We start from the raw sequence: 576,716 nt of genomic DNA, 5'->3' as shown, positions 1-576,716 counted from the left end.
TTTTTTCATGTTGGACTGAGGCTGAGCTGGTGAGAAATTAAGGGAATTTTTCAGCGGCCAGGAAAAAAATAAAAGTAAAATATGTTAGGTGGAGCCCTGATTAGGTTTACAAGCTCCTTAATGGCTGCTGGCCTGTGTTTTACTGGGCCCATTGCGGCAGGGATGAAGATAAAGCCGGAGCCTCAAGCAAGACAGAAGGTCATATAGGGTGCCTTGAAGGAGGCCCTTTCAGTGAGTATGATTATTAATTCTATGGGTTGACTTGACGATTCTGGTACTCTGATATCAGATTTCCATCTCCAAAACTGAGAGAAATAAATTTCTGTTGTTTGTAAGCCATCCAGTCTATGGTATTTTGTTACAGCAGCCTGAATTGACTAAGACACTAAGGTTACTGGGTATAAGATCAATATTCAAAAGACTTTTGCTTTTTTAGGCAACTGAACAGCAAGAAATTTTAATTTAAGAAAAATGTATGATACTGTATTTGTTTGCTATTGCTTCATAACAAATTACCCTAAAAGTTAGTTGTATAAAACAATGATAACAATTTATCATCTCATACAGGGTCAGGAATTTAAGAATGGCTTAGCTGGCTTGTCTGGTTCAGGGTCTCTTACAGGATGTCAGCTGAGGCTACAGTCATCCGATGGCTTGACTGAGACTAGATCAGCCTCTAAGATAGATCATCTACCTGGCTGGCAAATTAATCCTGGCTGTTTGTGGGAGGCCTCAGTTCCTCCCCTCATGGACTTCTTTGTAGGGTAGCCCAAGTGTCCTTATAATGTGGCAGCTGTCTTCCCCCAGAGCAAGGGATCCAAGAGAGAACAAAGCAGAAACCACAGTTTCTTTTATGGCTTAGGCTTAGCAGTCACACTCTGTCATCTCCATGGTTACACAGGTCAGCCCTATTCAGTGTGAGAGGAGAGTTACCAGTGTGAATACCAGGAGGCAAGGATCACTGGGAGCTAATTTGGAGGCTGACTACTACAGATGCACAATGCAAGGAAAATGTAAAGATTCTCAGAAATTTAAAAAAGATTTGAAAGGCATTTAGGGAAAAATTTTAAAACTGTCACAATATATTAAATACAGATAGTTATATTATAAAATAGTTCATATTTTAAGAAGAATATAACAAAGTAAGTGGAGAAACATATCATGTATAGGACTCATCAATATTATAAAGATATCAATTATTCTCAATTAATCTATGGATTCTATGGAAACTTAATCCAAATCCTAACAGTTTTTGTTTTAGTGGAAACTGACTATTTTGGTCTAAAATTTTCATGAACAAGTAAAAGCCTGAGAAGAAGATACTACTAAAGAAAAACAAAGGTAGTGAGTTTTGTAATGCAGATTTCAAGAATTATATAAACTTAGCCCCAATTAATACACTATGGTATTCACACAGGGATAGACAGACTCATAGAACAGACTTATAGACATAGATTCATGCCTGCAAGGAAATTTGATATAGAACAGAAATGGCATTGCAGATGAATGGAGAAAGATACTATTAAAATGGATTTTCCACAGAAAAATTCAAAATCAATTCCAACTTCACACACACCATGCACAAAATTAGCTTGGTTTAAATGTGAAAGCAAATTTTAAAAACTTTCAGAAGAAAAACCAGGAGAATATTGTTATGGCCTCAGGGTAGGGGAGGATTTCTATAAAGAAAATCACAAAAGAAGGTTGGATAAATTTGAATTCATTAAAATTAATAATTTCATTTTCAAAGATACCATAAAAGCAGTGAAATGACAAGTCACAAATTGTAAGGAGACATCTGAAACACTACCAACAAAGGATTAGTATTTAACACACACACACATTGACAACTCACATACATCGATAATAAACAACTAAGAATCTAACAGAAAAATGGGCTAAAGACATGAATAGGTATTTCACAGAATGGGAAATATGAGTGGCCAATAAATATTTTAAAAATTCTCAGCCTTACAATTATTAATTAGGAAAATGCAAACTAAAACCAAAAGATTTCACATAATTTCACATTCATTAGGATGGCAACAATTTAAAAGTTTGACTATACCATGTATTGATGAAGATACGAAGCAAGGGAACTCTTACACATTGTTTCAGAACATAAACTGGTACACCCTTTTTGGAAGACAGTTGGGATTACCTAGGAAAATTGAGTAAGTATATACCCTCTGACTCAGCATCAACTCCTGGATGTGTGTATATAATAAAGAAATTTGAAAATGTATAGTAGGGTACGTGTACAAGAATATTCAGAATGGCATTATTCAGAACAGCAAAAAATCTAGAAAGGCACTAAATATTCATTAACGGTAGGATGACTAAATAATGAAATAATATTCTAGAGTGAAAACGAATAAACTAAATCTACATGCAATATTAGGGATTATTATTAGAAATGCAATTTTGAATCAAAAAAGGAATTGTAAATCAATTCACTTATATAAATTAAAAAACAGTCAAGTAATACATTGCATAAGGATGTGTGTGTATGTGTGTGTGTGTGTGTGTGTATTTTCTATACAAAAACACTAAAACCAAGAGCAACAAATAGGTAACACTAGCTTCAGGTCAGTGGTTATCTCTCAGGGAAAAAGAAAGGGATGCCATCATTTAAGGCCACGCAGAGGTTGTCAGTGGTACTGGTGATGTTCTATTTTTTTCATCTGGGTGGTAGATACACAATTGTGATCATTTAAAGATTTATTTCTCTTCTTTAAAATGCACATATACTTTGTATAATTTCTTTCATATGTGTAATATTTTGCTTTTCCTAAGTTAAAAAATTCAAAGAATACAGATAAGTAAAAAAATCTCCTTTTAACCAAACCTCCCCTAGTGGTAACCACTCTTACTAGTTTTATGTGTACCTTTTTAAATTTGCTCTATGCACTAACATACCTGTATCTGGCCAGGCATGGTGGCTCATGCCTGTAATCCCAGCACTTTGGGAGGTTGAGGTGGGCAGATTACCTGAGGTCAGGAGTTCGAGACCAGCCTGGCCAACATGGTGAAGCCCCCATCTCTACTAAAAATACAAAAATTGGCCCAGCATGGTGGTGGACGCCTGTAATCCTAGCTACTCGGGAGGCTGAGGAAGGAGAATCACTTGAATCCGGGAGGTGGAGGTTTCAGTGAGCTGAGCTCACACCACTGCACTCCAGCCTGGGCAACAAGAATGAAACTCCATCTCAAAAACAAAACAAAATATACATATATCTGTAGAAGTATATAGTTTGTTTTGTGAGATGGGAGTTAACGTAAATGGTATTAGACCAACAGTCTTATTTTAGAATTTGCTTTTTTTCTCCTTAATAATACCTCTTAGCAAGCTTTACACATGAGTACATGGATATCCAGCTCATAAGTTTTATCTGCTGCACAGTATTACATGATTTGGGGACATTCGTTATTTTACCCTACTCTGGGCTGTGCAATAGTGACAAGCAAACTTAGAATCTTGGTAGCTTATAACAAGAGCTATTTATTTTTATGCTCGTACTACCTGTGCACTGTGAGTTGACTGAAAGCTCTACCTCATATTTCCTTACTCTTGGGACCCAGGCTGATGGAGCAGTCACTACAGCAAACATTGCTGGTCACTGTTGTGTAAAGGAAAAAGAGCTTTGAAACATCTTACATGGGCAGTTAAATGCTCTGTGTTACAAGTACATCTACCACTTCCACTCACAACTCATTGGCCAGAACCAGTTGCAGGGCACCATCTAACCACAAGGAGGTAGGAAATGCCGTCCCACTGTGTGCCTAGGAAAGGAGCAAGCCAGATCTATTTGGTAAGTAGTACTGATGACTACCTCACCCTGTTGATGGTCTGGTCTTTTTTTTTCCCTTTTTGTTTTCCTTAGGTTTAGGCCTTTAATCTCTCCAGAATTTTTTAATGAATGGTATGTCTGGTTCCAAATGCATAGTAAATTTTCCCAACAGTATTGATTTAAAAGTTCCCTATTTGTTGAGAATTGTGTTTGTTTTTAAGCAATAAAGACAAAAAATCCCCAGTGGATTAAACAAATTAGGGGTTTTATTTGTTCTTACATGAAGAATCTAAGGGGACACAGTCTGGGGATGGTGCTATGATAGCATTAAAACCCAGCCTACCCTTGACTTGTTGCTCAGCCATCTTTAAGACATGGCTGTCTCTACCTACAAGGGGGAGCTGGAGAGATGGGGCTTCTTAAAAAGATAAAAATAAAAAAGGACGTATTGCCATTACCAGAAAATATTTGTATGTGTAATTGTGTATGTATGTATGTGTACGTGCTTGTTTCTGCACTTCCTACTCTGCTCTGTTTTCTTATTGCTTATTTTTCATGATTGTTTTTAGTTTTCTTTTTCCATTTTGTTTTTGTGTCAAATTTCAAACAGCTTGTCAAGTTTTATTAGAGAACTAATTTTTTTTTATTGTTATACTTTAAGATCTAGGGTACATGCACACAATGTGCAGGTTTGTTACATATGTATACATTTGCCATATTGGTGTGCTGCACCCATTAACTCGTCATTTACATTAGGTATATACCCTAATGCTATCCCTCCCCTCTCCCCCCTCCCCACAATAGGACCTGGTGTGTGATGTTCCCCTTCCTGTGTCCAAGTGATCTCATTGTTCAATTCCCACCTATGAGTGAGAACATGCGGTATTTGGTTTTTTGTTCTTGCGATAGTTTGCTGAGAATGATGGTTTCCAGCTGCATCCATGTCCTTACAAAGAACACGAACTCATCCTTTTTAATGGCTGCATAGTATTCCATGGTGTATATGTGCCACATTTTTTTAATCCAGTCTGTCACTGATGGGCATTTGGGTTGATTCCAAGTCTTTGCTATTGTGACTAGTGCCTCAATAAACATACGTATGCATGTGTCTTTATAGCAGCATGACTTATAATCCTTTGGGTATACCCTCAGTGATGGGATGACTGGGTCAAATGATAATTCTAGTTCTAGATCCTTGAGGAGAGAACTAATTTTAACTATGGCTTTTCTCCTTGAAGTCCTCTTCTCCCTCTTCTCAGCAAATGGCACCACCATCCTCCCAGCTGTTTAGTCAGAAAACCCTGTGAGTTATCTTGAGCTCTATCTCTCACCTTCGTCTAATCCATTAGCAAGTCCTATGGCTGCTGCCTCCAAATTATACCTTGAATCTGATCAATTCTGACTTCCTCCTTCTCTGCTACCCTAGTTCAAGCTGCTGTCATCCCAATAGGACTACTGAGAGAGTCTTCTAACCAGTCCGCCTGCCTCCACATTTCCTACCCTCTCTGCCACCAGTCCATTTGCCACACAGCAGCCTAAATGGTCCTCAGATGATGTCACTTCCCTGCTTACGACTGCCCAAGGGCTTCACAATTAAATCTAGAATCAAATGCCTCCCCATGGCCTAGAATCTCTACACATTTAGCCCTGCTAATCTACTTTATCTTCCCCAGTGCTCTCCCTTTCAACTAGGTTCCAACCATATTCCCTTTATTCTGTCCCTTTAGCTCGCTATGATCATGGTTGATTCAGGGTCCTTGCTCCTCCTGTTGCTTGGAAGGCTGGGGCTTCCCAGATATTTGCATGATTGACCCATTTGCATAATTCAGATTTGACCTTACCTGTCACCTGTTCTGGGAGGCTTTCTCTGATTCACTCTAGTTAAAATAGGGTCCCATCCCCTCCCCTGCACTGCAGTGCTTTTGTCAGTCTCCATCAATGATCTATTCTCCATAACACATGATCCTCTGAAATTATCTTGTTTATTTGTTTACACACTTATTTTCTCTCTCCTCCCTTGCATTAGAATGTGGAGAGCAGGGACTCTGTGCTTTTCACCATCATATCTCCAATGTTCAGCAACTGACTCATAATTAAATGTTATATAAATATTTGTTTACCAACTGCTTTTGATTGGCCCCTGAATTTAACTCATAGATTAAATTAGGAGTGAATTGGCATTTTATAATGCTATATGTCTTCCTTTATTTGGTTATTTTTTTAAGACCAGCAGTAAAATTGTATTATTTTCTCCATACAGAAACTGTGCATATATTATTGAGTTTATTCCTAGATATTTTATAGTTTTATTGCTACTGAGAATGGGGTCTTTCTCAGTTATTGTTCTCTAAGAGGAATACTACTTATCTTTGTATGTTGACCTTGCAACTGGCCACAATGTAAATTCTGTATGTCATCCTGTTCTCCGGGTTTCTCATCTGTACATTTTCTTGCTTTTCCCTCTGACTTGGGACTCTTGGATGACTGTCTTATATTTTTGAACTCCCTGGATGTTATTTAAATTAATATTTAGTGAAATTGTTACACTATAAATGTACTGATTTGTTGTTCTGGATTACAGCTAAGAGGCTAAGTCCCTCCTCTTTTCTTAGGGGAAATTGTGTATTCTTTTAGTAGGCTATGTCAGATATCAGGCTATTATGAACCTGTAATGATAGGAGTTTGGGGACTACTTGCAAGTGGATGGGGTTAAAATTATCAGTAAACATCTGGGGAAATGCAAGGAGCTAATAATTTAAGCTGGGGAGAAGCTTAGGTAGGTCATCAAATTGGCTGATGTTGGCCAGGTAGCTACTGCACATCATCTAAGGAATGAAAGAACTCCTCCAGACAGAGATAGGAACTCTGTAGTTGAAACAGAGTAGGTATCAAGACTCTTTAGGGTCCTTTCTGCCCAAACTCCTAGGGAAGAAGCACATCAATGAGGAATATTCTGAAGGAAAAGAAAACTGCAGTCTCCATGAAGGGCTCCCATAATCTGGACTCTGACAAAGGTCCAATCTTCCTGGAGGATAATGTGTCACCCTTTGCCCCCAATCAGCATGACTCATCAAATGGTCTAAATCTTTCTGGAGGATAAGGTGTCAACCCTCGCCCCCAATCAGCATGACTCACCAGTCCCAGAATCAACACCAATAAAACCTCCCTAGAAAGGCTCTCTCAACCTGAGACTGAGTCAGATTCTTACACTGGACTTTCTTATTAGCCTAGTACCCTCCCAGTGCCTACTACCCTCCTAGTACCTGGCACAGGGCTTGGCTCACGGCAATTAATAAATATTTGCCTAGCTGATGGCATAAAGATATTTTCTGAGTGGATAAATTTGATTTCTGTCAACCCATGGAATTAAAAGGTAGAATTTTTCAATACTGGATTCAAAAGAAAGTTGCATGATATCATCCTGTTAACTTTAGACCTTTCTTGCTTCTAGGTATTTATACTTTATACTGAGATTTCTGTGATATTTTCATGCAAAGTTATATGTATATTTTTGACTTAGCAAGTATTCAGTTAAAGATTGGCATACAAAAAATTGATGGAGAAACCAGAGTGAGCAATAATGAGAAGTCCATACTCAATAACTAAGAAGTTTTCAATGGTTAACATGGATTTATCCTGAAGGTTAGATTTTGAGGGTTAGAGATGCTAATTTTGGAAAGGCTATGGCTAATGTGAATTCAGCGTGCCTATTTTAGGAAGGTGCTGGAGTGGAAGAAGCCTAGTTACTAGAGCTAGGTTTAACAATAGGGACTGGGACTTAGTAAAAAAGGCAACTGTCTAGTTGTTAAAATTAGGATACCATGTTGTGATTGGATTCATGGTTAGGATGACTCTGGGCTGGATCTTAGAAAGGAGGATTGGAGCTGCTTAAGTATTTGTTGTCTTAGGTGAGGATTGAGACTACATTTAGCTTCTAAAAGAGGATCAGGTGACCTCAACTATGGGGAGGAGGGATTATAGGCTTGGGAACCATGCTGTGTCTGACACTAGCAATTGAAAATGGCAAATATGGTTACTATACTCCTTCCTACACTCATAGCAGACGTTGTCAATTGAGCATAGTAGTCTTTTCTATGGAGCCAAGAAACAACTGTAGACTCCCTGTAGACTTTCAAAACAGTTACTACTAATAAATCTGATTTGGCCTGCAAATATAAACCTACTGCCATTCATCTGACCAATAATAAAATCACAATAGCTGCCATTTACCGAGTGCCTAACATATGCTGTATACTTCTCTGTGTTATATCTCATTTATTCCTTATCATAATCCTGAGAGATAGATAATATTATTTCCCAATTTACAGATTAAGAAGTTGAGGGTTTTTTGTTTTGTTTTGTTTTGTTTTTTTTTATGGAGTCTCACACTGTTGCCTGGGCTGGAGTGCAATGGTACGATATCGGCTCACACCAACGTCCACCTCCTGAGTTAACATGATTCTCCTGGCTCTGCCTCCGGAGTAGCTGGGATACAGACACACACCACCACATCCGGCTAATTTTTTGTATTTTTAGTAGATACGGGGTTTCACTATGTTGGCCAAACTGGTCTCAAACTCCTGACCTCGTGATCCACCCGCCTCAGCATCCCAAAGTGCTAGGATTACAGGCGTGAGCCACCGCACCCTGCCAAGAAGTTGAGATATTAAATAACTTGCCCAGGTTCACACAGAGAGAAAATAGTACAATTGTGATCAGAAGCCAGGACTTCCAGAGTCTTGCTTGACCAATTCAACCTAGAAAGTTTAATGCTTCAAACCTATACCAAGCTAAATTTGAGACTCTGATTTACTTTTGGAATATTTAATTCATACCCTGAAATGTCTCATGCTAGAATTAATTTTAGCTATGCATTTGAAATCATTGTGTGTCCAGGTTGCACTATTGGAGGTAAGAGGGATAACCAATGGAGAATAAAAGTGCAAGAGCAGAATATTTGATGAAAATAATTTTATCTCATCTGACCCTTCGTTGGTATTTCTGGAAAGCCAACCCTGAGATCGTGCAGCAATGGAACAGGGCCTGGGAGTCTGGAAGGCTTCTCCATCTCTTGGGTGGCCTGACTTAGTATGTCGTTGTCACTTTAAATGTCATAACATTTCTTTTTCTCTCTCACCCTACCATTCCATTTATCTCTGCTTATTCGAAATTTCCCTTTGAAATTCCTTATCAAAAACACTTGTAATCCCAGCACTTTGGGAGGCAGAAGTGGAAGAATCGCTTGAATTTAGGAGTTTGAGACCATCCTGGGCAACACGACAAAACTCTGTCTCTACCAAACAAACAAACAAACAAACAAAAAACCCCAGGTGTGATGGTGCAGCTGTAGTCCCAGCTACTTGGGAGGCTGAGGTAGGAGGATTGCTTGAGCCCAGGAAGTGGAGGCTGCAGTGAGCCATGATCACACCACTGCATTCCAGCTTGGGTGACAGAGAGAGACCCCATCTCAAAAACAAAACCAAACCCAAAATAACAACCTGTCATCCAGGTATATTAGCACCTGGTTAATTATTTACACAAGTATTTAACTTGGTCATGTATTTTGTCATATCCTTTATGGAAGTGAGAACTGAATCATATTAATCTATTTTTGTGGTTATTATTTTTACTTTCATGCTTATCATACAGGAAGGAATATTTTTAAATATAAGAAAACAAAGAGTAAGGGAATAATTTTGCTATTTATATGAGTTCTTGCTTTCACTAAAATAGAATTAGTTTTACTTATATACTCCTAACAAATTTAATCGGAATACATTAAAAATGGCAGGAGATTAACTTTTCTATTATGATCAAATTGACAACCATTATATTTCAAGAAGAAACGTTGAAACTCTGAAGGCTCTTGGTTTATATTTTGATGCTTCTTGACCATGTTGCAAATTTGTACAGAATTATTTTACTTTTAAAGTCAATCAGTGCAAACAGGAGAAAGTTGCTACAAGTTCCATCTACAGCCTTGTGGTTTGGAGCTGGGGACAGAGATAATAGAGGCTGGTGGGAAGGAACTTGATTGCCCTCAAGAAAAGATTTACTATTGGTTCAGGTTATAGAAAATCAAAAAGCGAAAACACAAACAAAAACAAAATCCAATTTGTGAAGTGAGAAACATGTTTATCTAGGCTGTAATATGTAATAATAGGGTAATCCTTTAAAATGTAATACTAAGTATTCCTGAGCACTAGCATTTTACTGACCTGACCTAATTAGACAGAAAATAGGAAAGGGGAAAAAACAAATTGAAAGGAGTTGGGGCAAAAGGAGAAAAGCAGGGGGACGGAAGGAGAGTAGGAGGGTGAAGAGAGAGAAGTGAAACAACTTTAACCCTAACAACCCTCACTTTTGCTGTCTGTTCCCTTTGGAGTCAGAAGGAAGTCATGACAACTGTGTCAAGTACATGTTATTATCCCATTATATCTTTTTAACACTTTGGTGTCTTAGTTTATCCTTTAGAAAGACTAGAAAGGAGAATGTCAGTGAGTGACAGTGGACACATCTGAAAAGTAGCTATGCAGCCCTTGTTCTCTTTCATCCTAAAATTAGCTCAAGCTTCCTTTCATGAAGCCAGGCAAGTCTCAGTGGCCTATTCTAAAATGACCATACAGCCTAATTTTCTTAAGCCTGTTTACACCTGTTTGCTGGTGTACTCATTATTAGTACCCCTTCCACTTTCAAAACAGTCCCAGTTTGGACAGATAGAAGATGTGAGTGTCCCATAATGAGCCATGTTGACTTGACACTGACTTGCAGCCTCCTAAGTCCTGTTACCTTATTTATAGCAACATTCATACTGTTGGTAAGTGTTGGTCTCTTTCATTAGATTGTTAGTTCCTTGAAAATAAAGACTGCTTTGATTATATACAGATAATTGCCAGTGTCTTGAATTATATACAGACATATTGCATGCTCAATAGAAGTGTACTGAATGAATGAAGCATGTAAAAATTACATATGTATGTGAACAAAAAGTGAGACTCATAATCACATTAAGTTTTAAATTTTTAGATTATTTAAATATTTTTAGATGCTTTTATAATAAAATATGTCTTTTCTAAAATTCGAAGGCTGTGTATAGAGCATTTAAAAAATATTTTTAAATGTTTCAACTTTTAGTTACTTCTTAAATAGTGAACCGTCAGTTATTCTGAAGACAGAAGATAGACAGTGCCTGCCATTTAGCGTATACTCAATAAATGTTGAATGAATAATCAAAGATTTATCTTGAGTTTGAAGAAAGATGAGCAGCTATAAAAAATAGAGACCAGTGAGAACCATTTGGATCATTATTTCACGGAAGTGAAAAGGGAACTAATTAGGTCAGTGGTAGTCAGGTTGCATAGCTGAGTTCTTTTGGGCCCTGCTGCTGCTGACTAGGTAGGCACCCAGGATACTGAGAGCTTCACAGGTAGCTGGGGCCAAAGATATCTGAGTCATCCATCCCTAAATAAATCCCCTATCTTCACCAAGGCAAAGGGGTGCAACTATTGCTCCCAAGTTCCAGACATAGCCCTCAGACGGCCCCTCTGGTGTGTCGTCTCTCTGTTACTCTTTATCCTATTGAAGGTGGGCTGGATAAAAATGGGGTGTTGGGGAAGGGGTCCAGCACATGGTGGTTTGTTCTCCCAGTGGAATACTTTTATGGGAATGATCAGATTGTTCCTCATCTGGAAAAGGTTAAGAATCACAGGTATTTAAAAATGTTAGCTAAGACACAAAAATTATGAGAGAAGAGGGAGAAAACTTGTATCAACCATGGGCCAGCCTCTGTGATAATGTTGTTTTCACATTTATTTTATATAATTATGACAACTATTTAATATTTAGTGAGTGCCAGAGGCTAGATTTGAACTCACATCCAATGATTTACCAATGTGAAAGTAAAAAATCTTTGGTGATGTGAGTGAAAGTGTTGGTTCAGTTTGATGGAAACGGCTCTGGGGAAATCTTTATAGATTAGGATATATCATTCTTTGCAGCTTCAAAGAATCTCAACTAGGACAAAGAGTGACTGTTGTTCAGGAATAGAGCATATTTCTCACTACTGGGTATAGAAATACATGAGGTCTTGCATTTTTACTTTCAAAAAATAAAAAAAGGAAAGTTAAAAATTAATCCTGGCCTTAGTGGAGGTTACATGGGTGCTTTCAATTTTTGGTAACTCTTTGAGCTATATATTTATGATTTTTGCATTTTTCTATATACATGTTATACTTCAATTTTCCAAACATTTATTTTTAAAAAGACCAGAAAAAGTTATTGTAGGGAAAGTAGGGGATGTTCCAAGTCTCTGTAAGCTAAGCAATTTACACAGCCACATCCTGATTCTTTCTTCTTTATCTGTGAAAAATAAAGATAATGGAATAAGTTGCACCTTCTTTCAAGAGATAAGTTTCTGTATTTTTGCTTGGTCAGTACATGGTTGAGTTTCTAATTTAGGACTTTTTGCCTCACACCTCCATGATAAGAAATTAAAGAAAATGTTTCTTTCGTTCCCACATTTAAAAAAAATTTCCTGTGACACCACAGAGTCTGCCAGTAACTCTCTCACAAGTCTACCTTTATTTGCGTAATCTTAGAATGATTTACAGAAAACAAATACCTTGCCTTCCCTCAAGTTTGGCTGGGACAAGTGAATCCATAAATGTTTTGGGACAGTAAGAAAGGATATTGAAACATTTGTAGATTATTTTATGACAATTAGCATTGACAAAGAAATTATTTTATTTCTTTTCACAGAAGAGAATAATATTCCTATGTGGATATAATATTCATGCAGAATTTAAGCCCTCATTTGTTTGGCTATCTCTAAAACAAGGTATAACTGGTGAGATGGGAAATGGTGAAGGCATATATGTATGATCATGCTCATTACAGCAAAAATATATTAAAGGATGTCCCAATACCAACAGTAGACCTCATAAAGCACTCAAATCATTGAGTTTAATATGAAATAAATGTTTAACTTCTTTTAAAAATTTTAATTTGTTGAAAATATGGAGATGAGAAAGAGCTTAAGTAGTAGTGCAGTCACAGTCCCTAAATTCACCTTTGGAAGTACAGACTTACCCCTAAGTAAGCTGAATTATTTTTCTGTATTACTATGGCCTGTAGTCTGATTTTATTAGCTTATTTCAATTATATTCTTTTTTTCAACATGTTGTTTTCAAAAATTTCAAATCTAGAGGAAAGTTAAAAAATAGTAAAATGAACACTCAATACCTCTGACCTAGAGCCACCAACTATTGCCATATTTACACACACTTCTTCCCTCCCATATACATATCTTTGTGTGCATGTGTTTGCTGAGTCAGTTGAAATTAACTTGCTGATATCACCTCTAAGTACTTTAGCCTGTATCTCCTTGAAACAAAATCATCTACCTACATAACAACAATAGAATCATTGCCTTCAAGAAATTTATCATTGATAAATAATACCATCTAATATACAGTTCATAATCAAGTTTCCCCAATTTGAATGGTCATAATTGTTATAACAATTTCCTTAATCACTATTATTGACACAGGATTCAATAAAAGTTTATGCAATGCATTTAGGAGTCATATATCTTTTATTTAGAACATTCTTCCCCCGATCCTTTTTTTTCCTTTTGTCTTTCATGACATGGACCTATCTTGAAGAGTCCAAGTCTGTTGTCTTGAAGCATGGCCTATAATCTAGATTTATCTTATGGTTTTCTCATGATAGTTCAACATGTTTATGGAAGAAACCCCTACTTACCATATACAGTTGGTTTTCCATATACATTCCCATATTTTCCCATTTCTAAGACTTTGCTCTCACAGAATGTTTCTTTCACGTATGCCCTCACGTGTCTCTACAAGGCCTGGTTCAATATTTAACCTTCTCCAGGAAGATTTCTCTGACGCCTTTCATTCTGAAGGAGTCTGTGAATATCCAGAATACATTAGCCTTTCTTTTCTTGCAGCATGTGAAATTTTTTGACTTTGTATTTATTTTTATTAGGTCACATGTCTTTTACCTTCTCCCCAGTGAAAGCCAACTAAAGGCAAGCCTAGTTTATCTTTGTGACCTCCCTGGCATCTAGCACAGACTAGGCAATCAATATGTTTATTTCCTGAATGGTTAGATGAATAAATCAATGAACAAATGAAAATGGTATCTTTGGCCTCTGAGACATAGCGAGTTGATTAAGAACTTAATTCTTTAAAAAGGGTTACAGAATTTCTTCATACGTGTGCTTTCTGCATCTAAAATAGTCTACTTATTTTGTATAAAAACTCTAAATAAATTTTTAGTTTTAATAAAAAACATGTATATCACATTGTATAGCTCTTTTAAAAATCATGTTGGTAAGCATTGAGGGAAGTCTTTCAATCTGGCAAGTTCATTCTTTAGCTTTGGGAAGTGGTCCTGTATTATTTCTTTATAATTTCCTCTTGTGCATATTTTTTTTTCTCTCTGGAATAAGTCCTACAAATCAGACTTCTGAGTTAAGACTTCCGAGTTAATCCACTATATTTCTTATCTTTTCTTCCATATTTTCTATCTTCAACTTTCTGAAAGACTCCTTCAACATTGTCTTCCAGCCTACAGGTATTACTATTCTTTAAAATTTTTTGAAATTTGTGTTTTTATTTTTAGGAGTTTTGTTTTTATTCTCTGAGTGGTCTGTTTAATACCATCCGTTTTTTGTCTTATGGATGTAATGTCTTCTCAAGTCTGTACAAAAATAGTAATTAGAATTTAATGAAAATGTTCTTCCATTCCCTTCATTAGCTCTGTTTAAGCTTTCTTAAAAGTCCTTATTTTCATCTTGGTCTCTCTCTCATTCATATTGAAGGCATGCTATGCATTAAGTATAGAAACTTCTGTGCACTGCAAAGCTGATTGGGAATTCTATGTATGTAAGCAAGTTTGCCAACTGCCAGGTTGGCTATGGGTTAATTACATGTTGACTTAGGCATTATGGTCAGAAACTCCCAACTGTCAAAAATGGAGGTCTTTTTTCTGAGATCTTTCAATTTCTTTAATAAAAAACTCTTTAGAATTTTGCCTGGTAATAAATATCTAGTTGGTGAAGACAGCCAGCAGAAGTGTGTGTGTGTATGTGTGTGTGTGTGTGTGTGTGTGTGTATGTATGTGTTCTGTTTATTTTGGCCTCTTGTTAACCTTCTTCTGTTTTTAGTCCTTTATTCCATCCCTTCTCTCTGCCATACCTGTCACCTCGTCTATCTCCTGTGCATCAGCACTCCAAGGCTTGGCTTTATCCTGCTATATCAGTTACCACTCATTTTTCCATCTAGTTTCCATTTTCCAGAATTTTGTTAAAATCTCTCACCCTCTGATGAATTATCTTGTTGTTTTGTTATGGATTTACATGGTATTTTTTGTTTTTTTTTTTTTGTTTTTTTTGAGACGGAGTCTCACTGTCACCAGGCTGGAGTATAGTGGTGCGATCTGGGCTCACTGCAACCTCCAACTCCCTGGTTCAAGCGATTCTCCTGTCTCAGCCTCCTGAGTAGCTGGGATTATAGGCATGGGCCACCACACCCAGCTAATTTTTTTGTATTTTTAGTAGAGACGGAGTTTCACCATGTTGGTCTTGATCTCCCGGCCTCGTGATCCACCCACCTCGGCCTCCCAAAGTGCTGGGATTACAGGCGTGAGCCACCATGCCCAGCCTACATGTTCTTTTAATGCCTTTACCATTATTCTGTGGCATCGTGGGAAGGAGAGGAAATAAATACATATATTTATTTGCCATCTTTAATTGGACTGCTTAATGTAAAAGTGTTTGTGTTATAAATTCCCCCTTATATATTTGGTTTTGTGACTGCAGTCGTGTAAATTCTCTGCCTAGAAGTTTAAAGAAAGTGATTCTGTATGTGATTAGGGTAAGGTTCAGATAACCTTGGGTGGTTTAAGGTTTCCTAGTGAGTAATCTGGACAAGGGGGATTTAAGATACTGCAGACAGAGTGTGAGAATAACTCTCTCTTCATGACTTAAGAAGCCTGGCTCCTTATTTACAATTGGGATAAGAGAAATGGTTGAATACCTAGAGAAGTTCTACAAAAAGTTACACAAAAAGTTTAGTTAAATTTAAGTTAAAAGTTAGTTAAAATGAAAAGTTAAGTTTTTGTTCTGCTGCTAAACCATGCTCCTCTGCATGTTGAACCTTCAGTTTCCTCTAGATTTCTAGCACCTGAAAGAAAACAAAACTGCAGCCAGGTAGGCCTCTCCTAATCTTACTCATTTACAGAGAATTTCCCCTTTGAGTCACCATAGCATTGGCTGGTTACTCACACCACAGATCCCTCAGGATTGGCTGGGACTGCAAATAAAATACTGTTTGCCTGTAATCAAGTTGATAAGCTACAACATAAACACATCTAGGTTCTTGTTCTTAGAATACAGCATGAAGCATTTGCTTTCTTCTTTCTTCCTAACATTTTCATGCGAGATCCAGAAAGGACTCATTGTCTCTGGCCATTCAAAGAAAGTAAGAAAAGGTATTTAAAGAAAGAGAGAGAGAGAGAGAGAGAGAGACAGAGAGAGAGACAGAGAGAAAAGCTAAAATGGGTTTGCTGGGTTCTAAAAATCCCCAAACCAAACAAGCCCAAATTCTTCTTTTGGGACTTGACTCAGCTGGGAAGTCTACTCTCCTTTATAAATTAAAGCTTGCTAAGGATATTACCACCATTCCTACAATAGGTTTCAATGTGGAGATGATCGAGTTGGAAAGGAGTCTTTCACTCACAGTCTGGGATGTTGGAGGACAGGAAAAAATGAGAACTGTTTGGGGCTGTTACTGTGAGAACACCGATGGGTTGGTGTATGTTGTGGACAGCACAGACAAACAGCGACTGGAAGAGTCTCGGAGACAGTTTGAGCACATTTTGAAGAATGAACACATTAAAAATGTGCCTGTTGTTCTATTAGCCAACAAACAAGACATGCCTGGAGCTCTGACTGCTGAGGACATCACCAGAATGTTCAAAGTGAAGAAGCTTTGCAGTGACCGGAACTGGTATGTGCAACCCTGCTGTGCCCTCACAGGGGACGGGCTGGCCCAGGGGTTCAGGAAATTAACTGGATTTGTGAAGAGCCACATGAAATCAAGAGGAGACACTTTGGCATTCTTCAAGCAGAACTGAGACTGTGAAAAATCCAAGTCTCAACAGAGACACTGATGAAGTTGAAAGGGTAATTGTTTTTCTATGCCAAATGAGGAAATAAAATTATTGAGATGACAAACTTTTCCTGAGATGTTATTTCATTTACATTTAGTTAAACAACTTAGAATGATATCTAGAAAATATTTATTTTTCAGCCAGAAACTTTAGCAAACTGTGGCAATGCTCACTGGGAATGAAAATGTATAATGTTCTACAAATTTTTATCACATTGGATGACTTTGAATATAGTAGTCACATTTGGGACCAAATAAATTACTGCATTATTAATTGTATATGACTACTAGAGCAAAGTTTTAGTAAGCTGTCTGCTAATAGAGTCAGAATTCTTCCAGATTGTTTCCAGCTGTAACAGGTATTGAATTTCCACCATGCTCCTATGTAATAGCTGGGTGGTGTAAAAAACGAACTTCAAATTATGGAGTGGAAAAAGTGTAATGTTAACAGCTTGTAAATTTGTGTCCCCTAAATAAAGCTTTTCTTCTGGATTCCTGCCAGTTTTTTTGAAATCTATTGCTGGGAACTTCCTCCAGTGAATCTTAAACAATGAACTTCAGGCTGCTAATTGCTCAGAGGCTGTGTTCTGCCATAGGGAGCAGAGTGTATAAACTTAAAGGTCTGGTGATCAGGGTAGCACCTTGGAGTTTAGGGGCTCAAGACTCAGCTCTAGGCTACAGCCCTGAGTCTCACTTCCTTGAAATTCAGTTTAACAGCCATTGCTTGGAAACATATGTGCAGCTCATTGTACTGATCAAACAGGAACCAGACCTAGACTTTGCTCTCAGAGACCTACAATTTACAGCAGGAAACAACATAAAACTAGCAGCTAGAGTAGGGCAATAAGTGCTATGTGCGATCGCGGGAGATACTCTTTTTAACCAGGGAAACAAGAAATGCTTACTGCAGGAGATGGTATTTTAGAGGGTCCCTCACTCCCATTGACCCTACAAAGGTAAAGATTAGTCACTGGAAGTTCCCATCACTAGGAAACTTTCCAGAGGCATTGGGCGGGAGGGCAGGTGAGTGGGCAAACGAGCTGGAGAATGGCATGGAAGTCCCCTGAGAAGCTCAGAACTCCCAGGGAGGCCGTGGTACAAACAGACAACAGTTTCCTCCTACCCCACTTCCAACAATGCTCATTTGGGGCTGGAAGCAGAGCTCAAGCATCCATAGCAGGCCCTAGAACTCCAAATCTTAAGGTCACAGAGGAAAAAAAGGGGGTAAAATAAACCAAGGATGCCAGCCTTGGATTCCTCTTACGATTTTCTTCTCTCGTCTTAGCTATTTGTTCAGCAAAGATCCGAGCACTACCTTCTGTGCTACGTGGTAGAGATTCAAATAATAAACTAGACACACACGTAGTAATAGTTACTGTGGGATGAGTACTTGTGGGTGCCAGACACTGTGTGCTAAGCACTTTCATACATCTTCCCATTTAATGTTCACAACTGCCCAAGGAGAAACAGGCATTATCTAAATTTTAAAGATGAATGTACTGAGTCTAAACAAGATTACACAACAACCACCACAAAAAAACTCCTTGGTATTTAACTGAGGAGTAGCAACAGAGCCAAGATTCAAATTCAGGTGTGTGTCACTCCAGGGTCTGTGCTGTTAGATGTTCTGACATTGTTTTACAAATAAGGTATAGTCTCTGTCTTCAGTGAACTTACCACATGCAATTAAGAATAAATCAGGCCAACATACATTACTTCTATAATAAAAATGTTCTTAGAAAAAATTAACTAGGCAGAATAAATTAAGTTCAATAACAGAGATATAAAAAACATGGAAGACTGGCAAAAAGTTTCCTGATTTCAGGGAGATCTCAGGGGGGTGGCAATGTTAAATGCTTCGTAGTAGAACTTTTCCTGTTTTGGAACATAATTAAAATCTCAAATATGTATCTTCCTTTACAATTTCTCCATGTGTGTTTTTATGAAATCTTCTTAGTAACCTTAAATTGGAAGTCACCAACTTGCTTCTACAAAAAAATGCCCTCTGGTGCTTGTGTATCTTGGTAATCTGAATTAAGTCGAGCCCTTTATGGCCCAGTCTTGGCATGATGTAAAAGTTGAAGAAAACAGCCTGTTAAAATCCTGAAAGGAACCCAAATCTTCACTTTAGAAAGCCCCTGGGTGTATGTGTTGGGTGTGGTGGGCAAATGCATTCTTCATGTAGAGAAAAACTTATAAAGTAGCCTTTTCCTGTCATTTCAACATCTCCCCCCATATAGCAGCTATTCCTTAAAATCTCTGTTAATATTCTCCCCAAAACGTGTACCCTCCTCATGCTTTCCTCCTTTCTTCCCTGGGATCCAGGGATTCAGTCTATTTTCCTCCATCGGTCACTTTCTTTCTTTCTTTCTTTTTTTTTTTTGAGACAAGGTCTCACTCCGTCGCCCAAGCTGGAGTACAGTGGCGTGAGCTCAGCTCACTGCAACATCCACCTCCCAGGTTCAAGCGATTCTCCTGCCTCAGCCTCCCGAGTAGCTGGGACTACAGGTGCGCACCACCATGCCAGGCTAATTTTTGTATTTTTCAGTAGAGACAGAGTTTCACCATGTTGGCCTAGCCAGGCTGGTCTTGAAGCTTTCTTTTTGAGTTAATTTTATCAGTCTTTATTTGGCAATTCCCTCCTGCTCTCTGCAGTATGATCTTGTCTGCCCTCCAACACACACACATGCACATGCATGCACATCCATACACCTGTGCACTCTTCACCCTGGTCTACTAATAAAGCCCGAGACTGAGGGATGGGAAAAAAACTAGGTGGACAGTAGCAAAATATTTCTTGACAGATGAGAGAAAGTGGCTTGATATTTATTATTGTCATACATTTTATTTCATTTTTATTTTGTGCATTCCTTCCAGGTGTTTATCTTTATATTTTTATTTTATTTTGTGTATTCTTTAAAATGAATTTTATCATGTATATTTGAGGTTTATGTTATGATGTTTTAGGACACATATAGATACTAAAATGATTACTATAGTAAAGCAAATTACCGTACCTATCATCTCACATTGTGACTTTCTTGTATGTGACAAGAGTGACTAAAATCTACTCATTAATATTTAACAAAAATCCTAAATGCCATGTAATTTTGCTGTATCATTTATCTGTAACAAGGTAAAACTTAACTTATCAAAATAGCATGCTGCCATGGATTTAATAGCAACAAAAGCATAACACTTCTGAAATATTCCTTGCCTAAAGAGTTAAAGAATAAATCTTAAATCTTTGAGATAAAGGTAAATATCAGTTAAATTTTCTGAAAAGTGAATATCAGATAAATATTTCTATCTGATTTTCTAAGCATTGTAAATGACAAAAATCTCAACAGGGCATAAGAATAAATAATGGCGAATAAATAAAACACCCACAGTGACTGGTGTGTGTGTGTGTGTGTGTGTGTGTGTGTGTGTATATATATATTTTTTTTTTTTTTTTTTTTTTTTTTTTTAAGGCAGAGTCTCACTCTGTCTCACCCTGTCTCACCCAGGCTGGAGTGCAGTGGTGCGATCTTGGCTTACTGCAGCCTCCACCTGCTGGGTTCAAGCGATTCTCCTGTCTTAGCCTCCTGAGTAGCTAGGACTACAGGCATGTGCCACCACACCTGGGTAATTTTGTATTTTTGGTAGAGACGGGGTTTTCACCATGTCAGCCAGGTTGGTCTCAAACTCCTGACCTCAGGTAATCTGACCTCCTCGGCCTCCCAAAGTACTGAAATTACAGGCATGAGCCGCTGTGCCCAGCCGTGACTGACATATATTAAGTTAATTTGTCAGTTTAAAAAGCCGAACATGACTATGTTCTGATAATGAACAAACTGGGTTTTACCAAACTAAGGAAGACCAGGTATGGAAAGAGCCCTGCAGTTCTAGCTCCCGGTAGGTGGTACTGAGAGGCAGTCTTGGAGGCCAACTGAATTCCTGCAGTGTGTTGACCATGTGGAGGAACTAACCTAAAAAGAGCAACCCTCCGCTGTGTTCTGCTTTGCAAACCTTGAGTTGGCTGACTCTCGTTTGCATGAGCTCTCTCACCACAGAGATAGAGACAGAGACACAGAAGGACAGCCAGAAATAGAGAGAACTCCTTTGGCAGTGCCAATGAGTATTTTAACATAATAACATAATTTAATAATGTCACAGAGGTTCCAGTCCACCAGATTTTTAGCACATTTGAATTACTTTAAGCATAAGATACCACACTTTACCTTGAAAGTACTACACAAATAGAAAAGATGGTTATTAGATGACTTAACCATGTAAGTAGTATTTTCACAAATATCTCATTTCGTTCTCACAAAATCTTATGAGGGAGGCATAGCAAATATCAACCCCATTTTAAGGATATGAGGAAACTAATTAAGCAGTTACCAAAAAAAAAAAAAAAAAACCACACACACACATAGGCTGGCTCACGTCTGTAATCCCAGCACTTTGGGAGGCTGAGGCAGGCGGATCACGAGGTCAAGAGATCAAGACCATCCTGGCCAACATGGTGAAACCCCATCTTTACTAAAAATACAAAAAATTAGCTGGGTGAGGTGGCACATGCCTGTAGTCCCAGCTACTTGGGAGGCTGAGGCAGGAGAATCACTTGAAACTGGGAGGCAGAGGTTGCAGTGAGCCGAGACTGCGCCACTGAACTCCAACCTGGGTGACAGGGAGAGACTCCATCTCAAAAAACAAAAAAAGAAAAGAAAAGAAAAAGAAAGTACATGAGTAAATTAGAGGTAGGGAATGGCAGGGAGTGTAAGGCTCATTTACATAAGGATTCTGAAAACACCCCTCTACACTTTTGGTTGGAGACCTACAACATTGAAGACCTGAGGAAGGTGTATTCTAAGTTGGAGAACAGCAAGTTTAAGAGCTGTGAGGCAGTAACGAGCTGGGAGTGACAGAAGGGCATTGAGGCCAGTATGAACGGATAGGGAGACGGGTGGGAGAAATAGAAAGTGGGCATCAGCTAGGGAAAGAAGTGAATGGAGAGGTTTAAAGCAGGTGTATGATATAATCAGATGTTCACTGTTAGAAGACCTTCTTGGCAGAATTCTGTGTGGAGAATGCAGCCATCCAGGCGAGAATTGGTGGTGGCCTCATGGTAGTGGGATTGAGAAGTGGTCAGAAGGGAGAGGTATTTTGAAGGGTAAACTGACAGGATTCGTTGGTGGATGTAGGATCCAAGGGGGAAAGGAAGATATCTTTTAGATTTTTGACCCAAGAAACACTATATCCTATAGACCCATTTAGTTTCTAGAAACAAAGAGATTTAATGGTAAAACCTATATGTGCCACATTATAGCTAAATTCATTGTATCATAATATTTATGTATGTGTGTTTGTTTGTTTGAGATGGAGTCTCGGAGTCTCGCTCTGTCACCAGTGTCTCCTGCTACACATGCACACACACACACACACACTTGCAATCATCTTGACACTTTACACTTAAGCACTTTATCACGTATCTACTTAGAATCACCCTTCTCCTATGTAACCGTATTTGGGCTTCTTTTCTCTTCCTGTTTCTCTCTCTTTCTCTTTCTACCCACCCCCCTCACCACCACCTTCTGCTACACATGTACCCACATGCGCACGCACACACACACAGTTGCAATCATCCTGACACTTCACAATTAAATACTTTATTGTGTATCTCCTTAAAATAGCCCTTCTTCTATATAACCACAGTGCCATTAATTTACACATAAAACTTCAAGCATTAATTCAATATTATCAAACAGTCTATAAGCAAATTCCCCCAGGATACCCAATACCATCTACAGAACTTGTTTGATCCAGAATCTATTGCATTTGGCCATGTCACTTTTAATTTAGAATATTTTCCCCACCTTTTCCTAGTTTTTCATGTCCTAGAAATTTTTAAGGAGTCCAAGCCAGACAATTTATGTCCCACAGTCTGGATTTGTCTGTTTCTTCATGACTGGATTCGGGTTAAACATTTTTGGCAAGAATATTCTACAGATGCTATTGCACTTCCCACTGTATCCACTAGGGAATACATAGTGTCAGTTTGTCCTCTTATTGGTGACACTAACTTTATTACTAGCTTTTCCCATGATAAAAATATAATTGGTTTCCTCTGCTGTTAATAAGTGGCTTGATATGTATTTGAAAGGATAAATATGATCTTTTGAGAGCTTATGAATATCCCATTCCCCAAAAGCCTTTCACTTAATGGTTTTGGCTTCCATTAATGATCTTTACCTGAATCAGTTACTGCATTGGGAACTACAAAATGGTGATTTTCCTCCTAAATCTCTAATTCCTTGGCATTTGCTAGCTGGCATTCCTCTATAAATATGAGCTTTATCACCCGTATCCATCATTTCTCTCTCTCTCTTTCTCATCGCTATGGACTCACAGGCACTTTGTAATTTCAAAGTTTTATAATTCAGTGCTATTTAAACTCAGGTCCATGGATCAGCAAAATCAGCATTGCCTGTGAGCCGCTTAGAAATGTAAATTCCTGCTCCCTTCCTCTCCACCACCCCAGACTAACTAATCAGAATCTTGGTTGGGGGCAAGGGCTGTCCAGGAATTTGTGTTGTGACCAACACTGTTATACAGTCCTCCCTCAGTATCCATGGAGAATTGGTTCCAAGACCTCCCCAAGATACCAAAATCTGGGGATACTTAAGTCCTTGATATAAATGGCATAGTATTTGCATATAACCAACCCACATCCTCCCATACACTTTAAATCATTTTAGATTGCTTATAATACAATGTAAATGTTATGTAAATAGTTGTTATACTGTATTGTTTAAAGAATAATGACAAGAAAAGGGGTCTGTATATGCTCAGAACAGACACAATTTGATATATATTTGAAATGATAAATATGATCTTTTGAGAGCTTATGAATATCCTATTCACCAAAAGCCTTTCACTTAATGGTTTTGGCCTCCACTGATGATGAGCTTTAAATATGAGCTTCAAAGCTTATACCCAGGCTGGAGTACAGTGGCGCAATCTTGGCTCACTGCAGCCTCTGCCTCCCCGGGTTCACGCCATTCTCCTGTCTCAGTCTCCCAAGTAGCTGGGACTACAGGCGCCCATCACCACGCCCGGCTAATTTTTTGTATTTTTAGTAGAGACGGGGTTTCACCATGTTAGCCAGGATGGTCTCGATCTCCTGACCTCGTGATCCACCCACCTCGGCCTCCCAAAGTGCTAGGATTACAGGCTTGAGCCACTGCGCCTGGCCAACAAACTGATTCTTACATATCTCTCCTCAAGTTATACATAAGGTATAATATAATACAACCTTGTACTTCTAAGTCAGATTGGACTTTCTTTCACTTTAAAGCATTTTTTCACACGAGTTTAATGTACGTTTTTTAGTTGCCAATGAATGAGGAACATAAGAGACCGTGGTGACGACACCAGCTTCTGTTTAATGGGATAACCCCCAGTAGCCTCATAGTTTTATTTCTGCTCTTGCTTTAATAATGTATTTTACATGTATTCTAAAGTTTAATATAACATAAAAACGCACAGATCCCCATTTGTAAAAATGCATATATAGAATATATAAAATACATAAAATATCTAGGTAGTTGTATATAAGTGACTAGAATTCTGTACAGTTCTCAATATTTTCCAAAGTTTCTACAGTGAACATGTGTTACTTTTATATTCAGTGATAACACACTTTATTTTTAAAGGAGCTGTTTAATTTTCATAGCGTATATAAACCATGAGTTGACAATGCATGTATGGCCTTAGAACTGTCATTTCAAATGCATTAATCTAAAGTATTAAGAAGTCCTTTTAAAGACCAGAAGCATTGTAATGTATAGACACATGGGGGCACTGTAACCAAGTATTAATAATCAAAGAAAAATCCAATAACCAAAACAGTTAAAGTATTGAAAATTCACTGTAGTCCAGGTTCTGCTCTTAACATTTATATGTATTATCTCATTTAATCCTCACATTAAATCCGGGGAATACCCTTATTATCCCCATTAGTGCAGTGATCTGAGACTCAAAGCTATGCAGCCACCTAAAATTGTAAAAAGCATTTACTGTGGCCTTTTATACATAATCAAGCTTTCACTATCAGTTGTTTGGTGAGAACTCTATACCGTACTTCTGTGCAAAAGTTTAATTCTCTCTTAAGTCATGGCCTGCTTCATACTATCAAATGCTTTCTCGGCTGGGTGCAGTGGCTCATGCATGTAATCTCAGCACTTTGGGAGGCTGAGGCGGACGGATCACTTGAGGTCAGGAGTTCGAGACCAGCCTGGCCAATACGGTGAAACCCCATCTCTACCAAAAATACAAAAATTAGCCAGGCATGGTGGTGTGCGCCTGTAGTCCCAGCTACTCAGGAGGCTGAGTCAGGAGAATCGCTTGAACTCAGGAGGTGGAGGTTGCAGTGAGCCGAGATTGCGCCACTGTAATCCAGCTTGGGCAACAAGAGCGAAACTCCATCTAAGAAAGAAAGAAAGGAAGGAAAGAAGGAAGGAAGGAAGGAAGGAAGAAGGAAGGAAGGAAAACCGAAAACTAAAAAAACCCAAATATTCTCTCTGTTGCTCTCTTCAGAGTCTAAGGACAGCTAGGGAGCAAAGAATCGATATTTAATAAAATTTGGTTTCTTCATCAGCAATATATCATAAAATTACAGAAAGTTAGAAAAAATGGATAAATATAACTATTAGCATTTTGCTGCATTTTCTTGCAGTTTTAATTCTTCTTCAATGTGTATATAATTCAATGTATCATTTAAAATTGTATTTATGTTTTAACAGGTAAACAAAAATTGTATATATTTATGATGTACAATGTGACGTTTCAAAATATCTATACAGTTTGGGATGGCTCAATTAATATATGCATTACCTCACACACTTATTTTTCTATGGTGAGAACACAAAATCTACTCTGTTAGTGATGTTCAGTTATACAATACATTGTTATCAACTATAATCACCATGTTATACAATAGATCTCTTGAACTCATTCCTCCTGAGTAAAATTTTGTATCTTTTGACTGATATCTACCTGCACCAAGCCTGATAATCACCATTCTACTCTCTGATTCTATTGAGTTCAACCTTTTAAGATTCCACATTTATGTGAGATCATGTAGTATTTGTCTCAATATATCATTTTTGATAATTTGGTAATTCAAGTTTTTTCTTCTATCATCACATTCACATATTATATACCTTTACCATGTTATATATCTTTTAGAACCATCAATTTTCAATGTTACCTCATTTCCAATGTAGTAGACATATCATATTAAATGTTAGGTAGTTGCACACAATTGTAGGTTTTTAACCATTTTTCTACCATTAGTTTTTTACATTGCAGTCAATTTTTCTTGTTGTAAATAATTCAGCAAAAGCATTTTCATGCATGTACTGCCACCCCCATATTTATTACTTCATTCACTGATGAATCTGGGCAAAGTACATTGAAAAGCTTCTGGAAAGGGTTCAACATTCTAGGTGCTATTAAAAGCATTTGTGATTAGTGGAGGTTAAAATGTCAACATTAACAGGAGTTTGGAAGAAGTCGATTCCAACCCTCATGGATGACTTTGAGGGAGTTCAAGACTTCAGTGGAGGGGGTCACTGCAGATGTGATGGAAATAGCAAGATAACTACAATTAGAAGTGGAGTCTGAAGATGTGACTGCATTTCTGCAATCTCATGATCCAAGTTTAGCAAATAAGGAGTTGTCTTTTATACATGAGCAAAGACAGTGGTTTCTTGAGACAGAATCTATTGAGATTTCCTTCTTGAGAGAGAAGGAAAAGAGCTCTGGAGTTCCTCAGAGTGGCAACTACATGCTATATCTGAAAGTAAGAGAGTGGGGTGGGTAGGGGTGGGTCACATCTACTCAAACACCTCACTGCTCAGGCATCAGGAAGCATAATCCCATTATGTGCTGGGAAAGGGTAAAATTGGAAATATTTGGTGAACTAAATTATTATTAAAGATAAATATATATGTATTAATTTAACTAAGGAAGCAATTTGAGTAAGTTAGAGGTCATTTGAGGAGGCCTTATCTAAGGGAAATAGAGACTAGGGAAGGAACAGGAGATAGAGTGAGGGACTAATTGGGTGTGCCAGGCATGAGAGAGCAGAATGATAGCAGATTTTCAGTCTAGATTATTATAGGAAGGGTGATGTCAATGAGAAGATAAGGTGAGTGGTGCTTGTCAGCGTGCAGCTGAGACACCTACATTTGACCTTACCTTTTGCTTGATAAGATCTACTATCTTCGCTTCAGGCCTTTTGCTCAGTATACTCTGCTTCTCCTTTGTGTTGAGTTACTGGAGATCCAGCTAGAAATCAGAATTGGTCCCTGCTCTGGGTGGATGGACAGATGCCATGGGTAAGGAACATACGCAGGAATTTTAGGGATAAGTAAAGTGCTTTGTGTACATTACCTAATTTTTAAAATTATAATTTATGTTCTAGGGTTCATGTGCACAACGTGCAGGTTTGTTACACATGTCCGTCAATGACAGACTGGATTAAGAAAATGTGACACACATACACCATGGAATACTATGCAGTCATAAAAAGGATGAGTTCATGTCCTTTGTAGGGACATGGATGCAGCTGGAATACATTACTTGATTTAAACTTCAAAATATCTCATGAGTAAAATACAATTATGTTCCTTTTGAAGAAGAAGAATTATTAGACTATCTAGAATCCAGCTCTGCTACGTAATCTTGTGCCAGTTTGTTCACCCCTCTGAACCTTCGGTCTCTCCATTTTAAAAGGTGAATACTCCCTACACTGATGGTCATGGGGACTATGGTGTTGCGAAAGGGCCAGAGAGTGCACCAGCACACTGCCCTGACGTCCTCTCACCCTGCCAGGGCCTATGATCGAGAGAAAGGGGAGAGGGGCACCTAGCCCCACCCCTGGCCCTTGCAGTGAGATGATGTTATGCCCCTCAGTCTCCACACACTTGGGGCTGCCCTTGAGCTGTAGCCTACAGAGCAATGATTAGACCCTACTCCTGGCCCACACAGTGCACTGACATCATGCCCTACCGGCTGCTGCTGCATGCTGATGCTGACATCACCCTGTGGGTGTTCTCACCCCCGAGGACCCACAATCTCATTTGCTAGAGGGAGAGGCAGGTGCCAAGAGCAGTGGGGCTTGTGTGGAGTCGATGTGACATCAGCCTCAGTGACCAATAGCTCTGGACAACTTACAGGGCCATATCTGAACCTTGACCTTGGGGGTACCTTGTCTGATGATTGCACTGAGATTGCATGCAATAGGGATTGGTTATTTCTACAGAGCAATGTAGAGGCTGCCTCTCTGGAGGGGTAATGGAAGAACGACTTGACCTCCAATCTAAACTTTTAAAAAGAGTTGTATACATATGTTGTCTCTACTCATTTCCCATTTACTCCTCAACCCATTCCAACTGTTAAAGATTATTTCTAAAAGGTAAAATCAGAAATCTATGGAAATATACAAACATAAAGTGAACATGTGTCAATTAACTCATTAATTAATAAAGGAAGCAGTTGTCAATCTAAAATAAACAGCAGAGAGACCGACTCTCCAAAAGAGTTAATTCAGGAATAGCAAGAAATTACAATTTGGCATGCGGGTTCTGTGTCAGGCCATAGGTGCATCCAAAGAGGTTTGGGTAAGAGCAGGCTTTTAAAAGAAAAAAGAATTACAGGCAACATGCTTTGAAACAAAGACCATTGGTTACAGGGGCTTGTTGCAGGAGTTGGCATTAGCTTATTGGTAGAGACAGCCATTGTTAGGCAAGTGTCCTTGTGCAAGTGGCTTATCTGGAATACTGCGATTTTGAGGAATTTCTTGCAATAATTCGTACTACAAACTTAGATGCCTGAGGGCTTCTTCTCCATAGCCTCCTGGCTCCATTTCATTAGATTTGAGGTAAGTGACTTCATTTTGACACTGATAACTTCACACAGTAAGACATTATGACTGTCTCAAAGAACCTTAAGAAGTACATAAATAGACAGTAGTATTCTAGAATGAATTTCTTCCCCCATCCTCTCTCTCATCCAATGGATGAAAAAGATCTTTTGACTCAGCTTCCAAATTGGATTAATCTTTACTCCAGCTTCACAAACACCATCTTACTCTGAGCGAAATTATCTGTGGATCCGACTATTGCCTTCCAGTTGGCCTCACCTTCTGCCCCCCAAATCTGTTTGCTAGAGTTTCCAAAGTGATCTTTTTTTAAAAAAGAAGAAAAAGAACAACAATAAACTAGATCATGTTACTTCCCTTTGTAAAATCTTCCAAGGGCTTCTTTGCTTGGAGATTTAAATCCATACTCTTTGTGCTTGCTTACAAGGAAATATGTGCTCTATCTGTGCCTCTTCTCGAATATCATGTACCAGTCTGCCTTCCCACAGTGCTCTAGGGCCTTCTGCTTAGAATGCTCTTCCTCCTGAATTTTCCACTGTCACCTCCTTTTCATTTTTAGATTTCAGCTTGAATATTGCCTTCTCAGGCCTTTCCAGACCCTGCATTCTAAACTGGCCACTCAATCATTCTTATTTAAAATGCTAAATATCAATCACTTTGATACAAAATTTGTGTATCGTCCCTCTCTCCACCCCCAATAAAAATGAAAGTGCATAAGTTCAGCAAGAAAAGCTCTGATTTACACTGTTCACCAATGTCTTCTCAGCTAATAGGACACTTAATTGAGTTCAGCATGTTATCTTTTCATGCGTTGGGGTTTATCACTTAAATTAAGAAGTTACTATGAATATTGTCGCTGTTCTGATTTTGTAATAATCAGGACAGGCTAAACATTCACAATATTAAGACCATGCAGGTATCCCTAGACTTAGTTCTTTCCCCAGGTCTGGTTTTATAAATGCTGGTGATAAACCAGGTCTGATATATTATATGATCATTTTGTGTGATCATATAATGGCTGTGATTCTAGGTTATCTTTGATCAACCTTAAGAAAAATGACAGTACAGTTAACATAGTAACTTTTGCAAAAAATCAGTGCTAATTTGCAGACTGTGGTCTAAAGAAGGGATAACCAAAGTAGAGAAATTTGATGGCACCAGTTGCTATTAAATGAATTGTAAAAATTACTGCATATACAAATTTAAAAATAAAAAATAAACAGTTAATTGTCATAACAAAAGGTCTAATTATTTAAAATAAGTACTACCTGAGATACATTTACAAACAATATTAGATTATTTTATGTGAAAAATACTTTGGATTAAGGAAAAAAGGTGTTAAAAATATTTTCTGTGCTTGATTTCCAAAGCATATTATTGAAGATGATCTTTTCGAGGATTCTAATAGTTCTTTTTCTCTTTTAATTGCTTAGATCATAATCTAGAAAAAGAATTTTAGGTTGATAATCCAATCTAAATTTCCAGTCACTATTTAGCAGACATTATTTGCTCCGTCTCTGGCCAATCTCCATGTTAAATGAGAGAGGATTCCAAATAAGACCTGGTGAAGGTGACATTTGAGTTTCAATAAGAGTAGCGTGAAAATAGAAGTAGGTGAAAAGCAGAGAAACTGGTGCTTTAGGCAAAGGCATGAATTCAGGTCTTGTTCTGGAGACAGAATATAAATGAGATTAGCTGGAAAGGTTGGTGGGAGCCAAAACATCAGAGGCCGTAAAGTTGAGGAGTTAAGGTCTTACTCTGCATGGGAAGCCAACAGATTTTAGACTGAGTGTCATGGTCCTGTGTTGTTCGTGTTGTCATGGATAAGACTGTGCAACATTAGCTAAGTAATGGACACAAATAGACCTCACATACTTAATCAAAATCAATAGGGGCCAGGTACTAGTGATTATGAACAAAAGGAGTTTCCAGTAGACCTTGAAATTACACGTTAGAGCTAAAGGACACATAAAAAAGATTTATTCGGCCGGGTGCGGTGGCTCAAGCCTGTAATCCCAGCACTTTGGGAGGCCGAGACGGGCGGATCACGAGGTCAGGAGATCGAGACCATCCTGGCTACATGGTGAAACCCCGTCTCTACTAAAAATACAAAAAACTAGCCGGGCGAGGTGGCGGGCGCCTGTAGTCCCAGCTACTTGGGAGGCTGAGGCAGGAGAATGGCGTGAACCCGGGAGGCGGAGCTTGCAGTGAGCCGAGATTGCGCCACTGCACTCCAGCCTGGGCGACAGAGCGAGACTCCGCCTCAAAAAAAAAAAAAAAAAAAAAAAAGATTTATTCATTTATCTTTCAGTCGTTATTTAGAGGGCACCAACCATGAGTCAGGCACACAGGGAGACCTCCAAGCTGTTTTCAGTATGCTGAAAGACCTAAAAGAAAATTGTCTATTTCCTCTCAACAGGCTGAGTAGGGTGATTAAAATTTCTTGTTAGTTTGCTTTGGGTTGGAATTTATGGGAATTCACTATGGGAACACTGATAATCTCAGGCTGACCAGAAGCTCTGATAACAAAAGATAATAAAAAAGATGATAATTGGTATTTGGTTTTCTTAAAGAGAGAATGAACTGAAATTTAATGTAGTTTGCTAGGTAAAATTATTCAGAATGTGGAAAAGCCAATGAAGGGAAGAACATTCAGGAGACAAAAGTAATGAAATTCAGATTCCCACCTTTACACAGTCTCTTTTATATAAATCCCAACCTGTTTCTCCTCCTCTAATTTCCACCTCAATAATGGCCCCGCAATTCTTTCAGCTACAAATCCTGGAAACCTGGGCATTCTTCTCAACTCCTGCCTCCATTTAGTTCTTCTATCAAATCACAAACCAAACTATTGACTCTACCTCTGAAACTTTTCTAGAATCTTACCTTCTTCTTTATTCACACTATTCTGGCCTCTGTTGATGTCACAGGAGACACTCTTCCTTCACCATACTATGGCTTTTTCCTTTGTTTTGCAGAGTGGGTGGAATTCACAAACTAACTGTTGAGCAAACCAAGGTCTGTGTAACCTTGCCCAGAAAGATTAATTATACATAATGCAACAGGGAATAAAATATGTCACAGTTGTCAAATTCTTCTGAGATATCCTCGTATGTCCAGAAGCTGTGCTAGCTAGTTTTTGAGTTTTTATTAGAAAAGAAGGAGGAATGTGTCCTTCAGTGTCCTGAATGAGCTAGAAAGTTGTGATTGGGTATCATAATCTAATCTGCCTTAATTGAGATAAGCAAGAATGATGGGTTATTACCACAGGGTCACCATTCCTGCCCAAGGAAGTTATAACTATAATCGGATTACCTCTCCTCTTAGGCAGTTGGGCTTGGTATATGCATGCAGAAATGAAGGTGACAACTATTGCTTAGCATTGTCTTGGATAACTAATAAAAGTAAAGTTAAAAGCAATTTATCAAACCACTTTCAACTTATTCCATATTCTGTAACTATTATCTCTTTGCACCTAGGAAAAGCAAAGTAAGACCTAGCCTAGTGAGATACAAATTGTAATCACTTACCCAGCAGCCATTTTTACCCTTTTCTTATCATATTTGACACATACATACACTTTAAAAAATTTGTTATTTATTTTAAATTCAACTGGCAATCCTGTATGTTTTTGTCAACCTTAATATTCATGAACTCGGAGGGGCGGAGCAAGATGGCCGAATAGGAACAGCTCCAGTCTCCAACTCCCAGCGCGAGCAACACAGAAGACCGGTGATTTCTGCATTTTCAACTGAGGTACTGGGGTCATCTCACTAGGGAGTGCCGGACAATCGGTGCTGGTCAGTTGCTGCAGCCCGACTGGCGAGAGCTGAAGCAGGGCGAGGCATCGCCTCACCTGGGAAGCGCAAGAGGGAAGGGAATCCCTTTTCCTAGCCAGGGGAACTGAGACAAACAACACCTGGAAAATCGGGTAACTCCCACCCCAATACTGCGCTTTAAGCAAACGGGCACACCAGGAGAATACATCCCACACCTGGCTGGGAGGGTCCCACGCCCACGGAGCCTCCCTCATTGCTAACACAGCAGTCTGTGGCGATCTAACCGCAAGGCAGCAGCGAGGCTGGGGGAGGGGCGCCCGCCATTGCTGAGGCTTAAGTAGGTAAACAAAGCCACTGGGAAGCTCGAACTGGGTGGAGCTCACAGCAGCTCAAGGAAACCTGCCTGTCTCTGTAGACTCCACCTCTGGGGACAGGGTACAGTTAACAACAACAACAAAAGCAGCAGAAACCTTTGCAGACGCAAACGACTCTGTCTGACAGCTTTGGAGAGAGCAGTGGATCTCCCAACAGGGAGGTTGAGATCTGAGAAGGGACAGACTGCCTGCTCAAGTGGGTCCCTGACCCCTGAGTAGCCTAACTGGGAGACATCCCCCACTAGGGGCAGTCTGACACCCCACACCTCACAGGGTGGAGTACACCCCTGAGAGGAAGCTTCCAAAGGAAGAATCAGACAGGTACACTTGCTGTTCAGCAATATTCTACCTTCTGCAACCTCTGCTGCTGATACCCAGGCAAACAGGGTCTGGAGTGGACCTTAAGCAATCTCCAACAGACCTACAGCTGAGGGTCCTGACTGTTAGAAGGAAAACTATCAAACAGGAAGGACACCTATACCAAAACCCCATCAGTACGTCACCATCATCAAGACCAGAGGCAGATAAAACCACAAAGATGGGGAAAAAGCAGGGCAGAAAAGCTGGAAATTCAAAAAATAAGAGCGCATCTCCCCCTGCAAAGGAGCGCAGCCCATCGCCAGCAATGGATCAAAGCTGGTCAGAGAATGACTTTGACGAGATGAGAGAAGAAGGCTTCAGTCCATCAAATTTCTCAGAGCTAAAGGAGGAATTACGTACCCAGTGCAAAGAAACTAAAAATCTTGAAAAAAGAGTGGAAGGATTGACAGCTAGACTAATTAATGTAGAGAAGGTCATAAACGAAATGACAGAGATGAAAACCATGACACGAGAAATACGTGACAAATGCACAAGCTTCAGTAACCGACTCGATCAACTGGAAGAAAGAGTATCAGCGATTGAGGATCAAATGAGTGAAATGAAGCGAGAAGAGAAACCAAAAGAAAAAAGAAGAAAAAGAAATGAACAAGCCTGCAAGAAGTATGGGATTATGTAAAAAGACCAAATCTACGTCTGATTGGGATGCCTGAAAGTGAGGGGGAAAATGGAACCAAGTTGGAAAACACTCTGCAGGATATCATCCAGGAGAACTTCCCCAACCTAGTAGGGCAGGCAATATTCAAATTCAGGAAATACAGAGAACACCACAAAGATACTCCTCGAGAAGAGCAACTCCAAGACACATAATTGCCGGATTCACCAAAGTTGAAATGAAGGAAAGAATCTTTTTTTTTTTTTTTTTGAGGCGGAGTCTCACTCTGTCGCCCGGACTGGAGTGCAGTGGCCAGATCTCAGCTCACTGCAAGCTCCGCCTCCCGGGTTCACGCCATTCTCCTGCCTCAGCCTCCCGAGTAGCTGGGACTACAGGCGCCGCCACCTCGCCCGGCTAGTTTTTTGTATTTTTAGTAGAGACGGGGTTTCACCGTGTTAGCCAGGATGGTCTCGATCTCCTGACCTCGTGATCTGCCCGTCTCGGCCTCCCAAAGTGCTGGGATTACAGGCTTGAGACACCGTGCCCGGCCGAAGGAAAGAATCTTAAGAGCAGCCAGAGAGAAAGGTCGGGTTACCCACAAAGGGAAGCCCATCAGACTAACAGCAGATCTCTCAGCAGAAACTCTACAAGCCAGAAGAGAGTGGGGGCCAATATTCAACATTCTTAAAGAAAAGAATTTTCAACCCAGAATTTCACATCCAGCCAACTAAGTTTCATAAGTGAAGGAGAAATAAAATCCTTTACAGATAAGCAAATGCTTAGAGATTTTGTCACCACCAGGCCTGCCTTAAAGAGACCCTGAAGGAAGCCCTAAACATGGAAAGGAACAACCGGTACCAGCCATTGCAAAAACATGCCAAAATGTAAAGACCATCAAGGCTAGGAGGAAACTGCATCAACTAACGAGCAAAATAACCAGTTAATATCATAATGCAGGATCAAGTTCACACATAACAATATTAACCTTAAATGTAAATGGATTAAATGGTCCAATTAAAAGACACAGACTGGCAAACTGGATAAAGAGTCAAGACCCATCAGTCTGCTGTATTCAGGAGATCCATTTCACATGCAGAGACATACATAGGCTCAAAATAAAGGGATAGAGGAAGATCTACCAAGCAAATGGAGAACAAAAAAAGCAGGGGTTGCAATCCTAGTCTCTGATAAAACAAACTTTAAATCCTCAAAGATCAAAAGAGACAAAGAAGGCCATTACATAATGGTAAAGGGATCAATTCAACAGGGAGAGCTAACTATCCTAAATACATATACACCCAATACAGGAGCACCCAGATTCATAAAGCAAGTCCTTAGAGACTTACAAAGAGACTTAGACTCCCATACAATAATAATGGGAGACTTCAACACTCCACTGTCAACATTAGACAGATCAATGAGACAGAAAGTTAACAAGGATATCCAGGAATTGAACTCATCTCTGCACCAAGCGGACCTAATAGACATCTATAGAACTCTCCACCCCAAATCAACAGAATATACATTCTTCTCAGCACCACATCACACTTATTCCAAAATTGACCACATAATTGGAAGTAAAGCACTCCTTAGCAAATGTAAAAGAACAGAAATTAAAACCAACTGTCTCTCAGACCACAGTGCAATCAAACTAGAACTCAGGACTAAGAAACTCAATCAAAACCGCTCAACTACATGGAAACTGAACAACCTGCTCCTGAATGACTACTGGGTACATAACAAAATGAAGGCAGAAATAAAGATGTTCTTTGAAACCAATGAGAACAAAGACACAACATACCAGAATCTCTGGGACACATTTAAAGCAGTGTGTAGAGGGAAATTTATAGCACTAAATGCCCACAAGAGAAAGCAGGAAAGATCTAAAATTGACACTCTAACATCACAATTAAAAGAACTAGAGAGGCAAGAGCAAACACATTCAAAAGCTAGCAGAAGGCAAGAAATAACTAAGATCAGAGCAGAACTGAAGGAGATAGAGACACAAAAAACCCTCCAAAAAATCAATGAATCCAGGAGTTGGTTTTTTGAAAAGATCAACAAAATTGACAGACCGCTAGCAAGACTAATAAAGAAGAAAAGAGAGAGGAATCAAATAGACGCAATAAAAAATGATAAAGGGGATATCACCACCGACCCCACAGAAATACAAACTACCATCAGAGAATACTATAAACACCTCTATGCAAATCAACTAGAAAATCTAGAAGAAATGGATAATTTCCTGGACACTTACACTCTCCCAACACTAAACCAGGAAGAAGTTGAATCCCTGAATAGACCAATAGCAGGCTCTGAAATTGAGGCAATAATTAATAGCCTACCCACCAAAAAAATTCCAGGACCAGATGGATTCACAGCTGAATTCTACCAGAGGTCCAAGGAGGAGCTGGTACCATTCCTTCTGAAACTATTGCAATCAATAGAAAAAGAGGGAATCCCCCCTAACTCATTTTATGAGGCCAACATCATCCTGATACCAAAGCCTAGCAGAGACACAACAAAAAAAGAGAATTTTAGACCAATATCCCTGATGAACATCGATGCAAAAATCCTCAATAAAATACTGGCAAACCAGATTCAGCAGCACATCAAAAAGCTTATCCACCATGATCAAGTGGGCTTCATCCCTGGGATGCAAGGCTGGTTCAACATTCGCAAATCAATAAACGTAATCCAGCATCTAAACAGAACCAAAGACAAGAACCACATGATTATCTCAATAGATGCAGAAAAGGCTTTTGACAAAATTCAACAGCCCTTCATGCTAAAAACTCTCAATAAATTCGGTATTGATGGAACGTACCTCAAAATAATAAGAGCTATTTATGACAAACCCACAGCTAATATCATACTGAATGGGCAAAAACTGGAAAAATTCCCTTTGAAAACTGGCACAAGACAGGGATGCCCTCTCTCACCACTCCTATTGAGCATAGTGTTGGAAGTTCTGGCTAGGGCAATCAGGCAAGAGAAAGAAATCAAGGGTATTCAGTTAGGAAAAGAAGAAGTCAAATTGTCCCTGTTTGCAGATGACATGATTGTATATTTAGAAAACCCCATTGTCTCAGCCCAAAATCTCCTTAAACTGATAAACAACTTCAGCAAAGTCTCAGGATACAAAATTAATGTGCAAAAGTCACAAGCATTCTTATACACCAGTAACAGACAAACAGAGAGCCAAATCAGGAATGAGCTTCCTTTCACAATTGCTTCAAAGAGAATAAAATACCTAGGAATCCAACTTACAAGGGACGTAAAGGACCTCTTCAAGGAGAACTACAAACCACTGCTCAGTGAAATCAAAGAGGACACAAACAAATGGAAGAACATACCATGCTCATGGATAGGAAGACTCAATATCGTGAAAATGGCCATACTGCCCAAGGTGATTTATAGATTCAATGCCATCCCCATCAAGCTACCAATGACTTTCTTCACAGAATTGGAAAAAACGGCTTTAAAGTTCATATGGAACCAAAAAAGAGCCCGCATTGCCAAGACAATCCTAAGTCAAAAGGACAAAGCTGGAGGTGTCACGCTACCTGACTTCAAACTATACTACAAGGCTACAGTAACCAAAACAGCATGGTACTGGTACCAAAACAGAGATATAGACCAATGGAACAGAACAGAGTCCTCAGAAATAATACCACACATCTACAGCCATCTGATCTTTGACAAACCTGAGAGAAACAAGAAATGGGGAAAGGATTCCCTATTTAATAAATGGTGCTGGGAAAATTGGCTAGCCATAGGTAGAAAGCTGAAACTGGATCCTTTCCTTACTCCTTATACGAAGATTAATTCAAGATGGATTAGAGACTTAAATGTTAGACCTAATACCATAAAAACCCTAGAAGAAAACCTAGGAATACCATTCAGGACATAGGCATGGGCAAGGACTTCATGTCTAAAACACCAAAAGCAATGGCAGCAAAAGCCAAAATTGACAAATGGGATCTAATTAAACTAAAGAGCTTCTGCACAGCAAAAGAAACTACCATTAGAGTGAACAGGCAACCTACAGAATGGGAGAACATTTTTGCAATCTACTCATCTGACAAAGGGCTAATATCCGGAACCTACAAAGAACTCAAACAAATATACAAGAAAAAAACAAACAACCCCATCAAAAAGTGGGCAAAGTATATAAACAGACATTTCTCAAAAGAAGACCTTCATACAGCCAACAGACACATGAAAAAATGCTCATCATCACTGGCCATCAGAGAAATGCAAATCAAAACCACAATGAGATACCATCTCACACCAGTTAGAATGGCAATCATTAAGAAGTCAGGAAACAACAGGTGTGGAGAGGAGGTGGAGAAATAGGAACACTTTTACACTGTTGGTGGGATTGTAAACTAGTTCAACCATTATGGAAAACAGTATGGCGATTCCTCAAGGATCTAGAACTAGATGTACCATATGACCCAGCCATCCCACTACTGGGTATATACCCAAAGGATTATAAATCATGCTGCTATAAAGACACATGCACACGTATGTTTATTGCGGCACTATTCACAATAGCAAAGACTTGGAATCAACCCAAATGTCCATCTGTGACAGACTGGATTAAGAAAATGTGGCACATATACACCATGGAATACTATGCAGCCATAAAAAAGGATGAGTTTGCGTCCTTTGTAGGGACATGGATGCAGCTGGAAACCATCATTCTTAGCAAACTATCACAAGAAGAGAAAACCAAACACCGCATGTTCTCACTCATAGGTGGGAACCGAACAATGAGATCACTTGGACTTGGGAAGGGGAACATCACACACTGGGGCCTATCATGGGGAGGGGGGAGGAGGGAGGGATTGCACTGGGAGTTATACCTGATATAAATGATGAATTGATGGGTGCTGTCGAGTTGATGGGTGCAGCACACCAACATGGCACAAGTATACATATGTAACAAACCTGCACGTTATGCACATGTACCCTAGAACTTAAAGTATAATAAAAAATAAAAAATAAAAATATAAATAAAAAGCATTGCCACTGAACTATAAAAAAAAATTCATGAACTCAATAGTCATATTCCTTGGTGCATATACTTATACAAATATGTCCAGATTGGCAAAAAAAAAATAACTTTTACAATGATAATTTTTCATCTCTCTGGGATTCCTCTTCTCATAGTTTCAAATGAGTAATAAAAAGCCATATCAGCAGTATCAAATTGTTTTTTAAACAAATATAAACGATATACTGTGAACAAAGAATTAAGTATCCTGACCTGACAGTCAGAAAAATTTGTGCTAGACTTTGAAATGGCAAAAAAAGATTACTGAGTCTTCTGTCTTATGCATCCTTGTGGGGTATCTCCTCCTTTGATTTTATTTGAGCAACCTACAACTTTGTAGATGATAGAGTCTGCAGATGACTCTTGTCCATAACGTGCAAATGAATTCTGTCCAGTGAAGGGACTACTGATTTCCTTCCATGCCCTGTGGAAAAAACCAGTTTTGCATCTATTTGTAAATTCATTTCAGCATTCCTCTCTCTCTCTCTCTCTCTTTGAATTCACCTTTGAACCAGTTATATCTTTAACATGTTCTCATGTTAATTAATAAATTAAATAAAATCTTTGACACATGTCCATTTTACATTTTCACGAGAATCATGATTTTACATTTAAAATATGTATTTTTAGCAATGCCTTTGGAATAATAAGTCAGTTCACTGACAGTGCTAGGATGTATTTTCAATCATCTTAGGAGGCTTTTTATGTTTTTCTTAAAGCAATTCCAAAACAAATTATTTCTTACACATATTTTTGGTAATTTTTTTCACTAAGGAGAAATAAAATATAATGACTTACAAGATAAAATTTGAGGCACTGTTGTCATAGGGAAACTTAGGAAAGGAACTGGAAGATAAGATTGAGGTAGAGGAAGAGAAAGAGAATAATAATGACTTTTTAAAGTAAAGTAAACAAATGAACAAACAAACAAAACCCAAAGCCCTTGCACCAAATCCTCACAGAGAGACGGATAATGCCTTAACATCTGCACCAGTTAGTGACCTTACTCTTCAGCAGTCCTCATTACCCAATATGAGGACCAATTCTTTGGGGGAAGGAAGAAGAATGGAAATGGAGACGAAAGCCTCCAACACTTCCCCTTAGAGGCCAACACACCCTTTCTGTTCAGTCTATCCACTTCCAGATATTCCCTCTTCAAAAGCACCCCATTCCCCTGCCATGAGCCTTGTCCTTTCGATGCTTTACTTGTATGTAGGGACTGTATGGAGAGATAATATGAGGAATATTTTAAGAAAAGCAAATAGAGGGAACAGGGCTTTTGGTGGTGAGTTGTTCTGGGCTGGGTTCTTTAGGAAGTGAGGAGCTGGAAGAAGAGGAATAACCACGTGGGCATCTGGTATGGTAGATGTTTGGATCTCTCTGAATACTTAGAAAAACTTTAGCAGGTTCCCAAGTGATGGCCCTTCAAGACTGCACAGCAACAATTTTTCTCCCTACCTGTATACCCCAAGCTCCCCAGCTGCCCTATCAGGAGACTTCAAGAGCAGTATCGGGGACAGAAGGTAAACACTATGCAAAGGTCCTGAGCCTCAGTGTGGAGAGGGTGCTGGGGACAAGTAGGGGTGGTGTGGGTACAGACTTATGATCTGACACCAGCAACAGCAGGCTCCTCGCTCCAAACTGAAGTTCACACTTGGTGAGGGCAGGGCCATTCCCCACCTCCTGGGCTACCCTAGTAACTCTCAGAGCCTTGAAACTCCCTGGCCCCTATATCTTCAATCCCCAGTGAAAGTTGTGGGTTCCAGAAGTACCTCTGGCCCTAAATGACTTTTTCATAGCTGCTGTCTTTTGTTTGTTTTCAGATGAAATAACTGTTGGCCAGGCACAGTGGCTCATGCTTGTAACCCTCGCTCTTTGAGAGGGCAAGGCAGGAGGATCACTTGAGCGCAGGAATTTGAGATCACCCTGGGCAAAGTAGTGCGACCTTGTCGCTATTATTACCAAAAAATTAGTTGGGCATGGAGTATCGCTCAAGCCCAGACTTCAGTGAGCTGTGATTGTGCCACTACACTCCAGCCTGGGCCGCAGAGTGAGACCCTGTCTCAAAAATAATTGTAGTAATTTTTACTTATTAATACTTTATTCTATATTGCAATATATCTATTTCTATATCTATAATCTCCAGTTCTCAAAACAAAATGTACAAGGCAGCTATTATTATAAATGGTTCAGTATAAATAGCTCATTAGAGGGAGGGTGGCTGCATTCTACAGAGCTCCAGGAGCCACAGAAGTGTCTGCTGCAAAGCTTTGGCTCTTCCCAGTGTCCCCTTGCCCCTAACTGCACCCTCTGAAGGGGTTCGGTTCCAGTCTGCAGCAGAGGCTTCTATAGGAAGAGATATTGTCTTTGCCTGCCACATCTAAATGACCTTCCTGAGTCCTCGCCTAGGAAAAGGAAAAGTTTCAGACTTGTGCCAGGAAAATATTAAACCACAGTCTTGATGAATGTGGCCATAGCTGGCTTGTTTATTAATGGCAATCCATTTTCTCACTAGTTAGTTTAGTGCAGGGACCATGTACAGCCAAGCCCTAGCAAAATGCTTGGCACAGAGAAGACATTTAGTAAATATTTGTTAGGGGAAATTAATGCATTGCATGCAATCTTTTATTTTGTTCACATTAGAAAACAAAAGCATGCAATTCTCTTTTAGCATTAATAAGTAATGGATTATTAATGATGGAACAAGATGGAATGATGGAACAGCAGAGTGTTATTAAAAGTCAATATAATGAATTCCCTACATCCTCTAACAGATTCAGATACATATAGCTAGATTCCTTAGTACAATCATAAAATCTTGCAAGAGGGAGACGAACACAGGTTACAATTATTTTAAAAATTATATAGTAGTACATGTTCACAGTAAAAATTTATACTACACAGGTGTATAGCAAAAGTAAGAGTCTCTTCTACATTGCCCCTCCAATCCTATTTCCCTCTTTAGAAAAAAGTGCTGTTAATGACTCAGTATGTGTCCATCAAATCTTTTGTGCATTTATAAATATGTATAGTGATTCTACATAAGTAGGATTATGATCTACATATTGCTCATAAGTTGATGTTTCATTAATCACCTTTCCACTTCAGTGTAGTTAAATTTGCTGGTTGCACAGTGTGGCTATCCCATAAATTATTTAATTATTCCCTTACTGGTGGATTTTCAGGTACTTCCAATATTTCATTCGTATAACAATTGCTGCAATAAGCATTTATATGTGAGTATGTGTGCATGTCTCACATTTGCTTATATTTTTGTAGACTAGATCTCTAGAAATGACATCACTGAGTCAAATGATACGGGCATATAAAATTTTGACAGACACTACCAAGTGGATCTCTAAAAATTTTATATCTCAAAAAATCATGTGTCATGATTGACGATACATAATTGATGACTGATATAGATGATTGACATGTTTATCAACTGTATTTGGCAGTCCATTGCCTGCATTCTTACTGATACTGAATATTAGCAATGTTTTTCATTTTTCCCCATTTTAAGTGTGAAAAAAATTATATCTCATTGTTATTTTACTTTTTGTTTTCCTGAATACCAGTGAGAGTAGGCATCTTTTTGAAAGCTTCTTGGTCATTTATCTTTTACCATATGTGAATTACCTGTGCATGTCCTCAGGAAGTAGAGATCTCTATCCTCCTGTGCAACCAACAGGGCTAAGGCTGAGGCTGAGAGTATAAGAGCATGTGTAAATTGTTCGGGATTGTTTGCCTGACACCCATCCACTCTGGCTTCCAAAACCTGGAAGGTTTGGCTTAGCGATACTTCACATGACTGTTAAGAGTGCTTTAGTCAACAAATCCAGGCTGGGGAAAAGAAAGGACCTGCAAATTGAATTACTGCATATCTGAAAGCAATAAGGATTCCCATCACTGGAGGTAAGCAGGGTAGCACTAACATTTGATGCATTGCCAAGGTTTTAACATAAGATTAATTGGGACTGGGTAAAGATAGAGGGCAAGGTATTGAGACCAAACCCCTGTTTCTCTAAATCAGTATAGGGTCCTCATTAATCTTTAGGACTGTGGAGTGGGATGATCCCTTATAACCATATGGAAGGCCTTGGAAAAAGAAAATGATAGGTTTGTTAGTTGACTGCCAACCCAAGGGATGTTTTGAAAGCCAGAAAGTTTCTATGGCATCTCAAAAGTTGACTCATCTCCTGCAGACTGTGCTGAAAAGCAGACTCAGATCTGATTATAAAGGTGTCAGTGCTGCAAAGGAGACTAGACAGATGCACAGCCTCAGCAAAGCTCCTACATCAGAATCAGGGTCCTGATAGGGGAAGAAAACAACCCTGACACTGAGTATAAGGAACATACTGATGGATGATTCTGAGTTCTTAAATTTCAGATTTCCCCAAGCCATATTACCTGTCAGAAACAGTTCTTTCCCCTGGGAGAAGTCTTCCCTTGCCTGAAGAGTATACCACGGCTTTACATGAAGCACATGCCTCACAAGATGATGTGGATTCTCCTCAATGATTCCCCTCAAGAATCTTCCCCCTTCCCCTGCCCCTTATTTTACAGACTTATAACCAGAGTCAACTCAAAGCCGAGCCTTAGAGGTGAAATATAAGAAAGAATTATTCTTGGAATAAATGGCTTACATACCAAAGGAATTACAGAACCTTGCTAATATGCACAGAAAGAAATAAGGTAAAATATATGATCTCAGAGATGTTTTTCCAGTGGGAAAAGTGTACAACAGGCTGGAGAAGAGAAATTCATTGACGTAGGAATACTCACTCATGACTCAGGACTTAATGGCTGGGAGGGACCCTAGAATAATTAGTTCTAAGAGTTTTCTGTGATGGCTTGTTGAACCCTGGACATGATGAAGGATGATAGTAAATTAAGTGGAGCTTCCAGAATTTCTTTGGCATGGTATTAAATTGGTTCTTGGTATAGGAAATATTAGAATGGATTTATTATGTAGGCCTAAATCTGTGTTCTCCAAGAGGGCCAACCACTCTCTGTACTGAGGTAATAAGGAATGCACTGATGAGAAGCCTCTGGTATTTATTGGAAAAGCTTGGTAATTGCTATTTTCTGAAGGCTGGACGGTCCCTGTTTCCTGTAGACAGTGAGAGAAGCTTTCATGCAGTGGGACTCCCTGATGTCAGTGGGGATTTTGGGATTCCAGAATGGTAGCAGCTAGAAGACAGCACTTAAGCATCGAAGGCAAAATGGTGTAGTGTCTGCAGCAAAGCCAGAGTAGCAATCAGGGTGCCTCCATTTACAATACCTGTGGCAATGGATGAAAGATAGCATACATCTAGATGTGACATAGATGAGCACTCAACCAAGAGTTTGCTTGATTTTTTGGCATTAGCTTTACTATTTTTGTTAAAATGACACTTACAAATTGTAAGCAATCCTATGTATATAGAAAATTACCCCCCAAAATAATATTCTCACCAGAGAATACCACCTTTACCATTTTGGTGACCATTCATCCAGATATCTGTCTGTGCTTGTGTTCACAGTTTTATATGCATGAGATCTGGTTGTATGTGCTGTTTCTTTAACCTGCTTCTTTAGCTCAGTTTTCTGTAGGCATCCTTCCTTATCAATGACAATAGTAAAGAATTTTGACTGTATAAGGACAGTATGACATCATTTTATGAGCCTTGACATTGGGCCAGATTGTCTCAGTTCAAATGCCAGGTTCACCAATTTCTAGCTTTGTGAAAATAAATTGAATTCCCTGCACCTCAGTTTCCTTACCTCTAAAATGGGTATAGTAGCCATACATAGTTACTTAAGACTCTTGTGAAGATTAAAGGAGAGTTAATACATTGATCAATGCCTGACAAGTGTCACTTATTATTAGCTATTGCTTTACAGTCTCCTAGTAGTAGAAATTTAACTTTTCTTTTTAAAAAATTTACATAAACAATGTTTCAGTGAACATCTTTGCTCCTACATCTTCTTATATTTGTGATTATTTTCTTAAGAAAATTCCCGGAAATGAGATCTCCAAAGGAAAAGTCATGATCCTTTTTCCTGAATGATATCTTTTATATTTTTCAGAATTTAAAGTTTCTAGCATGTGAATTATGTCCTCCTGGACTACACATGTAAATACGGATGTGTCCTATTATCTCTTTTTTATTATTAAATAGGAATTTGAGCTTGGGGGAGAGGTAAATTAGAAAACAAGGGCTCATATTGACATGTGGTGTTTTGTGATTCTTAAATTGCTTCTAATTCCATCCCCCGCACGTTTTGGCATGAATACAGAAGCACTGAATCTTGTCCAGGGTATCATGTTTAGAACAAGTGAGTGACATCAGTGACCTTGTGCTAATGACCATGATCCCTTGGAAAGTGTCTTCTGTAACATGATCAAGTAGCTTAATGGATGATATCTGAGTCTTGAGAAAAAATATTTCATTGATTCATCCCACTTTGGCATCCAGATGTAGCATTTAAATGCTTCCCAGTTCTCCTATCCATGACAATTGATCCTCATGGCAGTATTTGCCGGCTGGGTTCCGTTCCATGGCGCCTTCCTCTGAGCCTGTGAACTACTGTTAATTTCCCTCTAGAGAAAGGAAGTTTCATTCTTTCCAGTCCCTATATTCCATCTCTATGTTCTGCTCCTCTAAGGAAAGCTCTACCTCGATTCTCTGTCCTTTTCTTTAAAATTTAACTTAATCTTTTCCCAAAACATTTTTCCTAACTTAACTTCTTAGTGCCTCTCTCTGGACTAGATTTTCATGTAACAGCTCTGTTTTAGGGAGAAACTCCTTTTCTTTGCATGTGTTCTAGTATATGGAGCCTGGGAGGTGGTAAAGTCAGGCATCAAAATTGATTAAAACTGGTCTTAATTCACATTTTTATGAATTTTTTCTTCATGCTTCCATTCAGTTTTTTACATGGGTGTCATTCATTTGCTTAGTTATTATGCAATTATTCGTGCATGAAATAGATATATAGTCTATGTGCCTGCATTCAGTTTTCATACATTCATCTCAGTACCCATTCATTCATTCATTCATTTATGCTTTAATTCACTGGGTTATTTAACTCAATCATTCACACCCCATTGTCCATGACGTGCTTATTTCACATTGCATGCCTGTATCAAAACATCTCATGTACTCCATACTTACATGTACTTACTATGTACCCACAAAAATATAAAATAAAAATTAAAAAGGCATTAAAATAATTCAATCATTCATTTATATAGAATACATGTATTCAGTTATTTATTCATTTGTTTCTTCTATGTCAGTCAGGAAGCAAGAAACCAATGGCACACTCAAATTTAGATGATTTGAAGGGATTATTTACAAAGGCGTGAGCAGAACATAAGACCACAAGGATTAGTGTAGCACCCTATCAGCTGGGCACTATTACCACCTCTGGGTCTGAAAAAACAAGGGAAGGGATAACCTGAGGCCTCATACTGAAGGATGCAGTAGGCCCCTGATGGCCTATATGGGTGGGAATTTGGGCATAAATATTATTATGTAATGCTCCTTCCTCTCCTGCTCATGCCTCCTCACCCCTAATATTGCCCAAATGGAACTGTAAGTCAGTGTGCAAGAGTGAGATAGAGGTGGTTCACACTGGTTAGCTTTCTGGGGCACAGAGCAGGAGAAACAGGAGTGGAAAGAGGATCTGGAGAAGCAGAGGAAAGATATTCACACACCCTCTGAAGTGCTGAAGCTGGGCAGCACTGTGTCTTTCTTTGTCTTTCCTACTAGTGGGAAAGAAACAGAAGAAATAGTCAGGAAAATCCTGTCCAGGAAACTGTTTTCATACCAGAAAGCCACATAGAGTGGAAAGAGCCTGGCTATTCATGAATCTTTGGATTATACCCCTTTGGGAAAATCTTTTGGGTTCCTCTATTACCTCCAACCAAGAAGGGCACTCTGTTCTGTGACAATATTTTAACAACATACTGTGTCTGGATGACTGCACTACATACCTTGAGGACACAGACTGTATCTTACTTGTCTTATGTCCCCAGAGCTTAGCCAGGGCCTGGCACACAGTAAATGTGGCACGAAAGGATGAATGGATGTATCAATGCTTGAATGAAAGGATGCTGAGTTTAGGGAGGTAATAGGCTCTTGACTTTCTTTCACAGTCCCACAAGGTGGCAGCAATTACCATGGTCCAATTTCTATGTGTAGCATTTAGATATGCATCTTCATCAAAGGTCTTATGAATAGGATATGTCTATTTTTAAAATTATTATATCAAGGATGGAATAATGCACTGAGGGAAAGATAGGAAAAAATTAAATATTTACTATCATGAATATGTAGACATATAATAGATATGGCACTATAAATTTTACTTTAAAAGGGTTAATGCCTGGGTGATGGGGTGATCTGTGAAGCAAACCACCATGGCGCATTTACCTATGTAACAAACCTGCACATCCTGCACATGTACCCTGAAATTAAAATAAAAGTTGATAAAAAAAGAAAGCAGGATTTCAAGATTTGTGCACCCATGTTCAGAGCAGTATTATTTGAAATAGCCAAGAGGTGGAAGTAATCCAAATGTCCTTCGATGATGACTGAATAAGCAAAATGTTTTGTATGGAAAAAAAGCATTTACAAAACACGTGTTACTAAATTTGCAAAAGAAATAAAATATTCCCTCTGTGAAAATGTTAGATACATGAATTATATTTGCCTATGTTTTCTGCATAGTGTCTGTGTTATCTGCTTACCCAAAAATCACTTGCTGAGCTCTTCTTGTACACTTGGTCCTGTTTCTGGACTTCAAAGTTAAAAAATTTCACAGGTTCTGGTTTCTCAAGAAGCCTGCTTCTTTCCCCTCTTCTCTCCAGCCATTTCAGTCTTTGCAGAGACCATGCATTGTGTTTCTTATACTGGGCTGTAAATTCTTGAATTCGTCACTGTTTCAGGCCGTGTTAACTTCTGAAAAAGGGCATCATGTTTTTTAGAAAGTTACTAAATTTTCTTTACAAACTCAGGGATGATGGTGTCCCAGTGAAGTCAACAGTACTTTAATTTCATTGAAAGCACTTAAAATTCCTGTGTGTCTTAGAAATCAAGAGTATCATTTCTTTATTTAAAAAAATTGTTTTAACTTGCAGAAATCTTGCTTGGATTTTTATTACTTTTGCACTGTAGCAAAGATTGCCAAAACTTATCTTCAAAATTATTAGCAATTCTGGATTTAGCATAAATTTTACCTTCTAACTTTAAACAAAGCTATGTCCAAGAGATTAAGAAAAAAATGCTAAGTAAAAGGAGACTTTTTTTTTTATGATCAAGAGGTCACTACAGAAGACCGATAAGAAGCTACGTGGGTGATTGGCTGGACCATGAGTGAATTCTTGACTTAAGATATCTGTCTTAATAACAGATAAGAATAAGAAGGTCAAGAATAGGAAGATAATAAAGAAAACAAAACAAGGCCCATGACACAATTGCATCAGTGTACATTAGCTTCTTGGCAGTGGATCAAGTCTCTCAGATGTTGCTTCTTCCAAATCTCTCAGGTTTTTCTTAGCTGCTAAAGGAGAACTCACACTCATTCAACACCTGCTGAACCCCAGGTACCAAATCAATCTTTTAAATATTGTATCACTTAAGCTTTACAATAGCTCTGTGTCAAAGTACAATTTCCAAAAAGTTAAAAACATGACTCTCACACAAAAATTGAATGAACATGTCAAAAATGTACTCAACTCATTGATGAATAAGGAACTAGTAAACTGGCAAAGTTGGCACCCAAGGGCATTTGAGGAACAGGGGCTTATGTAGTATATCAGGAAAGGAATTTTAAAAAAAATACACCAAAGACTGTTAAAGTCCTACAGATAGTACAATTATAACCTTCAGCATTTTTTTTCCTCCTGGACAGAAATCTACAAATTAACGTGTAACTTCATAAGGGGGCTCTGATCCAGTAGTAAATAGCAAAGTCAAACAAAATTTCATTCGCCTTGGAATAAAACAGTCCTTGAGCAGACCTGTTATATAATGACCCAGCATGATGCTAAAAAAAAAAAAGTCATCCTTTTTGTTTCTTTTAATTTCTTGTTCTACCTCCAGCTTTTTGTCTCTAAGCTGAGAGCTCTGTGGGGTCCCAGGCTGGCTATGTCTGTCTTTTTCACCACTGTGAAAAACATCCAAACATGTAATGTGCAGTGACATGCACATAAATATTTGTTTAGCTGAATTGAATTGAGTTGTATAGAGAGGTTAGTAATTTGCATAAAATCCAACAGTAGGAAAGTGGCTGATTCCCTGAGACTTCTTATAATCTCTCAGTAGGTAGGTATATTAGTTTCCTAGGGCTGCTGTAATGAATTGTCACATACTAAGTACCTTAAAATAACAGAAATTCATTCCTTCACAGTTCCAGAGGATGAGAGTCTGAAATCAAGGTAGGGCCGTGATCCCTCTGAAGGTTCTAAAGAAGAATCTTTCCTTGCCTCTTCTAGTTTCAAGAATGCTAAGGTTGCCTGCAATCGTTGGTATTTGCGGCTTGTAGCTGCATCACTCCACTTTCTGCCTCAGTCTTTGCATGGCTGTCTTCCCTCTATGTGTGTGTATGTCTCTGCAAAGACCCTATTTCCAAATAAAGTCACATTCACAGTACTGGAAGTTAGGACTTGAACATATCTTTATAAGGGACCCAACTCAACAGGAGGCTTTGGAGTCAGAAGATCTTGAGCTTGAATTCCTTTAGACCATTTTGTCAGATGAGGATCTCTCAGCCTTGTCTGCATGCATGCTTTCTGCTTCCCCAGGTACTGAGGAAAATTCCTGTTCTTAGCCAAATAAAATTCCAGGAGCCCCAGTCACTTATCGTGGTTATTTTGCATCATGACCTTTTGATCTTATAGTTCTAGTTCTAATAACAAATCTCTTTCACGTTCTCTGAAACAAATCCTTGCCTTTTGCCCAGGTTTTAGTAAGTGGATCTTTTTCTTTTCCCTGCCATGTCTGAGATTTTGGTACCTGCCCAGGAGGCCAGTTTTCCTGGGTGCTGGTCCATGCCCTGCTCTCGCCAGGGTACCTGGGTGCCATCAGCGCCAGTTGAGCAACATGAGTTACTGGAAAACAGGGAGAGAGCAGATGTCCCCTCCGACTGGAAAACAGAAAACTGGCTTGGGTAGCCTGCTCCCTTTTGCAGTTGGCCTGGAATTCACAAGGTGTGGCCAACAGATTTCTAAGCCAGGTGGCTGGCAGGGATCCCATCAAGATCTCAGGAAGCCTATTGGGTCCCAAGGATCCCAGAGAGGCCTTTTGGAGCTTGGGGGAAGTAGCAGTTCTCAGCACTTGGTGGTTGTAGAGAGCTGTAATCTTACAGTTTTTCATTAAAAAAAACCTTCTAAATTAATTTTGAAAAATGAGTCATGTCATACATTTTAAAGTTAGCATCTAAAGTTTTTCATCTTAAATTTAAATAATTATAAAATATAATTTTTGACATTTCATAATCTATTAACATTCTAAAATAAAACTGTTCCATCACTCTTTTAAAAGTGTCCAGTGAAATCTAAATACTACTGTGATTATATCCACTATGACATCTTTATATTTTCATGAACAAGTTTTTTAAAAATGGTAGAATTTGTTGTATATTTCTTTATTCCTCTTTGAGCTCATATTTCATTTTAATTCTTCCACAAAATTTAATCCTCATGTAATACACATTTAAGCACGAAAGCATCTTATGTACTCTGTCCTACTTCTCTGTGAAAAAAGTTTAGAAAATCAAATTTTAAAACTGCCTTCTTCACCATAACCTAAGGTTCTGAGGGTTAACAAATATTTCTTTGGGTTGAGTTACTATAACCATTATTAGTACACAATCAAAATGACATAAAGATAATAAATATTGATAAATAATTACTAAATATAAAATGTAAATTTTTATTGAAAATTCAATTCTTACTGAAATGACTGGCTTTTCCTTCCCTGCAATTAGTTTATGTATCCGTAAATGATGATTACTTATTGATGGAATGAAGTAGAGTTTTATGTTAATTCTATTACTCTTTTTCATTTTTATCGATAAAAGTTCTAAAAGGCCTGGGTGCAATGGCTCACGCCTGTAATTCCAGCACTTTGGGAGTCTGAGGAGGGCAGATCACCTGAGGTTGGAAGTTTGAGACCAACCTGAGCAACATGGAGAAACCCTGTCTCCATAAAAATACAAAATTAGCCAGGCGTGGTGGCACATGCGTGTAATCCCAGCTACTTGGGAGGCTGAGGCAGGAGAATAGCTTGAACCTGGGAGGTGGAGGTTGCACTGAGCCAAGATCGTGCCATTGCACTCCAGCCTGGGCAACAAGAGCAAAACTCCATCTCAAAAAAAAAAAAAAGTGCTAAAAAATATTAATCATATAAATAAATAGCAAAAATGGAAGAAGTTATGTAATAATGATGCAATTTAATCTTTTGAGCTCATTCTGAATTATATACCCAAAATAATGATATATAATTATTTAAATTCATTTATTATCTGGCAATTTAGCAAGGTCCGTCTTCAAAATTAATGAAAAAAATGAACTGGAAGCCACATGGCTTGGAAAATGATTTGTTGCCCACTCATCACAAGGCACTGACTTTCTCAAGTTTCTGGGAAATATAACAAAAAAGCTTTACCAAGACTTAACAAATTATTATAAGTTATACTTATTGCTTTCTTGCTTTGAGATATCTTGATTAACTCAATACACCCAACGAGGACTCAGAAAATTGAAATATTGTTTATTTCCTATGCCTTTGCCAAGGTGGTATATTTTATAAAATGCTTTCATCTTATTACATTACTTAAACATATTTTCATTTAAATCTTAGAGCTGAAAATTTTCTTCATTCAGGTAGTGGAGGGGTCTACCTGGCAAACCAGTCATCTTTGTTAGTCCCATCAGCCCTAATCATGCTCACTATCCATCAGAAAAAGTCTGGCCTCATTTTTCAATTTAAATACATGTGTTAGGCATTTCAAAGAAAATATAAAAACTGCTCAAAAAAGGTTAGACAACACGTTTTATAAGATAGATTAGTAAAAGCAGTCAAGATTTGAATGACATAATTTAACATAATTAATTCATCAATGTTTTAACAAGCTATAAAAAGGTAATAAATCAACACCAAAAGCAATGGCAACAAAAGCCAAAATTGACAAATGGGATCTAATTAAACTAAAGAACTTCTGCACAGCAAAAGAAACTATCATCAGAGTGAACAGGCAACCTACAGACAGGGAGAAAATTTTTTTTTTCTACCCATCTGACAAAGGGCTAATAATCCAGAATCTACAAAGAACTTAAACAAATTTACAGGAAAGAAACAACCCCATCAACAAGTGGGCCAAGGATATGAACAGACACTTCTCAAAAGAAGACATTTATGCAGCCAACAAACATATGAAAAGAAGCTCATCATCACTGCTCATTAGAGAAATGCAAATCAAAACCGCAATGAGATACCATCTCATGCCAGTTAGAATGGTGATCATTAAAAAGTCAGGAAACAACAGATGCTGCAGAGGATGTGGAGAAATAGGAATGCTCTTACACGTTGGTGGGAGTGTAAATTAGTTCAACCATTGTGGAAGACAGTGTGGCAATTCCTCAAGGATCTAGAACCAGAAATACCATTTGACCCAGCAATCCCATTACTGGGTATATACCCAAAGGATTATAAATCATTCTACTATAAAGACATATGCACAGGTATGTTTACTGGAGCACTGTTCGCAATAGCAAAGACTTGGAACCAAGACAAATGCTTATCAATGATGGACTGGATAAAGAAGATGTGGCCCATATATAGCATGGGATACTATGCAGCCATAAAAATGGATGAGTTCTTGTCCTTTGCAGGGACATGGATGAAGCTGGAAACTGTCATTCTCAGCAAACTAACACAGGAACAGAAAAACCAAACACCACATGTTCTCACTCATAAGTGGGAGGTGAACAATGAGAGCACATGGACACAGGGAGGGGAACATCACACACCAGGGCCTGTCAGGGGATGGGGGGCTAGGGGAGGGATAGCATTAGGAGAAATACCTAATGTAGATGGCAGGTTGAAGGGTGCAGCAAATCACCATGGTACGTGTATACCTATGTAACAAACCTGTACATTCTGCACATGTATCCCATAACTTAAAGTATAAAAAAGGTAATAAATCAAAATACTATTTTTCATTACTTAATTTACAATGATGCAGTACAATTTGTAGCTTAAAATATTACTTATTTATGAGAAAGAAAGTATGCGCAGATGCTATGCTCAGCCTTTGGGATTAACTAAGTATGGATCATATATAAAATTAGAATTACTCCCTTAATTATTTTAGACATTATGATCGAGGTTTTCAAAAATCCATATATTTAAAGAGAAATAAATATAAATAGCACTATAAAAATAATCAATTCTCCAGCTAATGTGTGTGTGTGTGTGTGTATACATATGTGTGTGTGTGTATATATATATTTATATATATATTTTTTGAGACGGAGTTTCACTGTTGTTGCCCAGGCTGGAGTGCAATGGTGTGATCTCAGCTCACTGTAACCTCTGCCTCCCAGGTTCAAGCAATTCTCCTGCCTCAGCCTCCCAAGTAGCTGGGATTACAGGCATGCACCACCATGCTCAGCTAATTTTGTATTTTTAGTAGAGACGGGGTTTCTCCATGTTGATCAGGCTGGTCTCAAACTCCCGAGCTCAAGTGATCCACCTGCCTTGGCCTCCCAAAGTGTTGAGATTATAGGCATGAGCCACTGCACTCGGTCTCATATATATATTTTTAAAAAGAGATAGAAAATACTAAACATTTAATAAGATGAAATAAGATCAGGATTATAACTGCAGTAAATATTTTATTGTATGATTTGATAAAACTAAATTATAACTCCATATTGAACCATATACACCAATTCTTTAAAAGCTTTGTAAAGTTTTATAAATAATTTTAATTCACTAAATCTTGAAAAACTTGGTAGCTCAAGAAAATATCTCAGTTACATTAAGAGTCAGTTACTAATTGCAGTAGACAATGTCTGAGTTGACTCCACAGGATCCTTGCCGCATGAGGTCCATGCCTTGTGCAATTCCTTCTCTTGGGTTCTAATCAATAGAATACAGCAAAGGTGGTGGGAAGTGATTCTGGGATTACTTGATGTTATAGAAGACTCTTATCTTGCTAGGAAACTCATTGTCTTGCTAGAGTCTCTCCCTGATGGCTTGTAGAAGTAACTGGCCACATTGAGGAAGCTCATGCATGAGGCAAGGAACTACTGATGTCCTCTAAGAGCTGCTGGTGGTCTCTAGGAGCTGATCCTGGTCCCACCTAGCAGACAGATAGCGAGCAGCCAAGGCCCTCAGCTTTACAACTGCCAGGAAATAAATTCTGTCAATAACCTGAGTGAGATTGGAAGTGAATCCTTCTCCAGTCAAATTTCCAGATAAGAATGCAGCCCAACTAACACTTTGATTGCAATCTTGTGAGACCCTAAGCAGAAGGCTCAGCTAAACTGTGGCTCCTGACCCATAGAAACTGAAATAATAAATGTTTGTTATTTTAAGCTGCTAAATTTCTAGTAATTTGTTGTGTAGCAATGGGTAAGTAATATACTAACCTATTCAGCTTTGGCATTTTTGAAGTGTTTTTATTTGCAAATAATTACAAATCCTAGAAACGAATATTAAGAATGGCTGAAAGTAATTGCTTAAGTATGTGAGAAGGGACTTTTTTAAAAAAAGCATTTAATATATCTCATTGACTCTGCTTTGTTCTTGTGGCACTCTTCCAGAGTAATGCCTTTTGTTGGGCAGACAGAAGACAGAAGAGGCAAAGTTTGTAAATGAGAATTTTCATCACTCTCACTACTCAACTACTACATAACAGAACCCCTAGGTCAAAATGTTCTGCTTGGCCAGGTGCGGTGGCTCAGGTCTGTAATCTCAGTACTTTGGGAGGCTGAGGTGGGTGGATCACCCGAGGTGAGGAGTTCAAGACCAGCCTGGACAACATGGAGAAATCCTGTCTCTACAAAAATACAAAAATTAGCTGGGCATGACGGCGGGTGCCTGTAATCCCAGCTATGTGGGAGGCTGAGGTGGGAGAATTGCTTGAACCTGGGAGGCAGAGGTTGCAGTGAACCATGACAACACCATTGTACTCCAGTTTGGGCAACAACAGACAGAGACTCCATCTCAAAAAAAAAAAAGCTCTGCTTATAATACAGCTTTATTCTGACTCGAAATGAATATACAACAGAGAAAGACAAGACGCTCTAAGGGTTTATTATGTCTTGATTAGTCATTAAAGGAGTCTACTTCTTTATTTCCTTGGAGGATTTTGTACTTAGAAATGCTCCATTCAAAGACTTGGAATGGGTGAGACAAGTGCCTTTATTTTAGAAGGTAGAATAATGGCTGATGTGAACACAGGCATACTCTGTGGCACACTGGTTTTGAGAAGGAGTTCCTCTGGAAGGCAAGGGTCTGAAAATTGATTCCCTTTACACTCTCGCTGCTGACATACCTTTTGGAAAGTTTTAGGTCTAGATGATTAATCAGAGACATCTTTAAGAATTTAGGGGTGCTGAAGCTTAGAGCCAGACTTTTGTTCTCATAGGAAGGACAAAATTAAGGGAGAAAAAACTTGACCTCTTGAACCTTATAGTCTGGTGGAGGAGTACATGAAATAAAATAAGTTACACAGTGTGTTAGGTTATGATAAGTGTTTTAGAAGAAAGTAAAGCAATGGGATGGAGGTGATGAGAAGACTGTAACTTAAAGAGTTTGTCAGGAAAGTCCTCACTGAGGTTAAATTTGAGTGAAGATTTGAAGGAGGTGAGGGGAGGAGCTATGTTAATATCTGGGAGAAGAATTTCATACGAAGTTAAGTAAAAATGAACTTTTCATCCAGTAACACTATGTAGTGGAAAACAATGAATAGAAATGGAATGGATAACAACAGTGGGGAGGTAACAATGCCTCACTAGAGTATGAGAGTATGCCTCACTAGAAGGGCAGGGGCTGGAATAGCCAGGAGCCCAAGAGCAAAAGTGAGAATGCTCAAGGGAAAGTAAGAAAGGTTTCGTATTATGTTAATTGTTATACATCAACAAATTAAAGGAAAAATTAAATAATCATCACTCTGGATGAAAAAATAAATCTTATAAAATTAAATATTAATTCCAGACTCTCTTAATAAACTAGGAGAAGACAATTACCTTAATAACATCAAATTTTTGTCCCAGAAATGAACAACATACATTGTACTTAAGATTGAAATATAAGATTAAAGCTATTTCTGTTAAATTTACAAATAAGACAGAGATAGCTATTAGATTTGCAATTTTTAAAATTCTCCTGAGGCTGGGCATGGTGGCTCACGCCTGTAATCCCAATACTTTGGGAGGTTGAGGCGAGCAGATCATGAGGTCAGGAGATGGAGACCATCCTGGCCAACATGGTGAAACCCCGCCTCTATTAAAAATACAAAAAAAAATTAGCTGGGTGTGGTGGCTCACACCTGTAGTCCCAGCTACTCAGGAGGCTGAGGCAGGAGAATCACTTGAACCCAGGAGGTGGAGGTTGTAGTAAGCCGAGATTGTGCCACTGCGCTCCAGCATAGCGACAGAGTGAGACTCCATCAAAAGAAAAAAAAATCTCTTGAATGTTCTAGTCAATGCTATAAGATAAGAAAAATAAATAAAAGGCATACTGTCAGAAAGGAAGATGCAAGATTATCATCATTTGCAGACGAGATAGAGTAGAACATGGTTAGGAGTCTGAAGATACTTAATTTATAAGCATATTAGGCCAATGCAAAGATCAGATGTCCAAGTGTTAGAGCAATATATATTTTTTAAAAATCAGGTTATACAATGTATACATATAGATTGAGTAGAGGTTATAGGTAGGCTAGCAGTGATAAACACATCTACTACTCAAGGCTGGCATAATGCTTGAAGTTCAGCATAACAACAGCACTCACATACAAACCAGTCTCATTTATGCAGTAGCTTTTCTTTAGCTATATAATTGATAAGAAAAAATAATGGGAAAAAACTATTCACAATAACAACCTATAAAACACCTAGGAATAAACTTACCAAAAAATATATAGGATGCAGGCCAGACGTGGTGGCTCATGCCTATATCCCAGCACTTTGGGAGGCCAAGATGGGCAGAGGCCAGGAGTTCGACACCAGGTTGGCCAACACGGTGAAACCCCGTCTCTACTACAAGTACAAAAATTAGCTGGGCATGGTGGCACACGCCTGTAATCCCAGCTACTCGAGAGGCTGAGGCAGGAGAATCGCTTGAACCTGGAGGCGGAGACCACAGTGAGCCGAGATCACACCACTGCTCTCTAGTCTGCATGACAGAGCAGCCTGTCTCAAAAAAAAAAAGAAAAAAAGAAAAAGAAAAAATCTAGGATGCAAGTATATTGAATTTAAAAGAAATTCAATATATTTTGAATTTAATTCAATATAATTTGAAGTTTGAGAAAGAGGAGATTCAACATTTCATTTTATTTTAAATGAATATGGACTAAACACTTTATTTAAAAGATAAATAAAGTTTTTAAAATCCCATTTAGATGGGATAAAAAAATTAAGACTTAACAGGGTGCAATGGCTCACACCTGTAATCCCAGCACTTTGGGAGGCCAAGGCGGGTGGATCACCTGAGGTAAGGAGTTCGAGACCAGCATGACCAACATGGTGAAACCACGTCTCTACTGAAAATACAAAATTAACCGGGCATGGTGGTGCATGCCTGTAATCCCAGCTACTTGGGAGGCTGAGGCAGGAGAACCGCTGGAACCTGGGAGGCGAAGGTTGCAGTGAACCGAGATTACACCATTGCACCCCAGCCTGGGCAACAAGAGAGAAATGCCGTCTAAAAAAAAAAAAAAAAAAATGAAAAAAAAAATCAAGACTCAAATATACGATATCTAGAGGAGACACAGTTTAAATACAAAGAACAGACAAATGGTCATACACGCTGAACACACCTGATCTCTTCTGATCATAGGACTAAGCAGGGTTGGGACTGTATTTTTAATACAACCATTCTCCCCAATAAATTCAATCCCAATGCAAACCACAAGAAGAAGCTTGATTCGACCCTTGAAAAGTGCATTTTAAAGTTCCTTTGAGAAAATAAATTAATTAAAATCCCCATGAATATTTTGAAGATGAAGTTTAAAGATGGCTAACGTGTCCTACACCAGCAGTCTCCAAACTTTTTGGCACCAGTTTTGTGGCATACAGTTTTTCTACAGACTGGGGTGGGGCAGATGGTTTTGGGATAATTCAAATGCATTACATTTATTGTGCACTTTATATTATTACATTGTAATATATAATGAAATAATTATACAACTCACCATAATGTAGAATCAGTGGGAGCTGTGAGTTTGTTTTCCTGCAACTAGATGGTTCCGTCTGAGGGTGACGGGAGATAGTGGCAGATCATCAGGCATTAGGTTCTCACAAAGAGCGTGCAACCTAGATCCCTCGCATGCGCAGTTCACAGGAGGTTTCATGCTCCTATGAGAATCAAATGCCCTCGCTGATCTGACAGGCGGTGGAACTCAGGTGGTAATATGAGTGACAGGGAGTGGCTGTAAATACAGATGAAACTTCACTCGCTTGCCCACCACTCACCACTTGCTGTACAGCCTGTTAAATAAAACTTATGGGCGGCCATTGATTTGGACTGAGCTCCTATACTAGGCTCCAGCAGACCAAACCAAAATGGAGTCATTCATGCTAAAGTTTCACATCAGAAGTGGGTCAGGATGGTGGACTAGAAGCAGCTAGTGTGTGCCACTGTCACAGAGAGGAAAAAAAGTCGCAAGTAAACACTGACCCTGCAAGCCAGTCGTCTAAGAAACCACTTTGGGATCCATCAAGGGAGCAAGGGGACACTTAGAACAGAAAAGAGCAAAGTTAGGTTGCAGCCCATCTGGGGTCAGTGCAGCCAGGAGAAGCTCCCACCACCAGAAAAGGGAGAGTGAGTGAGAGCCTCCTGGGGATCCACACTTCCCACAGGAACTTATTCAATCCTGGGAATGGGATAATTCCTCCAACCCTCAACTCGGGCTTCTGCACTGATACAGAGAGCCACCCAGAGTTTTTGTGGAGGCAAACACTCAAGTCCACAGGGGCCTCCACAGGCCTTGGACCCTGAAGTAGCTCAGCCCTGGCTGCTATATCCCCAAAAGAGGCCGCGGTTGTGGTGCCTGGGAGCAATAGGATTGCTCCACTCCCCCTCACCAGATAAGACTCGCACCAGCTTCTAGCACAGCGGCCCCACTTCTGCCTGAGCTATGCTGAAATACACTGCTCTGTGTTCCCCCAGGAAGTACCCTGACGGTGGATCAGAGGACTCCACCCATCCACACTGCTCAGCCGGGAGGACCATGCCTGCTGGGGCTTAGAGCACAGTAGGCCTGCTTCTGCCTGAACTCTGCTGGAAGGCACAGCCCCATGATCTCCCGGCAAGCACCCGGATGGTGGATTGGCTGATTCCACCTACCCTGGCTCCTCCGAGTCAGGTGAGACACACCAGTTAGGGATTCCAACACAGCGAACCCACCCCTACCTGAATTCTGCTGGCAAGCACAGCTCTGCCTGCCCCTAGGAGGCATGAAGATGGCAGAACGGGTGACTCCACCCACCTCTGCTGTTCCTAGCTGGTTGAGACTTACCAGCTTGGGCAGCACCCAAGCAGTGGGAGAGCCCTTACTCTCAGAAAACTGAGAGGGGCAATACTCCTGAGTTAATGGGCTGATTGGGGAGCAGGGTGTGTCCCTCCACAGGGCTGGCCTGGGAAGGGTATGGCCTGTTTGCTAGCTGTGGCTCTTGCATGAGGGAGCCCTGCAGATCCGAAGACCTAACAAAGGAAATGCAAGCATGGAGTCAGTGATCAGAGGTGCTCCTCCAAGACCCAGCAGCAGACCAGGTGAGGGGGTTATCTTTTCACCCCTCACCACAGAGCACTACTGCCAACTGTGCCAAAATATAAAAGAACCCTGTGGCTGAGAGCCTATCTACAGGCCAACACTCTTAAGCACCACCTACCGGATTGCAGCCCAAAATGCAACTCCAAAATACCCTGCCAGTATACAGCACCTGTGAAACCTAAGGCAAAAATGCAGCCACAAATAAAGATTCTGTATGCTGTGGCCTTCTGAAAACACCCAGAAATGAAGTCAACTGACTATTTTCAACTTACATCACATTTAAATGAATATTAGCCCTCACACATGAGAAAGAATCAGCACAAGAGCTCTGGCAACTCAAGATGCCAGTTTGTCCCCTTAACTCCAAACACACACACACATACACATACACACACACACACACACACACACACACACACACACTAGTTTCCCAGAAATGGTTCTTAACCAGATTGAGATGACTGAAATGACAGACAGAATTCAGAATCTGAATGCAAGGAAGTTCATTGAGATCCAGGAGAAAGTTGAAATCCAATCCAAGGAATCCAGTTAAATGATCCAGGAACCGAATGATGAAATAGCCATTTTAGGAAAGAACCAAACTGAACTTCTTGAACTGGAGAATGCACTTCAAGAATTACATAATACAGTGAAAGCATTAACAGCAGAATAGATCAAGCTCAGTGCTTGAAGGCAGGTTCTTCCAATCAACTCAATCAGAAAAAAGAAAGAAAAAAGAATTTTTAAAAGTGAACAAAACTGCTGAGAAATATATAATAGTACTATGTAAAGAGACCAAGTCTGTGACTCACTGGCATTCCTGAAAGAGTAGGAAAGAGAGTAAGCAACTTGGAAAATATGTTTGAGAATACAGTCCATGAAAATTTCCCCAATCTTGCTACAGAAGAAGACATACAAATTCAAGAAATACATAGAACCCTGTAAGATACTATACAAGATGACCACCCCCAAATAGTCTTCAGATTCACCAATGTCAATGCAAAATAAAAAAATCTTAAAGGCACCTACACAGAAAAGTCAGGTCACTTACAAAGGGAACCCCATCATGCTAGCAGCAGACCTCTCAGCAGAAACCTTACAAGCCAGAACAGATTGGGGGCCTTTTTCAGCATTCTTAAAGGAAAGAAATTCCAACTAAGAATCTCATATCCTACCAAAATAAGCTTCATAAGCAAAGGAAAATTAAAAACCGCCTCAGACAAGCAAGCACTAAAGAAATTTGTTACCACCAGACCAGACTTACAAGAAGTCCTTAAGGGAATGCTAAACATGGAAACAAATGATCAACACCTGCTACACCCAAAACTCACTCAAGCACAAAGCCCATGGACAATGCAATGACACAATCAAGAGTACAAAACAAACAGCCAACAACATGATGATGGGGTCAAAATCTCATCTATCAATACTAACCCTGAATGTAGTATCTAAATGCTCCAGTGAAACAGCATAGGGGGCAAGCTGGATAAAAAGACAAGACCCAAATATATGCTGTCTTCAAGAGATGCATCTTACATGTCATGGCACACACAGGCTCAAAGTAAAGGGATGGAAAAAATCTACCATGCAAACGGAAAATGAAAAAGCACAAGTCACTATTTTTATATAAGATAAAACAAACATTAAACCAACAACAATCAGGAAGGACAAAGAAGTGCATGATGTAATTATAAAGGGTTCAATTCAACGAGAAGTCTTACCTATCCTAAATAAATATGCACCCAACACTGGAGTCCACCTAGATTCATAAAACCAGTTCTTCTTGACATACAAAAAAACTTAGCTACACAATAATAGCAGGGGACTTCAACACCCCATTGACAGTGTTAGACAGAAATTGAGGCAGAAAACTAACAAATAAATTATTGACTTAAACTTGACACTTGATGAATTGGACTTAATAGACATCTATAGAATACTTCACCCAACAACCACAGAATACACATTCTTCTCATCAGCACATGGGATATATTTTAAGATTGATCACATACTCGCCTTTAAGCCAATTTCATTAAATTCCAAAAAGTATTAGGTGGTTGTTGCAAAAGTAATTGCAGTTTTTGCCACTACTTTTAATGGTAAAATACCATAATTACTTTTGCACCAACCTAATAGAAACCATACCAAGCACATTCTTAGACCATAGTGCTAAAAACATAGGCATAAATACCAAGAATATCTCTCAAAACTACACAAAACATGAAAATTAGCCAACTTGCTTCTGCGTAATGCTTGGGTGAACAACAAAATTAAGGCAAAAATTTTAAAAAATTGAAATTAATGGAAATAGAGGCACAACTTAGAAAAACCTTTGGAATACAACTAAAGCAGTGTTAAGAGGAAAGTTTGTAGCACTAAACGCTTTCATCAAGAGATTAGAAATATCTCAAATTAACAATCTAACATTGCACTGAGAGGAACTAGAAAAAAAAAAAAGAAGAAGAAGGATCTAACCCCAAAGCCAGTAGAAGAAAAGAAATAACTAAAATCACAGAAGTACCAAATGAAATTGAGAACCAAAAGTCAATACTAAAGATCAGTGAAACTAAGACTTTGTTCTTTGAAAGAATGAACAAAAGTGATAGACCACTATCTAGATTAATAAAGAAAAAAGAGAGAAGATCCAAATAAGTATAATCAGGAATGACAAAGATGACATTACAACTGATCTCACAGAAATACAAAAGATCCTCAGAGACTATTATGAATACCTCCACACATACAAATTAGAAAATAAAGAAATAATGGATAAATTCCTGAAACACACAACCATCCAAGATTGAACCAGGAGGAAAGTGAAAATCTGAACAGACCGATACCAGTTTAGAAATTGAATCAATAATAATAAAAAAATTACTGGCTGGGGGCAGTGGCTCACATCTGTAATCCCGGCATTTGGGGAGGCCAAGGTGGGCAGATGACCTGAAGTCAGGAGTTCGAGACCAGCCTGGCCAATGTGGTGAAACACCCGTCTCTACTAAAAATTCAAAGAAATTGGCCAGGCATGGTGGTGTGCACCTGTAGTCCCAGATACTGGGGAGGCTGAGGCAGGAGAATCTCTTGAACCCAGGAGGTTGCAGTGAGCTAAGATTGCGCCATTGCATTCCAGCCTGGGTGATGAAGTGATACTCCATCTCAAAAAATAAAAATAATAAAAAATAATAAATAAAATAAAAATAAAAAATTTACCAGCCAAAAAGAGCCCTAGACCTGATGGATTCATAGCAAAATTCTACCAGCTATACAAAGAACTGAAAACAATCATACTAAAACTATTCCAAAAAATTGAGGAAGAGGAAGAGGGGCTTCTCCCTAACTCACTGTATGAAGTCAGCATCATCTTGACACCAAAATCTGGCAGAGACACAACAAAATAGAAAACTTCAGGTCAATATCCCTGGTGAACATAGACACAAATTTCCTCAACAAAATACTAGCAAACCAAATCCAGCAGCACATCAAAAAGTTAATTCACCAAGATCAAATAGGCTTTATTCCTGAAATGTAAGGTTTGTTCAACATACACAAGTCAATAAATGTGATTCATCACATAAACAGAATAAAAACCGAAGACCACAGGAGCATCTTCACAGTTGCAGAAAAGATTTTGATAAAATCTAACATTCTCTCACGATAAAAACCGTCAACAGACTAGGCATCAAAGGAACATACTTCAAAGTAGTAAGAGCCATTTATGACAACCCCACAGCCAACATCATACTGAACAGGCAAAAGCTGGAACCATTCCCTTTGATAACTGCAACAAGAAAAGGATGCCCATTCCTACCACTCCTATTCAATGTAGTACTGGGCATTCTAGCCAGAGCAATCAGGCAAGAGAAAGAGATAAAAGGCATCCAAACAGAAAAAGAATAAGTCAAACTATCTCTTCTTGCTGATGATATTATTCTATACATAGAAAGCCCTAAACACTCCGCCAAAAGGCCCCTGTAACTGATAAACAATTTCAGTAAAGTTTCAGGATACTGAATGTGCAACAATTAGTAGCATTTCTATACACCAGTAATGTCCCAGCTGAGAACCAAATCAAGAACACAACCCTTTTACAATAATTACCAAAAAATGAAATATGTAGAAATTTATCTAACCAAGGAGGTGAAAGATCTCTACAAGGAGAACTACCAAACACTGCTGAAAGAAATCAGAGATGACACAAATAAATGGAAAACTATTCCATGCTTATGAATTGGAAGAATCAATATTGTTAAAATAGCCATACTGCCCAAAGCAATTTACAGATTCAGTACTACCCCTATCAAAATACCAATGTCATCTTCCATACAATTACAAAAATCTATTCTAAAATTCATTTGGAACTAAAAAAGAGCCTAAATAACCAAAACAATCCTAAGCAAAAAGAAAAAAGCCAGAGGTATCACATTACGAGACTTCAAACTATGCCATAAGGCTACAGTAACCAAAACAGCATGGTACTGGTACAAAAACAAACATGTAGACCAATGGAACAGAATAGAGGACCCTGAAATAAATCCACACACCTACAACCAACAGATCTTTGAAAAAGTTGACAAAAGTAAACAATGGAAAAGTACTCCCTATTAAATAAATGGTGCTGGGAAAACTGGCTAGCCATATGCAAAAGAATGAAACTGGACTCTTACTTCTCAACATATACAAAAATTAACACAAGATGATTTAAAGGCTTAAATATAAGACCTCAAACTGTAAAAATCCTGAAAGAAAACCTAGAAAATACCTTCCTTGACATCAGTTTTGGCAAAGAATTTATGGCTAAGTATCTGAAAGCAATTGCAACAAAACCAAAAATGACAAGTGAGACCTAATTAAACTAAACAGTGTCTGCACAGCAAAATAAATTACCAACAGAGTAAACAGCCTACAAAATGGGAGAAACTATTAGCAAACTATGCGTTTGACAAAGGTCTAATATCCAGAATCTACAAGGAACTTAAACAAATCAACAAGCAAAAACTAAACAGTCCCATTAAAAAATGGGCAAAGGATATGAACGGACAAGTCTCAAAAGAAGCTGTACAAGCAGCCATCAGACATATGAAAAAGTACTCAACGTCACTAATCATCAGAGCAGTGCAAATCTAAACTGCGGTGAGATACCATCTCACACCAGTCAGAATGATGATGATTAAAAAGTAAAAAAATTACATGCTGTGGAGGCTGTGGAGAAAAAGGAACGTTTATTGACTATTGGTTGGAAATACAAATATTCAGTCACTCTGGAAAGCAGTTTGGAGATTTCTCAAAGAACTTAAAACAGATTTTTTTTTTGTGGCAGCAATTTGATGCAGCAATTTCATTACTGGGTATATATCCAAAAGAAAACAAAAAAACCCGTGCACTCACATGTTCATCGCAGCACTATTCACAATAACAAAGACATGGAATCAACCTAGGTGCCCACCAACAGTGGGTTGGATTTTTAAAAATATGATTCGTGTACACCATGGAATACTACACAGCCATAAAAAGAATGAAATTATGTTCTTTGTAGCAATATGGATGCAGCTAGAGGCTCTGTGCATTGAAAAAAAAATGTAGAAAGATAGGCATTTTTGTTAATAGGGGTTAATATCTCAGTAAATGGCAACTCAATTTTACTGATTGCACAGGCTGAAAACCCAGGAATCATATTTGACTCTTTCTCACCCCACATTTAATCTATCAGGAAATCCTGTTGGCTCTATCTTCAAAATGTTTCCGGAGTCCGACCGGTTCTCGCTACTTCTGTTACTACCACGGACTCCTGGATTTTTGCAATCTAGTCTTCTTAATTTGCCTCCCTGATACCACAACTTGCCCACCTGTAGTCTATTCTCAACACAAAAACCAAAAGTTGAATCATATTACTCCCTTGCTGGAAACCTTCCGGTAGCTCCCATCTCATTCTGTGTAAAAGCCAAAGTTCTTAGAAAACGGCTTATAGGCCGGGTGCGGTAGCTCATGTCTATAATCCCAGCACTTTGGGAGGATGAGGCGGGTGGATCACAAGGTCAGGAGTTTGAGACCAACCTGGTCAAGATGGTGAAATCTCGTCTCTACTAAAAATACAAAACTTAGCCAGGCACAGTGTTGGGCGCCTATAATCCCAGCTACTCAGGAGACTGAGGCAGGAGAATTGCTTGAACCCAAGAGGCAGAGGTTGCAGTGAGCTGAGGTCGTGCCACTGCACTCTAGCCTGGGGGACAGAGCAAGACTCTGTCTCAAAAAAAAAAAAAAAAGGCTTATAATGTCTATAATGCCCCAAATGATCCATCTATCCTCCCCTATGTCCCCACCTTCTTACTGTTTACTCCACTCTCCCTTCCCATACTCATTTCTCTCCATTCATACTGGCTTTCCTGGTGTCTGTCCGATCTCTGGGTAGACTCTCTTCTCAGGGTCCTTGCACCTGCTGTTCCCTCTGCCTGGACTACATTTCCTCTACCAGATTTCTCACCATCTGCTTAACTTGCTCCCTCACCTCCTACAGGTCTCTGCTCAAATGTCAGGGATTCAGGGACAGGAATGGGTGGTACTATGGGAAGAGTGGATTTCAGGGAGGTCACAGTGATTCTCCTGGGAAGGGGTGAATGGTGGCTTATTGTGACGCCAGTGGAAATATAGAGAAGTGAACAGATTTAAGAAATATTGAGGAGGAACAATTCACAGGGGTTAGCATTTGATTGGTTCTGTGGATAGGGTGAGGCATCAAGGCATCAACATTTAACAGGAAATGCTGGTGGAGACAAAGACTTGGAGAGATAATAAAGAGTAGGATTGTAAGAGACTTTTACTTTTAACGTATTATATGTGACGGGTGTTTGGAGACACAGACTTCATTTTCCTTTAAGCAAGAGAATTGTCATTCTCCAACAATTTTTGTGCTGTGGACTCCTTAGTGAAATAAAACCTATGGACACTTTCTCACAATAACATTTTTTTCTTTTTCAGACGGAGTCTCTCTCTGTCACCCAGGCTGGAGTGCAATGGCGTGATCTCGGCTCACTGCAGCCTCTGACTCCCGGGTTCAAGTGATTCTCCTGCCTCAGCCTCCCAAGTAGCTGGGATTATAGGCACCTGCCACCATCCCCAGCTAATTTTTGCATTTTTAGTAGAGACAGAGTTTCACCAGGTTGGCCAGGCTGGTCTTGAACTCTTGACCTCAGGTGATCCACCTGCCTCGGCCTCCCAAAGTGCTGGGATTACAGGCATGAGCCACCATGCCTGGCCCCACAAGAACATTTTTAAGAGCATATAATTAAGTACAGTTGCCCGTGAATGACATGAATTTGAACTGCATAGGTCCATTTATACATGGCTTTTCTTCAACCAAACATGGACCAAAATGTAGTGTTCAAGGCATGTGAAACCCATGCATAAGGGAGCTGACTTTTCATTTACTCAGGCTCTGCAGGACTGATTATGCATGAATATTGTTACATTCTGGTGGTGCTGGAACCAATCCCCTGTATATACCGAGGGACAACTTGTACATATAGTTTAAAAGAAAATTAATTATACAGAAATACTGCCAGTTCCTGGATCCAGATTCGGAATTCTTCTATGGAGTAGCTCCTTTTTGAGTTTTTACTCCTTGCCTGAATAGGTCCATTTGGCCACATGTGTGCAAGATGAATGTGCCCATTGCTGAGGAAGGGTTCAGGGATCCAGTAACTTTGTTAAAAGCATAAGACTGCAAGGACAGTAGACCACCACTTTCACAGCAATCCTGGGTGGCAGCAACAGGAGGAAATCTACCCAAAAAAAGGTCAGTTATTCACTGGTGACTCCGTCCTGGCATGTGGAAACAGCAGGCCTGTGTAAGCCCAAGGTTGCTTGACCAAATGAGGGGAGGAAGGAGAGGAAGCATCAGGAGGTAGATACTGGACTACCTGTTAGCAGGGGCATACGGGGACACAGTGATTACAGGGAAAATGACAGCGATATGACTATAATTGTACCTCTACCAGGTGATGTGGGTCCTATCTATTGCATTCATTTCTAATTGTATGACTTTAGAAAATTTTCACAATGACCACTTACAGCTTTTGTAATAGAAAAAAGAGTGTACAGGATTTTCCTTTTATTTCATTAATGTCTTATTAATGTTACCTGGATTTAAACATCTCAGGCCTTTTGGCAGATGTTGCGGAATCTGAGAAAGGATTGGCCCAGGGTAACCTAGACCTAGTGGACAACTGTGCCCAAAGAAAGAGACAGTGGAAGCTCATAAGCTTTTACCCTTTGGAGATATTCCTGTGACTCCAATAATAATAAATTGGTAATAAATGCTCAGAGTATATTGTGCTCAGGAGACTTTATTATTATTTACTTCTGAATTGAGGGATCAACAAGAATACTGTATGCCTGGAGACAGATATCTTCAAGCTGTGCAAACTCAGAAGAGTTGGGAGCTTGTGGATCTCCCTTGGGAATTTTAGCCTGTGGAGTGGTTTGAAGCAGAAATGGAGCATAGCTGCTTTATATAGTTTTACATGTTGAACTTCTGCTCATCTTCTGAACAAAGGGATTGGGGCTAAAATAAATTTGAAAACAACAGCACTGAAACCTATGAGAGAACCAGTTTGGAATTGGGAGAAATAAGTGCTAGGTGCATGGAACAGATGTTACTGACTCTGACAAGTGTACACTTGTCGCATTGTGGCTACTCAAAAGTCTGATTGAGCAGAGGGCCAGTAATGAGTTTCCCGGGTGCCACAGAACTCTCACACAGCAATGGATTATATATACATCACTGAAAATGCAATAGGATGGAGAAAAGCCCATTACTGAAACTTCCCTTGGGGAGATGACTCTGAGTAGTTGGAAAGCATTCATTCCCTTATTCACTAAATATTTACCAAGAGTTTACTGTATGCCCAGCATTGTTCTGGACACAGGGATAAGCAGTGGACAAAAAGTCAGAGTTTCTACTCTCATAGAGAGTATAATTCTAGTGGGAGATATCGTCAATAAGGAATAAACATGTAAAAATTCAGGTAGCGACAAGGACTATGAAGAAGAGTATAGCAGATTAAGGGGACAGAATAACGGGAGAGGAGCAGTTTATACTGTGGAGAGGAAGACTTTTCTGTTAAGGTGACTGTTCTGTTAAGGTGACTTTTCTGTTAAGGTAAGACCTAAAAGAGTGAGGGGCAATGGGGGAAAATATACCAGAAAGAGGAAACAGAAACACAAGCAGTGAGGACCTTTCAGGGGAGTCTGAAGAAAGTAAAGAGGCCAGCGTGGCTGGGGTGGAGGAAGACAGGGGAAGGAGGTGAGCTCAGAATACTTTTATAAGGTGGTGTGTATAGGATATGAGACCTCCAGGGAGCCTTGTTCAAGGAGCAGCAAACCATTGCTAAAATTTGTTCTGGGATGTCTAGGTCTGTGTGGTTTGTTTTCTGAGTGGGGCTTTTGTTTCTGAGTGGCCTGCACTGCAGCCCTGGGGCAAGCAAATCTGGGACCTGAGCTGAGCCTCTCAGGGAAGGGACGCCATGGTGAGCCCTGTCATCTGGTGCTATACTTCTGGATCTTTTCTGTACATAACTCTCAGCCTCCCTGATAAATGGTGAGTGAATACCAAAAGAACAGAGAATTGAAGTACAGTTGACCCTTGTACTGCAGGGTTCACACATAATGTGGCTATTTTCAACCAATGTGGATGGAAAATGCAGTATTTGTAAGATGCAAAACCCATGTATACTGTACTGCAGTTTGAAATTATCAGCCTGCCCACATGCCCACTGCTCGTAAAATTGTTTTGTCTGAGGACCAGATAAAATGAGAAGGGTCTGAAAACTTAGAAAACAGGAATTCCTTGGCTCAGGTGCCCTTCCCTCTTCAAAGTCAGCAGTGGCTGTTCAATCCTTTTATACCAGACCATCTCTGTGGCTCCAGCTCTTCTGTCTTCCCATTCCCCATTTAAGGACTTGTGATTATATACCCTGATAATCCAGGATAATCTCCTTATTTTAAGGTCTGCTGATGAGTAAATCTAATTCCATTTGCATACTTAATCCCCTACTGCCATGTAAAATAATGCATTCACAGGTCCTAGGAATTAGGATGTGGACATCTTTGGGGAATCATTATTCTGCCCACTGCCATCACATTCCAAAAATGTGGGCTCCTTCTTATGGCCTTTATTTTCTATGTCTATGTTAATTTCATTGTATTTATGTTCTTCAGTATAAGCTGCTTCAAACCTATTTTGAAAAAGAGGCAGTGAAAAATGAACCTCTGGAGATATTGGTCTTTTTCCCTGGTTCCTGGCACAAAGCTTCCAAAATCCCTAGACCCTCCTGGATGGTAAGAGTGTCTTTGCTATGCTGGCAACTCTTGGCTGAGAGACTCCTAGATAGCTTCTGGATGTGGGGCTGGCCACCAGAAAGACTAATCCAGAATTAGAAGATTGAAACTCCTAGTCTCACCTCCACCCTCCAGGGCAAGAGAGAGGCTGAAGATTGAGCTGATCACCAATAGCCAATGATTTAACTTTGTAGTGAAAGCTCCATAAAAACCCCTAAACAAGAGAGTTCCAGAGCTCTCAGGTTGGTAAACGCTTTGATATGCTGGGAGAGAAGCATGCCCTAAGAGGGATGTCATCTCCCTCACAAACCTTGCCCTATACCTTTCTTATGTTTGGCTGTTCTTGAGTTGTATTCTTTATAAAAAACTGATGATAAGTACTGATAAGCACCTTCCTGAGTTCTGTGGGCTTATTTTAGCAAATTATGGAACCTGAGGAGTGGGCGGTGGGAACTCTTGATTTACAGTCTGTCTGTCAAAAGTACGGGTGACCCAGGACCAGCGATTGGCCTCTGAAGTGAGGGAAGTCTTGTGGGACTGAGCCTTTAACTTGAGGGATATGGCACTAACTCTGGGTAGTGTTGGAATTGAATTGAGTTGTAGGACATCTAGTTGGTGTCTGGAGTATTGGAGTCATGCCATATTCTATTGATTAGAAGTGAGTCACTGGGTCCAGCCCACACTCCGAGAGAAATGACTTCATATGGGCATGAGTACCAGGAGCAGAGGATTATTGAGATCTATTTTGATGCTGCCTATTATGGCCACTATCTGAGAAATTTTTTAAAGTGTCAATTTAAAATGCCTTTGAGAACCTAAAAAAGAACTACCATTCAACTCAGCAATTCTACTACTGGGTATGTGATATGGTTTGGATCTGTGTCCCTGCTGAAATCTCATGTCAAATTGTAATCTCCAATGTTGGAGGAGGGGCTGGATGGGAGGTGACTGGATCTTGGGGGCGGAGTTCTCATGAATGGTTTAGCACCATCTCCCCTTGGTACTGCATAGCAAGTGAATTCTCATGAGATCTGGTCGTTTAAAAGTGTGTGGCACCAACCACCTTCCTCCTGCTTTGGTCATGTAAGATGCATCTGCTTCCCCTTCCCCTTCCACCATGATTAAAGTTCTCTTGAGGCCTCCCCAGAAGCCAAGCAGACGCTAGCATCATGCTTCCTGTATAGCCAGTGGAACTGTGAGCCAGTTCAACTTCTTTTCTTTATAAATTATCCAGTCTCAGGTATTTCTTTATAGCAATTCAAGAACAGACTAATGCAGTATGTATTCAAAAGAAAATAAACCTCTCTAACAAAAAGGCACATACACTATCATATTCATCCTAGCGTTATTCATAATAGCAAACACATAGAATCAACCTAGATGCCCATTCATGGTGGATTGGATAAAGAAAATGTGGTACATATACACCATGAAGTATTTTCCAGCCATAAAAAAGAACAAAATCATGTCCTTTGCAGCAATGTGGATGCAACTGGAGGCCCTTATCCTAAGCGAATTAATGCAAGAACCGAAAACCAAATACCCCATGTTCTCACTTATAAGTGGAAGCTAAACACTGCGTGCTCGTGGACATAAAGATGGCAACTGGGGACTCCTGGGCAGAGAGTGGCCTGGAAAACCACCTACTGGGTACTAGGATACTATGCTCACTACCTGGGTGATGGGACCATTCGTACCCTAAACCTCAGTATTGTGCAATTTACTTGTGTAACAAATCTGCACATGTACCCTCTGAATCTAAAATAAAAGTTGAAATGATAAAAAGTAAGTAAATAAGTGCCTTTCAAAAAATTCACCTGAGTTTACTATAGCCATTTTGGAATCCATCCAGCACATGTGGACACAAAAAAATATGTGTCAATTTAACCACTTTCAAGAGAGTTAAATGCAGAGGATGTGGCACTAGAAAACAATGCACCCAAGGAGCAACAAGTTGCAATATATTGTTATTAAAATTTTGATTAACAAATATAAGCAGAGTTACATCAAGCAAAGAGAAGCCAACATACAATTGTTATTACTATCTACCACAATAATGTCTCTACACTAGACTCGTTCATTCCCCTACAGAGTTTGTAGTTGACATTATAAACAGCAAAACAATGGAAAGGCAGGAGATGTGTGCTGAAATAAGTAAAGCCTAAGTGCACATTATTAGAAAAGTGAAAGTATTAAATATTAAGCCAAAGTCAAATTTTCCATTACTAGAATCCATTCTGGGATAGCATGAAAACTACCATAGTAACTCAAATAATAATAAATCTGAAGAAAAATCATACATCAGAACATTCACAGAAACCCAGTGTATGTCTTTGATTACTGATAGAGTGATTTAATGCAGAATAAATAATAAGGTGTGGCAAATGTAATTTCTATAGTGACAAACTCACGATATTAAAAAACTCAAAAGAAATAAGTATCATATAAATAGCAGTATCTCTGAAAGCATAGATATCACTTATATGTGGGTGATTTTTGTGGTAGCTAGGCACATACAACTTTTGAAAAATAATTATTTTTATTGCTCTTCTTTCTCCAGTTCCATTTTTCTTTAGGTTAATTTCCTTTTTCTTCCCTGTCTAATTTTGACTATTTCTTCTATTTGTCATTTCTCAAGTTATTGTTGGTTAAACTTTTCTTCTGGTCTTAAAAGTATTCCACATTTCACATTAATATATCTTGAATCACAAATATATGAAACAAATATTTTAGTTACGCTCTGGCCCTCAACTTTTCTTCCTCTAGAGAAGGTATTGAGGCAATATTAAAGTCTGGACTGGTATACCTTGCCTGGAAAACAGGTTAATTGAGCAGTCCCTTTTGTTCAACATTTTTGATGTCAAAACCATGCAGGTAGAGGACTTTGTGTTTTAATATGAAAACATTGATCAGGACTTGGTGGTTATGATACCACTATAAATAATCACTTGAATGTTTTAATAGTTCTATTAAGGTATGTTTGACATATAGTAACCTGAACATAAAAATCTGAATTTTGATGTCACTTTCTTCTTTTCACTATGTGACTGAACTTTGAACATTTTCATTGAAAAATGTCTCTCAAGGTATAATGTAAACAGGTTTGTAATAGACATTTGGTGATAACCCTGGTGGACATGACAAACACTGTTAGTTGCCAATACAACCTTGTTAAGAACCCCAATTTTCTTCAGATTATTAGGTGGCAATGTACACAGTGAAGGTGGGATCTCTCCTGAGTCCCAAAATATAAATTATAATTTGCCAAATCCCATTAATTTTTTTATTTGTTTAGGCAGTTGACCCAGTTCTGGTCAATGAGGTGTGAGGCCAAGTCTGCAAGGCACTTCTGGGAAAAATTTTCCTCCTTGTCAGCCATCTTGGGACTACAAGAGACCAACCCCAACCTGTTGAGGATGCAGAATGGAAAGAGAAGGAATATAGCTCTTTAATGATCTTGTTGAACTGCTAAATTAACCAACTCTGCAACAGGCCTACCTCTGAACTTCTTGTTACATGATTTTATAGTCTTAGCAAAGCCACTGTTTAAGCCATTTTAGGTAGATACTCTGTTTTTGCAGCCAAAAGCATCTAACCTCATAAAATAGGGCAAATAGTGTTCAAATATTAAGACTGCCTCTGTGTACCAATTTATACCTTGCAAAAGACTATCATTAGAAAGTTTTAAATTACAAGTAACAGTGATACAACTCAGACCTAATATAAAAGGAATTTATTGGCTTATGTAAATGAGAACTCCAGAGGCAGGGCAGGCTCCAGGTGGTTTGATCTAGAAGGTTTTGACATTATCAGTAATTTGGCTTTTTTCCTCTGTGATTTTCTCAACTCTGTCTTCCCCGTGTGTTGGCTTCTTCTTCAGGTTGGTTTTCTTCATGATGGCAAAAACATTTGCAGAAGTTTCAGACCTCACATTTCCATATCCCAACCCTCAAACTCTGATTGTGCCATTTGGCTAGCCAGGGAGTCGAAGTGCTCGGATTGGCTTAGCCTAAGTCACCTGCACCATCCCAGGAGCAAAGGATAGAATCAGATTTCCTAGAAGCTCATGGGTCCCTAAATGGAAAGGAGAAATGAAGTGCCGGGATCAAATTATAAACTCTACTCCATGGGCTAAGCATTATAATGGAAATAGACTTTAAAAAATCTGTTTGGAATGTATTTGTACTCTACTCACTCTCTAGAGAATGTGAGATGGAAGTAACCATTGGTGTTAGGCCCACGAATTACCAATAAATCACAAGATCTGTTTAGCTATTTGGGAACTAAGGATAGACTTAGCTATCTGGAAGCCTCTGCTAAGTTGTGGTGTGAATCTTTGTAAGATAGGACTTCTGTTTATTTCTAGAACTAGATGTCAAGGCAATCAATAGTGATTGAAAGCAGCTGCTTCAGGAGAAATGTCAAACTCTTTACTCTTTAAAAATGTTAATGGGAAATTTTAAAATCTGTGAACTCTTTTCAACACCTCTACTTTTATGAAATCCAAAATTACTAGTATAAAAAAATGCAATGCAATTTAGTCAAATCCACAGACACTTCCTGGCACAGCTGCCATTTGCACCAGAAAATGAAGCAAAATTGGCAGGATACACAACTAGCTATTTGCAGAGGCACTTGAAACCCACAGCCTATGTTTGTACAGATTCCTGGCACATGGTGCTCAGTGGCGAACCATGGTCATCCGAGAGCCTCGCTTAGGTACTCTTCACCCTATAAACCTTAAATTTATTTCACACCTGATTTTGAAACCTGGAAATACTGCCAAGTTGTTTTTCCAGATGGATTTGGCAAAAAATTCCAATGTACTGTACATTATAATCTGAGTAAATTCACTTCCTAAATTTATTGGACATCTGGATTTTTTTTTTTTTTCTTTCTGTTTTTTAAGTGACCAGGTGCGGTAGCTCATGCCTGTAATCCCAGCACTTTGGGAGGCCAAGGCAGGTTGTATCACCTGAGGTCAGGAGTTCGAGACCAGCCTGACCAACATGGTGAAACCCCATTTCCGCTGAAAATACAAAATTAGCTGGGTGTGGTGGTGGGTGCCTGTAATGCCAGCTACTTGGGAGGCTGAGGCAGGAGAATCGCTTCAACCCAGGAGGCGAAGGTTGCAGTGAGCCGAGATCATGCCATTGCACTCCAGCCTGGACAACAGAACAAGACTGTCTCAAAATAAATAAATAAAATAAATAGATAAAATAAATAAATAAAATAAAATTAAAAAGTGATGTCTACTTCAGAAAGGAATCTGATGCCCTTAGAGGTCCTTATCACTTTGACCAGAGTGACATAAACTAGGAATGGGAGAAGCTGTGGTCCCAGCATCTGCTTGTCCTGGGTTCTTCCCTCAGAAATATTGCTAGTCAGGTGAGGCTAGCCATGCCTAAAGCTATAAAGATTTTGCTACTTGCTGTCAGAAAACCATTCTACAAGCTAATTGCTTTTGTTATGGAAATGTATTCCCGAATTGAACTGCAAGGGGTGATTTTGAAAATTCAGTGTGGTGCAATGTGTATATAAATAAGCTGCTTAGGAGGGGGAGAAAGGAGGCAGTCAATGATAATTCCTTACTAATGCTTTGAGATTGTCTATGATTTAAGCAATTAACCTTTTATTTTTTTCTTGAATTTAAAAAAAGAGACAATTTAGGCACTTGAAATAACCACAGTGGTGCTATGTTCGCGCTATAAGTAGAAAGTGCAAGTAATGGAAGACATTGAAATGTCTCTGACCATAAACTCCAGCTTTCCATTTTCATGTACTAAAAAGGCTGTATTGGGTGGTTGTTAAGAGCTTGAATCTAGGCCAGACTGCCTGGATTCTGGGCTGAATCCTGGCATTTGTTAACTGGATGACCTTGAGTAAGTTATAAACTTTCCTTGTTTAGAAACCTTGGCTTCTTTATCTGTAAAATGGGGATAATAGCAGTGCCTGGAGTATTAGAGTCGTAGGGTTATAAGAGGATTACATAAATTAACGTATGTAGAGCATTGAGAGCAGCAAGCACAATTTAAGCATTAGCTGTAAGTATTTATGAAGTTTCAGATACATGTACTGAAGGAAGTTTTATTGGAATCCCAAGATAACTAAATCAATATGTACTTCCAAATTGTATGTTTGAAGAGAAAAGTATCTGCTTTGAAAAGTCATTCAATTACCTTATTAAAATATAAATAGCATTCTATTAGTTAAAAGTTATTTGGCATATAATATTAGTCTTCAGTCTGTACAAATATTGCAAAACATATATGATTTGAAGGTTCTACAATTTATTTAACAAATATTTATTGAGCACCTACCATGTGTAAGGCAATGTTCTAGCATGGGGCTGATGGTCTGTGTGTGTGTGTGCACGCGCAAAATCTTTGCTTACATGGAGCTTATATCCTTCCAGGAAGACACATACAATAAATAAACAAACAAGTGATGTATCAGATGGTAATAAATTCTGTGAAGAAATATAGAGCAGAGTCAGGGGTAATAGAGAGCTGGAGGGTAGGCACCTAGAGGGAAGGGCTCTCTGACAAGGCCAAACATGAGAAATGACCTGAAGTAGTGAGGGAAGGAGTCATGTGGATATTTGAGGGAAAGGGTGTTTAGGAAGCAGGAACAGTAAGTGCAAAGTCCCTGAGATGAGAGAGTGCTTGATGTGTTTAAGGAATGGCAATGTGTGGCCAGGCGCAGTGGCTCACACCTGTAATCCCAGCACTTTGGGAGGCTGAGGCGGGTCGATCACCTGAGGTCAGGAATTCAAGACCAGCCTGGCCAACATAGCAAAACCCCATCTTTACTAAAGATACAAAAATTAGCTGGGCATGTTGGCATGACCTTGTAATCCCAGCTACCCAGGAGACTGAGGCAGGAGAATTGCTGGAACCGGGGAGGCAGAGGCAGCAGTGAGCCGAGATCATACCACTGCATTCTAGCCTGGGCAACAGAGCAAGATTCCATTAAAAAAAAAAAAAAAAAGGAAAGAAAGAAAAAAAAGAGAAAGAAATGGCAGTGTGGAGTTTAAACCTAGGAAATCTGATTCCAAAGCTTGCATTCCATATTCCCACATTATCTTCTGCACTCTCCTCCGTGAACTCTCTGCTTCAGACAGGAAGACTATACGAAACAATGACCATCACAGTGATATACCATCTTACATCTGTGTGTTATGCTGACTTATATATGAATTCCAAAGAATCAGCAAGGACGACAAATTTGACTTCCCCTTTTCAATAGCAGCTCAGACTAGGAAGCAAAATATATTAAATTAAGAACAGCAACCAGGACATTCCCAGACTAGAAAGGTCCTTAGCCTAGAGGTTGTGTATAAAATTGTATGTAAAATTTTGCATGCCTATGCCTTCTTCTGAGGTGAGTGCTAGGTCCTTGCCTGAAGAATCTCTGATCCCACTAAAGGTTAAGAGTCACCATGTCAGGTAATAGTGTTTTAAAACAGAGAAATATTTTTGGCCTTGTTTAAAAAAATCTCAAACAGGCAAAAATATAGTAGAAAAATAAACATGGTTTTCATTGTCTTAATTCAAAAAGGGAAGTACAGAGGAAACCACATTTTTTTTTAAAGGTTTGTAGGTATGGCACCATTTAGAGAATAATTGCTAGTTAGCTGAATTAAAGCAGAGGAGCTAAGTTGGGAAGAGCATATTTTGAGGGCAAATTGTAAAGAGTAGCAGATAACTTCGTAGAAAAGCAGCCACCTGGCTAGAGGAATATTCTGAAGAACATGCACAACTGAGTATTATAAGCTTTCTATTTTTGAGGCAGTGCTAGAAATTCTGAGGAAAGAGAATCTAAATCAGTGGTTCTCAACTTAGAAAGTGTGTTATTCTGGGTCCTCTGAGAATCAGCCACCAAAATGGGATTCAACGTGAAAGGATTTTATTAGGGGAAATACCTCTGCAAGAGAAAATGGGGAGGAAGGCAGACAGGCTGGGAGAGCCATCAAACTGTGATGTAAGTGTGATCCTGAAAGAAGGAGACTCAGAAGGAAGGTTAGGTGGGAATATCTTAGATCATTGAGCAGCCTAAGGAAGGTTCAACAAGGTTCTCAGGGAGTCCTTGAGCCAAAGTCATTAATCAGAGAAGTTCCATGTCTCCTGGGACTGGGCTTGTTTTGGTACTGAGTGTCCCTGTAGCACTCAGTCATTGGCTGGGAGCAGCCCGTGAGAATCCTGGCCTTGGCATGAACTCAGAGATGGATTGCAGTGTGGGGCCCTTAGCCAATTATGCTGTAGTTGAAATTGGAGAGGTGCAGTCTCATGGCCACAGAGGGGGTATGGGAATCACTTAGGGAGCTGTATCTATGCATCTTCCACAACGCCAGCCCCAGCCCTTCTACCTCAGCTCAACGCCATGGAGGCCTGCTGCCTACATGAAAAGCACTGTCCAGGCAGCCAGAAACTGTGTGTGTGTATGTGTAAGTGTGTGTATGTGTGATGTCCCTCACAGATGCTGAGATGGTAAAAGGGGTTGAGGCCAAGGGAAACAGAAAAATATCTTCTGCTTTAATGTTTATTTCATAAATGTATTGTTAGGAAAGATGTTTTGTAAATGTCTTACTAAGGATTTGCTAAAAAATTACTTGGTAGCTGATAAATTGCTATATCTGTATCTTTATTTTTTTTCTAAAAATTTAGAGGAATAAAGTTGTTCAGTAAAGAGCTCCTGTGGTATATGGACAGAGCCCAGTCTCCAGAGTCCTGAGAACATTTCAGCAAAGGACAAGTTTAAATGCTCGCTGGTGAAAGACAGCTCAATAAAAATTACATTGTGGCTAAAACACAGGATATTTCAGAATATATCACCACTGTACCTCACTCATGCCTCCCTGTGTTCCTCTCATTGGCTTTCTGTTCTTCCTCTTCACTGCAACATTCTCCTCTCTGGCTGTTTCAATAAAGCACTTCCTGCCTACTGCAGCACACAGGGATGTCTCTTTCTACTGCGGGATCTGACCTAGAGTATAGCACTTGATTATATACAAGCATCACCCTGGAAACATGAGCTACTTCAGTCCCCAAAATCAGATGTCATATGCAACAAACATTTGCGGGTTTCTATTTGCCATTTTTTAAATGGAAAAAACTGTGATGGCTATTGGTCAATGCCTAGCAATTCCTAAAATGCAATGTAACACAGTAGAAAAGTCTATATTTTTTAAAAAAGGATGTTAGACTATAAGTTGCTCAAATTATCACTTTCTGATCACCAGAAAGATGAATACAATTGTTAACTATTGCTTTGTGTGCAACAATGTGCAGTTTGCATGTCCTATATGGCAGTCACTAAATTTAGTATTAAAAAACTCCATCATATTGAAAAACAACTGGAAGTTCAAAAATAATTTTGTAACATGCATAATATTTTCCTCAGAAATTAGAGCCAAACATAAATGAACTAAGCAAAGGAAAAATAAAAGCAAAATTACAAGGACTCAAAAACAACTTTTTTAGCTAAAGAAATTTTATTTAAGGTGGGACATGGTACATTTCAATATGTTTTATATGACTTGGGGTAAGGTGGCCTAAAATAAGTCCCTGGGGATTACAACAATTTTTAAAGAAGTCCTGTTGACCAGGGCCTTGGGGAATCCTCTCCTTGAGGCCATCCAGTAACCTTGCCCATCTGAAGCAGGTCCTGCTTACCTGGCTTTGTGCCCAGGCCTACTCATACTTGGACGTGCCTTGAGGCAACAGGCATCCTCTGATGGTGGCATCCACTCCTTCTGTCCCAAGCTTGGGCCCCAGAAGACTTTTGGCCTGGGATCCAAAAGTCATGAACTTGGTGGTCAGTTCTCAGGAATTCACGTTACCCCTCCCTTGTCCTGGGTGTTCCACCTCTCTGGAAACCCTCTGTCCTATTCCCAATTGCATGCTTTTCCTCTTGCATAGGCACTGACCTTCCGAATTAAAGTGGGATGATCTGCTGGACAGCCTCAATACCACTGAATAAGCTATTAGTGTCCTTCTGGGGCAAGGGGACACAGGGATCTAGAACCCAAGGTATGGAGGTTTTTCCTCAAAAGGAAGAAGAAGAAGAAGAGAATTATTTTTCCAATTTGGTTTGTTTGCTGTCAAGGCTATCAAAGCAAATGTTAAAAAAATACATTATAAAGGAACCAAGTGGATTGATTTCTTTTTAACTCAAAGTGTTACATTTGTATTTCTTGAAATACAAAGACTAAAAATATCTCCCTCCTTCCATCCAATTCTCATATATATGCTTTTCTTTCCCCCTTTCCCTTTACTTCCATGAGAATCGTCTGTTTTATTGTTCAGTAATTGTTAATCCTTGGGATGAATTCCAAATGAGAATGTACTCCTCTTTTAAACTCCCAAACCACAGGATATAATTCTGTTGTAAGGTTACATATATTTTAAAATTAAATTCAGACATATAATCACAGCAGTCAGGTCTTCTCTTCAACTTCTGACTAGGTTCCATGCAGCAAGCGTAGATTCTTATCCAAAGACATTTTCACTGAGTAGAGTTTACGATAACGATAGAGTGATATTTTATACTTACTAACATCTGTCCTAAATACAGTCTCATCATGTTTGTATGCCATAACCTTTGAGACCTACTGTTTCTTAATGTCTTTATAGATACCAATTTATCATTGGTTTTATCTTGATTTCCTTAGAATTGTAACTGTGGAGGCACTGAATCCAGATGTGATCAGCTGGTTTCAAAGGAAGACTGTATAAAAAACGGATCTGACACTATTAGTACATGAATGAATGTTGATAAGGCTGATCTTTCTTTCAAAAAGGACCCCAAATTAGTTTATTGGTGGGAAATACTTAAGTTACCAACACCTATATATAAGTTTCTTTGAAATTGTAGTAAGAAACACACATGATTATCTTAACCAGTTTTGTGTACAGTTTAGTAATGTTGCCTATATTCACATTGTTGTGAAACAGATCTCCAGAACTTTTTCATCTTGGAGAACCAAAATGCCATACCCATTAAACAACAACTTCTCATTTCCTCCTCTTTCTAGTGTGTGGTAACCACCTTTCTACTTTCTGTTTCTATGAATTTTGTTACTTTAGATACCTCATATAAGCAGAACCAAGCAGTATTTGCTTTGCTTGTATGTGTGACAGCTTATTTCACTTAGCATAATGTTCTCAAGGTTCATCCATGTTATATCATATGACAGGATTTCCTTCCTCTGTAAGGCTGAGAAACACATGCATCCTTTGTACACGTATACCACATTTTGTTTATCCATTCGTCCATTGATGGGCATTTGGATTGCTTCCACCTCTCGGCCATTGTGAATAGTACTGCTGTAAACATGGGCATACCAATAGAAGGTATACATTTTGAGGCATCTTTTCCTACAGTGTTGTGGATTTGAGTTTATTTAATAATATTCTCTTAGCAAAACTCATTGTGTTGTTCCTCTTTTAAAAACTGCCAGTCTTCCTATATAGCCAATGAAATAATATGAGCATATTATTCAAAGTTCTTCAAGATACAGTGCCAAATGATCAAGCCAGGCATGGTGGCTCATGCTTGCAATCCTGGCACTTTGGGAGCCAAGGCAGGTGGATCACTTGAGGTCAGGTGTTTGAGACCAGCCTGATCAACATGGTGAAACCCTGTCTCCACTAAAAATACAAAAATTAGCCTGGTGTAGTAGCGAGCGCCTATAAACCCAGCTACTAAGGAGGCTGAGTGAGGCAGGAGAATCACTTGAACCTGGGAGGTGGAGGTTGCAGTGAGCCGAGATCACGTCATTGTACTCCAGCCTGGGTGACAGCAAGACTGTGTCTCAAAAACAAAACAAAACAGAACAATGCCAACTGATCAGCCATGCTCTATATCCTGTTAGTCCTCTAAGCTTTCCTCTTTTTGAAGCACTAAAAGCAAACATATGTGTCATTTCTTCTTTCTGGAAGTCCATCCCTTCTACCCCAAACGTCTTTTTCTGATGTCAAAATCCTCCCATTCCCAAATCCTCCCATCCCCAAATCCTCCCATCCCCTTCTTCATGAAACCTTCCTGATCTCTCTAACCCAATATAACCCGGGTCCTAACATACTCTGCCCTGTATGTATGAGTTGCCTATAAACTTGTTTTATCTATTTACCTCTTCCAACGAACAATAGTTTACTTCTCTTAGTTGCTTACCATGTGACAGGCATTGTTCTAAGTACTTCATGTATATTAGCTCCATAATTCTTACAATAGCCTATGAAATAGGTACAATAATATCCATTTTACAGATGAGAAAATTGAAGTACACAAAGAGAAGTTAGATAACTTGCCCAGTCACACACACTGTGTGTATGTATGCAAATAAACTTTTTAAAGAATAGTTTTAGGCTCATAGCATAATTGAGCAGAAGGTACAGAGATTTCCCATTTATTCCCTGCCTCTGTATATGTACAGCCTCCATCTACTATCAAAATCCCATACCAGAGTGGTACGTTTGTTATAATCAATGAACCTACATTGAGACATCGTTATCATCTAAAGTCCATGGCTTACATTAGAGTTTACTTTTGGTGTTATACATTCTTTGTATAATGACATGTATCATACAGAATAGTTTTACTGCTCTAAAAATAGCCTGTGTTCCACTTCTTCATTCTTCCCTCCTCACTGACCCCTAGTGACCACTGATCCTTTTACTGATTCTGTCGTTTTTCCAGAATGTCATATAGTTGGAATCACAGGGCATATAGTCTGTTCAGGTTCAGATTGACTTCTTTCACTTAGTAATATGCATTTACATTTCCTCCACGTCTTTACATGGCTTGATAGCACATTTCTTTTTAGTGCTGAGTAATGTTCCATTCTTTAGATGTACCAGTTTACCTATACACCTACTGAGGGACATCTTGGTTGCTTCCATGTTTTGGCAATTAAGACCAAAACTTCTACAAACACTCATGTGCAGGTTTTTATGTGAACATAAATTTTCAACGAATTTGGGTAAATACCAAGGAGTGTACTTGCTGGATGATGTGGTATGTTTCATTTTGTAAGAAACTGCTGGACTGTTTTCCAACATGGCTATTCTATTTTGCCTTCCCACCAGCAAAGAATGAGAATTCCTGTTGCTTCACATCATCTCCAGCATTTGGTGTTGCTTTGTTTGGATTTTGGCCATTCCAATAGGTGTGTAGTGTGTTTTCAGTGGTGAAGATGGATGCATATTCATAATTCTAGGGTGGAATATAAGAGACCAATAGGGTGGAGGCAGTGAACTCTTGTATAGGGAACACTAACCCAAGAATGGCCATTTCTTCCATTACAGGAGGGCTGCCAACACCTTCTACCTGACTTTAGAATTGGCAAGTTGAAACTCACCACAGGAATTACACTCTGCATGCTTTTATTTTTGTTAACAACATTGGTCAGTGTGCAACTGAATATTTATGAATGTTTATATGTTAAAGGTCTTTCTTACTGCAAGCTCTGTGAAGACAGGGTCTGTGTCTATTTTGCCTGGTTCCTAGTACAGTCCTGACATATAGTAGTTGCTGAGTAAGTGATAAATTTACAAAGAGATGAATTAGCAAATGAATGGGTTGTATCCTGCAGTGGTGAGAAAAATAGCTGGAGGACTGTACCCTTGAGCACAGCAGACTCTCATGCACACAGAAGTGTGAAAAGCCTACTTGCCTGTTCTAAGCATGATGAAAAAAGCACAAGTTATGAAAGAGTAAAATTGACTTTGTAAAAACAAATATAAACAATAACAAAAAATCAAATAAAGCTCCTTATATTTCAAACATCATAAACAATAGAAAGCTAAATGACGAGATGGGGAAAATATATACTACTTGAATGATAGCTTTAGTACATAAACAGTTTTAACATTTCAGGAAAAAAAAGACAAACACCCTAGTAGAAAAATGGACAAAGACATCTATTTTGTAAAGATGTTTGTTTTTCTAAGAATTTCCCTGTCTCTAAGCTTAGTCTTAAGATAAAGCGAGCAAGAATGTAAATGTAAAAAAAATTTACAAATGAAAAAATCTATATGGCCTTTAATGTTTTCTGTCTGTTAGTAAAATTAATCTTCAACTATTCATGGGTGACTTAGTCTTTGACTTTCTTTTTGTTGCTATTCATGATTCAAAATCACACTAATTAGTTTTGCTACTTTCTAGCAACGTTGGAGAGACTTTGAATGGAGCTGAAATAATGATTTCAGAATAACTATCTTCATTCATTTATGAACATATATTTATAATATGTCTCCTATATTCCAGGAATTGCATTGGTGCTTGGATTACAATGGAGAGTAAAACAGACGCAGTTCCTGCCCTCATGGAGCATATAAACTAGTGAGAATGGGAAAAAGGACTTTTTAAAAATCCTAACAAATATGTATTTATAATTCTGATGACCACTCTGAAGTAAAAGTACAGGTTGCCGTGAGAGGGGTGAGAAGGACTTCACTTTGATTGAAGAGTCAGGAAGGGCTCTTGAGAGAGTGTTTCATGAGCTAAGACCTGAGGGATCATAGTTAACTAGGAAGAGTTAACTATGTGAGTGGGACAGCAGGCTTGGGAAGGTCAGTATTCAAAGTTCCAGCTATATGGAACTGCATGAATAAAGGCCCTGAGTCAGGAGAAAGTTTGGTGCTTTACAGGAACTGTAAAAAAGCAAATGTAGCTGAACAGGATGGACTGAGGTAGAAAGTGGCATGGAAAAGGCTGAGGAGAAGTTCACAGTAAAGATTTTTGTCTTTATTCTAAGAGCAATGAGAAGTCTTCTAAAGTTTTTAAGTAAGATTGTTGCAGGATTAGATCTGTGATTTTAAAAAGGTCATACCTTTTTTATTTTTTCTTATTTTTATAATCTCTTATCCACACCCTCCTTCACCAGATATCTTATCTGGCTGCTATAGGTACAGTGGATTATAAGAGGGCAAAACTGACTACAGAGAAATAAATGGGAAGGCTATAGCAGTGTCCTAGGTGGGAAGTGATGGTTAACTGGATGAGAGCTATCACAACAAAGGTAGAAAGCAGTGCACATATTAGTGCTCACATACTGGCTTTATTGGTGGTAAAATCAACAGGGTTTGATGATTTGGTTATGGGAAATGAGGAAGATGGAGAAATGAAGAGTAACTTAGGTTTCTGGCTAGTGCAAATGGACATGGGTGGTACCATTTTCAGAGAGTGAGAGAATACTGGAGGGGGCCATCAGGTTGATTTCGAATGTGTTGACCTTGAAATTACTTTAGCAGAAATGTTAACTATTTGGACGCAGAATAGGAGAGGTCTGACTAAAAAAATGTATTAAGGAGTTAATAAAGATTGTAACTGATGTCTTTCTTGGGCACAGATGGAAAGTTCTAGGGTGACAATAAAGTGAGAGAAAAGGGCTTTCAGTGAAATTTGGAGAAAATTCAAAATTAACTAAGACATGTTTTCTTTTTCCTTCTTTTTGTATGTCCTTTTAATATTTTTACTTTAAAATTAAAATTGCTTTTTGTTCTCATAGTTGAGCTAATTTTTCTCAGAAATTTCTGATTTTCTCTTATTTCTATAATGTCACATTCTCCCTACCCCCTGAATATTTTTCTCCTTAAGGCACTCTAATTCAAATTCTGCCATTCAGTTTTTTGGTTATTATAGATAGTTTAGTAAATTATCTTTGGTTCTAAATTATTTGCTTAGGTTTGATTCCCTTAATTCAAATAAAACAAATCAGTAAATTAACCTGCAAGGTAAACAAAGAAGAATGTTCTATTGCCCATCCATAGGCTTCTTTACATATTGCATTGCTTCAGAGATTTTGTTCTTCTCTAAATAGACATTGTGAGAGACATTAAAGCATGATGAGCCATCACAGTGTCTATCATCAGACTGTATAGATGATAATAACTCAGCATGAACAAATGCATTATCAGGCATAAAGAGAGCAGAAGAAATGAGATGAGAAGACCAAAGGAATAGCTGAAAAAAAATATAAAGACTTTTGTCTACGGGATAATTGCATTTATTTTATTTTATTTGAAACAGAAGACTTCCTTCGTAGCAAAAACTGCTCTGTGGCTAAAAATATTGGCAAGGAAAACAAAACATATGACTGGAAGGGAGACCTGAATAAAGGATAAAATCCATAAGGATAAAAGCGATGTTGATAGAAAACAAGTGAAAACTAGATTCCATCTTAGAATAATATGCTTTTCTGTTACCTAGAATCTCTTCCCTCCCTCTCTTCCTGGCCCCCCAGACACACTGAAAACAAAAGTGGAAAGAGAGATGTAGATTAGTTGTAAGAAATACTTTCTTGTAGAAAAAAGGTGTTAAACATTGTATGTATTAGGCTCATAAAGGAAAGTCCCCAATTCCTTTCTCTAGTTATTCTTAAAAGAAAAAGGCAATTTTGTTTGTCCTTCCCTAAAATATGGCTGCATTCCAGTAGACCAAAGAGGTTGTATAAGGTAAAAAACCAACCAAACAAAACTGACTAGTCATTCTTCACTATCAGGTCTCTGATGTTAAAAAAAATAGTAATAACAATAAATACTTTCCTTCTCCCCTCACTTAACTGAGCATTCTTTTTCTTGACTCTAGTACATCTACTAAAAAAAAAAAAAAAAAAAAATTACAGGGTAGTAATTGATTAATGTCACAGCATAATCTCAGGATGTGAGTGAAATTAAAGTACCATCTGAGAACATTTAGAATGAGAAACTACATAGGCAAACAAATTAACTAGACCTGTGCTAGTGATGATCCTTGGGATGTTGCAAGAAAGAAACAAACAAGCAGATGCCAAGAACACATGTTACATGAGGGTTTGGTGCAGAAAACAAAAACAGAAACACATTAGGTTCTTGAAGAAGAACCTAATTTAATTTAACAAAGGGAATTAGGCACTCACAATAGCATTATAAGGCTCTAAGCAGTTGAAATCAGGGGCTGTCATTAGGCAATAGTTCAATTTCTACAAAACTGGAGACTAGAAAGGGGAACCTGGCTGGGTGTTGTGGCTCATGTCTGTAATCCCAGCACTTTAGGAGACCAAGGCAGGTGAATCGCTTGAGCCCAGAGTTTGAGATGAGCCTGGGTAGCATCTGTGCCTGGGGAGGTTGAGGCTGCAGTAATTGGGTCACTGCACTCCAGCCTGGGTGACAGAATGAGATGCCATTCAAAAGATTAATTAAAAATAAAAAAATAAATAAAAAAATAAATAAAAGGAAAGAGAACCTGATTTGGCCAAACACTCAGTTTACCAGAGCTTGGCCAGCAGCCAACTGAGCTGTAGGAAAAATAGTTTCTGTCTTTTCTCTGCATTCCAAATCTCACACAAGATCATCTCATCAGCAAAACCTAAACAGTAAAATTCCAGCTGGAAGGGATTCTGGAAAATGTAGTTTTTGTTCTTTCATTTTCGTGATTGGAAGGGAGGGAATTTAGATGGGGGTACAAATGGATGTTGAGATTCAATTGACAATATCTAGAACACAGATATTCCTCCAGCAGAAGAGTGTTGCCAGTCTGTTGCTAAACATGGGCACTATTAAAATTAAATTACGCAAATTTGTAATTAAGTAAACTAGATTAAAAACAAAGGTAATAAATATTCATCACCTCTTATTTTACTACATTTTGATACTACTTATGCTCTTGATGTTATTTACATCTATCATGTCCATTTGATGGAAATATTGTATAATAGTGGGTTACTGAGCAACTATTTCCAGCTTCATGGTCAAGTTCAAAATCAGCCATGGTGAGAGGATTTATACCATGGAAATTGGCGCAACGGAGCTGAGTCTTTACCTCCTCTTCCTAGAGGGCAGGTGGTTAAACATTTACTTGCACAACACTGGCTAAATGTATTAGAAGAGTTGTATAAGAAGAAGAAAAATAAAGTAATTAAGAAGTTGTTTTCAGATAGCTAGGAATAGGAGGGTCACAATGGGAATAATGGTTCATGATCAAGAAAAAGATTGGGAAATAGAAAGTTACTGGTAATTATAATTCAGGGCAGTAAGTGTTTGTTATATTTGACCTTGACTAGCGCCTGTCACTTAAAGCCTTAGCAATTACAGTATATTTAGTCTCAGGAGCAGGATTTAGGACATCTGGTCAACATCTGAGAGCTCCAAGGCCACACATGATCGAAAGAGTCTTCTCCATATGTAGGATAGGCATAAGGAGTTTGTGGTGATTAAAATCCTTTACTATTATGATATCATTTGGGAACTATTTATTGAAGTATAACAGTTTGGGAGGGAGCCATGTGTGCTTTGAATAGACAGAGAGAGGCCAGAAGCCTTTTAAGGAGTTCCTCATCAGCACAGGTATGGCTGGGGAAAATAGATTGAACAGCGACTTTGCAAGCAATGCCCTGGTGAATTTGGGTTATGGCTACAATGTAAGAAGCCATCATAGGCAACTTGGGCTCAGGTAGCAATGAATGAATGTCGGAAGTTACTAAGGCACCGTAACAGCTAGGAAACAGGAACTCGTTTGAAAGTGCCATGAAGGCCTGGTGCGGTGGCTCATACCTGTAATCCCAGCACTTTGGGAGGCCGAGGCGGGTGGATCACGAGGTCAGGAGATGGAGACCATCCTGGCTAACACAGTGAAACCCTGTCTCTACTAAAAATACAAAAAAAGTAGCCGGGCGCGGTGGCGGGCGCCTGTAGTCCCAGCTAGCTACTCGGGTGGCTGAGGCAGGAGAATGGTGTGAACCACGGGGAGCTTGTAGTGAGCCGAGATCGCGCCACCGCACTCCAGCCTGGGTGACAGAGTGAGACTCCGTCTCTAAAAAAAAAGAGAGAAAGTGCCATGGAAATGGGACATATGTCTTAGTTTTACCCCTTTGTAACCTTAGATCACACAATTTTATTTTGGGGCATAACAACCTTTACCTCAAGTATCATGTATAGAAATCAACTCTCAAGTTAAATCCTGTGTGACTAAAGATTTTCTGGTAGTCCTATCAAGCAAGCATCTTAAGAGGTAAAAAACAGAAAGGTTTTGTGAATACTTTTACATATTAAAACTACTCAGGTTCCCAAATTTAGTGTTTCTAACAGTGCCCACAACATAAAACAAATGTTTTCAATGGGAACCATTTGGGGAACATAGAAAAACTGGAGGGAATACAAATTATTCTCAGGGTGCTCAGAGAAGCCCTCAGAAAAATATTGGGTATAAGAATGGGATATTAACATTAATTTACCTTGATATAATACAAATGGACATCAAGCTTGAATTGATATCAACAATTCTCAAGAGCCCAATTCTCACTGTTCTGCTGGGCTACCAAACAGGGTTAGTTGTGTTCCTGAGGCAATTTTTCTATTTTTTGAATTGCGCTAAAGAAAAAAAGAAAAGTTCCTACCTCCTATGGAAATAAACAAAATTTTATCTTCTCACTCATGTTATTTCTTGGATTCACTACAAAAGAATTGTTCAGTTATTCACAACGCTTCATATTATAAATTGGCTAGAATATTGATGTATGTCAATTGGTATACAAAAATTTAGGAAATGCTTTAGATTAACATTAAAATTTAGGAACCTTGTTTGAAGATTATTAGAGAGAAGCCTAGGGGAATCAGATGATGGATTCTTAGAATATATATGGCTTGTGTATACATAGTGCAATGGTATAAAAGTTTTATTGAGAAAAAAACTATCTTTGATATATCTCTGTAATTAATATAAAAACTTGGGTTTCAGAAACATTCTTGTGTTTTTGGAGTTCAGTGAAATAAAATCATATTGCACCCCAACATAATTGGTGTCTGTCACGTGAGTTCTTCATTTGATAGAACCCCAGAGATATTAACGTAAATGTAAATTGATATACTATTATACTTAAAGTGATGAATTTTTTTCTTAGCTATACTACTAAAACATTCATTTTTCACTTGAAGGTCATTGACATTTTTTATGTAGTTATTTTAAAATGTTTTTATTGATACATGGACATGCATTTAAAACAAGATTTAGTATTAAATTTTGCATCTAGAAAGGTTTTATGAGAAGAATTGAAGGTTTAATATGGTTTAATAGACATGACCATGGATAACTATTTACTAAAGGACCAAATTGAAATCTACTTTAAAACATAATTTATATGGTCCTTTTCATTAAGGAGCTTTGATTACACTGTTGGTTAGACTGCAAAAGGGAACAACATATTTTCAAAAACAATTTGGCCTTAAGTTGTAAAGCCAAACATTTTCATTCTCTATCATTAAGTAATTTCACTTCTAGGTATATACCTAGAGAAACTTTTGCATATGTGCACCAAGAGATAATACAAGAGTAATTCAAGAAATTATTGATCCTAATAGTAAAAACTTGGAAATTTGAACATCCACAGAAGATGAATATATAACTTACGGAACAGTCACACAATGGAGTATTACATAGCTGTAAAATGACTGATTCACAGCTATATGTAAAAGTTTATAGCTATATGGAACAACATAGGAGGATCTAGAAACATAATAGTGAGAGAAAAAAACAAGTACCAGACGACTATATACAGTAAGATACCACTTTTCATAAGGCTCAAACCCAAAACAAAACTAAAAAATATACTACTTAGGGATGCAGACATATATGATAAAGTTATTTTTTAAAAGGGCAAGGCAGGTGGCTGAGGTGGTTGGGTTGTTTAAGCTCAGGAGTTCGAGAACAGCCTGGGCGACATGGCAAAACCCCATCTCTACAAAAAATACAAAAATTAGCCAGGTGTGGTGGCATTTGCCTATAGTCCCAGCTACTTGGGAGACTGAGGTGGGAGGATTGCCTGAGCCTAGATAGTGTAACTGCACTCCAGCCTGGATGACACAGACCCTGTCTCAAAAAAAAAAAAGGCAAGGGGATAGTAAAACATAAAATTCAGGATAGTGGGCTACCTGTAGAGAGGACAGGCATGGAGGTGGGATAGGGAAGTTGATATGAAGATATTGGTAACACTCCAGTTTTTTGGTTGGGTGCTGTGTTTATGCATGGTTGTTGTATTTCATAACAATACTTGAATGCTCTTTTATATGTATCCTTTAAAAGGTTATAATTACTAATAGAATGTCAGTAAGAGAGTCCTACTTAATGCCTACTACATATTTGTATACAGATGGCAGGAACAATTTAAGAATATAAATCAAAGTGATAATTGAGAAATTTAAAACTGTGCAGAGAATTTCTATGTGTATAAGTTTCATATAAAATTTACTTGAAAGGATTTTAAAAATCATATTTATCTTTCAGAGTCTCAGCAGATAAGTCACTTTACATTCTGTTTTTATGAGACAGGGTCTCATTCTGTCACCCAGACTGGAGTGCAGTGGTGCAATCACAGCTCACTGCACTGTCTGCCTCCCGGGTTCAGATGATCTTCCCAGTTCAGCTTCCTGGGTAGCTGGGACCACAGGCACATGCCATTCCTGACTAATTTCTTGTATTTTTAGTAGAGACAGGGTTTCATCTGTTGCTCAGGCTGGTCTCAAACTCCTGGGCTCAAATGATCCGCCCACCTTGGCCTCCCAGTATGTTGGGATTACAGGCGTGAGCCACTTTTTATCATGTTCTATGAGGTGGTACAAAATAAAGTAGATAAGGACATCCTAAAACAACATCATACTAGAAAATAGATTTATTGGTTATCAAACTCCGTTTTAAAGACTTTTTAAACCTAAGAGCTACAATTCTGAAATATTTTTGAGAATACATTATTTTTAAAAGCTATGTATTTTTTATATACTTGCAGGGCTGACATGGCTTAATTGCAAAGTAGAAAACAGTAATTGCCTGTAACAGTTATATCACAGTTATATCCCATGAAAACCTAGGATTGCCATTAATTCTGTTTGTTACCAGGTCACTTGCAATGGCAAAGTATTTGTATAATGCATATTTTATGGTACCTCTTTCCTCTGTGAAATTTTAACACTATTTTACCTTAGCGACAGATCCCTTAGGTGTTTATTAAAGAAGTACACTTTACTTGCACCTGTTTTCTGCCCCACAGGTATTCTCAATGGGTGAGGTAAATACTCATGGTGAAGTGCTTATCCCAAAGGCTAAAAACAGAATTGAGGAATAAGAATACATGCTTTCTTTTTGAGATTTCTGTAACAGAAATCTAGTGAAATATTAGTGGAGAAGCATAAAAATTAGAATCATCATTTCTAGTATCACTGGGCAATAATAGATGTTAGAGTATTGAACTGGTAATCAAAAGAACTGAGTTTGAATGTATAACCTCTTATTTGCTGAACAGTGATACTCACTTAACATCTTTGTGCTTCACTTTTCTCATAAACAGAGATAATAACTTCTGTCTTCCTCAGAGGATTGTTAGGAGAATGAAAATAACATTGCCATACATGAAAAACCTTTATAATCCTCACGAATATGCAAATGTTAGTTTGTCACTAGAGGAAGTTCTTTTTTCTTTTTGTAATATATTAAAATTCACAGTAAACTATAACAGAGTTTATTTAGACATTTTTGGAAATTGCCACATAAACCACATGAATTTTTTAATAAGAAAATGCCTATAGGGTCTGCATGGAAAAATATTTTATTGATTTTCACAGATGAACACTTAGATGTAAATGTCAAAGCATATTTCCACCAAATCTTCAGGATATTTAGATTTATTAATTAATTCAAGTCAAGCCTTGCTATGAAACCTCCAGGGAGATCATCAGTATGGTAATCTCTCTTCTTTACTTACTTATGGGGGAAGAAATCATGTCTCTAATGAGTGTCTGTTCTGCTCTCATCAATATAGGAACATAGTGGACAGACTGGATGGGCCTTTGGGTTTGGAATTTTACTGCTGGCTACTCCAGGGCCTAGTTTGATTTGTAGTTCTGGAATTTCTATCAGCTTATCTGCAAGTTGCTTTTGCCACAGTGAAACGGATCCATGTACATAAAGACTGACAATGCACCCAAAAGTGATTTGATAATTTACAGTAAGAAATATTGTAAACTTACCTTCAAAATAACACTAATGCATTACTTTTCTTTCTAGTTCCTAAAGGCTCCTTAATTCATTATCTCATTTTGGAACGTCTTGACAGAATGACTGAATTTATTTTAAACTGTTTATTTTCTCGATTTATCAGATGAAAATACCTGAAATGTAAAGCAGGACAGGAGACTATATCCTAGTTGTGAAAAATAACATACTGTTAGCAGTTCTTATCTCCTTCCTGTCTTTTGTACGTATGTTTATATTATTGAGATTATAATGTATATGCCATTTAAATGCTTACATTTTCATTTTTTTCTGCCTGTGGTGGAAATATATAGCTTTTGTGGAAACTTTAGAAAAGTGTGGAAAATAGACAAAAGTCTAAAGCAGAAAATGAAAGTGGCATATAATCTACTACTGTACTAATGATTAACCACTGGGAACATTTTAGTGTATTTCCTTCCAGGACTTCTTATTTTTTATTTTTAGAAAAGGAATGGGGATCACATCAAGGCAGAAGTGTTTGTTGGGCGACAGACACTGGCTTGGCTGGGATCAAGCAGCCTCTCTGCTCTTCAGCACAGCGGACTGGAAGAAGCAGATCAGCACTCTTCTTCCTGGACAGGGGTAATCAAAATGAGTATTTTCCTTCAAAGCTCACTTGTTTCCGTATTTTAAGCGGACGTGGACATTGTTCTTTTCTCGTGCCTTCCCACCTTCAAGACCCACCAACACCTGCCTGCCCACATTTCGAGTTATCCTCCTCGGCTCCTGCAAGCCCGCACTCTTCTGCAGGGCGGCTACTCTCCGCTCATCCAGACTGCCGCCCCAAACTGAGCCTTCTTCCTGAGATGACCCAGGAGGTGGAGGGAGACCACCACTTCCGAGCTTCCAAGGGACCTTCAAACCTGAACCGCAGAGTCAGAGCCCTCGCCCCGTAGAAGAGTCAGGAGCGCCCCGAGGCCCCCATCGGAAGCTTCGTGCCTCCCCGTGGAAAGGTCGCGAGCAGGCAAGGCCTTCGTGGCCGCTGAGTCCCCTGCTCCAGGGGCGGCGGCCGCTCTCAGAAAGATCTGCCCTTCTCGTCCCTCCCAAGGTTATCGTCAGAGTGCACTTCCTTGGGGAAACAGAGGTCATTCTCTCGAGTCCCCCCTTTCTGCTGTTCTCGGGAGGAAGAAGGTCGCTAGACCCAGTCTAGCTCCCCGACTCTCGAGAGAGCTGGGAAGGCCTCTGTTGCGGAACGCCGAGACCGCGGCCAGCGGCCGGGTAGTCTCCCTATCGCTTTGCAAGCCGGGAGAAGTGGGTCCCTTCTCGCTTGCCTTATGCCTGGCGAAGAGGGGACCGCACTACCGTGCTGCCGCCGAAGGGGGGAATGCTCACGTGCAACTCTCGGCTTCCCAGTGAGCAGCAGTAGCTCCTGGAAAACCAACGCTAAGACTAGCAGGGTCAGTATTAGCTTGTCTTAGGAGCCGGCACAGGGGGAAGGAACAACCATTCGCAAGAGCTAGATAGCTGACCTCCCTCTTTTCTCCCCCTTGGCTGGCCTGGACCGCCCGGCGCTGCGAGCGCGCACCAGCGGCCGCGGAACTTGCTCAGCCTCTGACAGCTCGGTGGGCACACCTCCGGGTGCTGAGTCCCGACTCAAGGGGCGGGACGGGGCGGGGTGAGCGCGCGCGGGGCGGAGCGCGCGCGAGCCAGGACGCGAGGAGGGAGCGCGCGAGTGAAGCCGAGCCGAGCCGAGCCGAGCCGGGAGGTGCCTGGGGAGAGGCAGGCAGAGCCCAGCCGGCCGCCTGCGGCTCAGTACTGATCGTGCCGCGTCGCCGGGCTCTGCGTACCCCTGCCTCTGCCCAGGCATCCGCAAAACTTTTATTCTCTGGGGTCCCCGGGGGTGTGTGAAGGAATTGGAACGTTCGGCCATCTCCGCGCTCCCCTGCGGCGGCGACCGAGGGGACCTGCATCCCTTGTCCGCCGGGCTGTGGAGCCCTGCGCCTCACCTACTGATCGCTCCCGGGAGTCTCGAGGGGGCACCCCCGGAGGGACCGCGCGGGCGCTGGCACCCCTGAAGTCTCCCGCTCACCGCGGCAGACCAGCCCGGCGCAACTTTAACTTGATTCCTCTTGCCCAATCGGGGCACCCGCGGCTGCTGCTGCGGCGGCTGCTGCTACAGCTGCCGCTGCTGTCTCACAAAGGGGCTGAGGAGGGGAGGCGGCGCGGGCAGCAGGGACGGGCCTCCGGGCCGCCGAGGCGGGGAGACAAAAGGGAAGCTGCCTGTGCTCGCGCTGCCCGCTCGGAGCCGCCTGCTCGGCTGCCTTCGGCTGGGTTCCGCGAGCCTCGCCCCCACCCTCGGGCACTGCTCCACCTCCCTCCCGGCTGGCTGTCCCCGCAGTGCTCCCGGACCCGGCGAGCCTTCGGGGCGCGCGTCACTGGTGGTGGTTGAGGCTCTAGCGATAATAAATGATAGAGGATACAATGACTTTGCTGTCTCTGCTGGGTCGCATCATGCGCTACTTCTTACTGAGACCCGAGACGCTTTTCCTGCTGTGCATCAGCTTGGCTCTGTGGAGTTACTTCTTCCACACCGACGAGGTAAAGACCATCGTGAAGTCCAGCCGGGACGCTGTGAAAATGGTGAAGGGCAAGGTAGCCGAGATCATGCAGAACGATCGACTCGGGGGGCTTGATGTCCTGGAGGCCGAGTTTTCCAAGACCTGGGAGTTCAAGAGCCACAACGTGGCGGTGTACTCCATCCAGGGCCGGAGAGACCACATGGAGGACCGCTTCGAAGTTCTCACGGATCTGGCCAACAAGACGCACCCGTCCATTTTCGGGATCTTCGACGGGCACGGGGGAGAGGTAGGAGCTACCCGGGGCTTTGTATTTGTGTCTGTGTATATATCGTGTGCGTGTGTGCGTGCCTGTGTGTGTGTATAAACAGGACAGCGTGTGCGCAGCGGGAGAGGATCTGGGTGCGAGGGGCGTGGTGATGACACCATGGTACCTGGCTGGACAAATGCGGCTCAAGTTGCCAAAAGCACTGCTGGATCCAGACTTCTTGGGGCTGAGGGTCCACTTTAGGGAAAGGAGAGTCATCCACAGCATATTTGTTGCTACTTAATACGAGGTTCCCAAGGCTGGAACCCAGCAAACACTGTGCTAGCTTAGCAAGGAGAATTAATGGTATCTCCAGTGAACTTTGGTCCCAGACCCCGGTGCCCTTGTTCTAGGGTTTGAGTTGAACTAGGCACAGACAAGGAAGACAACTTCTTTTATGCTTCATTACGAAAAGAGACTATACCTGCAGAGCGAGCTCACTGAGGGTGAAGGAAGCTATGACTCCTTCCCATCGCCTTCACTCTAGGGGGGAATCCGAGGGGCTGCTCTGCGCTTCTTTCCAACTCTATCAACTTTACAAGTGCAATCGGGCCAATTGACAGGAGCGCCTCGCTGGCCGCTTGTTTTTACCAGGATCTCAGAGCAGGACCTAGATAGATGTCCCTGGCCTTTGCAGATGTGGCTATGCCCGCAAAGGAGGCGGTGCCTTGACCTCACCCTTGCGCCCTGGCGGGCTTGGGGGTGCAGAAGTCGCCCTGCTTCTAGATTCCTTTGTTTGTGGTTCATCTGGAAACAGGAGATAGCCAGAGGCCGGTTCAGTTCCCTCTCCCACATTTCAGCAGCACCCAGGTTGTGCACTGAGGCCCAGATTTCCTGGAGGTTAGGCAAGGGTTGGCTCTGATCCTTGCGCATTGGCCCAGGCAAAGTGAGAGGCAAATGTGGCTCTAGCGCCATGCTCCAAAGAACACTGGACCAATCACCCCATCTCTCTTTATTCTTACCCCCTTCCTGTTTTTGATTACACCCTTCCCCTGAACTCCCATACAAGTTTTTCCCCAACTTTCTTCTCTGCCCTCTGATCTCTGGGTAGGCTGTAGGGAACTGTAGGGACTGCCATTCTTTTTCAAGCATTTGCTTGTTCTTTGGCCTTTGTTTTGGGTAAACATTGAGAAAGCTTTCAACTGGATATCTTATCTGCATTCCTCACCCACCACTCTGCTAATCTTTTCATGCTACTGTGCCTACCTGCCTTGTAGAACCAACTTTGCCAAGAATGACAAACTTAGTAGGAAAACTCATTTGGTAGAACTGAAATCAGTTTTGGCCATTTTCCATCCACCCTAGCTTTTTTTATATTCTGTTTTTTTCAGAATGCAAGTTTCTCACTGGTTGTAAATTTGTAACCTCTTGGTAGTGACCCTCCCCTTGGTCACAGAGTAAGTGAAAGATGTAAAATTAATTGAGGGAAAAGAGGCTGTGTACATGGGCAAAAACATGCCTTAATGACAAAGTTGTCAGTATAATGGCAGATTTGTCTTCTTGGCTTGAAGTAGACTATCTGTATTTTCATTTTTTTGTGCCTAAATTCATTGAGGGTGAAGGAAGCTGTGATTCCTTCCTTTGTAAATCATTTAATAAGCTTATATTTATTATGTATTTTTATATTAAAATTGGTGGCTGGTAATAATCTGCTTCTGGTCTTAGAAAGCACAGTTTTAATTTTATTAAAGATTTGGTTGTAATAGTAATGTGGTGAAATTTTGGGTTGTGGTTGTCTGGGTGTGATGCATTGGCATAGTTTTAAGCCTTGGGTTAAAAAAGTGTAAGTGATTGGGCGATTTAAATTTTTTTTTTTCTTTTGAGTTGATACTGTAAAACCTGAAATGTGCAGACCAAAACACTTTTCAGGTTGAAAATTTTCTAGTGCTATCTTGTGGTAAAGATACCCTCCAGAAAAGGGACACGATAAATGCTTTCATTTTACTGAAAGTATTTTACACGTACATGGCTTGTCATTAAATTTTTTAACAACAAATGAAAAGATGATCATTGTTAGCCAAACCATGAAATACTTTTCTTTGTGCCTTACATTAAAAAGCATGCTGTTTGCAAAATAATTGATATTATCAGTACTCTTAAAAATAGAATACTTGTTCTGTTCACAATCTCTTACCGTATGTAGCCAGTTAGTTCATTTTGGCTTTGTTTTAGGGCAAAATAAGGGAAGTGCTACAAAAGGAGTTACTTAGTTGCTATTGGGAGTATAACGGTGACAGATAATATTAGATAATTCTCTCTTGCTTTTTCTTTATATATGATCATTCAAAATCCTACCATCGAATTCTTGTGTGTTGTTTAGCTCCTTTAACATTCACCAGAGGAGGGTGCCACTGTTTGATTTTAGTATAGATGATGTTAGCTCCTGTCACAAAAGAGGAAGCTTTTTCTGAACTTTCTATTATTTATGTATATTCTGTCTCTAGAATGGTACAGAAGATAAATGAGGAGTTTAATTTTAATTCTAATAACTCACACTAATAAGGTAGGCCATCAAAAACTAGGGCCCATCTATAATTGTAGTGCTCTTTAGATGCAGAGGAGACATTACCTTGTATATCCTTCTATATCCGTTTCATCTGTGTATATTAATTTCATCCCCCACCCTTTTTTTTTTCTTTTAAGCTGAGATGCTGATAGCTGGAGAAGTTGTGACCTTCCTAAGGCTATGTGGCTAGTTCAAGGCCTTCAGTTTGTTGATCTCCATGTGAAACCACTGGACAAATTGGCTTGAATATTTACCTAGATAGATGGTGCCCTGGGGATACAAGGGTGAATGAAATATAACCCCTATCCTCAAAAAGTTTCAGTCAAATGAAAGAGATAGACCTCTATACCAAAAATTATAGTCATGGTACACTTAGAGTGTTATGGTAGCACAGAGGAGGGACATTTAAATCAGATTGGGAGGTAGGAAGGCCCAGGAAAAAACACCTTGAAGATATTGTTTACTTCAAGATTAGAAACATAGGTTTTGACTTGTGATCTGGCTTTGAATCTGTGCTCTGCTTTATAGTAGCTGCAACATTGGACAAGTTGCTAAAACAACTTTATCTGGGAGTTTATTATCTAGAAAATAGGGATAATAATGTGTGTAAGGTGCATCTTCATCAGTTGTATTATACCCTGTCTAGAGAAGTACCTAATGGAGAGAAGGATATGGAAGAGGAAAGGCCAAGAAGACCAAGAAGTCTGCAGTGCTGGGGCAGCAATATTCAAGGGAGAGAGACTCTTCCTGTGCGAGCCATAGCTTTGATCACTATGAAGATGTATGTAGTGCAAGGATAATTTATTAGTTATCTCCCAAACTCTCTATATCTCAAGGTTCTAACTTTCAGTGGACTTCTGATTACTAATTCAGGATTTCAGTTATCCAGATATTTGAGAAAACTGTGTCGTGACTTCAGGTATAAATTTTCTTACAGTCAAAAGGAATATTCTCTATGATTAATTAGTAAGTTGGTATTCTGATTTGTACTTCAGCCTCTTATGATTTGGGTTACCATGAGGTAGTTCCTCTTGAGCATATTTAACTGTGGATTCTTTGGCAAAGATATGTCTCTGGACTTTTTATGCTGAGGACCAGACTCTGTAGGGCTGTGTCTTCTTCTAGGTGGATGAGATTTTAAAGAGCCTTATCTCAGTGGTCCTACAGACCAGCTTCCTCCCTTGATTCTAACCATGATACTGTGTGTGGATGGTTCACTGTGTGTGTATGTGTCTAAAGGTATGGCAGTGATTGTTTTCTTATATAACAAGATCAAAACAACAAAAAGGTAAAAAGGAGTTCGTTATATAAGTTGATGTAGAAAGATTATTTTAAGATAAAAATGATTTTTATCTAGGAAAGTCATTGTTTTTGTGCTTACTTGTAATTTTTATCTACAGGCAAAAGGTGTTTTGTTGTTGTTGTTGTTGATTTCTAGTTTTTTAATACTATCTAGAAGAAATATCACTAAATCCTTTGGCACCTCTATTAATGTTCATGGGTGAAGCCTAGCTAGAAGAATAGATTGTTATGTGCTCCATATGTTCATGAGCATTACTTTATTAAAGATCTTATGTATCTTGACAATTGACACACAGCTTGGCCAGTGGTTAAAGCCTAGAGTTCTACATTTTGCATGAGGGAGAAGCCGTACTTCAGGCACTTGCCAGGGACTGCAGTCTTGAGGCTCAGCACTTCTCAGAAGCTCAGAAAATAAACTGCTTATGGAGGGTTGCCTGAAGAATATATATATATAGTCTGATTCTTTGGATCAGTGGTTCTTAACTTTTCTTGAGTCATGCTGCTCTTTGAGAATGTTATGAAACTACAGACATATTCCCCAGAAAAAAGTACATGCATATCAAATTTTCTTTGTAGTTTCGGAGACAAGTGGATACATGAAGCCTCTGGATTTCAGGTTAGTCTAGATAGAATAAAATCTGGTTTTGATACGTCTAGATCTGCAAGGAACTGTGTATCTGAACCCCTTGCTTGGCCTTCCTGCTTTCCTCTCCATCATTTGCTTTTATTGAATTGTTTGCTGTCATTTGCCTATGAGGGTTGTTTGGAGGAATAGTCTCCTCAGCTCTGAGAAATCAACTGCAAGAATGTTGTTGAGAAAATCGTTTGTTATATAGTATCATTTTAATGAGGACTGAGGGAGAAACATTACTCTATTACCTATTTATCTTTTTTTTTTTTTTTTTGAGACAGAGTCTCGCTTTGTCGCCCGGGCCGGAGTGCAGTGGCCGGATCTCAGCTCACTGCAAGCTCCGCCTCCCGGGTTTACCCCATTCTCCTGCCTCAGCTTCCGGAGTAGCTGGGACTACAGGCGCCCGCCACCACGCCCGGCTAGTTTTTTGTATTTTTAGTAGAGACGGGGTTTCACAGTGTTAGCCAGGATGGTCTCGATCTCCTGACCTCGTGATCCGCCCGTCTCGGCCTCCAAAGTGCTGGGATTACAGGCTTGAGCTACCGTGCCCGGCCACCTATTTATCTTAAGGAGGCTGAATTATGTAACTGGGCCATCCTGGGTTTGTTGGCTGCTACAAGTATTAAGAGCCAAACCTCTGACCTACCTCTGGCAAATGTGCAGACTTTTAGGGAATACATTCATCTGGTACATGAACCTCACTCCTAGGAAAGCTTATCTTTCCTATACTCAATTTTCCTTTATCCCATTTGTATTAGCCTATTTTCACACTGCTGATAAAGACATACCTGAGGCTGGGCAATTTACAAAAGAAAGAGGTTTAATGGACTTATGGTTCCACGTGGCTGGGGAAGCTTCAGAGTCATGGTGGAAGGTGAAAGGCGACGTGTCTCACATGGTGGCAGACAGGAGAAGAAGAAGGCTTGTGGAGGGAAACTTCCCCTTATATAATCATCAGATCTGTGAGACTTATTCACTATCATGAGAACAGTGTGGAAAAGACCTGCCCGCATGTTTCAAATTACCTCTTACCCGGTCCCTCCCACAGCACGTGTGAATTCAAGATGAGATTTCGATGGCGACACAGCCAAACCATATCACCATTTTTCTCTTCTCTTAGATATGTCATTTTAGCTTGTATTATATGTATTTATGTAAGTTTCATTAGATCCTTCTGAAATAAGATACACGTCTGAATAAATAAATTATGAGTGGCACAGTGAATGATCTGCTTTTCAGACATTATAGCTGCTATTAGTAAATGTTCGACTTTCACATTATGATATACAAGAGGCCTAGGGATTTTGTGTGGATAAGTGCCTTATGATTTAAGAGAAGATTCTGATTATTTTGGTTTAATATGGCACATTAAAGTTTCTGCAAAAAAATTTTTTTTTTCAATGAAACTCTCTTTCCTATGCCTGTGTTTGAAGACCTTTTTGTATGGGAATGTAGGAACCTGACTGCTGACCTTGCTGCGTCTTCTGAGCAGGTTGTTAAGAAATTCGGTTCAATTAAGCCAACATTTTCTGTATAGTCTGGCACCTGTGAAAAGCAGTGTTATGCTCTGTGTGATGTCTAAAAATGACTTGGTGCATTCTGTACCCTCAGGGAGCTTTCTGTCTACTTGGAGAGATGAGCATTTTTAAAAAAAATAGCAGAGTTACAAGATGCCTGCCACCTAGAAGTGTTTGATGGCTTGACTGAAGGAGCTTGGGGAATTTTGGATAATTTTGAAGAGGAACTGACATTTAATTGTGTCCTAGCATTTCTGTAGACAGCGATTGGGTGGAGGAAGGAGGGGAAGATGACATTAGAGGTTGAGGAAAAAATATGGAAATGGTACAGAGGAAATACAATGCAGGTACCATTGGAAGAAGGCAGGTAGTCTTATTTGTCAGGAGTAGGCTTTCCCCAATGGTAATCATTCTAGAAGCTCATTCATTATTTTTTTCCATATTCAAGTACCCTTTGTGTTTTGATATACTTAACATTATTTTTAAATTAACTTTTTTAATGTTAAGTATATTTATTTGAAAAAGAAACTTCATATCAGCACTGGAAGTGGAAAAATCCATGAAATGAAATTCTTGGCCTTTAACCTGCTGAGATGCTGTCTCCATCTTGATGGGGTAGAATGATTCTAAAAAGATTTATCTCCTAGTCTCTGGTTGTCTCTAGAGTTCCTCTATCCTCCTCTCCTTGCTTTTTTATGAGGAGAAAAGGTGGCTTTTAAAATTTAATTGCCAGCCATAATTTGAAGCAAGGCAGCCTGCTTGGTCCCTTTGCAGGGAGAGAGCACTTCCAGTGATGCTACTTTGTGAGGAGCTCTGGTTTGGAGGATCCCTTTCCACTGTGACTCATGTGACAGAAGTTTTTATTTGTATCATGCCTCCATGGGTAACACAGAGTTATGGGGAGTGTTCCAGCATAAATTCCATCCTCATTTTTAATACAGGTAAATGGGAAGAGATTATAGGGATAAAACTGATGTTTTTCTAGCTAGTTTAAAAAAATAAATAATTCACAACTAAGGTACTTGAACCATTATGGATAACAAATTGCTTGTGACATAACTTATAATGACAAAAATATACCAGTATGCTAGGTCCCCCTGTTGAAGAGCCATGGCCTGGGGTTTGGGATACACACAGGTGAGGAGAGTGGGAGATGCTGCTGGAACTACTGTTAGCACTATTATTGAAGCCGTGCCGAGGAGCCTGGGCCATGTTCTGTATATATTGGAGAGCTACTGTATAGGAATGGCATAAAATCCATGCTTTAGTAATCCTGCTCCTCTAAACTATATGGAGGATTGATGTGAACTAACAAGAAAGAAGTATGAGGGGAGAGGGTCAATTGGGAAGCTTGAGACAGAGCTGTGAAGGTGAAACCCAGGAATGTGGGCCATTGTTGAAAGAGAGGGAGAGGATGTGATGGGAGTGGATAACTCTTGAGGTGGTAAGACTGATGTCAGGGTTTCCATAGCTTTTGTTACCATTTTAGTAATTCTACTTAATGAATGTTAAAATAAATCTATAGCAAGTCAAATATATTTTAAAGTAAACTAATTTTAAAATTATAAAAATAATATGACTCCATGATAGATATTATAGAAAACAAGAAACATTCCTTCAAATCTTATTACCCTGTCACTTCTACTGTTATATTTTTGGTGTATTGCTTGCTGGTCTTTTTGTTTGTTTGTTTCTTTTTTGGTGGGGGGCTGGACAGGATCTGGCTTTGTCGCTGAGGCTGGATTGCAGTAGCATGATCATAGCTTACTGCAGCCACAAACTCCTGGACTCACATGATCCTCCTGCCTCAGCCTCCTGAATAGCTGGGACTATAGGCATGTGCCACTGTGCCCAGCTTCACCTTTTTTAAAACAGTATGCATTTTAAATATAATTTTACGTAATTATAAAAATATACATATGTAGATTTAAATCTTGTTGTTTTTCTTTGTATAATTCCATAAACATACTGTCATTTTGCCCTATAATGCTTTATATTTGATTTGTTTTTTTATTTATTTTAATTCTGTCTCTCTCTCTTTTTTCTTTTTTTTAAGACGGTGTCTCGTTCTGTCCCATGCTGGAGTGCAATGGTGCGATCTAGGCTCACTGTAACCTCCGTCTTCTGGGTTCAAGTGATTCTCCTGTCTTAGCCTCCCAAGTAGCTGGGACTGCAGGCACCCACCACCACGCCCAGCTAATTTTTGTATTTTTTAATAGAGACAGGGTTTCACCATGTTGGCCAAGCTGGTCATGAACTCCTGACCTCAGGCAATCTGCCCGCCTCGGCCTCCCAAAGTGCTGGGATTACAGGCATGTGCCACCGCGCCCTGCCTGTTTTAATTCTTTACATTTATATTTTGAATATGTTTTTTAGTGATAGAGCAATGTTTTATTGAGTAGATATCTGAGAAATTACTCAACTGCTTCCTTATTGGTATACACTTAGGCTTCTCTAACTTCTTACCGTTGTAAATACCATTGTAATAAATCTTTTTGTGCTTCTACTGTAGTTTGGATTATTTCTCTAGGGTGGGTTTCCAGAAGTGGGATTTCTGGATCAAAGGAGTAAAGGAGAAGCCACCATTATTGATGGTAATAATAATTGCTGACATTTATTGAGTATGTATAATATGCCAGGCAGTATTTATAACTTTATATATGTTATCTAATTTTAATTCTGATAAGAGTTTATGAGGTAGGTACTATATTATCCCCCATTTTGTAGGTGTAGAAATTAAGGCACTGAGAGGTTAAGTAATTTGCCCATGGTCTCTCACAGCTTGTGGGTGGTGAAACTAGGGTTTGAAACTGCTATTCAGACTTAAGAGCTCCCTGCCTCCAAAGCCTGTACCATCAGTTTTTGGTTGACGCCCTACAGAGCTCCTGATTTGGTCAATGAACTGCTGATAACATTGTTATGTGGACACTGCCTAGTCTTTTCGATTTGCTTAGTGGGACTTTGGTTTTCTCATATGACTGTGACAGGTGGTGGTGTTTTTGAAAACCCTATGCTGCTAACCTTGGTAGGTTGATCTTGTAATTACCTAGAAAAGTCCTGTAGTTAAAAAAGATTGGGGTCAGAAGTCAGAGCAGATGATGCTTCACATTCAAACATCTGTTCTCATCTACCCTGCTTCTTTGCTGGCAGAATCTCTATCCCACTACAGAAAATCTGCAGTATTTTTGCCTGTTGGCTCATGAAAGGCTTTCATAGAAATTATAATGGTATTAGCATAACTAGTCACAATAAACAAAAATGATTTATGTTTTATTTTACTTCAAAGTACCAAAGGCTTGACTTTAGGATCAATATGTAGGAGTGTGGATGTGTTTGCATAATTTTTCTTTATATTCAAGCTTTGACTTTTTTTTCTTTTTCAGGATCAAAACAGCTTCCTATTACATATATTGTTAATTTTAAACAGCAAATATCATTTTCTCATTTGTTTATAATACTGAGTTGGTTTGTTTAGTTTGAGTGGATGCTAATTCTGTGTTTTCATTCTAGAAGGCTACTTAATACATTATTTTCTTAGCCAAACTTAAGTCAAGCCAAGCTTTAGTTATAGCTAGTTATAATCTATTTTTAATAGAAATCTTCAAAGTTTAAACAAAAGAAGCCATCCTTTTCAAAATAGTTAATGTAATGATAATCCCTTTTATAGCTTTGTTTTGTAATTTTAGGCCCTCCTTTGAAAAGTACAGAGCATTTTTATTAATATTTATGTAGGTAAAAATCATGCATATTGATAAACTAATATATTTTCAATAAAGTTGAAGTCTATGCTATGAAAAACTGCTTAAAAAGTGAAGATAATGTGATATGGTCTGAGTCTAGGTCCCCACCGAAATCTCACCTTGTATTGTAATTTCCATGTGTTGAGGGAGGGACCTAGTAGGAGGTGAAGAGGGGGTTGGGGGGATTAGATCATTAGATATGGGGATTAGATCATTAGATCATTAGACCCCCTTGCTGTTCTCATGATAGTGTTCTCAAGAGATCTGATGGTTTTATGAGAGGCGTTTCCCCTCTTTGCACTTCTCATTCTCGCTCCTGCCACTCTGTGAAGAGGTAATTTCCACCATGATTGTAAGTTTCCTGAGGCCTCCCCAGTCATGTGGAACTGTGAGTCCATTAAGTCTTTTTTCTTTATAAATTACCCAGTCTCAGGTATTTCTTCATAGCAGCGTTAGAATGGACTAATACAAAATGATATTTTACTTCTGAAATAAAAGAAGCTACAAGCCTTGATCACTTGATCTCTCTGGAGTTTTTTTTTTTTTTCCCTTCTCTTTTTCTGTTTCTTGAGAATAGGGCCTAATTTAATGGAACCTTAGCTGCTTCCGACTTTTCTGGAATTAAGGAGGGGCTTGATACTTGAGTCTGTTAAGATTGAGACTTAACCTACTTTCTTCCATTCCTAGAAGACAAAAGAGTTCCTGTCTGCCACTGGGCGTGAGGCTCCTGAAGGCAAGTTTGGGGCCACTGCATATCATAGTGCAAGATGTACACTGTATAGTGCTACTAGGTGGAGAGACATTATTTTCTAATGTGTGCAGAACTGTCTGCTCCACAAGCTAGACATCTGTGGGTCTACAATAACTTGGAAACTTTTCTAGTTTGTACAGAAGCTAAAGGCACCATAGCAGTAGGCTGTATTTCTGAGACTCACAGACTTTTTGCCATACCATTAGTGCCCTCCATGTCCTGCTCTTGTATGAGCAGTTAACAGATGATGATCTTTGTGTCTTAGTTTCTTTTTCTTTTCTTTCTTTTTTTTTTTTTTTTTGTTCTAGGGTCTCACTCTGTCACCTAGGCTGGAGTGCAGTTGCACTATCTCAGTTCACTGCAAACTCCACCTCCCAGGCTCAAGTGATCCTCCCACCTCAGCCTCCCAAGTAGCTGGGACTACAGGTGCATGCCACCAAGCCTGGCTGATTTTTTGTATTTTTGGTAGAGATGAGGTTTTGCCATGTTACCCAGGCTGATCTTGAACTCCTGAGCTCAGATGATCCACCCGCCTTGGCTTCCCAAAGTGCTGGGATTACAGGTGTGAGCCACTGCGCCCAGCCTGTGTGTCTTAGTTTCTAAATCAAAGACCAGTTGTCTATTGCATGTCAGTAAACCTTGTGACTTCTCTGGAGTAGTAAACACTTATTTGCATTTGCTTTTCAACATTAATATTTCAAATTTTGGTCATTATAAATGTGAGTGGTGATTTAATGCTCTGTAGCAGTAAATCTTAAATATTTCAAATTGTATTTTTAAGAAGAGGGTTTATATTCAGCACTACTCTTGAACAGCAGAGTTTTTCATCTAAAATATGGTATAAAAATTTATTCTCTTAGTTATGAGATTGCAATGGGGCAGAAACTGTTTTATTCTGATAAGTGTATACAATTTCTTTTTAATCTAGTAAGTGCTTTCATTTATCATTTTTAATTAAATGAAATAATTTTCAGTTAAATTAGTCACTGGATATTTTCTGGCCAAATAAGTCTCTTAATGACACTGTCAGGATTTTATGGAAATTGAGACATAGTAGGATCTTTGATCAGAGTGTTTATCTTTTTGCTCCATAAATAATGAAGTGCATTTTCTATAACAGCTGGTTTACGTAGTTATATGATAGATATGTTCCAGAGTTTGAGATTAAGAAGTTTTTACTTCTGTTTTATTTTAGCACTTAGATGTTTTTCTAAATTTGTCTTTCTGAGTTTTCTCTCTAGATAGGTCTGGCAGGGATTTTTGAATTGTCATGTAATCCAAATATAGTGCCTAAGGCTTCACAGCTACATGAAATATCTATTTTTAAAGACTTTCATCAAGGAGATTCCACATTTTCCCTGGAGAATTTTTTTCACTATAATCCTTTCTCTTAAGAAATTCATCTCAATATGTGAACTAGGTCCCTCTGGTTTAAGACTATTTCTTCTAGTCTGGCTTCATCAGAGAGAGATAAATAAAGATTAGATTGTTACCATTTTAAAAGTGGTAAAACTATGATATTAATAATTTTTTATCTTCCCCTCAAATTAAATATTAACATTAAATTTATGTGAGAAGTACTCATCTCAAAAAGAGGGAAATTCAATGTAATTTCTACCAAAGACAGAATAGTTTCTAGATAATCAGTAGTGGCTTCTGTTTGTAAAGAGCTAGTCTGGCAGTAAGGAAATGTCTTCTTACAGATTGGTTAGTTTTGTCTATCATAAGTCTCTGTTGTCAGAGACTTATGCTACAGGTGGAGTGGGTTCTTGCTGGCCACCTAGATGGTACATTATTGGGAAGTTTTTGGTTGCAAGTGACAGAAAACTCAAGTAGAAGCAGATTAAGCACTGGAGACAGTTATTATTTCACATAACAAAAAGGCCCAAAAGAGGCTTTTGATCTAGCAGCTCAATGACTTCAAGGCTCTGGTTCAGTGTCTCAGAAATTCTCTTCAGTTTTCCCTCATGGTTGCAAGATGTGATACTCTGAACTGCTGCAGTCATCTTTTTTTTTTTTTTTTTTTTTTTTTTTTGAGACGGAGTCTCGCTCTGTCGCCCAGGCTAGAGTGCAGTGGCCGGATCTCAGCTCACTGCAAGCTCCACTTCCCGGGTTTACGTCATCCTCCTGCCTCAGCCTCCCGAGTAGCTGGGACTACAGGCGCCTGCCACCTCGCCCGGCTAGTTTTTTGTATATTTTAGTAGAGACGGGGTTTCACCGTGTTAGCCAGGATGGTCTCGATCTCCTGACCTCGTGATCCGCCCGTCTCGGCCTCCCAAAGTGCTGGGATTACAGGCTTGAGCCACCGCGCCCGGCCTGCAGTCATCTTTGTATAACTACATCCAGAGACATGAGCAGGAAATTATACCTGTCTCGTTCTTCTTTAAGCTTCAGGAAACCTCTCTAGAAAGTACTCTTCATATCTTATAGGCCATAGTTGTATCACATGTTCATACCTAAACCAATGGCTTGGTCATGGGAATGTGATCAGCATGATTAGCCTTGACCCATCATAATTCATTCTAGATCTGAGGGGGAGCCCAGCCTCTGGAGGACATGACAACTTAGAAAGGTGAACAAAACTGGAATTGTATTAGCTAGGAAGAAGGAGAAGTGGAAATAGTTGTTGGGTGAGCCACACCAGTGAGAATATTGCTTGTTCTGCATGTTAGCAACCTCATTGGAGAATGTTGCTGTAAAGTGTGTAACACTGATGTGGGGGAAAATAAACTTTAGAGGACTTCAGAAAAGAGCAAGCCTTCTTATTTTTGGGTTGCCTTAGGGATGGTTTTATTTGGGAGCTGAGACATAAATTTGGTATTTTAGGGTCCCATCAAGTCTTAAGAAACTACTAGTAGGTATTAGGTTGGTGCAAAAGTAATTGCAGTTTTTGCCATTAGTTTTCTAACTCAGGTTTTTCCTCTGCTGTGTGAACTAGTGATCAGGAGGGGTCTGAGTGTTTGGAGAACAACAAGGTGGGTTTTTTTTTCTCTAGTATATAACTGTGTATTCACTATAGTTAGTGCTGCTGATGAATGTGGAAATATTATAGTAGTTCTTCTGTTGGCTATCCATTTTTACTTTACTATCTCCTGTTTTAGACAATGAATTTGTTGGTCAAATTCAGTAGGATTTTTGTTCTTTAATTATTAGATATTGTATTATTTTGTTTTAAAATATTCGAGTCTACTCCAGGCCAAAGAGGGGATTCCTGGGAGGGTAGGACTTTTTGTACCCATTTCGGAGGGGGACAACCTCTCAATGGTCTAGGCTACAGTGAGAGGAGAGTGTAAAAGACTTTTCGGTAGGCCAAATGAGTGCACTTGGAGTAAATTCTGTGTATGAGGATGAAGTACTCATCCTTCTGCTGCTACTATAAACTGATTACAATGAGGCCATCTTTTCATTATGTTTTCTGGTCTGATTATTGTCAATTTATAAAAATGCTTACTGACTCAACTTCCTATTTAGCTTTAGTAGCATTTCTGGTGATTCATTCTCTCCCTACTTTCTTTTCTTTCTTTCTTTCTTTTTTTTTTAAAGATATGCCATCATATTGACTACACATAATATAATTTTGTCTCCTACTTTCTAGATAGTTGTATTTTTTTGTTTTTGTTTTCTGCCTCATTTCATTAACCAGAACTAAAAGAACAATGTTTTTTAATACTGATGATAGTGGATGTTATCATATTCCCATGTTTGAGATTATTTAAAAAGTTTGAGATAAAGAGAATGTAAAAATGCCTTCAGTTTATGGATAATGGGGTAAATTTTCTTTACTGATGTAATGAAAGATGAAAACCAGTAGAAAGTAAGGGCCAAAGAAGAAAGGATATTTAAAGTATAATAATATAGAGAATTAATAATCACAGGGTGGACTAGAACTTATGTAGATGTAATGGTAAAAACCAGCATGCATCGATTACTTACTGGGAAGAACAGATACTGTAGTTTTTTCTTTGGAGAAAAGTATCATCATTAGATCTATCTGAAGGAAATGACCTAGAAAACATTAGTCTAAACAATAGGCAGAATATCTAACTGCACAGGATAACGATTCTGCAGGTTGAAACACCTAACGAGGTATGCTTAGGAATCCTGCCCTCTGGTTTCAGATAAGTGGGAGCTCTGGAACCATCTTGCCCTGGCACTTCTGCTGATTTTGGTGAAGGTCATCCTTATTTTTTCTAGGATTTCCTGTGCATAAGATCCTTGCCCTACTTTCTACTACCTGTCCTGTAAAGAAACAGTGGCTGTTTGCAGAGGAGTCTCATACTGAGTGAGGTTAGGTCCTGAGTTGGTATAAAAGACAAAGTCATGTCTAGTCAAAATCTCTCTTGAAAGATCCCTCAAATTGCCCATAAAGAACAGTGTATACGATTTTGCACATCTTACTGTATAGAGTAATATGTGATTATAAGTGTGTAATACCCAAAGTTAAAATTTATTCCAAAGAATAAAGTATATGCATGTAAAATGTATTTTTATAGTGTTTTAAATGATATAGAAGAGTATTTTGCATTTGTATAAATTGTGAATGGTACCATTTCACTACACCTTCTATAAAATAATAATACTTTGAGATTTTCAGGCAACTTTCAGGAACTCTTCTTTTCTTTTTTTTGAGACAGGTCTCACTCTGTCACTCAGGCTGGAGCGCAGTGGCGAGATCTCGGCTCACTGCAATTGCTGCCTCCCAGACTCAGGTGATCCTCCCATCACAGTCTCCTGACACACAGCTACACCTGGATTATTTATTTATTTATTTATTTATTTTGTGGAAATGGGGTTTCACCATGTTGCCCAGGCTGATCTTGAACTCCTGAGCTCAAGCAATCTGCCCTCTTTGGCCTCTCAAAGTATGGGGATTATAGTCACGAGTCACTAAGCCCGGATTTTTTTTTTTTTTTTCAAAAAACAGCATATTAAATATTTCTGTGAGTGATCAGTTGGAGGAAATTTAGCTTCTTAAAGTTTTAAAGATACAAAGCAGAATAAGCATGTGACTTTTGAGTTGGGAGTAAGATTAATTTATTCTGATTATATTTTGATAGTCAGTTTTAGGAAGATAATTGTAATGCCATATTGAATGCTTTATTTTTAATCTAAGTGCCAGCCATAGATTTGACACCAGATGGGAATATAGAGATGGGCACTCAGCCTGGTAATTTATATTCTAAATACATGGAAAAAGTTTATATTTGCTTTTTTTTTTTTTTTCTTCTCCATGGCTTGAAACCTTGGAGGATTTTATTCTCTAATGATTTCAGAAGAGAGACCAGTTGGGGATTCTGACCTTTTCCCTACTTTTCTGGAACTCTTCTGAACATCTGATATGGTACCTTCAGGCCTGACCTGTTTTTATAAATGCCTGGGCCGGAATTTGTCTAAGAGCGAGACTCACAAAGCAGCAAATAATTTTTGGAAAGGAAACTCATATTTTTAACATGTAGGGAGACCTGAGTGTCTGCTGCTGGAGAAGTCATGGGGTAAAGAACTGGGATCCCGACAGTGGTCAGAGAAGCTCTCTATACCTTCATATTAGGGCCACAGGCCCTGCTCTGATTCATGGAACTGCATAGAGACAGAAATTGTTTATCCCCAAAGGATTATGTAATGCAAACAGATTTAGACATGAAACAGTACAAGCAGGCGCATACTTGGGAAACATTTCTTAAAAGGGAATTCTTTGGAGAAAAAGACAGCTAGTTTTTACTTTCCTCTCAAAAATAGGATGACAACGGGAGTGCTTGGCTGGTGTTCCTCCTTTACCAAAAAGTGGTCCTCACTCCTTAGCCTCCATGGTGGCTTTATGATATAGGGATAAGGTCATCTAATGCATAGTTCATATTCAAATTTTGCCAATTTATCTGGCTATTCTTTTAAAAATATCTTTACTGAAGTATGATACATACAATAAACTGTACATGCTTAATATATGCAATTTGATCAGTTTTGTATATACCCATGAAACCATTGTTACAATTAAGATAGTGAACATATCCATCACCTTCGAAAGTTTCTTCATACTCCTTGGTAATTCCTATCTTTTTTCATTATCCTACCCTTCTGCTTCATCTCACGGCAACCATTAATCTACTTTCTGTCACTATAGACTAGTTTGCATTTTGTAAAACTTTATATAAATAGAAATATGCAGTATGTAGTCTTTTTTTTCTGGCCTTTTTTTTCTCAGCACAATTATTTTGAGATTCATCCCTGTTGTTCCACTTATCAATCTTTCATTCATTTTATTGCTGAATAGTATCCCATTGTATGGATATATATCAAAATTTGTTTGTTCATTCACTTAGTGGACATTTGAGTTGTTTGAGTTTTTAGCTATGAACCTTCATGTACAAGGCTTTGTATGGACATATGCTTTTATTTCTCTTGGGTAAATACCTAGCAGAAGAATGGCTGGATTGTGTGGTAGGTGTATGTTAACTTCTTAAGAAACTGCTCAACTGTTTTCCAAAATGGTTTTCCAGATGTTCTACATCCTCACTAATCTTTTTAATTTTAGCCATCGTATAAGGTGTGAAGCAGTATCTCAATATGGTTTTAGTTTGCATTTTCCTCATAACTAATGATGTTGAGCATATTTTCATGTATATGTTGGAAGATGTCCCTCTTTTGAAGAGATAGAGAGGAACAGTTATCAAATTATGATTATCTTGTAAAATCTGACTTTTGTCCTTGCCCCTATAATATGAGTGAAAAGAGAGAAAAAAAAGGCAAAAGGGAAAGGGGTGATTGGCCTGACTCTCCCTTACTGCAAGGAAAGAGGCTGAGAAATACAGCCTAGAAATAAGTGTGGAGAGACATTGTGTGGACTAACCAGGGAATCAGATGGAAACAAGGATGGCAGAAAAGAAAGATTAGGGCCTGTGCCACTGCCGTCAGTGTGTATTATCAGATTCTTCTGATTTCTTAAAGCCTTGTTTTCTTGCATTCCAGGTTAAAAATCTGAAAGAGACTTATAAAAGTGCTGAGGGAAGCATGGACTATTTACATGGTGTCTGCTTTCTTCCTACTTACCTCATTTCCTTTTTCCATCTGATACTTTCTCGGGCTTGAGTTTTTGAAGATCTCTAGGAGCCTCATACTTGTCATATGTGACCTGTTTTCAGCTGTCATCTTTGATTTTTTTTTGGGTCTTACTTTCTTGACCACCTCTCTTCCAGAGACTCTCCTCCTTGGTTTTAATGACACTACCTATGTTTCTCTGCTCCTTCTTTGACTTCTAGGAGGGCTTCGCTTCCTTCATGAGCCTGGGTTTCAAGGATGGCTGTGCTCAGTGTGTTAGTCTCGTTTTGTTTCTTTGCATCAGAATCTTTGCAACTTCTATGGATTCAGCCATCCTTTCTGAGCACAGGACTCCCCTTCCTATCAATAGCCCACATCTTTACATGCTGACGTTACCATTTTCTTTCTGGATGTCACATTGATAACAACCTGCCTGAAACCAAATTTGCTTCTTTTGTCCCTAGATTAATTTCCTCTCCAGAGTTGTCTTGTCTTCTCATGGTGGTGCCTTCATTCTCTCAGTCTGCCACTCCTGAAGCTGCTCTGTCATCTTTTCCTTCTTCCTTCTTCATGCAAGTCTGTGAGCATTTCTGTGCCTGTCACTCCTGTCTCCATCTTTATGGAGACATGCCATGAAGATGGTACTGCCACCATGCTAATTCAGGCTTTCAACACTTTACGCTAGGATTGTGACAGTGGCCTCCTCACTTGGCATCTCTCTTCTTCAATCCACTCAGTGATGTCTCTGATAGATCAATCTTCTATTAATAAACCAACTGGATTATATATTGTTTCTTTTTTTTAAAAAAAACCTCTGATTTCCAGCAACCATGATTTATTTCTCTAAAATTTTCGATTCTCATAATAGTCTCCCTGGCTCCTTTATCTTATTTCATCTTACCTTCTGTTGTTTGCCTATTCAAAAGTCTGCACTACAACAAAAATAGTCTCTATTGTTCACTGAATACCTGATGGATACACATGCCTGCTGCCGCTTTGTTAACACATAGCCATAGGGAAGAGGATGTCTTGTCCTTATTTCAAGGCTCCCCTCAATTTCCTGCTCTTCCATAAAATCTTGCTTGGTCATGTCAGCAATCTCCTTTGAATTTATGGTCTGTTATAGGCAATCAAACATTTTGTGTTATTGTTTGTTTTTAATGTACTTTTCCTCTCCAACCAGGGTTCACCTTTCTTGAGTTTCACATCTCTATTGTGTTCCAGTGATAATGATACCTTGCAATAATTCTAAAAATAATGATGTCTTAACAAATGAAAAGGGAATACCAAGCTGTCTGATTGCATTTGCTGTCACTTATATCTGTGGGAAATCAAAGGGCTTTGCTCATTCTGACTGTTAAGTGTCTATAACATGCCAGGTACTTGTAGTGGTACCTCACAAAATCCTCATGGCGTTTGAGGCAGCGGTTGTTATCCCCGTTTTACAGTTGGGGAAACTGAAGCTCAGACTACTGTGTGCCCAGGGTTACACAATGGCTAAATGGAAGAGCTGAGATTACAGTATTTCCCATGTCTGTCTGATTCCAAAAGCTATCCTGTTCTGGTCCCATGCTCTCCTTTGCTGTGTGCCAATAGGCCTGGTTTGTTAAGGCATTCATATAGGGGTTACACCATTAGCACTCAGTTTCTAGCATTGTAGATGATCTATGGGAAATATTTCAAGGTTATGGGAATGGAATTAAGTTGAGGAGATAATTTATTTATACCATTCACTCATATTTATTCTCTTTGTTTTTCTTATTACCCCTCACAGCTCCTGCAATGTATGGTCTATCCAAAAGCCCTTTAAATAATGACCAGGAAAAATATAGATTAAATATGCATATAGGATTCTGAAGGTCATCCTAGGCAAGTGGTTTTCATCATTTTGACAGGTAACTCTATTTCTGGTGTGAGGCAAGAGGTTTGAGAATTGGGGGCTGGCTCCTCAGAGGAAGCTAGGCAATACTCTCAGATTTAACTCAGCCTGCCATTGAAAAGGTGGTTCAGTTATTTGGTTGGGAGTGTTATAGATTACAATACATTACACATGCCTCAATTTTCAAACATAAGTGTAAGAACACGTCCTCAAAAGTTCAGTCTACAGTTTCTCTTCCCCAAAGGATCATGCAAAATAAAATTAAACATAGTATTTAGTGGATATCAAAAAATGGAGAAATGTAAATGAACCATATCAACGCCCTGGGGGGCAGAAACAGTGATTTATAGACTTGAGATTTAGAACTCAAACATTCTTGGTTTGTGCTCAAGGAAGACCGTCATTAGATAAGTTGCATGGCAGAACAGAAAAGAGCTTACTGATAGTGTGGGAATACCTTACTAGAAATACTTACTAGAAATACTTACTTAGAAAGAAATAAAAATTATCACCTTTATCTGATTTTACCTAATATCATCTCTCTCTCGCTTTATATATGTGTATATATTTGTTTCTTCTACATTAACTATTAAGTTAAAGGAATTACATTTTAGAAAATGTTGATTATGAGGAAATAGTATAATTCTCATGTACAAAATGGACATTTTCTACTTTGGGGAGCTTTATGAATCATACTGAAAATGAGAATAACTCAGTTCTTAACACATAACACCAGCAGCTACCTCTTAGCTCTTCCAGCCATGGGAAACAGAAGTTGCTTTGTGTGTGTGTTTATGTGTGTTTACTCATGCAGTTATTACTAATCACCATACTAGAGAAAGATGGTCTCATAGGATGAAAATATGATGTTCCCTTAAGGATTAGGTTAAACTTCCCTTGGCAGTGTTGAATCTAAACTGAAACACATTTTTGTCTTCCTTAAATTGAGTAGGAGTTATGGCTATGAATATTTAGAGTTTTATCATGCCTATGATTTTATGGTTTACTTACCGTATGTCCACTTTCAGAGATACTGTACTACCTTGGTGGCTTTTTTTTTTTTTTTTTTTTGAGATGGAGTCTCACTCTGTCGCCCAGGCTATAGTTCAATGGCATGATCTCGGCTCACTGCAACCTCTACCTCTGTGTTCAAATCATTCTCCTGCGTCAGCCTCCTGAGTAACTGGGGCTACAGACACACGCCACCATGCTCAGATAATTTTTGTATTTTTAGTAGAGATGGTTTCACCATGTTGATCAGGCTGGTCTCGAACTCCTGACCTGATGATCCACCCACCTCGGCCTCCCAAAGTGTTGAGATTACAGGCGTGAGCCACCATGCCCAGCCCTTGGTGGCTTTTATAGAGTGGGTGCCCTATAAATGTTTGTCAGATTAATCTCATCATGGAATCAGAGAAGATTAATACTACGAAGGGTCTTTGTTAACCTTTCCATTTTTTCTAGTATGAAAGTTTAAGCTAAATAATTTCTGCTGGGCATGGTGGCTCATGCCTGTAACTGTAGCACTTTGGGAGGCCAAAGTGGGAAGACTGCTTGAAGCCAGGAGTTCAAGACCAGCCTGAGCATCAGAGTGAGACCTCATCCCTGCAAAAAACTAAATATAGGCATGGTGGTGCACACCTGTAGTCCCAGCTACTTGTGAGGATGATGCTGAGGTTGCTTGAGCCTAGGAGTTCGATGTTGCAGTGAGCCATGATCACACCACTGCACTCCAGCCTGGGTGATAGAGCAAAACCTTATCTATGTAAAAAAATTAAATACATAATTTTTGATATGTGCTCTTTTTTAATTGTGGTAAAAATCATGTAACAAAATTTATCATTATAACCATTTTTAAGTGTACAGTTCAGTAGTGTTATATATGTTCACATTGTTATGCAATAGCTATCTAGAAGTTTTTTATCTTGGAGAACTGCAACTCTCTACCTGTTAAACAACTCCCCATTTTTTCCTCCCTGTAGCCCCCTGATAATCATTATTCTACTTTCTAATTCTGTGAATTTGACTACCACTGCATATAAGTGGAATCATTCAGTATCTGTCTTTTTTGTGACTGGATTATTTCACTTGGTATAATGTCCTAAAGATTCATCTATCTTGTAACATGTGACAGGATTTCTTTCATTTTTAAGGCCAAATAATATTCCATTGTGTGTATACATCACATTTTGTTTGTCCATTCATTCATCGATTGATATTTGAGTTGCTTATACTTCTTGGCTATTGTGAATAGTCCTAGGAAAGTGGGTGTGCAAATATGTATTTGAGATACTACTTTCAATTCTTTTGGATATATTTATACCTAGAAGTAGGATTGCTGGATCATGTGGTAGTTCTATTTTTAATTTTGAGAAACTGCCATGCTGTTTTCCATAGTAGTTGTACCATTTTACACTCCTGCCAACAGTGCACAAAGGTTCCAGTTTCTCAACATCCTTGGCAATACTTGATATTTTATGATTTTTTGAGAGCAGCCATTTTTAATGACTGTGATAGCTCATTGTGGTTTTGATTTGCATTTTCTCTAATGATTTGTGCAGCTGAACGTTTTTATCTGCTTGTTAACCATCATTTTATATGCTTGTTGGCTTTCTGTATGTCATCTTTGGAGAAATATTATTTAAGTTTTTTGCCCATTTTAAAATAATTTTTTTTTTCACTGTTGAGTGGTAGTTCTTTATGTAGTCTGGATATTAATCTCTTATAAGATAGATTATTTGCTAATACTTTCTCAAATATTTCTAATATATTTTTGTAACTTTTTATTTTGATATAATTTCAAACTTACAAGAAAGTTGCAAGACTAGTACAAGGAACTCCTGTGTACCCTTTGTTCAAAGTCCTCATTGTTTTTTTTAAGTAGCATCTGGGTACTTGACATTATGTTGAGCCAATAAGCACACTGAATTACTTGCGGCTGTGGGAGAGATAAAAATACAAAAGTGGTCCCTTTCTGAATATGCAAAACAAATAGGAATGTTCATGAAACAACAAGTACAGATGAGATTAAGATAGAATAACTTGAATTGTTAGAACTGGAGACCTGTCCCAGTGGTTCTCAACATGGGTTCATTTGCCCTCACAAGGGGATTTTTGATAATGCTTCAAGACATATGGGTTGTCACAGCTATGGGGAGCATGGGGGAAAGTTGTCCTACTGGTGTCCAATGTGTAGAGGCCAGAAATGCTACTAAATATCCTATAGTACACAGGACAGCCCTATGCAACCCAGGAAAAGGAGTATTTCACAGAAAACCTATCTTGAGAATTTTAAAGACTTTGAGCCCAGAAGCTCTCTCAAACTCATTCTAAGTGCTTGGTGAAAACTGTGGTTGGTAAAGAATATGGTACGAAAAACTATTTCTTTTTTACCTTTTTATGCATAATCCACAGTAAGAGGACTCAGTTGGTCTGTTTACTGTAGGTTTTCTACAGTAAACAGTCTAAAAATGCTTTGTTTTCCCTGGTTTTATTTTGTGTTATAGTCATTGATAGTTAATGTGTTCCTGTTGCATATTCTGTTCCTGTTCTTTTTTTTTTTTTTTTGCTGCTTTCTGCTGTAAAAAAAAAAAAAAAAAAACCTATATAAACGCTGAAAAAAGCAAACATCATTAGACAAAGATCTTGAAGCACAGAGAAAGAAAGAGGTGGTGTTGGGAGAATGTGACTTAAATGGCTTCCTTTCAATTCTCAGTTTACTGTGGAGAAGCTAGGTGTCAGTTCTGCTTTATCACTGACTCCAGAAAGCAGAGAAGGGGATAGAAATAGTATGAGCATTGAAATCCTGTAGCTCTGGATTTGAATCAAGGCCCATTCGTTACTAGCTGTCTGAATTTGAGCAAGTGACTTCTACACTCTGAACTTAGTGTCTTCTTCTTTGCTAGAGGGGTAATATCTGCTTCACTGAGTGGTGAGGGGCAGTGAAGTGCAGTGGTTAATGATGTGGACTCCCACACCTAATTGCCTGGCTTCTAACCTTCACTCTGCTACTTTTTTATTTATTTATTTATTTTGAGACAGGGTCTTGTTCTGTTGCCCAGGCTTGAGTGCAGTGGCGTGATCTCGACTCACTGCAACCTCAGCCTCCTGGGTTCAAGCAATTCTCCTGTCTCTGCCTCCCTAGTAGCTGGAATTACAGGTACCCGCCATTATGCCCTGATAATTTTTGTATTTTGTAATTTTGTAGAGACGGAGTTTCACCATGTTGACCAGGGTGGTCTCGAACTCCTGACCTCAGGTGATCCACCTGCCTGGGCCTCCCAAAGTGCTGGGATTACAGGTGTGATCCACTGCGCCCGGCCTCTGTTACCTTTTAGTTACCTGCCCTTTGGTAAGTTTTTCAAGTTTTCTAGGCCTGAGTTTCTTCATCTGAAAAAATGAGAATTATATTTTTAGTATATACCTCCTAGGACTGTTAAGACATTAAATGAATTCATACATGTAAAGTACTTAAAGTGGTGCTTGGCACATAGTAGGCACTCATAAATGTTAGTTTTTTTTTTTTGAGACTGTCGCTCTGTCGCCCAGGCTGTAGTGCAGTGGCCGGATCTCAGCTCACTGCAAGCTCCGCCTCCCAGGTTTACGCCATTCTCCTGCCTCAGCCTCCCGAGTAGCTGGGACTACAGGTGCCTGCCATCTCGCTCGGCTAGTTTTTTATATTTTCAGTAGAGATGGGGTTTCACCGTGTTAGCCCGGATGGTCTCGATCTCCTGACCTCGTGGTCCGCCCGTCTCGGCCTCCCAAAGTGCTGATACTGGGTCTCATTCCTGCATTGCCCAGGCTGTGGTACAGAGGCATGATCACTGCCCACTGCAGCCTCAAACTCCTGGGCAAGTGATCCTCCCACCTCAGCCTTCTGAGTAGCTGGGACTACAAGCACATGCCACCATGCCTGGCTAAAGCTATTTTTAGGATTAATTTGAGACAAAGGATGTAAGGAGCCCCTCAGCATCTAGCAAATAGAAAGTGCTTGATAAATGATCTATAGATATTTACATTTTAGTAGCAGATAGTTTGTTATAATATAATGCCATTATAACAAAATTTCATCAGCCTCTGAAAAATTAGTGGGAACTGGTCTTAAGAAGTCTTTAGAATGCAAAAAGGAAAGTGGTCATTCCTTCACTTCCTACTTGCACCTGGCAAAGACTCCATTGGATCCTTATTCAGAAATGTGCTTAAGGAATTGCAGGCCCAGCCAGACTTCTGTGGAATTATAAAAGGCTACTAAACAGCTGCTTGAGTGTATGGAGTGGTGAGGAAGGGAAATAGCTATTACTCTAGTTCAGCTTTCTTGACAGTACCCTTGTTGACGAGAAAGTGGAGCAGAAGTAAAGAATAGCATGGAGTTTGATTTCTTTTGAACTCTGTATTCATCTGCAGGATGTAGGTGTGTCAAGGCGGAAGAATGGGCCTTTCTTTCCTATTGGATAGCATAGGAGATTTAGACTCAATAGTTTATGGTGGGACCGACCATCAGGTTGTACCAGTTCCTGTCAGGCAGATGTTGGCTAGTAGACAGACATATTTTTAGGAAACACATGGTTCAGTTCTTTTTTGAAATCTAAGAATATATTATCTAGTTTTAAGATAAAATGTATGTAAAAGGTTTAGTATAGTGCCTGGCATTGCGGTGCTTTAAGAGTTAGCTGTCATCATCATCGTTCTCTTTAACTTGATGTTTTATTTTAGTGAAGAAACTAATGAAGTCTTTACTCTTCATTTAGCAACTCTGTTTCCCTTTATTTATTTTTTATTTTCTATGGAAGTACACATATTTACAGGTATACGTTGGTATTCTCTAACTTAATGAATTTTCACCAATAGAACATTACTAGTAGTACCCCAGAAGCCCACTCATGTTCTATTGTGGTCAGTATCCCTTCTTTTTTAGGAAAAGAAGGGTTTTTCTTTTAGTGATAGAGCCACTCATGGCTTTTTGTAAACTCTTAATAGCTATGGGTGACAGATGTAGCTTAGGGATGGCCTTATTATATGCTTTTATTTTCTTTGGCTTTAAAAGCATGTCTCCTGGAAAGGGATTTCAGTCCTGCAGATTGTTACATTGAGACATGGATAGGCTGAGTGATCTTGTAGATCTTTCTCTCCAAATAGGTGAGGTGTTCTTTGCTTTTATTTGTATATACTATAGAAGTCCATGGAAACCTAAAAGTTGTCCATTGTATTAAAAGAAAAGGAAAATGGCCTAGCTGCACAGACCTCTGAGATGTCCCCTCTAAAAGCATTTCACATTCAAAAGAGCTCAGGGCACATGAAAGAAATCCTGTGGTAGAGGAAGGCTGCACAATGCTGGGTGCACTCATTTCCCGCAATAGGATGAGATGATTAGGCTGAAGGACCGGCAACTCCTGGAAGTAATGGACTACAGTGTGTTTACCCTGCTTTTGTCTGCACGTATTTAGAAAACCAGTGGTATTTTTTCAGAAGGCAGCTTCTCAGAGGAAGCCTAAAGATATGGGGAGTGAGCTTAGGCCCTTTATATATCTTCTTTCTGAAACCAAAGTGCAGAACACGTTCATTCTGAAACACCCTGGACATGAACTGTACCTATGTGTCTTGTTTAACTTCCTGTGCCCAGCAATGGCTCTGCTAAAATATTGTATATGTATTTAAGAATGTAATTACTCACTTTTGGCCAGTGTTTTGTTCCTTAAGATTTATTTACTTGGTTTTTTTAAAAAATTGAGATATAATTTACATACCATAAAATTCACCCCTTTAAAGTGTATGATTCTCTGGTTTTTAATATAGTCATAAGGCTGTATAGCCGTCACCACTGTCTACTTCTAGAGCATTCTCTTCACTCCAAGAAGAAACCCTGTGTCTGTTAGCAGTCACTCCCTATTCTGTCTGTCTGGTTTTGCCAAATGTTGTCATGATTATCTCTATTACATAGAAACCTGTCTTCTGCTGAGTGTCATGACAGTTGTTTGCCCTTTTGTGTATAGGTTTGTCACGTTCACCTTCTGTTCTGAGGTTGATGGGGAGTTGCAGTTTTCAGCACTACCACCAATACCATGTTGACTGAAATTGTTATAGGACATAAAATGACAGTGTGTTACTCACAGTCACTTATGAAAGTTTCAGTGCTTATGAACAACAGAAAACTGAGCATTGTGCAGATTTCTGACTATGTGACAAAGTTGGCCTGTGCTTTAAATGTTTAATGAATAGAGAAGTAAATTCTTCTGGGCTATGGGGAAAGGTTTAGACTTATTTGTTTCTTACACTAATTAGTTTTTTGAAAAAAATGCATAAAATATGTTCATACTTAAACTTAACTTATTTCTGAAGGACTGGAATTGGTTGTTCCTAAACTAACATGATTGACTTTCTTAAAAAACCGGCCGGGCGCGGTGGCTCAAGCCTGTAATCCCAGCACTTTGGGAGGCCGAGACGGGCGGATCACGAGGTCAGGAGATCGAGACCATCCTGGCTAACACGGTGAAACCCCGTCTCTACTAAAAAAATACAAAAAACTAGCCGGGCGAGGTAGCGGGCGCCTGTAGTCCCAGCTACTCGGGAGGCTGAGGCAGGAGAATGGCGTAAACCCCGGAGGCGGAGCTTGCAGTGAGCTGAGATCCGGCCACTGCACTCCAGCCCGGGTGACAGAGCGAGACTCCGTCTCAAAAAAAAAAAAAAAAAAAAAAACCTCATTTATAATTTAAAACTATTTTGAATCTTTGTTTTTATTATTGCAAAGTGATATATGCTAGTTGAAAAAATTTTTTGAATGCATAGAGCTTAGAAATGTTGTCAAGTGAAAAGAAAGAGTTCTTTATCATCCTTTCACTTTATAGAGTTTATGCTTCAGATTTTAAAAAAACGCCTAACTCTATAACCTACTTAATTCTTTACTCAGTTTTTAAATACTTCAGAAATGCTTGTTTATTGAATTGTGTTATTCTTTATTTTAATACTGTTTGAAGTTGATGAAAAGCTTTAAAATTTTTGCCTTTCAAAGTGGTGATTGCTAAGAAAAACTCCCAGTGATCTTTCTTAAAAATTACTTCGCCCTCTTCATGCGCCAGTGGAACTTCTGAGTGACTATAGAAATGTCCATACTTCAAGACCTGGATCTGTTTATCATCAAAGAAGGCCACAATCCTTAAAAAGACTTCCTCCCCTAGAGTGGCTTTTATTGAAAGGCTTCAGGACCCAGTGGTTTCCAAAGTCACATCTGCATCTTTTCAGGAGACGTTGTTTCATCATGATGATGCTGCCTCCTGCAGTTATACTAGCACATTAAAAAAAATGATTCTCAGGAAAAGAATGATATTTATCATGTCCTATCGATAGAAATTAAATATTGGAGGTATCAAAATTCTGTGGTTTAAAGAAAAAAAATTCTAGGTTGACTTGATTCACTAACAAAAGTAAGTAGTTACCATGTTCCCCATCTGGGTGTTAAATGCCTCTCTATTTCTCTATTGAATCTCAGCTTTCTGCATTGTGTCCTGAGTTTCCCAAAGGCTCCTTGTAATTATGTAGGGATGCCTGACTTAGAACTATATTCTAAGGAATCAGGTATTGAACTAAAGAACTATCTGATAGTTAGAAGAGATGGCTCTAGTAGTAAGATTTTTGAAGATACCAAAAAAGTGATTTTGAAGAGAATCCTACATTCATTTTAGATTACAAGTATCTAAAAAGAATATAATGTATGTGAATTGTTACTTAAACATGTTGGATTTCACTATTGGCTGAACCTAATAATGACTTTAACATCTTTGAAAGTGCAATGATGTTTTCATTCTTCTAGGTTAACTTGTATCTATTTAATAATTTTAATGTACTTCATAATGCCATACTTGCTTTTAAACAAAGCATACCTATCTGTATTCACAGATATATACAGATACCTATATGTGTATATATTTTCACTGTATTTTAAAAATAGTTTAGTACTGTTCTAATCTACCATACTGTTTCATTCACATATAGTATCATTTACTAGAGTTATGTGGTTTTTGGAATGTGAGTTGATATTGATAGCGGACTGGAAAAGTTGTAAAGAGCCAAGCAAATCATCTTCTACCATATGAATAGTTAATCAGGAATAAGAGTATCTTGCAGAAAACTGGAGCTTTAATGGATATTAGATAGCACTGTTGAAAGAGAAAATGGAAAGAATAAAAGCCACACAGTGTAAAATGAGGTCAGATTACCCATACTCTGTTTTTGCAATAAAACAGAGAAGAATTTATAGGCTTGAAAGTTTACCTTGTGAGTTCAACAGTCTACAAAAGGCTGGACTTAATACTTATTAAATGTCTTTTAAAAAATGTTTTTGTTTTTCTCTCCCTACATGCTCTCTCACTCAAAGACGAACCCATTTCCTGTGTAATCACTCTGTCAAACATTAATTTATCTCAACATTCCTTGTTATGCTCCATAAGCACTGAATTTTGTATAAATCAATGGTCAGTTGGTCAGTTGAAAGGAAAGTACTTTTATCTGTCCCAGATAAACCTTACTTAAGGGAAGGTTGAAGGAGGGGAGGTTGAAGAAAAAGTGTACTGATCAACAAGCTAAGATTGGAAAGACAAAAGTGGTGATTGTTTGGGAAAGAGTATGTCAGGAAACTACTCTGACCAGTCTGTCTGCCTCTATAGTTGTTCTGAGGGTGGATGGAAAGTTTCTAAACCTTTGGCACACCCAGTAAATTGTTGCTCATATTTGAAGACTAGCGTTGGGAAGTATGTTTAGTTTTACCCAGTTCGTTTTTTTCTTTATCTCCTTCAACAAGGATTTATACAGTGTTTGCTTACTCTGCTAGCCACTGTGCTAGGTGTTAAACACTTGTGGTTAGACTGTTAGAATTGTGCTTCACAGTCTAAGTATCCACATTTTTATAGAAAATAGTTTTAAAGTTCATTTCTTAGAACATTTTGAGTTTTCTATACATTTTTAAATGTTAAGAAATAATAAATTATTTTATTGCGTTAAAAAGAAAATAGTTTATTATTTAAAAAGAAAAATTGATCTTTAGTGCCATAAATCTGAAAGCAAAATGAAGGATGTGTAACTTTTTATAACTTAAAATGCTCAAACTAAACATTTCAAACAGCATACAAAATACTCAATAAAAGACTTAAATTCTCTTCTACTCTGGATCTCTAAAACACCTCCCCAGAAGTAACTGTCATTATCCATTTTCTGTTGCATCTTTTGAGCAATATTTTAAGCATGTGCAAATATATCTGTGTGATTCTAGCTTCCTTTTCATATAAATAAAAACATGTTACTAAACTCTTCTGCACCGTGGACTTTTTCACTTAATGTATTTAAGAGATGAACTTAGACACATCTGCATTCCTTTTACTGGTTGCTCAGTATTCCATTGTATAAGTGAACCATTCATTATGTAACCATCCCTTGCTGATGTACATGTAAGTTTTCCCTTCGTTTTTGTTTGTTCTCTTCATTTTGTTCTTACAAGACAGTGGTGCACTGATTTTTTTTTTTACATATGTCTTTCCCACATGTATATATTTTTAGAAGTAAAATTGCTGGGTGAAAGAGCAAGTATAGTTCTAATTTTAATAGATATTGCCAAACTCCATTTGGCAATATCTGTTAAAAAGATTTAAAGGCGGTTGACCAATTTATACTTCCATTAGTGCTATGTGAGAGTTCTTAAATCCCACTTTCACTCCAGAGCACTGTATCTTTAAACTTTTTGATTTTTGCTAGTTGGATAAAGATGGAATATCATTTTACTCTGTCACTCTCTCTCTATATATGTGTGCATATATATTATTATTATTATTATTATTATTATTATTATTTTAAAGACAGACTCTCCCTCTGTTGCCCAGGCTGGAGTGCAGTGACACGATATTGGCTCACTGCAACCTCTGCCTCTCGAGTTCAAGCGATTCTTGTGCCTCAGCCTCCCAAGTAGCTGGAATTACAGGTGTGAGCTACCACGTCCAATTAATTTTTGTATTTTTAGTAGAAACAGGGTTTTACCATGTTGGCCAGGCTGGTCTTGAACTCCTGACCTCAGGTTATCCACCTGCCTCTGCCTCCCAAAGTGCTGGGATTACAGGCATGAGCCACTGGGCCTGGCCTAATTTTGTTTTTTAATTATGAGTAAACTTGAACATCTTCTTGTGGATTAAAAGCCATTTGGTTTTTTTTTTCCTTCCAACTTTTATTTTAGGTTCAGGGGGTACCTGTATAGGTTTGTTACATGGGTAAATTGCATGTCATAGGGGTTTGGTGTACAGATTATTCTATCACCCAGGTAATGAGCATAGTACCTAATAGGTAGTTTTTGAAATCCTCACCCTCCTCCTACCCTCCAGCCTCAAATAGACCCTGATGTCTGTTGTTACCTTCTTAGAGTCCATGTGTACTCAGTGTTTAGCTCCCACTTTTAAGTAAAAACATGCAATATTTGGTTTTCTGTTTCTCTGTTAATTTGATTAGAATAATGGCCTCTAGCTGCATTCATGTTGCTGCAAAGGACATGATTTTGTTGTGTGTGTGTGGTTTTTAATTTTTTTATGACTGTATAGTAGTCCATGGTTTATAGGTACCACATTTTCTTTATCCTGTCCACCATTGAGGGGCATCTAAGTTGATTCCATGTCTTTGCTATTGTGAATAGTGCTGCAGTCGACACACACATGCATGTGTTTTTATGGTAGAACAATTTATATCCCTTTGGGTATATATCAAGTAATGGGATTACTGGGTCGAATGGGAGTACTATGTTAAGCTCTTTGAGAAATCTCCAAACTACTTTCCACAGTGGCTGAACTAATTTACATTTCCACCAGCAGTATGTAAGAGTTCTCTTTTCTTCACAGCCTCACCAGCATCTGTTACTTTTTGATTTTTTAATAATCACCATTCTGACTGTTGTGAGATGGTATCTCATTGTGGTTTTGATTTGTATTTCTTTAATGAATAGTGATGTTGAGCACTTTTTGTATGTTTTTTGGCTACATGTATGTGTTTTTTTGAAGTGTCTGTTCATGTCCTTTGCCCATTTTTTAATGGGGTTGTTTTTTGCCTAATTTATTTAAGTTCCTTATAGATTCTGGATATTAGACCTTTGTTGGATGTGTAGTTTGCAAATATTTTCTCCCATCCCATAGGTTGTCTGTTTACTCTGTTGATAGTTTCTTTTGCTGTGCAGAAGCTCTTTAGTTTAATTAGGTCCCATTTGTCAATTTTTGTTTTGTTGCAATTGCTTTTGGGGTCTTTATCATGAAATCTTTGCCAGGACCTATGTCCAGAATGGTATTTCCTAGGTTTTCTTCAAGGGTTTTTATAGTTCTAGGTTTTACATTTAAGTCCTTAATCTATCTTGAGTTGATTTTTGTATATGGTGAAAGGAAGAAGTCCAGTTTCAATCTTCTGCATAGAGCTAGCCAGTTATCTCAGCAGTATTTATTGAATAGGGAGTCCTTTACTCATTGCTTGTGATTGTTGATGTTGTAAAAGATCAGATGGTTGTAGGGGTGTGGCTTTATTTCTGGGTTCTCTATTCTGTTTCATTGGTCTATGTGTCTGTTTCTGAACCAGTACCATGCTGTTTTGGTTACTGTAGCCTTGTAGAATAGTTTGAAGTCCAGTAGTGTGATGCCTCTGGTTTTGTTCTTTTTGCTGAGGATTGTTTTGGCTATTGTGGGCTCTTTTTTTTGGTTCCATACAATTTCAAAATAGTTTTTTCTATGTCTGTGAAAAACAACGTTGGTAGTTTGATGGGAATAGCATTGAATCTGTAAATTGCTTTGAGCGGTATAGCCATTTTAATGATATTGGTTCTTTCTATCCATGAGCATGGAATGCTTTTCCATTTGCTTGTGTCATCTCTGATTTCTTTCATCAGCGTTTTGTAATTCTCGTTGTAGAGATCTTTCACCTCCATGGTTAGATGTATTTCTATGTATTTTATTCCTGTGGTAAAACCACTTGTTAGTATTTTTATTTTGTGAACTTTTGGTTTATGTCTTTTGCACATTTTCCTATTGCATTGTTCTTTTTCTGATGAAGTGTAAGAGTTCTTTCTATAGAAAGAACATTTGCCCTTTATTATATGTGCTACCAATATATTTTGTAGTTTGGTATTTGTATTTTGATTTATGGAATTTTTTTGTAGATTAAAACAAATCTTATGCCATCACATTAAGCTATTTTATTATTTTGGGATTTTGAATTTTACTTAGAAATAACTTTCACATTTAGAAGTGATAAAGTTTATCTATTGTTTTTGTCTAGTATTTTAATGAATTCATTATTCTTATCTTTGATCAATTAGAAATGAGAAGTGAGTTATATAGAAATTTAGTTTTATTTTTCCAGCTTACTAGAATAATCCATCTTTTCTCTGCTTTTTTGAAATGCAGTTTTATGTGTACTAAATTTTTACATATAGAATCTATTTCTGGACTTTTTTCTATTTTATTACTTTTCATGAAGCCAGTGTAAACAGCCTGTTTTAATTACTATAACGTTGTAATATTTTAACATTTAAAATGTTCTGGGCTATTTTAATATACTTTATTTTTGTAAGTGACATTTAGAATCAGCTTATCTGGTTGTAAACAATAACAGCAACAAGATTCTGTTGGTATTATTGAGATTATATTACCTTTATCATTTAATTTAGATAAATTGATAATTTTACAATACCCAGGAATAGGATACTTCTTTAATTTATTACAGATTTCTATTATGGATTTATTAAATTGTTAAAGTTCTTCATACAGATATTTTACATTTGTTACTAGACTTATTATTGAGACTTTTTTATTTTAGTTATGGTCTTAGAAATGGATCTTTTATGGCATAATGTTTTCTAATTAGTTGTTTTTACATACAGGAAAGCCACTATACAGAATTCTCTTATGGTTTATAATTGTTCTTCCAATGATCCTTATAGATTTTCTTGTTATCTAATCATATTGTAAATGCTGATAATTTTGCCTCTCCCTTTTCTATTTGTATCTCTCTCACTTCTTTCTTCTAATTTTATTGACTTATGCTTTTGGAATAATGTAAAATAATAGTGGTGATAAATGTGCATCTTTATTTTGTTCCCAAGCTTAGTGGTTCTGTTTCTAGAATTTCATCTCTAATCATGACATAAGTTTTGGACCCATGGTATGTATATAAGTATACATAAGTTAATTATGTTAAGGAACTGCATACACTTTTTTGTTTTATTAAGAATTTTTCAAAATTTATAGTTTATATTGAAGTTTATCAAATATGTTTTCAAATTTATACATATGATCATAGTTTTTTTCCTCCTTGGACCTGCTAATGTACTAAATTACATTGGTAGATCTTCTGATATCAAACCATCTTTGTTCTACTAGTATGAATCTCACATGATCATGTGTGTATAGTCTTCCCTTGGTATCTGTAGGAGATTGCTTCTGGGAGACCCCTCCCCACTGTGGATACCAAAATACATGGATGCTCAATTTCCTAATATAAAATGGCATAGTATTTGCATATAACCTACACACATTCTCTTGTATACTTTAAATCATCTCTAGATTGCTTATAATACCTAATACAGTGTAAATTGTATGTAAATAGTTGTTATACTGTATTCTTTAGTGAATAATGACAAGAAAAACAGTCTTTACAAAGTTCAGTGCATGAAACCATCCATTTTTTTCCCCCAAATATTTTTGATCCATGGTTGGTTGAGTCAAAGGATGCAGAACACACAGATACAGAGGGCTGTGAGGTAGGGCTTTGACATGTTTCTTAGTTACACGAGCTGTTATTAACTAATTTTGATGATATTATACTGATAAATGACTTGTTTGTTTATTTGACATTAATTTTGTTTGTGAGTTCAGATGATCATTTTTAACATTTAAATGTTTACTAATATTCTTGTTCCTCCATAGCACCTTAGAAATTAAGCATGCTTCTTTAACTGTAATGTATAAAAGTATTTTATCAGGGTAAAAATGCAGTGCAGTTTTTGCAAATATGTTATATGTAAATATATAACAAGACAAAATAAGTTGGAGAAGGCAAACTGGCCTGGCAGAGAAGGAGCAAATTCAGGGAGATGAACACCTTTTTTTTGTGTGGGGGCTCTACTAGTAGAGAGGGTCATATTTGGGAACACTGATTTTGGAAAGCAGAGAGACAGGAGGGAGAGCCTGTGATATAGTGGAGATACTCTGGGGATGGGATGTATTACTGTCATGAAAACTTGACTTACTGAAGTTACATTACTTGGGAATGCTCTGTGCAATTGTGTCTTCTTTTTGGAGGCAGAACAGAGTGACAGAGTCAGGCTGCAGAGAAGTCACAGAGGGATGGCAGAGATTACCATGGGAAGACCAGCAATATATGGGTCATTTAAGGGTTGGCATTTAGATTTATGTGTAGAACAATTTTCGTATTTTCTCATTCATGTTAGTCTCAAAGTATGTGTGTTTGATGTGGGAAGGAAATTGTTGGGGATTATGTTAGTCAGATTTAAGCTGATCTGTTAAGAGTTATTTTCAGGTTGTATTTGTACAGTGTTCATAGGAGGAGGATTCTGAGGGGGTTTCTTTAAGTCATCCTTTAGTTTAAAGAGAGATCCAGAAGGTCTTTTGGCTTGTAAACATTCTCACTGGCTCCCAGTATTTTCATTCATTGTGCCAAACTCGATTAGCACTACTCTGTCTTCTGGTCTCTCACTAGTTTTATAAGGCTAAGGTCACAATGACAGTCACTGCACTAGGCATCCTAGTTTTCATGAGACCATTTAAAGAGAGACATGAAATGAACAATGGGTTTATACGTCAAAGAAGGAGTGGAAAAGGCATAGGCTTAGAGTCAGTCAGATGCCATTGAACTCCTTATTAAACCTTTCCTAGCCTCTGAAAATAGTAAGTAGGGATAATAATGTGTACTTTACAGAGTTTTGGAGAACTTTAATGAGATGTGTACCCAAAGAACTGGAGCAGCATAACTAGGTCTCAGTAAGTTTGTTTCTTTTTCTCTTAATAGCTTATATTTTAGTCTCATTGAATAATTTTCTTAAATCTAGTTTCATTTTATCCGTTCATTCAACCAAAAACCATTCACTGAGCACTTACTCTGTGACAGGTATTGTTCTAGGGCCTGACATTAGAACAGTGATCAAGGCAGGCAGGGTCCCTGTGCTTATGAAATTTGCTTTCCAGTGGATAGGAAGAGAGAATAAAAAGCAGATTAAGCTAGAAATAATCAGATAATGATTAGTAATGTGATAAAAATATAAACAGGGAGAAATAATGAGTGTTAGGAGTGCTTCTTTAGGTTGGATGGACAGGAAAGGCCTCTCGAATAAAATGACATTTCACTGAGCCCTGAATAACAAGAAGGAGCCAGCTATATTAAGATCTGGAGGAAGAACGTTCTAGGCAGAGGGACGCTACTGCAAAGGTGACATGAGCTTTTTTTATTTTAGGAAGAGAAGGATGGAACTGTTCAGTCAACAACCAGATCTTGAGGGATCTCATGGGCTAGCACCTGGAGTTTGGTGTAAGGGGGGTTTGGAGTTTTTCACATGCCTAAGATAGATGGGTGTGTGTTAACTTATGGCTGCACTACTGTGGTAATGGTCTAATGTCAACATGTGCCCAGGTAATATTCATAATACTATCCTTTGAGGGAGAACAAGAAAGAAATCCTTACTTGTAGGTAGGTAGGTAAGTAGGTAGATTAAAAGTCAAAGTGAGGCTAATACACATAACTAATTTTTTAGGTTAGCTAATCAGAGGTGATTAAAGTAATATGCTCTTATAATTAACTTTTAGTTATTTTTCTTAGTATCATTTAGTTTATGATAATTCCTTGGATATTGTGGTATAATATGAAAAGTTATGACCACTTAAGTAACAACTTAGTACCAAAGATCACTTATATTTGATGGTGATTTGGTAGCTTAGAATTCAGATGAAGGTGTATTTTTTAAAGTAAGTTTTTAATTTTAGAATGGTTTTAGGTTTACAGAGAAGTTGCAAAGATAGTACAGAGTTCCCATATGCTTTACACCCAGTTTCTCTTATTATTAACATCTTGCAGTAGTGTATTTGTCACAATTGATGAGCCAATATTGATACACTATTATTAACTAAAGTCCATACTTGCAGTGCAATCCTGAAGCTAACCACAATGAGTTGGTGCAGACTTCAGAGGCTGAGGGCACAGTCATCCCTAAGGCTCTTCTCATTTCAGATACCTGCAAACTCTGGGGTTCCCAGACTATCTGTGTTTCTGACCAACTGGCTACAAATTCAGTAATTTGCTAGAATGATTCACAGAACTTAAAGAAGTTATATACTTATGATTATAGTTTTATTATAAAGGATACAGCCAATGAAGAGTTACATAGGGTGAGGTCTGAAAGGGTCCCCAATGAGGAGTTTCTTTGTCTTCAGGACACAGTCACTGTCCCAGCACATTGATACATGATTACCAACCAGCACAGCTCATTGAGGAGGTTCCTCAGTTCGGGGTTGTCTGATGTTTTTCTCATTAGATTGGGGTTATGGTTTTTTAGATGGAAGGTCACAGAGGTAAAGTGCCTATCATATCAAGAATGTGTAACTGATATGGCTTGTGACTTTTGATGTTAACCTTGATCATCTGGCTGAGGTAGTGTTTGTCAGGTTTCTTACCTGTGAAATTATCCTCACCCACCTCTTTTTCATACCTCACTATTTGGAAGGAAGTTACTACATGCTGCCTACACTTAAGTCTCTACCTCCTTGAGAATGTAGTATGATAAAGAGATTTTGATAGGTAGAAAGAGAAAGAGAAGTGATTTAAAACTTGTAGGTTATTAAAACTCTATTAACCTTTCCAAATAGTAGAAAAATGGAATCGTGGAGTTGGATGGGACCTTTCTTGAGATGAGCAAGTTTGAAAAAGCCATATAGAGACAGAGTTCACTGTTGGTGAGAGATACTTTGATAATTGAAATGCTGCATCTACACATTTCTGTCAACTCATTATGATCTGTGGCACGTGAGATGACCTATGGTTACCCTGTTGAATAAAAAGTTGCCCCTATGTCAGGCCTTCCAATGTGTTTTGGGATAAGAAATATGGGCTGGGCGCGGTGGCTCAAGCCTGTAATCCCAGCACTTTGGGAGGCCGAGACGGGTGGATCACGAGGTCAGGAGATCGAGACCATCCGGGCTAACACGGTGAAACCCCGTCTCTACTAAAAAATACAAAAAACTAGCCGGGCGAGGTGGCGGGCGCCTGTAGTCCCAGCTACTCGGGAGGCTAAGGCAGGAGAATGGCGTAAACCCGGGAGGCGGAGCTTGCAGTGAGCTGAGATCTGGCCACTGCACTCCAGCCTGGGCGACAGAGCGAAACTCCGTCTCAAAAAAAAAAAAAAAAAAAAAAAAGAGAAATATGGTAAGAGCTGCATCTTTCCTTGTAGAGGATTTAAAATAAGCTCAGTAAAGTGTTGTATATGTTGATTTCCATGAAATATAATTCTTCCATGGCTTGACTTTTAGAAGGTGAACTTTGGGGATATGAACAAAAGTTCTCTGAAAAGGAATTTGAACGAAAGAGACTTTCAGTGGACAGTTTGCAAACTGAGGAGAGGCAGCCTTAGGTGTAAAACAAAGGTGCATTCCAGAGAACAATGGCAGGGTTCCAACAAAAGTTCCCGCCCAGCTTATCAATCAGGTTTGCTTATGCAAATGAGGGATTAAAACTTGTTCAGTTCTGATTTATCAAGACAACTGAATCCTGATTGGTTGATACAGCTGAGCCTAATTGGCTGGGGCAGGTGAGCTCTGATTGGTTGGTTTCCAAGCTGGAAACCGGAAGTCTCTGTTAGATGTTTATTTTACAAATAAGACTGGGGTGTGGGGTTTCTGGCTGCAGTTTGTCTTGGCACTGACAACAGAAACTGGTTTGGCTTGATTGTAGAAAGGGGAGGTCCTGTGCTATTTTTACATCTCTCTGAGAATAAAGTACATGACTGCTCCCTCACCCAGCTATGTCTGCCTGGTTCTGTTTTAACTTTGAGCAACTCAGCCACAGGAAATCCGTTTTATCTGGGGCCTCTTAAACAGAGGTTTTGTTGTTGTCTTTATCTGGGCAGATTCAACTTTTGGCTTATGGAAGAATTATTTTAGTGTATCATATATATTCAGGTTCTGTGTTCTGGAATGACAAATTACTTGTCGACCTACTTAAAGATGATCACTATATTAAATCTGATAGTTGATGAGTGGGGAAAAGGGCATTCTGAATTGGTTGAAGGAATTGAGAACCCTACTGTGACTAGTGTCTCTGTGTTCAGTAGCTCTCCTCATGATAAAACTCTGGCTTCCAGCCATATGCACATAACATGAAATTTTAGACAAGAATATTCACTGAAAAGCATTTGGTATGAGAGGAAAAGATGTTCACTTTGTAGTTTGATTTGCATATTTTTATTATTACTCTTTTAACGGCTCCAAGCAGCAAGGAAGTATCATTTGTAACTTGTAAAACACTTAGCCTCTTTTGTCCTCATTGTAAAGCACGAAGTTCTTAAAGGACTGATTAATTCAAACAACACCCTCTGAGAGCAAGATTGTTATCTTCACTTTGTAGCAGGGGTGTCCAAAGGTCTGGCTTCCCTGGGCCACACTGGATGAAGAAGAATTGTCTTGGGCCACACATAAAATACACGAACATGATAGCTGGTGAGCTTAAAAAAATCGCATGAAAATCTCAGAATGTTCTAAGAAAGTTTACAAATTTGTACTTAGGCCTCAAAGCTGTCCTGGGCTGCATGTGGCCCATGGGTGGAGGGTTGGACAAGCTTGCTTTAGAGAAAGAGAAAAGGCAGGAGGTAATGGTGAAATGATCTGATTTGAGGCGGCGGCTGAACCTGGGAGAAGATGAACCTGGGATGGCTTGACTGAGCCCATATCTGCCTGAGAAAGATAAAGGCTTCTGCTTTAACTTCAGGTGAGCTTCACTCCCATGCAGGGAATAAGATTTCCAGGAAGGAAGAAATGGCACTTAAGGACTGGAAAAGATGAAAATGGGAAAGTGCCACATACATAGCAGATTGTATAATGTATTGGCATGTCTTTTCTTCAAAATTCTGATCCATCAATAAGCATTTTTTTCACAATAATTTTTCAAAATTTGTCATTTTAAAAAAAGGCACTCCCCTCTTTTCTAAGTAGCTCTAGACCAAGGTTTAGATCTGGTCTTAAAATGGTTAGCATTTTGGACTGGACAATTTTTTATTGTCGTGGAGGCTGTCTTGTGCACTGTAGGACGTTTATTTAGCAGCATCCCTGGCTTCTGCCCTTTAGATGATAGTAGCAACCAACCTTCCCACCCCCACAAACAAAACTGACTCCAGACATTGCCATGTACCCTGCTGGGGGCGAAATTGCCCCAGGGTGAGAACCGCTCCCCTAGGGTCAGCAAAACAACCCTCAACCCCAGTTGTGACTGTGATCTTTCAGTTGGGTGCAGTGCCTTGTCACTAACCTCATTTTCTCTAGCTGTAAAATGGGAGACTTTCTGTGTGCCTTTTTATCATGTTTCTAGAACCAGTTTAGAAGATAAAACATTAATGAGTAACTTTATATGGCAAATTTATCTTGATACAATATCGAACAATTTAAAAGTAATACAGATCATATTTACACGTTGAGTCCGTTTCCCCAGGTAAGTAAACTGTCTTCAGTCACTGCTTAATTTTATTCTTGTTTACCTTTTCACTTTTGGGAAGACTGCAAACTTACCCCCACTCACTTCTTGGTGAAGCCTCACAGGGCTCCCCCAGGTTTTGTCTGTAGCTCTTTGATCTCGTAGTGGCTTTGCTAACCAGTACTCAGTGCTAGTGATTTCAGCTAGTTATTTCCCCAGAGAAAGCCCTAATAAGGTTGATCTTAGCGAAAGCCCTTAACTGATTTCCCGGAAATCTGAATCAGGGAACCAGCCAGCAACCAGGGACTTCCTCCTCTCAACTTCCTTCTCCTAATTCAAACCTGGGAGCCTAGGAAAACTCTGGTCTGGGAATGCTTAAAAGAATAAATCTCCACTCTGTTCTTTGAACATTTTATGTACGTTTTAGACAAAAGGTATATGATGTCTGCTCAAATGCCCTCATGTAAAATTGGAGTAAGGCAAAGGAAAACCTGCGAGCATTTCTTGCTTCCACCATCACCTCCTTTTGGATTTGCATGTTTATAGCTCTCTTTTTGGGAGGTTGTTTCTGCAGAGGGCTGGAGGTTGGGTGGGGTCTGGGGAAGGGTAGAATGAGCTGCCTAGTCTCTGTGACGGTATTTCTGTGCTGCATCTCTGCTACCTTTTTTCCTGCCCCAACCGTAATCCTCAGTTTTTGAAAATATCTCTTACATCAGATAGCACATTAAATATTTTCCTTTGGGTGATCTGAAAAGAAATAAGAATCCCTGAGAAGAATGTATACATAGAAGAATCATAAGGGTGTCAGCGGTACAACTTCACTTTGCCCTTTGTGGAACCTCAGTTAGTTTGAGTATTCCACCTGTTATCTTTGGCTATCTCAGCTGTTACCTTTGGCTGTCTCAGGGAAACAGAGGAGCATGACCAAGGGCTTGAACTTTGGAGTAAGAGGGATCTGCATTTAAATTTGATTCTCCCCTTTACTAGCTTTCTCCTGACTTCTCTGAGTCTCATCTGTGAAACAGGTGTATAAATTGGTGTGGAACACCCAATTAATAGGATAAGAGTGTGGAATAAAAGAGATAATGTGCTTTATCAGGCATTGAGTAGGAACTCAATGAAATGTAGCTCCTGTTCTTTCACTCTCCCTACCTGCCTTTCTGTCCCTTCACTTACTGAAGCCAGTTACTTCCAAATACCTTGGATAATCTAGGGTAAACACAATGACCTCCTTTCACTCCACTCTCCCATGCTCACTGTCACTTTTTCTAACCCTCAGCACTCCACGTACAGGCACACCTTGTTTTATTGCACTTGATTACATTTCACAGACATTGCAGTTTTTTATTTTTGATTTGTTTTTTAAAACAAATTGAAGGTCTGTGGCAACCCCATGTTGAGCAAGATTATTGGCACCATTTTTCCAACAGCTTGTGCTTACTTCACGTCTCTGCTATGTTTTGGTAGTTTTTTCAATATGTCAGACTTTTTCATTATTATTATATCTGTCCTGGTGTCTTCTGGTCAGTGATACTTGATGCTACTATTGTTTTTGTTTTGGGGCACCATGAATCACACCCATAGAAGACAATTAACTTAAATGCTGTGTGTGTTCTGACTACTCCATTGATCCGCCATTCTTCAGTCCCTCTCCCTCTCCTAGGCCTCCCTATTCCCTGAGACACAACAATATCGAAATTAGGCCAATTAGTAACTCTTCAATAGCCTCTAAGTGTTCAGGTGAAAGGAAGAATCCCATGTCTCTCACTTTAAATCAAAAGCTAGAAATGATTAAGCTTAGTGAGGAAGGCGTGTTGAAAGCTGAGACAGGCCAGCAGCTAAGGCTCTTGCAACAGCCAGCCAAGTTGTGAATGCAAAGGAAAAGTTCTTGAAGGAAATCAAAAGTGCTACTCCAGTAAACACAAGAAAGGCAAGAAAGTTTAAAAGTGTTCCTATTTCTCCACATCCTCTCCAACACCTGTTGTTTCCTGACTTCTTAATGATTGCCATTCTAACTGGTGTGAGATGGTATCTCATTGTGGTTTTGATTTGCATTTCACTGATGGCGAGTGATGATGAGCATTTTTTCATGTGTCTGTTGGCTGTATGGATGTCTTCTTTTGAGAAATGTCTGTTCATATCCTTTCCCCACTTTTTGATGGGGTTGTTTGTTTTTTCTTGTATATTTGTTTGAGTTCTTTGTAGATTCTGGATATTAGCCCTTTGTCAGATGAGTAGGTTGCAAAAATTTTCTCCCATTCTGTAGGTTGCCTGTTCACTCTGATGGTAGTTTCTTTTGCTGTGCAAAAGCTCTTTAGTTTAATGAGATCCCATGTGTCAATTTTTGCTTTTGCTGCCGTTGCTTTTGGTGTTTTAGACATGAAGTCCTTGCCCATGCCTATGTCCTGAATGGTACTACCTAGATTTTCTTCTAGGGTTTTTATGGTATTAGGTCTAACATTTAAGTCTCTGATCCATCTTGAATTAATTTTCGTATAAGGGGTAAGGAAAGGATCCAGTTTCAGCTTTCTACTTATGGCTAGCCAATTTTCCCAGCACCATTTATTAAATAGGGAATCCTTTCCCCATTTCTTGTTTCTCTCAGGTTTGTCAAAGATCAGATGGCTGTAGATGTGTGGTATTATTTCTGAGGACTCTGTTCTGTTCCATTGGTCTATATCTCTGTTGTGGTACCCGTACCATGCTGTTTTGGTTACTGTAGCCTTGTAGCATAGTTTGAAGTCAGGTAGCGTGACGCCTCCAGCTTTGTCCTTTTGACTTAGGATTGTCTTGGCAATGCGGGCTCTTTTTGGTTCCATATGAACTTTAAAGCAGTTTTTTCCAATTCTGTGAAGAAAGTCATTGGTAGCTTGATGGGGATGGCATTGAATCTATAAATCACCTTGGGCAGTATGGCCATTTTCACGATATTGATTCTTCCTATCCATGAGCATGGTATGTTCTTCCATTTGTTTGTGTCCTCTTTTATTTCACTGAGCAGTGGTTTGTAGTTCTCCTTGAAGAGGTCCTTTACATCCCTTGTAAGCTGGATTCTGAGGTATTTTATTCTCTTTGAAGCAATTGTGAATGGAAGTTCATTCCTGATTTGGCTCTCTGCTTGTCTGTTACTGGTGTATAAGAATGCTTGGGATTTTTGCACATTAATTTTGTATCCTGAGACTTTGCTGAAGTTGCTTATCAGCATGTTGGTGGGATTGTAAACTAGTTCAACCGTTATGGAAAACAGTATGGCAATTCCTCAAGGATCTAGAACTAGATGTACCATATGATCCAGCCATCTCACTACTGGGTATATACCCAAAGGATTATAAATTACTCTACTACAAAGACACATGCACATGTATGTTATTGTGGCACTATTCACAATAGCAAAGACTTGGAATCAACCCAATGTCCATCTGTGACAGACTGGATTAAGAAAATGTGGCACATATACACCATGGAATACTATGCAGCCATCAAAAAGGATGAGTTTGCGTCCTTTGTAGGGACATGGATGCAGCTGGAAACCATCATTCTTAGCAAACTGTCACAAGAAGAGAAAACCAAACACCGCATGTTCTCACTCATAGGTGGGAACTGAACAATGGGATCACTTGGACTCGGGAAGGGAAACATCACACACTGGGGCCTATCATGGGGAGGGGGGAGGAGGGAGGGATTGCATTGGGAGTTATACATGATATAAACGTTATGCACATGTACCCTAGAACTTAAAGTATAATAAATAATAAATAAATAATTAAAAAAAAAAAAAAAAAAAAGAAAGGCAAGAAAGTAAGACAGCCTTCTTGCTGATACGGGAAAAGTTTTAGTGGCCTGGATAGAAGATCAAACCAGCCACAACATTCTCTTCAGCTAAAGCCTGATCCCGAGCAAGGCCCTAACTCTCTTGAATTGTATGAAACCTGAGAGAGGTGAGGAAACTGCAGAAAAAATGTTGAAAGCTAGCAAAGATTGCTTCATGAGGTGTAAGTAAAGAAGTCTTCTCTACAACATGAAAATGCAAGGTGGGCTGGGCGCAGTGGCTCACACCTGTAATCCCAGCACTTTGGGAGGCTGAGGCGCTTGGATCATGAGGTCAGGAGATTAAGACCATCCTGGCTAACACGGTGAAACCCCGTCTCTACTAAAAAAAAAAAAAAAAATTAGCTGGGCGTGGTGGTGGTCACCTGTAGTCCCAGCTACTCAGGAGGCTGAGGCAGGAGAATGGTGTGAACCCGGGAGGTAGAGGTTGCAGTGAGCTGAGATCGCGCCACTGCACTCCAGCCTGGGCGACAGAGTGAGACTCTGTCTCAAAAAAGAAAAAAAAGAAAGAAAAAAAAGCGTAAGGTGAAGCAACAAGTAATCCAGAAGTTATTGCTAAAATAATTGATGAAGGTGGCTACACTAAATAACAGATTTTTATTGTAGACAAAACAGCCTTCCTGGAGGAAGATGCCATCTAAGACTTTCATAGGTAGAGAGAAGTAGTCAGGGCCTGGCTTCAAAACTTCGAAGGACAGGCTGACTCTCTTGGTAAGAGCTAATGCAGTTGGTGACTTTAGGTTGTAGCCAATGCTTATTTACCATTTCAAAAAAACCTATGGCCCTTAAAAATTTTGCTAAATCTACTCTGCTTATGCTCTCTAATTGGAACAACAAAGCTTGGATGATAGCACATCTGTTCACAGCATGGTTTACTGAATATTTTAAGCTCACTATTGAGATCTATTGCTCAGAAAAAAAGATTTCAAAATATTGCTGCTCATTGACAATACACCTAGTCACCCAAGAGCTCTAATGGAGATGTACAAGGAAATTAATGTTGTTTTCATGCCTGCTAACACAACATCCATTCTGCAGCCCATGGATCAAGGAGTAATTTTGACTTTCAGGTCTTATTATTTAGGAAATACATTTTGTAAGGCTGTGGCTGCCATAGATTGTGATTCCTCTGATGGATCTGGGCAGAGCACATTGAAAAGCTTCTGGAAAGGATTCACCATTCTAAATGCCATTAAGAACATTTGTGATTCATGGAAGGAGGTCAAAATATCAACATTAACAGGAGTTTGGAAGAAGTTGATTCCAACCCTCATAGATGACTTTGGGAGGTTCAGTAGCAAGAGAACTAGAATTAGAAGTGGAACCTGAATTTCTGTAGCTGAATTTCTGTAATATTATGATCAAACTTTAGTAGATGAGGAAGAGTTGCTTCTTATACATGAGCAAAGAAAGTGGTTTCTTGAAATGGGATCTATCCTGGTGAATATGCTGTGAACATTGTTGAAATGACAACAAAGAATTTAGAATGTTACATAAACTTTGTTGATAAAGCAGCGGCAGGCTAGGAGATGACTGACTCTAATTTTTAAAGAAGTTCTACTCTGGGGAAAATGCTATCAAACAGCATCATGTGCTACATTGAAATATTTCATGAAAGATGACAAATTTCAATGCAACCTCATTTTAAGAATTGCCACACCTACCCCAACTTTCAGCAATCGCCACTTTTATCAGTCACTGAGGCAAAACCCTCCACCAGCAAAATTGCTGAAGGCTCAGATGACTATCAGCATTTTAAAAGCAATAAACTAGTTTTAATTAAGGTATGTACATTGTTTTTATTAGACATAATACTATTGTACACTTAATAGACTACACTCTAGTGTAAACATAATTTTTATGTGCACTGGGAAACCAAAAGTTTGTGTGACTCTCTTTATTGTGATACTGTTTTATTGTGTTGGTCTGTAACCAAAACCTCAGTATCTTTGAGACGTACCTGCGTGTTCATATCCTGGGCCTTTGTGCTTGTTATTCATTTTGCCTGGAACATGTTCCCCTGCTTATCCATGTGGCTTGCTCCTTTTCTTTCTTTGGGTCTCTACTTGTATGTCACCTATCAGAGAGGCCTTCTGTGATCACTATCTATAAAATAGGACTTGCCCTCTATTTTCTGATACTTCCCAACCCCTTACTGAGCTCAGTTTTTCTCCCTGCCACTCAGTATCTATTGGCCTATTATTTATTTGTGTGTGTATTGTATGTCTCACCTCCCTATTATGTAAGTCTCACAAGGATAGGGACTTTTTGTTAACTGCTGTATCCTCAGTGCCTAGGACACTACTTGGCCTGCATTTGGTACTCAATAAATGTTTGTTAAATGCATGAATAAAGGAATAGTATTTTTTATTCATGCCACATTTTCCTTCAGTTTTTCAAGAAAAAAAGTATGCATACTGATTTTAAAAACAGTTAAATTATTTAAATTGTCTATTATTGTTATTTCAGGATATTATTCCATTTAGAGGTGACCATTTTTAGCCTTTAGTATTTCATATTAAAATATGATTTCTTCTGAGGCTTTTTTCCTTTAGACAGTTTTAATTTTAGAGAACTTTTAATTGTATCATTAACGTTCCTGTCTGTAGGTCACTGTTGTGTGGTGGATTGGGAGAACAGGGAGAGATCTATGTTCTACTTATATCAATTCTTTGTGACCTTCAGCTATTGTCAAAATCTTTAATACATTTTTTTCCCCCAAATCCCCTATTCTGAGAAGCATTAATACTTTTTTTAATGGAGAAATTGAAAATACATGATATATTGAGGTACATTTTCTTAGTAGCCTTAAATGATATCAAGAATGTTTTAGAGCCATAAGCCAGTTGGCTGATGTAGGGAAAAATCTTCTGAGCTTTTTTTTTTTTTTAATTTAATTTCTTTGCTTGAATAGCATGTAATATTTTAACAGCCAAAGTTGTGGTCATTTTTATTTTAACAATTCCAATGATAATTACACTTGCAAGTCAGGTGATTTGTCATATATCTTTAAAACTCTCAACTAACATGCTGTTTTATTTCTGCTCTGTTTGATTCTTCACCTCTGATTCTGCACCTAGGCTCTCTTGGATTAATAATGTCTTCTAAGAACTGGAAGGTCTGGCATCCTTATAATTCTGTATTGTATTTTCTGTATTGTTTTAGGTAGAAAACAATGATTAACAATTTAGGCAACATTTAAACACACTTGGATAAGATAGATTTTAAAAATACAAGCCAGTTCACATGTTCTGGAGAAGATGGGTTTTAAAAATATAAGCCAGTTTACATGTTCTGTGATTTTTAAAAATAAGACTGCATAAAGTTTTCATTTTTTATATATTACTGCATATGAAGCCTGTTCAACGAGTGTTATGCTTTGCCATAGGTATGCTTAGAGAATTTATTTGAGAAATATATAATATATATAGGCATATAACTAGGTCTATTTTTCAACAGGGGAGTGGTAAGGTTTACTAAATGTTTAGTGATATATATACATACACACACACACACACACACACACACACACGGGAATTTTTTGTCCTTTAATATTGATGAGGGAAAAAGCAAAGATATTTTTCATGTTTTTTGCTGTATTTACTTAGACTATCCCAAACACTGGTGATTTTTATCTAGGAGGTTTATCCATTTAAGGGCCAGAGTCAGCCTTTCCTGAATACGAACATAAAACCGTTGCTTTGAAGGACATTTTGCACTTGGGGCAAAGTGAAATTTATTAAGTAAATGGGTTTTATGTGTTGCAGGACTAGAGAAGTAGTAACCTGGGACTGAGAACATTGTCCAATTTAAGACTACCAGACCATGGACAGTCACAGGATGAAGAATATTTAGAGCTGAACCATCTATATTTTCTAAGTTTCGTGCACACCAGCAAATGATTCAGACTATGTTTGTTCCCACGTGCCAGGGAGCTCTTGTGCTGATGTGATGAAACTTGGCATAGCACAGTCCTCCAGCAGAGCAGTGCCTGCCTGTTTATGCTGAGATAACTTACACTCTCTTGATTTTACTCAGGGGACTTCTGCAGTTTTTTGTTTTGTTTTGTTTTGAAAACTGTGTCCCTGCCTCTAGTGCATTTCCCTTTTAGTATTTTTCCTCTCCCACAGTGTCTCAGCCTGAGGTAATTTGACTGTCATATATAGGAGGTTTGGGATTTATATTATCTACAGATTATATATGTTGTATAGGTTCCCATGGCTTCATTTCATACATAGTTTGAACTTACATAGTCATTTCCAGCATTCCTTCCTGTTTCTTCTTACTTTTAGCTACTGCCTAATCTGCCCTAGAGCTGTTTGTGTCCATTGCCTTGGTTGTAAATGCAACAGCTCCCCACACCCAAGCCCTTAGCTTCAGAAGTGCTGTCCTTATGACTTCACAGAGTCGTCTTGGTGGCTACCTCGGGTTCTGCCCAGCATCCTGTACTCAGACATCTTGTCCTAGGAATTAACTCTGTAATACTCCTCCTCTCTCAACTGCCTCCTTAAATGGGAAAGACTCATCTTAGTCTTTTTGGTTTCACAGTGTTTCAGAAAACTGTAGTTTTAAACTGTAGTTTTCTTTCAACTCTGCCCTCATGGTTTTACCTTCTGTTCTCTCACCCTGGGTCCTCTCACCCTGGTTATGGATCTGTGACCGTACCTGGTCATGTAATTAGGAGAGAGGGATCTGGTCATTATGTAACTAGGTTGTGGAATGCCAGCTGAGTAAGTGGTTAGAAATCTACAATCCAGCTTGGAACTGAGGATTCATGGTGTTGATGTGACCCCATGAGGGTGAGCAATTTACTCTGTGTTAGAACGTTTTCATTTTTAAAAGGTAGACGACAAGGTCTCATATGATCGTTAGGAAGAACACTAATGTTTTTGAGCTCTGGGCTGGGCACTTCATTCTCACATTCTTTTTAGCCCTCAGAGAATTCTTGTGGTAGGGAAAGTGAGTGGCAGATGCATTGAGGAAAACATGCATATGGATACACACATATTCATACTTTATTTATACTGTAAATTTTAAATATGCCTAATAAAGTTATACTAGGAGACAGTGTGGTATAGTAGAAAGAGCATGGGCTTTGAAAAATTCACAGAGACCTGAGTTTAAATTTCACTTTTATCCTGGCAAAAGTAATAGTCCTCCTGGGGCAGTGTACTTTTTAAAAGGTAGAATTTTTAAAGAGGCAAATACAGAGTTTGGATGAAAAAACCAGGCACAATTAAAAAATTTTTTGAATTAAAAGTCTCACTACTCTTATCACTGGTATGGCTGTACAGACTCTTGGAGATAAAACATGGACTCTATTAAGATGGAGACTGGCAAAATTCCCTTCATGGATTAACTTCAAGATACCTGTATACTCCAGAAAGCTCAAAGAGGTGAAAATGGAAGAAACAGTGCTGGCCAGATGGTCTGGCTGCAGCATTAAGGCGAATCCTAAGGTTAACTCACCATCTCAGTGTAAAATATGCGTAGGGGACATTTAGGGTGCTAACTCAAAAGATAAACCAGGAGCAGCAGAAAGAGATGTTCTCCCCTCCCCCAAAAGTAGGCAGTCATATGCTCATACCATTCACTTTCCTTCTTTTCTATGTGGTGTCATTAGTCCAATCCTCTCTCTTTGACAGGACCATCCCTATTCCAGCATCTGATGATTTGTTTAATCAAAATTACTTTCTCTGAATAATAACTTCAGAAATTAAGAACTCATGTCATATTTTAGAGAGATAATTGGTAATTTTTGTACAAATAATTTCTGAATCAAGAAAAAATTAAAATGGTATGTCAGACAAGTTTAGATAAAACAATGAAAAGTGTTCATACTAATATATATAGACATGCCTTATGGCTCCACTTAGGTGACTCTATTTTTTTTTTTTTTTTGCTGATAATCTCTTCTAATAATTTTACTGCTGTTATTTCTTTATTTAGCTATTTAATTATGCATGACAATTGATGGATAGAGAGCAGTTTTTCAAGTTAAGCTTTGAGCCTTCACATTCCAAGGTATTTTTCCTCTTATGTTTAGAGATCTTTTTTGAGTTTATGTAGTATTTAATATTTAAAAACTGAGACTGAGAGACACTTAGCATAGAGATTGTTAAATATAATTTATTTATTTATTTTTATTTTTATTTATTTATTTATTGAGACGGAGTCTCGCTCTGTCGCCCAGGATGGAGTGCAGTGGTGCAGTCTCCACTCACTGCAAGCTCCACCTCCTGGGTTCACGCCATTCTCCTGCCTCAGCCTCCCTGGTAGCTGGGACTACAGGTGCCTGCCACCACGCCCAGCTAATTTTTTTTTTTTTTTTTTTTTTTTTTTTTTTTTTAGTAGAGATGGGGTTTCACCTTGTTAGCCAGGATGGTTTCAATCTCCTGACCTCATGATCCGCCCGCCTTAGCCTCCCAAAGTGCTGGGATTACAGGCGTGAGCCACCACGCCCGGCTGAGATCGTTAAATACAATTTAACTTTTAAAAAACCTCCTCCCTGTTAAAGAAAGGATCATTGTTTTTGTTGAATTATAAATGTTATTGTTTAAGCTTCCAGATATTTAATATTTTAAAGTTCAGTAACCCATCTTTGAGAGTCAGAATGCCTGAGAGAATCCCATTTCCATATCTAAAATTAGAAATGGCATGCGGAGACTACAGGCATTTTACCAGAAATGGTAATTATATGTTTTCTCTTTTTGAGAAAACCTGAAGAAAAAAATCAGGTCTTAGTTCTTTACTAAATAAATAGTCTTTCTTTGGACAGTACCTCTGTCCATTTATTTTATTTGAGAATCAGTTGTAGCCATGTATCTGTGATGTATTCCTTACCATTTATCATTTTCTTATTTAGAATTTTATTTTTCCCTAAACAAATCTATTAGGTCATACAAATGTTACAATTTCCTAATTTTGTTTATAGATAACTATGTTTTCGAAATGTTTTGCCAAATTTACACAAATACCTTTTTATATTTTGAGCGTCTTCTTTCTGTGCTCTAATTGCCATGCATGGGGGCTAAGTACACACTAGCTTTGCCTTGTGACTTTAAATTGATTCCGGATTCTTAGAGTGTGTGGAAGATGCACATTTGTGGTTAGCCCCTATAGTACTGACGACTGATCATCCTGTGTAAGCCTCCTTCCTCACGTTTGGGAAATTGACCTTGGGGAGGAGTTTGAGGTGGGACTCAAATGGAGGAAGGGAAATACTCTCTGGAGACAGTGTGACCTTCTCCTGGCATCTGGGTTCTCCACCTCCTGCTGTCAGGCTGCCCTGCTTGGGAAGCTGGCTGTGTTCCCAGCCTACAGAGGATTGCTGCTCAGGGCCTAGAGCCCTACTAGCCCAGCTAGGCAGATCATCTGTGATTTTTTTATTACTAACTCTGTATTCCACTGGCATATGTAATTCAGTACTGAGTGTAATTTATATCACTTTGAAGTCTAATAAGTGTGCTTTTTATCTGCATCTTAATATTTGCCAAATTGTTTTTTTCCTCTATTATTAAAAGTAATAATTCCTGTATTGAATTTGAGAAATGAAAAAGTAGGGGACTAATTTCAGAACAGTGGTACCTCGACTGGGATTACTGGGGAAAACTTTGTACTACTATGCTTATTACACTGCTGTCTGCTGCACTGCTGTTCAACTTCACATTTAAAAAGGTACTTGAGGCCAGGTGCAGTGTCTCACGCCTATAATCCCAGGACTTTGGGAAGCCGAGGTAGGTGGATCACTTGAGGTCAGGAGTTCAAGACCAACTTGGTCAATATGGTGAAACCCCATCTCTACTAAAAATACAAAAATTAGCTGGGTGTGGAGGCAGGTACCTGTAATCCCAGCTACTTTGGAAGGCTGAGGCAGGAGAATCGCTTGAACCCAGGAGACAGGGGTTGTAATGAGCCAAGACCATGCCATTGCATTCCAGCCTGGGCGACAGAGCGAGACTCCGCCTCAAAAATAAAATAACATAAAATAAAATAAAATAAATGAACTTGAATCTAAATTGGATACTACCTCCCCCACCTTTAAATCTGTCAGTAGTTAAAGGTATAGCCCATACCTGTAGCCTGTAGGTAGAATCTGGCCTGCAGACTTATTTGTTCCGCTCAGCATTTAAAAACCTGTACATTTCACATAAGGACCACATTCTCAGCATCCCTTGAAAATCTGCAAGATATGTCAATATTGTGCCCATATTCTTGCCATGGCTGGAAAAAAGCAACAAGAAGAACCACCCCCGTGCCCCATGTGCCATCCTTGGTTTGACAGTTTGCCATACCAACTGGTGTCTCACACTCAGTCTGCTTGGCCCATTTGCATTACTAGTCTGAGCCCTCTAGGTACCCTGGAAAACCACTCCAGCCTTTTTTCGTTCTTGTGTTTATATCCACTCTGTGCCTTATCTGTAGAACAACTTTCAGAGATCCAAGGTAGGGGCTGTGCTCTCCAGCCTCTGAACCTTTGCACTTTCCAAACCTTCTTCTTGAAATGCCTTTCCCCACTTCCTTCTCCTGGTTGACTCTTATGTGGCTTACAAGACCCAGCCTTATGTGTCAGAGAAGCCATCCCTGACTTTCTCTGCCTGGTTGTGTAAAGATACCTGCTGCAGAGCACCCTTCACTGCTCTCTACATCTCAGTTTTAGCACTTAGCGTACTCTATGTTAACTGTTGTATTACATGTCTTTCTTCCCCTTAGATCTAGGGTCTGGAGGGAGAGTCTGTGCTACACTTTTCTGTTTATTTAACTATTCACAATTGTTGGCACACAGGAAGCTTGAACTACATACTTTTATTGATATGTTGTAATATTGTCAAAGGCAATGAATCCCCACCTTACCTGCATGTTAGAATCACCTGGACAGCTTTGAAAAATCGAAGTAACATCTTGGCACAGTGGCGGGCTGTAGACCCAGCTTCTTAGGATGCTGAGGTGGGAGGATTGCCTGAGCTCAGAATTCGAATGTAGCCTGGGCAACATAGTGAGACCTCTTGGTCTCTGAAAAAGAGAGAAAGAGAGAGAGAGAGAGGTGGGAGGGGAGAGAGGAGAAAAAGAGAGGAAAGAAAGAAAGAAAAAGAAAACAAAAAGGAGGGAAGGAAGGAAGGGAAGGAAAGGAAGGAAAGCAAAGAAAGGGAGGAAGAAGAAAGAGAAAGAGAAAGAAAGAAGGGAAGAAAGAAAGAAAAAGAGAAAGAGAGAAAGAAAAGAAAGAGAAGAAAGAAAGAAAGAGAAAAAGAAATCTTAATATCCAGGTCACATCTAGACCAGTTACATCAGAATCTTTGAAGATGGGGCCGAGGCATCAAGTTTTTAAAACTCCTCTGGTGATTCCAGTGTGCAGCCAAGGTCTGGGACATTTAGGATTATCCAAAGAAAAGCAGTTTACCCTGATTTGGTTTGAGATTAAAACATTTGGTGATGATCTTAGGAAAATCACCCAGGATGAACATTTTTTTACTTAACTTTGGTAGCATATGGGCATTTAAACAAATAGGCACCCATCTTCAATAAATCAGTTCCTCCCACAACAGTCAAACAATTCTGCAAGCTATATTGCTGACAAATTATTAATCACCAATGTCATGTGCAATTATTGACAAATTTTTATAATTTTGATAGTTTATGTTGGTATAGCCATGCACCATTTCCTTCCTTGCTACATTTTGATTTAAATTTCAAGTGGATTATTTTTCAGGTGCCCTACAAATTAGCTTAGGCATTAATTGAGTTTCCAACGCCAATTGCTTTTCTTTCTTCCGTATTCTTCTTTATTTTATATTGGGACTGCTGTTTGGAATAAAGACAAACAAAAACAGAATGTGAACTGGTATCCAATGTGGATAACGCACCTGGAAGAAAAGCCATTATCACTTGGTGAAAGCTGTCACCAGCTGCATTGTCCAATAAATGATTACTCCTGAGCTCATGGTTAGTTTGGAGGGAGTTTCAGGAAAAAAATGAAAATAGTGAAAGAGTTGAGGAAACATTTATGACTTGGGATTGCCTTTCTTTTGGAGAATAATAGATTGAGGTGAAAGAATTCCTGTATGGACACTTTTATTTTTTGTGAATGATAACTTGATTTTGTTTCTACTGAAGATGACAGTAGCAGACATTGGGTTTAGAATTAAGGGAGTTTTAGAAATTTATGTCTACAGAATATATTTTTTTTTACAAAGACTATGAGATAGTAATATTAATTGTGTGATCTCTTTTCAGGGAGAGTGTTATGACGAGGATTGACTACTGTCTGATCAGAAAACTTCTTCAGATTTATTTTAACTCTTTGATTAGAAAAATCTTTTTATAGTTAATCTTTCGTATCTGAAACAAGTGATCTTTTTCACATTGCCCATTTATCTTACTGAGAAAGCTGATTTATCTACACTGAATTGGCAGCAGTCCCTTGTTGGTATAGTAATTTAGATTTTCTAAGAATTTTCTGCTTATTCAACTCTGTTTTCCCCTTTAAGCTAACTGAGGCTAAGAGGAAAGAATTTGGTTGTTCCAACTGCCCTTTGCCAGGATTCTCCTCTGTGCATATGTGTGTGTGTGTGTGTGTGTGTGTGTGTGTGGTGGGTGAGGGAAGCCAGGCTTTATGAGAGCTGCAGTACAGGTAACATGGTAGAGTCCTGATAGTGGCTGCCTGAGGAGCCCTGGCCTATAACTGGGGGTGGGGGTCTCTCTTTCCAACCCCGCTCTTTGACCCCAGCTGGCTCATTTTCAGGCTGGGAGTAGTGGCATCACTTGACCTGGGAGTAGAAGCAGCCAGCCCCAAAGAGCCAGACTCAAAGCTCTGCCCAGCCTGGCTGTCACCTTCGGGCACCTGAGAACACTCAGCATGTAATTATGTGCCTCGAGACAGTGGCTTCCCTCACAGAGCAGAGAAGGGAACTGATTAATCAGTTAGTCTAGTGCACTCAGCTGGATCTGTCTTCACAGCCTAGTGAATCAGGGGTTGAATTTGGAATTCTTCCCTCCTCCCATCTTTGAAGAGCAGCCCCTTTCTGAAGAGGAGAGGACGGTCACTGTGGGGCATTCTACCTTCTTGGTCACCTGTCCCTCTACTCATTGCTTCTAATGCCAGCTTTCTTCCCCTAACCCCATATGATCGGGAAACTGATCAGATGACTTGAGTAAAGAAGTGGTGGTGGTACCCACAGAAGGGTGCCTGCACTGCCAGGCAGGGAAGGGCTGCCAGCTGCTAATGTCACTGTGCCTGGCACCAGCGTGTGTCCCAGAATCTGCTCCCAAGGTCCAGCTCTGCCAGCGTGAGGCTGCTGTTTGGAAATATAAAGTTGTGATCTAATTCTGGCAAAATACATTTTTTTTTTCTGGAATTATTTTGATTATTATCCTGCTTTCCTCTTCCTTTGATTGGCCTGAAGTGAAGGCCATTAACAGTGCCATGATGGCAATTTTATAGATGAAGAAATTTCAAGGAAAGTTATTATATTTGGCATGGCTCTGAAGTAAAAAATGTCCCATCCCTACCTCATAATTCCTGCCTTTACCTCCCTCTTCTTCCCTACTTGGAGTTTCTTACCTGAAGGCTCAACTTTAGTTTTCAGGCCAATCTGGAGCCAAGACAATGGCTCCAAATGGTATTTAAACAGCTTCAACCCCTCAGTTGCAGGAGTTCAGAATACATTTCCAGACAGGTGACCTCCTGCATTCTCATGGTACCCACTGAACCTCAGCTCTCCTCCCTATTTACATTGTGCCCTGACTTCTAGCTTCACTTTGATAGCACTGGGCCTTGGGAGCTGACTTTGTGAAGGTTATTGGTGCCAAGTATGACATCATTACCAGATACAGCACTTGTGTTCTGGCTTTCTCTTACCATCTCTCCAATGGGACAGTAGAGTCCTGGCTTGAGCTTAGAGCCCTGCTGCTTACCAATACCGCCTGCTTATCTGACTTCTGAATGTCATTTACTCCATCTTGTATTTTGGTACTTTTTTGAGGGGATTGAAGCCTGGTGGAATGAAAAGGGCCAATTTGATCCCTGACAGACCTAGCTCTAATGCTAGGCCTGGCACATCTTACTTGTAGTCTTAGGTATGTTTCTCTCCAATCCTTGGTTCTTCAGAGGTAAAAAGAGGGTGCTGTTTCGTATCTTACAAGTTTGTAATGGTTATATGATATACTGTGTGTAAAATATCTAGCATACTTCTAAGCCCTTAGGAGGAATTCACATCTTAATTCCTTTCCTTTATCTGCTGTCCCTGCTTGGTGTCTTGCATCATGACTGACATTACCATGCCCTTCATATACAGGAAAGCATTTCCTTGCTTGACTACACCTCTATAATTGGCTTTTGCAGTTGGTCACTTTTCTCGTAGTCTCTGCTTAATGTGTGTTAGTAGGTCTTGGGCCAGGTCTTCATCCTGACTGTCCTGTCCCTCAAGAGGTAATTATACAAACCCAAGAAGGGAGCTGCTTTTATTGCTCTCACTCCTGTTTCAATTCACTAGCTGTTCCTGTGATTAAAGTCAGCCTGTATGTATTTGCTCCTAAGATGGGCGATGTGGTTCCACATGTAGCCTTATGAAATAAGTTACCATCCTTTGGAATCTGGAGTCTTCTGGTTTCCAACTGGTTTAGCTCAGCAATGGGAATAGCATTTGTTGATATTAAATTGGTCCCTGGTGGCCACCTTCTTTTTCCACTCTGTAGTTACCAAGCAGCTGGGCATGAATCAGCAGAGTTGAAAATATTTTAACCAGAAACATTTGGACTTGGCACCAAAGTTGTATTGCCCAGACCAAGGCAATACAGAGGTCAGCCAGCCAACTGACAGGGCACATAGCTACTAGCATTTGCTTACGGATGACCTGTCAGCAAATCCCTGGATGCAAGTTCAGTATCTAAAAAGAAAATTAAGGCGGTCGTAAATTGTATATTATTTTGCCTTGCATAGCAAAATCTGAATGTCGTTTAAAATGCATCTCATTATGCACTCTCATATTGACGACCTGGATCCAGTTTGCAACATCTGTTAGGTTGACTTGATGGTTGTTGCAGATTTCAGGGAGTATTCAAAAGCCTGTGTTACAAGTGTCAATAAAGTGAATGAGAAATATTTTCTATAATTTCAAATAATAGAGCCCCAGAGGTCTTTGATCATATTGAAAGAGCCCATGGTCAGCTTAAATCTCCCTAGGTTTCTATTCATTATGTTATGGCCCTCTGAAATAGTCAGTTCTAATTGTACTGAAGAAAGCATTTGATTTTCAGTGACAGATTAATGCCTAAGTTGGAATATGCAAAGGCATGGAAATAGTGGAAACAAATGAAATAAATGCTTGATAGCTTGTCAAACTACTCTAATGAAGAGGTCTAAGTAAGGGGCAACTGTTCCTTACACTTAACAATGGAATGTTTATGAAGTGACTAGACTGAACACTGATTCTCTTCTATCCCCCTCTCTTCTCCCCGTCTTGAAATGAAAGACACTGTAGTGAATCAAGATGTCTGTGAGTAATCAGTATTACAGTTCTCATCCATCAGAATCATTGAGCCTTGCTTGGATTGTGTTTTCTAACATAGGGATTGGCAAACTATGGCCTGTGGCCAGTTTTTGTATAGCCTCATGAGCTAAGAATGGTTTTTATGTTTTTAGAGAGTAAGAGAAAACAAAAATGAATATTCATCAGAAAACCTACATGACTCACAAAGCCTAAAATATTCACTATCTGGCTCTTTACAGAAAAAGTTTCCCAGCTCCTGTTTTAATATATTAATGAGATCTGTCTCTCTGTGGGCTTAAATTAAACATTCTTAATTGTGCTTTCTGTGAGGTTAGCACTGTGGAAGTGTGGAAAAGGTATGGGCTTCAGAGCTGGATAGATATGGTTCTGAATCCTGGCTCTGTGACTTCTGCCTAGAGAACCTCAGGAAAGTAACTTAAGCCCTCTAAGCCCCAGCGTCCTCAGAGTAGACTCAGTGCCTTCCCTTCTACTTAGTAGGATCATAGCAAATGATAATTCTTCAGTCAAAAAATAGTAGACCACCTATAAAGCCTGTGGGCAGCTGTAAAAACATTGCAACAGGCTTGCGTGCAAATGGGCAAAGGGGGAAGCAAGACTTGGTGAGCACCCAGGGCTTGCCAGGCACTTGGTGTGGCACTGAGTGGGCATCATTTTATTACTTCAGTCCCAAAGCAGATTCCTCTGGACTATGACATTTCTATTACTTCTCCAAAGATGGCTTCTGCTTCAGATTTTGATGAGGGTGCTTTTTTCTCAGCTTACGATGTTGGCGCCTTCCATGCTCTTCAGCTGCCTAAAGATGTGTTGGGCCTCTGCACTGGATACTTATCCAAGTATATGTGAGGCTTTGGCCATTTGTTGGTGATTTGCTGCCAAAAACTGTTCTTTCTCCCGTTTTCTCATCTTCTTCTTTTCTTTCTTAAATATAATTGTGCATTAATTGGGTCAAAGAGAATTTGATCCTTCCTAACTGTTCCTTTCCTAAGTTGTCACTGTGATTTCCAAGTAACTTTAGACAAGGGATTTAAACCATTGTTCCTTTTTCTTTCTTCATAAAATGAAATTGGCAGTATTGCTGCTTTATACCAGGAGGACTCAGAAGCATTGCATTCTGGGCTGAGAATGTCTAGGTACTTTTCATAGGAGACTGAAATTGTGGGTGTGATTTTAGAAATACTCTTCCTTATGCTTGCTGTTTTGAAATGACTGATCCTAGAAAGGTCTCTGGCTGTGTGGTTATATACTGCTTGATTTTAATAGAACACGTCTGATAGAAGCTTTTTTTTTTTGGAGCCTTGCATTCAGTCTATGAGAGTCTACAAGGCTTTAACCAAGAGAGGCTGTTCTCCCTTTCCCTGGAAAGATGGGATTGCTTGGCAAGTAGCCTTGGAGGAAGTGTTTAGTGTGTGACATCAGGGAGTGGGGCTGCTGGCCAGGATTTGTAACACCATGATTACAGGTAGCAAATGCTAAATTAGGGTTCTACACCCCTAGTACATGGCTGCATTTAGCAGGAAAGTGAAGAAGCCTGAATGTGAGAAAGTCCTTGCCAACCTTATAATAAAGTAGGTGATGTTTATAATGTCTATTATGTATATAGCATTTATCCTTCCAGGACAGAATGTCTTGTTAATATGTTACTTAAATATTCTACAGGGATGTTCCTTTTGTCCTCTTTGGTATTTTTTTGTTGTTGTCTAGCAGGTTTTATTTTTTTGAACTGGCTAGAGAAAACCCCATTTTCTGGATGTCAAATATTTATTTCATGTACTTAATGCCACTGAACACTTAGAAATGGTTAAGACAGCAAATTTTATGTTATTTCTATTTTATTACAATTAAAAATTCAATTTTATGTACCCCAGGTTATGGAGAGGCAATTAACTTTTAGTATTAAAGAAATTATTTAAATAACAGCTATCTCTAGGTAGTTTCAATTTTTTTCTTTGGTTCTTTTACATTTTCAAGTTTAAAAAAACACGCATTACTTTATTTTACTTTTTTTTGAGACAGAGCCTCACTTTGTCATCCAGGCCGGAGTGCAGTGGCACAATCTTGGCTCACTGCAACCTCCTCCTCCTGGGTTCAAGTGATTCTTGTTCCTCAGCCTCCTGAGTAGCTGGGACTACAGGTGCGTGCTACCACGCCCAGCTAATTTTTATATTTTTAGTAGAGACAGGTTGAGCCAGGTTGGTCTTGAACTCCTGAACTCAGATGATCCACCTGCTTCAGCCTCCCAAAGTGCTGGGATTACAGGCATGGGTCATTGTACCTGGCCTACATTACTTCTACAACCAGATAAAATTTCAAAAAATTAGCAATGTTCTCTGAACACTGACAAATAATCCTCTCATACTTCTATAACAAAGTTTAGCCCGTTAATTTGGTTTCATGCATGCATTTAAGCCAAAGTTTTTATTTTTGAATTCAAAAATATTATTCTCTGATAACCCTTGCCTCAGAGATTCAGAAGTGAAGGAAGTACATTTGATTCAATGCAACATTCTGCATACGTTTTACCTCTACTTTATTCTAGAAAACAATTTTTGACAACTTTACACTACCAATCACTACATCTGAAACAAGTAAAATGCGCCAATAGTATAGTCTACATATTTGATTAATTTTGTTTATAGAGACATAGAAAAGATCTTTTACTGTTAGACATATTATCTTTTAAAAACTGCAACTGACAGGATATATTAACTTGCTTAGATCAAAAGAATGTTGAGTTAAGAAAATATTTGGAAGGGGGTTACAACCTTCTATGGCCTAGAAACTGCCTTCCTTTTCTCACCTAACATCTCATTTCATTGCCTTCCCCTCCTCTGCAGAGCTATGTCTTCATGCCTATCTGGGCAGCTGGGTCCTGATGGGATCTGAACAGTAGATACTGCCCCAGGTCAGGTTAAGTCTGGAGCACAGGTCAGAGTGAACTAGCTTCAGCATAAGTGAAATAGGTGGATGACTCAAAGTGACGGACTTGTCATTATATAAAAAAGACACTTGCATGTGCATGTTTATAGCAGCACAATTTACAATTGCAAAACTATGGAACCAGTCCAAATACCTATCAGTCAATGAGTGGATGAAGACAATGTGGTGTATATATATATATAATATATATACCTCTGGTATATATATATACACACACACACACACACACACACACACACACACATACTATAGAATACTACTCAGCCATGAAAAGGAATGAAATAATGGCATTTACAGCAACTTGGATGGAGTTGGAGACCATTATTCTAAGGGAAGTAACTCAGGAATGGAGACCCAAACATCATATGTTCTCACTTACAAATAGGAGCTAAGCTATGAGGATGCAAAGGCATAAGAATGATACAATGGGCCGGGTGCGGTGGTTCAAGCCTGTAATCCCAGCACTTTGGGAGGCCGAGATGGGCGGATCACGAGGTCAGGAGATCGAGACCATCCTGGCTAACACGGTGAAACCCCATCTCTACTAAAAATACAAAAAACTAGCCGGGCGAGGTGGCGGGCGCCTGTAGTCCCAGCTACTCCGGAGGCTGAGGCAGGAGAATGGCGTGAACCCGGGAGGCGGAGTTTGCAGTGAGCTGAGATCTGGCCACTGCACTCCAGCCTGGGCGACAGAGCAAGACTCCGTCCCAAAAAAAAAAAAAAAAAAAAAAGATACAATGGACTTTGGGGATTCAGGAGGAAGGGTAGAAGGAGGGTGAGATATAAAAGACTACATACTGGGTGCAGTGTACACTGCCCAGGCGCACCAGAATGTGTGCACCAGAATCTCAGAAATCACCACTAAGGAACTTATCTATATAATGAAATACCATCTGTTCCTCAAAAACTTGAAATTTAAAAAAAAAGAGAAAAAAAAGTCAGGGACTTGAGACACATTTGGCATCCTTTTTGCCTTTTTTCTCATTTCTGCACAGTTAAATTGTACCTATCCTTCAGTACCTGGCTCAAATACTGTTTTATGAGGCTATATTTAATTCTTCCACTCCAGCATAAATGCTGTCTCCCTTCTCTGAGTTCTCCAACCACAACTGTTCTCAGATTATTTTGTGGAGTAGTAAATAGTTAATTGAAAGCAGTGCTGGTCAAAGAAGTCTGGGAATTCCGGTATGTCAGGGCTGCTTTTTAGGGAGCAGGTGCAGGGGAGGGGGAGGGTGGTGGTACTTATTAGCATATTAAAGGTGCTGAGGAGCCTGCTTAATCCAGGGTTAAAAAACTTTTGATTACAAAATTTTTTTCTCCAGGAACGATGATTAACATTTCAAGGAAGGCTCAAATTGTCTGTAGTGGTGCTTAATAAACATTATTTAAAGGAAAAACTGTCCTTATTCCATCATAATATAGTATCTGTCATTCTACCATTAGAAATTATTCCCAAGGACTGTGCAGACTGCCAGATTTCTGGGACATATAATCAAAGAGAAGGGGAAGGGTAAAGAACATAAAGAGAAAATAGATTTTTGCCAACGTAAACCAAACATTTTACATTTTGCTTAGGGCGAGGCTCTGAATAGGGGCACACATCCAGTTCTCTGGACTAGTACTGGAACAGTGAAAGGTTATAAATGTTTTGAGTTCTTTTTCCCTAGGAAGGATTAGTATGTTTAAGTTAGATGCCAAAAACTGAAAAGAAGAGGAATCCTAATGGAAACACAATTGATTTACCTGAAAGTTACCTTCCTTACACTCCTTTTCTATTTTTTGCATTCTCACACAAATGTACGGTCAGAATACAAATAACCATTCCTTTTCAATAAAACCCTTAATTTTTCCTTCATTGAGAGAAGAGACAAAGGAAGGGAGAAGTTTTAAAATATCTAAATTTCAATTAAACTGATTATTCTCTCTTCCTTAAGAGTAAAAAGTATTGGGGACAATGGAGAAAGGAGTGGATTATGTCTATGTGTGTGCAAATTTGCAATCAAGAGCAGTTTCATTTGTGTGTGTGTGTGTGTGTGAAACTCATAGACCTCAGGTTGAAGCTTTAAATATTTGTGAGTATAGTGAGAATTGTTGATTTGTTTCTTTTCTGTGAAAAAACATTTTATGAAATGGGAAAGAGCATTTATTTTCCATTGAAGATGCAAATATGGTCTAAGGAAATGCAGTTAAAATATGAGATTTAAGAAAGACAGAGAGTCTGTTTTTTTTTATAAACCCAACTAAGCACAGCCTGTATAAAGACAAGATAGCCTTAGTTTGATGTTGAAAAAGTTCCCAGGTTTCTTAATTTTATATTGAAGACATTGGCCGACAGAGTTCTTTTCTGTCAGATATGGATCTTCAGTGGAGGAAAACCCAAGGCCCTGTGTAGCTTCTGATGAAATATAGGGAAAAAAATCTGGAAAACTATAACTGGAAGAAGTTATGTTTATGCTACTTCTATATTCCTGAATAAATTGACAGCAAGGCATCTTTACCACTTATTGAGGCCCCCATCATAAGATCTGAGAACTTGTTTGGCCTTACTTCTAACCTTATTTTAGAATTGCACTGAGAACCTTGGACACATGGTTATTCCACAACCAACGTCGCCTTCCTTCTACTTTCCATTCTGTTGTGTCTGAGTCTTTTTTATTGGCAATTATTGATTAGAATAGTGATCACTAATCTCTTTAGTTCCTGGAGTTACTAGGGATTATAAATTCTTGCTGGTAACATTGGCACAAAGAAAAATATGGAAAAGACAATGAGTATAAGAAAGTGGTAGAAAAGAAGAAAAGTTACAAAGAGGAAAACGTGGAGAGAAAGAGAACAAAAGTGAAGCTATAGATATCTTTGGATCTACCAGTTGTCTTCTTGATCTCATACTTGCACGGGTGCTTTCAGTCTGTAGAGTGTGAGGATGTATCTGAAGTGGAAGGGCTTTCCAAAACCAGGAGTGGAAAATAATATTATATGTCAGACCAAGTAGTTTGAAGGTTTTTGGCTAAGTGAATGGCATAATAAATATTGTGCTTTAGCATGATTGATGTCAGAGGTGGAAGGATGAAATGGATTGGAAGAGAGGCAAGATTTGTTGAGATGTGAGGTAATGAAAGTGTGAACTATAGCAGTGATATTGGTGAGTAGAGAGAAAGGGATGTCTGTAAAGGCAAAAATGGCTAAAGATAATTGGATGTATATGATTACCAGCATCTGAATTTTTACACGGCACCTTCTTCAGATATTCTGTTTTCAAACTCTAGTGACATATGGGAAATCCCAATATTTTAATCTTCAAACTATTTTTCTTTAACTGCTTTTCTATTGTGTTGGCATTTTTCTTATTTATGCAGGTCATGTCCTAATTTTGGCTGCCTAAGTAAATATTTCAGTGCCTTAATGGACTGAAGGAGACAGAATGGGCAAAGGTGACTGAAGATCTGTACGTTAGTTACCGAGAGAGCTGTGGTGCCATTGATGGAAGACAGAGAAGTAGAGAAAGGGAATTGGTTTGATTGAAAGGATGATTTGAAGGAGGCAAGTTCAGTTTTGGGCATATTTAGATTGAGGTGACAATTGGCCAGATAAATATTCTCTTTTGATGATAGCCTGGAATGGATAGTAGATACAAGGACTGGAACCAGAGATTTAAGCGTCAGCTATGTGAAGCTGTTGGTTAAAACCATGGAATACAGTCTATTCTTCAGGGACTGTGTTTTGTAGAAAAACCACAGTTAACAGATGGAAGGAAAAGGAGTATTTAAAGAGAGATAAAATCATAGCATGGGAAAATCCAAAAAGTACCAGTCAGGGAAGCTCAAAAAGAAAGGAATTTGAAGAAGTTTAATATTACCAGATGCTGCAAAGATATCAAAGTGAACTAAGCACACTGGCTTTGTTGAGAAGTTTGAAGATCTTCAAGAGCAGTATTGAATACAAGAGAAAGGTTATGAAGCACAGACCGAACTGCGGCTTGAGAAAGGTTACTGGTAAAGTTGGAACCAGTGTAAACTTAACGAAAAGAATAGTCTTGGACATGGTTTCTATGAAATTAGCACCTTATTTAGATTGCTTGGACACAGTATTTGTTTGAAAGCCTTTGTTTAGTATTTGTGGCATAGTCCCAGTAAACTGGAATGCCTTTGATCTGATGTCCAAGTGAATTTTTGAGCTCACTGCCCTACATTTCTTTCAGTTCTTTATCCAACTTAGTAGCACTTCTAGTACATCAAAATGTTAACTAAAATAACCAGATGATAGGGTTTTAACTTTAGAAAATGAGATAGCTCACAGAAAAAAATAGCAGTTGTGCTATTAAAAATCTGATTCCACTAGATAGAGTCATTTTCACTGTCCTTGTTTCCCACTTTCACTGGTCTTGCCAGACTGCTTTTCTACCATTGTCATTTTTTATTTTACTCATTTATTTAGTTGTTATTAACACATAATAATTATACTTATTTATGGAGTATAGTGTGATGTTTTGATTCATGTATATATTGTGTGAAAATCAACCCATGGTATTTAGCATATCCATTACCTCATACATTTATCATTTCTTTTCGATATGTTTTGGGACAAGCAAAAACAAGCTTGCCTTTTTTTGAAATTTATTTTTATTTATTTATTTTTTTTACTTGTGCATGGTTCTAGCTTCTGTTGCCCTGTCTCCTCTTTTGGTGAGCTGCCAGAAGTCTTGCCTTGATGTTTAGTATTTGGTATTTGGTCAAAAGTGATTAATATATTGTTGGTTAGCTTGGTGGTAAAGTTGAGCAGTAGATGAAAGGACATGGAATGGTATAAACCAATTACCATAATGATGGTAGACAGTAAGCAGTGAGCCTAAACTGATATTCTGAGTCTAAGAATTCTAAACCAGGCTTTAATGCATCTAACTTCAGACAGGTCACTTGATCTCAGTTGGCCTACATTTCTTATAAATTATAGAAAAAAAATTAAAAAAATTGTACTTTGTAAGGTGCCCTGAAATCTGTGGAATGACATTACCTAGTCTCATTTAATATAACATAAGAAACTGAGTAGGCCAAGTTATAAAAGTCACTTGATGGAGGTCTAGACTCTAGACCTAAGTTTTTGTTTTAATGCCAGCATTGTTGAAGGCAAGGTATTTTTGCCTTTCCAAAATTCATTTTCCTGTGGACAAGTGAAGCCTGCCCTACAGATACAATGATAATGACAGCAACAGTTTCCATTTATTGAGCACTATTTTGTCATGTATTGTTCATTCACTCATTCGCAGCAAATATTTATCAATTACCTACTATGTGTCAGATTATCTTCTGGGTGTTTTCTAGGTGGTATTATAGGGTATTCTACAGCAATGAAAAAATTCTTGCCCTCATGGAACTTACATTCCAGAGGGAACAATTGGTCAGTAAACAAAATAAGTTTTCACTGTTTAACATAGTGTATATTTTTTGTATTTATTTTGTTAATTATCCTTCTCTATCCACTAACATGGATAGAGGGAATGGATCCATGGGGGAAGGGAGAGTAGCCTGGAGAAGTAGGTTGGTCCCATTATTGTTGTTATTTTAAAAAAAATAGATTTTAGGAATACAGAATTAGATTAATCATATTTTTTGCTCCATGACATCTTTTGTCATTTTATTGTTATTTATATACTCATAATGCAAGGAAAGCCTATGAACCTATTACTGACTACATCTAGAACATTGGCAAGAATTTTAATCTTCTAAGTTCTCCCATTCATGCCTTATTTTGACATCATTTTTTAAGCCAGTAAGTGGGGACAATGTGGAGTCCAGATAGGAGGTGGGAAGAGACCAAAGGCTAGGAGAACAGCTAGAGGTGGTAGATGAGGAGAGGATGATGAGGCACAACCTTAGCAGTGTTAGTGGAATGAAAGTTGGATAAGATTGGCTTTATGAGAGAATGCAGTATTGCATTGTCATCATGGCATGGAGTTATTATTCATCAACTCTTTATGTTTGTTTAGATAAAGCACATGATGATGAAATCATCCTTGGTTTATTTGTTTTCATGCTTTCCACATGTAGTGCTACAAAGCTAGAGAATCTCAAAATTTTTATTTCAGATTTAAAATTTTGCTGTAAAATAATTAAAACATAAAAGTACATATAAAAGGATGTAAAGTTTAATGCTACCTAGCATAAGAAGTTAAATATGTTAGTCCTCATATTACCCTATTGATTTCATTTCTTTGTCTTTAGCCTCAGTAGTAACTCTGCTGTTTAAATATGCTGCTTATCATTTTCTTACTTAGCAACTTTTACTACATTTGTATGTTGCTCTAAGATATTTATAGTATTGTTTTGTATGGTCTTAAGCTTCATGTAAATGGCATTATGCTGTATGTATTCCTTGTCAGCTCTGTTTAGCTCAGAGTTGTTTATGAGATTCATTTATGTTGATGCATGTAGCATTAGTTCACTCATTTTCACTGCTATCCATTGTGTGAGTATACCATAATCTGTTTATCTCTTTTTCTGTTAATGGATATTTCATTGTTTTTAATGTTTTGGCAATACATTGTTCCTATGGACCAACGTTCCTATGAACATTTTTGTAAATATTTCCTTGTGTACATATGCAAGAGTTTTTTTAAGGATATATTTTTGAGAGTGGAATTTCTGGGTAATAAGATATACATACCTTAAACCTTACTAGCTATTACTAAATTGTTCTCCAAATTGTTTGAGCCAGTTTGTGCCCCCATTTGTAGTGCAAGATAGAGAGCATCCCTGAATTTTACAGCTGGGAAGAGAGCCTGTATTCTGTAGACTAGTACTTCTCAGCAGAAACAAAAAAGTGTGTGCTGTATGAGAATCACCCCACCTGGCCCTCGAAAGCACACATCTTTTCCTTCCTCTGTTCCTCTCTAGGTTTTCACCCCTTGGTGTGTACATGTTTTGGTGCTGGGAACTGGAACATATAATTATAAAAAAATATAATTATATGTTATATAACTTATATGACTTACTTGTTGAGCCTAATTTGCTCTTTGAGGACTGTCAGTTTAGTGGTTAGTTGATTTAATAGTCTATCCTGAAAGCCTTTGTAATCCCATGTTTTGTTTTGTTGTTTATGCTGCCTAACCCTAGTCATGTTTTTTAATTTCTGCAGTTTAAAAATTGAAATATATTAGAATCATTTTCTCTAATGTCATCTAAATATTTGAAGCAATGGATTGCAGTTTTCATATGTAATCCTTAAGAAATCTTTTTTGCTTAGCTGACATTTTAAAGACAGGGATATTATAATGTAATAAAACCACAAAAAATAAGTCGATTTTTTTAGGGGTAACTTTTGGTTTAAAATGGTACAGCTAAGAGTCCTGCAGTGGACATAGGATTCACCTTTCTCAGCTAGTTATGACATATTGATCTGTTTCCACCTGCTAGAATTTTGTTTTTACTGATTTTTCTCCTTTTTTTTTTTTTTTTTTTTGGGACAGAGTCTCGATCTGTCGCCCAGACTGGAGTGCAGTGGCGCAATCTCAGCTCACTGCAAGCTCCGCCTCCCGGGTTCACACCATTTGCCTGCCTCAGCCTCTCCAGTAGCTGGGACTACAGGCGCCCGCCCCCACGCCCGGCTAATTTTTTGTATTTTTAGTAGAGACAGGTTTTCACCATGTTAGCCAGGATGATCTCGATCTCCTGACCTCATGATCCGCCTGCCTTGGCCTCCCAAAGTGCTGGGATTATAGGCCTGAGCCACCATGCCTGGCCTCCTTTTTTCGTTATATTTGTGGACTTCTTTATCTTTAATCCCATTATTTTCTAGTAGAACTTTGGGAGGGGCCAAGACTAAATATATATTCAATGTGCCTTCTTTTAATTCCTTTTTTTAAAAAACTAGTAATGGTATGATTAGTCACTGAGTTCTTATTGTGTGTCAGGCACTCCACTAAATATATTATCTATATAATTTCATTTAATTATCTTGGTAGTCTAAGGAGTAAAGAGGCAAAGATGGGATCAGAACTAAGGTCTTCTGGTTGCAAAGCCTGTATTCTTCACACTATACCATACACCCTCTAGGCCTAAAAAAATAAATTGAAAAAGATTTATACTGTGTGTAAATGTTCTTTTTTGTAGTACCATTTTTTAATTTATAAAGTATTTAAGATTAAGGATAAATTACCCAACATAATTGTCATTCTTTTGAAATATTTTCCTTTTAGCTTCTTTTTTCTAAAAGCAGACTTCTTGGCAAATCACCAAATGAAATATTCTTTGTATGAAGAAATTAGTGTTTTTAAAAAGATAATATGAGATCGTCCCATGGTCCAAAACTCCATCATTTGAATAAACAAGATTTCTTGTCTTCTCTTATCTTTGCTCCTTTAGTTATTGCTGTACCTTATAGGACACATGTCATGATTAGGGTCCTTGAAGAAAAAGTTCCTAAGAATATTTTATGTTTTATATGTATTAAAATAAAAAAAAAGTATAACAAGAATGTTTCTGGGTCCAAAATTTTGATGTATGTATTTGTTATTTGATATTATAATGTCATTGTCTTTAGGTTCTTTAAAAGACTCTGTCTTTTACAAAATATTGCATATTTATTTTTTGTAGATAAACTTCTTTCCTAACTCTGTTGAGTGTTGTGATAGTAAGTATACATGAGCAATATAGATTAGAAGGCATATTTCAATTCTGAAATGTGGTCAAATAGAAATTACCCTACTGTAAGTGGTAATGTATATAGTTACATCATGGTGAAAATGTATTAGTAGTAATGACAACTAGCATGCATCCATTTGTAAGAATGTTGCAAATGGCTGGGCTGACCACAGGTGCTTTGTTACATTTATTTAACAAATAGTAGAGTATCTATTATGTTTAAGGCAGTGTCCTAGGCCCTGATGCATAAAATTGAGTGTGAAATTAAGAAAAGTTGAATGAGAATATCTAAAAGGAAGAGCTAGTTAAAAAAGGACTATCTGTAAGAAAAATAAAATGAGATCAAAAGGGGAAAACATATAAACAAAAACCATGAGACAAAAAAGCAATATGAAAAGTGAATCTTAGAAGACAAAGTAAAAAAATAAAGGTCCCTACTCACAAAGAGATAGAACTATCTTCTGTTATCTCAAGAGGAAAAAAAAAAAGCCTGCTTTACATAAATTGGTATGCATAATTTGTACAGGCACTGGACTCCTGGAAGGTTGCCAGGATAGCTTTTGTTGAGATGAAGTTCAGGGGACTTCTTATTTATAGGAACCCGGTTAATGTTGTTTTCTATTCTTTAGTTATTTACTTTCTTTTACTTTTCTTAATGTTCTTCTTGATTTCAGATGGCTAGAGTAGTGAATTTTCAAAAATAGTTGATATATGATATATTAGTACAAAATAATGTTGTTTCTTAATATATTATGCAAATGTATAAATGATTTTTTTTTTTTTGTATTTTTAGTAGAGATCAGGTTTCGCCATGTTGGCCAGGCTGCTCTCAAATTCCTGACCTCAAGTGATCCGCCCACTTTGGCCTCCCAAAGTGTTGGCGTTACAGGCATGAGCCACTATGCCTGGCCTAAATGATTATGTTTATACTTTTAATTTATCTTCATATATGATGATTCTTTATAAATTTCATTTTTCATTTTCCATATTTAATCATTATTAGTATAGAAATGGCCAGAAATAATTAGTATAATAATACTAATTGTTACCATTCCTTAAACATTTGCCATATGCCAAGTAAGCTGTGCTTTTTGTGTATTAGCTCACTTAATTCTCACAAGATTCCAATGAAGCAAGCATATTGGTATCCCCCATTTACGGATGATGAAAGTGAGGTACAGAAAGGTAATGTAATTTGTTTAGGATCCTATAGCTACCAAGGCTGGGATTTAAATTCAGACAGTCTTGACTCCAGAACCCTTGACAAGAATGCTGTTCAGTATTGATGACTAGGTCTGATTTATTCTGTAAATTGGCTTATTTGAATCATTGTGGACATAGTATCAAGAGACTCAGAAGGACTCCTGCTTTTATTGTGCATTTCATATCGAGACAAAGTTCTCTTGAACTTCAAAAAGAGTTATAGATGTATGAGTGTGCAATAGATTGAATATTTGTGTCCCCAAAATTCACATGTTGAACTCTTAATCCCCAAGGTGATAGTTTTTGGAGGCGAGACCCTTGGGACAAAATTAGATGAGGAGTATGGAATGTTCATGGATGGGGTTAGTGTGCCCTTAAAAGAAGAGGGTGGAGAGTTAGTTTGCTTTCTTTCTGCCATGAGAGGATAGAATGAGGAATAGGCAGTCTGCAACCTGGAAAAGAGCCCTTACCGAAACCTGACCATATTGGCTCCCCTGATCTTGGACTCCCAGCCACTAGAACTGTAAGAAATCAATTTCTGTTGTGTATTAGCTACCCGCCTATGGCCCTTTGTTATAGCAGCCTAAACTAAGAGTGCTTATTAAAGTACTGAACCATAAGGTTGATGGTATTTTGAATACACGTTTTAGCACCATTGGTGTGTGATTAGGGCAGGGAATTCCCTAATGAGGGAAAGGTCATAGGCTGGAATCCTGTGCATGTCCATTGGCTCATTCAGTGGCCTAAGTCTGATCTTTTAACATGGCTCCTCACCTGACAGTTGTAGGCCCTCGGGCATAACGGGTGCCATATGAGAGACTATGGATGGATCACTGTACTTCCATCACTAGGATCATGGCCACAAATCAAAACTCTGTCACTGAAAGCCTCTTAGGAAACTAATAGTTTTGCATCTGTACATACTATATGTATAGATTTATGTTGTTCAGAACAAGAGCAGGAGACAGTTCCATTTTAGTATTACGAGACTAATGTATTTTTTTAAAAACCTGTATCTTCTAAGATTCATGCCTTATATATGCACATACTTTTTTAAAGTTTCATATTTTTATACGCTCTTTCCTGCTTTGGGTCTCATTTTATTTCCCTCAGCTTAGTGTTTTTGCAATTATTCCTTTAGGGGTTTCTAAATATTCATATTTTAATTTGACTTTCCTTAATTTGGAATTCCATTTTATGCTCCAGAGCCTCAGACAGTGTCATAAATATGATGATGGCTTAAATGGTTAAACCATGTGTCAAAAAAATCTGTGGTCATCTCAGCCATGTGTAACATCCTTATATCCTGATGTATACTGGCTCTCTTTATTCCTGACACATCTTTTTAGGAAGGTAGCCAAATAGATAAATAGATAGATGGATAAATAGATAGCCATTTGCAATGGAGTAATTTCTATTTGTCTACATTTCCCAGTTGAAATTTCAGTATTTTGGATCCTGAAATAGAATCGTAAGATGTCAAAAATTTGTCAATAACAATATTATTAATAATATTAACAAATTGATCATGATGATTTATGAAAATTTTAGATCAAACCATATGAAATTGCCAATATTAGACCATTTTGACCTAAAAAAGTGTCATTTTCTTATGGTCTCACTTAAAGTACTGTTAACAATAGCAACTCACATGTATTGATTGCTTACTATACCTGAGGTCAATGCCAAGTGCTTGCATGCATTGCTGCATCCTCTGATCTCATGAGACAAGTATTGTTACCTCCCCCATGTTAAAGACAGTGGAAGAGGTTACAGATGTTAAGTAACTTTTCCAAAGTCACTAAGGGCAACACTATTAACTAATGTTTAACTTTGTAGTTATTTTGCCTGGCTTTGCTGATTAAATCAATAGAAAGATAAGAATGACTTTACCGTTAAAACAGTGTCAGATCTGACACTTTTTTTTTGAGCCAGTGATATTTGTAGTAATTTTAGCAACAGGAGATAAATGCACAAAGGCTCTTAGCTCCTTTTGGCTCTGGCTGATATTCGTGAACCCTCTACTCTCATGTCTAGTAACTACTATAAAATAGGGCAGAATGCAGCCAGCTTCAACTATATGAACAGGGGTCATTGTCCCTTCTCATTCTGGTTGCTTTTGCCAACCTTTGAATTTTCTAGGTGAGAATTTGCCTTCCTGCTCAGACTTTTGATACATGGATGCTCCTCACTGCCTAGCTGATCCTCATGGATCTGATCACTTTCTGCCTAGACTTGTGGTACCTGCCAGACCCTGTTCTGTAAAAGGATGCTAATTTTGCATCTCTTGGTTGGCCTGACTACCCATGCCTTGGCATCACAGTCAGGATTCCATTATATTCAGACATGACTCTGCTGTAGGTAAAAGTAATAGTCTTACTTCTGAGATGAGTAAAATGGGAAGGCTTTCATGACAGACATTGCACTGGTGTTTGAGTATTCAAACCTTGTTAACAAAGAATATGATGAATTGTAGTTTGGGCTCTAATATGGAATTTGGCCCATGGCTTAGAATGTGGTTTGGGGTCTTTGTTAGACCTTGGCTTAAAGATGCTATTTGTTTTAACTTTTTCTTTTATTATGCTTCCTAACATCATTAGAGGCCATTAGAACAATTGGTAAATTGAGTGTAGTAAATGAAATAAGATGTTTAGTAAAAGTAATGAATATGGAGATATATTAATAGCAACAAAAATGTCACTGTTAAGCAAATGAAATCCATTCCTGGTAGAATCATTATTCAAAGCCCATTTAGATTTATTCTATTATTTTGTCTGTTAAAGTTCATTTTTTAAGGTAATGTGATTTGGAGTAGGGAGTGAAACAAACTATGAAAGTATTATCTGCTGGTATCACTGTCTGGTTTTTCTTATTTAAAAGTACTATCTTTAAAAGAAAATATACGTTTACCACACTCACTGAAACAAATTTATTGGATAGTGGCAGCAGTCCCTGGATGAAAAACAGCATTGCAAAATTTGACTTAGTTTTATCACTACTAATAATTTTTATTAGAACTGTACAGGATTATCACCTATAAATAGAGATCAGCTAATTTGATGAAGTGGCTGTAGGTCTGCAGATAATTGAACAAATACATTATGGTTTAAAAAACACACATGAAATGACAGTAATAGTGAATAGGGCCAAGGAAAGAAAAGCAGGGGGAAAGAAAGGAGAAAATAAAATATAAAAGGACAATTTTGGATTTGTGTGAGACAAAATGTGGTTCCAATACTGGCCTACTTAACACACTTTCTCACTAGGACAGCATTGTTTTTTCTCAAATTCTTTTTACTTGGCTGCTTTCCTTCCCCATTTAGAAGGAGGATAGCCCACTCTCTCCCACTCTGGTCCTTTGACCAGAGACTAAAGTTGCTGAGGTCGATGGGGAAGTAATGGAATTTTGCATCTGCAAATGTGATCAGCCTCTGCAAGCCTGGCTTCCAGCAGAAATCCTCCTGTTGTCCTCTGAGATACTTTTTTACTGGCTGATTAAAAAAAAAAAAATAATGTAAAGAGGCTTCTTTAGATTGACCAATAATACTTTTCTTGTTACCTTCTCTTTTCCCCCTCTTGTAGGGGTGGCATACCTTGATTTACAAAATGAACACTGGGAAAGTGTTTTGGTATAAGTTGTGTGTGTGTGTGTGTACACGTGCGTTTTAAGCTCCAAGGGTAGGAGTTACAGAACTGGGGAAAATGTGTGCATACTCTAATATCCAGAAAGACTGCTACTTGTAAAGATGACACTTGGAGAGTTAGGATAGAAAGTAAAAAAGTATGTGGCCAAATCATAATGCCTGACAAAGTGATGGCTATTAGAATATGTTTTTATGCAGGCCTCTGCATCCTCTATCTAATTGACTAATGACTGAAACAGATTCATGTGTGTGGAAACCAGATGGGTCAGTGGGTATATTAGGCCATTCTTGCATTGTGATAAAGGAATACCGGAGGCTAGGTAATTTATAAAGAAAAGAGGTTTAATTGGCTTACAGTTCTGCAGGCTGTATAAGCATGGCACTGCATCTGCTTGGCTTCTGGGAAGGCCTCATGGAACTTTTACTCAAGGCAGAAGGTGAAACGGGAGCAGGCATGTCACATAGTGAGAGAAGGAGCAAGAGAGAGGTAGGGGAGAGGCGCCACACACTTTTAAACAACCAGATCTCAAAAGAATTCACTCACTATTTTGAGGACAGTACCCAGCCTCCCTCATGAGGGATCCACCCCCATGGCCCAAACACCTCCCACCAGGCCACCCCTCCAGCATTGGGGATTACATTTCAGCCTGAGATTTGGGGGCTGGGGAGTGGGGAGTCATCCGAGCTCTCAGTAGGTTAGTGCTTCTTGATGCTATCTGTGTAAGGATAGTGCTTAAGCATCTTTACAAATAGCAAGTATTAAGCTACTTTACCTGCTACTTCACTATGTATGTATTCCATGATGACAACTGATCTAACAATAGGGGTGTGGTGTTATATGGACAGTGTGACAGTGTTTAGAATTGGGACTATCCTATGGAATTCATACATTGACTAGGCATTCAACAAGTTCATATTAAATGCCTACAATATACCGGGCATTATGTGGGTGCTAAGGATGCAGTGGTGACAAAATAGGAAAAATCCCTTATTCTCTAAAACAGAGAGATAGACAATAAATAAGTAAAAAGTGGTGGAAATTAGATAATGTTAGGTACTAGGGAGTAAGGCATAAAAAGGAGCTACCACATATTGCTAGGGGTGGGTAGAGACTGTAGTTTTTGGTAGGAAGTGAGCATCATTCACACCTGGGACACATGATCATGGTACCACCTATATGTTCTGCCCGGGCACAGCTCTCGAGTCTCCTGCATTATTTCCTTAGACTCCATAACCTGCTCAGACCTCAAGAAAAGAGAACCTTTCTGCATATAGACATAGGTAGAGCCACTAAAAGCTAAACCAGAGCAAAACACCCCAAACACCTTTTATTTATAATAGATTGCCAAAAATCAGCGAAAACTACTAAGTAGCAAGTATCCAAATATTCTGAGAAAATGGATAATTTTTAAAATAAAAACTCCTAATTCAAACATTTCCACCTGGATCCCTGTACCTCCAACAGGACAGCCATTCTTAGTTAAGGAGACCAGGGATTACAAATAAGCAATAATTTCAGGGCAAGGAAATCACACGGTGAGAACATGATACATGTTGTCATTGGCACAAGGAAGAGCAAGCAGTGGAAGGCTTTGGTCTCGGTATTCCAGAACGTGCCCTGCCTCTGCCTGTTGTTTCCCCTACCCCTTCCTTGGGTTTCCTTTACCTGGAATGCCCTTCTCCTTGTTTTTGTTTAGCAAAACTCCACCCTAGGTAAACAAGACCTAAATAAAAAGACCTAGATAAAAAAACCCCACCCTTGATAAAAAACAAAAAACAAAACAAAGCAAACAAAACAAAACAAACAAAACAAAACAAAAAAAACACCTAGACTTTTATGTCTGTTTCTGTGGTATATGGCACCAATGAATGCTCAGTAAATATGTAATACGTCATTGAGAGAATCGGATGAAACAAGGGAGCACAGCTGGCATATACCTACTTCATTTCTCTGTCCACAAATAGCTGTCAGAAGTGACATTTCCAGGCTTTGTCCCATTCCTGACTTAAACACTCCCCCTTCACACTCTTCTGATTAAAACAAAGCAAAACTGTGGTTAAGGAAGCTGCCAGACAACTCACTCAACTGCCAGAGAGGGAGGCTCTTTTGCATTCATGTTTCTGAGTGGACATCAGATACAATTTACTCTTTTCCCATCTACCTTTAAAACATGGCTGATTTCCCCTTATCAGGGCCTTCTGTTTCCTTCCTGCCTCACTAACTCCCTTCTCATCCTGCAGGTAGACAGGCTGGAACAGGATTTCATTTGTAGCCTGTCAGCTCTTCTTGTCAGCTGGCAGAGATATGGTTGAGCATTAAAAGGGGTTGGAAGGTAAAGTTATTAAGGGAGCAGTAGCTTTGGTTTATCAGGAAGTGGGAAGTGGGGGATGAATACAGATATTTTCCAGGTCATTAAAGACAGCAAAAATCCTGAACTTTGGTCCCATTGGCATGCCTTTCCTGGCCTGTTGTCTAACACATGAGGGTGTCCTTCACACATGCTGCACCTCGACTTGCAGAGGTACAGCCTGGCAGCTGCGTCTCAGCCATGGGAAACAAAGTGGATTGGTCTGTCACATAAACAAAGTTGAAATCCTTAGGGCAGTTGAGAAAACAAGAAGAAATCCCAAAGCTTTGGTATGATGAATCTTGGCCTTGTGAGCTGTCTTTGTTCTCTGCTTAGGCATTTTTTTGGGTGTCGTGGTTGTAAAAACAAAACCTAAAGATTTTCTGTTGTTACTTACTATCCTTCCTATCATCCTTATAGTCACTGGTATAGCTACTATTATGGAATGCCAACCCTGAGCCAATTGTGGATCCCGTGCTGTACATGGATTAGCTCATTTAATCCCCTAATAATCTTACCAAGGAAGGGTTGACTCTGAGCTTTTAACCATAATCTAGTACTACATCAGAAAGAAAAAGCATGTATATAGTTCCATCATGGTGAAAATGTATTAGCAGCAATGACAACTAGCATGCATCCTAGTGGAGTCATTTGTTTGAGGTAGGTTAAAGCCATGAAGGGAAGCCTTTTGTAAACTGGAATATTTTACGTTATTCCCACCATACCCTGAAAGTTTAGGATTTATTTTTCTAAATGGATTATAGAAGTTTGGATTAATGGAAGAGAAACAAGTTAAATCATGATTATGCTTTGTTGCTCTAAAATCTGAGAATTTTCCATTTTTTGGCAAATTTTTTTTTTTTTTTTTTTTTTGAGACGGAGTCTCGCTCTGCCGCCCAGGCTGGAGTGCAGTGGCCGGGTCTCAGCTCACTGCAAGCTCCGCCTCCTGGGTTTACGCCATTCTCCTGCCTCAGCCTCCCAAGCAGCTGGGACTACAGGCGCCCGCCATGTCGCCCGGCTAGTTTTTTTGTATTTTTTAGTAGAGACGGGGTTTCACCATGTTAGCCAGGATGGTCTCGATCTCCTGACCTCGTGATCCGCCCGTCTCGGCCTCCCAAAGTGCTGGGATTACAGGCTTGAGCCACCGCGCCCGGCCGGCAAATTTTATGGTCTCCAGATTGGTGTGAGATGATAGGTCAGAGTCTATCCTTAGTCTACCATTGCACGTGCTGTAGTGGAGAAAACTAAGACCTAAAAATTGTACTCAAAGCTTTCATTTTTCTGTTGAATATTGATGTTATGTTTTCTCATGCAATTTTAAGACACTTTAAATAGTTTAAAAATAGTTTTGTATGCTTCTTATAAGCATGAATAAGATTACAGCAGTAGTAGACTTAAGAGTATTTAAGCACTATTTAAAGCAGCTTTCTAATTGTCCACTTTAGCACAGATTATAAATCAGCAAAAACATTTTCTGAATTCCATGCCAGGAACTGTGTTAGGTGTCGGGGATGGAATTCAGCTGAACAGTACCAACTGCAATCTGCCCATACCTTGGACAGCACCCAAGAGGGTTTAATATTGGATGCATCAGAATGCTCTTGTTTATACATGTTCCATAGTTGCTAGGGAGAACCTAGGTTTTTCGTTGGTGGACACATATTTAAAAGACAATTTATGTATGGTCTGACTTAATTTTTTAACTAAAATTGGTGATGAGTTAGATGTTCCCAACACAAAGAAATGATAAATGTTTGAGATGATGGATATGCTAATTACCCTGATCTGATCATTAAACATGATATGAATCAAAATATCAAAAAGAAATTAGTGATGAGTTGGGACAAGGAAGTATTAAGTGTGATTTGAATATGAGCTGATGGCAGTAGAGGCTTTGTTCATATATATTTTCCTTTTGTCAGTAATCCTTTTTAATGCCCCAGTATCATGATCTAATTTGAGTGGAATTAAGCTTAAACAGTTCAAAATTATATAGTTAAGACATTCTGTTTCAAATATTATTCCAAGTTAATCTAAGCCAACTAGCATGACCTCTGATACACAAAGGCTGGTACAAAAAGGATTTTGAGGAGCAGGTGGCTGGGGCCCTCATGGGAGCTAATAAGATGTCTCTTCCTGCTCACCCCTGACCACTGGGTCCCCCTAAGCCAATAGTCCGTTAGGCCAGCTTCTAGAGTCTGAAAGGCTGTTTGTGAGGAGCTCAGGATTTGTGTGAAACAATGAACAGAGGTGTAAGAAATTCAGATATGAGTTTCAACCATGTCCTATTTAGCACCTGTGTTATCTTAAGAAATCTTCAGCTCTCTTGAGTTTTGGTTTTCTCATCAGTAAAATGTATATGATATGCCTGACATGTTCCAGGCATTGCTGGCTATTTCTCTTCAGTCCCTAGTAATCCCCAGCTGAGAAATGGTGCTAGAGTGGGTACCCTGTATTGTTCTGTAAGTAGTATTAACGAAGTTAATGGTAGTCACTGGTTTTTATATTGATTGCAGTTTGGAATATAGTATTTTCATTACAAGTCAGGTGTAAATTCAATCTACATTTACTTATTGAATACCATCTATGTAGTAGGCTTAGTAGAATAGATTAGAGATGTAAAGATGAGTATGTGTTCATTTTATTCAGGGAGCTCACAGTTTATTAAGGAAAGAGGATGTTGAGTTAACTAACTAGAGTATGGTGAAATGTTTTACTCCCTGAATGGATACACTGCTATGTACAGTGGTGGTGGAGGAGAAAAAACAGGACTCTGGTTGGTGGGATGGGGAACTCAGGCCAGGTAAGGCTTCTCAGAGAGGTCATTTAGGTGGGCCTTGGGATATGATGGAGTTCAGAGAAAGAAAGGTGGAATGGAAGGGGATTCTAGGTGGAGGTGATAGCCTGAGGACAGGCATGGAGCTGAGAGAGTGCCTGGTATACTCTTGGAGTTATGGGGAATCTACTGTGGCTGGATTTTAAGGTATTTGGGATTGTACAGGTGAGACTGGAAATGTAGTTTGAGACATACTTTATTCTTGTTTTTAATTTTGTGAGTCCTAAAAACAATGTTAATGCATTTTTTCTTATTTTGAAATGATTGTAAATTCACAGGAAGTTGCAGAAATGGCACATAGAGTCTCTTGAACCCTTCACTAAGCTTCCCCCAGTGATAATGTTCTCAATAATTTCAATAAAAGATTAAAACTAGATATTAGCATTGGTACAATAATGTTAACTACACTGCAGAATTTACATTCACTTTTTACCAGTATTTTATTATTAATTTTCATTTTTAAGTTCCAGGATACATGTGCAGGATATGCAGGTTTGTTACATACGTAAATGTGTGTCATGATGGTTTGCTGCACTTATCAACCCATCACCTAGATATTAAGCCCAGCATGCATTAACTATTTTTTCTAATGCTCTCCCTCCCTCGACCCCACCCCATGACAGGCCCCGGTGTATATTGTTCTCCTCCCTGTGTCTATGTGTTCTCATTGTTCAGCTCCCACTTGTAAGTGAGAACATGCGGTGTTTGGTTTTCTGTTTCTGTGTTAGTTTGCTGAAGATAATGTCTTCCAGCTTCATCCATGTCCCTGCAAAGGACATTATGTCATTCCTTTTTATGTCTGCATAGTATTCCATGGTGTATATGTACCACATTTTCTTTATCCAGTCTATCATTAATGGACTTTTACATTGATTCCATGTCTTTGCTATTGTGAATAGTGCTGCAATGAACATAAGTATGCATGTATCTTTATAATAGAATGATTTAAATTCCCTTGGGTATTTAAATCGTTTTTTATTTAAATCTTTGCTGAATCAAATGGTATTTCTGGTTCTAGGTATTTAAGGAATCACCACACCATCTTCCACAATGGTTGAACTAATTTGCATTCCCACCAACAGTGTAAAAGCATTCCTATTTCTCCACAACCTCACCAGCAGTTGTTGTTTTTTGACTTTCTAATAATCTCCATTCTGACTGGCATAAGATGGTATCTCATTGTGGTTTTGATTTGCATATCTCTAATGATCAGTGATGTTGAGCTTCTTTTCAAATGTGTGTTGGCTGCATAAATGTGTTCTTTTGAGAAATATCTGTTCATGTCCTTTGCCCACTTTTTAATGGTTTTTTTTTTCTTGTAAATTTGTTTAAGCTCCTATAGATTCTGGATATTAGACCTTTATTAGGTAGATAGATTGCAAAAATTTTCGCCCACTCTTTAGGTTATCTGTTCACTCTGATGGTAGTTTCTTTTGCTGTGCAGAAGCTCTTTAGTTTAATTAGATCCCATTTGTCAATTTTTTCTTTTGTTGCAATTGCTTTTGATGATTTTGTCATGAAATCTTTGCCGGTGCTTATGTCCTGAATGGTATTGCCCAGATTTGCTTCTAGGTTTTTGTAGTTTTGGGATTTACACCTAAGTCTTTAACCCATCTTGAGTTAATTTTTGTATAAGGTGTAAGGAAGGGGTCCAGTGTCCAGTTTCAGTTTTCTGCATATTGCTAGCCAGTTCTCCCAGGTATCTTTTTTTTTTTTTTGAGACGGAGTCTTGCTCTGTATCCCAGGCTGGAGTGCAGTGGTGCAATCTCGGCTCACTGCAAGTTCCGCCTCCTGGGTTCATGCCATTCTCCTGCCTCAGCCTCCCGAGTAGCTGGGACTACAGGTGCCCACCACCATGCCCAGCTAATTTTTTGTATTTTTAGTAGAGACAGGGTTTCACTGTGTTAGCCAGGATGATCTCGATCTCCTGACCTCATGATCCACCCACCTCGGCCTCCCAAAGTGCTGGGATTACAGGCATGAGCCACTGCACCTGGCCTTAAATGAGGAATTCTTTCACTGTTGCTTGTTTTTGTCAGGTTTGTCAAAGATCAGATGGTTGTAGAAGTGCCGTCTTATTTCTGAGTTCTCTTTTCTGTTTCATTGGTCTATGTTTTACCAGTTTTTACATGCATTTGTGTGTGTGTGTGTGTGTGTGTGTATGTGGTTGTGTGTAGTTCTGTCACCACAAAGGAATTTCCTTGTACTCTGCATTTGTATTCATATCCCCTATCTTCCCAGAATCCACTAATCTTTTCTCCATCTATATAGTTTTGTCATTTTGAGGATGTTATTAAGTGTAATCATATAATATGCACTTAATACTCAATATGTAACTTTTGAGATTGGCTCTTTTCCCTCCACTAAACATAATGTCCTTGAGATCCATCTAAGTTTTCTCCTGTATCAATAGTTTGTTCCTCTTCATTTCCGTGTAGTATTCCATTGCATAAATGTGCCATAATATGTTTAACCATTCACCTATTGAGCGACATTTGGGATGTTTCTAGTGTTGGGTTATTATGAATAATTCTGTCATGAACATTGATGGACAGGTTTAGTGTGAACATAGGTTTTTATTTCTCTGGGATAAATGCACAAAAGAACAATTGTTGGGTCATAAGGTAAGTAGTTGTTTAATCTTAGGAGAAACTGACAACTTACTACTACTACTACTACTACTACTACTAGTATTACTACTACTACTTCCACTACTACTACCACAACTACTACTACTACTACTACTTCTTCTTCTTCTTCTTCTTCTTCTTCTTCTTCCTCTTCCTCTTCCTCTTCCCCTTCCCCTTCCTCTTCCTCTTCTTCTTCTTCTTCTTCCTCCTTCTTCCTTCTTCCTTCTTTTTTTTTTTTTTTTTTTTTTTCAGAGTGGGGTTTTGATTGTTTGGGAGGAGTACCAAATCCATGATGTGAAGCTATTTGTAGTTTGTTTTAGACATGGATTTGCATCCTGCTCTGAAAGCCCATTGTATAGTTCCTTAGCTCTTAAGCAATGAGTATCCACATCTGATTGTGTTTTTGGTATTCTCTATAGTGATTCTTGCTTCCTTACTGAGGCTGTGATCTGCAAGAGCCAGTCATGGGGTTAAGCTATAAAGTATTTTTAGAATAACTCAATTTTTAAACTTGTATTTCTAAAATAACACGAAGGAGATACATAGCTCATCCCAATACTTCGTGTAAATTCGCCTATTTCCTCCCTATTCAGCTGCCCTCACACCTATAGCTTTTATTCCCCTTCTGTAAGATACTCCACCATCATCCATGCATTTTTATTTCTCCTCATCTGCCGTACCTTCTTACCAACCGATCTCTTATCTTGTCCACTTCTCTCTACCACAGATTCCTCCTGATAATTTCTTCTTCTCATTTTTGCCTTTTTATTCTATTGATCATGGTGCCATCCCTAGCCCCACCACTTGGCTGATTCTGCATCATAGAAACTAGCTTAGCAGCATATTATCATGGATGTGAATATGTTTTTGAGTAGGGAGTATGATCAAGAGTTCTATAGTGTCTTTCCAAAAAAATTTTTTAGAGACAAGTCTTTTCTCCCAAATATTTGTTTAGTTTGGAACATCTCTACTCTTACTGTAAATCACAGTGACATTTTCCAGGGGGTATCTAGGGATACCCTGGATAATCTGCTTTTTGATCACATCCCATGACTTCTTATCCTTCTCTGTTCTGGCCAGAAATCAATGTGTCCATTTTTTTCTAGGCCAGCTAATATTCAAGGATTGAAATATCTTTTCAGGTATCTTATTAGTTGGAAATACGTGATTGATTCTAACTATGACAGATAGGAATCTGTTGCTCTCAAGCAGTCATCCCAAGGAAACTAAGCTCTGAAGGCTTCCAGAAGTATTTTTAAGAAGTAGGAAGCTGCTCTTGAATTTATTGCTGTTCTTTGGAAGGAAAGGAAGAGAGAGAGAGAGAATGAGAAAGAGAAAGAGAGACAGACAGGTTAGCAGCGTGAATACTGGGCAGGGGACTTCAGAACTTTCCGCTCTGTTACTGATCTTGTGGCTTTCTAGCAAGAAGTCTCTTATGCCTTTGAGCAAGTCATTTTACCTTATAGCAGCTCAGTTGAATTGTTCAGTCTCTAAAATTTTGGCATCACTGATTCACAGATACAGAGAAAGTAAATGAGTTGCCTAAAGTTACATGATTTACCCATGGCAGAGCCAGCACTCACCCCCTCCCCCACCTAGGTCCCTGTAGTTCCTGCCTTGTATGTGGGTAGTAGATTATCTGAGTGTAGGTTGGATACTTTCTGTGTTTTTTGAGTGGACTCCTCATTAATCCATCTTTAGTCAATCAGGACTCCTTGTTATTACTTCAAGTGATAACATTCTAAGAATTTTTAGGTTCTTTAGACTAGTTGGTTTCCTGTTTTTGACCTGTTGGTGAATTTTTACCAGTCTCATGTGGCAAAGGTTGTGGAAGCTTTAAAAAATGTTCTCTAAAATCTTAATGCAAATTGGTATTCTACTTCCTTTCTTAGAGACATTAACTCCACTGGAGGAAAAAGACACAAATGCCTATTTCGTCTTAAAAATCAATTATCTTGCCTTACAATATAAAGCAATATTTTCCACATTGAATTATTTGAGTTCCACCTTGATATTTTTTCTTCTTTGATTGCCCCCTCACTATTATTTTGTTAATATTTTTCTTTAAATGGACTTACTTTATTTTACTTAAGTATATTTTCAAAATTTGGTAACTGTGAACTTACAGGTTGATTTATTATGTTGTTTCCAATTCACTTTAAAGTAATAAACTACATATAAAAAAAACTTTCTTGTACCATCTGAAACCTTCTCATGTGTATTGTATATACAATACTTTGGGAAACTGCATAAGACCATCTGGGTCTACTGGTTGAATTGTAAGAGAAGGGAGTAATAAAAAAATAAGAAACAAAAATGATACTGTTATAAGCTTATAAGTCATATGGGTAATAAATTAGAATGGAAACATGAGTTTGTAAAGACAGATAAATGAATTTCCTTGACTTCAAGCCACTGTTATTGTCAAGATAAAGTTGTGCATGTAAAGAAGGAAGTCTAACAAAATTACATTCCATTCTGGGGCTTAAATGCTTGCCCTTCCTTCTTTTTAATGACTTTTGCTTTATTGAATAGCACTGGGGTCATAAGGCCCCAGTAGATATAAATGCTATACTGTACATCTTGTCAGCAAGGCCAGCCTTTGTGTCAGGGGGAGGAATGCTTGTCCTTGTTGCAAGAAGGTAAAACGGTCAGAAGCAAATGAGATCAGATTTAGATTGCCAAGCCTCGGGTGGCACCCTTGGAGGACAGAACACAGACAAAAGGAAACAGGAAAGCATGTTTAAGAGGAAGAGATGGGTAGGGCTAGCATCATGGTCATGCAACCATGTGAACTTGTGGTTGCACAAGTTCCCATGCCTGGAAGGGCCCTGAACTTGGTTTAATGCTCTGCTGTCACTGTCTTAAAATTCTATTTAATTTTTAAATAAGGAAGCTTGCATTTTTATTTTGTACTGGGCTCTGCAAATTATGTAGCCAGCTCTTGGTGTGGGGTAGACAAATGCTTATAGAAGACTTTGTGGTTTAGGTTCATGGGGTAGAACTTGAAGAGTGAGAACTAGATGGTAAGTTGCAAAAAAGGAAAAAGTTTCAGCTACTAACTGGTGGCGTCTCTTCTGATTGACTTTAGTTCATAGATTAAAGAATTTAACATTGGACTCCAGGATTCTTTTTGCCTTAAACTCCTAGGCTGGCTGACTAACTTCCTTCCATGGTTATGGAGTAGTAGAGGGAATGGCAAATTATATCTGGAGGACATGGACAATGAAATGAATAGATCTCTGAGAACTTGAGAAAAAATTATGTAGTAAGTTTGTTCCTGATGTGTTAAATTGTAAAACCAACTCATAGTGGGTTAAGTAGGGGCTTGCATGTAAATATCCACAAAGGGTGGCTGTAAGACAACAGAGAGTGGTGGACAGTAGAAGTGATGGTGGGCACTCAAGGAAACACAGCATGTTTAAAGGAAAATCTGTATTGAATTTCAGCCTGTTATTGCCAAGTTATGTTCCGTCATGTTATTGTTCCTTGTAGCTAAAAACCTTCCAGGATTTTTAGGAGTAGCTGGAAATCTGGATTTCTGACCGTGATATTTTTCAGTTAAAGAAAAACAACTATGTGGACTATGTCTGAGTTGAATTCATTTTAATCCTTAAGTGGACTTCTAAAAAATTTCTTCTCTAAAGATTAATATAAGAAGTGACCATTCAGATTACTGTTTTAAGGAGGGAATCATAGCAATGTGAGGCCATCCCTAGTAAGGAGATGGAATTAGAGTAAGAGTTGCCAATGGATACTGAGGATTATGATACAGAAGGAGGTCTAAATTTTTCTATATTGGAGGTTCTTGGGGGTTAAAAATGGGCTTTCCTTTGAGGACTTATGCCACGGTTTGAATGTGTCCCCAAATTTCATGTATTGGAAACTTAATACCCAAATTTATATGTTGATGGCATTTGGAAGTGAGGCCTTTGGGAGATAATTAGGATTAGATAAGGTCATCAGGGTGGGCTTCCCATGATGGGACTGGTAGCTTTATAAGAAGAGGAAGAGAGACCTGAACAGAACTTGCCTTCTTACCATGACCATGGGATGCCCTCTGCTATGGTATGACATGGCAAGAAGACCCTCACCAGATGCTGGTGCTATGCTCTTTGACGTCCCAGCTTCCAGAACCATTATCTAAATAAATCTTTATTGTTTATAAATTACCCAGTCTATGGTAATTGGTTATAGTGACAGAAAACAGACTAAGAAAACTTATTTGGAATTATGTTTGCATAGCAAACTCACTGTTTTTACTTAGATTATATGACGTAGTCGTAAGAAATAGCCAACCTTTGTAGTACATTTTTCCCACACCTTAGATAAGATTGAAAAACCAGCAATTGCCCATCTCTAGGAGTGGGTGGGGGACTCTTAGGGCTGCTGGAGTCTAAGGGGAAGTAAAAAAAAAAAAAGTTTCTAACACCCCAGACCAGTCTTTTGCCCACCCCTCTATGGTTTATTGTTAAAACAAGGTCATAAGTATTATGGATACATCAGGCCTTCTTAGCCTGATATCATTAAACATGCAATTCTTTTTGTGATTTCCCCCTGATTGTGTGCTCACCTTCTGAATATGATTTGACTTCCCACTGGATTGGTCAGAGGGAGGGAATGGGTAGGTCCTGCAGTTTAGAATATAGGTGTTTCTATGACTATTTATTGTTAATTATAACTTAATAAATTGACATTCTAGTGTTAAACAGCAGTCTTGTGACTGTGGTCAGTGAACCTGCCAGTGAAATTTCAAATCTCTTTGGTCAGCTGACACACTCAGTTTTGAACTTGGACAGCTCAGAACCAGACCCTAGACCATAGCAAACTGGTCAAGTAATGAATGTCATTTTGGGAGCCCCCTTGGAAAGCCCTTCCCTAGGTCACATAAAAAATATATCTCGAATGTATTCATCTTTCCTATTTGAATTTCTTTAGTAATTGAGTTGAGCCATATGGTTTATAAAAGTCATGGAGTAGGGAGGGATAGTCCCATGGAAGTGTTAATAGGATTTCAGATAATTTTGGAAAATGCTGATTTAAGTGAAGGTAACTGATTTCTTTCTAAGAGGACTTTTCCAGAACGTTTAATCTTCTAATGAGTGATCCAGTAGGAACACATGGTAAGTAGTGTTTCTCAACCTCATTTGCTAATGGTACTTTTAAAATGTTTCCCTGGCAACACTTTTGGAAAGCATCATGAAATATTTACCAAGTACAACCTTAAGTATACAATGAAATTGAGATATTTCTGGAATTTTCCTGGTGTCTAGTCAGTTTTGGGAAATTTGTGCTGAACCCCAGTTTGCATCGGGTTTCATAAGACCTACCACAGGGTTCTGGAATCCACAGGAATGACCATTTGCTCATTAGGTATCTGTATTAGTGAGAGTTCTTCAGAGACACAGAACCAATAGGATATACATACAGATATACATATAGGTATAGATATATGAGCTGAGATTTATTAGAGGGATTGGCTCACACAAATATGAAGGCTGAGAAGTCCTACAGTAGGCTGCATGCAAGCTGAAGAACCCAGGAAGCCAGTGGAGTGGAATGGCTTAGTTCAAGTCCAAAGGCCTGAGAACCAAGGCCTGGTGTAACTCTCAATCTGTGGTCAAAGGCCTGAGAACCTGGGGGTGCTGCTGGTGCAAGTCTCCAAAGGCTGGAGAACCTGGAATTCTTATGTCCATGGGTAGAAGAAGATGGGTATTCTGTCTCCGGGGGTGGGGGGAGAAAGAGAGAGATTGAGAGAGAGAGAGAAAGAGGGAACGGGGGCGGGGGCGGGGGAGAGAGAGAGAGAATGAGAGAATTTGCCTTTCCTTCTATCTGGGCTGTCAGCTGATTGGATGGTGCCCACCCACTTTGGGTGATGGAGGATCTTTCTTACTGAGTCTACTGATTCAAATGTCAAATCTCTTCTGGAAACACTTCCACAGACATTTGCAGAAATAATACTTTGCCAGCTCTCTGGGTATCCCTTAATCCAGTTGACACCTAAAATTAATCATCACAGTACATGAACCTGGAATTGTCCCAGTGTAGAACCAAGGCAGAAATGGAACTTAGTAATCTGGGATTGGAAATCTGGATCTACATATTGTGACTCGTCTTGGAATTGCCAGAGTTCAAGACTTTTTTTTTTTTTTTAAATCTGTACATATATTCTCCTGATAGCTTACTTCTTAAAAGGGAACTTCCCAGGTTGAACATGCAGTGCTTATTATGGCCCATTCCAGAATCCAGCTGTGTTCTCACAGATAGGACTCAATGAGCACAATGGTTAAATCTTTATCTTTAAAGAGATTTTTTTTTTCAGAGGATTGGAGATTAGATTATAGAGTAATATGTTTTTATAGACATTCATGCTACTTTCTTTGATTCTAGAATAAGGAAAAGGAATGCAGAGCTACGTTTCTTAATATGAAATGGCAATTGCCAGTACAGCTCAACTGTATATTTTCAGTGTGTAATGACAACATTACGAGGAAAATTGATTAGTATTTTTAAAACAGCAGGAAAATTATTTCTGCCCAAGCATTGATTAGCCTTTGAATGGACTTTCTTGTAATTCTTTTCTTCCATAGACTGCAGGGTGCATCACAGTCATATTTTATGCAGAGTCAAGCAGAGAAACCTACTTGCTGCTGTTAAACTTATTGCTGCCTTTTTCAGCAGGTGCAAATAACTTTGTCTTCAGTAGTTACACTCTCCTGGCTTGATAACACATAAGGACTTCTTTGTTTTATTTTGTTTAAAGAGACTAAAGAGACTTTTGTCTTATGTGAAATGTGAAAACGGTGAAATGTTGAAATTTTTTGATGACATATATTCCTCCCTTTGGCTTATAAATATCAACTTGTTTAGCTTCCTTGCATGAGTGTTTTAAATTTATTAGCTGAAGCTCAGATAATATTAATTTGTTCCTGGTTAAATGTTATATAAAATATAGGAATGAAGAAAACTGAGGTCCTTACCCTCAGGGAACTTACATATTTGAGGAGTTAAGACATATAAATAAGACAAATAGGAGAGTTTATGATAAGCCCCAGATGAGTGGGTTGGAATATTACATAACCAGTATAGGGTTTTAGAAGGAGAGAGATTTTGTGTGTGTGCATCCTGAAATAGTTGGGGAGGACTCATGCAGGAGCTGGTACTTGGAGTATGAAGAATTCATCCAGGTGGAACAGGGTAGGAGGGATGCTGGTGCCATTAGCAGAGAGGGCTAGACCAGAGCATGCCTGCTTTTTCAACAGTGAGTAGATCTGTTTGGCTCTAAAAGAGGACTCATGATGGGGGGTAATGAATAATGGGAAATAAAGCTAGAGAGGTAGAATTGGGAGGGGCTTTGAATGCCAGGCAAGGGAAGTTGGACTTTATTCTGTAGAAAATGGATAAACAGTGAAGGTTCTTTGTCAGGAATAAGAAGAAAATTGAAGAAATGGCTTTGTAGTTTAGTTAGAGCAGAAGCCACATACAACTCTGAACCCAAGTGCCTTAGGTGGAAGATAAGGGCAAAAAGAACTGTATGCAAGCTCTGTCTTCACTTCTGGTGAGATGCAAGAAGAAGTTAGCTGCTTAAATCTCTTTATTTTTCCTTCTCTCATTTAAGGCTTGTATTAAATTTCTTTTTCAGTCTTAAAATGCATTAATTCAAATTTGACCTTCCTTACTGTCTGGTGGTTGAATATCCAAAGCTATTTTCGGTTGTTCCAGATTGTCACAGGTTTTGATGTCTAGGTGCCAACTGGAAGGGCCAAACCTGGCCTGCGGAGGATTGTTTTTAAAATCTGATTCTAAATTAAGCACTTTGAGGCAGAAGAAATGAGATGTGTCCTAGTTCTAACTCACCATTTAGCGAAATGTATATGTATTTTTTTCTCTGCCTAAATATTTGCCTGACTCTTTTAGACCCAAAAAGCTCAGAGCCAAGAATACTTAGATTCCCTTTCACTCTTTCACTTTTTCTGATAGTTTTTGGCTTTTACTATGCTTAAAAACTTATAAAGGAATGTCTCCAAATCTAATTCTTTTTTTAAAAAAAATTTGTTTTAAATTCCTGGCCCTCCTGCTATCCTGTATCTCACACATTACTAAAATGGAATTGAATGTATTTCTTGAAGGGAGAGCTACTGATAGGATTTAGACTTTTAGAAATCTAATATTAAGTTCTAAACAATAGTGTTCCTATTAGCAACAGAAATTGTGGTTATCGGGAAACAGAGTATAGTGTAAGCTTTAGAGCAAGCCTTTGCAACCTGTGGTCCATGTGCCATATGCAGCCCAGGATGGCTTTGAATATGGCCCAACAAAAATTCGTAAACTTTCTTAAAATATTATGCGATTTTTTTGTGTGTGTGGCAATTCTTAAGAAAAGCTCATCAGCTATTGTTAGTGTAGTTTATGTGTAGCTCAAGCCAATTATTCTTCCATGTGGCCCAGGGAAGCCAAAAGATTGGATACGTCTGCTTTTGAACCAGAAAAACCTGTTTTAAAATTCTCCCTCTGCCACTCACTACTTAGGTGATCTGAATGAATTGCTGTGACTACATATCCTTATTTTGAGTTCCATGGGTACAACTTAAAGCAAGTTCTTTTCTCTTTATATAAGTGGACTCTTGTCTAAGACTTACAGTGATAGAGTATGGGTAAATACACAAATAGAATTTTAAGGGTATCCTTTAGCCTTCAGGGTTTCTGAGACCTGCTGAGATACAGAGGAGAGGAAGTGGAGAGACTCCATGGGCAAAAAGGGACTTGAGGGTTATCGCTTCTCAAGGTCTAGGTTCTTATTCTCTCTGAGCCTCAGCTTCTTCATCTCTAAAATGGAGAATAATATTTAACTTATAGAGCTATTATGAAGGTAAAAATAGATAATTTAGCTTAATGCTATATATATGTTTTAAATACTTGTCTTTTGTCAGATACCGGTTTGCAAATCTTTTCTTGCCATCTGTAGATTGTTTCCATCCTCTTCACATGTCTTCTGCAGAGGAAAAGTTTTTAATCTTAACGATTTCCAACTTGTCAGTTTTTCCTTTTCCTGGATTATGCTTTCAATGTCATGTCTGAGAACTCTTTGTCTAGCCTAGATTATGAACATTTTTTCTATGTTTTTTAAAGAGCCTTATTGAAATATAATTAACATACTGTACAATTCACCCATATAAAGTATACAATTCAGTAGTTTTTAGTTAGGTTCACAGAGTTGTGCAACTGTCATTCTGATAAGTTTTAGAACATTTTCATCACCCCAAGCAGAAGCTTTGTACCCTTTAGCAGTTATGCTCTATTTCTCGCCATCTTCCTTGTCCCCCAACCTAGGCAAATACTAATCTACTTTCTGTCTTTGTAGATTTGCCTATTCCGGGCATTTTATATAAATGGAATTTCTGGTATTCTGTCACTGGCTTCTTTTGCTTGAACCGTGTTTTCAAAGTTCATCCATGTTGTAGCATGTATCAGTATTTCATTCCTTTTCATTGCAGAATAATATTCCATTGTATTAATATGAATATATAAGATTTTATTTATTCATTAGTTGATGGACATTGTATTGTTCCCATTCTTTGGCTATTATGACTAATGCTGCTATGACATATGTTTCTTATATATACAATATGTACATAAAAAGAACGTGGTGCATATATTGGTGTATGGTTGGTAGAAATGCCTCTTCAGAGTCTTTGTCCATTTTTTTAGTTTTAATCTTTTTATCATTGAATTGTAAGATTTTTAAAATATATTCTGGATATAAGTCGTTTATTAGATACATGATTTGCAATTTTTTCCCCATTCTTTGGGTTGTGTTTTCATCTTCTTGATGATATCATTTGTAGCACAAAAGTTTTAGATTCCATTGAAGCTGAATTTATCTATTTATTTATTATTATTATTTTTGGGCTTTTGTGTGCTGTTGTATCTAAGAATCCATTGCCTAAGCCAGGGTCACAAATTTACTCCAATGTTTTCTTTTAAAAGTTTTATAGTTTTTACTGATACATTTAGGCCCTATGATACATTTTGAATTGACTTTTGTGTATGATGTAAAAATTTCTTATGCTTTCTTCTAAAAATTATATAGGTTTGTGTTTTACATTTAAATCTGCGATCCATTTGAGTTAATTTTTATAAAAGGTATGTCAGTTATGCTGGTGTAATTTGTTGAATGTAAGCTAAATTTTTAGGTAAAAATTTAAGTGCCCCATGTGTAGTCAGACTTCAAGCTGGTTTTTCTTCAGAGAAGGAAGTACATTTGAGAAGGGATATTCCACTTTATTTAGACTTTAAAGAAGAAAATGAATAGAAAGTAGAAGTATTAAGAAACTACGAAAGGTGTACCACCTGCATTTTTCCAGTTGCAGAAAGAAGATAGTTTTTATAAAGGTGCTTCATAATACCACTTAAAAGATTTGTAAATAGAATAGTATTTAATGAGATTATCTTCCAGTAAAGAAAATGGAAAGGTTTCTCACTGAAGGTGAAAACACATATATTATTTTAAAAGTTCTGAAGTCTTCAAGCTAAAATAATGTACTATAATAAAAAAAAACTTGGTTTTTCATATTTCAATTCTTTTTGTCTGGATTTTTGTTCATTCATGGCTTTTATTAGATTTGTGAACAGTTGGCTGACATGTGGTGAAGTCACACCTCATTAATAGAATATAAATTTTCCATGTGGTTTTGTTGCCTCTTTGCAGTTATTTTGCTTTAAAACAAACTTCTGTTTCTTAAAAGTCGGGCCTTTCTCTCTTGGGAAACCTCTGCAGATACTTTATATTTGTTTTAAATTACACATTGTCTCAAGTTTTACAGTCATGCTTTATACTTCATTGTGTTCCTTAAAAATGTTGTATTATTAGGTTGTTCACCTTGAAAGATTATTTCAAAAAATTGTTATTACATTGAAATAAGCCTTTAAAAGTACAACAGTCTTCTGTTATCTAGATTAGATGGATAACTGAGGATTAGCATATATATGGAAGATCGATCACCAGTTAAATTGGTTGGTTAGTTATAAAGTATATGTTGACACTGTACATAGTGCTTTGTGATACTTTGAAAAAAAATTTAATTGACATATAATATAACATACCATAAACTTCACCTTTTACAGTGTACAAGTTAGTGCTTCTTTTTAATATGTTCACAAAGTTGTGCAACTGTTACCCCTAATTCTACATTGTTATGATATTATTTGTTAATTGCTTATTATTTATTTATTTTGTACTATTTTTGTATGTGTAGCTTACTTCAAAATATATTTGAGGTAATTTACAGTAAGAGACTCATTATAAGAGGGCCACTATGATATAAGAGGTCAAAAACATTAGTAGAAAGAATACCAAAAACTCAAACTGAAATTAATGCAGTATTGCTATTAGGCAAAGCATAGAAATCTAGAACTCTGAATCTGGTAGCATTTGTTTCTTCTATCGTGGTGCCAAATTTCTCCTAAGAACTTGCTTTTCTTAAACAAGTCAAATCACACTGTTTCTTCCCTCTTTAAAGCTCCCCCTTGATTCTCACAGCCAGAAGTCATGTTTCATATTAATGTTTGAGACTTATTCAAGGTCACATATATTGAAACTGGTGGCTAGGTAGGGATGTTTTAGGGGGCAAACATGGCACATCTTCTTGTAGTATCAATTTTTCCTAAAAAATTTAGAGAACCAATATTTTATATTAATTTTAAAACATTGCTTGATGTAAAAAATAGATGTAGAGTGGAATGAAGAATTTGCCTGAAATCAATGCAAGATTTCAAATAGATATGCTCAATTGTGATCTCAGCTGAGAAAAAATGAAATGAAAATAGAGTAGAATAAAGAATTTGTCTTGAAAGGAATGCAAGACTTCAAATAAATGTTGTGCTCAATTGTGATCTCAATTGATAAGTGTGATCGCAGGAACCCTTCTACCCTTCCTAGTACATATTTTCTTTTTGCCAGTAGTGATGCTGCCTTGGAAATAACTGCAAACTGTACAAGTTCTGGCTTACCAAACCAAACACACACATCCTGGGACATACCAAAACAAAACAAAGCAAAAACCTCAGAAACAAAACAACCTAACAAATGCCCAAGCCTTAGTTCCAAATCCTTAGATTGGTGTAAAATCCCTCACAATATGCTAAACTTCTCTCAGATTGGAACCAATATTGGGCCTTTTCCAGATTCTTCTTGCCTGGAATACGCACCCTGCTTCCTGCCCAGCCTATCAGATCCCCACTCTTTCCTCGGGTCTCAGCTGTGAAATTTCTGTATAAGTGTCTGTACTGCTACGTTCCCTAGGCATTGTGTTCCTGACTCTGTCCTCTGTTGCTGGAATTACCACAGTGAATTATTACAGAATGGAGGGCAGTCTGATTAGGCATAGAGTACGATGGTAATGGATGTATATTCCTTCTTAACTGCAGACTCCTCAAAAGCAGGGTTCATCTTTTACTCATCTTTGTATCCTTGGTGCTTCCTATTGCTCCTGACACATAGTACATATTTAATAAATGTATTCTTGAATTAATGAATGAATTCTGAATGATAATAATTAGTGGAGTATAGTAATGCAGATAATTTTATTTGGGCTTAGTAGTTTTTTTTTTTTTTTTTATATTTTAGAATAAACGGTTTTCTTGTATTTTTTATTCCCTTCCTAGCCATCCCAGTAAGGCTTCTAGCACCCATCAGTGTACTGAAACTGCTTTTGCTGGGTCAACAACAACCTAGTGTCCAAATCTAGTGGACTTTTTTTTCTCATTGCTTTCTTAATGGAGCTTTCCATTGCATTTAACACTATTGTAACTTCTTCATTTTTGAAGCTCCTTACTCTCCTATTTCTGAAACAGTGCCCTCTGCCACATCTCGTTATATCAACTATTACATGTCAACAGGCTATTCTTCTGGCTGCTTCTTAAGTGTTCATTAGTGTCCCCAGGTTCTATCTTCCACTCTTGTCCTTCTCTACCTTGTGCTGGGGCATCTCCCTCTGTACTCTCCCTGTGTCTGTTCTGTGACCATAATCCTTAGATTGGGGTCCTTAGTTCAGTCTCTTGTGTGACTATTCTTCTCATCTCTGCAGCTGCCTCCTTGGCATTGCCACCAGAATAGTACAAAGCTTCACAAACATTTTCTGTCCAAAATGAAATTCCCCTTCTTTCCTGCTAAACTAATTCTTCTATTAACATATTCTTTCTCTCATTTGATGAAAGTATACCATCTACTCAATTACTGAAGCTGGATATCTGGCAGTCCTTTAGAATCCTTCTTCTTTACTTTGCCCTTCAAATTAACCATGAAAACCTCTCATTTTTTTCCCCTATGTATTTCACAAATTAATTTTATTATCCAAAGCGATGGCCTTCTCTCTCCAGTAGTACTGCAGGGTGGAGAGTGCATCTGGGGAGTGGAGAAACTGACACTGTCTAGCCCAGTGACCTCATTTTGAACCTAGTAACTCAAGACATCAGTTAAATGGGCATATTTTAAACACTAAATAATCGGTGTTTTCTGGTCCTGGCATTTCCAGAAGCACTCTGTCTTTTTTCACAACTACACATGCACTATTTCTTGGTTCAGGCCTCATAGTTTCCCTGCTGGCCTGTCCTGCCCTAGGATTCTTTGGACTACCCTAGACCTAGAACAACTTGGGTCTTTTCCAGAGCCACCTTAGGGAATGTTCTCCAGAACTTCTTTCACATTCAGCATTCCCTGCATCCAAGTAGCAGCCAGAGGACTCTGGCATGGCTAGGAGACTTGCATTCTCTTTCTTATTCCTGAACTTGGGCTACAATCTGGGGATGATTAGGAAAAACAAACCGTGCCTTGTCTTCCATGCAATCACACCCAACACTCATACTTCGCTTCTGGCCGCTAAAATATGCGGAGGTTTTTCCAACACAGTCAATTCTCTGACACCAGCTGAGTGTCCTACAATTCAACTCAATTCTGACCCTATCTACCCACAGATTAAGGGCTTAGTCCCATAAGACTGCCCTTACTTCAGACACTGATCACAAGTCCAGATTGTCACTTATACTCCTCAACTACGGCTATCAATCAGAGGTTCCCATGACCCCATCCTTAGGTTTGATCGTTTGCTAGAATGGTGCACAGAACGCAGGGAAACACTTTACTTATGTTTACCTGTTTAATATAAAGGATACAACCCAAGAACAGCCAGATGAAAGAGATTCATAGAGCAAGGTCCAGGGGAAGCATCTATACCTCTCTAGGAATGCCACCTGCTTAGCACCTCTGTGTGTTAGGGAAGCTCTCCAAACCATGTGTTTTTGGGTTTTTATGAAGGTTTCATTAAATAGTCATTGTTGATGAAATCATTGGCCATTAGTGATTTAGTCAGCCTCCAGTCCTTCCCCTCTCCCAGGACTTTGGGGGTTGAGGCTGAAATCCCAACCTTCTAATCACATGGCTGGTCCCTCTGGCAACCAGCCCCCATCCTGAGACTATCCAGGAGCCTCCAGCCACCAGTCATCCAATTAATATACAAAAAGGAACATCATTTTGGAGATTACCAAAGGTTTTAGAAGCTGTGCACATGGATACTGGGCAGAGACCAAATATATACTTCTTATTATGTCACGGCAATTACAATTTTTTCCTGGGCTAGCAGGGAATAGGTCTGCTTAGCCAGCTCTCAATCTGCAGCTCCATGTCATGACTACCATTGATTCCACAGAGGAAGAATCTTATTTCACTTTAAGGATGTTGCTTCTTTTTTTGGTCATTATTGTTTTTCTCTCTTACAGTTTTTTGGTCATTACTGTTTTCCCATACTTGTCAGAGAGCAATCCCCCCAAACTCGCCTTCCTGTTTTTTATCTCCTGTCGGCCCCAGTGCCCTCTAAAAGACATCCTTGTAAATACGGTCATTTTTATACCTTTTTAATTTTCTTCCCTCTGTCACAAAAGATTTGAAATATTATACCACTGTACGAACAGATAGATGTTAAATTTCAGTTATCTTGTAGGCAAGAGTTTTTTTTTAAACAGGATTGTGGGGTGATAGGATCTCATTGTTTAGAAAACCAGAGGGGTAGCTCTTATCATCAGTGATGATTAAAAATTAAAGGTAGTGTCTGCTTCTGATTTATCTGTATTTACTTAAGTAGATGTGTTTTTGATTGTCTATCACCTAGGGTTAAAAAAAGGGCACCAAATCAGAGATTCTATTATTTTCTTTGAAAAGTTGAGGGCTATGTCCAAACTTGAGGCCAAACTATGTTGAATATAGGTAATTTAAATGCCTGATTTGTTAGGAGTAAATTACCTCTGCCGGCAGATTCCGTGGCTGCTTGGCAGGGGTAATTTGCTCCATTGCAGTGTTTTCTAGTTGAGACAAATTATTCCTTTTAGAAAGTTAGATCTTTGTGGAGAAAGTAAACATTTCATCTTTGAGAAGGAAGAATAGCTTGTTAAAATATTGAAAATATTTGTTGAACATCTAACATGAAGCTTTGATAGGGGAAGAAAAGAGACACGTTTTAGAGAACAAGACATTTACAGAGAGTATGTCTTGGGTAAAGCGCTTAGTAGGAGCATTAGTTAGCTAGAGGGAAAGATCCAATATTTGGGGAATGAAGAGAGAGGCAAGCCAGGAAATGGGAAGGAAGGAGGAAGGTGGGAAGGTAACCAAGACATACTCTGCTGTTACTCCTTAGTGACCCTTTCCGAAGCCTGTATTTCCTGAGCCAAGACCTTCCATTGTCTTTCAAATATCAGGCCTGGTTTTGCTCTTCATAGGAAACAAGTTCATTGCTGTTTTTGACATCGTGTCGATTTTTTCCCCTTAAAGAGTAGATAATTAGAACTTTGATGAAGAAAGGTCCTATGTTCTGTTTTATACATAATCATTTTCTGAATCATCAAGTGTAATTCAGCTTCAATCTTCAGGGTGAATGAAGATTACATAGGATGTATTAAACTGTGTGAATTTAATATTCATGACAAGCATTTCATAAAGGAAGATGCTGGCCATTATCTCTACTCAGAAGGAAATTGTTGATAAGAAACCATTCTAAGAAGTAAGATTTATGGCAACATCAGAGTCTAGAGAAGCTGGAGCAGCTGAGCACCCAGGACGATCAGGACAACTAGGACAATTCAGTTTTTCTTGTGCTGTCTTTTGTGTTACAAAAACAAAAAATAAATAAATTTTTATATAGCCTCACTTCAAAAGCAATTAAGGAAAATATTTATTCATTAAAAGCAATGCTGTATTTTAACGAAGCATGTTAATCTTTGACAGAGATAGTTTATTAAAAAGGGATAGCAGTGAGAGAGCTTTCCCCTTTTTGTTGTTTTTCCCCTCAAATAAAATCCTTACATTTGAATAATTTATTGATTCAGAACAGAGTGAGTTGGTAATTTTATCTTGACCTCATTCATCCAAAGAATCATATAACCCAAATACAAAAAATCAGACTCCTATGCTTCAAAAACCAATGCTATTTAAGTAAATGAAGTTAATTTAACTCATTCCCTTTAAACAAACTGGCTGGAAGGGTCAACTTTTCAGTGATTTTACAGTCAGCAACTATGCTTTTAATATCGTACTTTTCCGATTATGTTCTGTGGATGGTTGGTCATCTCTAAAGGTACTTCAGGTAGTTTACTGTAGAATTTATGTTTATGACACTGTATTTTATTTCTTCTAGAGTCCACCAAAAGCAGAGTCATTTCATCTTTTAACTGAAAACAGATATTCTTTAAGATGTTAGTTTCCTGTGATTGCTGATATAAATTATCATAAACTTGGAGGCTTTAAAATAGTGGAAATTTGTTTTCTCACAGAAAAATTTGGAGGCCAGATTTCAAAAATCAAGGTGTTAACAGGGTCCCACTCCATATGAAAGCTCTAAGGAAGCATCCATTTCCTTCCTCTCCAGCTGGAGGTAGCTTCTGGCATTCCTTGGCTTGTGGCTGCATGATGCCAATCCTCTTTTGTCTGAAAATGCCCTCTGATTGCATTTAGGGCCAAAATTCTCAAGGCCCTTAATTTAATCACTTTTTCTTTTTGACAGTGGTAGGGGACATATAAAGTAATAGTCACAGGTTCTGGAGATTAAGACATATACATAATTGTTTTTGGGGCCACCATTCAGCCTACTACAAATACTTTATTCTTTTCTATAGCTCCATAGATTTAGAATGTTCACTCTACCTATCCTACCTGTATTAAGAATGTATCATCATAATCTTTCTAAAATCCCATGTAGATCTAGATAGAACAGAAAATACAAACTTTTCCCTTTCCCAATAATCAGCCTACATTTAATTATTTATGCTATGATGGACTGCATAAATTAAAGAAAAAATAGAAAATCTGAAAGGGAAGATAATGATCTCATTGTTATTTATAGTTGACTGTGGTCAACTATAAAAGTATAAAAATACTAAAATTATTAAATATCATATTTATGATCATTTGTTCACCTGAAGAGTATCAAATAATAAGGGGTACATTTGAGTTATACTGAATGAGTGTTGAAAATGATTGAAAATCATTGAAAATAATTTATTTGGGGTTGAATTTTATCAAATAATCTGTAAGATGCTTACATTATGAGCAAGTTAGCAAGACAGTTTTGATATAAAGTATTTGTAAAAGAAAAAGTAGTTTGCACTGGGCTTGTTTTCAGTTTAATTCATTTTTACAGATGTCAACAAAATCTTTCACCTTTTTATAGTATTCAGGAAGAAGAGAGCATGTAAGGTCAAACTTTAATTAACTTTTCTTTGCCTATACTGGACTTTCCCCACACAAATAGGTACTTACATTCTGATCACAAGTCCCCACACATTGGCTGTAGATAGCAATGTCAAGTTAGTACATACTCAGCTACTAAAGTTTACTGGACTTTGGCATGTCTTGGCATGACAGGTAGGTGGTACCCAGTTATTTAGAGAGATCTTTCTTTCAGACCTTAGACATGTATTTTATGTGTAAATTACTTAGGTACTTTGACCCCATCCTGTGGTTCAGTTTGTTTTATAATGAAGACTAGAGCTTGGGGAAAGGTGGTTCTTGTTGCCCATACTTACCTGAAATTCAGAAAACTTATCTTGAAGGAGCGAGAGCCAGTTGGTATATTTCTGGGAACTGTCCTTAGACTCTTAGCTGGATAGTGTTTTCCTAGTCCCTATGTAAAAAAGGGTAAAGATGGTGGAATGTACACGGTAAAGTGTTTTTAGGATATACATGTCTGGTTGCCTCAAAGGGCATGAGTAGGGAACAGTGAAGGATATGGGTAAAACCATTCATTGATCCTAATCATGGAAAGCCTTGAATACCAGGCTTAGAAGTTTGGATTTTCTCAATGTGCAAAAATTGGTAGCATTTCTATATACCAACAACATCCAAGCTGAGTGCCAAATCAAGAACACAATTCAATTCACAGTAGACACACACACACACACACACACACACCCCTAGGAATACGGCAGATCAGGGAGGTAAAAGATTTCTACAATGAGAATTACAAAACACTGTTGAAAGAAATCAGAGGTAATAAACAAATGAAAAAAAAAAACATTCCATGCTCATGGACAGGAAAAACTGGTATTGTCACAATGGCCATATTGCCCAAAACAATTTTTTTTTTTTATGTTCTAGGATACATGTGCTCAACGTGCAGGTTTGTTACATATGTATACATATGCCATGTTGGTGTGCTGCACCCATTAACTGGTCATTTACATTAGGTATATCTCCTAATGCTATCCCTCCCCTCTTCCCCAACCCCACAACAGGCCCTGGTGTGTGATGTTCCCCTTCCTGTGTCCAAGTGTTCTCATTGTTCAATTCCCACCTATAAGTGAGAACATGCAGTGTTTGGTTTTCTGTTCTTGTGATAGTTTGCTGAGAATGATGGTTTCCAGCTTCATCCATGCCCCTACAAAGGACATGAACTCATCCTTTTTTATGGCTGCATAGTATTCCATGGTGTATATGTGCCACATTTTCTTAATCCAATCTATCATTGATGGCCATTTGGGTTGGTTCCAAGTCTTTGCTATTGTGAATAGTGCCGCAATAAACATACGTGTACATGTGTCTTTATAGTAGCATGATTTATAATCCTTTGGGTGTATACCCAGTAATGGGATGACTGGGTCAAATGGTATTTCTAGTTCTAGATCCTTGAGGAATCGCCACACTGTCTTCAACAATGGTTGAACTAGTTTACAGTTCCAGTAACAGTGTAAAAGTGTTCCTATTTCTCTGTATCCTCTCCAGCACCTGTTGTTTCCTGACTTTTTAATGATCACCATTCTAACTGGTATAAGATGGTATCTCATTGTGGTTTTGATTTGCATTTCTCTGATGGCTAGTGATGATGAGCATTTTTTTCATGTGTCTGTTGGCTGCATAAATGTCTTCTTTTGAGAAATGTCTGTTCATTTCCTTGGCCCACTTTTTGATGGGGTTGTTTTGTTTGGTGTTTTTTTCTTATAAATTTGTTTGAGTTCTTTGTAGATTCTCAATATTAGCCCTTTGTCAGATGAGTAGATTGCAAAAATTTTCTCCCATTCTGTAGGTTGCCTGTTCACTCTGGTGATAGTTTCTTTTGCTGTGCAGAACCTCTTTAGTTTAATTAGATCTCATTTGTCAATTTTGGCTTTTGTTGCCATTGCTTTTGGTGTTGTAGACATGAAGTCCTTGCCCATGCCTATGTCCTGAATGGTATTGCCTAGGTTTTCTTCTAGGGTTTTTTGTTTTAGGTCTAACATTTAAGTCTCTAATCCATCTTGAATTAATTTTTGTATAAGGTGTAAGGACAGGATCCAGTTTCAGCTTTCTACTTATGGCTAGCCAGTTTTGCCAGCACCATTTATTAAATAGGGAATCCTTTCCCCATTTCTTGTTTCTCTCAGGTTTGTCAAAGATCAGATGGTTTTAGATGTGTGGTATTATTTCTGAGGACTCTGTTCTGTTCCACTGGTCTATATCTCTGTTTTGGTACCAGTACCATGCTGTTTTGGTTACTGTAGCCTTGTAGTATAGTTTGAAGTCAGGTAGCATGATGCCTCCAGCTTTGTTCTTTTGGCTTAGGATTGTATTAGCAATGCGGGCTCTTTTTTGGTTCCATATGAACTTTAAAGTAGTTTTTTCCAATTCTGTGAAGAAAGTCATTGGTAACTTAATGGGGATGGCATTGAATCTATAAATTACATTGGGCAGTATGGCCATTTTCATGATATTGATTCTTCCTATCCATGAGCATGGAATGTTCTTCCATTTGTTTGTGTGCTCTTTTATTTCATTGAGCAGTGGTTTGTAGTTCTCCTTGAAGAGGTCCTTCACATCCCTTGCAAGTTGGATTTCTAGGTATTTTATTCCCTTTGAAGCAATTGTGAATGGGAGTTCATTCATGATTTGGCTCTCTGTTTTTCTGTTATTGGTGTATAAGAATGCTTGTGATTTTTGCACATTGATTTTGTATCCTGAGACTTTGCTGAAGTTTCTTATAAACTTAAGGAGATTTTGGGCTGAGACGATGGGGTTTTCTAAATATGCAATCATGTCATCTGCAAACAGGGACAATTTGCTTCATCCCTGGGATGCAAGGCTGGTTCAGTACACACAAATCAATAAACATAATTCAGCATATAAACAGAACCAAAGACAAAAACCACAGGATTATCTCAATAGATGCCCAAAGCAATTTACAGATTCAATGCTATTTCTATCAAACTACCAATGACATTGTTCAAAGAATTAGAAAAAACTATTCTAAAATTCATATGGAACCAAAAAAAGAGTCTGAATAGCCAAAACTTTACTAAGCAAAAAGAACAGTCAGAGGCATCACATTACTCGATTTCAAACTATACTACAAGGCTATAGCAGCAAAAACAGCATGGTGCTGGTATAAAAACAGACACATAGACTAGTGAAACAGAATAGGGAATCCAGAAAAAAAAGCTGCATACCTACAACCATATGATCTTCGACAAAGTCAACAAAGACATGCAATGGAGAAAGGACTTCCTATTTAATAAATGATGCTGGGATAACTGGCTAGGCCTATGCAGAGGACTGAAACTGGATCCCTTCCTTTCACTATATATAAAAATCAACTCAAGATCAATTAAAGACTTAAATGTAAAAACCAAAGCTATAAAAACCCTTGAAGAAAGCCTAGGAAATAGTATTCTGGACATAGATTCTGGAAAATATTTCTTGATGAAGACACCAAAAGTAATTGCAACAAAAACAAAGATTGACAAATGGGACCTAATTAAATTAAAGAACTCTGCACAGTGAAAGAAACTATCCATAGAGTAAACTTGACAGCTCACAGAATGGGAGAAAATATTTGCAAACTATGCATCTAGCAAAGGCTAATATACAGAATCTGTGAGGAACTTAAATTAACAAGCAAAAAACAACCCCATTAAAAAGTGGACAAAGAACTTCAACAGACACGTTTCAAAAGAAGACATCAACAGACGTCCAACAAGCAGATAAAAAGTGCTCAACATCACTAATTATTAGATACAAATCAAAACCACAATGATATACAAGTCAGAATGGCGATTATTAAAAAGTCAAAAAACAACAGATGCTGGTGACGTTGCAGAGAAAAGGGAACACTTACACGCTGCTGGAGGAAATTTAAGTGTTTCAGCTATTGTGGAAAACAATCTGGTGATTTCTCAAAGAATTTAAAACAGAACTCCCATTCAACCCAGCAATCCCATTATTGGGTTGTATTAGTCAGGGTTCTCTAGAGGGACAGAACTAATAGGATAGATGTATATATAGACAGAACTAATAGGATAGATGTATATATAAAGGGGAGTTTATTAAGGAATATTGGCTCACACCATCACAACGTGAGGTCCCACAATAGGCTGTCTGCAAGCTGAGGAGTAAAGAAGCTAGTCTGAGTCCCAAAGTTGAAGAACTTGGGAGTCTGATGCTTGAGGGCAGGAAGCATTCAGCATGAGAGAAAGATGTAGGCCAGAAGACTAAACCAATTTAGTCTTTCCACATTCTTCTGCCTGCTTTTATTCTGGCAGCACTGGCAGCTGATTAGATTGTGCCCACCCAGATTGAGAGTGGGTCTGCCTTTCCCAGTCCACTTACACAAATGTTGATCTCCTTTGGCAACACCCTCACAGGCACACCCAGGAACAATACTTTATATCCTTCAATCCAGTCAAGTTGACACTTAATATTAACCATCACATGGGTATATACCCAAAGGAATATAAACTGTTCGACCGTAAAGATACATGCATTCATGTGTTAATCACAGCACTATTCACAATAGCAAGGACGTAGAATCAACCTTAGATGCCCATCAACCATGGACTGGATAAAGAAAATGTGGTATATATACAGCATGAAATACTACACAGGCATTAAAAAAACGATGAGATCATGTCCTTTGCAGCAGCGTGGATGGTGCTGGAGGTCATTATCCTAAGCAAACGAATGCAGAAACAGAAAACCAAATACCACATGTTCTCACTTATAAGTAGGAGCTAAACGTTGAGTACACGTGAACACTAAGAAAGGGACAGACACCAGGGCATGCTTGCGGGTGGAGAGTGGAAGGAGGGTGAGGATTGAAAAACTGCCTATCAGATACCATGCTTATTACCTGGTGATGAAATAATCTGCACACCAAACTTTCATGACGTGTAATTTACCTGTATAACAAACCTGCGGGTGTGCCTGAACTACAATAAAAGCTAAAAAAAAAAGAAATTCAGATTTTCTTCTTTCTTTGATCTTCTCCCACTCATTTAATTCTTCTCCCTGTTTATTTCGCCTTAGATGGCAGTGGATTTATTTAGTTTTTGTAGTTGATTGTTTAATAGTAGTTTAGTCTCTATAGTTTTAACCAAATTTCTGAAACTTCTTTCCAAAAGTATATTTTAATGTTTGATTCTAAATTTTCTATCCTTTACTTGCCAAAAGTAGCAAACAAAAAGCCCAGATTTTAAATTCTAAGTTTCTACCACTTTAAAAGAAAGAAGTTAATATTCCTGATGTTACACTTCTTTTTTAAAAAATGCCTTTTGTTTCCAGAAAAAATATGGAATTTTTTTTTTTTCTTCCAAAAGGTCATGGTTTCTTCCTTCTAATTACATTCTTTAAAATTCTGATGGTGTGGGCTTTGCAAATTATACCACCATAACTCTTGAATGTGCTTTTCATAAAATTCAACACATTTTATCTTTAGCCTCCAAAGTCCTTGTGACTTAAACCATTATTCATACAAACTACAGGTTTAGAATCAAGTAAACAAAATTCCTGCTTTAATTTACAACTACAGTTGTTTTTTGGTTGTGTTTCTGGTTGGATAATCCAGATCAGACTTTGTGACTAAGAGCTGTAAGTAAGGTGGCTGCCTTAAAATATAATGCAAAAACAGTCCTTTTTTGCCTTTTTGTCTTGCAGTTGGGACCATATGATTTTCTGAACTTCATATGTATAATAGTCCTTTTTTGTGTGGACTGCATTCATTTATATTCTAGTGTTTATTCATTCTTTCATTTTGAGTATCTGTTCTATATTACTCTTGTGAATATAGAAATGCAAGTCATGATCCCTGCTCTTAAAGAGGCTTATGGGAGAGGCAGGCATATAAACAAATAATTATAGCCTAAAATAATAAATGCTATTGTAGTATAAGACAAAGTCTTTTTTGTGGCTTAAACTCTCTAGTCCACATTCCTCAGCTAATTATTTTCTTCTGGGGATTTTCATCCTGGTCTCTCAATCTCTTTTTCGGATATATACATATCCATATTGCTTACTTAACCTTTTCTGCTTCCAGGTTTCCCATTTTGGGTGTGGAAGCCTTTTGCAGTGACTGTGTCCTGTCGTGACTCTCTTGGTAGCCCTCTCCAGTATTCCAGCTTTGCCTTTAAATTTTAACAGAGAAAAATAATGTATCTCATTCTTGGTGAAACATTTAGGCTGCTTAGTTGACATTTGAAATGGCAGAGTCTATTGTTCTAAAAGGAAAATTGTCCATACTGTATAATGTGGACTATTGATAGAATATGGAATCAGGCGTGTCTTTTTATGTATTTATGAAGTAAAGCAGTGTTTCCATTTTAGCACAAATAACTTTCAAAGCAAAGTTATTTGAAATTTCTCCCTCCCCTCCCCTCCCTTCCCCTCCCCTTCCCTTCCCTCTTTTTCTTCTCGCTCTGTCATCCAGGCTGGAGTGCAGTAGCGTGATCTTGGCTGACTGCACGCTCCACCTCCAATGTTCAAGTGATTCCCCTGCCTCAGCCTCCCTAGTAACTAGGATTACAGGAGCCCACCACCACGTCCAGCTCATTTTTGTATTTTTAGTAGAGACAGGGTTTCACCGTGTTGGTCAGGCTGGTCCTGAACTCCTAACCTCAGGTGATCCACCCACCTCGGCCTCCCAAAGCAGAAGTTATTCACTTCAAGTGCCGTGAATCACAATATGTCTTATTTCCTTATTTTTATGTTTGTTTTTATAATGAAAGGGACTACATTACCCTCAATAAAAGGTGGACAATTTCACCCTTTACTTACTAGTTATATTTTGAGTAAAAATACAAGGTTTATAGAGTGTTTGCTAAAACAATGAAGCACAGGTAAATAAAATTCAAAAGTATCTACATGGGTGGTGTTAATTTAATCTGTTTAAATTCTGAATGAATTACTGAAAACTTGAGATATAGTCCTAACTCTCTGACTTCAGTGTCTTCATCTATAATAAGATGTTTTTATGGTAGACATTTGTTTTGTCTGCTCAACTTCCATTTCTCCCTGTACTTGAAAAAGTTCCTACTTTCAAGTACTGGGTCCAACCTAGTCTGTTCCCTTTTATCCAGGAGTGAGCATGTGACCCAGTTTAGGTCAATGAATCTCTACTTCCCATGGCCACTGGAGTAGTTAGGGTGGGTAGGCAACCCAGGATGGATGGATCAGAAGTCAACTTCTGGGTTTTGTCTGGAACTATTAAAGAAGATGCTTTTTTTTCCCTATAATATTCCTAAGTAAGTAGAATAGAAAGCTGGAATTGTGGGCAATCTCCACATGGAGGTAACTGGAGATGGAGCCTATATGGAGGAAAGCAGACCCTATCTATGCATGAATCTAACACTACCTTTTCAGGTGTTTCTCCAGTAAAGGCTTTTTTGATTGTTGTTGTTTTCTTATGCCAGTTTGGGTTGTCCTTTATTATGTCACATGTAAATGACAGGATCCAGGCTAATTCAGTTGAGTCAGTTAACCTTTAAAGTCTTTCCAGCTTCTACATTCCATGATTCTTTGCCTTCTTTTGTTTCATGCAAGTTAGATTACTATGATTGAATGACCTTAGGCAAATAATAATTGGATATTCTCAAGAGGAATAACTTCTCTCTCTGGGAAATATCAGTGTATTTCTCATAGGAGTTGTCAAGAGTAATCGTTCTACATTTTGATCTCACTTGTGTTTATTTTATGGCATACTTCACCTTCTTTGACTTTTGCCCACCCCTAGTCTAGCTGTATTCACTCCTACTAGGGCATGTAAAGTTAAAGGAAAGAATGAAATACAAACATTGCTTGATATTAAAATGATAAGCAAAATTGATTTCCTTCTGAATTGTGTACACATGACCCTTTTCTGAGCCACCCTCACCCGTGGGTCAATATGTACATTTTGTGAGGATAGCTTTTTAAGAACACTGCGTGAAAATGGAGAACAAGGAAATACCTGGGAGCTGCCTGATGAAACTGTATTCGTGAGAAGGTTTATGATGTAGTGATGTCAAATAAGAAGAACTTGGCCGGGCTTGGTGGCTCACACCTGTAATCCCAGTACCTTGGGAGGCTGAGGGGGGCGGATCACAAGGTCAGGAGATCTAGATCATCCTGGCTAATGTGGTGAAATCCCATCTCTACTAAAAATACAAAAAAATTAGCTGGGTGTGGTGGCAGGCACCTGTAGTCCCAGCTACTCGGGAGGCTGAGGCAGGAGAATGGTGTGAACCTGGGAGGTGGAGGTTGCAGTGAGCCAAGATCGCACCACTGCACTCCAGCCTGGGCGACAGAGCGAGACTCTATCTCAAAAAAATAAAAATAAAAATAAAAATAATAAGAACTTGGATGCAGAAGCCTCTGGTGAGTCCTGGCTCCACCTTTTATTTAGCTGTAACCTCAATCAAGTTCTGTAAACTTGCCTCATCTTTCCAATGGTTGGGTTGTTGTGAGGATGATGTGATACGAAATGTGAAGGCAGTTTACATGTCAAACCTGATGAAGAGCTGAAATTATGTAGGAATGAATGAGCCTAACCAATTTAGTGAGTGTCATTGATGATTTGTGGAAGAAGCAAGAGACTGGGAAACATTGGGAGATAAGATTACACATGTAGATAGTTTCAGATTTTAAAATCTGTACTGAGGAGTTTAAACTTATTTAAAAATAAAGAAGCAAGTTTTAGTCACCACATCCAGATGCCTTCCTCCAAATCATTTTTAAAACTTTGTTCTTTTCTTTTCATTCCCATAACCAGTACAAACTCCTGACTCACCTAGTAGATTCTAATATACTCCTCAGCTAACATCCTGTTGCCACATTTATTGTTCTGAAAATAATAGACCCTAATTACATGAAGAAGGCAACTGAATGTGGTGCCTGACAGACTCCAGAGAATGAAACATAGGGATGTGTAAAAATGTATCTCAAAGACTGAAAAAATGGTAGTATTATTAACGAAAGGAGGCAGATGGTAAGGGACCCACGATGAAGTAATAAGGCACCCAGCTGGAATCATTGCACAGGAAATTGCCGATTTAGCATTAGCACTTAGATAGTGGAGTCCCTGTATAGATTTGGAAGTTACGAAGCCAGAACTTTATATCTCAAAGCATCCTGCCTTAGGTTGGGCTGCTATAACGAAAGGCCATAGGTGAGTGGCTTAAACAACAGACATTTATTTCTCACAGTTTTGGAGGCTGGGAAGTCCAAGATCAAAGTGCTGGCAGATCTGGTGTCTGATGAGGTTCCTCTTCCTAATTTGCAGGTGGCTGCCTTCCTGCAGTATTGTACCAGGTAGAGAGAGATCATTTCTCTCTTGTCCCTTCCTATAAGGGCTCTAATCCCATTCATGAGGGTTTCATCATCATGACCTAAATACCTTTCAAAAGCCCCACCTCCAAACACCATCACATTAGGGATTAGGGCTTCAATATACGAATTTTGGGGGAACACAAGCATTTAGTTCATAACAGATCCTTAAGACATTGTCTGGCTTTGACTTTTTCAGATAAGAGCTTCAGAGTAGAAAGAGGTTTTTCATATAAGAGGTTGAAAGGTTCAAAGTGGAAGGTCACATAGTGTGTCATTAGTAGTGCAGCTGGGAATAAAACCTTTATTTGCTAACTCCAAGGCCAGTTTCTTTCTTTTCCACTGTGCAGCACCTCTGTGGCATTAACCCAGAGACTACAATGGAAGTTGTACAGAGTAAGGATTATAATGAGAAGCAACTATGTGCTAAGCAGAATATAGTGTAATGTCCTACTGTTGCCTAGATACAACTCTGAAGATACTGATAGCTTTAACATGAGAAAGCCAAGATGTTAGATCATTTAGACGGGATGTATAATAGGGAAAAGCTAGATTATCAAGTGCTTGGCAGCTAATATAAATAAATACTAAATAATTCTTATGCCAATTGCTCTTGAAGGCATTATAGTGTAATTATTTATTTAGAACATGAATTTTGATGCCAAATAGTACTGTGTTTGATTTCTGGCTCTGTTACTTGCTATCTGAAATGCCTTTGAGCTTCAGTTTCCTAATCTGTGTAGCGGGGGACAATAACAACCATCTGATAGGGTTGTTGTATGTACTGATGATGGTATTAGTTTCCTACTGCTGCTATAAGTTACAAAAAAAAAAAATCTAGTGGTTTAAAACAGCACAAGTTTGTTATTATGGTTCTGGAGGTCAGATATCTGAAAATGAGTGTTATGGCATTAATCAAGGTGTCAGCAGGCCTGTGTTCCTTTTGAAGGCTCTAGGGGAGAATTTACCTCTTGTGTTTTCCAGCTTCTCGAGACTGGCCAGTCTTTTGGTGCAGCCACCTTCCAGCAATGGCATCAGTTCAACTTTTGCTTCCATTGCTAGATTTCCTCTGGCTGATATTCCTGCTTCTCTCTCATAAAGACCTTTGTGCCCACCTAATACATTGGGACCACCTAAGTAATGGAGGAAAATATTCCCATCTCAAGACTCTTACCTTTATCACACCTGCAGAGTCCCATTTGCCATGTAAGGTAATATATTCACAGGGTTTAGGGTGTGGACATATTTGAGGGGACCCATCTGCCTACCACACTGATGATGATGATGCTAATGAAGATGATGAGGAAGAGTAGCTGCTATTAGTATTTCACTCGCTCCCAAAATTACTTTTAGTATTTTGTCAAAGAAAATAAGTTCTATCCCAAATCATGTAACAAGAGCAAGGCTGGCCTGATCAGGGGATTGAGCTTCTGATTTGATAAAAGATTTCTCACCCCTTCAGTTGAAAGTGGTTTCCTTCAAATAGCTTCCTGGAAACTCCTGGACAGTGCACATAGGTCCCTTTCGATTCAAGCACTGAAATGCTAGCAAAATAAAGGTATGTTTTCTGCAAACCAGCTATCAATCTAGCACAAACAACTATTAGGAAAATCAAGGAGATGCTGTGGGGATGTGGAATAGGACACCTGGGTTTTGATTTAAAGTAAGTTAAAGGAATTGCTTATAGCAGAGAGTTAACATTCATACGGGAAATTTTGAGCAACTGATTGACTCAGGTCTCAGTGAGAGGGCAGTCTTACACAGGAGATGTACAGAAAGTTTTAGTCTCCATCCCTAATCCTAGACACACACACACACACACACACATTCTGAAACCCTAATACCGCCAAATCCCCAGTGAGTTTCAATTTTCAATGAAAACTATGGATAAAAATGATCATATTTAGGAGCGTAGGGGGAAAAAAGCTTTAATAAACTGGCAGCAGAATAAAATGATTATCAGTATTTTGAAAGCACTAGTGTAAAGAATACCTCTCAGTTTAATTTTCCTTTTAATTTATTATAAATTATAGGTCTGCTTAGGAGAAAAATAAAAAAATCAGACTGCCATTTTCTTTAAAAACGCAAATCAGACAAATCGTTACACAGCAGGATACTCTGCTAAATTTTGACAGCCACTTATTCATTTACTAGCCTTTTTCTGACACAAAACCTGTGTGGCTTCTATTTTTCCAGACTTTCCACTGACACATTTTCACATTTTGGATGTTTCTGTCCAAAACATGTCATGTATTTTGTCATATATATGGCAAATAGAAATTGGAATTTTTAAACCTCAAATACAATACCACATTAAACTAGTGATTTTAAAATGAAGATGATAGAATTTTTTAAATTCAGACTTGGAGACCACATTCAAAACACTTCATAGCAAATGAGTGACCCTCAGTTATCTGGTCTTACCTCAGCTTTCTAGCCTTCTTTCTCACTTTCTCGGCCCCTGGGATACTCAGTGCTGTCTGCCAGCCAGCTAAATTCACTCTTTCCTGCTTAGCACTTGTTATTTCTTTTCTTCCACTAAATGCCTTTAGTTATTAAATTATTGTTTCCTACAGAAATTTAACCTCATCATTTTTGCTGTCTGGAGAAAGCTTTGTTGTCATCACTCGGTGGTAAGAAGGTTAACTTTCTCATGAAAGCTCCAACCTTAGGTCTTAGGTTTTGATGTAAGTCATGTGCTGCTGTGGAAACTGTCTAGTGCCTGTACAGTGTGATCTGAAGTTACTGGACTGTGAGGGGCGCCATTACAGATTCGACAGCTATCAAGTATGTTGTGCAGTTTGATCTTTACAGTTTAATATCAATATTGGGCTCCTGGTCACACAAATAAGCCTAGTTCTTCAAGTAAGCTGTTCTTTCTGCCTGAAACCTCACGTCCCACTGTTCTGCTTGAGCACTCTTCTCTTCCAGGTATCAAGGGCTTAATTCTAGGGCATGCATAGTCCCCTGCAAACCCCTTATGAATCTGAGAATGCAGGTATGAACCTTCATTCTGAGAGTAAGTTAGCTTCATTCTGAGAGTAAGTTAGCTAGTCTACATATTTGAGATGGAAAAAAACATCTAGGTGTATATAGGTAGATTAAGTAACCCTGGGTAGATAAAGAAGCTGATTTTAGCAGTGCCTGAAAGACTCTTGACAAAACACCTCAGAATCTACTTCCATTACTCAGAGCATTTTATTATATTTGTTACCACTCCATATTGAATTGTTGGGGTCTCACTGAGTCCTTTTGAAAAATCTTGTCCCAAAAAGGTCTTAGAACGTCATTCTTCCTTGTCCATCTGTTTTTCTTTTCTTTTTTCTTTCATGTCTTTTTGAGACAGGGTATCACTCTGTCACCCAGGTTGGATTGCAGTGGCATGATCACAGCTCACTGTAGCCTCCACTTCCTGGGCTCAGGTGATCTCCCCCACCTCAGCCTCCTGAGTAGCTGGGACTATAGACACTTGACTAATTTTTGTATTTTTTTTTGTAGAGACGGGATTTTGCCATGTTGCCCAGGCTGGTCTCAAACTCCTGGGTTCCAGCAGTCTGCCCACCTCAGCTTCCCCAAATGCTGGGATTACAGGGGTGAGCCACCACACACAGTCACCTTTGTCTTCCTTGACTACCATCTGCTTCTATCCTAGAAGGAACATGTGAAAGGATATATAAATGAAAATTGGAGTTCCAGAGTAACTTGTTTGTCTCCATTTAGTCACGTTGGTTTCAAATCTTTATCAGTTCTTTCACAAATATGTTTTTGAGCATCTATCACCAGGTGCCAGATATAAATGGATGAATAAGACATAAGTGTTGTGGTCATGGATAACCACCACTACTGACATGGCACCATTTTCCCAAGAGATTCTTTCTGTTTCCAGAAAGGGGCCCAAGGCCCTGTCCTCATCTGGGTATTAGACAGAATGCTTTATTTTCAACAGGAAATAAAGGGAAGATGGTTGTAGAAATTTCTGGGTAAGGCATTAGCCAAGATTTTCTAGGAAGTTTATACCCTGTAAGTGGGTAGAAAAATTAGGTATCTAAACTTCAGATTAAAGTCCAACACTTTAATCTACTATGTGTTGTCTGCAGATGAATTCAGCCCACTGAGGAAGTTTATACAGGTTAGTAAAAACTAGCCAAACAAGAAATGTTTTCGTTTTAGCAAAATTTAAAAATTCTATTATTTTTGTCTTGGCTGTAATTTGTTTCTAATTGTATCCAGTTTTTATGCCAAATATCAGAAAACAGAGAGCTGAGGCATTCTGGGAAAGTCAATAATTGAGGCTTAGTGGCTTCAGTATAATGACTCACCAGGAAGACTGACTTTCTAGAAAGATAAAGTCTCAGAGGAGACATGATCCAGATTTATGAAATCATGAAATATGCAAATAGGGCAAATATGAACATGTTCATCAAATCCTAGAAACATTTTAAAGCTTTGAAAAAGTAATTTTAGGGTAGATGGAAGGTCCCAGGAATTATATTTTATTGTTGACCTTAAGGTCTATATTATAGGATTGCTTAATATAAACCACTTTAACAAATATATTGGCTGGGCGCGGTGGCTCAAGCCTGTAATCCCAGCACTTTGGGAGGCCGAGACGGGTGGATCACGGGGTCAGGAGATCGAGACCATCCTGGCTAACACGGTGAGACTCCGTCTCTACTAAAAAAAATACAAAAAAACTAGCCGGGCGATGTGGCGGGCGCCTGTAGTCCCAGTTACTCGGGAGGCTGAGGCAGGAGAATGGCGTAAACCTGGGAGGCGGAGCTTGCAGTGAGCCAAGATCGCACCACTGTACTCCAGCCTGGGCGACAGGGCAAGACTCCGTCTCAAAAAAAAAAAAAAAATATATATATATATTTTGCTATTATGGTAATTAGCCCCTTTGGGTTAGTTTCAAAATTGTCTGCTTTAAGAAAAAAAAAAAATTAATTATCCTGGTGTGGTGGCTCACACCTGTAATCCCAGCACTTTGGGAGGCCGAGGCGGGCAGATCACAAGGTCAAGAGATTGAGACCATCCTGACCAACATGGTGAAACCCTGACTCTACTAAAAATACAAAAATTAGCTGGACATGGTGGCGCACACCTGTAGTCCCAGCTACTTTGGAGACTGAGGCAGGAGAATCGCTTGAACCTGGGAGGCAGAGGTTACAGTGAGCCGAAATCAGGCCACTGCACTCTAACCTGAGCAATAGAGTGAGACTCTGTCTCATAAATAAATAAATTAGTTAATTAATAAGTTATAAGACAAATGGATCTTTTAGCAGATTTTCAGATATAAAGTAGGAAATTCTTTATTTCAGTGAGTGATACAGATTTATCTAGTTAATATGCATTAAGTAGTGGAGATAGACTTATAGTAGGTTATTAAAAATCAAGTAATATTAAATATGTATCTCTTAGCATCAGAAATTGTTGTGGAGAACAATTGTGTTTTTGCCTTAGAATGTAATTTGGTCTATATGTCAAAGACCAAATAACCAAGTCGACAACTGACCATGTTGAGTAAGGCCTCTCAGGTTATCCTGGACATTGAAGCTGCTACAGTTTTTTTCTCCCCCTGTTAGACATAGGAAATTTTTCTCATGTCAGTGCTCAGAAAGGTACTTGGCTAATGCTCTTCTGAGTTTCAGGAGAGTAAAGCCTCCTACTTAAAAAAAAATCTGCTGTATTTAGTACTATACAGACACACTTTTAGCTTTTAATATTAATGGGGTGATTTCCCTTTATTCATTTTATAAATTATGAAGGTTATTTCAGCTATTTGCTAGATTTTACCAGGCTCAAGATAGTAAGGCCATACATAGTCCATGAAAACATGACAAACCTTTACAATTTCATTCTGCTTTGTTGGAAAGATCCATGTCCCATGTACATTTTAGGACTTACTCACATTTCCTTTAGAAATATTCAACATTTAGGACTTAATTCTTACTATTTTAGATAATAATGTGCTCATAATGAGAATAATAATAATACTAAAATATGATATATATCATCACATACTAGAAGCATCAAAAGTCTTTGAATTTTGAGATTTTCAGCTTAGAACCACTTTAATGGAGCTCTTAAAAGTCAAATGTGATTTCCATGGGACAGTACTAAGGTGTGATAATGGTAAACCATCTCTCCTAAAACAATAAACTCATTCTCCCATATATTTTAGATACTTTATTTGTGAAATATTTTGAGCAATTAATATGACATCTGATTACCTCTCTTTGTAATTCATAATCTCCTGAACTAATCTTTGGACTCAATAGATTTCTTTCATTGCCATTTTATGTATTTTTTTTTTGAGACAGAATCTTGCTCTGTCGCCTAGGCTGCAGTGCAGTGGTGCATCGCAGCTCACTCCAGCCTTGACCTCCTGGTCTCAAGCAATTCTACCTCAACCTCTTAAGTAGTTGGGACCATAGACATGTGCCACCACACCCAGCTAATTTTTATTTTTTGTAGGCACAGGGTCTCACTATCTTGCCTAGTCTGATTTTGAACTCCTTGGCTCAAGTGTTATACCTACTTTGGCCTCCCAAAGTGCTGGGAGCCTTTATATATTCTTAGAATCAATTTATCTTACAACTTTAAAAAGAACTGAGAGGAAAGGTGATCAGCAAATAATATGCAGTTACTGGAAGTTATTTGATTGTTTTTTTAATTTTTAATGAACTCTTAAAATGACCTTTAGCCTTAGTTGATTTAACAGTAATCTTAGAATCACATTCCCATTTTCTATTTTGATCTAAAGTGAGTTCCAAGGTTTTTTTGTTTTTTTTTGTTTTTGTTTTTGGAATTAGAGAAAACAGGCTTGTGAAGTTGTCTGTATTACTATCCTTTTTTCAGATTTTAAGTACATATATCTAAGTGTTCATCTGGGTTCTCTAACCCCCTCCTCTATGCTGTTATGATGTTACTAAAATTTTATCAGTTATAAGTAACTTTACTTGACACTTTCTTCACATTTTCTGGCTTCCTTCCTTTCCCTGTTTTTTTCCTTATATGCTTAAATCTGGAGGAAAATTTTGTCCTAAATAATATATTTTTTAGTCAATATTGCAAACAGACAACTGTAAACCTCAAGTTTTTGTTAGTGAAGTACTTGAAAATAAGATTTTTTATGTTTTTGCTATTATGGTCAGAAAATAGCGATAATGTTTTAATGAATGGCTGGTGAAATGCAGTGGGCACACTGCAAGTTGGTGGCATGGTATCATTGTAAAGGTTAAACAGCTGTGCTGAAAGAGTCATTTTGGTTTAGTCCTTTTAATTTGGAACTTTTTGGTGGCTGAATTCCAGGACAGATTGTCTATGACACTTTAATATATTTAACATATTTTCAAAAACTATCAGAACTCAGGCTAAATAACCTAAACCACTTGACTTCATACTGGGTTCCATTTTGCTTGCTGAAAAAAAACTTAAGCTGGTTTTTAAAAGAACAGGCTGGTCTGCAAAAAGGTGATGAAGAAGTATCAGCCTTTGATGGAAGTTGAGAAGTATTATATAAACGTTAGACTGATATTGTAGAACGGCTTCTAAGACTGAAAACTTGTAGGCATCCTGTTTTAATCCTCTGTAACCCAGCCACATATGTCAAACTGAGCACTCCTAATACCTGATACTTTAAAAAAAAAAGAGTAAGAGAGCTGTTTTTCTGTATACAAATACACAAGTGTCACCTAGTATCTATCCCTCTATTCCCCCTGCCCTGGTCTTAGGGAAGGAGGGTCCTGGCATTTTCCACCTGGAGAAGTAGGTGCCTGACAGCAGATGCAACATTGGTGACTTCCTGGACTGTGGCTTGTCTTCAAGGCATGCTGTCAAGACTTCGGTGTTGGGGGAACTAGAGAATTAGGTAAAATTTCAGGGCCTCACCTGTACAACATGGTCATAACATTAATACCAGCTACTCTGACATCTGTCAGATCATTTGTTTAATTAACATCCCTTTTCTCTGGGCCACCAAAGCAGGGCTACTTTTCACTGGCCCATCTTCTTTGCATATATTTCAATAAAAGTTTGGGGGCTGTTTTTCATTGTCATGTTTCCACCTAAAACCCAGTCTGAGGAATAGTGATCTACTTATTTTTGATGCACATGCTTTATTTTAGTAAAGTGGACAGATTTTAATGACACTTAGGAATTGAGGCTTCTTTTTTTTTCAGTCATGGTTTTACTTGTAGAAAGCTATCTGTATTTTAAACAAAAAAACACTTAATCTTTGAGTTAAAACACATTTAATATGACAGTTAATTTCTTCTTTTCCAAAGGAGAAAATCACAACAGAACTTTAAGAAGTCTCCTATGCAACTGAATACAAATATTGTTGATTCATGGAATGTGATGCCTCTGGTATTAAGGGTAATAGTTATTGTTTTGGGTTTAAAACGTCAAGGTCTGTCTCCTCATTTTCAGGGAAGCCTCTTGTATCTGAATAGGGTTTCTAGAATTGTGCTCTGATCAGGTGTATAAGGACTCCGAACCAGGAATGTGGGCTTTACTATACCTGCTCTGAGAATTTGTTTAAATTACTCAGCTTCTCTAATCCTTGCTTTCCTCATCTGCACAATGATATTAAATTCATAGGATTGTTATGAGGCTTCAGTGAATTCACGTTTGTGAAATCTAGAAGTATAATGCTTGGAAAAGAGAAGATTCTTTCCGTTTCCCCTTTTCTCCAGCCTAAATAAATAACTGGCCTCTTAGGAGCAGCAAGGTAGAGGTAGGACTATATGAGTGTCATTATAATAGTAATAACAAAACTATTTAGATATAAAATTTCCTGCCCCCTCTTTTGTAACTTTCCTATGCACATCATTATCCCTTTTCCCTATTGTCTGCTCAGCTTTGGTGTGATTTGTAAAAGCTTCTGATTATTAAGGGTATAAACCTTATGTTAGGCATAAGGCTATAACCTTATAACCTTATGTTAGGCATAAGGCTGTTACCTTATAACCTTATGTTAGGCATAAGGCTGTAACCTTATAACCTTATATTAGTCTTAAGGCTGTAACCTTATAACCTTATGTTAGGCATAAGGTTGTAAATATTTTTTAAGTTTTCCTCTTAACAGTATATGTGGTATTTTTTGCCATATAGAAATTTAAAGTTTTGTTTTTATGTTGTCAGATCTATTGTTTTTTTTCCAAAAATTGTATGACATATATTGATTTCAGAGACGTTAAAATGTGAAAAAAAAGTCTTAGATTCAGTGGAATAGAATAACAATCTTTTATAGTTTCTGCCTTTGGTGCAGTATGTACAAATATTTGTAGGTATGTAAATTGGTCTCATTTTTGTACTCAAAAGATATTATTGCAAACATGACTGGGTATGGGAGTGTTCTCTCCAGCTAAGAAAACTCCAGGAAGAATGTAGCTGCATAGAGCTTAGAAGCCCTGGCATTTGCTTCAGGTATTGCTATGGGATGCTTTAGTCTTGGCTTGTCCATTGTTGCTAGAATCACGTGCTGTCCTCACTGCTGCTCTTGTCCAGCTGCCACTGTTATTCAGTCCCTCCCAATATATATCTCTGTGGTAGCAACAATTCAAAATTTGCCCTGAGGACAAGGTTAGTATTTCTTGCCAGCACCTGCCACTTTCCCTTCCAGATCCTGACCATGGGAGAAGTGTGTGTGTGGGGGTGGGGGTGGGGGTAGGGGAGGAGGAGTTACCAAACCCTGTAAAGCAGACCTCAGGGTAGAAGGCTAGAATGCCAGGTAAAGGCTCATAGGACAGAGTGCTATAATTACCTCTTCACCACTATGACAAAGTTGTCCCACCAACTTTCCAGAAAAGAGTTAATGTTGGTTGAAGATTATGAAGCAATTGTCCTCCAAAATGCCCCAAGAATATTAGAATATGAGAGAAGATTATTTGCTAATGAAGACATCAGAACTAGCCAATGGTTCAAAAATAATTTTAAATACTTTATGCATTGAAACAAATCAAGCCACTGTAATAATTAGGAGCCCCTTGCTCTGGTGCAGGGCATAATAATCGCTAGCAAATCATTACTTGATGACATCACAGTAACCTGAGACAGAGAGGTGGGAACTGTAGTGGACATTTAAAGCAGCATTGCTGTGTCTCTTTGGTCATTCATGAATGACAGTTCCCGGCAATTCATGAATGTGACACTTCTCAGTCATTTCTGTGTTTTGGCAGGTACTGGTGGCTTTAAAGCCAGGGAATCAAAGTCCTTAAAGTTGTAATTAATTTTCCTGAAGCTGATAATTAGACCTACTGCGATCCTTTCACATAAGACAGGTCTTTACACACAATTTAAGAAAACAGAATAATTAATAGAAAATGATTTCAATTGTCCTCTGTAATAGTTCATTGAAATAAGTGTTGTAGAGTGGTTTTAGCTCTTGGCAAATCGTGAAATAATAATCATAAAAGAGAGAAGACGGCTGTGTGGGAAAGAGTAGTTATTTTTAAATCTTGGTAGACAAATGGGACCTGTCCACTTGTCTATTGAGCACGTCGCTGTAATTTCTCAGAAATTAAATAGCATGACCCTTTGATTGAATCCAAAACTGGAAATTTAAATAGGTAACTTCAAAGTAATTGGCTTGAAATCCAAGGATCTATTCTGGGATGCTTTAGAAATTTTTATTCCCTTTTCACCTTGGCTTTAAAATATATATAAATGTCAAGGCTTCAGTTTCAAAGTCTGCTGTTGTACTCCTCTAAACTATTTTCTTGTAATTGGCACTGTTCAAATCCTTTTTGGAATAGGATTTGAGCTTGAGTGAGAAGAGAAGACAGTTTGGGAGAATCAAGAAGTATATAACAGTGGGATCTAAAAATCTAAACAAAAAGAGGTTAAAGGGACAGATCTGATCTATTTCAGAGGAGCAAGAGTAGAAAGGTGATACATTATCAAAAAGGTCTTCATGCACATGAAGCGTTCTATTCCAGACTTTGAGGATTAGCCGTTCTTCACCTCTGCTAAGAGCAAAATAAAAGGAAATTATTTTGAGAATGTAGCATGAAGCTATTAAGATTAGAGAAGGAATAATTTTAAAATACATGTTTATTAACCCAAGAACCTCAGCCATCTAAACAAGAGTAAATATGCCAATAATTCTACCATCTTAGTCTGATTAGGTTGTGAAATATTGAATCTTCCTTGGGTAGCTTTTAAATTGATATGGAATGGTTAGTATGTTTTATGGCTATTTCCAGTCCTAAGACTGAGTGATCCACTTCATTTCAGCAGGCTCTGTAGGTATTATGGGCTTGTTTCCCTCTGTTTTTTCCTCTGTTGTCTCCTTCCCTTTTTTTCTTATTTCATGTAATATTTAAGAGTATTTTACATGTAGGTGTCATGTATAATTTTTTTTCTTACTACAGTATTCCTTTTTTATTATGGTTCACATTGTAATTCAGGTAGCATAATTAGAACATTTTTATTGAGCAGAAAATGACCGCTTTTGTATTTTAATTAAGGCATTTTTTTTTCATTATTTATCTTATCCAGTAGTCATTGAACACTAAAGCTATGTTATGTGCCACACAGATCTTCTCTCACTTTACTCAGAACAATCTTTTCCTGAGAAATAAGTCTTTGCCCAAAGCAAGACGCTCCTGCAGTGTTGAAAGGTGATATGGGCTTTTAGTGTGCACTGTAGCTAACAGCTGGCAATCACTCACCGGTTTGAGAAGTACATATTGGCCATTTTCTGTCAGTTTTTGGAGGCAAAGAGAAGAATTATCTAAATTTTGGAGGAGAAGGGTTTAGGGTGTTATTTATAGCATCCAGCTAGCCAGAAGAAAGGAATGAACAATTATTTGGTGTCATTGACCCAAATATCTTTTCTAAAATAATCCATTACTATTTTCTTTCTTCTTTTTGCTACTTTTTTCTCCCTCTTTCATTCCTTTAAAACTTTGACAATAACAACAACTGATGCTCTCGAGCACCTCCCATATACCCCATACTAGGAACTGGGGATATAGCCGTGAACAAGACAAACATGTCAGGTCCTCTGCTCTCAGGAAGTTTAAATTTTCTCCATTATTTTGTGCTCACTTACATAACAGGGAACAAACCAGAATTAAATTTTGATTGCATTTTAATTTATTGTTAAATAATACAAGAAAAACACTAAATATACTACTAGTTTTAGACATTCAAAATTTATATAAAGATATTAGGGCTAGGTGCAGTGGCTCACATCTGTAATCCCAGCACTTTGGGAGGCTGAGCCGGGTGGATCACGAGGTCAGGAGTTCAAGACCAGCCTGGCCAACATAGTGAAATCCTGTCTCTACTAAAAATATAAAAAAATTAGCCAGGTGTGGTGGCTGGTGCCTGTAGTCCCAGCTGCTTGGGAATCTGGGACAGGAGAATCACTTGAACCCGGGAGGCAGAGGTTACAGTGAACTGAGATCACACCACTGTACTCCAGCCTGGGTGACACAGCAAGACTCTGTCTGGAAAAAAAAAAAAAAAAGGATATTAGTTATACTGTTTATGATGTGAGGAAAATCAAAGTTTGTCAAGTAACTTTGTATTCAGAAGTTTGTGAAGTATTTAGATAGAGTCTTTATCCTAATATGTAGGTAATGTTAAAGATGATTTTTAAAAAAATCATTGTGCAAAATTTCCTTCCATATGAACAGTTAACTTGGCATGGACTCTTTTCTTCCCACTCTTACCGGGTAGCTAACTTCCTGCTCCCAGTAAAGCTGAGGCAAAGAGAGTCTTTCTGTTGCCAAGGCTAAGGGAGAAATATTCTAGGTTCTAATGAGCAAGTGGGCATCTCTCCCTTATAAAAGCCATGATATAAACACAGTACTGCTTATATTCTATAAACAATATTAATGGCTAGAATCAGCTGCATATATTTCTGGGCTAATTAGATGTTTATATGCTAACCTGGAAATTTAATCATTGTTTGGAAAATTTTGTTATAAATTCAAAATGGCTGACCTGTAGGTAGACTATGGAATATTACCTGTCCTTGCACTGGGTATATACAAACCCATTCTCTGTGAAGAGAACAAACACATTTCTATTTGTGGGAGATCCATAGTGTTAGAATTGAACCTTGCTCTAGTAGAATTATTGTTATTGTTATTATTATTATTATTTTTGAGGCAGATTCTCACTCTATCTCCCAGACTAGAGTGCAGTGGTGCAATCTTGGTTCACTCCAACCTCTGCCCCCTGGGTTCAAGAAATTCTCCTGCCTCAGCCTCCTGAGTAGCTGGGACTACAGGCACATGCCACCATGCTTGGCTAATATTTGTCTTTTGGTAGAGATAGGGTTTCGCCATGTTGGCTAGGCTGGTCTTGAACTCCTGACCTCAAGCAATCCGCCCACCTCAGCCTCCCAGAGTTCTAGTAGAATTGTGATCCTAATTAATTTAATACATGTCACTATGAGAAAATTGACTTGCATCATGGATTGAGGATTTGGCCTTTATTCCAAATTAAAACCTGATTATTAACCAGGCTCTAGTCTTATCCTTTGCTGACAGAAAATGGGATGGTCTTTTATATCAAAATTGTAGAGGGCTACTAATTTTCTGTCTATATCAGACATTTGCTAGGTTTTTGGCTACCCAGAGTCTGAACCTCTGTTTTTATCTGGCGTGAATTCTTTGTTATGTGGGTTTTTGTGGGAGGCAGGATTCCTTTTCAAGAAGGGGTCAGATCTTCTTGTCTTTAGAAGCTAGGCTGCAGCCATGTGAGTTAGGTTCAGCCAATCACTATTACTCACCCAGAACTTTGAATCTTGAGCGCATAACTCAAAGATGCAGAGACAGTTTATTCTTTTTAGCAGTGGTGATGTTGAAAGTCTAGCAACATCATTGTCTAGTTGCAGTAGTGGTGATGAGAAAGGTGTGTCAACCAGACTCTTCTATGGCTGAGTCCCTGTGTCCTAGCCTCCCTTCAGCCTCCCTTGCTTCTGGCTCACTTCCAGGTCAGGCTTCTAGCTTTTCCTTCAAGATATTTCGGTATCCTTCAAATATACTTTTTCCCTTTAAGTCTGCCAAAATGGATTTCTATTGCTTGTAACCAAGAACTCTGACTGATACACTGTGTGAAAATTAAGACAACTGTGGCAGGTTATACTTTCCAAAAATTGTGTCACCAATATATATCCTATCCTATATGCTCTTCTTACAGTGTGGTTTCATATCCCTCCATTGAAAGGTAGAGGGCTGTGTCCCCCCTGCTTAAACCTGTGTGGATGAACAGAATGTGTAGAATTAATAATGATGTGTGGGTTCCAAGGCAAGGCCCTAAAAGGTGATATAGCCTCCTTCTGGTCCTCTTTCTTTCTTGTGACATGTGCCTTGGAAACTGAGTCCAGGTACCCCGAATATGCCATATTAGAGAGAGCACATGGAAAGACTGCACAGAGTTAGAGGAGTATGCCAGAGGAACCCCAGCTGTTCCAGTCTCCAGCTGTTTGAGTTTTCCCAGTGTAGGCGATAGGACAGACATGTGATCGAGCAAGTTGTCAGATGACTTCTCAGCCCCAGCCTTGCAGGTGGCCTAGCTGACATAGAGTAGAGCAGAAATAAACTCTGAGCCCTTGTCCAAATTGTAGATTCATGAACAAAATAAACATTGTTATTATTTTAAGCCCCTTTGCATTTATTTTGCATATATTATATGATATATATATATATATATATATATATCCAGAATGATGGCTATTATAAATATGCAAACTATAACACCTAAATTATCATCTCTAGCATAGAATTATGTATGCCTTCAGACTCTTACAAGGCCAGATTATTGATATAGAATGTACTTACTTATTTAGTTTCACATTTTTGAATCTTACAGTTAAAGAGGGTGGCATTTGGGCCCTTATAAAATTACTTGGCTGGAATAACATTACAGAGCTTTATTGTTGTTAGAAACAAGGCTATCTTCCATATCAAGATGTTTAAAATACTAGTTTTCTGAATATTTATAGTTGTGTGACAGCTAAATCCATTAATTCCAAGATGTTGCTTGGTAGTCCCCTGTGCAAGTAAGTCTTTAAATGTAAGTTCATACCTTCTATTAGGATCCTAACACATCTTTTGGGAAGCAGGATGAAAATTCTACTTTTCTTTTGGATTCAGTATTCCACCTAATATGGGGATTTGGAGAGAGCTTTAGAAATTAAATAAAATAGCTAGAAGTTATTGAGGATTTACTATGTGCAAGGCACTATGCTAAGTGCCTGCAAGTCTTCTCATTTAATCATTATAACAATCGTATGAGGTAGATTTTTATTACTCTTCCTTTTTTATAGGTGAAGAAACACATTTAGGTTAACTAAAACTTGCCCAGGTCACATAGCTGGTAGCTGGGATTTGTATCCAGGGTTATATGTGACCCTAAGGTCAGTGTGTTCATAACCATCATGCAAAATGGCTATGAGTGATACTTCAGCATTTTACCTCCTACCTTCCTCTGACTTGTCCTGGATTACCCTTAAGACTCTTGACATTCAATGTAATACACAAACTCTAGCCCTTTTCACACATTTTTCTTTCAGAATCAAGCATGCCTTCTCTTATTTGCTGTAAGTCCTAGTCTTGAAGAGTTTTAAGGGACTCCACCAAATCTATTAGGAAGAGTGTGCAAACATAAGCTTTATGGGGATTTTGATGATGTTGGTGGAACTTTCTTTCATCAATTCCTTGGATCAAATCTGCTTTTTATAGGAATTGTACAGGTTGTGCATAAACGATTCAAAATAACCTATCCTTCATGATGACACCAACTGTTGAGTGTTTAAAGTAGAAGATTCCTACCTCTAATGCTTCAGATTTGAGTGACTTATGACAGTAAATCAAGGGTTTGAGAACTTCTGAGAGAAAAACTTGAAGACCATTCTGGTTTTGTGTGTATGTTTGTGTGTGTGCGCTCTCCCTGCCACACTTGTTAGTGTGGAATGATGGCAAACTGTGCTGCCATAGAGTTGAAGAAGAACAAAGAAAACTGTATTGATGTTGAATGAGATCCTGATTACTTCAGTGTTTTATATGTATATCATGTCTTGCTTCATCAGCATAGATAATTTATAGTAAAAAATTGGCAAACAAGATGTTAGAAGAAATTCATCTCTGTGGTCCTCAGCAAAGCCCAAATCTCTCTGAAAGTGCTGCTGTTACTGCAGACACTGTGCTATTACTGTATGAGTGGCACCACTGAATTCTACTTTAGAGGAATTGATTTACTAGCAAACAATGGGCCCCTGGAAACTCAGCACTCCCATGTACTCTGCATTGAGTTACTAGAAGTCCTTTTAATACAGAGTCTCTGTGTGGGCACAACTACAATGCTACAATGGCTGGAACACCATATTGCGGGGGGCCATGTGGGGGTGGTCATTTTCCCTAATGACACAGAAGGGAATGAAGAAGGCTTCATGTTGTTTTAGAGTCTTGCGCACAGCAGCCTGAGCCTAGCATGTGACAAAAAGCATTTGCTATTTTTATATCCTTTGGGAATGACTTCTGCACCTAGGCAACCAATCATAGGCTAAGAATCCCCAACAACAAGGAAAAGGATAGTTTTACTAATTAGCCACAGAGAAAGGGACATTGCCACATTCTGGAGAGTCTAGGTTTTCAGGAATCCAGCCACGGACAAGGCTTTGCATTTTTAAAAAAGTCTGATATTTGCTTTGGTGTTTCATTGCAGAGACCTAGATTTAATTTGAATACTCCTCAAAGGTCTATTTATCATTAGCTTTGTGTGTCATGGGTACAAATATATCTTCAAACTCAGTTCTGTAAGAAATAATAATGATCAAAAAAACTTTTTTGAATAGCTTGATTTCCTGCAGAGAACCAGGCTGGAGAAAAATTTGGCTTTTGCCATTTTTAGAGTTCTCATCTCCAAGCTCATGGCAAGCTAAGTTTTTCACGTCTCCAAATTCATGGCAAGATGTGTACAATTTATTTCAGCTGAGATGCATCTTGCCTCAGTGTGCACATCCTCTTCAGATCTGACAGCTTTCTGTTACTTTCCAGTTATGTCCAGCTCATAGAAATAATTTTGTTTTTCAGGTTAGGTACCAGGTGCCATTGAAGCAATATCATTGTCTGGTGTAAATATCTGAGGTTTATTGTCTCATGCCAAGGAAATAAGAGTACGCAGACACATGAGAAGTTGGTTTAGGAGCGCAAGTTTAATAGGCAAAAGAAAGAGGAAGGAGAACAGTTCTCTCTCCTACAAGAGAGAGGGTCTCCCAAGTGGGACATCTGACCCAAAGTGAAATACACTGGATTTTATAGACTGACCTGAGGAGGTGGTGTCTGATGTACATAGGGTCCAAAGATTGGTTGGACAGGTGTGATCTTTACATAACACACGAAGAAGCTGGCCACCCCACTCTAATCTTCTTATTAAGCAAATGAGTTTTCTACTTGGCCAGTGCTCTGTTGTCTGCTCCTTACTGTATATGTGGTTGGCAAGGAAGAGGGAAGATGGAGCCACCATGTTGAACATGCCTAGCCCCAGGTAGTCTTTTCCTATTGGCACAGCTGAAGGCATTCACCTGTGTAAGCTTTCCTATGTTGGCAGCTCGATTTTACAGGCTACTCTTTGTTAGAGAAGCAATGATTTGGGGGCTGCTTTTCATTAAAAGGGAAACCTTGCCGAGGACTTCCTTAACCTCACTATCTGCCTAAATAATTTCTTTTAACTCCTATAATCACCATTTCCACCGTGCAGGCCATCATGCATTGACCCAGTTGGAGTGCATACAGATAATTCAGCTCACACATGCACTGGCATATGCAAACAAAGGCTGTCTTAGCTTTAATAAGGATTTGGGTTCAGAGTTCTACTGAGAAGGCATGGAACAGTAGTTCAGGTTGGTATATCGGTCCACTTGGGATGCTATATCAAAAAACCATAGACTGGGTGGCTTACACAACAGACATTTATTTCTCATGGTTCTGGAGACTGGGGAGTCTAAAATCAAAGTGCTGGCTTATTTAGTTCCTGCTAAGGGCCCTTTTCCTAGCATGGTTGCTTTATGGCTGTGTCCTCACATGGTGGAGAGAGAAATTACATGAGAACCAGCTCTCTGGTGGTCTCTTCTTATAAGGGCACTAACCTTGAGGGCCCCACCCTCATGACCTCATCTAACTTACTTACTTCTCAAAGGCCCCATCTTCAGATACCATCATATTGATGGTTAGGGTTTCATCATGTGAATTTTGGGGAGACACAAACATTCAGCCCATAACAAGGCCCCTTTCAGATTGGCTTGAAGAACCTACAAGATATATTAATTGGAGAAGTGGGAGAAGCCGGAACTCTTAAGTGTGCAGCCCCTTTTTTAAAATATCAGGTATAGATTATGGAAGGCACCAGTGATCCTTTCCATCATGATATAGAATATCTTTGCACATTCAGTTTAATAGGATTTCTGCTGGGTGCTAACAGAACACATCTGAACACATTTCATTTATTTATGCCCGATTGAAGAATGCCCCTGTTGTTAGGTCCTCCCTAGGAAACATGACTAAGCTCCAAACATTTATTAAACTCAGAACCCGAATTATTAGCAACTGAGCAACTAGTTCTACTTTGCTTGAGGATAGTGAGGACACCTTGTGTGCAAGGAGAAACATTTGACTTTTATGCTTTGAATGTAGCAAAGAAAAAGAAGGCAAAAAAAAATTTTCATATTAAAAGTTTGAAGGTTATATCCTGCCATAGAGGTAACTAAGAAACTTTTCCATGTATATGGCCCCTACTGGGGGCTCCTGAGAAAGAAATGCTACCTTTTTTTCCCCCCCACTCTCTGTTTAAAGTCACCAAGCCTTTGGGGGAAATATTTTATACAACTTTTAATTTGTTTTCAGTTGTATTACTCAAATTCTGAAGTTGAGCAGTTCCATCCCAGGAATGAAGAACCCTCTGTAAATAGGATGAAGGTCTTTTTACCCTAGATTATAATTAAGGGGAATAGATATCTCAAGTGGAGGGAAGTGTCATTAAAAAAAGGACTTTCTCCGAGGTGCCCCTCCCCAGCTGCTGTTATTATAAATGCTCATTATGTTTTCTTTTGTTATTAGTTCTATGAACGGTACTGGTGGGTGATGGACAGCAAAGAAGACAAGGGAAGAGAAAGAATTTTTGTCCCAAAGGATCCTGTAAATGAGTGAGAATACATACACATGAAAATTTTCAGTAACAATTTGGGTGACATATGATTAAAAGCCAGAATAAATTGGCAGATAGTAAATTCCTTTAGGACATTGGTCAATCAAATCAGAATCCCATCAAATGCCTGTTAAAACACAGATTTCTATGTCCCACACCTAGAGTTTCTGATTTTGTAAGTCTAGGGTGTGTGCAGCTTGATAATTTGGATTTCTAGTAAGTTTTCAGCTGGTGCTTATGCTGCTGATCTATCCTTTTCTCCAGTCTGTCACAGTGATACAACTTGAGAACAGCTCCTGTAGGAGACCAGAGACTAGAGAGGTCTCCAGTATGATTGCCGTGTATTGAAATGGTGCTTCCTTTCATCACTCACCTGATGCAGTTACCCATGTTTCTCTTTTCTGGCCCCCATTTTATGAGAATAGCTGGTAGCACTCTTAAAATGTCCACTTCTGAAAAAGTGCTACATGTTAGCACTTCCGGTATCATAAGCAGAGAGCATGCCCTTTTCTATAATTAAGTAATTCTCTACAGAGAGAGGAAATTATATGATCTTGGCAGCAGTAGGAGGAGAGGAACAATATTCTTGTTTTTTGCTTTGACCATTTTTATTTTTATCTTTTAACCATTACCCTACAGCATTCACTCCTACATTCCCTAATGTACATTAAGAATTAGGAATTTTCGAGTCTTAATCTAGGGGCGGAGCAAGATGGCCGAATAGGAACAGCTCCAGTCTCCAACTCCCGGTGCGAGCGACACAGAAGACCGGTGATTTCTGCATTTTCAACTGAGGTACTGGGGTCATCTCACTGCGGAGTGCCGGACAATCAGTGCTGGTCAGCTGCTGCAGCCCGACCAGCGAGAGCTGAAGCAGGGCGAGGCATTGCCTCACCTGGGAAGCGCAAGGGGGAAGGGAATCCCTTTTCCTAGCCAGGGGAACTGAGACACACAACACCTGGAAAATCGGGTAACTCCCACCCCAATACTGCGCTTTAAGCAAACGGGCACACCAGGAGATTATACCCACACCTGGCCAGGAGGGTCCCACGGCCACGGAGCCTCCCTCATTGCTAGCACAGCAGTCTGCGATCTAACCGCAAGGCAGCAGCCAGGCTTGGGGAGGGGTGCCCGCCATTGCTGAGGCTTAAGTAGGTAAACAAAGCCGCTGGGAAGCTCGAACTGGGTGGAGCTCACAGGAGCTCAAGGAAACCTGCCTGTCTCTGTAGACTCCACCTCTGGGGACAGGGCACAGCTAAATAACAACAGGAGAAGCAGCAGAGACCTGTGCAGACGCGAACGACTCTGTCTGACAGCTTTGAAGAGAGCAGTGGATCTCCCAACAGGGAGGTTGAGATCTGAGAAGGGACAGACTGCCTGCTCAAGTGGGTCCCTGACCCCTGAGTAGCCTAACTGGGAGACATCCCCCACTGGAGGCAGTCTGACACCCCACACCTCACATGGTGGAGTACACCCCTGAGAGGAAGCTTCCAAAGGAAGAATCAGACAGGTACACTGGCTGTTCAGCAATATTCTATCTTCTGCAACCTCTGCTGCTGATACCCAGGCAAACAGGGTCTGGAGTGGACCTCAAGCAATCTCCAACAGACCTGCAGCTGAGGGTCCTGACTATTAGAAGGAAAACTATCAAACAGGAAGAACACCTATACCAAAACCCCATCAGTACGTCACCATCATCAAAGACCAGAGGCAGATAAAACCACAAAGATGGGGAAGAAGCAGGGCAGAAAAGCTGGAAATTCAAAAAATAAGAGCTCATCTCCCCCTGCAAAGGAGCGCAGCTCATCACCAGCAACGGATCAAAGCTGGTCAGAGAATGACTTTGATGAGATGAGAGAAGAAGGCTTCAGTCCATCAAACTTCTCAGAGCTAAAGGAGGAATTACGTACCCAGCGCAAAGAAACTAAAAATCTTGAAAAAAGAGTGGAAGAATTGATAGCTAGAATAATTAATGCAGAGAAGGTCATAAATGAAATGACAGAGATGAAAACCATGACACAAGAAATACGTGACATATCCACAAGCTTCAGTAACTGACTCGATCAACTGGAAGAAAGAGTATCAGCGAATGAGGATCAAATGAATGAAATGAAGCGAGAAGAGAAACCAAAAGAAAAAAGAAGAAAAAGAAATGAACAAAGCCTGCAAGAAGTATGGGATTATGTAAAAAGACCAAATCTTCGTCTGACTGGGGTGCCTGAAAGTGAGGGGGAAAATGGAACCAAGTTGGAAAACACTCTTCAGGATATCATCCAGGAGAACTTCCCCAACATAGTAGGGCAGGCGAACATTCAAATTCAGGAAAGACAGAGAATGCCACAAAGATACTCCTCGAGAAGAGCAACTCTAAGACACATAATTGCCAGATTCACCAAAGTTGAAATGAAGGAAAAAATCTTAAGGGCAGCCAGAGAGAAATGTGGGGTTACTCACAAAGGGAAGCCCATCAGACTAACAGCAGATCTCTCGGCAGAAACTCTACAAGCCAGAAGAGAGCGGGGCCCAATATTCAACATTCTTAAAGAAAAGAATTTTCAACCCAGAATTTCCTATCCAGCCAAACTAAGTTTCATAAGTGAAGGAGAAATAAAATCCTTTACAGATAAGCAAATGCTTAGAGATTTTGTCACCACCAGGCCTGCCTTACAGGAGACCCTGAAGGAAGCCCTAAACATGGAAAGGAACAACCGGTACCAGCCATTGCAAAAACATGCCAAAATGTAAAGACCATCGAGGCTAGGAAGAAACTGCATCAACTAACGAGCAAAATAACCAGTTAATATCATAATGACAGGATCAAGTTCACACATAACAATATTAACCTTAAATGTTAATGGACTAAATGCTCCAATTAAGAGACACAGACTGGCAAACTGGATAAAGAGTCAAGACCCATCAGTCTGCTGTATTCAGGAGATCCATTTCACATGCAGAGACATACATAGGCTCAAAATAAAGGGATGGAGGAAGATCTACGAAGCAAATGGAGAACAAAAAAAAGCAGGGGTTGCAATCCTAGTCTCTGATAAAATAGACTTTAAACCCTCAAAGATCAAAAGAGACAAAGAAGGCCGTTACATAATGGTAAAGGAATCAATTCAACAGGAAGAGCTAACTATCCTAAATATATATGCACCCAATACAGGAGCACCCAAATTCATAAAGCAAGTCCTTAGAGACTTACAAGAGACTTAGACTCCCATACAATAATAATGGGAGACTTCAACACTCCACTGTCAACATTAGACAGATCAACGAGACAGAAAGTTAACAAGGATATCCAGAAATTGAACTCATCTCTGCACCAAGCGGACCTAATAGACATCTATAGAACTCTCCACCCCAAATCAACAGAATATACATTCTTCTCAGCACCACATCGCACTTATTCCAAAATTGACCACATAATTGGAAGTAAAGCACTCCTCAGCAAATGTCAAAGAACAGAAATTATAACAAACTCACTCAGACCACAGTGCAATCAAACTAGAACTCAGGACTAAGAAACTCAATCAAAACTGCTCAACTACATGGAAATTGAACAACCTGCTCCTGCATGACTACTGGGTACATAACGAAATGAAGGCAGAAATAAAGATGTTCTTTGAAACCAATGAGAACAAAGACACAACATACCAGAATCTCTGGGACACATTTAAAGTAGTGTCTAGCGGGAAATTTATAGCACTAAATGCCCACAAGAGAAAGCTGGAAAGATCTAAAACTGACACTCTAACATCACAATTAAAAGAACTGGAGAAGCAAGAGCAAACACATTCAAAAGCTAGCAGAAGGCAAGAAATAACTAAGATCAGAGCAGAACTGAAGGAGATAGAGACACAAGAAACCCTCCAAAAAATCAATGAATCCAGGAGTTCGTTTTTTGAAAAAATCAACAAAATTGACAGACCGCTAGCAAGACTAATAAAGAAGAAAAGAGAGAAGAATCAAATAGATGCAATAAAAAATGATAAAGGGGATATCACCACTGACCCCACAGAAATACAAACTACCATCAGAGAATAGTATAAACACCTCTATGCAAATCAACTAGAAAATCTAGAAGAAATGGATAATTTCCTGGACATTTACATTCTCCCAAGACTAAACCAGGAAGAAGTTGAATCTCTGAATAGACGAATAGCAGACTCTGAAATTGAGGCAATAATTAATAGCCTACCCACCAAAAAAAGTCCAGGACCAGATGGATTCACAGCTGAATTCTACCAGAGGTACAAGGAGGAGCTGGTACCATTCCTTCTGAAACTATTCCAATCAATACAAAAAGAGGGAATCCTCCCTAACTCATTTTATGAGGCCAACATCATCCTGATGCCCAAGCCTGGCAAAGACACAACAAAAAAAGAAAATTTTAGACCAATATCCCTGATGAACATCGATGCAAAAATCCTCAATAAAATACTGGCAAACCGGATTCAGCAGCACATCAAAAAGCTTATCCACCATGATCAAGTGGGCTTCATCCCTGGGATGCAAGGCTGGTTCAACATTCGCAAATGAATAAACGTAATCCAGCATATAAACAGAACCAAAGACAAGAACCACATGATTATCTCAATAGATGCAGAAAAGGCTTTTGACAAAATTCAACAGCCCTTCATGCTAAAAACTCTCAATAAATTTGATATTCAGGGAACGTACCTCAAAATACTAAGAGCTATTTATGACAAACCCACAGCCAATATCATACTGAATGGGCAAAAACTGGAAAAATTCCCTTTGAAAACTGGCACAAGACAGGGATGCCCTCTCTCACCACTCCTATTCAACATAGTGTTGGAATTTCTGGCTAGGGCAATCAGGCAAGAGAAAGAAATCAAGGGTATTCAGTTAGGAAAAGAAGAAGTCAAATTGTCCCTGTTTGCAGATGACATGATTGTATATTTAGAAAACCCCATTGTCTCAGCCCAAAATCTCCTTAAGCTGATAAACAACTTCAGCAAAGTCTCAGGATACAAAATTAATGTGCAAAAATCACAAGCATTCTTATACACCAGTAACAGACAAACAGAGAGCCAAATCAGGAATGAACTTCCATTCACAATTGCTTCAAAGAGAATAAAATACCTAGGAATCCAACTTACAAGGGATGTAAAGGACCTCTTCAAGGAGAACTACAAACCACTGCTCAGTGAAATCAAAGAGGACACAAACAAATGGAAGAACATACCATGCTCATGGATAGGAAGAATCAATATCGTGAAAATGGCCATACTGCCCAAGGTAATTTATAGATTCAATGCCATCCCCATCAAGCTACCAATGAGTTTCTTCACAGAATTGGAAAAAACTGCTTTAAAGTTCATATGGAACCAAAAAAGGGCCCACATTGCCAAGACAATCCTAAGTCAAAAGAACAAAGCTGGAGGCATCACGCTACCTGACTTCAAACTATACTACAAGACTACAGTAACCAAAACAGCATGGTACTGGTACCACAACAGAGATATAGACCAATGGAACAGAACAGAGTCCTCAGAAATAATACCACACATCTAAAACCATCTGATCTTTGACAAACCTGAGAGAAACAAGAAATGGGGAAAGGATTCCCTATTTAATAAATGGTGCTGGCAAAACTGGCTAGCCATAAGTAGAAAGCTGAAACTGGATCCTTTCCTTACTCCTTATATGAAAATTAATTCAAGATGGATTAGAGACTTAAATGTTAGACCTAATACCATAAAAACCCTAGAAGAAAACCTAGGTAGTACCATTCAGGACATAGGCATGGGCAAGGACTTCATGTCTAAAACACCAAAAGCAACGGCAGCAAAAGCCAAAATTGACAAATGGGATCTAATTAAACTAAAGAGCTTCTGCACAGCAAAAGAAACTACCATCAGAGTGAACAGGCACCCTACCGAATGGCAGAAAATTTTTGCAATCTACTCATCTGACAAAGGGCTAATATTGAGAATCTACAAAGAACTCAAACAAATTTACAAGAATAAAACAAACAACCCCATCAAAAAGTGGGCAAAGGATATGAACAGACATTTCTCAAAAGAAGACATTCATACAGCCAACAGACACATGAAAAAATGCTCATCATCCCTGACCATCAAAGAAATGCAAATCAAAACCACAATGAGATACCATCTCACACCAGTTAGAATGGCAATCATTAAAAAGTCAGGAAACCACAGGTGCTGGAGAGGCTGTGGAGAAATAGGAACACTTGTACACTGTTGGTGGGATTGTAAACTAGTTCAACCATTATGGAAAAAAGTATGGCGATTCCTCAAGGATCTAGAACTAGATGTACCATATGATCCAGCCAACCCACTACTGGGTATATACCCAAAGGATTATAAATCATGCTGCTATAAAGACATATGCACACCTATGTTTATTGCGGCACTATTCACAATAGCAAAGACTTGGAATCAACCCAAATGTCCATCAGTGACAGACTGGATTGAGAAAATGTGGCACATATACACCATGGAATACTATGCAGCCATCAAAAAGGATGAGTTTGCGTCCTTTGTAGGGACATGGATGCAGCTGGAAACCATCATTCTTAGCAAACTATCACAAGAACAGAAAACCAAACACCATATATTCTCACTCGTAGGGGGGAACTGAACAATGAGATCACTTGGACTCAGGAAGGGGAACATCACACATCGGGGCCTATCATGGGGAGGGGGGAGGGGGGAGGGATTCCATTCGGAGTTATACCTGATGTAAATGACGAATTTGATGGGTGCTGACGAGTTGATGGGTGCAGCACACCAACATGGCACAAGTATACATATGTAACAAACCTGCACGTTATGCACATGTACCCTAGAACTTAAAGTAAAAAAAAAAAAAAAAAAAAAAAGAATTAGGAATTTTCTGTAGCCAAAAGCAAATAGGAAACATGAGTTTTCAGATTCACAACCAATTAAGTTAAAATTAGGGAAATGGAGAGGAGAAAAATTGAGAAATTATACAGAGTAAAGAGTTCAGAAAACAAGCCTTTTGGGAAGGAGTTATTTGGTGCTTTTGAGAAGAGCATTCGCTGACTGAGTACGTATATATTTCTAGAGAAGAAATGCAGTAACATTTTCCCATGCTGCAGATGAGGCTTTGTCATAATGTTTTACTGCAGTGAGGTGGGAGATTTCATAGCTGTTAAATTAGTAGCAGTCCAAACTGTCATACTCCCAAATATGTGTTCCTACCAAATCATATTACTGGTAAAATAGCATTCTGTGGTTAAAAAAAAAAAAAAAGTAAAGGAATCCTTACTTAAATTTCTGTTTCTATCAAATACCAATATGGGCAGAATAAAAACTTTTCCTAAAGTATCTGTCCTTTGCTGAAAGCAGCTTCTCACCTGCCAAAAGTTTAACATTGACCCAATCAAATTGACTTTCAGCATCTTGAGCAGGGACAAGTTACTAGAATCTCCTGTTTCCACCCCTCTCCACCCAGATTTTGCAGTTAGTTATCCTTTTTCCCAGTTTCTCACATTGATACACGTTCAACCCTCTTTGAAATGGTATTAGGATATAGTGGGATATAATGAAAGTGGAGTTTTTGTGATATAGTGAAACTCTGTTTATTTCATAGGACAGTAGATCTTTGTTTTATTTTATGGTAATTTTTTAAATGGTTGCATTTGTGATTCTTGATACAGCGAACAGCTTGTGATTTTTCCCACTTTTTCAAAGCAGCATTTAAAAAATAAAACTCTCTAAGGTAATGTTCTTCTAACTTAAAGAATATCAATGCATACATATATTTAGGCACTACTATACTATTATGCTGCAAAGATTTTAACTACGGGAGTTGGGAAATAATCTCAATGTCATGATACATGTTACATGATGTCAGTTATTATTGTTCTATTGTTACTTCCAAGATTCAGGACTTTGTTCTGAGGGAAGGACATTTCTTTTAAATGTTTTCTTCCATTTTTTTCATGATGGAGAGATGACTGAATTACTGTATTGTCAATTTCTGGAAACTTGAATTATCAGTTTTTTCTAATTCAGCATAGGAACAGTGCTAGGAGAGAGGACAATGTGAGAAAGTATGTCAAGCCTGATTTGTATATAATACTTCTCTTGGCCAATATATTTAAAAAATAATTTTAAATACACCTCCCCCATCTTTCTTAAGATGGTGGAGTCCTCCAACTTGACTCCAGTTTTCATTCTTTTAGCACTAGACTTTTAGTGATATCAGAATTTGCATCTGCTTTTGACTATTCTCCCTGGGGTTTAAAAAATAGTTATTTCTCCTATTCCGAATTCTCGATAGGGTTTTTATGCCATTGACCTCACTTCCTAGTAATGTGTGTCTTATCTCCCAAGATGCTCCTCGGAGTGGTCAAGTAAGAGGTATGTATTTTGGCCCCTGGCGCGGTGCCTCATGCCTGTAATTCCAGCACTTTGGGAGGCCAAGGCGGGCAGATCACGAGGTCAGGAGATCGAGACCATCGTGGCTAACACAGTGAAACCCTGTCTCTACTAAAAATTCAAAAAATTAGCCAGGCATGGTGATGGGTGTCTATAGTCCCAGCTACTAGAAAGGCTGAGGAAGGAGAATGGCGTGAACTCGGGAGGCAGAGGTTGCAGTGAGCCAAGATCGTGCCACTGTACTCCAGCCTGGGTGACACAGTGAGACTCCATCTCAAAAAAAAAAAAAAAAAAAAAGAGGTATGTATTCCATATCATTAATCTTTGAATAAAGGGAAGGAGGAAGATCTGCCTCATATACGTGGTTGAATACCACTTAAAACTTGATCTTAATCTTAATTTCTCAAGATTCATGAATAGCACTTTCACTAGTGGTTGATGTAATCTATTTCTTCTGCAATTATTTGTTAGAGCAGACAGCATCCTAGAGGACAGGAAATACCTGATTTCTGGATTCTTTAGAACTTTTCCCATGCCACCTCATCTGGCACAAAGTAAGCAGTTAGTTGAAGTTTGAATTAATGAAGGAATAAATAAACGAGCATGTAAAGCTTTGAGGTCAATATGCATATTTTAGTTATAGGATCAAGATAGTTATTAAACTGTAATAAAAAGCAGAACTTTTACTTTATTTTAGTTTCATTAGTTTTTGAGTAGGTTCTACAATCATGTTACGTAAAATCAAAAAGATATTGTATTAGTTTCCTAGGGTTGCTAAAATCAGGCCCACTCTAATCCACTGTCATATACCTCATCTTCACTTAATTACATCTGCAAAGACTCAATTTCCAAATAAGTTCATATTTATAGATATGAAGGTTAGGACTGAAACAGATCTCTTTTTGGGAACACAGTTGTGCCCACTGCAGATATAGAAGTATATAAACGAAAAGTTTCCCACTCACCGTTGTCCCCAGGTCACCCAGTTGTCCTCCTCAGAGGTCATCAATGTTATTTTACTTTATTTTCAACAACTTCAGCTAGTCTAAAAATGATTCTCACTTTATCCAATAAGAGCCAGCTTGTTCTTATCTATTTCATTCATCAAAACTTTTTGGGTTTTCGTCTTCAAATTTATCCCATGTCCTCAGCTGGGTTCAGGGATGGGGAAAAAAGGCGAAATGTTCAAGTAGACACTAAATATAGTAAACCTGTATTAATCATTGAGTAAAATATATTCTACATGCATGTAACTCCCTCATTAAATGTCAGACATTATGTGGGTAGCACTTAGTCACTCATTTGCTGGCACAAAGTAGATTGTTGCTAGTTTTAAATCCTAGTAACATTAAGTCTTATAGCATTTTGTTGTCAGATTTTTTACTTAAATACATGTTATTAAATAGTTTGGGAATAAATTTGTTGTTATGTATGTATTATATTGTGAAAATGATGCTGTTAAAATAAAACTTTTCCATTCTGTAGGTTGCCTGTTCACTCTGATGGTAGTTTCTTTGGCTGTGCAAAAGCTCTTTAGTTTAATTAGATCCCATGTGTCAATTTTTGCTTTTGCTGCCGTTGCTTTTGGTGTTTTAGACATGAAGTCCTTGCCCATGCCTATGTCCTGAATGGTACTACCTAGATTTTCTTCTAGGGTTTTTATGGTATTAGGTCTAACGTTTAAGTCTCTAATCCATCTTGAATTAATTTTCGTATAAGGGGTAAGGAAAGGATCCAGTTTCAGCTTTCTACTTATGGCTAGCCAATTTTTCCAGCACCATTTATTAAATAGGGAATCCTTTCCCCATTTCTTGTATCTGACAAAGGGCTAATATCCAGAATCTACCAAGAACTCAAACAAATATACAAGAAAAAAGCAAACAACCCCATCAAAAAGTGGGGAAAGGATATGAACAGACATTTCTCAAAAGAAGACATCCATACAGCCAACAGACACATGAAAAAATGCTCATCATCACTGGCCATCAGAGAAATGCAAATCAAAACCACAATGAGATACCATCTCACACCAGTTAGAATGGCAATCATTAAGAAGTCAGGAAACAACAGGTGTTGGAGAGGATGTGGAGAAATAGGAACACTTTTACACTGTTGGTGGGATTGTAAACTAGTTCAACCATTATGGAAAACAGTATGGCGATTCCTCAAGGATCTAGAACTAGATGTACCATATGACCCAGCCATCCCACTACTGGGTATATACCCAAAGGATTATAAATTACTACAAAGACACATGCACACGTTTGTTTATTGCGGCACTATTCACAATAGCAAAGACTTGGAATCAACCCAAATGTCCATCTGTGACAGACTGGATTAAGAAAATGTGGCACATATACACCATGGAATACTATGCAGCCATCAAAAAGGATGAGTTTGCGTCCTTTGTAGGGACATGGATGCAGCTGGAAACCATCATTCTTAGCAAACTATCACAAGAAGAGAAAACCAAACACCGCATGTTCTCACTCATAGGTGGGAACTGAAGAATGAGATCACTTGGACTCGGGAAGGGGAACATCACACACTGGGGCCTATCATGGGGAGGGGGGAGGAGGGAGGGATTGCATTGGGGAGTTATACATGATATAAACGTCATGCACATGTACCCTAGAACTTAAAGTATAATAAAAAAAAAAAATGAAAAAAATAAAATAAAATAAAATAAAACTTTTCTTTTTTTACCTGACAGTGCTATATGGAATTAGATGAAATTTATGAAATGTAGTTGCATTCCATGATACTTAACAAAATATATGTAATATCCTGTGTCTTAAAAATGAAATATGCATGGAAAAGTTATATATAATGCTGCATAGTAGCAAATTAAATGATCTGAAAAGTCCTGCAGTAAGCACCCAGTTTAGCCTACATTTTCCCATAAACTCTTCCTTTAAAAACAACCACATCCTGCATTACTATTGTTTCCCAGAATACACTTTGAGAAATGAAGGTCTACAAGCTGAAGACAGAGTCAGAACATTGAGTCAGAAGCCAGGCAGTGAATTAGGGCAGAAAAATAGAACTTTTATGCTGCCTACCTGCAGTAGGAGATGACTTAGGTCCTTTTTGTTTCCATAGGATGTGGCACAGGACATGGGGCGAGGGAGAAAGAAGTTAGGGGAAAGAGACTGGGTTTTGGGGTCTGGGCTTTGGGGCTAGGCAGATTGGGTGTAATTCCCAGCACTGCCACTGACTAGTTATATGATCTTAGACAAGTTGCTCCATTTTTCTAAGCCTACATTTCTTTATGCTCCAGGAGTTTTAGACCAGCCTGAGCAACTTAGTGAGACCTTGTCTGTACAAAAAAATAAAAAATAAAAATTTAAAATTAAAAAAAATTATCCAGGCATGGTGGTGGGCACCTGTGGTCCCAGCTACTCTGGAGGCTGAGGTAGGAGGATTTCTTGAGCCTGGGAGTTTGAGGCTGCCACGAGTTGTGATTGAGCCACTGCACTCCAGCCTGGGAGACAGAGTGAGACTCTGTCTCAAAAAAATTTTTTTTTTCTTCATCTAAATAGGGGAAAGACACAGTTCCTATCCCTAAAGAATTTACCATTTAATTGGGAGATGAGATAAGAAGACCTATGGTTATGTAAAGATAATATGATTATTGCTTTAAGAGATATACAGTGTGATTGGGAGTTTTAAAGAAGGGAGAAGCCAGTTAGTTGTGGACAATCAAGAAAGGCTTTGTGAAGGAGCTGGCATTTAGGTGTGTAGGTCTCCATGGGTTAGTAAAGCTTCAACATTTGGAGACTTGATAGTGGGGAGCGCATTCCAGGTATTAATAGATCAAGAAGCAAGAGCAAAGATATGGAGGTGGGAAAGGAAAGACATTTTAAAGAATAGCAATTGGCCTCATTTCTCTGGAGACAGTAGAAATGAAGCGGCCATTAAACTTTGTGGTCTATGCTGTAAGGGACCCAGTGGTACTGATAGTTTTAACAGTGCTGATAGTGGGTTTTGAGTAGACTAATGTATTTAATAATCACTTTGGCACTATTACCAAGTAAACAACCTTGTACTTGAGTAGAATTTAGCTTTTGCTGAATGGTCCCTGTCCTAAGGTGCTAGTACACATGCTTTAATCTGGCACAGAGCCCACATACAATGGAATGAGACCATTTTCATAAATATTTCAGGATTTCTAAATTATCTGCCCTGAACAATGTTGAGGGAAAGCTTGGTAGATGAATAAGATTTTAAGACCACTAAATAAAGTAAAGCAGATTTCTTTACTCATAAACTTCTAAGAAAGTTTGCTATGCTAATGAGTAGTGTGAGTCCCATGGAGGGAGATTTAGTGTGTGGGATTCTCTGAACTTGGACCTCAGAACCTTCTGTTGCTCCCTGATCTCATACTAACACCTCCTCAAAAGATGTTCTCTTCTCATGTTTAAAGTCAGTGATCTTATTACCTGTGGAGCTTTTTCAAAAGACAAATTCTATAGTTATTTTCTTTACCTTTGTCACCTTCAAGCATATTAGACTCTTGGTGTGTAGGGGATGGATAGGTACTCAGTAGGAGAGAACCTCTCACTCCCTATCTTTACCCCTTCACTGACCTGACCTAAGGTATTAGAAATCATTCTGTCAGTCACATGAACAATTAAGGCCCACTCTCTAAATCCCTAGTTGCTCACTTTTTTTAGGTAAGAAAACCTGTTTTAAAAGCTGTGAAGAAAAATATAAATACTTTTATGTAAGCAAAGATAAAGGTTATAGATTGCTGTAGAATAGTAGCAGATCACTGGAGAAGAGTATAACATGCCTAGACTATTATGAATGCATTAGGTAGGCTGTTCTTGTGTTGCTATAAAGAAATACATGAGGGGAGCAAGGCCAAGATGGCCGACTAGAAATGGTGGTGATCAGAGGCTCCCATCGAAAAGAACCATAATAAACATGTGAATCTTTCACTGGCAACCAAGATATCCAGGTTGTCTAATCAGAACTGACTAGACTCTGGTTGGCATGATCCATGGAGAGGAAGGAAGAGAGTGTGGTAGGGTGGCCCACCTGAAAGCCACACAGGGCAGAGGAGCCCTCAACCCACAGCCAAGGGAGGCAGTGAGTGAGCGTGCTACCTAGCCTGGGAAACGGTGCTTTATCCACGGAACTCTGTCACCCACGGATTGGAAGATCCCACTCGCAAACCCACACCACACGGCCTAGGGTCCCAACCCTGGAGCTGCGCAGATTCTCAACAGCCTCTCAGCGGGAATCTGCTTAAGCCTGCAGAGCTCCCCTGGGGGAGGGGCAACCAGCACCACAGCTGCGGCTGCCTGCTGTGTACGCCATTTGAGCTCCTTGGGGGAGGAGCCGCAGGCAGCACTGGGACTCATAACTGCCTAACACACTAAGCTCCCTGGGTGGGGGAAAGGCATCATTCATTTCTATAGCTCCAGGCCACGCTTTGCTTTTCCCCTGCTGGAGCCAGTGAGGCTGGATGGCTTGGTCCCAAAAGGTGTCCTTCACAGCCCAACACACCAGCTGTAGCAGACTGCAGCCAGAAAGCCTCTTCTGGCCTGACCGTGACTCATATTTTCTTACTAGGCGGGGCTCCCTGCAGTAACTCCAAGTCCAGCCAGAGTCTCAGGGACAGAACAGGGATCTCCCTGGTCCTGTGCCCCTAGTGGGAGGGATGGCTGCAGTCTCTGTGGACCAGCAGACTTAGCTTTTCTTCCTGGTAGTTCTGAGGAATCTGGGCAGCCCAGATGAGTGGGTTTTGTTTGGATGAACGGAGGCAAGATGGTGCACTTCCGGGTTCTTCATCCCCCAACTTTTCCCGTGCGTGCGAAAATGCAGCCGGCGACCCGGGAAGGTGCAGACCAACTAGGCATGCGCCAGGTGATGTCAATCCGAAGAGACCAAGATTTACCTGGTCGCACCTGTGGAACGCCCCCGACACGCCCGTGCCCCGCCTATCGCCCTCCCACTCCTAGAAAAGCCGCTCTGGACGAATGCCACACACGGACTTCCCAGCTTCCCCACTGCGGTCGGGACTGTCGGAACTCCATCCGAGAGCTCCACGGGCGACTCTGTGGGCCTCATTTGCCAGAGGCCGACAGACCTCTCCCTACCCACCTTCCCCTGAAGCTAGGTGACCAAAATAAACTTGCAGTTTTGCTCCTACACTTGCCTAATCGCTGGTTCTTTTGTGCCCGCTCTGGTGGTCTTAGAAAAACAAATCAGTTGGTGCCTAACCTGGGAGGAGACCCCTCCTCAGGGCCCCCAGGGTCTGGGGAGCCTCCTCCTCCTCCTCGTTCCACGCCGTGGACAGACCGGGACCTGAGACCCGCTTCCCTCACTCTCACGGCCTCTCTGGGGTAAGTGCCCTTGTCTCCTCTTTACCTCCCTCGGCCAAAAATCCTGCGCAGGTCCGAGGTCCATTTTGAGCCACCAAGTGGCTCGGGAGACCAGTTCAGGACGGAGACGTCCGCCTGAAGGTAATCTCCACTTTGGCTCCATGAGCCTCGAGTCTGTCTCTGCTGGTTCCAAAGGACGCTTTGAAGCCAGGCAGAGATCCACTTCCATTTCCATTGTGTCCATTGTGTAAGTAAAGAGGAAACAAACGGGAAACCCCCCAGTCCAAATTTCCAAAGAGCACCCTCTTAGGGTGCCTCCTAGCCAATTTAAAAACCTTACAGCTTGAACAAGACCTTAGGAGGAAGCGGTTAATTTTCCTTTTCACTGTGGCGTGATCGACCTCAGCAATTTCTGCCAGTGGCTAGGCAAGTGGTCTGAAATTAATTACATACAAGGCTTTGGGACCTTATGCTCTCGTCCCGACCTGCCCTATACTCCTCCTTCTCTCCCTGCTCTCTCCACCCCCTCCCTTCCTGCCCAGACTCCTCCTCCTCCCCCATCCAGACTCCTCCCTCCTCTTCCTTACCTACTAGTAATCCACTCGGTCCCGTGCCTCCTTCGGGGCCCCCAACTGGCTGTCTTGAGTCCCCTATCTCTGCCCACACCCTCCTACAGTATTAGCGCCTTAGCGAGAGGTGGCTGGGGTGGAGGGGGTAGTCAGAGTACATGTCCCTTTTTCATTGGCCGATCTTTCCAAAATTGAGAAGTGTTTAGGGGATTTCTCAGCTAATCCCACCATCTACATAAAGGAATTTAGATACCTTTGTCAGGCCTATGACTTAACTTGGCATAACCTCCAGGTTATCCTAACCTCTACCCTCAACTGACTGAGGTTCCAACCCAGTATACCCGGTTAGATCCAGCCTCCCCCACAGGGGCCACCATTTTGGCATCTTATTTCATTTCTCAATCAGCTCCTGACATTCGTAAAAAACTTCAAAGGTAGAGGATGGTCCTCAGACACCAATACAAGACCTGGTTAAATTAGCCTTTAAGGTCTCTAACTCCAGAGAGGAGATGGCAGGCTCACCTCAAACAGAAGTTACAGCTCCTAGCAGCGGCTTTACAGCCCAGTCGTAACCCCAGGCCAGAGAGTACACACTCCGCAGACTCCAAGGCTACGAAAGGAGCCTGCTATAAGTGCGGCAAGGCAGGACACTATGCCAACAGGTGTCCGCAAGGTCCCCGAGCCCCAACGCAGCCTTGCTATAAGTGCAAGGCGTCAGGACATTGGGCCAATGAATGTCCTAACCCTCGTCCACCAGCAGCCCCCTGCCCTGCTTGCCAGCAGGGAGGACACTGGAAGTCTGATTGCCCCACCCTGAGAACAGGTGCTGCGTCTCCACGTGACCCCCTTTCCCAGGATCCTGGGAGCTCCTTCCAGCTCCTACATCTGGACGACAACTACAACTGAAGGTGCCGAGACTCGGGGACCCCCATCACCCTCGCCGAGCCGCGGGTAACTCTCCTGGTAGCGGGTAGGACAATTAATTTTTTAATAGATAGCGGGGCTACCTATTCTCTTTTGCCGTCCTTCTCTGGACCTAGCATTCCATCCGATATCTCTGTAGTAGGAGTAGACGGAAAGCCATCCATCCCACAAAAAACTCCACTCCTCAGTTGCTGCCTGGCCAACAACTACTTTGCGCACTCGTTCCTCATTATACCCTCATGCCCTACCCCCTTACTAGGCCGAGACATCCTGAGCACCTTAAAGGCCTCCATATACATTCCCACCAACCCATCCACTCCCCTTCAACCCCCTCATGACCTGTTGCTCATGCTTTGTGCAAGCGCACACGCTCCTTCTATATCGCCCCCACCCCCCATCTTCCCTATTTCTGTACATCCTCAAGTGTGGGACACTTCCACCCCGGTCATAGCTGCCCACCACCCACCAGTTCTCGTCAAGCTCAAAGATCCCACTTGTTTCCCAAACCGCCCCCAATTCTCTCTCTCTCTGACACATCTACAAGGTTTAAAGCCAATTATCACGCGACTACTTAGCCAACATATTCTTGTCCGCACACATTCCCCCTGTAACACTCCAATACTTCCAGTTAAAAAGGCAGACGGAACGTATAGGTTAGTACAGGATCTTAGGCTAGTCAATGAAGCCACCGTCCCACGCACCCTGTAGTTCCCAACCCTTACACCCTTCTGTCCCATATCCCCACCAATTCTACTTATTTTAGTGTGCTAGACCTTAAGGATGCTTTCTTTACCATACCCCTACACACAGACTGCCAGTTCCTTTTTGCTTTCACATGGGAGGACCCAGACACACATACCTCCACTCAACTGACGTGGACAGTCCTCCCACAAGGGTTCCGGGACAGCCCCCATTTCTTTGGTCAGGCCTTAGCAAAAGACCTTGCCTCCTGCCCTCTCACTAATAGCAAAGTTCTGCAGTATGTAGATGATCTCCTAATCTGTAGCCCTACCAAACAAGACTCTCTTCTAGACACTTCAACTCTCCTCAACCATTTAGGCTCATTAGGTTATAGAGTATCTAAACACAAGGTGCAAATTTCTTGCCAAACCGTCATATACTTAGGAATTGAAATCACCCCAACAACCTGGTCACTAACTACCGACCGCATGGCCCTAATACGTAACCTTCTTCCCCCTCAAGATGCAAAAGAAATTCAATCCTTCCTAGGTCTAATAGGTTTCTTCAGACATTGGATCCCCAATTTTGGAATCCTAGCCAAACCTTTATACGCCGCAGTTAAAGAAACCCCACATGGGCCTTTGTCCAACCCCAAGTTAATCTCGACTCATTTCACCCGCTTAAAAGCTTGCCTTCTCTCACAACCCACTCTCTCACTGCCTGATTTCCAGCGTCCCTTCCAACTCTTTACAGATGAAAGGCAGAAAGTGGCAGTTGGTCTCTTAGCCCCACCTGTCGGTAACACCCACCGTCCTGTGGCCTATTTATCCAAACAGCTAGACCCAACTGTACAAGGCTGGCAACCCTGTCTGCGTGCACTAGCAGCGGCAGCCTGCCTGACCCAGGAAGCAAAAAAGCTCATTAGAGGCAGTAATCTAACAGTCCTCTCCACACACCGTCTTCAGGATCTCATCTCTCATAAAAGTATTAGCCACTTAACTCCATCCCGGCTCCAACTTTTCCATCTCTTATTCATAGAAGACCCCACTGTTACTTTAGAAGTTTGCTTCTCTCTAAATCCAGCCACTTTACTGCCAGACTTTCTTAAACCACTCCATACTAAACATTCTTGTCCTGAGGTTCTGGAGGCTCAACCCCCCAGCCACCTACACTTGCATGACCAGCCCCTTCAGAATGCACAACTAACCCTATTTGTGGATGGCAGCTCCTTTATCAACCCTCAAGGAAACAGACAGGCAGGATATGCAGTAGTTACCACTTCCACAGTTTTAGAGGCAAAACCCCTACCACAGCAGGCAGAACTCACTGCACTAACCAAGGCACTCCTACTATCAAAAGGAAAAACAGTAAACATATACACAGATTCTAAGTATGCTTTTCTAATCACACACACCCATTCAGTCATCTGGAAAGAGGGAGGGTTTTTAACCACTGGCGGTACCCCTATTATTAACAAAAAACAAATACTCAAACTACTAGATGCACTGTTGGCACCTTCCAAGGTAGCCATTATACATTGTAAAGGTCACCAAACTTCATCTAACCCGGTAGCAGCTGGCAACAATTTCGCTGACGTCACTGCCAAGTCAGCCGCCGGATTTTCCACCCCTAAGCCTCCTTCTGCCTGTTTTCTCTCCCCCCAGTATGCCCCTAATTACACTCAGGAAGAAAAGGCTAAGCTATTACAAAATCCAACAGCCAAACTAACTACAGGTGACTGGATATATATTGATAACAAACTAGTTATTCCTGAAACACAACTCCATACCATTCTAACAGACATACATAATTCTTTACATATAGGACCCAAAGCCTTATATGATTTCCTAAATCCCCTCCTCCACTGTCCAACACTACAAAAACACTTACTTACAATCAACCAGCAGTGCTCTACCTGCCTAAAGGCAAATCCTCAAGGCGCATTGCGTAATCCCCATCCCAGCCATCAACTCAGAGGACACCAACCAGGTGAAGATTGGCAAATTGATTTCACACATATGCCAAGATATAAAAAATTCAAATACCTCTTAACCCTTGGGGACACCTTTTCAGGGTGGATCGAGGCCTATCCTACCACAGGAGAAACCGCTAACATTGTTGCCTCTATACTCCTGAACATATTATTCCTAGGTTTGGCCTCCCGGTCACTCTTCAATCCGACAATGGTCCAGCATTCATCTCTAAGGTAGTCCAACAGGTGGCAGCCCTCCTACACATCACCTGGAAACTCCACATCCCTTATAGGCCTCAGTCTTCTGGTAAGGTAGAAAAGGCTAACGGACTCATCAAACAGCAGCTCACCAAACTCTCAATCGAAACCCGGCAGTCGTGGGTAACTCTCCTTCCCTTAGCCCTGACCCGGCTGCGGGCAGCACCTCGAAGCCCAACAGGCCTCAGTCCATTCGAATTAGTCTACGGACGGCCCCTAACCCTCCAACAAATACCTTCCCTGCCAGCCCCTTTGGCGAACTACCTCCCACATCTCACTCTTCTCAGACAACTCCTACGACAACATGCTGAGTTAGCACACCCTCCTCCAACAGACGCCTACAACCCACATCTCTCCCTCAGTCCCGGAGACCAAGTATACATAAAAGATATCCAAGCCAAAGACTTACAGCCCAGGTGGAAAGGCCCATACATTGTCCTCCTGTCTACACATACAGCAGCAAAACTCCTAGGACACACGCATTGGATTCATATTTCCCAGCTAAAAAGGGCCCCCACCGGGAACAATCAGTGGACATCAGTTCAACTTTCCCCCACTCGCCTCAAACTTACAAAACTTTCTTAACTAGTTCATGCTCCCTGATCCCTGGCGCTTAGCTCGCTTTCTCACCATCCCCTACATAAACCTATCAGACTTTCAATACATAACCCCAGACCCATATCTACCTCCAGACAATAGTCCAGAGCAGTGGTTCTCCCATCTCCTAACCTTCATCGAACATCTCCAGTGGCAAGGGACACTCCGTGACTACACTGAAAATGAAGTCTCATTTTATACTTATATTGCTGTTTCACTCATACACTCAGACCTTTGCTAGTCTGCCTACTGTATGGCAATTTTTTTTCTCATCACTGAAACTTGGCCACAAGACAGCCGAACACACTCAGTAGTACATAGTTCTGCCAGTTGTCTTAAGGCTATCAAACTTCTCTCCACACAATAGAGACCCCCTTCTCATGGCTCACACTTGTCCGCCAAAGGCTAAGCTTAACCTACACTGTGAATATAACCAATCTCTCCCACTGCTTCCTCTGTGAGGCTTTAGAAGGCCCCCACCTAGTGGCAGCCCCCTGCCCATGGCCTTCAACACAACTGGTCAAACATCCCACAATTCACTCACACTCCAGGCGCCACTATACCAAAATCCAAATAGCCCAATCCTTCCTCTCCGTTATTCAACTCCAAATTCATCCTGAGGTAATCATACTCAGGCACCCAGTGGAGGCCAAACAGCCCCCATTGGAGGCTATTTCTGGTGCAACTGGTCTCTCTCTAAAACTCTTAACCATACAGCCATTAACTGATCCCTCTATGTCCCCGTGTCCTTTGTCCCCAGTCTAACTTTATACATCCAGGCAGAAGTAGCAGAGCTTTTCCAGCAACTTTCTATGCCACAACGCCACTTCCGTCAAAAACGGGCTATTTTCCTCCCTCTAGTTATTGGAATCAGCTGAAAGCCTGGCCTCCCTGCAGCGCCAAACTACCTCAATAGCCCAAGTAGCTGCCCAAAACAGGCGAGCCCTAGGCTTGTTTACAGCTGAAAAAGGAGGCACTTGTCTCTTCCTTGGAGAAGAGTGCTGCTATTATGTTAGCAAGTCAGGCTTAGTAGACACTAACATTCAAACCCTCAATAAAATAAAAAACTGAGATACAGAACCTTAATACCCCAACCTTGCCGGGACCTTCCTTCTGGGTTTTGCCCATATTCCAACAAATGCTTCCATACCTCGTTCCTATACTAATACTGTGCCTTATTTTATTCTTCATCCATATGTCCAAATGCCAACCATGGGCCCCGACCTTAACAGCGCCCCTTAACAGCAGGAAGTAGCCAGACAGACCACGGCGCCCCTTTATCACTATTATCAATAAAAGGTTGGACTGTTTGGATGAACGGAGGCAAGATGGTGCACTTCCGGATTCTTCATCCCCCCAACTTTTCCCGCGCGCGCGAAAATGCAGCCGGCAACCCGGGAAGGTGCAGACCAACTAGGCATGCGCCAGGTGATGTCAATCAGAAGAGACCAAGATTTACCTGGTCGCACCTGCGGAACGCCCCTGACACGCCCGTGCCCCGCCTATTGCCCTCCCACTCCTAGAAAAGCCGCTCCGGACGAATGCCACACACGGACTTCCCAGCTTCCCCACTGCGGTCGGGACTGTCGGAACTCCGTCCGAGAGCTCCACGGGCGACTCTGTGGGCCTCATTTGCCGGAGGCCGACAGACCTCTCCTTACCCACCTTCTTCCCCTGAAGCTAGGTGACCAAAATAAACTTGCAGTTTTGCTCCTACACTTGCCTAGTCGCTGGTTCTTTTGTGCCCGCTCTGGTGGTCTTAGAAAAACAAATCAGGTTTCTCCCAGTGAAGCACACCCCATCCACAAAGGGACAAAGTGCTTCATTAAATGGGTCCTGTTCCCTGTACCACCTAAATGGGTGAGACCCTCCAACAGGGGTTGTCAGACACTCTATGCAGGAACAATCCTACTGGCATCAGGTTGGTGCCGCTGGAGGACAGAGATCGCAGAAGAAGGATCAGGCACCTATCTTTGCTGTTCTCCAGCCTGCTTGAGTGACACCTCCAGGCACAGGAACGAACCAGATGAATAGGGCCTGAAGTGAATCTCCAGCAAACCCAGCAGCCCTACAGAAGAGGGACCTGACCATTGAAAGAAAAACAAACAGAAAGCAACAACAACTGCATCAACAACAACAAAAAGTCCCCACAAAAACCCCATTCAAGGGTCAGCAGCCTCAAAGATAGAAACTAGACAAACTCAAGAAGATGAGAAAAAATCAACAAAAAAACGCAGAAAACCCAAAAAGCCAGAGTGCCTCTTTTCCTCCAAATGATTGTAACGTCTCTCCAGCAAGAGAGCAGAACTGGATGGAGGATGAGGTGGACAAATTGACAGAAGTAGACTTCAGAAGGTGGGTAATAAAAAACTACACTGAGCTAGAGGAGCATGTTCTAACCCAGTGCAAAGAAGCTAAGAACTTTGATAAAAGGTTAGAGGAGTTGCTGACTAGAATAACCAGTTTCGAGAGGAACATAAATGACCTGATGGAGCTGAAAAACATAGCATGAGAGCTTCATGAAGCATAGACAAGTATCAATAGCTGAATCAATCAAGCAGAAGAAAGGATATCAGAGTTTTAAGACCATCTTACTTAAATAATGCATGCAGATGAGATTAGAGAAAAAAAGAATGAAAAGGAATGAACAAAGTCTCTAAGCAATATGGGACTTTGTAAAAAGACTGAAACTATGATTGATTGGAGTACCTGAAGGAGACGGGGAGAATGAAAACAAGCTTTAAAACACACTTCAGGATACATCCAGGAGAACTTCCCCAACTGAGCAAGACAGGCCAACATGCAAAATTCAGGAAATACAGAGAACACCACTAAGATACTCCATGAGAAGATCATCCCCAAGACACACAATCATCAGATTCTCCAAGGCTGAAATAAAGGAAAAAATGAAGGAAAAAAAGCCAGAGAGAAAGGCCAGGTCACCTACAAAGGGAAGCCCATCAGATCAACAGTGGATCTCTCAGCAGAAACTCTACAAGCCAGAAGAGATTGGGGTATAATATTCAACATTCTTTTCTTTTCTTTTTTTTTTTTTTTGAGATGGAGTCTTGCTCTGTTGCCCAGGCTAGAGTGCAGTGGTGCAATCTTGGCTCACTGCAAGCTCCGCCTCCCAGGTTAACCCCATTCTCCTGCCTCAGCCTCCCTAGTAGCTGGGGCTACAGGTACCTGCCACCACGCCCAGCTAACTTTTTTTTGTATTTTTAGTAGAGACGGGGTTTCACTGTGTTAGCCAGGATGGTCTCGATCTGCTGACCTCATGATCTGCCCACCTCCCAAAGTGCTGGGATTATAGGCATGAGCCACTGTGCCCAGCCTCCAATATTCTTAAAGAAAAGAATTCTCAACCCAGAATTTTGTGTCCAGCCAAACTAAGCTTCATAAGTGAAGGAGAAATAAAGTCCTTTCCAGACAAGAAAATGCTGAGGGATTTCATTATCACTAGGCCTGCTTTGCAAGAGCTCCTGAAATAAGTACTAAATACGAAAAGGAAAAACTGGTACTAGCCACTGCAAAAACACACAAAATATAAAGACCAATGACACTATGAAGAAACTGCATCAACTAGTGTGCAAAATAACCAGATAGCATCATAATGACAGGATCAGATTCACCCATAATAATACTAACCTTAAATGTAAATGGGCCAAATGCCACGATTAAAAGACACAGACTGGCAAATTGGATACAGTCAAGACCTATTAGTGTGCCATATTCAGAAGACCCATCCACATGCAGAGACACACAAAGGCTCAAAATAAAGGGATGGAGGAATATTTACCAAGCAAATGGAAAGCAAAAAAAAAAAAAAAAAAAAAAAAAGCAGGGGTTGCAATCCTAGTCTCTGACAAAACGGACTTTAAACCAACAAAGATCAAAAAGGACAAAGAAGGGCATTACATAATGGTAGAGGGAACAATTCAACAAGAAGAGTTAACTATCCAAATTATATATGCACCCAATACAGGAGCACCCAGGTTCGTAAAACAAGTTCTTAGAGACCTACAAAGAGACTTAGACTCCCGCACAATGATAGCGGGATACTTTAACTCCCCACTGTCAATATTACTCAGATCAATGAGACAGAAAATTAACAAGGCTATTCAGGACTTGAACTCAGCTCTGGATCAAGTGGACCTAATAAACATCTACAGAACTCTCCACCCCAAATGAGCAGAATATACATTCTTCTTAGTGGCACATGGTGCTTAATGTAAAATCGACCATATAAGTAAAACATTCCTCAGCAAATGCAAAAAAACTGAAATCATAACAGACAGACCACAGACCACAGTGCAATTAAAGTAGAACTCAGAATTAAGAAACTCACCCTAAACCACACAATTACATGGAAATTGAATAAGCTGCTTCTGAATGACTCCTGGGTAAATAATGAAATTAGGGCAGAAATAAAGAAGTTCTAAATAAAGAGGAAATAAAGGAATAAAGAAGAATTAAAGGATGGAGAACAAAGAGACAATGTACCAAAATCTCTGGGACACAGCTAAAGCAGTGTTAAGAGGGAAATTTATAGCACTAAATGCTCGCATCAGAAAGCTAGAAAGATTTCAAATGAACACCCTAACATTACAATTAAAAGAGCTAGAGAGGCAGGAGCAAACTAATCCAACAGGTAGCAGAAGACAAGAAATAACTAAGATCAGAGTTGAAGTAGATAGAGACATGAAAAACTTCAAAAAAAAATCAATGAATCTAGAAACTGGTTTTTGAAAAAATTAACAAAATAGACCGCTAGCTAGACTAATAACAAAGAAAACAGAATAATCAAATAGAAACAATAAAAAATGATAAAGGGGATGTCACCACTGACACCACAGAAATACAGACTACCATCAGAGAATATTATAAACACCTCTACACAAATAAACTAGAAAATCTAGAAGAAATGGATAAATTCATGGACACATACACCCTCCCAAGACTAAGTCAGGAAAAAGTTGAATTCCTGGATAAGACCAATAACAAGTTCTGAAATTGAGGCAGTAATTAATAGCCTACCAACTAAAAAAAGCCCACGACCCGACAGATTCACAGCTGAATTCTATTACAGGTGCAAAGAGGAGCTGGTATCATTCCTTCTGAAACTATTCCAAACAGTTGAAAAGGAGGGACTCCTCCCTAACTCGTTTGGTGAAGCCAGCATCATCCTGATACCAAAACGAGGCAGAGACACAACAAAAAAAGAAAACTTCAGACCAGTGTCTCTGATGAACATTGATGCGAAAATCCTCAATAACATACTGGCAAGCCGAATTCAGCAGCACATCAAAAAACTTATCCATCACGATCAAGTCAGCTTCATCCCTGGGGTGCAAGGCTGGTTCAACGTATGCAAATCAATAAATGTAATCCATCACATAAACAGAACCAAAGACAGAATCACATGATTATCTCAATAGATGCAGAAAAGGCCTTGAAAAAATTCAACATCCTTTCATGTTAAAAACTCAAACTAGGTTTTGATGGAACATATCTCAAAATAATAAGAGCAATTTATGACAAACCCACAGCCAATATAATATTTAATAGGCAAAAGTTGGAAGCATTCCTTTTGAAAACTGGTACAAGGCAAGGATCCCCGCTCTCACCACTCCTGTTCAACATAGTATTGGAATTTTTGGCCAGAGCTGTCAGGCAAGAGAAAGAAGTATAGGGTGTTCACATAGGAAGAGAGGAGGTCAAGTTGTCTCTGTTTGCAGACAGCATGTTTTTATATTTAGAAAACTCCATCATCTCAGCCCAAAACTCCTTTAGCTTATATGCAACTTCAGCAAAGTCTCAGGATATAAAATCAATGTGCAAAAATCACAAGTATTCCTTTACACCAACAATAGACAAGCAGCGAGTCAAATCATGAATGAACTTCCATTCACAAATTGTTGCAAAGAGAATAAAATACCTAGGAATACAGCTAACGAGATGTGAAGGACCTCTTCAAGGAGAACTGCATACCACTACTCAAGGAAATAAGAGAGGACACAAAGGGAAAAAGGAGAACTGCATACCACTACTCAAGGAAATAAGAGAGGACACAAAGGGAAAAACATTTCATCCTCATGGAGAGTAAGAATCAATATTGTGAAAATGGCCATACTGCCTAAAGTATTCATATATTCAATGCTATTCCTATCAAACTACCATTGACATTCTTCAGAGTTAGAAAGAAACTACTTTAAATTTCATGTGGAATCAAAGAAGACCCCATATAGCCAAGACAATCCTAAGCAAAAAGAACAACCTGGAGGCATCGTGCTACTTGACTTCAAATTATACTACAAGGCTACAGTAACAAAAACAGCATGGCACTGTTACCAAAACAGACCAATGGTACAGAGGTACAGAGGAGACCTCAGAAATAATACCACACATCTACAACCGTCTGAGCTTTGACAAACCTGACAAAAATAAGCAATGGGGAAAGGATCTCCGATTCAATAAATGGTGCTGGGAAAACTGGCTGGCCATATGCAGAAAACTGAAACTGGACCTCTTTTTTACACCTTATACAAAAATTAAAGTGGGCAAAGAATATGAGCAGACACTTCTTGAAAGAAGACATTTGTGCAGCCAACAGACATGAAAAAAAAAGCTCAACATCACCAATCATTAGAGAAATGCAAATCAAAACCACAATGAGATACCATCTCACACCAATCAGAATGGTGATTATTAGAAAGTCAGGAAACAATAGATGCTGGCAAGGCTGTGGAGAAAAAAGGAATGCTTTTACACTGTTGGTGGGAGTGTAAATTAGTTCAACCATTGTGCAAAACAGCATGGCGATTCATCAAGGATCTAGAACCAGAAATACCATTTGACACAGCAGTCCCATTACTGGGTATATACCCAAAGGAATATTAATCATTCTACTATAAAGACACATGCACACGTATGTTTATTGCAGCACTATTTGCAACAGCAAAGTCATAGAACCAACCCAAATGCCCATCAGTGATAGACTGGATAAAGAAAATGTGGTACATGTACACTATGGAATACTATGCAGTCATAAAAAAGGAATGAGATTATGCCCTTTGCAGGAACGTGGATGAAACTGGAAGCCATCATCCTCAGCAAACTAACACAGGAACAGAAAACCAAACACCACATGTTCTCACTATAAGTGGGAGTTGAATAACGAGAACACATGGACATAGGGAGGGGAACATCACATACCAGGGCCTGTCAGAGGGTGGGGGGCTAGGGGAGGGATAGCATTAGATAAATACTTAATGTTGATGACGAGTTGAAGGGTGCAGCAAAGCACCATGGCACACGTATACCTATGTAACAAACCTGCACGTTCTTCACATGTGTCCTGGAACTTAAAATAAAATAAAATAAAATAAAATAAAATGGAAATATATGAGGCTGGGTAATTTATAAAGAAAAGAGGTTTAATTGGCTCACAGTTCTGTAGGCTATACAGGCATAGTGCTGGCATCTGCTTGGCTTCTGGGGAGGCCTCAGGAAGCTTTTATTCTTGGCAAAAGGTGAAGAGGGAGCAGGCACATCACATGGCAAGAGCAGGAGCAAGGCTGGGGAAAAACCACACACTTTTAAATGACCAGATCTCCTGAGCTGTCACTCACTATTGTGAGAACAGAACCAAGACACGAGAGATCCACCCCTGTGACCCACACGCCTCCCACCAGGCCCTACCTCCAACACTGGTGATTAAATTTCAACTTGAGATTTGGGCTGGACAAATATCCAAACTGTGTCAGTGAATATATTTTAGAGTTTAAAAGTCTGTTTCTAAGCTTAACTTTGATATGAATATTTTAAACACACATGAATGTGCCTTCAAACTGAATTATACAATGTGTAAAAAGCCCTTTGTTCCAGATTGGGGTTTCGTATTATGAAATGTAAAAAAAAAGAAAAAAAATAAAAGAAAGAAAGAAATACATTATTTGGCTTAGAATTATCAAGAATCTGCTCTGCAACTAATATTACTTCTCACTACACATTTCTTTTTATTTCTCAGATTCCTAGCACTTTTTGAGAGATCAGAGAGAAGATAAAATTAAAATTTTTACTACTTGTTATCACTCTTGATGCAGGGGAAGATTACAATTAATCATTACATTCACAGAATTCATCAATAATAGAAATCATTATTCTTTTGGCCATACAACAGGATTTCTGTTTCTAATGTAAGTGTTTGGTATTTTTAACAAAAATCCCTATGTTACTTTTCCTTAATAGTTTTCAGTTGGCATGATATACATGTCGTATATATATAACTGGAATTAGAATGTTATGTTGTACAATCATTGCATGTATAAATGTAATATAAGGTAGACCTAAGAAGGCCATCTGCAGTAATTCTTGGAAGCAAAATCTTAACTTCCTGATCAAGAACCTTAAAATATGTTGAACTTGCTTTCCTCTCATCATCAAATTGCACATACTTCCTGTTAGAAATGATAACATCTCTCCTTATTTTTGTGAGGGACAAACATTTTCTCTGTATGGAAGGCAGGGAACCAATACAGGGAAATGCCTAAAGGAACATGTATAAGTTGCCAGCATTCATACCTCCTGAGATATTTCTAAAAGCACCATAAATAGTATATAGTGAACATCTTCCCTCCAGCTGAGCTTTGAAATAGCTCACTCAGCATTTTTGTTAAACAATATCCCTGGGACATAAACCAAACAGCATTTCCTATTCAGTCTCATCTGTCATTTTCCTGATTTCACAACCAGCTCCAGATGTCAAAATATGAAGGTGAAAGTGAATGAAATTGTTTTTCTATCAGAGCTCCCTAAATCAAATAGACCAGGATTATCCTGTACCCCCGATGCCCCAATAAATTGGTCAGTCACCCCAAAGTAAAAGCTTGACCCCATGAGTTTCTAAATCATTTCCAACCTTTATTGTAGTTTAAAACAAAAAATTATGCTATACTTGAAGGCCATTTTAGCTGAGTTATAAAATTTGCTTCTGTAAATCTTGCCAGAGTAAAATGTGCCTTGGATAATCATCGAAACAAATACAGATGGTCCCTGACTTATGATGGTTCAACTTATAATTTTTCTACCTTGTGATGGTACAAAAGCAATACCATTTAGTAGAAACCAAGCTTCAAATTTTGAATTTTGATTTTTTTCCTAGACTAGTGATATGTGGTATGATACTTTCACATGAGATATTCAACACTTTTTTATAAAATAGGGTTTGTGTTAGATGATCTTGCTCAACTACAGGCTAATGTAAGTGTTCTGAACACATTTAAGGTAGACTAGGCTAGACTATGTTGTTCAGTAGGTTAGGTATATTAAACGTATTTTTGACATGATATTTTCAGTGTATGATGGGTTTATCAGGATGTAACTGCATCGTGAGTGAAGGTGCGGTTGTATTCTAAGATCTCTACAAACAACACTGGCAGCCTATTGCTATTTTAATATCTCTAGGATTTCATTCTTAAAATGTAGATGTAGATTCAGATTAGATTTAGACCATTGGTTTCTGTTTCTATTGCAACCACTTATTATATAATATGAATCTGGCTCCAAAGCATGGAAGAAACATGTAAAAGTGCACTGTCAAACACCATACATAACTGCCGGCTATATTGATTTTGTGGCATTATCTATTCTGTGTGCATTTTAGGTTTTGAAGTATGCAAGTTTTATCATATTCTACTGGGGAAAATGGCTCATGTAGTCTTTTGAATGGCCCTTCATACACCACAAAGCTTGGGAATTCATAGATTCAAATAATTTTTAGGAAAGAAGGACTCCTGAATATTACCTAGTTGAGTTGTTTTTTTTTCAGAGGCCTGGAAAGGTAAGATGTCTTGCCCAAGATTACAAAGCCAGTTAGTGTCAGAGCTGAGTTAGGAACGCTGTAATTCCCAGATACTCAGCTTATTGTTTATTCTTCAATTCATTCTTTAGGAGTCTTTATTAGCAATATCATCAACAATCACAGAGCATGCGTATTTTGCCCATTTTGGTCAGTGTACTCTTTGAGTTTTTTGCATAAAAAATATACTCAGTAACAAATCTGCCTTCACCATAATTTCCCATAATCAAACATCATGATTAATTTTAAAGTATGAATCTAATGATTTTGGCACTCTAGATTGTTGTGATATTTTACTTAACTTTGTACAAACTTAATTTATGTATCTGTTTTAATTCCTTTTTACTGAGCTATATATCTTCCACCTTTTTATCCTATACCTTTTATTAAACTGTGCCTTGGAGAAGAAAATGGATTTTTCATAGCTTGTATTCTATGTTACAGTCACATTATTGCTTAAAAATAGAGGTTAGATGTAACCAGGGACATTACTGTAGTATAACCAACTTGGAATTTCTTCTTCCATTGGTGAGCTGATGGGAAAAGCTCTTGACTTGCCATTGGAAGACCTGACTAAATTCCTGCAGTGCCATATTTCACCCATTTGTGGGTTTTTTTGTTTTTTTAGAGACAGGATCTCATTCTGTCACCCAGGCTGGGGTGCAGTGGCATAATAATAGCTCATTGGAGCCTTAAACTCTTGGGCTCAAGCAATCCTCCCATGTCAATCTCCTGAGTAGCTGGGACTACAGGTGTACACCACTGTGCCTGGCTAATATATATATATATATATATGTATTTTGTTTAATAGAGACCAGGTCTTGCTGTATTACCCAGGCTGATCTCAAACTCCTGGCTTCAAGCAATCCTCCCACCTTGGTCTTCCAAAGTAATGGGATTACAGGCATGAACCACCATGCCCAGCCCATCTGCTGTTTTAATTTGGGTCATCACTAACCCCTCTGAACCCTTTCCATGATTGATAGAATGGGAATAATACTTTTCTATTATTTTGTGTATTGGAATGTCACCCTCATAGCAATTCTGAGAAATTTATAAAGGAATACTTTGTTTTGTTTGTGGTTCTTGATCCTTTGGTTATCTTCTTTTAATAGGGACATCAAGAGTGTCACCCCAAACCCCCAATATCTGTTAGTGAATAAAAAGGTAATGATGGAGAAAATGTTTTATAAATTGAAAAATGCAGTCTAAAGTGGTCTAATATTGTTACCAAGTAATCCCCAAAAGTTTTTAAATTGGTACCTAGGGATCAAGAAACTGCTTCACTCTGCTATTTGTGGTGCTTTCTTATCTTTCAAAATTTTACCCTTCCATAAAGGCACCTTTAAATGCTTGATTTCTCTTTTGTCTTTTCTGATTCATCTTCTCCCTACCCCAACATTAGCTTGGATCTCATGTTTGTTTATTTTTTACTTAGTCCAGAGCTAGAATGATAGCAACTTTAGGGACTGCTCTCATGAAGCATTTGAAGGAGGAGAAGGCCTTGCCTATGATAGTTGCTTAGTAATATCTCTTAAAGTGAGATTTAGGGAAAATGCATTTTTTGTGTTGTTTATCAATTTCTTCTTTATGATTTTACTTTGAATTACTTATTTAAAGTTTGAATAATAGTGTATGGGAAAAATCTTTAATTTTTAAATGACTTCTAGTATATATTCTTTTATGGGCTGGAATTTGAATGGTTGAAAACAGTAGCATTTTAGAAGATTAAAATTTATAAATTAATTTATCTAAACATCTTTTTTGAAAAGCTTCATTTAAAAAATCTTATTTTCCATTTATATTTTTATTTTCTCTCTAGGTGATTATATTTAAGTATTGTAAGTTAAGGACCTGGGCAAATAATTCCTCAGAAATGATATTAATTTATTTTTAAAAGGAAGTTTATTCATTTGCTCATGGCAAACCAACTTTGAAGATAAAAATGTGTTGCCTTAAAGACTGAAGACATGTTCAAAAAGAGTCTTCCTACCCCTTTTAAAAAGTAAATGCAGAAGCCACTGTGAGCAGTGATACTTCATGTTTTGTTTTCCAGTAGTAAAAGTGTTTTAAAATGATAAGTTTTCTTTAAAATATTATGGTCAAAAAGAAAAGATATTTATTGGCTGGGAGACTTGTGCTTCTGATAGCTTTGCCTGGAGTTATGATGGAAATTTTGACAAAATCATAACTCAAGTTGACATTAATGGGAATCACTTCCTTATGATTTTGTGTAGCCTAGTAAAAAGGCCATTTGAAAATTTTAGATAATCAGATGGTTTAGTGACCAAGTAGAAATAGTGCTTTATTTTTTGTGTTGATCTTTGAGTGCTTCCACTAAGTGTAGATTTAGTGTGTACCCTTCCTTTGACTGTTAGCACCTCTTACAGCTATAGTGATTACTAGTCTAGTTGCAGTCAATGGCTGACATTTCTATGGCTACTGACGCTTTTTTTTCTTTTTTGAGATGGAGTCTTGCTCTGTCACCAGGCTGGAGTGCAGTGATGCGATCTTGGCTCACTGCAACCTCCACTTCCCGGGTTCAAGCGATTCTCCTGCCTCAGCCTCCCGAGTAGCTGGGATTACAGGTGCCTACCACCACACCCAGCTAATTTTTGTAGTTTTTGTAGAGACGGGGTTTCATCATGTTGGCCAGGATGGTCTCAATCTCTTGACCTCGTGATCTGCCCGACTCGGCCTCCCAAAGTGCTGGGATTACAGGTGTGAGCCACCGTGCCCATCCGACGAGTGACTCTTGTAAAGATTTATTACCAGATGATGACGTTGCTCCTGATGTCTCTAACGAGGTGGTCCCCCTTCACTTTTCTTAGTCTTCTGCCATGACCCCTCCCTGTATCTGTATAGTGGAGGTGGTTCACATTAGTTGGTCCTTACCCTTAATTCTAACATAAGTGAATGTGGAATACCACAAAGAGACCAAAAGTGCTAGCTGTATGCTAGGACTGGCTCTGACAGCTAACAAGCTTTAAGCCTTTGAGCGAAGGACTTCTCTCCAGATTTCTTTTTCCTGATTTGTAGTATGTGCATTGGATTAGGTGATCTCAAAGATACCTCTGCCTTCTAAGATTTTATATTAATCAAAATTCATCTGCCAGAATGGCACTGTGATAATTAGATAGACTGCCAGCTGGATGCAGGGAAATAGCAGAGCTAAAAGCTCCAGTCTAAACTATCCCTGGTGAATATTCATTTTTGCATATTTTAATAACAATATTCTCAGTGTCTCACCTCTACCCAGTCACTCACTTAGCAAGACCCTTTCTTTTCCTTCACGTTTTACAACTCTGTAATTTAACAAAATTCATTAGTACCAACAAAATTGAGTAACAGTTATATTTTAACATATGGCATATACCCTTGATATCACTCCTAGTATTTGAGAAACTAAATGAAAGATTTTTAACTTTGACTTTTAAGGAAGAAAAAAATTCACCTTTGTTTAATGACGAAAAAAGACCTCCAGTAAAGAATAATGCACCATAATTGTTATTCACTTCACACTTATTCATTTTTTTGGCATGCAGAGCCTCATATGTTCTTAAGCATAAAATGCAGGATGACATATTAAATGAAGGGTCATTCTGGAAAATAAAGTAGACAAAATGGCTTTACTCTCAAAGATAGTTATGAAGTAAAAACCAAAATAATAGCTTATTCATAACTATTTGGAGGTATTTCTTAAGTCCAGAAAGGTCAGAGGGAAAATGATAAATGTCAACACTGTTTGTCACGTGGGGAGATTCTCAGCATCTCCTGAGGAATTTAATTTATATTAATGAGAAGTGAGACCCGCTTAGGGCTCTCTCAGAGACTGCTCTGGTGTCAAATTTTAATGATTTAACTTCATGAAAAAGATTCCTAACAAGTTATCCAACAAGATAACCTCACATAAGATTGCTTTTTAATTGTGAGGCCTCAATTACTCTGACCTCACCAAACCACAGGCACATGTTGGGGCTTCTTGAGAACTTGCTTTACCAAGTCAATAACTTGCTGTCAGTTCTGGCCCTTCTAGGGGACCAGGTAAACGAAGTGAGATTCTGATGATAAAGTTCTAATTCAATTCAGCAGACATTCGTGAAGACTTGTAACTGGGGAAATGTGTGAGTGACAATAGTAAGTACCACTTATGAACACTTAATGTGTGTCAGGCTCCCTACTCAATGTTTTATATGTTCCCAATTTCTAATCTTCTCAACAACATTACAGAATTACAGATGTGGAGAAGGAGACTCAGAGACATTGAGTAACTTGCTCAAGATTATAAGTATTGCCAAATAGCTAGCAGAACCAGGATTCGTTAGGTCAGTTCGCCTCCCAAATCCATGGCTTTCCACTACTCACCTATGTCTTAGGTTTTTTTCTTTACTCCATCTAACGTTCCAGTGTTCATAATAGCTTCCCTTTGTCTAGCTATGTTCCAGATACTGTGCTTGATGTTTTATTATATAAATTTACCAAATAGATGATAGTAGCCCCACTAATGAAAAAAGAGGGATGGAGGATTCAGCAGCTTGCCCCAGATCACACAGCTAGAAAATGGCAGGGCTAGAATTCTAACCGAGATCTAACTGATCTTCTAAACCTATGCTCTTACTATTAGAGAACAGTGACTTTAACAGTGCTGTGCCCTGAGTTGATACAGAAGTGTTAAAGCAGGGCCTGTACACTCTGATAACTGAAAAGTCTACTGGGTTGAGATGGACACGGACTCAAGTGTCTGAAAAGCCAAACAGAATAAATGTGAAATGAAGTGATTTTGAAAAGATGCTGGGGAAGTACAGAGGTAGAGAAGATTAATTCCAAATAGAAGGCACAGAATGGTTTTTGCCAATGAATTGGATTTTAAAATACAAAGAATGAAAGAAAACACATTTCAGGCAGAGGAACTATTTTCCCCTTGAGTACAGTTTTGGTCACTTCACTTAGATTTGGATGTATAGTGTTTTTGTTGTTAATTTCAAATAATTGGTAACTTTAGTTTTGATTTTCTTATTGGTTCATGTCTTAGTTAATAGTTGTCAGAATCTTCATTAGTTTTTTTGTTATTTAGTAAGTTATTTTTATTAGTGCTGCCTTTGGGTTGGAGAAGATAACTGAATCAATAGTTTATGAATTTATTAAGGGTTTCTATGTGGCCTGTGAAATGACTGATTTTTATAAATGTTTCATGGATATTTGAAATGAATATTTAAATGTAGATGAGTTTTCTTTTTTTTTTTTTTTTTTTTTTTTGAGACGGAGTCTTGCTCTGCCGCCCAGGCTGGAGTGCAGTGGCCGGCTCTCAGCTCACTGCAAGCTCCGCCTCCCGGGTTCACGCCATTCTCCTGTCTCAGCCTCCCGAGTAGCTGGGACTACAGGCGCCCGCCTCGTCGCCCGGCTAGTTTTTTGTATTTTTTAGTAGAGATGGGGTTTCACCGTATTAGCCAGGATGGTCTCGATCTCCTGACCTCGTGATCCGCCCGTCTCGGCCTCCCAAAGTGCTGGGATTACAGGCTTGAGCCACCGCGCCCGGCCGAGTTTTCTAAAGAGTGAGAAGGTAGAAACTTGTTTATTAAATTATTTGAATCTTCACAGCTTTTTTCATCGTCTGAGATAACAAATTCTCAGATAAGAATCTCCTACTTGTATTTTGGGTTCAAAGACTTTTTCTTATATTCTTGGTGTTTACTTCATGTAATTGATGATGTGTGTTTTGGTATATGTAACTTTGTGATTATTATGTCTTCTTGGATTATACCTGTCATCAATATAAAATATCCATCTTTGCTGTATTTTTTTGCTTTAAATTCATTCTGTTATGAATATTGCCATAGCAAATTCTGTTTATATAACAGATCAATTGTTGCCCACATTTTTCTTTAGAGTTATCTTTTATATTAACAGGTTTTTACTCCATCAAATGGTCTTTCAAACAATTTTACCAACAGACATTTATTTTGATTGCTCATATGATTGATTTTATTCCTGCCGTTTTATTTTGTGTTTTCTGATGCTTTTTTGGTATGTTTTCTTTTAACCTCCTTTTCTTTCTTTGACTTTATTGATTTTTTAAAAATGCTTTAAAACTGTATTTTCTTTCCTACATCTGCAGCCTTTTAATCAATACCTACATACTTTATCAATATTAGAAATGAAAATATCCATAAGCTCCAACCGAACAAGAAAACATATTTAACATGCTTTGATTTATCCTTTTTTCTTCCCCTTCCTTCAGTGCTTCATAGGTTTTATGGAAATAATATTAGATTTTATTTCCACATCATTATCTATATAGGTGTAGTTTACCTGTATGTTTTGTCTCTTAAAAATATTTTCTTAACTATGATATGAAACTTTATAGCCACATTATAGTAATTACATGTATTTAACTTTGAATTTTACTGAGTTTGTTGTTCACTACCATTTCATGCCTGCTATACACTACTTTCTTGAGTTTTTGTTTGAGTTAATTTCTCATTTCACCACAGTAGTGCAAGTAATTTTTCCAGAAAGTGTAAATGGGTGAACAGTATGATGATACCATATCATCAGAGACCTCCATATTGCTAAATCTAAATGATGGTTCTTTGTCCTCACCTTACTTGAGCTCTCAGTAGCAATTGGCAAATGATTGCTTTCTTGTCTTCATTTGGCTTTTAAGATACCAGTTTATTTTGGTTGTTTTAGCTCAATGGACACTATTTCTTGGCTTGCTTTTATTCATCTCCCCAGTTTCTTAATGTTAGGCTATCCCAGGGCTCATTCCTCAACTCTCTTTTCTTCCATCTACTTGTATTCCCTAGGTGATTCCATCTAGGTTTGTGGCTTTGCATGTCATCTGTATAAATCCAAAGTTTACATCTTTAGCTCAGACCTCTCCTGTGACTGCATGTTTCCCATTGTATACTTTATGTCTGAGACTTAACATGCTCCAAAATGAAGTCCTGGTCTCCCCACCCAAACCTGAACTTTCCTAAATATTATTATCCATCTATTGCTATTATTATGTAACCTCCTAGTTGGTTTCTCTGCTTCCATCGTTGACCCTCTACACCTGATTCTCCAACACAGCAGCCAGTAAACATCCATTTCTTCAAAGGTTTACATTTTTATAATCGCCTACAGGATCTGCATCAACCTCACACTGTAAACTCATCTTCCCCTACAATTCTCCTCCTCACCAGTCATATTGGTTTACTTGCTATTCTTCCTTCACAGCAAGTGTTTATTTAAATGTCTTTGCCCATGCTATTTCTTCTATCTGAATGCTTTCCCCCAGATTTCTACACGACTTCCTCCCCCACTTACTTCAGGACCCTGCGCCTAGGTCACCATATCTCAAGTGCTTGAATATGTCTCATATGATGTAGCTCCTTGGTACACATTTGTTGGTGTCTGTGGGGAAAGGAAAAATGTCTTTTGTCGTGTTTGGGTCTAGTATTTTACATCCTAATTCTTTTTTCTTAGAATTCAGACCAATTATTGAGAAACTTTTGGGAAAAATTGTTTATCTTTCCTCACAGGGCATGGAAAATCTCTTCTGTGTTAGTTTTGGGGGGCAGGCAGCTTTGCCTTATCTGTTTTTACATAAGTTGATCTCATTTGTTCATTTTGTCAAAAAAATCCTTTAAAATTTCTGATTGATGGTTTCCTAATTTTTCAATGCTATATTTCTTTTTCTAATTATTTTTGTTATTTCCATAGGACTTTTGAGAAGGATGGGACGTAAATGTGTAGGGCCAATTCTGAATCTTTAAAATAGAAATGCATAAAATGTGCTTGGCTTTGTTCATTCACAACCATACCTATCCATTTGAAAAATTAAGCATTTTTCTGTTTGTGTGTGTGTATGTGTGTTTTAATTTATTAAGTCTGATTACAATGGTCACTTCTACATATGAATTTTCAGAGCCTCTTGTAATAGTTCCACAGTCTTAAAATTGAGAAACTGCTGCTATGAATATATAGCAGAAATATAGTTATTGGAAATGGTGGGCACACTGGTATCTCTAAAGAGTAGAGTAAAATTCATTTTCATCTAAAGGAACTCAATCCTCTTGTTTCACATTTAGAAATCATCTTAGATCATTCCCTGTTACTCTCATAGAAAATTCAGAGTAAGGAACACAGGTGCAGAAGAAATGGGCAGGCAGCTTTGCAGAGATGTTATCAAGATAACATTTTTCTTCACATTCTGTAGACTGTAGGGAAATGGTTTACAAGAGAGCTTAAAAGGTATTGTTTTAACAAAGATGTGAGCTGTGCTTATTTATGAACCTATTTTACTTTTTCATTTTTGTTGTTATTGTCAAAACAAGGCCAGGGTTTTTCTACATCGACTGGATTTCTGGACCCACTTCCCACTCAAACAGTCCTATGATACTGAGTGTTTCAGTCATTTCTTTTGAATGTTTTGTGATCTTTCTGAATATGGAGTTAGCATGTCATAAAAATGACTTTTCAAAAACAGTCTTATTAATTTCCTATGTATTTAGTTTTCCTTCCAACATTTTTAGATTCAACCATTAGACAAAAACGTCTTTTTACATCTGCTTTGTTAGTTGTGGACATGCCTTTCTACCCTGTCCCCCCATACATACATCTATTAAGATGTTTATCTAGCTCGACTGACACTGAATGCTGGAATCTGCAGTTACAGAATTGAGAAGATTTAGATCACGTTTCAGTTACTCTGAAAAGAGAGAAAGGGCACAGATTCTGGAAACAGATAAGTTTGAACCCAGCCCTGTTACCTATAAACTGACTTGTGGAACCTTGGGTAAGGTACATATCTTTAAAAAGATGGATAGTAATACACACCTTGTTAGACTGTTGTAGAGACAGTGATATGAAATCATTGCCCAAGGTTACGTATGGCATAGTAGCTGTGTCAGTCAGGGTTGTCCAAAGAAATGGAAGCAATAGTGTGTGTGTGTGTGTGTGTGTGTACATGTGTGTATGTATGTGTGTTGTGTATTAAGAGATTTATTTTAAGGAATTAGCTTATGTGATTGTGGGAGCTGGCACATCCAAATTCTGTGGGGCAGGCCACCAGGCTGGAAATTCAAGTGGGATTTCTTTGTTCCAGTCTTGAGTAAGAATTCCTTCCTCCTTAGGAAAACTCATTTTTTGCTGTTAATGCCTCCAACTGATGGGTAAGACTCACCCTTATTATAGAAAGTAGTAACTTTTATTTAAAGTCATCTGATTGTGATACTGATCACATTCTCAAAATACCTTAAAAGCAACATCTAGACTAATGTTTAACCAAAACAGCTGATCACCATAGCCTTACCAAGTTTACACATAAAATATACCATCAGAATATTTAATAAATGGTAGCTGTTATTTTTAAAGATGGTATTTTTCTATTACTTCAATTATTATTATTTTACTCCATAAACATCTCTTGAGGATCTACCATATACTAGGCACTGTGCTAGGTATGTGTGTGTGCACACACGGAGGTGGGGGAAATGGGGAAGGATAAAGGTGGATAAGTTATACCACTTGCTCTCTAGGCATCTATATTCCAATGGAAGATACAAATCAAAGGGAAATTATAATATATTAGAAATTATGGATAGATATATAATACTATAAAATATATTTATGCTTTTGTATTATATTTACTTATATTGATACCTATATTGGTAAAATTCTGTCTTTCTGTTCATTCTTCTATCCATTTATCCATCTAATCTGCAGGACCTTGTTTCCATTTTTGCCTTGAGTTGAAGGGAAGAGAAAAATTGTCTTGGATGAAACTACTCTGAATAAGCATTGGTTGATGTCAAGCAGGGGAATGAACCTCTACCATGATTATAATGGGTCAGGTAGCTTTGTTGTTTTAAAAAGGTATTTCTAAGTCCCTCTTCAGAAACAATGCGTAAGTAAAATAAATTTTCTATGTGAACCAAGGCTAAAGCTCCACTCCCCTGTAGGCTTTATGATGTTGCTCTAGATAATATGTACCATTAAATTATAGTTCATTCATATAATAAAATATTATGGATCTGTTAAGTACTTTAAAAAGCATATTTGATGTTCTTTCAATTTGTTAGGTAGGGGATGTGACTGTAAAATATTAGCTAGTATAATCTTTATACGCATTGAAAAAGACTGGAAGAAAATACACCAAAAACATTACAGTAACTATTTTTGGACAGAGGGATTATGGCTGGTTTTGATTGACTGCTGTATATGTTTCTGTATTTCTTAAGTTTTCTAATTTGAATGTCTGTTACTTTTATATCAGAAAAAAATGTGTGATTGAAGGGGAGCAGTTAAGTTTCTTCGATATAGTATAGCCGAAGCAAGATACACAAGTTTGTATAAAATAATTTGAAAGCTACCTGTTTTTTACAAAATGTCTTGGTATTTAATTACTATAGCACTTGGCATTACTAGATTCAAAAAAGGAAAGATAGGTACCATGTATAGATTTTTGTGAGCTTTTGAATTAATAGGAATGCATGAGAGAAGGGCTGCAAAAAGATAATCAGCTTTATTAAAACAAAAAAACCCATAAAACCAAAACCTCAAAACTTTCTGCTTAGAAATTGTAGGAAAGATAGATAATCAAAGGATCCATCTTTCACTTTATAATGAAAAGATCTTTAGGGCATTAAAAAATTAATGATCCCAAGTGAACTGAAGGAAAGCTAGAAATTGGGAGAACTGAACATAGTATGGATTATAGGTTATCTACTCAAAGCCAATCCTTCTGGGTATGAAGATAACTGGATAGTGGACGTGGCATACCATCCAGCATTCTGAAACAGTGTTTTCAAAGTGTGATCTCCTGAAAAGAGCTACACCAACATCAGCAGCACCGGGGAACTTGTTAGAAAGGCCAATTCTACTGGGCAGCGAGGGAGGACTTCTTTGTTTAAGAAATCTTCCAAGTGAAAAATTGAATCTCTGTAAACAACCAAAAGGGAAAAATAAAAGTTGTTCTCCAGGTGATTCTTTTCTATAGAAAAGGGTCTTTAACCTGACGTTTCATGTCTACACTATTCCTCTCTGTTATTTGCTTTGTTTGAGAGTCTTTCTTATAAACTTACCATAGGAAGAGGATATTTCATATCTTTTTACTCTGTCTCATCTTTGCCACATCTGGGTGAGGTTGCAAAGGAAACTGAGGCATAAAGAACTTAAATGAGCATTCAAGTTAAAAAGTAGCTACTTAAATGAATATTCTACTGCTAGGAAGGCAGTGTCAGAAAAGAATCACGTTTTCAAATTCTAGATTCAGAACTCTATCCACAGGAACAATACATGCTCAGATTTTCCTATAAAGTGACAATTTGAAGAAATTAATCATGGAAGATTTTTGCTAATTTTTCTTTTCCTTTTTCTTTTAATTATTAAAAATTTAATAGATGTATTTTGTTGTTTGTACTGTTGTATCTCATTGCTGTTTATTCTTAATTCTAGGTATTCTGTACTGACAAAGCAAACATTTTGGGGGCCTTATGGTGAGTTTAGGAAAACAAGACCCTCTAGTGGTTACTTTGAAACTGAGCACTCTCTTACCTTCTGAGAGCTAAGACAGGGACCAGATGCAGTGGCACCCACCTGTAATCCTAGCTCTTTGTGAGGCCAAGGTGGGAGGATCGCTTGAGCCCAGGAGTTTAAGGCTGCAGTGAACTATTACCGTGCCACTGTACTCCAGCCAGGTGGCAGAGCAAGACCATATCTCTTAAAAGCAAACAAACAAGTAAGACAAATTGAGATTAGTGCTTTGAGATGTTTGATTTCATCTATATTTTCTTTTGAAAGATGGTTTATTTTCAAGTAACTTTGGTGAAATGAAAGCTAACCAAAAATCAAGAACTTGGTGTTTAGAGAAAAAAAATTAGTTGAGATTTAGAGCAGTACATTATGTAGATGAAAAAAAGTACTGAAATACATGCCACTGAGAGCAAACAGGTAAGATGGGGCAGTGAAAACTCAGAATGTCTCAGAAGTTGAAATGAGTGGAAAACTCATCAGCTGAAGCATTTTGTAAGCCAGGTGAATCCTTTTTTTTTGTTAAAGCACGAAATGCATATACAGTGGACCCTTGAACAACATGGGGGTTGGGGTGCTCACCCCGCTGCAGTAGAAAATCCAAATACAACTTTTGGGCCCTGAAAAACTTAACTCTTGATAGCCTACTGTTGACTAGAAGCCTTACCAATAAAATAAATGATTAACATATATTTATATACTGTTCTTACAATAAGGTAAGCTAGAGAAATGAATATGTTATTAAGAAAATCATATAGGAAGAGAAAATATATTTGCTACTCACAAAGTGGAAGTGGATTGTCATTAAGGTCTTTATCCTCATCATTTTCATGTTGAGTAGGCACTAAATTATATTTTCTAAATTGAAGTGGTTCTGTGATTTGGGATTAAATTGCTCTTTGAATGACAGAAGCTAACCAAAAGAAACATGATAATTATGTTTTTTTAATAACAATACCTTTTCAAATAATTTGTTTTTAATTAACTCTCTTATGTGGCATATAAGTTCTGCTCCTTAACATTTCTTTAAGTAGATTACAAAATTCTAAACATTTTCCCCTCTTTTTCTTCCCTTCGCTTTTAAATCTACCTTTTAAACTTTATTTTTAATTTGATACGAGACAGGGGGTGATTTTTAGAGTAGGATAAAATCTCATATAGCCTTACTGGACTTTTTCTCATATAAGCAAATAATCTCTGTTTAAACAGATTTTCTGTTTCTGTGTAAGTGCAGACCACTGTCCATACTTCAGAAGCTTGTCCTGGACTGTGAAACGCAGAGTCGACATGATACCTTGGACAGAATTTGATTTAGGGAATTTTATAGACTGGCATAAGGAAGTAATGAAGCAAGGATATTGCTTTGATATGCTGGGAATCATTTGCTTCCTATTCTTCTTTACAGAGTAAGGTCTGGAGCTTCACCGTAGCCAGACATTTAATAAATTTTTATCCAGTAACATCATCATTATCATCATCATCATCATCAACAACATTTATTTAGAGCTTAAAATGTGCTAGATTTTACTAGGTGATTTATGTATATTATCTGATTTATCTTCCTAGCAATCCTGTTGCCAAAAGGAATAATTATTGTCCCTATTTTAGAAAGGAAAACAAAAGCTCAGAGAGGTTAGCATCTTGCCTATTGTCACAGTTAGAAAATGACAGCTCTGGGATTTGAACCCAGGTCTACCAGACTTCAGAGCCCAAGCTCTTAAGCATTAGGCTGTAACACTTCACAGGAGATTTATCATGGAAGCAGTAAACACACACACACACACACACACACACACACACAAACACACACACACACACGCCTTCAAAACATGATGTAGGGGGAAATAAAGACATGATCCAGAGCTGAAAATTATCTTAGACACATGACTATCTAGAATACTGTATTTCTAAAAAGAGAAAGCTGAGGCCTAGAAGAATTATGGAACATGCTCATGTTCATGCAAGTAGTGTAGGGTAGAGCTGATCTAGAGCCAGTTCTCTTGACTTTTTGGGCAATGTTGTTTCTATGCCCCTTGATGTGTCTGTCTCCCATGTAGATGAGTACTTGGTATAATCCAAGTGTGGAAGAGGAACAGATGGTAAAGAATGTGGCTGTAGACTCTTGTATTGGGAGGATGAACTCAAGCCAGTGGGCCAAATTCTTATTGACCTTGCCTTCTTAAGGTATCAGTGCTACATTATTGATAGCTGCACTTATAACTAGACCTTCTATCATATTCAATTGCAGTGTCTTATTATCACAGGCACATTATATTATGGGGGAAGAGAGGGAGAGAAAGAGAGGGAGGGAGTGAAGGAAGGGGGGGGAGAGAGAGAGAGAGAGAGAGAGAGAGAAAATGAGAATGAAACTATCTTTCACAATATGAGAATCTATGTTTCACGATATGAGTGGTTCCCTATGCTATTCCTGGATCCAGCCTGAGATGTGAGATGTGAACCTGCTGTTCTTCAGTTATATCGGTTGCCATGTGTGTCTCACGTTGTGAGCCTCTTGACATGCTGGGTGTGATTTTGGTGTTGAAAGATAAATTATTTTGTAAAATACGATCCAACTTATTCATTTGGTTCACAGCAGAAAAATAAAGATCTGCTCTAGTACTGGAGGAGGGACTGGCTGAGTTGGACTCATTGAGCGACGTTACATTCTTTGTTTCCATGAACTTTTCTAAGGAATATTAAGGGTAGTTTTGACTGTGTGATTTGCTAATCTAGCCTCTTATATGTTTATTATATGGAATTTATTTTTGCATTTCCCTACCATTTCCAATATATAAAGTGCCTTTCTGAATAAATGTTCTTCCCATTGTGGCCCTACTTTGTTACCACTATATAATTATAAAGAGCATATTCTGCCAATGGTAATTCTCATTATACTCTGTTATATATATTCTCATTATACTCTAACCTGAAGCCTGTTCATCTTGGAGCATTATAGTCTTACAGGTTGACATTGATTTATTGATAAACTCAGAATATTAGCTTTCCAGTCTTTTGAATGGCCATCTAATAGTTCTGAGATATATATTTTATTTAACTAGTTTTTTGGTGATACCCCCATCATTAAAGTTAAGCTTGCATTTAAATCAGTAAGTTTTAGGTCTAGGACTATCTTTGTTTAATAGTCATAATCATAATATATTTATATACATTGCAAGTGCTTTGTTTTAAACAATTATAACAAGTGATTTTCAAGAAACATATGCAGTTTATTTTAGTATACCAAAAGGAAGTCATAAAAATCTGCAGATTGAAATATATCTAGCTTTTTAATGTTATCTTTCATTACTTCTTTCCCTTCCTTAGTTTAACACAGTTTTCTGTTCTTAAAATTCTAGTATTGGTTGACCCTATTCTCATTTGATTTTTGATGGGAAAAGTAGAACTAGACAAAATATTTTTTAAAAACTTTTTTTTAAATACATCACATTTTTTCTAAGATTATTTTTCTTTTTATTTGAATGCTTTACATTTTAATTGCTCATTTAAACCTTTTAAAATCTTAGCTCTAGTTTTCCTTTATTTGTTGGTTTTAGCCTTTCATTTCTATTGTTTCCTTTTGGGCTTCTATTCATTGAACAATTTCTAATTTTTGCTAGTTTTCTTTCTTTCTACTTCCTGCTCTTTCTTAACATTATTATTATTATTTCTTTTTTAGGAAAGACCATGTGTTCTGATGCTTTAAAATTTTTTATTTTTCCCTTGGTACTTTTCTATTAGATTCTACAAATTGTATTTCTATAGGAGTGTCCATTTTAAAAAACAAGGTGAGGTGTCTGGATCAGTATGTATATTAGGTTATCTATTGCTGCATAACAACATACCCTAAAAATTAGCAACTTAAAACAGCAAACATTTGTATAATAATTTTTGTGGGTTAAGAACCCAGGCAGGCCAGGTGCCGTGGCTCACGCCTGTAATCCCAGCACTTTGGGGAGCCAAGGTAGGTGGATCACGAAGTCAAGAGATGGAGACCATCCTGGCCAACATGGTGAAACCCCATCTCTACTAAAAATACAAAAATTAGCTGGGTGTGGTGGCACATGCCTGTAGTCCCAGCTACTCAGGAGGCTGAGGCAGGAGAATTGCTTGAACCTGGGAGGCAGAGGTTGAAGTGAGCCAAGATCATGCCACTGCACTCCAGCCTGAGAACAGAGTGAGACTTTGTCTCACAAAAACAAAACAAAACAAAACAAAACAAAAAATCCAGGCACAATTTACCTGGTGCTTCTGACTCAATAGCTCTGATGAAGTTACAGTCAGGGTGGTGGCTGTGGCTGAATGCTCATCTGAATGCTTGACGGGATGGATTCACTTTCAAGCTCACTCATGTGGTTGTTGGCAGAATTTAATTCCTTGTGGGATATTGGACAGAGAACCTGAGTTCCTCATTGTTTGTTGGCTGGGGACCTCCCTTGGTTCCTTGCCACATAAGCTTCCATAGGGCAGCTTACAACATGGCAGCTGGTTTCCTTTAGAACAAGCAAATGTGAGAGCAAGATAGAGTACTTAAGATGGAAGCCATAGTCTTTTTGTAACTCCAGAATAATCATTTTGTCCATCCTCTATTTGTTAGAGGCGAGTCACTTGGTCCAGCCCATATTCAAGGGAGCAATTACATAAATAGCAGGGGCTCAGATTATTGGGGACTATTTTAGGGGCTGCTTACCAGTGTATATGTTTTAGAAGCAGAATATGATACATGCTTACAAGGAACAAAAGCAGAGCTGCCATGGAACATGGAAGGCATGGAATATGGAAGGCAGTAGAAATACAAGTTCGAGATAATATCTCAGACTACAAGAGTAGACCAGTAGCAGGGCTTTGTAAAAATATAGTGAGAAATAAATAGTTTAGGATGAAGATTAAAGAAAACTTTCTTATCAATATTAATATTAATTCTGATCTACATATTTTCTGTTCATTGAAGCTACCTAGCTTTTTGAAAGTAGTTAAAACAAATCACATCCAAAACTAAGAATGGCTATGCAATTTATGTTCAGGAATTTATTATAAAATTATTTTTAAAAACTTATCTGCATATGTTTTTCTTTTTCTCTCAAGTTTATTTTTTATTTTCTGTATACTTCTTCATTTCTCTTGGCAATATAGTGTTTTCCCTCTTGTGTATATAAGTGTTTTGCTGAGATTCTGTCATAAACTCTCTAGCCAAATTCCTTTTTAAGTATTGTCACCATGTTTAATCAATACTAAAGCATGGCGGAGTTAAAGATAATCAAAAAGGGATAATGAAGTGTTCCTGGGCTAGCAACAGTGGGAAACTATCACTACCCCAAGCATGTAAGGGCAAGAGGTGGGAATCATGTTCCTGGAAACTAGCAGGAGCTGAACATACGACGGAGGGAATGCCCAGCTGGAGCAGGAATGCAGCCACGGCTTGTGGTCTGTCAGGGAAGAATCCAAGGAGATGAATGCCCCAGCTTTGCTCTCCTCCTACCCTCTGATCTCTTGCCTCCCCTTAGCCAAACCTACAATAATCCAGAAGGTAAGGGAGCCCCGTTGATGCAGGACATGCAGGTCAGCCTCTCCGGGCAGAGTGTAGCAGAGAAGAGAAGGGGAGAGAATGATTCTGAAGGGGGCAAAAGGAGCATATTCAGCAAAGAAAGAAGTTTTTTTCATTCTTTGTATTGTCTGTGTTTGGATATTAGCCTATTTGAATGTATCCACTGTCAAACTTTAAAAGTTTTGAGTTTTTGTTAGTCTTTCTACTCGAATGACCCCATAATGGTTACAATCAAGTCTTCAAGAAACTTTGTTGTTGGTTTTCTTTTTTAAGTAGTAGGCTATGTTTATATTATGTTTTATTTATTATCAAATGCATGATAAGAGTGCTTTTACTGTGGAAGTTTGACTTTAAAATGGCTTACCAAGAAGGAATATGCATCCTCGTTACATTTGGAACTATAAAAACTAAATACGGTGTTGTTCACATAAACAAATAATTTTTGCTGAATAGTTGTTTATCAGTTTCTTGGAGCCTTGTTTTATAAATACTCATAAACTTGGAGAAAAAGTATGCTTGAAAGAATTTGAAACTATATGTAGTCTACTTATTACTACTTTCTTTTTTTTAAAGTATATGTTACATTTAGAAACAGATACTGTAACACAGAAGCAAAGATGACTGATGAGATTTTTTCACCAAATATTTATGGAAGCCTATCCACTTAATGTGAACACACAGAGATAAATAGTACAGGCATATGGTGATTACCAAGACAGAGTCTTTGCTCTAAAACAGTTTACCACCAAGTAGGGTATTTAAGTGCATAAACAACTAACTGTAATGATGAATAGTGTCCCATAAATACTGTCTTATTGGGACAGACAATAGTATAGCAGTGCAGAGAGTGATTTCAGAGAGGCTAGTGTTTCAGCTAAAGCTTGAGTGGTGAATACAATTATGGTAGAGGACAGGGGAATTCATTTTGAGCTCAGGGAATGGCATGAATAAGGCACAACTGAATAAAAATACAAATATGAAGGTGGGGTAAGAATTGTTCAAGGCCGAACCTTGGTGAACTACATATAAAGGCAGTGGCAAGAGTGATGGGTATTCAGAAACATGGTAGATTAGGCTGCCAAGAGAGAACAGGGCTAGATTGTCAAGGTCCTGAGTGCTTTGTTAATAATTTTACATTTTCTACATAGACCTTAAAAACTTTTTTGTAAAGAGGAGATAAATAATGGTAAGGTAAGGGATCAGCTCAAGATGGAAGAGAATGGGGCAGAGAGGCTTTTGGTGATAGTGTAGGAGGAGTGAGGAGGAATTTGCATGAAGGAGGGAGAGGATTTGCCTCAAGGCCATGGCATGGAAAGGAAATGGAGAACATAGGTATAAAACATCATACGTGCTGATAATAGACATGAGGGTTTCTTGATTTCTGTTTGGAGTAATTGGTAGAAGGTGAAGCTGTTACCTAAGAGACAATGGAAAAGAAAGAGCTGGCTCTGGAAGAAAGTTAACAAATTCAATTTTAGACTTACTACGTTTGAGATATTAGCACTGGTCTAATGTAGATGTCCATTTTGATCCACTGGAAATTTTGTCTGGAGCTCAGGAGTTGCCTAGGTTCAGGATAGAAATCTGGAAACATAAGCCTGAAGATAGTTTTTAAAGCCGTGAAAGTAAGCAAGCCCTCTCTCAAGGAGGGAGTTTAGCATGAAAAAAGGGCCAAACAGAGAACTGCCTGCAGAGAGGTTGGACAAAAGTCCATTTAAAAGACTGAGAAGAAGAAATCAAAGAACGAAGAGGAAAATCAGGGAACCGCAGTTGTCATAGAAGCCAAGGAGTTGGGGAGCTTTTAGAAGATTTTAGAACAATGCGACATTAAGAACTATGTTTATAGCAACTTGTAAATGAGTCCTTTCTTTTTCCCCCAGGAGCTTTAAATTCTGCCCATGTGGGTGGGTTGAGGGAGTCTTCAGAGTTTGTAGAAGTACCTCTGGGTTTGTGAAAAATGTGAAGGTGATGTACTGACCTAGTTAATACCCCTTAATCCTGGGAGAAAGGAAGGGGCTGTGGCAGAAGTATTTATTTTTTGTCATGATAGATCTTGTCATGAATATTAACTATTTACTCTTTGAAGTCACAAGTGAAAGAAGGGCCTGGCTGTTCTGTTTAAGCATGTCGGAAGAACAATAATGCTTACTATGATGACTTCTCAATCTTGAAATATATTCAGAACTTGAAACTTTCTTTCCCTCCCCTTCCCCTTCTCCTTCTCCTTTCTCTTCCCCTTCCCCTTCCTTCCCCTCCCCTTTTTGACAGAGTCTCACTGGTCACCCAGTCTGGAGTGCAGTGGTGCAATCTTGGCTCACTGCAAACTCCGCTTCCCAGGTTCAGGTGATTGTCATGCTCACCCTCCCCAGTAGCTGGGAATAAGGCATGCGCCACCACACCTGACTAATTTTTGTATTTTTAGTGGAGATGGGGTTTTGCCATGTTGGCCAGCCTTAAATGAACTTCTGGCCTCAAGTGATCAGCCCACCTTGGCCTCCCAAAGTATTGGGATTACAGGCGTGAGCTACCGTGCCTGGCCAGACCCTGAAACTTTCAAGCTTTCAGTTTAATTCCATGGCTTTTATTTTCTTTTCCATTTTAAACCCAGTTATTTCCTAAATCTAATTTATTTATTTTTGTGTACATGTCTTTAAAAGGTTTCCTAGCAATTATATTTGGTAAATAAGTTCTTATTGTTTCTTTTAGTTGTGCTTTTGTTTATTGAGAGAAATTGAAATAACTATTTTTAAATGTTGCACCTTGGTTGCAGGCTGCCACAGGTAATCAAGATGGTATGCACCATGGTAAGCAATTTCTTTTGGAAATTCAAGCTATTTCTTGAACTTGGGGATTCCGGAACTGAAGTTTGAACTTCTCTTACTGTATAAATTACTTTAACATTATGGTACTTTTATACCTCATTTGGAGATTAAAGAGCTTGACCAAACAAGATAGGTTAGCATCCAGTCACCTGTAATGAGGAAAGAGTTAGTTTTCATTTGTGGTGCTTTGGGTATCAGAGATATGCATAGTTTCATAAATAACTGGGATTTTCATTGGTATTTTCCTACCACAAGTGTACTCTTTTGATATTAACAGTCTCATCCTTTGGATCTCTTATGTTTGGCAGAATAGAAGTAAGAAATCTGAATAAAGGTTAATGTTAAGTGTGTTCTTGGAGAAGTATATGTCACTGTCAGAGTAATGAGATTTAGGGTGAGGTTGTATGTTGTGTATCTCTGATGGAGATTCTGAAGGGTAGCCAGACAGGTCACCAAACCTCAGCCATAGCTATCTAGCACTGCCATAGGTTCTGCAGAGAGTTCTGCAGAGCAGACCTTCTTAGCAAAGGCACCTTCTTCCTTGTGCTGGGCTTTGACCCCAGAGCTTTCCATGGAAGCTAGCGGTCTGGTGGGTTGGCCTCAACCACTTGTGAGTGGGTATTCGCTTTATCCTTCTGGTCTATGACTCAGACTAAAAGAAGTCTGCCTGGGCTCCTTTTACTAAGGGCTAATTTTTTTTCTTGGATTCCTGCCATTCCTATGCAATGAGAAAAACAAACCCCAGGGGGAGAAAAGAGTATACTAGCATTGCCTTCTAGCCTAGGCCCTCACAAGACAGGAGTCCTGCCAAGCAAGACACAGCCTTTTCACATATGGGAAGAGGCAATTCAAAGGAGGACCAGTAACTTCTAGTGATTCAAATAGAGGAATCCAAAAGCAGCACACAGAGTGGACCCAAGAACTTTAACTGTCCCACATCCTAACACGTGGACCATTTGGCATTGATTCCATACTGATGCCAATTCTTCTGCTTCTTGGAGTGATGGAGCAGGAGTGTTGAACCCTGAGAGTAGTTTGTATCTCTGCATTCAAGAGGGAAAACAGAGAAGCTGGTAGAAAAGGCTTCTCAATTTGTGAGATTAATCTGTGTTACATTAAAAGTAGTGAGAAAGGAGAGTTAGGATTTGGAAGGCTTGGGAAGACCTGAATAATGTGGATAATGGTGTGTGCAAAGCCATAAAATGTGTGGTTTTGATGAGGTTAGAATCACACCTGAAAGCTGAATGGGAATGTAGAGATCATCTAGGGTATGTAATCTGCAAGCTTCATCCTGTGCCCAGGGAAAACCTTTCTGTGAGCTCTTCCTGAAGCTGTACTTGAGGCAAATACAAAGGGGGATCTCTTTGCCATATCTGAGCAAATTCATACCTCCATAGGTTAGGAAATAATCTTTTATATCTGTTGGTGTTGCATTTCAAAGGGCTTCCCCGTATATTATCACATCTAACTCTGCCTGTTAATCACAGAGGAATAAATCGTGGCATCCACAGAGTAAAGCCTCTGCCAGGGTATATACTCTACATTGTATGGTATATACCATACAACCATGCACCTGCCTTCTATTAATAGGATTCTGTATTGGGAGAGCAAACCCTTAAAAGCAGGGATAAAGATACTAAGAGGTCTTCCTGTCTTTTACTAAGGTCTGAAATGCTACCAATTCTAGCAATTGACTTATCTGGGTCCCCTAGGACCTTCTATTAGAGTGTGAATATCCATGCAAAAGAGTTATGAGCTCAGATTGAAGTGTGTCATGTAGAAATGATGAAGAAGTGGTAATTATAGCAGATTCATTGGTAGTTTTATGTATGTACTAATTTACTTGATGTTATTAAGAAATTGTGAAGTTTAGAGCATTGCTATAGTTACTGTGAGGATTAAAATGCTGAAAAATAAATGCTCCTTCCGCAAATATTTTACAGTGTAATGGGAGGTCCTCCAGTGAAGAAAGGGGGAGACTTTGGAAACAGAATGTCTCTAGGAAGTGATGAAGAGTGGTGTAGATAACCCTGAGCTTTCTTTGGTAAAAGTTGCATTTGATAACCACTTTGAGATGTTTACTTGGTGGCATTGCATACTGTGATGGGGTAAGTTGAATATGAAACAGGTTTTCATGGGATAGATGAGATGCTTAATGGGATGCCTTGTGGACAAAATCCATGAAGATGGTATATGAATTTTTGGAAATAGATGAGGTGTTCCTGGGGCCATGATTAAAAGGAAGAAGAACAGAGGCTGAAGTAATAGCTCAGAGAGTTTTAGGCCTCCCAACAGCTAGAAGAATTGGATTAATGGGTTTTGAAGGAGATAATGCAGAAAAAGTTAGATTATGAAGTCACAAAATAGGTAAATTCTTTATTCTGGACAACGAGCAGGAAATCTAGCCCACTTTGGAGTAGACAGTGAACCCTGATGTCAGAGGTCGAAGAAAATCTGATTTCACTAATATTTTTTAGTTTTGTTAGCATGAAACTACTTTTTAAAATCAACTTTATTGAGGTATAATTTATCTGCAGTAAAAATCCATTTTAAGTACATTTCAGTGAGTTTTGATAAATGTATATAGCTGTATAAATACCACCACAATCGAGATCTAGACTTCATTACTCCAGAATGTTCCTTGTGCCCCTTCCCAGTCATTCTCTACCCTGATCCTTGGCCCCAGGCAATCACTGCCCTCTGTCATTATAGATATAAATTTGTTTTCTCTAGGATTTCATATTAATGAAATTGTATAATATGTACTCATATCTGGTGTTTTGGGGATTCAGCATAATGTTTTTGAGATTCATCCATGTCGTTTTTTATGTCAGTAATTCATTCCTTTTCATTTCTGACTAGTATTCCATTGAATATACTACAATTCGTGTATTCATTCAGCTATTGACGGACATTTGAGTTGTTTCCAGTTTTTTGACCACCATTAATTTCCAGTTTTTGACTACTGTTAATTAAAGATACACATATCTTTGAGTACTCAAATATGTACGTCTTTCATTTTCTCATTTTTCTTGGGTGAATAGGAGTGGGATTGCTAAGTTGTATGTTAAGTATATGTTTACTTTTATAACAAACTGACAAACTGTTTTCCAAAATGGTTGTATCATTTTTTTTTTTATTCCTACCAGTAGTGTATGAAAGTTCAAGTTCTTCCACATCTTTGCCAACACTTGGCCTAGACATTCTTTTTAATTTTAGTCATTCTAATAGGTACATAGTGGTATATCATTGTGTTTTATTTTTCATTTCCCTGATGACTACTATTGTGCTTGGTGGCCATTCATACATGCATTTTTGTGAAGTATCTGTTCAAGTCTTTGATTTTTTTTTTTTTTTTTTTTTACTGTGTTGTTTGACTTCTTAGTATTGAGTTGAAGGAGCTCTTATATATCCTAGATATAATTTTTGATCACTAGAACTTATTAAAAATTTTGCCATGATAGTGCTTTCAATGCATTACTGAAATAAAAATAATTGTCTAGATGCTAAAATGTAATACATCTGCTATGATATAGCTCATTTGAGGATAATAGAAAAATATAGATAAAAATATTCTTTTTGTCATCTTCAACTTGCATGATCTCAGATTTCAAAAAAGATGCCTGCCTACATATTTCTTCTTCCAGTATACTCTGCAATCTACTTAAAAAAAAATTTTTTTAAGATAGCTGCTAGATGAGTGCCAGTTTTATATTCCGGTTTTTTTTTTTTTTTCTGGCAACCCCTTTAAGAAACATATGTTTCTAACTTAAGTTACTGCTTTTTCCTCCATATGCTTCTTATTCCATTTCTAGGTATCAGAAAGGCATTTGGGTTGAATACGTGCATGATTAAGACCATGCAGCTGATTGGTGGAGTCAGGCCCTCCAAATAGGAAAGGAAAATAATCTGATCACCACCAATTTAAAAGTAACTTAGAAACAAAACATCAAACTCTTTTTCTGCCAGTGACTTTAATTTTTAAATTATATAAACACTTGCTCATCAGCTATTTTTTATGCTATTTTGTACATTGTTCCAAGCTAAACTTCCTGGGGAAGAACACAGGCACTGCTCTCAAGAGCTCAGAGAACAAGTGCTGGAGGACAAGAGAGGGAATTAGGATTCTTGAATGCTTCTTATGCTATTTGCTTCTGGTCTTTCACAACTTCATGTAATTTATCATCTGCCCTTATTGACCTAGAAGCTTAAATGATAGTATTTGGTTCAATGACATTGAGTAAGCATTCTGCACATGAATTAGTGGGACAAATTTGGTCTCAGAATTCCACTACTGCTTAAAGTTATTAAAGAAATCTCTCAATCTACTAGCATTATAAGTATCCTATTCTAGCTAGTTATATAGATTCAAAGCTTACTTTATTATGTAAACTATAGAGTGACAGGTCAGTGAAAGTGTTTCAACTTTCAGAAATTGTTGACTTTCCAGGACTTGCATTTCTGGCCTTAATTATCTTGAATATAACACATCAGTGTACAGTAAGCAAAGTGATCTCTGGATGACTAAAATAGATATTGTATCTCATATCTCATATGGTTCAGGCACAGCAGAATTCCTCCAATATCACTCAGAGCTTATGTATTCTTATATTAGGCATGATTTTCATAAGCCTGGTTATTTATTTCCCAAGTCCACAGCTATTAAAAGCAAAAAAAGGTGGGAGTTGGGGGGAGGTGGTGGTAAAGAGGGACTCCTATATGCATAAACACTGGTAGCAGATTAGAGAAGGAGAGAATCATAATAAAAAAAAAAAACATGATTTCAAAGGAAGGCCAATTTAGGACAGTTTAGTACACATATGGCAAAGCTCAATGGACCTTAAGGGCATCCCTGTGTCATAGGGTACGCCAACAATATGATGGCCCATGAGTTATAAAGTCTTTCCACGGTGATTAATATTCCTTTTGTTCTTTGTTTGTAATAAAATTCTAGATAGATTTCAAACCAAAATGATAAACAGAACAATTATGTGTCAAGATTAAGCGCCTTGACCATCTGGAAAACTTTCTCCTGTTCCTTGCCCTAATGCCTTTGTGCCTTCCCTCTCCCCAGCTGCGCATGCACACTTGCACGTGAATCCTCACTCGCAGGACTCACCCACTGATGGAATTTTCTCTGGGAAAAACTGGTTGAGCTGCCCTTCCTTTGAACTCCCTCTGCTTATACTATCATGGCACTAACAACCCCTTATGGTGATTACCTGTTTATTTGCTCATCTTTCCTATGAGATGGAAAGCTATTTGAGGGCAAGAACCTTGTCTTATCCATGGTTATATAAGCCTAGCACTTAGGACAGTCGTACCTGGCACATGGTAGAGAGGTGATACATAATTCTTAAATAAAGGAATGGTTGAATGAATGTTGAATAAATCCAGAATAACTTCTGAGAAACCAAGATTTTTCTGCACAGTACTTTGGAAAAGCAGCATGGTAAAACCTTTGGAAAATTTGCACTCTAATCTGTTTGGAAATTTCTATTAGAAACCATCATGTAGATAAGAGTTTAGAGTAAGGTGTCTTTAAGTGAGATGTCTTTAAGCTGTGAAAAATAAAACTGAGTCTGACAAATTAAACTATGCGTAAGTATTCTAACATAATAAATAAATTATGGATTGTATTTTTCCTTAAGAGTTCTTATTTGGTATAAAAAATATCCATAGCAAAAAATTGAGTATGCTATATTTCTATAATAAAAAAATACTTTTGAAAATAATACTTTAAGAACCATTAATAGTTCACCATTGATTTGGCTGAAAGAGAACAGTCAGAAACATGTTGTTTCATGGATCTAGTAACTAATAAAATACTCTTGCCTGCAATAATTTAAATCCAGAAAAGAGAAAAAGCTCATTACTGACAACTTTGCTAATGATAAAAAATTAGATGGCAGTAAATAACACTGGGCAATAACATTAAAGTTCAAAAATGCCATGTTTAAGTTATTAGACTTGGAAGTACAATGATACATACAAATGAAGAGGAAACCAGGTTTAAAGTACAGTACCAGGAATAAAACAGATTAAAGAGAAGGGTTATTTAACACTGGAATGGTTAATGAAAAAGCTCATAAAATCTCCTCAGACTGGGATAATGGCTTTGAAATCCTTTTTATGTGACTGAGTAAAAACCATTGTCATTAATATTATTTAGTTTTAGAATAAAATTTGTGAAGCCCGCTAAATACATGAAGAGTTGGATTAGACAGATATTTTAAGGGTCTTCGATTCAGGAGACTGACTACTCTACAAGCCTTTTTTGAGAGATGCTTTTTCCTTCTGCTTTTTTCTCTCCTCTGGCCTCTGCGACAACTATGTTCTTCTACTTTTTCATTTATCTGAGATCATCGTTTGGCCACTTAAGAACTGGGCTTTCTTCCAAAATAGGATATTTGATTGTGGCCATTTTGACAGTGTTGTCTTAAATATAAAAGGCACGCAAAAATTTTTCTTAATAGCTAGCGGGCATCATCAGCAGGCGTGGGTTGCCCTCGTGCTGCCTTACAGTGCCTGGCAGGCTCACGGATGGAGGAAGGCTCTCGGAGTGAGAGAGGATATCTGTTGCAAATATTGCGTTACTTGTCATGTGTACAAAAGCTAAGAAAGCTTAATAGTTTGTTTTAGACTGTAGAAAAAATCCCCCTTTCAGAAAAAAAGCTACATCAAAATGTCATATACCTGCTTATTTCTGTTTTGCATTAGGAAGTTAATAAGCAAGTAGGTATGTGAATTGCTCTATGAAACCTGGGCTCAATAAAACATTTTGTTTTCTTTTTATTACTTAAATCAGTTTTTGAGCCCTGCTTGCTGGTGACGTATTTGATGTCACCCATTGTTGGGGTTCCTTCCCCAACTTTCTTCCACCAGTGCCGTCTCCCCTGCAACACTGTATTGCCTTGGACTCCCAGGGCTTAAATGGGTCCTGGGAACATGGGCAGACGTCTGGTCCTGAGTCATCACTATGGTCACCATGACTCCTTCTGTCCAATTTACCAACTCTGAAATGGTACTTCACTCCTTGGGGGTGGGGAGCTCTCAAAAGTGCCTCTCCACAGCTCTTGTCTCTGCAGGCAGGCTCCATAGTGTCAGCCAAGGGCAGGATGCTCTGAAGCCAGCCAGTGCCCACAGCCATTGTGGGTAGCCTGCTCAGAAGTCTGCCACCTCTGGGAGCTCTATGGCAATAAGGGCCAGGCCTCCAAGACTCTAGAGACCAACTGCACTCCCAGCCTACCCCTTCTCCTCCCCAGGCTTCCAATACCTCAACCCTGGAAGGACCCACCTGGAATTTCTAAATGGATAAAAAACCTGAAGACCACCAAAGCCTGTTTACTTTTCCTGCACATAAGAAGGACTTGATTTTTAGGAGTGCAGTATATGGTCTCCCATCTCCCAAGGATAGACGGTGTATTTCTTTGAGGCAGCTGAAACCCAGCAACTGCATTTATGCATTTAGTTTCTGTCTCTCTCTCTCTCTCTCTCTCTTTCTCTCTCTTCCGCTCTCTCTCTCTCACACACACACACATTAAAGATCTGAGAATATTTGTTTTGGACAATCTCATTTAGCAGTAGAAGGGTGGTGATGAGGGAGTTTTATCTCAAAATGCTAATGCTATAAAGTTATTTTACTCATCTCCTTGACTGTCTTCATGATTATAACATGATCCAATTGTGGTGTGAAATTTAGCATAACCAGGTTCCCTTGGCAGCTAAGAAGGTATAGGTTACTAGAAGGCCTGCATTATAAGATAGCCACACTGTGAGACAGCAGCACAGTAGTGACTATCTCACCATTTTCTTACATTTTTATTCAGTTTTCCAGGTATCAGAAATTTACAAAACCCTTTTCTCTTACTTTCCATCTTTTCCAAAGACATAGAAATCTGATGAGATTTCACCAGTCAAAACTCACTGAAACTCCTGAAATTTAAGTTAGGCAATTTCTGCTTTTCACTATGGTGCGTTCCTGTAAAGAATAACAGAAAACAAAGACAGCAAAAAATTAGCATTTAATCTTCCCTCCTGCATAACTGTAGAGCCTGCAGTTACCCTTTTATTTTATTTTATTTTATTTTATTTTTATTTATTTATTTATTTATTTATTGAGACGGAGTCTCGCTCTGTCGCCCAGGGTGGAGTGCAGTGGTGCGATCTCTGCTCACTGCAAGCTCCGCCTCCCGGGTTTACGCCATTCTCCTGCCTCAGCCTCCCGAGTAGCTGGGACTACAGGCGCCCGCCACCACGCCCGGCTAATTTTTTGTATATTAGAGACGGGGTTTCACCGTGTTAGCCAGAATGGTCTATGATCTCCTGACCTCGTGATCCGCCCGCCTCGACCTCCCAAAGTGCTGGGATTACAGGCGTGAGCCACCGCACCCGGCTGCAGTTAGCCTTTTAAATCACTAGATGACCTTCAGCATTAAGGCTAGCTGCGGGGACTGGCCAATCAGCAGGCTGAATATTAGGATGGTAAAGACACAGGCAGTGAGTGATATGAGACTTTTTATGTTATCCAGGGTGATTTTTGTATGTGACAAAAAGTCTTTTAATAATGTTTAATTTTGATTTTAAAAACTGGCTTTTACTTTTTAAAAACTACTTTAGGCTTTTCAGTACAGCTTCCAACTCTAGTTTCTTCTTTTTTATGTATAAGTCAGACAGAAGTTAGTAATAATTTCAAAGGGCCTTTGAATAACGTTTAGTCTCATTTACAAAATTAATTAAACATTTAAACTGTCCTTATAAATATAATATATGTATTTCTTTTTAAGAACTTAAATTGTCTTATTTAAAATGTCACTGGATAGTAAATAATAACTTCATATTTAATAAATCACATTTATAAATACAGTGATCCTCAAATTTTCTCAAATGTTTCAAATATATAAAATGTCAAAATTAATAAATTCCTGAAAAATAATTATTTTATTCCTAAAAATCTTTATATACTTATACTTAACTTTCTAAACTTCTGAGGCATAAAAGATACAACCCCATTTGAGGAAGGCAGTTAAAAATTCAGTTAACTAAGGTTACTTACGACCAGGGATTTCAGTTAGTATTAAGACCTAGAGTTGCAGAGACCCAGAGCACTTCATCTTCGTCTCATCACCAACTAAGGAAACTACCAAGTATCGAGTAATTCAGGGCATTTCTCAGTATACAAAGGTTACTAATGACCAGAAATTCCCATCTGGGTGCCGATTAGATTCCTGCTGATGGCCAGGCGCGGTGGCTCACGCCTGTAATCCCAGCACTTTGGGACCCCAAGGTGGGCGGATCACAAGGTCAGGAGATCAAGACCATCCTGGCTAACACGGTGAAACCCCATCTCTACTAAAAATACAAAAAATTAGCCAGGCGTGGTGGTGGGCACCTGTAGTCCCAGCTACTTGGGAGGCTGAGGCAGGGGAACGGCTTGAAACTGGGAGGCGGAGCTTGCAGTGAGCCGAGATAGCACCACTGCACTCCAGCCTGGGTGACAGAGCAAGATTCCATCTCAAAAAAAAAAAAAAAAAAAAAATCCTCCCGACTAGATTCCAGGAGATCTGGATGATGCTAGTAGAACCCATTTTATAGTTACTTTCTCAGGGATTTCAAAACAGGCCCTGAGTCTTATATGTTCCTCTGTCCCTGGGTTTAGATTATTCATACATTACTAAGTCCCCCCAACTACTCATATAATTCTCCATCACCCACCAGGTTCATCACTGATATCTTTTTGGTTCCCAAGTTGTACAAATGACTTATCTAAGTCTAAGGGCTTTTGAACTAGATGGCATCTTATATTCTTTCATATTCTCAGGACCATACAACTCAACAGGTATTTACAATGAGATGGATTGAATTTGGATATCTCAGTATCTACTTTGAAGTCACCTGTCATGAAGTAATGGTTCCCAGAGCAGTGAAAAGTAAAAGGATTTATACACTTTTGATATTTGCAGATAAGCAAAATTATGTAATAAAACTTTTGTCCTTTTAAGGAACCATCTACATGTCAGGTACTGTGCTAGGCAGAAGAATACAATCAGTTAACACAGACATGGATTCTCTTCTCATAAAGGGTATGATAAAGTGAAGTTGACCATATCCTAGTATTGAAATTTGGATAATAAAAGGGCAGGTACCTAAATATTGGACCTGATTTCTGCCAACGAATAAACTACCAAAGGTACTAAATTCCCTCTTTTCTGGAGTGAAACTAATGCCTATTCAGCTGGAGTTGCTATAGAATTAACATGGAGATTATTACTAGCGATGTAGCTAGAACTTGTGGCAATTTACATTAAGAATGACCTCATGGAACAAAGAGAAAAAGTTCTGTTTTAAGAGTAATTTATTTATTCCCTATTCACTGATGAGGTTTCGTTTTAAATGAAATTACTCTACCTTTTAGGATCTCACTGTAGATATCGTAGTAAAGCTTGATCATGAGACTTTGGGCAGCTCCTGCTGAAGCCTATAAGGAAATTGGAATGAGTCACATATTATAGAAACCAGTTCATCTGATTCTTGCCTTATTTCCATTTGAAGGTACTTTCTGAATTAATATTTTATCATTCTGAAGAGCTTCATAAAAACCATATGCGTTATTTCCTGATTCTTAAGAAAGGGCTTTAGAAGTTGTTCTAGTCACTCAAGATAACTTAGAAAATATGGCCTTATTTTAACAAGTTTTAGGCCATCGAATGCCATATGCAACTGGTTTCTTAAATGGACTCAACCCATGGCAACACTTGGGAAATAGCTTTATTCTTCTCTCACTACTGCTCTCAAATCACATCACATCAAAGAATATTGAAATGGTGTCCAGAATATTAAATAGAAAAGTAGTTAACCATAAGAAAATATCAGTTTCCTCTTCAGTCATCCCTTGCTTTTAAATGAGTAGTGAGGCTGAGTTGGAAATTCAGACAGTGTAGGATGCTACTGCATTTGATATGCCCCAAGAACGATTCTCTGATGGGCAAAATGGTATTTTCAGTAGAGCATGTGGTGGTGCATTTGAAGCCTCAAAAGTAATAAAGTCTCAGGACAGTCCTCTCCTTGGGCTCTGGGTCTCCTGATACCTTCACAAGATGCTTTTTATTTTTCTTCTCTGGGGAAGCAGATGGAATGAACAACTTCTGTCTGTTATCTGCTATTTTTAGGCAAGTTAAACCATCATCTATGTGCCCCCTTTTGAGAAGATGAGCTAATTTAGCAAAAACATACAACAAACAAACAAAAACAGTATAACAAATGTCCTGTTAAATGTCTGTTTTCATTAGAAATTATATTCACTTGTTTCTGTTTGTTTTAGAACAGAGGTAAATGATGAAAGTGGGTGGGATTGGATGTTGCCATTGAGCCACAATTTCTGCCCCGGGGAAACAATTATCCTCTTTGGAACTGTCATTCAGTTGCTCCCACAAAGCTTGGTTATGGGCTATGAGCAAAACCCAGCTATACCAGCTTGAAGCCTAGAAATTTTGGATACATTGAAGAATCCAATCTTCTGCAAAGAGTCGGAAGCAGTGTGAGTAATAGTTAAATATTGTATTGGACAGGGACATTAAAAACTTTTGGCTGTTCTCTCTTTATCTGAAACTTCCAGAATCAAAAGATCTAGCCAAGAAAGGAAATCGTTCCTAATTTTGATAGGTTCTGTAATAAGAAGAAAGAATCAAGTCTAGCTAGCCAAATCTAGCCTAATAATCAATGGGGCAACTTCTAAATGTGGAAGTCAGTGCCTACCTACCATTGTTCTCTAGTACAACACAAAATAGTTTAGTAAATCATTTAGCTTAGGTATTAGAAAAATGCAGCAACTTTAGTATAGTTGGTGCCTGAAAAACACTTGCTATTCCAAGGCTTGATAGAGATACCAGCATATGCCTTCCTCAATCTCAATGTAATATATATTACCTCACGGCCTATCAAAAAGAAAAATCTCCAGAGTAAAGGGAACACTTGTATAATAGGGTATTCTTCTCCATATAGGACACAGATAGGTCAGTTATGGTGCTTTTGCAAAGTGAACCTGAAATTACAAGCTAAATTCTGACTTTAATAATAGGAAACAGGTCGGCAAAGCCTGAGTCCTGTCGTCCCGCCTTCCTCCCATACAGCATGAGCTTCACCACTCGCTCCACCTTCTCTACCAACTACCGGTCCCTGGGCTCTGTCCAGGCGCCCAGCCAAGGCGCCCGGCTGGTCAGCAGCGCGGCCAGTGTCTATGCAGGTGCCGGGGGCTCTGGTTCCCGGATCTCCGTGTCGCGCTCCACCAGCTTCCGGAGCGGCATGGGGTCCGGGGGCCTGGCCTCAGGGATGGCCGGGGGTCTGGCAGGAATGGGAGGCATCCAGAACGAGAAGGAGACCATGCAAAGCCTGAACGACCACCTGGCCTTTTACCTGGACAGAGTGAGGAGCCTGGAGACCGAGAACCGGAGGCTGGAGAGCAAAATCCGGGAGCACTTGGAGAACAAGGGACCCCAGGTCAGAGACTGGAGCCATTACTTCAAGATCATGGAGGACCTGAGGGCTCAGATCTTCACAAATACTGTGGACAATGCCCGCATCGTTCTGAAGATTGACAATGCCTGTCTTGCTGCTGATGACTTTAGAGTCAAGTATGAGACAGAGCTGCCCATGCGCCAGTCTGTGGAGAATGACATCCATGGGCTCCGCAAGGTCGTTGATGACACCAATGTCACTCGACTGCAGCTGGAGACAGAGATCAAGGCTCTCAAGGAGGAGCTGCTCTTCATGAAGAAGAACCAGGAAGAGGAAGTAAAAGGCCTATAAGCCCAGATTGCCAGCTCTGGGTTGACCGTGGAGGTAGATGCCCTCAAATCTCAGGACCTCACCAAGATCATGGCAGACATCTGGGCCCAATATGACGAGCTGGCTCGGAAGAACCGAGAGGAGTTAGACAAGTACTGGTCTCAGCAGATTGAGGAGAGCACCACAGTGGTCACCACACAGTCCGCCGAGGTTGGAGCTGCTGAGACAACGCTCACAGAGCTGAGACGTACAGTCCAGTCCTTGGAGATCGACCTGGACTCCATGAGAAATCTGAAGGCCAGCTTGGAGAACAGCCTGAGGGAGGTGGAGGCCCGCTACGCCCTACAGATGGAGCAGCTCAATGGGATCCTGCTGCACCTGGAGTCAGAGCTGGCACAGACCCGGGCAGAGGGACAGTGACAGGCCCAGGAGTATGAGGCCCTGCTGAACATCAAGGTCAAGCTGGAAGCTGAGATTGCCACCTCCCGCCGCCTGCTGGAAGATGGCGAGGACTTCAATCTTGGTGATGCCTTGGACAGCAGCAACTCCATGCAAACCATCCAAAAGACCACCACCCGCCGGATAGTGGATGGCAAAGTGGTGTCTGAGACCAACGACACCAAAGTTCTGAGGCATTAAGCCAGCAGAAGCAGGGTACCCTTTGGGGAGAAGGAGGCCAATAAAAAGTTCAGAGTTCAAAAAATAATAATAATAATAATAATAGGAAACAATTCACATTTAGATTTCCTTTCTGGTATGTTGTCCTTTTGTCAGCTCTTTACTGAAATAAACCTCATTGTAGACATGCTAGAAGTTCATTTTTTGCCTAGCTTAGCAAAAATATGTAAAACGACTATTCTCTCCTATTTGTTTTATATTCCCTTTCAGAATAAACTGCATCTGCCCAAACAAATTCAGGTTGTAAAAAGCAGAAAATCAAGAAGCTATTCCTAATCATTGAAATCAGCTTCTAGAATTATAAATATGGAAACTGCTTGTTATTATCAAACACGAAATGGTCATGACCATTTACAACAGCCGCTGCTCTACAACTCTGATTTACCAGTCACTAACACCCCTATTTATAAGTGTCACATTTATATGCGCAGAATTGAACTTCTCATTCCAGTTTATACTGCCAGTGAGTTTTGGAAATGGGAATCATGAATTTTTTGAGAGTTTTTTATTTATTTAGCATGGTATGTTACAGAGTAAATGGTAAATAGATGGAAATAAAATGTAGTTTTACTTTAAGTTAGCCATTTAGGTGATCAAAACATCAATTCAATTGAGTTTGGCATATTGTTCTAATGTGATTATTATTAACAGAATTTATAGTCTTGGATTTTTACACTAGTTGTAAAGTGTTTAGTGAGTCCTTGTGTTCTTAGGAGGCTGTTGTACTATAAACTAACCTGCCATTACCGGAAGTAGAAGATCAACTCTTAATTCATTATCTCAACAAATCATAACAAGGATGAAAATAACTCTACCATATGTTTTGAGAAGATCTTATGGTTTAATTATACCTATTATCTCATGTATAAGAGATACATGAGATCTTCAGATGAAATTAGTGATATAAGTAAGAAGGAAGGAAGAAAATGAAGGAGGAGGAGGAAAATGAAGTCTAAAGAGTAAGTGGCTGGTCCAGAGCTGAAGAACTAGTTTGGGGTAGGGCCAGAGAAAGGACAGAAACTCCATCTTTCTAGTTCTACTCATTGCACTCTTACAGGGTGCTGACATTCTTTAAAGGATCTTCTTGAGAGAGGTGGTGGTGGTGGATATTCTAGCTGTAATACAAGCTAATCTCATAGCCACAAACCTCTGGATTCAGAATTCTAGCACCAAGGAGTACTACTGATAGAAGGAGAAGAGGCAGCATTGAGGGCAGCTGAATGAGAGAGATGGGTCTTGTATCTAGGAACTTTGAGGCAGAGGGTCTCCTTCAGGAACCTATGTTACAGCCCAAAAGCCTAGTTGTATACCTACCTGCCCCTTTGCCCCTTTCCTCTAGCGTCTTTTTCTCTGTGGATTCATAATGTAATTCAATTGAAACCTTTCTTTCTGGAGGGCTTCAGCAGCGGCCTCTCTTAATGATTTCTGAGCCATAATAGGTTGTCTCATGCATTTTGATGCTTGATTAGAATTTTAGAATGTGGGAACTGCAGTTTACAGACCATCTAGCTAGGTCCTTGTTTGAAAATGAATGCAGTGAGAAGACTGCTGTGTCTGATATGAAAGCTGATAAATAGTAAACCTGGAACCAGAACCCTTAATTCAGATCTCTTTCCACTGCTTGATTGCTCTTTTGTTTCATTTCGATAAGGCAGTCTGCACACCAAGAGTGTAAGCTTTTTAAAACCAAGGACTTCTTAGATCCTTCCCGCTTAATGGCTACCCCATGCTGAGTATGTTCTAGGGTAACAAAAGTGTACATTGAATTGACTTTGGAGCAAAAGAATCTGCTAGCTGTGCTGACTATGGCTTCCTCTGATTAAGTAGGGGGATGTTTGTTTCAATGTGAGAAATTCCTTTTCTGAGCTCTGCTATGAATATGCTATGCCAGTGGTGGCTGTGGATAGTGGGTACAAAGTCAAGATACTAAGCCACAGGACTGCATTCTGACCCAGAATTGATGGTCATTATGACAGCATTCTCCTGAGCTCTCCTGACTTGCTTTGGTTATTGGATATGTAAAACATTCATTGATAAAGGAACTTCTCTAAGAGGCAAGGCACTTGTGCTTGTTTTATTTCAAGTATATTCCAAGGAGCTTGTTTAGTCCTGTAAATAATCATTGATACTCAATGCCTCACAGCATGTATTATTTCTGTTTTGCAGATGAATCAAGAAAGTCAGACTTGTTGGGTTTTCTACCTAAGGCAAATGTGTTAGTATTGTGTAAATAGATGCTCTGAAAGACAGTGGGATAGGAGGCCTTTTTCTGCACCTTCACCTTTGCCAGATATATGTACAAGGAACATCCCATGACTTAAAGATTGAAAACTCTAACCTGTGTTATGTTAATGCACCAACATCAACAAAGGCCCAGAATCAAAGCTGGGCTGCGTTATCTTTTCTAACCAGAAGCTCTCTCAGAAAAGTACAGCTGGAAAAGCAAAGTAATTTCCAGTTGTGTCTTTGAAGTTGTCTGGTGTGATATGATGGATGTTTAATACATGGTATGGATATTTTTAAAATAGGGAGCAATCATAAAATGATAACATAGAGGAACTTTTGAACAACAACATTTAAGGTCTAAAAAAAAGACCCTACAGAGCATTTTTTTCTTCCTTTACTTTATAGCTGTGTCTGTAGTCTAATGCTGATGAATTTTCTTTTTAAACTAGTGGTTTATACTCATTGGTAGTGAAACTGTTACTTATTATATGATTTTTATACCATGAAAAATTTCTCAATTTCATGAGATCTATCATTTCCCTATGTGTGTGTGTGCGTGTGTGCACACACGCACGCATGTGTGCATACATGTGTGTTCATGGTTAACATGTCTATAAGAAAAGCTATTTGCGGAGGGGCGGAGCAAGATGACCGAATAGGAACAGCTCCAGTCTCCAACTCCCAGTGCGAGCGACACAGAAGACCAGTGATTTCTGCATTTTCAACTGAGGTACTGGGTTCATCTCACTAGGGAGTGCCGGATAATCGGTGCGGGTCAGCCGCTGCTGCCCGACCAGTGAGAGCTGAAGCAGGGCGAGGCATCACCTCACCTGGGAAGCGCAAGAGGGAAGGGAATCCCTTTTCCTAGCCAGGGGAACTGAGACACACAACACCTGGAAATTCGGGTAACTCCCACCCCAATACTGCGCTTTAAGCAAACGGGCACATCAGGAGATTATATCCCACACCTGTGCGGGAGGGTCCCACGCCCACGGAGCCTCCCTCATTGCTAGCACAGCAGTCTGCGATCTAACCCCAAGGCAGCAGCGAGGCTTGGGGAGGGGCGCCCGCCATTGCTGAGGCTTAAGTAGGTAAACAAAGCCCCTGGGAAGCTCGAAATGGGTGGAGCTCACAGCAGCTCAAGGAAGCCTGCCTGTCTCTGTAGACTCCACCTCTGGGGACAGGGCACAGCTAAACAACAACAACAACAACAACAAAAAGCAGCAGAAATCTCTGCAGACGCAAAGAACTCTGTCTGACAGCTTTGAAGAGAGCAGTGGATCTTCCAACACGGAGGTTGAGATCTGAGAAGGGACAGACTGCCTGCTCAAGTGGGTCCCTGACCCCTGAGTAGCCTAACTGGGAGACATCCCCCACTAGGGGCAGACTGACACCCCACACCTCACATGGTGGAGTACACCCCTGAGAGGAGGCTTCCAAAGTAAGAATCAGACAGGTACACTCGCTGTTCAGCAATATTCTATCTTCTGCAGCCTCCGCTGCTGACACCCAGGCAAACAGGGTCTGGAGTGGATCTCAAGCAATCTCCAACAGACCTACAGCTGAGGGTCCTGACTGTTAGAAGGAAAACTATCAAACAGAAAGGACACCTACACCAAAACCCCATCAGTACGTCACCATCATCAAAGACCAGAGGCAGATAAAACCACAAAGATGGGGAAAAAGCAGGGCAGAAAAGCTGGAAATTCAAAAAATAAGAGTGCATCTCACCCTGCAAAGGAGCGCAGGTCATCGCCAGCAACGGATCAAAGCTGGACGGAGAATGACTTTGATGAGATGAGAGAAGGCTTCAGTCCATCAAACTTCTCACAGCTAAAGGAGGAATTATGTACCCAGAGCAAAGAAACTAAAAATCTTGAAAAAAGAGTGGAAGAATTGATAGCTAGACTAATTAATGCAGAGAAGATCATAAACGAAATGACAGAGATGAAAACCATGACACGAGAAATACGTGACAAATGCACAAGCTTCAGTAACTGACTCGATCAACTGGAAGAAAGAGTATCAGCGATTGAGGATCAAATGAATGAAATGAAGCGAGAAGAGAAACCAAAAGAAAAAAGAAGAAAAAGAATGAACAAAGCCTGCAAGAAGTATGGGATTATGTAAAAAGACCAAATCTACGTCTGACTGGGGTGCCTGAAAGTGAGGGGGAAAATGGAACCAACTTGGAAAACACTCTTCAGGATATCATCCAGGAGAACTTCCCCAACCTAGTAGGGCAGGCCAACATTCAAATTCAGGAAAGACAGAGAATGCCACAAAGATACTCCTCGAGAAGAGCAACTCCAAGACACATAATTGCCAGATTCACCAAAGTTGAAATGAAGGAAAAAATCTTAAGGGCAGCCAGAGAGAAAGGTCGGGTTACCCACAAAGGGAAGCCCATCAGACTAACAGCAGATCTCTCGGCAGAAACTCTACAAGCCAGAAGAGAGTGGGGGCCAATATTCAACATTCTTAAAGAAAAGAATTTTCAACCCAGAATTTCCTATCCAGCCAAACTAAGTTTCATAAGTGAAGGAGAAATAAAATCCTTTACAGATAAGCAAATGCTTAGAGATTTTGTCACCACCAGGCCTGCCTTACAGGAGACCCTGAAGGAAGCCCTAAACATGGAAAGGAACAACTGGTACCAGCCATTGCAAAAACATGCCAAAATGTAAAGTCCATTGAGGCTAGGAAGAAACTGCATCAACTAACGAGCAAAATAACCAGTTAATATCATAATGGCAGGATCAAGTTCACACATAACAATATTAACCTTAAATGTTAATGGACTAAATGCTCCAATTAAGAGACACAGATTGGCAAACTGGATAAAGAGTCAAGACCCATCAGTCTGCTGTATTCAGGAGACCCATGTCACATGCAGAGACATACATAGGCTCAAAATAAAGGGATGGAGAAAGGTCTACCAAGCAAATGGAGAACAAAAAAAAGCAGGGGTTGCAATCCTAGTCTCTGATAAAACAGATTTTAAACCATCAAAGATCAAAAGAGACAAAGAAGGCCATTACATAATGGTAAAGGGATCAATTCAACAGGAAGAGCTAACTATCCTAAATATATATGCACCCAATACAGGAGCAGCCAGATTCATAAAGCAAGTCCTTAGAGACTTACAAAGAGACTTAGACTCCCATACAATAATAATGGGAGACTTCAACACCCCACTGTCAACATTAGACAGATCAACGAGACAGAAAGTTAACAAGGATATCCAGGAATTGAACTCATCTCTGCAGCAAGCAGACCTAATAGACATCTATAGAACTCTCCACCCCAAATCAACAGAATATACATTCTTCTCAGCACCACATCACACTTATTCCAAATTGACCACATAATTGGAAGTAAAGCACTCCTCAGCAAGTGTACAAGAACAGAAATTATAACAAACTGTCACTCAGACCACAGTGCAATCAAACTGGAACTCAGGACTAAGAAACTCAATCAAAACCACTCAACTACATGGAAACTGAACAACCTGCTCCTGAATGACTACTGGGTACATAACGAAATGAAGGCAGAAATAAAGATGTTCTTTGAAACCAATGAGAACAAACATACAACATACCAGAATCTCTGGGACACATTTAAAGCAGTGTGTAGAGGGAAATTTATAGCACTAAATGCCCACAAGAGAAAGCTGGAAAGATCAAAAATTGACACTCAAACATCACAATTAAAAGAACTAGAGAAGCAAGAGCAAATACATTCAAAAGCTAGCAGAAGGCAAGAAATAACTAAGATCAGAGCAGAACTGAAGGAGATAGAGACACAAAAACCTCCAAAAAATCAATGAATCCAGGAGTTGGTTTTTTGAAAAGATCAACAAAATTGACAGACCACTAGCAAGACTAATAAAGAAGAAAGAGAGAAGAATCAAATAGATGCAATAAAAAATGATAAAGGGGATATCACCACCAACCCCACAGAAATACAAACTACCATCAGAGAATACTATAAACACCTCTACGCAAATCAACTAGAAAATCTAGAAGAAATGGATAGTTTCCTGGATACTTACACTCTTCCAAGACTAAACCAGGAAGAAGTTGAATCCCTGAATAGACCAATAGCAGGCTCTGAAATTGAGGCAATAATTAATAGCCTACCCACCAAAAAAAGTCCAGGACCAGATGGATTCACAGCTGAATTCTACCAGAGGTACAAGGAGGAGCTGGTACCATTCCTTCTGAAACTATTCCAATCAATAGAAAAAGAGGGAATCCTCCCTAACTCATTTTATGAGGCCAACATCATCCTGATACCAAAGCCTGGCAGAGACACAACAAAAAAAGAGAATTTTAGACCAATATCCCTGATGAACATCGATGCAAAAATCCTCCATAAAATACTGGCAAACCGGATTCAGCAGCACATCAAAAAGCTTATCCACCATGATCAAGTGGGCTTCATCCCTGGGATGCAAGGCTGGTTCAACATTTGCAAATCAATAAACGTAATCCAGCATATAAACAGAACCAAAGACAAGAACCCCATGATTATCTCAATAGATGCAGAAAAGGCCTTTGACAAAATTCAACAGCCCTTCATGCTAAAAACACTCAATAAATTCGGTATTGATGGAATGTACCTAAAAATACTAAGAGCTATTTATGACAAACCCACAGCCAATATCATACTGAATGGGCAAAAACTGGAAAAATTCCCTTTGAAAACTGGCACAAGACAGGGATGCCCTCTCTCACCACTCCTATTCAACATAGTGTTGGAAGTTCTGGCTAGGGCAATCAGGCAAGAGAAAGAAATCAAGGGTATTCAGTTAGGAAAAGAAGAAGTCAAATTGTCCCTGTTTGCAGGGACATGATTGTATTTTTAGAAAACCCCATTGTCTCAGCCCAAAATCTCCTTTAGCTGATAAACAATTTCAGCAAAGTCTCAGGATACAAAATTAATGTGCAAAAATTACAAGCATTCTTATACACCAGTAACAGACAAACAGAGAGCCAAATCAGGAATGAACTTCCATTCACAATTGCTTCAAAGAGAATAAAATACCTAGGAATCCAACTTACAAGGGATGTAAAGGACCTCTTCAAGGAGAACTACAAACCACTGCTCAGTGAAATCAAAGAGGACACAAAAAAATGGAAGAACATACCATGCTCATGGATAGGAAGAATCAATATCGTGAAAATGGCCATACTGCCCAAGATAATTTATAGATTCAATGCCATCCCCATCAAGCTACCAATGACTTTCTTCACAGAATTGGAAAAAACTGCTTTAAAGTTCATATGGAACCAAAAAAGAGCCCACATTGCCAAGACAATCCTAAGTCAAAAGAACAAAGCTGGAGGCATCACGCTACCTGACTTCAAACTATACTACAAGGCTACAGTAACCAAAACAGCATGGTACTGGTACCAAAACAGAGATATAGACCAGTGGAACAGAACAGAGTCCTCAGAAATCATACCACACATCTACAGCCATCTGATCTTTGACAAACCTGAGAGCAACAAGAAATGGGGAAAGGATTCCCTATTTAATAAATGGTGCTGGGAAAATTGGCTAGCCATAGTAGAAAGCTGAAACTGGATCCTTTCCTTACATCTTATACGAAAATTAATTCAAGATGGATTAGAAACTTAAATATTAGACCTAATACCATAAAAACCCTAGAAGAAAACCTAGGTAGTACCATTCAGGACATAGGCATGGGCAAGGACTTCATGTCTAAAACACCAAAAGCAACGGCAGCAAAAGCCAAAATTGACAAATGGGATCTAATTAAACTAAAGAGCTTCTGCACAGCAAAAGAAACTACCATCACAGTGAACAGGCAACCTACAGAATGGGAGAACATTTTTGCAGTCTACTCATCTGACAAATGGCTAATATCCAGAACCTACAAAGAACTCAAACAAATTTACAAGAATAAAACAAACAACCCCATCAAAAAGTGGGGAAAGGATATGAACAGACATTTCTCAAAAGAAGACATTCATACAGCCAACAGACACATGAAAAAATGCTCATCATCACTGGCCATCAGAGAAATGCAAATCAAAACCACAATGAGATACCATCTCACACCAGTTAGAATGACAATCATTAAAAAGTCAGGAAACAATAGGTGTTGGAGAGGCTGTGGAGAAATAGGAACACTTTTACACTGTTGGTGCGATTGTAAACTAGTTCAACCATTATGGAAAACAGTATGGCGATTCCTCAAGGATCTAGAACTAGATGTACCATATGACCCAGCCATCCCATTACTGGGTATATACCCAAAGGATCATAAATCATACTGCTATAAAGACACATGCACACGTATGTTTATTGTGGCACTATTCACAATAGCAAAGACTTGGAATCAACGCAAATGTCCATCAGTGACAGACTGGATTAAGAAAATGTGGCACATATACACCATGGAATTCTATGCAGTCATAAAAAAGGATGATTTTGCATCCTTTGTAGGGACATGGATGCAGCTGGAAACCATCATTCTTAGCAAAGTATCACAAGAACAGAAAACCAAACACCACATGTTCTCACTCATAGGTGGGAACTGAACAATGAGATCACTTGGACTCGGGAAGGGGAACATCACACACTGGGGCCTATCATGGGGAGAGGGGAGAGGGGAGGGATTGCATTGGGAGTTATACCTGATGTAAATGACGAGTTGATGGGTGCTGACGAGGTGATGGGTGCAGCACACCAACATGGCACAAGTATACATATGTAACAAACCTGCACGTTATGCACATGTACCCTAGAACTTAAAGTATAATAATAATAATAAAATAAATAAATAAATAAAAAATAAAATAGAAAAGCTATTTGCCTCTGTCCCTCCCGTAGCTGGTGGAATGAAACTTGTCACTAATGGTTACTTTTAAGCAGTGACTACATGAATTTATTGTACTAATTTTTTCCATTTTTGGTCAGGCAGTTGCTATGTGGTTTAGTGGCTTTGTTTAGTATTAAGGCTCCTAGATGAGCAATACAGCAAGAGAAGGGTGTCAGTGACACATAGTGTGTAGTAGGTACCCAATGAATTAATTAGGGAATGAATGACTCCAGATCATAACACAAAGCCTGGACTAAACCAGTTAGTGACCTATTTTCGAATGTTAGAGTTAAGTGACATTAGAAGTCACTTAATCTAGTTTCCTGTTGGGAGATATCAAATGAATTAGATCTATTTGCTCTAGAAAATATTTTAAAGGAGAGATTTAGAGTATTGGAAAGGATACCAGATTTAGTTAGATGATCTGGGTTCCATAGGCAGCTAAACTCTTGCTTTTTTGTATGACCTTGGATATGTTCCTTAGTTTTTCCCTTGTAAAGTATGGATAAAATGAGATAATGGATGTAAAATTGTGGGGTTCAAGTATTTAATCTACCTAGCACCCTTCTTCACTTCTAGCAACAGACTACATACCCATCCTGACCACAGGGCATATGGCCTGGTACCTCACCTCAACTGAACACAGTGATTGGTTCAAGAGGTGGGAACATGGTTGAAACAGGGCCAACTGGAGTATTCCTGTGGGATTCTTCAATGCTATCCTGACAAGCCTTTTTCTCTAGTATGGTATTGTTGTAAGGATCAGTGTTTGGAGCTACTGGTAGCAAATTGCTACCTTCTGACTCTCTCTGTTGGAGAGAATATTATAGCATACAAAGAGTATCAATGCTATGTTTGAATGTTTATGTACCTGCCACAGTTTGTGTTGAAACTTAATCCCCAATGCATAGTATTATGAGGTAGGGCCTTTAGGAGGTGATTAAGTCACCAGGGCAGAGCCCTCAAGAATGGGACTAGTGACCTTATAAGAGGGCTGGAGGGAACTAGCTAGGTCCTTTTGTCCCTCTTTCTCTCCTACCACACGAGGACACCTGGATGGTATCATCTATGAGAACAGGCCTTCACCAGAGACTGGACCTGCCAATGCCTTGATCTTGGGCCTCCCAGTTTCCAGAACTATGAGAAAATAAATTTGCTTTATAAAGTGCCCACTCTGTCATATTTTGTTATAGCAGCACAAATTGATGAAGACAAACAGATCTAAGGCAGAGATGCAAGGCAGATGGGGTCTAAGTTTCTGATTTAGTTTTTCTTTGAGGCAAACCTAACTCCTATGTTTACAGCAGTTTTTTGTTTTGTTTTGTTTTTAGTCTCAAAATTCCCTTTTAGGGGTTAAGGTAGCTTGTCAGGTTCCTATGATTCGCTGACTGAAAGAGTTTCAACTCATCTAGTAACCAGTGAACTGAAGAAAACAGGATTCATGGGGTCTAACCAGAAAGCATCTTTATTTTGTTTCCTATTTTCCAATTAGAGTATATTCAGTAGAGGAAGCTCCTCCCTACCCCAAAATGAAAACTTGGGTGGCCCTATGATTTTCCTCTTAATTTTAAGTAATATACTTTATTATAGTGACTTTTAGTTGGAAATTATCAGAGTAGAATGGCCAATTCCATGAGGTAATCAAAACTTCAAAGTTGATTTGAGTTAAATCTCCCAGTTTCCCTTTCCCAGTTAGTTCCTTTGACAGTTAGAAACTCTCTGTCTACCTTAAGTTTCTACTTGATAGTTCCTGATCCTGCCAGGGCCTAAGCTGGAAAAGGAAGGAAAAGAGGGAGAGGAAAAGAGAGGGGGCAGGAAAGTGCTTACTTGGCTCATAGTGACATATGGCTTCATGCTTCAGTGCCTGGTAAGTGTTTAAAGCTCACTCTTTCTGCTGGTCACTGTGAGTTTCTGCCATGCCTACCCTCTTCATTTTATTTACTTGTAGTGTAGTCAGTGCATTTTTCCCATATCCTGGTTTTCAGCAATCTGTTCCATAAATGTTCCATTGTGAGATTCCTTTCACTGCTCCAGGCAGTCCTCTGGCAGGATCTAAGTGGCTTCAGCCCAGCTCTCCCCCTTGTGGCTCGCATCTGTCCACAGGGAGCACTCGTGATCCTGGACAGACAAGCACCGGAAGTGCAGGCCAATCTAGCACAGTCCCCACCACCTTCCCACCTCTCCTTCAGCTTCTGCTCTTCCAGCTTTTCCAGGCAGGAGTCACACATATATCCCCTCCTAACTGTAGGGGCACATGCCAGGATTCCTGAACAGCCCTTTTGAAGCCCCTCTCTCCTGACTTGCCCACATCACCATCACTCATCCCTCTGTGTTACATGTGAGAAGGGGGACACTGTGCTCCCAAGAAAACTTCCTTAGAAACTCTCCCTTAAATTCCATACTTTTGACTCTTTCATTTTGAATGTGGGTTAGGGCTTTTTAGAACCACAAAACAGGTTGCAAAATGTTTCTTTTACAAATGTACACGTGGGCCTGGAACTTCAGAGTGGAATTTCATGAACATATCTGGGTATCTGTGTTGAAATTTCTAATTTAGCAGTCCCTTAAAAAAAAAAAAAGTGTTTTGTAAACTGTGAAGTGCTACACAAATGTAGGGAAGTAACTCCCTTTGCCCTGAAGTCATGCAAGGACTGAATGAGACAAGAGAGAGAATAAAATGTTGTTGTACTTCTTGAAGAAGAAAACATTTGCAAGAGATTTATGGGGGCTAGCCTGAGTGACTTGTTTTTGTATCTAGTTAGTTCATACTGTATTACTTAGTTGAGGTAGTATTGTTCATAATACACAGCTTCCAATTTGTGCTGCTTGTAACTGAATTCAGGTTTAGCTGCTCCCCACCTGAAAAACCAAATACATGAGAGGTGAGATGTGGTGAAAGGAAGGCAGTTTTATTCAAATGCCAACAGAGGACATGACCAGGCTGAAGCCTCAAAGGAACCATCTCAAAATTTTAGGTGGAGCAAAGGAAGGAAGCTTGGTATGGGAAACATGCGCGAGCGGTGCATGCTGCAGGTCTGTATGTCACTTTCTGATGGCCGTCTTCGGTTCTTATACACCCGGAGTGTGAGCTGGTGCCATTTTGGTTGTGTCTGGGTTGTAGATTCACTGCCTTGAGGTAATCTCTAAGTGGGGGAGAATTCCATACCTAAGTCTTCATGCCTAGTTCATTTTAAGATTAGCCCATGAATTTCTAAGCAAGCATATGGTTAGATAAGTGCAGAGTGCCAGGGAGTGGGAAAGAGGGAAACAATGAATTTTAAGGTACATTTTAAGGCTATAGTTTAAGACAAGGGGAAAAGAAGTTTTAAAATGCATTTCTAAGCTGAGAGGTTCAGTTACATGCTCTTCTAACTGAATGTATAAATGACACTAATTAAGACAGTAAGGGACAAACATTTGAAATAAAAAATAAGAGTTGCTCAGGCAGCCAGTATTTCTCTGCCTTTTGGTTTAGGCAGCCTGATGTTTGTACAGACACATAACATGTCCACATATTCAGTGTAGGTTTCTGTGGTTATGGTGTTTTGCCTATGTGCACAAGCTGATTGACCATCCCGTACCACACCAGAAAAGTACTTTCTTCACTCAAAGGTTGGAGAAATTGCCAGAAAACAGGAGAGATCAAATGGGAAGCTGCACCCATCACCTGGAGTCCACAGGTCCTCATTTATCCATTTAGTTCATTCAGCAACTATTTATTGAACACCTACTATTTTTCCAAGGCACTATGCTAGCCAGTAGGTCTATAGTGGTGAAATAGACAGAGTTAGCTATCTAATGGGGGAAACAGGACATCACACATTTTCATGCCCAATTATAAATTGTGCTAAGTGGCAAGAAGGAAAAGAAAAGGATGGGAGAAGAGCAGGGATCTCCTAACTTAGTTTGATATGTGTGGGGAAGGCATTCTTGGCGGAGGAGACATAAAGGGTGGGTCTCACTATTTGTCCATGTTTTCAGTTCACATATGTTCCTAATTAAAATTAAATACCAGTAGTCAGTATCTAAATATCCTTAGGTTAGGACGTAGTATTTTCCAGGGTTATGTTGCAAACCTATTCTTCCAAAATGTTTTCTTCTTCAGATGGTGCTCGATACTTTTCTTAAGTAGAGCTAAGAATTTGTTTTAAAAAGGCTACTTTGAGAAACATCACTGTTTATTGGAATATAAATTTGTGTATAATACTTTCTCTATGTAGTCAGTTCTGCCTTCTCAGAGCTTTTATTTTTATGCCAAACTTGAAGAACTCTTGCAGAGGAGTCGTTCTTTTGTTGTTTTGCTCTTTCTCATACTTTATAGTTAGTTCTTCCACTTACTTATTTTATTTCAAAGCAGGGATCCAAGGGAAGGAGTGGTGACGAAAACCTTTTTCGCTATGTACGTTTTCTCAAAAAAAAAATTTACCTAAGGTTTTCTTCAAGAAAGTAAGAAAATGAATATGGTTTTGAGCATATTATGAACACAGAGCAATTTCACTTGACTGAAATAGGATGGATTGAAAAATGCCTGTATTTCCACTCCGATATGGTATCTGCTTAAAGTATGGGCTACAGGGAATGCTTGACACCTCTTCAAGCTATCAGAAGTTTTATTTTGATAGAAATTATTTCCCAAATGCTGCATGACATAGGAGACATAGTGCTGGACAGTGCATTAAGAAACTTTGCGTCTGATTTATATTTTGTTCCCTGTAGTCTTGGGTAAGTTGTTTAGTTGCTGTATGCCTCAGTTTCCTTAGCTACAAGGTGAGGGTCGTGATAATATCTGCCTCACTGCTTCTCAGAATTGTTGGGGAAATACATGAAGTAATCTTATAGGATGAAGACTCCTTTAAATGATCAAAATCTTCACATTTGATAATTGATTATTATTGCCATTTGTCTGTTTCTGAGTATGATATTCACGGCTGATCTTAGTCTCTCAAGTCATTTTCCCCAAGTTCACTTATCCTTAGACCAAGATTCATGGCATCTTACCTGTGTGTCTAGCTGGAAAAATGTTATATGACATGGGCACCACTAATGCAGATATTCCAGGAGGTCATGTATATTAGAAAAATGTGTCTTTTGAAATAGAAGAGAACTGAATTTGAATTTTGAATTTCAGTCTCATCATTCACTGCTGAACGACCTGGGGAATTTAATCTTTTTGTGCTTCAGTTTTCTCATCTGTGAAATGGCTGTGAGAATTAAATGATAAACACTATGAAAATGCTTAACACACTGCCAGGTGTTATCGTAGGCTTTTAGTATGTGCTAGTTCTCTTTCCTTTTAAAACAAGCAGAATGGAACCCAGTACTTGCAACACAGGTTATTTTCTTTATAAGAGATCCATGAAGGGAGTATGATTAACACAAATTTAGTTTCTATTCACATTTCGCTGTAGTTGAGAAAGTGAGGCACATCTGTACTTGTTTTCTAATAAAATCATAGTTTCTTAGATAAAATTGCCTTGTATAATATGCAATTTTTAGAGAACTGAGTATTAGCTGTTTGTTGATAGAAATAGTACAGAAAACAATTTTTATTTTAATTTGAAATGCTGTATTTTGGGTGAATGATTTTTTTGTTATTTATGTAGGACTTATATCTACCTATTTCTAGAAGAGTTTTAAATTGTTCACAAAATTAAGCCCAATAGAAAACAAGGCAATTAAAAATGCAATTGAAACAAAAGTAAGGTAAGCATCAGACACCTGATGATATGTGGCATAAAATGGAAGGAAAAGAGCTCTTCTTGTTTGTTGCATTTCTTGTTGTTCCATCATCATTTTTCATTATCCCTCTTTGAGCATCCCCCACCTCCCTCTCTTCCTTGCCTCCTCATTGTTTGGAGGAATGGGAAACGTGGGAGCTAGGGAAGTTGGTGGGTAATGAGCCACAGCTGACCAAGAATTTGCAGCATGCAAATAGAAAGCATACATTCTTTTTGTTACTTTGACTTTTTTTTTTTTTTTTGTAATTCACAGCTTCAAATATTGCATCTGCAAATATATTGTCTCTTGCCTGGGGTATAACCTTTCTTCCTGTCTTTATTTGAAATGTTTCTGAGCCAGGAATGAATGACTCAGACAATCTGATTACATAAAAAATGATTTTGATACATAGCTTTCTATTTGTGAATTTAAAATGACTGAATTTGTCTTTAATAAAAGTGCCTCTTGAGAAATGTGTTTAATGGAGGTTTATGCTGTTATGGATATTTCAACCTAATAGTGTAATTACCATATGTCATTAATCCTATTTCTGCAGGGAATTTGTCCCCTTTTTTCTTTTAAAGCTAGAGAGTAACAAAAGCAAATGTTTTTAACTTTAGCACATTATTCATTTTAGAAGTAAGTTGATAAGTTGAAGATATGAAAATAAGAAATCTGGATGATCAATTTTTTAAAAAGTGGCAACCATTAAGCTATGTTCAAAAAAAATGCCTCATGGTATCCCCTTTCTGTGCTGATATTAGTGTAAAACACTTAACTGCTGAATCTTTTATTTTTAGCTTTTGATTTTTCTGTCCTCCCCACCCCAAATACTTTTTCGGTAGGCCTCCTGCTGTGACAAAGTCAAATAACTGGAAATGAGGAAAGGTTAATATTTAAGTGGTGAATTTAAGAGATTACACATTCAGTGTTTGCTTGCTCACTCTTCTGAGAGAAAGAGGTGCTGTGATCTCTTGCTTTTTTCTCTTCCCTTCTTTCCATTATTCCCATCCAACATGATGTTATTATGAAAGTAATATATATTCATTGTAGAAATCCTTAAAAATACAGAAAACTTAAAGAAGGGAAAAAAATGTCTCATGTAATTCCTTCACTCCAAAAGAACAACTAATGCTAGAGGTTCTGTAATGATACACATCCTTATTTTATGCATATATGGATTCATGCTATAGGACAGCTTGGTGAACTTTTTTTTCCAGTTACCAATATACTATAAATATTTTACATCATTGGCCGGGTGCAATGGCTCACGCCTGTGATCCCAGCACTTTGGGAGGCTGAAGTGGGTGGATCATTTGAGCCTCAGAGTTTGAGATACGCCTGGGCAATGTGGTGAAACCGTGTCTCCACAAAAAGTACAAAATGAGCTGGGCATGGTAGTGCTTGCCCGTAGTCCCAGCTACTTGGGAGGCTGAGTCAAGAGGACCACTTGAGCCCAGGAGGTGGGAGTTGCAGTGAGCTGAGATCGTGCCATCACACTCCAGCCTGGGTGACAGAGTGATACTCTGTCTCCAAAAAAAAAAAAAAAAAAAAAAACCCATCATTAAATCATGTTTCAATGGCTGTGTGATGTTTTCTCTGCAATATAAATATATCTAGATATGGACAAAACATAGTTACGTGAAAACAAAAGCCTTTAAGTCCCAAACCCTGAAGGTAAGTCACAAATCATATAACCCTGGCATGAGTGAAGACCTGTGTGTTACTAAGCAGAGACTGAGCTGCATGGGACCATCCAGAGAGTTTGTGGAACCAAATATGTAGTCGTCAGGGACTGCTCAACTCCTTTTGATTATGAATAATAACTCCTTTAACTTTATATTGGCAATCCTTTAATTCTCTCATCCTGAAGATGTAGTTTAGTTTCTGATCTGTTGCTCTTATCTCCACTCCAACCTAATCTTATTTAAAGAATGGTATAATTTACAACAGTCAGGGTAACCTTTCTGGAAGGGAGGAGGCTAAGAGAGTGACTGGGTACGTACATCTGTATGTGTATATAAATGCCCCCTTCTTGTTTGGTTTAGCATTGTCAAAAAAGTAGTGATCCATCAGATAGTTTGCTGGGCCAGAAATACTGCAGTGCAGCAGAGACCTTGGAAAATGTGAGATAGCGTATGCTTAAGCAATACTGCACTACTGTTGCATAAATGGTGGAGGCTGCGGCTCCCCTGTTTGTTTTTCCCAGCGGACTTGTCCTGGGACCTGAAGCTATGCAACCTGAAAGGAGAAGCTTCAGTGATGGAGTCCTAATTGTACCAAATCAAAGTTCATTGAATCAGCCAGGTCATTAACTCGCTGATATTTAATTACTAGCTGCTTCACTGCTGGAAAATGTCATCAAGCCATTGTACTAAATCTGCTTTAAAGAATGCATTTTCCTTTTTGAATGGTTCGTGTTTTGTTGTCTTGTAGAAAAATCAGAAAAACATCTTGACAATCCAGTAAAGCTGGCAGTCCCACCTGCTGTGTCCTCAGCCACCATTGGTTTCTCAAGCCTGCATCTGACTATGGGCAGGCCCTGCAGAAGAAACACATCTGAAGATTTGGCAATAAACTAAGACTCACCTGGGTCAAGGGTGTGGCAGAGCTTTGAAGTGGGTCCTTGATCTAGATGTTTTATCTGTTTGAGTCTCTCCCACCTCTTCTATTATAATTATAAGAGTTATGTGGGGGAACCTGGGGAGAATTTTTTTTCCCCCAGGCTGGAGTGCAGTGGCACAATCTTGACTCACTGCAACCTCCGCCTTCCGGGTTCAAGCTATTCTCCTGCCTCAGCCTCCCAAGTAGTTGGGATTACAGGTGCACACAACCACGCCCGGCTAATATTTTTTGTATTTTTAGTGGAGATGGGGTTTCACCATGTTGACCAGGCTGGTCTCAAACTCCTGACCTCGTGATCCGCCCACCTCGGCCTCCCAAAGTGCTGGGATTACAGGTGTGAGCCACTGTGCCTGGCCAGGAGACTTTTAAAGCAAATTTCTTGATATTTTAATGGTCCAAGATTCATTCAACTGTAGGTTTCAATCTAATGATGTGAAGAATGTATGCACCAGCTTCTCTAAAACAGCTGTAAGTGAATAGAGTTTCTCGGATGTTTAGTATTCCCAAGGGTGTATTTTGAAATATGGTTTCAGAATCAACAAAATTGTTTCTTAACATACTCTTTTGCTTGCGTAATTATGCCAGTTAGTTAATGGCAGAAACATTATAGTGGAAAACAGCCTTAAATATGAAGTATTTAAAGTAGTTGTGAGATTTTGTTTCCCAAATGGACTTAATAAATCCTACCTAATATTATATTTCCTTTTTAAGAGAGTTTAATCCATTTGTCGTCATTATAATTATCTTATTGGTCCTGACTTTTTAAATTACTTTCTTATGGTTTATCATGTCACACAGGTGGAGCCTCATATGTATTGATAGGTATGCAATGTTTGATAGAATAATTCTAAAGTAGAATGAATTTCACTTGGAAAAACCAATCTAGTGTAAATTTTGTTAGGCCAAGTGGGTTTCTTTCCCCTCTTTCTTTTAGTTTAATTGACAGAATACATATGTGGTCTTAGCTTAGTGCCTGGCCTACAGTACATGCTCAATCACTGTCAGCACTTGTGAACATTTTTATTATATTCACTAAAATATTTCAGCTCTTTGTTTTTTACCTCTAGTAGTAGCTGGTTGCTTTTGATTGAAATAATGAAATCTCTCAGTATTTGTATTTATATAGTCTTACACAATTAAAAGAAAAGTGAACTCTGTGAATATATTTTAATAAAATATGTTTCCCAGGAGCTAAATAATTTAAATTCACTTAATAGTCATCTCAGAATTATAACTTTTCTCATTTATCATCTGTTTTATTTAATGATGAAAGAATACAAAACCATGTAAGAGAAATATTTGACCCAATCAGAATAAAATGGCTATTGTCTGCTTAAAGCATTTCAACACTTTATACTATTTTTAAAAGTCCGTATTAATCAAGGTCCCAAGTGTTTTATGCCCTCAAAGCACAATGAATTAACATGAAGAGTCACTCAATGGTAGGAACTGTTGTGCCTCAAGTTCAGGATACTTTCTAAGTGTATGTGTTTTAATATTTTTATTATTGTTCAATATTATTTTTCGCAGGTATGATCTACATAAAATTAAGAGAGCGTGGTTTAAGTTTGATGATACTTAAATTTGTTTTAAAAGATTGACCTCAAGAATGCTTGTCCTAAAATATTAAGTGTTTTTAAATTCTTGATAGGAAGTTCATACAAGTATTTTTCCTGTTTCATCCTTATATCATTACTTCTTGTTATCACCACAGTCTTATAGTATTGAAAATCAGTCACACTTGGTCTCATTTTTGCTGCCTTAGTTAAGGTTCAGCAAGAGAACTGCTGTTATTTAATAAATAGATTTGTTCATTGTCACTACTGTGACAGCAGGAATTTGAAGCCATCTGATCTCTTAGCTGGTTCTGTTAATTCAATCATGGTGTCATACTGCCGATTGATGGCTGCTAAGTCACCAAAGCTAATGTAGAGGTGTTGGAGAAACTTCTGTTCCAATGATACATGAAAATACGAGCCTATTTGTAACCTTCTGGATAATTAATATGCCTTCTTTCCTTTAGGTTTATGCAATTTAGCTTTGCGAGATTATCACTTAATATGGTGGCTGCAAAATAGATAGTCATATTAGGAGCCTGTGAACTATTATCTTTACTCTGCTATTAGTCTGTCAATATTATGGTTAATTCTCAGGATTTCCAGATTAGATAGGCTTTGCAGATTCTTTGTAGCCTGCCTTAAATTACTCATTAACACCTCCGAAGTAGGGTAGTATGGTAGAGGGAAATAAATAACTAAAATATATGGAATAAAATTTAAGACATAAAGTGATTTTGAAGATCTTCTAATCCAATCCCTTCAGCCCACTCCCCAGTTTTACAGGTAAGGGGACTGACAGCCAGTGAGGTTAAGGAATGTGTACAAGAGCACACATTCACAGAGTTAGTTGATTGCTGTGTGACTGGGAACCCAGATTTCCTAGTCTTGTTCAGGACTCCTTCCAGAAGCTGGAATAACAGAACTTTATTGCCCTGCATTTTACTATGGAACAGAATGAATTGTCCAAAAACAGCATGCCTTACCCACTTCTAAAGACTTTTGAAACAGGTGAGTTGTGGGGCACAATTGTTATTAGAGCAGCTCCAAGGCAAGAACCCAAGGACAGAAAAATGGCAGGGCTCTGAAAAATAGGTGTAGAAATAAAGGTTTGAGAGTCATAATGAGGAATAAATAAGATAATACATTTAAGCACTTAGCATAGTGTTCAACATATAGAGAGTTTTCAATAAATATCAGCTATTGCTATTTATCATAGAATTAAAATTCTTAAGTATCCTTACATAGTTGCAGCCTGCTGTTACTTCTGGTCTTCCACCATTTCCTTTCCCTTTCCCTTCCCCTCCAAACACACATACATACTCTTACCTCCAGCTCTATAAATCTGCTGCTCTGTAACCCAATTCTAAACTCCAAATATCCATGTTTTTCATGCCTTTATGTCTTTATATGGAATGTATTCTCTGCCTGGATTGCTACCCAGCCCATTCTGCTCAGCAACTCCTTACATCCCTCAAAATTTGGCTCACATGTCCCTTTGGACATATGATATGGTTTGGCTGTGTCCCCACCCAAATCTCAACTTGAGTTGTATCTCCCAGAATTCCCACGTGTTGTGGGAGGGTCCCAGGGAGAGATAATTGAATCATGGGGCCCCGTCTTTCTCATGCTATTCTTGTGATAAAGAGTAAGTCACATGAGATCCGGTAGGTTTATCAGGGGTTTCTACTTTTACTTTTTCCTCATTTTTCTCTTGCCGCCAGCATGTAAGAAGTGCCTTTCACCTCCCACCATGATTCTGAGGCCTCCACAGCCATGTTGGAACTGGAAATCCAATTAAACTTTACTCTTTTTCTTCCCAGTCTCAGGTATGTTTTTATCAGCAGCATGAAAACGGACTAATACAGTAAATTGGAATCAGTAGAGTGGGGTGTTGCTGATAAGGTACGTGAAAATGTGGAAGTGACTTTGGAACCGAGTAACAGGCACAGGTTGGAACAGTTTGGAGGGCTCAGAAGAAGACAGGAAAATGTGGGAAAGCTTGGAACCTCCTAGAGACTTGTTGAATGGCTTTGACAAAAATGCTGATAGTGATATGAACAATAAGGTACAGGATGAGGTGGTCTCAGATGGAGATGAGGAACTTGCTGGGAACTGGAGCAAAGGTGACTCTTGTTATGTTTTAGCAAAGAGACTGGTGGCATTTTGCTCCCTCCCTAGAGATTTGTGGAACTTTGAACTTGAAAAAGATGATTTAGGGTGTCTGGTGGAAGAAATTTCTAAGCAGGAAAACATTCAAGAGGTGACTTGGGTACTGTTAAAGGCATTCAGTTTTATGAGGGAAGCAGAGCATAACCATTTGGAAAATTTGTAGCCTGACTATGCAATAGAAAAGAAAAAGCCATTTTCTAGGGAGAAATTCAAGCCAGCTGCAGAAATTTGCATAAATAGCAAGGAGCCTAATGTTAATCCCCAAGACCATGGGGAAAATATCTCTAGACCATGTCAGAGACCTTCATGGCAGCCCCTCCCATCACAGGCCTCAAGTCCCAGGAGGAAAAAGTGGTTTTGTGGGCTGGGCACAGGGTCCCTGTGCTGTGTACAGCCTAGGGACTTGGTGCCTTGTGTCCCAGCCACTCTGGCCTTGACTGAAAGGGGCCGATGTACAGCTCAGGCTGTGGCTTCGGAGGGTGGAAGCCCCAAGCCTTGGCGGCTTTCACATGGTGTTGAGCCTGTGGGTGCACAGAAGTCAAGAATTGAGGTTTGGGAATCTCTGCCTAGATTTCAGAAGATGTATGGAACTGCCTGGATGCCCAAGCAAAAGTTTGCTGCAGGGGTGGGGCCCTCATTGAGAACGTCTGCTAGGGCAGTGTGGAAGGCAAATGTGGCATTACAGCTCCCACAGAGTTCCTACTGGAGCACTGCCTACTGGAGCTGTGATAAGAGGACCACCATCCTCCAGACCCCAGAATGGTAGATTCACTGACAGCTTGAACTGTGGGCCTAGAAAAACTGCAGACAGTCAACACCAGCCCATGAAAGCAGCCAGGAGGGAGGCTATACCCTTTAAAACCAAGGGGTGGAGCGGCCTAAGACCATGGGAACCTACCTCTTGCATCAGTGTAACCTGGATGTGAGACCTGGAATCAAAGGAGATCATTTTGGAGCTTTAAAATTTGACTGCCCTGCTGAATTTTGGACTTGCATGGGCTCTGTAACCCCTTTGTTTTGGCCAATTTCTCCCATTTGGAATGGCGGTATTTACCCAATACCTGTACCCTCATTGTATCTAGGAAGTAAGTAGCTTGCTTTTGATTTTACAGGCTCATAGGCAGAAGGGACTTGCCTCCTCTCAGATGAGACTTTGGACTGTGGACTTTTGGGTTAATGCTGAAATGAGTTAAGACTTTGGGGGACTGTTGGGAAGGCATGTTTGGTTTTGAAATGTGAGGACATGAAATTTGGAGGGGACAGGGGCAGAATGATATGGCTTGGCTGTGTCCCCACCCAAATCTCAACTTGAATTGTATGTCTCAGAATTCCCATGTGTTGTGGGAGAGACCCCGGGGAGGTAATTGAATCATGGGGGCCAGTGTTTCTCATGGTATTCTCGTGATAGTGAGTAAGTCTCACGAGACCTGATGGGTTTATCAGGGATTTCTGCTTTTGCTTCTTCCTCATTTTTCTCTTGCCACTGCCGTGTAAGAAGTGCCTTTCACCTCCCGCCATGATTCTGAGGCCTCCCCAGCCATGTGGAGCTCTTAAGTCCAATGAAACCTCTTTTTCTTCCCAGTCTCAGGTATGTTTTTATCAGCAACATGAAAATGGACTAATACATGGTGTTTCTGAGGCTTCTCAATTAGAGAATTTGTTGTATTCTTTTGTAATTATTTCTTTACAAGTCACCTACTTCCTTAAGTGATAAGCTCTTTGAGGTCAAGGACTTTCTTTTAGCTCTATGTGTTTAGCATATGCTTGGAGTATAATAAACACTTGATAAATGTTGAAAGAATGAATACTTGAATGAATTATTAGGCTTACTTTGTAACTCAGTTCAGCCAGCTCTGTGCTTTTCATAGCTGTGAATTTTGACAGTTGCTCATGTAGTAGACAAGAGGACAACTACGCTTACTACTTTATTCATTTTTCCTTTTGATTTTCATAGACGTTTAAACATTTCACTTGATTCATGGGTGCCATCTGGTGGAGAAAAGACTAACTACAGATGAATGCTTCACCAAAACCGTGTAGAAGTTTAAGATTATTATTGCTCATTAATATAGAAGTTGTCACTGTTTCATGGTAGTTTCCAGAAGTGTAGTCAGGAAAAACTCCTTGGCAATTGCTTTTTTCATTCCTGTACATTGGTTTCTTATTTTTATTTTGTAGAGATGGGGGCCTTGCTATATTGCCCAGGCTGGTCTCAAACTCCCTGGCTCACTCAAGCAATCCTCCTACCTTGGCCTCCCAAAGTGCTGGGATTACAGATGTGAGCCATCACACCCAGCCTTAATTTTATGAAGTGGCTCATTCATGAATAATGTTTGAAAATATTTTCAAAAAAGATAAGTATTATTAAATATTGTTTACTTCTCAGTGTGGCAATTTATGTGATTTAAGGTAAACTGATTATTTAAAGTTTGAGATACTGAATTTTTAAATTTTTCCATGACACTGTGTTTTTAATTCATTCATTCTCCAAGCATTTATTGAGCATCTGCCTAACGCCTGACATTGTAAAAAGTGCTAAAGAACCGGAAGTGAAAGACAGTATCAGTCTTGGTCCAAAGAATAGTTAGGTAAGAATGTAAAGCCATATAACTTTTCATAAGACAAATCATACAAACTTCATTTAGATTTTCATAAGAATTCCTAATGTGCATATAAGCATCATAGATATAAAGTTACCAGTTTTAGTCTTGCCATTTTGATGGATTTTCTTAGAGTATATGAATCTAAAGGGAAATTCTTTATGATTTTTCCTAAAAAGTAGATATTCATTCAATATTCACATTTTTGTACTGCTTACAGTCTACCTATATGAAGGATAGACTTTTTTTTTTTTTTTAAAGCTACCTAGAACATTGTAATGAAGCAGGAAGTAAACAAAAAGGAACTGAGGGGTAAAAAACAATCACAAAATTCACATACCTTTCTCCAGTAAGAAGGTTAAACATTTTCCATGTCTTAGGGCTAGATAATTGTGCATAAAGCACCCTCTTAGAAGCAGTATTATCTGCCTATGGAGGAGAATCAAGAGCTTCTCACAGAGATCAGGGTGATGTACTGTGGAAACCAAACTCATATACAGGAGACATGCATGCCATAACCCTCCCTTTGTGTTCCCAAGATAGCCCTAAATCATCAAGAAAATGCTGGATTTTCTTCCGTGCATTCTTTTTGAAAAACTTTGAGAAGTATGTTTTTTCATTTTAGAAGCATTTTCATCAAAAGAGGTTAAAATAATTTTTCATCACTTAAGAGTATTAAAGTTGAGTTAAATGGGACATTCACTTATGTGGAAATCTTCATTTCCTGGTGGCACTCATTAAATGAGGTATTGTGGAATTTAGCTATCATTTACAGAAGTTGTATTTGAAAGATTACACAAGATACACACATAAAAATCCAAACTTAATTTTCTTTTTAATTGAAGAACTGGAAAGAATTCTGAGAATGTACCCAGTTCTTAGGAAGCATACCATTAAATATTACATTAAAATGTGTTATGTAGGTCTGGCGCGGTGGCTCAAGCCTGTAATCCCAGCACTTTGGGAGGCCGAGACGGGCGGATCACGAGGTCAGGAGATCGAGACCATCCTGGCTAACATGGTGAAACCCCGTCTCTACTAAAAAATACAAAAAACTAGCCCGGCGAGGTGGCAGGCGCCTGTAGTCCCAGCTACTCGGGAGGCTGAGGCAGGAGAATGGCGTAAACCCAGGAGGCGGAGCTTGCAGTGAGCTGAGATCCGGCCATTGCACTCCAGCCTGGGCGGCAGAGTGAGACTCCGTCTCAAAAAAAAAAAAAAAAAAAAAATGTGTTATGTATAAAATTTTGTTTTGTACTGCTCTTGAAGGAAATATTTCAAACAAAATTGACATTTCATTTAATTGATAAGTAGAAATGCAATGCAAAAATGGCCAGCCACCTGTCTTCTGAAGTTCTATTAATCTTCACTATTTAATTGCCTGAATGTGGACATAGATTTGTGTTAGAAAAGAAAGCTTGGTTTGTTGTGTGTATCTCATAAGTCATGTTGACTTATTTAATGACTTCTTTATTCTAGGGCACTTGTATCAACACAATGTGTTTTGAAGAAGAATCACAGGTACTACCTGCGGGAATATAAGGAAACTAATAATTGAGTATATTGTAGATGGCAAAGTTTATAATTTTTCTAATCTCTTTCCATAATGATTTATGACATCTGGAACTTGCTTGTTGCAACAATAAATCTTCAGGTGGATCACCCTTGTCTATGGACTATTTGGGTATAGGACATAAAGATAGGACACTGTTCCACAGCAGATGTTTTTTTCTTGCTGTTTGAGAGACACCAGCCTTCACTAAGCAGTTCATTATTTTCTAAGGTTGGAGCAGCTGTGGATCACCATAATTATGGATTTATTATGTCCCTGCCAATCTACTGTGAATCCTAATTCAAATTTTACATGTCTCTTTGGGGCCTTGTTAATTTTCTCATGATTATGTGGTTCCTGATAAATGATAGTTTTGAGAATCTAAAGTTGCTTAAGTTAGTTTTTTATGAGGTGTTGCCAATTGCTCATTGTTTTTAGAATGCTTAATAACCTTTTTATTTTTAATCTTACATAAAATAAAGCAGCTGCGCTTTATAATGTCTGGCTGTATTTTTACCCATCCATTTTCTCTGAGGACTGCTACCAGACTACAATTTCTAAGACTCTCTAACTTTTTAGGTTATATGGTCAAGTGGAAAGAAATAAAACGCTTAAGAAAAATATCTGGAGTGTTAGAATTTTAAAATCAGAGCTATTTCAAGGTGAGGACGATGATGTGCAGCTTATTTTTGTATGCCTCAAATTTAACACAGTGCCCCATACATGAAGGCACATAATAAATGCAAGCTAAAAAATTAATTTTACATATATATATATATATATCTCCACTTATTTTGTTTCAGTTTGGCCATCCATCTGTAACAGTGTTTGGCACGTGTTTTCTGTAAAGAGCCATGTGGTAACTATCTTCGGCTTTGTGTACCGTCCAGTCCCTGTCTCAGCTGCTCAGCTCTACCACTATAGTGCAAAAGCAGCCATAGACAATATATAAACAAATGGGCAGAGCTATGTTCCAGCAAAACTTTATAAAGATGGATGTTTGGGCTTCAGTTTGCCACCCTGGATTTAGACCAAGGGTCATAAAGAGGTCTCATCTCATGTGCTAACTTTGATTGATTGGTGGCTGCCTTAGAATATTGTATTGAGAAGGATTCTCAGGGTCAATCTAGGTTCAGTGGTAAATAATTCATTAGTTAATGTCTGCCATAGGCATTGTTTTGATCTTTCCTATAATTTATTTTGAGGACACTGTGACTTGTGCAGATGGTTGCCTTTATTTCTTTGCATTGGGTGCCAAGAAACTCAGAGTTACTTTTTAATCATCTGTAACAAATATAGTTGACTCTTGAACAACCTCGATTTGAACTGCACAGGTCCGCTTACACACAGATTTTCTTTTGCCTCTGTCACTCCTAAGACAGCAGGAACAACTCCTCCTTTCTCTCCTCCTCCTCAGCCTACTCAATGTGAAGATAACGAGGATGAGACCTTTATAATAATCCACTTACACTTAATAAATAGTAAATATATTTTCCTTATGATTTTCTTAATAACATTTTCTTTTCTCTAGCTTACTTTGTTGTAAGAATACAATAGATAACACATATAACATATAAAATATGTATTAATCAACTATGTTATTGGTAAGACTGTCATTCAACAATAGGCTATTAGTAGTTACATTTTGGGGGAATCAAAAGTAATTTGTGAGTTTTTGACTGTGTTGGGGTTAAGGGTCAACCGTATGTATGTAACCCCATATTGTTTAAGGGTCAACTGTAAAAAGAATAATAAAGCACATATTTTGCATCCAACTTTATCCCTAGCTTCATCTCAGTTTTACCATCTTACTTTTCTTAGTCCAGAGTTCCTAAAACTTGCCTACATAAAATATTTATGAAACCATAGACTTTACCAAAGAACAGAGGCTTACTGGGGGTTTGCAAGGGCACATCTGCAAAACATTGATAATCATACCTACCTTGCAGGGTTGGTGAGAATTAAATGAAGTAATTAATGTATAATAGCAAGCCCAGTGCCTGGCACATAGTGAATACTGCATACATGGTAGCTATTAAATGTATGCCTTCAGAGAACTCCGCCAACCTACCTAGAAGGGTAAATCACATTACTTCTGATTTCTCCAGCCCTCCTTTGCAGATAGGTGGAAAAACTCCTGAAGATGTAAAAACTCTCTCCAGATTCCCCATATTTCATCTTGTGGAACTGAGTCCTCCCTTTGGGAAATACTAGGCCACCCTATACATTTGAGTCTTTTTTTTTTTTTTTTTCCTACTCCTCTGTTTGTGGGGACCTTTCTGTGTGGAATAGGACCACATATCCACATACGTGATAACAAGGATAACACAGGAAAATAACAAGGTGGGATTTGGAGTGAGGAGACCATTGGACTTCTTTCCGTTGCCTTTGAAAGTGCCACTTTCCTGTCATACTGGGCAATTTCCATACAATTCTTAAAAGTTCACTTTAGTTTTATTCCACTGAGTTTTGGGGCAAGAATTTTACAACTTGAGATGAGTGATTTGAAGTTAGTTGATGCTTATCAATTGATGCTATTTTAGCCCACAGTTCCCTTCATAAAATAATATCTTTTCTGACTTAAAAAATGACTAGTTTAAGACACCCAGATATGTTACAATTCTACATAGTGAAGAATCAAAATGGTGTACATTCTACACTTGAGAGAAATGTGAAAGGAGAGTTGCCAGCACTAAAGAAAAGCAACAGCATGAGTAAGAAAGAGAGTGACAAATACACAAAGTGTTAACTGGCAAGTCAGGAGGTCATTAGGCCTAACCTTGTTCTTAACTCAGACTCTTCATCATAAACCCATTTTAATGAAAAGAAATTCAGAAACTAATTTTTCCCCACAACAAATAGAAAGTTAGTATTGGTTTTAGTTGGGCAAATGTAGTGATATTTCTCCTTTCCTTAATGTTCCTCAACAGTCCCAATGGCTAGTATCTAGTACCTCAGAGCAATTTTGAAGCCTTTTCTCCTGTAAAATTACAACTTCTATTCACCCATGGCTCTAATTTATCCACATTTTTGAAAATTCATATCAATAAAATACACTGTTTTTCCTGTCTATGTTAGCTTCTTCTTGCTCCTTATGCCTTTGTCTGTGAACCTCCTCATCATTTTTTAGATCTTGGCTCTACATCACTCTCAGGAAAGCCTCTTCTCCCAATTCCTCCTTCACCCCCAACCAGGCTATTTAGGTTCTTCGTTTTATCTCATCAAAGAATCTTGTTCATTTCTATCTCCCCAATAGACCATAAGTACCATGACAGCAGGGATATGTCTACTTCTGCCCACTACCCAAGAACAGCTGAAAGAGCACACCGTCTATGTAGCAAAATAGTGGGAAGATTCGTGGGTGGTGGTGACAAGTCCGCCGAGCCTGGTGATAGCTGGTTGTCCAACATAGAATCTTAGTTCAACTTTAAATTTACCTGCAGAACCACTTAATCCCCCTGTAAATTTAACTGTTACTCTAAAGAAGGACAGCTCTTTAGACACTAGGAAACAACCTTTATGTAGAGAGTAAAAAATATTGTTTCCATAGTTGGCCCAAAAGCAGCCATCAACTAAGAAAGGTTCAAGCTCAACACCCAACCACCCCAAATTCTAATTCTAATCACACCACTGAACTCACATCACATTGGACTAATCTATTACTTTATAGAAGCAATAATGTTAATATAAGTAACCATTTATCTCTAGCACCTAGCACAGTGTCCAGCACAATCGACACCCAATAAATATTAGTTAAAAGGATATACTTCTAGCTTATGACTGTGTAACTGCCCATCCAACTATTTTCTTATGGAGTTGAAGTTGGAGTTGGGAAAAAGATATATTTTTCTCTGTAAGGTTCATGAACTGTATGCCCATCCAGATTTTAAAATGTCATTTTCTATTTACACAAGCAGGTGCAGTCACTGCTAAAACTATAGCTTTTCCACACAATTAGGTATCTCATTTTCCTCTTGCTAAAATAAGATACCCTTTCAAACCTTGTTTGCAAAGTTATGCAACACTGCCAGGGATGCTGAGTTCCTTTCCCTTCTGCTATATTTTGCTGCAGCTTTCCAGGATTCAAAATCCCACTAGCAGTCCTCGGCAGGGAGGGTCAGCTCAGTGTTCTTACCATGCCTGGGGATGGTCAAGAGGAAATCATTGTGTTTTCACAGTGTTTTGCCACAGGTTGTTTTGTGGCCTGTTTCACGCAGCTTACTGAGATTTGCCTGATTGCCCACAAGCTGTTGGGAAAGGTTTCCAGGTGCTCCCTTGCATTAGAAGTACACAAGGTCAGTTAGTTTGCTTCAGGAAAGGGCTCAGCCTTTCCGAGGCTGAGAAGACTAGCAATTTTGTATGATTAAAAAAAGCCTGTGGCACTGAGGGTTGAAAGGCCATATAGGAATGTCATTGCATATAGTCAAGGTTTTCCCAGGAATTCAACATGTTTACTTTCCAAACTCTGTCTTGGGGGATGTAGAAGGACTGTTCTTGTGGAGGGTCTTGTACAACCCTACATGTACATCAGAATTTGTTACAAAGCTTTGTAAAAATACACATGCCTAGACCTTAGAAAATCAGAATCTCTAGGAGGTAGAATCTGGTGTTTTTCACCTGTTAATAAGCCTGTTAAAATACAGCAAACGTTTAAAAAGCAGATTCTAGAGTCCTACCCTAAAAAAAAGTTGATTTACTAAATATGGAGCAGGCCCCATGAATCTGCATTTATTTATTTATTTAATTTATTTTATTTATTTAAAATATTATTATACTTTAAGTTCTAGGGTACATGTGCATAACGCGCAGGTTTGTTACATATGTATACTTGTGCCATGTTGGTGTGCTGCACCCATCAACTGGTCAGCACCCATCAACTCGTCATTTACATCAGGTATAACTCCCAATGCGATCCCTCCCCCCCTCCCCTCCCCATGATAGGCCCCGGTGTGTGATGTTCCCCTTCCCGAGTCCAAGTGATCTCATTGTTCAGTTCCCACCTATGAGTGAGAACATGCGGCGTTCGGTTTTCTGTTCTTGCGATAATTTGTTGAGAATGATGGTTTCCAGCTGCATCCATGTCCCTACAAAGGACGCAAACTCATCCTTTTTTATGACTGCATAGTATTCCATGGTGTATATGTGCCACATTTTCTTAATCCAGTCTGTCACTGATGGACATTTGGGTTGATTCCAAGTCTTTGCTATTGTGAATAGTGCCACAATAAACATATGTGTGCATGTGTCTTTATAGCAGCATGATTTATAATCCTTTGGATATATATCCAGTAATGGGATGGCTGGGTCATACGGTACTTCTAGTTCTGGTTCCTTGAGGAATTGCCATACTGTTTTCCATAATGGTTGAACTAGTTTACAATCCCACCAACAGTGTAAAAGTGTTCCTATTTCTCCACATCCTCTCCAGCACCTGTTGTTTCCTGACTTTTTAATGATTGCCATTCTAACTGGTGTGAGATGGTATCTCATTGTGGTTTTGATTTGCATTTCTCTGATGGCCAGTGATGACGAGCATTTTTTCATGTGTCTGTTGGCTGTATGAATGTCTTCTTTTGAGAAATGTCTGTTCATATCCTTTGCCCACTTTTTGATGGGGTTGTTTGTTTTTTTCTTGTAAATTTGTTTGAGTTCTTTGTAGGTTCTGGATATTAGCCCTTTGTCAGATGAGTAGATTGCAAAAATGTTCTCCCATTCTGTAGGTTGCCTGTTCACTGTGATGGTAGTTTCTTTTGCTGTGCAGAAGCTCTTCAGTTTAATTAGATCCCATTTGTCAATTTTGGCTTTTGTTGCCATTGCTTTTGTTGTTTTAGACATGAAGTCCTTGCCCATGCCTATGTCCTGAATGGTATTACCTAGGTTTTCTTCTAGGGTTTTTATGGTATTATGGCTAACATTTAAGTCTCTAATCCAAAACCCACAGCCAATATCATACTGAATGGGCAAAAACTGGAAAAATTCCCTTTGAAAACTGGCACAAGACAGGGATGCCCTCTCTCACCACTCCTATTCAACATAGTGTTGGAAGTTCTGGCTAGGGCATCAGGCAAGAGAAAGAAATCAAGGGTTTTCAGTTAGGAAAAGAAGAAGTCAAATTGTCCCTGTTTGCAGATGACATGATTGTATATTTAGAAAACCCCATTGTCTCAGCCCAAAATCTCCTTAAGCTGATAAGCAACTTCAGCAAAGTCTCAGGATACAAAATTAATGTGCAAAAATCACAAGCATTCTTATACACCAGTAACAGACAAACAGAGAGCCAAATCATGAATGAACTTCATTCACAATTGCTTCAAAGAGAATAAAATACCTAGGAATCCAACTTACAAGGGATGTAAAGGACCTCTTCAAGGAGAACTACAAACCACTGCTCAGTGAAATCAAAGAGGACACAAAAAAATGGAAGAACATACCATGCTCATGGATAGGAAGAATCAATATCATGAAAATGGCCATACTGTCCAAGGTAATTTATAGATTCAATGCCATCCCCATCAAGCTACCAATGACTTTCTTCACAGAATTGGAAAAAACTGCTTTAAAGTTCATATGGAACCAAGAAAGAGCCCGCATTGCCAAGACAATCCTAAGTCAAAAGAACAAAGCTGGAGGCATCACGCTACCTGACTTCAAACTATAGTACAAGGCTACAGTAACCAAAACAGCATGGTACTGGTACCAAAACAGAGATATAGACCAATGGAACAGAACAGAGTCCTCAGAAATAATACCACTCATCTACAGCCATCTGATCTTTGACAAACCTGAGAGAAACAAGAAATGGGGAAAGGATTCCCTATTTAATAAATGGTGCTGGGAAAATTGGCTAGCCATAAGTAGAAAGCTGAAACTGGATCCTTTCCTTACTCCTTATATGAATCTGCATTTTTAAAGAAGGCAATCCCCTCTTTCCACCCTACGTGACTTAGAAGCTATTGGTTGGAATACCAGCCGTGTAGAAAGACTGATGAAGCCCAGTGACCTAATTTTGTAGAAAAAACTGAAGCCCTGTCCTAGTGCCCTTCCTCTGTATGGAGCTAATAAGACTTCACCATGACCCTGTTTATGAGCTTTATACCTGGATTCCTAAAATGAGACATTAGATACTGGGTGTGTATTTCTGGGAAGAGGATCTATTGCTTTCAAAGATTTTTTAGTCGGGTTGAAAATAATACAAAAATATTTGAAAACACATTTTTATCATGAGATACAACAGGCTCTGGCTTTGTCCAAACCAGCAGTCCTTGCAAGTGGGTTCCTGTGGTATGAAATAAGGTGTGATGCTTGGCAAGTATAAAATAGTATGACATTTATATGCTTTGTGGCAGAAGAGAGGCAAATGTCAGAGTGATAGGAAGAAACATTGTAGGCATGGTCCCTTTTATCTTTCTTTGTGGTCATGTAGAGTTATCACTCATAGGATTTTAAGCCTGGTTTTAAAGCACCCATTCCTCATCCTTTTCTGCCATCATGCCCATGTTGGACTAAGTGTCAGGGAAACGCACATAGGTGAAAAAGCTTCTGTCTTACCTTCTGGTTGCTCATAAACTAGTGGGAAGGCAAATAGGTGACTAGATAGAGACACTTTGAAGTAGTTGAGAGCTGTAACAGGGATCTGAACGTAGGACATTGTGGTGACAAGTGGGAAAGCAATCGCGTTAATTCTGAGAGACTACTTTTGCAACCAAAGTGATGATTCCTATTTGTATGGAAGTTTTAAAATTATATGTATGTAGTAGATGCTACTGAATTTGTTCTTTATTTACTCATATGTGAGATACAACAAATTAAGTTTGCTTCATTAAGTTAGCCTAAAACAAGCTTTGATGGCAGGTCTCGAAGCGGGAGCCAGAGACAGAGAAAAGTAATTTAGACCTTCAAGGAGCACAGATCTTTGTGTTTTCCTCCACACAAAATTAAATTTCAGAGTAGAGAACATTTGTCTTTCTTTATCTTCACTTTCATACTTTACACACCATTCCCAGGAGTCTCCTTGGGTGCCTTATTGCTTGTCAATCCACCTCCTTGTAGGTAAAAATCTGATCAACTTGCTCACACTAAGACTGAATATTTACTTAGTATACTACTCCTCCTGAAAATATTTACCTTTTGGTAGGTGAAGAGCTGGCGTTAACCAAAGATTGAAGCTATAATGATAGAATTTCAGGTGTCAAAAAAGGGAAAATGATTTGGGGATGGGGATCCTTTTGGGGTTACGCACATCACACTAAATAAGGCCGTTACCAGCGCCCTGGACAGAATTACCAGGCCTTCTCCACACCCCAACTACACATACAGGGAGCCTTTATCTAATACGGGTTTTGAAGGCACTTCCTAAAGTCATGTCAGATTGGAGACAGAAGCCCAACTGGCATTCGTCTGGAGCTTCCCTGCCACCCTGGCCACACCTGCCTTCTGGAGGCCCACCCTAAAGAGCCTGGTAGATAGCTGCAGGGCAGAAGCCAAATGAGGCCTCGTAGGAGTTCTCTGGCGCTACTCCTCTATAAACAGAGGTTGCCAGCCAAAGAAGGTTTTTATCTGACCATGTTTTGACTACCTCCTAAGCGGCTGCTCTACTGTCATAGCTTCAGAGTTCTTTTTGATTAATAACTCATGAGTGTTTTATAATTCACTTCTAACAGTCCCATTGGCTTCCTGAATTTCCAAGGGCATTTTCAGTTAACATTCCACATGGAACTTTCTGGAATACATTTGGATAGCACTAATGGAAGTTAATATTTCTGCAAGCTCTATAGCCCAAGATTCAGAATGGGAAGGGAATTTTATCAGTAATTAACCATAATTTTCTCTGAAATAGGAAACATAGTTCTCTTGGTAAACAAATATTACTTTGCAGTTTTCTTCTATAGATCTCATGTGTATAGAATGTGAAACATCTTTCTGTAACTGCAGAAAAGACAGGAACTCATCCATCACAAAATTTAGCCAGATTGCTTTGACCGAGTGCTGCTTGTTTTCTCAACAGGTTGATGAGAAAGTCCGACATTAGGCTGTTTTATCAGGGGAACTTAGATGTGTATGTGTGCTTTAAAACAAAAGGATCATGAAAGTAGTACAAGCTATTCTCCCTGAATCCCTTAACCTATCCCTGGATCATGTGTAATATTGAGGGACAAAGAATTCATCATCACTGTGGCAGTAGGGAAGTAAGGTCAACTTTTTGTTAGACTGTAAAGCAGATACATTTTTTAATCCTTTCGAGTTTGAGGGTAGATTTCAATCGAAATAATAAGATAAGGAAAATGGGCCACATAGGTGAACAATGTTTGATAATTTGGCAAAATTATATTTTATTGCAATTACAGGGTAAGATCTAGAAAAGAGAGGTAAGTTAGTTTTTATGTACAAAAGCATCCATCTGCAATTAGGGAAGCCATCAGAAAGTGGGATTTGAGTGATATTTTCACACGCTGGCACACTTGGTGCTGCCACATGAATATAGTGTCAGATTGAATATGAATTAGATGACTGATAAAGTTATTTAAGATTTGTCACATTAGGAATTCCAAAGGAATTGTCTGGGATAATCTATAACTAAGTAGTCCATCATCTTAATGCTTAAACTAAATGGAAACTTTAGTCTTCATATTCTATCGGTTAGATGACTTCAAGTCTTTCACACACTGAGTGTTATGCCCTCTGTGGTAGTCATTTTACCACATGACTAGCATTTGCACGTCTGCAGCTTTCGTTCTCCAGAGCAATCTTAAATCTCTGTAATAGGTGTAAGATTTCATTTTTATGCTTCTGGTTTAAGCTTGGGACATTTTCCTGATGCCATCTCTCTTGAAGGAATCAAATTTGCCTTCTTGAGGCAGAATTATGAATTCAGGAGTGCAAGATGGTCATCTCAAAGATACTTTTCCTTATTTGAATAACCTCTCCAGGTTAGAAGTGCCAAAGACTAAAAATGGCAAGAAATGACACTCTTGGCAGGCATGAGAGAATAACTCCCTTGCCTTATGTTCTCTTCCTGGTGGGCAAGGGCACTCACTCTGACTTTATTTTAAAGTGCCTGGAGCCAAAGAGCAGCTGTCAAAAGTTAATGATATGTTACCATAAGAAAGATGGATTCCAAGGTGAAATTAAGTAAATTAACGTGTGGTCTGTGTGCCGGCTGCTGCCAGATCAGCAAACACACATCCCTTCTCTTCAAGGGCAGGGAAACCTTGCCTGCGCTAAAATATTACTCCCTTCTCTCTTCTTTCTTCCTCTAGTGTGAATTTCGAAGGATTCCCATGATAATCTCTCCTTTATCTTGTGAATACCTTATGATTGTCCCTCAGTGACCATTTCCCTAAATTCAACCCTTTTCCTACTAAGTATTTGTAGAATTGATTCTCATCTTACTTCCCTGTATGTCTTCCTCAGTGCCAAAGTCTCCTCACAGGAGAGGGCCGCTGATCAGATGCCCTTAAAACCAGATCTAGCATCTTATTTTATGATTTATCAGTGTTTTAAAATTTATCAGTGTTTAATTTACTGTTGACATGAGTGCAAAGATTAGTCCTTTTGCTTTTGTCCCTTTTTTTCCAGCTTTAGAAGGCTATGTCCATTCACAGTCAACACACATAACTGAAGCAGAAGCCCTGTGTGCTTTTTAGGCATATATGTGGTGTAAACATAAATTAAAAGACACTGCCATCAATTATTTGTCCCATTCAGTTTAATGGAGCTTGAGAGTTTCTCTCTCTTTTCAGATTATAATTGTGTGTGTTCAGGTGTGTTAAATAAAATGGAGAGGGAAAGGTAATTTATAAAATTGTGAAATTCGAGGAGTATTAAAATTCTTAAACTTTTTATCTTGGCAAAGCACTCTCTAGACCATCCATGAGGCAAAAATCCCTTTTCTTCTTAAGAAGATTGTCTCAGGTTTTGAAATCTTAAAATCTCAACTCATGGTTTTTCAGTTAGTTGGAAATTGCGTCTCTATATCAGGACCAACATTTACAACATACTTCATTACAAAGTTAATGATAAATCCATTTCTTGGTTTAAAAAGTATCTTCTAAATAAGAATTTATTGAGTATAGAGGCACTTTCTTTTTGATTATCATTACCTAAAACTTCATAAAATTGCTTACTATTCACTAAGTCTTAGAATTGGTAGTAAAATAGAATATTTGTTTACAACTGAAGGAACAAAAAATAAAAAACTCATACAACTGTGACATATGAATTATTAAGTAAAAATTATGTGATGAAACATATTTTCATAGTTAAGGATATCAGAAGGCTGTTTTTATTTTAAGTCCACTAAAGGTCAAAATGAGTAACGTAACAAAGTGGGTAAAGTAACTTGACCATGACACTTTTTTTTTTCCAGAGAAATATACTAAAAGTGATTTGAAACATTGGTCTAGTTTGCTTGTGATCTTTTTCTAATGGCAGCTCTATTAGAATTTAATTACATCACTGAATATCTTTCCTTGAAGACAAGCTTTTGGCTCCCTGGAAACTTGCAAATAAGTTTAATACCTTTCCCTCACAGAGATTTTGGGAGGGTCATGGTGATGGTGGTGGATATTCCCTAAAATATGGAGTGATGAATGTTTTCAGGCTTACTGTTAAATTTGCAAGAGTGAATTTAATATGTTGTGTAACTTTACTCAGTTTTCCCGTTGCTTTTAACAGCTTTGCCCTCAGCTTTAGCTTCCAGTTACGCAGCATTGAAGGCATGTTTTTCTTTCCCATCTGTTGGAAAGCTTTGCTCATGTGTTCTTTTGTTCTTTTCTGGGTTTTATCCCAGCCTGGGCTGCTTTACCGTGTAAAGAAGTGACCACAGAAGGCATTGCCATCTTTGTAAAAAATTAATATTTTTTTCTAATTTAAAAGCAATTTGTGTTTCCTGCTCCAGTACTCACTGTATAACTGAGGATAAGTTTCTTAACCTCTCTGAGTCTGTTTCTTCATCTGTAAAAATCTGTTAGGGTTGTCGTAAGGATTAAATATGCTAACACATTTAAAGCATTCAGCACAGTGCCGGCACATAGAAATATTTTTTTATTTTATAAAATTTGGAAAACTTTAGAGAGAAAAAATAAGTTACCCCAATGTTTATTACTCTGAGATAACTAATGATATACATTACTTTAATTCACCCATCTTTTTCCTCATACATGAGGTATAGAAACTACTTTGTAATCTCCTTGTTTTTGAAAGTGTCTCATTCTGTCACTCAGGCTGGAGTGCAGTGGCGCCATCTCAGCTCACTGCAACCTCCACCTCCCGGGCCTCAAGCAGTCCACCCACCTCAGCCTCCTGAGTAGCTAGGACCACAGGTGCGTGCCACCACGCCTGGCTGTTTTTTTGTATTTTTAGTAGAGAGAGGGTCTTGCCATGTTGCCCAAGCTGGTCTTGATCTCCTGAGCTCAAATGATCCACCTGTCTCAGCCTCCCAAAATGCTGGGATTACGGGGTGAGCCACTGTGTCCAGCCTTAATCTGCTTTTTATTATGAATATTTTCCTACATAATTTAGTACTCTTTTATAACACAAGTTTTAATTGCTTATTCTGTTGATAGTTTCTTTTGCTGTGTGGAAACCCTGTAGTTTAATTAAGTCCCATTTGTCTATTTTGTTGCTTTTGCCTTTAGGGTCTTCATAATCAATTCTTTGTCTAGGCCAATGTCTGGAAGAATATTTCCTAGGTGTTATTTTTCTTTTTGAGTCAGAGTATCACTCTGTCATCAGGCTGGAGTGCAATGATGTGATCTCTGCTTACTGCAACCTCTGACTTCTGGGTTCAAGCGATTCTCCTGCTTTAGCCTCCTGAGTAGCTGGGACTAGAGCACGCGCCACCACGCCCAGCTAATTTTTGTATTTTTAGTAGAGACAGGATTTCACCATGTTGGCCAGGATGGTCTCAATCTCTTGACCTCGTGATCTGTCTGTCTTGGCCTCCCAAAGTGCTGTGATTACAGGTGTGAGCCACCACACCCGGCCTTCTTTCTTAAGTTATTTTTTTAAATTGGTCTTTAAATTCTACCAGAATTATTTCCTAATTATTTTTCCATGTTCCCCTCCTATCTTAATTTCTCTCCCTAAAGACTGTTTAGCACTTAACATAACTCATGCATTAAACAAATATATTAATTTATCTCAGGATTCATTCCTATTTTTGCATTACTTTGTAAAATGTGTTTTTCTAGTATTTCATGTGTTTTGTTTGCATATTAAGATTGCAGGTTCCTTTATGGTAAAGGCTTCTTTTCCCAACAGTTCAAGCCTAATATGTATTACTCAGCAGACAGTCAATAAATTAGAATTGGCTGGCTAACAAGTTTTCTTTTTAAGATAAATTGTGAAACATTTAGCAGCTCTTGAAATATACGTTTGCACCACCCCACCCAAATTATTTAATATGTATTAGTTCTTAAACAACATACCATATAATAGTAAATAGTTTTTTAGCCTAATGATCAGCATCAGCATTCTACCTACATTTCCAGAATTTAGGTTCTTAATCATTTTGCTTCTTTTCATTTATACTTCTTACCCACTGAGTTCTTTTTATAGAGTTTACTGTAACCCTTTAATGTCTTCCAGACTAACGCTGGAATGGGTAATATAAATATATGTCAATTCTATAAGAAGGTACATTCAGCACCTTTTATGCCCTGCCTTGTAAGTTTTTAGTTCATCTTTTTACTCTGGCTGTTGCCGAAGCCACCGTCTTTTCATGTCTAACTGGAGGGAACCTGTGAACTCTTTTGCACTTTCTTCCCTAAGGTTTCTCTTCAGCCATTTAGGATACATCTGGCTAAGCATAAAGCTGAAAGTCCAGGGGTAATTAACATCCTGCAAGGCAACCTTTAACTCAGGTGTACTGCTCTGATGTACGTTATACATGATTCCTCAAAGGGTCCCTAGAAGAATCAATCAAGCCCGTTGTTAAATGCAGAAATAAAGGCAAGAATGGAGAAGATCAAATGATTATGGAGAGGAAAACATTAAATAAAGCTTCACACAGCTTTAAGTGTGAAACACATAATTTGCCATTTTGTCATGTGAATGATGATTGAGTTTGGGCTGTTTACTTTTCTAAAATAATGGCATGAAAGAAAATTAAAGACCAAGAATAGTTCCATTTGCCAGTAGAAAACCAGACTTTTATTCTCTATCTGAAATTGTGAAAGGAAGATCTGCATGCAAGCAAAGAATTAGTAACTGTCAAAACATCTTCTCCCAAGCTATCTGAAAGTACTTGGTTTTTGCATAGTGTCAAAGTATTGCGCTTCTGTGGTACAAAGCATTGAACCAGATATGGGGGAACACAATAATGTGTAAGATACAGTCCTTATTTCTGCCAGATGGAGGAGCAAAAGTACCTATACCTGTACAAATACAAAATAATTGGAAAGCTGTTGGATGCTCTTAGATGTTCAAGTTAGGTTAGGCAATACTAACAGTATATACATGGCATTTGAGCCAAACTTTGAAAAATGAAGGATTGGCTAAAACCAATAAGAGACCTCAGTATTTGGTTTTCTGTTCCTGTGTTCTTTTGCTAAGGATAATAGCCTCCAGCTGCATCCATATGCCTGCAAAGGACATGATCTCATTCTTTTTTATGGCTGCATAGTATTCCATGGTGTATATGTACTACATTTTCTTAATCTAGTTTATCATTGATGGGCATTTAAGTTGATTCCATGTCTTTGCTATTGTGAATAGTGCTGCAATGAGCATATGTGAGCGTGTGTCTTTATAATAGAATGATTTCTATTCCTTTGGGTATATACCCAGTAATGGGATTGCTGAGTCGAATGGTATTTCTGGCTTTCAGTCTTTGAGGAATTACCACACTGTCTTCCACAATGACTGAACTAATTTACACTCCCACCAGCAGTGTAAAAGTGTTCCTTTTCCTCCTCAACCTTGCTAGCATCTGTTATTATTTGACTTCTTAATAATAGCCTTAATACTGGTGTTAGATGGTATCTCATTGTGGGTTTTTTTGGTGTTTTTTTTTTTTGGTGTTTTTTTTTTTTTTTTGAGATGGAGTCTTGCTCTGTAGCCCAGGCTGGAGTGCAGTGGCGCGATCTCTGCTCACTGCAAGCTCTGCTTCCCAGGCTCACGCCATTCTCCTGCCTCACCCTCCCGAGTAGCTGGGACTACAGGTGCCTGCTACCACACCCAGCTAATATTTTGTATTTTTAGTGGAGATGGGGTTTCACCATGTTAGCCAGAATGGTCTTGATCTCCTGACCTCGTGATCTGCCCCCCTCGGCCTCCCAAAGTGCTGGGATTACAGGCGTGAGCCACCATGCCCAGCCTCTCATTGTGTTTTAATTTGCATTTCTCTAAAGATCAGTGATGTTGAGCTTTTTTTCATGATTGTTGGCCACATGTATGTGCTCTTTTGAAAAGTATCTGTTCATGTCGTTTGTCCACTTTTTTATGGGGTTGTCTTTTACTTGTAAATTTGTTTAAATTCCTTATAGATGCTGAATATTAGGCCTTTGTCAGGTGCAGAATTTTCAAAAATGTTCTCCCATTCTGTAGGTTGTCTGTTTACTCTAATGGTAGTTTCTTTTGCTGTGCAGAAACTCTTTAGATTAATTAGATCCTATTTTTCAATTTTTGCTTTTTTTGCAATTGCTTTTGGTGTCTTCATCATGAAATCTTTGCCCGTGCCTATGTCCTGAATGGTGTTGCCTAGGTTATCTTCCAGGGTTTTTATGGTTTTGAGTTTTACATTAAAGTCTTTAATCCATCTTGAGTTAATTTTTGTATATTGTGTAAAGAAGGGGTCCAGTTTCAATCTTCTACATATGGCTAGCCAGTAATCCCGTGGTGTGCTTTCAATAATACAGAGTACATCAATATTTGTAAAATGTGAATTCTGGAACTATTTCCTGTACCTCATAGGCATTTCAAGGAGGAAAATTAGTGACAGATATTACACTGAGTAACAAGTAGTGTGAGTTAAAAATAGTTATTGTGCAGTGTGTCTCTTCATTTTCCAGTGTCAGGGAAAAAATGTTATTAAATTCTACAATTAAATGTGTTGCACAAATGTGCTGAGTCCATTTACATTTTGTGGAATAATTTCATTTGTTCTGCACTAGCTGGCTGGCAGAGAAATTGAACAATGTTTGGTGATGTTAAAGTTGTAATTTTGTCAGCAACTGAATTAGGAAACATAAATATAAATCTCGAAATAAAACGTGTTGTGTTATCTTTGGCTACTCTAGGGGCTAAAATATAACTTTTCACCATCACTTCCCAGTGGACTTTTCCTGGGAAGTCAGTTGTCATTGTTCTGGCAAGTTTCTTTTTATCCATCCTGAATTGTGTTAACATTTAAAGGGAAGGTTATAAAGAAGTATATTTTAGGGTATCTACCCAAAGGAAAAGAAGTTATTATATGAAAAAGACATGCACGTGCATGTTTATAGCAGCACAATTCACAATTGCAAAATTGTGGAACCAACCTAAATGCCCACCAACCAACAAGTGGATAAAGAAAATATGGTGTATTTACACCATGGTATGCTACTCAGCCATAAAACAGAATGAAATAATGGCATTTACAGCAATTTAGATGGAGTTGGAGACCGTTGTTCTATGAGAAGTAACTCAGAAATGGAAAACCATAAATTCTCACCTATAAGTGGGATCTAAGCTATGAGGATGCAAAGGCATAAGAATGATATAATGGACTTTGGGGACATAAGGGGGAGGGTGGGAAGGGGATGAGGGATAGAAGACTAAATATTGGGTACAGTGTACACTGCTCCAGTGACGGGTGCACCAAAATCTCAGAAATCACCACTAAAGAACTTATTCATGTAACCAAAATCACCTGTTCCCCAAAAACTACTGAAATAAAATTTTTACAAACCAAGTACATTTTAAAGACAATTTTAAAAAATTACAATAGTAAGAACCTGGAAACAATACGAAAATGTGGAACGTAGAAAGTATTGTCTGAGCGTGCAGTCCCAGCACTTTGGGAGGCTGAGGCGGATGGATTACCTGAGATCAGGAGCTCAAGACCAGCCTGGCCAACATGGTAAAACCCTGCTCTACTAATAACACACACAAAAAAATTAGCCTGGCATGGTGGCAGGCGCTTGTAATCCTAGCTACTCAGGAGACTGAGGCAGGAGAATCACTTGAACCCAGTAGGCAGAGGTTGCAATGAGCCGAGATCATTCCATTGCACTCCAACCTGGGCAGCAAGAGTGAAACTCTGTCTCAAAAAAATAAAAATAAAAAAATAAAGTATCTTCCACAATTGGAGTATGTTCTTCCATATCTTCTCCTATGCCTATATGATAATACTAAATATGTGTGTCACTTAATTGTGCTCATATATATATATATGTGTTGTAAGATATACTATACCTGATATTCTGTGACTTTGATTTTTAACCTCAACAATATATCATGGTATTCTTCCTGGTCAGTACATATAGTCCTATCTCGTTTTTTCCAAAGGCTATAGAGGATACTACTCTATAAATGAAAAAAATGGAACCTCTGTTGATTAGCATGTATCATATATATATCAGTACGTATGTTTAATGCATACTTATTTTAAATTGCATAATTAATAGCTGTACAGAATTTTAAAAATGATACATTGTAACTTTACATATTTATGAGGTACAGTTTGATGTTTCAATATCTTGTATATTGTTCAAATCAAGGTAGTAAACATGTCCCTTACCTCATTCATTTATAATTTCTTATGTTGGGAACATTCAAAAACAGTTATTCTAGCTATTTTATAACATAAAACACCTTACTGAGAACCATAGTCACCCACTGTGCAACAGAACACTACGGAGTTTTTTTTTTCTGCGTAGACAAGTCTGCCTTACTCTAAGAAAAGATTGCCCCAGAGACCATCTTTTCGTTGTTTTTTTTTTCAGCAGTTTCTGTTGCTGTTGTTGTGTGTGAAGTTTTATACTGGTTGTGAATATAATTTTGAACAATATATGGAGGACTTCAGTGATTGATTTATTAACCTTAGACATTATGTGAGTAAAGCAGGACTGTACTGCAAGGAGATGCTAAACTTTTGATATTCCCAAGAGAGAAGTTTTATAAATTTCAGAATTCCCCTGATCTATGCATGCCTCTCTGTCACTTAATTATGCTCATAAAATTCTGCTTAACTAGCCCTGGGATTCTTTTTTTTTTTTTTTTTTTTATTTTTTATTTTTTATTTTTTATTTTTTTTTTTTTATTATACTTTAAGTTCTAGGGTACATGTGCATGACGTTTATATCATGTATAACTCCCCAATGCAATCCCTCCCTCCTCCCCCCTCCCCATGATAGGCCCCAGTGTGTGATGTTCCCCTTCCGAGTCCAAGTGATCTCATTGTTCAGTTCCCACCTATGAGTGAGAACATGCGGTGTTTGGTTTCTCTTCTTGTGATAGTTTGCTAAGAATGATGGTTTCCAGCTGCATCCATGTCCCTACAAAGGACGCAAACTCATCCTTTTTGATGGCTGCATAGTATTCCATGGTGTATATGTGCCACATTTTCTTAATCCAGTCTGTCACAGATGGACATTTGGGTTGATTCCAAGTCTTTGCTATTGTGAATAGTGCCGCAATAAACATACGTGTGCATGTGTCTTTGTAGTAGAGTAATTTATAATCCTTTGGGTATATACCCAGTAGTGGGATGGCTGGGTCATATGGTACATCTAGTTCTAGATCCTTGAGGAATCGCCATACTGTTTTCCATAATGGTTGAACTAGTTTACAATCCCACCAACAGTGTAAAAGTGTTCCTATTTCTCCACATCCTCTCCAACACCTGTTGTTTCCTGACTTCTTAATGATTGCCATTCTAACTGGTGTGAGATGGTATCTCATTGTGGTTTTGATTTGCATTTCTCTGATGGCGAGTGATGATGAGCATTTTTTCATGTGTCTGTGGCGGTATGGATGTCTTCTTTTGAGAAATGTCTGTTCATATCCTTTGCCCACTTTTTGATGGGGTTGTTTGTTTTTTTCTTGTATATTGTTTGAGTTCTTTGTAGATTCTGGATATTAGCCCTTGTCAGATGAGTAGGTTGCAAAAATTTTCTCCCATTCTGTAGGTTGCCTGTTCACTCTGATGGTAGTTTCTTTTGCTGTGCAGAAGCTCTTTAGTTTAATTAGATCCCATTTGTCAATTTGGCTTTTGTTGCCATTGCTTTTGGTGTTGTAGACATGAAGTCCTTGCCCATGCCTATGTCCTGAATGGTATTGCCTAGGTTTTCTTCTAGGGTTTTTTGTTTTAGGTCTAACATTTAAGTGTCTAATCCATCTTGAATTAATTTTTGTATAAGGTGTAAGGACAGGATCCAGTTTCAGCTTTCCACTTATGGCTAGCCAGTTTTGCCAGCACCATTTATTAAATAGGGAATCCTTTCCCCATTTCTTGTTGCTCTCAGGTTTGTCAAAGATCAGATGGCTGTAGATGTGTGGTATTATTTCTGAGGACTCTGTTCTGTTCCATTGGTCTATATCTCTGTTGTGGTACCAGTACCATGCTGTTTTGGTTACTGTAGCCTTGTACTATAGTTTGAAGTCAGGTAGCGTGACACCTCCAGCTTTGTCCTTTTGACTTAGGATTGTCTTGGCAATGCGGGCTCTTTTTTGGTTCCATATGAACTTTAAAGCAGTTTTTTCCAATTCTGTGAAGAAAGTCATTGGTAGCTTGATGGGGATGGCATTGAATCTATAAATCACCTTGGGCAGTATGGCCATTTTCACGATATTGATTCTTCCTATCCATGAGCATGGTATGTTCTTCCATTTGTTTGTGTCCTCTTTGATTTCACTGAGCAGTGGTTTGTAGTTCTCCTTGAAGAGGTCCTTTACATCCCTTGTAAGCTGGATTCCTAGGTATTTTATTCTCTTTGAAGCAATTGTGAATGGAAGTTCATTCCTGATTTGGCTCTTTGCTTGTCTGTTACTGGTGTATAAGAATGCTTGTGATTTTTGCACATTAATTTTGTATCCTGAGACTTTGCTGAAGTTGCTTATCAGCTTAAGGAGATTTTGGGCTGAGACAATGGGGTTTTCTAAATATACAATCATGTCATCTGCAAACAGGGACAATTTGACTTCTTCTTTTCCTAACTGGATACCCTTGATTTCTTTCTCTTGCCTGATTGCCCTAGCCAGAACTTCCAACACTATGTTGAATAGGAGTGGTGAGAGAGGGCATCCCTGTCTTGTGCCAGTTTTCAAAGGGAATTTTTCCAGTTTTTGCCCATTCAGTATGATATTAGCTGTGGGTTTGTCATAAATAGCTCTTATTATTTTGAGGTACATTCCATCAATACCGAATTTATTGAGCGTTTTTAGCATAAAGGGCTGTTGAATTTTGTCAAAAGCCTTTTCTGCATCTATTGAGATAATCATGTGGTTCTTGTCCTTGGTTCTGTTTATATGCTGGATTACGTTTATTGATTTGCGAATGTTGAACCAGCCTTGCATCCCAGGGATGAAGCCCACTTGATCATGGTGGATAAGCTTTTTGATGTGCTGCTGAATCCGGTTTGCCAGTATTTTATTGAGGATTTTTGCATCGATGTTCATCAGGGATATTGGTCTAAAATTCTCTTTTTTTGTTGTGTCTCTGCCAGGCTTTGGTATCAGGATGGTGTTGGCCTCATAAAAAGAGTTAGGGAGGATTCCCTCTTTTTCTATTGATTGAAATAGTTTCAGAAGGAATGGTACCAGCTCCTCCTTGGACCTCTGGTAGAATTCAGCTGTGAATCCATCTGATCCTGGACTTTTTTTGGTGGGTAGGCTATTAATTATTGCCTCAATTCCAGAGCCTGCTATTGGTCTATTCAGGGATTCAACTTCTTCCTGGTTTAGTCTTGGGAGAGTGTAAGTGTCCAGGAAATTATCCATTTCTTCTAGATTTTCTATTTGATTTGCGTAGATGCATTTATAGTATTCTCTGATGGTTGTTTGTATTTCTGTGGGGTCGGTGGTGATATCCCCTTTATCATTTTTTATTGCGTCTATTTGATTCCTCTCTCTTTTCTTCTTTATTAGTCTAGCTAGCGGTCTGTCAATTTTGTTGATCTTTTCAAAAAACCAACTCCTGGATTCATTGATTTTTTGGAGGGTTTTTTGTGTCTCTATCTCCTTCAGTTCTGCTCTGATCTTAGTTATTTCTTGCCTTCTGCTAGCTTTTGAATGTGTTTGCTCTTGCCTCTCTAGTTCTTTTAATTGTGATGTTAGAGTGTCATTTTAGATCTCTCCTGCTTTCTCTTGTGGGCATTTAGTGCTATAAATTTCCCTCTACACACTGCTTTAAATGTGTCCCAGAGATTCTGGTATGTTGTATCTTTGTTCTCATTGGTTTCAAAGAACATCTTTATTTCTGCTTTCATTTCGTTATGTACCCAGTAGTCATTCAGGAGCAGGTTGTTCAGTTTCCATGTAGTTGAGCGGTTTTGATTGAGTTTCTTAGTCCTGAGTTCTAGTTTGATTGCACTGTGGTCTGAGAGACAGTTTGTTATAATTTCTGTTCTTGTACATTTGCTGAGGAGTGCTTTACTTCCAATTATGTGGTCAATTTTGGAATAAGTGCGATGTGGTGCTGAGAAGAATGTATATTCTGTTGATTTGGGGTGGAGAGTTCTATAGATGTCTATTAGGTCTGCTTGGTGCAGAGATGAGTTCAATTCCTGGATATCCTTGTTAACTTTCTGTCTCGTTGATCTGTCTAATGTTGACAGTGGAGTGTTGAAGTCTCCCATTATTATTGTATGGGAGTCTAAGTCTCTTTGTAGGTCTCTAAGGACTTGCTTTATGAATCTGGGTGCTCCTGTATTGGGTGCATAGATATTTAGGAGAGTTAGCTCTTCCTGTTGAATTGATCCCTTTACCATTATGTAATGGCCTTCTTTGTCTCTTTTGATCTTTGATGGTTTAAAGTCTCTTTTATCAGAGACTAGGATTGCAACCCCTGCTTTTTTTTGTTCTCCATTTGCTTCGTAGATCTTCCTCCATCCCTTTATTTTGAGCCTATGTATGTCTCTGCATTTGAGATGGGTCTCCTGAATACAGCAGACTGATGGGTCTTGACTCTTTATCCAGTTTGCCAGTCTGTGTCTTTTAATTGGAGCATTTAGTCCATTTACATTTAAGGTTAATATTGTTATGTGTGAACTTGATCCTGTGATTATGATATTAACTGGTTAGTTTGCTCGTTAGTTGATGCAGTTTCTTCCTAGCCTCGATGGTCTTTACATTTTGGCATGTTTTTGCAATGGCTGGTACCGGTTGCTCCTTTCCATGTTTAGGGCTTCCTTCAGGGTCTCTTGTAAGGCAGGCCTGGTGGTGACAAAATCTCTAAGCATTTGCTTATCTGTAAAGGATTTTATTTCTCCTTCACTGATGAAGCTTAGTTTGGCTGGATATGAAATTCTGGGTTTAAAATTCTTTTCTTTAAGAACGTTGAATATTGGCCCCCACTCTCTTCTGGCTTGTAGAGTTTCTGCCGAGAGATCTGCTGTTATTCTGATGGGCTTCCCTTTGTGGGTAACCCAACCTTTCTCTCTGGCTGCCCTTAAGATTTTTTCCTTCATTTCAACTTTGGTGAATCTGGCAATTATGTGTCTTGGAGTTGCTCTTCTCGAGGAGTATCTTTGTGGCATTCTCTGTATTTCCTGAATTTGAATGTTGGCCTGCCCTACTAGGTTGGGGAAGTTCTCCTGGATGATATCCTGAAGAGTGTTTTCCAAGTTGGTTCCATTTTCCCCCTCACTTTCAGGCACCCCAATCAGACGTAGATTTGGTCTTTTTACATAATCCCATACTTCTTGCAGGCTTTGTTCATTTCTTTTTCTTCTTTTTTCTTTTGGTTTCTCTTCTCGCTTCATTTCATTCATTTGATCCTCAATCGCTGATACTCTTTCTTCCAGTTGATCGAGTCGGTTACTGAAGCTTGTGCATTTGTCACGTATTTCTCGTGTCATGGTTTTCATCTCTGTCATTTCGTTTATGATCTTCTCTGCATTAATTAGTCTAGCTGTCAATTCTTCCACTTTTTTTTCAAGATTTTTAGTTTCTTTGCGCTGGGTACGTAATTCCTCCTTTAGCTCTGAGAGGTTTGATGGACTGAAGGCTTCTTCTCTCATCTCGTCAAAGTCATTCTCTGACCAGCTTTGATCCGTTGCTGGTGATGGGCTGCGATCCTTTGCAGGGGGAGATGCGCTCTTATTTTTTGAATTTCCAGCTTTTCTGCCCTGCTTCTTCCCCATCTTTGTGGTTTTATCTGTCTCTGGTCTTTGATGATGGTGACGTACTGATGGGGTTTTGGTATAGGTGTCCTTCCTGTTTGATAGTTTTCCGTCTGACAGTCAGAAGGACTGTCTGTTGGTCTGTTGGAGATTGCTTGAGGTCCACTCCAGACCCTGTTTGCCTGGGTATCAGCAGCATAGGTTGCCGAAGATAGAATATTGCTGAACAGTGAGTGTACCTGTCTGATTCTTTCTTTGGAAGTTTCCTCTCAGGGGTGACTCCACCCTGTGAGGTGTGGGGTGTCAGACTGCCCCTAGTGGGGTGACTCCCATCTAGGCTACTCAGGGGTCAGGGACCCACCTGAGCAGGCAGTCTGTCCGTTCTCAGATCTCAACCTCCGCGTTAGGAGATCCACGGCTCTCCCCAAAGCTTTCAGACAGAGTGTTCGCGTCTGCACCGCCCCCGCTCTTTCCCCTGTTGGACTGCAGCTGTGCGCTGTCCGCAGAGGTAGAGTCTACAGTGACAGGCAGGCTTCCTTGAGCTGCTGTGAGCTCCACCCAGTTCGAGCTTCCCAGCGGCTTTGTTTACCTACTTAAGCCTCAGCAATGGCGGGCGCCCCTCCCCCAGCCTCGCTGCTGCCTTGCGGATAGATTGCCGCAGACGGCTGTGTTAGCAGTGAGGGAGGCTCCGTGGGCGTGGGACCCTCCCGGCCAGGTGTGGGATATATTCTCCTGGTGTGCCTGTTTCCTTAAAGCGCAGTATTGGGGTGGGAGTTACCCGATTTTCCAGGTGTTGTGTGTCTCAGTTCCCCTGGCTAGGAAAAGGGATTCCCTTCCCCCTTGCGCTTCCAGGTGAGGCGATGCCTCGCCCTGCTTCAGCTCACGCTGGTCAGGCTGCAGCAGCTGACCAGCACCGATTGTCCGGCACTCCCTAGAGAGATGACCCCAGTACCTCAGTTGAAAACGCAGAAATCACCGGTCTTCTGTGTGGCTCGCGCTGGGAGTTGGAGACTGGAGCTGTTCCTATTCGGCCATCTTGCTCCGCCCTCCTTGGGATTCTTAACTTGGAGAGAAAAGAGTATGCTACCACTGCAACCTACCAGAAGAATATATCAGAATCTTTGGGAAAATCTTTTCAAAATATGCATATCTTCCTTCCTACCCCCTACCCCCAAGTGGAACATGCTTACCTGATTGAAAATCACTGCATGTAATTAGTTGTTACTAATTGGAATGTAACTATCTGGGAATGTGTTGTACAGATAGTGTAAAAGCAAAAAACAGACAACAAACTTGTCAAAGTAAGAATTATATATATGTCAGCTTAAGGCATTTAAGTGGTGAAGAGGTTTTTTTTTTTTTTTTTCCCGCCCCCCCCCCCCACCCGCAAGGTTAAGGGGCTTTGTCTTAAATCTCCTCATTTTCTGTTTATCCCATTATTTCATTATCGATCCTAGCAGAGGACTCTCCTTTATAAAATTCACTTTACAAGAGTTCTTGTGTAAACATTAATGAGTAGAGACTAACAAAACAAAGTAGGGATGTGGATGCCATAGCATGGATGGGGTCATTGCTGATATGAGTGACTGTCTTCTGTATTGTAGACAAGGGCAAGTCAAATTTGTATCCAGCAAAATCACTATCAGGGGCCTTCAGTTCACTATAATAGTTGAAACTCTGAGCACTAATTCTGTGAATATCTAACCAAATCTATCATCTTTTGTACCTTTAAACCTAGTAGAAAACTCTTAGAGGTCTGTGATTCTGTCTATTTGAAGATCACCTTACTGGGTCCAGTGGATACTAAAATGACGATGACAAGGACATGCTTGTCTGGAGGGTTGGTTTCACAGTGCTTTGAGCTTTCTCTGTAGCACCTGAGGGTAAGTAAAGAGTCTAAGAGGATAATTTCTAATGGAGTTCTCTCTCTGTCTGTTTTATCTGCAGACTGCAGCTGAATATGTAAAATCTCGACTCCCAGAGGCCCTTAAACAGCATCTTCAGGACTACGAGAAAGACAAAGAAAATAGTGTATTGTCTTATCAGACCATCCTTGAACAGCAGATTTTGTCAATTGACCGAGAAATGCTAGAAAAATTGACCGTATCCTATGATGAAGCAGGTATGTTTGTTTTTAAAACACACATTTTTTTTCTCCTTGCAAAAAAAATTCATTATAAACCTTGGTTAAACTTGGTAAAAGGTTAAGGGCAAACTGGATTCAAAGTTATGTAACGTGGACTAATAGTAAGTTAATTCTCTGCAGTTTTAGTCTCAAGATGGTCAGAAGATTCCTAAAAATGGATCTTAAATATCAAATACCTTTATAATTTTGGTCTTTTTTATTGGGATTTTTTTGGCCTTTTATTAACCGGGTACTCCTAAAGTGTTATTTCAATTTGGATAGCAACTGAAAACTTTCCATCCAAGAATCCAAGAAATGTTATTCGATTCAAATATTTGAGTTAATTTTAGTTGTTTTCTTTTCTAAAGAGGTTTTTTTTTTTTTTTTCTCAAATTGTTAAGCTAATCATTACTTTCTTTTCCTTAGCAACTCAGATACTACCACATCAGAGACGTCATCTCACTGCCTGCCATAGGTTCTTCCCATCCAAGGGAGCTTATTAATGAAGTCATGGACAGACCTCCTTATAACATTATTTCCTCCTTATAACATTATTTTAATCTATTATATGGTCTGTCAGCTAAGACCCAATTTTAATTAAATGAATATAGTATTACTTGGAATTATTAAAACCTTTAATAAAATTAAACTTAAGCAGCAGAAATACCCTGATTAAAATTGCTGTACCTCTCCACCTCCCCCTCCCAAAAAAATTGGAGGAAAAAGTACAGGAAAAAAGGTTTCTAATGGTCAAATGTTAATGGTATTCTTATATTAATGCCAAGAACTTATGTTTCTATTTTTACAAGGATTTTTTAGCATGTATCTTATTTTCTTCATCAGAATCTATGCATGCTCAATACTTTCTTACCATTTGATTTCAAGTTCAAATAGCAAACAGAAGAGCAAAGTAAACAAAACAAAACATTATACTACATTCACCTAACCACTTAACCAATAGTTTTAGTTACTAAGCTGCCCCCATATATATTCCACCCTCTAACCCCTTCACCTCCCTCTGAAGCAGGATCTGTATTTCCAGTTTTACCCAGGACATCTCTGATTCTCTGATTCTTCTTTGCTTTTTTTTCGTTTTCCCGACACATTGGCTTTCTTCTGCCTAGCGTTTTCGTTACTTTCAATATTCTTCTCATTGGAATTCTTATTCATCTCTTCTCTCATCCTTAAAGGAATAAAGTAAGGTTTTATCAGTCCCAACCAAAATAATATTTAAATATTCATAGCATCTTATAGATCATAGAACTCATATGGTCCACCCACTGTGACCATTTTATGGTGAGAAAACAAACTCATAGACTTGCCTGAAGTAACGCAGTTACTTAGTTGTAAAACTGGGATGCCAACTTCCTAATTACTAATCAAGCTATGCTTTTACTACACTGATGCAGGTTCTCATTTGCTCAGTAAGCAATTGTTGAATGCATGGTAATATACTATGCAGTTGAAGGAAAGAGAAAAGCAGTGAAAACATGGAAAGGAATCTGAGATATAGAAAATAGATCTTGCTTAAAGTCTTGCTGGGGGGCTAAAACATACATGTATGAGCTCTAGAGAAAAATTTCTGAGGAGTTTGGGACTAAATACACCCTGTAATATCTTCAAGTTATTAAAGTTAAGATGAAATGTGGAGTCAAGAAATAGTGGAAATGGCTGAAATTTTCCATGAAATTCTGTAGAGGGGGCAGCATTTTAAACTTTGAAGGACAAATGGTGGGCAAGTATTTGTGAAGAGAAGGGAGATGCATTGTAGTGGATGAAGGGGCACAAGGAGACATCAAGGTAAGCATGAACATTAGCTGCAATCACCCACCACTCAAGTTTTTCCTACTTCAGGAATAATTTTCCACTCTCCTGCACTGTTGTTGAGCAGCAACTGATTCTCAGAGGTACACTTGCACATGGCTTTTAGGGGCTAATAGTTTGGCATAGAATTAATCTGTCAATAAGCCCTGTAGCACGAAACGGTGGAAATAAACACAAGATTGAGAGTTAGAGGATCTAAGGTCTAGGCCTTCCCCCAGGTTAATACTGGTGTGATCTTCAGCAAATTAACCTCTTAGAACCTATGTTTCTTCATCTATAAAATTGGGCTAATATAATCTCATAGGGCTATTATAATAATAAATATTATCATGTTTGGGGAAGTCCTTAGAGATCATATTGCAAATGCTAATTAATGCCACTAGTGATGAATGAGAACGGATTTGGACCTTTTCTATCCCTTAAACCAGTGTAAAGTACACCTGACCCTTGCACAAGATGGGGGTTAGGGATGCCAACTCTCCATGCAGTCAAAAATTAGCATAAAACTTTTGATTCCCCAAAAATCTTAACTACTAATAGTGTACTGTTGACTAGAAGCCTTACTGATTACATAAACCGTCAATTAACACATATTTTGTATGTTATATGTATTTATACCATTATTATGACTAAGCTAGAGAAAAAAATTTATGAAAATCATAAAAAAAGAAAATATATTTACTATTTATTAAATGGAAGTGGACCATCATAAAGGTCTTCATCCTCACTGTCTTTACTTTGAGTAGGCTGAACAGACTACTGAAGAGGAGAGGAGGAGCTGGTCTTGCTGTCTCAGGGGTGTCAGAGACAGAAGAAAATGCACATATAAATGGGCCCATGCAGTTAAACCTATGTTGTTCAAGGGTCAGCTGTATTCTAACTTAGTCTTTTCTTGGCATGTAGTGTTTGGGAAGGCAGAGGGGAAGTTTTTAAAGTGATCTTCAGAAGCTTTGAAAAATCTAGAAACATCTATTTGATAAAACACCCACTCTGAGCTCAGTTTGCCTTTGGTCATCTCTGCATGAGGTGATGCAGGGCAGTGGATGTGGGAGGGTAGGCTATGTGTACACATGAGTGAATGAGTGTCACTGTGTGTTGCAAAACCAAAAGTCACTACCTCCAGCTCCATAACCCATATGTTAATGATTTCAGTCAAAGAAAGAGGATAAAATAAGAAAAAATATTACTATTTAGCAGAAAAATATAATAATACAAAAGAATTAGGATAGAAAATGGGTAGTAGTAGGACGGGTGTGGTGGCTCATGCCTGTAATCCTAGCACTTTGGGAGGCCGAGGTGGGTGGATCATGAGGTCAGGAGATCGAGACCATCCTGGCTAACACGGTGAAACCCCGTCTCTACTAAAAATACAAAAAATTAGCCAGGCGTGGTGGCTGGTGCCTGTAGTCCCAGCTACTCAGGAGGCTGAGGCAGGAGAATGGCGTAAACCCGGGAGGTGGAGCTTGCAGTGAGCCAAGATCGTGCCAGTGCACTCCAGCCTGGGTGACAGAGCGAGACTCCATCTCAAAAAAAAAAAAAAAAAAAGTAAATTGCTAGTAGTATCCAATATGTGCAGATATTACCATCCTACAGAGAAGCTTCCTGACTTGGGATGGTTTAATTTAGTAGTTTTTGACTTTATGATGGTGCAAAAGTGATGCACATTCAGTAAAATCTGTACTTCACGTACACCCATTCTGTTTTTCATTTTCAATATAGTATTCACTAAATTACATGAGATTCAACACTTTATTCACTTTATTATAAAATAGACTTTGTGTTAAATGACTTTGTCCAACTACAGGCTTATGTAAGTGTTCTGAGCATATATAAGTTAGTCTAAACTAAGCTATGATGTTCAGTAGGTTAGGTATATTAAATGAATTTTCACCTTAGGATATTTTCAATTTACAATGGGTTTATCAGGATATAATCTCATTCTAAGTCAAGGAGCATCTGTACTAAGACACTCATTTGCTTCAACTGTTTAGCTTCTTTCTATGCTATCTTAGTTTTGACTTCCTCACTTTCTTGATTCAGCTCTCCCAGTTTTAGGAGGTAGTTAATTATTAGTTAGAAGATATCTTGGTCTCTAGAAAGGTTAATTTGTCTTTAATACTGATTCACTGATAAATTAGCCTGAGTGACTTAATGACAGTTACTGCTATTTGTAGTGTCTAAACTTCTATTAATAAAAAAACAATTAATGAAAAAAACACTTAGACATTTTTCTAAAATCATTGGCTCAGAATTTTTTCACCCTCTCCTTTTTTTCTTTCTCTTTCTCTTCCCATTCAATATATATATACTTTAATGCTTTGCCCATCCACAAAATTCAGCTATCTAGCAACCTGGAATTCAGCAAAGAAATGGGAAGTGAGCAAAAACCATGTGTGTACAACCCTACCGTGTCACAGAACTGTGGACAAGTCCGTACAACAGAGGCTTTCAATTCTCACCTGAATCTATATATTTTTATTTTATATAGTTCTGAAGGTTATATTTTCCAATGTGATATTTTCTTTTATGAAATTCTTTTTCTGACTTAAAGTGTTATACTTTAATTGCAGAAATGAACAGAAATACATAGAACAGTATAATCTGAGAATAATTGTCAGTAATCTTACTATTGTAAACACTTTGGTATATTTTCCTCACTCTAAGCATTTTTAAAATGTAGTTGGTATCTGGTAGTTTTATTGTAATGTTACATCCTGCTTTTTGCATTTAACATTATTACATAAGCACTTCCTCATTTCATTAAAGCCTCTTCATGTGAAGATAATTTTAATGACTATATCATATTCTATTTGAAAGTATCACTTACTAAATATTCTCTTATGTTGGACATTTTCATTTTTGTTTTGCTCTTATGAATAATGCTGCAAGAAATATGGGATTCATTTGTCTGCATTTTATATTACTCTAGAGGATAGACTTCAGAAAACATAAGAGTTTAGAATTGAAACGAGAAGGTGGGGAAGGGGATGATACTTGGAGCAGCAACACTGAAAACATAAGTAATGAGAGCAAAGAGTAAATCCATAAAAAGCACTTAGATTCCTGACATTGTACTACACTCAAAGTCATATTAGCATTCACAGACTGTATTACAGAGTTCACATTGTTGATCTTCACACTGGTGACCTTGATTCGCAGAGAAAAGGTTCAATAATGTTTTTTTGTATTCTGTATATAAAAGCAGAAATTATGTAAACCAGTGTATTAATCCTGTCAGCCTGTGATATGGTTTGGCTGTGTCCCCACCCAAATCTCATCTTGAATTGTAGCTCCCATAATCCCCATGTGTCATGGGAGGGACCAGGTGGGAGGTAATTGAATCATGGGGGTGGGTTTTTCCTGTGCTGTTTTTTGTGGTAGTGAATAAATCGCACAAGATCTGATGGTTTTATAAAGGAATGTTCCCCTGCATGTGCTCTTCTTGTATGCCACCATGTAAGACATGCCTTTGCTCCTCTTTCACCTTCTGCTATGATTGTGAGGCCTCCTCAGCCGTGTGGAACTGTGAATCCATTAAACCTCTTTTTCTTTATAATTACCCAGTCTTGGGTATTTCTTCACAGCAGTATGAAAATGGACTAATACAGCCTGCTATAACAAAATACCATAGACTGGGTGGCTGATAAACTACAGAACTTTATTTCTCACAGTTCTGTAGGCTGTGAGGTCCAAGGTCAAGGCACCAGCAGATATGGTGTCTATAAGGGCCTGGGTCCTCATAGATGGCTATCTTTTCACTGTAACTTTACATGGCAAAAGGGGTGAGAGATTTACCTGGGACTGCTTTTATAAGGGTATTAATTTCATTCATGAGGGGTTCACCCCCATGATCTAATCACCATCCAAAGCCCCCACCTCATAATACCATCACCTTGAGGATTAGTTTTCAACATACGAATTTTGGGAGGACACAAACATTTAGACCCCCTTTCTAACATTAGTTTAGAAAGTTTTTCATTCAAATGGTTTATATTTTGATGATTTTAAGAACTAATATGTTTTGTGGTATAGTTGAAAGAAAACTTGGAACCAAAAGATCCAGATTCTATTTCTAGTCTAGCTCTACTGCCAACCATATATGTGACCTTGAGCAAGTCACAAACCTTCCTAAAGCCCATTTTCCTGTAAACTGATGGCATGAACAGGGCCTCATAGATGTCTTCTAGTTCTAAAACTATGCTTCTGGTCTTATGACAATGGAACACTCAACTAGCTATAATTTATGCAAGGCTTCCTGTAGCTATGGCTTTTCTGCTTTTTCTATTGGTTTTCTTCTCTCTTCTTACACGGCCACATAATTTGTACCTAATTTCTGACCAAAAGAAGACCATCACTCAGCTTTCATCACATCTGCTCTTGAATATTCCCAGGCATACTTTTATTGGTGGGATGGGGAGTGAAACCGTATGCATCAAGCAAAAGTAGATTTTGGAAGAAGAGATTCTAAGCTATCATTCATGGATCCTCATTAAGATAGTTTAGACCTTTTATTGTATTAGTATGTATTAACACTAAGCAAAATTCAGAGTAACAAGTAAGGTGTGGTTTATATTTGATCTATTAAGGTTCTTATTTAATTGAAGTACAAGTTTGTGCGCACTTCAATAGATTGGGTTTAACACAGAGAAGTTTTCAAGGAAAGCAGTGGCATAATTTGAGATGAAGAGATCAAAATAGAGTTTTACACTGTCTCAGGAAGCATCATCAACCTAAATATTTATTATGTGTCATAGTGGGCAAAAGTCAAAGGGTTGAAATACCAAGAGAGGGAATCTTTCCTCATATTGTTTATTTTTATGCTGGAGTATTATTTATGCTTCTGTAACTAATCTCAAATTCTGTTTTTAATTATTTTTGAGTTTGGGCATGAATAAATATTCCCTACATATTCCTTTGTTAAGGATTAACTAGTGTGGTTTGTAATGTTAAGGATAAACAGTGTTTGAGGGAATTACGAGGAATTTATTTGAGAGCAATATTTTCTGTCACAGGGTCAAGAACCCTAAGCCATGGGAACAGAAGTCTAGAAGCAGGAGTGAAGAGCTGCATATTTTTCCCTTTGGGAAAAGCTGAGTACACCTGCAATGGGTAGAATGCTCAATGGTAGCATCTTGTTGCAGCCCTCAAGATAGTTGCCTAAGTTGCTGCTTAGATCTTCTCAGAGTTCTTAGACCAGCAAGAGCTTTCTGTTCTTACTGTTTAGCTACAAACCCATACAGCCTTCCAATGAGCACATGCTTCTGCAATGTGGAAAACGCACTTACACGTAGAAAGTGAACCAGATGGTGCACATGAGGGAAGAAGAGAGCTCAGCTGGCTCTTCCTTGTGTTCCTTGGGGTATCAGAGTTGGGAGCCTGCATATTCATTTATAAGTGTCAGGCAGTCACATACAGCTTTCCCAGAGAAGGTGAGAAAGGAGGAGAAGCATTAATTTCTCAGCTTTTGCTTTGTGATTCCCTGATGTTGCCCTACCTGCAGGTGAAAGCTACCTGTGGTGCAGACACACCAAGCACTGTAATTTTTGGGAAAATAGCTTTTTAAAAGGGTGGGGGAATGTGCTTTAAGCAACTTAGGAAGTAGCTGGAGGGTTACCTCCTATTGAGCTTATTTTATTCTTCTTAAAATAGATGGTACCTGAAAGTTACATCTACATTTTAATTGGGACATTAGTGTCATAGTAATCAGTAATCTCAAAAGAAAAGCCATTTATTGTCATGGGGAAAAAAATTGAACTGACATCCAGCAACCAAACCCAGGAAAGAGGGTGTGAATTATTTAGGGACTTTTCAGGTTTTCTAAGAACATAAAAAATCTAGTAAAAGGCATTTGCAGGAAGTTCTTCACTCCAACAAATAGAGTGAATTTCTCAGTATATTTCTCAAACAGCTCCTAAGGGAAGAAGTGACACTGAGGTTTCATTACTTTATATCTTCAATCAGGACCCCATTTCTTAGCTCAAAAGATATCCTCTCCAGGGACTTTTTGACAAGAATTGGAGAATTTGGAAGGAAGACAAAAACAGAGACCCAAAAGAAACTTATAAAGGGAAGTTCAATATTGACTGTGCAGCCTCTGATACCAACTTCTTAGTTTCTGTAAAAAGATTTAATCTATTTTATTTTTCCATTATAAAAGTAAATAAATATGCTTTAGAACATTTTTTAAATATGTAAAAAGGAAGAGAAGAAGATAACCTTTAATTCTACCACCTGAACATAACCAACATCTTTGGTGTATTTATTTCTTGCCATTTTTCTCTGCTGAGTTTTAATTATTTATGCCAAATTTTATATCTTTTTATTTAACACTTTTAATCATATTTTATGCTGTTATAAACTACTCATAAACTGCAGTATTCTATTGAGTGGATATACCACAGTTATCATTCTCATAACCTTTTAATATTTTTAATATGGTTCCTTTCTTGTGTCCATGTTTCAGTTCTCTTTACCACATAGAATCCCAGAATTTGGTGGTCTGTTCCTTATCTGTGAAAAAAATGAGAATGGTAGTATGATTAACAAAAACAAGACTTTTGTAATGCAGACAATTACTAGCCATGTATAATAACAGTGGGAAGAGGGGAGTAAAATAGGTATTCAAAATCCACTTATAAACTGAGAACTTCTTTCTGGCTGATAATATTAAAATTATCTGAGCATTTCTGGTGGTGGGCACTGCGTCTGGCTCATAGATGCTCAGGTGTTTTAGGGGACAGTAGATGTGCAGAGGAGGAAGAAATTAGGTTTGGAATTGGTAAAGAGTTCTTAAATCAGAAAATCATGAGAGAACCCGTAAATCTTGTGAACTGTTCATCTTGAACTTTACTGTCAGTTGTGTTTTTAAAGGCAGGCTTTGAATAATGCTTTGTTTTCTTCTTTGCTTCTGTAACTGTGGTTATATGTTAGTGCCTTATACAGACCAATTCTTGCCTTCTGCCATAGCAACACCTACCACATTCTTCTTTTTTATTGAGACGGGGTCTCACCCTGTTGCCCAGGCTGGAGTGCCGTGGCATGATCTTAGCTCTCTGCAACCTTGAACTCCTGGGCTCAAAGGACTCTCCAGCCTCAGCCTCCAGAGTAGCTGGGACTACAGGTTTACACCGCCATGGCTGGCTAATTGTTTTTTGTAAAATTTTTCTGTAGAGACGGGTTCTTGCTGTGTTGTCCAGGCTGTTCTCAAACTCCTGGCCTCAAGCAATCCTCCCACCTTGTCCTGTTAAAGTGCTGGAATTACAGGAATGAACCACCACTCCCAGACTCACCACCACATTCTAACTGCTGCTCTCCAACTGATACTAATTAGTTTAGTTTATATTAATATGCTCTCAGCATTGCCTGTTTGCTTATGATTCCTCCAATGTAGAAAAAATGATAATTCAGAATTAATCTTGTAAAAGTGGTGTGATAGGAAGGTATTTAAAAAAATCACATTCCCCAACTTCATCTTACCTTTCTAATAGAACACCTCATATCCACTCTGAAAATACATTGGCCGGGCACGGTGGCTCAAGCCTGTAATCCTAGCACTTTGGGAGGCCGAGGCGGGTGGATCACGAGGTCAGGAGGTCGAGACCATCCTGGCTAACATGGTGAAACCCCGTCTCTACTAAAAATACAAAAAAACTAGCCGGGCGTAGTGGCGGGCGTATGTAGTCCCAGCTACTCGGAGGCTGAGGCGGTAGAATGGCGTGAACCCGGGAGGCGGAGCTTGCAGTGAGCCGAGATCGCGCCACTGCACTCCAGCCTGGGCGACACAGCGAGACTCTGTCTCAAAAAAAAAAAAAGAAAAGAAAGAAAATACATTGATCTAAATTTTATGGTGGGCAAAATTTTAAAGAACTTTGCTGAGAATACCAGAAACCACAAAGGAACACTGGTAGAATCAGGAAGTGCCACCTCTAGTGATTGAAACATTTGAACTGGAGCTGTATTTATCTTTCTAATCAAGTTGTCCTTGTTTGCCACAAGGGAAGTAGTGTTACTTCCTGTCTCTGAAGTAGTATTTGATTACAAGGACTAAAGGAAATGTGTACACTTCAAAGAAAATAATTGGACCAGGTGGTCATACTTTAGAGTACATTAGCTATGCAGAGACAGGATGCCAATGCCATCGGTATCTCTTCCTTTCTGTACTATCGGGATTTTGTAAACAAGATTTTATAGACCTTGTTGGAATGTTTATAATAAATTTTAATGAGATGCACATTAATGGTAAGACCTTCAGTTTATAGAGAAAAATAAAATAGTGTTTAAAGTGCCAGGATTTCTAATGTATTATGATGGTCCATTTGTAGTAGTGAGAGGTAGGTAAATGCATCCTTGGTTGACTCTCAGACTCTGAAGATATGTGATCATAGACAGCTGGGCTGCTGACTGGATTAAGAAAATGTGGCACATATACACCATGGAATACTATGCAGCCATAAAAAAGGATGAGTTTGCATCCTTTGTAGGGACATGGATGCAGCTGTTTAATGTCATTTTGCAAATGTTATGTTCAGTCTTTGGGATCTACTAGACACTCCAAAATTTCATCTGGTAAATTGCCTCCTGAAAGGCACTGTTTTTTAAAGTCACCTTCTAGTGCCCAGAGGAATTATCTTTGTGTTTCTTTAGTTGATAAGTTTGTCTCAAGGCTGTCTGGCTTAGGCCATTTCTGATGAAGCTGGGTTGATAAGGAGTTTCTTTAATATATGCACTGGAGTAGCTCCTAGATGTGCTCTGGTAGTTCTTTAATCAATCCTAGGGAACTCTAAATCGACTGTAGAGAAATTGCTAGGACATACACTGTTCATTCAACACAAACATTTACTATGTGCCAGGTTCTGGCTAGGTGCTGAGAGTCTAAGAAATGGGTAAAGACAGATGAGTCAGAAGTCTGCTCCCTTTGAATTTATTGCTAATCTTTGACTTCTGTCTCTATGAATGTATTTTCTAGAATTTGTTTCAAAATGATACCTGAACTTAACTGACTTATTCCTTACCTGAGTCACTCTGATTTCCATTCTCCTATCTTAGTCCACCTCATTCAAGTAAAGAAGTAACACAAATTATAGTTTTATTTTTATATCCCTCTTCTTCCCTAAAAGTTTGATTTGCCATTCTTATAATAATAATGTTACAATAAAAATAGATCAAAGCCATAATTAAGGATGAAAGCAAATGTACTATCCATAAAGAATACTAAAGTATAATAATATACTTTAATTAAGCATCTAATTTCTTCTAAGCTTTCTGATAGCCAGAGCAAAAAGAGAAACCTAATGAGTTATAAGGTTCTCACTGTTTTAATAGATAAAATAAAAGTTTACAACAACAACAACAACAACAAAAGAAAGAAAGAGAGAGAGAGAGAAAGAGAGAAAGAAAGAAAGAGAAAGAAAGAAAGAAAGAAAGAAAGAAAAAGAAAGAGAAACTGAAAATACATTATTCATGTTTTTTCAAAGCTCTTGTATTGGACAGGAAAATGCATCTGAATACTCTCTATATTGGACATACTCTATATTGGAATACTCTCTGTATTGAACATGTATAATATAGAGTGTATTCACATGCATTTACAGAAAAATATTGCATATAGCAGAAGATGAAAGAAAAGAGGATGTTTTGTTTGATGTAATGGCTCAACAGGACAGCTTCCCAACTCAAACCTAAATAATTAACTAATCTTCATTTTTATCACTAATGAATTCAAATACCTGGGCCCTTCAACCTGAGTGGCATAGTGAGATGTAACATTTAAATTGGGGTTTATTTATTTGACAGTAATTTGTATTCATTTATTCATTTTCCAACCCACTTATTCCAGTTCAGGGTTACGGGTGTCTGGACCCTATCCTGACAGCTCAGGGCACAAGTGGGAACCCACCCTGGACAGGACACCATCTCATCCCACGGTGCACTAACACACACCCACTCAGACTGGAACCATGTAGACACGCCAGTTCACCTAAGGGGCACAACTTTAGGATATGGGAAGAAGCCAGAGTACCTTGGGAAAACTCACACAGACATGGGAGAACATACAGATTCCTCATGGACAGTGGCCCCAGCCAGGAAACAATTTTTTTTTTTTTACATCAATCTTATAGCAAAATGATGTTAAATGAAATGACATTATTCAGTGACCTGCTATATGTAAAAATTAGTTACCTTCCACAGATAAGAAACTCACAAGAATGGTTACTTTGGGAAGGAGAAACTGAGGAAGGAGACTTACTTTTTCACTGAGTACTCTTACTATATTGTCTGAATTTTTAACTTTGTCCATGTATTTTGTATTTCTTAAAATTTACAAAAATAAAACTAAACAAAACCCTCCTATTTCCCTCATCTTCAGTACTAGAAATGGAATGTAATACAAGAGAAAATCATACTTCTTGTTTTCAATGAAACTTTTTATCCTTAAGTCATATATATCTTTGGAATAAGTCAACAAAGGAGCTCAGCAACAAGGCCAGACATCATGGAACTGCAGTGCCAAGCTCAGAGAAGGTCAGTAATAAGACCTACTCAGTACTGTGCCAAGGCATGCCTGGACACCAGGCTTCTACCATAGGTGCTTGGCAGCCTTTCTACTCTGGGCCAGAACTGGTTCCAGAGTCCAGGGTAGGGCTGACCTTATTGGAAAAAAAAAAAAAAAGTTCACCTGAAAGAGAACAGGATTTATGGGTAGCATGCTGGTGGGGATCCAGCAGAGTTTCTGACGTCAATTTCTGTTGGTTGCCTCTGCTTCACCTCAGAGCTTGATCTTCTTGTGTCTGACAAGTTACTAGATTTGATGCTTTACTTGGCCTTTTAGTTAGATTTCCTCTTTCCTGAATTATGGCCAAACCTCTATTGCTTTTCTTTCAAGGCAGTGAAGTGTAGTGAAAAGAGCCCAATTGGCTTCATGATAATTATTTGTGATATTATACTTAATGGGGCTTTTTATGAAGATTAAAGATAATGGGCCAGGCACAGTGTCTCATGCCTGTAATCCCAGCACTTTGGGAGGCAGAGGAGGGGGACTGCTTGAGCTCAGGAGTTCAAGACCAACCTGGGCAACATGGCAAAACCCCGTCTCTACAAAAAAGACAAAAATTAGCTGGACACGGTGGCATGCACCTGTAGTCCCAGCCACTCAGAAGGCTGAGGTGAGAGGATCGCTTGAGCCCTGGAGGTTGAGGCTGCCATGAGCTGTGATCATACGATAGCACTCCAGCCTGGGTGACAGAGTGAGACCTTGGAAAGAAGGAAATAAGGAAAGAGAGAAAAAGAGATGAGAAAGAGAGACAGAGAGAAAGAGTGAGAGAGAAAGAAGGAAAGAAAAAGAAGGAAAGAAAAGGAGAGGGAGGAAGGGAAGGAAGGAAGGGAGGAAGGGAGGGAAGAAGAAAGGAAAGATAATGTATGGAAAATGATGGACATGCAGTAAACACTCTACCAATGATAGCATTTCTGTTGTTTTTGCTGTTACATAACCTAGCATGTACTTGATGTGGTGTACAGGGGTATTTTCCCAATCCCCTTCATGATAGGATTACCTATTACTATACTTGGCATAAATTAACTTCCTGTCCAGAGCAAGACAGAAACCAGCAAAATGTTGGCTCCATAAGCCTGCTGTTCCTTCCTTGCCCTGTCCTGTATGGAAAAATATTTCCTCAATTTAAGAGTATTTGTATGGGTTTAATATCTTTATCTTTTCTAATGTGGTGTATTAGTTACCTGTAGAGAAATTGCTAGGACATACACTGTTCATTCAACACAAACATTTACTATGTGCCAGGTTCTGGCTAGGTGCTGAGAGTCTAAGAAATGGGTAAAGACAGATGAGTCAGAAGTCTGCTCCCTTTGAATTTATTGCTAATCTTTGACTTCTGTCTCTATGAATGTATTTTCTAGAATTTGTTTCAAAATGATACCTGAACTTAACTGACTTATTCCTTACCTGAGTCACTCTGATTTCCATTCTCCTATCTTAGTCCACCTCATTCAAGTAAAGAAGTAACACAAATTATAGTTTTATTTTTATATCCCTCTTCTTCCCTAAAAGTTTGATTTGCCATTCTTATAATAATAATGTTACAATAAAAATAGATCAGTTACCTATTGGTGCATAAAAAATTACTCCAAAATTTAGCAGCTTAAGACAATAAATGTTTATTAGCTCATATAATTTCTGAGGATCAGAAATCCAGGTTGGTTCTCTCAGGAAGTTGCAGTCAAGCTGTCAGTCAGGGAAGCAGGCTCTGAAGATTTGACTGGAGCTATTCTGCTTCCAAATATACTCATGTGGCTCTTGGCAAAAAGCTTCATTTCCTGTTTACATGGGTTTCTTCATAAGGCCTCTTGCTACATGACTTGAATGAGAGTGATATAAGAGAGAGAGAGAGCAAGGGAGCACCCAAGACCAAAGCCACAGTCTTTTACAATGTGAATGTCGAAAGTGACATACCACAGTTTCTGGCAGAAGCTGGGGTTAGTCAAACAAACCAACCCTAATTTGGTGTTAGGGAGTATTCATACTAGGCAAGGGTATGAATACCAGGAGATGGAGATCATTGGTGGGGGGCCTCTTGGAGGCTAACTACCATAGGGTGTATTGCAAAAATATCTGCTCTTACTCTTCTAACTCCTTCACTCTCCCTTCTATTATCATTGCCTTTCCTTCTATGTATGTATGTATGTATTTATTTATTTATTGAGATGGAGTCTCGCTCTGTCACCCAAGCTGGAGTGCAATGGCGGGATCTTGGCTCACTGTAGCCTCTGCCTCCCAGGTTTAAGTAATTTTCCTGCCTCAACCTCCTGAGTGTCTGGGATTACAGGCTCTCACCACCACAACCAGCTAATTATTTTTGTATTTTTAGTAGAGACGGGGTTTCACCATGTTGGCCAGGGTGGTCTCAAATACCTGACCTGAAGTGATCCACCCACTTTGGCCTCCCAAAGTGCTGGGATTATAGGCATGAGCCACCGTGCCTGGCCCCCTCTGGTTTTCTAATCACTACCTGCATCTCATTTCTTGGAAGTCCAAAGCTGGAATGTTGAGCCCTGCATCCAGCACCTGGATGGCTTTAGGATTATTTAGACTCAGCATCCTTTCCAGTAGTCACAGTGTACATTTCATCTGGCCAGGGTCGATGCCTTTGATGTATCAGTTTTTAAATATTTTGACTATCACTTCTGACTCCTCTAATTCATTAAGATATTTCCTTCTAGAGCTTCCTAACACTGTGCCTGGGCATCTCGACAGCTTTGAAATTTCGGATCAGTTTTTTAGCAGCATCCTAAATGCTTCAAGATTAAGGCATGACTCTCTGGATAGTAAAAAAAAAAAAAAAAAAAAAGTCTCTCTCCTTTATCACTCCCTCCTCCCTTTTCTCCCTTTTATTTTTCTCTTTTTTTCCTTCACTGTGTTCTAAAATTTTCACGTTTTAAATTTTCGTATCTATTAAATATTTGATCACTTGTTCTGTTAATTTTTTAAATGGATGAGTAAAGAACCACATAAATTGCTTTTGTATTTCACTTTCAATGTTCGACCCAGCAGTTTTCCTCAGTACAAGTTTCCTATTCCTTTTTTATTGCTCTTGGTTGCCTTTTCTATTGTGTAGAGAAAAAGGGATGAAGCAAAAATGAGGAAGTCACTGAAGAGCTTGTCTTTTTCTTCCACTTTTTACTATGCCATAATTTCCCTTACTGTGGTCATCTACTTTTTCACCAAATCTCCATCTCTGGTTCTCTGTTCCTAAGGAAAACAACAGTAAACATGTAAGCCTCTCATTGTATCTGCATTAGTGGAAGAAGATAGTGATGGAACTACAAGTAACTTTCCTAGGGACTGCTTCACTGTGGCTAGATTTTTTTAAATGTTATGAGGAAAGCATCATTTTTTAAAGAACTCATATTTTTAACCTGTTTCTCTTTTCAAATTGCTTTTTTGATCTATGGGAAATTCAATCTGAGATTAAGCATTAAAGAACTTGGGAAAACCAAAATGCCTTCACAGAATTAGAGATGCATTTGATTTTTGTACTTAAGAATCAGCTTGTGAGAAGTGTTGGCCCCTGTAAATAGAGATAAACTAAGCCAAATTTGTCTGTAGGCCTTGAGTTTTAAAATCATGCCTGAAAGTGTTATGAGCCTGATATAATTGCATTTGCAAATAAAATGCAAGAAGGTCTAGGGCTTGGAGTACAATTAGATGTATTAATTTTTTCTTTTTGCTGTAATGACAGTAACTTTAGGCCTCTTCATTTGACTGTACCTCTTTGTAAACCTTCCCCTGAAGGAGAAATCAGCATTCCACAGCCACTAAAGAAAATGAGCTTGTCTAAAAATAGTTGTCTGTTGACTAGATTTTAGCAGATTTTTTTTTTTTTTTGTGAGGGGGTTGGGATGGGCGGTGGGTAATATGAAAGCTTTACAAAATGAAATGAGGTCAAATATGACAGATGTGATCAAATGCACTTCTAATCTGTAAGTCCCTGACTAGCTACAGTTGTGCTATTTTTAAATGTATACTTTGAAGTTATACTGAATCCATGACATTCTCAGCATTTTCCTATATCTCCAAGCATTTGGGATTACTCTGTTGCATTCTGTGGGTTGGCGATCAGTGCATCATTGCTGGTCTTATATACTAGAGAGTCAAATGAGGTCCTGTTTTGCACTGCTTTTATTTGACAGGAATTATTTTCTAACCACCAAAAATAATAAAATTGATTTACTATGAACTCTTTCCTTTATAAGCAGTGGTTCTCTACCAGAGGCGATATCTACCTCCACCCCCATGGGACATGTAGCAATGTTGGGAGGCATTTTTAGTTGTCACAGCTTAGAAGGGGGAATGGGAGGGAGGGCTAGTGGTGTCTAGTGGGTAGAACCCAAGGATGCTGCTAAGTAAGCATGCTATAATGCATAGGACAGCCCCCCACAGCAACATTTAACCAAAATGTCTGTAGTGCCAAGGTTGTCTTTAGAGCAATAGTTCTCAACTTTTGTGGCATATGAAAGTCACCTTGGGGGGCTAATGCCCAGGCTGCATTCAGACCAGTTACACTAGAGTCTCTGAGCAGTGGGACCCAGGCTTCAGTATTTTTATTTTATTATTTTTTAATTCTAATAGGGTTTTGGGGAACAGGTGGTGTTTTGTTACATGGTGATTTCCGAGATTTTGGTGCACCCATCACCCCAGCAGTGTACACTGTACCCAATGTGTATTTTCCCCCACTGACTCCATTGCATAACCAAGATTGAGAACTGTTTTTTAAGGGTAAGACGAGTTTAGACATCATCACAAATAGTTTCCTTACTAAAGTAGATGAAAGGATCTCATTAACATGTGGTTGGACCAATCAGGCATGTCCTAGTGTAGTATTACAGTGAGGTTCAAATGAACTTTTAATATTTTCTAAAGCCAGTACTTAAAACGTGAGAAACTGCTATTCTCATTCCCATCTTGGAAGTTTGTTTTCCTTGTTTTTTTCTAATATGTTCTTTCTTTTTCCAAGCAAGTGGAGATAAATATTTACTGGTAGCCTTAGTTAGTAGTTCTTTCAAATAACACTTTGGGTGTTTGAGCATTGGTGATTTGTTTTCCTTGAAGGTGTCTTATGTATCTTTATTACTTGAATAAATATTATCACGTAGTTATTTACCTGAATTGATATGCTATGCAAAGGAGCTAAAGTATCCTCTCTAAAAATTTTTTTTTCATAATTTTGTACTTTCATTCCTTTAACTGTTTCCTGTCACCAAAAAGCAAATCTTAAAATTTATGGACAGTTACTCTAAACAGATAAATATTCTCCAGGTATGATCAATGTATGATTTTTAAATTTTACTATAGATGCCTATATTGATGGCACAGTTCCCAGGGACCACTCCCCACCCACCAAAAATAAATAAATAAATAAATAAAACCTAGCATCTCAAAGCTTTTGAAAGTCAGGGTAGATAGAACAATTTTTAATGATGTATTAGATAGTAAAAACTAGTCCATTTATAAAAACCTGCCTCGTAAATAATAAAACTGTCTTCTTTCACATCTCAGCGTCTCAGTGAGAGTTCAGGCTGTTGAACTATGGACAGCATCCAGCTTCTTTGAAGAAATAGAGTGAGGTATTACTCACAGAGAGCCATCTGGTATCTTGGTCATTAACCCACTTTTGCTACCCATGCCCACATGCTTATCAGCAGATGCTGGAGAATGAATGAAAGGAACAGATTGAGGAAGTAAATGGCAGTGCTTGCAGAGCCCAGAGGCTCCCATGTTGGTAAAAGGTTAGTCAGATTCCTCAGCCAGGGCAGAGACTGGCCAAGGTTTCCTGAGGCCTGAGGTTTACACAATTTAGAGAACCTTCTTTAGGAAAAAAATAAAAAATAAGTACAAAATGATTTCTTTAGAATGAGAAAATAAATCACAATAAATTACAAATTTTGAAGAGCTAACCACTACCACTGAATCTAGTAAAATAACATTTGTATTAATTACTTGCCTGATATATGCTATAGTCTGACATCTGCTACAGTTTTTCCCACATCTTTTGGCAGCATGTTCTTTGGTTACTTCTTCATACAACCATGAGTTTGTAACATCATTTCCTACAGAGGGGCCTGGGAAGATAATTTAATCTTCCCTTTTTCCTTGGTTGAGCAAAACTTGTTATTTTTATCTTGCTTTGTTTTTTAACTCATACTTCAGAGTCTCTTTCAGCTTTTCATTTCGTTATTTATAATGTCATACAAGTTTTTAGGGTTGCTACTAAATCTCGGAAAATTTCTATCAAAGTTTCTTTTTTTTTTTTTTTTTTGACCAAGAGCTCATAACTATTGAAGCTAGATGATGGGTACATGCAGATTTATTACATAGTTTTCTCTACAATGCCGTCATGTGCCACATAATAACATGTCAATTAATAACAAAATGGACGAAATAGAATGGTGTTCCAGTAAGATCATAGTGGAGCCAAAAACTTTCTATCACCTAGTGAGTCATATCTGTAATAATGTTGCATTGCAATGGATTAGTCATGTGTTTGTTCTATCAAAGTTTCTTACATATTCTTTCTTTCTTACAATAAAAGATTTCAGGTCATTTGAAGTTTCCTTATGCAGTTACTAATAAATACTCCTTGAATTTACAATACTCATTAACTGATTGGTTGTCATTATCCTTGTTGCAATGGTGCATAATGAGTTTTATCTGTCTTCACTTAATGTCACATTATCCATAAGAACCTGAGCTGTAATGGAGTGAGGCCATTTCAGTCAAGGGAAAACAAAAGGTGTGATCTGGCAAAGACATGGTGTCCAGTTTGGATGGAATAGCATGTACAAGTAGTGTAGCAGTGGGCCACAAGACTAGAAAGGTATGCTGGAGCCAGACAGGCAAGTGGGAAGGGCTGTCAAAACTTGGTAGGTGATTAAGAATAGACTCTATGTTGTACCATAAAGTTAAGAAGCCCAAGGCCATTCGTGGACCACCAAGCATATGAAAGACAGCATGGTGTAGTGTTAATATCATTGGCCTTACAGGCAGCCAGATTCTGGTTTGAATTCTAGCTTTTCCCCCAACAGGCCTGGGAAGCCTTGCTAACAAGAACTATAAGTGAAAATAATGGCAAACTACATATATATTTTTCACTATACCCAAACGTGATGTATCCTTGACTTAAGTTCCTCTTAGATCCCAGCCAGAGGCCAATTTAGTATCAGTGTATACACAGGGAAATATGATCAAAGGGAAGTAGAAGTGAAGAGACAGTGCTCTTGCCTGATTACTTCTTACTTCTCCAGGTATCTTCTTCAAACTTTCGAAAACATATGACCCAGGCCTTTGAAAGGGCTTGGGCAAGGGAAGGGCTCTCAAGTTCGAAGCTTCATTAGCTTCAAGTAAATCTGCAGGTGATCTAGGACTTATTCTCCCTCTCCTATATGACGTCAGAATTAGACAGGTGAGTTTTAGTGCAATGATTTAGGCAGTCATTATCATTTCTGATAGTAATGAAGGATATGCTCTATGTTTTTTTTTTTTTTTTTAGACGGAGTCTCGCTCTGTGGCCCGGGCTGGAGTGCAGTGGCCGGTTCTCAGCTGACTGCAAGCTCCGCCTCCCGGGTTTACGCCATTCTCCTGCCTCAGCCTCCGAGTAGCTGGGACTACAGGCGCCCCCCACCTCGCCCGGCTAGTTTTTTGTATTTTTTAGTAGAGACGGGGTTTCACCGTGTTAGCCAGGATGGTCTCGATCTCCTGACCTCGTGATCCGCCCATCTCGACCTCCCGAAGTGCTGGGATTACAGGCTTGAGCCACCGCGCCCGGCCTATGCTCTATGTTTTAAACTAAATCATAAAATGAGTTTTTAAATCGTCACGCTGGGCTACTAGCTTCACTTTGTTCCTTAGCTTAAATTCTTGAACTAGGGAAGCACATTCTATGGATTGGTTCTTCTGGTCCTATTGGCTATGGCAAAGGGGCCAGGCTTACATGGTGGAATTTTCCTTTCCTGACCCTGGAAGAGGCAAATTCTCTAAGAAGAGTTAATGATTGAGGAGGAAATAATGGGATCTCTAGGGTAGACACTGTCAAGAGTGGCAGTCACATTACTGCGTTCCACAAGAATAGGGAAATCTGGGCAAGAAAGGAGGAATAAGGCAGACACCATGAGGTGACTGAAGCTCATGGGAGGCACCCCTTGTCAACTTGTGGAAACACTTGGACAGGTTCTGTCGAGAGCATGACATTTACGTTACTAATGTTTATATGACATCCATAGGAAGGTGAGGTCTGCAAACATTCAGGTTAAGGAGTTAGGAATGATATCAGAAAAGAAAAAAAAATCAACCTTGTTCTTGAAATGAGAACAGACTTGACCTTAAGCAAAATCAAAAAACGATAGAGCCACTTCACAGCTGCTATAGATTTCCACCTTTTAGACGCAGATGCAAAAAATCAGATTTTCTTGGCTTTTGGTCTGTCAGCCCCAGGCAATAATTAATAACACTGAGTGAGACATTTTTCCTCTGAGATCCTCAAGCTGCTTAACTGATCAGCTTAGCTTAGCTGAGCATCCTGGGGTAGTAAGGAAAGGGAAAATATGGTTTCAATTTTGGTGTGTGTGCCACTAGAGCAGGCACTAAAAAAGAAATAGAATGTTTTCTAATCTTCCTTTCTGCTTGGGAGATCTAATTCATGGAGAAGTTAAGTGATTTCTCAGGATCTCAGAACAACTTACCAGAATAGAACAGCCAGTCTTTAACTGTCAAAGCCTTCCTGGGAGCCACCACTTAAGCTCTGCTAACCTGCTTCCACTGTTCAGATAGAATTTATACTGGTAGTGCAGTTAACAGAAGGTATCTGTACAATTCTTTATGCTTAGGAGGCCAGGGAATGTCTATGATTTCATAAACTAGTTCTGTGGTTCTCATGAGCAATAGATTTTAAAGGCTTTAACATCCTAGTAATCAAAAGGGGGGAAGGCATCAATATTTTCATGCCTTCGAAGAGATCAAACCATGGCCAGCTGATATAAAACCCAATGTACTGATTAAAGGGAATGTGTTACTCACTTCTGATGTGAAAGGGAAGAAAGGAGGAAATAGAAACAAATAAGACAATCCCTTAGGAAAATCTGAAAACTGAAGAATATGAAGATTTCAGTGCTGCACGCTAAAGCTCTGCCTTTGCTATTAATATTTCTGAATCTGTTTCCTTACTTGCTCATTTCTCCTCTTTTAGTTTTTATAGTAACAGGTCCTATAAAACCAACATGATAATTGTCCTATAATAAGTTCCTCTGTAGTGGGAAGTTTAGGGAAAAACAATTTAAGTATCTTTCCTCTCTAAAGTAGTAACTCTAACTCTTACAGAACCAACCACCACTTAAAAAAAGAAAGATTATTTTATTTATTATTATTATTATTTAAAACAATTTTTTTTTATTTTGAACAGAGTTTCACTCCTGTTGCCCAGGCTGGAGTGCAATGGTACGATCTCGGCTCACTGCAAGATGAGGCACTGCAACCTCTGCCTCCCAGGTTCCTGTGATTCTCCTGCCTCAGCCTCCCGAGTAGCTGGAATTACAGGTGCCCCACCACCATCCCCACCTTATTTTTGTATTATTAGTAGAGACAGGGCGTCACCATGTTGGCCAGGCTAGTTTTGAACCCCTGACCTCAGGTGATCCACCTGCCTCAGCCTCCCAAAGTGCTGGGGTTACAGGCATAAGCCACCATGCCTGGCCTATTTATTATTTTTTAGAAACAGAGTCTTGCTCTGTCACCCATGCTGGAATGCAGTGGCATGATCATAGCTCATCAGAGCCTTGAAATTCTGGGCTCAAGTGATCCTCCCACCTCAGCCTCCCAAGTGGCTGGGACTACAGGCATACCCCACTATGCCCAGCTGATTATTATTTTTTATTTTTTGTACAGACAGGGTATCTCTTTGTTGCTCAGACTAGTCTTGAACTCCTGGCCTCAAGCAGTCCTCCTGCCTTGGCCTCCCAAAGTTCCAGGATTATAGGCATGCGCCACTGCACCCAGGCATAGCAACTTTTTTTTTTGAGATAAGATCTCATTCTGTCACTCAGGCTGGAACGCAGTGACATGAACACAGCTCACTGCAGCCTCAACCTCCTGGGCTCAAGTGATCCTCCCACCTCAGCCTCCCAAGTGGCTGGGACTAAAGGTATGTACCACACTGCAACTGATTTATTTATTTATTTATTTAGTAAAGACAGGAGTCTTATCATGTTGCCCAGGCTGGTCTCAAACTCCTGGGCTCAAATGATTCTCCCACCTCAGCCTCCCAAAGTGCTGGGATTATAGGCGTGAGCCACCATGCCCAGGCAACAACTATTTTTTAACATTGTTTTTACCATCCTAAAATGAGATTCATAGATAATATAATCTACCTATATGTATACATCATGATTTAAAAATTCAGCAAAATGCCCTAACATAAAGGGGAAAACAAAGGGAAAGTAATATATAATTATATGTATTTCAATATATAAATATTCAGGCACCAATACATTAGAAGTCATAATGGAGTTGTCAGATGTGTGTACGCAGATGTACAACAGCTGCAAATGAAGACTAACAGTTGGATTATATTGATAACTCCAACACAGTAAGTAGCATTGTCATTGATGAAGTGATTTTTTTAAGATAGCAGTTCCTCTTTGTGAAGTTCTAAACAAAACAAAGTGAAAGCTCCCTTCATTTATACAGTAGTTGCATTCCTGGAAAATTCATTGTATACTAAAGCGAGTTCCAGAATACTCTTTGTTTACATGTAAAACAAGTTCCAAGCCCATGTGATTATAAACAGATTTTCATTTCTACTATTTGCAAGTTGTATGGGATGTGAGGAAGTCTCTTTTGTAGGACTGTCTATCACATTGCAGAATCTTTAGTGTCCCTTTCCCTTGCTGAATAAGTCCTAGTCATACCCACAGTTATTTTGACAACCAAAAATGCCCCCATAAATACCCAGAATATCCTTATTCAGGACCAGTGCTTTGTAGGAGTGTCCAATCTTTTGGCTTCCCTGGGCCACACTGGAAGAAGAATTGCCTTCGGCCACACATAAAATATGCTAATACTAATGATAGCTGATGAGCAAAAAAAAAAAAAATCACACACACACAAAAAATCATAAAAAAATCTCACAGTGTTTTAAGAAAATTTACCAATTTGTGTTAGGCCACATTCAAAGACATCCTGGGCTGGTGGGCCACAGATTGGACAAGTTTGACTGGAACAAAGGTGAAGAATTAAATTCAGAGAAGAGATGTTGAGTTCTTTCCCAAACCATTTTGAATGTTTTTGGTTCCTTTTCTTTGGATTTGAGATGTTGAGAGCCCCTGTTTCATTTTCAATTACTGGAAACTTAAAACCCCAGGGTATTCTCAGGAAAAAGAAAGATGGTGATGGTGTAGTTATAACACATTAAATTTATGGCTTTCATAAAACTACTTGAGTTAAGAATCCCTAAGGAGAATTTAGTTAGGGAAAGAAGACTCTCAATTACAGATATTGATTCAAACCTAAATACCATCTTAAGGAACCTAGAAAATAGAAACAGTTATACCTCGGGCAATTATGTAACTACTTGATGAAATTTTTTTAAATGTTCTTTCTAGAATTAATCTAGAGCTCCTATAAAAGTCTATTACAATCTCCCATAAGTCATACTTATTTTCTGTGAAGTCCTTGAACCCTGGGCCTTAATTGTAGTCCTAAGGACTGTGGCCTAAGAAAAAGACCTACCAGAGGAGCTACCCATGTGCCAGTGAGAACCCAGTCTTTAACTGGAAATTGACCAGCCTAATGTCTACAAGTGTATGCCATTCATCTCATTATACTGCATCCTATATATGTATGATACATCTATAGTAAATTCATGAAGACAGCTCAATCTCTTGGTTTCCCTAGGTAACATAATAATAACTAATAATGACATCTAATAATTATTGAGCACTTCTATGTGCTAGATGCTGTTCCAAGCTCTTCATGTGTATTAGCTTTTTGAATTCTCTCAACAATCCTAAGATGTAAGTGTGATTATTATCCTCATTTTACATAGGGAAACTCAGGCACAGAGAGGTTAAGTAGCTTGCCTAAGGTTGTATAACTAGCAAAGCCAGAATTTGAACCTAGGAAATCTATATCTCCAGAACCCAAGTTCTCAACCATTATACTACGCATATTTAAGAAATAACAAGGCTTAGTAAAGGATATGGGTGGGTAACTAATAATCCACGAAGAGGATTAAATACCATCCTGCTTCCAGTTCTGATCAAGCTAAATATTTGTGGGAGATAATGGTTGAGAAAATTGGTAGTGCTGTTACGGCTTTATTCTTTTAAGTATCTGCAGTGTTTGATGTAGTAAACCAGAGGACATCAACACAATTATCTCTAAAACTGAGATAATGGCAAGTGTAGCTTTCACTCACATCATCAAAATTAGGGCCCAATACTCTCTATCCAGCTAACAGAAATTCAATTCAAACTGGCTTATGCAAAATGAAAACAACAACAGCAAAAAAGAATGTGAAGTTCAGTGGTTCTGTGAGTGAATAATCCAAGGGATATACCTGATTAGGAATGGTTTGACCCAGGTCTCAAATGATGTCAAAAGCCTTTCTCTTCCTTACTCAGCTCTTTTTCTCTTTGCATGTTAACCATATTCTTGTCCGTTGCAAACAACTTTATCCTTGGAGCCATAGAAGCTGTTCACAGTATACCAATACAGGAAAAGAAAGGAAGAGACCTTCTCTTTCCTGGTATCTGCTGGACAGATTTTGATCCAGTTTGGATCACATGTTCATCTTTGAACCAAGAACTGTGGCCAAGGAGAAGGAACTCTGATTGGCTAGCCTGAGCCATGTGCTCATCTGCCTCATCTCTCTGAAGGAAGGTGGGCACGCACCATGGACATCATGGCTTGGAAGACAGATGGTTCTCAAGGGGAAAGGGATGATGGACAGTTAAAAATAACTGCTTTAAGGAGCCAAATTAGCCATAACCTGACTACTACTATTTTTATAACACTAGGCCATTGAATCCCTAACTCATAACTGAATTGTTGATCCAGGTACAGTGTACAGTGGTGTTACAACAAGGTTTTTTTTTTTTCTTGGTTTTGTTTTATACAAGAGGATATAGAATTATACACAGTGCCTGATATAGGTTAATCGTTCAGTAATTGTTAGCTGATATTACATGCTAATGAGTAAAAATGATATTCCTGCTATTGCCTTTATAATGAATATCTAACAAAAAACTTGCTGCAGTGTATGGCAGTCTGAGTTGATGCCCAACATCAGTATTCCAAGGCATGTCAACAACTACATGAATTATGGAGCATCACTTTCTAATCTAGATTAGTCTCGAGTTTGATAAATTATCCTGATTCTCTACAGGAGAGTTGGGAGGGTTGGGGGAAGGAAGTCAGGTAAAAAAAACATGGGAACTAAACTACAATCTTTCATACTAAAGAGGGTCAGAACTGAAATGGTCACAAGGTGGTAAAAAATAGCTTCTTGCCTGCTCAGGTCTGGCAGTTGGAAAACATTGTTCTGGTGATGCTTCCAAACCATCAGTAGCCCTCTGCTTGCACTGGGTGAATTGGGGAACTTTATAGAACTAGTTCATGGCCCTCACTCAGCCCTGAAGAATGTTTTGGTAAATGTGGAGGGACCCAGATTCCCATTTTCAGACCCAAGGTAAGCCTGACATGCCACTAGACATGAGAACTGCAATAATCAATCTGTATAATTTAAAAAGAGAAAACAGATGTCATAGTAAGAACACCGAGTAGCAGTTCAGGCGCAGCCAAGTTATGAAACTTGAACCGACAAATGGTGTATAAAGACAGACAGTGTTTATACCCTGTCCCCTCTTTTGATGACAAAGCCATTAGTTCCTTTTTGTTTTTGTCTCCTCAGGGACTGATACACAAAGCCTGCTCTCTCCCCAACTCCCATTTTTCCTCTTTTTTTTTTTTCCACTGCTCAGTTAATTTCACTTTGATCCATTTCTTTCTCATGTATGTAAATAAATTTATCCTGATGCCTTTTCTGGTCTTTCTGCAAATTTTACTCAGGATTTGTGGGGCGGTGGGGGCGGATATTACTTCTCTCTATTGATTCATGAATAAAAATTACCTTAAATATACCTGATGAATTATTCATTCATCCAAAAAATAGTTATTGGGCACCTATTTGTTATGCTGACGCTATCGACTCCAGTGAGGAAAGCTCCAAGTTGAAGAGGCTGAAGAAGAAACCCAGAGCCAGAAAACAAGCTATGGCTTTTCCCAGGGGCTTACATGCAGAGGAGGGAGTTCAGTGGCAGCAGGCTCGGCAGGATATCTGCATGGCCCAGTGGCAACAGGCTGGGCAGAAGAACCACAGCTGCTTGCAAAAGACATGCAGTTTAGTATAGCATTTTCATTTAGCACCATTTCCCCAGTGATCTTCACCCGGCAATCTACATTCAACCTAAAACCTGGGGCCTTGATCACCTGTATAGCCTGTGTTCCATGGGACAGCCTGGGGGCTCAACTGTTCCTCATAGACAAGGAATGAATCTCCAGGTTGGCCACTTTGAAGTTCCCTAGCTCAGAACATACGTTCAGGTGCACCTGCCCTACAGGGTTATTCTCATGGTATGCTTAAGCTATTGCTATCAGGTATGTTTACCACACACTACTATGTGCAGGCATAGTACTAAGTTCTGGAAATTTAACTGTGAACAACTCACACAAGATTTCTGTCATCATGAGGTTTCAGTGTAGGGAAGGAGACAAAATAATGAACAAATGACAGGGTGCCAGATGATGCTAAGTGCTATGGAGAAAAATAAAGCAGGACAAGAGACTAGAACTTGACAGGACGGGGAATAGGAGAGGCTGAGGCACAGGCAGTCAGAGAAGGGCTTGAAGGAAGTGAAAAAGTGACCCTTTCCAAGATCTGCAAGAAAAGCGTTCCAGCCAAGTGACCAGCAAATGCAAGGACCCTGAGGTGAGACAAGGCAGAGGATGATAGGATATAAGTTTGGAGAGATGATGAGGAAGGTTGTAGGACATTTCAAATGGTGTTTTAAACAGTGTTATTAAAAGGTGGTGTAAAACGAAAAGCAAAGGTTGACAATTGGATTTTACGACATGGAGGTTTCCAATGTCCTCAACAAGAGCAACTATAATGGTAATGTGAGAACGAAAGCGCCTTTGAAGTGGCTTAGGGAAAAATTATGGAAGGTGAGGAAGTGGAAATTTCAAGTAAATACAAGTTTGTTGGTTTTTTGTTTTTTTTTTTTCCAGTCTGCTATGAAGATGAGCCAATAAATGCACCAGTAGGCAGAGGGTTTGTGATATGTAGGTAGAGATTTTTGTTTTCTTCTTATTTTGAGACGGAGTCTCACTCTGTCGCCCAGCCTGGAGTGCAATGGCGCAATCTCGGTTCACTGCAACCTCCACCTCCCAGGTTGAAGTGATTCTCCTGCCTCAGCCTCCTAAGTAGCTGGGATTACAGGCGCCTGCCACCACACCCAGCTAATTTTTTTATTTTTAGTAGAGACAGGGTTTCACCAGGTTGGCCAAGCTGGTCTCGAACTCCTTTCCCCAGGTGATCCACCCACCTCAGCCTCCTTAAGTGCTGGGATTATAGGCATGAGCCCCCACGCCCGGCCCAGGTAGAGATTTTTTTAAGATGGAAGAGATGACGTCATATTGATATGCTAATGAATTATTCTAAAGAATGAAAGAAACTAATGATGCAGGGGAGAGAACTATAATTACAACAGCAAAGCTCTTGAATAGATGAGAGATAGGAACAAGGAGAAACGAAGGCAAGGGATTTTTGGTTTTGTGGGTTGATAAATCGATCATGAGAAAACACCTTAGTTTTCTAATGGCATCTCTTGGTAAAATAGGTGAGATCCTGCATTAAGATTGAAATAGGGGAAGTGGTATTGGAAGTTTAAGAAAAGAGGGTAATATGTGAAATATTCAACTTGGACTGAGTTAACCAAGAAGTGGGCTAAGGACATGAATAGACAGTTATCAAAAGAAGATATACAAATAGCCAACAAGCATATGAAAAATGCTCAACATCACTAGTGATCAGGGAAATGCAAATCAAAACCACAGTGTGATACCACCTTACTCCTGCAAGAATGGCCATAATCAAAAACTCAAAAAATAATAGATGTTGGCATGCATTTGGTGAAAAGGGAACACTTCTATACTGCTGGTGGGAATGTAAACTAGCACAACCACTATGGAAAACGGTGTGAGTTTACTTAAAGAACTAAAAGTAGAGCTACCATTTGATCCAGCGATCCCACTACTGAGTATCTACCCAGAGGAAAAGAAGTCCTTATACGAAAAAGATACTTGCACGTGCATGTTTATAGCAGCACAATTCACAATTGCAAAAATATGGAATGAGCCCAAATGTCTATCAATGAGTGGATTTAAAAAAATTGTGGTATATATATCATGGAATACTACTTGGCCCTATAAAATAATTTAATAATGACATTCACAGCAACCTGGATGGAATTGGAGACCATTATTCTAAGTGAAGTAACTCAGGAATGGAAAAGCAAACATCGTATGTACTCACTCATAAGTGGGAGCTAAGCTATGTGGATGCAAAGGCATAAGAATGATACAGTGGGCTTTGGGGACCTAGGGGAAAGGATGAGAGGGGAGCAAAGGATAAAAGACTACACATTGGGTGCAGTCTACACTGCTCTGGTGATGGGTACAACCAAAATCTCAGAAATCACCACTAAAGAACTTATTCATGTAACCAAACACCACCTGTTCCCCAAAAACCTATTAATGATTTTTTTAAAAAATTAAAAAATTAACTAGGAAAATACAGTGAAAATTCAGTGATGAGTGAACACATCAGGAAGATTGTGTTCAGAAAGCACAGATACAAAGCCAAAAGATGGCTGGATTTAACCAGAGTTGAGGTTGTTCTAGGCAAGGCAATACCAGGAAGAGCAAAGGAAGAATTCAGTAGTGGGCAGACTAGGAGGGATAGGAGGACTTAAGGTGAGTGAGGAACAGTGAAACAGTGGTGGGGCTAATGGATCAGCAGTCCTGTTGGGCTGAAGAATTATTGGAGTCCAAATGCCAGTGTGAATGCTCTGGAAAGTTAAAAGGTAGTGGTTGGAGAGAGAGATTCTTCAAACAAAGATTTCTGAGGTGGTTCAAGGAGTGGATGGTCTATGTGGGCTGTGACAATGTTAGTGATACAGAAGGTGACCGAGGGAGTTCCTAGTCCTTAAATGAATGAGGAGGTGAAACCAAGGGGACAGTAAATGATTGCAACAAGGAGCAGGAGTTGGATAATCTGACTGCACATGTTTGAAAGGAGCTGGATATGTGCAGGAGGTGGACTCTGCCCCTCACCAGTTAATAAATGATGAAGATATCCCCAAATATGATATATATCTGCTGGAAATAACTTTTGAGTTTTTGACCTTTAGTAAAAGGGAGAAGGATAACATTGTTGGCAGAAATGTGGATGGTGATAGGGGAAACCAGAATGGGAAACCATTTGCTGAATTTTTTTACAAGACTCAGGTATAGTTATTTAAGTATGTCATAAGAAATTTTGGCAATTCCAAGAAGTCACATTGTCAGATGCCAAATGGTCTGGTTTAATGACTAACTTGTTGTCCTCTTAAAGATAACCTTAGGTAGGATAGGCCTAAATAAGACTAAGAAAATTCCAGGTCTTGGTAGCTGGTCTCATTCTGGCTTTAAAATTCTTTTGAAGAGGGGGTGTTGGGGGGAGGGGTCAGTTGGACAAGCAGGAAGCAAAGAAGCAGATATAGTCTGCAGTTTTGTTTTTCTCATTTTATAAATTGTCTCCTTCTAGATTAAATAAAGACAGCCTATCACTAACAATCTCAAAATAAAATTGTATATGTCCTGAAGAACCTCCAAAACTTTCAACAGCCAAGTACCAAATGAAGCAGGATCCAAGTCTTATACACAAGTAAATAGGTTTGAGGGAAATTTTCAGAAGAGCATATCACAGAACATATTTGGAAAATATAATAGAAGGAAAATAATATAGAACTAAAAGTTCCTATTATATAAATTATTTTGCATATATAAGTAACTTTTGCATTCAAGACAAATAACATTATTGGAAAAATTTCTCTGTTGGAAGACATTCCAATTTTCACATTAAAAATGGCATAATGAAAGTGCCCCAAATTGTACTGAGATGACCACAAGCACCATACTTAGGTATAACAGGATTTCACCTGGGACTCACTATTCCAGTTGTTTACAGCCAGCATCTGTTCTAATTGATTAGCACCTGTATCCCACTAGTTGTTAATGTTTTCATCATCACCCTTGCTCAAATATGTATTTACTTGTCAAATTGCAAAAATTATGTATAGATTAATAGAACAAGAACAAAACACATAAAAATTAGTTTATCTGGTGTGGTTCTTATCCATGCCATTCTTGTCCCTCTCTCTTCCCTCCCTCCTTTTTTTTCCCTTTGCAGCAAATCGTAAGGTGACTTTATCATTACTTTCATCAGGGTCACAGAATTCAAAAGGACTTTCTTGAAGGAGATTTTTGACAGGCATCTTTGAAAAGATGTCTAGGGAGACTTGGAACTACTGGATGACATTTTAGGAAACTTAACAAGAATAAATAAATTTATTGGCAATATTAGAAAGACTGTTAAAAGTCATTTCTTCAGTGTAAATTTTTGTGAGGCAAGAATAAATATTGACCATTAAGTTATATCACCATAATACAGGGTCTGTTTGTTAAGCACTGTGTGTGGAAAATGATATGATCCTGGTAAACCCGGAACTGAGGGGGTTGACTTGAAAGTTATTTCATAATTGTATTTATTAGTAATGAGTTACAAAGGTACATGACTTTTTAATAAAGAACTTGACCTGGTAAAGAGAATAGGTTTCAGTTTTTATGACTCTTAAACAAAAAGAAAAGAAAAGGAAAGAAAGCTGGTGGTGAAAAGAACCATGTTTTTTCAGTAAAGGCTACTCAGAGGATAACATGGTTGCTACCTCCTGGCATAATAAATGCAATTTTGGTGCAATGTTGGGGAAAGTGTAAAAATACTAATAATAGCCTACACTCTTCAGCACATTCTATGTGCCTGCACTCTTTTATTCATTCTACATGTAAGAACTCTTTTAATCCTCACAACCACCCTATAAAGAAGGAACCATTAATATGTCCATTTTTAAAGATGAAGAGAAGGAGGTTAAATAACTTGCTCAAGGACATACTACTTGAAAACGGCCACGTGTGGTTTGTACTGCAGACAGTCTGATCCCAGAGTCTATAGTCTGATAAAGCTTAAGATCATACTGTGGTTGCACTTAGTAAGCCATATTTCACTGCCCTAATCTGCCTATGACTCATAACATAATATTTGTGAGTTCAGATGATTATGCCATAGACCCCACCTGGCCACCAGAGGGAAATAAGAATCTCTTAAATCCCAGTTATTTCTTCTCAGGGTAAGGTTTCACTTGTGCTCAGTGTTTTTCTTTCCAGCATTCTCACCTTGTTGCTGTGGTTTCTGCTGCCACACTCTTAGGAAGTTACTGCTATGTCAGGCATAAACATGTTTTGGATGCAACCACCTTAATGCTCCTACTCTGACCTCAGTAAAGACATAGCTTCCTATAATTCCCCAGAGTTCAACTAGATCAACCAGTGACTTTCAGGAGTCCTGCTCACATGCCAAGTTTACAATGCCAGTATCTCAGTCTGAAGCATCTAAAATTAATCATTTTACTATATTCAGAACTTCACCAGAAACAAAGCAAAAGTACTTACCTTTGACACACCAGAAGTGTCTTCAGAATCAAGAGAGGACATACAACCTAATTCTAATTACCACCCTAAAAGAGACAGTATGCATTCAATGCTTAATGTGGCAGTGACTATGGCTGAAAATCTTGTGAGTTATGTATGAAGGCTACCTTTTAAAGTGGCATGAAGTGATGCAATTAACTATGATCTCATTAAAAAGTGATATGTATCATGAGAGGTACAGGTTTTCTGGAGTTTAGGAAAAAGAGATGGCCATCTCAAGGTTAGAGTGGGAAGGTGTTGAAGAAGTGGTATTTGATAAGATGCCACAGCATAATGATTAAATACAGAAGCTCTGGAACCAGCTTTGCCTGTGTTTAAATTCCAGCTATCACTTACCAAATGATCTCGGGCAAGTTATTCAGTAAGCTGCCACTCAGTTACCTCTGTGAAACAGTGGTATACACCTTATGGATCTCTTGTGAGTATTAAATGAGTTATGACATGTAAAGCACTTGGAACACAATGTAAGTTTTCCACAAAGGTTAGCTATTATTCTTTAGACAGGGCTTTGAAAAACAGGATAAATAGGATTTAGACGTGCAAAAATGAGTCAGAAATTAAATTTCAGAAGATGCAAAGATTAAAATGTAAAAAGGTTAAACCATAAAATTATTATAAGAAATCGGGAAGAAATCCCAGGGTGGGGAAGGCTTTCCTAGGTATGACTTCAGACCCAGAAGCTATCAGTATACAATTTTAAAAGATGCATTAAAAATAACATAAAAATATACAATTTTAAAAGATGCATTAAAAATAACATTAAAAAAAGCACAATCTCAAAGAGATATTTGTACAACTATGCTTATTGCAGCATTATTCACAAGAGCCACGAGGTCAAAACAGCCCAAGTGTCTGTCAACAGACGAATAAAGAAAACGTGATATATACATACAATAGAATATTATTTAGCCTTAAATAATATTTAAAAATATTAAATAATATTAAAAAAAGAAATAAATCATCTTAAATGCTGCAACATTGTAAGTACTGATTTACAGGTATTTCTCCCTCCCAAGACTCTGAGATACTACAGAGCTGGAATTGTCATGTTCATCTTTGTATCCACAGAATCCGGCACATCATAGGTGTTCAGTAAATGTCTGCTTTGTGAACAGATGGGGCATAAACAGGCCATGGAAAGGAACGGCTCTTTGCCATCACAAGTTCCATTTTGGACTTGTCCAGTTTAAGATGGTGCAACATTCAAATATACATGTGCTTTAAGTAATTAGAGGTCAGGTGATATAAATTTGGTAAGAGCTTAGAACTGCAGATACAGACACTCATATTGTCTCTTAACCTTACTATAGCAAAGGAGGTGTGAGAAGTGGTCAGATTCTAGGTACATTGTGAAGGCTGGTGGAGATTTCTAATAGATTGGATGTGAAGTGTAGGAGAAAGAACAGAGTCAAGAATGAGTCCACAGCTACCAAGATGGAGTTACTGTATAATGAGACAGGGAATGCTACAAGAAAAGAAGATTTGCTGGAATGATATTAGGAACTTAGTTTGGGACATGCTAAGTCAGACATGCAAAGTTGGGTCAAGTAGGCAATTAGATATATGAGTGTAAAGCTCAGTGGAAAGATCAAAGCTGGGAATAAAAGTTAGGACATCGTCAGCATATAGATGGTATTTAAAGCCAGGAGACTAGATGAGACCAGCTAGAGAGTAAATGTAATTAAGAAAGAGTTCTGTGGAAGGAGGCCTGGGGTGCCTTAGGGTGGGGACAATAAGGAAGACTCTGCAAAGGGGGAAGAACAGCCAGTGCCAGTGATGTGGTAGATGATTGTTGTCTCAGAAAATATCCCATTGTGAGTGACTCTGATTATCAAATAACTTTTTGTTTGGTCAATGCTGATATATATGTCTACAGTGATTTCTACAGTGTTTTTAATCAGTTGCCAGAATGCTGTTTACTCCTGGTTACATGGGCTGTGTTGATCCTGGATCACTCTTGAATGGTAAGGCCAATGCACTGGATAGCTTGCCCACAGTGTTTTCCCTATAGATGCTTTCAATTTCTTTTTCTTTTTGGAGTGGAACACATGTTATTATATAGGCTTACATATGAAAAGTTAAAATAAGGTAATTTATCAAGAAGTTTTTTAAAAAATATGTGACCACATTTAGAGATGCAGTGTTTGTTTTTTAACAGGATGCAAATCAACTTTCTGTAATATTTCATCTCCATGAAAATGTTTAAGAATCCCAATCCTACTATATTTGTTACCTAACCTCCCTTTTCATTCATTACTCATCCTCAGCAATCAATAACAGCCTCTCTGCAGCCTCTTGAAATGCAGTGAACCTATTGATTTCACTTGTTATTGCATCTCCCTCCCTTGCCTCTGGTACAAATTACTCTGAGTCAGAAAAGGTGGTGAGATAATAAGACTATATATAGATTGTCCTTTTCTGTTCTCTCCGAAAAGCTTTTTTTTTTTTGTCTATTTAACTAGGAAGTGATAAAAAGCAAAGCTCAGAACCAGCTGCAAGCTATCATGTCCTACAGTTGAAATCTTCTGTACTTTAAAACCACACATTTTGACTTGCTCTATACTATTAATTAAGCACAAGAAGCAGTGCTTACTGTGATTTATCTTTTCCTAAAGATGCATTACAGAAGATATTCAAATACAATATGTCATTTAATGGAAGTAGTTGTTTCAATTCTAAATTGTAAAATATCCATGTTAGTTGTTTTTGTGTTTCTATTCTCTAATTTAGGGAATAGATTGACACTGTCAGCTCACAAAGCCAAATATCCCTTTTTTTAAAGTCAGAATATATATATATATATATATATATATATATATATAATATATATATATATAAACGGAGTCTTGCTCTGTCGCCAAGGCTGGAGTGTAGTGGCGCGATCTCGGCTCACTGCAACTTCTGCCTCCTGGGTTCAAGCAATTCTCCTGCCTCAGCCCCCTGAGGAGCTAGGATTACAGGTGCATGCCACCACACCCAGCTAATTTTTGTATTTTTAGTAGAGATGGGGTTTCACCATGTTGATGAGCCTTGTCTCGAACTCCTGACCTCATGATCCGCCTGTCTTGGCCTCCCAAAGTGCTGGGATTACAGGCGTGAGCCACTGTGCCAGGCCAGGATTTTTAATAGTAGTAGAAACTAGTATAAGCATTAATGCTTCAGATTTCTCAGACTTGCTTTCTTGTTTTGGTTTGGGATATTTGGAGATGGGGGAGTCATATTGTAACACCTCCGAGCAACTGAAATACACCACTTATGGTGCAAAATCAGTATGCCTGAGTTTCCTTGGTGCTGTATGCAGGCAACCACTTCCATACATTGGAGCTGGCCAACAAGAGAGCTATTACATGGGAAAAGGTCACAGTTGTAAATCAAGGAGCAATAAGTCTTCTAGGTGCATGTAGGGCAGTTGGTAGGGGGAGTAGCAAAAGGGGGTGAATGGGAGAAATTTTTAATGAATTCTGTTAACACCACTCACACACATCAAAAGCATCATAATACACATTTCTATTTGGACATATTCTATTTTAAAATTAATAATCATGCACTATCCTTCCTTCCTCTAAGCCAGCTGGAAAGCTTAGTAGTTATTTACAGGGCACCTCAGTGAAATTAGCAGTAGACTGAAACATGACTGTGTCACTGATACGTGCAAGCTCTTCATAAAACCTCATTACCAGGGCCTGGAGATAATGTAGTTGTAGTAAAAAAACCATTTGTCAAATGTGATCTGAAATCCTAAAGGGGATTTTCCAGCAGCTATATTTTGTTAATCTGGTGGTGATTGAGTTGATCAGAATATGCAAACTACATCTCTAAACTGGTCATTATTTACTTGCTTCAGCTGCACTCACTAATTGAATCCCTGGAGTTATTTCTGACACCTACCACCTGGGACCTGTTTCCAGACAAAGGCTTTCCTGTGGCACACAGCAGAGATAGGTCTGGGCCCTTCTGTTTCATGTCAGAATAAATATTTTAGCTCTGAGGCTTTTTGTTTAACTGAATTCAGTGGTTCTCATGATTTGCATTAGTTCTTTCACCAGGAATAAGCTAACTATTGTTTGGATGGCTAATTAAAACCTGCTCAGTGTGTGTGCAGGCAGCCTCTAAGCCAAATATTGCCCTGCACAGAACTTAGATAAAAACGTGGCATTTGTATTTATTAGAACAGATGAACCTTGTGACTTACACCTAGCTAATCTGACTCTAGTGTTTGCTTTTTTCATTGTATGCCCTTCTGAATGTACATCCCACCTTAAAAAGTGAGGAGTGCCCACAATTCCTAGTCCTTGAGAAATCCCATGGGAAGGAGGGATGTGGCCTGAGTGTTCCTGAGAACAGTCCTGCTGTCAACTTCACGGTGGCAGGTCACCAAAAGGTGTGTCTATATAACATATGATATTTGATCTCATGAGACACTTGGGAATTAGTTGTTTATACTGTTTTTATCAAGATTTCATGCAAAGTGGATAACCAGTTATAGAAGCTTTGCTGATACTGCCATTCTTTTGAATGGGGGCATTCTATCTAGGCAACTGGTAAAAAAGAAATCCAAATATTGTTTCAGACAGTTAAATGTATTAGACTATGATCTCCATCTACATCAAACATTTATTCATTTCTGTCATATTGCATGGTCCTATGTTCTAGGAGAGGCCTATCATATTCCCCTAAGGAGCTTGTAGTCTTGTGAGTGAAACAGCTATGCAAACAAATACTTCCAGTACAGTGTGATAAATTGTCTCTCAGATTTTTAAATTGGGTAACTATGTGTATGATGATGCCCTAACCAAGATATGGAATGCTGAAGAAGGAACAGGTTGAAGGAGGAGGAGAGATGGAGGGAGATGTTAAATTGGGTTTCACATACTCACAGGACATTCAGGCTGAAGTTTCTAGGAGGCAGTTCTAAAGAGGGCTTATAAGATGGATGAGGAACTCCTTCTTGCAAGAAAATATTATTTCATCATGTTCCTATTAGAGGGCGAGGCATAGTACAAATAGATTTTGATAGGAGAGGTGAATAAACAAAGGATTGAGAGTGGAGGCTATCATGGTAGGACATCAGGTTGGGGAAAAGTAAGCTTTTCAAGAGCAACTTTCCTAATTCTCAATTTTATTTAGAGTGTGCTCTGATTATAACAATATGTGGATGGTGTGGAGACTTCCTGAGAGATTAACCAGTGAATGAGTCTTTAAGAGAAGAATGTTTGCTCTTGGATTGGGTATTCATTTGGAGAAGATTGTGTTTTCCAGTTTCTTAGAAGATAATATTTGGAGTATTATCTGAACAAAACATAATGCACTTCTTTTTTTTCTTCTTGTTTATGCTTATCTTGCCAAGTCATGAAAGAGCCAATTTGAAATACTTCTGCTGATATTTCTAGTTGGAAATTAATGGATTTTTGAAATATTTCATTAGTGTACTTATAAAGTGTAACTGTGGATAGAGATGATTCATAGTCTTCTTTTTGGAGGTGGATTTTTAGAAAAAGGAGGGGGTGTGTCTCCAGTTATCTTAAGGGTGAAATTCTCCCAAATGATCTCAAATTAAAGAACATTTTAAAATCAGTACCATGGTGAAATTTGAAGAAGGAAGAAAATGTCACAGAATGCAACAAATAGCAAATTATCAGAACTTCAAGGAATTTGAGGGAGATTAGATATAGAGAAGTGTCATATTTTTGTTTAGACCAATTATGGGGTCTGGGCATCTTGATGCAATTGATTATGCTGATTGGCTCTTCAGTAGCCTTTTCATTTCTTCACCAAAGTTATCCAAAAACCTTCAAGTTTCGAGTACCTAGCTGAATAAACTACCTACTTTTTGGTGCCTTACCAAGGATCCACAGTGTTCTATTTTCTGAAGTAAATGCCAGCCTCAGAAGTAAGTGCCCATTATGCCTGTTGTATTACAATTTTCCTAAGCTCAGAATTGTCGTGGGAAGTTGAAAACATTCCAGTGGTCAAAGAAAGAGAGCAGTTAGCTCATTTAAACCCTCTTCGATGTCCCATTCTGTCCTTGGTGCAAAGGTGCCAGCCGGTCTTTATAAGAATAAATCTATTTGACAAACCTGGAGCAGTTATTGTCTGCTGCTAAGGTTTCCACTACAGATACAAGGAAAACGTGTTGCCAAGGTTGAGTAGGAAAATACAGGGGAAAAACAGAGAGGTTTCACATCCTGAAATAACCTTGGATTAGTAAAGCACCTGCTTTACTCCAGTGAAGTACCTAAAATTTGATTTTACACTAGAAGTTCTAGAAAATTTCCCCTATTACCCTAACCTGATTGAATATACCTTTAAAAGCTTCACGAGGTCAGGAGATAGAGATCATCCTGGCTAACACGGTGAAACCCCGTCTCTACTAAAAATACAAAAAATCAGCCAGGCGCGGTGGTGGGCGCCTGTAGTCCCAGCTACTCAGGAGGCTGAGGCAATAGAATTGCGTGAACCCGGGAGGCGGAGCTTGCAGTGAGCCGAGATCCCGCCGCTGCACTCCAGCCTGGGAGACAGACCGAGACTCCTTCTCAAAAGAAAAAAGAAAAAAAGAAAAAAAAAGCCTAAAATTAATAGAAGCAAGCCAATTACTCTTTAAAAAAAAAAAAAAGAATAAATGAGGTATACATCTTGACATTATTTAATTCAACTGTCAATCTTAAAAGATAAATTTGCATTCAGACTGTGTGTGCATGTGTTAGCCTCCTCACACATTACGTGCTGGCAACCCCATTCTGTGCAAGGACTCCTCAGGAAGGGCCATCTTTATAGAATTCTCCATGGTGGATCACAAAGAGAGGATTTGCATTTACACATAAAAGACCATAACACATCAATTTTAGAAAGAGCTTCTTTCATTTTACAAATACATTGGCCCTAAATAAGAAAATTTCAGGTAGAAATCTTGAAATGTATTTTGTTTATTCAATAGTAATAATGTCAAATGGTTTTCATGTCTTCTCTCATCTTTCTATGAACATGAAAGGTAGCGTAGATATTTTTACAAATGGAATTCCAATATTATTGCTTTGGAATTTTTTAAAATTTGTCTTTAAGATACTATAAACTACAATTGATGATAAAGAACATTTAATTAGTTTAGGAGTAGAGTTAATTAGCATTTTAATAAAATTGAATCATATCTCTTTAAATAGGAATTTTGTAGCATTTCAGTATTATGGATATTTTTCTTGTATAAATATTATTATACACTTTCCAATTATTATGAAGCTGATATAAAATTTAAATCTAAAAATAATGTTTCTCACAATATCACTTAATTGTCAGAAAAAAATATGAGAAAACAAATTAACCATGTTACCTGCAGGAAGCTGATGACAAGAATCGAAGCAGAACTTCACATTTTCCAAGGTATGTTCCTTGGCATCTAGGCATTCCAGGCATTCTGGAGGGAAAGACATTTGGGATATGTTGCATACCATGACCTTCTTTGGAATCCACCATTTGACAGTATATTAAAGGCTTCATAAGACTGATAGTTTCCCTGCCTTTAACTTTGAGAACTTGGTATTTCCCCAACTTATTGAGGCATGAACCCTTTTACTGAATAATTTCTGTCTATATTCAGCTGAATTGGCTAGCCACAGGAACCACTTCGGGAAACACTGAAGTAGAGGATAAGATTATTTGATTAACTTGGTTAATTAATTATTTTAGATAATACTATAGATGATTCTCAACATTGCAACCCAAATTAAGATACTTGTGGTCATTCTGGGATTGTTGTTGTTGTTATTGTTTCTTTTTAGGAACAAGGTCTTATTCTGTCACCCAGGCTGGGGTGCAATGGCATAATCATAGCTCATTGCAGTCTCAGACTCCAGGGTTCAAGTAATTCTCCTGCTTCAGCTCCCCAATTAGCTGGGACTATAGGCATGCGCCACCATGCCTGGCTGATTTTTCAAAACTTTTTTGTAAAGACAGGAGTCTCACTATGTTGCGCAGGTTGGTCTCAAACTCCAGATCTTAAGTGATCCTCCTATCTCGGCTTCCAAAAGTGCTGAAATTACAGATATGAGTCACCATGTCTGGCCACCAATTCTTTTTTAACTACTAAGATAAATTCTAGACACTTTTTGGTGAGGTCAACAGCTGGTTTTTAGCTACTTACAAAGATGGAAATTTATTCCGAGGTAAAATAGAATCAAAGTACCATTTAGCAGTAAGAGTTTTGTATATAGAAAAATTTTCAAATAAATAAATTTGAGTGAGTTTGTGTTACCTGTCACTGCTACAACATCAGTCAGTTAGCTCGGGGCATTTACAGCATGATATATGTCCACTAGAGCCACTATAATGCATGAACAAGATGATATGTCATGTAACAAGTTGGCCTTTCTCTCTAATATCATAAACGAAGCTAACTATAAAATGTTGTGCTGCCGGGCATGTTGACTCTCGCTTGTAATACCAGCACTTTAGGAAGCCGATGTGATGAATCACCAGGTCAGGATTTCAAGACCATCCTGACCAACATGGTGAAACCCCGTCTCTACTAAAAATAGAAAAAAGTACCTGAGTGTGGTGGCCTGTGCCTGTAATCCTAGCTACTCAGGAGGCTGAGGCACGAGAATCACTTGAACTCAGGAGGTGAAGGTTGCAGTGAGCCAAGATCATACCACTGCACTCCATCCAGCCTGGCAACAGAACAAGACTCCGTCTCAAAAAAAAAAAAAAAAAAAAAAAAAAAAAAAAAAAATTGTTGCTCCTAAGTCAATTTTATACTCTAATGCATTCTGGCATTTCAAAATATTTGAACATATATTTAAGTCCTGAACCCTCGTGTAGGCAAATTGGTTATTTATTCTTCACCAGGACATTTAAAATAATACCCTGTTTCCTCCCTTTAAACTTATAAATAATTAAGAAATAAGACATAGGAGTCAGTCAAGTAGCAAGCAAAATAACAGCTTTACTTCTGATAAAGCTCATTGAGGAAACTGACCTTAACATAAGCAAACATTTCAGAGAAGAGGAAATAGGAACGTCCCTTAAAAAGATGCTAAACCTTATCAACTAACTAGGGAAATGCAAACGAAATCACCATAAGATACTATTTTGACCATACCATAGAATTAATTGGAAGTGCTCCTTCCTCTTCTATTTTTTGGAAAAGTTTGTAAAGAATTGGTTGGCCTTAATTCTTCATTGCATGTTTGATAGAATTCACTGATGAATCCATCTGGGTCACGGTTTTTCTTTATGGGAAGCTTTTGATGACTGATTCAATCTCTATACTTGTTATAGGTCTGTTGGGATCTTCTGCTTCTTCTTGAGTCAGTTTTATTAGTTTGTGTCTTTTTAGGAACTTCTAAGTTTCATCTACATTATCTAATTTATCTAATTTATTGGTATACATTAATTATGCATAGTATTTTCTTATTATGCTTATTTTTTATTTACGTAAAATTGGTAATGATGTCCCTTTCTGTATTCCCAATCTTGGTAATTTGAGTCTTCTCCCCTTTTTCTCTTCATCAATCTAGCTAAAGTTTGGTCAACTTTGGTGATCTTTTTTAAGAACCTACTTTTGTTTTTGTTGGTATCTCTATTTTTTATACCATTTATTTATGCTCTAATCTTTTTTATTCTCTTTCTTCTTTGGAGTTTAGTTTACCCTTATTTTCTAGTTTCTTAGGGTGGGAGCTTAGGTTTTTTATTTGAGAGCTTTCTTCTTTAATATAGGTGTTTATAGCTGTAAAAACTTAAGTTGTATCCCATAAATTTTGGGTGTGTATATTCATTTCCACTCACCTCAAAGTATTTTCTAATTTCCCTTGTGATTTCTTTTTTTTTTTTTTTTTTTTTTGATACGTTGGTTATTTAGGATTGTGTTCATGACTTCCTTATATATTGTTACATTTTCCAAATTTTTTCCTGTTACTGATTTCTAATTTCATTCGTTTGTGGTCAGGGAACATACTTAGTATGTTTCTAACCCTTTTAAATTTATTAAGTTTTGTTTTATAGTCTAACCTGGAGAATGTCCTGTATATACTTGATAAAAGTGTATATTCCATGTTTGTTGGGTGGAGTGTTCTATAGATGTCTGTTAGGTCTAGTGGTTTTCTAGTATTGTTCAAGTCTTTTATTTCCTTTTTAATCTTCTGCTTAGTTGTTCTATTACTGGAAGTGAGATTTTGAAGTTATCTATTATTGTTGAACTTTCTATTTTGTTCTTTAATTCTGTTAGTTTTTGCCTCATGTATTTTAGAGCTCTGTTGTTACATGCATATATATTTTTCTCTCTGATGTATTCACCCTTTTATTGTTTTAAAATATCCTTTTTTTGTCTCTAGTAATAATTTGTTTGAAGTATATTTTATCTGATACTTGTAAAACTACTGCAGTTCTCTTCTTCTTTTTTTTTTTTCATAGCATACTTTACTCTTTACTCTTAACATATTTGTGCCATTGGAGCTAAAGTATTTTCTAGAAAGCACATAGTTGTATCAGATTTAAAAATCTGTTTTGCTAATCTCTGCCTTTTTATTAGTTTTTAATTCATTTATGTTTAAGGTAATTACCTACAAGTTAAAATTTATGTTTACTATTTTACTATTTGTTTTTTATATATCTTATGTATTTTGTTTTTATCACTTCATTATTGCATACTTTTGCATAACTAGATGTTTTCTGTTTTAATTCCTTTTTTTTTTTTTTTTTTTTTTTTACCCTTGGTTACTTTTTGAATGGCTGCTTGGAGACTGCAAGTAACACCTTAGCTTCAAAATATCTAGTTCATATTAATTCTAAACTAATTTCAATTTTATACAAAGACTTTGCTGTAATATAGCACTGTTCCCTCCCCCATTCTCTGTGCTGTTGTCACCCAAATTATATGCTTATACATTATAATGTCATCAATAGTTTCATAATTATTTCTCTATGCAGAAATAATTTCTCCTAATTTATCTTTTAAATTAGGAGAAAAAAATAGTTACAAATAAGATCAAATTAGCACAAAATATTTTTTTAAATTAAAATCCTGCTTCTGTTAAAAAAATTCATTTCTATTGCCTATTATGTTTACTTATTTACTTTTATTGATTACTTTTGTTTATATAGTCATGTGGATTCAAATCACTGTTTAGTGTCCTTTTATTTCACTTCGAAGCATTCTATTATGAAATCCTTTTTTGTTCAGGGCTTCAAGTGACAACTTTTCTCAGTTTTTACCTGAGAATAACTTAATTTCTCCTTCATTTTTGAAGCACAATTTTGATGGATGGAGAATTCTTTGTTGACACTCTTCTCATGAGCACTTTGATATGTCCCACTGCCTTCTGATGTCCATGGTTTCTGATGAGAAATCAGCTGTTAGTCTCATAGAGACTTTCTTGTACCTTATGAGGGTTTTTGTTTGTTTGTTTTGTTTGTTTGTTTGTTTCTCTTGTTGCTCTCAAGATTCCCTTTCCATCTTTGACTTTTAACAGTTTGATTATATGTCTTGGTGTGAATCTCTCAGAGTTTATTCTACTTGGAATTTGTTGAGGTTCTAGGATGTATAGATGAATGTATTTCATCACATTTTATAAGTTTTGGCCATTATTTCTTCAAATATTCTTTTGTTCCTTTCTCTCTCTCTCATCTCCTTTAGGGAATCCTGTATATGTTGTTGCAATTCATGATGTTCCCCAGATTGTTAAGGCTCTGGCTCTATTTTTTTTTTTTTTTTTTTTTTTTGAGATGGAGTCTTGTTCTGTGGCCCAGGCTGGAGTGCAGTGGTGCCATCTCTGCTCACTGCAAGCTCCGCTTCCCAGGTTCACACCATTCTTCTGCCTCAGCCTCCCGAGTAGCTGGGACTATAGGCACCTGCCACCATGCCTGGCTAATTTCTTTTTGTATTTTTAGTAGAGACAGGGTTTCAGCATGTTAGCCAGGATGGTCTCGATCTCCTGACCTCGTGATCCATCTGCCTCGGCCTTCCAAAATGCTGGGATTACAGGTGTGAGCCACAGTGCCCAACAAGGCTCTGGCTCTATTAAAATTTTTTTAAATTCTTTTTTTCTATCTATTCCTCAAATTAGATAATGTCAACTGATCTATCTTCAAGTTTGCTGATACTTTATTATGCCTCCTCATATCTGCTATAAAATCCTTCTATTGAAGTTTTCATTTCATTTACTACACAAATATAAACTAGAATTTCTATCTGGTAATTTTTTAATAATTTTTCTCTCTTTATTGATACTCTCCATTCAGTGAGATATCATCCTTATATTTTCCTTTGGTTCTTCAGACACAGTTTTCTTTAGTTCTCTAAACATACTATGATAGTAGATTAAAAATTTTTTGCTTGAAAGTCTAACATCTGGGCTTACTTGGGGGTAGTTTCTACTGATAGTTTTTTATCCCCATGTATGGGCCATACTTTACTGTTTCTTTGCATTTCTTACCATTTTTTTTTCACTTCTTGCTTGTGTAGGGCCATAAAGTCATCTAGAGGTAATAAATTAGGGCATTTTAAGGTATTTTCTGCACATGCACACAGTTTTACACATGTATCCTAGGAATATGTTGTAGCTTTTCAAATTCCACTGTGGACATCCACTTCCCAAATCTTCCTCTTAAGATTTTTGGGGCTGGGCGTGGTGGCTCATGCCTGTAATCCCAACATCTTGGGAGGCCAAGATGGGTAGATCACTTGAGGTCAGGAGTTCAAGGCTAGCCTGGCCACCATGGTGAAATTAGCTGGGCAAAATTAGCTGGGCATGGTGGCACACACCTGTAGTCCCAGCTACTCGGGAGGCTGAGGCAGGAGAATCTCTTGAACCCAGGAGACGGAGGTTGCAGTGAGCCAAGATTGTGCCACCGCACCCCTGCCTGGGCGACAGAGCAAGACTCCGTCTCAAAATAAAAAAAAAAGATTTTTGGATAGTCTTTGTTTGACTTTCACATGATTGCAATGTTAAATAATTGCCACTGATTGCTTTTAACCAATACCCTGGGGAAGCTCTGAATCAGATCAAATAAGAAGCTCTGGCCAGGTGCAGTGGCTCACGCCTGTAATCCCAGCACTTTGGGAGGCTGAGATTGGCAGATCACCCGAGGTCAGGAGTTCAAGACCAGCCTGACCAACATGGAGAAATCCCCCCCATGTCTACTAAAAATACAAAATTAGCCGGGCATGGTGGCACATGCCTATAATCCCTGCTACTCAGGAGGCTGAGGCAGGAGAATCACTTGAATCCAGGAGGCGAAGGTTGCGGTCAGCCGAGATCACGCCATTGCATTCTAGCCTAGGCAACAAGAGGGAAACTGTCTCAAAAAAAAAAAAAGGCTCTGTAAATGGGGTTTCTCCAATGAGTCCCACAGATGGTGACAGTTTTCTGGGGATGGAGCTCTTTTTCAGAGTTCCAAACCTCCTCATCCCCTTTTCATGACTGTTAGGCTGCTAATTTTCACAACCACTTTGAATACAAGGCAGCTGGTTTTTAAGGCTGCCACAGAGTTGGCTAGAGAGGAATGAGAATAGGGTGAGTTAAAACAACACAAAGCTCACTCTTCTTACCAATATTCAGCCATTTTCTTCTTAAATAAGCACTCCCTAGGTTGTTGAAAGCTTCAGGCTAATTTCTAGAATTCTGAAAAAGTTGATTTTAACAATTTTTTCCAGTGTTCTCATAGTTTTGTGGAAGAGCAGACTTTTGGAAGTGTTACTCTGCCATTCCAGAAGTCTCTCATGTGTAGGTGCTATGGTTTGAATGTGTTCTCACCAAAAATGAGGTGTTCCCTGTGTCATAGTATCAAGAGGTGGGGCCTTTAAGAGGTGATTAGGCCATGAGAGCTTCTCCTTCATGAATAGGTATAAGGCCCTTATAAAAGATCCTTCATGCCAGGTACAGCAGCTTGCACTTATAATCCCGGCTATTCAGGGAGCTGAGGCAGGAGAATCACTTGAGGTCAGGAGTTTGAGACCAGCCTGGACAACATAGTGAGAATCCACTTCTAAAAACCTTAAAAAAAAAAAAAAATTAACCAGGCATGGTGGCATGTGCCTGTAGTCCCAGCTACTCAGGAGGCTGAGGCAGGATGATCTTTGAGTTAAGGAGTTTGAGGCTTCATTGAGCTATGATCACATCACTGCACCCTAGCATGGATGACACAACAAGACCTCATCTCTGAAAAAAAAAAAAAAAAAGAGTCTTCATGCAGCATGTGGTTAGCTTGCCCTTCTGTCTTCTACCATGTGAGGACTCAGCAAGAAGGCCCTCACCAGATGCTGGTGCCTTGATCTTGGATTTCCCAACCTCCAGAACTGTGAGAAAACAGATTTCTGTTCTTTATAAATTACCCAGTCATTGGTATTTTGTTATAGCAGCACAAATAAACTAAGACAATAGGTTAATTAAAATGGAAACTAAATATAAACAAAAACTCTTTGAGATTAAGTTTATTTTGATTAACTAGGAAATTGATAATTCCATGTATTTTCTTATAATAATATTTTAAAGATCTAAAGCAAATAAAGTAAAATCTTAAAAGTTATTAAAACTGAGTGGTAGGTATGTGAATAATTGTTATATTTTACATTTTCTAGTTAGGGAAATAACAAACATAAATAAAATCTTTTTAAAAGAATTAAGACCAGTTTTGCAATATAGTCATAAGGGGAAGTCCAAAGAAGGAACCCAGAAAGGAGGTAGGAGATGAGGGCTTAAAAGTGCCATTGGCTGTAGTTTACATTCAAACATTAACAGAGTTATTAACTACTTCCCAGATATAATGGTAAGAGTTTGGACTGCCCTTAAGGGGGTGCTCACTGTTTGGTGAAGGGTTAGACAAGCAAGCACGTGTACATGGTATAGTTTCAAAAGATAGCTAAGTGCTCGGTGCTAGGGGAATTTCCACAAAAGGAGGGTCTTTAATTCGCAGCTGCTGAGGAAGAGCTGGGAAGACCTCTCACAAGAGTTTCTTAGCCAAGCTTTACAAAGGATGAATAAAAGTTGGTGGCCAGGCATGGTGGCTCACTCCTGTAATCCCAGCACTTTGGGAGGCCGAGGCAGGTGGATCACCTGAGGTCAAGAGCTCAAGACCAGCCTGGCCAGCATGGTAAAACCCTTTCTCTACTAAAAATACAAAAATTAGCTAGGTGGTGATAGTGGGCGCCTATAATCCCAGCTGCTCAGGAGGCTGAGGCAGGGGTCCCTCGCTTGAACCCGGGAGGCAGAAGTTACAGTGAGCGGAGACCACGCCACTACACACCTGCCTGGGAAACAGAGTGAGACTCTGTCTCAAAAAAAAAAAAGAAAAAATTTGACAAGGAGATAGAAGTGTCTTGGTGTCTTGTGCAGGGGAAAATGTACTTGCCAAACCGGTTTGTAATGGCCAGACTCAAGGAACAAGGTAATGGGTGGTGAATGAAGAACAATTCACATAGGCCATGCCAATTGTTGAGTTTAAATCCTGGAGGGTATTGCTCTTTGGAAGATTTTAAGGTGGAGAAATAGCAGGGGAAGAAAGGCAGTGAGTACATTGGCTCCAGAGATGAGGGCTGGAATCTGGTCTAAAATTCTGGCTCTGAAACTTACTACCTTGGATCTTGGACAAGTTATACAAGGTCTCTATGCATTGGTTTTCTCATCTGTAAAATGGAGATAATACTGTCTACCTCACAGAGCTTTTCTCAGCTTTAAATAAGTTAACTGATGTTAGTCACTCAGAGCTATATCTAACCACATTGTAAATACTTAGCAGCTACTAGGAAATTCAACCAATTTTATGTAAAGATTGGATCATGCTTTAGAAAGATGGCTTTGACAGCACTGTGGAGCAGCTATGATGCGGGTGGGGAGATTGCAGGCCAAGAGACCTTTAGACCATTGGTGCAATCCGGGTGTAGGCCTAGGAGCAGCAGTCAGCATCACCTGGTATATTAGTCCATTTTCATGCTGCTGATAAAGACATACCTGACACTGGGTAATTTATACAGGACAAAGGGTTTAATGTGTGTACAGTTAGTTCCCTGTGGCTGGGGAAGCCTCACAATCGTGGCAGAAGGCAAGGAGGAGCAAGTCTTATCTTACATGGATGGCAGCAGGTGAAAAGAGAGAACTTGTGTAGGGAAACTCCTCCTTATAGGACCATCAGATCTTGTGAGACTTATTCACTGTCACAAGAACAGCACGGGAAAGACCTGCCCCCATGATCCAATTACCTCCCACAGGGTCTTTCCCACAACACATGGGAATTCAAGATGAGATTTGGGTGGCGACACAGCCAAAGCATATCACCTGGGAATGTGTTAGAAATGCATACTTTCTGGAATGGGGCCCAGCAATCTAAGGAGCAACAAAAGTCCCTCCAGGTGAATCTTAGGTACATGTAAGTTTGCAAAAAGATAACCGAGTAAGTTTGCAAAAAGTTTGCAAAAAGAGAACTCAGCTGGTCAAGCGGAGAAGAAATGAGAAACTGAATAAAACGTACGGCTCCTCATGGTCAAGGTACTGAACATTAACTGGTTTAAATAGCAAATCAAAGGTTATCCTCATTTTACAGATAAAGAAACCAAGGCTTAGAAAACCGTGGCTGAAGTCCTTGTTCGGCTTCATGGCTGGCAAGTGGTGACACTAGGAATCAGACCCAAAGCCTGTGCTCTTAACCACTAGGCTCTTCTCATAATCAGAAAGTGATTGAGAAGAAGGGAAATTTCAGAAATCATAAAGGAATAGAATTAGCAAGCCTTACTGGGTGATTTGCTATGGTCATGGAGTCATTGTAGACTCCCAAGTCCCTGGATTTGGATTAATATTGATGACACTCTGTGATTCAGGCTGCATGAATGAAACAGCACGTGTAAATCTAAGAGACTTTTTTTTAACATAATGAGTTTGAGGTACCTACAGGAAAATAGAATGCAGAGTCCCTGTAGTTTGGACACTCAGGCTAGGAATAAAAATTTGGCAGGCATAAGTATACAGGTGGATGCGGCTGAAGATGTGGGTGTGGGTGAGACAATCCTAGGCAAGTATGGCAGGAGAAAGAAAACGGGGCCAAGGGCAGAACCCTGGGGAACAGGTAGAAGAAGCAGCTTCTGCAAAGTAGACAGTATAAAGAACCAAACAGAGATAAAGGAGAAAAGGGAAAGGACCCAGAAATCCAGGAGAAAATCAGCTCAAAGTCAGCTCAATGAGAGGCTGGGCCAGCATGGTTGTTGCTGAGAATCTCAGCCTTACTGCAAGCCAGAATCAAATTACTCTCCCTCTCCTACCGCCCCTCCCCTATGAATAAACTGGGATACATGACACCAACAAAGACCAAAAAGACTCCCCCAGGTGCTAGAATGTTAGGAGAGGGTACCCTAGGCCTGAGGCAGTCATTAATAAAAGCTTATCAGGATGCTGACAGAATGCCAGTGTACATGCCCTATAAAATTTTAATTAGTGAGATTGTACTCCTCAACATGCAGCTTGGTGTAATAGCAGTAATCCTGATGAACTGTGGTCAGTATGGATTCAGGGAGGTCATCCGTACTAGTAAAAGTCTAATTCATCACAGTTAATACACTTGGGAGTTTATATTACACTCCCAGTGCCTTTAAGCACTTATGGTGAGCATAATACCTATTATTGTCCACCTCAATTCCAGTGTCAGAGCCAGCACGTATACAAAAAAAAAAAAAAACCTAACTATATATAGTCTAATGGCAGCTCAAATATCTGAAAGGGCAGATATGGATTTGAAGTCTCACACGTAAGAAAACATTTACTGAGTGCTTGTGGCGGCCAACGTTTTACATAGGTTATTTCATTTTATCCTCATAAGCACCCTCTGAGATAGTTACAGAAAGAGCCAGACTTAATGAACAAATGAAGTTGAGTTTTACAGTGCTATTAACTAGCCAAGGTCATACAAATGGTAACTATGGAGCTAAGATTTGAAACCCCTCTCCATCTCATTGCAAGTTCATATTATTTTCATTAATGATGCCAGAATGGAATTGGTATTAGATCATCCTGCACACTTTACAAGAATGTCATAAAATTCCAATAAATAAGCTGAATGAAACCACTTTTAAACTTCGAGAAGAAAGCGATATGTAGGCAGGATATTTTTTGTTTCCACCATTAATATCGAAAGTAGCATCTGAAAATATAAAAGAGACTTCAAAATAATGTCTAAAAGCACATTCTTAATAATAGTTTCCAAAAAGAAAATCTTAATATATTTCCATTTTTTTTCTTGACTTTGCTGTTTATCACTACCCCCAGGAGCTCATTTTTGTACACACCACTTTATAGAAACCATCTACTCCTCTACTATCACCCTTAATATGCACACCCCCATAGAATTTCTCCTTTCCTTGCTATTCTACTGAGACATAGAGCAGAACTGGCAAGAGAAAACAAAAGAGAGCAAGCCTTTAACCTCTCTGCCTCGGTGGCTATTTTATAAAATGACATGACTTCATTATATTCCTGATATCAGAACAACTCCCTGCCACCACCACCACCCTACAGCCTCCCTGAGGTTTTCGGCAACCATGAAGAAAAGACTGAGCACAAGCTGGCCCATGGAAACTTGGGAAACTTTTTGACCTCATGCCTGCAAATACCGTGGGAGTAGACTTTGAGCTGCTTCATGCCTGTCTCAGACAAAATCTTACAGACTGTCTCCTATTTTCCATTTTACAGTTTCCCAATCAGCAACTGCTGTGGTCTAAACGTGCCTCCCCACCTGAATTCATATGCTGAAACTTAATCACAAAAGTTAGTACTAAAAGGTAGGGCCTTTAGGAGATAATTAAAGATTAGTGACCTTATGAAAGAGGTTGAAAGGAGTGCCCTCGTGCCTTTTGCTCTTTTATCTCTTTGCCATGTAAGGACACAGCCTTCATCCCTCCTCCCTTTTTGTTTGTTTCTTTATTAATTTTGCCCTTCTGCCTTTTCCACCATGAGAGGATGCCATAAGAAAGTGGCATTTATGGATTAGGCCCTCACCAGATACTGAACTTGCCAGGACCTAGATCTTGGACTTCTCAGCCTCTAGAACTGTAAAAAATAATTTTCTGCTATTTATAAATCACCTAGTCTCAGGTATTTTGTTATAGCAGCCCAAATGGACTATGACAACAACCTCCTCCTGTCACTATTATAATAATATCAGTTACCAAGAGGTGCCAAAATGGGAATTTGGGTATTTTGTCATTTAGAGAACCACCAATTAGAGTCAGACTTCTAGATGGGCCCAGGCTCCCAATATTTTTGCTTCCAAATATGTTTTTCGAAGCCATATATCTCCTTTCCCATGGATAGCATCCATACGTCAAAATCCTCAGTTATATGAAATAAGAGAAAGAAGGCCTCTAGTACCTACTACATCCTACTCACAACACAGGATGTAGAAACAATCTCTGTTGAGAAAAAAAAGGAAAGCTTCCAGAAGTTCTTCTTTTGGTATACTCCACCAGACCTTAGGAAAGGAATGGGATGTCAGCGAAGACTTCTAATCAAAATAAGAGGAGGAAGAAATTTTAGACAAGTTGGCTTGATCTTAAAAACCACACCTACCCTCCTTCTTGAAAGGGAGCCCAAAATGGTTCACCTCCACTTTCTTTTATTACTTGCCTTTATAAGCTGCTGTCACAGGCTCCAGAGGACTGGTAAGTTCTCTTCCAGTAGAAATTCAGACAGGTCAGAAGATTGTACTTCTGAGAAGTACGGTGGGCTGGAATAATCAGATGTCCTTGTCTGTTTGATAAAGCAAGAGTTCAGGTGCAATTATGGAAGAAAATTCACGAAGATACCACAGGCGCAAGCTGGAAAGCAGTGATTGTGGTGGCTTTGTAGATTCCAGTGACCTGGAAAGAAAATGATGGGAACAAACAATTACTGAACAACAACTGTGCACCTTGATGTATATTGCTGAAACCAAAAGAGGTTAGGTCATTTGCCTGAGGTAGACTGTGAAGCTAGGTTGTCTGACTCCAAAGCTCAAGTTCTTCTCATCGCACTGTGTGGCAGAACAGCTCTTCCCTGACTTGTGAATGGCAGCTATGCATTCTGTACTTTCTGTTTGTTTGCTTGTTTTGAGACAGGGTCTCACTCTGTCACCCATGCTGGAGTGCAGTGGTGTGATCATAGCTTACTGCAGCCTGAAACTCCTGGGCTCAAAGGGTCCTCCCACCTCAGCCTCCCGAGTAGTAGGACTACAGGTGCATACCACCATGCCTAGCCTAACATGCATACCAACTAACACCTAGGATAATTTTTAAAAATTTATATTTTTGTGGAGGTCTCGCTGTGTTGCCCAGGCTAGTCTCAAACTCCTGGGCTCAAGTGATTCACCTCAGCCTCCCAAAGTGCTGAAATTACAGGCATGAGCCACCACACCAGATGATACTCTATATCTTGAAGCAGCAACACCAGCAGTTCATGAGGAGGTTTTAGCCAATTTAACTTACCTGTTAATGATGCTGTTCCCAGACAGCTTTCTATAAGGCCCACTGAGTGGAAAATAGGGCAACAAGGGTGCATAGTAGCATCTTCCCCTGCCTAGGGGGGAAAAATGAGAAAAAAAGAGTGAAGTCTAACAGGGCTGACCTATCACCTTCTTTTCTCCTTACCACATCCCATACCCCCCCAGCCCATTTTATTTTAGCGCTTGAATACAAGAGACCATTTTAAAATTACTCCTTTGTAATAGTAGCAGTAGAGATAACCAAAGGGCTAAAGAGATTTCACCAAATGGTTAAAGTGGAGCCACTTTATTTTCCTATAAGTGGCAGCAATGAAATTACCTTCATTCTGTTCTGTGAGGGTTAGGTATTCCAGTATTTCAAAGAGCAATCCTACCCTCACCTTTGTCCATTTCTCTATCACTCAATAGGTCACCCCAGAATAATTTGTGAACACTCAAAGTGAACAAAAAATGTATTATAAGGGCTATCTTTACACATAAATGGAGTTGCTCATCACCTACCTGATGCACTTTGAAAAGCACATGGAAGGCTTTCTTTCTTATATATATATCTCCTACTAGCACATGACATTTCCTGAAATCCCACCATTGCAGATTCCTGCCCTTGTGTTAGTAGATCAATTGCTATTATAGAAACTTGCTATTCTCAGGTGTTCACCTAACACCTAGGATCCTCAAACCAAGGCAATAGGAATCCTAATGAGGGGATGGGGGTGAAGAGGGAGGAGGAAGAGGTGGCAGATTTTGAAGGCTTGGAGCATTGCGTATGAAGAACAAATATCAGTAGAGTACCTCAGTACAGAGAAGTTTCTTTCTTTTTCTTTTTTTTTTTTTTTTTTTTTTTTTAGTAGAGACGGGGTTTCACCGTGTTAGCCAGGAGGATGGTCTCGATCTCCTGACCTAGTGATCCGCCCGTCTCGGCCTCCCAAAGTGCTGGGATTACAGGCTTGAGCCACCGCGCCCGGCCGTTTCTTTCTTTTTCTTTTCTTTTTTTTTTGAGATAGAGTCTTACTATGTAGCCCAAGCTGGAGTGCAATGGTGCAATCTCAGCTCACTGCAACCTCCGCCTCCCAGGTTCAAGTGATTCTCCTGCCTCAGCCTCCTGAGTAGCTGAGATTACAGATGTGCATCACCACACCCAGCTAATTTTGTTTTTTGTTTTTTTATTTTTCGTAGAGATGGGGTTTCACCATGTTGGTCAGGCTGGTCTCGAAATCCTGACCTCAGGGATCCACCCACCTTGGTATTACAGGCATGAGCCAGCATGACTGACCCACAGAAAAGTTTTAAAGTATTAGGTGTTAAGGGATGGGTCACATTCAGGGAGGAGATAGAGTATCCTTTGAGATAAGAGTCAACTCCCATTCACAGTTGCTACAAAGAGAATAAAATACCTAGGAATACAACTTACAAGGGATCTGAAGGACCTCGTCAAGGAGAACTACAAACCACTGCTCAAGGAAATAAGAGAGGACACAAACAAATGGAAAAACATTTCATGCTCATTGATAGGAAGAATCAATATCATGAAAATGGCCATGCTGCCCAAAGTAATTTATAGATTCAATGCTGTCCCCATCAAGCTACCACTGGTTTTCTTCACAGAATTAGAAAAAAACTACTTTAAATTTCATATGGAAACAAAAAAGAACCCATAGAGCCAAGACAATTCTAAGCAAAAAGAATAAAGCTGGAGGCATCATGCTACCTGACTTCAAACTATACTACAAGGCTACAGTAACCAAAACATCATGGTACTGGTACCAAAACAGAGATATAGGCCAATGGAACAGAACAGAGCCCTCAGAAGTAATGCAACACATCTACAACTATCTGATCTTTGACAACATGACAAAAACAAGCAATGGGGAAAGGATTCCCTATTTAATAAATGAGGTTGGGAATACTGGCTAGTCATATGTAGAAAACCGAAACTGGACCCCTTCCTTACACCTTATACAAAAATTAACTCAAGATGGGTTAAAGACTTCAATGTAAGACCTAAAACCATAAAAACCCTAGAAGAAAACCTCAGCAATACCATTCAGGACATAGGCATGGGCAAGGACTTCATGACTAAAATACCAAAAGCAATAGCAACAAAAGCCCAAAGTGACAAATGGGGTCTAATTCAACTAAAGAGCTTCTGCACAGAAAAAGAAACTATCATCAGAGTGAACAGGCAACCTACAGAATGGGAGAAAATTTTTGCAATCTATCCATCTGACAAAGGGATAATATCCAGAATCTACAAGGAACTTAAACACATTTACAAGAAAAAAGCAAACAACCCCATCAAAAAGTGGGCAAAGAATATGAACAGACACTTCTCAAAAGAAGACATTTATGCAGCCAACAAACTTATGAAAAAAAGCTAATCATCACTGGTCATTAGAGAAATGCAAATCAAAACCACAATGAGATACCATCTCATGCCAGTTAGAATGGTGATCATTAAAAAATCAGGAAACAACAGATGCTGGAGAGGGTGTGGAGAAATAGGAATGCTTTTACACTATTGGTGGGACTGTAAATTAGTTCAACCATTGTGGAAGACAGTGTGGTGATTCCTCAAGGAACTAGAAAATACCATTTGACCCAGCAGTTCCATTTCTGGGTATATACTCAAAGGATTATAAATCATGCTACTATAAAGACACAAGCACACTGTTCACAATAGCAAATACTTGGAACCAACCCAAACGCCCATCAATGATAGACTGGATGAAGAAAATGTGGCACATATATACCATGGAATACTATGCAGCCATAAAAAAGGATGAGTTCATGTCCTTTGCAGGGATGTGGATGAAGCTGGAAACCATCATTCTCAGCAAAGTAACACAGGAACAGAAAACTGCATGTTCTCACTTATAAGTGGGAGTCAAACAATGAGAACACATGGACACAAGGAGGGGAACAACATACACTAGGGCCTGTCGGGGGGTGGAGGACTAGGGGAGGGATAGCATTAGGAGAAATATCTAATGTAGATGACAGGTTGATGGGTGCAGCAAACCACCATGGCACGTGTATATCTGTGTAACAAACCTGCACATTCTGCAGACGTATCCCAGAACTTAAAGTATAATAAAAAATAAAAGAAAATGTGGCACATGTACACCATGGACTACTATGCAGACATAAAAAAGAATGAGTTCATGTCCTTTGCAGGGACATGGATGAAGCTAGAAGCCATCATTCTTAGCAGACTAACACAGGAGCAGAAAACCAAACACCGCATGTTCTCACTCATAAGTGGGAGTTAGAACAATGAGAACATGTGGGCACAGGGAGGGGAACAACACACACTGAGACCTGTCAGGGGGTGGGGGGCTAGGGGAAGGATAGATGACTGGTTGATGAGTGCAGCAAACCACCACAGCCCGTGTATACCTGTGTAACAAATCTACACATTCTCCACATGTATCCCAGAACTTAAAGTATAATTTAAAAAAAAAAAAAGAAAATTGAAAAAAAAAAAAGAGTGAGCCATCTTGCAGTTTTGCCTGAGCTTTATTCTGCTTATTGAATAGGTAAGTAACCCAAACGGAAAGAAGTAGTGAGCAATGCAGGAAGCGCTCAAGCCTGATGTAAAACAGGAAAACTTTTATTTCATGGTTTGTGTGGCACAGGGCCCCTCTGCCAAAGAGGAAGAGCTAATTTTGAGAGAAGTAACCATTGCTTTTAATTCTTTAGAAAGTGCTTTTGACTGTAGACAGAGATGCTAAAGGCTGTGCCTCATTGTTTGAAGTCAAGATATGTACAACTACTCCTTGTTGTTATTGTAAAAATAGTTGCTGAAAGAATGACTAAAAAGAACAGGAGATGCAAGATTAAAATAACATGAATGGGAGAGAAAGTATGAGACTAAAACTTACGTCATGTCAGAGATAAGATTGCTTTATTTCCCAACTAAATAAAATCAGGTCATGTATGATTGTTAATGGCAATTCTTGCCAGGAACTTAACCAACGTTAAAGTAATTTTACAGGTCGCTCTAATTTTCCCAGTTTCTGGACATTCCTAATAGATGACTTTGCTATTTTCAAGGACATTCTTGGGGTTTGAACACATTATTTCTTTTTTGCAGTGCTTTTCAGCGTATGACTGAACATACTCAGGAAGGGTCATTGGTAGTTCAGCCAGCTGATTTCAACATTTGGTGATTGTCTCCGGTTAGTGAGCTATACATATGATGTCCGCTTTTGTTTTCATCATCATAAACCACAGATAAAAGGGGAAACAGTATACCAGCAAGTCAGCAAGTCCAAATCAAGCCATGACTGAGATTTTCTAAGAAAGAAAAGATCAGATTCTGCTTTAACCTATTCTATCTTAAATTTTGAAATCACTTTGGGGACAACATTAATTATCCAGGTCAGTGTGGGGGGATAGCAGTTCTTCCTTGACCATCCCCTTCATATGGTATACTCACAGACTTCACAGATCTTTACTGAAAAGTTGTTTACCTTTGGGGAAATTGCTCATTGTAAGTATGTATATAAGGAGTAGTAATATAAGAAAAAATCAGAAAGATTTGAGGGTAAGTGGAGAAGATCAGGCCCTGTGGAAGTTAATAGCATGGGCCTTGGAACCAGATTACCTAGATCCAAATCCCATCTTCTCTTCTTAATACCTCTGTGACTTTGGGCAAATTACTTACCTTTTTTGTGTCTTAGTTCAACCATCTGCAAGACGGGCATATGAGAGTATTATTAGTAGATTGATGTGAGGATTATGTGAACGAATGTGTGTAAAGCACTTAGAACAATGCTTGTTACAGAGTAGGTGCTCAATAAATGTGACCTGTAATTGTTATCCTTCAGTAATTGGTAAATTTTACATCTATAGTCAAAGAGTTTGGTTCTTAACCCAGGCCAGGTGCCATTCAAGACATTACAGAGCATAGTACATATTCCTTCATGTTTATCTAGGTGTTTTTCTCCATTTTAATGTTACCTTTAGTCCCATACTAGTCATTGTAAACCTGTGGTCACCAGTCAGGGAAGTACATTCACACTGATTGCTGCAAATTCAAAGGTGCTTTCAGAGCAGAGATCCATGATTTTAAGGGACTCCCATTAAGGTTAAAAAGATGGGACAAGTCCATTTTTCCTGCCAAGAAAGACGTGGCTTCCATTCAATCTCATTTACTGTATTTTTTTATCTAACAAATTCTCTAGGAAGCCTCTCATTTTGGAATCCTAAAAAAGGTCTGTATTCAAAGCAAAAATCCTTTAAAAAATTTTTTGATAATTCTGATCTGTGTGCTTTGCTAGCCCAGATTTTTATTATCTGACTCTATGGTATCCATAAGCATGGTTTTAAAGGTATGTCCACAAGTTATTTGATACTTCTCTCATTGCGGTGGAACTTAATTCTTCTCCCTTTGAATGCAGGCAAGACTTTATAATTCCTTTATAGTGAATGAATACAGCAGAAGTGATGGGATGATACTTCTGAGACTGGGTTATATAAAGACTGTGGCTTCTGACTTTGGTTTGCTCCTTTGCTGTGTGTCTCTGGAATCACTTGCTCTGGGGGAAGTTCATGTCATGATGAGATGACACTTGGGCAGCCAGTGGAGAGACCTACATGGTGAAGAACTGAGGCTTGCCAGGATCTATGTGAATGCGTTTGGAAATGTGCCCTTATTGAGCTTTTTTTTTTTTTTTTTTTTTTGAGATGGAATTTTGCTCTTGTTGCCCAGGCTAGAGTACAATGGTGCGATCTCAGCTCACCGCAACCTCCGCCTCCCAGGTTCAAGTGATTCTCCTGCCTCAGCCTCCCAAGTAGCTGGGTTACAGGCATGTGCCACCATGCCCGGCTAATTTTTTTTTCTTTTCTTTTCTTTTCTTTTTTTTTTTTTGTATTTTTAGTAGAGATGGGGTTTCTCCGTGTTGGTCAGGCTGGTCTTGAACTCCCTACCTCAGGTGATCCACTTGCCTCAGCCTCCCAAAGTGCTGGGATTACAGGCATGAGCCACTGTACCCGGCCCCTACTTGAGCTTTTGAGATGACTGATAGCTTGACCACAAGCTCATGAGAGATCCTAAGGCACAACCACCCTACTAAGCCCCTCAGGATTTTTGATCCTCAGAAACTGTGAGATGATAAATATTTGTTGTTTTAAGCTGCAATTATGTTGAATGAATCTATCTTGTTTTCATTTCTTCAGCAAGACTGAGTCACATTGCCTCATAAAAACGTATGACAGAGGGTTAGTTGTAGGTTGCAAATATCAATAAACATCGTTATGAATTTTATTTTTCTTGTGTTTTTTTTAGAGACAGGGTCTCTCTCTGTCACCCAGGCTGGAGTACAGTGGCACAATCATAACCCACTGCAGCCTCGAATTTCTGGACTCAACCAATTCTCTGACCTCCGCCTCCTGAGCAGCTAGAACTACAAGCATGTGCCATCATGCCTGGCTAATTTTTATTTATTTATTTGTAGAAACGTGGTCTCACTATGTTGCCCAGGCTGGTCTCAAACTTCTGGTCTCAAGAGATCCTCTTGCCTTGGCCTCCCAAAATGCTGGGATTTTTTTTTTTTTTAAAAGCAAAATTGACTCCATCCTGACATCTTTTTCATTCTTTATTGTCAGCATATCTCCTTGGTAAATATTATAGTCTAGTCTCCCCTCTTAAGTGATTAATCTGAAAATCATGTGAATATTCTTCCATTTGCTTTAGTGTTTCTGTCAGAGGCGTTTGAACCAGAGCAACTCTATCTTAAATGGGAGCTGGGTAATACGAGCTGAAATCTACTGGGCTGCGTTCCCAGGCGGTTAAGGCAATCTAAGTCACAGGATGAGATAGGAAGTCAGCACAAAATACAGGTCATAAAAACCTTGCTGATAAAACAGGTTGCAGTAAAGGAGCTGGCCAAAACCAGAACCAAAATGGTGATGAGAATGACCTCCAGTCCTCCTCACTGCTACCCTCCCACCAAGCGCCATGACAGTTTACAAATGCCATGGCAACGTCAGGAAGTTACCCTATATGGTTAGAAAGGGGCAGCATGAATAATCCACCATTTATTTAGCATAACATCAACAAATAACCATAAAAATGGACAACCAGCAGCCCTAGGGGCTGCTCCATCTATGGAGTAGCCATTCTTTTATTTCTTTACTTTCTTAATAAACTTGCTTTGACTTTGCACTGTGGGCTCACCTTGAATTCTTTCTTGAGCGAGAGCCAAGAACCCTCTTTTGGGGTCTGGAGTAGGACCCCTTTCCTGTAACAATTCTGCCTCTCACCAATTAAGAATGAGACAAGTCTGAGGACTCTCCTTTGGAAAAATGATCAAGGTTCTTGGAACTCTGCCATGTTAGGAAGTAAGGTGACTGAGTGGGGAAGCAGTAAGGAGGGGGCATGTATTTTTTCATCTGAAGCTGTTCTAGTGTTGGGACCTTCAAGGTTCCAACCTCACTTGGAATTTTATGAAACTCATACCTCATATTTTATTTTATTTTTTATTTTTTGAGACGGAGTCTCGCTCTCTTGCCCAGGCTGGAGTACAGTGGCATAGTCTCGGCTCACTGCAAGCTCTGCCTCCCAGGTTCACGCCATTCTCCTGCCTTAGCCTCCCAAGTAGCTGGGACTACAGGTGCCCACCACCACGCCCGGCTAATTTTTTGTATTTTTAGTAGAGAGGGGTGTTTCACCGTGTTAGCCAGGATGGTCTCGATCTCCTGACCTCGTGATTCGCCCCCCTCGGCCCCCCAAGTGCTGGGATTACAGGCGTGAGCCACCGCACCCGGCCATACCTCATATTTTAAATGATAACAAATAGCTTCTTCCATGTGGCAAATTTAGATAGAAAACATTGAATGAACCTGCTTCCCATCTGCTGATCAAACTGGAATGTGAATCAAATAAACTTCTCCAAGTAAATGCTACAATCCTGATTTCTGCAAGCCTTTGGACTTTTGAAACTTGGTGGTCCTATCTCAGGCAACATATACCCTCTTTGGAAACTGGGTATAAATCTACCGGGTTTGGATCTGGAATGGGTTGGTCATTCCATTTGTGTGCTCTCTCTAAGGCCATGATAATTTGCCATGGTTCATGATCATAGTTTGAACAGTACTAGCTGGCCAAGTGCTGGTGCTTAGTGAAACACATTCTTATATCTTTAGACACCCCTTTCCTTTCTTCTTTGCCATGAAGCCATTTCTTTCAAGGAGTGACACTTCAGCATTTATTTAATTGAAATTTTAAGTGCAATACATAGTTTGATCATTCTAGCCTCAGAGATTTAATTCTTAAGTAGTGCTAAGACCTCTCCCACCTTTTAAAAAACTCACCTGGATGTCATTCAACCATTGTATCAAGGGACTGATATAACATGTGTACTTAATTAAAGATTCTTAAGGCTGGGTATTTTCCATTGCCATTAGTTAAAAATTTGCAAGCAAGAGCAACATGTTCCCTGACTCTCCATAAAGTTAAACATGCGAACTGAAAATAGAATGAGAGAAAATCAAGCATGTTTATTTACTTTCTACAGTGCTGTAATTGGGCACTATAGCATATAGCCAAAACCTTTACTATAATATAATTAATCACAAAATAATCCATTTTTGTTTTTTGGAACATTGTAAAGTCAGAGTGGGAATTTGCTTCTTTTTTATGTTGAGGACTAAGCTCTCTCTCTTTTTTTTTTTATCTTGCCCAAATTCCTATCTCAGGGGTCTGGGAATCATACCCTAAAACCATAAATTCTCATCAGATGGGTTTTATTTAACCCTATATGTTGTGACTTATTTTCCAACCTGACTCTGGCATAACATTACAAGACAATTAAGAAAATCCAATTATTTTATCCCCAAAACATGTTTATTTGCCATATCTTGAAATGGCCCTGCAAAGCTGTCCTTTGTGGGGGACAATTTGCATCTGTAAAGGATCTCTGTTAACATACCTAGATCTGTTTCTTCCAGGCCCTTCCAATCCTAAAGAGATCACCCAAGAGTCTAGCACCTTTTAAAGATCTGAACAGGAAACATTTGTCATCTACTGTCTCTAAGGGCAGCCACTATAGAACTTCAGAGGAACCTTGGCCTCCACAATCTTTTATCTTAAGCTGGACATTTTCTTTCTGTCAACTCCAGGTCTTTAGACAAACTCAACCAATGACAAACTCAACCAGTTGTCAACCAGAAAATGTTTAAATTTACCTATAGCCTGGAAGTGCCTCCCTCTACCGACCCCACCCTGGCTTTAAGTTGTCCTGCCTTTCTGAACCAAACCAATGTATTTCTTAAATGTATTTGATTGATGTGTCATGCCTCCCTAAAAGATATAAAACCAAGATGCACCCTGACCACCTTTGGCACATGTTCTCAGGACCTCCTGAGGGCTGTGTCATGGGCCATGGTCATTCCTATTTGACTCAGAAAAATATTTTAGAGTTTGACTCTTTTTATCGACAATGTTTTCTTTCTAAACACAATTTTCTTAAATGGTGCCTGGATCTCTATTAATATTTGCAATTTGGTAATGTCTAAAAGCTTTGACATTTCCTAATGTCAGAAATTTCCATATTGAGATTTGACATATATTTGGACTCACATAAAATTAGACATCCTAGTCATTGTTAAAAAATATTTTTAAATCTTTAAGTTAAGGAAGATAAAATCCCTTCTTATTCATTTACTTATTCAACTCCCCACCACCACCACACATACATATACATATTCATACACCACACATACATATACATACTCATACACGCACACATACACATACATACTCATACACCACACATACACATACATACTCATACACCACACATGCACATACATACTCATACATCACACATACACATACTCATACATGCACACATACACATACTCATACATCACACATACACATACACCACACATACACATACATACTCATACATCACACATACACATACTCATACATGCACACATACACATACTCATACATCACACATACACATACTCATACACCACACATACACATACTCATACATGCACACATATACATACTCATACATCACACATACACATACTCATACATGCACACATACACATACTCATACATCACACATACACATACTCATACACCACACATACACATACTCATACACCACACATACACATACATACTCATACACCACACATACACATACTCATACATGCACACATACACATACATACTCATACATCACACATACACATACTCATACATGCACATATACACATACTCATACATCACACATACACATACTCATACACCACACATACACATACTCATACATGCACACATGCACATACTCATACATGCACACATATACATACATACTCATACATCACACATACACATACTCATACATGCACACATACACATACATACTCATACATCACACATACACATACATACTCATACACATCACACATACTCATACATACTCATACATGCACACATACATATACGTACTCATACATGCACATATACATATACATACTCATACACCACACATACACATACATACTCATACACACACACAATTCAACCCTTCCTCCCCACCACCCTTGGCTAACTCCCCACTCATCGGTCAAAACTCAACTCAAATAGCTCCTCCTTGTATCACAGCAGGCTGGTTTCTGTGCTTGGTTCTGTCGACTTCAACTATAATAGAACTGTTGTTGTTCTATTCTTCCCTCTTTGGCCTCCCATTAAGCTGTCACTTCTTTACCTAGGGAATGCCTCTTTTGTTTCTGAGTTCACAACACTACCAGAATTCCTGGCATAGCAGAAAGTGCTTGTTAAATGCCTGCTGAATGAATGAATAACTTCAGCCACCAGGCTAGTGAGCGGATGAGTTCAGAGGCTATATAAACAACATTCATAGGCTCAGCCAGAATCTTGTTCGAGCCAGAGCAGCAGAAGCCCAGAAAACCAGGGTGGCAGACCAACTCAGGAAACCACCTGTGAAGGTGCCCTCCTCCCTCCCTGGTTTCATTGCAAATCACCCACCAATGTTGAATTGGTTTCTTAGTCCCTGAGGCTGTTGCCTTATTTGATGAATAAAAATTAGTAATGTAATTCAAGACCCTTGGAAGAAGTGTTTGATATCACTTTGCTAACACTGAAGACGCTCCAGTTCTGTCTCTGATGCACTGGAAACATTGCTTTCTAAATACCCTAAGAGCCCCTTCAGCAGAAGATTGGCCTCAGGGTGCTGGGAGACATGTATCTGGTGGTGTTTCTAAAGTGATCAGCTCCCCCTCCTCACTTTATCCCCTGGGCTTGTAACTTTCTTGTTTCTGGGCTCCAAGGAAATCACATCTTCCAGCTCAGCCATGAATTCAAAAAACAGTTAAAACAGTTAAAAATATTTTATACCTCATTTGTATGCTGTACCAGAAAGATTTCTTTGAATATCTCATTTGTATATTGCTCTGTATATATTTTTTGAGACCGAGTCTTGCTCTGTCGCCTAGCCTGGAATGCAGTGGTGCGATCTTGGCTCACGGCAACCTCCGCCTTCCAGGTTCAAGCAATTCTCCTGCCTCAGCCTCCTAAGTAGCTGGGATTACAGGCGTGTATCACCACGCCCAGCTAATTTTTGTATTTTTAGTAGAGATGAGGTTACACCATGTTGGCCAGGCTGGTCTCAAACTCCTGACCTCAAATGATTCACCCACCTCAGCCTCCCAAAGTGCTGAGATTATATGCGTGAGCCACTGCACCTGGTCTGCCCTGTGTTTTTTTTTTTTTTTTCCAGTGGAAGCAAATACAGGTTGAGCATTGCAAATTCAAAATCTGAAATGTTCCAAAATTCAAAATTTTCTGAGAACCAGCAGGGTGCAGTAGCTCATGCCTGTAATCCCACCACTTTGGGAGGCTGAGGCAGGCAGATCACTTGAGCCCAGGAGTTCGAGAACAGTCTGGGCAACATAGTGAGATCTCATCTCTCCAAAAAATACAAAAATTAGATGGACATGGTGGCACACACCTCTAGTCCCACCTACCTGGGAAGCTGGGGTGGGAGGATCACTTGAGCCCAGGAGATCGAGGCTGCAGTGAGCCAGGATTTTGCCACTGCACTCTAGTCTGGGCAGCAAAGTGAGATCCTGTCTCAGAAGAAGAAGAAAAAAAAAAAACCAAAACAGAAACAAAATCTTTCTGAGTACCAACATGGTACTCAAAGGAAATGCTCATTGGAGCATTCTGGATTTTGGATTTTTGAATCTGGGATGCCCAACCTGCATAAACTTTAAAGAATCCTTAAATAAAGCTATTTGCTGCCAAAGCTAACTGTCTCCTTGCCGTACTCCTAATAAGGTTCTACATCTTGCAGAAATTTTTAAAGCCTGATTTAGGGTGTCAGACCTGGGTTCAAAATCTTGGTCTTCTACTCAAAAGCAATGTGATATTGGTGAGCTTCTTATTCCATATCTGTGGAATGGGGTAGAGGGTAGTAATAATAATCCCGTGTACCTTGCAGGATGTTTGTGAAACTGGATGAGGTCAGGTTTGCGTGAACAGCGAAGGGAGTGTCTGGTCCATTGTAGCTGTTTAGTTAATAACATTTCCTATTGTGACTTGACATCTGGTTTGAGATTCTGGCATCCTGTAACTCCTCCTTCTCACCAGCCCTGCCCTCCATCAGCCTGGTCCCCTGTATCATGTGACACCCACTCAGTAATTGCCCACAACAGAAACAGACTCACCACCTGTTCTAGAGCTGGCTCTCCCTGGTCAAGGCTTCCCATGCAGCAGGTGTTTCATAATCAGCCTGTTCCTGCTGCCCTCTACCGCTTTTCCCCTGACCTCCCTGGCTATCCCTTGTCCCTTCCTGGGCAAAAGCATCTAACCACGTGGTATGGTGGTGTTACCTGACTGTGGTGTCAGCGAACCCAGAGCTTTCCAAGCCTACCGATGATGAGTCTACGACCCGGCATTCCCTGTTCCTTCTGATAGTGTTTTTTCCTTTCTCTGGAACTACATTGGCCAAAACGGAAAACAGGGAGGCAGTAAGGTTTATCAGTATTTCATTTGCATAGCCACAGTCTTCAGTGACTGAAATGACAGGTTGATGCAGTGAGGAAAATCAAACAACTATCAAAAAGTCCAGTCAAGTCATTGTGGACCATGACAAAAGACTCTCAGTAGGAAAGGAAAAAATGCCTAACACCAAGAAACATGAAGGTAAAAAGCACTGAATTTGGTAAAAGTGAAGTAATTTCTATAAATGAGTCATATTATATCTAGAAAATCAGGAAAATTTCAGAAAAGTTTTTTTAAAAATTCAAATAACTTTCAAAACTGATATCCTTTTTTCTTCTAATATCTTTTGCATATATTTGTATACACATTTCAAGTATTTAGATGAATGAAATTGGAATATTTTATATCTAGTTCTTTTCAAGTAAAAATGCTAATGTAATATTTATTTTTAAATTTTATAAACTGTGTTTTATTTTTTACTTAAAATATGAGACTTTCTCATGACAATATATATTCTTCAGAAACACTATAATTAATGTCCTTATAATGCTTTCTTGTTTGGATAGTTAATAATGCATTTTGTCATACTATAGCTACTCATTTTGGCTGTCTTCACTGTTTTGCTACTTTAAGTAATTCTGTGAGGTCAATCCTTGTACATAAAGCTCTGTTCAAATATCTGATTGTTTCCTTAGGATAAAATCCAAGAATTGGCATTATTATGTCAAAGAGCATAAACAAGTATTTTTTTTCTATTCTTTGTTTTGAAAGTGAATTACAAAGAAATCTTCTTTTGAAAGTTGCTTCTTTCATTTGGTTTTATTCTACAGATTGCTTCTTTACCTCCTTCTTTGTGTCAAGAACCTTATTAAACTATATGAATTCCTCTCTCTGCTGCATCTTTAAGAGAGAGTTGAGGTCTCACTTCCTCCCAGCTCTCCTCTCCACCACCTGCCATCTCCTCAAACTGAGACATGTTCCCCTCTCTGCTATCACCCACACCCATACATCCAGGCTCTCTCTCTCATAGCACTGTCATAACATTTATCATGCTGAATTCTAAGTGTCTATTTGGTTTTATTTTGGCATTAGACACTAAGTGCCTTGGGGGTAAGGACTATATTTTATTCATCTTTACTTCCCCAGAACACACCTAGTACTTTGTACATAGCAGGCACTGAATGAGGGAACAAGGAGCACAGAACCATTTAGTCACCACACACACACACACACACACACACACACACACGATCCTGTCCTATATTATTAAGTACAGGAGATAGAAGTGTGAGGGAGAAAGAGGGTCATCTTCATGAAGTAATATGCTTGTATTTTCTCAGCTATAGAGGTATAGATGAGATATCACTTTTTGATATGTGTCCAGATAGGCCAGATAGAATTAATATCAGGATTTTATCAGGTCATTGGGACCACAGCCTTCCTGGAAACATAGCTTTAGAGTCAGTTTTATAGTCTGCTGAGCCCAAAACAAGCTAGAGAATTAATAATATTATTGGATCAAATTGGCCCAAAATCTGATTTATCCTACATACACTTGATAGCCCAGTCTTTATTTTGTCCCTTTGAGTGAGGTTATAAGTGCCTGTGTTCTGTTTGGATGGAAAATACCATCTGGAAATAATTTATGAGTAACTACAGAACCTGCCAATGGCATGCTTTACAAGGGCTTATTTCATTCACTTTCAGGTATATTCCATAATTTCCTGATTTTCTCAGGTTCTTTTTCGTAAATACCAAATTGAGCTTATGTTTTTGTCCCCCTTTTCCCCAGGGGCGATCTAAGTGTCAGGATGGTGTTACTGTCCTGGCATCTGCAGGGGTGACCCAGAGTCTCCATGACCTGTGGTTGGAAGGCCCACTCATTGGGGCGCTGAAGCTCCTGAGAGTTACTGTTCTCACTTAGTGGGAGGCCAGCGGTTCTCAGCAGTTTTCTCTGCTTCACACTATACTGTCCAGTTAGTTTCTCATTCAGCCATTGCCTCTCCATACTGGAGCAAAGGTTTATGATTTATTAGGCTATTCCCAGGAAAGCAAGTTCTAAGTCTTCTGTGCTTTAAGCTCCACATAATTCTTGGAGATCCTCACATCAATGACTCCGTCTTGTTTTCCTCTTTGTCTTCCTTGCATCTTACTCTACTCACACCCCTGCTGTCTGGCCAGCCTTACTCATCAGGGAGAGCAGGAAGAGAGTACTCATGGGCAGGAAAACTCACTGTTTGCTCCATCTTCATAGGCCTGGGATGTGGTCCAAAACTTTGGCTGATAGACCTGTAAAAAGATTTTTATCTTGAGAATATTGTCGCTTTGTGACTTTCCACAGTCTCCTTGAAATTCAAAAGCTAAGCATAACTATTTCTTTTTCTTTGCATTTCAGCCATAGCAATCCTAATGGTCCCTAGGACAATGAGTGTCTCAAGCTGAATGGAAGAGGGTCATATACATGCAAGGGAATGGGAACTTAATATCTCTAAATATCATCCTACCAACACATGTGTGTGTAAATAGATTTATAACTATATGGTCATTTATATAAGGATAACCTAATAATATCAAAGTACAGGTTTGCTTTTCATTAAAACTATAGGAAAGAGGGTTGATTCTATACCATGAACAAAAATGTTAAAGAAAGTGTACCGAATGCTTCAGGCTGTGCTTCTCATGTTCAACCTTCTTCTCCCCTTTTCCTCTCTCTGCCTTTCTCCTCTCTGCCTTTTACTGAAAGACAAATGCCCCTTGTAATAAGGCTATATTTCAGAAGTTCCTGTTATACCCCACAAAAAGCAGAGATCGTACTTGTAATTTACAGGGAACCCTAAAAGAGAAGTGAGACCACTCACTGAAGAATCCTCAAATAACACGAAGACATGAAAAAATATAGCTGGTGCTTCTCTGGCTTATGTAGGAAGAATCAAAGCAACCATGAAATTAATTTTATTTACCATTAAAAGATACTGGACTTAGAATTCATGTTGTGATTATGTAATTATAAATTAATTTTAGTAGCATTGTACAGTCTGAATGAAACACCAGCAGTAACTATGAGAAGTACGCTAATGAGTATCACAAAAGCTTGTCTGCTTGTATGTACCTCAAAATAGTCATGCCCAGAGAGTATATATGAAGGCTCCTGCAGCAAGTGGACCTGCTGTGGTTTCCTAAGACTCTCCAATGCATGTGATCAGTTTACTAGGAAGCAGCTCTCTTTAATATGTTCACACTTAACAGAAAAGGAAGGACCAGAAGGGTGCCCATAGGCCGCACCCAAGTGTGAAATAAATATTATTATTATAGCAGTTGAAATGTGAAATTGAAGAACATTTCGATTTCACAAAATAATATTCGTGAGAATCAGATGACACATCTATACTTTAACTCTGGTGAAGTGTGAAAATTAGATAAATACTCCATCAGATTCTGAAAGCTTGAATTATGACGCCCACCTCCCTCACTAAAGAGATTGTTTTTCATATTTAGGGTGGCATACCTCATTTGTGGCAAAGATCTTTCTGGCACTCATACCCTGTTTCTCAATTTATTGTAGCCATCTTATTAATCACTGTGTCTGCTGGGGGAGGAGCCCAAGTATACCTAAATCTAGAATTAAACTATATAGCACTAGGGTTTAAAATAATAGAATTTGTCATCAAGATGACTGCCTCACATTCAGCCAGTGTCAAACTCAATAGTTGATATGTTTGCTTATGCAAAAATATCAGAGAGAAAAGGAAAATTTTATTTTGTAATGGATCTATTTCTCATAAAATGTCATTCCTGCCACTCTGCTCTTTAGCGTGTGATGAGGGGAAGCTAAGGCAGCTTCTATTATAAATGAAGACCCAAGGAGGCGCCATTTTAGAGGATCTTGGGTCTCCACCCAGTCCAGGGGATTCACATGAGCCTCCCTGCATATATGGGCATGTCCCATCACTGCTGTTTCTGCTTGGAAGCCCCCAAAGATGGTTTGCTATCCTAGTACCTCAGGCCTTGATGGAAGAAGGCCTTGGTGTGTTCTTAACTATATCCTTTGCCTCAGATATTTTGTTGTCAGTGTTTCGTTCTTCCCAGTCAGGTTTTAGGGCTGCTACAAGTCTCTCCATGAAATAGAAACCCCCTAAAGTGCTGTTCTGCTGAACTTCCTCATTGACTGACCTTGTTCTATGATGTCTTTCTTCCTGGGGCCAGTGGGTATGGGATAAAGCCTCCAAGCAGGGTTGTCCATATGGTTGTGTGTGTTTGGATTACCCCACCGTTCTGGGAGGCACCATTCACACTGTGGTCATTGTTGATTTAAATATATATTACAGCCATTTTATGGGGCTGGTAGTAAAGGGTCTTGATGAAGACATACGTTTTTCTGGTTTGCACAAAAAAATTAAACACAAGGTAGCAATCGCCTGCCTTGATGTTGAAAGCAACACTCTGGCAACAGACTAGGTGGGTTCTGCCCCTTTCTAGCTGTATGACCTTGGGCTAGTCACATAATCTCAGTTTTATCATCTGTAAGATGGAAATAATAATAGTACCTCATAAGCTGTTAGGATTAAAGAAATTACGTATGCCAAGGACTAAGTACACAGCCTGATGCATGGTGAATGCTCAGTATATGGCAGCTGTCACAGTGTGGCCCATTTGTGTCCTTCCATATAGATAGATCGTTTTCCAATTTCCAATTACTTTCTACCAGTCCTCTCTTAACATAAAATAACTTTCAAGCCCATTACTACAAGACTCATTACAGTGGACCTATGGATTTGTGATTTGAATCATAATTAGTATGAATTTAATAGCCTCTTGCACAGAGTTAGACTAATGTGTCAAGTGACACAGTCTTAGCCCAGCCACACATATTAATATGACTCTGATGAGGGCCTGCCTCTCAGCAAAGTCAGAGCAGGGGGTACAAGGACTCAGGCGATAGACAAGAGAGAAAAGAAAGAAAGAAAGATTAAAGCTTACTGTTTATAGTGTTTTCCACACAAGGTATCATCCCTGACAAGTCTGTCTATGCCATGGCATTGATTATTAGAAGAAAGACTCGTAAAAAGCTCTAGGCAGGTCAGATTTTGGTGGACTTAAAGATTATGCAGACAAGAGTAGGGGTCAGGGAGTCTTATCTGAGAGCTGCCGGGTACTTTATCTGTGTTTTAGGACAGGGCTGATCACAGTGTTGGCTGTGGAAGATGGAGGCTGGAAACCTCTGCTGACAGTGATCTTATCTTTCCCATGTGATACTTTCATTAATGACTGCCTTCACCTGCTCTTTCACCAATATGTTGCACTCCAAGATAATTTCTGTCCGTTATCAGGCCTTGATGTCATCTAGGCCCTGAAATTGTGTTATTGAACTAACATTCATTGTCAAACCTTTATGAGACAAACCTATTTTATTTATCCTCATCCTATAAATGCATTGATTCTTCCGTGCTGTGTATAATGAATGGCCCTTTGGCTGTTGCAATACCCTCACTGAAATCTTTGAAGTGTGTGTGTGCCTCTCTCTCTGTGTCTAACCCCCTTTCTCCTCCTCCCCTTCCTTACCCCTTACCACCCCTTCCTTACCCTCCCCAATCTGTCTCTGTCTTTCCTAAAGAACAAAAATGGCAATTTCCCTTATTCTCATAGAAAAGACTTTATGTCACAGGACGGAGCTGCTATTAGCATAAGCAGCCTGGCATTGTGTGGGTGAGTGTCCACGTGCATTATCAAGCAAGGCTTATAAACCATGTTAATTCCACACAGCTTTCTCTACTCCGTCCAGCTTCCTATCCCTACCCCAACAACATAAAAAGTGACGTCACTCACTTAAGAAAATGTTGCACTAAGGTGGATTTTCATAAAATAAGGATTCTCAGGACTCCAATTTTAAAACCATACCTGTGTGCCTACAGAAAGGTTGGAGGGGGGCAAGGGAATGAGGATCTTGATTGGCACCTAAGGCAGAATGTTTCCACTGAGGAGAAGGATTGGGTGGTACTACTTAGAGATGCAGCAAGGCAGTGCAGGGAGAGCCTAAAAGCAGCTGAGGCTCTCATGTCACCCAGACACTGATGAATAGTCATTGATATTTGAATCTGAATCTGAATGTGTACTATCAAAATGGCTGCTGTCATCATTGTCACCACTATTCCTCTGAGTCCTTTTCCATCTCTTCCATCCAACTCTTTGTAACAGGATTGTTAGTTCTATATTTTGTTTTATATCTTGTATACTTTGCTTAATGCAGTAAATATGCTCCTGAAACATTGTGAATAAGTAAAACTTCACCTTACTACAACATTTAAATAACATTAAATTCATCTGAATACAGAAAAATATAAAGAAGAAAACAAAAAGATCCAAAATCCCATCACCTAGATAGCCCTGTTAATATTTTAAAAAATAAGAATATGTGTGTGGACATGGTTAGAGTGTCTATATTTGCATAGTGTAAGGGATAAATTATACAAGTAGTACAATGAATAGGTATAAATTGGAAAGCACCCACATTTCTTTCACTCCCACTCCAATCCTTAGCCCCTCCCTCAGCATTATGAGTCTGTGCAGTGTACAAAGCACTCTTATAAGAATATGGCAACGGGCTGGGCACGGTGGTCACGCTTGTAATCCCAGCACTTTGGGAGGCCGAGGTGGGCAGATCACCTGAGGTCAGGAGTTTGAGACCAACCTGGACAATATGGTGAAACCCCGTCTCTACTAAAAATACAAAAATTAGCGGGCATGGTGGTGCACGCCTGTAATCCCAGATACTTTGGAGGCTGAGGCAGGAGAATCATTTGAACCCAGGAGGCAGGGGTTGCAGTGAGCCAAGATCCCGCCACTGCACTACAGCCCAGGAAACAAGAGCGAACCTTCGTCTCAAAAAAAATAAAAAAGAATACAGCAATGAATAAGACATCTCCCTGGCCCTAAAAGGGACTTTCAGCCTAATGGGTCAAAGAATCATAAATAAGGCATATAAATAGCATGATATGTGATGTACAGTAAGTTGGCAGCTGGGCAGCCATGAGATGTGATGCAAACGTTACTCTCAGCTGCTACAGGTCTCTATTGTGATTTCTTCCCACCTTTGCCTCACCTAACTAGCCAGGTGACCTTAAACAAATACCTGAGCTGTCTGTACCCAATTTATGCATTTATAAGGTCGATGTGATCATTCCTCCCTGTCTGATGAGCTTTGAGAACTGAGTGCCAGAATGGGTAAGAAAACACTTCACAACTCATAAAACAGACCAGAAGTGTAAGATTTCATTGTCATCTTTATTGTTATACAAAGGGGTACTATGAAGAACCATAGTAATCTTGGGCTTTAATTTAATAGAAAGCCTGGGAGCACAGGGTCACCAACAACCCGGATATGACCAACAGCTGCCTTTCGCTTGGCTTGTACTGCTTTTTAAGATAAAAGTTGCCAACGTTTAAAAATCAGGAGAGTTCATACAAAAACGACTTCCCTTGAAAAATCAGAGGAAACATTCCCAGTGCACCTGCATTCCTACACGGCAACCATTTTCATTGCTGAGGAACTGCTTTCCCCTGAGCACGTGTTCTCCCATTTGTCACAAGTCCCCCGCTCCCTTTTGTAGCCCCAACACTGAAACCTGATGTCAGTTTCACTCGTCATCATGCTTGCCCTTCCTTAGAGCCGAAAAATGTTTTAGAACCCAGGTTCCCATCAAAAGTAGCAGGGTAAAGCTACGCCAAGAAGGCCAAGATTTTTCTTACACCTGACCTGAAAGGATTGGAGTTTGCAATTTCAATTTAAGATGTGCAGAATATTCAGGCTGAAAGGGACATGGAGGTTAACTAATCCAAGCCTCTTGTTTTTGAGTTCCAGAGAGGTTAAGTATATAATATAAATAAAATGTTTAGCATTATAATAAAATACTTAAGTAGTAGGGACCATCATTTTCTTTTTCTTTTTTTTTTTTTTTTTTTTTTGAGACAGAGTCTCACTCTTTCAGCTAGGCTGGAGAGCAGTGGCACGATCTTGACTCACTGCAACCTTTGTCTCCCAGGCACAAGCAATTCTCCTGCCTCAGCCTCCTGAGTAGCTGGGATTACAGGCATGTGCCACTACCCCCGGCTAATTTTTGTATTTTTAGTAGAGACGGGGTTTCACCATGTTGTCCAGGCCGGTCTCGAACTCCTATCCTCAGGTAATCCGCCTGCTTCGGCCTCCCAAAATGCTGGAATTACAGGCGTGAGCCACCACACCCCGCCCATCATTTTCATTATGACTAAAGTGACAATTTGGTATTCCCAGATTTTTTAGTCATTTAGTCATTCAGTACATATGCATTGAGCAATGTGATCATGGATGAGACACTTGAGGTTTCATGGAAAAGAAACTGTTTTTATCATAGTGCTTTGTACACTACACAGACTCATAATGCTGGGGGAGGGGCTGAGGATTGGGGTGGGCATGAAGGATAAGACATTTGAGGTTTCTGAGTCCCATTTTCCTCATTTGCTTAGAGGGAGAATACCCTCCCTACCCTGAATGTTTGAAAATCAATTGCAAGTGTTTGTGAGCCACTTAGTAGAGTTTATAGTACTGAATGAATCATTATTACAACTTTGTTATGAATTTAACTCAGAAAGTTTTAAAACTATTTATAACGAGGAGTTTAAAAGATGTCTGAAATACCCCAAGTTACATAATCCTCATTAGGATTTACAGTTTTCTCAAGCTCTACCTGTCAAATGAATTAATTGTCTAATATTATCCAACCAAAATATTTAGTTAAGTTTAGAATAACTTTTTTGTGTATTGTTACTTTGTCTGCATTCCAGAAATTAAATCAGAGGGGAGAATGTTGGTTTACAGGAATAGACTGATACATAATTTGCATTTGTGTGTCTTCCCTATTAGGCCAACACAAAAACATGCCCATTTTGCTGAAGTACATATTGAGTTCAGAAGCAGACACAGATGGTCCTCATAATGACCATTGTGATGTACCTTTATTGCTTCACAATGTGCCATGGCTTTGGACGGTGTGGTGAGGATGGAAGCCCTACCCATATGTTGTTTGCACTGGACCAGAATCCTGGATGGAGGAAAGAACTTTGGACATACCTGGGCCAGAAGTTCTCTCCACCTACCAGGAGTGAGCATGTGAGCATGAGCTGTACATGTACAGGAGGGTCATTGTGTTTTCATCAGTGTGTAAAGTGTATTTTGCTACATCTGATAGCTCCTTGTATGGCAGTAGCTGGACGATAGTGTTGTCCATTGTGGTACTGAACTGGGCTCACCTGTCAGAGCAAGACTTTAGGAGCTTAGCATTATGTCAGGTCAGGACATTATGTGTGAATGCTTATTCACTCATCTATTAATTTGTTTATTTAGCAAATGTTGGGTGCTTTTGATATTCTAGACATCAGCATTATGGTGGGAAAATCCAAAACTTCTGATACGGTTAGGATCTGTGTCCCTGCCCAAATCTCATGTCAAATTATAATCCCCATTGTTGGAGGTGGGGCCTGGTGGGAGGCGATTGGATCATGGGGGCGGTTTCTCATGAATGATTTATCACCGTCCTTCTTGGTACTGTTCTTGTGAGATCTGGTTGTTTAAAAGTGTACTATACCTCCCCCTACCCCCTTCCTCCTGCTCCAGCTATGTGAAGGGCCTCATGCCTCCTTTGCCTCCTGCCATGATTAGAAGCTTCTTGAGGCTTCCCCAGAAGCAGAAGCCACTATGCTTTCAGTACAGCCTTCAGAATCATAAGCCAATTAAACCTCTTTTCTTTGTAAATTACCCAGTCTCAGGTATTTCTTTATAGCAGTGTGAGAATGGACTGATGTATCTTGTGAAGTTTATATTCTAAAGGGGAAGACTGACACTAAATAAATAAATAGTCTAAATAAATAAGCAAGATATCTACATAATTGTGTGTTGTAAGGGCAGTAAGCAAAATAATGAGGAAATACAATCCCTGTCAGAAAAGGCCTCTCTGAAGATGTCACACTTGAGCTACAACATCTTCATATGGGTCAGTCAGCCAATGTCAAGGACAGGAGAACATGTCAGGCAGAGAGAACAGCGAGTACAAAAGCCCAAAGATGACAAAAAGGCTGGCATGTATGGGCAACAGGAGGGAGGCCTTGAGCAAGGAAGGGAGTGGTGTGACATGATATTAGACAAATTAGCTAGGGACCAAGTCATGCAGAACTTGCCACCATTGTTTCTCACCTGGACTACTGAAATAGCCCAGGGGCTAAAATGACAGTGGTTGGGACTGGAGTCAATGCAGTGAGAACAAGAGAACTGGAAGGGTTTAAAAGATATTTTAGAGGTAAGAGTAACAGAACTTAATGATGGACTGAATGTCAAGAAAGAGGAAAAGAGAAAAATTAAGGGTGATTCTTAGGTTCTGGCTTGAGCAATGGAGTGGATTATGGTGCCATTTTCTGAGGCTTAAAAGTCAAATAACTTGCCAAACCTCACTTAGCTAGGACATTGAAGTCTAGTCCATGTGAATTCAATTTTTTTTTTAGCTTTTTGTTTTTTTTAAAACCTGTGAGATAAGGTTATTAGGTGAAATTTTCAAGATCTCTTTCAGATTTGCAGTTAAGTTCTCATCTAGATTAAATCGTTAATATAGAAATATCCTGAGGTTCAGAATTAAGTAACATTGTCAGGCCCTGGTATTTTTGATAAATACAGTGCTATGATGGAATAAATATTTTATCTCAGAACTAATAGCCAGAATCTTGCAAGTGTTTTGTCTCGAGCATAAAAAAGAAAATGATTTTTTCATTTTCTCTTGGGCATAATATCTTTTCTGGAGTTTCTCAGTACCAAGCAATTTGTTCTGTCAAGCAAGATTAGATTGTAAGCTATCTGTTACAATCCTGAGCTAACACTGCAAAGCCCAAACAATAAGCTGTTTTTGGTGTCCTGGTTTGTTTCAGATCATTCTTAAGCCTCCCACCCCGGTGTTCAGCCTTGCTTTGTACATATTATTTCTCCAGAACCACACACATCTCACCCAGGATGGGAGCAGGTTTCCTCTGTAGAGAGAGGAATGGAGACATTTCAGTAATTCAGAATATACCTATAACTCAAAACCCTGCCATCTGGGGCTCACCCATTTGGGCCAGGTCTAAGATTCTGTTGCTAACATAGGCAGTATAGTGCTGAAAACTTCACCAGGAGGTAGATCTTAATTTACCCATAGAAACAGTGGGATTTGTTTGTGACAAAGGCGGGTCATAAATCTTAAGTATGTTCAATAGCATGTGAGTACAGCTGGCCCTTCATGTCCATGGGTTCTGCATTTGTGGATTCAACCAACCACGAATCAAAAATATTTGTAAAGCAATAAAAACAATATAACAATAATACAAATTAAAAAATAATATAACTATTTAAATAGCATTTACATTGTAGATTATAAGTAATCTAGAGATGATTTAAAGTATACAAGAGGATGTGCATAGGTTATATGCAAATACTAAGCCATTTTATATAAGTGACTTGGCCACCCATGGATTTTGCTATCTGTAGGGAGTGCTAGAACCAATCCCCAGCAGATACCAAGGGACAACTGTGTAGCTGAACAGCCACACACTAAATCTCTCACCAAATTCAGATATTACAGGGAACAACAAAAAAAATTCAAGTCAAAAAGTCTCAAACAAGAAAGGCATTTATTGTCTCATAGAACAAGGACAGGGCAGTTCTAGGGTGGCTCAGCAGTTCCCTGATATTCTCCGGGACTCAGGCTCTTTACTGTTTACCTCTGTGCTCTACAATCCTGCACTTGTTGCCATGACCCTAAGGGATATCCCTTCATAGCTGCACAATGGCTGCCACACTTCTGGGAAACACATAGGCTAGCACTGGGCCAAATAAACAGTCATTGTCTGCTCTGTGTCTCTTTTAGTGGGGAGGGAGGGAAGCCTTTCTCAGAAGCACCCAGCAGACTTTTTTGAGTCCTTGTCCATGGAATGCCCAGTTTCTCCCATCTAGATATAAGGGTATTATCCTAAACTTCTCCCCTCATCCTTTATTCTCCTCAATTTCTATGACTGATCCATTCTGGTTTTTAGAAACCTGTCACAGGAGCTGGGCACAGTGGCTCACACCTGTAATCCCAGCACTTTAGAAGGCCAGCAGGAGGATCACTTGAGGCCAGGAGTTCAAAACTAGTCTAGGCGATATAGTGAGAACCCATCTCTAAAAATAAAAAATAAGAACCTATCACGTATCCTCTGTCCCTATATTTACTACATTAATTCAGATCCTCATTAACTCCACCTGTTCTCACTGCTCCCAATTTATTTATCTTCTGCATTGCCCTTGGAATCATCTTTTAAAACATGAATCTCATTGTGTCACTATCCTGCTTAAAACCCTTCAGTGATTCTTAATCAAATATGGGACTAAATTTTATTTTATTTTTCTAGCTGCAAGAGTGACTCCTTCTCCCTTTTTAAAAAAGAAATCTTGCATGGCAGCTCACTTGTTAGCTGTTAACAGGTGGAAGTAGAGCTGCCCTAGTTGAAATGTGGCTGGGGAAGGGGCCTTTAACTCAGCCAGTTGGATTCCTCCCCTTCTCTCTCATGGAGGCCCTAAAGCCTTTCCTTGGATCCCCTGGAGTACAAGCAAATGGAAATGCCTACTAGGCAGTTGGTGTACACCTCAAGAGTGTCAACCAGGCTAACTGCATAGACTTAGAAAGTGTGGAAGCCAAGGTCGGTGACACGCTCACCCAGAAAGTGCAGAGTGAGAATAAAGTCCTATAGAGAGAGGACTCCAAGAGTGATGCTGAAGTAATGCCTACAAACCATGTAATATCCCATGAAGCAATCTTTCTGTTTTACCTTTCAAGACTGTGCCTTATTGGAGAATTTATGCTCTGATTGTGTAGGACAATTTAACTCAATCAGATGCTTGAGGACAAAGTGAGGATATGTTGAATACCAAAATTTCAGTTTCCAGTATCAAAAAAACACTATCAAAAACTGAGAACAACAATTTCTAATTGTGTGGATTGTGCTTTTGCTTAATTTTCATTCTTATAGCTTTTTAAAAATTGTTTTGATAATCCATGAGATTAGTCTTTTTTTTCCCCAAGGCCTTTTGTATTAGAAATCCTGCAGTAACCAACATTTCACGTGTTTCCGTATCTGATCAAGGCATTTTTAGTTAAATAAGTGTAAGAATGGAATTTCAAGCAGAACTATAATAACTGATTATATTATGATAGTTATTTTAATTATTCTCTCTGCTCTTGATATCAACTTATATTTATTCTTTATGTCTATTTAAGAATTCAGTGTTGCCTTTTTTTTTTTTTTTTCCTGTTGGTGGGAGTCTAAATTAGTTCAACCATTGTGGAAGACAGTGTGGCAATTCCTCAAGGATCTAGAACCAGAAATACCATTTGACCCAGCAATCTCATTACTGGGTATATACCCAGAGGATTATAAACCATTTTATTATAAAGACACATACATACATATGTTTATTGCAGCACTATTCACAATAGCAAAGACTTGGAACCAATCCAAATATCCATCAATTATAGACTGGATAAAGAAAATTTGGCACATTTACACCACGGAATACTATGCAGCTATAAAAAAGGATGAATTCATGTCCTTTGCAGGGACATGGATGAAGCCGGAAGCCATCATTCCTACACTGGAACAGAAAACCAAACACTGCATGTTCTCACTCATAAGTGGGAGTTGAACAATGAGAACATATGGGCACAGGGAGGGGAACATCACACACCAGGGTCTGTCAGGGGCTGTGGGGCAAGGGGAGGGAGAGCACTGGGACAAATACTTAATGCATGCGGGGCTTAAAACCTAGATGACAAGTTGATGGGTAGAGCAAACCACCATGGCACATGTATACCTATGTAACAAACCTGTACATTCTGCACACATATCCCAGAACTTAGAGTAACATTTTAAAAAAAAGAATTCAGTTTTTTTTTTTTTTTCAAGCCAGCACCATGGTGTGCACCTGTAGTCCCAGCTACTCCAGAGGCTGAGGTGGGGGAATTCCTTGAGCCAAGGAATTTGAGGTTTCAGTGAGCTATGATCACACCACTGCTCCCTAGCCTAGATAACAGAGCAAGATCCCCTCTCTTAAAAAAAGACAAAAAAAATTCAGTCTTTTTTGTTGTTCCATGAAAACTAAAGAGCCATTTAGATACAGTTGACATTCTTGTTATGGAATATGACCTTAATGAGGAAGGAAACATTAATAAAGACTAATTAATGCATAATTTTAACAAGTAAGGGTGATATGTTTGAAGCTAGAGCTGAATGGGTTGTGCATTTCAGCAGATATTTGCATATTGAGTGACACTGTCAAAAAAGAAGAGGTGAACAGAAAGGAACTGGACAGGGCAAGCTCGAACTAGACCAGACTGTTCAACTCTATTTGCTTTTATCCATTCCCATTTCAAAAAGAATTTCAGGAGAGCTTGTCCTTTGTGTCTTGTGTGGGCTTCAGGCAAGCACATCTTCAATCTTGCTTCCTTCTGACTCGGACCACCCTCTCCCTAGGCCTCAGTTCTGTCATCACCAGAGCTTTTTCTGCTTCTGTCTTTATGGTCTGCCTCCATCACACCCTGGAACTGACCTGTTTCTGGCCACCAGTCTTTGCTGTCAGACTTTGAATAGGCAAGCTCATCCTGCCCCGACATCACAACTTCCTCATGCTCCACAGGATTCAGCTGTTGGCATTTCTAGGCCCTCCTAGAAATGAGGAGCCCACCACACCAACCCCATCCTTCCCACTTCCAACTGGGACTTCACAGAAACTCAGCACCAAGCAGAAGCCTAAAGTGTGTATCAGTTGACTGAAACTTCAAACTGATTTTGTTTCTCTCCTAATCCTTTTAAATGTGATATGTGTTTAAGAGTAGCAGAGACAAAGTGATTAGGAAAATTATAATGTTATCCTAGCCTATTTTAGTGACACTCTAATATGGTTAAGAAAATTGACTGTCAGATTTGGTCATTGTTGTCGAAGCGAACAGCAGTCATTTTCAGAGTGGCTGGAGTCCAATTCTCACCCAGCAGAAGCAATTTTAATGACTGAAGAATCCAGTTACCACAAGAAGCAACGGAACCTGAATGCATTGCTGACCTCCCGCATTGTCTCTCTGTTCTGTTTTTAAGGCACAACGTGTTTGATTGCTCTGCTATCAGATAAAGACCTCACTGTGGCCAACGTGGGTGATTCGCGCGGGGTCCTGTGTGACAAAGATGGGAACGCTATTCCTTTGTCTCATGATCACAAGCCTTACCAGTTGAAGGAAAGAAAGAGGATAAAGAGAGCAGGTAAGCTTGCGAACACCTCCAAGAAATGTCTACTGTCTTGCTGGTGAGCAAAGCGGCTTGTTTGGGGAGCTCCTGGATAAAATGTTCAGTTACCCGGTATTAGAGAGGCTGCTACTGTGGTAACTGAGATTATACAGAGGCTGCTACTGAGGTAACTGAGATTAACTTTGTATCGTTGCCTATCAAATAAATGGCCACTAAATCTGTCCTTCGTAACCAAAGATTCCAAAAGAACTAAAAAGCCCATTTCCAGTTTAAAGGCTAATAAAATCTTTGGGTCTCTGGTCCTCACTTTTCTCCAGCCTGTTGCTATATGCTGCTTCCCTCGGAGCCACACCAAACTACTAATCATTTCTCAAAAGACCTTGTTTCCAAAAACCTCTGTGCCTTTGCAAGTGCTGTTCTGGGTGACAATTACTTGTCCCATAAGATTCAGTTTAAGGTGTTCTTTTGGAAGCTTTCCATGTCACACTGTGGCAAGGGCCTTCCAAGTCTGGGGTGGATGCTCCTCTGCCTTTCCCCAGCATCCTATGTGGACCTCTTGGGTCACCTTTTATAATACGTGGACATACCTGGCTCTCCTATCTGCCTTGCCTTCCTGACTGTCACCTCTTTGAAGACAGGAACTTGGTTTTGTTCATCTCTATACCTTGAGCATCTGGCTTAGTGCCTGGTATAAGTAAATATTTCAGAGCAAGGTTAGGGGTAGAGGGGCCCCTTATTCATTCATTCATTCATTCGTTTATTCAATATTCTAGGAGCTAGGGATAAAACAAAGCCCCATTCCCAAGCTTTCACGAAACTTATATTCTGAAATTGTCATGGGGGTGGGGAATGGAGTAAGTAGACATTAACAAAAAAAAAATAGTAAAAATAAGTCATTCATATAGTGTATTACAAGGTGGTAACTGCTATGGAAAGACATGAAGCAGGTAAGGGGAGTGTCAGAGAGTTGCAGTTTTAAGTAGTGTGGCCTGTGTGGGCCTTGCTAGAGTGACATTTGGATGATGACAGGGAGGATCATTATCAGTTGATTATTACATTTTCATAATTAGATTTCAGAGGATACCTTTATACCTATGGAAGGGAAGCATTCTTTCGCTTTTCAGACTGAGAACTGCAGGATGTATGCTGTTCACGATGTGCCAGGCAGCAGGCCAGCTGTCAAAGGGGAGCAAGCGAGGTGCTCATAGACACTAGTCTCTGACCAGGATGGGCCCCTGCTCTCTGGGTTAATCTGCACATTGATCTCTACAGGTCAGCTTCTGCCCAGTGAATGAATTCAATGAACCTAATCAACATTTTAGTTTTCACAGTAGGGAACCATACTGTTAAGTCAAAATGTGTTGAATTTTATTACAACCTCCTGCTTCAGTGACTGCTTGAGTTGCAAAATAGTTTTTAATGAAAGCATTGGTCAGGTTTTCTGTTGATGGGATGGAACAAATGATACTTTAGGAGCATCCATCAAACTTTGATGACCTCCAGGCAGTAAGAGCAAAGTTCGCTGGCTTCCCACTTACAAAACACCATCTCCCTGTAAGAGTCTGCTGTGAAATTAAGGTACAGTTAGCCCACTCTTGCATCAGCACAGGCAAAGATGTGTACACAATACACCTGAAAATGTCATCTTACTATTCAGTACTCCTTTGAAATGTCATGGCCATTTTATCCTTCCTTTTCTTCCCTGCCGTACCCACTACCCACGCCTGCACTCTACATTGATTCTTTGTGGAAGCAAATTTGGACACTGTCTCCAAGGTGGTTAATCTAACCTCTCTGTTCTTTTACATAATTTGATCAAGGGCATATTTTATACAGGGCTTAAGAAACAGTGATTGGTTTTACCATCTTCATGTGTGTTTTCTCTGGTGTCAGCCTCTTTTCAGGACATCTTTCCCCCTCCTGCTTAGCATGACAGTAAGGTCCAGCCAGTCCGGGCCATATACATGTTGGGCTTTCTGTCGCCACTCCTTATACTGTTTCCAACAACATTAGCTGTCATTTATTGTGTGCTCACCCTGTTCTGGGAGCAAAGCCTAGCACTTTATGCATACACTTTCTCTTTGCCTGTCTTAAGAGGTTGATAATATTATTCTCATTTTGTAACCAACAAACTGGAACTTCACAGAGGCTTACATGCCCAAGCACACACAGCTAGTAAATGGTGAGACTACAGTTGAATCCCAGGACTGGGTTTTATGCTCTTGCCTATTAGACCACACTTCTTGGAATGTCTTCCTACGTATCCTGCCCATAGATGTTTCACCCATCACTCAAAGCCCACCTTTAATGTTCATTACTCCCTCATGATCAGAACTGGGAATCATCCCTCCCTTCTCCATCTGCCTACAGCATTTAGCAGACACTGGTTTCACCGTGAAGAATACCACTTCGTGCTTTTGTATTTATTACTTTTTGTGACTTAATTCTCCCGCCAGGCTGTCTACTTTTTTAAAGAAAGGTCTGGATCTTGTATAACTTCATATCCTGCACATTGCCTTCCATGGAGTAGGTATTTAGTAAGTATCTGACAAATATGTGAAGGGAGAAAAAAATAATAGATACAGTTATTAAGTGTATATTATATTCAGGGACCATGCCAAATGACTTATGTGGAATAAGACCTTCATTTCTCAACAACCCAATAAAATAGATACTGTCTCTATTTTGCAGGCAGGGAGACTAAGTATCAGAGAAAGAGTTTCTCATCCAAAGTGAGACATGGCTAAGGAATGACATTCAAGTAGTCTGACCTGAGCCTTTAATGACTACACTAATATGTGCTTTTTCTTAATCTTGATCCTATTTGGGGGGACAGAGCTGTTTTGAGATAGGCACACTTAAGGGTGGCCTCAGGCCAAATGATGTATATGCCTGTCACCTGCCTTTCAGCATTCCTTTGCCACTCTCCTCGAATCCCTACCCTCACGCTCTCTACTGTCAATCACTGAGCCACCATGGTGTTGTTAAAACCAATGCCCTCCCCCATATGTATCACCTACCTTCAGTACTCTTATTGATATATTCTTGAAATCCTTCAAGATGCCAGGATAAGGGTATGAGGATCAACTGGTAGAGTATGAAACCCCAGGCCATGCAGTGGGTCCCGGGAGTGATGGGGTTAAGGGGCGTGTCCATGGGCCAGTTCACACGAAGTAGGTCACCCTGTTGCGCACACACCTAGACTATCTCGGGTATGTGAGATATCAGCTGGTCAAACTAATGCGCTCATCCTGTCTTTCTAGGTGGTTTCATCAGTTTCAATGGCTCTTGGAGGGTCCAGGGAATCCTGGCCATGTCTCGGTCCCTGGGAGATTATCCGCTGAAAAATCTCAACGTGGTCATCCCAGACCCAGACATCCTGACCTTTGACCTGGACAAGCTTCAGCCTGAGTTCATGATCTTGGCATCAGATGGCCTCTGGGATGCTTTCAGCAATGAAGAAGCAGTTCGATTCATCAAGGAGCGCTTGGATGAACCTCACTTTGGGGCCAAGAGCATAGTTTTACAGTCATTTTACAGAGGCTGCCCTGACAATATAACAGTCATGGTGGTGAAGTTCAGGAATAGCAGCAAAACAGAAGAGCAGTGAACCCTTCAGGGGTCTCAGCTGCCTTAGACTAAAGGACTTGCAACACACTGGTCTCTTTTAATTTAGTGAAAAGTGTGGGAGTTGTAATTAGGATCATCCATCCCAGACATGGAATCCCCTCTTCCTGGTGGTCTTAGGTCTATAAGCAGTGATGAACAGAGGGTGCCCTTGGCCAATGTAGTTAAGAAGCTGGAAAATGGTTTCTTCATGTTTTCCCAACTCTTTCATCCAGTGTCCAAAATATATAAATAAATAGCTGTAGAGTTACGTATATGAAGTGAATAGCATATGTGCCATTTAGTCTCCCTCAAGATTCTTTTCAAGATGCTGTTCAGGGTCCTCCAGGCATCAGCTGTTGTGTCCTCTCTTTGGAACAGTGGACAGGACAGGCCACTCAGTGCTGCAGGAGACAGGCCACTGCGTCACCTGTGAGTGGTCAGGGGCTGACGTGGCAACACCCTCTGCCAAGAGACAGAGCTGTCCTAAGAATGCTTTGTCCTTCTGAGCCCATGTTTTCTGCTCAGTAGCAGCTTGGAAGCAGATTTGGAATGGTTTATTATTTTGGCTGCTCTTGGGGACTGCGAGAAGCAGAGGATGGGAGACCAGTGGCAACTGCCTGCACAGCAGAAATAATCCTTTTCCCTTGCTTCCTTTATTAGTTAAATAGACTTTGTATACCACCTGACCAGCCTTTGTGCATTTATCCAAATCATGCATGACCGTTAACCTTTTGCTTAGTCCTGACCGTATGTAATAGGCAGCTGTTAAATTCACAAACAGACACCATGATTTTTCATCTTACATGACCAATAAACCACGTTAGGGAAAACGAAAAAACCAAATCACAATACCATGATTCCTTCCATTTTCAGCAGTAGATGAAGGCAATGATACTGAATGAGTCACAGTGTTCCCTGGCAAGTAAGCTGTTTGCATCGACAAAGGAGTGAGCTGGTGAGGTTACCACCCTGAATTGAGCTCCAGCTGCCAGTTCTTGTGTTTTTCCTTGCCCCTTTCCTAGTGGTTTTCAAGTGTCTTTCAGGCAGTGTTCTGAGAAGCAGCAGCCTATAACTGTATGTGTGCTCCTTGAAGCCAGCTACAGAGTTCCCAGCTACTGCAGCTTGGGATTTGGTGGGAAACTACTGGGATGAGCTTCTCCTTGATAATGGAAAGGCAGCAGCCTTTAACATTTGGTTGCAAATCTCCATCCCCATCAGGTAGTTTTCTCCAGGCAAACACAAACCGCCCCCTGTGGCCTGCAGCCCTGCAGGGGAGGCAGCAAAGGGACCTGGCAGTGGCAACACAGCAAGTCGGGAATTCCAACGTGAACCCATATTGAGAAGTGGGCCAGAATTATTTAGGGGCCTGGCTTGCTGCTCTACATTTCCTGTATCACTAATGTATCGTTTTTCCAAGCTTGGTATTTTATAAGTTTATTTAGAGAAAATGCCGGGTCACTCTCTTTGCCTAAGGTGACTCAAACAGCCAAACGGAACTTTTGTTGCCTCCCACCCCTCTGTATCCACCTGGTGTTGTTCTTTCCCTGTGGGCATTTCTGGTTATAGCTTCCCATAGGCCACATTCACCGGACACCTCCTCCCCGTGGAGCCCTGCCCTCTCCCCTCCTGCTGCTGTAGAGCTTTCCCAAAGCCGTGTCCAGGAGAGAGCTCGAGAGAGTGAAGAAATTGCCCTGTGGATGTGGAGGGCTGCAATCTATCTTGATTTCTCCAAGCCCTTATCTTTCTTTGACTGCACTGAGAATTGCTAATGACTTCCCATGAGATTTGCTTACTTTTGTATACTGTATTTTCCAGCATTACAGTTAGAACCTTGGTTATTATTTTTTAGCCATAGAATCTTCTAGTACAAAATATCTGCCACCATTTCAGATTTAAGCATTTGCTTCTGGAGAGACACTGAATATGTGGATGTGTGTATTAATATTTGGGGTGGGGGGACAGGAAAGGGAATGTGGAAAACAAATGCTGGCTGTGAGCAGTGCTGATATGGCCAGGCCAGGTGACTGAGTTTGCTTGGGGATTCAGGACGTTCTGACTCCTGAGAGTTGCCCCCATCCACCATCGAACTGAAATCAGCACCAATGGTGTCGGCAATTTACAGCCCATAGCCAACTTTCTTTCTTTATTTTTAACATAGCACAAAAATGTATAATAGCAAGGGAAAGACATTTTTAAATTCCACAGTTATTTTTATTGTCTAAAATGAAAGCAGCAGTGTTTTGATAAAGATGAAAAAGAAAAGCTACTAAATTAGTAAATCAGTGGTTACGTGCCCTGCAGAATTTCTTAACAGATGGTGCTGAGTGCACGAGTTACATAACTTTCTAACTGAGATTCACAAGGCGTCTTCTAAATTTTGCTTTGTGCAATTAATTCATTTCTAATGTTAACTGAATAGAGTGTATATATCCTACTCCCATTACTGCCTCTTTCCCCCCTACTATGGCTTGTAGATTTTTAAAAGATAGAAGTTCTAGGCAAAACTGTAGCAGTTTCATTAATAGTTAGGATAGTTATATCTAAAATCAGAGTATTTTGTTCTCTTCCTTCTGGAGCTCTCTCTCCCTAGCCCTCTTCCAGCTGTTGGGGATTTGCAGACATCACTCCTGGGGTGCCCTGTAGCACACTGGCTGCTCCCCAGGGACCCGGGAATGCTGAATCGAGCCATTAGGGAAATTGATCTGAGATGTCTGCATGTGAAGCTTCCCTCAGCAGCACTGCCAAAGCTTTGGAATTGTCACCCAAGGCTTCCTAGACTCCCTTGCTAGCTCGAGTTCGAATTGCCAATTGTCCCCATGGTGCCAAATTTTGGGATGGTTTTACAGTCTTTTAGAAATGAAGATGGGAATGGCCATGTGCTTATGAGACCCCAGCAGGGTGCCAGGCCCAGGTCTCCATTAATGCAGTGCTCTGCTGCTGTTCCACTGGCAATTTGTACTCTTAACATAGGTTGGGGGAGGGACAGCTAGGGAAATTTTTTAAAAAATTAATTGTATTTACAATTCTTTCATCATAGGAATAAACAATACTTATATAGAAAGCTCCAAAGCTGTTCCCAAGACCTGCATTTATTTTATATGACCAACTTGCCGCAAGGCAATTAACTCTGAATTGCTGTTCTAATGTGACATATCTGTGTACATATGTACATATTAGTGGTAACCAGTGGCTACATTTTATTCCTTGCTGTGGATTGAGGTATTGGCTTCTTGAATCTTGTATATGTCATAAAAGTATTACACAGAGAGTGTTATAGTGAAGGATGCAAGCTGGATAATTTAAAACAGGCCTTATTTCATACAAGTGTAATTATTACATCATTTTGGGTAAATGGCAAAGAGGATTGCATGAGAGTCATAGCATCATCATTTCAGTTTAATCTGAAGTGATTCTAGGAAATTGATTCCACTGTTGGATTCTAGGAAATTGACTCCATTGTTTCTTTTGAGTTTAATTTCCTTTGTGTTTAATTTGACCACAGAAACTTTTTTGAGTAGCACCTAGTAACACTGCAAGGAACTTGTGTATCAAGGGGTACTTTGATTTTCCTGATTTTGTTTTTGTACTCTAAGTTGTTGCCAGATCTCTCTTGCAACTGTGTCAATAAAAGGTCTGTGTTTAGAAAAGGCAGCATATCATTGTATATCAGAAAGTATAGGAATATATACTTTGTATAAAACTTTTCCAATCATTTCAGAAATTTTTTCCTCCTTTTGAACCACCACTAGACTGTTCATCCCCTAACAGTCCCCCAAAATTGCCTTAGCATGTCACACCAGCATTCGTCATCCAGCTCTGGAGAAATGACATGACTGTTAGATACCATGGCTGTTTAATTGCCTCTGGATTAAGTCATTGATATCTAGACTTTTGAGATAGTTAGCTGTAGAAATAATAGAATCCAGTGTTTCCCAAAGTGTGTTCCAAAGAACATAAGTTCCAAAGATGCTCTTCTAAATATAGGGTTCCAGGATCAAATAAGTTTGGAAAACACATACCATCTTAGAAAGTTATAACATGAACATATCTAAGGCTCTAATTTAAATGTTCTGCAGGGGAGAGAAAAACACAACAAATATCTACTGTCAGTTAGCCCAGTGTTTTCCAGATTAATTTGACCACAGAAACTTTTTTGAGTAGCACCTAGTAACATTGCAAGGAACTGGTGTTCTAAAGAACACTCTTTGGGAAATTCTGGTATATTGAAATATTGCTGTGGTTTCATTCATGCTGACTCTTAGTAGTAGCAGTACAAGTACAATTTGCAACTAAGATGCATGAGCCTTTCATATACGAAGCTGACTTGTTAATAAAAGCAGTGTTAAGAAGTAGTATGACTTAATATGACCAACAGCAGCCTCATATTGATAGCAGAACAATCCTACTGAAAGCTCTAAACATCATCCCTTTTTTTTTTTTTTTTTTGAGACAGAGTCTCGCTCTGTCGCCCAGGCTAGAGTGCAGTGGTGCAATCTCTGCTCACTGCAAGCTCTGCCTCCCAGGTTCACGCCACTCTCCTGCCTCTGCCTCAGCCTCCCGAGCAGCAGGCGCCCACCACTATGACCGGCTAATTTTTTGTATTTTTAGTAGAGACGGGGTTTCACTGTGTTAACCAGGATGGTCTCAATCTCCTGACCTCGTGATCCGCCCGCCTCAGCCTCCCAAAGTGCTGGGATTACAGGCGTGAGCCACCACGCCCGGCCATCCCTTTCTTTTATATGGATAATGAGCAAGAGCCCTGCCATAGCTAGATATGTCTCAAATTCATTCCAAGATCTTTCCATTGCTTTTTTGCAGTTACCTTTGCTTTTCAGGTTGAATCAAAATGAATATTTTTATATTTCATTACTATGTGATATTTAAAAATATATAGAAAATCACAGAAAAGGAAAAACCATGAGGCTTCCATTAGATGCATTTCTAAACATTTTTTCTAACATGTAAATTTGTTTGCTGATCCTTAGTAATGTTAATGCTTTGTCTATTTGTTATTTTTATCATGGTTGAACAGCAAACTATTGAGGCTGGGGTTGATTATTGATAATTTTTATGCGTTTAGTAATAACCACAGCATCATATATACAATTGCTTTAATAAATCCAAGTTAAGGACTTTGAGGACAGCATGTAGTAACTATTCATTTTAACAAATCATCACACATAGTTTCACTGTTCATGCAGAAGCAAAGATCGACGTAATAGTCAGGTATCAGGGGAAAACCCCTTTAGGATACCCAGACATTAAAAATGTAAAAAGTAGCTTATAAGAAATGTGGATTATCAGATTTTTACTATATACAGGTTGTGTTTAATAGTAATTTCTGACACCTGCACATAGATCAAGAAAAGGCAGTTGTTACCACTTTTCACCATTCATAAAATGGGCTTCTCTTTCTTAAGAGTATTGGTTAATGCTTTGCTTATTTGTTAATGAAGACAGCATTTTAATTTTAAAGCTTCCTTTTGTAGGACTGATGGCACGGGCAGAATCACATTTAAGAAAAACGGTTTGGAACACTTTTTAATAAAAAAAATTGTAAAATCAGTTTCCAGTGTGGTCAAAATTAGAATGTAAAGGAAAGCATTTTTAAGAAAATACAGAAGCCCAAATCAAGGGAAATATAAAAGGAAATATTTTAAATTAAGAAAAGGTGGTGTTATAGTTTATTACATCACGAATTATGCTTTCTGTACTTACGCTCTTAGTGAAGGAGGTAATATTGAAGGGATAACAACATTCTCAGTTATTTGTGAAGTTAGTAAAATTGCAATCCCTATTCCATTTTTTTCTGATGAAAATGGATACATGAGGTCTCATTTATTGCTGTCCTCAACACCTTAACTGTCCTAGGTTCCGTTCACGTTCCAAATCATGGACGATAAAACTGAAGTCAGATAAACACAGTCACAGCTACAACTGCGAGCGAGTTTTAACATACTGGTAATTTTGCAACTGCCACCATGAATACTAGTGAGTACTCAATTTACAACAGACAATTTCACAGAAACAAACCACAGAGTGATCTGATATTCCTGCTTCTTAGTTTTCTAATCCATATAATTAAAACAATTAATCCTGTAGAAATGATGTATTAGACATCTCTAACCCAAGAAAAAGATGTCTTTTGTATAAGTTTTAAATTCCCATTTGTCTTAGTGTATCTTAGGACAAATGGTGACTTCTTCGTTTAGTAATGAAAACATCTAAATCCTGCTGTGTGGAGAAAGCTAGAACCATGGGACATTAAGCCATAATACTACTCTTATTTGGGCTCCCAGACTACAACTAATGGTCTTTATGTATTTATCATCTTGATTATTGTTTTACCTCAAGCATATACAGTGTGCAGAAAGTAGAATAATGAATAAAACATGACCATGGAGAAACCCATAACTTTTGCTTCTTCTAGAAAGCAGTGTTTGTTCTTTTTATTACATGTTCACATTGAAATATTAACATCTACAATACTGTCTTTAAGTTTACTCTTCAATTACTAAAGCAAATGATTTTTATTTAGAGCACTTACACAACTGCAATTCAGGTCACAGAACTGAAGTCTATTTGATAATGTCTCAGAATTCTCATGGGCAGCCAGGAAAAAGAAAAAAAAGAGAGAGACACAAATAGAAATTTTAGTGGGTTCAGATAAATGATTAGTCTGACAAACCTGGAAAATAGTAATTAAACAGTTCATTCCAAAAGACCCCAATGTAAACTCTGCTCACATAAATTGTATAAGGAAAATGTATGAGTTTTTTTCTTAAAAATAGAAGCATCATTGCATTTATAACAGATTGATCAATCTTATGAACATATTACATTGGGGAAGTCACTATTATTGCTGTAAGTGTGCTTGTATATTTTATTCTTTCCTTTTTTAATTTCTTTGTGTGTGTGAGCATCTACTACTTGCCAGGCAGTGACTGTGTCTGAGTGAATGTATCCATTGGTGAGCACTCAGGCGCCATCACTGCCCTCTTGGGGCTTACATCCTAGTGGGGGCCTCAGAGATATTATAACACTCAATATTGACCCAATGGGATGAAAACTGTTATCTTCATGATTTCTTCCAATGGGCATAGATTTGTTTGGACAGGGCAGAATTAGAATAATTATTTCTCACATATAAAAGTAAGTGATACGAGATTGGGAATTTCTTGCCCACACTAAAGCAAACTGCATAAGACAATTACTCCGTTTTACTAACTCACCTAGTTTCCCAAGGATTGGGTGGGAAGTGAGACATGGAGCCTCTGGGGACCAGGATGGGGGGTAGGAGTGTCCCAGTAGAGGGTGCCACTGGAAGCCTCCACCCAAGTAGGCCAGCAGCTGTGCAAGGGCACAGCAGTAGGCTGGTGAAAGCCAGGTTGTCTCTCTCTCAGGATCTTTCTGGGGGAAGAAAAGGGTTATAGACAGGAGAAAAAGGAGGAGCAAGAACATCTCTCCATGGCCTATGTTTATTTTTGTTCCCAAGAGACTATATAGTGTAATAACCTTATGCCCCCAAAGATAGCCCTGAAGTGAGAGTATCTTCAGTGTTCCTGAAGATTCTATACGGTGTTTTAGAAGATTTATACAGTGTTCCTGTATAAATCAGTGAATCTGTTATATAGCAAGTTAACATTTCAGGAGCACAATTATTTCCCGATTTCAAATATGAACAGATTAAATGTCAGTTTTTTTAAACCATAAATTTGGTATCCATAGTTACTTTACACATTCCAGAGTCTAAGCATGGAATTTAAGTTTTGTATTTTGAACAAAAATAGCAACATCTGTTTTCTGTATGGCAAAGAAAAACTAAATCCCAGACTTTTATTTTTAACCACATAAATCATCACTTCTTTCTAAATTATTTGCTTGCCTGCTCATTTCTCCTAAACATCTCTTTCTGTTTATGCCAATGGCTTTTTAAATCCAAACACTAGTTATTGCCAAATTGCATTAGAATTCTATTGAATTAGAATAATTCATATACTTCATATACTAGAGAAGGAATGGTTAGAGATGGTAAAGATCTTATTGTGATCAAAAGCTGGGTTTTTGTTTTTAATCATAAGCACATATATAAGGAAATTCAAATGAAACCAAGCCAATTTCTGATTCAGTAAGATTAAAACCATTGGTGGAACTCAGTTATTAGGGATGGAAAGGAGGAAAGCACAGGGTGGGGAGAGAAAAAGGGGAAGGAAAAAAAACTGAGTAGTGTTTTTTTTTTTGGGAAACAGTATAATGTCTCAGAAGTTCTTATCTCTTATCCTGGTGATGTTGAGACAGTGGCTTTGTATAAGCTTCTATTTATACCTATTTCAACATCATGAAAATTTTTCCATCAGCATTTTCTTGCAACTTTAAAAATCACAAGGGGTTATTTGCTTATAAAAAGATACAGGATCTACAATCTATTAGGAATACTTTATTTTAGGAACCTTGAAATTGTATTTAATAAATAAATCACAGGTCAAAATGACTGTCAAATCAATCAGGCTTTCTGGTAAGTTATTCCTGAAAACTGTCCACGATAACACAACAAGCCTTGGCGAAACCTCATTACTCTTGGAAGTCTTCAGAGTTATTTTACCTACTGTTCTATATTGTCTCTAAGAGACATTTGAAACACAGTTACATCAATTTGGTGTAACATTACCTGTAGTAGAGCTCAGGGGATATGGCAGTGCACGTCACTCAAGATGCATGGCGTGTCATTTAGGTCGCTTTGATGGGTGCTGGGGTAGAATTAGCCTTGTAGAGACTAATGTGTTCATGCTATCTCTGATCCTGTGTTGTTGTATAAAAATGAACAGCTAAAAATTTACCCATGATGACAAGATTAAAGCAAAAATAAACACATAAAGTTGTTAGACTTTAAACCTGAGACTGTTGGTATTCTTTTAAGTTAGAACTCATTTTCCATTCTAATATCTGTTCTTGAATTTTATAATTTCTCTATGCTTCTAGGTTGGAATAGCTTGAGTTGGGGTTCTATGTGGAAAGCAAAGAAACAATTCATGGGTGGAGGATAAGACCAAAGCATAACGGAAGCAAGAGGCAGGAGGTTTTGAGACTGGTGCTTTCATTTGGAATGGGAATAAGCATGGCTCTGGTTCAAAACAAGGCAATTTATAAACATGTATACAATGTATGCAACAAAAAATGTTTATTGTAAACCTAACACGACTTTTACCCCTCTTCATAGTAACGCATCGACAAAGTTTATAGTAATCACTATCAGGTAACACGGGTTACATTATACATAGATGATAGACTTCAGCAACACAGCATGATGCAGCTCTGAGAAAAGTGTTCAGAAAATAATATCCGTCTGCAAAGGTTTTCACAAGATGCAGGAAGAAACACTGTAAAATTTGGAGACAGAATGAAATAGAGATAAACTCTCTCCAGGATTCTAGGCTCTGAAGAGTCGGTAGTACTCATGGCTTGGGCCATATAGTAGTAACATGGTGACTTGCATTAATCATGCAGATGGAGTTCATGGATTAGACAATTTCAGAATTTTCTAGAAAAGGTTGGGGCCATAGTGGGTCTCGCCTGTAATAACTATACTTTGGGAGGCCAAGGCAGGAGGATCACTTGAGCTCTGGAGTTTCAGACCAGCCTGGTCAACAGTGAGACCCCAATCTCTTAAAAAGAATAAAATATTTTTTTTTAAAAAAAGGGAAAGGAGTTAAGCATGCAAAACAACTGCCTACTCTACCTGCTTTCAAATTTAAGTCTGAGAAATATAAAAGTTCATGTCTACATATAAAATACTTTTAAAAAAATTATCTTGTTTATATGCTAAGGTTCACTGAAGGAGAAAAAAAGAAATGCAAAAGTTTTTAAAGGTACATATAAAAAGGGATTCAATGCAAAAGTGAAGTTACTCTCCTAATCCTACTATTCATTGAGCTATGAGAGAGTGGACTATCACTTGATTTGTGAACACCAAATTAACCTCTACCTAGAGCTTTTCAACTGTTCTTCTCCTGAAACTGTGAAAGACTTTTTAAAATAAACCAATCACAGCAGCCTTGAGGGATGGGAGAACTACAAGATCTGTGTCCAGAGAAAGTCATTGCAATGTGAATTTACTAGAAGTCAGAAATGTTCCACCTTTTCATTTGTGAAGAGGGCAGAGTGAATGTTGTTAACATCAGGCCCAGAACCTACTTTGTGCCAGGTTCATAAAGTAAACCTTCCCTGATGCTATTCAGTCAGTAAGCAGTAAAAGGCAAGCAAATGTGACTCTGTCCTCTCTCCTCATTCAAATGGGAAGATCTGGCTCCAGACTGTGATGGCTTCATTATTGAGAGATGTGTAGACTCTTCAAGTTTGTAACCAGGATGCTGTGCCCCTTTCTGTGCTCCCAGCAGATGGGAATTCAGACTCTGCTGCCTGAAATGGAAGGCAATCACTTACTGAGGAGCAAGGAAGAGAAGGCATTTTTTATTTCCGGTATCTCCAATCCATCAGTGTGGGCTGCTCATGCAGGCTGGGCTCCATTCTCCACCAAGATGCATCCCAGAGCATAGAGCCCCCACGTCACGGACAAGCTGCTTTCTGTCTGCCTCATAGGAAATTGGGTTTACCTCTTCACATCAGCCCCACTCATCATTGGCCCAGATCCTTAGGAAGGGGAAAATTGTTTCTTATGTTCCTACAGTTTGGATGTCCTCAGCTGTAACGGACTATGGCACCCACCATGGTGGTTAACTCACATATGCAAGGGCAAGAAGTCTGTGGTCACAGGGTTGGTTCAGTGGCCCAATGATGTCATCAAGAGCCAGGCTCTCCATCTCAGCCACTGCCCTGGCCTTTAGCCTGTTCTCATGGGATCCACATGGTTGCTTCAGATACCATCATTGCAGACATAATATCTGGCCAAAGAAAAGGATACTTTGTCTTTATTAGAAAGCCCAGAAGCCTACCAGCAGACATCACCTGGAGTCCCACTGGCTGGGATTGGTTCACATGTCAAAACACGAGAAGCAAGAAAGGCTGGTAAAGAGCGGTGGCAGCCTGAGCAACATAGTAGGCCCCATCTCTATAGTTTTTGAAAAATTGGCAAGGTGTGGTGGCGCACGCCTACAATCCCAGCTACTTGGGGGGTGCTGAGGTGGGAGGATCACTTGGACCCCAAAGCCTGAGGCTGTAGTAAGCTATGATCATGCCACTGTATTCCAGCCTGAGTGACACAGTGAGACCCTGGCTTAAACACAAGTGACTGAGGTGGGAGGCAGCCCCTGCCTGCACAGAAGCGGGATGGTGCGCACGCGAGGCGGGGGGCTCAGCGGCAAACACAGCATTTGGCCTGCACCCCAGCAGTCTTTGCTCGTGACATTTTGATGTCACTTTTTATCTTTACCTAAATTTGTTAATATATTTAAAACATCTGTGTAATTAAAATGATTTATTGTCATTGAGAATGAAATAATAAAAGGTACTTTTAAAGTAGGAAGAAATCTTTGAGGCATTTTCTGTTCAAATTTTGTTGTATTTTCATCCTGTTTCTGTACAGTTTGTATATATGTTGCAAGAGAGGGAAGAGTGGCATTTAGAACTGTCACTGCAGCTGCTGCAACCTTTTAAGAGAATGGCACAATTTATTTTTAGAGAAGTTGACTTCCTTTTATCTGGGAAATGCCTTGATTTTCTTTTTTTGGGGGGGGAGGGGGCCGGGGAGAAATATAAGTAGCATTCACTTCTGCCTTGCTTCCCACATGGTCTGAAAGGAGAAAGTAGAAACAGAAAGAGGGCTAAGTGGAAAGGAGTTCTGGAAATTACTCGTTGATAACCTCAAGCAGGGATAAGGCCCGGCTTGTATGGAGGAGGGGCCAGATGTGAGGAAAGAAGGCTTGGCCCCAGGGCCACAGACAATGGGAAATTTCCCTGGTGAGAAATGTTTTAATTATCATCATTAGAAACCACCCTCAAAGTTGGTAGCATTAGGCAAAAATTTTTATTTCTGTTTCTGCAGGTTTACAGGGCCTAAATTGGGGTCTGTTGCAGAGTTGTCTGGCATTGTCTGAAGGCTCCCTCTCCCTTTCCGACACTGAGTGTGGCAGCTCACAGTACGACTGCACTGTTTTTCGTATCTCATCCTGCGGAAGAACACATTCCAGCATGCTGCAACACCACTTGCAGTTACTTCCTGCAAGAGAAATGTACTTCCCCACCTCAGTGACACTGGGCTTGGCAAGGGATTCGTCTCAGCCAGTGGATGTATTAATATATGCCACTGTGCTTCCACCAGCTTTTTAATTTCCTTCTGTAAGAACAGCATGTTCCAAATGGGCTGCCCATCAGCCTGGATCCTGGAATGAAAGACACATAGAGCAGGGTTGCAGCCAACCACTGCCATGCAATGTGATGAAAACATTTGGTTGTCATCAAGTCTGAGATTTGGATGTTACTGTAGCATTTGTGACCCTTAGCAAAGCTAACTAATGTGCTAAGTCACAAACTCAACACTTGCAGACAAGGAAAGCAAGTGAGGCAGAGGGTGTGTGAAACTATGGGGATGGCAGGGCACCGCAAGGAAAAGCCCCAGTATTAAACGTTGTTATATGAGTTCAAATTTTTAAAGCTGCTGATTTGGTTAAACACCAGGTCATGATTTTAATAACAGTTAATATTTACTTCCTGAAAGTTTATTAAGAAATATAGTTAAAAAAAAAAATAATGACCCAATCTCTTAATGTTTTCCTAATCATTTAACTTTGTAGGTTCTTTTAGACACCAACCTTCAGTTCAGAAGAAACAATCTTCTGAAACTTGGCAATTATTCACATTTTACTTGTTTGGTGGTTTTTTCTTTTTTTGTCTTTTCTAAAAGTGAAAGGGAATTTTTTTTGTGTGTTAAAAGTTCTCTCTAGAAATGTTTTAGTTAGCTTCCCAAACATCGATGTACAGAAATGTGGCACTTAACAATGGAGATACGTTGTAGAGAAATTTGTCAGGTGATTTTGTTGTTGTGCAAACATTACAGAGTGTACTTACACAAACCTAGATGGTATAGCCTACTATATACCTAGGCTACATGGTAGAGCCTATTGCTTCTAGGCTACCAACCTGTACAGCATGTTACTGTACTGAATACTTACTGTTGGAAACCGTCACACAATGGTATTGGTGTATCTAAAATAGAAAAAGCACAGTAAAAACACCAAACAGTATAAAAGATAAAAAATAGTACACCTGCATAGGGAGGGCACTTACCACGAACAGAGCTTGCAGGGGTGGAAGTTGCTCTGTTTGAGTCACTGAGTGAGTGGTGGGTGAATGTGAAGGCCTCAAACATTACTGTGCACTACTGTAGACTTTACAAACACGGCACACTTGAAGTAGGCCACACTAAATTCATTTAAAAATTTTCTTTCTTCAGTAATTAAACTTAAATCACCGTAACTTTACAGACTGTTAAACTCTGACTCTTTTGTAATAACACTTAGCTTAAATTTAAAACACAAATATCTTGTAAAACTGTACAAAAATATTCTTTATATCCTTAGTCTATAAGCTTTTTCCTATTTTAAACTTTTTTACTTTTTAAACTTTGTTAAAAACTAAGACACAAGCACACACATTAGCCTAGGTCCACAGGGTCAGGATCATCAGTATCACTGTCTTCCATCACCACATCTTGTCTCACTGGAAGGTCTTCAGGGGCAATAGCATGAAAGGAGCTGTCATCTCCTATGATAACAATGCTTTCTTCTGGAATACCTCCTGAAGGACCTGCCCAAGGCTGTATCAGACTTAACATTTTTTTTTTTAATAAGCAGGAAGAGAACACTCTAAAATAATGATAAAAAGTAAATACACAAACCAGTGTCATTTATTGTCATTATCAGTATTACGTACTGTACATAACTGAATGTGCTGTACTTTTATACAACTGGCAGTGAAGAGGTTTGTTTACACCAGCATCACCACAGACACGTGAGTAATGCACTAGGCTATGACATTACAATGGCTATAACATCATGAGGCAATAGATTTTCTGCCCCATTATAATTTTATGGGCTCACTACTGTATATGTCATTATGCAGTACATGACTATAATCTTCTGCAAAACCAGTCAAATCTAACCATGCCACAAAAATAACTACCACCATCTGTCTTAAAGAAAGTGACTCCTATATGGATGGAGATTAACAAGGGCATAGATCGATTCCATAGAATATTTCATTTAATTGATTTTAATATAACTCGATTAGGTCTGAGCCTTGGGAAACAGAAATCGCCTTGTTATAGAGAACCACACGTTACAGTTTTAACTGAAGTTGTCTTTCAGTTAAGGGACAATCATAAATACATATAGGACATAAATACATAAATACATATAGGACAATCATAAATATGAATATTACAAGAGCTGACTACATACTTTCAAGTTTATATTTCCTGACAAAGGATATGATCTTTTTCCATCCTGTAGTTCAGAAAAAAATAACCACTTGCCCTATATAAACTCTAAAAAGAAAACTGCATAATCCCAGGAATAGGGGACAAGGAGTACTCCTCTTTGACCTACTATTAGCAGGTCCAACAAAAGATATATCACCACATGAAGAAATATCTTTCTACAAAAGCACAAAATTTAAATCAGATTTGACTTTACACATTAGGGCTTTCATCTTGATGAGAAACTCGTAACAGCGGCAGCTTCTTTCCTATTTATTCACAAACTGATTGTTAAAAGGAAAAAAATAGGGCAGATTAATAATGCAACTTGAATCTTCAATCTTCTCTTTCCAATTCAAATGCTGGAATATGACACTCTTTTTATAATATTCTGCCCATGAGGTTCTCTCCCTTTTTTTCTGCCTTTAGAGTCCTTTCCAAAAGGAAATTACTGCCTGGCATTCTACATTATTCCTAATTTCCAGGTGGAAAAATGAGACAGATTAAGTGACTTCTAAAAACACTAGGGACTATATTTTTAAAAACAAGACAATAATTCAGATTTTCTTGCTTTAATTCTTCTCTATATTACCACAGTAAAATATTTAACAAAGTCCAAGAGATTACTGATATGCAATAATGACCTATGACTTTACATTAATGGAGTGACATATCAATAATAAACTGATCAGTTGAGTAACTGGAAAATGTTTGAATGTAAAGAATGATTCACTATCCTGTTTATATTGTATTGAAATCATCAAAACATTTAAAAACACAGAAAGTTTGGAGTAATATTAAATAATAATAACTATGAAATACTGCAACATCTTGAAGTACCTACTAAAATGACCAAAAATAGGTAAAATTTTGTTCAGTATAACTTCAGTGAAGTTTTTTGACACAGAACTATATATATTTTTAAATTGGTAATCCACATAAGATACACACAAAACCTTCAAGTGACTAGATTGTTCAATAAATAAAACTCCACAGTTTTGTTTTTATAGCCTAGTGAGCTTATAATTCAGTAACACCCTTTTAAGAAATTCTCGTCTATAGAATGACATGTCCAAATTGTTTGGTCCTATTAATTTCTTCAGCAAAAACCTCCAATTCCTTTATACTTAATTCCTCCAAATATCATCTTTGAAGGGCCTAATAAATCACAAGTGTAACCCTCCAGTCTCCAATCTGTAGGTTCTTCATGAGTTTCAGTTCAGTGTAAGCCAGCACACTGACCTCCCCTGAATTTTCCACAGTACCTACTTTATAAACACTTTGCACAGAGTATCCTGTCCTTCTAGGCTTTTTGTAGAATGTGAAGTTAATAATGGCAAGTGGTGTTCCTTAGCATGACCTGCCAAAAAGTGATGATCTCCTTGGAAGAAAAGCCATGGGCTGCAATCACACGTCTGAGTTGACAGACATCCAAATGGATTCTATATAGAAAGAAAAGATTTGTGTCTTCTGGAATATGAATGTTCACTTTTAATAAATTCAAACAGATCCCAACATAAACATCTTCAAACTTGATGGGTTTTACATGACCCATCATTTCATAGATCCTTGGCACCAAATCTCTGGACATTATATAACCCAACCCACTGCAGTATGGAGGGAACACCTTGAAAGGATACTCCTGGTATGAAATATGGGTTTTTTGGTAAAATCCTCTATAGGAATAATTATCAATTAGAGGATAACCTGTGAAAAACTTCTCTGAGTGGTTTACGTTTAAAAGATACTTCACTAAATTGCCAGTATTGATGAAAACATCAGTGTCTGTCTTCATGATGTACTTGGCATTGGGGCAAAACTCAGTTACCCACCTGAATGCCATAATGGTTTTCAAGGTCAGGTTATTATATGTGTCTAAAAAATCTTGTCGGATTATGTCACCATAAAGAAGGTGTTCTTCCTCTAAGGACAATGCCAACATTTTGTCTTCCTTTTCAGCCTCTTGGCCTAATAAGAAAAATGTAAGAACCTCATATCCCCACCAAGACTTTTTTTCACCCCAAGTAACTCTAATGGCCTGCCTGGCTTTCACATCTGAAGGGTGGGAGGTCACCAGGATGACCAGAAATGGATTTTGATGAGAGCAGTTTGAATGCTCTCGAAGTGTGAAGTGAAAGTCTTGTCTGTAAATCGGCTCATACTCATAGAAGTACATCCAGTTCACGCGTTCTATCACATTGTAGTGGGGAAGGCTGAGGTACCACATCACAAGGAAACTAAGGAGTGACAGTAGCAGGAGGCTCCATTTGAGGGATCTCAGTGACATCCTACTCGGAAGGACAGTCCAGAAAGCCGGGGCCATCCACAGCAGCTCCGAAGCACGCAAGCTGAAAGTTCTGGAAGAGTTATCGAAAATTGGATTAATATTCCACACGCAAAACACATTTTCAAAAGACATCTATCTACTCAAGGAGAGAGAGCAGAACAAAATCTCCAGAGTAAAACAAAAGGGTGTTACTGAATTATAAGCTCACTAGGCTATAAAAACAAAACAGTGTGGAGTTTTATTTATTGAACAATCTAGTCACTTGAATCTACTTCATTTAACTATAAGCAAATAGATACCAGTAACCAAAACCCATTTTAGCTTCTCACATCAAGACCAAGGTTAGACATCCTTTTATTATTTTTGGAGTAGAGTTATCCTACTCTATCTAAATTAACAGGTAACTGTTAAATATAATTCTATCCTAGGTGCAGATAGGATAGGGACAGAAAGAGATGGGTAATGGTGGGTTAAAAAATAAATCTACCATAAAAACAAATAAATAAAATGCATCTCCTCTTTATAACTATTAAAAAAGGATTTAGTTCAAGGGGATATTACTAGCCACATGCCCAAATAAACGAAGGGTCTTTCTCAGCTGTGTGTTCTGATATGGATTCTAGCAAATCCGGATAAGAAAAATCCTATAGAGATCATTATTCTATTATTAGTGACTGCTGATGTGGGATAAGGTAGAGATTCTTCACCTGAAAGGCAAGTCCTCCAGACACAAATAGGATCATCTCTCTTGAGTTTTCAAACACTGACTATGAAACAGCTTTTACTTGCCCCAAACACCACCTATCCCCTCTTTTACCTCATTGGTTAAACTCAAATGCTAGTCTAGATAGCAACTGTTTAAATCAAAGGCCCGTTCTTAGTACTAAGTTTCCACATTTCCCATTCCAACCTCTTTAGAAATCACACACCCAATCAGAATCATGGGATGGAAACTCCTAGAACACTTGCTTTTACACAGAAGTTCTAGCTGAGACAAGAGGAGGCATAGAACATTCAGACTGTAAAGTGACAGCAAGGCCTCAGCTCTGTTCCTGATCTCAAGGCAGAGGGTAGTTTATAATCTGGGATTCCATAGAGCTTTCCTTGCACCATGGGCATAGACTTCAGTCTAAGGGCATTCATGTATGTGTGTTTGCTGGACATCTTCTACTTCCAAAGACCAGGCACTAAGGAGACCAAAGGAAGCAGGAGACAGGAGAAAGAAGAAATCCCAAGACAACGTGTAAACATGGCACCACAGTGCAGTACACACTGTTTATACCAAATGCTAAGGAATTTTAGCATAAGGGACAGATGAACAACATGAGGAAGGGTGGGCTGAGGAGGCTGCTGGCAGGTGCCCTTTTACCCACAATTATATGGGGGAGAGTTCTTGGAAAGCTGGAATTCACTATGGAGAATGGACGTTAATGTCCTTATGGGAAGGCTGGTCTACCAAGGGTTCTACCTTGGGTCAACTTTAGGGTCTCTGGACATACGGCCCCTCTATCTCTTAATACATATGAAAATAACAGGATTTCAAGGCTCCTTGTTCTCTTCATCTGGTCATCTCTTACCTGCCCTGATTACGTCCCGCCACAATTATCTTTTCTATATGTAATGCTTTCCATTATTTTAACCCACACAATGCAATGTAATGTTTTAGCAAACTCTCTCCAGTTCGGTTCCATGTATATGTGTCTTGCTTCTCCACTTACATTCTATGACTTTGTTGGCAAAAACAATTTTTCTCTCAGGAGTCAAAGTGCAAGACAAAGTGAGGCCTACGGCAGGAGTGCAATGGACACTGAGGCTTGATATGCTATCTCCATTTGCAAAAGGATAAAATATAGATCTGTCCATCCAACTCCTATCCTCCCCTATCCCCTTTACTAGCCATACACTGCCAATCCCAGAAAAAAACCTGAAATGGAATAGTTTGAGAACAAGAATTATGAAATTAACACTGCCTTTCTATGTTTTCTCCTCACCTGGCTACTGAGCACTACACAACCCTTGAGGGCACCATTTACAACTCAGCCACTAACGACTTGTCATTTATTACAACAAATATCTCATTCTAACAAATCAGCAGATTTTAACAGATTTTGGAAAAACAAAGGAAAGTGTTGTAAGGGGTGCCATTTACAATTGCATATAGATGATGGAGGCCCTACTACTCTTCAACAATGGGAAGAACTTAAAATGGCAAATCTTATTATAAAAGTTACTTTTAACACATTCTATAAGCCATAGTTTCTAAATGTGAGAATGTTGACTACGGTTATGATGTCTACCATTTATGGACCCATGAATAAAATAAAGCAGCAGGAAAAAGAGGAGAAACTATCTAGTCCAAAAGTGAGGAACAGACTCTAAAGAACTGGCCAGAACAGACTAGGTCACCTACAACACATGTGGCTCCAAAGCCAGCTACTAAAGCCCACTCTCCAGCTCTGTCCTTTACCAACCAGGATGAATGGGTATGTATCTCTTGAAGCCTCAGTCTCCTGTCTCTATATTGAAGATATTAATATAGTGCAAATTAGTGATAATATATGCAAAGCTTCTGGCCTGTGTTAGGTATTCAACAAATAGAAGCTGTTATTATCAGCTGTGGTTCTTGGCATCATTTCCATCCTATTTGTGTTCTCTAAAATGATTCTTGCTGTCAAAATAGATTATCCTGAAAAGGAGGGAGGGGCAAAAAATTTTTTCATGTGGTTAAAAAATGTAATTAAAATACTAGGTAAAAATGACATGATGGCTACAAAAAGATGTTTCACAGGAAAATTAAAATATGCTAACATTCTTAGTATATTTTAAGGAACAAAGAGATATGGATAAACCACATTTTGCTAAAAAGTTCATTTAAGAATGTATATTAATCTTTACATTGATCACTGAAAGAACAAATATAGAATACATATCTTCCAAATTGATTGAGAAATAGAAGAAAGTAAGTTATCTGTCTATTCAATATAAGGTAGAAAAATCGGAAAGAAAAAGAAAAAAATGCATGCAAACAGAAAACGCAAAAGATGGCAGGAATAAATCTAAATGTGCTGTTAATTAAGGTAAATATAAATGTAAACTTATCTACTAAAAAAAGACTCTCAGGCTGGGCATGGTGGCTCATGCCTGTAATTCCAGCATTTTGGGAGGCCAAGGCAGGCGGATCACCTGATGTCAGGAGTTCAGGACCAACCTGGCCAACATGGCAAACCCCATCTCTACTAAAAACACAAACATTAGCCAGGCACAGTGGTGCATACCTGTAGTCCCAGCTACTCGGGAGGCCGAGGCAGGAGAACTGCTTAAACCGGAGAGGCAGAGGTTGCAGTGAGCTGAGATCCTGCCACTGCACTCCAGCCTGGACAATAGAGCAGCAAGACTCTGTCTCAAAATAAATAAATAAACAAACATCATTAATAAGGGGCAAAGGAGATGTTATTACTAATAGAAGAAACCATCCAAAAAGATAATTTAACAATCATGAAACTCTATAACCATGAAAACATATCATCAAAATACATAAAGCAAAACCTGAAGAGTATGAGTATAAATGGGAAAATTTATAATGGGAGATCTTTAATACATCTAAGTAACTGATACATCAAGCAGATAAAAAAGGATATGAATGCTTCAAATAATATTAATCTTGATCAAATGAAACATTTAGTAGCTTTCATCTAATAAAAAGAATAGAAACATTCATTTTTAAGACAACACATTTAAAAAGAAAATTAATAATATTAGGTAACATAAGCCTTCTCAACAATTTTAAAAACAATAATAAAGGCTACATTCTCTAACCACAGCATAATTATAAATCAATTGCAAAAATTATGGAAAACACTTACAAAATTTAAAAACCATAAAATTTCTTAAAAATTTGTTTAGAAGCCCGAGGCAGGTGGATCATGAGGTCAGGAGATCAAGACCATCCTGGCTAACACAGTGAAACCCTGTCTCTACTGAAAAAAAAAAATCAACAAAAAAATGTTTAGAAGCTCAAAATCCTTATATACACAACTTGTTTCATCCACAAATTTAAAGAGAACACCATATCTGCACTGTACACGAGCAATGTAAAACGTTTCCATGCAGTAGCTACTATACTAATCTCTTACTTGAAAATTACTGGTGTGATGGAGGAAAGACAGCATTTTTTATTTCCTGCTTTAAAGAATCATCTATAGTTCAGGGGAAGCAAATAGCTCTAACTGAAGAGAAAAAGTTCTTTATAGAAAAATGCCACTTATAGGATAGGTATCATGGCTCACACCTTAATCCTAATGCTTTGGGAGGCTAAGGTGGGAGGATTACTTGAGACTAGGAGTTCAAGATCAGCCTGGGCAACAATAGTGAGACCCTGTCTCTACAAAAAATAATAAAATTAGCCAGGCATGGTGGCATGAGCCTGTGGTCTGGCTACTCGGGAAGCTGAGGCAGAAGGATGGTTTGAGTGTGGGAGGTCCGGGCTGCAGTGAGCTGTGATTGTGCCACTGCACTGTAGCCTGGGTGACAAAGTGTGACCCTGCTTCAAAAATAAATAATTTAAAAATGTTTTAAAGAAAAATGCCAATTAGAAATGTATAGCAATCACCCCTGCAGTTTCCTGGACCATAGTTTCAGTTATCCACAGTCAACTAGAGTCTGAAAATATTAAATGAAAAATTCCAGAAATAAACAATTCATAAGCTTTAAATTGCACACTGTTCTGAGTAACATGACAAAATCTCACATAATCCTTCTCTGTCCCAGGTGGAACATGAATCCTCCCTCTTCCCAGCATATCCACACTATATATGCTACCCACCTGTTAGTCATGTAGGAGCCCTCAGTTATCAGATTCACTGTCATGGTATCTCAGTACTTGCGTCCAAGTGACCCTTATTTTACCTAATAATGGCCCCAAGGCAGAAAAGTAGGGATGCTGACAATTCAGATAGGTCAAAGAGAAGCTCAAAGTGCTTCCTTTAAGTGAAAAGGTGACCTTGGCATTCCTTGGGTAGGGTGTGGTACTACAGTGGTTTCAGGCATAGTTGGGGGACACGGTGTTGAACATAGCCCCCATGGATAAGCAGGGACTACTATAGATGGAATGACAGAATAAGAAAATTGTCATTTTGCAATCTTTCATGAAATTACTGATGATTATTCATCAGGGTTTTGATAATAAATAAAAGGTTGATGGAGAATTGGCTATCTGTATGACGCTAAAGTAACACCATGAAGATTACTTTTTAATTGCAAGAACTGAAAAAATATAAACTTTACATTAGAGGATCAGGGTGTCACCACTCTTAACCCAATGATTAATCTTAACATCATAAATGATGGAACAAACACATATTATTTATCTCCTAATGAGATATAATGTAATTTTTAACTGTAATCTAATCAAATTTTACAAGAAATACAGAGGATAGAAAGAAAAGCTAAGGAACATCACAAGAAAGCAATCAAATAAATCCATAAATATATGTCCATAAGATAATAAATAAAAGTTGGCATGTCTTCCAATGGAATCCCGTATGATAGCTAAATGAACTGGATTTGTACACAGTATATCAATTTAACTCTCAAAAATAAAACATTGAGTATAAACAAGTTATATAATGATACATGTATAAATTACCATTTATAAAAATTCTAAAACACAAGAAATGATTAACCTTTAGAAGCAACTATGTATAAATAATGATTTTTTTTTTTTAATGGGACTACAGGAAAACATACCACACCCATCAGCAGGAAGAATGAAAGGAACATGTGGTTAAAGGGGAAAAAAAACACTGGTCACAAATACTATACTATAATTAACAGCTGCTAATTCAGGGCAATGGAAATATAGGTGTTCTCTAATGTTTAGTTTTCTTTGTATTTTAAGTTTATGAAAACAAACAGGAAAAAAGCATAATAAAAATGCTTTGGATATCAGAACCAATCCACCCTAAATCTTGACTGCAACAATGACTAGTTGTATGACCTTAGGCATGTTAGTTACCTTCTCAAAAGTTTCATTTTTCAGCTATGAATCAGGCATCACAAAACCAATTCAATTATTGTGAGGTTTAATGGAAAGAACTTGGATTAACCAGTCAGCACAGAGCCTGGTCCAGGACCAAGAGCACTTAATGGTTTCTGAATATTCCCAACATAAAGCAATGCTAAATTTTTGAGGTTATAGATATCCTAAATTTCTGATTTGATCATTACACATTGTATGTATGTATCAAAATACCACATGTACCTTATAAATATGTACAACCATCAATCAATAAACGTATTTTTAAAATGATACTCAGCCATGTACACAAAGGCTCAACTGAAGTGGCCCCTGTGTTCACAGCATGTGCGCGTCACAAAAATCAAACTGGCCAGAGACCTCGGATTGGCTCATTTCCTGATAGTGAGAGCACAGGACAGCTGGCCTGCCTCCTTAGGACAGCTGAGTAGTGGGCTACAAGGACCCTGACACTGTTCTAACTCCCACGTCCCAGGGGAGGGACGGAAAGAAGAATCAACAATAGCGATGAATAGAAAACAATATGAAAAGGCCCAACAGGGAAGTATGCTATTGTTTTATTACTGACTTCTTAAATAATGCCACACATCACTGTCAAGAAAGAAATTACAACTTAAAAATAATTTCTATTTTCTAAAAGATAAACTTGACACTGTAGTTCACACCTATAATCCCAGCACTTTAGGAGGCTAAGGCGGGAGGATCGCTGGAGGCCAGGAGTTCAAGATCAACCTGGGGGAACACAGTGATACCCCATACCTACAAAAATTTTTTTAAGATAAATTTGTGCTTATATTAACTACACATGAATTTGCCAACTATACTATAAGCAATTTCCATTAAGCAAACAGTTCTTATCTATCCCACCAACTTAGTGCAATGCTGGGTGAACAGCAGGCCACCAGTAATTACTTGTTGATTTAGGGGCTGATCTTCAGCAGTTGAAAAAACATCTCAAATACTAAAAAGCTCAGAAAACCTCCAAAGATAAAAAGGTTATCAGCTTCCAGTGTATTAAGTGTACCAATGCTTCAACCATCAATGAAAGCACCACCCTCAGAGAGGGGGTAATCAGCACCTCCGTTATTAAATGCTGTAGCTTTACAGCAGCCAAAGATGGCCGTCTCCTTCCCAATGCCTCAACAATCACAGGCTGTATCTCTGTCTTATCTACAGGTGTTACAGACGCAAAAAGGCTCCGTGGGCCAAAACAACCAGAAATCATTCAAACAAACTATTATTATTATTATTATTATGTATTTTTTTGAGATGGAGTATTGCTCTGTCACCCAGGCTGGAGTGCAGTGGCGCAATCTTGGCTCACTGCAACCTCTGCCTCCTGGGTTCAAGCGATTCTCCTGCCCCAGCCTCCCGAGTAGCTGGGACTACAGGCACATGCTACCATGCCTGGCTAATTTTTGTATTTTCAGTACAGACAGGGTTTCACCATATTGGTCAGGCTGTTCTTGAACTCCTGACCTCGTGATCAACCCGCCCTGGCCTCCCAAAGTGCTGGGGTTACAGGCGTGAGCTACCACACCCAGCCTAAACTATTATTTTTTTTTTTTAGTGGAGGGCTTCTCAGAGTTTTTAGTATGTTAAGGTACATTCTCTGAGAAAAGGATATAATATGCAATGTTTCTCAAATTTCTGTGAACAAAGAACCCATTTTAATAGGTTTAATTTTCAGAGCCTCCATCAAGACTTGTATTCCTCACCTTTGGAAACCTCATCTTAGGAGATCTCTGTATTTATTGATTTAAGAGGTCAGTTTCTGTGAATTATTAAACCCATAAAAATTGTAGTTGTAGTCTGGAGTAAATACAGATTGGTTCATTTACTTCAGACAACTTTTAGGCATTATTAAAGCTGAACATACATGTACCCCACAATACAACAATCCCACTTGAGGCAGGACACTCACCATTAATGTGTATGTATGTCAAGGACATCAAGAAATATACAAGTGGGGGCTCAAGTCCTTCTAATGGCAGCCCCCCCTCAAAAAATGTACAAGAAAGGTCATTACAGCACACTAGTCATGATAGCCCCAACATGGAAACAACTCAAATATCCACCCACAATAGCAGGCACATTATCCAAAATGGACAAACTACCACACCACATCACAGCATGGACAATCTGTCAACCATAATGTTGTGTGAAAAAAGCCAAGCACATAAAGAATAGACACTATGATTCCATTTACGCAAAGCTGAAAAGTAGGCAAACTAAGCTATGGTGTTAGAATTCAGGACACTGCAACCTCTGGGGAGACGGAGGAAATATAACTGGGATGGAATGAGGCGACTTTCTAGGTGGTAGCCATGTTTACTCTGACAATTCACCTTACTTACTCTGTTTACTCTGACAATTCACCTTACAACTTTTACACTCACCTTTTTGCATGTCATACTTCATTACAAACATTTTTTAAAAGCCTGGCAGTCCAGTCAGTCATTCTGTGTATCACTGTGGGCACTCAGTGTTAACAAGTATTAACAATGGTACCAGGAGAGGGCAACAGTAACTGCTTCCAGGCACCAGATCATGTAATCTTCATAAGAGTCCCATGAATTAAGGTGCTTTAAAAACCCCTATTATCCCCTTTTAATAGGTGAGAAAACTAAGGCTTAGGGAGAGTCAATATGCTCAAAATCACAGGCTTGTAAGTGGTGGAGACAAACTCAAACAAGACTCCAGATCTCATGTTCTTGGCTGCTAGATTCCAGGGAGTGTGCTGCCTGCTCACTATGCTTCCTATGCTAAAGAGCTCTTCTGACCAGAGCTGCTTTGAGTTTTAATTTCTTGCAACCATTGAACCTTGATATAAACAGTATAGCAGCATCACAGCCTTATCATTTTCACAAGGAAGACTCAAAATTCCTACCCTTAAAACCTAAAATACAAATTTTTAACAAGAATAGTAACTAATTGTTCATGCAGATACACACTTTTTTATTTTACTCCAAAAACATACTGGAAATCACTAGAAAATAAATGGGGGTATCGGTGTTCATATGCAAAGACTCCAGGAAAACAGACAAACAGAGATACTACAACGGCACAACTATTTAAGCCAAAATAACCCGAAACTCTTTCCTGGAGTGCAAAAATGTTGGTTATTTCCTGCAAAAAGAAATCAAATGTAATTATTAAAAAATATATTTATTCTAATTGCAAATGTATTATGTTCATTACAGAAAATTTAGGGAATGCCAAAAAAGGGCAGAGACAATAAAAGCTTAAAAATAACAATATTAACATCAAAAAAAAAATTTAGAGATGTGTCCTTGCTATGTTTCCCAGGCTGGAGAGCAGTGGCTATTCACACACACAATCATCCTCGAACTCCTGGCCTCAAGTGATCCACCCCAGTAGCTAGGACCACAGGCATGTGTTACAACGCCAGCAACAATGTTTCAGATTTTTTTATGAAGATCTGTTAAGTCTCTGGTTGCAAGGGTTTATATAAGCCTCTCTCTCATCTGCTACTACTACTCCCTCCCAATCCTATTTCAACCACATGGCTTCCATTATTTTTGATTTTTTAAATTTTTTCTTAATTAAAAAATATATAAATATATAGAGATAGAGTCTTGCTATGTTACCCAAGCTGGTCTCGAACTCTGGGACTCAAGCAATCCTCCCACTGCAGCCTCTTAAAGTGCTAGGATTATAGATGTGGGCCACCAAACTCGGCCTGGCTCCCATTCTTATCCCTGAATATGTCAACTATTTTCCTCCCTTGCAGAGCCTGCACCTACTCTGCCCCTCCAACCAAAAAGCTGGTTCTTGGAAAGGCAGGCTCCTTCTCATGCCTCAGATCTCAGCACAGTGTCACTTAGGAGAGTCCGTCCGTGACCCCTTATCTCAAGTAGTTCTCCCAAAACTTATTTTCTATCACATCCCTCGTTATTCCCTTCCGTTAAGTACATGAACCTGCTTTGATTAAGGAATAGGCCAAGGCGAACATTCGGGCCAAAGTGACTTAGCAAGTTTAGGGCACAGGCACACACACTTAACTTGTTAGATAACCTGTCTGTGTAAGTTTATATTTGGCTTCGAGTCACTATTGTTTGTAAAAGGTACAACTGCCCTGCTGATGCTGTGCACAGGGCTTGGGTTGGCTTGACATGGCTTGGGGGTGCACTAATGCCCAGAGAGAGTAATGCTACTGACCCCTGTAAGGGAGAGTGGGTCGCCTTGAAGGCGGGAAGGGGGACTTATGCCCAGAGGGAAAAAGTAGGCTGCTAACCCTGATGCTGGCATTGTAGGCCAGGGAGTGCAGCTGCAAGGATGGGGACAGCAGGAGCAGGCTCATAAGAGGAGCCACAAAGCTGAAGCAAACAACCAAGATAAAGAAACCGTGAGAAAAAGTTACTGTAAGTAAGCTGCTGATTAAAAAGCTACTGAATAAAACTACATTTCACCTGCCTACAGCCCCCCGAGTGTTCCTTCAGCTATTCGCCCATCCACCCACTCCCCTCGGACCTCAGCTGGGACTCAAACCTAACATCTTGTCGGACATCAGCTGGGACTTAAACCTAACACCTTCTCAGCATTTAACCCTATCCAGACTTTTAAAAATCTATTTCTATTTGTTTATTGTCTGTTCCCTTCAAAAGAATATAAGATTGAAGAGGGGGAAAACCTGACCCATCTTATTCACTGCCATATATCCAGTGTCTAACATATAGTAGACTCTCTGTAATATTTGCATACTTTGCAAATGGTTTGGTAACGTACTTCTATCCACTTAGTAAATATTCCCAAGAATAAATTGAATCCAAAAGTAAATTGAATTTGTTAGATTACGCTTTTCCTCAGCTCTCTTCTAATAACAAAACCTTATTGTAATAGGCTATGCTGATTCTGATCATGTGCATTTTAAAAGGTCAAAAACAAAAAACAAATTTTAGTTAAATTTTAGGTCCAAGCATGCTAGATTCAGGATCATCCATACGCTAACTATTACAGATAATTACCAAACTACTGTCAGTTTTGCAACATTCTAACTTTTCTTCTACATAAAATACTGCAAAGGGAGTGGAAATCTTAATTGCCTAAAAAAAGGTCCTGTGCATATTAAGTTTAATTCAAATCATCATTACATCAATCATGTATATTCCTTGTTATATAACTCACATATCAATTCACATATTTGAGGGAAATTCCACCAGTACCCCTTCAAACTAAACACATTAACTCATAAAGCAATATAAAACTCTACCATTCAATTAGACTCATCAATTACACATCTTTTTCACAACTCACTGCTGCTTTGTGTTTGAGGACCTCCCCTGATTATATAGAAATAAACACAGCCAGTGCCATCTGACCACTACTTTCCCCCCCCTTCTTTAACCCAGTGGTTCTCACTTTGCACACATTACAATCTCCTGAAGAACTCGAAAAACACTGGAAGCAAAGCTGGATGCCAGACCAACTAAATCAGAGTTTCAGAGTGTGGCAGGGCTCCGGTGGCAGTAATTTTAGTATATGTGCTGCCGAAGCGAGCACCAGGTGGCATTATTTTTTAAAGCTCCCAGGTGATTTGAATGTGCTGCCTAGACCACCCACCCCCCCCAAAAGTGTATAGTGTATGGGCACCACCTGGGAGTGTATTAGGACTGCAAAGCCCCAAGCCCCACCCCAGACCTAGTGAATCAGAAACATTTTTAACAGGTGCCTTGTGGACATACTGAAGTTCAAACTTCAGTATGAAGCAATGAAATTCACTTCAGCAAATTACTCAACCTTTTTAAGGTTCAGTTACCTTATCTGTAAAATGGGAGCAATAATATCTTTCTCGTGGGGTTTACTGCGAGAGCTACATGAAATAAAATGTTCTAAACATCTAGGATGGGGCTGGCACACAGTAAGGGCTAAGTAGATGATATTGCTGCTATTATTAGAGTCCACACTATATGCTTCCTCTACAAATATTATTCGTCTACATCTCCTTTACAAACCTTGCTCCTAACTCCCAAATGTGTCTTATATGGTATGATGTTCTCTATAATACAATTAAACATGCAAATAAATCTTAGTGGATCCACCTTCTCCTTCCAAATCAGTAAGTCTTCTCCTAGAGTCCAAGGATTCTGCTTCCCCTAGAATCTCCCAGTGCCTGATGTTTGCTATCCTGCAAATACGAGCCCCCAAGAACTACTGGTAGAGATTCACAAGGCCAAATGCGCACTTTTTGGTTCCTCCTCTGCACATGTGCTCCCCTCTCCCGGGATCTTTCTTTCTGCCCCATAGTCTTCCTACAAGCGAACATCATTTTTTTCTGGGCACCACTCACACTGTCAAAAGTCTCGCCATAGGCACTTGTAGGAACTGGAGGAGAGCTGCAAAATACAAGAACCTTTTCCAGCTGTAGTGCGTGTGATATTCAAGTGGCGTCAGGCTACTTTGAGGATTGTGCATATTTGATATGATTTACATTTTCCTCCTTACTTTGGAGCATACAGCTGGACATATAACAGGAAATTTTATTTACTGAATGAATAGCAATTGGTATATTTGCTTAATTTGATAACACGTAAAAATGAAATACACTTTACTCTGTCAGGGCAAACAAAGGCTTACATTAAAAAGAACCTGCTTTCTACTCTATCCAACCTCTTCATACTCCCCTCTCTCTAAAATTTTAGCAATAGTCCTTGCTTGGTTCTGGCACTGTAGTAAGCATGTTTTATATTTCCATTTGTTTGATGATTACAGCAATCTTATGAAGTTGGAACCATTATTATAACATTTATCTTTCAGCTAACCAGACTGAGATTTGGACACCTGTTCACTAGTCAGGGTGTCAGAGTCTGCAGAGCCAAGCACTGAAAACTCGGCTATCTTCACCACCCCAAGTGGAGTCTGTAGCCACTACACTACAAAAGCTTCCCTCCTGCCTTGTTTTATCCTACTGGCCTGGTGTCTTCATACTTTCATAGTGCAGCACCTCTGTTCTTCCTCAGAGGTGAAGAGTTGTCAAAGTTAAACCACAAACTTTTGCGCAGGCATGGTGGCTCATGTCCGTAATTCCAGCACTTTGGGAGGTCAAGGCGGGCAGACTGCTTGAGGCCAGGAGTTCAAGACCAGCCTGGCAACATGGTGAAACCTCGTCTCTACTAAAAATACAACAATTAGCCAGGCACACTGGTGCATGCCTATAATGCCAGCTATTTGAGTGGCTAAACCAGAAACTTTAAAGAAAGGGAAGTCTAGTCCAATTCCCATGCAAATCATGCTGAGCTCTTCCAAATCCTCACCCAGTTTTCAACAAGTCTTCCCCAACAAGTTCACTTTTTGGCAATGGAGAAATCCCTGAAGGGACTAATGTTAATCTGTATTCCAAATAACCCTGAATACGTTGCTGAGACTCTGTAAACATTAGTGAACACTTATGACACAAATGCAATGACCATCAGGAGGTAGAAGAGATTCACTGAGAATGCTCTGTTTGACTGACTTAAGCCCTATTTTCAACAGGGTTCTTCAACAGAAGATCAAGGTAATGCCTAGATAACACCTAAGAATCAAGCTTCTCTGTAAAGAAAGCTGGGCACTTAAAGTCCTTCTGAACAAAATGGGAAAATGTGAGTAATGACAGTGGTTAGATGGCTTAAAAATCGGCTGATCCATCATAGCCAGTGTATTTTTCATGCAGTCATTTGTTCAAGAAACATTTTTTGGGCTTGTGCTGGACTCGGAATAGTGTTACACAAAAGTGCCAGAGATCTGCCCTCCTGCTGATGTTCTAAGGTTGACTGGAGCATCTCTGTCAAACTGGGGGAAAAAAATCACAGGCCTATCTTTAGCCTTTTCTCATTTCATACTTCTAATTAAAGACAAAGGAGCCGGGCGCAGTGGCTCAAGCCTGTAATCCCAGCACTTTGGGAGGCCGAGACGGGCGGATCACGAGGTCAGGAGATCGAGACCATCCTGGCTAACACGGTGAAACCTCGTCTCTACTAAAAATACAAAAAAAAAAAAAACTAGCCGGGCGAGGTGGCGGGCGCCTGTAGTCTCAGCTACTCGGGAGGCTGAGGCAGGAGAATGGCGTAAACCCGGGAGGCAGAGCTTGCAGTGAGCTGAGATCCGGCCACTGCACTCCAGCCCGGGCGACAGAGCGAGACTCCGCCTCAAAAAAAAAAAAAAAAAAAAAAGACAAAGGAATGTGGGCTTATTCAATTTTGTAGGCAAGAAAAACACAGGAAAAAAATGACAAATTCATTAAAATATGTAATTACAATCCAAAAGGTTTTAACAGGTGAGAAAAAGCTAAAGACAGCAAGACGAAATTTGATGGGAACACATTTATTGTCCCAAGTCAGAGTTCGAAAAATCAGCTGTACAAGAGGAGGATGGGGGGCCATTTTAACAGCAGCCTACACAGACCTTACGGTTTAGCTGAGTATGAGTCCAATATGATAAAAGGTGGTGATGTAAAGGAATAACTGGGCAGTCAGGAAACAAGGATTTTAGTTCTGGCAGGGAGGCAAGTCATTGAATTTGAGGAGTTATTCCTCAACAGAATTTTAGGGCATTGGGCTAGGTTACCTATCAGGCTCCATCTGGCCCTATCAGCACAGAGATGATGTTCATTCTTGCACACCACTGTGTCCCCAGCCCCTAGCATAGTGCCTGGCACATAGGAAGCACTCCCAAGTACTTGTGAATGAATGGCAGTGCTGACAGAAACTCTACAAGTGAATACCAGATTGTGTCCCCCTTCTCTCTCTCTCTCTCACACACACACCCCCACCCCCACCCCAATACACTCCTAGATTCAAGAAATGGAAAAAGCATCTGGGCAAAAGGGGTCATAATTCCATAGCCCCATATGAGTTCCATTTCGAAAGGGTCACTGACAAGTTAGAAGAAGGTAACTCGTTCGGTGAAGGGTTCTATCATCTGCATAAGGATTGCATGACATGTGGCTGAAGGAACTGGGATGTTCTGTTCTGGAGGCAAGAAAAGCTTAGAAAGGCATGGTAGAGATTTTCAAATTATTTTGAATAATATGTAAGTTTCACTCCAGAAGGCAAATGAGAAACCAAAAATAGTGTTATTCTAAGAAATGTCGAAGGTCCCTTCTAACTACAAGGTTCCACAACTTTGTTATTGATGTTTCAAATGTAGTTCATAGAAAAGGTTTAATTTTGGCATATTTTAAATTGTTCAATTTTTAAGAATGAATTTGAAGTATTTACTGAGTTTAAGAAAAACCCCACCTCAAGCACCACTCTCTGTAGCTGTCACACAGTTTTAGATAGACAGTAAGTATAAATACCTATACTCCATCACCATTTCTCAATTCTGCCCTTGAAACCCTGCTGGTTGCAGCACTACCACCCTCAGGTATCTTCTAAGATGTATGGGAGAATGTGTTTCATTAAAGTGGAAGCCTGCTGCTTCCCTGTGCTGAGGTAGAAGACACCTGAGTTTTTAAAGACACATGTAAGTAAGACATATTATATATACTGTTTGCAAACAAACTACTTTCTTGTAGGTAAAACAATCCCTGTATATGGGAATCTCTGATAGATTTCTAGGTTGTGGCATGCAGAATCTTTTACGGATTTCTGGGTTTGGGCTGAGAAAAATGAGGAGCAAACAAAAGCAGCAGGACTTCAGAAGGAAAATTTAGCTGCAATTTTCTTTTTGCTTCTGCCCTACTGCATATTCCAATAAGAACATAAAAAAATCACTCTTAATAATTTGCAATACACGTCAGGATTTTTAGCAGGGCTTTTTTTTTTAAAGGCACAGTGAACTTCTGGACACTATACAAGTTTACAGTGCTTCTAACTATAATTTACAAAGCACATTTCATGTCACTGTAAAATTTGTGTTAACATCAATCCCATTTTTCAGGGAACAGTGCAGCCCAGGTAGAGGAAGACATGGAATCCAAACTCAAGCCCTTCAACTCCAAATGCCAAGTTCCTTCTGCCAGGGCATAGTGCCCCAGGAGAGACCACCCTCACACCTAATCTCACAGCCTCCTGAGATTCCTAGGTAGGGAGCAAAGAATGCAGCAGAAGCAGACACACCTTTACACTCGGGGTGAGTAGCTGGAGAGCACCACGTGATAGAGCAGTCAGTGGAAAGAGCCAACAGGTCAACCCGGTCCAGGGAGTTAGGAAAACTGGAGCAAAGATCACACAAGTCAGGCAGAACAGCAGCAAGACAGCTAAAAGCTGGGCTTTCTGTGTCTGTTTTGTTACAAACAGCTTTATCCACTGGAGGATGGGCATCGGAGAGCTGCTCTAGTTAACATTTCTTCCCATTACTACCCTAACTTGAGAATATTACAGATCTTTACCATTCTTGTTAGTTAAGTCATCAATTACCTTTGCCTTAGTCATCTGAGGGTATTTCATTCATTCACTCGGTGTTCTGGACCTGTGTTAGAGGTTGGCGTAGCAGTTGGGAAGCAGACAGACAAGACCTGTCCTCAAGCTGCAGACACTCAATGCAGAGCACGGTGGAAGACTCACAACTACACATACCGAACGTCATGAGTGAGGCCCACCTAGAGAATATGGGGAGGCTTTCCAGCTCAAATGTTTCTAAATTAGTGACCAAAATCCACAGCAGGGAACTAAGCTTGCACTCTCAGAATGTGTTAGTGCCCAATAGAGGCATACATTTAGAGCCTGTATCAGTATAGAGAAAGGAACTATTTAATGTTAAGAGATAAAACTTGATGGTAACTTTTTACCTTAGAAAGTGCGTAACTCCATTCTCAATGACAAAGTCTGTAACCAAAATAGTAGCCAAATATAATTCCAGATACGAGATATAGTTTGAGCCCTCATGTCATGCTGCAGGAATAGGTGGCTGCAGACTTGTGAAATGCTTTAAGAGGAGGATTTTGTTATTCTAACTTTTATGAGACTGTTCAAAATGCACAGCTTGAGAGTTTAGCAGAAATCCATGTTCTATCCCAGAAGTGGGCAAACTTTTTTTCCCCATAAAAGGTAGATAGTAAATATTTTCTTTGTGGGCCCTAGGGTCTGTCTCAGCTACTCCATTCTGCTTTTGCATAGAAAGTGGTAACTCCATTCTTGAAAACAAACTCTGGAAACAAAACAGCTAAATATAGTTCTAGGTAAGAGACACAGAAAGAAAAGCCACAGACAATGGGATCCTAGTTACCTACCTGTATTCAGAGTCAAAAATACATGGAGTGGGAAACTGATAACCTACTGTAGCTTTTAGTTCCTTAATATCTCAGAGATTCAAGGAGTGCAGGTTATCTCCCCCAGCCAAATCTCCCAACCTTCAGGCACTTGGGGCCCTACCCTACAGATGTTCTGTAGCTTCATCTTCCTTCTCCATGCTGATGTGCCCCTACAAATTGCCGTATTTCTAGCTCATCCTTTCATCTTCCTCTAGCCTCTAATTCACAATATGCCAAAAGGCCTGGTAACAAAAGCAAATCAGTGTTTATAATATACAACTTTTTTATTAGTATAAAAGCATTGTTCATAGTCCCAAGAGAGATGTTTGCCTAACAGTTTGCTGTTAAATGAACTGTAACTTTTGAATGCATCTGTTGTGCAAGATCATTAAGAGTACCCTGTTTGATCCCACATGCTTGACCCCATCCATGTGGCTATGTACCACATAGTGGGAGTTTACCCCACAGTGAGCAACAATGATCCATCCCTCTAAAAGCTTATTTGGTCTGGACACAATGTAGTTGTGAAAGGGACAAAGGCATTTCCTAAAAGGGAGCTCTACCTGCATCATCCAATGGTGGATGGAACAAAGCTGGAGGCTGAGCACAAAAAGAGACATCATCCATCCAAAGGGGAAAGAGAAAAAGTACTCAATGGAGCATTTTCTTAGGGATAAAGGGAGTTGAGTCAGAACTTGAAGTTGAATATGACCCACCAAATTAACTTTTTTTTTTTTTTTTTTTTGAGATGGAGTTTCGCTCTGTCACCCAGGCGGCTAGAGTGCAGTGGCCGGATCTCAGCTCACTGCAAGCTCCGCCTCCCGGGTTTACGCCATTCTCCTGCCTCAGCCTCCGAGTAGCTGGGACTACAGGCGCCAGCCACCTCGCCCGGCTAGCTTTCTGTGTTTTTTAGTAGAGACGGGGTTTCACCGTGTTAGCCAGGATGGTCTCGAACTCCTGACCTCGTGATCCGCCCGTCTCGGCCTCCCAAAGTGCTGGGATTACAGGCTTGAGCCACCGCGCCTGGCCCAAATTAACTTTTTATAGTTATCGGGTTTTCCTGAAGAACCATGGTATTTTAATAGTTCAATATTTTAGAAAATATGTATATTATTAGAGCCGGATGAGGTGGCACACACCTGAAGTCGTGGCTACTCTGCAGGCTGAGGTCGAAGGATTATTTGAGCCCAGGGGTTCCAGTCTAGCCTGGGCAACATAAAGAGGCCTTGTCTCTGTTTTTCAAGCAAGAAAAAAGACAGAAAATATATATTATCCGAAATGGCTTAGTAGAATTTCACTCTTGAAGTTCTTCAAATCCTCTGATGAAAGAATCATACTAGAATATACAACAAACTTCGTGGCTGCATCAACGATCCTTAAACCTTGTAAAGGGCATTATTACGGACATTATTAATCAATTAGGATAATTTATAAGTAAGATGAACTCACCTGTGGAATTCCGGATGAAATTAAAGCTTACGTTTTTTGTTGTTTTCTGTATTCCATGCTTTAATTAAAACACTCAGATCTGCGGTGAATTACTGAACAGAAGAACAGAAAAAAAAAATGGCCATTCATTTGAATGAACATTTTAGTCTATGAGGGCAAAAAATGTCAGTCTCTTATCTCTTAAAACAGTTCTCTTCTACAGACTGATACACGTTCGATAATTTGTGCTTTTATCAAGCGTCGACACATACTAAGAGCACAAATTCAGCGCCCTTCTTTTGCTTAAGCCTTCTGGGAGAAGCTAAAAAACTTGTTCCCAGTTAAACACCGCAAACCCAAATTTTCCTTACCTCTGAAAACAGAAAAAAAGACACGGTTTGGCAATTTCCTCCTTGACAGCTTTTCCGACAACACAGCCACCTCCTAAAAGCAGGCACTCTGTGCAAACTGCAGAGGAAACAAAATCATGAAAGCCCGGCAAATCTCCCTCCTAAATCCAGCAGTAAGAAGGTGAACGGGTACTGAATTCAACGACTACCCGTGCTTGAGGATGGCATCATTCCTTCCTGCTTGGAAAAGTGACACTCCGTTGCACCTCTAGGAATCCTTTTAAAACGCCTTGTATGCTCCTTAACACCGCCTGTAGGAATCCCGTAGCCCTAGCCCCGCAGGATTTCCTTCTCTCCCCGCCCCTTCTCCTCATTCCCCATTGACTTTCACATTCCTTCCCAATCCTTCCGACAGCCCTGCGCCGGGGCCCTTCCCCAGCGCTCCAAGAAAGCGTTCGCCGCAGGCCTGTTAGGGGCTCACCAATACCGTAACACCGTTCCCGTCCTCTTCCTCCGCACCGCTGTAAACGCCCCGGGTCGCTACCCGGATCTGACGGTGGCTGGACCGCCACAGGCGACGCAAGGTAAGGTGGACAACCAGCGGCTGCCGCCGCGGCCTGGGCCCTCCGCGTAGCCCACTGCCCCGCTAGGCCCCTTCTTCCGCGCTTACCGGAGGCGGGGAGCTGCTCGTCACTGAGGCCCGAGCCCGAGCGCCAGGGCGCGGCGGCTTTACCTGGGCCACGCTCACCTCCAAAGGAGTAGGCGGTGCCTCCCGGCCTCGCTGCCAGGGTCTAGGCGTTTACAAGGATGGCGCGTTCCGAGAAAGGCGGGTCCAGTGGCCACGCCCGCCACCCAGCCGCAGGTCTCAACCGCCTCGGAGACTCTGCAGGGCCGCCCTTGTCACTCACCTCCTGTGCTTGGCGCGCACCCAGCTCGGAAGAGGGAAGGTGGACGGCGCTCCTGCCCTGCGCACACACGCAGTCTCCCCGCAGCCGCACGCACGGCCGGGCGCGCGCAGACCACGCGCCGGGGCCGCGACCGGAAGCCCCTGGCTGCACGCGCGGCCCAGGTGGCCCCCCGCCCTGTGAGCTCGCACGGCGCGCCCTCTTGATCCTCGCGGTCATCTTGCATTCCGAGCACGACCGTGTTACGTATGCCTTTAGTTGATGCTGGCCAAGATTAGACAACTTAGTGGCAGACGTCGAGCTAGGATATCTGTTTAAGATCCTTGGCCTGGAGGCGGCCCTGGAGGGATTTTCTTGTTAAGCTTCATACAGAACTAATTAGGAAAGCAGAAACCTTAGGAGGAGTTCTTTGCTGTCTCAGAAGAAATGCCCGTTCTTCTTCCGGAATCGATGGGGAATGGAGTTGGCGGTAAGAGACACGTCAGGTTTCAATGGCCTGTGTATGGATGGGAGTCCCAGGGAGTTGCTTTTGTACATCTGAGCATAGCTGACCTAAATTCTCAGATCCATCTCCTCAAACTCCTTTTACCAAGATGTGCAGTATTGATTGTACTGGTCCTTTCCTCAAAATCAAGTGGGTCTGAATCATGTATTTGACCACTACCACGCCCAGCCATGAGCACCATCCCTGATTGTAACCCACACATTTGCATCAAGACTGTAAACGTGGCCGACCATTTCTTTTTGTTTATTCTTTGGCCTGACTGCTTCTTCCGTGTAGCCTTTTTCTGCAAAATTACTTATGATAGTTTGAAGGTTCTCTGAAAATAATAGGGGTGAATATAGAGATCAAAATGGGTGTGCAACAAAAGTAAGTATAGATAGTAGCAGTGTAAGTCAAGGACTTAGTTGGCACTGCATAAATAATCAGATCTAAATTACAATAATCAGACCTAAATTATGGTTGAGATTGTTTTCCTGGTTCCAGCCTTGGCGGGTAGCTGTGTCCTTTGCAGAGGGTAAAGTGGTTGCTGCCCTGCTGCACGCCTTTATTACAACCATTCTTCACCCCACCTGGGCTGACAGTTCACCTCACTAAGTCAAGGAGGTCCATTAATAACAAAACCAGACAGGTTTCACTGCAGATAGGTTAGTATACTGAAAAAATAGACCTTTTATTTGGAAGAATGCTTTAGGGCATCAATATTATATTTTACAAATTCTGTTTCTTAAAATTTTAGAAAAGTTGTATTTCAATACTGATTTTTAAAATGTTTTGAATGTCCTTTGAGTAACCAACAGGTATATGTGCTCATAGCTGCCAAAACCTCCCTGGAATGCAAAGCAGAGCCATGGACAACAGATTGGGGTAAGAAATTCTCCTAAACGAAGTGAGACAAAAAGGTCCAAAACCTTTACGAGATTATTTCCTTTGAAGCAGTCTCCTTTTTCTTTATGTAGCATTTATCAGCTTGTGATTGAGTCATCTATTGCTGCAGAGCAAACTCTCCCAAAATATAGTTGCTTGCAAAAATATCAATTTAGTATTTCTCATAATTCTGAAGGTTGGTTATGTGGTTCCTCTCTGGTTTTGATTGGACTCATTCATATAGATACATTCAGCTGTAGCAGGGGTTGGCCAAATTTTCTGTAAAACAGGATCAGATAGTAAATATGTTAGAGTTTGTGTCTGTCACTATTCTTCTTTTTTATTTATTTTTTATAAGCTATTAAAAACCCAAAGCTCAAAGCCATACAAAAGCAGGCTATGGCCTACGGGCTGTAGTTTGCTGCTCCCTGAACTAGAGAATCAGCTGAGCTGAAAGTCCAAGGTGGCCTCACTCATGCCTCTGCTGTCAGCTCCGTGTGGCCTCTCATCCTGCAGTAGGTTATGTTTTTGGTCTGTGGGCAACATCCAGAAAACAGCAGGCAGAAGCTGTAAAATTTCTTAAGGCCTAGGCTTGGGAGTCACACAAGGTCATATACACCAAATTCTGCAGATCAAAGCAAATTGCGAGGGCCTCTCCAAATCCAAGGGACAGGCAAATATACTCTACCTCTTGATGGAAGGAGCTGCAGATAACGTGGCCAGAACTAGCTAAACTAAGTGGCAGGAACTTTATTCTTGAAAGTCAGTCATCAAACTTCAAATATATGATATCTGATGGCAGCTGTTGTTCTTCCTCACTTCTCTCCCCAAACTACCCAAACCTATTTATAATTCTATGAGCACTCACTTGCCTCAGGACTTGTTTACAGGTGTCTCTGCCATGAAATTATCAGCAACCTGAGGGAAGAGACAGGCCCTACCGCACTGCCTTGCTGTAATATATCTTCAATAGATATATATGGAATTTAGTTGAATAGCCTTACTGAGGTTTAAAGTCAGGTTATTTGCTTACTTTACAAAAGCAAAATAAATGTAAGAATCCTGCACTATCTACAAATTCCAGAAGAAAAGCATGCATCAAAGAGTTACGTTTCACACTCAGATACTGTCTGATCAATCAGATGGAAAACTTCTTAGCAATTTTCCAAACATATAATCAAGAGTTAGGAAGCCATATGCCTAATGATAAATTTGAACTAGCAATCACTTTTAAGGGTATATTACATTTTAACCTTAAATTTGTCTGCAGAAGAAAATCGAAATGTAACAGTTCTTTCATAATATGTGCTATATATGTTTCAAGGCAGATGTGATTCTGGACAGGGTTTCTAATATACAGGAAATGCTTCTACTAATTGTTCAGTTGAATTTTTCAATATGCATTTTCTCCAAAGTCTTACTGTGACTGTCTTCTTCCACTTGATGGAAAGCTTTGACAATTTACTATGCTTAGAAGCAGCTGGGGTGTATTTCTAATTGATGATTTGTTATCTTATATTTCTTACTTGACTATCCACATCTTTCATTCTCTTCAGCATTTTCCTTTAGCACTTCCTGTCTTAATGAATTTGATATATGACACTGCCTTTATGCAAATGCAGACAATATCTTCAGCCTTTCTTCTGCCTCCCTCCTTCAGATTACAAATACATGGAAGAGTCATGCTAGTAACACATATGTGACACTTAAACGTTAATACAGTATATTCACATACACTATATCAGTTGATTATTAATATACCAGTACCGTGGAGGTAGATACTGTCATTAATGTCATTTGGCAGGTAGGGAAACTGGCGAACAAATGTCTCAGAGATACTTCAAACTTAACATGCCTAGGCCAACCTCAGTACCTTCCCATAAAGTCTGCTTATTCTCCTGGATTCCTGATTTGGATAAAGCAGCTCCATTTATCACTCATCCAAGTTCAGCTCTCACTTCATCCATCTCTCTATTCCACATGTCCAGTCAGTCACCAAGTCCCTGTGGATTCTCTCTCTTTCTCTCTCCCTCTCCTCTCTGAGATGCCTGCAGCCAAGAAAGCCTCATTCTTTATCTAGGTTTGTATCAGAGCTTTCTGTCTGCTCCCCTGACTTCCAAGTTGCCCTTCAGGTCCTTCCTATTACCACTAGGCTGTCTTCCTCAAACCCAGATCTTGTCAGGCATTCCTATGTTAAATTGATCAGGGGCTTCCCACAGGGCACAATCCAAAGGGCTACAGAACCTTTTGTAATCTGCCTCAGCCTACCAGCTCCGGCCATGCATGCATTTTCTTTTTTTTTTTTTTTTTTTTTTTTTGAGACGGAGTCTCGCTCTGTCGCCCAGGCTGGAGTGCAGTGGCCGGATCTCAGCTCACTGCAAGCTCCGCCTCCCGGGTTACGCCATTCTCCCGCCTCAGCCTCCCGAGTAGCTGGGACTACAGGCGCCCGCCACCTCGCCCGGCTAGTTTTTTGTAATTTTTTTTTTTTAGTAGAGACGGGGTTTCACCGTGTTAGCCAGGATGGTCTCGATCTCCTGACCTCGTGATCCGCCCGTCTCGGCCTCCCAAAGTGCTGGGATTACAGGCTTGAGCCACCGCGCCCGGCCCATGCATGCATTTTCATGCGCTGTCATTGTACCCACTGTTACCTCAGAGTACAGTTTTATTCTCTGAGTCCCTCCATCCAAGAACCACACCCATCTGACTCATCCAAGTCCCAAAACCACTACAACAATGCTTCTCAAACCTAAATGTGCATGGGAATCACTGGAGAATCTTATTAAAAGCAGATTCTGATTCATCAGTTCCTGGATAGGGCTGGAGACTCTGCCAATTTATTTATTTATTTATTTATTTATTTATTTTTTTTTTTGTGAGACAGTGTCTCGCTCTATCGCCCAGGCTGGAGTGCAGTGGTGCGATCACAGCTCACTGCAAACTCTGCCTCCCGGGTTCATGCCATTCTCCTGCCTCAGCCTCCCGAGTAGCTGGGACTACAGGTGCCCGCCACAATGCCCGGCTAATTTTTTTGTATTTTTAGTAGAGACGAGGTTTCACCGTGTTAGCCAGGATGGTCTCGATCTCCTGACCTCATGATCTGCCCGCTTCGGCCTCCCAAAGTGCTGGGATTACAGGTGTGAGCCACTATGCCTAGCCTGACTCTGCCTATTAACAAACCAACTGTGCAGGGCACGGTGACTCATGCCTGTAATCTCAGCACTTTGGGAGGCTGAGGTGGGCAGATAGCTTGAGCTTCTGAGTTCAAGACCAGCCTGGGCAACATAGCGAAACCCCACCTTTACTAAAAATACAAAATTAGCCTGGCATGGTGGCATGCACCTGTAGTCCCAGCTACTCAGGAGGCTGAGCTGGAAGGATTGCTTGAGCTTGGGAGGTTGAGGCTGCAGTGAGCTGTGATTGGACCACTGCACTCCAGCCTGGGTGACAGAGCACCACCTTGTCTCAAGACGAAAAGAAAAAGAGACAACCCACCAATTGGTGATAGGATATTGCTGGTTATTAGACTGCAATTTGGGTAGCAAGAGTATAGAGCTGCACTGTTCAATAGAACTTTCTCCAATGATAAAAATGCTCTTAGGTGTTTTCTGATATTGTAGACACTAATGACATGTACCTATTGAATACTCGAAATGTAGCTAATGAGACTGAAGAACTGAATTTTAAATTTTACTTAGTTTAAATTTCAGTAGGTACATGTGACTAAGTGGCCACCATGTTGAACAGTGCAAATGTATAGGAATCCCTTTTCATCCTCCAAAACTCATTCAGAATTCTGGTTTTCAATCCAGCATGTAAGACTTAAAATTCACCATTCCATCCTAATAACAAGTAAAAAGCTAAACAAACTTGAAAATACTTAACTCTTCATATATTTTTTGGAAAAGTGAGGTTATGGGGCAAACCGCATCTCCCAAACTGGAGAGACAGACAGGTAGACACAAAGAATTACAGAATTAAAAGAAAAGAAAAAAAATGACATTTTGAGCTGGACAAATAAAACCAAACAACAAAACAAACAGAAAACACAAAGAATTATAATTTACCAGAACAGAAAACCATGAGCTGAGACCTCTATAGGAACCAGTGCTGGGGTAGGAAAACCTAAACTGTTAAATGATGAATTGCTAAAAGTTCTGTGTGGGCAAGTCTGAGAGTTAAAAACTTCAGGGGGACCTAGTCATGGTGGGTGGAACCCATACTTTTTGTGTGTTTTAACTCCTGGAGTTCTATCAGGTTCACATGGTGAATATCAGAGAAAATTCCCCCAGTGCTTCCAGCATGGGGAGGGGAAAAGAAACCATTTTTAAATGTGCCAGAACATTCTGTTCTTCTTAACAATAGCTATCCTCAGAAGAAAGTAGCTGAGTGTAACCTAGCCTGCTGGGGTTTTATCAGAGCATAACTGACCTGGGGGAAGGGAAATACCCAACTCCATACCCTCTAGACTTCCACATACGAGAAGGGAAATACCCAAATCCAGCCCACTCTAGCTATCCTATCCTATGTAACATGTTGGGGGTGAGTATAGGGGTAAAGAACTGAGAGGCACTTGTGAAGTTCATGCTCCAGAGGCACAGACTCACTAAAAGACTGAGACTTAATCACAGGACTGCAGAAAGCTCCCCCACCTATACATACACCTTAACATCACATTACTAAAGGAACATCATGACAGTTTCTTTAACCGAGTACATTATGTCCAGTTATCAAAAAAAAAAATTACCGGGTATACTAAAAGGAAAAACACAGTTTGAAGAGATAGTACAAGCATCAGAACCAAATTCAAGATATGGTAGAGCTGTTGGTATTAGACCATGAATTTAAAATAACTATGATTAATTTACTAAGAGCTTTAACACATAAAGTAGATAGCATGAAAAGACCGATAGGTAACGTTAGCAGAGAAATAGATAATTTAATAAGGAACCAAAAAAGATGGTAGAGATCAAAAGCACTGTAGCAGAAATGAAGAATGCCTGTGATGGTCTTATTAGTAGACGGGACACAACTGAAGAAAAAAGTCTCTGAACATGAAGCTATCTCAATAGAAACTATCCAAACTGAAAAACGGAAAAGACTGAAAAAAAACCCACCCAGAACAGAGTATACAAGAGCTGTGGCTCAACTACAAAAGGTGCAACATGTGTAATGGGAATAACCAAGAGAAGAAAAAGAGAAACAAAAGAAATATTTGAAACAATAATGACAAAATTTCCCCTAAATTAATGTCAGACAGCAAACCACAAGTCCAGAAAGCTGAGAGAACACCAAGCAGAATAAATGTAAAAAACACCCACACCTAAGCACAATGTATTCAAACTACAAAAAAATCAAAGATAGAGAAAAAATTTGGAAAGAAGTCATTGAAATAAAACCCCCCTTATCTATAGAGGAGCAAGGATAAGAATTACACCTGGTTTTTCCTCAGAAACCATGCAAGCAAAAAAAGTAGAGTGAAATATTTAAAGTGTTGAGAGAAAAACCAAACAAGCTAGAATTCTGCAACATGTGAAATTATCCTTCAAAAGGAAAAAAAAATTGAGGGAGTTTGTTTCCAGTAGACTGCTTTGGAAGAAATGTGAAAAAAAAAAATTCATTTAGAGAGAAGGAAAATAATATCAGTCAGAAATTTGGATCCATGTAAAGAATAGCAATGGAGAAGGAATAAATGAAGATAAAAATAAAAACATTCTGGCATGGTTTGAATCTGTGTTCCCACCAAAATCTCATGTTGAAATGTTATCCCCAATGCTGGAGGTGAGGCCTGGTGGGAGGCAATTGGATCATGAGTGGTTTCTCATAGCTTAACATCATCGCCCCCTTGGTGCTGTCATTGCAATAGTGAGCTCTCATGAAATCTGGTCATTTAATAGTGTGTGACACCTCACTCCCCAGTGCTCCCACGCCTACCAACACTTCCTCCTGCTCTGGCCATGTGAAGAATTGGCTTCCCATTCGCCTTCCACCATGATTGTAAGATTCCTGAGGCCTCCCCAGAAACTGAGCAGATGCTGCCATGCTTCCTGTACAGCCTGTGGAACCGTGAGCCAGTTAAACCTCTTTGCTTTATATATTGCCCAGTTTTAGGTATTTCTTTATGGCAGTGTGATAACCAACTAATATATATTCTTTTTTTAGTTCTCAATGGATCTGACAGATAACAGTTTGTTCAAGCTAGTAATAATATATTTGATTATGTATGTTTGTGTATAGCTATATATAACTGAAATGAATGAAAGCAATGACACAAGGATAGGATGGAGAAATGAGTATTATTTTGTTATTACAAGGTATTCACACTACCCATGAAGTGGTATTGTGTTATTTGAAAGATAACTTGAATTTGTTTTAAATGTATATTGCAAACTCTAGGACACCCACTAAAACAAGTTTTAAGAAAATATAACTGTTGGGCATGGTGGCTCACACCTATAATCCCAGCACTTTGGGAGGCTGAGGTGGGCGGATCACGAGGTCAGGAGTTTGAGACCAGCCTGACCAACATGGTGAAACCCTGTCTCTACTAAAAATATGAAAATTAGCCAGGCATGGTGGCACACACCTGTAATCCCAGCTACTCAGGAGGCTGAGGCAGGAGAATCGCTTGAACCCAGGAGGTGGAGGTTGCAGTGAGCTGAGTTAGTGCCACCACACTCCAGCCTGGGCGACAGAGTGAGACTCCATCTCAAAAATAAATAAATAAAATAAATATAACTGATATGCTAAGAAAGGAAAGAAGATGGAGTCTTTTAAAATGCTTAGTGAAAATCACAAAGGGCAGAAAATGTGGAGGACAAAAAATAGGAACAAAGAACAAGGGTGATGATATAGTTTGGATATTCATTTCCTTCAAATGTCATGTTGAAATTTGATTCCCAATGTTGGAGGTGGGGCCTTGTGGGAGGTATTTGGGTCATGGAGGCAGATCACTCATAAATGGCTTGGTTCCATTCCTATAGTAATAAGTGAATTCTCAGATCTCTAATTCATGTGAGAGCTGGTTTAAGACAATGTGACATCCCTCTCTCACTTGCTCCCTCTCTTGCCATATGATGCCAGCTCCACTTCCCCTTCCACCATGACTGGAAGTTTCCTGAAGCCCTAGTCAGAAGCAGATGTTGGCATGATGCTGCTTGTACAACCTGCAAACTTGTAAGCCAAATAAACCTCTTTTCTTTATAAATTACCCAGCCTCAGGTATTGTTTTATAGCAATACCCATGGATTAAGAGGGGACAAGGAGAAAACAGTAACAAATATGAACTGGGAGCAGTGACTCACACCTGTAATCCCAGCACTTTGGAAGCCTGAAGCCAGAGGATCACGTGAGGACAGGAGTTTGAGACCAGCCTGGCCAACATGGTAAAACCCCATCTCTACTAAAAATATAAAAGTTAGGTTTGGTGGTACACTCCTGTAATCCCAGCTACTCGGGTGAGGCAGGAAAATCACTTGAACCTGGAAGGCAAAGGCTACGGTGAGCCGAGACCACACTACTGTGCTCCAGCCTGGATAACAGAGCAAAACTCCATCTCAAAAAAGTGAAAAAGCAGTAACGAATATGGAAGATATTAATCCAACTATATCAGTAATCACTTTGAAAGTCCATGGTCTAAATGCACCAATTAAAAAACAGACATTGTCCAAGTGAATCAAAAGATAAGACCCAATTATTTTTCACCAAAAAAAATTTTTTTTAAAAATATAAATGTATAAATTAAAAGTAGATGGATAGGGAAAGATATACTATGGTAACACCAATTTTACAAAAGTAGGGTAGCTACAATAATTTCAGACAGAGCAGACTTCAGAGCAAGGAAAGTCACCAAGGATAAACAATGACATAATTCCTTTTTTTTTTTTTTTTTTTAGAAGGAGTCTTGCACTGTCGCCCAGGCTGGAGTGCAGTGGCGCAATCTCGGCTCACTGCAAGCTCCACCTCTGGGGTTTGTGCCATTCTCCTGCCTCAGCCTCCTGAGTAGCTGGGACTACAGGTGCCCATCACCACGCTTGCCTAATTTTCATATTTTTAGTAGAGACGGGGTTTCACCATGTTAGCCAGGCTGGTCTCGAACTCCTGACGTCGTGATCCGCCCACCTCAGCCTCCCAAAGTACGGGATTACAGGCGTGAACCACAGTGCCCAGCCAAGACGTAACAATTCTTAATGTGAATACACTTAAAAACAGAGCATAAAAATACGGGAGACAAAAACTGATAGGATGACAAGAAGAAATAGATGAATCCACCATGATAGTTGGAGACTTCATCATTTCTTTAGCAGATGTGGACACATTCCACAGGTAGAAAATCAGACTATAGTGGAACTCAACAACACCGTCAATCAACTGGATATAGTGGACATCTATAGACTGTCTCATCCAGTAACAGCAGAATACACATTTTTCTTAATCTCACATAGAACATTCTGCAAGATAGGTCACATTCTTGGCCATAAAACACACCATAACACAGTTAAAAGAATAAAAAACATACAATGTCTGCCCTTAGACCACAGTGGAATTAAAATAGAAATCACTACCAGAAAGATAGCTGGAGAATCTCCAAATACTTGGAGATTAAACAACATGCTTCAAAATAAAATATGTCAAAAAGTAACTCTCAAGATAAATTTTAAAATATTTTCAGCTAAATGAAAACAAAAACGCAAGTTATCAAACTTAATGGGATGCAACGAAGATGTTTAAAGGGAAATTTATAGCATTGAATGCATATATTAGTAAAGAAAAAAGATCCAAAAATTAATCATATAAGATTTCATCTTAGGAAATGAGAAAAGACCAAATTAAAATCAGAGAAAGATAAAAATTATAGCAAAAATTAATTGAAAATATGAAATCAGTAGAAAAAATCAATGAAGCTAAAAGCTGGTTCTTTGAAAAGATCAATAATATTGGTAATGATCTAGCCATGCTAACTGTATTAGGCCATTCTTGCATTACTACAAATAATTACCTGCGATTAGGTAATTTATAAAGAAAAGAGGTTTAATTGGCTCATGGTTCTGCAGGCTGTACAATAATGTCACTGGCATCTACTTGGCTTCTGCGGAGGCCTTAGTGAGCTCTTAGTCATGGCAGAAGGGGAAGGGATAGCTGGCACATCACAAGGCAAAAGCAGAAGCAAGAGAGGTGGAGGAGGTGCCACACACTTTTAAATAACCAGATATCATGAGAACTCACTCACTGTCTTGTGGGCAGCACCAAGCCATGAGGAATCCACCCTCATAACCCACACACTTCCAATCAGGCCCCACCTCCAACACTGGGGATTACATCTCAACATGAAATTTGGATGAGGACAGATATTCAAACTATATTACGAAGAAAAAAGAGAGAGGAAACAAAATGCTAATATCAAAAATGAAAAAGGGGACACCAGAGAGCCCAGAGACATCGAAAGGGTAATCAAGAAATATTCTGAACAATTCTGGGTCCACAAATTTGAAAACCTAGATGAAATGGAAGAACACTTTGAAAGACAATATTTGCCAAAACTCAAACAAGGAGAGATAGACAATCTGAACCAGCCTATATCTATCAAAAACATTGAGTCAATAATTAATGATCTTGCAAAATAGAAAGCAGCAGGCTCAGATGTGTTCACTGGTGAATTCTACCAAAAATTAAAGGAAACTTCAGAAGATAGAAGCAAGAGCTTCTGGCTAGCTGACCACATGAGGGTTCCTGGAGAGGGGGAGCACCCAGGGAAGACATAGAAATGTCACGCACCCCTTACCCTATGCATCACTTCATCTGTATCCTTTGTAATAAACTTGCAAATTTAAAAAAAGAAGATAAAAACAGAGTACTTCTTAACTTATTCTATGAGGCCAGCATTACTGTAATGCCAAAACCAGACAAAGGCATTACAGGAAAAGAAAACTACAGACAGATATCTTACATAAACATAAATGCAAATATCCTCAACAAAATATTATCAAATCAAATCCAACAATGTTAAAAAGTATTATACACCACAAGTAAGAGAGATTTGTTGTAAGTCTGGTTCAGCATTCAAAAAACGCAGTGGATATAATCTGTCACGTCAAAAGACTAAAGAGGAAAAATCACATGATCACATCAGTAGATGCAGAAAAAGCGTTTGACAAAATCTAGCATCCATTAACAGATAAAATATCAATAAAGACTCAGTAAACTGAAACAGTGAAACTTCCTCAACTTGATTTTTAATAACCTATTTATGAAATCCTATGAAAATACCCGTGAAATTCTTCACGGAAATAGCGAAAACAATTCTAAAATGTATGTGAAACATAACCTAGGATAGCCAAAACTATCCTAAGTAAAAAGAACAAAACTGGAGGAATCACATTACCTGATGTCAAATTATGCTACAGTAAAACAGTATGATACTAGCATAAAAACAGACACATAGGCCAGTGGCATAAAACTGAGAACCCAGAAACAAATCCACACACCTACCATGAACTCGTTTTTAACAGTGTTGCCAAGAACACGTTGGGAAAAAGACAATGTCTTCAATAAATGATGCTGGGAAAACTGGATATCCGTATGCAGAAGAATGAAACTAGACCCCTATCTCTAGCCATATATTAAAATCAAATAAAAATGGATTAAAAACTTAAATATAAGACCTCAAACTATGAAACTACTACAAGAAAACATTGGGGAAACTCTCCAGGACATTGGTCTGGGCAAAAATTTTTTGAGCAATATTCCACAAGCACAAGCAACCAAAGCAAAAATGGACAAATGGGATCACATCAAGTTAAAAAGCTTCTACACAGCAAAGGATACAGTCAACAAAGTAAAGACACAGCCCACAGGATGGGAAAAAATATTTGCAAACTACTCATCAGGCAAGGGATTAATAACTGGAATATATAAGGAGCTCACACAACTCTATAGGAAAAGAATCTAATAATCCAGAAAAATATGGGCAGTAGATTTGAATAGACATTTTTCAAAAGAAGGCATACAAATGGAAAACAGGCATATGAAAAGGTGCTCAACATGACTGATCATCAGAGAAATGCAAATCAAAACTACAATGAGATCATCTCACCCCAGTTAAAATAGCTTATATCCAAAAGACAGGCAATAACACATGCTGACGAGGATGTGAAGAAAAGGAAACCCCCATACACTGTTGGTGGAAATGTAAATTAGTACAGCCACTATGGAGAACAGTTGGAGATTCCTTAAAAAAAAAAAAAAAAAAAAAAAAATTCAGTTACCATATGATCCAGCAATCTCACTGCTGGGTATATACTCAAAAGAAAGGAAAGAGATACCTGCACTCCTATGTTTGTTGCAGCACCGTTTAAAATAGCTAACATTTGGAAGCAACCTAAGTGTCCATCAACATATGAATGGATAAAGAAAATGTGGTACATATACACAATGGAGTACTATTCAGTCCATGAGGGCTGGGCACAGTGGCTCACGCCTGTAATCCTAGCACTTTGGGAGGCTGAGGCAGGCAGATCACGAGGTCAAGAGATTGAGACCATCCTGCCTTACATGGTTAAACCCCATCTCTACTAAAAATACAAAATTAGCTGGGCCTGGTGCCATGTGCCTCTAGTCCCAGCTACTTGGGAGGCTGAGGCAAGAGAATCGCTTGAACCCAGGAGGTGGAAGTTGCAGTGAGCCAAGATCCTGCCACTGCACTCCAATGTGGGTGACAGAGCAAGACTCTGTAAAAAAAAAATAAAATAAAATAAAAAAATAATAAAATGAGGTCCTTTCATTTTGTAACCATATGAATGGAACTAGAGGTCATTATGTTAAGTGAAATAAGCCAGCCACAGAAAGACAAACATTGGGTGTTCTCACTTGTGGTATTTAAAAATGAAAACAATTGAACACATGGACATAGAGGGTAGAAGGATGGTTACTAGAAGCTGGGAAGGGTAGTGAGGGTCTTGGAGATAGGTGGGGATAGTTAATGTGCACAAAAGAAAATAGAAAGAATAAATAAGACCTACTATTTGATAACACAATGGGGTGACTATCATCAATAATACCTTAATTGTATACTTTAGAATAACTTAGAGAATGTAATTGGGTTTTTTGTAACTTGAAGGATAAATGCTTGAGGGGATGGAAAATAATCTACAAAAAACAAACAAACAAACAAAAAAACCCTCCTTATCAAAATGCCAATAAAATTCTTCAACAAAATGGAAAAAACAATCCCTGCATTTATATAGAACCACAAAAGACCCTGAGTAGGGCAAAGCAACCCTGACCAAAATGGAAAAAGCTGGAAGAATCACACTACCAACTTCAAAATATACTACAAAGCTATAGTAGCCAAGTCAGCATGGGACTGGCATAAAAATAGACACATAGACCAATGTAATAGAGTAGAGAATCCAGATATAAATCCATGGATGTACAGCTATTAATAACATTTTTGACAGTTACCAAGAACATACAATGGGGAAAGGGCAGTCTCTTCAATAAGTGGTGCTGGGAAAACTGGGTAACCATATGCAAAAGAATAAAACTAGACCCCTATCTCTCACCATATAAAAAACAAAATCAAAATATGTTAAAGAGTTTAAGACCTGAAACTATGAAGCTACTATAAGCAGACATTGAGGAAATGTTCCAAGACATTGGCCTCGGCAAGGATTTCTTGGGTAAGACCTCAAAATCGCAGGCAACCAAAGTGAAAAACAGGTAAATGGGACTACATCAACCTAAAATGCGTCTGCGCAACAAAGGAAACAACAGAGTGAGGAGACAACCCACAGAATGGGAGAAAATATTTGCAACTATTTATCTGACAAGGGATTACTAACTAAAATATATAAAGAGCTCAAACAACTTAATAGCCAAAAAAAAAAAAAAAAAATCCATCTTTAAATTAAGCAGACTGGGTGCAGTGGCTCAAGCCTATAAACCCAACACTTTGAGAGGCCAAGGAAGGAGAATTGCTTGAGAACAGGAGTTCAAGACCAGTCTGGGCAACAGAGATGGTCTCATGTCTCCCTACCCCCTGCAAAAATAGGCAAAATAGGATTCCCAGGCAATGTAGCTGAATAGGAATAGCTCCGGTCTGCAGCTCACAGCAACACCAATACAGAAAGTGGGTGATTTTTGCATTTCCAACCTAGGTACCCAGTTCATCTCACTGGGACTGGTTAGACAGTGGGTGCAGCCCACAGAGGGTGGGCAGAAGCAGTGTGGGATGTTGCCTCACCTAGGAGTTGCAAGGGGTCAGGGAACTGCCTCTCCTAGCCAGTGGAAGCCATGAGGGACTATGCCATGAGTGAGGATGCTATCTGGCCGAGATACTACGCCTTTCCCACAGTCTTTGCAACCCATAGACCAGGAGATTCTCTTGGGTGCCTACACTACCAGGGCCCTGGGATTCAAGCACAAAACAGGTGGCTATTTGGGCAGACACTGAGCTAACTGCAGGAGTTTTTTTTTTCTTACCCCAGTGGCACCTGGAACTCCTGTGAGACAGAACTGTTTACTACCCTGCAAAGGGGGCTGAAGCCAGGGAGCCAAGTGGTCTTGCTCAGCAGATGCCACCCCCATGGAGCCCAACAAGCTAAGATTCACTGGCTTGAAATTCTCGCTGCCATGACAGCAGTCTGGAGTTGACCTGGGACACTTGAGCTTGGTGTGGGGAGGGGCATCTGCCATTACTGAGGCTTGAGTAGGCAGTTTTCCTCTCACAGTGTAAACAGAGCAGCTGGGGAGTTCAAACTGGGTGCGGAACCCACTGCAGTGTGGCAAAACTGCTGTAGTCAGACTACCTCTCTAGACCTCTCTGGGCAGAGCATCCCTGAAAGAAAGGCAGCATCCCCAGTCAGGGGCTTATAGATAAAACTCCCATGTCCCTGGGACAGAGCACTTGGGGAAAGGGGCAGCTGTGGGCACAGCTTCAGCAGACTTAAATGTTCCCGCCTGCCACTTCTGAAGAGAGCAGCAGATCTCCCAGCACAGTCCTCAAGCTCTGCTAAGGGACAGACTGCCTCCACAAGTGGGTCCCTGACCCCCGTTCTTTCTGACTGGTAGACACCACCCAGCACAGGTTGATAGATACCTCATACAGGAGAGCTCCGGCTGGCATCTACAGGGTACCCCTCTGGTATGAAGCTTCCAGAGGAAGAAGCAGGCAGCAGTCTTTCCTGTTCTGCAGTCTCTGCTGGTGATACCTAGGCAAACAGTGTCTGGAGCGGACCTCCAACAAACTCCAGCAGACCTGCAGAACAGGGGCCTGTTAGAAGGAAAACTAACAAACAGAAAACAGTAGCATCAACATCAACAAAAACGACGCCCATGCAAAAACCCCATCTGAAGTTCACCAGCATCAAAGACCAAAAGTAAATAAATCCACGAAGATGAGGAAAAATCAGCGCAAAAAGGCTGAAAATTCCAAAAACCAGAATGCCTTTTCTCTAAAAGATCACAACTCCTTGCCAGCAAGAAACAAAACTGGATGGAGAATGAGTTTGATGAATTGACAGAAGTACACTTCAGAAAGTCGGTAATAACAAGCTCCTCCAAGCTAACGGAGCATGTTCTAACCCAGTGTAAGGAAGCTAAGAACCTTATAAAAGGTTACAGGAACTGCTAATTAGAATAACCAGTTTACAGAAGATCATAAATGACCTGATGGAGTGGAAGAGCACAGCACGAGAAGCATACGTGAATATCAGTAGCCAAATTGATCAAGTGGAAGAAAGGATATCAGAGATTGTTCAACTTAATGATGTAAAGCATGAAGACAAGATTATAGAAAAAAGTCTGAAAAGCAACAAACAAAGCCTCCAAGAAATATGGGACTGTGAAAAGACCGAACCTACGTTAGATTGTTGTATCTGAAAGTGATAGGGAGAATTGAACCAAGTTGGAAAACACACTTCAGGATATTATCCAGGAGAACCTCCCCAACCTAGCAAGACAGGCCAACATTCAAATTTAGGAAATAGAACACCACAAAGATACTTTTCAGCCCCAACACACATAATTGTCAGATTCACCAAGGTTGAAATGAAGGAAAAAATGTTAAGGGCAGCCAGAGAGAAAGGTCGGGTTACCCACAAAGGGAGTCTGTCAGACTAACAGTGGATCTCTCTGCAGAAACCTTACAAGCCAGAAGAGAGTGGGGGCTAATATTCAACATGCTTAAATAAAAGAATTTTCAATCCAGAATTTCATATCCAGCCAAACTAAGTTTCATAAGTGAAGGAGAAATAAAATCCTTCACAGATAAGCAAATGCTGATGGATTTTGTCATCACCAGGCATACCTTACAAGAGCTCATGAAGGAAGCACTAAATCTGGAAAGGAAAAATTGGTACCAGCCACTGCAAAAACATACCAAAATGTAAAGACCATTGACACTATGAAGAAACTGCATCAACTAATGGGCAAAATAACCAGCTGGCATCAAAATGACAGGATCAAATTCACACATAACAATATTAACTTTAGGCCAGGCGCGGTGGCTCAAGCCTGTAATCCCAGCACTTTGGGAGGCCGAGACAGGCGGATCACAAGGTCAGGAGATTGAGACCATCCTGGCTAACATGGTGAAACCCCATCTCTACTAAAAAAATACAAAAAAAAAACTAGCCGGGCGAGGTGGCGGGCGCCTCTAGTCCCAGCTACTCGGAGGCTGAGGCAGGAGAATGGCATAAACCCGGGAGGCGGAAGTTGCAGTGAGCTGAGAACCGGCCACTGCACTCCAGCCCGGGCGACAGAGCGAGACTCCGTCTCAAAAAAAAAAAAAAAAAAAAAAAAAATTAACTTTAAATGTAAATGGGTGAAATGCACCAATAAAAAGATACCAACTGGCAAGTTGGATAAAGAGTCAAGACCCACCGATGTGCTGTATTCGGGAGACCCATCTCGTACAAAGACACACATAGGCTCAAAACAAAGGGATGGAGGCATATTTACCAAGCAAATGGAGAGTAAAAAAAAAAAAAAATACGAAGCAGGTGTTGCAATCTTAGTCTCTGATAAAGCAGACTTTAAACCAACACAGATCAAAAAAGACAAGGACATTACATAATGATAAAGAGATCAATGCAACAAGAAGAGTTAACTCTCCTAAATATATATACTACCAATAATACAGTGGCAACCAAATTCATAAAGCAAGTTCTTAGAGACCTACAAAGAGACTTAGACTCCCACATCATAGTGGGAGACTTTAACACCCCACTGTCAATATAAGATGGATCAATGAGACAGAAAATTAATGAGGATATTCAGAACTTGAACTCATCTCTGGACCAAGTGGACCTAATAGACATCTACAGAGCTCTCCACCCCAAATCAACAGAATATACATTTTTCTCAGCACCACATAGCACTTATTCTAAAATTGACCACATAATTGGAAGTAAAACACTCCTCAGCAAATGCAAAAGAACAGAAATCCTAACAAAGAGTCTCAGAACACAGTGCAATCAAGTTAGAACTCAGGATTAAGAAACTCAAAACCACACAATGACATGGAAACTGAACAACCTGCTTCTGAATGACTGCTGGGTAAATAACAAATGTAAGGCAGAAATAAATAAGTTATATGAAACTCATGAGAACAAAGACTCAACATACCAGACTATCTGGGACACAGCTAAACCAGTGCTTAGAGGGAAATTTATAGCACTAAATGCCCAAATGAGAAAGCAGGAAAGATCTAAAGTTGACATCCTAACACCACAATTAAAAGAACTAAGAAGCAAGAGCAAACAAATTCAAAAGCTAGCAGAAAACAACAACTAAGATCAGAGCAGAACTGAAGGAGATAGAGATATGAAAGACCCTTCAAATAACCCATGAATCTAGGAGCTGTTTCTTTGAAAAGATTAACAAAATAGATAGACTGCTAGCCAGACTAATAGAAAAGAAGAATCAAATACACACAATAAAAAATGATAAAGGCGATATCACCACTGATCCCACAGAAATACAAACTGCCATCAGAGAATGTTATAAACACCTCTATGCAAATAAACTAGAAAATATAGAAGAAATGGATAAATTCCTGGACATGTACACACTCCCAGGACTAAACCAGGAAGAAGCTGAATCCCTGAATAGACCAATTAATAAGTTCTGAAATTGAGGCAATAATTAATAGCTTACCAACTAAAAAAAAGGCCCAGGACCAGATGGATTCACAGCCAAATTCTACCAGAGGTACAAGGAGGAGCTGGTACCATTCCTTCTGAAACTATTCCAAACAATAGAAGAAGAGAGACTCCTCCCTAACTCATTTTATGAGCCAGCATCATCCTGATACCAGAACCTGGGAGAGACACAACAAAAGAACAGAATTCCAGGTCAATATCCCTGCCGAACATCGATGTGAAAATTCTCACTAAAATACTGGCAAACAGAATCCAGCAGCACATCAAAAAGCTTAACCATCACGATCAAGTCAGCTTCATTCCTGGGATGCTAGACTGGTTCAACATATGCAAATCCATAAATGCAATCCATCACATAAACAAAACCAATGACCAAAACCACATGATTATCTCAATAGATGCAGAAAAGGCCTTTGATAAAACTCAATACCCTTTCATGCTAAAACCCTCAATAAACTAGGTATTGATGGAACATGTCTCAAAAAGAGCTATTTATGACAAACCCACAGCCAATATCATACTGAATGGGTAAAAGCTGGAAGCATTCCCTTTGAAAACTGGCACAAGACAAGGATGCCCTCTTTCACCACTCCTATTCAACATAGTATTGAAAGTTCTGGGCAGGGCAGTAAGGCAAGAGAAAGAAATAAAGGGTATTCAAATAGGAAGAGAGGAAGTCAAATTGTCTCTGTTTGCAGATGACGTGATTGTCAACTCAAGCCATTGCTTCAGAGGGTGCAAGCCCCAAGCCTTGTTGGCTTCTATTTGGTTTGGGCCTGTGGGTGCACAAAAGACAACAGTTGAGGTTTGGGAACCTCCACCTAGATGTCCTAGAATGTATGGAAATTCCTGGATGTCCACACAGAAGTCTATTGCAGGGGTGGAGCCCTCATGGAGAATCTCTACTAGGGCAGTGCTGAGGGGAAATGTGGGATTGGAGCCTCCACACAGAGTCCCCACCAGGGCACTGCATAGTGGACCTGTGAGAAGAGGGCCATTATCTTCCAGACCCAAGAATGGTAGATCCACCAACAGCTTGCACTATGAACTTGGAAAAGCTGTAGGCACTCAAGGGCAACCCATGAAAGCAGCTGGCAGGACTGTACCCTTCAGAGCCAGAGGGGTGGAGCTGCCTAAGGCCTTGGGGGCCCAACTCTTGCATCAGCATGCCCTGTATATGAGACATGAAATCAAAGGAGATCATTTCAGAGCTTTAAGATTTAGTGACTGCCATGCTGGGTTTTAGACTTGTATGGGGCCTGTAGCCCCTTTGTTTTGGCCAATTTCTCCCATTTGGATTGGAAACATCAATGTCTCTACCACCATTATATCTTGGAAGTAACTAACTTGTTTTTGATTTTACAGGCTTATAGCCAGAACAAACTTGCCTTGTCTCAGATGAGACTTTGGACTTGGACTTTTGGGTTAATGTTGGAATGAGTTAAGACTTTGGGGAAGTCTTGATTGTTTCTGAAACGTAAAAAGGATATGAGATTTGGGAGGAGCCAGAGGCAAAATGATATGGTGTGGCTTTGTGTCCCCACCCAAATCTCATCCTGAATGGTAATCCCCATGTGTTGAAGGAGGGACCTGGTGGGAGATGATTGGATTATGAGGGTGGTTTCTCCTATGCTGTTCTCATGATAGTGAGTAAGTTCTTAAGAGATCTGATGGTTTAAAAGTGTGGCACTTCCCCTCTGTTCTCTCTCCTGTCACAGTGTAAGATGCGCCTTGCTTTCCCTTTGCCTTCTGCTGCAACTGTAAGTTTCCTGAGGCTTCCCAAGACGTGTAACTGTGAGTCAATTAAACTTCTTAGTAAATTACACGCTCTCAGGTAGTTCTTTATAGCAGTGTGAAAACAGACTTCACTATGGGACATACATCCAGAAAAAAGGAAATATATTGAAGAGATATTTCAACTCCCTGTTTATTGCAGCATTATTCACAAAAGCCAAAATATGGAATCATCCTAAATGTCCATCAATGGATGAATGGAAAAAGAAAATGGTGTATATACAATGAAGTAGAAAGAATGAAATTCTGTTACTTGCAACAACATGGGTGAAACTAAAGGTCATTATGTTAAGTAAAATGAGCCAAGCTCAGAAAGAGAAATATTATGTGTTCTTACATATATGGGAGCTAAAAAAGTGGATTTCATGAAGATGGAGGGAAGATTGGTGATTACCAGAGACCAGGAGAGGTAGAAGGGAGGAAAATGAAGACAGGTTGATTAATGGGTACGGTTAGGTAGAAAAAATAAGACTTAGCACTCAGTAGATCAGAAGGGAATTATAGTTAATATTAGTCTATGGTACATTTCAAAATAGCTAGAAGAGAATAATTTAGATGTTCTTAGCATAGAAGTAATGGATATCTCAATAACCTTGATTTTTACACTTTATATGAGTATCAAATAATCACATTTACCATACAAATATGTACATCTTTTATTTATCAATAAAAACCAAATCCTATACTATGTTGAATAGGAGTGGTGATAGAGGGCATCCTTGTCTTGTGCCAGTTTTCAAAGGGAATGCTTCCAACTTTTACCCATTCAGTATGATATTGGCTGTGGGTTTCTCATAAACAGATTTTATTATTTTGAGATATGTTCCGTCAACACCTAGTTTATTGAATGTTTTTAGCATAAAGGGGTATTTTATCAAAGACCTTTTCTGCATCTATTGAGATAATCACGTGTTTTTTGTCATTGGTTCTGTTTACGTGATGGATTACATTTATTGATTTGCGTATGTTGAACCAGCCTTGCATCCCAGAGATGAAGCTGACTTGATCATGATGGGTAAGCATTTTAATGTGCTGCTGAATTCGGTTTTCCAGTATTTTATTAAGGATTTTCACATAAATGTTAATTAGGAATATTGGCCTTAAATTTTGTTGTTTTGTTGTGTGTCTGCCAGGTTTTGGTATCAGGGTAACTCATTAAATGAGTTAGGGAGGAGTCCTTCTTTTCCTATTGTTTGGAATAGTTTCAGAAGGAATTGTACCAGCTCCTCTTTGTACTTCCGGTAGAATTCGGCTGTGAATCTGTCTAGTCCTGGGCTTTTTTGATTGGTAGCCTATTAATTACTGCCTCAATTTCAGAGGCAGTAATTAAATGGTCTATTCAGGTATTAGCCTTCTTCCTGGTTTAGTCTTGGAAATGTGTATATTTCCAAGAATTTATCCATTTCTTCTTAGATTTTTCTAGTTTATTTGCAGAGAGGTGTTTATAGTATTCTCTAATGATAATTTATATTTCTGTGGGATTAGTGTTGATATCCCCTTTATCATTTTTTATTGTGTCTATTTCATTCTTCTCTCTTTTCTTTTTTATTAGTCTGCCTAGCAGTCTATCTATTTTGTTAATCTTTTGAAAAAAATAGCTCCTGGAAGTTCAGGCCAGGGTAATCAGACAAGAGAAAGAAATAAAGGGTATTCGAATAGGAAGAGAGGAAGTCAAATTATCTCTGTTTGCAGAAACATGATTGTATATTTAGAAAACCCCATCATCTCAGCCCAAAAACTCCTTAATGTGATAAGCAACTTCAGAAAAGTCTCAGGATACTTAATCAATGTGCATAAAGCACAGCATTCCTATACACCAATAATAGAGAGCCAAATCATGAGTGAACTCCCATTCACAAGTGCTACAAAGAGAATAAAGTACCTAGGAATACAACTTACAAGGGATGTGAAGGACCTCTTCAAGGAGAACTATAAATCACTGCTCAACAAAATAAGAGAGAACACAAACAAGTGGAAAAACATTCCATGCTCATGGGTAGGAAGAATTAATATCATGAAAATGGCCATACTGCCCAAAGCAATTTATAGATTCAATGCTATTCCCATCAAGCTACCATGGGCAACCCTAAGCAAAAAGAACAAAGCTGGAGGCATCATGCTATTTGACTTCAACCTATACTACAAGGCTATAGTAACCAAAACCACATGGTACTGGTACCAAAATGGATATATAGATTAATGGAACAGAACAGAGGCCTCAGAAATAACACCATACATCTATAACCATCTGAGCTTTGACAAACCTGACAAAAAAAGCAATGAGGAAAAGATTCCCTGTTTAATAAATGGGGTTGGGAAAACTGGCTAGCCAGATGCAGAAAACTGAAAGTGGACCTGTTCTTTAAGCCTTATAAAAAATACTCAAGATGGATTAAAGACTAAAACATAAGACCTAAAAGCATAAAAACCCTAGAAGAAAACCTAGGCAATACCATTCAGGACATAGGCATGGGAAACACTTCATGACTAAAACACTAAAAGCAATGACAACAAAAGCCAAAATTGACAAATGGGGTATAATTCAACTAAAGAGCTTCTGCACTGCAAAAGAAACTATCATCAGAGTGAACAGGCAAGCTACAGAATGGGAGAAAATTTTTGCAATCTATCCATCTGACAAAGGGCTAATATCCAGATTCTACAAGGAACTTAAAGAAATTTACAAGAAAAAGCAGCCCCATCAAAAAGTGAGCAAAGGATATGAACAGACACTTCTCAAAAGAAGACATTTTTATGGCCAACAAACTTGTGAAAAAAAGCTCATCATCACTGGTCGTTAGAAAAATGTAAATCAAAACCACAACGAGACACTGTCTCAAGCCAGTTAGAATGGTGATCATTAAAAAGTCAGGAAACAATAGATGCTGAAGAGGATGTGGAGAAATAGGAATGCTTTTACACTGTTGGTGGGAGTGTAAATTAGTTCAATCATTGTGGAAGACGGTGTAGTGATTCCTCAAGGAACTAGAACTAGAAATACCATTTGACCCAGCAATCCCATTACTGGGTATATACTCAAAGGATTATAAATCATGCTATTATAAAGACACATTCTACTATAAAGATACATGCACACATACGTTTATTGCAGAACTCTTTACAATAGCAAAGACTTGGAACCAACCCAAATGCCCATCAGTGGTAGACTGGATAAAGAAAATGTGGCACATATACACCATGGAATACTATGCAGCCATAAAAATGAATGAGTTCATTTCCTTTACAGGGATGTGGATGAAGCTGGAAACCATCATTCTCAGCAAACTAACACAGGAACGGAAAACCAAACACTGCATGTTCTCACTCATAAGTGGGAGTTCAACAATGAGAACATATGGGCACAAGGAGGCAAACAGCACACACCTGGGCCTGTCAGGGGGTGGGATACAAGGAGAAGATAGCATTAGGAGAAATACCTAATGTAGATGACAGGTTTATGGGTGCAGCAAACCACCATGGCACATGTATACCTATGTAACAAACCTGCACATTCTGCACATGTATTTTAGAACTTAAAGTATAATTAAAAAAAAAAGTTAACAAAAAACAACACAAAAACACAAATCCTAGGGCACAAAATTTTAGAAAGATTATTCTAAAGGCCCAGGTGCAGTGGCTCACACCTGTAATCCCACCACTTTGGGAGGCCAAGGCAGGTAGATTACCTGAGGTCAGGAGTTGAAGACTAGCTGGCCAACATGGTGAAACCCTGTCCCTACTAAAATTACAAAAATTAGCTGGTTGTCATGGTGGATGCCTGTAATCCCAGCTACTTAGGAGACTGAGACGGGAATCAGTTAAACCTAGGAGTTGGAGTTTACAGTAAGCCAATATCACATCACTGCCCTCCAGCCTAGGAAAAAGAGTGAGACTCCGTCTAAAAAAAATAAATAAATTAAAAAAATTTTAAAAATTGACTTGATGTTGGGAAACTAGAAGCTCTCCTGTAAGGTCAAGGAGCAAGGCAAGGATGTGCCCTCTCACCACTGCTTTTTAACATCATACTGGAAGTGCCAGATAATACAATAAGACAAGAAAAGAAAAGAAAAGCATACAGATTGAAAAGAAAGAACTAGGACTGACTTTGTTCACAGATAACATGATTGTCTACATAGAAAACCCAGAAGAATTAGCAAAAAGAGGGAAAAACCCTCTAGGAACTAATAATTGATTACAGGAAGGTTGCAGGATTCAAAGTTAGTACACAAAAGACAATTGTTTTTCTATATAACAGCAAAGAGCAGATGAAATTTAAAATTAAAACACAATATTATTTACATTAGCACTCCCAAATGGGCACAGGATCTATATAAGGAAAACCACAAAAATCTGATAAGAGAAATAAAAGACTTAAATAGAGAAATATTCCATGTTTATGGATAGAAAACAATATTGTCAAGATGCCAGTTCTTCCCAAGTTTATAGATTCAATGCAGTGCCAGCCAAAATTGCAGCAAGTGATTTTATGTATATTAACAAAATAATTCCAAAGTTTATGTAGAGTGTCAAAAGACTTAGGGTAGTCAATACAGTATTAAAGGAGTTATTATAAAGTTGAAGGACTGACACTACATGACTTCAAGATTTATTATAAGACTCCAGTAATCAAATTATGTGGTATTAGTGAAAGATAGACAAATAGATTAGTGTAATGAAATAGAAAACCTAGAAATAGACCCACGAAAAAATAGTCAACTGACCTTTAACATAGTGCAAAGACAATACAAAAAAGAAAATCTTTTAAACAAATGGTGGTGCTGAAATGACTGGATATCCTCATGCAAATGAAAAAAAAATGAATCTAGACACAGACCTTACACCCTTCATAAAAATTAACTCAAAGTGGATCACAGATCTAAATGTAAAATGCTATATATCTCCTAGAAGATAATGTAGATAAATATTTATATAAGTTTAGTTTGGTGATGACTCCTTAGAGGCAACACTAAAGGCTCAAACATGGGAGAAAGAACTGATAAGCTGGACTTCATGAAAATTAATTTTCTGTGAAAGACACTGTCTAGTGAATAAAAAGCCAAACACTGGGAGAAAACATTTGCAAAATATATATCTAATAAAGATCTGTTATTCAAAATATACACAGAACCCTTAAAACTCAAAAATAAGAAAACAACCTGACTAAACACTGGGCCAAAGACCTTAATAATGCAAGTACTAGAGGGCATGAATGACTTTTTTTTATAATAGAGGAGAGAGAAAACTTTACAAGCTATCACTCAAAATTAAGAAGCTCCCAGCACTCCCAGGTCAGGGAGAGAGGATTGCTTGAGACCAGGAGTTCAAAACCAGCCAGGGCAAGCTAGCAAGACCCCTCTCTACAATATTTTTTTAAAAAATTATCTGGGCATGATGGCATGCACCTATAGTCCTAGCTACTTGGGAGGCTGAGGTGAGAGGATTGCTTGAACCCAGGGGTTCAAGGCTGCAGTGAGCCATGGTCACACCACTGCACTCCGGCCTGGGCAACAGAGAGACTCTGTTTAAAAAAGAAAAAAGAATCCATAAAAAACACAAGTGATGTGTCTGTATATAAAATTGAAAACATTTTTATGAGGAAAACACACAGTAAAGAATGACAACTTGGAAGAAATATTTATAACGTATATTATTAGATGACTACTATTTTTCCCAATATTTCATTATGAACATTTTGAAACATAAAAAGTTTTATAGGCAATACCCAAAATCCATCACCTAGATTCTCCCATTAATATTTTACTCTACTTAATTATATAGAATTTATCCATTTATCAATCCATTGTTTATGCATTTCAAAGTAAATTGCACACATCAATGTACTTCCCTCTAAGTATTTCTGTATGTGTATCATTAACCAGAGCTCAATATTTGTTTACAGGTTTTTCTTCTGTGTAAAATATAAATACAATGAAATGCAAAAATCTTAAGTGTGCATTACTGATTTTTGACAAATGCATACATCTATCAAACACCTATCCAGAGGGACGATTTTTTTCAGTGGTTTATACAATATCCAAGTTTATTTCTTTTTCACATAAATTGGGTCGTCCAGGTGTGTTTGATGATGTTAGGGGCTTAAGGGCCTTTCTATTTTATTGTTCCTCCATTTTCAGCAACACAGTTAAACCTTAAACCATCACCTCTGCATTCCAGCTACCAGGAAGAAAAAAAGTGCACAGAAGGACCTACCTCCTCCTTTCAAGATCATTTCTAGAAGTTGCATGTGTTGCTCTGGTTATATCCCAGAACATAATCATATAGTCAACCAAGTTGCAAAGGAAGCTGGAAAATGTTGACTTTATTCTGGTCAGCCAAATTTCCAGCTAAAAATAGGTGATTCTATTAATAAGGACGTGTGGGTGACTGGCTATTGGGTAACAAGTAATAGTCTCTATCATAAGCATTTTTATTTAGTTTTTTTTTCCCCCTTCATGTTCCCTATATCCAAAGGGCTGATATTAATAAAATATAGAGAGCTCTAAAAATGTTGAGAAGAAAAAAATACCAACAGTACAATAGAAAAATGGGTAAAACAGCTGCTCGGGAGGCTGAGGCAGGAGAATTGCTTGAACCTGGGAGGCTGAGGTTGTGGTGAGCCGAGATCACACCACTGTACTCCAGCCTGGGAGACAGAGCAAGACTCCGTCTCAAAAAATAATAATTAAAAAAAAATAAAGAAAAGTGGGTAAAAGATATGAATGGACTGTTCTGCAGAAAAGGAAATGGACCCGAAATATATACAAAGATGTCAGACCACACACAGTGGCTCATACCTGTAATCCCAGCTCTTTGGGAGGCTGAGCTGGGAGGATTATTTGATCCCAGGAGTCTGAGACCAGTCTGGGCAACATAGAGAGACCTCATCTCTACGAAGAAATTTTAAAATTAACTGGGCATGGTGGTACATGCCTGTAGTCTCAGCTAGTTGGGAGGCAGAGGTGGGAGGATCACTTGGGCCCAGAAGGTTAAGGCAACAGTGAGCTATGATTACACCACTGCATTCCAGCCTGGGCAACAAAGGGAGACCCTGTCAAAAGAAAAAAAAAGGAAGGAAAGGGGAGAGGAGGGGAGGGGAGATGCCCAGCCTGCTCATAATAATAAAATAATGCTTAATAGTGACCAACCCAAAAGGAAGTTAAGAAAAATACCATTTACAACAGCATCAAGTAGAATAAAATACTTTGCCTCCATGGAGGCAAAAGACTTGTGCACTAAAAATGGCAAAACATTACTGAAAAAAATGAAAGCAAACATAAATAAATGGAAAGATATCCCATGTTCATGAATGAAAGACTTAATATTGGTAGGATAAGTTAACTACAGATTAAATGCAGTCCCTCTCAGAATCAAACTATAGTTTTTGCATAAATAGAAATATCCGTTCTAAAATTTATGTAGAATCTCAAGGAACCCTGAAGAGAGCCAAAGCAATCTTGAAAAAGAGTAACAAATTTGGAGGTCTCACACTTATTACAACTCTAAAAGTAATCAAAACAATGTGGTACTGTCATAAAGACAGACATATGGACCAACTAAACAGCATAGGGAGCCCAGTAATAATCCCTAGCATATATGGTCAAATAATTTCCAAAAAAGTACCAAGATTATTTGTGGGGAGAGTAGAATCTTTTCAACAAGTTGTACTGGGAAAACTGGTTATCCACATGCAAAAGAATGAAGTTGGACACTTAACGCCATATACAAAAATTAGGTCAAAATGGATCAAAGGCCTATATATAACCACTAAAACTGTAAAACCCAGAAAAAAAATCTGGGGGAAAATCATGATATTGGTTTGACTATGACTTCTTGGGTATGACCAAAGGTACAGGCAATAAAAGAAAAAAAATAGACAAACTGGACTTCGTCAATATTAAAAATCTTTTGGGCATCAAAGGACACTATGAATGGAGTAAAAAGACAACCCACAGAAAAGGAGAAGATATTTGCAAATCATATATCAGATAAGGAATTAATATCCAGAATATATACACAAGTCCTAAAACTAACAACAGCAACAACACAACCCAATTTAAAAAGTAGACAAAGTATCTGGTTGTCTAGTGTCTAGGAAACAAACAAATGGACAAAGGACTTTAATTGATATTTCATCAAAAAAAGATATACAGAAGGCCAAACAGGACATGAAAAGATATTCAACATCACAAATTCTTAGAGGAATGCAGATCAAACCCACAATAAAATATCACTTCAGATCCACTAAAATGGTTACGATAAAAACAAAAACTCTTGGTTTAGATGTGTACAAACTGAAAGCCTTGTGCAATGCTAGTGGGAATGTAAAATTATGCAGCCACTAAGGAAAACAGTATGGTGGTTCCTCAAAAAATTAAACAACTACCATATGATCCAGCAATTTTACTTCTGGGTATACACACAAAATAATTGAAAGCAGGAATGTGAACAGATATTTGTACATTAATGCTCATAACAGCATTATTCACAATAGCCAAAAGGTGTAAACAACTCAAATGTCCATCAACAGATAAATGGATAAATAAAATGTGATATTTACATACAATGAAATATTAGCCTTAAAAGAAATTACAGTCTAATATATGACACAATATGGATGAACCTTGAAGATGTAATGGCAAGTGACATAAGCCATAAGCCAAACACAAAAGGATACATATTTTATGATTCCGCTTATATGAGCTACGTAGAATACTAAATACATGGAGACAGAAAGTAAAACAGTGGTTACCCAAAACTGAGGGGAGAAGAAATGTGAGTTATTGTTTAATGGGTTTGGAGTTTCAGTTTGGAATGATGAAAAAGTTCTGGATGTGGGCTGTAGTGATGGTTACACAACATTGTGAATGTACTTCATGCTGCTGAACTGTACTTAAAAGTGGTTAAAATGCTAGGTCTCAGGTATATTTTACCACACTAATGTTTTTAAAAATAAATTTTAAAAAGAAGGCCAGGTGTAGTGGCTTGTGCTTGTAATCCCAACACTTAGGGAGGCCAAGTCAGGAAAACAGGTTGAATCTAGAAATTTGAGACCAGCCTGGGCAACAAAGTGACGCCCTATCTCTACAAAAAAAAAAAAAAAAAAAAAAAAGAAACGAAAAACAAATTAGCTGCGTGCAGTGGCTCAAACCTATAGGCCCCTGATGCAGTGACAACTCTTGCACCTGTAGTCCCAGCTACTCAGGAGGCTGAAGCGGGAGGATTTAATGAGTCTAGGAGTTTGCAGCTTCGGTAAGCTATGATTATGCCACTGCAGTGCAGCCTGGGTGACAAAGCAAGGCACCATCTGTAAAAAATAGTTTGTTTTTAGACTGGACTCAGTGGCTCATTCTTATAATCCTAGTGCTTAGGAAGGCCAAGGCAGGAGGATTACTTGATGCTAGGAATTCAAGACCAGCCTGGGCAACATAATGAGACCTTCATCTGTACAGAAAAAGAGAGATAAATACTAATTAAAAGTACATTGTGACTGGGCACAGTGGCTCATGCCTGTAATCCTAGCACTTTGGGAGACTGAGGCACGTGGATCACCTGAAGTTAGGAGTTCGAGACCAGACTGGCCAACATAGTGAAACCCTGTCTCTACTAAAAATATAAAAATTAGCCGAGCGTGGTGGCAGGCTTCTGTAATCCCAGCTACTCAGGAGACTAAGGCAGGAGAATCGCTTGAACCTGGGAGGCAGTGGTCACAGTGAGCCGAGATTACACCACTGCGTTCCAGCCTGGGCGACAAAGCGAGACTCTGTCTCAAAAAAAAAAAAAAAAGTATATCAAGATGTTATTTTTCAGCCATCAGATTGTCAAGAATCCAAAAGCTTGGCAATGCAAGGCTGTGGGGAAACAGGCCTCTCTCGTTGCTGTGGGAAGGTAAAAACGTATACTCACTATGATGGGGAATTTGGCAATGTCAAGGAACATTAGGTGAGAATTTATCCTTTGATCCAACAATCCCATTTCTAGGATGTCTCCCAAAGATACACTTGCAAAAAATATATATAAAATTTTAGGCACAAAGTTATTTATGGTGACCTTATTTGCTAGAGTAGAAAACCAGAAACAACCTAAACATCCAGTTGTAGGGACTGGTTTAATAAACTGTGGTGCATTTAAACAATAGAGAATTGTACTACTGTAAAAGCAAATGAGGAACACTTCTATATGCTAGTATGGAACAATTGCCAGGATATATTATTAAGTGAAATAAAGCAAGATGCAGAACAATGTTTATGCTGTGCTACATTTTGTGTGAAGGAAACAAATATATAAACAAATATATAAACATATTTGTTTATGTTTTCAAAAAAGAGACAATGAAATGGCATGCTAACAAATGGACAAAAATGATCTCTTCCATTTGGAGAGAGGGTGCAAGATGAAGAAGCAAGTACAGAAGGAAAAATTCTGTGGGTCCATCTTTTTATGTAGTTTTGGCTTTGGAACCATATAAAAGAATTATGTAATTATACAGTGGGAAAGACCTCTGAAATCAAAAACAAAACAAACAGAAACACATGATTCTAACTATACATAATTTTGGCACCAAAACTGTATAGAGAAAGTAATTCTTTCATTTTGAATTTTAGTACACCTCCAGTAGGATATATTCTAAAGGAAAAAGAAGCACAAAAAAACTTACACTGCATTCAGTTGTCTTATAGTACTAACATGATACAGAAAAAGAAAAACAAATGTTTGTTTTAATTCCATTAGGAACTGAAATTTTCACCATAAGAAAAAAGAGATCCAAGTATAAAATCAAAGAAGTTACATATAAATTTTAAAGAATAATGACAGCAATGGATTAAAACATCAACTGTATGCAAATTTGTGAGCTCATCGTGATACTTTAAAAGCATTGGTGTCCATGGGAGGTTGCTGGATCACTAAGTGACTACTCTACGTATTGATAAATAAAGTCAGAGAGGGATAAATAATTCTACCTTTTTGTATCAATAAAATAATTAATGAGAGAAAGTTGGTTTTTGTTTTATTTTATTTATCTATTTATTTTGGAGACAGAATCTTGCTTTGTCTGCTGAGTCACCCAAGCTGAAGTACCTGGATTATGGCTCACTACAGCCTTGAACTCCTGGGCTCAAAGTGATCTTCCCACCTCAACCTTCACCTCCTGAATAGCTGGGACTTCAGGCTCTTGCCACGACCCCAAGTGATCATCCCACCTTGGCCTCCCAAAGTGCTTGAATTTCAGGTGTGAGCCACTGTGCCAGCTCCATCCTCTTTTTTGTAGATGAATTATAGTCAATAAAAAAAAGAAGCAGTAATAAAATAGCCCACCACCATTTGCATATTAAAGTTACCCACCAATATTTTACCCATGTCATTAGAAGTTGCAAATGAAAACTTCTAATGACATGGGTAAAATGTTGGTGGGTAACTTTAAAATGGAGGAAACTAGCTGACATCACCAGAACCCAGTGATCGACTTTGCAACAATAAAACTAGGCAACCAATAACTTGTATCTCCTGGTGTGAGTAATTTGAGGTATACAACACCATCAGTGAAGTACTCTTGAATGAAAATCTGACCCTGCATCTAATCAAACTTCTAAATCTCACTTCTATTTTACAGGAAATATAGATGATAGAGGAACAACTAAAGCAAGGATAAGAGGAAAATCAATATTTTACCAGTAAAACTGGAAAAATAAAAATAAATGAACAAAATGTTTGATTCCAAATCTAGAAACATAAACCAAAAGAAAGGAGGGAGAAAATAATAAATATTAAAGGACAGATTAATGATTAGAAAAAATACAAGAACTAATAAATCTTTGGAAAAAATAAATATTTCTTTGGGAAAAAAATAGGTAAACCACCAGCTAACCTAATTAAGAACAAGAAAAGGAAGAAATATATTACATAAGAAATGACAAGAGAGACATAAGCATTGAAACAGATTTTTTTTTAAGTTTAAGAGATTACTTTGCACAGCTTCATGCAAATACCTTTGAAAACCTAGTTGAAATAAATAATTCTCTTAGAAAATACATTTTAAAAAAATTGTCCCCAATAGAGAGGAAAATTTGAACAAGTCAGCTTTCATATGAGAAATAGAACAATCTAAATAGGAGTGGTGAGAGAGGGCATCCCTGTCTTGTGCTAGTTTTTAAGGGGAATGCTTCCAGTTTTTGCCCATTCAGTATGATATTGGCTGTGGGTTTGTCATAAATAGCTCTTATTATTTTGAGATACGTTCCATCAATACCGAATTTATTGAGAGCTTTTAGCATGAAGGACTGTTGAATTTCGTTAAAGGCCTTTTCTGCATCTATTGAGATAATCAAGTGGTTTTTGTCTTTGGTTCTGTTTATATGCCGTTTATTGATTTGCGTATGTTGAACCAGCCTTGCATCCTGGAGATGAAGCCCACTTGATCATGGTGGATAAGCTTTTTTTTTTTTTTTTTTTTTTTTTTTGAGACGGAGTCTGGCTCTGTCGCCCAGGCTGGAGTGCGGTGGCCGGATCTCAGCTCACTGCAAGCTCCGCCTCCCAGGTTCACGCCATTCTCCTGCCTCCGCCTCCCAAGTAGCTGGGACTACAGGCGCCCGCCTCGTTTCACCGTATTAGCCAGGATGGTCTCGATCTCCTGACCTTGTGATCCGCCTGTCTCGGCCTCCCAAAGTGCTGGGATTACAGGCTTGAGCCACCGCGCCCGGCTTGGATAAGCTTTTTAATGTGCTGCTGGATTCGGTTTGCCAGTATTTTATTGAAGATTTTTGCATCGATGTTCGTCAGGGATATTGGTCTAAAATTCTCTTTTTTTGTTGTGTCTCTGCCAGGCTTTGGTATCAGAGTGATGTTGGCCTCATAAAATGAGTTAGGGAGGATTCCCTCTTTTTCTATTGATTGGAATAGTTTCAGAAGGAATGGTACCAGCTCCTCCTTGTACCTCTAGTAGAATTCAGCTGTGAATCCATCTGATCCTGGACTTTTTTTGGTTGGTAGGCTATTAATTATTGCCTCCATTTCAGAGCCTGCTATTGGTCTATTCAGGGATTCAACTTCTTCCTGGTTTAGTCTTGGGAGAGTGTATCTGTCTAGGAAATTATCCATTTCTTCTAGGTTTTCTAGTTGATTTGCATAGAGGTGTTTATAGTATTCTCTGATGGTAGTTTGTATTTCTGTGGGGTCGGTGGTGATATCCCCTTTATCATTTTTTATTGTGTCTATTTGATTCTTCTCTCGTTTCTTGTTTATTAGTCTTGCTAGCGGTCTATCAATTTTGTTGATCTTTTCAAAAAACCAGCTCCTGGATTCAACCTAAATACTGATCTATGTAAAACTAGTTAAATAAACAATGGTGCATGCAAACTATAAAGTATGTACTATGTAGCAAAAATCTTGATGAACTGATAAGGAATCTTTTCAAGGATTTTTTTTTTTTTTTTTTGAGACAGAGTCTTGCCCTGTTCCCCAGGCTGGAGTGCAGTGGCACCATCTTGGCTCACTGCAACCTCTGCTCCCCAAGTTCAAGCAATCCTCCCACCTCAGCCTCTCGCGTAGCTGGGACTACAGGCATGTGCTGCTATGCCTGGCTAATTTTTGTATTTTGTGTATGTGTAGAGATAGGGTTTCACCATGTTGCCCAGGCTGGTCTCGAATTTCTGGGCTCAAGTGATTCTCCTACCTTAGCCTCCCAAAGTGCTGGGATTACAGGTGTGAGCCTCTACACTCAGCCTCAAGGAAATTTTGTTAAAAGAAATATGTAAAAGAGTATATATAACGTGAACATTTTGTAAGAAAAAGGAGAAAATACAAGTCCATGTATAATTGCTTATTCTTAAAAAAGAAATATAGGAAGAATAAACCAGAAACAAATGAAAAGCATAAAATGAAGGTGTGCAACTTCTCTGAATTTACCTCTTTAGTGTAGTTTTTTCTTTTGAATCATATAAACATTTTGTGTATCAGATCAACAAAAATTAAAAGCAAAACCTAATGTAGAACACAAACAGCCACAATTTAAGCTAACTAAAGACATTCTCAAGTTGATACAATAACAATTCAGAAATAGAATTAATTCAAGTAACTTTTAAACACAGCACTCCCTTAACAGAATGTATTTTCAGTGCAAAAAGAATTGCAAAAAAATATTGAACTTTCCCTAGTAGGTTTTTAAAAAATTATTGTTGTTTTTACTTGATACATAATTGTACATATTTATGAAGTATAGTGTGGTATTTCAATACATGGATACAATGTGTAATGCTCAAATCAGGATAATTAGCATATCTATCACTTCAAACATTTATCATTTCTTTGTGTTGGGAGCAATTCAAAATCTGCTCTTCTAGGTATTTGAAAATATAAAATAAATTGTTGTTTATTATAGTCACTCTGTAGGGCTGTAGAACACTGGAACTTATTTCTGCTAACAAGCTATACTCTTGCATGCATTAACCAACAGCTGGCTATCCCCTTGACCTCTCCCAAAGCCTGTCCCAGCCTCTAGTAACCACTATTCTACTATCTACTTATTTTGTTTGTTTGTTTTGAGATGGAGTTTTGCTCTTGTTGCCCAGGCTAGAGTGCAATGGCGTCACCTCAACTCATTGCAGCCTCTGCCTCCTGGGTTCAAACGATTCTCCTCCCTCAGCCTCCCAAGTAGCTGGGATTACAGGCACCTGCCACCATGCCCGGCTAATTTTTGTGATTTTGGTAGAGATGGGGTTTCACCATGTTTACCAGACTGGTCTTGAACTCCTGACTTCATGTGATCCACCCACCTCGGCCTCCCAAAGTGCTGGGATAACAGGCATGAATCACCACGCCTGGCCACGGTATTTATCTTTCAATGCCTAGCTTACTTCACTTATCAGAATGTCCTTCAAGGTCATCCATTTTGCCATGAATGACAGAATTTTATTATTGTAAATTGCTAACTAATATTCCATGATGTATATATACCACATTTTCTTTTATCATTCATCTGTTGATGGACATGTAGGTTGATTCCATATCTTGGCTATTGTAAAAAATGCTTCAATAAACATGAGGACAGATATCTGTTTGAAATACTGATTTCCTTTCCTTTGGCTCAATACCCAATAGTGAGATTGCTGGATCATAGGCATAGGGTAGTTCTATTTGTAGTTTTTTGAGGAACCTCCATACTTTTCTCCATAATGGTTAAATTTGCCTTCCCACCAACAGTTTATAAAAGCTCCCATTTCTCTCCATCCCTGCCAGCATTTGTTATTTTTTGCCTTTTTGATAGTAGTCATTTTAACTGGAGTGGGATGGTATCTCATTGTGGTTTTGATTTGCATTTCCCTGATGTTTAGTGATTCTTTAATAATAATATCAGTGAAGAAATTCTGAAGTTATTTTGAATGTATTATAGGTAGAGAAAATTGTGGGAAACCAGGGTTCTTTCCTCACTATGGGAGAAGGGAATAAGAAAAAAAAAAAAAACATGTAGCTCAGAGCAGTCTGAGTTATGTGAGGAATACAAAATTTATCAGACCCAGAGAGACATAAGTATGGCATTTCAACCATGCTGGAGCCCCACTTCCCTCCTACATTCACACCTGGGGCAGTTCTTTAAAGGCATTTTGTTTCTAATTTGCTGTTTCACCCACCTGTTATGTTCATATTCCTGGGAGGTGTGATGCAAGGAACAAAGATAGTTAATAGCTTATGTTATTTTAATGCAAATTCTTGGTAAAAAAAAAAATTAGAAACTCTTCTTTTTTCCTTTAAAAACTCATTTGTTACTGCTGCTAATCGGAGTATATATCCAGGGCAACTTAAATCTATGCTCCTGAGTTGCAGTCCTCAAACTTGACCCAGATGAACTCTCTACTTTGCCTCAGCTTCTTCTTGTAGGTTGACATTGGAATTAGAGGTATCAGTATTAACTCATGATTCTTTAAAGTTTTGGATTTCTAACTTTGTCTCTGAAAGAAGCATAAAAGCAATAACATTCCAATAGCTAATTTCAAGTCTGGGAAAGGGGAGGTTCACAGTAAGTTGGAAATATCTTATGCACAAAAGTAAGAAAGTGCGCAAAATTAATGGGAACATGTCAAAAGGACATGAGAGTTGACTTGAAGCTGTTCCCACTGGCTAAATTTGTGACAAGCTGAACATCAAAAACAAAATAAGAAAAGAACCCATGAATGCATAGTGACACTCAAAATAAAAGTGGAAGTGGAAGTGAGCACTCTTCTTTCAAAGACTGCAGCCTACAAAATATAGAAGAAACTATAGAATTAGAAAAATCGCCATTTTGCAACCACCATTGGAATAATTCGGGCAAGAACACCTGTAGATGCTAAAACTATTGAATGAAAGGTTTTTGAGGATTATTAGGCAATATGGTATTCACAGTATTGTATCTTACCCACAGATTACTTATTTTTATTTATTTATTTTTTGAGACAGTGTGTTACACTGTCACCCAGACTAGAGTGCAGTGGCACAATCATGGCTCACCACAGCCTCAACCTCCCAGGCTCAGGTGATCTTTCCACCTCAGCCTCCTGAGTAGCTATGACTATAGATGCCTGCCATCATGCCTGGCTGATTTTTGTATTTTTTGTAGACATGGGGTTTTGCCATATTACTCAGGCTTGCCTTGAACTCCTGGGCTCAAGCAATCCACCCTCCTGGACCTCCCAAAGTGCTGGGATTATAGACGTGAGCCACCACACCTGGCCCACGGATTACTTATTAATTACATGAACCAAATAGTATTATTTGAGGCAGGTCTCAATCAATTTAGAGATTTTGCCAAGATTAAGGATATGACAAGTGACACAGCCTAAGGAGCTTCTGAGAACATGTGCCCAAGGTGGTTGGGTTACAGTTGGGCTTTACATATTTTAGGGAGACAGAAGTTAACAGGCAAATACATAAATCAATACATGGGAGGTATATATTTGTTCAGCCTGGAAAGGCAGGACATCTTGAAGCTGAGGGAGGAGTCTTCCAAGTCATAGGTGGATTCAAATATTTTGTCATTGGCAATTGGCCGAAAGAGTTAAGCTCTCCCTATTGAGTTGAAGTCAGAATAAAGAAATGCTTGAGTTAGATAGGGGAGTTGTGGAAGCCAAGGTTCTTGTTATGAAGATGAAGCCTCTAGGCTTCATAGAGAATAGATTATAAACATCTCTTCTCTGGAGACCTTACTCTCCAGGAAAAACCTAGTAGCAAAGGAAGGAGATTCTCTACAGAATACACATTTCCTTTCTAATGACTTGTGATGTAGAAAAAAGAAAAAATGCAGATTTCTCCTACCAGGACCTCTTTGCAGGGCCATGCCACAATATGTCAAAGAAACATATTTAGGGCCAGTTATGGTGACTCATACCTGTAATCCTTGCACTTTGGGAAGCTGAGGTGGGAAGATGGCTTCAGGCCAGGAGTTCAAGACCAACCTGAGCAACATAATGAGACACCCATTTCTACAAAAAAAAATTTTTAATTAATTGAGCCTGGTGGCATATGCCTGTCCAACTACTTAGGAGGCTGAGGTGGAAGGATCTCAAGCCCAGGACTTTGAGGGTTCAGTGTGCTATGATCATGCCACTGCATTTCAGCCTGGGTAACAAGAGCGAGTTACTGTCTCTAAAAAATAAATAAATAAATGAAAAATAAAATAACAAAGGAAGAAAGAAATTTTAAAAATATATTTAGGGCCTGTTATCTGTCATGTGATGCTGTACCAGGGCCAGGCAGGTTGGAGTTCAGTATCTTATTGCTACAAAGAGTTTGTCTTATTCGTCTTATGATCTCTATTTTTATGTTAATGCTGGTCAGTTGTGCCTGAGTTCCAAGGGGAGCCATGTACTACCCCCCATTCCCATCATAGCCTGAAATGGTTTTTCAGCTTTCTCTTGGATCCCCTTGGCCAAGAGGGGATCCATTCAGTCAGCTGTCAGGCTTAGAATTTTATTTTTGGTTTACAATTACAATATAGTACACACTCGCATGTGCATATGCACACATGTGCAAAATATGTTGAGATTGTATGCTGATCTTGATGAACATGTAATAGCCCAGAAATGGGAGAAACTCTTTTTAATGAGATTTTTCAACCATAAATCTTCATTGAAAGAACAGACTTCTGTCTATCTTGGGTATATTTCTTTTGGGACACTCCTACCTCTAGACACCAAAAACAATTGTTCCTGAGAAAAAGTGAAGTCACCAGAGTAGAGGTGCTTAGGTTGAGAAGCTAAGCCAAATGCTTTATTTTGTAATGTAAATCCATGTCTGGCAGCAGCAAAGCCAAGTCCTTACAGCTTTGTATCTTCCACAGGAGAAAGAATTATTTTCTACATTTGGATTTTTATTGGTTTGGGGTTGGTTTTTTTATTGCCGGAGATGTGTATATGTTCTTTGTGTAGTAAATCATATAGAATCAGGAGCAGAAGCCCTAAAGCTACTGTAGAGATAGGCATGCCTGATCATACTATGGGGCTTTAAAAAAGTGACCTGGACTTAGCCCGGTTTAGCACAGCATGGATTGTGGTTATGCCCACTAAGATTGGATAACTCAGAATGTTGTTATTGATTTGGCTGCTGTTATTTGTAATTGTCCTGAGAGGTGGAGCTCAGGATAACCACAGCACTGAGGGTTAGGGTGGGGCATCTTTTAAAAGGAGATATCATTCCATAATCATCCCCCTGAATGGTAGTTATAAATTACTGGTGTGCAAAAATTGAGGATGGAGGAAGAGCAGAAACCAGAGGGAAAGGAGACCCTTTTTCTTGTTTAGGTCCTTACTGAGAGTCTGGCAAGAATCTTGAGGCATGAAGATATATGAGAGTCAAACGGGGGCAATCGAGATTGGTCTCAACTACAGAACTGGGAGTGGAGCATCTGAGCGCAGTCTTTTTTTTTTTTTTTTTTTTGAGACAGAGTTTCGCTCTCATTGCCCAGGCTGGAGTACAATGGTGCAATCTTGGTTCACTGCAACCTCCGCCTCCCATGTTCAAACGATTCTTCTGCCTCAGGCTTCCTGAGTAGCTGGGATTACAGGCATGCGCTATCATGCCCAGGTAATTTTGTATTTTTAGTAGAGATGGGGTTTCTCCATGTTGGTCAGGCTGGTCTCAAACTCCCGACCTCAGGTGATCTGCCTGCCTCAGCCTCCCAAAGTGCTGGGGATTACAGGCATGAGCCACCGTGCCTGGCCCTGAGCAAAGTCATTTTTAACAGCAATTGGAAGTGACTCATTGTGCTGAGCTTCCTGCCAGCCAGTTTCAGATATGCCTGAGAAATTAAGAAATGGACCTGCCTATGCTTGGTGTACAATGGTAAAGGGCAAAACACTGCCTTCCCTGAGGCCAAAGGGGAGAAAGCAGGTATGTCCCTAGTTATCAAAGATATAAAAATAGTTTCTAAAGGGTAGAGGTCATCAGGCATAAATTCTCTGTAAGTCTATTCATTAACAAAGTATGTGGTCAGTCCTCACTTGTCTGTCTCCTCCTTATAATTGGTTCACATTATTACCTATCAATAATTCTGAAATCCCAATGCTTTTGGAAACTTATTTTTTTCATAAGTTTGTAACTATCTCATTTGGTGGCAAAACTTGACTAGAACTTACTTGAGATTTTTTATACTTTTTTTAAAATTATACTTTAAGTTCCGGGGTACATGTGTACAATGTGCAGGTTTGTTACATAGGTATACACGTGCCATGTTGGTTTACTGCACCCATCAACTCATCTAATGCTATCTCACCTAATGCTATCCCTCCCCCAGTGCACCACCCACTGATAGGCCCCAGTGAGTGATGTTCCCCTCCCTGTGTCCATGTGTTCTCATTGTACAACTCCCACTTATGAGTAAGAACATACAGTGTTTGCTTTTCTCTTCTTGTGTTACTTTGCTGAGAATAATGGTTTCCAGTTTCATCCATGTCTCTGCAAAGACATAAACTCATCCTTTTTTATGGCTGCATAGTATTCCATGGGGTATATGTTTTTTATACTCTTATGTCACTTGAATTCTGAATATTTATATATTTTGCTTCAGAAACATCAGTGTGTTTGTTAATAAGGTGCTGCCTCAGAGTTCTCTTAGCACGCTACATGGCATGGGCCCCATAGATCTAAAAAGTAAAAAAAAATCTGCAACTTCCGAATCCCAAAAGCCTGTCTGGTCCCAAGGGATTTAGACCTTTATTAACCTTTATCCTAGCTGGAGGCCTGCCTAAGGCTCCTTAAGCAAGCCAGGTCTGTTTTCTTTGATCCTTGGATATAAATGACCCACCCTCATGTTCTAAGATAGAGTTTGCAGACTGGTGTGTATTACTTGATCACATACCTTGTCTGGTACACACTGGTTTAAAAATATATGAATGTGTTAAAAGTCAGGAGTTTACATATAAAAGCATAAATTTCTAATGTCTCTTGGAAAATTGGAAAAGCTAGCAATGTTGAATCTACATTCTGGCGGAACATAAATTTGCTAAAACTGAGCAGCAGCTGCTTTTTTAAGATGGGAACATGTCTATAAAATTGTCAGAGGCGTTTGAACCAGAGTGACTCCATCTTGAACAAGGACTCGGTAAAATGAGGCTGAGATCTGCTGGGCTGCATTTCCAGGAGGTTAGGCATTCTTAGTCATAGGATGTTTACTGTTAAGGGAACAGGTTAATAATGTTTGTTGAACAGACCCAGGGCTTAACAGATCCAGGAAATAACAGGCCCAGGAAATGTCTTGATGTCCTGATATCTTAAGAACAAAAGCATTTATAGTTCTAAGAATAAGTTTTGTGTTAAAGATAATAATACAGATTTTTACAGAAGACAGTAGTTACACAAAGATTAACAATTCTTTGTCACAAGCCCTTGTAGTAGAGCATATTTCTCCCAAGACTTTTTGCTTTATTATCTTATATATATGCAGGCATTGTACCTAAGGTGGACATGGTTCTTCCTCTCACTTTCAGGAATGCCCTCCTCTGTCTATGGAGTAGCCATACTTTTATTCCTTTACATTCTTAATAAACTTTTTCACTTTACTGGGTGGACTCACCCCGAATTCCTTCTTGCAAGATCCAAGAACTCTCTCTTGGGGTCAGGATCAGGACTTTTTTCTGGTAACATCTTCCATGGTGAACTGCAAAGGGATCATACTGAAAAGATCCCCCACCCAAGGGAAATAGACTGCAGCACCAATTGGCCAACTTTGGGGAATTTGTGGGGTACATTTTATCTTGGGACAAAGTTGGGTTAAAGCCCCTCATAAGACATAGAGGGTTAAAAGGCCCCTCTTGGTAAAGCACAAGGATGCTGGTCTGAACTTGGGTTAGAGGCCTAACTTAGGAAGAGTCCCTCCTAAGACATGAGGGGTCCTCCTTGGTGAGGCCCCTCTTGGTTAAGAATGGATTGGCTCTATGGTATGTTAACTGCCATTCTCTTTGAATTAATCCATCTTGTGTTCTTTGCTGCATGAATCAATTTCCTGGTTGCTGTTTGTCTTTACTCCCATTTTCAAGAAAGCTCACTTAACTGATCCTGGGACATTTTAACTTTCTCTTCTCCCATGCCTCTGCCCATTTTTGTATGTTTGCTTGTCTGACAGGATTGGGCATGTGCAGGATTACAGGACATGAGGAACATTTTTTATCTCCCCTAAAAGGGGAAACTTGAGAGCTGATGGAACTGCTGGAAAAGATCCCATCCATGACTCACCGGCGGCCACCTGAACTTTCAATTCAGTGTCGCTATGATGAGTGGGTCTTTTTCCGGCCTCTCTGAGCTCCTTGCTTCCCCCTCCTCACCGCAGGCAATGCTTTTCTCCCCTTTCCTCTGTCTCTTCTTCTTTCCTTTCCCCTTCCTATCTTCTGTCACTCAGGGCAACTGTCCAATCTTCTATCTTGCTCAGAGACCACGTGTTGAAACTACTGGTCAGGGCAACTGTCCAATCTTCTATCTTGCTCAGAGACCACGTGTTGAAACTACTGGTCGGAGGTCATTCCACCTCACTTGGAGTGGATCAAAGCGGACAACAACAGGGGAAAATGGGTGCAAGTTTGAGCCTTATCAGTTTGATATTGGGCACTGAACAGGGTGGCTAATGTTTATGTGTTGTCACATGTATTTTGCTCTGGCTGGAATGGAAAATGTTAATTCTGTTCCCCCATGCAGCCTGTTGGCATCTTGCCAAATTTAGAGGCTTTTGCACATGATTCCATAAAAAAGATAATTTTTTTTGTAATACAGTTGGTCTTAACAGCTATAACACAGGAAGCAGGGTCATCAAAGCCACTCAGAGAGAGAGAATCCAGAAACCTGGTATATTGGCAAAAGGGTAAGAATTTCTTACTAGTCAGGCTTCTTCTTTTTCTTTTCTTTTCTTTCTTTCTTTCTTTCTCTTTCTTTCTTTCTCTCTCTCTCTCTCTCTCTCTCTCTCTCTCTCTCTCTCTCTCTCTTTCTTTCTTTCTTTTTTTGAGGCAGAGTCTCTCTCTGTCACCCAGGCTGGAGTGCAGTGGTGCCATCTTGGCTCACTGCAACCTCCTCCTCCCAGGTTCAAACAATTCCCTGCCTCAGCCTCCCAAGTAGCTGGGATTACAAGTGACCACCACCACACCTGGCTAATTTTTGTATTTTTAGTACAGATGGGGGTTTCAGCATCTTGGCCAGGCTGGTCTTGAACTCCTGACTTCATGATCCACCCTCCTTGTCCTCCCACAGTGCTGCGATTACAAGCGTGAGTCACTGCGCCTGGCAGTCAGGCTTCTGACCTCTCTCTGTGCAAACTGGTTGAATGAATGATAAAAATCAGTTTGCCTCTCCTGCAAGGTTTTGATTAATGGAAAAGAGAATTTGTGAGGCCAGTCTTAGGCTGTAGTAAATCTGGTCTACTTTATATTATGAATTTGTTTCTGTGTTGTTTTGTCATAAAAGGGGGTACCATAGTATAGAATGCAGGCCTAGAACCCATATAAGCCCACCATTCAAACCAGCCTAGCAAACTGGTCCATTGCAAACTTTTCTGAAGGTCCCTGAAACAAAAACTAGATGAGGTTTTCCTCTTGTCTTGCTTTATGTCCTTCGGAGCTTGACCTTGTGATGATGTGGGAGGTACTTTCTCTTGGTTTCTGCTATTCAGAGAGTGGAAATTTGGGGGTTCATGTCATAGTCCTAAAAATTATCTTGGGCAGTTACAAGTCTTTGCAAGCTTGAAATTGGATGCTCTAGACTCTTGAGAAGAACAGCAGATACTACCCTGATACTGTAGCTCAGTAGCTAAGGATTTTGTCTTTTCACAATGGTGGTCCAGGTTTAATTCCCACTGTAGGGAATGAGTCTTTTCTGGTTTGATATTTGTGTGACCTGTGTCATTTATTGATTCTTTTCCCCATCATGAGCAATTTCTGACTTCCTATCTTGAATTTTCCTTTCTCTGAGCTACCTTTGGACATTCTGGATCTTATAAAAACTACTTACCACTGTTTTGTTTTTCTAAGACCACCAGAGCGGGCGCAAAGGAACCAGCGACTAGGCAAGGGTAGGAGCAAAACTGCAAGTTTATTTTGGTCACCTAGCTTCAGGGGAAGAAGTTGGGTAAGGAGAGGTCTGTTGGCCTCCGGCAAATGAGGCCCACAGAGTTCTCCGTGCTGCTCTCGGACGGAGTTCCGGCAGTCCCGACCGCAGTGGGGAAGCTGGGAAGTCCGTGCGTGGCACTCGTCCGCAGCGGCTTTTCTGGGAGTGGGAGGGCGATAGGCGGGGCACGGGCGTGTCCGGGGCGTTCCGCAGGTGCGACCAGGTAAATCTTGGTCTCTTCAGATTGACGTCACCTGGCGCATGCCCAGTTGGTCTGCACCTTCCCGGCGTTGGCTGCATTTTCGCGCGCGCCGGAAAAGTTGGGGGGGATGAAGAACCCGGAAGTGCGCCATCTTGCCTCCGTTCGTCCAAACAGTCCAACCTTTTATTGGTAATAGTGATAAAGGGGCGCCGTGGTCTGTCTGGCTACTTCCTGCTGTTAAGGGGCGTCGTTAAGGTCGGGGCCCATGGTTGGCATTTGGACGTACGGATGAAGAATAAAATAAGGCACAGTATTAGTATAGGAACGAGGTATGGAAGCATTTGTCGGAATATGGGCAAAACCCAGAAGGAAGGTCCTGGCAAGGTTGGGGTGTTAAGGTTTTGTATCTCAGTTTTTTTATTTTATTGAGTGTTTGAATGTTAGTGTCTACTAGGCCTGACTTGCTAACATAATAGCAGCACTCTTCTCCAAGGAAGAGACAAGTGCCTCCTTTTTCAGCTGTAAGCAAGTCTAGGGCTCGCCTGTTTTGGGCAGCTACTTAGGCTATTGAGGTAGTTCGGCACTGCAGGGAGGCCAGGCTTTCAGCTGATTCCAATAACTAGAGGGAGGAAAACAGCCCTTTTTTTATGGGGGTGGCGTAGTGGCATGGAAAGTTGCTGGAAAAGCTCTGCTACTTCTGCCTGGCTGTATAAAATTAGACTGGGGACCAAGGACACGGGGACATAGAGGGATCAGTTAATGGCTGTATGGTTAAGAGTTTTAGAGAGAGATCAGTTGCACGAGAAATAGCCTTCAATGGGGCTGTTTGGCTCCATTGGGTGCCTGAGCATGATTACCTCAGGATGAATTTGGAGTTGAATAACGGAAAGGAAGGATTGGGCAGTTTGGACGAGAAATAGCCTTCAATGGGGGCTGTGTGGCCTCCATTGGGTGCCTGAGCATGATTACCTCAGGATGAATTTGGAGTTGAATAACGGAAAGGAAGGATTGGGCAGTTTGGACGAGAAATAGCCTTCAATGGGGGCTGCGTGGCCTCCATTGGGTGCCTGAGCATGATTACCTCAGGATGAATTTGGAGTTGAATAATGGAAAGGAAGGATTGGGCAGTTTGGATTTCGGTATAGTGGCGCCTGGAGTGTAAGTGAATTGTGGGATGTTTGACCAGTTGTGTTGAAGGCCATGGGCAGGGGGCTGCCACTAGGTGGGGGCCTTCTAAAGCCTCACAGAGGAAGCAGTGGGAGAGATTGGTTATATTCACAGTGTAGGTTAAGTCTAGCCTTGGCAGATAAGTGCGAGCCATGAGAAAGGGGTCTCTATTGTGTGGAGAGAAGTTTGATAGCCTTAAGGAAGACAGCTGGCAGAACTATGTACTACTGAGTGTGTTCGGCTGTCTTGTGGCCAAGTTTCAGTGATGAGAAAAAAATTGCCATACAGTAGGCGGACTAGCAAAGGTCTGAGTGTATGAGTGAAACAGCAATATAAGTATAAAATGAGACTTCATTTTCCGTGTAGTCACGGAGTGTCCCTTGCCACTGGAGATGTTCAATGAAGGTTAGGAGATGGGAGAACCACTGCTCTGGACTATTGTCTGGAGGTAGATATGGGTCTGGGGTTATGTATTGAAAGTCTGATAGGTTTATGTAGAAGATGGTGAGAAAGCGAGCTAAGCGCCAGGGGTCAGGGAGCATGAACTAGTTAAGAAAGTTTTGTAAGTTTGAGGCGAGAGTGGGGGAAAGTTGAACTGATGTCCACTGATTGTTCCCGGTGGGGGCCCTCTTTAGCTGGGAATGAGGACGAGTGTGCAGAGTAGTTGTTGGCCAGGCAGCAACTGAGGAGTGGAGTTTTTCGTGGGGTGGATGGCTTTCCGCTTACTCCTACTATAGAGATATTGTATGGAAGGCTAGGTCCAGAGAAGGACGGCAAAACAGAATAGGTAGCCTCGCTGTTGATTAAAAAATTAATTGTCTTACCCGCTACCAGGAGAGTTACCCGTGGCTCTGCGAGGGTGATGGGGGTCCCCGAGTCTCGGCACCTTCAGTTGTCGTTGTCGTCCAGATGTAGGAGCTGGAAGGAGCTCCCAGGATCCTGGGAAAGGGGGTCACGTGGAGACGCAGCACCTGTTCTCAGGATGGGGCAATCAGACTTCCAGTGTCCTCCATGCTGGCAAGCAGGGCAGGGGGTTGCTGGTGGACGAGGGTTAGGACATTCATTGGCCCAATGTCCTGACGCCTTGCACTTATGGCAAGGCTGCGTTGGGGCTCGGGGACCTTGCGGACACCTGTTGGCATAGTGTCCTGCCTTGCCGCACTTATAGCAGGCTCCTTTCGTAGCCTTGGAGTCTGCGGAGTGTGTACTCTCTGGTCTGGGGTTACAATTGGGCTGTAAAGCCACTGCTAGGAGTTGGGCCTTCTGTTTGAGGCGTGCCTGTCGCACTGCCTCAGCCGTCTCCTCTCTGGAGTTATAGACCTTAAAGGCTAATTTAACCAGATCTTGTATTGGTGCCTGAGGACCATCCTCTACCTTTTGAAGTTTCTTACGAATGTCAGGAGCTGATTGAGAAATGAAATAAGACGCCAAAATGGTGGCCCCTGTGGGGGAGGCTGGATCTAACCGGGTATATTGGGTTAGAACCTCAGTCAGCCTATTTAAGAATGCGGCTGGATTTTCTTCTGGATTTTGTATAATTTCTTTTAATTTGTTAAAATTCACAGTTTTGTTTGAGGCTGTTTGCATACCAGCCAACAAACACTGAACCATTATGTCTCGCCTACGGCGCCCAGGCTGGTTTGCTTGGTAGTTCCAGTCTGGGTCTGCCGAGGGTACTGCTTGCTCCCCTAGTGGGATGGTGGCGTCAGTTAAATGTAGTTGGTTGGCGTGCTGCCTGGCGGCCGCTACGATGCGCTCTTGCTCCTCAGGGTTTAGGGTGGAGGTTAGGATAACCTGGAGGTCATGCCAAGTTAAGTCATAAGCCTGACAAAGATATCTAAATTCCTTTATGTAAACGGTGGGATTAGCTGAGAAATCCCCTAAACGCTTTTCAATTTTGGAAAGATTGGCCAATGAAAAAGGGACATGTACTCTGACTACCCCCTCCGCCCCAGCCACCTCTCGCAAAGGCGCTAACACTGTAGGAGGGTGTGGGGCAGGAGTGGAGGCATCAGCAGGGCACTTAGAGCGGGTGTGTGCAGAGACAGGAGACTCAAGACAGCCAGTTGGGTGCCCCGAAGGAGGCACGGGACTGAGTGGATTACTAGTAGGTAAGGAAGAGGAAGGAGGAGTCCGGGCGGAGGGAGGAGAAGTATAGGGCGGAAGTGAGGGAAACCCTAGATCCTCCGGCTGAACAGAAAGGAATGAAGACTCCTCTTTTTCGGGTTCCTGTGAGCCGGCGTCCTTGGCTAGCATAACTTGGGCCGAAGAGCACCGGCTACACAGGTCGGGACGAGAGCGTAAGGCCCAAAAGCCTTGTATGTACGTAATTTCAGACCACTTGCCTAACCGCTGGCAGAAATTGCTGAGGTCGATCAGAACATTGCGATCTAGGGTGCCCTCCGGTGGCCACTGAGACTGATTGTCTAGTTTGTATCGGGGCCACGCCACAGTGGAAAGGAAAATTAACCGCTTCCTCCTAAGGTCTTGTTCAAGCTGTAAGGTTTTTAAATTGGCTAGGAGGCACCCCAAGGGGGTGCTCTTTGGAAATTTGGACTGGGGGTTTCCCATTTGTTTCCTCTTTACCGACAACAATGGACCCAGTGGACATGGGAATGGATCCCTGCCTGGCTTCAAAGCGTCCTTTGGAACCAGCAGAGACAGACCAGAGGCTCTTGAAGCCTAGGTGGAGATTACCTTCAGGCGGACGTCTCCGTCCTGAACGGGTCTCCCGAGCCACTTGGTGGCTCCAAATGGACCCCGGACCTGCGCAGGATTTCTGGCCGAGGGAGGTAAAGAGGAGACAAGGGCACTTACCCCAGAGAGGCCGTGAGAGTGAGGGAAGCGGGTCTCAGGTCCTGGTCCGTCTGCGGCGTGGAGCGAGGAGGAGGAGGAGGCTCCCCAGGCCCTGGGGGCCCCGAGGAGGGGTCTCCTCCCGGGTTCGGCACCAACTGTTTTGTTTTTCTAAGACCACCAGAGCGGGCGCAAAGGAACCAGCGACTAGGCAAGGGTAGGAGCAAAACTGCAAGTTTATTTTGGTCACCTAGCTTCAGGGGAAGAAGGTGGGTAAGGAGAGGTCTGTTGGCCTCCGGCAAATGAGGCCCACAGAGTTCTCCGTGCTGCTCTCGGACGGAGTTCCGGCAGTCCCGACCGCAGTGGGGAAGCTGGGAAGTCCGTGCGTGGCACTCGTCCGTAGCGGCTTTTCTGGGAGTGGGAGGGCAATAGGCGGGGCACGGGCGTGTCCAGGGGCGTTCCGCAGGTGCGACCAGGTAAATCTTGGTCTCTTCAGATTGACGTCACCTGGCGCATGCCCAGTTGGTCTGCACCTTCCCGGGCGTTGGCTGCATTTTCGCGCGCGCCGGAAAAGTTGGGGGGGATGAAGAACCCGGAAGTGCGCCATCTTGCCTCCGTTCGTCCAAACAACCACCTCTTAGAAAATCCCTCATAACCCATAATTAAGTCATAACCTTAGTTAAGACTTGTTGGCTTCATCTGAGAACTTACCTTCAGTAAAGTTCAGAAGCCAGAAATATTGGCTGTCTGTCTTGGCTGGAGTCTGGTATTAAGATATTTGGTTAAAAGTCAGCTTAATTAAAAGCAGATATACAAGCTACACGCATATTTAAATGGCTTTTTTGGATTTTTTTTTCTCTTCTTGGATCTTGTTTTTCTGAAAAAAAGTTTTTTTCTTCTCAGTCAACTGAATTATTTTTCTCCACTTTGTCTTCTTTTCGTTCTTGATGCCCACATGAGAGGACCTAAAATAATTCTTATAATTCTTTTTTTTTTTTTTTTTTTTTGAGATGGAGTGCAGTGCTGTGATCTCGGCTTACTGCAACCTCCACTTCCCACATTCAAGTGATTCTCCTGCCTCAGCCTTCCAAGTAGCTGGGATTACAGGTGCATGCCACCATGCCCAGCTAATTTTTGTATTTTTAATAGAGATGGGGTTTTGCCATGTTGACCAGGCTGATCTTGAGCTCCTAACCTCAGGTGATCCTCCTGTCTCAGCCTCCCAAAGTGCTGAGATTACAGGCATGAGCCACCATGCCTGTCCTAAAATAATTATTAATACCCTGAGACTCTTTGGGTAAAACAGAAGAGTCTCTACAGACCGCGTTTTAGGGAAAACCTCTGTTTTCCTCTTGGAATCCCAGACAATTGAAAGCATATAGGTCCCTCTCAAAATCTAAAGCTCTCCTCTGTTTTGCCTTGCATTACCTGACATTTTTTACTTTTGGGGGCATCAGAAATTACTTTGCATTATGAGAGACTTTTGAGCCTTGGTGTGTAATACTTAGTTAGGCAATCATTAGTCTGTTTTCACACTGCTATAAAGAACTGTCCAAGACTGGGAATTTGTAAACAAAAGAGGTTTAATTGACTCACAGTTCCACATGGCTGGGGAGGCCTCAGGAAACTTACAATCATGGCAGAAGGGGAAGCAGGCATGACTTACATTGTGGCAGATAAGAGCGAGATAAGGGGAAACTGCCATTTATAAAACCATCAGATATCATGGGAATTAACTCACTATCATGAAAACAGCATGGGGGAAATCACCCCAATGATTCAATCATCTCCCACCAGGTCCCTCCCTTGACACCTGAGGATTACAATTTGGATTACAATTCAAGATGAGATTTGGGTGGGGACATAGAGCCAAACCATATCAGAAATATACTTTTAGTGACGACTAATGGCTGTGATGAGGGAATACTCAGATCCTTACACATGTGGATCAGAGAAGCATACTTATAGCCATCTGGAAAGAATGAAAACATCCTCTCCCCTACCCACAGAGGTAAAACTCCCATGGAGGATGGGCTGATTGGCTTTGGGTTGCCCACAAGTCTCAAGCCTTGGGGGAATGTGCTTGCAATGAAATGCATGGTAAAAGTATTGCACTGTCTTGTGCCATAGAGTTTCACTCTTTTAAAGAATCCAGGATCTGGTATACAAATGGGATGCTTAATTTTGGGGGATCAGTTTTGCTCTCCAGCTCTGCCTGTTTGTTAGGCCCTGGAAACTACATGCTTTCCTGACCCTGTATTTCAAAGGGCTCCACCCTGATGCCAGTAATCCAATTAAGAAACTTTAAAACTGGCTAAAATGAGAAAAGCCTTACAACTATTGGATATTCTTCTGTCTATGTATTTATATGTGTTATGTATATGAGGTTTATATAAAACAGCTCTGATTAATTTGATTAAAAATAATAAATGCTTAAATCAAATGTTTTTGTTAGAAAAATAGAAACTGTAACACTTTTTGGTTCATGTGACTGTAGTAATCTTTGGGAAATAAAGATGGTTTTAAAGATTATTGATAAAATGAAAATGTGAAAATTTAGATCTCTGGTCTAAATTAAGCAGGTCAGATAAAAAATGTGAAAATTTAGACCTCTAGTCTAAATTAAGCAGGTCAGACACTGTGTTTACTAAACTACTTAAACTGCTTTTTTGACTTTTGATAGTTATTTGACTTACTTGCTTTGGAGTCATTTGGTTCTAGGTAAGGCCTGGAGACATGTGAAGTTAACTATGCCCCCTGGCTATACTGGAAATAGACCTTACCTGCACTTCTGTCTGGCATCCTGGACTCCACGTCTGGTACATAATTAAAATCACCTACTTACCAGGTTTTTCATCAAAAATAAAAGTTGCTAAGAGTTAACACTATAACACATGTAATTGAGAGTACTGGAGAAACAGTTTTACATGCAAGGTTTGTAAAGAAAGTAGAAAGTGTTTTTGGTTAAAAAATATATATATAAGAAAGCATAAGAATGTGGGTTTTTTCCTGCTTAGTTTATAGGGTTAAATGATTGTTCTGGGTTAGATAGAATAAAGCTGAGATTTTGAGCAAGTTCTAGAAGGTTCGTGAAAGATTAATCTTATAAAAGAAATCCCTGGTTGGACACAGTGGCTCACACCTGTAATCCCAACATTTTGGGAGGCTGAAGTGAGAATGATTGCTTAAGCCCTGGAGTTTGAAACCAGCCTGGCAACATAGCAAGACTCTCATCTCTATTAAAAAAAAAGAAAAAGAGAAGTAGGAGAAATTCTGTGGGTGAGCATATTGCCTAGAGTTTAAGGGATATTCAGTTTTTCTGTAAATTGAATATTGGAATAAAAGCACAACAGGGTTTTCTTTGGAGCATTAATCTGCTCATTAACAAAAAAATTGTGAAGGATTATAAAAGGTTTGTGAGAATGTTACCTAATGGTCAAACTATTTAAAATTGAATAGATTTGCCTATAAGGTTTTATTAAGAATTGGGTTTGACATTAATGCAAAGGTGAAATTTGGCTTTCTCTCTTGAACAATATTTTCATGTAATGTTGAAAGATAATAAGAGATTTGGGTTTGCCTTTTGAATAAACTACAGGAAAATGAAGGGAGAGAAAAGAGACAACTTGTTTGGAAAGCTAAGGCTTCCTTCTATCAATGAGTAAAGGGTTTTGCCGTTAAAAAATCTTTGAGTTATTATTTTGTATAAATAAATGACTTGAGATTCTATTTTTAATGTCAAATGTTTTAAAACTTTGATATTTGACAAACATCCCAAAATCAAATTCTATATATAGTCATTTTGTGACCTGATTAATCCTTTTAGATATTAGGTCCCGAAAGTCCAAAAATGATATATTTTGCTTATTTGATATATTAAGGTCATACAGAAAGCACAGTCAAATATAAAATAATGTTTGTCTTTCTTTGGGCTGTATTTGTATAAATGTATTATTGGTATGTGTTCCAAAATTATGCAAAACTCCTATAATTCTAATATGATTTAGTGTACATTATCAGTAATAAAATTATAATTGTTATGCTGAATTATTGTGTGCCACAGAGGTAATCAAATTTTCTCATCAATTGTATCTGACTGTGGCTGCCCTAAGACTCTTGTCATCCATAGACAATTGTCTTGTTTTAATCCTTTTCAAAAGGCAGTTTATAATCAGCTATAGGACTCTGATGAGTACTCTTAAATGCAGGTCTCTGATACTATGAAAAATGTGCCATTAAAATATAGAGAAAAAAACCTTCCAAGACTCTCTTGGAAAATTAATGTGTTCATAAATATCAAGCAAAACAGGAATTAATTGCATAGACTGAACAAATAAAAGACAAAATTATGTTTTTATGACGTTTTGTTTAACACATTGCTGATTCTGTTTTGTTTTTCAGAGTCAAGAAAAATTTTCTTTTGGTTGATTTATAACTTTTGACAATTGAGTAAAGTATAATCCAATTAGGAGCATATTTCTTTCTCTCTACCCAATTCCTCCAAAAGTTATGAGTATTCATTTGTAAACCAAAAAGTATCTGAGGCAAGTCTCAATCAACTTAGAAGTTCATTTTGCCGAGGTTAAGGACATGCCCATGATACAGCCTTGGGTGCTCAAGGTGGTCAGGCTACAACTGGTTTTATACATTTTAGGGAATCATAAGACATCAATCAATACAAGTAAGATGTACATTGGTTTGCTCCAGAAAGGCAGGACAACTGGAAGCAGGAGCTTCCAGGTAATAAGCAGATTTAAATATTTCCTAATTGGTAGTTGGTTGAGTTACTATCTAAAGACCTGGAATCAATAGAAAGGAATGTCTGAGTTACAATAAGGGGTTGTGTAGACAAAGGTTTTATCATGTAGATGAAACCTCCAGGTATCCTGCTTCAAAGAGAATAGATTGTAAATGTTTCCTGTTAGACTTAATGAGTCTGTTCTACAAGTCTTAAGGTCTATGTTGATGTTAATGATAATGAGGCATGTCTGACTCCCACTTCTTCATGGCCTGAACTAGTTTTTCAGGTTAACATTGGAATACCCTTGGCTAAGAGGAGGGGTCAATTCAGATGGTTGAGGGACTTATCATTTTATTTTTGGTTTACACTTAACTTATGGCAATATAGTTATTTGCATAAGTGCAATACAAATCTGTTTTCTTTTATAAGAGGACACAATTAGAGACACTGGTTAGTTTACCAAGGCTTTGACTGGAAGGCCATGCTTTCAAATATAAACAGACTGCTATAAGGAATCAAAGTTGACTTACAGGGCCAATGAAAGACCCTGGGGAAAACCTGGCCTCATATCTTGTCTATACAGTCCCTGTATAGGATTCCTGACCTGTGGTAAGTAAAGAATGTCACTTTCTTACTGGCCCAGGAGCCCCAAGTTATATTGGGACCTCAAAAAGAGAGAAATTGACCCAACTCATACAGGTATTTTCAAACATAAACCCATGGCTGGACTCAAGGTTTTCAAAGGTCTATATGAGATTTTGTATAAAACAAAGTTTAATAAAAGGCAATTTAAAAAGGAGCCTATATGACAAATAATTATTCTTGTTGCACTTTATGAAAGTAATCACATCAAGTATAATATGACTAAAGGTTGTTTTGCAAACAAATCAGTCCTACCATGATTTGTTTTTAATAAAAATGAGGACTGGAAAGAGATAAATTATGTTTCAAAAACTGTGGTACACCTGTTGTTAAATTCTAGTTTTGTCCATTGTTTTTGTGTATTTTTCTGAAACATAGACTGACCCTGCTTATTCCTGTGATCTCTGCCAGGTGCATAGAAGAAACAAGTGGGATGGGTAATGTAAAAATCTGTATCATTATGCTAATTCTGAGCATATATTGAAATTGGCTAGCAACCCCATATCAGCTTGGCGCCCAATTCATGGAAAGCCTTCTTATTTAGTTTACTTGGGATACTTAGTTTGTTTACTGTTGTTGAGTATATTGCTATTATACTCTTTAAGTAAGAATGCAAGATAAGCTTACTCAACATTTTCTATAATTGAACATTTATTAATCTTCCAGATATTACCTTTTGTCAGGACCCAGAATTATGAATGGCCCTCACTATACTGATGCTTCCTGACTGAGCTCCTTTCTACCCTAAATACAAGAGATCCTAAGAGTTAGGCAGGAATATCATCGCCCCTACGCAGCCCAAAGAAGCTATAGAAAAATCAATCTTTGTCCTTCTGCAACCCTTAGGATTAAGTAGCCCCTTGTAAAATAGGGAGTGGAGAATATGTCAGTGGTGTTTAATCCAGAGCGACCCGTTCTTAAATAGGGGATGGGTAAAATAAGGTTGAGACCTGCTGGACTGCATTTCTATGAGGTTAGGCATTCTTAGTCAAAGGATAATTGTGGTTAAGGGAACAGGTTAATAATGTTTACTGAACAGACCCAGGACTTAACAGACCCAGGAAATGTCCTGATGTTACAATATCTTAAGAATAAAAGCATTCTTAGTTTAAGAATAAGTTTTGTTTTAAAATAATAATATACGTTCTTATGGAAGACAGTAGTTACACAAAGATTAACAATTCTTTGTCACAAGCCCTTGTAGTAGAGTATATCTCATTATTTTTTGCTTTGTTATCTTGTAAACAAGCATTGTACCTAAACAGGGCATGTTCTTCCTCTTGCTTTCAGGAGTGCCCTACTCTATCTATGGAGTAGCTATACTTCTATTCCTTTACTTTCTTAATAAACTTGCTTCTACTTTATTCTGTGGACTCACCCTAAATTCTTTCTTGTGTGAGAACCAAGAACCTTCTTTTGGGGTCCGGATCGTGACCCCTTTCTGGTAACAAAATCAGTAGTACCTTTTTTTACAGCTTTATTGAAGTATAATTGATATAAAATAAAAAACTGCATGTTTAGTATATACAATTTGATGAGTTTAACATTGTCATATGCATATGGTTTTGGAGAGGGATGAAAATGGGTGGTGGGGCAAAGGTTTCTATTCACCCAACTCACTTTATTTATTTTTCTTACCCTCCCAGACACTGTAGATATTTCAGTTTGTAGTCCCTGCTGTTGAACAGTCTGAGCTCTGTGAGCCATGCAGATAATGTCTCCAGAGAGCCAATAGCAGGGGACTTTAGCCATACCTCCCCAGCCATGCCATGAAGGAATTGCTTAAAGTCATTTTGTTTCTGATTAGATGCCTCACTCGTTATCTTCCTGTTCCTGAAATTTGTGACACAAAGAACAATGTATAGCCAATCAGTAGCTAATATTATTTTAATGTAAATTCTTAATAAACAACTTAGGAACATCCTCTTCTTTTTCTTTAAAACCTACATATAACTCTTACTACGCTGAGGGTATATTCAGGGCAACTTGAATCTATGTTGCTAGTTGCAATCCTCAAGCTTGTCCAAAAAGAGTTCATTTTGGACAAGCTTGAGGATTGCAACTAGCAACTTAGATTAATTTGGCCTCAGCTTATTTCTCTTAGGTTGACACTGTACACCCAAGTCAAATCCATTTTCCTCAAAGTCCCTTGGCATCCTACTTAGGTTACCATCCTAGCTGTAGCTCTGACCCAGCAGTTCCCTTAAATTAACCTTGGCACTGGCACAGTGCTCAGGACCTTTTCTGTAAGGGGCTTGCTCCTCTGACTCACCCCTCCTCATCAATTCTTTACTCCAGGGAAATCTTCCTGAGAACTGGCTACATTATAGAACCAGACTGGGATCCACTCATCTGGCACAGGAAAACCAGATATCTGCACCAAGTTTTTTGCACAGTAGAAAGAAAGGCATTTATTTGCAGGGTGCCAAGCAGGAGGACCAGGAAGCTAAATGCTCAAATCCTGACCTCCTTGATGACTTGCAAGGAAGAGTTGTTAAAGATAGGAGTAAATCTCAGGATATCAGATGCTACATGCAAAATCGTATATTAGTACATGAAGGTTTTAGCTTTATAAGGGTAGAATATCTTGGAGTTGGGGCCTGGAGGGTGACTTATAGGTCATAGGTAGATTCAGAGATGTTCTGATTTGCAATTGGTTAAGTAAGCAAAGCTTCGTTTAAAAATTTGGAGTCAGGGCCAGGCATGGTGGCTCACGCCTGTAATCCCAGCACTTTGGGAGGTGAGGCAGGCAGATCACAAGGTCAGAAGATCGAGACCATCCTGGCCAACATGGTGAAACCCCGTCTCTACTAAAATACATAAAAAAAATTTAGCTGGGCATGGTGGTGCACACCTGTAGTCCCAGCTACTTGGGAGGCTGAGGCAGGGGAATTGCTTGAACCTGGGAGGCTGAGGTTGCAGTGAATGAGATCGTGCCACTGCACTACAGCCTGGCAACAGAGCGAGACTCCATCTCAAAAAAAAAAAAATGGAATCAGTAGAAAAAAGTGTTAACTTGCTGGGAGAGAGGGGTGACTTTCCCAAAGCCCCTTGAGAGGAAATTTAGAACAAAAAATTATGGTCAAAGTTCAGTCTTCAATTCTCCCCTATCTGAAGTCTGCGTGACAGAGGATCCATTCAGTGGGGGTCCTCAGTGGGTATCTGACTTTCTAAAAGACAACTCAGACACAAATGTTAAGATGTTATCCTTAGTTTCTATAAGGAAAGGGAACATCTCAGAAACTCTAGCTTTCTTGGCTATTGTTTTAAGCTACTATTACCTTCTTGTTTAAGAAGTTACGTATTTACTTCTGAGGCTAGCTCGGTGCCTGGAATTTCCCTTGAAGGGACTCAGAATTTTCCTTTATTTCCATGCTTGGAAGTCTGCAGGCTCCTAAAAGGGGGCCCCTGCTCCACCTCAGCTTCTTTTTGCAATAAGTCCCTTTCTTTTTATCTGTCCCGTAGCTTTTCAGCCTGTGCCAGCTGGTGCTGTTCATTCTGTTGCTCCGTGTCCCTGAATGATGTCTTCTTTGCATTTCTAACATCTCCCTGGTCACCTGTAGTTTATTTTACTCAAGAACTGGTACTTGTTGGTCTTGGCTGGGGGCCCTTACTAGAAGAAAGCATTCAACTACTTATTTGGTGCCTGAGGAATCTTTCTGACTATGTAACAACATAAAATATGTACTCTAGAGCCAGCCTCTCCTGGGTATTGGCATAGTGGGAGTGCCAGACTCTACACCTTGAAATCAAACTCTGGGGAGGCAAGTGCTCTGGGGAGCAACAGATGGAAATAGAAATAATTTATTTCATCAATGATTTCTACCTTCTCTGCCTGGCAGTCTATTCCTATTCTTGAGGTTAGAGAATAGCATCCCATGGGACAGGCCTCATTTCTTATGGCTAAAAGCAAGAACATGGGCCTGGATTAGAACGCTCATTGAATGGAGAATTAACCACGTACTGATGTGTGACCTTGAGCCATCATACTTTTCTTTGTCTCTATATCCTCATCTGAATAATGGGGCAATTCACCTGAAAAATGGAGTAATCATAGTGTGTTAGTCTATTCTTGCACTGCTATAAAGACTAGGTAATTTGAAAGAAAAGAGGTTTAATCAGCCCACAATTCTGCAGCCTATACAGGCTTCTGCTTCTGGGAAGGCCTCAGGAAAGTTATAATCATGGCAGAGGGTGAAGGAGAGGCAGGCATAGTCTTCACACAGACAGAGCGGGGGAAGAGAGAGAAAATGTGGAGATGCTACACACTTTCAAACAGCCAGAACTCGTGAGAACTCAATCATGAGAAAGCATGGGAGAAGTCCACCCCCTTGATTCAATCACCTCACACTAGGACCCTCCTCCAACACTAGGAATTACAATTTGACCATCAGATTTGGGTGGGGACACACAGCCAAACCATATCAGTGCCTTTTTCATAGCTATGTCAGGATTAAATTATAAAGCTCTTAGCACAGAGGCTGACACATATTAAGTATCACAAAGTGTGAAAAATAGCACTTGTTTTTCCCCACAAGCCTCTAAGCCTATCACTGAAAAATTATATTCTATCTCAGGAGTCTGTGAAAAACAAAATATCATTCTAAAAAAAATTGCTTGTGAAGAAGACTCTCCATTTAAAACTCTGGCCCTTTGCTGTCCTGCTTTCCACTAACAACCTGAGTACATCCGGCTATATCTAGCCAAAAATCAATTAGAACCAGTGCTAGAACTCCATTAAACCTACAACACGCAATTCCAATCTAAAGGCTACTGCGTTGTTTTACTTCCACGTGTAAGGTACAGATTTATTATTATTATTAAACTTTAAGTTCTAGGGTACATGTGCATAACATGCAGGTTTGTTACATATGTATACTTGTGCCATGTTGGTGTGCTGCACCCATCAACTCGTCATTTACATCAGCTATAACTCTCAATGCCATCCCTCCCTTCTCCCCTCTCCCCATAATAGGCTGTGGTGTGTGATGTTCCCCTTCCAGAGTCCAAGTGATCTCATTGATCAATTCCCACCTATGAGTGACAATATGCGGTGTTTGGTTTTCTGTTCTTGTGATAGTTTGCCGAGAATGATGGTTTCCAGCTGCATCCATGTCCCTACAAAGGACACAAACTCATCCTTTTTTATGGCTGCATAGTATTCCATGGTGTATATGTGCCACATTGTCTTAATCCCGTCTGTCACTGATGGATATTTGTGTTGATTTCAGTCTTTGCTATTATGAATACTGCCGCAATAAACATACGTGTGCATATGTCTTTATAACAGCATGATTTATAATACTTTGGGTATATACCCAGTAATGGGATGGCTGAGTCATATGGTATTTCTAGTTCTAGATCCTTGAGGAATTGCCACACTGTTTTCCACAATGGTTGAACCAGTTTACAATCCCACCAACAGTGTAAAAGTGTTCCTATTTCTCCACAGCCTCTCCAGCACCTGTTGTTTCCTGACTTTTTAATGATTGCCATTCTAACTGGTGTGAGATGGTATCTCATTGTGGTTTTGATTTGTATTTCTCTGATGGCCAGTGATGACGAGCATTTTTTCATGTGTCTGTTGGCTTTATGAATGTCTTCTTTTGAGAAGTGTCTGTTCATATCCTTTGCCCACTTTTTGATGGGGTTGTTTGTTTTTTTCTCATAAATTTGTTTGAGTTCTTTGTAGGTTCTGGATATTAGCCCTTTGTCAGATGAGTAGATTGCAAAAATTTTCTCCCATTCTGTAGGTTGCCTGTTCACTCTGGTGGTAGTTTCTTTTGCTGTGCAGAAGCTCTTTAGTTTAATTAGATCCCATTTGTGAATTTTGGCTTCTGTTGCCATTGCTTTTGGTGTTTTAGACATGAAGTCCTTGCCCATGCTTATGTCCTGAATGGTACTACCTAGGTTTTCTTCTAGGGTTTTTATGGTATTAGGTCTAACATTTAAGTTTCTAATCCATCTTGAATTAATTTTCGTATAAGGAGTAAGGAAAGGATGCAGTTTCAGCTTTCTACTTATGGCTAGCCAATTTTCCCAGCACCATTTATTAAATAGGGAATCCTTTCCCCATTTCTTGTTTTTGTCAGGTTTCTCAAAGATCAGATGGTTGTAGTCGTGTGGTATTATTTCTGAGGGCTCTGTTCTCTTCCATTGGTCTATATCTCTGTCTTGGTAACAGTACCATGCTGTTTTGGTTACTGTAGCCTTGTAGTATAGTTTGAAGTCAGGTAGCATGATGTCTCCAGCTTTGTTCTTTTGACTTAGGATTGTCTTGGCAATGTGGGCCCTTTTCTAGTTCCATATGAAATTTAAAGCAGTTTTTTCGAATTCTGTGAAGAAAGTCATTGGTAGCTTGATGGGGATGGCATTGAATCTATAAATTACCTTTGGCAGTATGGCCATTTTCACAATATTGAGTCTTCCTATCCATGAGCATGGTATGTTCTTCCATTTGTTTGTGTCCTCTTTTATTTCACTGAGCAGTGGTTTGTAGTTCTCCTTGAAGAGGTCCTTCACATCCCTTGTAAGTTGGATTCCTAGGTATTTTATTCTCTTTGAAGCAATTGTGAATAGAAGTTGATTCATGATTTGGCTCTCTGTTTGTCTGTTACTGGTGTATAATAATGCTTGTGATTTTTGCACATTAATTTTGTATCCTGAGACTTTGCTGAAGTTGCTTATCAGCTTAAGGAGATTTGGGGCTGAGATGATGTGGTTTTCTAAATATACAATCATGTCATCTGCAAACAGGGACAATTTGACCTCTTCTTTTTCAAACTGTATACCCTTTATTTCTTTCTCTTGCCTGACTGCCCTAGCCAGAACTTCCAACACTATGTTGAATAGGAGTGGTGAGAGAGGGCATCCCTGTCTTGTGCCAGTTTTTTCAAAGGGAATGCTTCCAGTTTTTGCCCATTCAGTATGATATTGGCTGTGGGTTTGTCATAAATAGCTCTTATTATTTTGAGATACATTCCATCAATACAGAATTTATTGAGAGTTTTTAGCATGAAGGGCTGTTGAATTTTGTCAAAGGCCTTTTCTGCATCTATTGAGATAATCATGTGGTTCTTGTCTTTGGTTCTGTTTATATGCTGGATTACGTTTATTGATTTGCATATGTTGAACCAGCCTTGCATCCCAGGGATGAAGCCCACTTGATCATAGTGCATAAGCTTTTTGATGTGCTGCTGTATTTGGTTTGCCAGTATTTTACTGAGGATTTCTGCATCGATGTTCATCAGGGATATTGGTCTAAAATTCTCTTTTTTTGTTGTGTCTCTGCCAGGCTTTGGTATGAGAGTGATGTTGGCCTCATAAAATGAGTTAGGGAGGATTCCCTCTTTTTCTATTGATTGGAATAGTTTCAGAAGGAATGGTACCAGCTCCTCCTTGTACCTCTGGTAGAATTCAACTGTGAATCCATCTAGTCCTGGACTTTTTTTGGTGGGTAGGCTATTAATTATTGCCTCAATTACAGAGCCTGCTATTGATCTATTCAGGGATTCAACTTCTTCCTGGTTTAGTCTTGGGAGAGTGTAAGTGTCCAGGAAATCATCCATTTCTTCTAGATTTTCCAGGGGATTTGCGTAGAGGTGTTTATAGTATTCTCTGATGGTAGTTTGTATTTCTGTGGGGTCGGTGGTAATATCCCCTTTATCATTTTTTATTGCATCTATTTGATTCTTCTCTCTTTTCTTCTTTATTAGTCTTGCTAGCGGTCTATCAATTTTGTTGATCTTTTCAAAAAACCAACTGCTGGATTCATTGATTTTTTGGAGGGTTTTTGTGTCTCTATCTCCTTCAGTTCTGCTCTGATCTTCGTTATTTCTTGCCTTCTGCTAGCTTTTGAATGTGTTTGCTCTTGCTTCTCTAGTTCTTTTAATTATGATGTTAGGATGTCAATTTTAGATCTTTCCTGCTTTCTCTTGTGGGCATTTAGTGCTATAAATTTCCCTTGACACACTGCTTTAAATGTGTCCCAGAGATTCTGGTATGTTGTGTCTTTGTTCTCATTAGTTTCAAAGAACATCTTTATTTCTGCCTTCATTTTGTTATGTACCCAGTAGTCATTGAGGAGTAGGTTGTTCAGTTTCCATGTAGTTGAGTTGTAGTTGTTTGATTTTCTTAGTCCTGAGTTCTAGTTTAATTGCACTGTGGTCTGAGAGACAGTTTGTTATAATTTCTGTTCTTTTACATTTGCTGAGGAGTGCTTTACTTCCAACTATGTGGTCAATTTTGGAATAAGTGCAATGTGGTGCTGAGAAGAATGTATATTCTGCTGATTTGGGGTGGAGAGTTCTGTAGATGTCTATTAGGTCCACTTGGTGCAGAGATGAGTTCAATTCCTGGATATCCTTGTTAACTTTCTCTCTCGTTGATCTGTCTAATGTTTACTGCGGGGTGTTGAAGTCTCCCATTATTGTATGGGAGTCTAAGTCTCTTTGTAAGTCTCTAAGGACTTGCTTTATGAATCTGGGTGCTCCTGTATTGGGCGCATATATATTTAGGATGGTTAGCTCTTCCTGTTGAATTGATCCCTTTACCATTATGTAATGGCCTTCTTTGTCTCTTTTGATCTTTGTTGGTGAAGGTCTGTTTTATCAGAGACTAGGATTGCAACCCCTGCCTTATTTTGTTTTCCATTTGCTTGGTAGATCTTCCTCCATCCCTTTATTTTGAGCCTCTGTTTGTCTCTGCATGTGAGATGGGTCTCCTGAATACAACAAACTGATGGATCTTTATCCAATTTGCCAGTCTGTGTCTCTAATTGAACCACTTATTCCATTTATATGTAAGGTTAATATTGTTATGTGTGAACTTGATCCTGTCACTGTGATATTAGCTGGTTTTTTTGCTCATTAGTTGATGCAGTTTCTTCCTAGCATCGATGGTCTTTACATTTTGGCATGTTTTTGCAGTGGCTGGTACTGGTTGTTCCTTTCCATGTTTAGTGCTTCCTTCAGGATCTCGTGTAGGGCAGTCCTGGTGGTGACAAAATCTCTTAGCATTTGCTTGTCTGTAAAAGGATTTTATTTCTCTTTCACTGATGAAACTTAGTTTGGCTGGATATGAAATTCTGGGTTGAAAATTCTTTAAGAATATTGAATATTGGCCCCCACTCTCTTCTGGCTTGTAGAGTTTCTACCAAGAGATCTGCTGTTAGTCTGATGGGCTTCCCTGTGTAGGTAACCCGACTTTTCTCTCTGGCTGCCCTTAACATTTTTTCCTTCATTTCAATTTCGGTGAATCTGACAATTATGTATCTTGGAGTTGCTCTTCTCGAAGAGTATCTTTGTGGCATTCTTTGTATTTCTTGAATTTGAATGTTGGCCTGCCTTACTAGGTTGGGGAAGTTCTCCTGGATGATATCCTGAAGAGTGTTTTCCAACATGGTTCCATTTTCCCCATCACTTTCAGGCACACTAATGAGACGTAGATTTGGTTTTTTCACATAAACCCATATTTCTTGGAGGCTTTGTTCATTTCTTTTTCCTTTTGTTTCTCTAGACTTCGCCTCTCCCTTCATTTCATTCATTTGATCTTCAGTCGTTGATACTCTTTCTTCCAGTTGATCGAGTCAGTTACTGAAGCTTGTGCATTTGTCACATATTTCTCATGTCATGGTTTTTATCTCTGTCAGTTCACTTATGGCGTTCTCTGCATTGATTATTCTAGTTATCCATTCTTCCATTCTTTTTTCAAGATTTTTAGCTTCTTTGCGCTGGGTACATAGTTCCTCCTTTAGCTCTGAGAAGTTTGATCAACTGAAGCCTTCTCCTCTCAACTCGTCAAAGTCATTCTCCATCCAGCTTTGATCCATTGCCAGCAATGAGCTGCATTCCTTTGGAGGGGGAGATGCACTCTGATTTTTTGAATTTCCAGCTTTTCTGCCCTACTTTTTCCCCATCTTTGTGGTTTTATCTGCCTTTGGTCTTTGATGCTGGTGATGTACTGATGGGGTTTTGGGGTGTGTGTCCTTTCTGTGTGTTAGTTTTCCTTCTAAAAGTCAGGATCCTCAGCTGTAGGTCTGTTGGAGATTTCTTGAGGTCCACTCCAGACCCTGTTTACCTGGCTGTCAGCAGCAGAGGCTGCAGAAGATAGAATATTGCTGAACAGCGAGTGCTGCTGTCTGATTCTTGCTCTGGAAGTTTCATCTCAGGGGTATACCCTGCCATGTGAGTTGTAAGGTGTCGGTCTGCACCTAGTGGGGGATGTCTCCCAGTTAGGCTACTCATGGGTCAGGGACCCAGTTGAGCAGGCAGTCTGTCCATTTTCAGATCTCAGCCTCCGTGCTGGGAGATCCACAGCACTCTTCAAAGCTGTCAGACAGCTGTCAGACTCCACCTCTAGGTGGAGACAGAGACAGGCAGGCCTCCTTGAGCTGCGGTGTGCTCCACCCAGTTGGAGCTTCCCTGAGGCTTTGTTTACCTACTTAAGCCTCAGCAATGGTGGGTGCCCCTCATTGCAGCCTTGCAGTTAGATCTCAAAATGCTGTGCTAGCAATGAGGGAGGCTCCTTGGGTGTGGGATCCTCTGGGCCAGGTGTGGGATATAATCTCCTGGTGTGCCGTTTGCTAAGACCCTTGGTAAAGCACAGTATTAGGGTGGGAGTTACCCGATTTTCCAGGTGTCGTGTGTCTCAGTTTCCCTTGGCTAGGAAAAGGGATTCCCTTGCCCCTTGTGCTTCCCAGGTGAGGTGATGCCTCACCCTGCTTCAGCTCTCGCTGGTCGGGCTGCACCAGCTGACCAGTACTGACTGTCCGGCACTCCCCAGTGAGATGAACCCAGTACCTCAGTAGAAAATGCAGAAATCACCCATCTTCTCTGTTGCTCATGCTGGGAGCTGGAGGCTGGAGCTATTCCTATTTGGCCATCTTGCTCCCGACCCCAGGTACAGATATTCTTAAGAACTTTCTTTCAATGACAGAAGAAGATTTCAGTGACCATGACATTTTCATTCCTTTAAAAAAAAAACAACAAATAAGAATATGTTATTGAATCTAATGATATTTTTTCTGAATTTGTATGTATTTATTTGCAATTACACATGTAATACTTCTTTTTTTCCCCTTTTTTAGAGATGGGGGCTTGCTATTTTCCTCAGTTTGGTCTTGAACTCCTGACCTCAAGCAATCCTCCTTCCTTGGCCTCCCAAAGTGCTGGCAGTAGAGGCATAAGCAACCATACGCAGCCGACGTATAGTACTTTAATACATTCTGCTAAAACAATTCAAGCAATGTAAGTAAAATGAAAATGGTGTTAACCAAAAAAGTGACTTAGGCAGAAGTCTCAATCAATAGAGGTTTATTGACCCCAAAATTTGAGGATGTGCCCAGGAAAAACACAGTCATAGAAGCATCTGTGACCTATACTTTCCAAAGAGGGTTTTGGGAACTCAGTATTTAAAGAAGAAGGGGAAAAAAGGAAGAAAACGTTGGGGGGTAAACAGTGAGGCAAATGGTTATGTTCCTGGAGGCTCTAATTACTGCTCCATAAGTCTGCATCTTATATAAGGCAATGTAAACATGTGAAAAGAGAGAGGAGAGGAAAAAGTCAATTATCTCACCTCAGGGCAAGAGAGGGATAATTCCTGGACTTGTCCTTATGCTGTATCTGTGAAAATAAGCCTGTAATCAACATTGTCAGTGAGACATTTAACACAACTTGGCTGAGCGTGGTGGCTCATGCCTGTAATCCCAACACTTTCGGAAGCATAGGTGGGCAGTATCACTTGAGGTCAGGAGTTCAAGACCAGCCTGGCCAACATGGTAAAACCCCATCGCTACTAAAAATACAATAAAAAAAAAATTAGCTGGGCATGGTGGTGCATGCCTCTAACCCCAACTACTCGGGAGGCTGAGGCAGGAGAATCGCTTGAACCTGGGAGGCAGAGGTTGCAGTAAGCCAAGATCGCACCACTGCACTCCAATCCGGGTGACAGAGTGAGACTCCATCTCAAATAAAAAAAAAAAAAAAGAAACTTAATACAACTTGGTTTCAGGGCTGGTTTATAGGGGGAATGTGTATCCTGAAAGACTTAGGGGCTCACAGGGAACTTTTTTGTGAGCAATTTATGAGGAGGCCATCTGAGGAGGTATATGACCTTCTATTACCATGGAAACTTGGTTTATGTGTAAGGCTGTGTCACAGGGTTGTGAAATTACCGCTATCTGTCTGGAAAAAAAAAGAAAAGTACTATTGTATAACTCAGTTCCCAAGCTTAACTTTCCCCTTAGCATAGTGAGTTTGAGGTCTTGAGGTATTATTTTCTTTCACAGTGGCAAAGTCCCTTTGAAAGCTGAAGCCAGCTGGACTTCCTGGGTCAAGTGGGGACTTGGAGAACTTTTCTATCTAGCTAGAGGATTGCAAACACACCAATCAGTGCTCTGTGTCTAGCTAAAGGATTGTAAATGCAGCAATCAGCACTTTGTAAAAATGCACCAGTCCGCACTCTGTGTCTAGCTGAAGGATTGTAAATGCACCAATCAGCACTCTGTAAAATGGACCCATCAGTACTCTGTAAAATGGACTAATCAGCAGGACGTGGGCAGGGCCAAATAAGGGAATAAAAGCTGGCCACCCGAGTCAGCAGCGGCAACCCACTTGGGTCCCCTTCCATGCTGTGGAAGATTTGTTCATTCACTCTTCACAATAAATCTTGCTGCTGCTCACTCTTTGGGTCCGCACCACCTTTGAGAGCTGTAACACTCACCACGAAGGTCCAGCAGCTTCATTCTTGAAGTCAGTGAGACCATGAACCCACCGGAAGGAAGAAACTCCGGACATACTGAACATCTGAAGGAACAAACTCTGGACACACCATTTTTAAGAGCTGTAACATTCACCACAAAGGTCCACAGCTTCATTCTTGAATGAAGTCAGAACAAGAACCCATGAGAAGGAATGAATTCCAGATACACCTTTAATAACACTCCTTTCTGAATTTCCCTCACCCACACCTTTCCATATTTCCCCCACTCACCTGGCCTTCCTTCCACACCCAAATTCACTGCCTCCCAGGGAAAACCACTACTGTCAGCTTGCTATGTAGTTTTCCAGATTCTGTTCCCCACAAGACACTAAGAGATGATTTTCTAAATGTGGGTTGGACTTAATGATTCACTTTTAACCAATAGATTAGGGCAAAAGTAGGGGCAACTCGCTTCTAAAAATTACATTAAAAGAGACTCTGGATCTCTCTCTCTCTCTCTCTCTCTCTCTCTCTCTCCCTCCCTCCCCCCCTTTCTCTCTTTGAACCTTTGTTCTAAGGGATGCAAGCTGCCATATTGTGAACAGCTCTAAGGAGAATCCATGTGGCAAGCAGTGGATATCTCTGGGCAACAGCCAGTTTGAATTTCAGGCCTGAAAACATCCACAAGAGAGATGGAAGCTGTCCATGACCCTTGAGCCTTAAGAAGGTGGTAAGTACAGCCAACACCTTGATTATGGCCTCCTACTTTAAACTAGGGCCAGGCATAGTAGCTCACTCCTGTAATCCCAGCACTTTGGGAGGCCATGGCAAGAGGATCACTTGAGGCTGGAAGTTCAAGACCAGCCTACATAACAGAGCGACACTCTATATCTATAAAAATTTAAAAAATTAGCTGAGCATGGTGGCACATGCCTGTAGTCCTGTAAATTAATAGCAGATTAGTTGTTTGCCACATGCAGGGTCCAGTTAATGAGTTCTGGTACCAAAAAAAAGGTGAACTTATTCTGAAGCTAGCTTGGGGAAGGGACACAAAGTGTCCTGCCTTTGAATGTGCTGCTTCACCTTTGAAACAGAAGTGGATACTTTTAGGTAAGGCGGAATGTGAGCAAGGGCAAGGGGTCCCCCTGCTTGCTTGGTGCCTTATCTCCTGGCCAAGGGGGCATGCTTTTGATGTGTCCTCCTGGTGGATAGAAGTCCAGAGGCCACCTCTTAGAGGTGAAACTTCCATAAATTGTCAACTCTCAAGGAGAGATCTGTCTTGGTGGACATAGTTAGAAGAACTGGACCTGCGGGAAATGTCTGTTAAGGGGGAGGTGGAAGGTTGTATTTGCATTTCTCAAAGGCTAAGTAGGAAATAGGCAACAGTGGGAAAGGGGAGAGGGGAAGAGAAGAGTGGATAATAAAAAGTAATAGTCATCCCCCTCCCTCCGCTTTTTTTTTTTTTTTTTAGAAAAAATGGGAGCACTCAGTTATAGTCCTAGCTACTTCGGAGGCTGAGGCAGGAAGACTGCTTGAGTCTATGAGGTTGAGACTGCTGAGAGCTGTAATCATGCCACTGCACTCCAGACTGGGCAACAGAGTGAAATCCAGTATCAAAAAAAGAAAAGACAGGAAAAGAGACTCTAAGCTGTGCCTGATTCTTAGACACAAACTAGAGACAATGAATGTATGTCTTCTTAAACTGGTAAATTTTGACATAATTTGTTATGCATTTCTATGTTAGTGTCAGTGAATCTGTACAGTTCTGAAGCAACCTCAATTCTTGCCTCCTGAGAAGACAAAATTTGATGAGGGCCATAAGAAAGAGTGAGAGACAGAGGCAAGTTTTAGAGCAGGAGTGAAAGTTTATTAAAAAACTTTAGAGCAGGAATGAAAGAAAATAAAGTACACTTGGAAGAGGGCCAAGTGAGTGACTTGAGAGATCAAGTGTGTGGTTTGACCTTTGACTTGGGGTCTTATACGTTGGCATTGCACTTGTTCAGTGACATGCCAGCATTTGGGAGGGACTGCATGCACAGTGTATATACTGGAGTGGTATGCGTGCTCACTTGAGGCATTCTTACCTTACCAGTCCAATGCTCCTAGGTCATATGTCAGTTCAAATTCACCATTTTGTCTCTTATTGTGCATGCTTGAGTCCACTTGTACAAATCCAGAGATCTTATCAGGAAACTGCTGATCACCAGTTTTCAGGTGTTTTTATTTTTGGGAGAGTGCCTCTTCCTGGTGCTGCCTGTGACCAATTTTTATTTTAGAGAGATAATTAACAATTGCCTAACCATCACTTGATGGTCACCTGATACTCCTGTTTGGGGGTGAGAGCCTCTCGTGCCCTGCTCATGTCTTCCTGACTTCCTGCTGTAACATTTTCCCCCTCAAAGGTTCAAGACCCCAATTCTTTGGGTAAAATGGACAAAGGTCAGTCTTCTGTAACTGTTTCCTGCTGACAGAGGGGGAGTGGTGGTTGTTTTGTGGGTCTTGGCCTCTTGCTAGCTGACAGGGCAGGGTGGCACCATGGGTTGGTGCCAGCCAGGTCCAAGGGAGACAAGGGCAGGACTTCACCTCTGTCATGTCTCACTAATGGCGTCCCCTGTAGGAGGATAAGTCACAAATATTGACAGGACAGTATCCCTCACTGAGTATCATCTGGAGCTTGGTGGCTTGAAGGTGAGAGGAGATAGAAATATGCTCCAAATTTTATTTATGGGAGTATATTTACTCATTGTTAAAAGCTGTAAATAGCTTAAGAAAAGTTTTCTTGATTCTGAAAAACAAAGGACCTGCAATGTTCTAAGCAAAAATCCTTAAAAGGATGGTTTTAGTTTTATACTAGTTCAGTCTGTGCAGTTATTAACTTCTGTTCTGCTTGATATTCATGAATATTTCACTCTCCATGAGAGTCCTGGAAGGTTTTATCTCTATTCTAGTGTCACAATCTCCAGGGTTATCAGAAAACTGCATTTAAAAGCATCTGTTAGAGGTCTATAGCTGATTATAAAACCACCTTTTAAAGAGGAAGAAAACAAGACAACAATTGTCTATGGATGACAAAATGTCTTAGGGCAGCCACAGTTAAAGACACAATGGACAAAAACATTTGTTACCTTTTCGGCACACAATAATTTAACATAATTACAATTATTACTGATAATGTATACTAAGTCATATCAGAGCTATAGGAATTTCACCCAATTTTAGAACCAATTCATACCAATCACACATTTATACAAATACTCAAAAAAAGCAAAGTTTGCCTTTGTTTTTGTGTACTACTGATGTCAAGCCTAGTTCTTAATAAAACGTTATAGATAAATCTATTCAGTCTTAATTAGTTTGACCATAAAGTAAGATTCTCAGAAATCTTTTATAATTTATTACATTTTTTAAGAACATATTAATTATTTAATAAAACTCTATTATGCTTCTATTCAACTGTTCAATGTATGGATAAACTAAAAAATATCCCCTTAATTTTAGCCATTGTGTTTACATGTAGAATTTCATTCACAAGAATAATCTTTCACAAAACCTCCACAACTTGCTTAAACATTCAGCTTTATGCTATTCAACTTAAAACAATCCTTTAACGCTCTAAACTAGACAAAAATAACCCACATTTCCTTCCCTTCATAAACTCTTTTACCAAAAGTACCTTCTACTTTCCTTACACTCCTTGTATGTAAATCTATCTTTTCAATAGTCTCAAATACATGTTACCTGTTAATTCTTAGCAACTTTTACATTTGGTGAAAAACCTGGTAAGTAAGTGATTCTAATTATGAACTAGGTGTGGAGCCTAGGATATCAAATAGAAGTGCAGCTAAGGTCTGAATCTTTTCAGTGTAGCTAGGGGACATGCCTAACTCTGTATATACCTAGCTTTAAAGTAAATAAGTTGTACAATTAGAAGTCATAGTAGCAGTTTATGACCCTAAAGTATTTAATAGACCTAATACCCTTTAAAACTGTACATTTTTTAGCCGGGCGCGGTGGCTCAAGCCTGTAATTCCACCACTTTGGGAGGCTGAGACGGACGGATCACGAGGTCAGGAGATCGAGACCATCCTGGCTAACATGGTGAAACCCCGTCTCTACTAAAAATACAATCTCTACTAAAAATACAAAAAAAAAAAACTAGCCGGGCGAGGTGGCGGGCGCCTGTAGTCCCAGCTACTCCGGAGGCTGAGGCAGGAGAATGGCATAAACCCGGGAGGCGGAGCTTGCAGTGAGCTGAGATCCCGCCACTGCACTCCAGCTTGGGCGACAGAGCAAGACTCCGTCTCAAAAAAAAAAAACTGTACATTTTTATAAATTCCCTTTCATGAATCTTTTCCTGACTTACACAAACCATCTATGACATGCTTGGACTTTCTGACCTGTTCTAAACATCCCTCTTTTTAAACAACCAGTCATTTTACTTTAGAAGAAGAATTTACTATACAAGATCCTTTCTCATATAAAATATCTTTTCTTTATAATGTTCCTTGACGAAAATACCTCTTCATCTTTATAACCTTCAAGTTAAGACAAAAGTCATTTTTCTTCTGTTAGGAAGCTATGGTTTATACTGCACGTTGCTGTGTGATTCCTGTAAAGGAGGAGAAGATAAGGAGTTTATCTACATACTGTAAAAGTTATGATCCCCTCGAGAAGAGAATGCTTGGTTAAATTTTTTTCTAAAGCTTGTCTGAATAAGTGTGGGTTATTTCTAAACTCCTGAGTTAAGACCATCGGGTTAAAGTTATTGCTTAAAGATTTAAGTAGCTTTCCCAGGAGAAACAGGTGTATTTGAGGAAAAGATGAATTTAGATTTTGGGTAAATATTAAGCAGACACCCATCTCAGAAAGCATATTTTTGTCCAAAAGGGGTATGAGTTATTTATTTTGGAGGTAAAGGGTGCCATTTGCCCCCATTAACTGGAAGGATTTAGAGAGTTGCTTAGAGAAGGAGATTCACACAGAGTAGGTAGCTCTTGAACCCAAAAGGAAAATTTATAATTTTGTTTGCCCCCTCAAGAGTTGCCTTTGGCCCTTTCCTGTTGATGGCCATGTCCAGGTTGGGTGCCAGCCAGAACAGAGAGATGCCTCAGCTCAAGGTCATCAGGTGTTGGGACTCTATCCATGGGAGCCCTCAGCTGTCAGGTTAGTCCCATTTCCAGCTTGTGGTAAAGGGGGCAAGCTGTGCAGGGCATTTTCCCATTTATCCCATTGGGGTAGTTTGCCTTCCACTGGCCTGGCTTCCTGCACCAATGGCGGTTACTTGAAGGAGTGTCCTTATAGCAACCTGGAGTGAGCTGGAGAGCTTGTAAAGTAGCCAATAATTGAGCCTTCCTCTTGTTCCTTCTTTTCCTTAGCCCTGTTCTCCTTATTCTGCTCTCAGTTATAAAAATGGAGGAGGCTAATTTGAGGATTTTCTGCATAAGGGCACTGGGTTCTAAGACTGACTTTTGTAATTTTCTCCCAGTTTATTTTTAGGCCAAAGAGTATTACAACAAAAAATGTAGTTTTTTATTGTTGCTGTTTTAAGGTTTGGGGGAATCAAATTTTTCTTAGTTTTTTTTTTGGAATGCATCCAAGAGGTGTATCCTGTGGTGTGGAGACACCATCACCCATCCATGAAGATAGGACAAAGGAGAAAAACAAGGAAAAGGAAAAAGAAGGTGTTTCTTCTTACTTTCCTGTTATCCTGAGTAAGGTATCCCCCAGTCATCTTTAGGGTTCCAGAATAAACCTGTCTTACCATGTACACTTAACCTTAGTCTCATCTCGTCACAATTACCCACTTGAGAACTGAGGAGATACCAGAGTGAACCGTGGGCCTCCTGTTCATCTGTGGGGTTCTAGAATGAACTGGTTTTTCTGTATAGCTTCAATCGTGCCATCATCTCTGTTCTAATGGTAATCTGTTCGCCTGTGACCAACCTCCATCTCTATCCTATGGGTCTCTTGCACCTGCAGCCTTGGGCTGCCTTATATCCTTGTCTCCATGACTTAGAGTGACTCTCACTCAGAGCATTCTAGCAACAAAATGATTATGTCTTTTCTCAAATTTCCATTTCCCATGTTTTTTAAGTAGAGGAGAAGCTAATTTTTTTAGCTAACTGCCACAAGGAGGCCGAACTTCCCTCCCTTCAAATATAACCTTGAGGGTCTTGATGCATGTTGATAAGGATGTGGAAGTGATTAGAGAAATTGAGCCTAGAGGAGGAAGTGAGAGAAATACCATGGTAGGCTTTCCATGCAAAAACAACAGCCCTTGGATTTAAGAGGGCAACATTTATTTGCCCTTTGACATAAAGGCATAATCTCTGGAGAACATGGGGCTTGGAGTAAGAATTCACAAATAGCAAAGGAAGAATTATCCTATCTATCAAAAAGGTGCTAACTCCAAAAAAGTAAGTAGGTGGGGTCCTTGGAGGGCCACAGAGTGAGACCCTATGCAGGTGGACAAACTCCATTCAAAGCTACAGGAAAAACTGGGCCTGGGGCATAACAGGGATGAAAAGTGTATGGTAAGACATAAGGAGCTGGGAGAGCTAGAATTCCAATTAGTGTCTGTCCTGGCAATGTGCCAGCAGACAGGGGCAAGGAGCCCATTTCTTTACTGCTATGCAAATGCAGCAAGAGCTGTGTGTGCCTGAAAAAAAGCAGAGAAAAGGCAGACTTGCTTGTGAGGTGGATGGTCTAGTGAGTGCACAAGGCTATTTCAGAATATACACAGAGAAAACAGGAGAGTAGGTGGTGCAGTTTCTTGGGAAAGAGAAAATTTTACTTGAAAAAGCAGAGGAAACCCCAGATGTTGCGTGATTTTAGCCTTTAGCCCTACCACTCTTGCAAGCCTCCTGTCCAGGAGGGGCACTAGTGTCTTGGGTCTATTTGGTACAGGCTCTAAGGTCCTTCCCACCCCATAAGCCACCCATCAGAGTGAATTGAGAGATTGATTAGGGGTAGCAGAGTCACTCTGGCTGGAAGGAATTGTTCTGGAGGTTGGTTAGTAAGCAGGAGAGTGAAAGGGAGAAGAGTATCATGTATGGGGGTTGAGTGCCTCCAGTTGAAGAAGGCGAGGTGTTGAGCTGTCTTACCACTGGGGAATGGGAATGTATCTGAGTCATGCAGCACTAAAGTATGTTAGCAGTGGAAGATATTTGTGTCACATGATGCCGAAGTATGATAGTGGCAATGAATCTGTATGAGTCTGCAGCAACCTCAATTCTTGCATCCTCAGGAGAAAGAATTCAACCAAGACACATAAGGCAGAGTGAGAGACTGAGGCAAGTTTTACATACATCTGGAGTGAAAGTTATCAAAAAATTTTAGACTAGGAATGAAAGGAACTAAAGTACACTTGGAAGAGGGCCAAGTGGGCAACTTGAGAGATCAAGTGCATGGTTTCACCTTTGACTTGGGGTTTTATACATCAGCATGCTTCTTGGGGGGTTACATCCCTTTTCCCCTGATTCTTCCCATGGCCTGAGCTGTCTGTAAGCACAGTGGTCTGCCAGCACTTGGGTGGGAACACACACTCTGTGTTTACTGGAGTTGTATGCATGCTTACTTAGGCATTCTTCCCTTACCAGTCTGATGTTCTTCAGTCATATACCAGTTAAACTCCACCATTTTGTCACTTAGTGTGCATGCTTGAGCCCACCTGCCCACCTCCAGAGATCTTATTGGGAGGCTGCTGATCACCAATTTTCAGGTGTTTATATTTATTGGGAGACTGCCTTTCCCTGGTGCTGGCTGTGACCAATTATTATTTTAGAGAGACAATTAACAACTGCCTGACCATCACCTGATGATCACCTAACATTCCTGGTTCAGGGAGAGAGAGCTGTTTACTGGTAAGGGCCCTCTGAAGAGTCCTGAGGCAGCATAGGGTATCACATGGTGAGGGAACTAAGTATACCAATGTACTAGCTCAGGTCTCTCTTCCTGTTCTTATTAATCCACCAGTTCCCCTTCCCTTATGTAACCCATTAATCCATCAATGGATGAAGCTATTCATGAGGGCTCTGCCCGAATCACTTCTGAGAGGCCCCACCTTACAATGCTGCCATATTAGAGATTATATTTCAATATGAGTTTTGGAGGCTACAAATATTCAAACCATAACGCTACGTCAGGAAGATTCCTTGTCCCTGAGAATCGTAAAGAAAATGCTAACTTCCCTCATCAAAAATGAGAAAACACAATTTATTCTCTGGAATGATTCTGCTATGATAGAAAGTCCATCTCAGGTATAACTGTATAGCTGCAATTTTTACCATGTAAATTCATGCATTTATTTATTTTAAGCTTTAAATTTGTTTAAAAATTGTAATGTATGATAGATATTTACATATATAAGTAATATGCATAGTTCCCCGAAGACTTTATTAAGAATATAATGGAAGAATTAAGATTTTGGCTGGGTACAGTGGCTCATGCCTGTAATCCCAGCACTTTGGAAGGCCAGCGTGGGATTATCACTTGAGGCCAGGAGTTCAAGACGAGCCTGAACAACATAGAAAAACCCTGTCTTCACAATTTTCTTTTTAATTAGCTGGGCATGGTGGCACATGCTTATAGTTCCAGCTACTCAGAAGACTGAGGTGGAAGGATTGCTTGAGTCCAGGAGTTAGAAGCTACAGTGAGTAATGATCACACCACTGCACTCCAGCCTGGTGACAGAATGAGACCCTGTTTCTAAAAAAAAAAAAGAAAAGAAAAGAAAAAAGAAAAAAAATTTAAAATCTTCAAATTTTTTGACTTCCAAAGCCTAAGATAATTTATTGTTCTGTTCATCTTAAAAATGAAAAAGTAGTAGAACAATAAATTAGAAAACCTTAGTGACAACTGACAGTGAATTGATGATGGGATCTGAAAGTTGTATTTCTCTAAGAATAAATATGTTGGGGATTCAAACATTCTCATTACTGCTGCCAGTTATGCTGTTACTGACCAAAGTTACTTCAAGTGGCTACTCTTTCTCAAGTGGAGCTAATAGTTACTTCAAATGGCTAATCTTTCTCAAGTGAAGCAAAGCATTTGCTTCCAAATTACATACTTCACCTGGTCTGTTTTGCTTACATTAAATTCAGTAGCTAACCTCTGTGTGTTCATTCACAAAATACTTCAAGTTTATATGACATATGACTATCACATCTTGAGTCTACCAGAGAGTCTAAATTTCCATCTGAAAAAGTAGCAAAATAGCTCTAAGCAAACATTTCTTCCTTAAAACTCAATATTCCATTTTATTTTGTTTTTGTTACATCTCACCTTCTAGACAGCAATTTTATGCCTCACAGTCTTGATTTCATCAAGAAATATTGTTGGAGATGGAGTGGAAAGTATTTCCTATTTGTTACTCATTCTTCTAGTCTTGAACTAGTTTTTCTTCTGACTCTTTATAGACAGATATCATGTGTACAATATAGTAATGAAAATAGAAATCTGGATTTCAACCTGCTTTGTCTCTTTGGCTCCCTCTTTTCTAGGAACTGATCCTTTTCTCCACTTGTCCTCTTTCCTCTGTCTTACTCTACAATGGACTGAGTGTTTATGTCCCCCAACCCTTTAAATTCATATGTTGTGAAATCCTAACCCCTAATGTGATGGTATTAGGAGGTGGGCCCTTTAAAAGGTAATAAGGTCGTGAGAGTTGAGTCCTCATAAGTGAGATTAGTGCCCTTATAAAAAAGGAACCCAGAGAGCTCTCTTACCCTCTTTCCACCATGAAGTAACCAGTCTACAAACTGGAAGAGGGCCCTCACCAGGATCTGACCATGGTGGTACCCTGATATCAAACTTCCAGCCTCCACAACTGTGAAAAATAAATTTTTGCTGTTTATAATCCACTCAGTCTATGGTGCTTTGTTATGGTAGCCCAAACTAAGGTACTCCCTTATGCTTGACCTCATGACATGACTTTATCACAGTAGAAATACCCCTGATTTAACCAGTTTACCCTACTTCTTGGCCACAGTAATATACTCAGGGAATCTGAATCAAAGGTGGGACAACCAGCATCCCTCTGCAGGCATGTGGAATTTAGAGCAAGAAATTCTGGGCTTATTCTTTCTGGTTTTGAAAGAAAGGAGATAGAAACTCAGAAGATACAGTAAATATTTTCCAGCTTGTGAAAAGTAGGCCAACCCAGAGAGGAGAAAAAAGCCAATTCAGAAAGAGAAGCAGAATTGAAAGCTGGGGAAGAAAGACTTCTTGCCTAGCTGTACCCTGCTCTTGGACCATTTGAATCACCACTGCTTTCTTATGATACTTACCTTTTTTGTTTGTTTGCTTGTTTTAGCTAGTTAGAGATAGTTTCTATTACTCATAACACAATAAAAATGTTAACTAATATAATATTTTCATCAATAAATTTTGGGATGAATTTATCCTACTTTAATTGTTTTGTTAGGCATTTGTTATAATGGTCAAGAAAGCAATTTCCTCAGGGAATTTTTCTTCTGTTTTTCCACCCCAGATATAAATTTTAAGTACATGTCTCTTTATTTCTCACTAGAGTCAGTATTACATATCTTTTTGTAAATGAAATACAAGGGATTTGCAGCAAAATATGAAAAGCCTGCAATGATCTAGTATAGTATCTAAATAAAACTTCCTTTCAAGACAAAACTCCTCAAAGAGGACAAACTTGTGGGGATAGAATTCAAATTTAAGAGGGCACAGATCATAAAGCCAAAGAACAAGAATACCTAGATTAAATGTGGGTGGAGGTAGGAAGGGACAGTCAGAATATTTCAGAATGTAAGCTACCATAATCTTGATAGCTTTGAAAAACATCCAAAAAAGAAAGCTCTAAAATGGTAAGGTTTGAACAGAAAGTTATCTAAGTGTGGGTAGAAAGTTAAATGATAAAATATTATCCAAAACTACATCTCCTTTATAAAAAAGCTCAGGAAAACTTTGACATAAACATTGAGCTACAGAAAAGATAGAGATCAAATTCCATTAAAGTATAAGGAAAGAGAGAATACTATTCCTACAGATAATAAAACATGCCAAAAACATTCTCATACAGCAGATGAAAATTATAGTCTAATATTTGAAAACTAGCTAGGAGACACAAAAAATGATATAAGAAATGAAAGAACAAATAAGTCAGAATTTGAGGTGATAGAACTAAGAAGATAATTTTAAAAATTATTAAGAAACAGAACAAATAAAAGTATAACTAGAAAAAATACAAGATAATATCTCAAGAGAAATACAAGTAAAAAGAAAAATTTTAAGGATTTAAAAGAGAGAGAGAGAGAAAAAGGATTAAAAAAAGACACACAAGGAAGATCCCACATACATATAAAAGGCATATCTAAGGAAAATTTTAGCAATAAAATACTGAAATCTATCATTTGAGAAGCCAAAATAAAATGAGAATTGAAACTAAACATTGAGAGGACACTCAGTTTATCGGATAAAATTGGCTTGGAATGATCATCACTGAGATGTAGTCTAGTGAAATTATTGCACTTTAAAGGAAATAAAATAAAGATTATTTAGAAAATCCAGAATAAAAATACCAAATCATTCATACAGGAAACAAAGTCATATTATCTTCAAACTTTTCAATCTTAAAATTTTACGCTTGAAGAAAATTGAGTAACATAATGCAAAGAAGAAATATGAAGCAATGATTTTACATCTAAACAAGCTGTTATCAGCAGGCAAGAACTCAGGGAATACTACTCTTTATGAATCTACAGGAGAGGGGATTCAGACAAAATACATGGGGAGGCATTGACAAAATGAGTCATGTTGAGCACTGATTATAATTTCTAGCAAAACTAAGACAATGAGAGATATAAAGAAGATAATGTGGTACATAATGGCGGAATGCTCTGACAGTGTGGATATGGTACAACTGTAAAAATGTGTAAGAATGGGAAGAGCATATGCAGAAGAATTTTTAACTCTTTTCAGTAATTGTATTGATGGTAATGTTGATATTGCTATTGGCTCTTACTGACTAAAGATGGAGCAACTTGAGCATCACTGAATATAAAAACAATGGGTCAAAGCATAGCAAATGTACTTAAACCCATGATTTCATCCTGATTTAAAAAAAACTAATTGTTCATTATGATGGTTAATTTTATGTGTGTTAACTTGACTGGGTAAGTTGATAGCTTTTCTTTCAAGGTGTGTCTTTGAGGAGGGTTTTGTAAGAGAGTAGTATTTGAATCAGTAGACTGAGTAAAACAGATCTGCCCTCACTAGTGTGGGCTAGCATTATCCAATTAGGCAGAGGAAAAGTGAATTTGCTCTCTATTCTTGAGCTGAGATATTTACCTTCTCTTGCCCTCAGACACTGGAGCTCCTGGCTCTGGGGTCTTTGGACTCCAGGATTTGCATCAGCATCTCCTGACTCCCAAGTCTTTGGGCCTTTGACCTTGGACTGAGAGTTATGCCATTGACTACCCTGCTTCTTAAGTCTTCAGATGCAGACTGAATTACACCACTGGCTTTCCTTGTTCTTCAGCTTGCAGGTAGCATACTGAGGGACTTCTTGGCCTCCATAATTGTATGAGTCAATTCCCATAATAAATTTTCCTTATCTATCTATACATATTCTTTTGGCTATTTTCCTAGAGAACCCTAATATAGTAATCACGGAAGAGGCCAGAAACCAACTTTTTATTTGAGAACTGGCAAATAAAAGAAAACAATCAAGCATTTATCCTGCCTTTCCTATGTAAACTGTGCCACCAAGATACCAAATAGTAGGTGAGGTAAAGTTTCTCTTGATGAAAGTAGTCCATCAAATTACTGAAAAAAGATTTGAATATCAACATCTTTTGCAATTCTAGTGAATTACTGGATCAAAACATTGAGAATCAATGGCTGATAGCATTACAAAAAGGCAGAAAAACCAGGCTGGGCATGGTGGCTCACAACTGTAATCCCAGCACTTTGGGAGGCAGAAGTGGGAACAGAGAATGACTTGAGCCCAGGAGTTCGAGATCAGCCTGGGCAACTAAGCAAGACACTATCTCTTTAAAAAAAAAAATTTACCTGGAAAAACATAAACCCACCTATGAAGTAGTATTGGCAGAAGTCATCATCATCATCATCATCATCATCATCATCATCATTATCATCCCTGAATGTGATTCAACCTGGAGATCCAGGAGAGTGCTTTATGTGGTAGCATGCAATCCAAATTACTGAGCACTCTCTTTTGGTGTTTGAAAAAGCCAACTGCTTCTGTATCTCAGAGTGAAGCAATTTTAATTATTTGGTGACTGTGAAGCAGTAGCCTTATTGAAGAATGTGCCCCAACTCTTTTTTTTTTTTTTAGTATATTCTCCTAAGAGTATTTAACTAGAAAATGGGAACAAAGTCACCAGCAAAGATTAGATTAAGGGTGTTATCTTCTAAATGGTCTGAAAGTAACTATAGGCAGGAGGGATAGAGAATGGAGAGACCAGTATGTAAATGATAAGCATATATGTTAAAAATTGTGTCCTCTGGCCGGGCTCAGTGGCTCATGCCTTTAACCCTAGCACTTTGGGAGGATCACTTGAGGCCAGGAGTGTAAGACCAGCCTAGTCAACATAGTGAGACCCCATCTCTATTTTTAAAAAAATGAAAAAGAATCTCTCTATGCATAAAATTGTGTCCTCTACTCTTCAGCCCCAGAATCTTAACAAAAAATTACGTCTGGATTAAGTGAGCTCTGTGTTCAGAGGTGCTAGAGGATGCAGCCCCTCCCCCAACTTCTAAGCATCTCCCCCTACCTGCCCTGCATGCTTCTGCCCTAGTGGTTCATTCTGGAAACTGCATCCTCTCCAAAGCCATGGAAAGTGTGTCTTCCTCACACTGTGTCCCTAAATCAGTTTTTTGTTGTTTTTTTTTAAAAGAAAGAGACATTTTTTTAAAGTGTCTAGATAAAGACTTTGGTTATGGTTTTTACAGTAGACCAGAAGTTTTTGGACAGATACCATACCAAACATTCCTACATTTTGTAAAGCAGCAGTTTATGAACTTCAACGCTTAAAATAATCCCAGGCCCCAAATCTGCACCAGCAAGAAGTCAGTTGCTAGAGTTGTGTACCCTAAGGAAGGGCATTCTCCCAAATTACACCTCAAATGTAATATTGGAAGACAACAGACCCGGCAAATCCTTCCGGCCTGATTTATGAATTTTTAAAATTTGGGTATTTATCTTAAATTTGTTTTGGCAAAGGGAATGAGGTAGGTTCATCTCCATCTATTGATTATTTTCTCCCTAATTTTTGAAATACAAGCTTTATAATAAAATCTCATGATTTGGGTCTATTTCTGGACTTCATTCTGTTTCATTGATCTATTTATTAATATAAAACTACTACATTTTTAAAAATAGTACTATGAGGCCACTGTATTACTGCATGATATAGAAGGAACTACTGAAAATCTTTGTCTCTGGAATTTCAAAAATCAGGGAGCTTCAAGGAATAGGAGACCTTCCTTCTGGAATTCAGCCATTAAGGTGACTAAGCTTTATCAGCTCATGTTCTGGGAGATGTTTATTCCAAGATTTCAAATTCTTTGGAATATGGTTGGCTCAGCTTAGGCCAGGTATCAATTTCAGAATCATTTATCTATTTTGTGGGGGGGGTACAAGTGAATATGATTTCCAGGTGCCCAACCCTATATTTCAAAGAAACATAGTGTTGTGAGCTGAGTGGTGCTCCAAAAACTGTCTGCTTCACTATGCTCACCCACCCTTCTCATACACCTGAGCCTTCCCTATCTCTGCATGGTGTACCTTTCCCATACACAATTGCAGCCACCCTTTCCAATAGGAAAGGGTGCAAACTCCTGCTTCTGTATTGATCTAGAAACAATGTCGTATGACTATACAGCTGTAAGCCAAGGATTTCCTACAGCATAATTACTCTTCTAGTTCCATCAAAATTTCTTTATATATTCTTCAATCCATGAACTAACTGGAAAATTTAATCATCATTAACACGTCCTAAATAACAGTGGTTTTTCAAACTGGGATATGAGTACATTTATGGATTCATAAAAATGTTCTCTAGCCTGAGAACTTTTAAAGGAATCATTGTCCAGATCCCCAGCTTCAATATGGAGCCTTTCTTTCTTATAATTGATCTGCCTGCTATGGGTTTGAGTTAGAGGACTCTTGCCTTTCTCTGTGTTCCCATCTCCTCTTTCAAAACAGGCTTTCCAAGTATACCTCTCCCCCATCCTGGATCTTACTGTGGTGCTTTACTAGAGTGTAAAACCTCAGGAGAACTTAACAACAAGCTATCTTAGGTTATTGGTGTTGGGGAAGATTTCTTTAATCAAGGTACCACAAACATATGGGAAAGCTTGGTGTCTTTCACTGTCTTATATGTATTTTAGTTGAGGGTAAAGCATAGTATTAAAAATAATCTATTCTGAATTCAGATGTATTAGGAACTGGAGCAGCAGGATAAATAACAACTTTCCTTCAACAATTTAGTCTCTTCCATTCCCTGACTCTTATCAAAGAAGTATTTCTTCTGTGGGAAACTCTTGAATGCACAGCAAGGATTATTGTCAGAATATGGAGACTCTGGTACCTTATCTTACCTAGGTGACAAACCCGTAACAAAGCTCTGGGCCTAGTCTAACTTGAATACTCAAGATTTGAAGAGACCAAGTTGGGAAATAACCATTTGCTAAGAAGAAATCTTTCTCTAAATGTCCACCACTCTTGGTTAGCTTGTTGGCTACTTCCACTCATTTGTGTCTTGGTGTGTTTCTTTTGCACATTTTTCAAAATTTCAAGAAAAAGGAAGCAAAAAAGTTTCATGTTTACTTTTAAGAGATCCATGTTATATCATCAAAGAAAAGGAACATATATTGAGGGTGAGTTAGTGTTTTTTCTTGACCATTTATTTAGACTGGTAGTAGAACCCTTTTTTGAGGTCTTTTAACAAAAGTTTATTGCTTATTCCAAATCCATATTTATTTTAACTTGGACCTAAGTCTACTGCTGACTGTGACTCGTTAATCACTTCTCTGCGTATTTATTTATCATAAAATGTACTAATTAGATATATATTAACTAACTGGGCTATGTTTTGAATTTTATAGCAGTAATGAACTTAGCAATCACTGAAACACTCTTTAGGTCTGCTTTACTGGGGCCCAACACCTTCTTTTATTTTGTTGTTAATTTGCACAAAATAGAATGTTAATTTGTATAAAATTAAACTATAGTCTTAGAAGCCGTAGTTATGACAAATATTCCTCAAATGCAATCAGGATATAATGACCCAGATTAAATGTTTTATTCGATTAAGATTAGCTCTTCTTTTGCAGATGATGACTTGCTTTTCTAATTCTGTCAAATGCATAATTACAATCTTGTTTTCAGCTATGAAATGAAATTGTATATAGATAAATAGAATGGATATATACCTATACAAATATATTTTTTCAGTATCCGTCTTCTTGTCCATCTGTTATCTTTTTAAGACACTGAGTCTATCAAATATTGAAATTTAGTTTGAGTATTTCTGCAGTCAATAGTTTAAAAATTGTAATGTGAAATTTCCAATTTTATGGGGTTATTTTAAAATCATTTATGTACAATTTTAGCTTGAAATATAAGATACTTCTAAATAAAGTAAGTGTAATTGGTAGTTATTTGATAAATATTGGTTAAGCTGTTTAGGTGTGTCTTCCAGAAATTGTCTATCTAATAATTGGGTTTAAAGATTTCTTTGCAAATCAGAAAAATATCGCAAGCAAAATATTTATTGCAAAAATATCTTACTTGCAATAAAATTGAAGGAGGACCTAATTGTGTTGTCAACGATCAGATCTTAAAAATATTTTTGATGAAGGATTACCACTGTAGTTTTTCCGAACTCCGACCGACTTGGTCCCAGCTCCCAGGTCACCTCCCAGCGATGGCAACATGAAGCCAGGCGACTAGGGCGGCCCTGCTGGTGGCCAAAGGCCAACACGCTCCCCAAGGTCGCTGGCGGCGCCTGCTCCAGGACTGGGCTCCACTCCCACCTCGTGCGCCAAGAGCAACTGAATCCGCAGCCACCACCACCCTCAACAGGATTTTTCAAAAGTTTTTTTGCAGGGAAAAGAAGTTTGAAGACTACTGCAATAAACAACAACAGAGAAAAAGGAAGAGGAAAGAGTATAAAGATTTTTGCTTATATCATGTGAATTACTAAAAAGAATGAAGTGAAGGGGAAATTAATTACTCAATCTTCTGGCACTCCACGTACATACCAGGCAGAAGTCTGCTGTCTGAAGAAGATAAAGTAAGGCTAAGTACCTTCTCTTTAAATACACAATCTAGGAGTGGAATCCGCACTTCCTTCTACTCCATCTGCTAAAGGTAGCTCATAGCCAGAGATGGCTGTCAGGGAAGGTGGAAAATATAAATCTTATTCTGATGGCCAGGTGCCCAACTAAGAAAATAAAGTGGAGACCTCATTCTCATTTCTACAACTGCTTGTACAACTTTAGTTTGGCATTAATGATTTTCCTTTCCTTTTTTCCAGGCAACTGCTCTGTTACTTAAGGCAGATCAAGCTGGGTGTGGTGGTTTATACCTATAATCCCAGCATTTCAGGAGGCCGAGGCAGCAGGATTGATTGAGGCCAGTAGGTCAAGGCCAGCCTGGGCAACAAAATGAGACCCTAACTCTACAAAAAATTAACAATTAGCCAGGCGTGGTGTCATGTCTCTGTAGTCCCAGCTACCTGGGTGGTTGAGGCAGGAGGATCGCTGGAGCCCAGGAGTTTGAGATTACAGTGAACTATAATCTAGCCACTGTGTTCCAGCCTGGGTGATAAAGCAACACCTTGTCTCAAAAAACAAACAAAAAACAAAAGTGGCAGGACATTATACCACTGCTTCACATTTTTTTGCCATTTATAAGTTCTTGTTTGGAGGCCATATTGACTAAGAAAGCATGTTGTTGTACAGGATTTTCAGTAAGGACACAGATGTTGGTGTAGGCAGAAGCAGGATGGGTAGGGGAAGCCTATCCAAATGCAGAATTGTCTATTCTTCTTATGGTTTCCTGCATGATGAAAGGAGCCTAATAAAGTCAGCCTGGCAACAGATACCTAGCGGTTTGTTACCATCCTGGTGCTAGGGTTTGCTACCCAGCTGAAAAATTAGGTGCTTGACAACAGCAGGGTTGGCCTTTGTAAGGGAAAATTTCCTGTTCAGCTCATACATATGCCATTCCTGCAAGCAATTAATGGCACTCTTTTAGACAATTGAAGTCACACTCAGCCAGTTGAGGAAAAAGTGCGACGAACTTCCACAGAAACAGTTCTCTTATGTGTTTGGTTATGAAGATCCTTTCTCCCCCCACATAGGCCTGTATAATGAGTTAAATGGAATATATAGGATATATTTTAGTTAGTGAATCTGTTTGCTTTGTAGTAAGATCCAAACAAATAGTGGCTTAAGTAAAACAGAAGTTTAGCTATCACATAATAGCCTAATCACAAGCTGTCTGGGGTTGATATGGTATTGGGGATCCAAGTTCATTCTATCTTACTGCTCTGTCATTCCTAGAATATTGCCTGCATACTTGTGGTAGAAAAGACTCACCGCTAGAGTAACATGCCAGGCAGAAATCTGAGGTCTGAAGAAGGGAGAGTGAAAGCTAATTCCTTTCTGTTTAGAAGCACAACCCAGACATTGACCTGGCATGACGCATCGCTTCCTCCTACTTCCTATCCACAAACCTTTGTTCACAGCTTTAATAGCTGCAAGAGAAGCTGGAAAGTCTAAATCTCATTCCCATGGCCAGGTATCCAGCTAAGATTTGAGAGTTTTATTATTAAAGAAGAAAAATGGATATTTATGAGCAACAAGTAGTCTTTCTCTGGTCAAGAAATGAATATTTATAAGCTCTGAGATCATTCTGAGCCTATTGAAACTTCATACAGATTTACTCTATTTCTCAATTTATTTTTTGAATTGAAAATTTAAAGTTTAGTTCTCAAATTTATTTATTAAATTTTACATTTATTTCAGGTGATACTTTAACATTTTATAAAACTTTAAAAACTAAGCAAAATTAATATTTATGTCACTATGACTTTGGGGTAGTGGTGAGAGTAGTGATAGAAATACCAAGACTTAAAGATTTCAAGTTTTCATTTAAAAAACCCATAAACATCAGTTCTATGAAACAATTGAGTCTTACTGTCTCTTATTGTTTTTGGTACAGTTACTGTTGTTCCAAATTTGTAAACAGGGAAAACATGGCATAGAGAAATTTAGTGGTTTCAGTTACAATTTGTGGCAGGACAAAATTTAAATTATTATGGATCACACCACAGGCCTCTTCCCAGGGTTTGCAAACTGAAATGCCAGCAAGACTCAAATAGGCAACATAAATAAATAAAGTATATCTCATATAGCACAGCAAGGGTGTCAGGGACCATGGTCAACTTGAATAATTACACTCTAATTAAAGAGGTCTGCCCAGATAGTAGTCTCTAATTGCCATTTCCCACTTACAAAAGGTGGTAGAGATCGTTAGGGAAATAGTGGATTCCAGGTCTGGGGCAGAAAATGCCTGTGATAGCTTATAAAGCCAGAAAACCAGGAAACACTCAAAGAATAACTTGAAGAAGAAGTGATTTTTTAAAAGTACAAAGGAACTAATTAGAAGGAATTTGTGAAGATTGAAATGCACCAAATATATAAAAATTCATTTGTTTGAACTAAAACAAAAAGAACACCTCAATGGTTAGCCATTAGAGATTATTAGGGCATCATCTCATTACCGTGAAAATTAACAGAAAGAATCAAGCATATATTCTTTTTTTTTTTTTTCTGAGACTGAGTCTTGGTCTGTTACCCAGACTGGAATGCAATGGTGCAATCATAGCTCACTGTGACCTCAAACTCCTAGCTCAGATTAGCCTCCTGAGTAGCTGGGACTACAGGTGTGCACCACCATGCCCAGCTTTGTCCACTTTCTTGGTCTCATCTTCTCACTTCTCCATGTGTACATATTACCAGGCTCAATTACTGGGAGTTCGTCGAACAAGTCACTGTTTCACATGTCCTTTGTATATCCATTCTCTGTATTGTTTTTCTTCCCTGTTCACCTGCTGAACTGCACACTGGTGATTCTGCACAGGTATCACTCCTTTATAGAACCTTCTTCGCTTCTACCTTCTCAGACCCAGATGGCACAGGCAGCAAACAAATGCCTGTAAACAGTCCTGCTTAACTGTGCTCTAAAGCCACTCAAGGGCACCCCTGGCGGGCTGTTGCTTCTACCAAGATGGCTGGTTATCCGCCTTTGCCAGAAGAACTGGCAAGCCAATGCTCTAACTTTGTGGCAACATCAACAGGCATTCACAACTTTTAACATGGCCTGTGAGTACTTTTGGTGGCTTTCCAAAAGACAGTACATAACTACATTCATGCACCTGTGACCAGGTCACTGGGACAGCATCTTGAGACTGTCCAGTTCCTGATGCCATCCTATTGCTGGTGAGCATCACCACTAGAGTGAGCCTGCCTGTCCTGCCCTTCCCATCTATGCTCTACAGTGTGTACACTGGAACAGACATTGTGACTGATCATCAAGGAAACTGCCTTGTCCTATCTGCTTCTCTACCACGATCTCTTGTTTGTTGCTCAGGCTCGGGGGGACACCCTCCATGGTCACCGTCATTTGTTTATACCATGACTCCCAGACATCAGCAAAGGATTCAAGAGCAGAGCATCTCCAGCATCTCTGAAACACATGAATCACTGGAGAAGTTTCAGAATACTGGCATTGATCTGGTATTAATCAATGCCAGTATTTTGGTTCTTTATGAAAGATGTGAGGGGAATCTGTTGTCTCTTTTGGGACTAGGAGGAGAGAAGAAAAAAGTGTTTGGAAGCAAGATCTCATTATTTGATGCCTTTTTGGTTTCCTGCATAATTATTTCCTTTTTGTTCTATTAAAAGAATTTGCAAAACATTTTTAGACATGTTTGCTTGTTGCAGCCATGCTAAGTGAACAAAACATAGCTATTGAAATCAAGTCTGAGTCTGTTTCAAGACATGTAAACCCAAACTCAGTTAAACAATAAAGGGAAGTTAATGGTTTCTTACATGAAAAATCTAGAGGCAGGGCTAGCTTTAGGTGAGGCTTAACCTGACTGTTTGGTGGCTATGTCACTAAAAGCTGAGTCTGTGAGGGAGATCCCTGCCTTGGCTGAGCCGTGGAGAACGTACCACAGTACCACCAGATGCAGACTTTGGTGGCCCACACGCCCCACTGTGCCTCACTGGGAGTTGGTTCAGGGAGCAGCAGTGGCTAGCCACTTTCTGTTAGATCATGAGAATACAGAGGATGCCATGTGCTTCCTAGGCTTCACCTCCTGGCTATGACGTCATGGCGGCATCACATCTCACTGGTGGACCCACAGCCCATCTGGGAATAGATGTGGAGCCCTGAAAAATACCATTTATGTGGGCCATTCAGGCAGAGACTGAGTTAAATTTTGAAAGGCAGTCTAATTAGTTGGGTTTGGACTATGTTTACAAGATTAAAATAAAATTTGACGTTTTCTTCTTACCCATTGGGTCAGGAGCTTATTAATAAGATCAAATCAATCACGAAGAAATTTTTAAAGCCTTATTTTCATTGCACACCTGACCATAAAATGAGTAAACTTGTGACTACACTGTTTAAGCTTATTTTGCCATTAATAAATAATGTGTGTTCATTAAGGAGAATGTGTAAAGTTTAAAAATAAAAGGAAAATATCACTTGTTAATGACACCTAAACACAATTGCTGTATTTTTATATATTTCCTTCCAGTGTTTTTTCTATGAGTACATTTTCATTACATAATCAAAATCATTATAAATGTGGGATTTTATTTCTTTTTTATTTAATATTATATCAAAACACTTTTTGATCTCTAGACATACAATGTAAATGAGTGTATATTATTCTATTAATATGTCATTGCATAATGTCCCAGAATTTACTTAACTGATCTTTTGTGTTTTTGTTTTTGTTTTTGAGACACAGTCTCATGCTGTTGCTCAGGCAGTGAGCAACAGTGAGTACAGTAGCCCAATCTGAGCTCACTGCAACCTCCTCCTCCCAGGTTCAAGTGATTCTCATGCCTCAGCCTCCAGAGGAGCTGAGACTACAGGCATGTGCCACCACACCAGGCTAATTTTTTTTTTTTTTTTTTTGGTAGAGTCAGGGTTTCACCATGTTGGCCAGGCTGGTCTCCGACTCATGGCCTCAAGTGATCCACCTGCCTCGGCTTCCCAAAGTGGTAGAATTACAGGCATGAGCCACTGCACCCACTACTTAACTGATCTTTTAATACTGTATCATATTCATTAAAGAAGAGGAAAAAGTGAAAAATATGTTTATGGTGAAACACATACTGTATCTAAAAAGGACAGAATAATTTTGGTTATTTCTTATCCCATACAGATCCTTTCCCCAAATTATACCAAATTTATAATGAATCAAGTCAGAGTATTGGCCCAAAGCACCTAATGAGCTCTGAAAGTAAAAAGTATTACATGCTTCAGCAACCCAGACCTTATCCATCTGACCAATTTTGACAAAGTCAGATCAAACAGGTAAGAGGAGAGGTTGCTAAATGAGTTAGCTAAATATCATTACCCAGCTTACACAACCATGGATGTCCCACTAATTCTTACACCCAGTATCCTGGGAATCAGTGGACTGAAGTGTCTGTTCTGCTTTGGTTGTGTAAAACTGGCCAGGTCTGTACTATAACCTTTCAGACCAACGAAGTCAGTAAGGGTTTGGAAAGACTGAAGAATGCTGGAACATTATCTGTTTATTTTTTATTTTTCATCTTACGTACTATCTACCCAGATTGCTTCCATAAGGGAATTCCATAAGGAGATTACACACACACACACACACACACACACACACACACAGTTACAAAATGAATAACATTTCTTAATTTCTTACATAACATCAACTCTTTCAATCCGTACTAGCATCAAATTGCTTGGCTGACTAATTTTTTCCACCAGACATGAAACTGAGTGGAGAAAAGACTTAACATTTTCTTTTTTTTTTGGTCTTAAATGACCTAGATTCTGCATCTCACTCTGCTCTGCATAACTACCCACACAAATGGGCATATAAAATTTAAAATTGAAAGAGCAAAGAATAGGAATATATTATTTAATTTCTGGTCACATGTGTACTTTTAAGTGCGCATACAAAAAGGTAATCATTATAAAGTACAATTTGTACAACATGTCCTTAAAACTTTTTTCTAGCAACACAGCCTATATGTTGCATACCAGCTAAATTAAAGTATTTCTTGTTTCAGTACTGACTACTCTAAAATTTATTTATTCCAGTTCAGGAAAGGATTTCAAAATGGAAATGTCCAAATAATGCCCAAATTTTCCTGTAGGTCAATTCTGATCCAGTATGTTGTGTCCAATTATAACTGGAGCTGTACTTTGGTCCTCTTAATAAGGTCAGCAAAGACAGAGTTCTATACATCTTAATCAAATCTCCTGTGAATGGATTCAGTACATAGGACTGTGCTTCTAAATATTTTATATGTAGCTTTCCAGTAATAGTGTTCATTCTGTCAATCAATATCAAGTTAACCTAAAAATTACTGAAAATCTGGAATAAGATATAAAATATTGAATTATTCATTTTTAATAGCATAGGTAATAAATGTATGTTGCTCTGGAGAAATAACTCTTGATTTTTTTTCATGTAAAATTTATGAGACATTTTGAAATAGGGGAGTAAGTTCAGTCCTCTCTCCTCTGTACTGGACGATAAGCTCAGTGGGAACAACCAGCAGCCCTCATGCATGGGACATTGGTGTGTTGTATTCTGGAGGCATGGTCCACCCATGTCTTGTATTGCAGAGGCTGCTCAGTCCCAATTCAACTTGAGGAAATTCTATTCAATGTGATGTTGTTTAACACTTCAATTTAATAAACATTTAATGAGCAAAGCACAATGCTAGGTATGTTAAGAAGGGATTCCTTAGTTGCAAGAAATGACAGTTCTAATGTCAGTTTGCTTATGTGAAGGGCAATGGTACAGAGAAGTCTCATAGAACCTATGGCAGGAAGACAAGCAGGCCTCATAGGAACTGGAGAGCTGTCAAACATTCTCTTCCTTCCTGTCCCCTGACCTACACAGCCTCTTCTTCTGCTTCTGTTATTCTCTTTGACTACATGGCATGTGATCTGCCCTATTTCTGCTTCATTATGCTTTCTGTAAGCCTCCTCCTTTGCTCTTTTACCAATTCTGGCTCGTAGGTTTCAGTCTTATAGAAGGAACCTGTGTGTGTGTGTGTATGTGTGTGTGCACACATACACACGCATATAATTTTTTACTTGCTGATGTTTTCTTGTGAAAAACATAATTTTAGCACAAGACAGATTGTGACAACAGGTACAAAAAAATAAGTGCTACTGGAGTATGGAGAAGAGATAGATTGAGGTAAGGGTCTAGGAAAACTTCTATGGTTGGAAGACACTCAAAATATCAGAAATACTTTGAAGGGTGGCCTACAAATAAGGAGTGTGGAATGAAGTCCAACGTTTATGGTGACTAGGGATCATATGTGTTACAGAGATAGGCGTGACTTGAGAGGCAGCTTCTTCTACATTGGAAAATCATCAGAGGTTTTTGATGAGGTGAGTCACGTAATCAAATCTGTGCTTCATGAAGATGCTTAGGGCATTGTAGTTGGATGAATTGGATGTGGTGAAGGGGCTGGAGCTCCTATCCACCTTCAGAAGTAAGGCAGATCAGTGAATCTGCATAAGGGTATTAATGGTCTGAATTAGGAGAAAAGCCATGAAAATGAGTGGACACAAATAACCATTATATTTAACAAAGATAGTGTAGCTTTGGTGTGAAATGTGTGAATGATAATCAGAGTTTAAAATGTTGGCAAAATGTTAAATACTTCTAGTAAACTGCAGCATGGTTTTTAAATAGTTAATTTTAAATAGTTAATTTTTAAGTGGAAGAAGGAGGAAGATATGAAGATGGGGAAGTATTAAGTTTGTTATTTTTTAAAAAATTTATTTTCCTTTAAGTTTCGGGATACATGTGGCAGAACATGCAGGTTTGTTACATAGGTGAGCATGTACTATGGTGGTTTGCTGCACCTGTCAACCTGTCACCTAGGTATTAAGCCCTGCATGCATTCTGATGCTCTCCCCTCACCCCACCAACAAGCCCTGGTGTGTGTTGTTCCCTTCCCTGTGTCCACGTGATGTCATTGTTGAGCTCCCACTTATGAGTGAGAACATGCAGTGTTTGGTTTTCTGTTCCTGTGTTAGTTTGCTGAGGATGATGGCTTCCAGCTTCATTCATGTCCCTCCAAAGGATATGATCCCATTCCTTTTTATGCCTGCATAGTATTCCATGGTATGTATGTACCACATTTTCTTTATCCAGTCTATCATTGATAGGCATTTGGGTTGGTTCCATGTCTTTGCCTTTGTTATTGTGAATAGTGCTGCAATAAACATACATGTGCATGTATCTTTATAATAGAATGATTTATATTCTTTTGGGTGTATACCCAGTAATGGGATTGCTGGATCAAGTTGGTTATTTTTAGTTATTTTATTTTATTTTATTTTATTTTTTTGAGACGGAGTCTCGCTTTGTCGCCCAGGCTGGAGTGTGGTGGCACGATCTCAGCTCACTGCAAGCTCCACCTCCCGGGTTCAGGGCATTCTCCTGCCTCAGCCTCCCAGTAGCTGGGACTACAGGTGCCCGCCAACACGCCTGTCTAATTTTTTGTATTTTTAGTAGAGACGGGGTTTCACGGTGTTAGCCAGGATGGTCTCGATCTCCTGACCTCGTGATCCACCCGCCTCGGCCTCCCAAAGTGCTGGGATTACAGGCGTGAGCCACCACACCCGGCATTTTTAGTTTTTTTAAAAATGCTTTCTGTCAGCTCTGGAGGGCTGCTAGCCCACAGGCCAATAGTTAGGGTGGATTCCTCTGCTAGGTCCAAGCTGTGTGTGATGGGGTGACATGGCTGGTCCCTCAGAGCAGGGTGTGGAACAGTGCACTTAGGGATAGAGTTGGTATGCAAAAAGAGGTGCTGTGTGGGTCCGGTGTGAGAGAAACAAATCTGAAATCCAGCATTAAAATGCTATTAAAAGAAGAGGCCCCAAGGACTACTGTTTGGAAAATTCCATAAAACAATAGGGTCCCAGTTCTCTAGAAGATGGTGAAGACAGAAATTGGACTCATGGGACGCTGGAAGGGGATTATGATATACAGAAAGATAGGCCTATAAATCTGAAAAGTGTCTTGTACAAATCTCATCTCCTGGGATGATCTGGCCATGACCATCAGCCCCATTCTCAGTCATGGAATATGTTCTTAGTGAGCACTTACCAATTGCAGAGCATTGTTAGAAACACCAAGGGGCCTACCATGCCACTGAAGGAGAAGAGGCTAACATTTTTTGAGGATCTACTATATTCAAGGTACATTGCCAGAGACCATGCAAATGTTCTTTGATTTCATTTTTTTTTTTTTTTTTTAACATAGACAACTTTTTAAGCTTGGTCACAATTAGTAGGACTTTTTCTCTGTCCAAGCACAGTATTGGCCACTTCCTTACTTTGCAACTCTTGAATAAATTGTTTTTCCCCAGACACACAAAGGGGGCAACTACTTTCCTCTAGAGGTTGATAGTTGAGATGAGGGGCTTGCTCTGTCTGCAAATCTGAAATCTCACCCAGCCGAGCTTCTGACTCATCTCAAGTCCTCAGTGCCTCCTGATCTGTGAGCTCTTGGTTCTGGCCCATCCCCACGTCAGTGAGCTCACTCTAAACTGTTGCTGCTGCTTCTCCTCAGATAGCTACGTCCTTCTAACCAGAGCCTACAATCTATTTGGGGAGCTTCGGCTTCTAAAATTTACTCTTCCAATGCATGGGAAGCACTTTTCATCACAAAAGACAATCATTTTGAAAAAACTAAACAAAAACAAAAACAAACAAACAAACAAAAACAAAAAAATACCCTCTGAAACACAGAATTTAAAAATGAAAAAAATTGTCTACTTTGGATAAATGTTCTTTACCATTAAGAGAGATTGTGTCTTAGATCTCCTAAGGTTAACACAAAAGATTATAAAAACTATTAAGGATTTGGAGTCATTATGTTTGTTACTGTTTTTTAAAATTACATTTTAATTTTAGCATTGAATGTTTTGCTGCTATGAAAGATAATAGGATCAATACTGGGAGGTAGGGTGACCAACAATCCCAATTTGCCTAGGAGTGAGTTGTTCCCTGGGATTTGGGAATTTTAGTGCTAAAACCGGTACAGTTGGTCCCCCTAGTGGAAAACATCTTGGTATAGTTGCTAAGACTGTAGATTCTAATATCTTTATTTAAGGCTTTGCTCTTCAATGTACTACCTATTTGTCATAAGCAATGTACTACCTTTTTATTATAAGCAAATTACCCAATTTTATGTCTCCATTTTCTCTTCTGTAAAATGAGGATAAAACAGTAACTACCCCCAGAGAGTTGTTGTGAAATTAAATGAGTTACTATATGGGAATGCAGTGTGGCAGGTCCCCCACTAGGTTAGTTAAGGGTTTATATCTGCTGCTTGAACCCTGAAGGCTACGCAATGAGCCAAGGTCTTGGTGCTCAGTAGAAGGGCAGGCGTCCTTGAGAACCCAAACATCCTGGAGCATAGCTGGAAACATAATAGTGGACAAAGAGCCAGAACATTAACTTATAAAAGCAGTTTAGAGAATAGCGGTGGGGTGGATCTTGTAGTTGTCCTCCTGCTGCCCAGGAATGCCCTGTGTGTAAGTCCTGATTAACCCATCTGCTCACCAAGCCGGACTTGTCCGAGTCATCCTTTGGTCTCTCAACTACTTCCCAGTTTGGAGGAACATTAAAGTCCCAGGTTTTTCTTGTAACACTTACAACAGTACCTACAATGTAATAAACACCAAATAAATGCCAGCTGTCATTGCTAGGTCCCACCCCTTTTCCCTGATTGTATTTGTGTATATATTTTTTACTACCCCAGTTTTTGATCCTTCATTTTATATTTACATAGATTCATTGTTTACTACTTGCCCTTCAACTATGTCTTTTCCAAAACTGAGTTTTCCAATGCTTAAAAAAAATTTTTAAAGTTGCTACATAATATTTTGCATATTTATAGGGTAATAAAAATAATATGTAATATTTTGTTATATGTGTAGAATGTGTAATGATCAAGTCAGGGTATTTATTTGACATGTCTATCACTTTGAGTATTTATCATTTCTATATGTTGGGGAACAATTCAAGTCCTCTCTTCCAGCTGCTTTGAAATACATAATATATTGTTGTTAACTGTAGTCACTCTACTCTACTGTTGAACAATAGAACTTAAACTTTTTATCAGTGTGTTTGTAACCATTAACCTACCTCTCTTCATTCCCCTTCCCACCCACCCACTTTTCCGGCCTCTAGCATCTATCATATGAGATCAACTTTTTTCATGAGATCAACATTTTTTTTATGAGATAAACTTTTTTTAGCTCCCATATATGAGTGAGAACATGCAATATTTGTCTTTCTGTGTCTGGCTTATTTCACTTATAATAATCTCCAGTTCCATCCATGTTGCTGCAAGTGAGTTTTAAAATCTTGATTCATTTCTTGGCTGGTAGTTTTATAATCAATTAAACATTTCACAGAGAGCTCATAGGTGCTTCTATTAGTGTGCAGTAGCTGCTATTTTTAAAATACCATCAGGCACGGTGGCTCACACCAGTAATCCCAGCACTTTGGGAAGCCATAGGCGGGCGGATCACCCGAGGTTAGGAGTTCAAGACCAGCCTGACCAACATGGTGAAACCCTCTCTGTACAAAAATACAAAAATTGCCCGGGCTTGATGGCGAGTGCCTCTAATCCCAGCTACTCAGGAGGCTGAGGCAGGAGAGTCACTTGAATGCGGGAAAATCGCAGGAGGCAGAGGTTGCAGTGAGCCCAGATCGTGCCATCGCAGCAACAGTGCAAGACTCCATCTCAAAACAAAACAAAAAACAACACAAAAACAAAAAACAAACAAAAAAAATTGGGTGGTTTAACAAAGTTACTTTTCTCACAGTTCTGGAGGCCAGAATTCAAGACCAACATGCCATAGAGTTGGGTTTCTGGAGAGGGCTCTTTTTCTGGCTTGAAGATGGCCACTTTCCTGTTATGTCCTCATATGGCCTTTCCTCTATGCCTCTGTGGAAAGAACATATTCTGGTGTCTCTTCCTCTTCTTGTAAGAACACTTACTCTATTGTATTAATCTCTCCTTTTGACCTCATTTAACCTTAATTACTTCCATAAAGGCCCTACCTCCAATATAGTCACAGTTCAGGTTAGGCGTTCAACCTACAAATTTTGGGGAGACGTAATCCAATTAATAATATTGCAATATTTTATGAGTTCTCTGGTTTTTGAAAATGCCTGCTGCTTGATTTTATGACTGAATAATATCTTGTGGGCATATATTATTCTTGGATCCCTCTTTTTTTCAGCATTTGATAGATAGTGCTCCATTCATTTCTGTCATTGATGTTTTTCATGTCAAAGTCTCAGATCATCCTGACTTTTTCTCTTATAAATGACTTGTTTTGCCTGAATTCCTGAATTCTTTTTAAATTTTTTTTTTAGAATTTTTTTTTTAGAGACAAGGTCTCACCTGGTTACTCAGGTGCAGTGGCATGACCATAGTTCACTGCAGCCTCAACCTCCTGGTCCCAAGTGATCCTCCTGCCTCAGCCTCCTGAGTAGCTAGGACTACAGACTAGCAACACCACACCCGGCAATTTTTTAAAATTTTGAGGTTTAATAACCACATTTTATCTTGACCCATGTCTTTGTTTTCTTATATAGAATTTGTTCTATCAAACCACAGACTTGGGTTTTATATTTTAGTAACATTTTACATTCTTTTATTTTAAAATACTTGTCCTGTTCTGTTTGTTGAATTTTACCTGAGGGACATCAATTATTCTTATGTTGGGTCACCTTTGGTCTTCATTTTATCATGTTCTCTAAAATTGCTTTCATCTCTTTTGTTTTGTTTTGTTTTCTTTTCTTTTCTGCATCCAGCATTATATCCTTAAGTCTTTCTTTCTCCTCATCTCGCAGACAGTAGTAGTTGCCTACCTGATAATAATTTCTCTCTTCTTCCTTACTAATAGAACAATAGAACCCCATTTTTTTAGAGAGACAGGCTCTCTCTCTGTTATCCAGGCTGGGGCGCAGTGGCACAATCATAGCTCGCTGTAGCTTCAAACCCCTCGTTAGTCTCAAGCAATCCTCCCACATCAGCCTCCCAAGTAGCTAGAACTACAAGGTGCACACCATCATAGCCAGCAAATTAAAAAATTTATTTTGTAGAGACAGGGTCTTGCTGTATTGCCTGGGCTGGTCTTGAACTCTTGACCACAAGCCGTCCTGCTGCTTCAGCCTCCCAAAGTGTTGTGATCACAAGCATGGGCCACCATGCCCAGCCTCATTTTATTTTTATGGCAATGTATATCTTAAAAACTTGATTTCTTGGTCTCTCTTGCAGCTGAAGTTGGGCATATGCCCCAACCCTGGACAATGAGATTAAGTCTGATATGTGAAATATTTAGGAAAGCTTTCTAAAAGAGATTCAACTCAGTTGGCAGGTGCCTTTTACATTTCATCCTTCTCATTATGCCTTCTTGAAATATAGACACAAAGTGAAAGAAGGAGCAGCCCTCTCGGTATCACAAAGTGTTCATAAGGATAAAGACTGCGCACTGAGATGTTAGATCAGAAAGCTAACTGGATCTTTGAAAGCTCCGTTAAAGAATTGAGAACAATAACTCACAATTTGTTTAAATAATTTAGTTAGGTTTCCTGTTACAATTGAAAATAATTCCTGTTAATACAAATTATTCACTTGATTTTTAGCAATTTAAAAGTATGATGTGCTTTAGTAATTTTTTGTCATATTTGGGCTGGGGTCATGCTAATTCAGCTTTTGACATTTGCTCCAATTTTGATATATGTGCTACTGAAGGGAGCAGGATATTGTTTTTACTTTAATGGTGAAAAAAAAAGGGAGGAAGCCAGGTCACCAAGAGCAAGCAAATATTGTCATTCTGAGTGATAATTACATGAGTCAATGGGGGGAACCACGGAAAGCAGAGGGAGGCTGGTAGTGGACTGTACTCCTTAGAAGTAACAAGAAATGGACATTATATTTTGTCTTTTTCTGCAAGGCTTTCAAATTTTTGATGGTGAGATGATTTTTAAAATTATTTTCTATTTTCCACTGTTTTATATGGAGTAATCCAGAGTTTAGAATCCAGAATTCAAAAAATGAGTTTGAAATTACGTTGATAATGTGCTTATTGAGATGGTAAATTTGATAATAAGGTAATTAAAGCAAGAAAGAATAAAATGGTGCAACTAAGGAAAAGGAACAATATTGGCTTGGGATTTAAAGTAAATCTATACCTTTTGTTACTACTAAATTAGAGATGCCTGGTAACTCTGCCTAGCTGTTAATTAAGCAGTGAGGAGGCCAGTGATTAACTCCATCAGGTCCCCAAGATACTGTTTAGTTATTACTTCAATTTACTGTACTAAGCTCACTAATTGGCAATGCCTTAAAAACACTGAAAATATCTAGTTCATAATATGTTTAGTCTTCTATATGATTAGATGGAGAAAGCAATTCTAATTTAGTTCCTCACTCATTTTAATTTAGATTAGCAGATGTTCTATGTGCACTGCAGTAAGTGTTTTATTTGCATTATGGAAGAGCCTATAATAGCAATTTATCAATTTTTTGTTATACTACGGTTTTAATTTCCTCCAAAATGCTACTATAAAAATAGGATACATTTTATTTTCTCATTCATGTAGAATATCCCAAGAGCAATATTTGGCTCATAAAATTCAAGCCATATTTTAAAATGAGTTTTGTTTGAAGAGGGGATGAGGGAAACTGAAAAAAAATGTAAAACGAGAAAGAAGGGAAGTAAACTGAACAATGAAGCTCTCAGCTTTCCGAAGATATAAATTCCCTATGAGAACAGTGATGGTGGATAGCGAAAGTAGTTCACATAGAAAAGATTCTTATTTTCGGTATAATGTTGCTATTTGAAACTGATCTAATATGTATCACATACCTTTCATGGATATGTATATAATGAGTAGGGATTTTCCACAAGGCACCATTTGGATAAATGGTAGGGAATTTAAATTTTGTAATCTCATAGGTTTCCTAAGTCTTACTTGCACTTAATCAGACAACAAGTGTTTGATATTTTAAGGTGCTAAGTCTAGGGGGTATTTTTTTATGCAGCAAGAGATGACTAAAATACAATATACATTATAGGATTTTTTTGCTGATTAAATGAGAGCAAGTGATACATAAATGTTATCACTATTAATTTGACCTACCAGAACTTTGGTTAGAAAGTTACTTCTTTTATGTAGATTATAGTTATTCTGTTGTTGAATTCAATTTTTGATGTTTTGTTTAGTTTCTCTAAACTTTCCCATCACTTTTAAGTTGAGGGTTACAGACATTTACATTTTTACCTCATGTTGGACATGTGTGATTGGCAAAAATAGGCAATTCCTAGATGTTATAATAAAAATAAGCTATGTTGAAAAAGTATACCACTACTTTCTACAGGCATGTGTATTTGGTGAATACAGAAGTTTTCAGCTGGTATGCTAAAGAGTTATTTTAGCAAAGCATACATATTCTTTGTAAGGGTTTGATTAAAGAGAGGTTATTCTTATAATCTCCTACATTTGAGCCTGATTTTCAGAGAATATTGGGCCACACCAATAACAACTTTATCTTTACATGTATAGTATTGGTGAATAAAGCTCACAAGATGGTGTTTTCATCATGTAATATCTGGATCTCAAACTCAATGCCTTTAGTGCTGGGCAGGTTAGGGAAAAAGAATGAAGTGAGCTGGGTGGGTGGGAGCACAAGTCCTGTAGAAGCTGCAGATACTCAGCTCAACCCAACGTTCTCATTCAGGAATTTGAGTCCTTGGTTGCAAGTCTCCAAATTTCCAAGACAAGATTAAAACTTGGGCTTTTGTTTGTGATCTTTAAAATTTATTTGAGGGAAAACTCCCCATATTTAAAAAATTGTTTCAGTTTTTAAAAAACATTTGCGGGCCGGACGCAGTGGCTCAAGCCTGTAATCCCAGCACTTTGGGAGGCCGAGACGGGTGGATCACGAGGTCAGGAGATCAAGACCATCCTGGCTAACACAGTGAAACCCCGTCTCTACTAAAAAATACAAAAAAACTAGCTGGCGAGGTGACGGGTGCCTGTAGTCCCAACTACTCGGGAGGCTGAGGCAGGAGAATGGCGTAAACCCGGGAGGTGTAGCTTGCAGCAGTGAACTGAGATCCCGCCACTGCACTCCAGCCTGGGAGACAGAGCGAGACTCCGTCTCAACAATAACAACAACAAAAAAATTTGTGGATCAAATAAAACACATGTATGAACTAGAGACATATCCTAAAAAGATGAGAGAGAAGATAAGTGTATGACTTGAAGTTATTTATTTCGTGGACAAATCCTGTAGCTATTGGAAAATGTTTTAGAAGCTTATGTTTTGTACATTTCCAGGTGTTGGATAACCAATGCAGTTTCTATAGAGAGGCCAGCACTAACACTGCATCCATCAACAGACAAATGTAGTGTCGAAAATCTTCTCATCAAGGGTTCTCATTCATACAGACAAAACTAGTTAAAATTTCTAAAAAAGACATTTCTGTGTGTCTGTAATCACTTTCCTGTGGATGCACAGTGGCCTACTTTATGACTTACTGTTTAACCAGCTGCAAAAACAATAAATGGAACCCCATGTAAAAAGGGCCATCTGCCAGTGGGCTTCACTGATTCATTATAATAAGGGTCAGCAAAGCTGGGGGTCTGTCCCATCACCTCAACTAGGTCCACAATTGAAGGGTCTAAAATAAATGTGCTCTACTTCTAACCTTTACTCCTTTTGCTTTCACAATGTTTATTATTTTATTCAGCATGACTGCTCATGTGAAATATGTATATTGTCTTTTAACCACAATCTCAGGAATATCATAAATACAGAATTACATAGCAGGAGATATCTTTTGAATGTTGGAAAATGAGAGAAGACAACATTGTTAGCTTCTTCCAGGTCAATTCACTTTCTGTTATTCTACCATATATATTGTTCTTATAGCTACTATTTTGGATTCCATTAATTTCTGGCTATTGAAAAGCCTGAAATAGGGTACCTTGTTTTTCTGATAAAGTCTGTTGGGTAAGATTTATTTCATCCTAAATTTTGACTTATAAAATATACTTTTGCAATTAAAATAGCAAAGAGGATGATTTCCTTTTTTTGTATACATTACTCATTGTATAAGATTTCTTTTAAAATAAATGTATTAAGTGACTATATTTTCTGAGACTGCTGTTGGTGATAAATGTTGAGCAAGACCCTAAATTAGTTAAGTCAATCAAAGTGGAAAACAATTGAACATTGACATTTCATTTTTTACAGTATAATAAAAATTAATGTTTTTATCTATTTTAGGTATATTAAAACAATGAATATTTTCATTAGCCTATTAATAAAAATGAACACATTAATATTAGCCATTCTTCAAAGAAAGTAATTGGGATATTTTATTTAAAAAAGCAATATTCAGCAATTTCTGTATAGATTTTGATCCTCTGCATATTATCTATTCAGTAAGGTTGAATACCTAAAAATGATGAGTCCATTGTCATATTCCTTTTGTCTTATGAGAGCTGTGAAGTAGCTTCTATTAATCTAATCCTTCTGCATATGTCAACTATAAACTCTGGGCAAAGGTGAACAACTACCTGAAAGAGCACTGGAGACTAGAAGCAGGAAAAATCTGGGTCTACAATTGGAAGAAGAACTTTTCACTGAAGAAGTTTCCCATTTTTAAAGCCTTGTGGCTTGAGGACAAGCCCCAAGAACGGTAGCCAAGACCCCTGTGCACAGAAACTCACACTTTTACTGACTTTAAGAACCAGAGGATGGTCCAGGCGCGGCGGCTCATGCCTGTAACCATAGCACTTTGGGTGGCCAAGGCGGGCGGATCACCTGAGGTCAGGAGTTCAAGACCAGCCTGGCATGACAGACTGGATTAAGAAAATGTGGCACATATACACCATGGAATACTATGCAGCCATAAAAAAGGATGAGTTTGTGTCCTTTGTAGGGACATGGATGCAGCTGGAAACCATCATTCTTAGCAAACTATCAAAGAACAGAAAACCAAACACCGCATGTTCTCACTCATAGGTGGGAACTGAACAATGAGATCACTTGGATTCAGGAAGGGGCCTATCATGGGGAGGGGAGAGGGAGGAGGGATTGCATTGGGAGTTATACCTGATGTAAATGACAAGTTGATGGGTGCTGACGAGTTGATGGGTGCAGCACACCAACATGGCACAAGTATACATATGTAACAAACCTGCACGTTATGCACATGTACCCTAGAACTTAAAGTATAATAATAATAAAAAATAAAAAAAAGAAACTCATAAAAAAAAAAAAAAAGACCAGCCTGGCCAACATGGTGACCCTGTCTCTACTAAAAATACAAAAAAAAAAAAAAAATCTGGGCATGGTGGCGTGTGTCTGTAATCCGAGCTCTCCAGGAGGCTGAGGCAGGAGAATTGCTGGAACCTGGGAGGCAGAGGCTGCAGTGAACCAAGATTGTGTTACTGCACTCCAGCCTGGGTGACAGAGCAAGACTCTGTCTTAAAAAACAAACAAACAAACAAACAAACAAACAAAAACAGAGGATGGAGTTGAGAGTAACTAAAACAGCTGGAAAGTAAAGATGGAAATTCTGGAAATGAGAGAGCTAGACACAGCCTCAGGAGGTCCTGATGACATGAGACATCAATGAACATATGCAAGATGAACATTCGGCCTGGAAAGGTGGAACAACTTGAAGCAAAGGTGGGAAGACTCAAAGTGGGGAGGAGGCTTCCAGGTAATAGGTAGATAAGAGATAAATAGTTGCATTCTTTTGAGTTCCTAGTCTCTCAGAAGGCAATTAGATATGCATTTATCTCAGTGAGCAGAGGGGTGATTTTGAATAGAATTGGAGGCAGGTTTTCCCGAAGCAGTTCCCAGCTTGACTTTTCCCTTTAGCTAAGTGATTTTGGGGGTCCAAGGTATTTTCCTTTCACAATTTCCCCATTTTATTTTTAAAAATCTCTTGGAGAAAGCATTTTAGAAGAAAATGAGCCTTTCTGGTCTCAGGTTTTGTCTGATCTCTCATGGCTAGGATGGTTTATTCCTAGATATATAGGTCCCAAGTTATTAGGAAAGCTCATTTTTAGAAGGTTGTGAAGTCTTATGTCCTATGAAGAGAAAGTAGGGGGAGGAAGGGAGAAAAACAACAACAAACAAAAGAAGAATCCTGGAAAACTGATATAGGCAACATTACTCTGAAGTTCATACATCAGTAGGCAGGTATGAAAGTGCCTTATGTATGTATACAGTTGCTCTTATTTTTTTCTGAAGTTTAAGTTGTCTAGCTTTAATTTGCAGGGCTTTATGAAAGCACAGCTTAGTTTCCAGTGACTCCAAATTAGGAAAAATAGGGAAACAAGAAGAAAAAAAAATTGAAAACATTATTTTGAAGACTTGTAGCCAAGAAAAGTTAGAATTCCATCCAAACTGTAGAAAATAATAAAAATGGAAAAACATTAGGCAAGACTAGAATTTAACAACAGGTGTACTATAGTTTTGAGACAAAATTTTTCTCTCTCCAGTTTCCCATTTTTATTAAAGACAAATCATGATAGCACTGATTTGGCTTATTATACTTGGCCTGATTATTTGTATGCAATGCAGGAGGAATAATATTTTTTAACACAGGCTTTTAAATTGACTTCAATGGAACTTTGTTCCATAGAAGGAATCTCAGATAAGACTTTTTTAATGCTGAGCCCAGCCATGGATTTGTGCCATCAAAGACCTATGAGTTGGGCAAATTCCTCTCTTCTTGAGGCTCCAAGATAAACTTGGGCCTCTCAGAAAGTGACATTCTTTATTTACCACAGGTCAGGAACCCTGTAGACAAAGGTATGAGGCCAGTTTTCCCAAGGGGCTCTTTTTGGCTTCATAAGTCAAGTTTGATTCCTTAAAGGAAAGCACACCATTCCAGTCAAAGCCTTGGTAAAATAACCAGTTTCTACTATTGGGTCCTGTTACAAATGAAAACAGATTCTTATTGCACTTGTGCTAATAACTGTATTGTCATAAGTTAAAAATACTCACAAATAGTTTCCAAATTCTGTAGAAATTAGATCGAGTGAAACAAATATGATCCAAATGTTGTTCATAGGAGTATGAACATTCATTAAAAGCTGTAAATAGGTTAAAATAAAAGTTTCCTTGGCTCTGAAAAGCAAAACAAAGTATCAGCAACGTTTTAAGTAAAAAGTTAAAAGATTACTTCAGACTTCTGTTAGTTTAGTCCATGCAGTGAATTTCTGTTCTACTTGACATTCATGAACATTTCAGCTCTCCATGAGTCCTGAAAGTTTTCCTTTACCCTGATGTCACAGTCTCCAAAGTTATCAGAAACCTGCATTAAAAAGCACCTGTTAGAGTTTTATAGCTGATTATAAAACCACCTTCTAAAGAGGATCAAAACAAGATTACAATTGTCTGTGGATGACAAAAAGTTTTAGGGCAGCCATAGTCAAAGGCACTTTGACAAGAAAATTTGTTACCTCTGTGGCACACAATGATGTAACATAACAATTATAATTATTACTGATAACATATATTAAGTCATATCAGAATTATAGGAGTTTCCCATAATTTTGGAACACATACCAATGACATACTTATACAAATACAGCCCAAAGAAAACCAAACAGTATTTCACATTTGACAATGCTTCCTGTATAATTTTTATACCAAATAAGGCAAATATGTCATTTTTGGACTTTAGGGAACCTATTAGTAATATCTTAAAGGATTAATTAGGTCAGAAAAAGACATGATGTGTAATTTGATTTTGGAAGGTTTGTCAAATATCAAAGGTTTAAAACATGTGATATTGCAAAATCAGATCACAGGTCATTGTAAAATAAGTCATTCATTTAAGCAAAGTGATCCCAGCTATAGACTAGCTGAGATTCAAGAAATGATCCTGGTTTTTGCTACAGAATACCTGAAGGTCTCAAGTATGAATGACACCATGGATTAAAGCATGACACTGAAAGCAGAGGGATCTACTAGTATACAAAGAGATTAGACCCCTGTTTCCCCTTCTGTGCATTGGTGACTATCCCTAGGCAGGCAATCATGGGCTTATTTCTGGAGAGACTGAACTAGAGGAGTAGGTCTTAAACACACTCTAAATGATAGAGAGTGAAGGTGAAATAAAGGGTTGCACACAGGGGGATTAATCAAACTCTAAATACTGGACTTTGGGACCCCCGGATTCCTTTCTGTATCCCTTCCAGAGCACCAGTAGTTTGGTATGTTTTTCCTAGGTAAAAAGTTAAAAAACAAAAAATAAAACAATACTGAAAGGTTTTAGAGAAAATACCTCCATAGACTGACTTAAAAGGCTGATAGATTACCAGATCATCCACCATTTGGCAAGTCCTGTCCACAGGCCAGAACTTGTAAAATTTTAGGGCCTTTAACATAAAAAGATCAATATATTCTTCAGGAATCATTCAACATGAGAGATATCAAAATAAACAAACAGAAAAATAGGAACCTAGAGGAAGCAAAGACAACTTTAAAAAAATACTATAATATCCTCAGAGAATTAAAATATATAAGTATATTGTACCCATTAAGCAAAAACAGGATGACTATGGGAAAGAAAAAAAGAAAATTCTTGATCCAGCAATTCCATTTTTGGATATTTATCCAAAATATTTGAAATCAGTATGTAATCTTAGCCCTTTGGGAGGACTGATTGAGGCCAGGAGTTTGAGGCCAACCTGGGCAACAGCACAACCCTGTCTCCACAAAAAAATTTTTTTTTAATTAGCTGAGCATGATGGCATGTGCTTGCAGTTTCATCTACTCAGGAGGCTGAGGTGGTAGGATGGCTTGAACCTAGCAGTTCAAGACTGTAGTGAGCTATGATTACGCCCCTGCACTCTCCAGCCTGGGCGACACAGTGAAATCCCATCTCTTAAAATTAAAAAATAAAAATAAAAAAGCTGAGCGTGGGGGCTCAGGCCTGTAATCCCAGCACTTTGGGAGGCCTAGGTGGGCGGATCGTGGATCACGAGATCAGGAGATCGAGACCGTCCTGGCTAACACCGTGAAACCCCATCTCTACTAAAAATACAAAAAAATTAGCCAAGTGTCGTGGCAGGCGCCTGTAATCCCAGCTACTTAGGAGGCTGAGGCAGGAGAATCGCTTGAACCCTAGAGGCAGAGGGGCAGTGAACTGAGATCATGCCATTGCACTCCAGCCTGGGTGACAGAGCTAGACTCCATCTCAAAAATAAATAAATAAATAATAAAAATAAATAAAAATAAAAAAGTGGAAAGCTTGCTATAAATAATAAGAAAAGACATGCCCACTGATTTTTGTGTCCTGAGACTTTGCTGAAGCTGCTCATTGGCTTAAAAAGTTTTTAGGCTGAGATGATAGGGTTTTCTAAATATAGAATTATGTCCTCTGCAAACAGAGACAATTTGACTTCCTCTCTTCCTATTCAAATATGCTTCATTTCTTTCCCTTGTCTGATTGTGCTGGCCAGAACTTCCAATACTATGTTGAATAGGAGTAGTGAGAGTGGTAGGCATCCTTTTCTTGTACTGGTTTTCAAAGGGAATGTTTCCAGCTATAAAGACATATGCACACATATGTTTATTGCAGCACTATTTACAATAGCAAAGGCATGGAACCAACCCAAATGTCCATCAATGATAGACTGGATAAAGAAAATGTGGTACATGTACACCATGGCATACTATTCTGCCATAAAAAGGAATGAGATCATGTCCTTTGCAGGAACATGGATGAATCTGAAAGCCATCATCCTCAGCAAACTAACACAGGAACAGAAAACCAAACACCACATGTTCTCACTCATAAGTGGTAGTTGACCAATGAGAATACATGGACACAGGGAGGGGAACAACACATACCAGGGACTGTTGTGGGGTAGGTGGCAAGGAGAAGGAACTTAGAGGACAGGTCAATAGGTGAAGCAAACCATCATGGCACATGCATACCTATGTAACAAACCTGCATGTTCTGCACATGTATCCCAGAACTTGAAGTAAAATAAAAAAAAAAAAAAAAAAAAAAGAAGACGTGCCTATCACTTAGGAAATTACAAGGGGTTTAGAAGTTCTGTGCCAGGAATGAGGGACAAAGACCAGCTATTCATTTTTTATTATACTGCTGTAATCTAACACAGAACATGGTTTTAGAAAGACCGAGGATGATGACAAAGGGATCCCAGAGTGACAGTTATGCAGCAGGCTGGAAAGCAGCCAGCCCAGATCAGAATAAGGATATGTAGGCCTTTGGGATGAGGAGTGGGGTGAAGGGAGATGGAATTGGTAAATTATCTGCTTTGTATGACCATTTAGAAAATAATAGCAGTAGGTATCTGACACATATGATGGAGCATTTAGAAAACATTAACAACAGATTCATAGAAAACAAACAAAAAAAAGGAAAACAAAAGAAACAATTATTCACTACAGGAGAAAAAAGGCTATTCAAAAAAAGAAACATAATCATAGAAACGTACTTGGCCCTGTAGTGAACAATATTTACACTATATAGTAACAACTGAATGTTGATTTAATTAGAAATTGTGCTATCATAACTATATTAAAGGGAGGGGTGAGAAAAAGTGTGCAGAAGGGAGATGTAAGACAGTGATAACCTTATCCTCCACTGACAGATAATGTCTAATTAAAAATAGTATTTGGCAATACAGCTTATTAGCAGCATGGCATATTATTTGATTTTTAAAATGGTATCCACATCTTACACTGATTAAACTAAATTTTTTTAAAAAATTTTTTGAATTTTATTTTTGTTTTTATTTTCCCACTGTGAGAAATAAATTTTGTTTTTAGAGACAGGGTCTGGCTCTGTGGTCAGGCTGGAGTGCAGTGGCACAATAACTGCTCACTCCAGCCTCCAAACTCCTGGGCTCGAGTAATCCTCCCACCTAGGACTAGGATTAGGACTACAGGTGTGAACTACCATGCCCAGCTAATTTAAATTTTTATTTTAGAGGTGGCCTCTCATTATGTTGCCCAGGTTGGTTTTGAACTCCCGGCCTCAAGTGATCCTCCTTCCTAGGCCTCCCAGAGCATTGGGATTACAGGTATGAGCCACTACACCTGGCCTCTAAAATAAAATTGTTTTACAAAATAAAAAATAATCCAACAAAAGATGATGAAGCTCAGTTGTTAGCCACTATTAAGTATGGATAGAAAGAAAGTGGAAATGTGCTGGAGACTTTCCGGGTAGAATGGGTACAAATTAATATTTCTAAATTATCAAATGATGTACATTATAAGATCATGAGCTCTGCAGATCTGCATAATTTGACTGGAATTTCAATTATCCCCACTAATCTTTGGTCAATGGTTTTCCCATGTAAGAACAAAATGGAAACAATAATATATACTATCATCCAAGTAATGTATCTGCTTGGTATTTTCCAAACATTTCCAAATACCATGCAGACACAACTTTGCTCTATATATTGATTACTTAATAATGTCTTACTAAGATAGCCTTTTTTTTTTTACTTCTTCTTGAACTTACTAGAATTTTAAGTAGTTTTCATTCATAACAAGAACCTCAAAAAGATTTTTAACCTTATTTTCAACTGGATTATTGACTTTTGTTTTTACTTTTGACAAATGTGTCTAATTTCTATATCAAAGAGATAATCAGCAATGCTATGTTTCTCCTTGTTAGTGTGTCAGAAATTTGTTTTTTTGTAATTAGTAGGTTTGGGGGAGATATTTGTCTTATTTTTCTTCTCTTTCTTCACATTCTAGTTTTATTGATTTTTTTGAATTAATGTCAGTGAAAATGTGTTTTCACTAATTCAAAGTGAGTTTAGAAAGAGTGTAACAAAGAATTCAGAAATTCACTGAAAATAACCTTAAAGCTCTGAAAGTAAAGTTAAACATATTTTGTAAAACTCATTTGTTATCTAAATGTTTCTTTTCAGATTCCAAAGATTTGTTTTTATTTTGGAATTTCCAAACATTCTACACAGAGAATATATTAATCATAAACCAAAAAAATCACAAGTTTTTACAAATAGGGAGTAAGAAATAAAACATAGAAAAAGAAAATAGACTTAAAGGTGAACATAAAATTGTTAATCATGATTTTCTTAGTTTCTTGGTAGGAGGGACACTCAAACCTGAAATGTACCATCCATCCTTTCACTCACTCGAATGATATTTATTATCACCATATTATTACCTTCTGCAAAACACCTGGACTACTCCAAAGATGTCACTGCCTAAAGAACAATGTCTTGGGAGACAGTGAAATCCCAGGCCCTTGAATTATTCAGGTAGAAACCAGAATATCAATTGCTAGGGTAATGTATGAGGGACTCAAGCATCTGACTGAAAATAGAAGTGGGCAACTTCTTGGGACTCTTCTAAATGTAGAGTGCTGGCTTCTGGAAAATACAACCAAAATAACCTGTTGATAAAACAAAACTGAGTTTATTGCTTTAAATGATAAAGGGTAATACTGCATTAAAAAGTCTTAAGCAGTGTTTCAGAGTGGGGAGGGCAAAGGCAGGATATTTTATGAGCTTTTTTTTAGGGTATTGTGGGCCTCTCACTGCAGGGTGTGGTGACTGAAGGAGAGAGTTGGGGACTTTTGGGGATAGGGTGAAGGCTTGATTATGTTTGGCAAGGTTAGGACATAATAGTTTGCAATTGGTAGATACAGAGAGGTTAGGGTTAATTATAATTTTTTGGTGGTAAAGAAGATAGTTTATTACATATATATAGTTATTTCCCATTAACTTCCAATTCATGCAGGTTATGGGCAGAACTGTTTCCCTTCAACCCCAAGTTCAGATATTAAAGCCCTAATTTCTAGTACCTCAGAATGCGACTGTATTTAGAGACAGAACCTTTAGAGAGGCTACTAAGTTAATATGAAGCTGGGCGTGGTGGCGGGCGCCTGTAGTCCCAGCTGCTCGGGAGGCTGAGGCAGGAGAATGGCGTAAACCTGGGAGGCGGAGCTTGCAGTGAGCTGAGATCTGGCCACTGTACTCCAGCCTGGGCGACAGCAAGACTCCATCTCAAAAAATAAAAATAAAAAAAATAAAAAATAAAAATATGAAGTCATCAGGGCAGGTCCTAATCCAATAAGACTGATGTCCTTAGAAGAAGGAAAGAACATGTGAAGAACAGCAAGAAGGTGGTCATCTGAAAGTGACAGAAGAGTGGTGTCAGGAAAACTACATTTGCTGAAACCTTGATCTTGAACTTCTAGACTCCAGAATTCTGAAAAAAATAAATTTTAGTTGCTTAAGACATCCAGTCTTTGATCTCATGTTATGGCAGCCCTAGCAAACTAGTACAGTGCAAGTTAAACAATTAACTCTTCTCTTCAGTATTGCAATTGAAATCTAAGTCCAGAACTTTCTCACATTCTGAATATGAAGTTTTCCCTTGAAGATCATCATGGAGACATGGTGATGTCCAGAACATGGCTCCTGATCATGATATCTTTAACAACCTTCAGGCAGACAGTTTCAGACAGTTTTATTTTGAAGCTCATCACAGGAATTTGGGATTTTGACTGTATTTCTTAAAGCTGGAGTGCAAGGGTGTCTTCTTGGCTCACTGCAACCTCCGCCTCCTGAGTTCAAGTGATTCTCCTTCTTCAGCCTCCTGAGTAGCTGGGATTACAGGCTCCCACCACCAGGCTCAGATAATTTTTGTATTTTTAGTAAACACGGGTCTTCACCATGTTGGTCAAGCTGGTCTCGAACTCCTGACCTCGTGATCCACCCGCCCCAGCCTCCCATAGTTCTGGGATTACAGGCATGAGCCATTGCACCCAGCGACTATATTTCTTATTTGGTTAAACTTACACATTTTGCTGTGTTCCTGAACTGTATTCCATTTTGAAGGAAGATCAATAGTTTCTCCTAAAAGTCAGAAAAAGTCTTTGATAGACTGATGGTCAACATCTAGTGACAGTCCTTCATGAAGTGTGAATGAGTCATACCTCTCCTAACCTTGAAAATTCTATGACCTATTGCAAAAAATCCAATAATTCCTTCAGCCATTTGATGGCGTTTTCTGGTATTTGAGAGGCAGTTATTTTGTGCTAGTATTAGGGACAATAAGAAAGACAGCTTTATCCATATGTGGTCATCCGTTTAGTGGCTAATATTTACCCTACGTAGTATATACTTGTTTTCTGCAGCTCTGTCTGTATTCTTTGGGTGCACAATTTTTGAAGACAATTTAGGAAAATTAGGATTGTCATTAGGTTAAAATTTAACCTTAAATGTGTTTATCAATGCCAACTTGCTACTCAGCTGGCTACTATTAATAACAACATATTTTTCACTTGTCTGGTCATTCAAAACCAAAAGCCTTTGCTAATTTATTCTGTAAAAGTGGTATTTCTTAATTCGATGGTAAATGTAAGATGCATTTCAGTTTTTACTATGCTTGATCTTAGCCAAAAGGCCGAGCAATGATTGCATTTCAATTTTTAGATAAAATGTGAATAAAAATAGATATCTTAGGAAAAAGAAATTTTAAAACATCAGGAAAAAATAACAAGCCCCAAGCTGAGTGTAGTCATTTGTTTTCTAAGGAGGGTGTGGAGGGGAAGGATGTCATAATTCACATCAGCAATATGTCTCCACTTCTGTCTTCCTTCCCCTCAAAGACTGATGGGGAAAGAAAAAGGGAAAAAAATTGAAATTTCAAAGCCCCTGCCCATTTTTCTCTGCAGATAGTCAGGACTCTGGAGCCAAAGCCTGTAATTATAGAAGGCCAGCATTTAAGCTTCTGGAGAGTGGAACTGTCTCTGATGCACCAGAGCCTGGTACTGGATGGAAAACTTACTTGTTCTGCATCACAAAATAAGGAAAAGTTAGTTTGTTGGGGGTCTAGGGGAGAAAAGTGTCCAAAGGGGAGAAGCATGGAGCGTGAAGTCATGAAGGGAGTAAGAAACCATGGCAGGAGGCCGGAGCCTGATGGGAGAGAGGTGCCCAGTGGGAAATTCCAGTCATTAGGGTGGCCAAAGGACTTTAATGACAAGGATATTTGAAGTTCAACTTTCAGTTGTTTGCCATGTGATGCCACCATGTATCCTGGCCTTTGGGATGATACACATCATCCCAAAAGTCAGAAAAACTGCTGCTGTGCCTGATGTTTGTAAAGGGTAAGAGGTCAGTCACCTCCCCCTTCTCTTCTCAAAGGGTCTCCTGGAAATAGAATGGACCCGAGTTTTTATTGTAACTCTTTGAACATGGATAAATCTCCCCAGTGGCTAGACAACCTGCATTTCTTGTTTTACTAAGCAGAGAGAAGCCTCCAAAGTCTAGGCCTCACCAACCCTTGAAATGTCAACACACACCCCTGGACTTAACCTAAAAGCCTATCTTGAGATATAACTAGTTGTCTCCCAAGAAGGTAAGAGACATTTTATTATTTTTTCTTCCGCTTTACAGAATTAATTGTGTGAAATTTCATTATGAGAGCTTTGGGAGGCCGAGCATGATTTTTGAGGTCAGGAGTTCAAGAGTTGGGCAACATAGACCTCGTCTCTAAAAAATAAATAAATAAAAAATAAAAAATTAGGCACGGTGGAGTGCACCTGTAGTCCTAGATACTCGGGTGGCTGAGGCAGGAGTATCACTTGAATCCAGGAGTTTGAGGTTACAATGAGCTATGGTCATGCCACTGCACTCCTGCCTGGGAAATAGAGCAAGATCCTCTCTCTCTAAAAAAAAAAAAAAATCATCCTGACTTCATAGTGATTCACAGGCAGCCAGTACACATGTACTCTGTTGTGCTTATTCAGTAATAAATCTGTTTCCTTTTTTCTACATTAATGTGAAGACGTCTTTCTTTGTTGATAGGAATTTTATTTTCCCAAAACGTGCAAATTATTTATTTTATACTTTAGAAGGAAGTCAAGAAGGAGATGCAACCTATGTGAGAAAGTGCTCTGGAGAACAGACACAGCATCAACAGGAGGACATCTTTACATGTAAATGATTCATCAGAAGCAAAAATTTGGAATCAGAGAAGACAAGCAGAAATGTAGTCATCTCCCCATCCCAACACACTTAGAACTTGGAATCGTTGGGGGCATGCAAATCAACTGACAGGATAAAAGACAAGGTTTGTTCACAAGGATGGAAGTACACAGTAGGGAGCACCTTGGTGAACAGCTAGGAGTAACAGTGTTTATATCAGTTTACTTAAGGAAAAGTGGGGGTGTTTAGGGCTTCAGTGGGAAAGTATCGAAAGTTCTATCAGGTTTTTTTCATCCTGATATGAATGGACAGTCTCCTTCCTGGTTAGAAACTCCCCTAGAGGGAGATTTATGGTAGCTGAATTTGCACCTCCCCAAAGAGTCAGTCTTCTTCCAAACAGGAAGCCCTCACAGGAAGTTAAATGGGAGTTGTATTTTTGGGAGGCTCTGCTTTAGTGAGCTAAGAGAAATTCAGGGAAGCTTTTTTTCTGCATCTACAGCAACTCAAATGTTTTCCATTTAACGTAATTTTTATACTAGCAAGTTTTAATCCCTTCGTCTCTTCATATATGTAGAGATAGAGATATAGTTAGATATACAAAGAAATATACATATTTTTCTGAACCATTTTTTCCTACGACATTTACCCCTAAAACTTCAGTCTATTTTCTAAGAAGAGGGGTATATCACTTACATGCCCATAGTTCAGTTATCAACTTTAGTAGACTTAACATTAGTATAATACTTTTTCTTAATCTACCATCCATATTCCAATTTTGTCAGTTGACCCCATAATGTATTTTATAGCATTTTTTCCTGTGTCTAGACAGGATCCAGTCTAGGATTAGGTATTATATTTTGTTGCCATGTCTCTTTAGTCTCCTTTAATATGGAACATTTCCTTGTCTTTTTTTGTATTAAAAAAAATTTTTTTTTCTATATAGGATGAACGGATGGATGTGTGAAAGGAAAATAAATCTTGGAGTCCCCAAATCACTAAACTAAAGGGAAAAGTCAAGCTGGGAACTGCTTAGGGCCAACCTGCCTCCCATTCTATTCAAACTCACCCCTCTGCTGGCTGACACAGAGGCATATCTGATTGCCTCCTTTGGAAAAGCAAATCAGAAACTCAAAAGAATGCAACCATTTGTGCCTCACCTATCTGTAACCTGGAAGCTTCCTCTCTGCTTCAAGTCTTCTTGGCATTGCTTCAAGTTGTCCCACCTTTCCAGACTGAACCAGTGTACTTCTTACATATGTTGATTGATGTCTCTTGTCTCCCTAAAATGTATAAAACTCAGCTGTGGCCAAGCACCTTGGGTACATGTTGTCAGGACTTCCTGAGGCTGTGTCATGGGCATGTCCTCAACCTTGGCAAAATAAACTTTCTAAATTAACTGAGATCTGTCCCAGATTTTCTGGGTTCATAGATTGACAGGTATCTTTTTTTTTTTTTTTTTTTGAGACAGGGTCTGGCTTTGTCACCCAGGCCAGAGTGCAGTGGTGCAATCTCAGTTCACTGCAACCCCTGCCTCCTTGGCTCAAGCCATCCTCAGACCTCAGCCTCCTGAGTAGCTGGGACTACAGACATGTGCCACCACTCCTGGCTAATTTTTTTTTTTGTATTTTTTGTAGAGATGGGGTTTCACCACGTTGCCCAAGCTGGTCTCCAACTCCTGCGCTCAAGCGATCCGCCTGCCTCCGGCTCTCAAAGTGCTCACTGTGCCCAGCCAGCATTTCATTGTCTTTTATGACATTGCCATTTTTGAAAAAACAGTCCCTTTTAAAAAAAAACTAGAATATTCCTTATTTTGAATTTGTCTGATACTTCCTCATGATTAGTTTCAGAGTATGCATTCTGGACAGAATAGCACATTAGTGATGTTGTCCTCAGAGAGTCACACCCGGAAGCATACAATCTGTGTGTCATCTGCTCCTTATTTGTGATGTTAATTTTGATCTGCTGGTCAAGGTATTGTGCGAGTTGTTCAAATGATAGCAGTTTTTTCCTCTTATTCCTAATAAGCAATCTATGGGAAGATATTATAAGATCATCCGAATATCCTGCTCCTCCTCAAAAATTTATCTCTAGATTTAGCATCTGTTGATAATTTTTGCCCAAATGAATCAATATTTACTGTGTTGGCAGAAAAAAATGAAGATTTTCCGGTTCAATTACTCTTCACATTTACAATTCAGCACTTGGCATTCTTGCATAAGCAAGAGTTCTTCTTTCTTTACATATTTGTCTACATGTTATTAGCATGGACTAATGAAATTACTAGGTTTTGTTTTTGTTTTTGTTTTCCCAATGGTTGGCTCTCAAATTGTCCCATATTTGATAAATGGGATCCCCTTCAAGCTGGATCCTGTGTTCTTGTGTCATGCCTTATCATTTTGAGCAGTTCCTTACTCCTTGACATAAGTTGCTTCAGGCTCACCTTGTACCTTTTCTGGACCACCTGTTTTGTCCAAGAGCCTTTGAAGAAAGGCTCTTTACTAGGGAATGGTGTCGGAATCCAACATCTGAGATCTAAGTCCTAACAACGTTTTAAGGATAGATTCTTAGGATTATATATGTGTATATATATATACATATTTGGTCAGCGTATAGTTTTGGAGATTATATATATCACCAAACTGCTTCCTGGAAATGTACTGATTTATTCTCCTACCTGCAGTGCATAAGAATGCACTTCTCTCTCCATGCTCACTAACATTACCTTTTTCCTAACTTTTCAGGTAGAAAAGTGTATCGTGATTTTTGTTTCCTAGATGATGATGATGATGATGATGATGATGATGATGATGGAGACACAGTCTCACTCTGTCGCCCAGGCTGGAGTACAGTAGCTTAATCTCGGCTCACTGCAACTTCCACCTCCCAGGCTCAAGTGACTCCCCCAACTGAGGCTCCCAAGTTGGAAACATAGGTGCCACAATGCCTTGGCTAAGTTTTGTATTTTTTTGCAGAGACAAAATTTCACCATGTTGCCCAAGCCAGTCTTGAACTCCTGGACTCAACCATCTGCCTGCCTTGGCCTCCCGAATCTTTCCTAGATTACTAATAAGGTTTGTTCATTTATTATCTGTTTTCATTAAATTATCTGTTCAGGCCGGGCGCACTGGCTCACGCCTGTAATCCCAGCACTTTGGGAGGCCAAGGCGGGTGGATCACCTGAGGTCAGGAGTTTGAGACCAGCCCGGCCAACATGGTGAAACCCCGTCTCTAATAAAAATACAAGAATTAGCCAGGCATGGTAGCCCACACCTGTAATCCCAGTTACTCGGGAGGCTGAGACAGGAGAGTCACTTGAACCCAGGATGTGGAGGTTGCAGTGAGCTGAGATTATGCCACTGCAACTCCAGCCTGCGCACCACAGACTGAGACTCAGTCTCAAACAAACAAAAATAAATAAATACTACTTTTATCAGAGCTTAGAGTTTTATATCTGTATGAAGGGTTCTTATATTTGGGACAATGATTTTTGTAGCTTATTTACATTTAAATTTTCCTTGTACTTTTACTTTACATTCAAGTATTTGATGTTTATATTGAGTCAAATCTATCCATCCTTTGTGTTTTTTTTTTTTTCCATTGCTGTAATGCTTAGGGTATATTTTTATAGAGCAATAATAAATATTTTAGTGTTAATTATCTTCTTGTTGCCCAAATTTAAAAAGACTTTTTTTGTGTGGAAAAGATGGAGAAGGAAGAGTGTTGATTCGTTCCAAAGAGAATTTCATAGTAAGTTATTACTACTGTAACTGTTAATGAAAAAGATGTGTGTGTGTGTGTGTGTGTGTGCGCGCGCACGCGCGCGCGTGTTTCTTAAGAGCTCTGTTAGCATCAAGGCCATTCCTTGACTTTCTCCTTAAGGTCAGGTATAGTTAAAAGGTAAAATAATATTAAGCAAAACAGTGTTATTTTTACAAAAGACTAAATGGGGTAAAGATGCCCTCTAGTGGAAGGTTAAGTCCTCTCTACAATCAAACTGACAGCACAGAAAATCTAGTATCCCTCAATTTATAAAATGCTCCACATATTCAATTGTTATGTGGGGCTTTTGCTTTTTTATGAATAATAGCATCAATAACAGAGTTAAGAAATTAATTTCCTCATAGTTCATATGTTCTTTTTGAAAGGATTTTGCTTACTTTGATTGCTTCCAAGATGCATTATCCTATAAGCAGGAACAACCAAATTATCATGGTCACCAAATTCTATTCTCTCTGTTCAAAAAAGATATTAGTTATTCAATCTACTCTTTCTGGTAAGCTCACACAAGTAAATATTGACTTGTTCGATATATAATCTGAATGTGTTATCAGAATCTGCTTTAATGTTATGAAAAATTGCTTTAATATTATGGAAGAAAATATTTTACAAAGTCATCAAGATAACTAATGTCAAAATAAATATCTAAAAAAGGATGAGAGAAATGCTTATTTTATGACTTTCAGAGTTAATTTTCTTGAAAAAGAGATTGCTCTGTAGCCTTAGAGGCTACTCCAGCATCTTGTTCATAGTGGAAATCAATAAACATTACTGGTAGGAGGGGAGACAAGTTATTTCCTAATCATCTGATGTAAAATCTCTTTTGGGTAAATTATTAAGATGATTGGAGTGGCAAGATATCTGTAAAATGCTAAAGCTCATTGCTTCATTTATTAAAAATATCCTATAAGATTCACACATAGACAGCCCCTTGGTTATGACAACAGTACAAATAGCACTAAAGTACAATAGTAAAAGCATGGCCTTTTCAATAAATTGTTCTGGGCCAATTGGATACCTATATGGACAAGAAAGGAATCTTAGCTTCTGCATCACACATATACAAAAATCAACTCCAGGTGGATCGCAGATCTAACTGTGGAAGGTAAAACAGCAAAGCCTCTGGAAGAAAACATGAACAGCTAGGGGATGGCAATTATTTCTCAAACAGGGCACAAAAAGCACTAACCATAAAGCAAAAGATTGCCACATTGTACTAAATGAAAATTGAGAGCTGTTTTACATAGAAAACACTGTTAAGACAGTGAAAAGGCAACTCCTTCACTGGGGGAAGATATTAGCGATACATATATTCAATTAAGAGCTCTTATCATGAGTATGTAAAGAATTCCTACAAATCAGTAAGAATAAAACAGTAGAAAAATGGGCAAAAGACTTAATAAGGACTTCACAAAAAAAGACATTCTAGTGACCAATAAACTCATGAAAATGTGTTCAACTTCTTTGACTAAGAAAAGTAAATTCATATCACAATGTGACCACTACAAATAGA

The 576,716-nt window shown here is 39.1% G+C and overlaps 3 protein-coding genes, 2 long non-coding RNA genes, 1 other non-coding gene and 1 pseudogene across 19 annotated transcripts; 5 read left to right on the top strand and 2 right to left on the bottom strand.

The window, feature by feature from the left end:
- The first annotated feature begins 16,180 nt into the window (after positions 1–16,180).
- ARL14 (ADP ribosylation factor like GTPase 14) lies at positions 16,181–17,452 on the top strand. 2 transcript variants are annotated; one of them, XM_033199637.1, is made up of 2 exons: positions 16,181–16,307; positions 16,510–17,452. In XM_033199637.1, exons 1-2 carry the CDS (start codon positions 16,214–16,216, stop codon positions 16,950–16,952), a joined length of 537 nt encoding a protein of 178 aa, XP_033055528.1. In that variant the 5' UTR covers positions 16,181–16,213; the 3' UTR covers positions 16,953–17,452. The 2 variants fall into 2 exon arrangements, with proteins under 2 accessions (XP_033055528.1, XP_033055521.1); XM_033199630.1 differs by having other exon boundaries at positions 16,181–17,452.
- A 12,308-nt stretch (positions 17,453–29,760) lies between these two features.
- On the top strand, positions 29,761–29,892 carry LOC117084681. Its single transcript, XR_004437587.1, has one exon. It is a non-coding gene; the product is annotated as a small nucleolar RNA SNORA72 (small nucleolar RNA).
- A 65,864-nt stretch (positions 29,893–95,756) lies between these two features.
- Positions 95,757–428,783, top strand: PPM1L (protein phosphatase, Mg2+/Mn2+ dependent 1L). Of its 2 annotated transcripts, none has more exons than XM_033202701.1 (4): positions 95,757–96,260; positions 337,578–337,752; positions 418,614–418,775; positions 422,024–428,780. In XM_033202701.1, exons 1-4 carry the CDS (start codon positions 95,862–95,864, stop codon positions 422,368–422,370), a joined length of 1,083 nt encoding a protein of 360 aa, XP_033058592.1. In that variant the 5' UTR covers positions 95,757–95,861; the 3' UTR covers positions 422,371–428,780. The 2 variants fall into 2 exon arrangements, with proteins under 2 accessions (XP_033058592.1, XP_033058597.1); XM_033202706.1 differs by lacking the exon at positions 95,757–96,260 and adding an exon at positions 285,020–285,145 and having other exon boundaries at positions 422,024–428,783.
- LOC117079072 lies at positions 285,664–287,095 on the top strand (annotated as a pseudogene). The gene has a single exon (XR_004435257.1). The product of XR_004435257.1 is annotated as a keratin, type I cytoskeletal 18-like (transcript).
- A 2,796-nt stretch (positions 428,784–431,579) lies between the features above and the next one.
- On the bottom strand, positions 431,580–435,895 carry LOC117079101. Its single transcript, XR_004435261.1, has 3 exons — positions 433,835–435,895; positions 433,109–433,267; positions 431,580–432,785 (listed from the first exon to the last, which is right to left on the bottom strand). It is a non-coding gene; the product is annotated as an uncharacterized LOC117079101 (long non-coding RNA).
- A 1,076-nt stretch (positions 435,896–436,971) lies between these two features.
- B3GALNT1 (beta-1,3-N-acetylgalactosaminyltransferase 1 (globoside blood group)) lies at positions 436,972–459,256 on the bottom strand. Of its 11 annotated transcripts, XM_033202665.1 has the most exons (7): positions 458,572–458,989; positions 458,112–458,208; positions 457,762–457,853; positions 455,851–455,887; positions 455,180–455,274; positions 442,360–442,480; positions 436,972–439,154 (listed from the first exon to the last, which is right to left on the bottom strand). In XM_033202665.1, the coding sequence occupies exon 7, from the start codon at positions 439,118–439,120 to the stop codon at positions 438,125–438,127; it is 996 nt and encodes a 331-aa protein (XP_033058556.1). In that variant the 5' UTR covers positions 439,121–439,154; positions 442,360–442,480; positions 455,180–455,274; positions 455,851–455,887; positions 457,762–457,853; positions 458,112–458,208; positions 458,572–458,989; the 3' UTR covers positions 436,972–438,124. The 11 variants fall into 11 exon arrangements, with proteins under 11 accessions (XP_033058556.1, XP_033058536.1, XP_033058529.1 ...); XM_033202645.1 differs by lacking the exon at positions 455,851–455,887; XM_033202638.1 differs by lacking the exons at positions 442,360–442,480; positions 455,851–455,887; positions 458,572–458,989 and adding an exon at positions 458,999–459,238.
- Positions 458,549–526,618, top strand: LOC117079064. Its single transcript, XR_004435256.1, has 3 exons — positions 458,549–458,674; positions 525,684–525,835; positions 526,577–526,618. It is a non-coding gene; the product is annotated as an uncharacterized LOC117079064 (long non-coding RNA).
- Positions 526,619–576,716: the final 50,098 nt, after the last annotated feature.

This window comes from Trachypithecus francoisi, unplaced genomic scaffold (genome assembly GCF_009764315.1).
Source record: "Trachypithecus francoisi isolate TF-2019V2 unplaced genomic scaffold, Tfra_2.0 Lachesis_group0, whole genome shotgun sequence".
Lineage (NCBI taxonomy): Eukaryota > Metazoa > Chordata > Mammalia > Primates > Cercopithecidae > Trachypithecus > Trachypithecus francoisi.
The sequence above is the reverse complement of the archived record's forward strand: the minus strand, read 5'-3'. Positions and strand labels throughout refer to the sequence as shown.

Bases quoted from the DNA above. Each gene is read 5' to 3' on its own strand.
- B3GALNT1 (XM_033202638.1), bottom strand. From the start codon at position 439,120: ATGGCCCCGGCTTTCTGGACTGTCCTTCCGAGTAGGATGTCACTGAGA.
- ARL14 (XM_033199630.1), top strand. From the start codon at position 16,374: ATGGGTTTGCTGGGTTCTAAAAATCCCCAAACCAAACAAGCCCAAATT.
- PPM1L (XM_033202701.1), top strand. From the start codon at position 95,862: ATGATAGAGGATACAATGACTTTGCTGTCTCTGCTGGGTCGCATCATG. The intron at 96,261-337,577 runs GTAGGAGCTACC...TTTTATCTGCAG, and splicing joins TCGACGGGCACGGGGGAGAG to ACTGCAGCTGAATATGTAAA. The intron at 337,753-418,613 runs GTATGTTTGTTT...TCTGTTTTTAAG, and splicing joins CGTATCCTATGATGAAGCAG to GCACAACGTGTTTGATTGCT.